The sequence below is a fragment of the Podarcis pityusensis genome (assembly GCF_964106645.2).
Source record: "Podarcis pityusensis genome assembly, chromosome: 9".
NCBI lineage: Eukaryota > Metazoa > Chordata > Lepidosauria > Squamata > Lacertidae > Podarcis > Podarcis pityusensis.
The window spans coordinates 42100183-42522883 of record NC_138034.1 but is presented as its reverse complement, the minus strand read 5'-3'; the positions used below and the strand labels follow the sequence as shown (position 1 = coordinate 42522883).

The 422701-nt window shown below is 42.6% G+C and overlaps 4 protein-coding genes, 5 long non-coding RNA genes and 1 pseudogene across 19 annotated transcripts; 4 read left to right on the top strand and 6 right to left on the bottom strand.

The window, feature by feature from the left end:
* Positions 1 to 5755: 5755 nt before the first annotated feature.
* On the top strand, positions 5756 to 10649 carry LOC308485893. The gene is made up of 2 exons (XR_013990825.1): positions 5756 to 7639; positions 8017 to 10649. It is a non-coding gene; the product is annotated as an uncharacterized lncRNA (long non-coding RNA).
* SETD7 (SET domain containing 7, histone lysine methyltransferase) lies at positions 10630 to 26489 on the bottom strand. The gene is made up of 8 exons (XM_081022038.1): positions 26151 to 26489; positions 19385 to 19514; positions 17777 to 17978; positions 16052 to 16241; positions 15158 to 15239; positions 14330 to 14447; positions 13338 to 13495; positions 10630 to 12197 (listed from the first exon to the last, which is right to left on the bottom strand). The coding sequence occupies exons 1-8, from the start codon at positions 26188 to 26190 to the stop codon at positions 12017 to 12019; spliced, it is 1101 nt and encodes a 366-aa protein (XP_080878164.1). The 5' UTR covers positions 26191 to 26489; the 3' UTR covers positions 10630 to 12016.
* A 72-nt stretch (positions 26490 to 26561) lies between these two features.
* Positions 26562 to 59926, top strand: LOC308485914. Its single transcript, XR_013990855.1, has 3 exons — positions 26562 to 26864; positions 54784 to 54912; positions 59885 to 59926. It is a non-coding gene; the product is annotated as an uncharacterized lncRNA (long non-coding RNA).
* Positions 59927 to 59962: 36 nt separating this feature from the next.
* MAML3 (mastermind like transcriptional coactivator 3) lies at positions 59963 to 326544 on the bottom strand. Of its 5 annotated transcripts, XM_081021875.1 has the most exons (6): positions 296676 to 297544; positions 292458 to 292541; positions 173064 to 174587; positions 70284 to 70520; positions 66174 to 66285; positions 59963 to 64105 (listed from the first exon to the last, which is right to left on the bottom strand). In XM_081021875.1, the coding sequence occupies exons 1-6, from the start codon at positions 296712 to 296714 to the stop codon at positions 63135 to 63137; spliced, it is 2967 nt and encodes a 988-aa protein (XP_080878001.1). In that variant the 5' UTR covers positions 296715 to 297544; the 3' UTR covers positions 59963 to 63134. The 5 variants fall into 5 exon arrangements, with proteins under 5 accessions (XP_080878001.1, XP_080878000.1, XP_080877999.1 ...); XM_081021874.1 differs by lacking the exons at positions 292458 to 292541; positions 296676 to 297544 and adding an exon at positions 323314 to 326544 and having other exon boundaries at positions 66174 to 66276; XM_081021873.1 differs by lacking the exons at positions 292458 to 292541; positions 296676 to 297544 and adding an exon at positions 323314 to 326543.
* Positions 275538 to 281006, bottom strand: LOC308485979 (enhancer of rudimentary homolog pseudogene; annotated as a pseudogene). The gene is made up of 2 exons: positions 280985 to 281006; positions 275538 to 276693 (listed from the first exon to the last, which is right to left on the bottom strand). The product of its transcript is annotated as an enhancer of rudimentary homolog pseudogene (transcript).
* A 7509-nt stretch (positions 326545 to 334053) lies between the features above and the next one.
* Positions 334054 to 340488, bottom strand: LOC308485906. The gene is made up of 3 exons (XR_013990847.1): positions 340385 to 340488; positions 338654 to 338753; positions 334054 to 334734 (listed from the first exon to the last, which is right to left on the bottom strand). It is a non-coding gene; the product is annotated as an uncharacterized lncRNA (long non-coding RNA).
* A 12672-nt stretch (positions 340489 to 353160) lies between these two features.
* Positions 353161 to 388649, bottom strand: LOC308485901. Its single transcript, XR_013990838.1, has 3 exons — positions 387719 to 388649; positions 357623 to 357703; positions 353161 to 356873 (listed from the first exon to the last, which is right to left on the bottom strand). It is a non-coding gene; the product is annotated as an uncharacterized lncRNA (long non-coding RNA).
* On the top strand, positions 374224 to 394653 carry SCOC (short coiled-coil protein). Of its 4 annotated transcripts, none has more exons than XM_081022127.1 (4): positions 374224 to 374427; positions 390468 to 390542; positions 390632 to 390715; positions 391615 to 394653. In XM_081022127.1, exons 1-4 carry the CDS (start codon positions 374364 to 374366, stop codon positions 391755 to 391757), a joined length of 366 nt encoding a protein of 121 aa, XP_080878253.1. In that variant the 5' UTR covers positions 374224 to 374363; the 3' UTR covers positions 391758 to 394653. The 4 variants fall into 4 exon arrangements, with proteins under 4 accessions (XP_080878253.1, XP_080878254.1, XP_080878255.1 ...); XM_081022128.1 differs by having other exon boundaries at positions 374225 to 374427; positions 390471 to 390542; XM_081022129.1 differs by lacking the exon at positions 374224 to 374427 and adding an exon at positions 388817 to 388956 and having other exon boundaries at positions 390471 to 390542.
* Positions 394654 to 395913: 1260 nt separating this feature from the next.
* On the bottom strand, positions 395914 to 419252 carry CLGN (calmegin). 3 transcript variants are annotated; one of them, XM_081021971.1, is made up of 16 exons: positions 418255 to 418447; positions 417341 to 417380; positions 414083 to 414238; positions 412025 to 412098; positions 410886 to 410944; positions 409506 to 409647; positions 409022 to 409103; positions 405581 to 405773; positions 404047 to 404236; positions 403570 to 403683; positions 402326 to 402482; positions 401697 to 401912; positions 399919 to 400038; positions 399594 to 399723; positions 397807 to 397919; positions 395914 to 396760 (listed from the first exon to the last, which is right to left on the bottom strand). In XM_081021971.1, exons 1-16 carry the CDS (start codon positions 418311 to 418313, stop codon positions 396680 to 396682), a joined length of 1926 nt encoding a protein of 641 aa, XP_080878097.1. In that variant the 5' UTR covers positions 418314 to 418447; the 3' UTR covers positions 395914 to 396679. The 3 variants fall into 3 exon arrangements, with proteins under 3 accessions (XP_080878097.1, XP_080878098.1, XP_080878099.1); XM_081021972.1 differs by lacking the exons at positions 417341 to 417380; positions 418255 to 418447 and adding an exon at positions 419085 to 419252; XM_081021973.1 differs by lacking the exons at positions 417341 to 417380; positions 418255 to 418447 and adding an exon at positions 419014 to 419117.
* Positions 418818 to 421686, top strand: LOC308485908. Its single transcript, XR_013990849.1, has 2 exons — positions 418818 to 418955; positions 419518 to 421686. It is a non-coding gene; the product is annotated as an uncharacterized lncRNA (long non-coding RNA).
* Positions 421687 to 422701: the final 1015 nt, after the last annotated feature.

Genomic DNA, 422701 nt, shown 5'->3' with positions numbered 1-422701 from the left:
ATGGATGTCAATAAGGCTCATCGTTCTAGTAACTTATTTTATGTCATCAAGTACTCAGTACGGCATACATGTTAAAATAGTACGGAATTGCCTGTCAATTGTATGCAGGTCTCTTACCACACCACAAAATGTGGTCTCATCTGAGGAGTAAAGAGCTACCACACCAGGCCACACAGAAACATCTGGATCCATAGTTTCAAATAAACCAGGAGCGTTTCTTTTTGCAAGAAGCTTAAAGTGAGTAGCAGCTATTTTGAAAACAACATTTAGTTATAATACAATACAAAAATTTCACACATCATACAGGAATATAGAGAGAATAATTTTTGAAACACATTTCATAAAGCAAAACAGATCCTAATTGAAAACTGTGAGAAGGCAGTCCTCTTTTGCAGGACTGTAGAAATTAATGTTCTATTGCAGGTGTGGATCCATCTTGGAAAATGCATATTTCAATATGACAGCTATGCCAAAATGGCAGCTCTCTCATTTCTGTATATAAATATCTATATATCATATATGGGAATTTCTGTAGCTGAGGTCAATATATTAGTATGGAAACGTTAAATGCACAACAATAAACAGAAGTGGATCTACATATTGTACTGTAATGTGTACTATTTCAATATAAACAAGCTACACACTAGCAGAGTTTATATGCACCACTAAGCTGTAATTTGTTTAGCTTAATTGTACTTTGTACCTCTAAACACACCCCAGTCAATAAACCTGAATATGAAATCATGGTTTAGCAAATCTCATCTTGTGCTGACTGATTTTACATGACATCAAAACCCACTATCCTGGTTTAATTATGGTTTGTTTTGGCACATCACCCCACACACTTGCCTTGCCACAAAAGCACAAGGCAAGGTCAGCACCAGCAGCCAACTTCTCATCAGCAAGACACAGCCGGATCTGTTGAACAAACCATGGTTAAAATAGACAATGGCTTAACATTATGTGCAAGAACAACCTAGGTTACTGTTGGCTTCAGTTTACTAAAATGGAAATTTAAAGATTGACAGAGGACAGAGTAATCCAAACCCCCAATCTGTCCTTGCACCTAGCCCTGCCCCACCAGCCTCTACCAGTGGGGGACATTTGCCATAGACAGTAAGGAGTGCTCTGGTGTGCCTGCCCAAGTGGTTGGCAGGCAGTAACTACCTCGAGTGTTATTGCTGCTGACAATAGACAGAACTCCCCCAAATGGGATGTCTCTGGAAGGGCTGGGCCCGCATAGCATCTGCTGGCTCTGGTGTGGACCCTGCTGCCTTCATATGATGGTGACAGGCCCAGTCCAGGTATTTTCAGCGCAACAACATGGGAGCAAAAGGGCACTTTTCTCTTTCCTCCCTCCCCACCATAACTTTTGTCTCAGTCAGTTCAAGTGCTGTTAAAGGCGGCATTGGTTGCACTGCTGCATCAAGCCCTGTCATTGCTGACTAGCGGGGCAGGATCGCACCCTAAATCATTTAAAGCTGTAACTGGTTGGCAGGTGGGTGTGGTTTTTGAAAATGGCCTCACAGGACAAACCTGGCCTGTTGGCATGAACTTTCCTACCCCTGCTGTAACAGAACTAGGCAAGCAAAGGCACTGAAGCACTTAAAAGTTCAATTCTAGTTACGACATACTGTACAGCAATACGGCAGGTGCTCTTTTAATATATACACTGAAGAGTTCAAGAATTCTACATTCTGAAATGTTCGCCAGGTGTTAGGCTTGTGTTTACCAAGAGAGAAAACAATATCAAATTCAGTCATTTCCTTTGCAGTTTTCATATTTCAGTCTGGATTGCTTGCAATAGGTTTTCATTGTGCGTTTTTTTCCCCGGCAAGCAGAGTTCAACAGCTTGAGACATGCGTCTAGTTTCTAAAAATTGTGACTTCAGCTCAATAATAGGTTCCAAAAATCACCCCTATTCACTAGCAGAGGGAACACGCAGACTGCAGCTATGTCCTTGCCTCCAAATAAGGCCATCTCAGTAGCAGGTCAGCATGCAGCAATTAAAACATCCTCCCAAATGGAAGAATTTGGGAGTAAACATCTGGATAAATAGTGCTGCCTCATCCACAAAATGACTTGCAGATTATAAAACAAACTGTACTGCAAACTGAAACCTTGTTGGTACTAAAGTTATATGAATGCCTTATCAATGTCCATACTTTTTCCATAAGAATTTTCTTTCTACTGACAACTGTAACACCAATCACATCTTACAAGTGCATGGGATCTTCTTAGAGCATCACACGTATCCCTTCTGATGACTTCAATAATAGTGTGTTACAGCTATAGGACAGCTGCATTGGCATTCACTGTACATATTGCAAATGTTGAAACCATATGCTACTAATGTCCCTCAGCTAAAGAACTGTTGCTGCTGAATTTGCCTGCTCCTTCATCACCTATGCAAGTCGCTCCACAAGCGAAGGCTGTGCATTCTTGCTACCTGAACACCATCGTCCACAGTAGTTATTACAACGCAATCTACATTCCAAGTAGCTGAAATAACTCCTCTTTGTGGAAGTCCTCAAATTCTGCAAGTTCTTTGGCACAACAAACTGGAAGGACCAACATGATAAACTATTGCGGATTTTTTTAGGCAAGTGTGGCGTTGACTCTCATGAGAGTTTGCCAAAATTGAATGCTGCTTATTAACTTCCTTTTGTGTCCAAGTTCCTTTAACTTGTTCCTTCCAGCTTACCGTTTTACTTCAATGCATATTTGTGCTCCAGACTTCTTTGTAGAATTTTCCCCACTCCACCATGATTTTTGCAAGTTTTGCCAATAAATGTCTCAAGATGGCACATCAGCATTTTCAAATTCTGAGCTATAATATAACCCAAATTATATGTATTATTAGCATTATTTGTAAGGAAGCACAAACTGCCATCATTTGGATCCTGACATAGGATATACAATCATAATATATGGGAATCTACTACTGAAGTGTTAGCAAAAATATCTAAATCACCCCATAACTTTGACATTAAAAACTCACTTTTATGGGAAGAATGAACATACATTTTAACAACAACAAGAATCTATAGTCTGGTGTCTGCACAGCATTTGAATACCCATAAAACACTGGGAAACTGTAACAAAACTGTCATTCAACATTTAACCCTATGGCAGCTAACATTGCTAATATTCCAGAGAAATCTCCTGTTCATATACAGGGAGTACAAGTCGAAAATCCCTTTAAAACTAAGTTCTGAAACTTACATACTTATGTTTCCTGCAGAAAGATTGCATTGAATTTGTACAGAAAAATCTCAAATTCCAAGCCATATGACTGACTTCCAGCAAGACATATCTCAAGAGAACAAACTAAAATCATGTAATACCACCAAGGAAATATACAATGGCCTATTACAAGCTTCCCCAAATGTTTTCCACTATAATGGCTGTGCTGGCTGAGGCAGATTTATTTTTTAAACAAAATTTATACACCACTTACCCAAATAAAATTTCTAAGTGATTTATGAAGAGCAATTAAAAAGTAACTATTAGAAAGAAACATTAGAAACAAATTGAAATTAATGGAAGTTTTATTCCAAAACAACTAAAAGGCACCAAGCTGAGAAGGCTGGCTTATTAAAATGAGCAATTACCTTTTTAATAGTCATAATCATACAAATTACAAACACTGGAAAAGTTAAAGATTTTACTAAGTTACTGTGTATAATAGTGATTATCACTACTCACATATTCTATACTTGATCCCAGTTTTCCAAATAGCTTCCAAAAGAAATGGGAATCATTTTAGGGTTCTCATAATTATTCAGTAATGACTTTTCATTGGTTCCTGTCTCTGAGGCATGGTAAATCCTCACCTTCTTACTCCTAATGTGGTCTATCTAAGTCTTCATCACACTTGAGTCCCCAGATGTTTTGGTCTACAGCTTCCATATCACTGACCATTGGCTAAGCTGCCTGGGTATGATGGGAGCTGTTGCCCAATAGCATCCAAGGACTGATGGTTGAAGAACTCTCGTCTGTATAAGTTGTTCCTTATGACAATTTCCAGAATAAACTAATTTGGTGTCCTTTGCATTATTTTCCTTGGAGGATTATGTAATCAACAAGTATATTAAACACCAGTAATAAAATATGTTAAAACTGCTCACAAATGAACCTCATGAACCTCAAAATCAAAAGCCAATATACCTTCTCATATGCAATACTAAAACTTTTGAATCAAAACAGAAGAAAAGACTAGGAGGTTTGCAATGCCATCTTAGAATCCATGCATTTTCCAAAATGGCTGCATACCTGAAGCCGGCTGTAACACTACAATCCTGCAGAACTTGACCTTTTTATTTGCCTTCTCTTTGCCTTCTGGCACCCCAACAAATATTGTTTCACTTACTGTTGACATTGGATGTTAAATAATAGGAAGCAGAGTTTATAAGAGTCAGGGGTGTCCATATACTTTATTAACATTTGATGATAAAAATGCAAAAGCTTTATATATGTGCCTTATCACCTTGATGCCTCCTTTATTGTAAGATAAATTCTGCTTAAATTTAAATGTATTTTAAAATGTTCAATCTGCTTGTTTAAACTTCTACACTGTGCTTTTTTAAAATAAAGTTACTAGTGTAAGTCTTCACTTCCATAAAAATAATGTGCATACAGCTATGATATATATACTTGTACAGTTAAAAAAGCAACACAAAAACACAAAAAACAAACCCATCTTCCTGCACATGATTTTATGGCTTGGATATTTCATTGCTTTTAAACTGATAAAATCACAGCCCACCCACACCTCCACATAGCAGTTTTTAAAATTACTGTATGCTCATTTTGGTTTTTGATTAAAAATTATAATGCTGCAGAAATTCTAATGTTCAAAATCTTTAATTTATGCAAGCATGTTCTTCAGATAGTAAGTTATCTTTTCCAAACAACAGTACTATTGCTTTTAACATAGCTAGGGCCAATTTACCATGGACACAAAGATTAAAATATTATTGCACAATTCTACCTTCCTGGTGACAATGACATCCAGTTTTCAGTGCTCGACTGCAAGTGGCTTGAGCACATTTTAGTTTTTGGGAGGAGGGGGAGAAAGTTTGCAAAGAAGCATAATCAGTAAAAGGGGAAAACCTAGTTATTAACCTATTACCAAAGACTGATTTCACCAGATCAGTGACAGGCAATGAAGAATGCACAGACTAAGTTTAGCTTGCCTGGGTATTTCCATTAAAGACTAATTTCCCATCTTATTCAGAATAATCAACACTTTGTACAATTGCCATATGGTACTAGCTTGGGACCGGGTGACCAGTGAGGAAGTTGGCAAAACATGGGCTTTGTACCTAGCTATATGTACAATAAAAATAGAAGAATGTCGTCGCACTGCAGTTTGATTGGTTACAGCCAGGGGCCACTGCAAACTACAGCACGATAGCCATTGCAGCTGCATCAGAGGGTGAGAGGGAGGGAACCAGAGGTCGAAGCAGGCCAACCAGCAGATGGCCTAGCAAGTGGCAAGGCTGGGGGGGGGGCAGCAAACAGGCTTCTTTCTCATGCTTCCCACAGCAGACTGGAAGCAGTTAAGGGGACAAAGAAGTGCCTTTCTTTCCTCCCCGCTGCTGGCCAATGGAGGGAGGTTGTTGAGGGAAGTGAGTGAGTGGTCCAGGTGAGTTGGGGAGTTTTGGCGAGTTGTGATTTGGCAAGGTCTAGGGGGAAGCAGTGGGTGGCTTTGGTGAGAAGCATAGGAGCCAACTCAATTATTTACTGCACACACCATGTCATGTGATTGATTACGTGGGGCAGAAGAAGAAGAGGAGTTTGGATTTGATATCCCGCTTTATGACTACCCGAAGGAGTCTCAAAGCGGCTAACATTCTCTTTTCCCTTTCTCCCCCACAACAAACACTCTGTGAGGTGAGTGGGGCTGAGAGACTTCAGAAAAGTGTGACTAGCCCAAGGTCACCCAGCAGCTGCATGTGGAGGAGCGGAGACACGAACCTGGTTCCCCAAATAACGAGTCTACCGCTCTTAACCACTACACCACACTGGCAGGGCTTATGTGGGCCTCCCAATATTTTATTCAAGTTGACACCCCTGGCGAGGGGGTCTGATGGGGATGTAGGTGGGTTTGGTGAACAAAGCAAGCTTGGCTGCAGTCCTTAGCTATCTACGTAAGAACGTAAACAGAGAGTTGCTGGATCAGACCAAAGGTATAACTAATCCAACATCCTGTTCTCATAGTGGCCAATCAGATGCCTTTGAGATCACATACATGGGAGGAAGCACGTTGCCTCTGACAGGACAGGCAGAACACAGCCATTGTGACTAGCAGCCATTGATAGCCTTATCCTTCATGAATTTGTCTAATCCCCTTTTAATGCCATAGAAGTTAATGGCCACCTCTACATCTAGTGCGAGGCAATTCCATAGTTTAACTATATGCTCTTTGAAGAAGTCCTGTCTGTATTGAATCTTCAAAGTTCCAGCTTCACTGGATGGCCCCTGGTTCTAGGATTACAAGAAAGAAAAGCTCCCTATCCACTTTCTCTAAGCCATGCATAATCGAATACACCTCATTTTTGTTTGTCCCCATTATTGGCCTGTTCTCTAAACTAAAAAAAGCCCCAAGGGTGTAATCTTTCCTCACAGGGGAGGTTCCCTTTTTCAAAACCTCTTCCACCTCTACAGTGTTCCTTTTGAGGCAACACAGCCAGAAATGTACATAGTATTTCAAGTGTGTTCACACCACAAATATGTAGAACAGCATTATGATATTAGCAGTTTTATTTTAACTCCTTTCTCTTATTATCTCTACCATGGAACTCACTTTCCCCCCACAGCTGCTGTACACTGGATCACTACTGTTACTGAGCTATCTGCTTCGACCCCAAAGTCTTGCTCCTGGTTAGTTCACTGCCAGTTCAGAATACTTCTTAACTAGATTAAGTTCAGAAACCTCTGTGTCAGGAGACAAAAGCGGAAGATAACCATGGTTATTGGGAAGCAAAGATGATGTTTCCATCTTGTATGTTAATAATATGTTTGGAACAGACAACAGCAGCCATTAAAAAAATGATTATTGGTGCTTGCTACAGGACTTTTTATGGGTGTAACAAAATATTCTGAATTCTAAGATCCTAAAATAGAAACACACACTATTCCATTAGGAGCAGTAGGAACTATCTAGGCAAAATCTTCTGAATGCAGTAGATGGTGTGCATAGAAATTTCTTGGTAGAAGTCACAGGAGATACCAAGTCACAGTCTGTAAAGCAAAGGGTAGAGTTCACTCAAGTGCTCTCTTCCCCCAATCAATATGTGAAAAATAACAAAAAAAACCTATAGCAGCTGCTACCCTCAAGCACATATAAGGACATAAGTTATCAACTGTGAGAAAAATTACCATGTTTAACTTCATTCATGTGAAGCATCACAACATTTAGATTAATTCTATGCCCACTCACTTTGAACTGACTTTCCTCAACATGCAGGTAGCTCCCTGTACATATTCCATACAGAATTTCTGATCACTTGCAGGAGAAAAGTCTGCAGGCAAGAAGAAGATGATTGTGTTCTATATTGAAACCCAGTAAGTTGCCTTGGACTTGGTTTTCCAAACCTAGTTCTAGCATATTTTCTCAGTTTTACTTCTGTAGGCTAACTTAAAGGTAAAGGTAAAGGTACCCCTGCCCGTACGGGCCAGTCGTGTCCGACTCTAGGGTTGTGCGCGCATCTCACTTAAGAGGCCGGGGGCCAGCGCTGTCCGCAGACACTTCCGGGTCACGTGGCCAGCGTGACAAAGCTGCTCTGGCGAGCCAGTGCAGCACACAGAAACGCCGTTTACCTTCCCGCTAGTAAGCAGTCCCTATTTATCTACTTGCACCCGGGGGTGCTTTCGAACTGCTAGGTTGGCAGGCGCTGGGACCGAACGACGGGAGCGCACCCCGCTGCGGGGATTCGAACCGCCGACCTGACGATCGGCAAGTCCTAGGCGCTGAGGTTTTACCCACAGCGCCACCCGCGTCCCTCGTAGGCTAACTTCCCACCCCCTAATTCATAAGGTTGATAGAATACGATGCACTTACAAGACAGTAGTTGATATTTCTCTCCCTCTGTTTTAAAAAAGTGAAGAACATGATTCATTTCAGGGGTCTAACAGATGCCCCTCCCAATCCACAACCCTGGACGTTCTGTGCTACCTTTTTGCAATTTGGTGCATTCACAAAAACAGTCCACCCAGAAACAAACACACACACATGCACTTTGCTGGCTACATTTTTCTCCTGTGCAGCAGCAGCAGCAGCAGCAGCCGCCGCCGCCACCTCACCATTGTGATTGGCAAAGGCACAAGGCAGGATTCTTTGAGGGCAGGAGGTCTGAAAAATGATAAACTAGCCATCTCCCCCCTGCTCCTTGCTCCGTTTACTGCAAAACACAAACAATGAAGATAAAAATGGCTGCTACCATTTTCTTCAACAGTTATTGTAAGTACAAGTGCAAGAATCTATTTTTTGTGATTGGATATTGACAAATACCATCAAACTTTACACCTCCAACAAACACAACTATAGTCAAGTTTGGCCACTGTTAAGAGAACACAATGCTGGATGAGACAGCAAAGCAATTCTTCTTAGAAAGTCACCACAACTACAGGAAGATCAGCAAAACAAACAACTTCCGTGTGTCCTGTTTTGGAAAAGTATTGTGCCGATTCAAACACAAGAGAGTGAGAATCCAAGCCACATGAAGCACCAGAGAGTAAACACTTGTCTTGCTCTTCAGATTTAAAAAGGCAAGCATTAATTCAAATAATTATTTTTGTCCTTTCTCTAAGTGCTATTATTGCCAATATTGTCAAACCATGTGTTTTGTGAGGTGGGTTTTCTCTAGAAGTAACATTAATAAATTCGTCATTTTTCTGAATGCAAAGTTAGACTGCGCACAAACCACAGAAAGGGCAAGACCTCTCTGAATAGGATTCTCATATGTATGCATCAATGTATGACTAAGCCTTGCATTAAGACAAAAGGTTAAAGCCAGCGGAGAAGGAAGCTCAACAACAGTTGTCAAGTATCCAAAAGGCTGCCATAAAGCAGAAAAACAACAATTTCACACAAAAATATGTGGGGGGGGGGGTTTCAACTTGCCGCAGAGCAGTTTCAGCTTAACTTATCAGCCAATATTTCCTATTTCTCAAAACAGGCAATGAAGCTGGCAAGACAGCTGCAGAATTTACTTCCCTATACGGTTTTTTTAAATGCAATGATGATTATTAGTTAAATGTGGTTTATGTCTACAGAGTCACATTGCTTTAACAAGTATCAGCAGAGTTTTCCAAAGTACTCTAACTCTCTTCACAACTTTTAAAAATGGTTTTTAAAAATGAAATGTGAACCAAATGGAGCTTTCCAGAATTATCCCCATCCCTCACCTTAAGTGACCATGCAGATTCTTTAGCAGAGCTTTCAACAAACTGGTAACCTCAGATGTTGTTGGACCACAGCTCCCTTCAGCCCCAGCCAGTTTGGCTAATGGTCAGAAATGATGGGAGTTGCAATCAAAACCATCTGAAGAGCACAGGGCTGGGGAAGGCTGTTCTAGCTCAATAGTCACATCTCCTAGAAAGGAACTCTCTTTTTACCAGGAAGAAAGTGCTCGGCTTAAGTGTTAGCACTTCGCATGAACAGCAAACTGCTTCTGAAGAATTAAAATAAAAATCACAAGCAATACCAAAAATCATGAAGTGAAAATTAGCCGGAACACATCCCTATCTAAATAGACCACAGAGTGCATTGTAGACATGCAGAGTTCAGGAGCACATAACAGAAAACATTTCTTCACTACTAGAATAGTAAATCAGTAAGAATATCCAGGAGGAATCTTTCTAGCATTTCTGCATCTTAACAGACAGCATATGCACTGTGCTCCTAAGCATGTTTATTCAGAAGCAAGTGAGCTCAATGGGGCTCTCTCAAAGTAGTATTTCAAAAGAAACTCCATGCAGGCAAACTCAGGAAGGATATTACAAATAGACCACGCCTCCTCTCAGATGGACTAATTTCACTGAAACAATACCCAAATAGTGGTCTATCAACTTGAATAGTATTTATCTACTAACAGCAATTGGTGTTGTGCTTAAGTGCTTGTGCAGTTGCAAAACAGACTTTTCCTCTTCTGTTTGCACCAATTTGTAGAAGCAGCATTAGAACATTTCAGCCTTTTTTCAGTTCACTTCTATAAGTGAGGATCAGTTCAGCCTCAAAAAGCCCAGCTGAGCCAATCAAATCTCATCTGTGTTAGCTATTTGCTATAATTGAGGGAGCTAAAAAATACATTCTATAGAGTAAAAAGTTGGGAGTGCCACCAAAGCTTCCATTCACTGCTCTTTTGCTATGAAATCACATAAACTGCTTTTGATTTACTCATTTAGAAAACAAATCTAAAAAACAGTCAAACTTAGTAAATTGCCCAAAACATTTTGGAGGAAACCATCCTTGTTTAGTTTGGTAAGGAAAAACTTACTAGACCCTCTGAGAAAGGTTTCTACCAATGTGCAATTTACTATTTTATTTTATACATTTTCATTGCAATTTTGAGGCTTGCCTTTTCTTCTCTTGTATTTGGTGCTTCCCGTTCTTTCCCCCTCTCTCTATAAGCGGATGTTCAGTGTGCAGGTAACAAACATACACAAGGAAATTTTCCCATAGGAGAAACTAAAAGTGTAATCCAATATATGTCTACTCAAAAGTAAGCTGCACTGAGTACAACAAGGCTTACTCCCAGATAAATAGCCACAAGACTGCAGCCTGAGAGCCATTTCCCCCCATAGGAGTATGTGCACATTTTTCTAGTTACAAGCATTTTAAAGCAAGTGATCCACTAACACTGCAGATACTGATAAATCTGTTTTAAAAGGTAAGTGTCAGTATTGCAGCTGACCTGCAGAGCCTTGAAAGCTCTTTTCTTTCATTATAATATTGTGTCACCGATCACAGTTAAATGCTAGTTAAGAATTATAAAATGTATTTATTTTCTAATTTCCAAAAAGCTATTTGACATGACATGTTCTACAGCAGAAATTGGGGTTTTTGCTATTAACCTTTAAATTACTCATTTTCTTCCAGTTCTTTGTTTACCTATGTATCAAAATAAATCTACCCTGATGGATTCCCACCCAACCATTTAGAGACAGGAAAGGGGGTGAAAAAGAAAAGGAAAAAAGTTTAGCAAGCAAAAAAACCTCATGGTACAACCTTGATTCACTTATTTTTATGCTGATTATAATCATCAGCATATCTTTATAAATTACTCTTTCACATTTCAACTTTATATTTAAAAAAGTCATCTAGAAATTACCCAGGTGCGAACATCATAATTAAAATCATACTAGCTCTGGTTTTCATAGGCACATTTCTTAAAACAGTTTGTCCGCAGAGCCATAAAAACCCACATTACTGTTTAGACCTCTGTGCAGTCTCCTAAAAGTATTTGTCTTTTAGTGAAATGACAGTGTTAAGAGAGAGGGAATCTACAAAGGACAGCCTTCTGTGCACCAAAGATAGAAATTGTTCTAAAGCAATATTCTCAAAGGTTTTTTGAGAGCAAAAATTATGCTCCTTTTCTAGAATATGAAAAACAGCACAGTTCTATTACCATCACAAAATGGCATGTGTACAAAATGCAGCTGCACAATAACTACTAGGTATTTTTTTGGTGGGGGAGGGAGGACTCCAAACACCCTATCCCCCCCCCCCTTCCTAGAATTTGGCAACTTTGCATATGATACAGAATGGTTGCCAAATAATCACACTGATTTGTATGGCATATTGAATAGTTTTTTACAACACTAGCTAAGTTTTTAAAAATTGCTTGAACTTAAAGGTTAAAACTTGTTATTAGGGAAAATAAACCCTCTCTGGCACGGAGTGAAGGGTTGCAGGACAGCCATAGACAAACCCTGGCTGTCCTGGTTTTCAGTATCAGTATCAAGGGTAGTGCATAGATCCATTGTGAGGAGGGACACTGTACGTTTGTCACTTCTTCTGAGTAGCCTGGAAGGCTTTCAGTTCCACCTGATACCAGCCTGGAGCTTCCGGCCCATTTTGTCCAATGGGATTGTGGTCGTATCCATAAGCCACTGTTAATTCTTCATCCTTCTCAACAGCCCTAATAGTGCGGATACATTTAATCAACCCAAAACGAGGATGAACAAACCTAGAAAGGAAGGAAGCATACACAGTCAGAAAAAGGAAACTCAGCAAGCCCAAACGATGTATTCATTTTCTTGAAAGCTTTACATATATCCAGTGTGTTTTTTAGATGTAGGTGACGCAGCACTACCAGAGAACACTATAGGAGTGTCGCTGACTACTTTTTTTTCTGCAGCAAAATATTCATATCGTAAAACCTTCATTGGCATCACATACAACATCCAAAACAAATCAATAGAGAATTGCCACTTCCTCAGTGGCACAAAACATTTGCTGAAAGAAAGGAGGCAGAGCAGTCTATCGTCACATCTCTTGGTCTCCAGGGAGATCAGACGTCTGCAGTGTATTTCAACGACAAAAAACCAAATAGAGATATTTAGCCAGCAGCAAAATATTGTTAAATAGCAACAACCAAAGTTTTGGAAAAAGTTACAGTTAAGCAGTCCGTCCACAGTGGATAACACAGGAGAGTGGATGGGACTAAGAACAGAGGTCAGTGGAAACAGCTCTCTTGACTCATAGTAGGGCCACCGCTGAGCACAAAGGCAAAACTATGAAGATACACCTCAGCATCTTCTTCAACGAAAGATCCTGCCACCTACGTCCGAGCAAAATGTTTGTGGCTCATGCAGGACTTTCCACTTAGATAAGGGGTGCCTAACCTTTTCTGGACAGAGAGTTGTATTCACCTATTATCAACCCTCGGGAGTCACATGTTAACGTGGGCACGAACAAAGCACACAACTGGGCGCAGTTAATGAGTCTGCCTTCCAAAAGGGTCTCCCAACAGCAATTCTACACCATTTAAAGTAATTTATCTTCATTCATTAAATTCGGTTAAAAACCATTTAATAAAAAAAAAAAAAGACAAATTTGGTAGGTTTTTTTAGGAGGAGGGCCCCAAAAAATCTTCAGGAGTCGGTTGTCAGGGCTAGCCACCCCTGACTCAGAGCATGATGGATAAGTGCCATTTTCCAGGAATGCTTCCCTTGCTTTCAACTGTATTTTTCACCAGTTTTTCCCACCCACTTGATATAGTGCTGTGGTTGCAGTGATCCTTTGATATCATCTGCTATCGCATTGGCAGATACAGTTCTGACACCTGAAAAGCAGCACCTTCATAAAGCACAAGTTTAATACTTACGAGTCATAGACACTATTTGGTGTGAAAGAATGATTTGCCTTGTGCCCCAATGAGGCACAGTATTTGGCTGCGTGGTTGTAGGGTTCCGGTACATCTATGACTGTTTCGTCATCGAGGGATATTGTGTTTCCATTCAGAGCCCAGTCCCTGCCATCCACCTAAAACAGACATTGTTGCAGTGTCAACTTTGTGTTTTTGTCAGACTGAAGATACAATGCAGATTTTTCTTGTGTTATATGCTTTAAAGGAGAGAGACCAGTGGTATTCAATCACGCTTGCAAGTACAGTCATACTTCAGGTTAAAGACGTTTCGGGTTAAATCTTTTCAGGTTGCATCCCACGGCAACCCGGAAGTACCAGAAAGCGTTACTTCTGGGTTTCACCGCTTGCACAGACGCGCAAAATGACGCCATGTGCATGCGCAGAAGCTGTGAATTGCGACCTGCGCGTGCGCAAACGCAGGTTGCGTTCCTTTCAGGTTGCGAATGGGCCTCTGGAATGGATCCCGTTTGCAACCAGAGGTACCACTGTACTCTATTAGGAAACAAATTTAAGAGAAGGAAAACATGCCACTCCAATAGTCCTGACCATAGTAAGTTGCCTTAACTTCTTGCCCTTTCTGCTTCATTACCTCTACACAATAAAAATCAGTTTTACAGCAGACTTGTGGCATACCTACTGAAATCTGTAATCGAGTAAACAAAATCATCCTTAATTTTCTAAGGCTTGCTGGACTGATATTAAGGAAACTGAGAAGCAAGATACACTTTTAACAAGACAATTCTCTGTAGAGAACCTTTGGATGTTCAAATACTTGTGAGATCCCATAATGACTACAGGATCCTTGACCATGCATTATATGACACTTTTTTTTACCTAATCCTGATGAATACTGAAGCATTTTTGAAATAACAAGGTGAACAAGCAACAAAAATGTTTCCAAAAAGGAGGTGTTTCAGAAGTAGCAATGAAAAGTTCTCACTTCACTTTACCTCCTGGTGTGTAATTCGTACGCCATTGTAAAAGGACATAACTGTGCCAGCCTCAGCAGATACTTTAGTAAATAACCCTTCTCCTGCGCTGGAAATGAGAGATGCATCTACATATACCCTGATGAAAGGAAAGAGTAAAAAGAAGGTACAGTGTCATTATTACTACTCTGTAATACACTAATATTTTTAGAAAACTATTTTATTAGTTTATGAAAATTTAAGATCATTAATTTTGGGCCATGGGAAGAAATACTAGCACAGGTGTCAAATGTGACAAAGTCTCTGTGTTTAGAAAAAAGGAAAAGTGTATCAGCGCTTTGTCCAACAAAATGCAGAGTCCCATCAAGTTTCTGTCTCTGCCAAATCCTGATTATGTACATTGAAGATCATCTTCTGAACAGCCAAAGAAAAGTATTGCAATGTTTTTTGGGCGGGGGGTGGGTGGAGAAACAGTTATTTGTAGCCACTGAGAGATATATTAAACAAAGAAATACTTTAGTACAGTATCACAGTTTTTCACTACTGTACTTAAAAATTCATTTAAAAATCACTTTTAGAAGAAATATATAAGTTTCCTCCTAATAGTTACAGATTTTTCATACCAATTCATGTTTTTAGGAAAACATTTCAATTCAATTAAGCTCATGCAAGATAACCATCAAATTAATGAGCTAATATGATGTCATTTGCACACAAGTAGTTCTGTTTGCAATTCAAAGGAATAAAGTGTTGCTGAATGCTGTCTTAAAATGCAAAGCAGAACAACTAAATTGTTTCTTTGCAAATATTTAAGAAAGGGGGCAAAATGATACACATAAATTATTCTACCTCTCCGATTCATAAGGATCAGGAAGAAGTGCATTTGTAGAAATGCAAGATGAAGTAGATTTATCAAAACTGTATACTGGGCCTAAAAACAAAGCAAAACAAAAAAAGTACACAAATTAACGGACAATCAAGATGAAGATGCAGGTCTCTCTCTTATTAAAGTGTTATGCATTCAACACACCATAAGGAAATTAAGTTTTTAAAACAAGACAGCAAAGATATTGTATTTAGGTCTGTCTACTATATAATAAAACAGTGCTCTGCATAAATTTTTTTCACCATTTTCATTTCTCCTCAAAACTGCAAGCAGTATTCAGTCACCTTTGTAACAAATATGAGTTCAGGTTTATACATGCTAGAAATAACGTTTCCCAACAGTGCTTTAACATTATATTTCCCCCCTGAATATGTAAAACCAAGTTAAAAATGCATGCACCCCACATCAACGATGTGTGGTCAGTGCATATTATCACCAACACTTTTCCTTAACAAAATCAAAAGCAGCAGCAATTGATATAGACCTGGGACCCAATTTCATTACCTTTTACCAAAGGAAGTGGAAAGTAAAATGTGTCTCAACTGATATATGGTATTTATACTTTGCATACCAGGTCCAAATTCAAAATGTAATGTGAAGCAACCCTAAACTACCATCCCTTATATTTCTTCTGGCTCGGAGTGTACAACCCGCTCCAATCCATTTTGTCAACACACCATGGCAGCTCTAATTTTAGTAATTCTATCTTGCAGAGTGGAGGGCATTGGCACAAGAACAAAACTGGAGCAATGTGAAAAAAGAAAAAACTGAAAGCATCGTTTGCTCAAAGTTATCTTCAAAATGGTGTGTGGAAGCCATGCTACACAACACCATTTTGCACATCAAGGAGAACTTACTGCCTGGCAGCACTTCAAATTGTGGCTTCCCCTCTTCTACGGATACAAGAGTTGCCAGCTTTGCTTCCAACATTTCACCATCTATGAAGTGTCCATAATAGGCCATCTTCCCATCAGGGTACACATAGGCTATCTTCTCGCCAGTCATCTCTCCCTCTTCATTAACTTCTCCAACCAGATGTCCACCATCCTGAATGAGAAGCATTAATATTGGTACAATAAATGCTGCACCTTTTTAAGAGGGAAATGTTTATGTGTGCACACACATTTTTGAAACCTTTCAATAGCAACACAGATATTGCACTGCATCCAACTAACTTTTTCTCAGAGAAGACCCATTGAAATTAATGGACCAAAGCTAATCATGTCAATGAGTCTACTCCAGGTATAATTTAGATGGATACCCCCCAAAAGTAACAACTGTGCTAATCAAAATACATCTATCTATAATATTTTTGTTTCATAGGTACCAGCTGCAGCTTAGGTTCTTTAAACCTCACTTCCTGCTGACTCTTATCTTTTGCTACCCTGTACAGATCTCAGTGAGTTGTGTTTATTCCAGCAATCCAGTTCTGCTATAACAAAGCCCTGTATAAATCCAGGGTATTTCTACAAAAAAAAGGGGGTGAGGACTCTTCCAAACAAATTGCAGCCAAATTAACCATAAACCAAGTAAAATAACTGAACAGTATTCTTTAGCTCTTCAATCCATAAACAGATAGATGGATAAATAAATAACTTGCAGAGGAAATGTTTTTTTTGGGTTTTGTGAACCAAAGATAAAAATCCTAAGAGCCTTGTTGGAGATCCATTACAGCTTCATCTCCAAGATTGTGACAGCCTGTTCACTATTTTATTGAAAAGCACAGAACAGACACTTCTCTGAACAGGTTCTTTGCATCTCTAGTCATGCCTATTAAGTTATATATATATTTTTAACTTCCCAAGATTATCCAGTTAAATGCTGATATTTATAAACACACATTTTACACAGAAGTCACCTTGACCTCCCTCCTTTGGGGGGCTGGGGAGGACAGCAAAAATATAGATGTTTAAAAGCACACTGAATCCTTTTTTCTGGCTTCCGAGTTCAGAACATTTTGTTACAGCAGACTGATGTCTAAAGCATGTACATAGTTACTATTCAGTATTTATTTAGGCAAAGTGTCACTAGCTTGAGTGGCCTGAATAGAACTATTCATTTGTGAAAGCCAGAAGCAATCCTGCTATAATGGTTCTAAATTAAAGACAGTAGAGAACTATGTTCAGCAAAGTATTTATGAAGAAAAGCACCTCTCTTAGAATGGAAAGTAAAACCCACAAAGCCCCCCACAGGTTTGACTTAAATCTTTAAAAAGATGCATATGGCTGAGAAAGGCACATGGTGCATTTTACTCTCATGTACACAGTTTGCACACAGCGGCAACTTGTGGAAGGCAAATGTATCTTACCATGCTGCATCTGCATCCAAATTATGAGAAGCCACAACCACCACAAGTGTGAAAAGGATTGCTAGGATTCTGGCAGGCTGACAAATCACAACCCTTTGCTCTCCTTTGCAGGTGGAAGTTATGCAGCCCAGCTGCCTCTCTCAGCAACGCAACAGGATTTGTCTTCCCCATGTGTCAGATATCACTTCATCCCCTACTTGGCTGCCACACCTCCCCATTTAGGTTTATAACTCATTTCCCACCTTGTGTATTTGAAAAAGTCCAATGTACTTACAGGGTAGTATATCCAACAAATCCCACATCGAATATTATCTTTGTATTGCCCTTTGAATATCAGTCGCCCATCAGCATCATATTCCTGGGCTGGCCCATTTAGTTCTCCATCTACGTAAGTGCCATGAAGAGCCCCTCCATCTTCATATGTATATACACCCTGGCCTTGCAGAGCATCATCCACATAATAGCCTTCTAATGTGCTGGTAACGAGAAAAGGGTAGGGCACAGGGATCAATAATATCTAGTTTATTTTACGAAATGTTCTCAAAGTAAAAATGTCTCATTACCTTAAGGACACTCTCCCCACAATGCAGAACTGCTTGGGCTTCAACATCAGCCTCAGCCACTTTGCTCTCTGTACCATCATCTCAGGTAAGTGAGCAACAGGACCTTCTTGGTAGTGGCCCAGTGACTCTAGCATTCTGTACCCATGGAGATCTGTCAGGCTTCCTCTCTGGTTCATTTTCATCACAAGTTGAAAACATTTCTTTTCTGGGCAGCCTTTAACATCTCAAGTTTTACTGTCACTGGCTTTCTATACTTGTAGATCATTGCTCTTAATCTGTTTATGGAAGTGTTTAAAATGTGTGTTGCTTTTTAATTTGGTTTTTAAAAAATGTTTTACTGGAGGCTAAACCCCTGCTTGCTCTGCTTACCAACCTACCTGCCATTCCCCCCACATTAACACTTTAGCGCTTCCCCTTCCCACCCCATGCAGCTATTAAGCTTGATTTCCCCTCTCCCCAACCCCCTTTCTGATACCACTTCTCTCTTCTTTAATGAAATCCCCCTTGTCCCCCTGTTTTAACCTTCACCCCCATGCCTATGCCTCCCCCTTCTCTTGTGCACCCTCCTTTGCACACAACCTCCCGATAACCTCATATTATACATCTCCCATACATTGTATTGCTAAGCACTCTTTTTACCTTCTGCCCAATTATGAAGTCACTATCCCCTGCTATTCTTCAGACTCTTTCATATTCAACCCCATTCCAATGCTACCTGCTTCCTCCTTTCTTGCACCCCCATTTTCACCATCACTCCCTTTCTACCTCCACCACCACCTTACTTTTCTGAACTGTCCCTTGCACACAGATTACCCCCATTTCCAGACTTCATCCTCTCTCCTGTTCTGCAGTCTCCCTTGTGTGCACACCCCATGCTATTACTGTATGTTTAAGGTGACTAGCACCTTAAGAGCAAGCCTGTCAGTTATCTTGCTCAGTTAGAGAAGGTTACATTCGTTGATGAATGCTGTACATATAATTACTATACTGGACATGGAGCTTTGTGTTGAAGACAACACATGGTACCAGGAGTGAAATACATTGCGGGAACTATGGAATGTTTCAGGGCTCTAATGAGGCAGCTGAGGAATGGAAGAGGGAGAAATTTAGAACAGCTTTCCCCCCCTCCCTTTCAGTGTCTCTCCCTTCTTGCTCTACTCAAACAGCATTAGCAGAATGAACTGCAAGGGTAAGGTGTGGTAGCAGATGTATTAACTTTGTATTATTTTCACAACCATAGTCTAGAAAAACCCCCACAAAGTTATAAAAATATTTGAAGTATTAAGCAAACAAAAAGCCATACCCCAAAGAATGCCTACCTTCCATCAAAGAAGAAGAACTTTCCACGGCCATTCTTCTCTCCATGCACAAAGTTTCCCTCAAATCTGTCTGTGGAGGAGTATGTGACCGTACAGAACCCGTGCGGCATCCCATCATCATCGAGTGCACCTAATAAAAATTGAAAAGAGGCCAGTGAGACCAAGACAATGATACTGCAAGAGTTCATGCAGATGTACCTTCATGTGGATTGGATGTGGGGTTTTCTGCTTTAGCACAAGCTCCGACTCCTAACACAGCCTCTGTTCCTCTACTGCTGCACAATCCTGCCTCAGACATCAGCATGGATTACTGCCCTTACCCTGCATGCTTTGGCCAAACTACTCCCTTTTAAGAAACCTTGTTTTCAGATAGCCAGCATATTTATTAACTTAATTGTTTCTTTGTCCTTCCCCTTCTGAACTTAAAACACTATTCTGGATGTGGGGGCTGAAGAACAGTTGTGCAATTGCCCTAAGAACTAGCCAGCCAGCGTTCTGAATAGCTGGGAAGCTTCAAGAACCTATTCACACACCGACACACCAAGTACAGTACAATAGAACCATGTCAAATTCACAAAACAAAATACATGAAGAATGTACATATACAGAAACATAATGCAGTATGGAAATAAATAAAATCAGAGTGTTACAAAGCAGTATAATGTAAAATTCCAAACACCACAATGCATATACAATCATTTGTCCAAGTCCACTCACCAGCCATTTCACACAAAATTCACTACCTCAAACATTACCACGTATACGAAAACCACTCATACCCAACAATAATATCACAACTCACATACAAAGGGTCACTGCCAAGCACATATATAAAATACACTCCTAATGTCTGAAGCACTCATGACCTCATGCCCCACTCCCATGGGACTATCTAATTCTCTTCTCCCATCTCTCACCTGAGAAGGGTCCAGATCTATACTAGAGCAGGTTTTCACCCTGAAGGGTATAGAACTACTTCCATCCACTCACTCCCAATTGCAGAATCATAACACATGTCTTCTGTTTTGATTTTATATTTGTTGTATCATTGAAAACAAACAAACAAACAAACAAACAAATATTTAAAGAATAACATGTGTGGTACTGCACAACCTCAACACCTGATAAAGAACCATCAGCACTGGTTACATCACCCTCACACTCAAGGTGCCCCTAAACGTCACCATCACCTCATAGAACCATAGAATTCTAGAGTTGGAAGGGACCCTGAGGATCATCTAGTCCAACCCTCTGCAATGCAACTGTCCCATATGGGGATCGAACCTGCAATCTTGGCATTATCAGCACCATGCTCTAACCCACTGAGCTAAGCCACTAGTCCCTAAATTGTTGCAACCAACCAGATGTTAGGCTGTCTCCCTCTGCACCAGCAACTTGGCCTGGTTATATGTGATGAGTCAACTCCCATCATTATTTAGCGCCAGCTATAACTCAAAGTCATGCCTGACATAGTTTCCTTGACTACAGGAAATTCCATAGCCTGTATGGGCCATGCCATCAGTCTGCAGCAGAAGGAAGGGATGTAGGGCTACTCTGTCGCCCTGGTGAGGGGCCAAATCCATCACATCTCCCTTATCTCATCTGGCAACAGCTGTTTCATGAAGCTGCAGCAGGAGACTCCATCAGTTCTACTTAGAGACCAGCTGTCATCCTTTGCACTAGCAAATGCACTACAGTGAGGAGAACTACAGGTAGTTTTGCTAAGGAGCTGCTGCAGTGTTTATTAGATGTCCTTCCCCAGTGCACAGCCTGGTCATACAAAACCAGAAACCCTAACCCCAACCTGCAGCACCATAAAACTTGGGATACGTGTGAGGAATGTGTTTTGATCCACATGTATCCTATATGCTTCTCATACTTGAGACAACTGTTTGCTCATGAAATGGTTAACGTTCTTGAGGAGAAGAAATAAGAACCAATCAAGCTTCGAGCATTTTTACATGTGTTCAAATATCTGTCTTCACAGTTTGTGACAGACAGCAAAAGCACAGGCTGTTTTAGAAGACTCTTACGGGGACTCCAGTACTGGTACTTGGCTGATCTGTAGGAATGGGTCGCACAAGCCATCCAAGAAAGCATAAATTGTGTAATTGTCAGTCCTCAGGCAAAGCTCACTTGTAACTTTATATCAGTCTGCAGTGGCTGAACCGAATTTGACATTTGTTCCACACAGTCTCGTTCAGACCACTGAATTGTTTTTCCATTTTGCTTTTTAGCAGGCTTGGAGCCAGCCTCTTACGCTGTGTACACATTATCGTTTACTCTGGAACCACTGTGATCTCACCACTGGTGTCTGAACTCATGTGCAGATGGCCACAATCTGTCTCCATGCTATAGTTTATTGAGAAATACTGCTGTATGCTTTATTAATGCTGCAGCTAAGCTGGTGTGTACATCTCAGAAGGAAGATTGCACAGCAAAAGTGGCCATGGCATGGGAGCAAGAAGGGAGAGAGATTGAGAGGGAGGAAAGGAGTGATTGAAAACTTTTAAGTTAATGGGTATATAGCCTTAGTTAAGGAGCAAATTCGAAACCTTGATCAGATTTTGCTTAAAGCCTCTGGAACTCAAGATCATAACAGATACAAGATAGTAACAAGCTGGGTGGATGAGAACAAAGGGGCCTGCAGGCAATCAAATGACACTTCCATGTCAAGGTGTAGAGACTGACGCAAGCTGCACTGATAAACTAGGGATGAGTGAGCCCAAACAGCCATGACTGTCATTCTGCTGTTTTAATCTCATCTCTGCAAATAATGATACTCACTGTTGAACTATACAAACACCAGAATGTATTTCCTACCCGAGAAGGAAATAACTGAATTCTATGTTTGCAGCAAGAGGAAAGTGTGGTGAATTGAACATTCAGAAACAACATTATTATTTTTCTTATTACAGCCAATGAAATTCAGTAAATTATGTTTGTTCTCAAAACACACACACACACACACACACACACACACACGCACACACACTCCTAAAGTCTTCTGCAGTAGCAGAAGGAGCAGAGTGCTTAGGACACACTTTGTCATTAATTACACTAGTGTAACGTCCTAAAACCTGTTGCACACCAGCACTACTGCAATGCTATACCACCACCATAGGCAGATATACTGCTGTTCATGTTGAAGGCTGGGGCTCTACAATAGCTCAAAATGGTTTTGAATCATTAGTAATTAAGAAGCTCACTTACACACATAAATACATATATAAATTCTCACAAATGGAAGCTTCCCTTTCCCAGCTTAAAACTGCAGCTGCAAAAAAAAGAGTGTTTTGAGAGGTGAAATGATGGGGTAGGGTGGGTGGAATGGCAATCTTTAAGAGTTGGATAGGGTCACAGAAAAACAAAATTCACTCTGATATGGGCAACTTAGGGCCACTTGGTTTCTGAACTAAAAAGACACAACTGATTTTAAGAGTCTTGGTGATGTCACAAAGGCATCATTTCCCATGACTTGCATAATTATTTTATTTTGGCCCACCATTTAGATTTTTAAAAAATGAACAGAGGTTGCATAAGTGTCTATTATACCACCGGGGGGGGGGGGGGGAGCCTGAATCCAGCTTGAATAAGCCAACACTGCATTGACTTGCCGACAGAGATTTGTGTATGGGGTAGGGGGATGCACAGGCATGCACACATTTGAAATAATTTCTCCTTCTGCCCCACCTGTTGTAAGGCCAGTATCAGGTTTCTTACCAGGACACTTTCAATACACCCAACTGCCCATCAACCCTTCCACATTTCCAACTCTGCTGTCACTTCTGCAATTTTGTTGCACTTCTGAATCAAATCCTGTTGACTAATAAAGCTCTCCTGGCAAGAATAGAGGACAAGGAGGAGCTGCCAGGGTCCAAACCAAATGGAAATGTTAAGGATTCCCAAATTAGTCAATGATCCCAAGGTTCAGATCTACACTACAGAAAGAATGCTCAAAACATATATATATATTATGACATATTTTATATGTAAGTTGTTGAAGCAAGCACCTGATAAGCTACATATTACTATAATACTTGAAATTATAAAATTCCTGTTAGGGAGAAATCCTGTTAGGGATGACATTTCTCCTGTTAGGGAGAAATGTCATCATACTAATACAAGTATTGTCCTAATAGGGCTTTAGGGATTTTTCTAATGGGCCAATATGGTTACCTTTACTTTCTGTATTCATGTGTAAGTGCTTGAAACACAAATAATTAAATATTTACAAAAGACAACATCTTTCCACAGCTCCAATCACTATGTTTTTAGATCACCAGCACTCAATACAGTATCCCACAATTTCTATCCTAAAGTTTGCCACAAGGATCTGGAGTGGAAATATAATTTCAAATTGGTAAATATTATAAATCAAAATTGAGTTTCAGCTTCAGTGCTGCTCATTTTGCTTTCTGGCCCCTATTTCTTCTACCAAATCCCTCCTATAGGCAGAACCTCTGCCTTAGCTTGCACAGATGACTGTAACCCCAGTACAATTGTTCAAGCAGCTCTGTTCTGCTTTTATTTGTTAGAGAACAATAGAGCTCATTTTCACAGCATTTATTTTTTTCATAGGAAAAAAAATGCTTCAAAATACAGCTGCAGTCCCACCCACAAACCATGCACAGGCAATCCCCGCATAGGTTTCAATGGAATTTACACATAACTAAGGGCAGAATTCAATAATGAATTGAGTTACTCCTTGGAATTTAAGTGATCATTTAAATGTAGTCAACATAGGAATTAAGTCAGCGGCAGCCAAGCATACTTCACGCTGGACTAAAGAGAAAATCTCTGGCCGCCAACACCACTATAATTTCCAAATTTAATAGTGCCAGGTTTACAACATAGCTGCTCATTTGCACGCCAAGAGTGAAGCAATCCATACAATACACTGCATTGATTCTACATGCCCCACTAGAACTACTTGGATCCTTTCAGGACCAAAATCTATGGACACAACACAATACTATTTCCAGGAGTAGTGTTCAAAGACAAATATCCAGAGTTGAAAAACTATGCCACTGTCCAGAAAGATTAAAGGGGAAAAAACCCCAAACATCTATCTACCCTTTCTAACAATTTCCAAGTGATACACATTTTAATATTTTTCATAGATGTGGAACTATAATATTATTGAATGGGCAAAAAGCAGGAAATTAAGAAACCAGGGCACTAAAGCTTGTCAAGCCTTGCCATTTTAGCCATGCATCTTTTCACATTTCATAAAGCCCCAGATCAATAAATCAAGCAATGATAGCATCATGAAAAAGCTCAACTTTCATTAAGCCTTTGTGGTTGCTGAAAACATTTTTGACAATGCAAATTGTAATTACATTGCTAGAATGCATTATAGGTGGGCCTGACTTTGAAAGACGGTTTCAGCTGGTGCAGAAAATGCTGCTAGATTATTAATAGGAACCAAACATATATAACATTGGTTCTGGCATGACTGCACTGGCTTCTGGGCTGAATTCAAGGCTCAGGACCTTGCAGAACATCTCTACCCATATGAGTCTGTCTGGAGGCCTTTCTGCAAGTGTCCCCTTGCAGGAATACAGAAACTGTTAGAGGGTCTTCTCAGTAGTGACTCCCCTATTTATTCAATGCTCTCCCTAGGAAGGCCCACTTGGAACTAAGATGGTCATATTATCAGAGGCAGGCAAAAACTATTATTTACTCCCAGGCATTTTATTGTTGATGTTTTCTCATCTCCTGCAGGGGTGGGGTTGTTTTTCACCCAGTTTGTTGTTTTTAATATTATAGTGGTACAAGTGGCTGAATATCTTAACTTTTTAGATACTTATGTGTCTTTAGAGTAGGCTTGGGTTTTATTGCATGTACTTTTCTGTATCCTTTTGTTGCACGGATGCAAGTGGACTTAAAACCCTTGTGGTGAAACACAATGAATGAATGATTTAATTATTATCCTTAGAACAGAGAAAGGTTGCGCAAGCATTTACATATTTTCAACACTCGGTCAAATTGTGGAAAGATCCCCACTGGCCCCTCAACCACACATTTACCTAGGAGTGAGGAACCTGTAGCCCTCCAAATGTTATCGAACTACAACTCCCATCATTCCTGTGGGCTGCTGCTTAGGAGAGCTGGTGTCCTACAACATCTGGAAGACCACAGGTCTCCTCCCCATCTTAGAATAAAGAGTCCCAGTGATTCTAATAAAACTTGGTAACAACATAAAGATCTGACATGCTCTCTCCGCACCTATCACGCATCTCCTGGAGGAAGAGGAAGAGGAAGAGCACAAGCGCTTGCAGACCGGGATGGGGCAGCTATTTCTGTCTGAGCTTATTTGGGAGGGCAGCTCGCTCCGCGCTTCTTCGCGCGATTGGCTTCCCTCAAAGCTGCAGCCGAGGCCGAGCCACGCGCCTCCGGCCAACTTCCAAGCTCCGGGCTCACGGCAGCCTGCCTCGCGCGCTTGCTCTCCTCCTCCTCCCGAGGTCTCCCCGCTCCCTCGTGTCCCACGAAGGAGAACAGGAACCAGCTCGCCAAACCACCGCAACAAAAGCGGGAGAAAGAAGGCGGCAAGAAAGGCACCATATTTGCCCCCACGAAAGGCGGCGGCGGCGGCGGCGGAAAGGGCTCCTCGGAACAGTCACGACGCGGAGATGCGCGAAGCCCCAGCGCAAAAAGGCGCCTCGGAGACGCCCGTCCCGGCTCTCCCTCGCCCCTGCCCCAAGACGCCGTGCCCGCCTCCCCTCCCTCGCTCCCTCCCCTCAGGCCTAAGGGACGCAGTTACCCTCGACGGTCTCTTCCAGCGTCTCCTCGTCACTGTCCATGGCTCAGCGCGGAGAGACAACTTCCTTGGCTCGGCTGGCCCTGCTCGCGTCCCGGCACTCGGCCGAAGAGGGCGGCTGGCTGCCGCCGTGTCCCCCCGAGAGCCCACGAAGGCGAGCGAGGGGCCGCCACCGCGCAGCGCGCCCTAGCAAGCCGCCAGTGCCTGCGTCGCCGCCCGCTTGCTCGTCTCCCCACGCTCGGCGCTCGGCGCTTTGTTATAGAGCAGCTGATCCGCTGACATCACCCTGGGCTGGGGCTGCTCTCTGACTGACAGCTCCCCGCGCAGCCCCAAAAGCAGGGCCCGCCGCCGCTGCCGGCGCAGCAGCAGGGGGAACAGGCGAGGCGGGCGCACGACGCACCCGGCCCTCCGCGGTAGCGCGCGCAACCAAACGCTCGCGGAGCACGAGGGTCCAGCCTCGCCGCCGCCGCCGCTGCTTAGAGTCTCCCTGGTATCCACGCGCGGGAAGGAAACTCGGGGCGGGAAAGAAGGGCTTCACTAAGGACTAGGTTGCGCCACGCAGCGCAGCGGGATGGCGGCGTGCGCGGAAAGGCGCGCGCACACTCCAGCTGCCGCGGCCCGCGAGCAGAAACACGCCGGAGAGGAGCCGGAAGGAAGCGCCTCATGGGCCGAGGCGCCCGTTCTTAGAGCCGCTTTCCTGGGACTAAGCCCCATTGGGTAAGCACTCAGTGGTGCTGTCTTCTGAGTATTTTATTTTATCAAATTTGCATAGCGCCTTTCATCAGCAGGTCTCAGGGCGGTTCACAACACAAAAACGCCACATGGTAAAATACATGATAAAAAAGCACAAACACACACAACCCCCCCCCCCCAACTTGTCTAGGATTGCACGGTAACTGGCGAAGCGAACGAGCCAATTTAGAGGTACTGTATATAAATCAATAGCCACGTAGATTCACCCTCGAAGTGAGAAAGAAGTAATAAACTGGAGCCCGGTTTTCATAGGGTGCTTCTGAATGGAGCCTTGTATCGCAAGCATAAAGGTCAGATCTGCACATTCATTATACTATACAATATAAGGCTGTTCATTATATTGTATAAACTGATGGAAGTACCTTTATGATGTATCTGGTACCAGTGTCACTGTGTCTGTCTGTCTCTCTCTGTGTGTGTATAAACACACACACACACACACATATAAAAACACAAGCTAGGATATAGACATACCAAGAAACAAAATAATATTGAATGCGATTTGAAGAGTGTTTGCATGTCCCCCTTCTTGGAGGTCTTCAAGCACAGGCCAGACTAGGTGTCCTCTAAAAAAATAACTGGCCAACTACACGAGAAGCTTCTGGCTTTACACGTTGTTTCTGGCTGGGAGCAAAAGGTCTTTAAAGATGTCTTTCTAGGTCATTCCAGCTCTCCTCCTAGCACAGTACTTTGGCTCTTATTGTGGCAAACATTTGATGTTACAGAGGAAATGTATAGCCAGTGGATCAATATGTACAGCAAAATCAGTTTATATCTACTTAGACTAAATCCAACTGTGCTCTAGTTAAGAGTGTATATGATTGTAATCTGAAAGGTTACCTTTCCATTCTCCAGCACTTTGAACCTGAGATTTTGCACACTTGAACCCAATGCTCTAGTCTAGTCTAGCCCATTGAGTAAGGAGAAACAATTTGATAGGAAACTGAGGTTTGGACCAAAGTCATCAACCAAACAAAAGCATGTTTATCTGGGTTTTAAACAATGCACAACAAAGTATGTTCATGAACCACCACCACCCCATTCCCCTTCTATACTGTTGCAAATAGTTTCTATTTTTTTAACTGAAGTATACTCATTCATCTGTGTTTAGTTACACTTTATCCAGCAGCCAATATATGACACATGCTTTAAGGAGAATCCCTCTCCTGTGCCAGTTAGAAATATTACTTCACTTTCCCTTTAGTGGTGCTTTTCCTGGTAGACCTAGTTCCCATCAAAAATAAAACTGAGCAGCAAAGTTGAAGAAGAGCTTAAGCTTCCTAGCTTTATCTGTCTCTGTCCCTGTACAATGTACCATTGTTGTCAACTCCCACAGGATAGGAAGGGCACTTCAGTTCCTAAAAGCAGATATATTCATTACATACCTCTTTTCTGGGAATTAACATGAGCCACATAAAGGCTGCTGAGAAACACCTCTGTGGCTTACAGCATGTTTATACATCTTCCTGATAATCATCCATTCCCACACTTTTCAGTGCTTTTCCTTTTCACTTTCCAAATTGCAAAAAGTCTCATTCTTTTTTAAAGCTACTTTGTTGCATTCAGACTGGGGTGGGGAACCTCCAACCCACAGGCCGGTTTGGGTCTTACATGGGTCCCAGTTTGTCTCACAAGTCCATTTCCTTCAAACTACATATGCTTTTTCCATACCTAAAGTCATTTATGATGTATGGTGTGGACACAACTGGCATGCAGCCAACCCCAGCAGAAAGCAGAGCAGAAGTCATTGCCTGTCAGCTAATGAGCAGTGACTTTGCGACTGCTGGATCAGCTGAGCAACCAAGTTCCCCATGGGAAACTCAATTGCACAACTGATCCTTGCAGGAAAATAGCTTTGCCTGCCCTTGGCTCAGCACTTCCCAAGCTGAGTGTTCCCAAGTGTCCAAAAGCCAGTTGGGCCTTTGACAGGTGGGTGGGACAACCCACTTGTCAGTCATCAGCTGGGTTCCACCCCACCTGTCAAAGGTGCCTTGGGGGGTGGGGTGAGGACAGGTGAGGCCAAAAGGTGTCCCTGTCAGCATCGCCCTAGAGCCAGTGCACCAACTGGACTCTTGCACCTCAACCCCGACTGGGCTAGGCGAGCTGGGTAGCACCGCCAGAGACCTCCTTCTCACAGGAAACGGTCACAGTGCTGTGGACTCACAGCTCAGAGCTGAGAGCACCGGATTCACTGTCTCAATAATACAGTCGTTGCGCAGCAGAGTTTTGCAGAGTCTTGCAGAGTATAAACCACTCGGAGAGCAGCTCTGTAGAATATCTTCCTTTTATTCTGTAACTACAACTATGATACAAAACTATATACAGAGCTGAATATTCTAAGCATAAATCAATGCTACACCGAGAGTCTGCAGCTGCACTAACAGCAATCTTATCTCTAGGATCTCCAACACTCCAACACTCTCACTCTCTCCGATACACTGACTGACTGACTCTCTCTCACACACAGACTGATATGTTGCTGGGCAGAATAAGTAGATAGGCAGGACACGCCTCCTCCTCTCTGGAGAGTCAGCAAAGACCATCAGGAGATGATCAGGAGATTCTTGGGTATGGGAGGGGTGAAATCTCCTCAGTCCCACCTTTGCTCTAGGGCAACAGGCCATTTTAATTCACTTTAGTTATGCAAACCTACATTTATGGTATGTGCTTGAATCCCTCCCATAAAGTAGTGACAGTCTGGAGACTGTGTGGCAGTGGCTCAATGCAGAGATTTGTTTTGTCAATTGGTCCTACCGTGTGCAGAGAGTTTTCTTGCCAACTTTGTGCAGAACTGCACAGTAGACTTTCCACATGGGGAACTTCCCAATTTGGATGATTTATCAGTGCCCTAATCATTGCTTTTCTGCTTTAGGCTAGAAGTGAAAAAGGAGCTCTAACTGCAGATTTCTAAGACCCTGTAGCCAAATGGGCAGTTGCATTCCTCCCAGCTTCAGAGAAGGGGAGTGATTTGCAGTGAGACCATTGTGTGTGGGAAAAGCGTTAAATACCCCCTCACTGTACTGCAGATAATGATTGCCCAAGCTGCAGGGAGAGGGGCTGGGAGGGAGAAAAACAGATATACAGGCAATACATTTTGGGAAGGGAAGGGTAGAAGTGATAGAGTTTACTAGTCCTAGAAAGGAGAGATTATAGAGAAGGAAATGGCTAGCTAGAGCACAATAGTGGTTGAGCAATTTATACAGATGATGGATCATTTACACCTGGGAAAATTACACAGCTGTTCCATTAAGTTTTTCAAAAAAGCTATGGAGAAGATTGGAAGCAGGATGGGGAAGAAGAGGGAGACATTTTGTTTATTAACTCTCTTCATGTAAGCATAACTACGGTACTTCCTCTACAGATATTATACTCATGGGTTAGAGGGCTTTCTCTGCTGATTGCAACTTTGCCAACTCCTGGTTAGGGTCCTAAATCTCTGGGCCAGATAGTCCTCATTTCCAGCACACTCTGGAGCAGCTGCTTCTCTGGGATGGGAAAGACCCAAGTAAGTGATTCTTTTAGAGGTTGAGGCTGTGGAAAGTTGGTTAGAGCATGGTGCTGATAATGCCAAGGTTGCAGGTTTGATTCCCATTTGGGACAGCTACATATTCCTGCTTTGCAGGGGGTTGGACTAGATGATCCTCAGGGCCCCTTCCAACTCTACAATTACATAATTCTATGAAAGGGAGAACAAATCTTATTTTGGCTTCTCTTCCAGGCATATTCCTCCCTCTAGGTCTTAGCTCCAGTCCAGAGGTTTCAGGCGCAGCACAGAGATGTTTGCAAAAGAGCTTTCAAGCAGGCTTACACTAAGTTTTGGCTGCGTGCGCACCTGTTACCCTCAGGATAAGTGGTGCACACAGCCAGTGCAGAATAAAACCCTGTCCCTGCCTATCGGCTAACATCAACCTCCCCCCCCCCCGACATCAGCTGAGTGGCATGTGGGTGTGGGTTTTTTTAAGGCATTACAGACCAAATGTGACAACCTGTCCAGCCAAGATTGTTTCACAGGCTGATGGTGTCCAACCCCTGCAGTACAGAATACATCTGCTGTGAAGATTATATGGGTGAAATGGGAAAAGGCAAGAGATTTAGAAATGAGGTGAAGTGTAGGGCATAGAGGAGAGGCGAGTCAGAAGGCAAAAGAGAGATGGGCAAACTTCTCCCACCATAACAATGAGTTGGCAGGTGCTATTTCTTTATAATACTATGGAGAAATGGCACCTGCCAATGCAATGAATTTGGAGAAAAAAGGAACATGGGAGATAACTGGTACAGATGAATAGAGTGTGATGGCAAATTCACAGTATGTCGAAAGTATAATAGCACAGTTTAAGCTCCCACCCAGGCAGGAGACTGTGAGACTTCCCAGGAGCTCACCAGAGCCCATTTATTAGGCCTCTTTTGTTCTCATGCTATATGCCTGGAAAGTCATAACAGAAAAGCATCCCTATAAACAATGACAGCAATGGGCTAGGAGCTTTATATACCGTACGCATCTTCGCCTCTTCCCTTACTTTTCATACTTTGCCAATGCTAAGTTACCTTAAACCTTTAAATAGTTTTAAAAGAGAATGTGTAGCCACTCTGGAAAAGTGGTGATGGCACAGACATTGTCCTAGGCCACCTTTCACTAAGAATGAGAATGAGGAGGCAGAGAGGGAGGTGGAGGTTTGCTGCCATTGTGTTAGCAGTAGCATAGCACTGAAACTAAAGGGTGTGGAGAGCTGGGGTGTAAGGAAAGCAAGTGGAGTCCAGGAAATGCTAAATTGTTGCCCTACTTTAGAGAAACTATTGCATCAGTTTCTCTAACAGGTGGGCTAGTGTTGCCTACATTGAAATAGTTAGTACCTGTTGTTTGTGCTCCTGTATCCACAACCTGAGCCTTCTGTTGCAGTTTCCTTCTTTAAAGAATGTGGCCATTATCTCAGTTGCTCGCAAGCACTTTAAAAAGCCAAACCAATTAATTTTGAAGTCCTGGCATAAAGTCCCAGTTGTTGGGACCCCATTCCTTTTGAAATTAATTAAACTCCTCTTTTAGCAGCTGCGGATCATTTCTAATTCTGCTTCTTATTTTTGATCAGCCCCTGTTTGTAATAATCCAGTCTATCTCGCAGTCTTTTGTCTAAATAACCTCACACTTGAGAGAAAAATCTAGATCCCAATCTGGGCTTTGAGCAACTATGCTCAGCTGCTCAACGGGGGGCATCTGGCAAATTGATGAGTGTGGCTCAGCCACTTCAGTGTGTCATTCATCAAACATTCCTGGAAAAACTGTGACCAGCTACAATGGCTGTTTACGGACAGAGAGTCACTTCTGAGAGATGAACTCTCATTGCTGCTTGGGGAGTTAATAAGCCTCTAACATTCCCATCACACTGATTAACTGTTCACTTTGGGGAGTGGACAGGTCCTTCCATGATGGAAGTTTAGGCGGAAGGTAAGGAAGTTGGTAAGATTTGAGATGGGCTTATCTCTGTTCCTCTTAGTGCTCAGGAAGATTCAGAATTTCAGTTGCATTTCAGGGTAAAGAGAACCACAAAAACCCTCTAAGAGATTCAGGTTGCAACCATGTACCCTCTTACTGGGAAAAAGCCCTACTGAACCCCATTGAGTAGACATGTCCATGATTGCACTGTCAGTTACATTTGTCTCTTGGTGCAACACTCACCCTGGTGTGGCCAGATGTAACAAAGGACTGGATTATCCAACCATTAATTCCTATGGTAACAAACCATCTGTACTTTGCCAACTCTTTAGTATTGCAGAAGCCTTTCTTTCCTGCCTGCTGGCTCCCCATAGGCATCTGACGGGGCATTGTGAGGACAGGATACTGGACTGGATGAGTCTGGTCTGATCCAGCAGGGTTCTTCTTATGTTCAGATCTGGCAGACTAAGCTTGTCCTGCAGACATGACTTTTTAGACTTTTTCTTTTTTTACAAATGGATTCATTGATTCGCAGTGTCTTTCTCAAAATCCCATTGAGTACAACCCTAGCCTCATGACAATATCTTTGATATAAGTTAGTTTCAGAGGTGCCTTTTGGTCCAAAGTTAGCCAGTGTGCTTCTTGGCCAAACATGGGTTTGGATTCAAACCATGTCCATGTCTGTACAGTCCCTTCAGTGTATTGCTTGACCTGCTGTGCTAATTAGAACTATGATAGACCTACAGTGAAGTTAAATGTTGCATGTTCCTCCAAGAGGACTCATAAAATTCAGTGGATTTAATAAAATCTTTAAAAAGGAAATTATGAAATAAAAAAGCATTTGATTTAACAGAATAGTTAAACCATTTGCAGGTTAACACAAATGGAAGAAGCATGGGAATTCCAAGTTAAGACATGTTTGCACCATATAAACAGTAAACACTACACTATATATTTTTTGCATATTGTGCTACTATACAACTCGTCTGTACAGTGGTACCTCAGGTTAAGTACTTAATTCGTTCCAGAGGTCCGTTCTTAACCTGAAACTGTTCTTAACCTGAAGCACCACTTTAGCTAATGGGGCCTCCTGCTGCCGCCGCGCCGCCGGAGCCCAATTTCTGTTCTCATCCTGAAGCAAAGTTCTTAACCCAAGGTACTATTTCTGGGTTAGCAGAGTGTGTAACCTGAAGTGTATGTAACCTGAAGTGTATGTAACCCGAGGTACCACTGTATGTTGCTATTTATTGTATTGATTATTATATTTCATTGATACTGCCCCGGTTTGTATGTCACAGTGAACCAAAGATCTTTAATACGAGAATCATAGAATTGTAGAGCAGGAAGGGACTCCAACCCCCTGAAATGCAGCAATCTCAGTTAAAGCATCCAAACATAGATCTATAAAGAGAAAATATATTTGACATGTGAGCATAACATTTGATAGCATATTGCCTGAAAAGAATTCTTTCGGTTGAACAACATGCTTGGGCATATCGGGGGGGGGGGCGCTACTTTGATGTGAAAGCTGTTTGACTTCAGGTTGTTGGGGGGCAAAGTTCACAAATGGTGTTTGTGTATTTAGAAAGAAATTAGCATGGGAGCATCATGCTTGAAAGTATCCTACAGAAAGGAAGGTTGGCACTGTGCACAGTACTAGGAGTGTCAGAACAGTCTTCTCTTGTTAGGGTTATAGGACTTATTTCAAAACATTGGAGGCAGTTTTCAGAAATGCTTTGAGTCTCCATGAATCCAAAGAATAACCACTGCCAGCTGTGTGTGATAACTAGATGCTTAACACATGCTGATCCAAGGCATGTGGCACAGAATGAGGAGAAAGGGGGTATAAGTTCTGAGGAGGCTGATTTGATTGTAGATCTCATGATTTGCTAGGCTTGTGACTAAAATGGAAGGAATTATAAACAACTACAGTGGTACCTTGGTTTAAGAACAGTCCAGTTTAAGAATGATTTGGTTTACAAACTCCACAAAACCGGAAATAGTGTCTTGGTTTGAGAACTTTACCTCAGTCTAAGAACGGAATCCAAATGGTGGAAGGGCACCAGGGGCGGGAGGCCTCATTAGGGAAAGCGTGCCTCGGTTTAAGAATGGTTTTGGTTTAAGAACGGACTTCTGGGAAGGATTTAAGTTCGTAAACCAAGGTACCACTGTATCGCAAACAATAGAACATCTCAATAAATACTGTCAGCTTTACAGGAAGCATGAAAGAGTTGAAGTTTCTTACTGGAACCATAAAGAGGAATTAAAAGTATGTGCCATGGTTTGTTTTTTAATGACAGAATTGTACTATGAGACCTAAGGAAAGAAATAACTAAGTACATAAGTTGTTTGGGAACTGAGCTATGTAAAAGAAGAGCTGGGAAAGCTGTTTATTGTGCTAAACAAGATACAGTCATGTACCAGATGTCATAACTTCAGGGATAAGAAAATCAATTACCAGTATGTACAAAGTAATGTTCTGTAAAAAGGGAGAGATGAAATAATAGCAGGAACCATTTCTTGATCGGGTGCAAGGAGCAGAAGCAGTTCTGGACATTGTTTATTCTAACTAGACACATTTTGTTTGAAGAAATTGTGCAGTGTGAAATAAGTTTTTGTGTAATTGGGATATGTGGTTTAATAAGCAGCTAGGCTGTTTCTTAAAAAGAGGCAAACGGCATTCAGACAAACTGAAGCACAGTCAGATATAATGGTAAGATTAAGTTTGTGCCCTGGACAGTGTTGTAAATAATGCATTAATTCCTTATTACAGGCAACAACCACACAGTTTTGAGCAGTTATTTTGTGATGATCCTCCATTAAACCCTAGTATACCATAGCAGGAAATATAAACAGAACCTTGACTGTATTTTACAAGGACCATAATCATTCTGGGCAAATCCTAGTCACCACAGTTATAATGGGGTGGGGTGGGTGGTGGCTCAGCAACTTCTCAACTTTTGGGGGAGAGGGCATATTGGTGTCTAACTATGGGGACAGAAAATATTCTTGTCCCTAAAGAATTATAGGGAGGGGGGGCCTATTAGTTCTGTGTTTTCCCTTAGTTCCTGTGTGTTTCTCTTTATAAATTTCCCCAATTTCAACTTTCTATTGCTATTTTTCTTTCCCTCTCTCCTTTCCTGTTCTCTTCTGGTTGTAAAAAGGTTCGGGGGCGCAGAGGAGGCGTCATGCACAGGTAGCTTCCACAGTAGGGGGGGGAGAGCTGAGAATATATCCTGGTTCTGGGGAACACCTGCAGAGAATGGAATTCTTAGAGCAGCAGCTCTTTTGAATAATAAAAGTTGCATGTTCACTAAAGTGTGTTCCACACTTCGGTCTCTTGTGGCATCACTTTTTAAAGTTTTCAGCTGTAAACGCTATGATTTCCTTTCCCCAACCCTTAAACAATGATGTATAATGGCTCCACCTAGTGGCAGCAACTACAGAATAGCTTCCCATATCACTTGAGCCATTCTTGCCATGATGATGCTCTTAACTGCTCTTTAAGCAGTCTCATTTAAGGGATGCTTCACATTGCACAATTTACTTTATATAAATCAGTCTCCATTTAGAATAAAAACCCAGCTCACTCAAAATAATTCAGGCGTGATCAAATGTTTTGTGGCTTGGTTTGGTTTTTTACCAGGAGGACACTGATAAACAGCTGAGATAAATTTATGTACTAACTTTAAATTTATATCCCACCTACCTTCCATCACAGAACCCACATAACAGAAAAGTGATTGGAAGAATGTTGAAAGGCAGAGGAATGTGATGGGATTTTGGATGGAGTTAGAGTGAATGATTGTGGAGAATCATAGTTGAAGAGTGGCCAGAGAATGAGAATGAGATGTGAGGTTGTTGGCATCTGTCAAGAGACAATGGAGTGCACCTCTAGGGGTGGAAAATGGCTGCATTTTCAGCACTGAAGTGACCTCCCCAGGGTGCAGTCCTGGGCAGTGTGTCTGGGGGTCCTGGGCTGCCCTGACAACAAGATCCCCTTCTTAGCCCCGCTGTAGTGGTAGGAAGGAAATCAGAACAATATGTTTGGCACCAGCTTGGCTGTAGGGGTTGCCTACATCTAACCATCTTAGGGACTCCACTCTGGATTTCTGTACAGTTTATTCCTTAGTCTTCTCTCAAAGTTCCCCCGCAAGGCAGTGGAAGTTTAGGATCAGAGTGTTCCTTCTCTTAGGTAGGCTACCGTCCCAAATTGACAAGCCCCATCTGCTCCTCACTTCCCTCTACATCTGCCATAGCGTGTCTTCGCTCACCAAGGCTACCCTCACTTGGTTTAACTGGCAAGTTGAAGCCTTTTCCTGGGGTGTGGCTGCTGTTGCATGCTGACATCTTCTAGGAGCCACAGGTGAGAGCTGAGTGTAGGAGAGGGAATGAAAACATGGCTAGGGGGCATATCTGGAATTTTGAGAAACTCCTGTGGGTTCCAGTCACAAAACAGCAGCTGTTAGGGTGTGGAATTACACAATATGGGTTCTGTGGAGAGCATGGGATAATGGCTGCCACAGTTGAAAGAGCAGAACAAGAGACAGGACCACAAAATGGTGGGGGTATCCCCCCCTGCATCAGCTGCCCATCAGTGGGGGACAGCCACCTACATTAGTCACTGCCACACTCACTGAGAAAAGATCTTCATACGCCTCCTCTGTTCAGAATAGATGGGAGGCTGGGTGTCCAATTGTGGCATGAAGTGAACAGTGGGCAGGTTTAAGGGTATGTGATTAAGAGGCTGAGCTGAACCAGTGCAAACAGGAACTGAGCAGGAAGGGCTAAAAGTCTCCTGTCCATTGAAATTTTAGGGGATGTTTACTGAGACCTTTAGCAGGTGTCACAGGAGCTGCAGGAGGGCACACTGAGACCCATGCATGTCACATTAGTGAACTCTGCATTAGGATAGTAGAACTCTTTATTTTAGTAATCGATATAAATTGATTACTTGTTCTGAGTGTTACATTCCCTAAACAAATGTATGTTTATGTTTTAACTGTGTTCTGGTATGGGTAGCTTCTAGGGCCAGTATATCTCACCTCCCATGTCTTGTGTGGATGTATTCACGCAAGTATGTAGAGGGAGAGTCCTACTGCTCTCTGGAGCTCAGTAGGTGGTGGCAGCAATACATTGAGAAGTTTTTTCCTTAGTGGTGCGGTTTCTGTCTCTTTGCCAGATCTGAAAGGCCTTCCTTTTCTTGTCAATAATGAATTCAGTCTCACTGTCATTCTCATCAAACCAGTCCTGGTGTTTCTTTTAGGGGTGAGCAGAGGGGATCCTAAATAGGACTGCTCAGTCATGGATATAGCTGCTGAGCTGCTCAACTGCCTCATTCCTTGAGTCAGAACAACTGACTCTGTATCCACCGCCCATGTGCCGGTTAAAAGGGGCTTCCAGATTTCATGGTCCTGCCCCCATTACCATTTGCCGATCGCTGTGGGACTTCTGGGGGTTTGGGATGGGTTTTTGGAAGATGCCTATGCATGAATTTGTTTTATGTGTGTAGATCAGTACACACTGACCAATGCAGAGTCTTCGCAGAAAGGCTCTCTTCCAATGGCATGAGTATCACAACAACCAGTAGATTTTTATTCGCTGCAGCCTTCATTCGCCTTCACAACCATTGTAACATGCCACTTGTTATCTTCTGCCTGTTCTGCCATTGAGGACTTCTTGGATCATTCCTTGTCTAGCTCCTTCCCTTTGACCTTACCGCCTTGGGTGACCCTGCTAGGAGTCCTAGACTCCCAACGGCTTTGCTCACAAGGGTCATTGGAACGTACAAGGCCACTCACAATGATGAGGTGGTGATCCAGTGAGTGAGATCCTGATAACAAGGAGTGCCTGGCACAATATTATTGAAGTAGTTTCAATGCTGTAGCATGTGGCACTTTTGAGGGTTAGAAAAATGAAAACAAAAGCAAGCGCTGAATATTATTGGGCTAACCTGATTTTTTTAAATCAGGGGAGTTGAATGGGAGGCAGTGGAAATACATTTTACAGGCCACAGTTAACATGGATAGCAGGGAACAGCTCAGGGACTTCCTGTCAGAGGCTGATAATCTCACCTTAACTATTTACAGAGCTCCACATGAGGTAGATGATGGACTGCTAATGACATAAAAAGTTTCATGTGCCTAAAAATAAATGCCCCACAAGGGTGTTACTTGCTTCATTCTTGTCTTTGAATCTGCATGAACAAAACACACAGAGAAACTTTTGGAATGGGGCTACAGGGAAGTATTTCTGAAGTCTGAATATCTTTTCCCTTTCATGCTCTGACAATTATATCCCTCCAGAAACTCGTTCTTCACACATCAGGGAAAGAAATGAATTTAGTTCACAAGGGGGCACAGCTAATTAAGGTAGAACATCTAGGGTAGGTTCACTGTGATTAATTATAATGTGTAAAGACATAAAATTATGCAAGTCCTGCACTCTTGATTTTTATGCTGTGCCATGCTACAATGAAAGACTGGCTAAAATTAATACAGAGCAGAATAAAGCAGTAATGGTGTATCAAAGTGACACTATCACTGATAGTGTATAATATCCACCCTCTGTGTGCTCCTCAGCTGTGGGTTGTACCACTGGGCTACAGAAGTAGCTTCAATTTGCGGACAGGTTCCAACTTCTGTCTCTTCTTTGGGCCTGGCAGCCATCTGTCATATTTAGAAGTCATTTCCCAATATAGCTTTTGCTTTCCTTATGCTCATATTATAGTAGAGAGAGAAAAAGATCTATATTCCATCATATAATATTTGTTCCTTTGCAAAGCCAGAGTAGAGGCATTCTGGTTGTATTTCAAACAAACCTCTTCGTTACAGAACTTGCTAATGGGAGGAAAAGCCCTACCCACCAGCTATGACCAGCTATGCCTAAAAAAATATGATAGCATGTGGATCATTTCAAAGGCTGTGTTGCTGAACTCTAGGAGAAGTGTATGTGTCAAATAAACGTTTGGGAGAATTCAAAATGCATATAATGCTTGTTGATAACTAAACTTCTAAGCAGTTTACAAGAAATATTGCAATTATCTATCAATAAAAATGGGTAAAAACAAATAATTAAAAACATTTCAAAACAATCAAAATCAGCAGTAAACTAAAAGTAGATTAAAGCACATCAACATTTACATGTCTAGATAGACTTAGTAAAGAAAAAGAAAGAAAGAAAAAGTGAAAGTGCCTGCCTAGTGTCAATAGGAAAGCAGTTGCAAACTGTAATTCATGCCACACCAAAATAAAGATTTCTTGCAAATGTGGGGTGATTATTGTGTGGTACCTAAACAAGTGCCAGTTCCACAGATTGAAGCAGATGAGTGAGCACATATGAAGTAAGGTGATCTTGCAAGTAAATTGGTCCTAAACTGTTAAACGCTTTATATACTGATAGTTACACCTTGAACTCGGCCTGGTAACAAATTGGCAACTGGTCCAAATCTCTGAGCGGACGTATAATATGCTGACAGTGCCTCACTTCAGGCAGTAACCTTGCTGCAGTATTCTCCACTAGTTGCAGTTCCCACCTCAAGTTCAAGGGAAGCCCCATATAGAGTGCATTCCATTAATCCAGTCTTGAAGTCGCCAATGCCTGAACTACTGCGCTCAAGCTCTCCCTGTCCGGGGGTGGTCATAGCTCTTGTACCAGGTACAGCTGGTAAAATACACTTTTAGCCACGGAGGCCTCCAGTGACTAGGTCCAGAAGCACTGCCAGATCATGTACCTGCTCCTTCAAGAGAAGCGCAACCCCATTCAGGGCAGGCAGTTGACTAAGTTCTCAGACATGGGAATCACTCACCCACAGTGGATTCATCCCACCCAAATTTCAGCTCAGCTTATTTTCCTCATGCATCCCACTATTGCCTCCAGTCACTGGTCCAGTCCTTCAAGGCCTCTCCTGAATCAGATGTCTTTTGAGAAATAGTTCTCAGCGTCATCAGCTTCTCAGCCTTTTGGCTAAGAGCAAACACAGCAAATTTGGTCTTACCTCCTCCTGCTGATTACTACTTGGCAGCCTTCATTCTAGAATTGCTTTACGGTTCTCTGGCCTTTACAGAAATAATGGTGCGAAATTATATCTGGAAAGATATGTGCAGATTTCATGGTTGTTATTTGGACACATTTGGAAGCAAAACTAAAGTTCTGGTTAAGCCAAAATCTGGTTTTTAAGATTTATTTAGAAAGCCTACAATTTGATCCTGTGCATTTTGCTCTGAAGTAACTTCCGCTGAGTTCAGTAGGACTGAGTTCCATCAGATCTCCATGTCTATAGAGGGAGCAGCAGATCTGTCCATACAGTGGTACCTTGGTTTACAACCATAATCTGTTCCGGATAATCCAGTTGTAAACCAAAACAGGTTGTAACCCAAGGTGCGCTTTTGCCAATGGGGCCTCAAAAATAAAAATAAAAATGGGTTGTAATCCAAAAAAAGGGACACACACTTCTGGGTTTAACGTGGTTGTAATCCAAAACGCTTGCAAACCAAGGTACCACTGTAATGCCTTCTGGTAGATGTAGATCACTCTTGTGGGGTAATTAATAAAAGAATTCGTTGGATCTCAAGATCCAAAGCATAGGCCTAGACATGCTCTCCAGCAAGAAAGAGACCCCAGCAGAATTTAAAATCACAGAATCAGGCAGCACAATGAAGCGTGGGAATAATAGGCTGTTAAACCTTTTAAATATCCTGTTATTCCGCTTACAGTGCTTCCCCCTCTCTGCTCCTGTTTCAGTGAACAGGCCACACTGTTAGTAAGTTTATATGCTTTACTTACAAAACTCCGAAGTTTACATTCATGTGTTATTCCATGCAGCAACAAGAAGAACACAGGTAGAAAGTATTGGGTTTATAAAATATGGTGAAATAGCTCTAAGCACGCGGTCAGAGCTTATAGAGAGCAAGCTGAGACAGGTCCTAGCTCAGTGAATTCACATGGTGAAAGAGAATGAACAAAGAAGGAAACTTAACTTCCTTCCAGGTGAGGGGCATGACCTAGCTAGGAATATAATTCTATGATCTTAACCCTTAATGCATTTAACTAGCCCTATGCTTGTTAGTTGTATTTGGCTGCAATTTACCACAAATTAGAATATTGGGGAAAATGTGGGAAGGATAGTGCATGCATGTTTCTTAAAACTAGTGCTATTTTTCTAGAAAAAGAGGTTCCGGTACTCGTGATGAATGCCTCCCTTGTTCTCTTATAAGGGCAATGGTGCCCACCTGAGAGGTGCGAGTTCCAGCTGGGGAAAAAAAAGTCCTGCTTAAAACAATTTTAAAATTTGCACTAGAATGCCTTTTCCATTAAGTGTTTTGTGAATATTTCAGTATTTCCTATCATCAGCCAAAAGGCATGATAATAAAATAGTGGTGCCAGGAAATGTAACAGTGAAGGTTCACTGGAAGAAGCACAGAGAAAACATAGGAGGGCCACTAGCTGATGACAACATCACATAGATGCCCCATAGGAAATGAATGAACAAAGTGTGCCTTCACATAGAGTAAGAACACATAGGATTTCAACTAAAGGCCATAAACCAAAGACATTTAGTGTGGGTAAGCCCTGCTGAACTAAACTGGTCTTGCTTAAAAGGAAATGGTTGGTGGAGAAGGACAGAGGAAAACAGCTTGCAAATTCCACTAGAGGGCCTAGCAGATACATGTACTTCTAAATTGCCTTTTCTTCGCCACTGTTTGCTCTTAAATAGCATGGGAGTAGGAAGCAAAGGGAAATAGCTTATTGTAATTCAATATTATTGCTGACCTTTCATATGTTATTGTACATACTTGTGTTTTTTTAAAAAATCTTTAGGAAAAAAGGAAAAAAGAACCCAAATGAATGAAATAAAATTATATATTGAAGCCAATAATGTTTTGCCAGACAAACAGAGCGGCAGGAAGACAAAATAATAATCACAGTCAGAACTGACCCTCTCATCAGGCAGAGACAACCATTTCAGGCATCAGGTGTTGGGGGGCAGAGGTGGCAGCCCCCATCCCCAACCACCTTCTATAGCTTCTCAGCCATTTCCTTCTGCAGGGGGACAGGGCTCTTTGTCCCACAAGGCCTGCCCTGTGCCCACCTGAACTAGCTTGCTGCCCTCGGAAGTAATGGGGAATGCCACCTTGTTGTTGTGCTGAAGTGAAATTCAGCTGTCAGTCATGTCAACTCCTGTACATGGAATTTGGAGGGCACCATCTTGTCCTTCACCCCAGGCAAGGAAATGCATCCATTGGCTTTGGCCACTGTATAATTAAAATAATAATTTTAAAGAGAAAGGAACGAAAGAATGAACATTCTTTCTAAGAAAAAATAACTCTGGAGAGGGTAGTAGGACAGTTCTTTATTGTGAAAGATGTGTAGTTTTCAATTATGTTTGAGGGAACTGAATGGAGAGAAGCTCTGTTTCTGAAGCTGAGTTGGTACTGGAAATGGGATGGACTAGATTCTTTAATTTTGTTGTCAATATATAATTGAACATTCAGTGTAGCTGCAATAATACAGAAGAAATAAACATTGGGAAACGTGACCAGTTCCAGTATAGTTGGTATATAAAACATATCTATGACCATAGCTAATATAAAGGAAATAAATTGAATAAACTGTATATAAAAAAAGATTTCCCATGTATCAAGGTTTAGACTGTAAGCTCCTTGGAATAGGGACCTTGTCTTCTTGCACTCTATAAAGCACCATGCATGCAGGTAGTAGAGAAAAGGGATTTATTTCTTACTAAAAGTGTCCAAGCTCTGGGAATAGCTTCTGGAACACTGATAGAACAAACAAGGTTGGACAGAAGGAAGTTGGACTTATTCCACTGTGAAATGGTGTGAACAAGGCAGAAGCGCAAGCTTTGGCCAATGATTGGGGTGGGGGGAAATGTCACGTCACATACGCGATGCCATGTGCATCACATTTCTGTGATGTCATACGTGTGTGACATCACACACGTGATGCATGTCATGCGTGCATCATTGGGAGGAGACTGAGCTCCTAGCCCAGCACCTTGCAGCACCAATAGCCGTGGCTGCTCCTCTCTCATGCTCAGGAGGAGCCTGCCACTGATGCTGCGCCACATCTGGCTTGGTGTTTGGCTGAGCCCCCTGCTAAACAATATTGAGGGGGTGGAAGAAACCTCAGCCCATAGGAGTTGGCGCGTATGCAACAAGGGGAGATTTGAAGGTGGGGAGGAGAATGGTAGGCAGGAAGAAGAAGGCTTAACCTTTTTTCTGCCCAGCACTTTACCTCTGAAACTGGGTTCCAGATGTTTGCATTATAAAGCAGCTGAGAGGGAGAAGCAAAACCAGTAGCCCAGAAATAGTTTTTGCTTGTTCGTTTGTTATATGTAGGTATTTCTATACTGCCCTTCAGTTCCCAGGATGGCTTACAATTCACGGGTGGGAGCTTGTGGCCCTCGGGATGTTGTTGGACTCCCAATTCCCATCATTCGCAGCCACCATAACCAAAGGTCAGAGATGATGGGAGTTGAAATCCTGCAACATTGGATGGCAGAAGGCCCCTACCCCCACCCTTGCTTTAGCTAAATGGATGGCCAAGGGCATCCTGACGGGCCATTATATTCCAGGCAAAGTTGACTAAAGATCTTGATTAGAATTTTAAGGAATGAGAACTAATGTTGAGAGCTTAAATTGTGCGTGATCCCCACAAGTGGGGAGAGTGCTGTTCAGATCATGCCCTGCTTTCCTCCCTGATTGCAGGTTTCCCATAGGCAACTTGCTTGGCCAGTGTGAAAAAAGGATGCTGGACCTTTGGTTTGACTTAGCAGGGCTCTTTTTATATACTCAGTTTCAGCTTTCCTATGAAACATAGGGGTAATAACACTACAGGCCTGTTGTAAAGATTATTGAGATAACGTAGCTGAAGCAATTAATGCACTAGGTATAAATTATAGGCGTTTTTATTCCTGAGCATACTCCTTTTGCAATGCAATATTGTGCATTTTTACTCAGAAATACCCCCCCCCCCCATATTCCAAGGTGAGAGGGAACATAGGATTGCAACCTCGGAGATCTTTCTTGATTATCCAGTACATTTCACATTAATCCGAACATTTATCATTGCCGAAGTAGTTCTCTTTTAGAGGTAGTGCCTTTTTCTAGCATCAAAACTGCAATTAATCCTCTGTCATTTGGAAAATGATATTCATTGCTGCTACATGTGCTGTGAATATGGCTGCAGGAGCATTGCAGACATCTAACGGATGGTGCCTGGGAGATCACATGCAGTGAGCGACACAACTCATCTATGCCAATGACATCTTGTGAATTTTAAAAAACGCACATCCCAGCTGTGATACTACAGCACATTGGACTATACAGCCTGTGCCTATTTTTAAACAGCTATGATTCCAGCTATTATGTCCTAGGAGTTGCCTCACCACTTCAGGGAACTATGTGAGGCAAGACACAGCGATAACAGCAAGAACTTTTATTGAACTACATAACTGGGAAATGGGCAAAGCAAATGCTTATATACGTTCCTGAAAGCCTGAGCCACTCCCACTCCCATAACCCTGAGCCAGTTGGTCTTTTCCTCCAATGTTTTTGCTGTCTGTTTGTTCTCTCCCATGCAGAGACACCACTTGGACTCTCATCCAACCTCACTTATAAATATAAAAGATAGAGGACAGGAAGATTTGCAAATAGCAGCATGATTCTCTCCTGGAGCAAAGCTGTTTCCTCACTCCGAAGAGTGATATATTATACAACTTAATGATGGTTCACATTTCTCAGGTTTAACAACATGTATATGATGATGTGTTTTAAAGATTTTATTAATTAAAAAAATGGTTCTATACAATAGTAAAACAACAACAACAGGAAGAGTGGGTTTTTCCATGGTTGTACCCTGATTATCAGGCAGCAGTAGTTGAGTATTTGTCATTTTTCCAGTGCTGCTCAAGACCTCAACCTGCTACATTGACAAGTGGGTTTGTTGTGCAAGAGCACCAAATCAATTTTAATTGCATGATCCCAAATTGCCAGTATGCATTGAATTCCACCCACAAAATAGTGACAGTCCAAAAGTGCCCAACATCTGTGCTTTTTTCTGATCATCTGGGAAAGAACTTACAGAAAAGTGATATGTAAAGGCACGGCTGTCTTAAGCATATGCAACGCCGGGATGCAAAGATCCGCCCCACCCTCCCCCCAATTGCCCAGTCCCAGGCACGCAGGAGGGCGGAGCCAGCCGGCCGCCTCAGCATCTTGCTGGCTCGGTCACCCCCAAACTCACGGCGCAGAGCCCGTAGCAGAAGAGCCCGCCGTGGCGCTCCGACTGACGGCTGGGCTCTTCCCCGGACTCAACTCTCAGGCCCCAGACTCTCGGCCTGGTGCCCCTGAGAGCCTGCCGCCTGGGTGCCCCACACTCCTATTGCCTATGGGTAAGACGGCCCTGTGTAAAGGTGGATTTCCTTTTCTCTAGCCTGTGGAGTTATTTTTTAAAAAGAGAAGAAAACAGGGGAAAGAGTTTGCAGGAGTGGCACTCATTGAAAAACTGGCTTCTTCTTCTTCTTCTTCTTCTTCTTCTTCTTATTTATTATTTCAACTTATATACCGCCCTATACCCGAAGGTTCCAGGGCAGTTCACAACAAGACCACAACATATAAAATCAAACCAAAAGCAGTAACCCAATAACCCCCACCCACAAAAACCACATTCTAAAAGCAGAATACTTACATCCTTTCTGATTTTTTAAATTATTGTTAGCATGCATATTGCTTTCTCTCAGTTGTGGAGAGGCAGGCAGGCTTGTTGGCTGCATCTTTGAAATGAAACAAGTTCAGAACCTTGTTTCTCACCTCAGAAGACAAAGCATCCATTTGCTTAGCTTTGGAGTGTGAAAACACAGGTCAAAATGCCTCATTGTTTAACTGCAAAGTGGTGCACATGTCAGTCTTCAGAAGGCAAAAGGCCTAGAAGATCTGCTTCTTTGAAACAGGAAAGGTAGCAACAACGTGGTGGACAAACCTTTCTATAGGACTAATAATATGCACACACCAAGAGGAGCAATTGCCACTGCGATATTGTTTTCCTTGCTTGTGCTTACATCAGCAAGGCATTGCAATAGGCAAATGACTCATCAGAGAAGTGAGAAATAGGTTGCTAGGCAACCCAGCAGCCTGGTTGGGAGGCCGGCTCCTATGTCATGAAACTGACATGTCATGAAACTGACATGCTTGATGGTTCTCTAGATTTTAAAAATACAATAATTTTATGAGGCAGCAGAGGCTGGAAAGATGAGCATCCCTCACAGAGATGGAAGACGTCTGAGGACAGTGGGAGATACTGTACAAAGGAAGATTTGTGTAGAAGGGATGTATACTGATTAGAGAACAGAGTGGTTAACTAGAGAAGAAATATGACAGGACAGGAAAAGGGAAGCACTGCACAATGGAAAGATGTAAATGAAATTAAAAGATTGGTGAAAATCCTAGGATTAATAGTTTAAAACTGGTAATAAGAAGGCTGTGCATTGTGCTGAGGAACATTCTACTCTGAGTTCACAGGCTGGAAAGAAAATATAAACAGAAAACATTAACAAGTACTATTCAAACTATAGGAAGTCACTCACTCGTTAGTTTTTAAGTACCTTTGAGTATAGAAGATGTGTTTCTGTGACTGTCCCTCATGATCCCTTCCAACTCTCTTCTTCTTTGGCGATCGCTTGTAGCCGAATAAGATTATCTTCTATGAACACGGTCTTAACAGTGAGTCTGTAACTGACTGTGGAGACCAATTCTGGATCCACACGTCCTTCCACAGTGGGGACATAGGTTTCCAGATGGGAATTGATTACGGTGAGAGTTGCCAAACGTACTTTCCTCTTAGCTCGTTTCTCCCTTTCGTCCTGAGTTCAAGCGTCTTCATAGTCCATGACACCTTTGATAAAGACTGTTCTCCAATTGGAGCATTCATAGGCCAGTGTTTCCCAGTTGTCTGTGTTTATGCTACATTTTTTCCAACTCTATCATTCTATGAACAACATACTTCTATATAATACATATTTACTGACACTCATTATGAGAGCTGAACTATCACCCAAATGTATCGTTATATCAGCATGGTTTTCATCATGATTCTATAACGCTGGAGGTCTTGGCAGTGATGTTTGGTCTTCTCTTGTGCCAGTCAGTTGTACTGACCAACAGTCTGATTTTATCAGGCAGCTTCCTATGTTCCTAGTTGTACACCATGGAGAAGCAGAACCCATTGACTAGTGTATCTTGGCAGAGACAAGCAGGAACCTGAGTGTGTCATAACATCGTCCTTAAAATATTTGCATATTTAAATAGGCTAGCTGACCCAGAAGTCGATGTTAATCATCTCCCTCAGCAAAATATTTCTAAAACATGTTAGTGCATGGACCATACAATGAGTAACCTTAAAAATGAAGGCACGCCACTCTTTCCTCCATGAGTTTTCTCCTTTCCCTTCAGACCTTTTCTTTATTTGATCCAGCTGCTGCAACAAACTTACACAGATAACTCTTTCTGGAAGTTGTCCTACATTTGAGGGTCTTTGGAAGTAAGGTTCTTACTGCAGACTACAGAAATTACCTTATCCAAAGCTCCACACTTCTTTTTTATGTTATAGAGGCAAACCCTTCCAGCTTTGTCAGAATAACACCCTCAAAAGTGATTACTTGATTCAACAGAGTTTATATTTAAATCTCTTTTGGCTGTACTTGCCCAGCCCAGCCATCTGCTCTCTTGTTGCAAGAGTTTAGCACCCTGCTGAGATTTGCCTCCTCAGCGAGGTCAGCAAAGAGTTACTATAGCTTGGCTGGGATGGAGGAGAAAGAAAGCATGCCAAAGCAGAGCCAAAAAACAATGAATGGTAGAGTTGGTGAATGCTATGAAATTCCTGATTTTAGTATATCCCTGAGCAAATTATTGTTGGCACCGAAAGGTGGCATCAGTAATACAGTAGAACCTCTACTTACAACCATAATCTGTTCCGGAGGTCCGGTCATAACTAGAAACGTACATAAGTAGAGGCGCACTTTCCATAGAAAGTAATGGAAAAGTGAATTGATCCATTCTAGACGATGAAAAACACCCCCTAAAACAGCAATTTAACATGGATTTTACTGTCTAACGAGACCATAGATCCATAAATTGATGGCAATAATCAATGTACTGTACTATAAAATAAATAAGACAGTATTGTAGATGAAAAAAATAAGCATTTTTTTTTCTTACGTGCACTGAGGGTGGGTGGGCTTACCTGGCTACAAGCTGCGGATGGGGTAAGGGTCAGGAAAGAGCTGATTCACTTTGGCCAGGGTCACTTTTTTTTCTTGCCAGCCAGGTTCTTCTCTGGACTTTGTCAGGTTACCGTATTTTTCGCCCTTTAGGACGCACTTTTCCCCCTCCAAAAATGAAGGGGAAATCTGTGTGCGTCCTATGGGGCGAATGCAGGCTTTCGCTGAAGCTTGGAGAGCGAGAGGGGTCGGTGCGCACCAACCCCTCTCGCTCTCCAGGCTTCAGGAAGCTATCAGCAAGCCTGGGGAGCCCGCGGGAGTTCCCGCAGGGCTCCCTAGGCTGCGGATAGCAGCCTGCTTCCCAGAGCGCGGGGCGCGCTGAAAGCAGAGCGCCTGGCATTTCGGGAAGACATCCGGAGCCTTGTGGGAGTTCCCGCAAGGCTCCCTAGGCTGCGGATAGCAGCCTGCTTCCCGGAGCGCGGGGCGCGCTGAAAGCAGAGTGCCTGGTGCTTCGGGAACACATCCGCAGCCTGGGGAGCCCTGCGGGAACTCCCGCAGGGCTCCCTAGGCTGTGGATAGCAGCCTGCTGCACGGAGCGCGGGGAGCGCTGAAGCAGAGCGCCCCGCGCTTCGGGCAGACATCGGGCAGCCCCACAAGCTCGGGGGACAGTGGGGAGGCGCAGCGCCGCTGCTGGCAAGGCCTCTGTTCGTATCTAGATGAAAGTTCATAAGTCGAAGCACCTACTGAAGGTCATAACTGGAATCATATGTAAGTAGAGCCGTACGTAAGTAGAGGTTCCACTGTACTCCATTCTTCTGAGAGGTCCAAGCATCTTTCCTTACAGTAGCATAGTTGTTTATTGCGTGGGACACAGGTGGGCAGCTGAGACTCCAGTCCTCTCTCTCTGGCCCTTGGGACTCTTCTCCAGGCTATGTTTCTTCCAGAAGCCATACCTCCTTTCCATAGGCCAAGCCCTTCACTGTCTGTGCTCCACTCCCTTCTCAAACACTTTCAACTGGCTTGAATGTGTCCTTAAATTGTGATAACACCTCTTGCTTGCCTGGATGGGAGACAGCAGGGCGTGTGAGAGTGTAAATGTGACTGTAGAAACCTCTGATTTTTGCATGGTTGGAGTGCAACCTACTGGGTGAAAGGAAAAAGTTACCTCACCCGCTTTTTGTCTCTGGGCCTGCTCACCCCCTTGCATGCAGATCCTGGAAAGCCACCCATGAGGGAATGTGGACCTCAAGCTGAAAAAGGTTCCACAGCCCTTGTGCAAGTTCTAGATGTCTTCCATCAAGACAGTGCTTTTGTTTTTGGGATATTGCATGTTCCTGCTACTAACTGCACATTTGTTGCTGGGAAAATGCCATTCCTATACCCACATGTGTTCTTTGTTATCATGTTTTTATTTTTATTTTTAAGGAGAACAACTATGCAATGGGCTTGAGTTGCTGCTGGGGGAAATTCCACAGAACAAGAAACAATCTCTTTCAGTTTTTTGTTTTTTTTAAAAAAGTAGCATGATTAGCTTTCTCTTTACTCAAAATGACATCTGTGCAAAGAGGACAGCTTCCCTTTTAGTAGGAGAGCTAATTACTCTAATTATGCACATGACTTCCCCAAAGAATCCTGGGAACTGTAGCATGTTAATGATGGTGGGAATTGTATCTCAGTGAGGGGGAGACTACAGTTCCCAGTGTTCTTTGAGGGGGCAGTCACGTGCCTTAAATGTGCCTTGAATGTGCTTGAAATGGAGGGTATGGATCTCCCCCGTGTTGCAGAGCCTAGGAGCTGATATATTGTCGCTGAAAGTCTTACCTAGAGACAGCTTTGCCTATTAGGGCTCATTATATATTCCATTGCATAGCTCTCATATTAGGTTTTGGGAGCACTTTAAGAATGGCTGATCATTTGTACAGCTTTTTCCTTAGGCACATTGTTAGGTTGGGAAGAAAACGTTTGTGTACAGATGTAATATTTATTAGTTCAAAAACCAAAAGAGTGCTGGGAGAAAAATCAAAAGGGTAATGGGAGAAGAGATAATAACATGAAAATCTGCCTCCTTGGAATGCACTGGCACTATTTAACAAAGGGGAGACTTTCCAAGAGCAGTTATAACTTCTCCGTCCAGTGTGCAAAAAGAATGTGGCTTATACATCTGGATGAGGTAACTTTGTTTTTCAATAGTGGGACACTTTGTGTTACTGGAAGTAGGCAGGTTGCTTTTATTGCTTAGTTTATGGAGGAGATCACAGCACATTCCCAAAACTGTGTGTTAAGATAGGTCTTATCGCAAGCATGCTTACTAGGGAGTAAACCGGATGGAGGTTTTCTCAGTACAGCTGCTTACCTGAATGTCTAACCTGACCAAAGCTCACTAAACAAACGAGAAGAATCGTACCTGCACATTTTGCCCCATATTTCAGGTTATACAAAGGCTAGAAATGTACATCCAGGATAGCCTGGACGATTTTCATTTATTTTTGGATTAATAAGTGCTCTATGCAGAAAAGGTCACTAAAAGAAGTTTCAACATCTTAGGGGGGGGAATAACTTGTTACACTTGATGGGTACTTGTGATAACTCTAAGGTTTCCTTGCAACTGCTGTTTAGCAGGTATACTGTAGCGGCTGGTATATGAGCTGTGAACTGGGTAGTTCCTATTTTGATTCTTGCCTTACTCCTCAATTCAGTTGGCAAGCCACTTTCCAATCCACAATATGATTGTACTGACCCACCATAAAGGGAGGCTGTTAGCATTACTTGAAGTACGTCAAACACTCTAAAGTGCAGTATAAATGCTAAGCGTCGCCACTATCAGCATCTAGTTACCTTGGGTTAATGGTCTGAGGAGAAATTTGATTCAGTGTACATTTAAAGGTGATTCTATCAAATTCTCACTTTACAAAGCAATATGCAAACTGAAGCACAGCTGTCATTTGAAATTTGCACCCATCTGAGTTTTGCAATGCAGTTCTCCAGCCAAACAATGTTTACAAAAATGCATATGTTAAGGGGAAAGTGTGCATAAAAATGAAGATGTTAGTGCAGATAACATTCAAAAATGCTCTTTAGCAGCTGAAATTGCATAGCAAAAATGTATATGTTAGTTTAAACTATGTACAAAATTTGCATACTAGGAGAAATTTACTTTGCTGCAGAATTTTCATGATGATTTCATATATCACAGAGTGCAGCAATATGTGGAGGACTGAATTTAAGATTGAAAAATGAGAAATTGAGAGAACCGAAATTGACAGATTCTTCCATCCTTTTCTTGGGTCTGCTGCTGGCCCTGACCCTGTCTGTGACCCACCTGCCATTTTAATTACCCACAATACCTGTGGCATGATGTCACTTTGGGGCATGTGGAAAATTAAAATCGCAACTCTTACTCCTGGGTCCTAAGGGACCGCCTCTCCTGGTATGCCCCGTGGAGGACCTTAAGGTCCATAAATAACAACACTTTGGAGGTCCCAAGCCTCAAGGAGGTTGGATTGGTTTCAACTAGGACCAGGGCCTTTTCAGCACTGGCCCCGACATGGTGAAACACTCTTGTCACAAGAGTCTAGGGCCCTGCAGCATTTGACATCTTTCTGCAGGGCCTGCAAGATGGAGCTGTTCTGCCTGGCCTTTGGCTTAGACTTATCTGAAGAAGTATGCATGCACACGAAAGCTCATACCAGTAACAAACTTAGTTGGTCTCTATATGGGATTTGGTATATAAATTTTCCCTTGGCTTTTTTGCTGGCCCATGTAGGACCAGCATGGATAGCTTTCTCAGGTGAATATCTGATATTTTCTCCCTTTATGGTCTTGATTTATGGGCTACTACTAAAATGAGGCTGCATTTTAAGCTGTATTTTAAGCCATATTTTAATTAACTGTTTGTTTGTTGTTGTTTGGTTTCCTCCCCCCATTATGTTTTATTGTAATTCATATTTGATGTTAGCTGTGCTGGCTGGAGAGGGTGGGGCATAAATATTTATTTATTTATTTATTTATTTATTTATTTATTTATTTGCCAACAGTGTCGTCAGTGACACTATGTTGGGCGTAATTTAAATGGCAGACTTGCAGCTGCCTATTCCAGATTGGATATCTGTCACTGCTTGCCGCCACTACTACTAGCAGGTAATTTGCTAGACATCCAGGGTGCATGGGAGACTCAGAGTTGGTTCTGATTCTAAGTACTTTTAACATACTACCAGCTGCCTGGAAATGTCCAAAACTTTCCAAGCACTATCCAGAAAATAGCTCTGTCATTAGAGTATGAGACTCTTGATCTCAGGGTCGTGGGTTTGGGCCCCACCTTGGGCAAAAAGATTCCTGAATTGCAGGACTACATGGCCCTTGAGCTCCCTTCCAACTCTACAATCCTATGATTCCATTTTGTGCTTTATTCTTGAAGGTATCATGCATACTGATGGGGCTGGCTATCATTTATCTAATAGTAAAGAAAACGCTTCATGTTCAACTTGATTTCATTAACTTAGCTGTTGGTCTGGTCTCTGTCAATTTTAAGCAAACTTTGTTCAAGCAATTTAAATGAAATAATTGAAAATCAATTTCACATAGAGATGTGCCATTGTGTGAATTTGGATTCCTCTGGTTGTTTCGCCATGTTTGTTTTAATAATACAACATCTTTTGGGCAAACACCTTAAATAATTGTGTGGGGGTTTTCTTTAGGCAAATCAGGAAAACCCTGTCTTCCTCAAACTTTCAGCACTATACTAAACTTGTCAGAACAGTATTCGAAGCCTCCATCGCTGGTTCAGCTGGTTCCAATGAGTTTATCGTGGCACATTCAGTTAGAGGAGCATAGGCTTTTAAATGTGTTTGAGACTACTCATGGCCCATGATCTGCTTATCCGGCTGCTCCCACAAGACACATAGCTACAAAGCACCTATAATATCCTTCCCCACTCAGCATATGTGCTGGGAATGAGCAGTTGGGCAATGTGACCTCTGGAACACCTAGCAATAGACACTATAGTAGGAAGGTGCAGCAAGACAAGCTGCTAGCCTACCAGAACCATCTGTGTGCATTACAAGAAGGGATTAAACCAAGCAGAAAACGCTGGGTGAAGAAAGAAACGAATCACAGCAGTAGGTGGATTTTCAGCAAGTGAGCTCAGCTAAGGAAATGGGCTTTTAAAAATACATTCTGAACAAAAGCCCCAGGGGAGCTGGAAGGGCCAGTGAATGACCACGTAACATCTCTTCCCCACCCCGCAGAGGCCATGACCATTGATGGCTGTCATCAGGTAGAAACTGTTGGTTTGCAGCAGTGAGCAGGCATTTAATATGTCCCCTGATTTCTGGTGTTTCCTCTCCTAAAATCGTCCATTTACAAGGGTGTAGAGTCATTGCCCCATCTGTTTTCTTCTGTTGCATGTTAACACCTTACCATGTGGCGACAGCTGCCATGTGGAGCAATGAGAAGTGGCATTTGCATCGGAGCTGTAATATTTCCACCAGCCCAAAGAATTATTATTAGCCCATTCATTCAGTTCAGACTTGTCAGGCAGTAGAGGCGGGACTGTACATTTTGGGTTTTGCCACATGGAACCGAGGAGATGCTGTGATAGCTCAATTGAATAATAGTAGCTTGCCTATAGAAGGCGGCTGGGATCCTAAAGAGCTGCTCTCAGATTAATGGCAGTGGGTAGATGGACCAATGCTTGACTCTATATAAGGCAACTTCCTGCAGCCAGGGGCGAATTCCTTTTGCGTATTGGTTCATAGCTGTCATCAAACCTTTCCTCATGTGAAGGCCTATTGAGGGTGAAAGTCCCCACCTGCTTGTTTGTAACTAATTATCAGTATCCAGAATCAGTACACCAAACTTTGGGACCTTTCAAAGTCCACTGCTTTTCTCAGGTGCAAAACATTTAATTTTCTTTTAGCACAGAGGACATGTGAATCTGGTCTTCCCCTGGCCTTCACTTTATTTATAGCTCCCTTTGCCTTACTCACAGGAAGGCTAAGAATGAAGTACATGACCAGGCCACCAACTGTCTGTGGGTCTCCAGAATGTCCACTAAGGTCATTAATATGCAAAACGTAACTCAGGCTGCTTCTCTGTAACTTCCATGCTTGCAACTAAAGCTATTATTATAGCCAGAAGTCGTTCAGTCGCTTTTTACTGGGCATCTGCACAATGTCATGAGTAATACATCTTTACCCATTCTCCCATTTCTGCTTGTTTTTTAGAGCTCAGTTTTTAAAACAAAACACAGTGGAACAACGGCACAATCTTTCCATGTGTGAATGACCCATCACAAAGCTGTGAGCCTGACCATAGGAAGAAGCCATCTTCTGGAGGTGCTCTCACTTTCAAAGGTTAGTCTGATGCAAATGGTGAGAGGGCATTATTGGTTGTGGCCCCCTGTCTATAGAACACCCTCCCCAGAAAAGTTCAGCTGGTGCCCATGGCTGTGTATTTGAAGAGCCAGGCAAAAAGACTTTATTTGCTCAGTCCTATCCAATATCTCTGGAATTAGTTTGTAATGTTCTGTTGTGTTCTGCTGTTTTAATCATATTTACTCAATGGTTGCAGTGGTTTTAGCGTTTTCTTTTGGTTGCCTTCATTATTGTGAACAGCCCTGGTAAAAGTGAAGGAAGGGCAGATTATAAATTTCTGAAAGAATAAATATGTGCCCAGCTTGCTTTCCTTAATACTTCTCCTGTAGACAAAACTATTCAGCATTTTACCTTGTCTTCCAAATGACTTTGTGCATAGCTGGGTTTTTTCAACCAAAGTAGTCATAACATTTTTTTTAAAAAAAATCTTCTTTTAAATAGCTGTCCCTGTATTTTTTTATTTAAATAGCCATGGAGAACAATTTTAATTTTGTTCAGTATATATTCCCTGGCTACTTTCTGTTATACGTTTTAACCTGAACTGTTTTAAAGATTGTTTTTGGATTGCTGTAAAGATAAGTTCTTTAGTAGTAAAACAGCTACTTTGAGATCTTGTATAGAATGTCCTGGGAGATTGAAGTGTTCTCCTACTGGTTTCTCTGTTTTGTGATTCTTGATGTCAGATTTATGTCCATTTATTCTTTGGCGTAAGGTTTGGCCTGTTTGTCCAATATAGAGAGCTGAAGGACACTGTTGGCATTTGATGCCATACACAATGTTAGATGATGAGCAATTGAATAGTCCCGAGATGGTATGTGTGATGTTGTTGGGGCCAGTAATGGTGTTGTGCGGGTGTATGTGGCAGCAAAGTTGGCATCTGGGTTTATTGCAGGCTCTGGTGCCAGTGTCCGTGTTAAGTCTGGTTGTAGTATTATTGTGGGTTAGGAGTTGTTCAGTAGCTGTTTTACTACAAAGGAATTTCAGAAATAGACTGGAAAGAGAAGCTGCTGAATTGCAACTCATTACCAAACTTAAAACCATGGAGAGACCTGGTTTGAACAAAGACATTGGATTCTTATCCCATTATACATGACTAAGCCATTTCTCACCTTCTCACCCCTTGCCTTTTCCTGTAAGACCTATTACAGTCGTTAAGAGTCGTCAGCAGGCTCATCTCAGCTATCTGCCAATCTCCCATTCCCACCACCCTTCTGAGTAATACCCCTCCCCACCTTCTCACTATATAGAAGGATCTGGCAACTTCTGTTTCAGTGTATCTGAAGAAGTGTGCTTGCACACGAAAGCTCATACCAAGAACTAACTTAGTTGGTCTTAAAGGTGCTACTGGAAGGATTTTTTTTATTTTGACTATGGCAGACCAACACGGCTACCTATCTGTAACTGTTGAAGACTGTTAACGACTGCAATTAGTCCTACAGGAAAAATCAAGGGATAGTATACAGGTGACCAAGATGGCAACAGCTGTTCAGCATAGAGCAGACTGCCTTGGCAGGTGGGTGGTAGACAGCCATCTACCAGTCAGGGATGATATAGCTGCATTGTGCATTGTACAGGGGGTTGGACTATATAACTTATAAGATCCCTCACAATTCATGGTTTCAGTATTATTGCCTCTGAATCTTTCCCTCTAGTGCAGGCATAGGCAAACTTGGCCCTCCAGGTGTTTTGGGACTACAACTCCCATCATCTCTAGCTAACAGGACCAGTGGCCAGGGATGATGGGAGTTGTAGTCCCAAAACATCTGGAGGGCCGAGTTTGCCTGTGCCTGCTCTAGTGTGTTGTACTCAGTTGGGTGAGGCCTCCTGCTTCTCCTGGTGGTCTCCTAGGCTGAGTGCCAAACTATCTGGTTAAAGCTCTAGAACTGGCATTTGCTGGAAGGCAGAACTGGCAACCTAAGGTTAGACTGGTATTTCGGTGGACTCATTACAAAATAGCTTTGTACCTCAGTGATGAGCAACCTGTACTCCAGAGAACTCTGAAGTTCCTCAGGAGCTGATCAGGAGTCCCTCAGCAAGATATTAATTAATGGGAGGCAATCTCTCTCTGAAAGTCAGCTTGCCAACATATGCAAGAAGGGAAATCTAACACCATCAGATGAAAGGAAAACTATTTATGAAACACAATTCTCAAGTGACTTTTTTCTGTAGCTGCCATATTTATTTTGCCTGCTTGTGGGACATGCAATCCTTTTCTCCTCCTTTCATGACTAACTTTTAGGTCATTTTTTTTTTATTTGAATTGGATCATTTTTATATTCTTGAAAGGTGCTGCTTGGATTACAAATTGTTGGTTAGTCGAAACAAACTTTGTAAACTGATCTAAAGATTATTCCTATGTGTAAATAAATTATGTGTGTCTCTTGGGCATCAGATGAATAAGCTATGTGGATCAAATTACAAGCGGGCAAATTTCTTCACTAGCTTTCCCTTGCAATGCAAAATGTACAACATTCCTGAGGTTTTTTGTTTTGTTTCTTAAAAAAACTTTCATCCATGCAGCAAGAGGCTATTTGAAATGCATGTATGTTTTAAGATAGCATAAATACATTTCACTGGCTTCTGAAATGTATATGGTACAGAATAATAATTTAAATAAATAAATAAATAAATAATCAATCAATCAATCCAGAAACCAAGGAGACAAAATATAGAATATTTTGATTACTTTATGCTACATGTACAAGGCATTTGCTTTGTCTAATATCTTCCAATTTGGCTAATATTTCTGGATTAGTGATCGTTCTTTTGAATGTTCAGTGGCGTTTAAAGCACTGGATTCCTGGGTTATTTGAAATCTCAGGAAGAAAATTTAGGGAGTAAGGCAGTGACCATACTTTTCTTGACAGTGAGTCATAGAATTGTAGTGTTGGAAGGGACCTCCAAGGGCCATCTAGTCCAACCCCCTGCAATGCAGGAATCACAGATAAAGAATCACACACAGCCAGTCAGCCGTACGTCAACTTCTTGGTTATTGTGTGAAAAATTTCATAAATGTACCTCTTCAAAAGTTTCTCCAAATGTCAATTAGTTTATAATTAGCTGAAAATGTCAAAATGCTTTATGTAATAATGGGCAATTCTCATTGCTTTGAACTGAGCAGACACTAGATATTCCACTCAAGCTTTTTGGGCTACATTTATGAAACTCCCCCATTTAAATGTCATTTTCCTTCAACGTTAAGCTGATTATCAGCTGGTGAAACAGCACCAGCCATGTAGTTGCTCGGAATGAGAGAACTAATATCTTTGTTAGAAAAAAAAATGGGAAGGAGAACAAAAGCAGGCCTGTGCAGTTAATCACATGTCAATAAATGTTCAATACAAAAATCAAGGCCTGATTTTGTGAACTATCGAGCAGTCTGAACTCCCACTGAACTTGCAGACTGTAAAATTCCATCAAGCTAGATGAATAAAATGAAACTATCTATACCACACACCGTTGGCTAATTTTGCTGTTGCACTGCTGACTGCTTTAAGATTTGTGGTTTTTAAATATATATATAGCAAGTTCTGCAAATATTTTTGTGTCTCAGTCAGATCAGCCTTTCCTAGAGATTTTTGTGTGAAATAAAACTGTGTAAGGAAGAAGCAGAAATAGTGATGACACAGTACTTCTGCACTTTCGAGTAAAAGTATGGAGCACTTCAGCTGTAGTTGGACTACAAATCCCATAATCCCTTACCATTGGCCATGCTGTCTGGGGCTCATGGGAATTGTAGTGCAACAACAGCTGGAGGGCACCATGCTGGCTATCTCTGATGGAAGACTTGATTTATTATAGGAAGACACTTGTTATGAACTCCTTATGTTGTGAAGTAACTGTCACTGCTGTTAATATTTGAGCAAGCTTACTTACGTTATTAGGGACGTGGGTGGCGCTGTGGGTTAAACCACAGAGCCTAGGACTTGCCGATCAGAAGGTTGGCGGTTCGAATCCCTGCGACGGGGTGAGCTCCCGTTGCTCAGTCCCTGCTCCTGCCAACCTACCAGTTCGAAAGGACATCAAAGTGCAAGTAGATAAATAGGTACCGCTCCTGCGGTGTTTCCGTGTGCTGCTCTGGTTTGCCAGAAGCGGCCTAGTCATGCTGGCTCCCTTGGCCAATAAAGTGAGATGAGCGCTGCAACCCCAGAGTCGGTCACGACTGGACCTAATGATCAGGGGGTCCCTTTACCTTTACCTTATGTTATTGACTTCTTACCACATCAGGTTAAATGCTTCAAAAATGGAAGCCAAGCTGTGAGTTTGTATGAGGCTATGATCAAAAGTGATTCTATGGAACATATTCAAATACATTCCCATCTAGGGACTGTACCTTCTTTCCCCTTCTTAGCTGGCATGGGATGAAGTCTTGTTTGAAAGCTCCACCACATCTTTCTCTCTCTAAATGGGAAGCAGCCCTCTACGGAGTCAGACCATTGGTTCAGCTAGTAGTTCTCCAGGGCTTCAGACAGCACTCTCTTCCAGTTCTACCTGGAGATGCTGGGGATTGAAACTATGACCTTCTGCATACAAACCACAACCTCTGCCAATCAGGCCCTTCCCTAAGGTGTAAAGCTTATGCAAGGAAGAAGCTCTGGGAAAAGAACAGGGACAAACCAGTTGCAATAAAAAACAATGCTGTTGCTGCATGGCATCAGCCTGATCGGTCACCCCATATAAATTGGGGGTGCCTATAAACAAGAAATTACCTGTGTGTGTTTTGAGAGGGTACAGGCTCAGTGGAGGATAGTACCATGGGCCTTCTCTTTAAGTCTGAATTGGGTCTTACAGGGTGTGTGTTTTGCAAGCAAAAGATCCTAGCTTCATTCCCAGGTTTCACCATGCAGGAAAGACTCATGCAACTGTCAGTATAAACAACAGCAGGCTAGATGGACAGATGATCTGCATTGGTATAAAGCCGTTTCTTGTTTATTCTATGTTTTTTTTACAGGAGCAACGTCACCACCTTTTTGTGTCCCTCAGAGTCAGCCAAATCAGGTAAGAGAGAAACTCCTAAAAATTAAACTGATTCAGATAACAATCTTTTATTATTATTTTCTTTAAAATTGGTATGTTATTAGTTCCTTTCTACATTTTTTCCAGAGCTCTGTACAGTTCTTAAAAGGAAATAAGCAATGTTCAATGTACAAAGTAAAAAACAGTAAACTAGAAAAATCTGGATAAAATGGAGCAAGTTGCTGGCAAGGATACAGTACAAATTAGTAATTAGACATCTGAAGTGCAATACCACTGCAGTGAGGATGAGTTAAAGAAGGAAATAAAAATACTCTATTTTAAACAAACATTATATATATATTTATATTTATATAATATTTATTTATATGTATATATTTTACAGATTAGACCCAGTGATATCTGCAGGATTGTAAAAACATATTTACAAATAATTCTTTTTTTAACATTTCATATACATCAGCACCATAGTAAAAAAACAAAACCAAACCCAAGATATTAAAGTTTGACTTTTTATTACTTGGTCCCAGTTCAAAATATTTGGAGGAAGCTTTTCAAAGATAATGGATTTTGAGGCCTCATCAAACACTAGTTCCTGTACTTTTCTGATAAAGCTGAATGTTAAATTTCATTACTCATTAGATTTTGTGCGGTTCAAAACTCCAACTTCTTAGTCTTCTTGTTGTCACCCTTTCCAGCAAAGAGTGACACTGCCCCAGAGGAGTGATGAAGACAGATACCTGGTTCCTATCTTACGCTTTTGCATGCCTATTCAGGTTTAAAAGGAGGTGGCTGTATCTCTCACCTCTTCAGCTGATTTTTGTAACCCACAGAACCTTTTTCTTGGTCTTCCAGTCCTCAGCACTAGCTGATATAATGATACCTAATTATGCTCAGAGTATTTGTGGACTAAAATCTTCTTGGGATCCTCAGGCCACAATTCTCCACTGGTGCTAAGATGAGTCCTGACTTGGCACATTGTGCACTGAGAACATGGCAAACCACTTCTCTGTTAGCAAGCTTTGCCACATGCCAAGTCCACTGATGTGCAAGCTCATTGGTCAACCTTCATGTTAGCACAAGCAGGAAGTTGCATGAAGTGGTTCTTTTAGCTCACGACATCCAACTTTCAAAGGTGTCAACAATATGTCTCCCACTAATTCCAGCGAGTTAGATGATGAGACAGTATGTGGGAGTTTCAAAATCATGTCACAAACCAGATAAAATAAATGAGGGCCTAAGTACACCTTATATGTAAATATGTGTAACTGAATCGTAATTCTCCCCCTTCCCCATTTTCCAGGAAAGTTAGCTTCTGGAGTTTGTGGTTTTAAGTGAAGTGTGGGTTGTGATTGAACCTTTCTCTGCTTGCTTCTTCTCCACTTTAAAACTATCCCTCCAAGCTGCTTCTATCCTACGGAGTTCCAAATGTGTGTTTGCTCTCGCTCCTACTCATCACCCCATCCCACCCTCTGCTTTAAATAATAATAATAATTTATTACTTATACCCTGCCCGTCTGGCCGGGCCTCCCCAGCCACTCCGTGTGGCTCCTAACAGAATATTAAAAACACAATAAAACATTGAAAACTTCCCTAAACAGGGCTGCCTTCAGATGTCTTCTAAAAGTCAGATAGTTGTTTATTTCCTTGACATCTGATGGGAGGCCATTCCATAGGGCGGGTGTCACTACCAAAACTGGAGTGTGCTAAAGAACATGGGGGAAACGGTGGCTGGGGAAAGGGACAAGTATTCCATCTCTCTGCTGTTTCTCCACTAAAAAAAGTGCTGCCTCTGAATTTGGATTTCCCAGGGATAGGGGAAATACGGAATGCACCACTGGAGTTTGGTTACATATTTGCATGTAATGTATAATCAGGCCCGAAAAAGTGACATGTGTTTAATACCAAGCCTGTATCTAAAACACAGGCAAATGGTATCATATTCAACTCCCACCAACATAAATGACTCCATTTTTTTGCAGGTCAGTTCCAGCCACACAAAACTGTGGCTTAGACAGTTCCATTTGAAGATTGATCTTTGGAACGTCGTAACTTTATGTACAACTACTTCCAGCAATTGAATGGAAGACCCTTCCTTTCTTATTCTGTTTGTCACCAACTAGTTTAGGCATCATAAAGAGCTTGGTGTTATCATGTTCATAGTAGGAAGGTTGACAAAGAGGACCAGCCAATAGAGAACGTTAAGCATAAACTTGCTTCCAACCTGTCAAAAGACATGTTGACACTGCTCCTAAATAATTTCTATGTAAGACCACCAAGAGAATTACTAGCCCCTCTCCCTTCTCCCAAAGACATCTGCCTGTCCAACCCAACCCCTCACAGGTAACACCTATTCATCTTGAATTTTCCGGAAAAGAACAAGCTGGACACCACTGTTTGCAAGTTCTTAATACATATAACCTCTCCCTTTTTAATGCCTGCTTTCTTTTGCATCTGTGTCTTTGGTAGCTGCTATCTCAGTGAGCAATATAAGTACTGCAGCCTCAGTGTGTCCTAGAGCTCTGTATTTTCCCCCATCCTTAAAAAGTGACTCAAGAGTCACTTGGTTATAGAGGAAACCGGAAACACAGGAATGGCAAACTATGTAGATGGGGACTTTCTCTGCACCCAAAGGAGACTTGATAGCACATTGAATGGACCCTTTCATCTGCGGCCATGTCTAGTTATAACCATAACCAAGCAGCCTCTGCTTGACTCCTGATCAAATCAGACACATAACTACATGGAGAAACTTGTCATTTGCTTAAACCCAGAGTTTAGCACCTGTACTGATCCCGGCCTCTCTTTCTCTTTCAGGTGCCCCTTCTTTTGTCTCGGCGCCTGTCTCTGCAATGTCCTGACACTACAGCAGTTCCAGCAGAACTGTGGTGGAAAGTTTATTGTTATGGGGCAGCCAGTGCTTGCCATGTGGAGACTACCAATCTTCTTCCATAGCCCATGGGCAGCAAGTAGCAATTTTTGGAGCCCCCTACCTCTCTCTTTGTCTTATTCCCACCTGCAGCAGTATGGGGTGGAGACTGCTGTGAGGACACCAGCAAGGCCTTCTGTTCAATGCTTTACATTCCATCCATGCCTTCCATAATCAGCCACAGATCAGCTTGCTTTGCACAGCTTTAAAAACAAAACAAAGAAACAAGGATGGACAACATCCTGCTTTCCTTTTTTCTGACCCCACAAAGGTTTGTAACTATACATATCCCCATGTGCTACGGATTTCCAAACAGCTCATCAAGTTCTTGCATCCACTCATCTCCTGGCCCACCTTTAATGATGGAATCTACGAGGTCTGTGCTGTCTGCTATACTTGGAAAGGAACCGCCAGCTCCTTCGTTGCTGTAACTATAAGATATGTCCTGAGTGGGATTCCTCTCATAGATCTGACCTTGGCTGCTCTGAGCAAAGCTACCCCCTGGTATCTGTTGTGCAGGGGACTGGTTAAAACCAGCCATAGTGGGAACTGCTTGGCTTATTGTAGGCATAACCATTGGTCTAGCTTGGTTGTTGGTTCCTTGTTGTCCAGGGAGTGGTTGCAACATTTGCCTTCCCATTGCTGGATTCAGGGTCCGTACTGTTCCACTTGTGTCCATGACAGACTGACTAATGCCTTGTGGGAAGTGTTGCTTAGGCAACCTTGGCTGAGCAGATTGCATCGGGTAAGCTGCACCATTATTGAAAGGTCCAATTTCGCCGCTAGTCCTTCCAGGGATACCTTGCAAGCCTCGTGCCTGCCAGTTCTGTGCTCCTTGCGGGACAGGCCCCATCATGTTTTGAAGTCTGGGAGCTTGTGGTCTGGGTAGAACCTGGCCCACAGGTCCTTTCATCTGCTGGTGTTGCAACATGTTTGGACCAAAGCTACTGACCATGCCAACCCCTTGTGTCGAGGTGGGCTGCCTCGGCCCCTGACTTGGGTTGTGTGCCAGGCTCATGCTACTTTGGTTTGGGTGCTGCAACATTTGGCTCATTCCTGTGTTCATATTGTACATTCCTGGCTGGCCGGCCGCTGGGCTGCTGTAGGGAGCCATCCCCATCTCAGATTGGCCAGCTGCGGCAGACATTGCGCCAGTGTTTTGTGAGGCTCCCATGGTCATCATGCTGGTGTTCTGGGACATCATTCGGGAAGTCCTCATGCTCTGAAGAGCTGCCTGGTTTCTCACTGCTGCTATATCCTGCGGGGAACCTGAAGCAGGAGAAGGAAAAATATTAAAATGTGAGCTTTGGCAATAATATTTTATTGGACGTGTGGACGCAAAGGGATCTTGGCCCCTAGGAGGTAGCTCCTATGCTAGGCACTGGGGAACAAAGCAGGAGATGGCTACTGTGCTCATACGCTTCCTGTGAGCTTCCCATAAGCCTTTGGTTGACTGCTGTGGAAATCAGGATGCTGGACTAGGAAGGCCTTTTGGTCTGATCCAGGAAGGCTCTTCTTGAGTTGTCTTGCAAAGCTAGTATTATCTCCAGATAGGGGTCTGATTGCAGTTAGCACCCAGCCTGGCAGTGAAACTTCAATGCCGTACACAGTTACCAAGGAGTAATTCCCATTGAAGCCAATGGGAAGTACATCTGAGTAGACATGTAAAGGATTGTGCTGTCAATGGTAGTGCAAAGAGGTGTCAGTGAGGTCCATAATAATGCAAGCATTAGTTAGAAATCTATTTAGCCATTTAGAATTGAAAACAAACAAACAAACAATGGCCTGACCATTAGTTATCTGAGGCACTCTTTCAAATATTTCCATTATCTTTCAGAACTAAACCCATGAAAATAGAAATGTCAGGCGCAGAGAGGCTAATCAATTTTTTTATAGCTTAGGAGGCATAAGTGAATGGATTTTCTATAGTGGTGTTACTGATTATGTCTATGGAAAGAAGAAAAATTTAGAACAGAGACGGTGTATTAACAAATCAATACTGTAAGCACATTTTGCTCCACCTTTGGACCAATGACGGGAAGCCAGAAAATCCTTTGCCTGTTAAATTCTACACCCTGGCAGATACACCCAAACTAGGTGTCTTCCTGTTGAGGAGGGATGTAGAGGGAGGAGTGGATGGAAAGGATTATTGATTTCTAGAAAGCAAATATGCTCTGGTGTTTATCATCTTTATTTAAAAATAATTAGAGGAATTTTGATTATGCCAAGAGTTCATTGTGGCACCAGCTCAATACAATGCTGAGTACACACTGCTGACAAGAGCATAGCTCTCACCTCAGTAAAAAGATACATGAAACCACTGAGAAAGAATAATATTTCTGTGAAGCGTTACCTGACTGTTAAAAAAAACCAGGAACCAACTATATCTCAGTGTCTTCCTTTGTTTCATTGATAATATGAAGCACATCCTCCAGCTTAATATAATACAAAATAACAAATCACCATTTTAACCACCAGGAGAGTGTTTTGTTTTACAGACCATGTATTTAGATTTCTCTCTTAAGGCTACACCAAGAAAAAAAAGTAAATAAAACGTACCAAGGAAACTCACAAAATATGAAAAAAGTCCTCCTCTCCATCTCTCCCCCCCCCTCAACACAATATTTATGTGTTTTGAGCAGACAGGGCTCTTCATTGGACAACATTCTAAGATTAAATTTAAAAGATGAAAACAATGTGGATTCAACTGTTTGTAGTTCCTTAATATTATCTTTATCAATAGAATTTTGTGTACACAGGATGAAAACCCCATGGAAATGAATGGGATGCTCAACACATGGAGGTCTGAGAGGGGAAGCATAGGGCCAGCAAGCATAAGGCCACAAGAAAAGCCAACTGGATCAGGCCAATGACCCATGTAGTCCAGCACAGCGCCCAACCAGATGCCTGTGGAACCCACAAGCAGGATCAAAGCACCAGAGCACTCTCCTTGCCTGTGGCTTCCAGCAATACTTATTGTATTCAGAAGCATTACTGCCTACAACCATGGGGCAGAACATAGCCATTGTCGCTAGTAACCATTAATAGCTTCTTCCTCCATGAATTTGCCTAAATTCTCTTTTAAAGTCATCTAAGTTGGTGGCTACCAATGCATCACAGCTTTACATATGAACGGGACAGACTCTGACAAATAGAGGATGTGCTGCCCTTACGTAGAGTTTCGGTTTCTGACAATCTCCTCTTGGGTTGCCTGCTCTTGCCTGCCACGTTAATAACTCTGCGTCAATTAGCAGTACAGTAAATAGAATGCATAGCTCATATCTAGCTATGCATTAGCAGGCAGCTTGTGCTCCCCAAATGCCTGCTGGGCTCTCACCTTGGAACTGATTGACCTGCTGCACAGGGTAGGGGTTCCTCTGCTGTTGCTGGAGGTGCTGCCGAGGCAGATGCGACTGCTGTTGCTGCTGCTGTTGCTGCTGCTGCAAATGCTAGAGAGAGGAGCAAGAAGAAGAAAAAGAGGTTGGTGAGCCTGCTGCCCAGCTGACTGTTGCGACTGCAGTCGGCAAGGCAAGCGGCAGAACTGGCGCTTTTCCAGCAAGGTGTTCTTGAACGACAAGTGCTGCGTCGAAGTGGCAGGCAAAGTGAGCAGCGGCCCCGTACAGATCAAGAGCCCTCCGCACACAGCGTTGCTCAGACTCCAGGCATCGACTGCCTCTCCACAGCAGCTCTCTGCTCTTCACTTGCTGAGAACTTTTCGTACTTCTGCAGGACTCGGGAAAGGAGAGGAGAGGAGAGGAGGGAACGCTCCTAGCTGAGAATCATGAACCAAACTCTGGGACCATCTAGTATTTCTGGATCTAAGTTAGTTAAGAATACGGGGCTGGTTCTTATGAGCTGGGGCAGCCCAGTTGCTGCTGCCCTGGAAGTTCCAGCAATGGAGGAACAGAAGAGCCATGTAGGGGAGGGATCTGGGATGGTGTGGGGAGAAGAATGCAACTATCAAAACAACCATGAGTATGGTTTACGCTTTCTCCTTTGGCTTTTCATGGAGGTTCAGTAAGTTAGGAATGGGAGGACTAGGTGAGGTAAATCCATTCATCCTCTAGTCCTGGGGTGGGGAACCTCTGACCCTCCAGATGATGCTGGCCTTCAACCCCCATCAGCCCTGACCACTGGTGAAGCTGGCAGAGGCTCATGGGAGCTGGACTGCAACAACTTCCAGAAGGACACATGTTCCCCACCCAGATGGGATATGTGGCTCTGTCCATTTCACCTCACCCAGTTTTTCCATTCCTAGCTTACTGAACCATCGTGAGAAGAAGCCGTGGGGGAAAGCGGAAGCTATACCAATCCCATTACAACCTCTCCTCCTCTGTGAATATGTTCCATTAGACTTCTCTCAATAAGATGGGCAGGTTCAAGCACTGTCACATCCTTATTTAATGAATAAGAATGATTACATGGTGGGGGCAGGGGAGGTAGGAAGGATGCTGCCCTGAGTGCTGGAAGCAGAGCTGCTCTTTGCTGCAAGGCCCATTTCCACCTGGCCTAGGGGTTGGGGCCCAGACTCCCCTTTAACCACTAGAAGAGGCTCCTGGGACATTGCTGGAGCAACTCTTGGGTGGGGGCAACTGACTAAAATGTTTTAAATGGTTCTAATTTTGGTTCCTCTGTTTCGTTTTTGTCAGGTTGGCGTTGGTTAAATGTTTAGTTGGTGGTTATTTAAATTTGGGTATAACTGTAAACTGTTTATTATTATTGGTGTTATTATTATTATTATTGGTTTCTATTGATTTACTGGTTTGTTTGTTGCTTGTATAGGATATTTTGTTTTTTAATGTTTGATGTTTTGTTGTGTTTTTATAAATGTTGTAAGCTGCCCAGAGTGGCTGGGGAAACCCAGTCAGACGGGTGGGATATAAATTTTAAAAAAATTAATTTATTATTATCTTGCAAGAAACAAACATGCTGGATTCAAGACTCAATCCCTGCAGACCATTGACTAAAAGTCAGAACTACTGGAATGATCCAAATCCTGGCCCAAGCAGCAGCGAAGGCTGACAGAACTGCTGCTGCAGCCACAGCTCATATCTGCCAGGGCAAGCAAATCACCGTGCTAGTCTGCAGCTGATGCCATAAAGTAGCAGCATTGAAGGTGTCTCAGGTTCAAATGGATCCTGGGCCATCCCCACAACACCTCATTTTGGGGCTTTCTCTGGGCTTCTGCCAGTGGAGATTCTGCCTGTCCTTCAGTGGCCAAAACAGAGAGCTGAACAGCAGTGGAGCGATGCAGACATCACTCCACGGCCAGAAACCTGGCAGGAAGGACAAAAGCAGGGGGTTGGATTGCAGCCTAAGTGCCAGCAGCTGAATGTATGGATTTATTCATTCATTTCTCACTTCCTTAATAGGTTGTGCACTCTCCTGCTGTACAACATCGGCTTAGGAGTACAGATAGAAGCAGATTTTGTTGCTGTTGCTTGATTACAAAAAAATGCAGGCAGTGCAGCAGTGTGACTAGCTCTCAAATCCTTGCTGTGAGGCTGTTCTCCATCTATTACTGCGAATGAGGTATCAGGCTACTGAAAAATCATTCACAGTGCCTAAAGAGATGCACTTGTGGCATACTTCAGGGATTTGTGTGGAAACCAGGCCCTGATGCGCACTTGATAATACGCCTGAGCTCAGCAGGTGTACAGAGTGGCTTCTTCACAAATGCTGCCTTACTTGTGCAGGGAGTTACACCAGTCACCACTGCACCCAGCATATGAAACATCACTTTGCAGTTCTGTGGGATTTTACTAACTAGCCGTATGGCAATTTGATCAGTTAATTAATTAAACGTAGCACAGAAGATCCCCCAGAACTTCAAGACCAGTGTTTGATGTATTAGCATGCAGTAAACAGAAACAGATGAAAAGCAAATGCTTTTCCACAGGCTTCTTTTTCACTAAGATGCTTTCACTTAATACAAATTTGGGAGTGGAAAAAGGATCCCGTTCCCCCCAAAACACTTGTTGATTCTGGGAGGCTTTTTTCACCTTCACCTAGCCAATAGCACAGTTTGCTTAACATCTGTGATCAGGATTTGTTTTTATTTAAGTTTAGGTTCTTACATTAGGAAAGTGGCCTGGTTGCTGCTGTTTCTTAATTTCTCTGTGCATGATGCTTAGGGTGTTCTAACAATGGGAGAACGGAGAAGCACAGGACACATTTTGGTGCTTGAAGTGGAACAGCAAATGCCTCCCTCAGCCAAGATGCAGAATACTCAAGGCTGGCTAAGTAATTTTGGCACCCGAAGCAGAAAAATCCCCCCAAGCACCTCTCCCTGGGAGTAAAAGTGCAATAATTATAAATCAACGACTAACCATTTGTGTTCTTTTATGACATCCCAAATCAGCTGCCAGAGGCAGCTGCTTCACTCTCCCTAATGGTAGGGCTGACACATGGGAATCGACACACCAGCATTAAAATATCAATTGGGAGAACACAGGAATGATATAGGCTATAGAAAGAATACTGGTGTGGTTCTTCCTTTCTCTTCGATCCAATGAGATCCTAACTTTAACTTTGTGGAGACATGTCATAGATGAAGTGACAACCATGCTGTTCCCATAAGCTAAGAATGATCTCCTGTGATTGAATCAAACACCTTATAGAAACAGCAGAAAATTATTTTCTAGGTAACCATAAAATAAGGAAGAGGAATGGAGATTCCTTAGAGGCATACATTCCGTTTTTCTCTGCAACATGCCATTAAAGGACCAAAGCAATTGCCTTCTGTCCCAATTACACCAGTAATTAGCATTATCGTTTATATTGCACCTTAAAGTGTTTAGCAATCCTTATCTTGTTTATCCTCACAATAGCCTTGTGATGGAGATGGAGAGAAAATGGAGAGAGCAAACTAAGAATCAAATGACTCTTCCAGAGCTGCCAGAGAGAGAACGAATCAGTGGTCCACAGAGGGAAGTGAGTTCTTCTCTAGATCTGCCTCCCTAAGCCTGTTGCCCTGCAGATGTTTTGGACAAGACGGCCGTAGCTGATGGGAGTTGTAGTTCAAAACATCTGGATGACACCATGTAAGAAAAGGCTGGAGCTCATAGCAATACACAAGTCACTGCACTATTGTGGCAGTCAGTCCCTTGCCTCATAATTGACACATGCATGACAAATGAAAGCCTAGATTACAGAAGCTGCAGGGTGCTTGTATGAACCTTATGGATTGCACTGCTTGGTTACAATTGTTGTTGGAAAGGGAAGTTGTGTTGCCTCCCCAGTTGCGTCTCTGTTCCAGGGCTGGGAATGGTCACTCAAGGCAGGCATAGGCAAACTCAGCCCTCCAGATGTTTTGGGACTACAATTCCCATCATCCCTGACCACTGGTCCTGTTAGCTAGGGATCATGGGAGTTGTAGCCTCCAAACATCTGGAGGGCCGAGTTTGCCTATGGCTGACTTAAGGTATGGAGTGAAAGGGTGAAGTACCTGTTCTGCCAAGATCTGTTGCTGTTGCCGCTGCTCTCGTAGAAACTGCTGCTTCTGCTGTTCCATCATGTGGAGCTGGGCCCTTTGCTCAATCAGCATCTGCTTCATAAGGGCAGCCTGAGGCTGTCCACCCAAGAAACTGGCATTGACCGAACTTGTGCCCACGTTACTGGATCCTGGTGGCACCGAGGACTGCATGGGACCTGTGGACCGAGACAGTCCCACTGCGTGCTGGTCCTGGACAAGGAAACAAACAAAAGCCATGTGAGGAATCATTGGGTATGTGATTAGGCTTATCTTCATTTAGTCTCAATATTTTATCCCACCCCTCCATCACATGCAATGGAACATCAAGGTGTCATACAAACACCACAATTCAGAAACAAAGCAAGATTTTAAAGGGGGGGGGGGGAGAGACAACCAGCTGATTATTTGTTTATTTTGCAAAGACACAGGTCATTACCAATCAGATGCACCAGAATGAATTAAAATTTCCACGTAGCATCTAAAGGCCACCAGGGAGGGAACCAACTGAGTTTCTAGGGAGGAGGGCTTCCAGGGTCTGGGTACCACTACAGAGTAGGCCTTCTCCCACAAATGCCAGCATGGAACAAGGCCTTCTTCAATGAGCTGAAGAAAAGTCCAGCAGGATCATTGGGGGAAGGTATCCCAGTCCCAAACCATTCATGGTTTTAAAGGTAATAACCTGAATTTTGAATCCGAGTCAGAAACAGCCCAGGAAGAAGAAGAAGAAGAAGAAGAGTTTGGATTTGATATCCCGCCTTTCACTCCCCTTCAGGAGTCTCAAAGCGGCTGACGTTCTCTTTTCCCTTCCTCCCCCACAACAAACACTCTGTGAGGTGAGTGGGGCTGAGAGACTTCAGAGAAGTGTGACTGGCCCAAGGTCACCCAGCAGCTGCATGTGGAGGAGCAGAGACGCGAACCCGGTTCTCCAGATTACGAGACTACCGCTCTTAACCACTACACCACACTGGCTCCAGTCAGTGAAGCTACTAGAAGAACTGAATCGCACAACCCAACAAATCAGCCCCAGTGGAAGCATTTTGCACCAGCTAAAGTTTCTCAGCACAGTATGTGGGGTGCTGCAAATTGCAGAAGGAGGACTCCACGCCTGTCGAGATGTTACACTTGCTGCAGGGATCGGCATCCCTATGGTGAGTTTTCCACCACCTGCTGTATTGTTTAGAACAAGTCGCCACATGAGTATTGTGAGTTTTTCTGCTTTTGAACTATATCAGTGGTGTTTCCTGGCAGGAGGGAGAGACTTGTGGTATGATGTCCAACCCACATAGTAAGCTGTTTTCAGTGAGGGTTTGGGAAAACAGTCAAGAGGTTGACATTTGCTATGGCAAAGGCAGGAATGGGTGAATCTGTCAATTTTTACTTTCTCTTACTTTCTCTTTTTTCTAGAGTTCAGGCCTGCACATTTATGCATCAGTTTATTGATTGATTTTAAATTCACCAGCATTTTAGTACAAATTTATTCTCATATACATACTTCTGCAAGCCATTTCCCCAAATACAATGCATTTTTGGATGGCATTTCATGAATATATGCATTTTCATGTACCTCCCCCCAATACACAAATTCTTTTACATTTTATTTGGTTGGAGAGCAGCATCGGAGAATTCAGGCAAGTGTGAATTCTGAAAGATAGCTGCATTTCATTCCGTGTATTGTTTCAGGAAGTGCGAATTAGGGAATTTCACATTAAAAGCACCAATCGACCTTCATTTCTCCTCCATTCCTCAGTGACTGTAAATACGTATACAGCAGTTTTCAGTTTACAAAGAAATGAAGTTCAAGGAGAGGCATGGTCCAAAAGTACAGGAGGTGGGAGAGGAGGAGGGAAGTGGATGATCAAGGAATTGTTCGGTGCAGAAGCCTAAATCCAGTTTTATTCTCTCTCTCTTTTTTGCAAGCATTGGGTGCACAGAATGCCACTTTATTGTATTCCTTCTGACACTGTATGGTATGCAATCAGATCAAGTTTAACAGTAACCCTGGCAGGTTATTAACTCATATCTGAGGAAGTATATAAGAGGTAAAAGATATATGAGGAATGGTACAGAGAGCTGGGGACAAAACCCAGGACCCCTCAAGCCAAGCTCAGTCATTCAAAGCAACGTGAGTTACGGATTCAGCAAAAAGCAAGGAACAAAAGTAGTAATTAGGGCTTACATTTTCTTGCTGGTGAGGCAACTGAACAGGGTCAGGTGGCCCCAGTTCCTCTGCACGATGCTAACCCATGTAACCTCATTATAACTTCCAGGCAAAGTGAGGTGGATGAAAAGAGATTCAGCACCTGGAGTCCAATGCCAGGGAGTTGGGTTTGAGTGCAGGGCACCACCATGATACTTTTCAGGTTAAAGAGGAGGTAGTAACATCCTTTCATTGCTGCTCGTTGCCCATTAACATGCTTTTATACCCCCATGCGCCCGCACAATCAGGATGATTAAGAGGAGACCAGCTGAAAGTGGGCTATTTTAAAACTTTAATCTGAGTAGGACTGAATGTAAGAGGAGAGCAAGGCGGTGCAAATTATACTGCAAATTAAAGGACATGTTCTTGTGAATACTGCCCCCCCCTGCACACCACGTTCCTGCCTGTTTGCCTGCGACGCTGCTGGTCCCTTTGCAGGGCTTGGCCAGAGGACTTAAGAGAGGAGGCCCGGAAAGGATCTCATTAGCAGTTCCGTCAACACAGCGCTGATCGCCTTTCTCTTCCCAGTGTAACCAATGGCGATTGTTATGCAGGAGAGATGCACCAGTAACACCCCAGGGAGGTTAGAACTTAATTATGAGCAGCCCTGGAGAGGGAAATTTAGACAGATGGATATGTATTTTTTTTTGGGGGGGGGGAGGACCAACTACTTTCTGTTACTTCCCATCCTCTCCGCTTTTGCCCTGCAAGATCCAAGTGAAAACTTGAGAACCAACTGTTGCAGCTATTAAGGCCCTGAGCAGCCGTGAAATCTACCAAAGCTTAGATTGGACATCTTACATGCTGCACAGGATGTCAGGCTACATCTAACCTCTCCTCCTAAATCCATCCACGTCCTAACACCCCAGGCAGCCTTGGGGTGAGGCGGCAGGTGTGTGAGAATCACTTAGCTGCAGTTCCTCCCGAACACCAGCAGGTGGCGTCCCAACCCTGGTCCTCCACAGCTCTGTCAACCTGGGTTGGTGACTGATTGCTGCCCTGGGCTCTTGCTCTCCTCTCCCTCTCCCTCTTTCTCCCTCCTCCTTCCCCACCCTCCCCCATGCTTGCAGATGGCTTAATCATGACTACTGTTCCCTCCTCCTCCTCCTCCTCCTCCTCCTCTCCCCATCCCCCTCAGTACTTCTGCGATAATGCTGCTAACGCAGAGCTAGGCAGTCAAGTGTTACAGCACAGAGCAGGTAGCCTGGCAACTGAGAGTATAATACCGAACAGATGGTGTTCGTACACATGATGGACATCACACACGACAGCCTGAGACAATCCAGGAATTCCCTGGTGGTTTGAGACCCTCTTTATGGAAAGAGCGGGGCGGGGGGGGGGGACACACAAAACAAAACACAAGCCTGTTGGCTGCTTTGGGGATATTTCCTACCCTCTCCCACCCAACCTGACACTGAACCACTAAACTGATTTCTTGTTACTCCTGTTTTGCTAACAGCACTAAAGGGACAGCAGTCTGGTAGTGTGCGAGGGGGACGGACGGAGGTTAAGCTTCGCGTAGCCTGAATTAATCAGGCATTATGCTGGGCCTGAGCGAGGACAGGGTTGCTTGACAAAGGAGCCACCCTTGCTTCTGCTCACAGCCGGCGCTCTCTCCTCGGTGAAGAGTCTGTCTGGGTCAGGGACGTCCCTGCGGCTGGAAGCTATGCAGGAGGTACAACAGGTAGACTCCTGTGAAACACACAAAGGGGCATTTGTAGGCTGTGCCCAGGTGGGAGCCCAGGTTATGCATTTACAGTGTTCTGGGTATGAAGAAAGAGCAGCCACACGGGAACACCTGGGAGATGGGAAGAAAAGGAGCGCCAGCCTCAAATCCTGCCCCTCATCCTCTTTTTCCAAAACAAAGAAACAAACATCTCTCCCTCTCCCACTGGTGAGAGCTGCAGGCACACACTGCAGTGCACTGCTCAGCCTCCAAATTCAATGCAATGCTGAGGGGGCTCCTGACACTTCTTCCAGGGAGCATGCTGCTCTTTACTAATGAGCTCAGGAAGCGGAGACATACCCAGGCTGTCAAATTTCCAAACACTGAACAATGCATAATCTGTGTCTGTGACGGGGCTGGGGAGAGAGAGCGCAGCAGAAGCTCCAGGAAGAGAGAGGGCGTTTTTTCTTTCTTTCTTCCTCCGAGGAGCAAGGTGGAAGGAAAGGAAGGGCTGCAAAATGCCATCACAATAGGTTTCTCAGATAAAGCAAAGCCACCCATACAAACGTCCCCTCGAGAAAGGTGAGCCAGAGTCTGACTGAATAAACAGTGGAATTATTTAACCTTTCAGAGTGCTCTGTTGTCGTCGTCTCACCGTTCCTCCTTTCCCCCAGCGCTATTCCCCAGACCTGCCCCTCCACTGCAGACAATGATTTATCGGTGAGGAAATAGGATTTCCAGTGCTAAGGTCAGAGCTGGCCGTCAGACGTTACCTTGCTCTCACTGCAAGAAAAACCTTGGGCAAGCTTCCAGAGTTCCTGCAAAGCCAGCCTAGGGATCAGCCAGAGTGATACGTGGCAGCACTGTACACCTCAACGTATCTCAAAGAATACCTTGTCCTGCAGGGGACTCTCAGATTTCATTGCCTTTAATAAGCTGCTTGTAGCTGCTATACTTCTGGAGAAGAATGGAAGGGCCTCTCCAGACTGGCGTGTGTTTGTTTTTGCAGCTGTATTCTGATCATATATAACCACCCAGGTAACTTCATGAACACAAATCATAATGAATGCTCAGTAAAAAGGATGTCCCTAAACCACATAGGCACACTTCTAAGTCAGGAGTCATCAGGGGACCCCAGCAGTCTCCTGATCAGAGTTCTCCACTGTCTTAGGTGTCAAATGAAGTGGTGGATGTCAGAGGTCTGAGTTCAAATCCCAGATTTGCTGTGCTCATGCACATGTGCAAATGCCTACATTGCAGATTCATGTAATCTGCGCACAAAGAAACAACAAGCCAACTATCAGACCAAACACAGAATCGCATGGCTTTTGCAGTTACCTTTTGCGCCCTGTTGAACGGTGAAGAGTGGAAGACAAGTAGGGAGAGGGAGGAGGGGGAAGCAAGGGACAGTATCAGAACAGATCAGACTGGGCTGCGCACAGCAACAGCCACGACAGCTCATTTCTGTGCTCACACATAATTTTTATCATAATAAATTTTAGTTGGAACATTTGCTCCTCTTCAGAGCAGTACAGGCTGAGCTGGGCAAATTGCCATCTCATGTGACGCTTGCAAAGATGTTTCCAGTGCAGAAGCTGCGTTGTGTGCTGCGGGCTAAGCCAAATTCAGCTCAGCATTGACCTGTGGGTAAACTCAAGAGTATAGACAAGCCCTCCACTGCACTGCATCGCGGATTTACTCTGCAGAATCCAGTAAAGGGAAGGCACACTCCTGCACAGGGGCCTTTACAATCTCCAGATGGGAGCCACATCGCACAGAGTTCTGGGTGGAAGTAGGTGGCAGCTTTCAAGAGAGGAATGCTTAGGGCTCAACTTACAGTTTGACAGCCAAGCAATGCCCGGCTGCCTGGGAAAGGGCAAACCATAAAGCACACAGTTATAAAACAGACACCTGGCTTACTAAGGCTCCTGGAAGCATCCTTGCACATTGCCTTGTAGTGGTTGCATGAAGGTTGGCATGGAAATAGTTTCAGTAAATATAAATAAAATCAGATTCTGAGTCGCTCTGACCTTGGTCACGATAACACAGTCACAAAGGTCCTACAAATATTTGTTGGACTGCTTTCTCCCACATTGGTCTCCCTGCAACTATAGAGATGGCCTTCCCACCACAGAAGGGCCTGCCTGGTCTTCATGTTCCTATTATGTTTATTTAAGACATTCATCTACCACTTAATCGTCAGCATTTCCAAGAAGTGTACATAAAATAAACTACACAGAATCAAACAATAAAAATAATCACAAAACCAAACAGAAGCCCCTTACACTTGACCTGAAAATGCCTGCTGGAATAAGGAAGTCTTTGTCTTATTTCAGCTGGGAGGAAGTTCCACAGGTTTGGGCCCACAGGCCTGAATGACTGACTTCTGGCAGTTGCAAGCCTTGCCTCTGAGCCGTTGGGGGACCACCAACAGAGGCTCCCCCAAGGATCTGGGTGATCAGGCAGAGATATAAGAGATCCCTTGGTTTCTAATATATCCTTCAGCTAGATGACAGACAAAAACATTCTGGTTTTCCCAGACTTGGAAACTGTTAATGTTCGCATTCAAAACAATACTGACTTCACTGTCTGTTGCAATGGAGTGCTGCTATTTTGTTGTGTTGGTTTGCATGCTTCAGTTTATCATTTTCTACATTTTAATTTCACTTTTATTGTTTCTCACTATTTTGTTTTCTCCACTCTGGGAACATAAACGTATGCTGAAGGTGTAGAATGAAAATTATGCAAATAAATACACACCCACCCCCTCCTCATGTTGCATCTGGTAGAAATCACACAGCCCAGTAGGATGTGTTCAGAAGATGCTTGGAAGTACACCTCACAGTTTAACGAGCAAATGAAGAAAAAGTGCTCTGAAAGGGAACCAAAATCTATGTTCCCCAGTCTTAAGTAATTCTAGTTGTTGCCCAGGAATAATAGTGACAGTTAGGGAGTAATATGGATACCTAGAAAAGCACAGCTGCTAGAGACACTCAAACTGTCAGAGCATGCAAAGAATATTAAGGGAGGAAGCCCACCAAAGATCAAAGAGAGGTCTTGAAAAAGCAGAAACCTGCCTTGTAAGCTCTTTGCTGTCATGAACGGGGAGAGTTCGCATCACCCATGCTGGCATCTTTACAAAAGGTTATAAACTGAGACTATTTAAACGCTAGAGGGAACACGCTCAGAGTCTCCTTTTGAAACCAGCTCAGGTGTCAGGGATGGAGCTGTCTCGTGACAGGTTGTTTTGCCTTGTCTTGAAAATTAATTTCTGCTCTTAGCTGTGGCATCTCCAGCATTGCACTTCCCTGAGCTCCTTTTCACCTTCTCCTCAGTTTCAAAGGGGGGAGAATTTAATCTTTTTCAACGTAGCGTCTGAGCATCCCCACACTGCAGAATTCATGTGTGTGCCTTATAAATCTCAGCAGCACCCTGAGATGGAGAGCAAATGTATGTGAAGCAGAAGGAAGGGATGTGGAAGGGGGGGGGGAGAGTGAAGAATCAGGGAAGAGGAGAAGAAATGGCAGCTGACTTACAACCTTTCTGCACAGCCAGATAAAGCTGCACCTGGTTTTGTGGGTGGGAGACTTTCTGCTGGCTCAGAGAGGAGACAGATAGCAGTAGCAGGGCTGTTGCTGGGGGGGGGGGCGGAGAGGTATCAGCCTCCCATGTCTCCTTCTGCTACAGCTGGAAAACAGCAGCCTGTTGGAGGAGCCAGGAAGTTTGGCCGGTCATCCCTGCACATGAAGAGGAAGAACTTCCCCACATCTTTAGCTGCTGCTGGTGGTTGCTTTTGCAGGTGGGGGGCGGGAAGAGCCTATTTATGTGAAGGCCACTGTTGTTGATGGGCCAGCCCAGTAAAGGAGTGTGGTGAGGGCACCCTCTCTGGGCGATTAGTTGTGGGCAAGTTGGTGGGGGGAGAGATATGAGAGTTAACCCGGCTTCCCAGGGAGAGCACTAAGGGGCTGCATTTGCGGTGAGAGGATGAATGCAGCACATGAATGCATATTCAGTGGGACTGGCAGGTCCTTCCTGATTTTTGCTATTGTTTTGTTTGATTTGTTGCTCCGTTGTACAGTGGTACCTCGCAAGACGAATGCCTCGGAAGACGAAAAACTCGCAAGACGAAAGAGTTTTTCGTTTTTTGAGTTGCTTCGCAAGATGGATTTCCCTATGGGCTTGCTTCGCAAGACGAAAAACGAAAACGTCTTGCAAGTTTGTTTCCTTTTTCTTAAAACCGTTAATACCCAGGGTGACTTCGAGGAGCAACTCATAGCACGCGGTGTGGTAGCCTTTTTTGAGGTTTTTGAAGACTTTGGTGATTTTGAAGACTTTGGTAAACCGTGCTTCGCAAGACGAAAAAAATCGCAAGACAAAAAAAAAGCAAGACGAAAAAACTCGCAGAACGAATGAATTTCGTCTTGCGAGGCACCACTGTATCCTTTGTTTGTGTTGATATGCATAACCATGTCTACTCAGAAGTAAGTCATAGAACTGAAGTGTGGTAAGGGACCTCCAAGGGCCATCTAGCTCAACCCCCTTGCAATGCAGGAATCACAGCTAAGGAATCCCACACAGACAGCCATCCTTACTCTGCTTAAAAGCCTTCAATGAAGTCCAGGCACTGTAAACTGAGCCTGGGTGTTTAAGCTAGCTTTCCTCAACCTGGTGCACATCTGTGCTGACAGGAGTTGCCGTCCTAAACGGCTGGAAAGTTCCAAGCTGAGAAAGGCTGCATTGATGGACAAGTGCTGCTGTCCACTCACAGTGGCGCCAGGTTCTGTCCTCTCACGGGCATTTGGGTTTTACTTCGCGCCTCCTTCCTCCCATTGCCAAACAAGGTGAAACTGAGAAGAGGGATGACTCCTATGGAATGCAGTGGGCTTGCTCCCAGGTAAGGAGAGTTAGAATTGCAAACAGACTGATTACTACATTTATACTTTGCCTTTTCTTCCAAGGGGGTCAAGGGGGCATATGTGGTTCGATTACCCCCTACTTTATCCTCACAACAAAGGAGGTGGAAAGGAAAACTTGCAAATTCATGCCTTTCCCCTGCTTTTAAAAGAAATGGTTTTGCTCAGAGTAGACCCATTGAAATTAATGAACCTTTCTAAGTTAGATCCATTAATTTCTGTAGGTCTGCGCCACGTAAGGCTCAGTTAAATACCACCTACTGGTATTTAGCATAGAAGCTAAGAGACCACACTCTGAACAAGAAACTCATTTTGCTGCTTGCAGCTTAAAAAGAAGAATAGGGGATATCGTAAACAACTGACTTATGCTGTGAATTCACTAGGTGGTCTTAAGCAAGCCCGTCTCAGCCTCGTGCCTGTCTCCCATCTGCCACACGAGAAAAAAAATCCTATTGATGTACCATATAGTGTTGTTGTAACAAAGATAATGTATGTGACGCGCAGTGAACTTTGAAACATACCATATAAATGGTACATCCTTGCTTTGTGCAGATAATCCTTGGAGCTCTCCTTGCTGCTGCAGAGATCAATGACACTTCAGAGTAGGTTTTAATCTGAACTTCGTATTTTTAAATGTGCCCTCCCCTTCCCTGGTGCTTCTGTTTCCTTCTTGCGCCGGGGTTTTAAAACAACTGACTGGCTGCCCTCCAAAGAGCAGGGGAACTGTGAGGGATGTGTCACCTGCACAGTGGAGCAAAGCAGCTGTTCCAGATTCCAGGCGGCCTGATTTGGTCAAACACAGACTGCTAATGATCTCTTAGCTGCTTTATGAATTGAGCCCTTATACCCACGCGCCTGCTCTCTCCTTTTCTCTGTGCTGCCTTCTCTTTCCTTGCTTCAGGGAGAAGTGGGGGGGGGGGAAGAGGGAAGCATCAGCTGTCTCTGGCAGAGCTTGCCTGCAAAGGCTTTCTCCTGCCACCCCAAATTCCCCACCCACTCCCCTCTTGCTGGCCCAATGAAGCCATCAAGCTAAAGATTGCATAACTGATGAACAGGCCTATCTTGTGTTATACTGGGAGATGGGCCAACTGCCTCCATTTATAGACAAAAGTGCCATCAGTCAGCCAAATGAAACCCTTTGCGGCAGCCACTATGAAGGAGGAAGAAAAAGAGATGGGGGAGCCAGATCGGGGGATGTGCTGTGTTGTGACGTCACCAGGAGCTTCCTTCCACCACTCCCACCAGTCTCCCCAGTGCACAAATGCCTTCCACAGAAGAAACCTGAAACCAGACTAAACATAGTTCGCAAAGCCACTCTTCTCGAACGACTTCTTCTTCTGCCTGCCCCTCAATTCCCCCCTCCCCCTCCCTGTGCCTTGAACTTCACTTAAGTCACACAGTCCTCTATCATATTATATCATCAATCAAGCTAATGCTAATCAGATCAATAAGAATATATTCTGTCCAGTGCTTTCCTTTCCTTGCTCATAGAACTCTAAAGATTTAAAATAAATCAATCCGGCCAATGCTAGACCAAGAAAAAGTAATGCTTAAAACACCCACCCACACCCTGCGGCAAGCTTAAATACCAGCACAATGCACACTTCGTACAGGGTTCACTTATGGCTGATTCACACCTGCATGTTCATCAACTATTGTGTTATCATCGGCTGACAAGTCAGATTGGAAGATGTGAGCTCCTGTTTAAAATGATTCGTATTCCCCAGTACATATGAACATACATGTCTACTGTAGCATTATTAAACATGGTGAGCATGTATATACGAACTTGCCCAAAGTCATGTCCAGATATAGGAATGTGTTTTTATTTTTTAAACAAACCTTAGAAGAAGACAATCATGTTGTGGACTGGGTGAACTCCCATAAAAGGATCTGGTATTTACATAACATTTCCAATAGGCAGTTGGACTGAGGTCTGGCAAGCAGTTAGTACTGGATGGGCAAAGAGGAACGCTGGCAACTATACCAGGAACAGCCTGGTTGTTAAAAAGCAAGTGGGCAAGATGGGCATTTGCTGCTTTTACTGATGCTCACCCTAGTTTCTGGCCTGTGAAACCATTAGCATTCCTGCCTGGCCTTGCAAACCCCGCTCAGAGTTAAAACTAATCCTAAGCATAGCATTACCAACTGCTCGACTATTGCAAGATGCTGCCTTTAGCTGTGTACAGGCAATGGCTATTCTGAGACCAGGAGAAAGCACTTGGAGCTGCCACTGCCTGCACTGCACACAATCACTTTCTGCAAGTTTTGGTAGTGCTTCAAAATGCACTTTGCAATATGCTATACTCTGGGTCTCAGACATGTGACAACAATTGCTGCCTTGGACAATACGTATGTATGTATTGGGAAAGCTTCATACCATGCTCTTTCACCCAAAGACTCTTACCGTAACTAAAACAACAATTAAAAAAACCAATTCAAACAACAAGTTAAAACAGGACAGCATTAAGTAAATTAAAAAACAGTGACACATCAGGCTTATAATCCATGAAATCAATGCAATATAACAGGGCTGTGCAAATAAAAATGCATTACCTGGTGCTGAGAAAACATTAAAGTTGGTTCCAGGCAAGCTGTTCTGGGGACATTCCAGAAATTGGGCACCATCACAGAAAAAGCCTTATGTACCTTTCGGTCTGAGTGTTGAAGGCAGCAATTGCATAGTGGCCATGGAAAATCTCCATTTTCAAGTTGGGAGCAGTTTCGAAGGTGTTTTGTTTGTTAAAATATATATTTTAGTACCTGAAAGGACATGTGCTTATCCACATCAAGGCACACACACGCGCGCACACACACACACAATTTAAAATCGCTTAGAAACTTGATTACTTCAGAAATCAAGTCAAGTAAATGCCGCCATTCCATTCACCTGCATGAAACTAGGAAATGTAGCTCTGTGGAGAAATGAGGAATGAGGAGTAAACAGGCATCTCCATCCCATCCCTCTGAAGCAAAGCTTCTCCTTTCCTCCAGTTCGTTTGGGTAGTGGTCAAGTTACAAATGCTGGATCAGGACTGGGCCGCCCTGGTGGGAGGAAGGAGACTCCCATTGCTCCATAGAAATAATTATCTATACTCCACCCAAGGACTGAGACAGCTACTGGAGCACAGGAACCAAGGATTATCATGTGCTAAGAGGCTGCTGATTCCAAATGACTGGAGTTTTCGAAAACAAGGTGTTTGGTGCTGATCTGTTCTTGATGACCAAAATGATGGTGAGGTACAGAAATGTATAACTTCTCCACTGCTTTAGACAGGAAAAAAGAATATGCTGATGGGTGCCCAGTGAGAGGCCGCCAGTTTATGCACCCAACAGAATTAAGTGGTAAAGTTCTTTTTCACTTGTATCACTTCAAATTGAAGGTATAGAATCATAGAATTGTAGAGTTGGAAGAGACCCTGAGAATCATCTAGTCCAAGCCCCTGCAATGCAGGAATATGCAGCTGCCCCATACAGGGATCGAACCTGCAACCTTGGTGATATCAGCACCACGCTCTAGCCAACTGAGCTATCCAGGCCCATCGGGGACTATTTCACCATTCTGTGATAAAATATTCCATGATATTTGCCTCTTCATTATTCATACTTGCCAATTGGCTTCTTTCATTAAACAGGATCTTGCCCTGCCACTACATACTTTTTAAGAAGCCATGGACCATAAACCCGATATTGCAGTAAGGGAGATATTGGAATAAGAATGACCCGCTCTAACCCTGTATACTATATGCAGCTACAAATGAGCACAGATCTGTTATGATGTTATTACTATAACAGAAGGAATAGTTTCTAATGTATGTGTTTAAGCAAAATATTCCTAATATTTCCACATTCTGCACTACTAAAAAACCATCTGCTCCAACTGTGCCTCTGCTTTCTCCCGAAAACATCCCTACTAATTGGTTTCTAATGTTGGCACCCATTTCTTGCTGCAGGGACCCATAAAACAGGCTCCTCTCTGGTTGTTGTTCCATTCACTCAGCGTAGTGAATTATAATTCCTTTCTTGCCTTCTTTAATAAAAAGGGGAGACCAAATTCAGGGACAGTGGATTCACTACTTTGCAGTGCTGAGAGCACTGCTCAGTGTCAGTCGCTTCATCTATTTGCTCTGTCTTTCAGTGCAAGGGAAGAGCTTTAAATCTGCCATGCAGATTCTCTGGGCCCCTGGTTACCATGGTCTTGCCATGCAGCATCTCAGGGAACACAATTCTTCTGCCATTTGACATGGGACCACTGCATGCAGCCCATTTGTTTCCCTATGGATGCTTTTATATTCATCTTGTGCTCGAATCCTGCTGGACTAGGATGCTGGACTAGGTGGGCCATTGGCCTGATCTAGTGGGGTCCTCTTTAAGTTCTTACGTTCTGTTCAGAACTGCTGCTGCACATATTGGATATGTACCCACAGTTACATAAGTGCAAAATAGTATAAGCATCTGTTTATATTGGCAGCACATCCCACCAACATCAGATGCCAGCACAAATGGTTAGGGTCTTACGAGCTCGGTCTCAACAAGTGCAGTCTCTAAACCAGGGGTCAGCAACCTTTTCCAGTCATGAGCCGGTCCACCATCCCTCAGACCATGTGGTGGGCCGGCTATATCTTTTTTGGGGGGAATGAACGAATTCCTATGCCCCACAAATAACCCAGAGACGCATTTTAAATAAAAGCACACACTCTACTCATGTAAAAACACCAGGCAGTCCCCACAAATAACCCAGAGACGCATTTTAAATAAAAGCACACACTCTACTCATGTAAAACACGCTGATTCCCAGACCGTCCGTGGGACAGATTGAGAAGGCGATTGGGCCGCATCCGGCCCATGGGCCTTAGGTTGCCTACCCCTTCTCTACAGGGTAAAGCTGACCAGTCAGGCTGAGATTACACATACATGCTCATCCCATGACAACTTCCTTAAAAAGCAAGGTTTGGTAGCGCTCCCCCTCCAGTGGGCTCTGTCTAACAGCAATGGGTCCCTCCACCTGGTGATGGTGGTTGTCGTGGTGGGAAGCCATTTTAATTTCACACAATGCCCCGGAGCAATGCTGCATCTGAGGCATATGTGTGTAATTAAAATGGCAGGTCCTTGCAGACCCAGTGACCCACAAATGGGACTTAGGCCCAGCATGTGGTAGGTACTGCCAGGGTGCTGGTGTGCTTGTAGCTGGGTGCTGATGCCATTCCTGAATTCACTTGCACATGTATGGGTGAAAGAGCCACCGCAGATCAAAACTCCGCACAGAGCTTTCATGTCAGCTGACGCCATATAAAAAAAACCACACTTTTCAATGGAAGGCTGCTGGCATATCTGGCTGTGAGTCATTAAGTGAGAAGTCACTAAGAGCATGATCCAGCCAAAGATAAGTATATTAAGGTTTCATTGATTTCAGTGGGAGAGATTTAGGCGCATGCTTAAGTTTCCCATTGAAAATCAATGTGGGGCTTAAAACCTTGGCTGGATTGCACCCCCCAGGGACAAGAGATCCAGTTATCTACATGCATGTGTGAATCAGCCCTTAGACAGCACTTTCTCACTGTAATGAACTAATGCAAGAGGGGAAACCCACAGGCTCCAACTAGCATCTCTGAGCCTGTTTACATAGATTAACTTTATGGTGGATTGATTTAAATCACCAAGAAAAAGGGCTGATTTAAGTTTCCAGCTCTGTAGTAACTATTTGCAATTAAATACTTTTCTTTAGTGCCTAGCAGCATAATCCAAATCTTGGACCTGCAGTTCACTTGCCTTTGGCAGTACAGGATTTCTACCTGTTTGGGGTATCAACTGAAAACCTAATTATTTCTATTTTGCTTTATTTCATATTTCAACTAAGTTCTACTAAGAGTATGGACCCACTGAAATTAGTGGACATGGCTAAGTTTCGGTCCATTTCAATGGGCCTACTCTGAGTAAAACTTAGTGCAATGCCATTCAGAATCTATTCAGGCCTGGGGGCACACTGGGAAATGTAAGAAACTGTTATGGACACCTCAAAATACCCTTTTTACAGAATAAAATCTGTAAAAATATCTACCCCCCCAAAAAAAAACCCAGAGAAGAAAAGCAGCAAAAAAGCAAACAACAACAAAAACCCTCAATCTTTTATTATTAAATATTGGGACGGGTGCAGTGCTATGGGCTGGATCCAGAGAACACTGTAAACCGAACTCCGCTCATGCAACGCAGATTTCCCTTCTCACTGCTGCCTCTTGCCATTCCCTAAAAAGCAGCTCCTAAGTGTCAGAGGACCCCTCCATAATGTTGTAGAGGCTGCACCAAGAAAGGCAAATTGGCAGGAATTGCAGAGGGTGGGGGGCTTGAGCAGGATCATGCAAAGGATGATCTGGGCATGCATCCAGGAGCTTTCAGAAGCAAGGACTGCAGGGTAACAGGTCAGAACAGATTTCTCTATGACAAGGAAAATAAATGTCTGATCTATTTGTCTACTGCACCAGGGGCTTTAACTCATTTTTTAAAAAAATAGAGCAGTGATAGGCATTTTGCCCCCAAGGGTCATTTGAGGGGTTGGGTGGACAGTCAGGGACCAGGGACTATGGCTGACAGTGAGCATATCCTAAGACTCACACACATCTATTTCTCTCCTTCTCTATATAAAATCTCCCTCAATTTCCTCCCTCACCATCCTCAGATTATCTTGCAGCAAACAAACCATGAGCTGTAAACAAGATTTGCCCTTGGCTTACCACCTGTGATTTGTTTGAGGGAGACAAACCATAAGCCTCGGTTTGCATGTAACGCTAAAGCTAACCATGGTTAGCTCCAGGAAGCATGGCAGCAGCAGGAATGGAGGGTGGGAAGCAAAGTGGCTGCAATTTTCATTCTATGTACCTGCAGGCTAGCTTGCTCATGCATTGCTAGGGTTTGGTTTTTCTGCTGCTCTCCCTGGAGATCCTAGGGATTCGACCTGGGACCTTCTGCATGCAAAGCATGTGGTCTACCAAAGTGGCAGGGAGCTTTTATTGCACACACACACGGTGGAAAAGCCCTGGACTTTACAGCAGAGCAGCAGAATGAAAAACCCAGCAACGCCTACTTAAAAAAAACCCCCCAGAACATTGTGGAGAGCAGAGATCGCCAGCCCTGGAGAGTTGACAAATAAAAGAGGAGGATGGGAATAAACTGAAGGCAGTCAAAAGGTTTTAAAAACAAACTCATTAGGAAACAGACAGTAGGAGGGCAAAGGTACAATTAGAAAAAAAAATAAAGCTCTGGAAACAGAAGTTCACAGTATTTTCAGCAAGTAGTACACAAGTCTGAACTAGGGCAAAGTTCAAGTAAGACATGACTGAGCTTCTTGGTTGGAGATTTGTATTAGTGATGCTCCTGCCACAGCTAACAAGACTTTTGCTTTCTATGGGACCTGACCCAGGGAAACGATCATCACCCACCACCCCATGGAATTCACTGGGCGTTTGACAGCATTCAGTAGTTTGCATTAACATGACATTTGTTCCAGAGCATGGATGAAATATTTAAGGGCTTGCCATAGTCCAGTTGTACGAATATTGCCATGAACACTCATTTATTGTTCACTGATGACACGAAAGCTCATACCAATAACAAACTTAGCTGGTCTCTAAGGCGCTACTGGAAGGATTATTTTTAGATACTTAAATATACATCTCTGATTTATGGATTTCAACCCTGGGGAACTGTTACCTTAATCTAGTTTGTCCTAAAAAGTTCACTCTTGGTGTTAAATTACAAGACACAAACAGTTTCCTAGTCTTTCATAAACTAGGCTGAAAGAGGCCAAGAGCTCCTTACCCCACTAGCCACCTTTCCCATGTCACTGTCTCTTCCTTGCCTTAATGCAAATCTCATACTGCAGATACCAGCCTCACCATGGATTTTTGTCAACAGGCTGAGTGATACTCAGAATGCATTTATGCATAAGGCAATATATCCCTGTTATTCACAGATGAAACTCCAGTGAGTGGTTATATTATGTACCTTTTGAAATATGGCATTTCAAGGCAAAAGTCCTTTTTAAAATAAAATAAAAATCTACATGTACCACTCTAAACATTTTTGTATCTAAGACCTGTGTTCCTTTGCAGAAAATGTCAACAACAATAACAAGAGAGGAGGCTTTAAGTCAATATGAAGGGGGATATGTAGCTGAGAAGAAGTATCTTTGAATGTGCAAGCATGGATCCTTGCTATTCATGGAGTTGTTTACCATGGTTTAATTTCAAATATTAAAGCTGGTCACACACAGAAATCAGAATTGTGTAGCATAACAAGTAACTAGTCCTCCTTGCAGATCATCTTCAGAGAAACACTATTAATGATAGCAAGAAATATTTTATTCCAGGTAGCTGTCAAGGAAAGAGAGAATCTGCCCATCTGAGAAATCTGGGCAGCCATCGTTATGTCAGTGGAAGAGAAAAGACTTGACAAAGAGGGCACATTTTTGTGGAGCAATTTGCATGAACAAAATTCGCCATTTTACATGCAGTTCACAAACCAGCAGCAGCAGCAGCGTTAATTGGCAGAGTTGCCACTCACTTGTGGCACTTACTTTGAGCTCTCACTAACATGAATGACTAATATTGAAGAGGCTTCAGATGTTCTGGAATTATTTTAAAAGGGCTTGGGTTCCCCCACCTCCTTCCATATCATTTCATTATCTTTACACCTTAAATGGCCTTCCATGAAAAATGGAAAGCCTCAGAAGAGTTCAGGTTAACACTATTAGTAGAATAGAAAGCAGGAATGCTTTCGTTAATACAGGGAGAAAATGGATAGCCCTGCAATGACAGCCAATATGATTGTGCCCTGCAGTGCCAATTGGGTGCCAAAACCTACTTTGATAATATAACAATGAATTGCATGCAGACAAGTACACTTTTACAATCCCTGTTACCAATATGACGTTGGTCTTTGCGTGTATCTCAGTTGCTGACACATTTGATCGACTCTGGCTGTCTCCTTCCTGAAATGTATTAGAAGCCCTTTAACTTAACATAGGAAAGATTCCATATCCATCATTCTTCACCCGCAGAGAAAATCACACGTCTTCCATATTACTTCTCCTTAAAACACTCAGGCTACAGCTGTTGTTCTTCCTCTGGAGGGCCATTTGGCTAATCTTTTGGAAATACCATGGGTTCTCCTCACGTCAAGCTTTGGAATGGGAATACAGTTGAAGTAATTTAACTAGATCTTTGTTTCTGCATTTGTGCAAGAGCTACAACTCACCCCATCCTGGATTCACTTATTGCTAGCTATTTTTTTGTTACCTTTTTACTTTCCCTTCCTCCAAAGAGCTCCAGGTAGTATATATGGTTCTTCCCAGTGCTCCCCCCCCCCAAAAAAAACATGTTTAGGGGTACTCTCATTTTCCTACTCATATTGAAATACTGCCCCTCAGTGAGGTCAAACTTAGATTCACAAAATGTTTAGGGGTATGAGTCCCCCCCAGAAGAAAAGCACTGGTTCTCCCCACTGCCACATTTCATCCTCGCAACAAACCCGTGGGGAAGGTTAGGCTGAGAGACAGAGACTGGTTCAAGGCTGCTCACCAGGCTTCATGGCTGAGGGGATTGAAAACTGGGTCTCCCCAGTCTTAGACATTTGAATACCCATAATTAAAGGCGTATGCATGCTTTAATACATGCCATGAGAGAAAGACAATTTCTATATCCATGGGGCCTCCTTTATCGTTATTATTTTTGTTACTGTCATTGTCACCATCATTGTCACCAAACAGCAGTTGTTGTGAGTAGTCAGCTTTATTAAGTCGGTGTATTCTAAGTGTAAATTTCTGAGATATAGAGCAAATACGCTCAGGCATACTGTTACATATAAATATCTACATTTATATATTGCATGCAAAATCTGTAAAAGTCATAGGGTTTAAAATGAGATATCTCTATTTCTTAAAACTCAAAATGGGTTGCTTTTTTGAAAGGCCGCTAGGGACTAGATAAAATTGTACTTGGGGCCACACCCACCCAGTGGGCCTCCGGTTGCCCATGTACAATAATATTCAGTTGCTTGTATGTCAAGTTTCTAAATAAGCCGTCTCCAGAGGCAACTTATTGAAAGCACATTGCACAGCTTGCAGAATGCACATTGATGGCATATTGGGAGCCACACCTAACCAAAGCATGAGCAATATTAAAACTATATTTGCATTGCAGTTGTACCATAGCTTTAACATATATCAGTATTTAAAAGGCGGGTAGGTGGGGGGACTTTTTAAAAACCAACCACCCTTTGGAGTGGTGCTTTTCAAAAAGCTGCTGGTCCATGTCAAATGGCAAACCACTTTTGAAACTGTGGTGACTTGCCTATGGATGTACATAGAGTGGACCAGCCACGTATGTGAGGGTTTGGTTCTGGGGGTCCGGGCAGCAAAAGTAAAATGGCCCCAAAGTCAGGAACCCCTGGAACTGCTCCCTGCTGCAAGGCAGAGAGCTGCTTAACAGGGGCTTCCCAGAGCTCAGTAAGTGAGGCACTGGGCTTGGGGAAGGAGACATGAGGGCTCTGGCAGTGTCCTAGAGCCTTGACAGCTCCTTCCCAAAGCAAGAAAAAACCACTAGGTGTCTGAGAGAGAGAGTGTGTGTGGAAGAAATAAATAAATGGAGAGCAGAGAATGGTGGATTCCCCCTGCTCTCCATTAATTTATTTATTTCCCATCCACTCACGCCAAGGTTGTGATCATATAAGGAAAGCAAGTGCAAGTTGCAGGCCTACAGTACAGTTTGACCAATATTTGATTTCCTTCCATTACATATGAGGACATGATCCCAGGGACACCCTGCTCCCCAAAATGTGGGCTGTTACCAGGATCATCACCCTCTGAACCGACACTAGGAATCAAAATAATGTTGGATGTTAAGAGTTCAGCTGTAGTGAAGAGAGATTACTTTCTCTATCAAAATAAACAAAATTTCCTGATGAATACCACTTTTATTTAAAAAAAGGGAAAGCTTGATTTGCACTGTAAAAAAACGAACAAAAAGAAGTCATGTTGATGCTGTCCTTGTTTACTTGTACTGTTACACTAAGAGGGTATATTTAGCTACAGTGCGCTTTGCAGGCCTGCATCTTGCAGCTCAACAGGAAATCTCTGGAGTCAAAGCTAAAGATATCACGGCATGCTCTGAAATTTATGACCGGCTGTAAAGAGTGGGGCTGTAGTGGTCAGAATGCTGGAGCAGGCTCCCTTTCAAAGGAGAGAGGAGGCCAGGCTGAACTCTCCACTGTTCTGAGCTTGTGGCAGGCAAGGGGCACTTGACCAATCAAAAAATAGTAATTGTGGAAGAGCTGCTCTGTTGCTAAAAGGCCTTGAAGTGAGATGCAGACAACCACAAACACCAACCCCCCCCAGGGATGAAGTTCAAGGACTGAAGACAAGGCTCTATTCTGCAAGGTCTCTGACGTGTCTGAGGGCAGCTTTCCTTGACTTGGTGCAGTCTGGCTGCTTTGGACTACAATTTCCACCAACCTTAGCCAGTAGGGTAAATGGTCAGGCATGTTAGGGGTATCCAAAAATATCTGGAGAACACTAAGTTAGCAAAAGCTGTCATAGGGTAAGGCAAGAGTGGGACATGGGTAAGCATTGCCAGCTGAGCTGTCTTCGTTTAGCCTTAGGAGTCATTCCTTCCGTTGTGTCATTTATTTTCCCCATTTTCCCAATTCCGACATGAGGCAGCCCTCTTCAGAACACATTATCACACACATTGGCACACCCTTGAACACTCTGAAGCCCAAATCTGGGATGCCACCTTCCCAGATGCCATCTTACTGGCAGTGGTGTTGCAATGGGGGGTTGCCATGTCTGTGGGGGTGTGACAAGAAGGCACCCCATGGGGGCTCATCGCGCCACCACAGTCGCATGCGGAGGATCCTCCGTTTGCGGCTGCAGATGTGAGCAGAGGATCCTGACACTGTACATACGGTGCTGGAGCGGCAGCACCAGCAAACCGCTATGTATGGCGCATGTGCGGCATTGCTACGTACGGCACATGCGTCATACGTAGCAACACCCTGTCCCGGGTGTCACAACATCTTCGTTTGCCTCTGCTTCCTGGTTGTTGTTGTTGTTTTGCGAGAGCATGGCTGCTAGTTTGGTTGATGTGATTTTACACCATGGTCTCCCACCCCCAAGCACTTTTTCTGGGCACTGTGCCCAAAAACACATGTTTTGAAGCACTGTGTGAGATCGTGGCTCTGAAAAAGCACTTTTTGGGGGAGGGGGGGAATCAGACCATGAAATTGCGCAAAATCACGGCAACCAAGATGTCCACCATTCTCTCATGATAAAAAATGGGATGTCCCAGTTTTTCCAGGACACTTGTGGGGTATGCTTTGGGGCATGGGTCACATGCCTCATAAGCAACCAAGAAGAAGCAAAAGTAGGCAAAAACATTAATCAGGAGCTGCGGCAGCTGCTCAGTGCAGGAAAGGAGGAATGAAGGAAGCTTTCCCTCTCTTTCAGGTGAAGTTGGAACTCCAATTTTCTCCTCTTGAAAAAAAATGATAAGGCTATGGGAGGCTTCTACAAATACAGGAAGGGACATGTTGCGCCACAGACCTCTCTGACTTACTGCAATGACAGGGGAGAGATATTTTGAATTTCTGCAATATCACTGTGGTGGTTGGAGCTGCACCAGGATAATGGAAACAGAGCAAAATGAATAGCTATTAGATTTGGTCAGTAGGCTTGTGTCTTAATCCTGCTGCAAAAACTGCTTCAAACATTACATTTTTTTTAACGAATAGATGCCAAACATTTCACATAAACCTGTGACGTGCGCATGCATCTAATACATGCCTCCATTGTACAGGTTTCTTGAAGGAAACACCCTGCTGGAAGATGTGTTTGCTGTGCTGCATAATGTGCGAAGTGATTCCTATGGTGCATGGCCATCAGTTTAAGGATCAATACCCAAGAGCAGACCACAACTTATTAATAGAAACATTACCTAAGATTACTAATAATAAAACCACATAAAATGTAATGTCCATTGATTTGCTTGGTGTGGTACAGCAGGGCCCCAAACTTAGGTTCAACTTACTTACATGATCACAGCCTTGTGCACTTTGTCAGAAAATAAATAAATAAATAACGAGAAAGGGGGTAGGAGAGGTTTTTTTTAAGGGGGGGGAGCGTAAATCACCAGAAGGGGCCTGCTGTCACAAGAGCCCCCAGAGCCCTCCCCACAACCCTCCCAGAGTCTGTAAAGCAAGGTATATAGCTTTAAGAGCTCTTTCTGTGCTGTGTTTTCCTGCCACAGAAAGTTTTTAAGTCCTCTGCCTTGCTTACTGGGTTCTGGAAGGCCTTGCGAGGCTCTCGAGATCTCGCTCACTGAGAATGCTGGTGTTAGACAAGTAGGGATGGTCACACAAAGTGGGGAGAAGGGGGTGCTTCTAGGGGTCTTCCTGACTTTGCCTTTGCGCACAGACCCCCAGAATGTTAGCCTCTGCCTATAGTACTGAAAGTTTAAAAAAACACACATTTGAGCAAACCCTACCTCAGCAACACTTTACATTGCAGGATTTCCAGGTTTAAAAATATTCAGAACAGGCTTCTTCAGAATGGGACTCTCCTTAGTCTTTATGCATGTCCAATTCAGTAATCTAAACATTTATTATTATCACACCTCAAGTTTTCTATTAAATAAACCAAAAACACAGCCACTACCCATAGGCTTATAATCTAAAAGGCACAATAAAAAGGGGGAAAGTGAATATGGGGTGAAGGGAGGTAAATCCAAACACTAATAAGTGCATGCTTGCATGTTTACTCAGAAGTGAGTCTTAATATTTTCAATAGGGATCACTCCTAGGAAAGCATGCCTAGAATTGCAACCTAAGTAGCAATGCCCATTGAACTTAAAGAGATTACTGCTAAGTAACATGCATAAGATTCCTCAATAATTCTTCATAAAATGGGGTTTTAATAACCTCTTTGTTTATAGGAACCTGCACAATCCTTTACACAAGCTGCCCTGGAAAGCCTAAGCAAAACGACCAATTGTAGCACACAGCAATGTAGTTTCAAGACTGCCCATCAGTAACAGACGCTAGCCCTACATGTCTTTTTCAGTCTTCACACTACACTAACTTTTTCACTGAGACCATGCAAGTACAGTATGTTCAGAATTCTGATTTGCTGTTATTAGCTTCCTACCACCAGAGATTATAACTGTATACAATGACCTGCAGGTTTGCCCTTGCAAGCCAACTTCTCTTCTGCTCATTTTGGCAGCATCGAAGGTCACAGAATGTCCCTTATTTTGTGGTTCACTAAGGGCAGACTTGAGGGTTTAGGGATATTTTATGCTTTGTTTTGCTTCTTAATAAAATAAACTTCAAATATTTATTCTCCCTTCTTCAAAGAGAGTACAGGATGTTCAGTTAATAGCGGCTTAAGGCATGCGAAGGCTTTCTGGTTGCACATTACCAAGGAAATCTAAACTGAAATTCTGTTAGAATAGAGATTCCAAATCTCCATGATTTTACTTGGTGAAACCTTGTACAGAAATCTATAAAGGTGTGTGTCTAAAGCTGAGACTTCTCACTGTGACAGTTGTAGAGCTGGGTGGTATCAGAAGAAACTAACAGGAAACAAAGTCAACAATGCCTAATAATAAAATCATCTTCAACCTAGATAGATAACTTGGAGAAGATAACTTGGAAAAGAATAGCAACAATATTTAGCATTCAAACAACTCTTTGGAGTTCTTAAAGTACACAATGACAGAAATCCTTGGCAGTTTCCCCAACCAGATGCCCTCCAGATGTTTTAACACCAATGCCCATCAGGCCCTGGACAACACATCCAATGATTATGAATGATGGGAACTGTAGTGCAGGGAGGGGAATCTCAGGTCCTTGATGTGGCCATCCAGACCTCTCTGTCCAGACTCCTTGAGACTCTCCCCAGAGCACACCCAGTCCCCAACCACACACACCGGAGCTTGCTCTGTACCCTCCTTGAGTGCTTTTTGCCTAGGTGGAATATGTCCTTGCACTATGAAAATGCTTCTTGCTTGCCTGGATGGAAAAGACGGATGTGTCAGTATGTGTAGAAACAAGCCTATGGTACAAAGGTAAAATAAACATTCATTGCTCTACTCGCTTTTGCTTCTGGCCCTGCCCACCACTGGCATGTGGCCCCTGAAAAGCTGCCTAAAAGAGACTTGATTTTTCTGAGGCAGCACAATAAGTCAATTACCGAAGAGATTTGAACTTCTGGCTTTGTTCTGGACAATGTAACAGTACCATGACATACAGCCTCAAAAGAGCCTTGGTCAGGCATAGCAGTGCAGCAAACAGAAGTGCAAGATATTCAGCAAAATAATGTGTTTCTATCCCACCTGAAAGACCTATATGGGGAAGAGCGGTAGCTCAGTGGTGGAGAATCTTCTCTGCATGCAGAAGGTTGCAGGTTCAATCTTCGACATCTCCAAGTAGGGCCAGTGGTGGAGGAACCCTCTCCGGCACCTGGGGCGGGACGCCGAGTGGCGGGGCAAACCGCCCGGCGGCGCACACGCAGCAGCCCATACGGTCATTGAGCGAGCGGCAGCCCGTACGAACACCACGCAATCAGTGCACATACTGTGTGCACACCCTTGGCTGCTCTACAGCTTGGGGGGCAGCGGGCCATCTTGTCACCCCCCTTGAATGGTGCATGGGGCGGACCGCCCCCTCCACCCCCCTTGGTACGCCCCTGGGTAGGGCTAGGAGAGACCTCTCCCTGAAAACCTGGAGAGCTGCTGCCTGTCAGTGTAAGCAATATTGAGTCAGATGGACCAGGGATCTGATTCAGTATAAGGCAGTTTCCTATACTCACCCACAAAAGAGAAAACCAGGTCATTTTCCTAGGAAGCTTGGAAATGTGGTATTCTGGCCTCACAATGACCAGAAAATCTGCATATTTTTGATTCTGAGGCAGCCTTTGTTTACTTTCAGAGTTCATGCATGGCAAAGCAACTGAGCAGCAGAAAGGGATCTTGCATGGCTGTTGGGAGCTGACAGCTGTATGTTTGCTCTCTGACAATCTGTTTCTCTTTCATCAGGTGTAATTTGAGTGCTACACACCAACGGGCACATTCAGCTCCTTTCAGTACAGATGGCTTTGCGGTGCCACACTGTAGTTCATTCACTGCCACAAGATTGAAGAAGCACAATTCACCCTCTGCTGCCCGAACACAGATGACTGTATCCTCTTTCAAACTGAGCTGTGAACTCTGGGTGATGTTACAGACTTCCATCTGGCTGCAATTGGACTCTGGGGCTCTTATGGCGCCCCCCCCCCAAATTCCCAGCATGTATTTTATGTTTACAACTGAGAAATTTTCAGAAATTTTGGACAGCACCCTCTCCCAAGCACTGGAAAGCCACACGGATAATTCACCGGGTACGGGAAGCTTTGTGAAGGTATTTCATTCTTAATCATACCCTCCCCATTTCTCTGGCTACTTGGAAGTCATCGCTTATAGGTACAAACAAAGAAGGATTTCATCAATGCATCTCTTCTTTCCCCCACTCATCACCAGGTTTTTAATCAAGTTAAGATGCAATTGATCTATTCTTCCCCCATCCATCCCCTCAGAAAATGTTCTCTCCTCCCCACCAAAATTATTAAAACAATCAATTTGCACACAGAACTGGTCATTAAAATTCAGCTTTGAAACAGTGCCAGGTCCTTCACTCAGCCTTCTCCAACACCAAGGATTCACATAGGAAGAAGGTGGTTTGCCACCCAATCCAGGGGCCTAAACTGACAGCAGCAGCAGCTGTAGCCATTGCCTCCAGTGGCTTCATAAGCTGCATGTACTGACTGTTGCAGGAGAGATGTTGAGGGTGGGAATGTGAAATAGGGAATCGGTGTTACAGTTTAGAAATGGGAAGCTGTGCTTAGGGCAGCCCAATCAGCTTGTGAACAAATTAATAAACAGCCTATAGATTTCATAACTAGGTTGCCAACCCACCTGGGTGAAGCCACCATGGGGGGGGGGAATCCTTTTACCTGCTTATTTGACCAGAAAACGACTGGTCAAAGCTGATCTTGTTACATGGAAAGGAGCAGTCACTGAATGTGTGAGCCAGTTTGGTCCTCATGTAATTTTTTTGTACATGTAGGAACTAAGTAAAATGTGTGAGAGCAAAAGGGTAATGAGCTGCTTTTTCCATCCCTCTCCTTTCCCAATGCCCAGAGCCTTCCTTTTGGGACAGGATTCCATCTTCCTTTTATGTCAGGTCCGGCCCTTCCATTAGGCAGATAGAGACAGCTGCCTCGGGCAGCCGATGCTTGGGGTCAGGGAGCAGCAGCAAGGTATTGAAAGCAAAGCTGGATATGCCTTGCATCCTGCTCTGCACCACGGGCTGGTTAAAGTACACCAGCTAATGGTCACACCTTGCAGGCATGATTCTTTTGGAATTCACAGAGGCCAGCCCTGCAGTACTGAGCAAGCTGATAAAACAGTTTAGCATTTGGTGTTAATGAAAAAAGAGAACAAACTGAACTTGGTATTTACAAAGCTGGGAGCATCTCTGACCTGGACATTATGAAATCTAAGGCCCACTCATTTCATTAGCCATGTTTGTTCTCACCCTTAACCATCGGTTATAATGTTTTAGTACTTTAAATAAATATGAGTGTGTTAGACGGCAAATCCTACAGTGCTGTCAGGCCAAGGATACTGAAGAGCTCCGCAGACAAAACGATGTCACACAAAAAAAGTAACAGCATTTATTTACAGAGAAAATCGCATGCTGTTTTGATTGCATCCTTGCTTGTAGGGGGACTTGCTCTCTTTCTCCCCCCGTGAATGGGTAGAAGATGCATTATTTTAGGAAATTGATTTAAAGAGAATTGGATGAATGGCCTTGATAATAGTATTAACTAGTAGCAAACAACCACCAATAACTGTATCAATTGTACAGAATTAAAATTCGTCATAAAATTAACCCTACCATTTAAAAAAAATCTCCATATTTATTCTTCCCCCACCCCAAATTTCCTACCCAGTGCTATTTTTGGCCTTCTCACGCCTTTCTCATCGCTATGGCTGTTCCTACAAGCAGGATGGTGGGAGGTGAATGTTCAGGGTGACAGGGCATGCAGTTCTTCCATCTGTTTTGGACACCAGTTGTTACTAGAGCCTATTTATAGTTTCCTTTGCCTCCTCCGGCTGCTTATAATTTGGGTAGGCAGAAGCAGGCAGTGTCCATCCTGTTCTCATTCGATCATTTGACCTATTCAGATCCCCCTACAGATCTTTATCTGCACTGCTGCGATTCTTCTTCTACCCATTTCTATCTACATAAATTGGGTTGGAGATCAAAACTCAAAAACTGCCAAAATATTGAGGCATTCCTGTCTCTCTCTGTCTGACTCCTCCTCCTCCTCTGCAGAGCATCAAATTTGTGTTCCGGAACAGGTCATCTGCTGACAAGTGACTTTTCTTGGGCTACTTTTCAATAAGCTGGAAAGGTTACCTTCAAATTCAGTCAGAGCAACCCATGCTTCACATCATGATAGAACATAATGACAAATCATTGAATCATTAAATAAGCACCCACCCAAACCCCTATTTTATACATACATATAAATCAGTTTCCCAAAAGCAGAATTATCTGGATATGGATGGATCAGATGACATCTAAATAAGCAACAGCATAAATAATCAACAGCATGGAATGATACACTGAAAAATAATTGGCTCCTTGTTTACAGTGTCCCAAATCTGGCTTTATAAAAGAATTTCAAATGGACAACTTTGAGATCAAGATTTGAAAGAAAAATAATTGAGCTTAGCAGCCACTGGAAAAGGTGCTTATATTTCAAGCAGCAATGTTGAGGGAGTTTACCAAAAATGTCAAAAGTGTTCTCCCCCCTCCCCCCCCTTTTTAAAAAAGAGATGAAGTAGGGTTTATAAGGCACATTTTGTGAATGTGGTTTAAAGTGGAGAGGCACATTCCATCTATGATTTTGCCTCCTTTTAAAAATGGCTGCGGAGAGGCTTATATATGCTGGGCACTCAATTCTTAAAAGGAAAAGACTCATTAACTTATATTAAAAGGCCTCTTTAGTTAATAAAGAAACAGCAAATAAGTGGCTGTCCTTATTCTCTGTATCCCCAGCGCAAAGATGTTTAATCTTTTTCGGTAATTGTTGTGGGGAGGGAGACTTCTCAGCTGGACTCCATCTTCCCTGTGCACCCTGTTCAAATCTCAGGTACTTGAAGCTACTGGAGGTCACTGTTTTCATTATTTTTCATTTAGAAATGTATGTCCTACCTTTCTTTGTATAGATAAAAGGTGGCTATCAATAAAATGAAACATGAGAAACATTGTAAGCCGTAAATGAGGCTGCGACAGCCCAAATAAAGAGTAATAAAAAGTAGGGTAACCACAATCAGGCGTCCTGAAACATTTGGCTAAAATAAAAATGCCTTATGCACCTTGCTACAGGCTGGTTTTAACCAATGCATTTTTATCGCTTGATGACTACAACATCTCACCATCACTTGCATGCAGTAATACATCACATGTGCACTTCCATATCATCTCAAACACAATGCTTTCTCAGTGGGGATGGTTCACATATTCAGCTGTTGGGTGCTGAACAAATGAATGGTGTATGTGTGAACCAACAAAAGAAGAGTGTAGGTAGACTCAACAGTAAGTATATTTTCAAACCTTACTGCTAGCTATTGCAGCAAAAAACCCCTTTCTTACATATTGTATTCACCTGCCTCATAGAATGAAACTTTCTTAGGATTCCCCTTCAGTCTTTCCTGCCATGCATGTTTTTGACACTAGACATATAAAAAATCTGCTAGGACCACATTCAGCTATGCCAGAACGTAGGCCTGGAACTAGATGTGTTCTCCCACCAAGGATTCCCAAGCTCATTTACTAGTGGTGGAACTAGAGTAGTTCTCTCCAATGTGGAGCACTCCAGACAGTGCTTGAAACTCCCATTGTCCTAGGCGCGTTTTGTGACAGTTTCTGAGCTCTGGGCACAGTACTGCGCCTAAGATTTCAGATTAAAACTGCAGAGTAGAAGGAAAGGAGGATCTTTTTCTGCCTCCCCACTTCCAGCTACTTTCTGAAGACTGGAGAAGAGGCCCTCTTAAGAATAATATTCTTAAGGGGTGGGCAGGGGACCATGTAAAACATTAACATAATATTCTAGCTGCAGTTCATTCATTTTCAGCTTTGTTATTAAAAAATAGTGCCTAGACATTCCATTGTTGCACCCATAACCTAGGTTTAAGGTGCCATTTAGGTCCTAGCTTTAATATTTCAGTTTCTAACACTGACTCCAGATACTCTGAACCACAACTCTCATCAGCCCCAGCCAGCAGGGCCAATGGTCAAGGATGATGGGAGCCATACTCCAAAACATCTGGAAGGAGCAGACTGGGGAAGGTTGAGCTAGAGGATGGGAAAGCTGGAGCAGCTTGTCAAGTGCAGCATGTTCAGAAGACCAGGCTCCTAGTTTGTTAAAAAATCCAATCTGCCCAAATCCAGAAGCTTCATACTGCTGGCTAATTATAGGGGATGGATTTGCACAAGCCTGTACCATGCTGTGTTTAAAGAAGACTTTGAGGCCCCAGCATACACAGACCAAAGGAACCCACTACGCTAAATCCCAAGAGGTTCCCAATTAAAATCTCAAAGTCCCTGACAGATATATGGCAACCAGCATGGGGACCCCAGTGGATACTGGCAGCAGCAGAGCAGGAGGGGCAGGGCAATGGCAGCAAGTGGGAAGAAAGAGAAAGAAGCCGAAGTTGTGTAGGCCACCCATGACAAAACTGTGCTTAAAATATAATATGAGGGAGGTCTCTAAGCCTTAACCTTAGCATTGTGTGGGTCCATGGCGTAAGGCAAACTAAAATACACACTGCCCTTTGCTGACATGCAAATGCTTTCCTTGAGAATATGGTTATTGCCAGTCAGATGCTGAGCTTCTTTGGTCTCATCCTATTGCTCAGTTCTCTAAATTAGTATGACTCCTGCCTATGGAGTCAAGCCTTAATTGTTGCCAAACATTCAGAGACAAGAAAAGTGCCTATGGTTCATCGTTCATACAAATATTGTTGCTGAGTTGTGAATTGTGAGGCCCATCATGAAACTCCACAAAAGACACGTGGCAGTTTCTTCCAGTGCAGGCTGTTTGTTTAAACTTTCAATTTCCAAACTCAAAGCTCAAGGGTGAGAGAGCATAATTTAAATATAGTCACAATTAGAGTTGGAGATAATAGATTTCCCATTGTGATACCCTTCATTGTGCTTCAGCTTGAACTGGCTTTGCAAAAGTTTGCTAATAATAATAATAATAATAATAGTAACAACAACAACAACAACAACAACAACAACAACAACAAACAGCAGCAGCAGCAGCTTTCATTGAAATTTCTAACCTACTCTCATTTTACTTCCTTCCATAATTACTATATTTCAGAAGGAAAACAGCAATCCAAGACAGAGAATCCTTAATTTGTTTCATTCACATATGAAAACTATTGTTGACTCCCTGCCACCTGCAAGTTTCCTGGCTAATGGATGGACACAGAGTCCTTTCAAGCAGCAATGAGGAGGACCCTGTGGACTTCAACTCCCATCAGCCCCAGCCAGTATGACCAGTGGTGGGAGTTTGATGGGAAGTGTAGTCCAGCAACATCTGTAGGACTACATATTCACCACCCCAACTTAAAATACATTAAATAGACTGGGTAGGGGGGAAAGCACCAAAAAAGAATAACTTTCCACACTGCAAAGATAATAAAGGTTATAGGTGGAATTCAAAGCAGCACTAAGTGGGTTGGGCACGTGGGCAGCTAGGTCTGCTCATGAAACAAGATTTTATCTAACTCTCTTCCCTCTGTGCTCCCCCAAACCTGCTCTGGGTTTCCTTCCAACTCTCCAGAGCAGGTTTAGGGGGTGCAGGTGAAGTGTGGGAAGAGGGGAGGAGTCCCATTGCATGAGTGGACCTTGTTCTGTGCACGCAACAAAGTAGCTGGATTCTACTCAAGAAATAATGAAATGCTCAAGTATTCAAGTATTTATATACTTTTTAATTAATTTGCTGCTATTAATTGTAAAACCTGAACGGCTCAGTCTTATGGGCTGCCGCACCAAAAACAAGAAGGCCACTCAGTGTCCCAACAACTTATCCGCAACCATTGACACTGGCAAGAAATCTGGACAGGTTACTGCTACCCAGATGGCAACTGGTATATCACCAGATGTAGAACAAGAGGGTTGTGCAAAGCACAATAATGTTGAGAGGAGCATGGTGAGGGGTGGGGAAGAAATAGAAATGGCTCATGCCTTATTCTAAAGTCATTCCATCCTGTAAAGCAGTACCAGCCAATATTTTTGATATATAGTAGCAGATTGTGAAGGAATTGCAAGTGATTGGCAGCACAGTAGGACAGGTCTGGACCACACACCCCACAGAGGACACTGCTGAAGCCACATCAGCACAAACCAGCTCCCCCCAATATGGTGCCTTCCAGATATTTTGGACTATAACCAGTGGCGGAGGAAGGGGGTGCGGCCCACCCCAGGTGTCATCACTGAGGTGGGGGGTGTGTGACAAAATGAGTTGTGTTTTTTTTAAAAAATAAAAAAAATGGGCTTACAAAACCTTTCAAGAGTGACATGGTGGTTTAGGTGACTGCAGGTTCCGCGCTGCCTGAAATGGCAGCGTGGGACTTGTGTCTACCTCCTGCCTCTTCCTCAGCCACCCTACAGCTGAGGTGGAGGCGGTAGAGAGGCTCCAAGCATCAAAGAGGCTTATCCCGCCCTCATGGGTGGCTCGCCCTGCCCCCACGGGCACAAATCGCCCCGCCCCTGGCTGCAGGACTCGCCCCTGCATCAGGCACCCGAGCGGCTAGCTACACCACTGACTATAACTTCAATGAGTCCCCATCAGCATTGCCAATGGTTAGGGAGAATGGGAGATGGGGGGCACCAAGTTGGTGCAGTCTATCAGTCAGTCTTAGAGCTACTACAGTTGCACATTTCTTCAAGATTGAGGTGCTATTGCTATAGGCCTTGGACACCCAAAGTCAGAGCCGCAATCAACAGAGCATTGTGAAATCACTATTTGTGGCTTAAAAAAACAAAACAAACGCTTGGAAACTTGCAACTATTCCCTTGCAAGTGACAAAGAAAGTGTCTTAACTTGTACTCAATTAAAATGTAAGAGGAGAAAAATACATGTTTTGTTTTGTTTTGTATACTGTATTATTTAAGTTTTAAATAAAAGGGGAAGGAAAACTTCAACATGGGAACTCCTTAAGATATACTTGCATACATTCCATATTCTTCCCCTCCTCTCTGTCCTGTTTGGCAGTGAAGTTGTTTTCCCTGTGGTTTTGAACAGCCACTGTGAAACTGACAAAGACCTTCACAATGGTTTTAACAAAAAAATGGCGAGAAGATGAATAAGTCTTCAGTGGAAAATGTCAGAGGATATGACACATGGATAAGTGAAACCTCTACCTCTCTGCCCCCACCCCCCAATCATTGTGTTTCTTGGAAATGCTCTTTAACTTTTTGCACTGCACTTTACCTTTTTTTAATTAATTCATTGTTTTGTGTTTTTAACAGTTTGGAAGAGGAGAGGGGAACAATATTAAAGGCACTTATTTTGACAATCAGATTGCTTGCCTTTTGTAACGTAATGTCAATAGCAAATGAATTTTCACACATGTCAGAAATTAACGGATGTATTACAGTCGTACCTCAGGTTACAGACGCTTCAGGTTACAGACGCTTCAGGTTACAGACTCCACTAACCAAGAAACAGTACCTCGGGTTAAGAACTTTGCTTCAGGTTGAGAACAGAAATCGTGTTCCAGCGGCGCAGCGGCAGCGGGAGGCCCCATTAGCTAAAGTGGTACCTCAGGTTAAGAACAGTTTCAGGTTAAGAACGGACCTCCGGAACGATTAAGTTATTAACCCAAGGTACCACTGTAATAGGGAAAGGACAATGAAAAACAGAAGCAAAATAAAGAGATTTAGAATTTTAAACCAGGCTATTTTGTCTCTGCTAAGGTGAGAAGGAACACTGATCAATTCACTAGAGATGATAAAAAAATACTATTTTAGTAAAGGAAGCAAGTACGATATTTTATATTTAACAATTCAGCTTGAAGACACACATTGTCATCTGTATACCGGTAGGTCAAAAAGGAGCATACAGGTAACTAAGATATTTGCAGGTTACCTTGATCTGATGAGTATTTTTCCCCAGTAAACTGTGAATTTATACTAAACCCTGCAAAACTATTGCTAAGTGGAACACATGATCCAGGATAATTGAAACAGGATTACTCCCACCATAGACAGAAATAGGAAACCATTTTTTGGCACCTCTACTAACAGGGATTGGCATCTTCTGCAGACAGGGGTTTGGCATGCAGTGGGCTGAGGTACCAATCTGGTAATATTTTTAAGAAGATTCTCCCATGTTCAAACATTGAAATGGATAATTTCCCCAAATGGTAGAGTGTTACTGTGAACTCAGCTGGACTCACAAACCTTTCTCCCATGCAAATATGGAACTTTATTGCTTAAAAAAAAAGTTCTCAAGATCACTGTAAATGTCAGAAAGTACATGCCAGTAATCCTGGAACTGAGTCAACCCACTGACCTGTTTAAGCAAGGAAAAGATGTGATAGGTATCAAGGCAAGAGCAAAGTGTTATCTCTGTATGGAATCTGGGATGTGTGCGGTGGGTCTCATTCCTTCTGAATGTTAAGGGCACACACTGGTTTCAGAAGTGCAATGTACCCTAACAGTTAGGAACATAGGAATAGAGGAAGCTGCCATATGCAGAGTCAGACCAATGGTCTATCTAATTCAGTATTGGCTACACTGACTGGCAGCGGTTATTGAGGCAACATATTTTAATTTTTATTATGAAAAGTACTTTAAAAACTGCAGTTGGCAAGTACCATCTTAAAAGAGGCATCGGCCCAGTCTCTCTCCTACAAAGGGAATGCCTCTTATCTTCTAAGGCAACCATATAAAAGAGAGAGCCTGCTTTTTTGCTTCAAGACAAGCATTTTAACTCAATGTATTTTGGCCTGCAATATGTACTCATGAGCACATTTTCCTCATACGTAAATATAACCAATTAATAAATCAACCAGCTAAAACCCCACAAGATTAATTGATTAAGATTTCTTTAATTGGGTGGCAGTTCAAATTATTATTATTATTATTATTATTATTATTATTATTAGGAACCCAATTGATATCCTTGAACGAACAGGGAGGCTTTTGAACCCAGCTTCTGCTAAAGGAAGAAGGGAGAACATTTTCACTGGTTCATCCTCCCTGCAGTCCAACAATGCTTTTCTGAAGGATCCTCAACTCTCTGGAACCTGTTTTTTGGTGTGCCCTGGGGTGGGGGGTAGGGCAAATCAGCAAAGATCACTGTCCCTCCTCTTCCGTTAGCAGAAGCATCCCCGCTGGATCAAAAGCCCTTTTGTGAGTTCAAAGGCACTAAATTGGATCCCACCCATTATTATGGTTAGTAACAACGTTATGTAACAACACTAAAGGCATTTTATAGGGTAATACAAACAACAGAATAACACAGTAGCAACAATGCCCAGGGATCTTAAATTTATCAGATGTGCATTTTGGGGTGGGTGTAACAGGAGGGAAAGGAGGGTCACAGAGAGGAAGAGCAAAAGAGCAAGAATGAGAAAGGAGGGGATAACAAGGAGCTAGTGTCAGCTCCTGTATGTGCACTTTTAAGTTCGTGATAAAAACTAAGGGGTTATGGAAGTGGTGGAGAACCTACAGCTCTCCACAGCCAACTCCCATTAGCCCCACCCAGAATGGCCAATGGTCAGGACTGAGTCTAATAACATCTGGAGGGCCACAAGTTCCCAATAATTGACTTATGCAGGGCAAATTATCCCCCCCAACCCCAAAAAATGTTTTAAATATTTTGTTCGGAACCTCCCAGAGTGGAGGGGGCAACCCAGCCAGACGGGTGTCATAACAACCACCACCACAATTCTGTAAGTTTAACACTCTCTACTGGTATAACCAGTAAATTGCCATCTACCCCAAAATAGTAACAATCAGGCCGATGACAGGTAACTCCTGGCCCCCTGACCAGATGTCTATATGTATGCTTTCCCATTTCATCCTAACATGCAGAGTGACTCCTTAGGAGGCTTTGCATTATTTATACAGTAGGTTGTTTTCAGTCTAAACAGCATATCAGGGGGACTAGCGACTGTATTCCTTCTTTTCCGCTTGGGTAGAGGAAACTACATCATCTCTTCCTCGTGGGAATTAATTTGCATTAATTCCCACATGTAGACCTTCCTAGTAGCTGGAAATGGAAAGACACAATATATGATTTCTGCAAAGCCCCAATAAGGAAATATGCAGTTGCTATGCAGAGGGAACAGAAAATGCTTTGCCAGAAACAGCCGCTATCCATCTGCGTACCTAACCTTAAAAGTGGGCTACCTCTCTTTCTTCCCCAGAATCAGGCTTGTAATCTTTCCCTAGATGCATATATGTTCTGAACCACCACAGTGCACACTATCCCCTTCCCCTGCTTTCCCTGATCACGCAAACGTATGCCTGTCCCCTAAAATATGCAGTTTGGAAAGGTGCTGGGTGAGATTCCTCTGTTAGAAATCCCAAGCCACCACCCTCAGAGAACTCCCATTCCCAGGGTTTTCTGCAAAGAGGGAATGCTTGTTAAACCAGTTGAAATCAGTAGTGTGAATATATCCCCCCCCTTTGAAAATTTCTGGCAGATTGTTTTTAGCAGTGCTTTTCCAATTTCCACTGTCTAAAGCTGTCCAATAAAAGATGTTGCAAGAGTTGCTGGCAGCATTCCAAGCCATCCTGACAGGTCACAAGACACACAGAGTGAGAATTAGGATTGGGCCCTTCAGACCTCTCAGAGGCAGCTGCCCACAGCATTCAGCATTAGCCAAGAGGTTGAGCAGAGGCTCTTACTACCTCCTTCTCTGCCAGTGCAATTTACTTCCACTTACTAAGAATACTTCATCCCTTGACCTTTAACAAATTCCATTGGTGAGCTGGGCTCGTGACTTCCTTTGAATGAAATCATGCTCAAGTCTGAGTCCAAAGCAGTGACAGAAGGAAGTCAAGCTGAGGGTGTTAGTGAAGATGAATCAATATTCCTATCATTGTTCTCTTGTTCGCCTACCTACCCATGATAAGTTAGAAACAATCAGCAACTGGCATCTTCAAATTGCTGCCTTGGTGTGTTCTTATATATTGATCCATGTGTTTTAGGCCAAAATGTATTCATCTCTATTCTTCTTATCTTAATTACCTATAGCTCTCTGTCTACAGTGCTTTCAGAGCTTGACAATTCTTTCATGAAGCACACATGACTTTCAGTGTTCGCTCTGTGACAGCAGAACAACTTTGTTCTCTCATTGACTAATACAGATTTCAGTTCAGTGTTGAATTCACTGTCCTCTCTTCCCACAGACTTTAGCTGCCCTCTTTTGTGATAACAATGCCTTAGTTTTGCTGGTGGCTAGTCTCTACCACAAAGCAATAGAAAGAGCAAAACTCTCCTTGCTATGAGCAGCACACAGTGTGATTCAGAGCACTGGAAACAAATGCAGAATAATGCAAGATTAATAGAGAAGCTGCAAACTTCTCAACTTGCTCTGGATTAATGAGGCATATCAGTGTGGTCACCTCTAACTGTTTATTGAGCATTTGCCCTGATTTGTTTGTGCAAAGTTCACGGGGAGGTTAGACAACACCAGTAGGTATTTACGGAGCATTCATTTTGATTTGTTTGCAGGGAAGTTGTAAGACGTGTCAAGTAAGTGCTTATCCCATACTTTCCAGTACTTTCCCACATCCCTATCCCTAACACAAAATGTCCAGTTTTGGTGGGGGGAAGTGGGTTTGTTGTGCAAGAGCACCAAATAAACTTTAGCCACACTACCTGAATCTGTTGGTATGAAATTTCAGTGAATTTCACTAAAAATAGTGACACAGATGCCCTTTGCAAAATGTTCTCAAGCTTGACCATAGTCCTTTTCAGAGCTGAATACCCCATGGAAGTTGAAAAAACAAAACAAAAAACAGTCTCAACACATCTAAGTATTAATTCAGTTGAATTCTAGTGGTAGAATCTGACAAAGTCATACCCAGTGGTAGACCTACTGAAATCAATAAGCACAACTTAGTTGGATACTGCCCTAACAGTTAACAAGCAGTGCAGTGGCAACATTTAGTGCCCAGTGTTATCAGTAAAGGCAGCAGAATGATGGGTCTGGAGAGTCCTCCCACAGGTTGTCTTGAAAAGGTCATTCAGTCTATTCCATTGGATTAAGGCAGGCCTGATTAAATCAAGACCATCCTTGATAGATGCCTGCCCAAATTATTTTGGAAAGCTCCATTCACTTTCCCTCTACTTTGTTTTCTGGTTCACAATCCCAAGAAGAAGATGCTGTAGGGGCAGAATATTGGGTGCCTTGCAGCTCTACCCTCAAAGTGCATTTTAGCAAACTGCTTTGCAAGCTGTGGTTTTTCCAGAGTTGCAAGTACTGTACTTCATCTAGGCTTGGCAGAATAGGGCAGTTGGCAAAAATGCTGCCAGTATCCACAAAATTCCATGTGTTTGCGCTGAATGGGCATGCCACAGGGTTCAACAACCTCTTACTCCCCTCCCAGATCACAATGCAAGAACACCAACATGAAATTTGTCTTTAGCGGATAGAGGAGGAGCATGGTGGAATGTGACTTACACCCAGGACCGAAGCTGCATTAGGCACTTTTCCAGTTTTCCTCTGACCTAAACTATATGGACACAGTCCAAGGAACAACAGCAATCTCAATATATGCTCTTATCATGTTCATTCACACACTTGTGCCCTTTGGATAATGACCTTTTTCAGCCACCAAGGAACGCCCATAGTATACTACTTGTTCATCATTATTGCTTTGGCATCTCAAGGGCCAAATCTGGCCTTTGAGTTATTAGGATCTGCTGGCTTTAGAGTGAACAGATGCAAAGGAAGGCAGGGGTTCTGTCCTTTTACAACAGCTGCACAGAAGAGGGAATTTCATCAAGTAGATTATCTTTCCCAGTATAACAGGTGGTACCTACTGAAATCTGCTCTTTCCCACAACTATTAAAGGTAGAGGCATGGCCTAGGGTTGCTCAACCACGTGCCTGCTTAGCATTATCTGATTTTGCTTGTCTCTCCTTCACCCATGACACCTTCTGCAGCAGAGTGAAGGAGGGAATAGAGACGGAACGTGGGGCATGGCATCTCCACAGCATCTGCCTAATCCGAGACAACAGAAGGAAGAACAGAGTTATTGCTAAGCATCCTAAGTTTTTCATTCCATAATAGTGCATAATGAGTGCAGATTAATTGCTCTGTGGTACCGCTAAAGATCATACCAGGCCAGATCCATAAAGGAAGAAATGGGGGGAGAGAACTGGTCTGCCACCAATAACTGGTTCAATATTCCCAGATTTAAAATATGCAAGATGATCCACATCTTGCCCTACATGAACTGCAATATTTCTGATCTTTAATTTTGTTGAATGACAAGCGAATCTTAAAACATTTGGAATCAGCCAGCACACACATAACAATGGCAATGCTTCTGCCAACACAGCACCTGCAGAAGCCCACCCAGTACATCTACCTTTCATTGCCTGTGAACATAAGGGAGAAATGACAGCTTGAAGCAAGGAGATGTTGTGAAGAACCTACATGACCCTTCAAATAAATCTCTGGATTCCTGTTTGATCCAATCAATTCTGCTCTCCCAGTGTCAGCTAGTAACGGACATATCTGTCAATACCACAAGTACTGCAGTCACAGGGGCATGCTGCCTTCACAGCTGGAAACTGAGCTCAACGACTGCTTAGAGTTAAGTAAAGGATAACCCTGGATTATGCATTTCACATGGTTAGGGTTAAACTAGGGTCAAGAGCTGGATTAATACCACTATGGTTTTCCAGAAGAGGCTCAGAGCTCAGTCATGTTGCCATTACTGATCTTTGTCAGCACCATTTACTAAAGCATTTCCCCTCAACCTGCTATAAAAAAAGAGGCGCATCTTAGTTAACAATTTTAATTGGCTCCATTTTGTCAGAGGCTTGTTGCAAACTCATCTGAGTATTATTCTTGCTCGCATTTGAAAGCGTGATAAAGTGGCATTTGAGTAATATGCTTGTTACAGGAGAACAGCCATCATGCTGGATGACATCCATTGGTGCCCTTTGCACTGCTGGAGAATGGTGTCTGAACAGAAACTAGACAATGAACCAGTTGGGTAATCAAAAAAGTCTTTCCCTTTCAGCTGATACTTAGAAGGTTTCGCTTTGCTACTTCACTTTCCTTGCAAAATCTGCTAGAGTAATTACCGTATTTTTCATCCCATAGGACGTTCCGTCCCATAGAACGCACCTAGTTTTTTTCGGGGGGGAATAAAGGAAAATCTTTTTCGGGGAAACCAAACCAGGTCGGGGAACAGCGGTATGGCGGCGCTCCGCCTCCCCGCTGTCCCCGAGCTTGTGGGGCTGGCGCTGGGGAGAAGCGAGCTTCTCCTCAGTGCCAGCCTCCAAACCAGGTCGGGGAACAGCGGGATGGCGGCGCTGCGCCTCCCCGCTGTCCCCCGAGCTTGTGGGGCTGGCCGATGTCTGCCCGAAGCGCGTGGCACTCTGCTTCAGCACGCCCTGCGCTCCGTGCAGCAGGCTGCTATTCGCAGCCTAGGGAGCCCTGCGGGAACTCCCGCGGGCTCCCCAGGCTTGCTGATAGCTTCCTGAAGCTTGGAGAGCGAGAGGGGTCGGTGCGCACCGACCCCTCTCACTCTCCAAGCTTCAGCGAAAGCCTGTATTTGCCCCATAGGACGCACACAGATTTCCCCTTCATTTTTGGAGGGGAAAAAGTGCGTCCTATAGGGCGAAAAATACGGTAATGCTCAGATGGGACTATGGATGCCCTGGGTTAAAATAAAATAAAAAATATTGTGCCAACGAAAGCTGAATTCTGTGACATTTATAAATTATGCAAAGTAAGAAAATTTGCATATATCTGTTTGATTTGCGTCATTTAATCTGGCCTGCCACTCATTTGAATGAACAAAGGGTTATTCACGTCACCAGAACTACCTCCTGACCACCTTGGCTAGGGAATCTCACCTTGGCTAGGCCCTGAGATTTTATTATAGGCATTGCAAATTTAATTCTAGCTCTGCAGCCAGGAGCTTGCATCCTCCACAATGAATGGGTTACTTTGAAAATTGCAGTTATACTCCAAAATCTTAACTGAATTGGTTAGGAATAAAGCATTTCCCATCCTCCCATACAATGGAATGAGTCTCATGGTTGCAATCCTAATTTGGAGGGTTCATGCAAACCACCACAAATTATATCATAATCAAACCAGGAAGTACCGTATTTTTTGCTCTATAAGACTCACTTTTTCCCTCCTAAAAAGTAAGGGGAAATCTGTGTGCGTCTTATGGAGCGAATGCACGCTGCGCAGCTATCCCAGAAGCCAGAACAGCAAGAGGGATTGCTGCTTTCGCTGCAAAGTGATCCCATTTGCTGTTCTGGCTTTTGGGAATTGGAATATTTTTTTTCTTGTTTGGCTCCTCCAAAAACTAGGTGCGTCTTATGGTCTGGTGCGTCTTATAGCGCGAAAAATACGGTAAGTCATTAAATCAAGCACTCACAGGGTGGGGGATAGTCAAAGCACAAAGTTTGGAGAATCAGAAAAATCATGCCTGAACAACCTGTTAGGACACTCCCAGATTGCCATTATTTTTGGGGCAGGGTGGGGAGGGGCATGGCAGGGTGTCAACCACATACCAACAAATTCAGATTGGGAGATTAAAGTTCATTTGGAGCTCTTGGGCAATAAACCCATTCTGTGCCCCCAACTGCACTTTTTGCCATAAAGCAAGTGAAGGGGGAATGCACTGGGAGGTGTAGAGTAAAATTTACTTGACACAACAACACCTAACCCCCCCCCCTTACAAATAAATCAGAATGAATGTTTAATAAATAGCTGATATCTTCAAATCTCCCTGCAAACAAAACAGGATGAATGTTCAGAAGACAGGTTGCCTACAAGCAAGCTTAGTTTTTAAAGTGTTTAGAAAAGTTTATTAACTTTTTAAAAAATACTCAGAAGTATGCAGAATAATCTACAACTGGATTTTTGCAGAGACATCTTTTAAAAAATAATAATAATAAATAGCACAAATGAACACCAGTAACAATCCTAAGAAAACCCAAAATGTAACACCAGATATCTTCAATCTCTTTTCTCTGCTCCCTAATGCACTACTCCATCACCTCTTCTATATTCTTATAAAGAAGTCAGCCACTTACTGGTTTGCTGCTATTCTCCACCCAAGTTGCTGAGGGATTGTACCAACAAGGGGGACAAGGTATCAACCAGAGCTCTCCATGGTGTCAATCTCTGCTCAAAACAAAGGATCTCTCTTGCTACCTCCCTGAGCAAGCATTAGAGTGTGAAGGACACTCCACTGGTTCCATCTGGGAATTGCAAACTTCGCCTCAGTTGTTCTGCTAGTATCTGGAACTCCTTACACAAAGTTGGAAGCATAAAGTTTGATTCTTTTCTAAAAATAAAGAAATCTCACAACTATATTTCAAAAGCGAACTTCTTATTATCCCTGGAGATGAGAAGTAAACAAGTGGCAAAAAAAAAACCCTTGGGGTCAGATTGGATCACTCTATAAACATGCTGACCCAGTGTGCTGCAGCTTCAAACAAGGCAAATTCCATGTTAGGGATCATTAGAAAGGAACTGACAAAGAACTGCCAGCATCACAATGTCTTAAAAAAAAAAATGTGGTGCGACCATGCTTGAACCCTGTGCACATTTCTGGTTGTCTCAACTCTAAAAGGCCATGGTATGGGGAAAGACAATATGGAGAACTTTTTATTCCCCTCTCATAATATTATAACTTGGGGATGTCTAATAAAACTGAACAGTGAGAGATTCAGGAGGGCAAGGGGGGAACTATCTGCTTTCTCCATGCATAATTTTATAACCCACCCCTGATTTGTATCCTGGGGTCAACAGAACTTAGCCAGCCTGGGAAGCCAGCCAAAACATGTGCTCAACTCCTGCCCACTCCTGCAGAGGGAAGGGGCAGGGTCCTCTGGCATTATGCTGAGCTCAAGGCCCAATGTTACTGGGGTGGGCATGGCAGAGGGTAAACCCCTGACCACCTCCTCAGGAAAGCAGAGGCATGGGAGCCCATCCCCACTGCACTAAGCCTCAACCATTCAGAAATCATCAAGAAGTTTCTTAAGTTTCCAATGCTGCATTCAGATATGGGTGTATATTTGAAGGGAAAAATGGTGCAAGCAGATTTCCACACTATCTGAGACAGAGGGAGAGGAGCTTGTGCAAAGAATTAATGCAGCTGCAATTGCATTGCTTTTTTTCTGGTGGGACGCTGGGGTATGCATACCCCTAAACATTTTGTGAATCTAAGTTTGGCCTCATTGGGGGGCAGTATTTCAATATGAGTAGGAAAATGAGAGTACCCCTAAACATTTCTTAAGAAAAAAATGTATGTATGTATGCATGTCTGTAAAAAAGCAAATGCTTCCACCTCATTAAAATGTATGAACTTCTCTGTGCTGAATTCCTGCACTGTTCCAGTAAAACTTCGTTTGTTGCGTTAAAAAGGAAGGAAGCAATACAAGCATGCGCACAGACACAGGCCTTAAATATAAATAGGTTTCAATATGTTGAACAGTCACAATGGATTTAGAATCACTATGGTAGGCAGATGGGTCAGTTTTCTACTTTCTGCCCACTCTCTCAGTACAGGGTGAATTCATTGCTGGTTTGGATCTTTGTGCATGGACCTTGATGTACAGGCCGGAGATGCTAAACACATGGGCTTCATTCACCATTTTGTACCCACTTGAAGTCTTTTTGAAAATGTTCCCATGGGTACAAACAAATAGGGACATTTTATCTGAATGAATCTTCTTGCCCAAAGCAAGATGGATCACCACCAAATAAAGACAGGCAGAGGCTATTTCATGAGAAGAAGGGTGTGAAAAGAGGTCGTACTGAACTTTTACAATTCCTATCCTAGCTCTTTCTCCTCAAGCGTTTCCCCTCAGATTGCTTTTTACCAAAATGGGATCTGCTGGGGTGTGTGTGTGTGGAAAGGCTCAGGGGAAGGTTGGGGGTGGGATACTAGTACAGGCATTAAGGTAAAAGGTAAAGGTAAAGGACCCCTGGATGGTTAAGTCCAGTCAAAGGCAACTATGGGGTTGAAGCACTCACCTCGCTTTCAGGCTGAGGGAGCCGGCGTTTGCTCGCAGACAGCTTTCCAGGTCATGTGGCCAGCATGACTAAACCGCTTCTGGTGCAATGGGACACCGTGACGGAAACCAGAGTGCAAGGAAACAGTTTACCTTCCCATCGCGGTGGTACCTATTTATCGCATCCCTAGTACAGGAAGTATTGCCCTTCTTGTCCACCACTTCCCCCCTTTAAAGCACCCCGGCTCATATTCCCTTAACACCAGTTCTGCATGACCTATGTTCTAACATGGGTTATGGATGAAACTCTTATACACTGATACATTGCAGAGATGTGAAGTCTTTGGCTTGGACCCTCAGTTGATCCTTCACTCACTCACTCACTCACTCACTCACTCAAAGATGGGTCAGTTTTCTACTTTCTGCCCTCTCTCTCCTACAACTGCCTACCACTCGATATTTCCCATACCATTCCCAAGGGCCACCCAGTTTCCAGGAGCAGATTTTGGGGTAGGGTGGGGTAACATGAGTCCGCAAAGGGAGGAGGCAGCGGCAGGAAAGGCATCTCCCATGAAAGGGTCCCACTCACTGAAAGAAAGGCTGGACCCAAGCCATTGTTTTTAATGCAAGAACTTGTGCAGTCCTGCACAGAAGTGAATTCCAGGCCATCCTAGCTTCCACCGAAGCATTATCTTAAACTATTCATGTTTTGCACAACTATTCAGAAGTGCTAGAGTAATGCCAATGTGTTCCCCGAAAATCTAGAAGCAGCCATTCTGAGAAAGTTTATATGTGTGTGTGTAAAAATATCACCCACCGCCTTCACTGGCCACTGCAAAAGGAAAGTAAAGAGGAGTTTTGCTCTTACTGGCTGGTGACTCGTAGCCTGATGCTGCTTTGGTTGGAATCCTGTTATTTTATTATCACCATATTTACAACTACCCAGGGAAAGTGCTATCACAGCTTTGTGGCTTTCACAAGCAGCTGTCCTACTGTGCCCCTGCAGCCAGCAAGCCAACGCCAACCCTAAGTGCTAGGCTTTTTACAGCAATTCCACATCTAACCTGAGTGATATGGAGCATGTTGAGTCATGCATTGAGCTAAAGAGATATTAGCTAATTGAAACGGTACCACCTGAGCTCTGAGTGGTAGCCATTACAATTGCTCTCGGCTCTCCCCTCTCCCTTTCTCCCTCATCTGTCTGTTCCACCTTCGGCTCTTTTTTGTTGTTGCTCTCGGCTCCTCCCAAATCCATATATTTTGCCTCTTTTCATGCCAAAAAAGCACTGTCTGGTTTCTAACAGCTCCTGAACGATTAAAGCCGAACCAACAACAAAGCAAAGGTGTCATGAAGACCTATTATTTGTGCCTTGCGTGGTGCTCTTTCCCTCGGTTCACAGCCCCACCTCTATGCAGGTATCTCCCCCTCTCCTTCCTCACAGTGGAATAAGGGGGCTAATGACCTCCACCAGCTGAGCTACCTGAAGTGGTGCACAGCCAGAAAGGGTTATTTCTCTCCCTCTCTCTCTCTCTCTCTCTCTCTCTCTCTCTTTCTCTCTCTCTTTCTCTCTCCCCTCCCCACCCTCTGCCTAAGAAGCAGTTTTCTCTCACAGAGCAATTACCACGAATGATTTATGTGACCAGTCAAGAAGGCCTGGCAAGGTTCTTATTTCATCTATGAAAGAAAGAAAGGAAGGAAGAAGAAGGGAGGAAAAAGGAACTCTGCTGGAATTTTATCAGGGAGCTCAGATTAAATTGACAGCTGCCTTTGGTTTTGTTCTTGGAAGACCTTCTCTTTTGGAGGTATGCAGTCTGTTTGGAAATGGGAAAAGAACAAGGAGTTTACTTCTTTTAAAATGAAAACACCCCTTTCCAAAAGAGAGAGAGAAATCTATCCTTCTTCCTTGACTTTTTTTTCCACACACGTTTTAAGGGGAGCTGTTTTTTAAAAAGCCGACAACTGAGAACGATCCTGGAGACCATCAGCCCGAAAGAACATTTTCTTTCACTCGACTGGAGCCACCAAGGCAACAGCTTTGACTCTCTGGTACCAGTAGTGTCGGTTAAGGGCCGGGGGAAGGAGAATGATGCAGCCTCTGTCTGGGCGAGAGAACAATCCCTGAATTCAGTTTGAAAACGCAACTTCAGACCACCACACAAGGAGAGAGGCAGACAGACTCCGCCACAGAGACAAACAGGAGCAGGAACGCAGAGAGACAGATAGGCTGAACACACACAGCCTCGCTTTGAGGCACTCAAAACCCTGCCTACAGAGATACACAAAGGCAGAAACGGCTAGGCAGAAATCCAAACACAGAGAGGGATAGAGAGAAGTCAGCGTTGTTGTACTAGCCCGAAATGTGCCAACAGGCTTCTCTCACACACACAGCCAAAACCTACTTCCAACCTTCCTTACACACACACACACACACACACACACACACACGGAAAAGGAATCCAAAGCACCATTTATACAGCCAGACACTACAGGTGCTATGCCACCTTTGAGACTTATATGGGGGGTTACAGAATTTCCCAGATTGATCCTACTAGAAATTTATAAATCACTACTGAAGAAAAATATAATGCCACTGCTATTCGCCCACCATTAGTGGTCTTTAATTATGCAGCAGTGGCATAAGCAAGTACCCATTTTTAAAGGTTTTGTCTTTTTACTCAGAACTAGGTGTGTGTGTGTAAGGGGGTGTCATTCAGTTTGCATTTTCACATGAACCTACTTAATTTGCACTTCCTTAACCGATAGGGCAAATGAAACACAAATTACCCTTCAATACACAAACTTCTCCAAAGTTTTCCAACCAAGAAGTGTGCTTAAAAAAAATATGCACATATTAGTGAAAACAATATACAAAGCTACAATATACAAAGGTACCTCAGGTTAAGTACTTAATTTGTTCCGGAGGCCCGTTCTTAACCTGAAACTGTTCTTCATCTGAAGCACCACTTTAGCTAATGGGGCCTCCTGCTGCCACTGCCGCGCGATTTCTGTTCTTATCCTGAAGCAAAGTTCTTAACCCGAAGTAATATTTCTGGGTTAGTGGAGTCTGTAACCTGAAGCATATGTAACCTGAAGCGTATGTAACCCGAGGTACCACTGTAATGACAATCCTTGAACAAATGCATATATTAGGCATTCTGTACAAAAAATGTATATATTGGGAGAAATTCATATGCATCTCAATGCAAATTTCTTTCAGAAAAAGACCCCCAGATTGATGTAGCAAATGGGGCAAACTGAACTTAAGATGAGTAACTGAGAGAAACCTCAACTGACAGGTTTGTACATCCCTGCTAAAAACTCAGAGGTTATCTATTTTAGAAGGGCAGCAATGCTTTGGAAGGGAAGAAGTTCCTTATCTAGTAGACAGTTAGGTTTAGCTAAAGTTAATACCTCTTTGTGTGTTAGATGGAGAGGACCATCAGAACGGTGTAGAAGCAGTGGCGGTGCTTACTTCTCACTCTTCCCCACTACTCAATTTTTTTTTTTTTTAAAAAAAGCCTTTTATGGTACAACATGTCCCCCATATACTGCTTCCAACTGTGCAGGCACAGCATAGCCATAATGGTTCCCAGGCTGTCTCTCATCTAGACACGGATCAGGCCTGCTTAGAAAATACGTTATGTACAAACACAATTGCATTTCAAGGAGCCAATTAGAATGGTGGTTCCCTGTTGTAGAGTACTGCCCAAATTATTCTATGAATTCTGAATTCATCCAGAATTCAGAACCACTTCATAATCACTTAAAATAGAAACTGTATTCTGTATTATTGCAATAAGCTATGTGAGTAGGTGATGATCTCTAGCCGCCCCCACAAAAAAAGGTTACAGATAGGGAATGGTAGCTATGGGATAATGCCTTGTCGAAGGTCTATACAGTATAGCTAAGAAAGGTTCATATTCACAACTAATTCAGTAGATCACACTGACTGCCATCAAAGAAGAATTATGATCTCTCTCTCATAATGCCAAAAGATCAGGGTAATCAAATCACGAACCTCCCAGGACCACAGGTACTAAACCTTAACGGGAAGGTTAATTCGTTCCACAATCAACAGCATGTATGACAACAAAATGCTCTATACAGTCATAGCTTCTTGCTGTTGGTCTTCAAGGCTTGGAAAGTATAAATTCCTTAATGCTGGTAACCATATTTAGCAGCTAGCACTGTGTTTTAAGGCAATAGCTGGGGAAAGAAAACCCAACAGGTCAGACATTTGCAATATTTTCAATACTGTAAATATTAGTAATCATTTATGAATCATACTTTTCCTATTCATTGTTCTTATGAAAAGGTTCAAGTATTCTTGTTTTATTGGTGAGGAATTGAAGTTGACAGTGGCAGCCACCTACTAAGTCCATGGTTCAACAGCCAAATAAAACAGGACCCTAACCCAGATTTTAGGAAAACAGGTAACAGCAACGAGCAAAATGTTAGAAACAGATTGTTATTAAATGGATGGTTAGAACAACTCTCATCCTTTGGGAGGGGGCTGTGTTACATTTGTGATCCCCTTCCCCCCTTTCTAATCCTTAAAAAGGAGCCAAGATGTAAGGCCCAGAAAGTGTGAGTCATACAGCAGGAAAATCAGTTGGGGGAGGAGGAGGAGATCTAGATAAAAATAGAGAGACATGTTGATTGCATTGTTACTGCTTCAATTAAACTCAGACGCACCAGCTTGATGAGTCATCAGCAATGACAAGGGGGCACTGAAAACAAGAGACTGAAACATATAACCAGTTGCCAACCCCATTAAATCTAGAGACAGAGGGGGAAGCCAGCAGTAAACTCCCAAGTCAGTAGGCTACAGTCAGATGAGAAAAAGTCAGAGATCTGATGTGATCCCAGAGCCCATGTTTTCAAACAAGGGAAAACAAAGGGGGTGGGGAGAGCAAAGGGTAAGGATGGCACTGAAAGACCTACTGCCTTTCTTTAAGAACAAACATTTTGAGAACCATTGATAAATCACCGATAATGCTTAACACACCAAATGGAATTCAAGGGAATCTAATCATAACCTGTTAAAGAGGTGAAAAGGACAATTAATGAAATCAATGGAGGTTGTGAGTGCACAGCTGGCTTCAGTGTAATGCACCTCTAAGGCCTGAAGGAGAAAGTCCAAGCACAAAGAACAGTTTGCAAGAAATTGGGGTATGAACTACAAATCTGTATTTGGATATTCTTAAAAAGGCAAAAAGTAGCAAGCGAGGAAGTGCAGTTTAAACATCCAAGCAAATATTCCAAAGAATACATTTTGCTGGCAAATAACTAAGCATGAAAAACGGAGGCTCAGGTAAGTCTTACCCACAGCAAAATTTGCCAGGTCTCCAAATTCACCAGAGAGTAAATAAAACCCTGAGGAAGGCAGCATAATCTGCAACCAGAATAACAGATTGAGGCTGCACTGCAGTCCACAAAATTGGTTCTCTTGATATATGGTAGCAGCTTTGTAACAAGATTTAACATAAATAAAAACCTATTTTGTAGGGTACCGCATCTTGAGTCTCAAAGCCCTCCAGCCAGCCCACAAAAACAAACAGCAGAAACCAAAGGATGCTCAGGGTTTAGACCAGCAGAAGAGTAAATAGGTTATTGGACACAATGACTCATAAACAACAACAAACACGAGTGGTGCAGAATTCGGGAGAAAATCATCTTACAAGCAGACTATGGAGTCTGCTCATTCCATCAAAACCATTGTACAATGCCTCCCAGATGGAGAAACACTGAATGGAATAATGTATGTTTCAAGCCCCCTATAGATATACTAGCAGCACAGAGACTTCTACAATTGCAGCAGCATATATTTCAGCTCAGGAATAATTTCTGAATAGGTGTGGCTGGACCTATTAATCATTTCCTGGGGACAGTTGGAGACATTACATAGAGGAGGGGCGGTAGCTTAATGGCAGAGCCCACCCTTGATGTGAAAGAAGGTCACAGGATCAAACCTTGGCATTTTCTGAGGGGAAGTACCACTTTCCGTCGAAAGATTTTGGAAAGCTGCCAGCTAATACTGAGATGGACCAATAGTGACCCGCTCATAAGGCGACTTCCTGTGAAGCAAGGCTCTGGTTGTGAGTGTATACTAGTGAGTACAAATGTACATAATTTGAGTTGTGAAGCTGCACTCACCACATCTGGTTCAAAAGCACATTTTTTCTTTCCAGGGCTGAGCTTGGAGGAAAACAGTTCTGCAAGTTTGCAGCAGAAGTGGTCTGTGCACAGTATTGTTTGGATGCAACCAGTGTAGTCACAGGAAACACCTCCTCTCCTCTCTAGAGAAGGTTTTCAATCATGTTAAGATTGTGTTCTGGTTGGTTTTTTATATGAAGAGCTAATACACAGCACTGCCCCAGAGGAGGAAAGCAAGAAAAGACTGCTTCTCTTCCTCCTTGTTCTTGTCACCACTGCTCACTTGTTTGGAGACAGCAGCAACATAAAGGGGAAACAGTAGGGCTAGGGGGCTCTCAGTAAGGGGCCCCTGCGTAGGACAATGCCTGACACCAGAATTAGCAGCAATGCAGTTTAAGTGTTTCATATAAATATAAAGCAAGAAGAACAATTTATGAGATGTATGAATGCTTAAAGGTAAAGGGACCCCTGACCATTAGGTCCAGTCGTGGCTGACTCTGGGGTTGCGGTGCTCATCTCGCTTTATTGGCCGAGGGAGCCGGCGTACAGCTTCCAGGTCATGTGGCCAGCATGACTAAGCCGCTTCTGGCGAACCAGAGCAGCGCACGGAAACGCCGTCTACCTTCCCGCTGGAGTGGTACCTATTTATCTACTTGCACTTTGACGTGTTTTCGAACTGCTAGGTTGGCAGGAGCAGGGACCGAGTAATGGGAGCTCACCCTGTTGTGGGGATTCGAACCGCCGACCTTCTGATCGGCAAGTCCTAGGCTCTGTGGTTTAACCCAGAGAAGCAACCTAAAAGGATGTTTAGCCAGGAATTATAAAGGTCACGCCTTGCCATTTAAACCAGGGATGGGGAACTTGTGGCCCTCCAGGTGTTGTTGAACTACAACTCCCAGCATCCCTGGACCATTGGCTATCAGGTTAGAATTGATGGGGCCTGGATACTGACAACATCTGCAGGGCCACAGTTTTCCCCCTCTTGATTTTAACTTTGCTTGCAGGCATACCAAGATAGCACTCCTTCAGTGGGTGAAATTCTGTACAACCCTTGGGACACAGTAATCATTACCTTAGATTTGAAGTTGTTAGGAAAGGAAAAAGACTTGGCAAAGGATGAGAGCAAATGAACTTTGAAAGTCCTCAGACTCACTGTTTGCACATACACGGTTCTGTATCCAAGGTTCACAGTCTTTCTGGTAGCTATTCAACAAAACATTTACTCTGCCAATTGGGACTGCATTCATTAAACCTATGTTTAGTTTGTAAGTATCAGAGCAGGCTGTTCAAATAAATAACCTACCAAATTGTTTCCCTTCCCCCTTTTAATGCTATCTTTTGCTATTTATGATGATGTGAGACTCATTCACACTGCAAGGGTGGGAAGATGCTGTGCCACCTGTCAGGAAGAATATTTGGGAAGAGGTCCATATCCTTTGGCCCACTGCATGAGGATCATGCCATATATGGTATAGTGAGGTAATTTAAGTTATTTTGCAGCATTTGCTATGATTCCCAGCCACAATACATTTAAAGCAGTATAGTGTGGCACATCCTCTTACCTGTGGTGGGAACATAGATCCAGGCACTCATTAAAGAGCCTGTTTCCTTAGAGCAGGGAGGACTAGCAATTTGCCAGTGTACAACAGTACAAAGATCTGTACAGCAGCAAGTTTGCAGCAACAATGACCTATCTCCTAAAAACCCAAGCCAAACAGTGAATACAAAACTGATTCATAGTATGTAAGTATCTTAGCAACAAGCCAGGTAAAATGCCTTTGGACCCAACTCTCTGTAAGAAGGTGTGATTTCCCTGCTCATTCTGTGTGACTTTAGGACAAATGGTTTCGAGTGCAAGCCCACTCAACATTAATTAAGATATTGGGTCCATCATGTTCAAGAGTAAAGAGCTGTCCACTCTGCTTAGCAAAAAACCCCCACAGTTTATGATGCCACAATCTAGGGCAAGGAGTGAGAGAGAAATAACCTATCATAGCAAATGAAAGTTGCAGGACATCCCTACACAGATATATGTGTTTTACCTAAACGTCAAGTACAGTATAGTTTCTCATGGTATGCTCAGCTTGCTTATGGATCCTGAATGGCAGGGCCTACTTGCCACTAGTACCTCTTTGGGACATTATACTCTACAAATCCAGGTTCAGACATAATGGATTATGATTATAAATGAGCTTCAGAGCTCTCTCCATGCTCCATGGGCTAATTTGCTCCCTCGGATCATGGTTTCCATAAACCTTTGCTTCCGTCCAGAACTGAACCATGGTTTTCAATTTAAAATTTGGAGACATGCTATATTTTCCTACTTTGGATATCAGGGCAGATTATGGCCTGCTCAGATGAGAAAAGGAAGTTGGAATTGCGGTGCATGAGGGCAAGAGAGGAGCGGGAAGCTTGCATGCCCAAACCTCATTCATGACAAAGTACTGGCTATCGTCTTTGTAGTGTGTGCCATTTCAGTCCCAAGTATGACATTCACTTCTCTCTTTTGATGTAACCACAAATTATGTAAACATGCTGGAAGCCACAACCAATCTGACAACTTTGCTAAGGGCGTATGCCATTGTATTCCATGTAAAGTCTGAAAATGACAGCACATTGGAAAGGAGATTTTGGGTGAACATATGAATGTGCTAATTCGTGTTTCTTCAGGTACAATGAGATATAAATTTAGACTTCATATTTAATATCACAGAAATTTCCTTGGTGAGTTATGTATGATAATAGAGCTGGCTTACTACCATGTCACATTATGAATTCCTTGCCTTCTTAACGAGCCAGTTCACACATCACCTTTCTGGGCTATTTATTTGCTCTCTGCTAGGCAACAGACCATGGCTACAGATCATGGTTTGTTGGGAGTAGAACAAATAATGACCCCTGGTTTGGATGTCATGCTAATTCAGGGATTATGGCTTGTTCCTTCCGCATGCTAGCTGGGAGGTGCAAAACAGAAAGGTATCGTAATGGAGGAAACCATTAACTATGGTTTACCGTGACATGAATGGGGCTACTGTAAAACAAGCAGAATAACTGGAGGGTATGAGAATACTGAAGGATGTATGAATGAAGTGAGACACCCCCATTCCAGTCCTCAGTCAGCCCTGTAGGGGTCATCTAATCAAGAACACCCCAATTAGTGAAAGGTGGCCAAGAAGGCATCCCAGAGAAGCCTCTATCCCCAACAGGTACTTCAACATCATTAGCAGTTCACTTTCTTAAACCTTCCGGCAGGCCCCTAGGCTTATCCCCTCATGCAAAGCATCTCAGCCCTCCCCCTTTGTGTCTGCTCATCAAATTAATGAAGCACATCTAGAGTGAAAGGTCTTGGAGTAGAAGAGAGCAGCTTAACAGTGATTCGACACAATCCCCTTTCCTGCCTCTGCCTCCTCCTTCTCTTTGTTATAATATAAAGAAAGCACAACTTCCTCTCTCAAATGAGGTGGGGGAAGGGTAATAAGAGGAAGCCTAGTTATTCCCTGCAGAAGGAGATGTCTGTTTACGTTCTCTGACAGATTATTTGCATATTAAAAATGCTTGGCTCCTTTGCGGCCAAGGTTTTACCAGTGCCACATTTCCAACAGAGCACAGACTATCAACTCTCAACTTCAGGTAGCTTTGACCTTCCTCTTTCAATGCTCCTTTCAGGTCAATGGAGCATGCTTGGAACCCAACCACATGCCCCCCCCATACCCACACATGCAGAGAGATTCTCAAAGGTCTTTGGTGGGGGTGAGTGCAATCTGTGCTGAAAGGGACGGGTGCCTCTTGTACAGACTGCTTTGACAAAATATAGAAATGGCAACGAAGCCCCATTAGGGATTTTCCATTCACTGATATCTGGAGAGGCAATTTCGACTTTTCAGAAGAAACACATAAACATCTCTTATCACATCACTGACCTAAATATAGACAATTACTTCAAGCCAAGGAGAGACTGGAGGAAAAGTCATACTCCTCAATCTCCAAATGCGGTAGAGCTGCTCAAGCAGAGTGTGGCAAAGAGAGGCAATAGATAACCAGTCATGTGAATGGAGAAAGAGAAATTCACGTTCTAGAATGATTGTTTCTCATGGGCCATTACTTTCCTCCCAAAAAAATAAAATAAATGTATTCTCATTTGCACTAGGAGTCTTGTTCCTAGGTGAAATTAAAATGTTAAATCTGACAAAGTGTATCCTTACTTCGTATCTGCCACTCCTGATACAGATTTAGTGCAGGAGTCATATGGAAAAAACGGGGTTGAAATCCACCCCACTGCATAATTTGCTCAGAGGTTGGCCTGCAATTTTGTCCTCATTTATTGTTGCAGAAACTGTATTAAATAATGTCTCAAAAATTCAGCAACTTTCTATGAATAAAAAGCACATGGGACAAAAAAAATCCCAAATAAACAAACTGAATTTGAAGTGCTTCTTTTTAACCCCAGGGAATGTTAACTTGGGGGGGGGGGAATCTCCTATGTGGTTCTTCAGTAATAAAGTGCTCTCCTTCAGACAATGCTCATGGCTTTGTTTGGGACAAGTGTGGTCCAGATGCTATGCTAGCTTCCAAGCAGGCAAGTCACTGCTTACTGAGTTGGAAAGAGGGAGGTGGTGGGATGAGGTGGGTGTGGTGCAAATGCAATGGCAGAAACACCAGATTGGCTCTGCTGGTGCGTTTGCACTGTGCCAGCCTCCCTGCCACCTCTCCTTCCCAGTTAGTAACAACAATCTGCCTGCTAGGAAGTTCTTGTGGCAATTCTGCCTCACCCAGCAAGCCATTTCTGATTGGAAGTTAGCTTGGGGCAGAAAAATATCTGATAATACTATCTACACCTACTTTTTTAGTTTTCTTGGCTGATTTAGGGTGGAATTCAGCACGAAGGGTGAACGAAGTCCATTCATGCAATAAGTCCTCCTCCCTTCTTCCCCCACATACTCCCTAAGCCTGTTCTGAATCCACCCCACCCCCCAAATCCTCCAGAGCAGATTTAGGGGACATGGGGGGAACAGAAGAAGAGAAAGTCCCATTGCATGAGCAGGCCTCATTTTGCGCACACAATTTACATGATACCCACACAAAGTAACATACAAAATGTGCACACTTTGCCTATTATCTAACACAGGAGGGACATAGTGATCCCTTGAAATTGACTTTCTATGCCTGGTTGTGACAGAAATCAGAACTTTTGTAATGTTTGATACCCCTATAACTAGGCTTTCCTCCAAGAAACTTAGAGCACCATTTTGACCTTGCAGCAACCTTACGACGCTAGAGTGCCAACTTGGCCTCACAACTGTGGGTACCTGGGGTCGTGGGTGTCATGTGTACTGAAATGTGTAGGTGCCCGGCCTCTTCATGGTGAATTTTGTGCGTGCTTGGGTACCCAGGGCCCCAGGGAGTTGGCAGCTATGTTATGACGTATGCTTGATTTGGAGAGAGTGATTTGCCCAAGAGCACCCAATGCTTTTCATAGCAGAGCAGACATCTACACCTTGGTTTTCTGCATCAAATCCCAAAATGCACACCATTGCACCACTCTGCCTCTTATAACAGTAGTGCTGAAGGGAGCATTTTGGCAGATTTAGCTAGTCATGTCACAGTAAATCACCTGCATAATTTTCCTCTTCCTGAGAATTATTCAAAACTATCAACATTGTACCTGGTGTTGCTCAGGAATGCTAAGAAACTGTTTCTGAAAGTTCTTTTATTCTAAGCTGTCCACTTCATTGAAGGCTCCACTCCCAGGACATCATTCGGGAAAATATGGGGAAGGGCTGTAGGTCAGTGGTTGAACACCTGCTTTGCACACAGAAATCTCCAGGTAGTGCTGGGAAAAGACTCCTGGCCTGAGACCATGGACAGTCACTGCCAGTACAGAGCTAGGTGAACCCGTTGTCTGACTTGGTGTCATGTTCCCAATGAGATGTGAGCTCACACATTCCTTCCCCCTTCCTATTGCTGCTGAGAGACTTGAAGAATCAAACATGCAATTATTTGAACATGGGGGTCTCCCTAGCCTCAGGAAAATGATATCCGAAGAGGCTCCAAGAATGAGCGTCTTTAGCTATTTGTCCTGTTTGGGGAATTCAAAATCTTGCTACTTTTCTTTCAGTGTTGTAAATTAGCACACAGAAGTCTGTAGAATTTGGGGGAGGAAAGAGTTGCTATTAAGGCCGTCCAACAAAGGGTTGAATCAATGTTTGAAGGAGAGAGGTGAAAACACACTAGGAAACACGATCCCAAGAATAGTGGCCAATCGTGGCTCCTGGGTGACTGTTTCTCATTTTCTTGCATACCTGTCTATCCCCTTCAAATAATTGCAGAAAAGACACAATTTGCAGACCTGGTGGCAGAGAAAAGGTCTGTCATTTCTGAAACATGTGAAGTGGCCCATGCTGCATATTTCCAGAACACAATGGACAGAAACTTCTTTTCTTGAAATAAGTTGTCTAGATATACTTGGCCCATCATAAAAATTGTCCATTGTACTGTCTTCCACAATGTCATGTAATTGCTTGCTGTTAAGGGAACAACAAACCACTGCTGAATTAATGTGCCAGAGAACGCTTACTAAAATACAAATTCCCTTGTGTTTCCTAACACAAGGACCAATCCAGGGGTTTTCTTCACAACAATGTTTTCTTGGTTGCTCTGACAAAAGAAGGCAACTTGTATCAAACAGAGGTGAATTGTTTCATTAGCACCTGTTTGCGAATTCTAGGATTTTGGCAAGACAGTTGATCCTTCGAAAAAGCAGGGAATGCAATATTGCAGGCAGCCTGCATAATCACATTTAACTGAGGTGTTAAAAATGAAGAGCATTAAAATATGTTTGTTTTTAAGGAGACAACAGAAAACAACCACATAAATTACTTTCAAATCTCAGCTGCTCGTTAATCTGAAATTGTCCCAAGGAACTGACTTGTCATGTTTATATTCTGCCTCTCTCTATACAGATTGGACCCAAGTGTGCTACCATCTCGTATAAAAATTCGTAACTTTAAACAAAGAACAGTAAAATAGTGCATGATATGAACTTGTACTAACACCCTTTGTTACTCAGAATAAAAGTTTTTGCAAACCTCCTAAAACTGCTCAAAGATCAAGGCTAGTGGGTGGGGCTGCCTCCTGAGGAAGTTCCTCCCTCCTGAGGGAGGAGGCTCCACAGCAGAGGTGCTACTACAACAAAGACCCTGCTCTCTGCTAACGTACAAGGTCTCACTAGACTATCTGTGGGACAGGACACATTCTGGCTTTGCATATTCATGGCCCAAACTGTTAATGTTTTAAAGCAGGGATAGGTTCAGATGTGGCTCTTCAGGCCTCTCTCGTTGGCCCTTGAAACCTCCCCTCCACCAGCACTTCTCCATGCCCACCTCCTTGCATTTTTGCCTGGCTGGAATGTGTCCTTGAACTGTGACGTGCCTCTTGCTTGCCTGGATACAGAATGGCGAGCTGTTTGTGGTGTATATGTTGCCTCTAACTTTTGTATGGCGGGTATGTAATCTATTGTACAAAGCTAGGAGTCAAATACATTGCTCTGTCCACTTTTACCTCTGGTCCCTATCCACCACTGGCACGTGGCCCCTGAAAGCTTGGCTATAAGGCAACGTGGTCCTCAGGTAGAAAAAGGTTCCCCATCTTTGCTTTAAAATAAGCATCTTAAGGTGGGCCTGAAAATCATTTGTAACTAGTGAAGACCTTTCAAAACTAGAGTGATATGATCTGTGTGACCAGCCCCTGAACGTATTGAGCCAGTTGACATTTAAGGCTTAGCCCCATTTGGATAGCATTGCAGTAGAAACTGGCACCTGTGCAAACTTTATGGGTAAAGGGGGAGAACTGGGCTGAAAAGTGAATTGTTTTGAATTCAATCTTCTTAGCAACCACTTAAACTTAAGAGAGTGCCTGAGCACTGGGTTACATTCTGTCGTACACACAACAATTGGTTCCTAATTAATAACTGTTGTATAGTGGTACCGCAGGTTACATACGCTTCAGGTTACAGACTCCGCTAACCCAGAAATAGTGCTTCAGGTTAAGAACTTTGCTTCAGGATAAGAACCGGCGGAGCGGTGGCAGCAGGAGGCCCCATTAGCTAAAGTGGTGCTTCAGGTTAAGAACAGTTTCAGGTTAAGTACAGACCTCCGGAACAAATTAAGTACTTAACCCGAGGTACCACTGTACATAACTCTAATCTACTTATAATCCTTGTCACTTCTTTTCTCCCACTTTCCTCTTTTCCCTTCTTCACATTTTTCTTTTCTTTTGGCCAAAGTAATTGTCCTGTTAGCCATAGTTTTTGCAAAGTTCCATGTTACAGTTATAAAATGGGGGGGGGGCGGCACCTTTTCTAATGGACAGTTCTCTCACTGCTTAAAGGATGCTTAAGAGATATGGAGGAAAAATATATGGATTTGGAACTATCCCCTGCCTGTACCCCATTGCTAAAAAACCCCAGTGTATACCGTCTTGAGAATGACTGGACTAGAACACAAACAGGAATGGAAAACATTACTAGATACCGTAGCTGAACACTGCATTTAGCTCCTTGGAGAAAGGAATACAAATGCAAGAAATAAATAATGATGCTGGGTTCAAGGATCTACAGATCTGCTACCCTCTGCTGTCAAGGAACTCTGGCAGAACACAGCAGCACCCAGATCTCCACCTGGTCTAGCTCCATTTAGGTACTAGAAGTGTTCACATATAGTCACTCCACTTTAGGTGTTTTTTTTAAATTTTTAATTTGCAAATTTAACAAAAAGAAATAAAAGAAAAATATTTTAAAAGAAAAACAGAATATAATAAAAAAGGAAATAAGAATATTTCCCACTTCCATAGGGAAGTGATTACAAAAAAAAAAAAGAACCGAGGCAACAAAACTCCAGAAGTAAAATATCACCCTGAATATGCCCTTAGAGTGAACCCAGCAAGGCTTTTCCTGATGAAACACTGCTTGTAGACTTCACGGGCTCCATAATGACCCTCCCATACAATGAAACTTTCTAGTGAATCAGATGGATAGCAAATTTATAAAGGATGCAAGATGGGGCTGCCATGCCATGTTCAAAACGTATACTCACCACCTTCCCACCTCCCCTGGTTTGGTGGTTTCTATTTTCTTTAGACAGAAATAAACTGGAACCCAAAATAATAGGAAGCAGACAAAAACAATGGAGTGTAGGAATGTGCACACTGCAAAATGCCCAGGCCCCTAGAGACATTTTGAACAGCTCCAGACCATTCCACAAGGGGAAATGAAGCAAACAATAGGTGGTTCTCATATTGGACCCCCTCACAAGTGATACTAAAAATCAGCATTTGAATTTCCCATATGGACCAGGGTGGCGATGAAGCTTCCAGCATGGAAAACTTGTAAGGCTAAGCCTTCTCTTGACATGACATGTGAAAATTGTACGAGTAAATGTGTAGTGAAGCACCTTGAACCTTTTTAATATACATAGGATGATCTGGCAGAATTTCAAAATATGTTTTGCCCTTGACCAGCATTTCAAGACACACACAGGGACGTAGGACAGTTTCATCCCATTTCTTTTCATTCTATCATTTGGGTTCCCTTTTTGTTTTTGGTTTGTTTCAATTAGTTTTATTTATTTGTTCACCTTTTTCCATACATGCCCTGCTCCTCGACCAGGCTAATGATTGGAAATCATTTAAATCACTTTAAAATGCAGCAGAACATCCACAACAGTGGCAACTGTTAAAACCACTTAAAACCTATGACACTAGGGCTGTGTACATACTTATACATTTAAAACACCCCTCCTCCTGCAAGAATCCTGGAAATCATAGCTTGTTAATGGTGCTGGGAACTGTAGCTCCGTGTGGGGCAAACTACAATCCCATTATGTATGGTGTGTGTACAGCTGCCAATAAAAGGGATATATCTGAACTTATAAAAGGCTTTGGCACCTGGTACCAAAAAGATTACAAAGTTGGCACCAGGCGAGCTTCTCTTGGGAGGGCCTTCCAAACAAGAGAGTGTAATCAAAAGAGGCCTATCTAAGGCCACCCCTTGTTTCACTAGGGTGCAGGGACTTGAAGTGGGGCCTCTGAAGATCATCTCAGAGTCTAAACAGATTCATATGTTAACAAACAATCTTTGCTATGCATGAGTTTTGGGTTATGTACCAGCTCTAAAAGTTAAGACAAGGACTCTGAACTGTGCCCAGAAATGGGCTAAAAAGCTGTTTCAAGACTAGCAGAGACAGAAATATGTTTGAATTCACCTTAGGAAAGAGATGAATGGAGGACTCTATACTTGATTTCCTTGCCCCTCTCAAAACTACAAAATGTTTTCTCTGTACAAAACAAACACAAAGTTCAGTGTAATGACAGGTTACTGAAAATGCAATTATTAATAGTTAAAGGGATTGCTTCTGCTTTCTTTATTCAAGAATGACACTCATATGTAAAACATCAGTAATCGTATACAAAAACACACACACACGCGCACACACACACACTTGTGCTCTTCTACTTTCTATATTGCAGAAGTATAGAAAGCAGACAGTAGTGACAGAGTAGAAGTCAAACAAGATATGACAGGACCATCATTCATGTATCTGCCCCATCTACATGTAAAATGGGACTGGGCTCAATACCAGTCCATGTGAGGCAGAAATAGAGAAATGTACTAGGAGCAACGGACTGAGGGGAGGGGAAGGAAGAAGATCCGGTGGCTTCTCCTATGTGTTTCTTTTGCTATTAAATGAAGATCTCCACCACCTCTTTAGATGCCGGACTTCTGAAAAGAAGCATGTGATTGTCCTGTTCCCTCTAGTTTTCCCCTCAAAGGAATCCCTAGGTAAGTCCCTCCCAGTAACAATCAAAGTGCCCAGAATGTGATTTGTTGCACATGAGATAAAGCCAGATGTTTGGTCTCAGAGAAAGAAAAGGGAGAAATAGGATACCTTTAACTCACTCAATTCATGTTAGCGGAAGTGTATTGAGTATTTGATTTTTAATACAACATTCACTGGGCAGAAAGGGGGGGGGGATACCTAACTCTAAGATAAAAATTATTTATTGATACAAAGATTGGGTGCCATCACAGCGATCTACCAATAAACTGTAAAATGTGACAGGTTTCAAGCGCAAAGTTGTGAAGAACCTCTGGGTTGTACCCTGCTTTATGCCCAGGATTCTGCCCAGGACTTACCCCAGTATCTGAACTTCACTCCTCCCTCAGAAAACCGTATCTGTATGAACCTGTCTCCTAATAAATCTCTCCAGAGGATTCAGGGGATTGCCATGCACCTTGGACCTTATCATCATTTTGCACAAACACATAACAGGGCAAGTAAGCTTTGAGGGACGTTTATCTGCCATTACATTCGTACATTGGTTTTCAAACAGCTTAGTTCTCAAATGTTTTGACTCCCGAACGCAGCAAACCTGGAAGTGGCTGTTGCGGTTTGCAAACTATTTTTTGAAGCCGAACATCAAATGGGGTTTCCACGGCTTCCAATTGGCTGCAGGAGCTTCTTGCAGCCATTTAGAAGCTGCGCTTTGGTTTCTGAACATTTTTAAAGCTGAAAGGACTTCCAGGATGGATTCCATTCGACTTCCAAGGTACGACTGTACTATACTTGCTCTCCTAATTTCTTTCTGAGGGACCCCAAGTCGGCATTAATTTCTTGTGAGCAAGTCACATCATAGCGCTGGAATCTCATACAGTCCTATTTACCAGGGATAGCCTCAGTTTTCTGGCCTATGGCCCTAGTAAATGACTCATTTTTTTAATCTTTTGTGAAGCCTTTAAAACATTTTTCTTTTTACATGTGATGTCCATTGGCCATGATGGCTGAGGCTGATGGGAGTTGTAGGCCAAAATATCTGAAGAGCACCAGGCAGGGGATGGCTGAGGTGCAGCTCTTAGCATCAGAGCTTTGGGAATTATATCTTCAAAGTTGGAGAGTTTATGTATTTTCTCTGCGTGTAAATGTGCATGCATTGACATTAAAGTGCAGTGTAGTGCACAACCAGCCATTCCTCACACCGGTGACTAAAGACCATTGTGTGTCTCTAGCATATTTAGAATTTTAAAAAGCAACCCAAACCTTCATCTTTAAAACAGTTCAGGCCAGGCTAATGCAGAGTAAATGGTTATAGGAGGCAGAGTAGAGCCCCCAGCAATGCACAGTGTGCATGTGACCTTGGGCAATGACACTAGGCACGAGAACAGCGCTGTTACAGGCATGTTCATATTTTGATCTGTGAGATCCTGAACAATGCATCGTAAACAGTAACAAAAATGTTCCTCTTGCAACATGCCAGAGAATGACTTCTCTTAATCTTAGGACAATTAAGAGATACTGCTATCCCCACCTGAAACTTAACCACACACACACACACACACACACACACACACACAGAGAGAGAGAAAGGCCTAAGGATATATTGGTACAACAGGTGGCATTTGAGTTTGGATAATGAAGCAATCTTCACGCTCTAGCTTCTGGAGAGAGCTGGGCCCTCAGCCACAAGTCTGCTCTGTATTGATAGAAGACATTTTCCCGGTGAAAATCTTCAGAGCTGTCACAGTTTTGCCCCCTGTATTGTTTGGTGACATTGAGAAGTCCCTCTTCTGGCTTATACACAGATATTTCAGGAATTAAGGACTTGGAAGCTAGGGATAGGTTGGATGCAAACATGGCGTTTTCATACATGACAACCTCTGTGTGAGCCTGGGAAGAAGAGGAAGAACTAAAGAACCAAACAGAGAGGAAGAAAGACTGCTCTGGCCAGGAGAATCCCACCACTTATGTCAAATCACTAGAAATAGGCAATATTTGTAGAGACGTATACATTGTTACCATAAAGCACCAATGCTGCAGCAAGCAAAGGCTCCAGCAGCTCAGCCAGCTGCTTGTGGCTGGAAAGCCAGACAGGATGTTTGTGACTGTTGCCATGGGAACAAAGGGGCAGTCCATTCTGTACTGAGCACCGGATGTTAGCTCAGTGTGTGTGTGTCATATGACCCGTACTGGATGTACTTGGGAGGAGTTTTCTTCTTGCTGTTGTTGAGTGCAGACATGATTCTCTGTACTGATGTAAGAGGCAGAAATAAATGATGTAAATAGTTTTCTGTCTGCTTCTTTCCCCTCCCTGGGGACACCAAAGGGGAGAGAGGAAGAACGGTGTGTTCCTCTCATACATCTGAGAAGAATCGCCGGACCTCGCCTGCTTATCAGCAGAGGTTGGGAGACGCGGGGAGGTCGACAGGAATATCTGCCGGTGCCTGCTTGTGGCACATTCCTCTGACCCAGGCAGAATTCCAACATACATAAGAATATAATAAAATCCTGCTGGATCAGGCCAATGGCCCATCAAGTCCAGCATCCTGTTGTCATAGTGGCCAGCCAGATTCTTGTGGCATTCTCCCTTCCTGTGGTTTCCAGCAACTGGCATTAAAAAGCACTGCTGTCTCTGATCATAGAGGAAGACTAGCCATCACGGCTAGTTGCCATCAATAGCTCTCTCCTCCATGAATTTGCCTAACCCTCTTTGAAAGCCATCTAGGTTGGTGGCCATCACTGCCTTGCTGCGGGAGCAAGTTTTGTATTTTAACTATTAACACTCCCTCTAGTTTCTCTGATTTCCAATTGTTCTAAGCTACAATGCTCTCAAAACTATAAGCATCGGACTCGACATATATGAACCATCCCACAAATAGGTTTCTCCTGGATCATACCTATTTGTCTGCATGTTGTTCGACAGAGTTCCAGTTCAAGCGTAAATACTAATTTGGCAGCAGAACAGGAATATAGCTGTTTTATTTTTCAGTTTCAAAATATTTGTCCAGACATCGTAACAGTCATTTATGATTTTACTCTCATATTAAGCAAGCACCAAGTGCTACTTGAAACTGCAAATTATCTTATAAAGGGTAGGTGTCGTCTTTTTCATGCTTTGAATGACTCCACCAGGTAAATGCTGGCTAGCGCTCTCCTATCATCAGTAGCCTTGCAGCGGAGAGGGGACAGAGAAAAGAGGGGAAAACATAACAGCAGCCACTTCATGTGAGAGTTAAGCCCTTGGCTGCGAAACAGAGAGAAGGGAGAGGCAAAGAGAGGGGGCTGGGAGGAATAGCTTCAAGCAGTCGGCAGGTCACACACACAGAGTGTGCAACAGCAAACTCAGTTTACAAAGAGACATCTGTTCCATTACTTCGATGCATTGTGGCTAATTACATCCTGGCCCGTCTGTGAAATGACAGCCACTTATTCTCCAGTGAACCGTAAAATCTGTACATGTTCAATTTGGGGAGTGGGGAGCCAGAAGAGCATAGGGTAGCAGGGGAACTGGGGGGGAAGAGAAAGGGAAGGGGAAAAGCAAAGAGAGGGGCTCCAAGAAAACATCTGATGCTTCTCCTACCAGTTCAGTGCCAAAGAATCAGCAGCTGGTAAAAGAAAGAGAGCCACCTCTATGCAGAAAAGCCCTGACAAAGGACTGCCATTTTGAAGCAGGTCTCCAGTGTCAGCTTTAGCCTGAGACTTTTTGTTCTGTGCATCTTGAAATAGACACCAGCAGAATCTATGCCAAACATGCATTGATCTGCAGTAAGAGTCCTGCTGCTGTTTTCGTTTTGGCTTTAACCCCGCTCATTTTCAGTTGATTTAAGAGCAGTTAGTTTGCCTCCATGGACCTCTTTAGTGGGAGGAAAACACAGATAAGGAAGTTCACATGCACAGATTTTCCTCTCCCAAATTCTATTTTGTATTCCTTGTTTGAATCACAATTTACAGAGTTGGGTGCTCAATAATTCATACGAACCAGGAGTATACCTACTCTGCATATTTTTGCCCAGCCTGATTCACAACATCTGATCAGTGCACACAAGTCTTGGGGTTACTCTGTTAACTTACCCACTGATACTCAGCACTATTTACAAAAGACGTGGGGAACACTGGGGGAGGATGTGTGCCACAATACAGAGCGTTTTCCAAAGCCCTGTGAAACACGATGCCTCATTTCTTTGTTGGTATGCTTTCCTGCATTTCCAATACAGCAGAAAAGTGCTGAAGCAGCACTCTGGTGAGATGATGTTTATTTTTGAACCACTTAAAATGTACTAAGTGCTGCATGGTGGTCAAAAATAACTATCCCTTTCAAAGGGCTCAAAAGTCAAAGATCAGAAAGGAAAGAGGAAAAGGGAAATCTGAATAATATGGACCCATCTTCCCACTCTCCAGATGGACTACAATGCCCATCATCCAAGATGACACAGCCAATCATCAGGGATAAAGGGAACTGCAGTCCAGCAGCATCTGCAGGGCAACAGGTTGAGGAAGGCTGGGCTGGGCGATACTGGTTTGGTAAGACGCTTCCTAGAACAACAAAACAAAACAAAAAGCTCTTGATTTGGGGATTTTTGACAACAATAACACAATGCAATTGTCGTCAGGTCTCTTAAGCAATGTCTGCAATAAAGCACATGTGCAGACATTGTTTTCTGTTCTACTTCTGTGGCCACACTGTGTGGCAAGCAACTAATCAGTGCACTATGGGAAATCTTTCTTAGTTCTCCCCTGAATTATGGTCTTCAAGACGCTGAGATGCTTGAGAACCCAAAATTATATTATGTGTTTTCATGTTGCTTTGTTGCTGGTATAACAGAATATACCAGCAATGAGCTCAAAAGCTACTTAGGATTTGAATCTTTGGATGCTTCCACACTAGATGTTCAGTGTGGAATTACCATGCTTTGCTCACTCACTTTTAGCGAGGCATCCACATTACACCATCGTCCAGTTGCCACTGCGCATTTTCCATGTGGTTCCTTGCCTTTTCTCAGATTGCTGTAAATCCAACCCTTTTGAAAAATGAGCACAATCTCCATTGATGTAGATGCCTTTAGCATTACCCCTCCACCTATTTAAAAGCAGGGGGTGGAGGCGACTGGGCATGGGCAGTGATGCAGCATAAAAGCAAACCTAGCACAGCTCAGCACACATTTGCTTAACTTGGGCAGAGAGTGCTAGTTCATTACACAATTTATTTTTTAATTGACTCTTTAATCAGTAGTATTTTTGTAATATAGGTATACCACCATAATGTTAATTATTATTATTTTAAATCCTTTTCAGTCACTACCATTAGCCATGCTGTCCAAACTACAGTGGTTTTTAAAGATTTTTTTTAATTAAAAAAAAAAAAAAAAAGCATTCGAGCAGTTGCTGTTCTATTCTTTAAGAAGAAAAAAGTCAAATTTTGTGAACTCCTAAGAACAACAATTTGGTACCATCACAGGAAGTTGCCTTATACTTGTCTATCTTGCTCAGTATTCTCCACTCTGACTGACTGGCAGCAGGCCTCCCAGGGCTTCAAGGAGGAAGTCTTTCCCATCAGATAGCACTATCAGATCCTTTTAAATGGAAGACACTGGTGCCTGAAGCTGGGGCTTTCTACAGGCAAAACATGTGCTCTATCACTACACTACAGACCCTCATTTTGATGGCCCCATAAAAAGTAAGCAAATTTTTAAAAGTGACAATTTCAGAGCACACACCATCGTGGACATTACAGCTTAAAGGCTGTTATGTAACCACAGGTCTTAATTGCTGGGGGGGGGGGGGGGGAAATGCCAGAAGATTTGCTGTCAGCTACTGGCACACATATTTCATAACAGCAGCATTGGCAAAGGTTTGCATAGCCTCTGTGTCCTCAAATGCCACCCAAAACAGGCTTAGTGGCTTCTTGGAAGCAGGGAGCTTGCCAACAAGTCTTACAGCATTCTTGAAAACAAGACTCGAGGGTACACGGCTGTGCTCTGCTGGTTGCATATGCTAGCTACAAGCTGAAACCATAACTAGCAACATGCTTTTCCGGGGGGAGGAAGGGGGACAGAAAGGGGTGAAGAGGAATTTTGAAGCCAGTTGCAGCAAAGTCACTGGGCAAGGCAGTACTGCTAACACTACCAAATGGTGCTCCAGCCCAAGCCAGTATCCTATTTCCTTACAATTACAGTTCCTGATAATAAAAAAAAGTCAGAACCTCAGCACACAGAATGCAATTCAGTGGAACATCAGTACCACAAAAGCTCCAAAGTCTCACTAGTCAGCTGACCCTTGCAGCCTTGCTCACTCCATGATTTGCTGCTACCAACAACTTAAGTAAATGGGTCGATGAGAAGCACATAAATGATGACTGGGAGATTTCAAAGTGGATAATATCAAATATCTGATGGAGCAATTGGGTGAACTCTTAACACAGCTCATAGTCCTATTAACAGTCCTCTAAGCCCAATATTTTACTTGCAATCTTTACATTGCACAGACCACTGTTAAAGCAAGCAGCTTTCAGTTCTTCCATCCCCACCTCTTAAACAGGTCTGATGTCATCCATTTGCCTGATAACACCATTTTCTCACCATCCTTTTTGACTCTAGGAGTGCTTCCAGACAGTAGCTTAATACTCCAAAGGCGTGTTGAGATATCAAAATATCAATAAAACTTAACAAAATGAATTTCAACTGGGACAAATGTTGGGTCCTACACATAGGCAGGAAGAACCAGCTGCAGAAATATAAGATGGGGGACATCTAGCTTGCTAGTAGTACATGTGAAAAGAATCTAGGGGCAGTGGCGGAGGAACAGGGGTGCGGGGGGAGCGCACCGCCACCGGAGGCACGATCCCAGTGGGGTGCCATCATGGTTGCCCCCCCTGCTCTGGGTGCAACACTCCCGCAGGTGGCGCGCCATGCCACCCAGGACGCGCGCCAGCCCTGCCCCACCTGCTCTCTGCCCCACTGCCGGAGCTTGAAGCTCCGCCACTGTCTAGAGGGCTTAGTAAACCACAAGCTTAACATGAGTCAACAGTGTGATGCAGCAGCAGCAAAGGGCTAATGCTATTCTACGCTGCATCAACAGAAGTCTTGTGTCCTGATCAAGGGAAGTAAAAGTCCCGCTTTGTTCTGTCTTGGCCAGGCCACACCTAGAGCACTGTGTCACTACAATTTTAAAAGGCTATTGACAAGCTGGAGACAACCAATATGATCAAGGGTCTGGAAACCAAGCCTTGGGAGGAACGGCTGAGGGAATTGGGAATGTTTAGCCTGGCAAAGAGGAGACTGAGATGTCCATTTTCAAATACCTAAAGGGCTGTCCCATGGAGGATGGCGTACTAGGGCGTGCCGTTTTAGGGGTGATTGCTTACATCATGTTTTTAGTTTGCAATTCAGTGCTGGCCTGTTTCTTAAGTTGCTTTTTTCTATATAGGGATTCATCTGTGCGTACGTATTTTGGCCGGCTCCAGTTAGTGTGCCAATAATGGAAACATCACTCACATTATCCCTGATATAATATAATACACATGCTCATTCGTCCACAAAAAATATTTCCCAGAGTGAAATGCAACGTGGCCCAATCTCAGTTCAGTTGCTGAAATGGTTCTGTGAAGGAGGCTGCTCACACATTACATCAAGCTATCGTTCCTTAGAAGCAAAGGATATTAGCAGCTCCTTTTTCTAGAAACTACTGGGCTGAATTTACTGAGGCCTTCAGTAAGCGCCCTGGTCCCTTAATATCAGCCCTCCCAACTGGCTGCAATTAGCAGAGCTTGCTCTGGAAAAGCCAAATTAATTAGCTGGCATAGAGAGCTAATCGCCTGTCCACCCATACAAAAGAGATGATCCTTACAGGAGGAAGGGTCGGTGGCAGAAATCACTCTGGAGACAGTCTCTGTGTGCTCTAAGTGCCAGCCTATGAATAAATCTGTCATCAAATCCCTGCCTTGCAACATTAGGAAACACAAATACTCAAATATGCATGTATACTCAAATATATAAACTTTCTCCTTGCCAAATACCAGGTTTGAAATAGATCATTCTCTGCCATTGTTCCCGTTAACTCCTCCATGGCCAAAAACTAACCTTGCTCTGCTGGAGAGTGCATTTTGTTGTTCCCACAGTACATTATTTGTTGAAATAAATATGGAAATAAGGCTGAGCAAGACAGCCAGACTGAAATAAATTCATCACTCACAGGCTCTCAAGGGAAGAAAACTGTGCATTTCCCCCCCTAAATGATTATTTCTAAAGCACTGAAGGAATGGCTATATCACTAATGAGGCCAGGGCTCCATGACTGCTGATTATAAATGACCTAAAAAGAGACAGAGAGGGATGGGGGGAGGGGGGAGGTGTATGTGTATGGATAACAAGGGGAAGGAGAAGAACCAATTGTTCACCCTCATGATCTAGTAAGATCCTGCCTGATTCCTTAGCAGGATGAGGGTGATTGTGGTTCATCGCAAACGCTGAGCAGTACCAAAGGATGGAGTGCAAGCACTGCCTTAGAAAGGGATAAAAACAAACCATCACACACAAACATTTGTAGTACAGGCAACTCCCCATTTGTGCACATTTGAGGCATGCACAGCCACAGACTCGCATGCAGTTTTTGATACCAGAAGGGGGTGGGATAAGGCAGGGTGGGCTTGCACACATCCTGCTGATGCATGTGGTGCCTTGGAATGCAACCCCCCACAGAAATGGGGAGTTGCCTGTACTCATCTCCAAAATATACAGTGGTACCTCGGGTTACATACGCTTCAGGTTACAGACTCCGCTAACCCAGAAATAGTACCTCGGGTTAAGAACTTTGCTTCAGGATGAGAACAGAAATCGTTCTCTAGCGGCATGGTGGCAGCGGGAGGCCCCATTAGCTAAAGTGGTGCTTCAGGTTAAGAACGGACCTCCAGAACAAGTTAAGTACTTAACCCGAGGTACCACTGTATCCACTTTAGGAATTGCCTTGCAATACTGTACATATAGGAAGATCCATTCTATGGGATGGGCATTGGAAGCTGTTTAAGATGCCACTGAAATCAACTGAGGTGGGGGAGGAAAAAGGGTTGGAGGCGAAGCGGAGGTCACCTCACTTATTCATAAGAACCTTCATGTAGCTTCCTTCACTCACAAATTCCCATGGAAACAGAAATCCGCTGCAAATTACTAAACCCTGCTTGTAAAAATAATTCACCACATTCTCTGTTTACTCCAAGCTGCACTGCACAGATCTGTTTACTTGCAAAGCAGAATTTCTACTTGAACAGGACAGGAAAAAATGGGAAAAAGCAAGCAACGGGGAGCCGTGAGTGTGATAGGAGACTAGCAAACAGCGGTTAAGAGAACAAACAGAAACTTTGTCAAACAGCCGACAAGGCAGCATTTTCACATGCTGCTGTTAAGACAGCTTCACTTGTGAGCAGGGCATCTACCACCAATGCAGGATTCTCAGCGTCAATGCAAACTGATTTGAGCATCACTTGTGAACGGTGGCCTTTGTTCCCCCAAGGAGCTTCCCATCACAATTAACTAAGGCTGGAGCTGCACCCAACATTAAAAGTGTGTTTGCTGCCAAGAGTGGCAACTCTGCATGTAATTATAATCTCTGTAACATTTGGAACAAATTAGTCTTGCTCTGATGTCAAAGCATTGGATATTTCCCTACCCTACACTCATCTTATCAATAGTCACCAATGGGTGGGGATTGGGTAGGGCAGGCTGGCAACTGAAACAGACAATACTATGACACTGCATCACATATTAAGCTTCCCTGTGCATTATATAGGTGCAGGGGTGTTAAAAATGGTTGCTCTTTTCAGTGGCAGCCTCAAGGAATCTGCTAGGTCCCCAAATCACCACACCCTACAGAAGGTTTGACATTAAAAAGCAATGCAACAAAAACAAAAAGCTTCAGTGTTGAGATAGTGGCATTATAATTCACAGTCTTGCAGCACAAGTGGGGAACTTCAACAAACACAGTGTGGAGTGGTGCTGCCTGTGGCTGGAGCCCTGCCCTCTTCCAGGATACTCCATTCACCCTTGTTTTCTGCCTCCACTTTCAGCAGTTAATCAGAATTCTGTGGCCACTGGGTATGCTCACTTCCCACTGGGATGTTTTCAGGCAGGCTCTCCCCTGATACTTTTCCTCCCTTAAGACTTCTGTTTTGTACAAAGTTTCCCCAAGCCGACTGACACCTCCTTTTTGTGCATGAACGGTGCTGTTCTGAGTAGAAAAGGACCAACACTTGGAACATCATGATTGCTATTAGTATACAGAAGTGGGATCTGCAAAACAATATTGCTCTGGCTCTGTATTTCAACCAGCCAGCCATGTCTTTCTTCAAAATATTCCATTCCATTCCGTTCACCAACCCATGTGGTATTCTGTTCCTCCTCCTCCAGTCTGCATTCTATAGCACTGAACATGCTCATTGGTCTGCTTTCTGGAATGTTTGCCTATTTACATTCCCCCTCTAAATACTTTGTCCTAACTCTGTAAATTTTGGGGCTTCCCCATGCCTGCTAATACCTTGCTTTTGTGCATGGATGGTGCTGTTTTGGCTACATAACCAATGGCACTCACCACCAAACATCAGAAATGGAGTGAACAATAGCAATGTGCTTGTAACAGCAAGAGGTTTGGTGAAGGTGAGGGTCTCCATTAGACAAAAAACACAAGGCCATTCAATTATGATGAAGATGTAGTCATGAAATTTTTATTCTTTTGTGTTTTATGTATTTATTTATAAGAATGTTTATACGCCTCCATTCTGGTTCTAAAATTAAAACTACCCTATGCATCTAACAGTGTAAAACAAAAATGAAATAAATCTAAACTAAAGTTTAAAACACATAACAGCAGATATGCAACCAAACACTTTTTTTAAAAAAAGGGAATCAGAACAATGGGCTGATGAAATTAAAAACAAAACATTTCCAAAAGCCAAATAGCCAAGCAAATCTTCTGGGCCGGAGAGTTCTAAAATTTGGATGCTGCGATTGAGAAGCAGCTCCACCAGTCATGCCTCAGGTGGGGTGGAACAGGAGTTGTCAACCTGGTCCCTACCACCCACTAGTGGGCGTTTCGGGGTTCTAGGTGGGCGGTAGAGGGTTCTACGGCACAAGCTGAATCCCATCGAGCACTGGTGGGCTTGATTTTACCATCAAGAAAGATGCATTAGTGGGCGGTAGGTATAAAAAGGTTGACTATGCCTGGGATGGAACATGCAAGAGGATCTTGTCTGCTGACTTTAGTGGATGGATGCAATTATATGAGAGGAGACATCCTTTCAAGTGTCTTGGTCCCAAGCCATTTATGGCTTTAAAGGTAATAGTCAGTTTAAATGATATAAAAAAGGAATCACATACTCCCTAACCTGGCACTGGTCAAAATCCTTGTTGCAGTGTTTTGCATTAGATTTTCAATTAAATATGGATTTTCAATTTGAACCTCTCAATTTCATGTGCTTTAAAGGGGGTGGGGTATGAGTGTAGGCTTGCACAGAAACAGACAAAGGCTCTGTGACATATTTTAGATGGATTACAGTCATGCATCAGCGCAAGTGGTTCCCTAATGCTCATTGAAGACTGTCCCCTCTCTCTGCCCTATTGAATCTAGCCATATCCTCTCTAAACAACCTCGTGGGATTCCAAAAAGGCAGTTTCTTGTCTGTCAAACCTGCTCCACTTGTCATCTGATTTATGGTTACAGAATGGTAAACAAAAAGACCTAAGGCTCAGTGACAGGGTTCTTAATTCAGCGCATGTTGCATTTCAGTTTATTGTATGCTCAATTTCAGTTAATCAGATCAGCTGCTAACAAAAATGGTAACTGTAATCTCAGTTATGGGTTCTGGATTATATCTGCCGAATCATTAGAGAGGTGATTGCTGGTGAGTTTGTATCCTTCACAATCTCCTACCAGGACCAGTTAAACAGTGGTAGTGATATCCACAGATATTCATGGGGAACACTGAATTAATTAAAGGAGTATTTTTTTAAAAAAAACGGACAAAATGGGAGACAGGATCTCTTGCTTTAATAAAAATATTAATATATTTCTAGGAAAGATTGCATAGAGTTAAAAGAGTGGTAAATTTTTGATAGAGACAAATTACCCACAATGAAGACATAATTTATTATCCATCATTACATGACAGTTTTAAAAATCAACCGCAAAAAATCTATTTGTAGTACTGCGTTTCAAAATAATTGCTAGAGGAGAATGGAAATTTCTCCTTCACTCTATTTGAAAGTGTGTGTGGGGGGGAAGCACTTTCATTTTTTAAGAAAATGTCCAAATAGCTAAATTTTTTTATCTACTATACTAGAAATATACTCCTGATTTAGTTAAGCCTTGCCAAAAGATGCAGTTTTGTTATTTTATTTTTAATACTCCGACCAATTGATGGTCTTTGGAGCAAGTTATATTCAGCCAACATTTCTGACAGTGATGTAATTTGGACACAATCCTGCCAAATCAAACTGGTTTTTTTTTAATAAAAAATTTATGATTGTTAAACCCAGGAAAACATTGTGCCATGTCCTATAGCCACCACCACACCTTTAGGAGTATACATGCTTCTCTGTAATTATGCTATATAAATGGTACCTCTGAACAATATCGAATTTGGTGTTGAAGGTTATTATCTCAGCCCTGATTGTTTTGGGAAGCAACTGGTGCCCCAATTCAGCAAGCATTACCAAGACATAGAAGCAGGCACATGATCAGATATGGATGCACACCTGAATTTGTAATGATAATGTGCAACTGGACATGAAGCATCCAATGCACCCCAGCTTGCTCTGTGGCATCAGGATGTGCATTCACATCCACCTCGCAATACAGATAGGAATGTGCATTACCATCGTCACTCCTTTGGGCTAAGAATCATGTGTGAATTATTCTGACTGGATCAGGGCTTGGAAATCTACTTCCAAAACAGCCAAGGCAGAAGAGGAAGGTATGGGAATGTGCTGTTATTGCCACCCTGCTGACACACACACACAAACAAGCATATCAGAGAAGGAAAACAGAAGGGAAAATAAGATTATTATTATTTTTAAATCAGCCAATATATCTGAGTTGGGTTTTCTTTTTCCTTTAACAATTGCCATTCTCCGGCGCTACGGTGAAATGGAAATGTTACAGCGAGCTAACTAGGTATCAAAAGCACCTCGGTGACTCATTCTGACACCCTGGTCTGTCTCAATAGCTTTTCAGGGGGGCAGAGATATAAAAGACGTGTGGCCGGGGTAGAGGCAGGGTGGGGGCTGTGAGGGAACGAGAGGTTGAAATTGGTGCACTCAGCTATGTCAATTCCCCTCCTCCTAGCTTAGAGCAGTGAGTATAAAGACCAGATGCTCTATCGGTATCATTTCTGAAGTACTCTAATGAATCTGACCCCAGGCTGCAGCTTTAAAAGAGTGCAGTGGCGTGTCAATGTAAACAGCTAAAACTAGTGTCGTGTCAAGTGGTAACAAGGCCACTGCCATTTTTACAAGCACTATGCACTTAGCAGATAAAAGAGAGCAACCTATCACTGCTCTTCCACAAGCCTCCACTTATCAACAGCAAGAAACAATGCCTTGCAAGATCACTGTTACTTGGTCCCAGTAATAGAAAGTCCTATTTCTTACATGCTGCCTTCATAATATTCATAACCACCAACATATGGGATTTCGTAGCCCTAAAAAAGAACAGGTATTATTATTCTGTAGAAACTGCTAATAACTTTCTGCATTAAAAATAAAATGAATGGTATTTGTGCAGTGTTAAATGGGAGAGCTAACAGTGAGCAAAGTCTTTTTTTTGGGGGGGGGGGAGGAACCCTCAATAAGTAGGCTTTATTTGTCCAGTGCCAAGCAGATGCTTGCCATCTCTGTCAGGCATCTCAATGGCACTGCAAACATGCAAGCAGAGAAAGGTATCAAACTGCATTGTTTAAGGTACCTGTTCAAAAAAACAAAACAGAAAGGGCAAATTGTCCATTTCCTTAGAGAATTCTGCATGCACACACCAATGTACATTCAACCCCTCCCCCCATCCTGAGAACTGTAGTTTACCGCTCACAGAACTGTGACTCCCAATACCCTTAACAAGCTACAGCCCCAAGGATACTTGGGGGGGGGGTGTGCTTTCAATTTATGGTGTGTACACAGTCCCTGCGTCCTGTGACATGTAAAACTGGATATGCTTAGCTGTCTAGGATGCCTAGCTGCCACTGCTGCTGCTGCTGCTTCTTTTTTGGTAGGGTAATTGCTTAATTATTGATTAATTTCACCACCGCTTCATCTCATAGGGGACCCTTAAAAAAAAAAATAACAGCCCACCTTCCACATACTAAATTAGCACTCAGAATGGCAAACACAATTCAAAATATAATAAAACAAATGTATAACGTCAAAACGTAAGAACAAGAACTGAGACTGAGAGTAGTAAGTTAGCATTGGGGATGCAGGAGAAGAGAACACTCCAGAGGGGTGGCCTTGGCAGGTCCTCCAGAAAGCCAAGGTTAATATGTCAAAAGCCCTCTTAAGGCCACTTTGGGATCAAAGTAGTAATCTATAAGCATGTCCTTATCAGGATACAATAGAACAGGCGAGGAATCCCCCTGTAGCTGCTACTTCTGCAGCTCTCTGCACTCTTGGGTGGTTATCGAAGCACAAAACTGGAAAGTCTTGACTTGGCCTGGAAAACACTGGCAATGTCCCCCCAAGACGACAATGGGAAACTAGCCGGGTTCTCTGCATGGTCTGCATCAAACCTTAGTTGCTGCTGTCAGCTGTGTAAATGGTTGGGGGCCTGGAAGAGTCATGCTTTTGGTACTTGGGTCTTGAAACAGCACATCCTGTCCCTTACAAATGATGTGGACTCAGGATCTGCACACATGTCATTTGAAAATCCTCATCTTACTCATAATTCTGTATAGTTAAAAGGAATCGCATTGGCAGAAACAATTATGAAACAACAGGAAAATCCATTTTTAAACAAATTTAGGCATCGAAATTCAGAACCCGGTATCATAACAGAAAATTCAGATAAACAACTACCTGACATTTAGAAGACATCTGAAGGCAGCCCTGTTTAGGGAAGTTTTTAATGTGTGGCATTTTAATGTATTTTTAATCTTTGTTGGAAGCCACCCAGAGTGGTTGGGAAAACCCAGCCAGATGGGCAGGGTACAAATAATAAATTATTATTATTATTATTATTATTACCTATTCTTTCAATGTATAAATGCACTAAAATGCAAGAAAATTTGGAAGTTCATGAAAAGAAATACCTTTCTGGACCCCTTAGGTTTCAATGGCTGAGGACTTGTGTTTGGTGCAACTTTGGATGTTCAGATAAGTGGGGAAAATATGTAATGCAAGTGAGCTCACACTTCCTGTTTTTGTGATTCTGTATAGGGCTTTGGACATGGCTGGGAGCTGCATATGTTTTTTCAGCATCTGGATTTCACTCATTTCCCTATGGACAAGATGCTCCAGTCTGCACTTTGGGTGTTACACAGAAACATCAAAACAGGAAGTGCAAGCTCATTCATGCTTCCTGTTTCACCTGTTTGTCAAACATCCAAAGCCATTTATGAGGTTCCATCACTGTCATCACAGCCGCAGAGTGTCAAAGCACAGTGTTATACAGATGTATAATTAATACAGTAAGCCTCTCCTTTATTAAAAACACACCAGTTTCCAATATTTCTAAGGCAGCTACACAATGGAGGAATAAACCCTCCCCCTCCCCCAGTCTGCTTAGTATGGACACTCTGGGGCATGTTCACCTCATCAAGTAACTCCCATTAGCTTTAATAACAATTACATGCATGCATAAAGAGCTGCATATACTCCTTGTTAAGCATCTCTGAGTGACACTTCCACTGATACAAAAGAGCAGGTTAGCCTATTTGGAGCCATTATTGGCCTATTTGGTTAAAAATTCATGTGCAAAAGGTGTGTCCAATTAGACACACAGATGACACCTTCTGTTATCATAATAGCAACCATCCAGAAATGGCTCTACATACAAAAAGAAATAACTAATAATTAATAGTTCGTATTGTAAAATAATCCTAAATGTGATGTGGTAATTTCACACTGCACTTTGAAACATTTGTTAGTCTTTTATAACACTACGCGCTGCATAAGCTACCAACCCACCTATCTTTTAATCTGTTGAACCCCATCTGTTACTTGCTCTTACCATAACTTTTAGCCTCAGCTGATAACTACTTTTCCAAGGTGGCAATGATGACAAGTCCCACCAAAACAGTCACTGCTTTCTCTCTCTCCTTCCAGAAAGGCCCACTATTTGTTTATTATTGACCTCTAAGATTTGCCTTCAGCTTCTCAGCAGGGAGTTTTTGCTTTCTCGATTGAAATGTTCACATCTATCAGTATCCATTCCACCAGGCTTTGGAAGAGATGGGGCTTCAAGGCTGGAGAATGACAACTTTTGTCGCCTCCACTCCTTGAACACATCCCAGGTAATACTTACAAGAACCCTGTAACTAAGTAGCAGTACTCCCCCCCAACACCTCTCTTTAATCCTGTTTTTCAGATTGTAAACCGAAAGGAAGAAATTGTCTTATTTTGGATATTTGTAAACCACCCCCAGGGAGCCTTTTTTGCAGCCAAAGAGCAAAATATATATGCTTGAAATAAGTAAAACATAAATATAGAAAGAGCTTTGTTGGATCAGACTGAGGCTTCAAATTCTCCAGCATTCTGTTCCTAGAAGAGGCTAGCCAGCTGCCTCTGAGAAGCTCAAAAGCCACCCTCATTTGTCTCCTGCAACCAGTATTCAGAGGTTCCTGCAGCACTATTCATGTGTTCAAAGGAATGTGTGAGTGCAGACTTAAACCGGGGAGGGAGAGTGAACACCTACACACCAGCCTTGGCTCCAAATGCTCCAGCCCATGCTCCAGCCCATGCTCCACCACCAACCTCCACACATTGAATGAGGATGTCTGAAGGGGGCTCATAAGTGCACTCAGCTGTACATGCTTACAAGTGTCATCCACAGAAGCAGTAGATCCAGCTTCCAAGGAATGCATTGCTGCTGCTGCTGCTGCTGCTGCAGTTGATGACACTGGCATGCTCCTTGGAAGCTGGCTCTGTCGCTTCCTTGGCAGGCCCCCTGACAAGGCCACCTCTACAGTGGCCACTTAAATAATAGGAAGTACTGCTGATTTCTTCCCACCCCTACAAAATAAATGGTGGTAGCTGCCCTCAGAGGTCTCTTGGACTCTATACCCACCTAGGGTGATTCAGACCAGGGCCCTTTTGCCTCTGAGATTGCCTTTGATTTCCACTGCAACCATCAGGTAAGGTTTAATTGATTCCCCCCTTGTTCCTGGCAGAGATCTTTACCCACCCCTTCTTCCCTAGCAGGGAGATGCCATTTTGTGGTTTGCCTCAGGTGTCAAAGTGTCCTGTGCAGACCCTGAAACAGACACATTTTAAAGCACCCACCAGACTGTCCCACTCAGTGCAGTGAGCCTGAGGGCAGTCTGGGTGCATATCTGGTACTCACATGTTCTTCTGAACACATGAACAGAGCTTGTCTCTGAACATCATTACATACCAAATTCTCAAGAACTACATTTGGTTTTTAAATAACAATTAAGTGGAGTACTGGGATCTAGCATTTTAATTTTGTGCATATAATGGGAATTCTGCTTTTAAAACCATTCTCCAATGTCACGACATAGTTTGAAGGCATCCAGATTTGAGGTTTCAGAACAGGTCTGTCCTTCAATGAAATATACCAGGAAAGATGGAAATCACAGGAAGAGTCATGACATCTAATCTTATTTCCTCTTCAGCCATTAATCATGCACAATTTCCAACAGCCATTTAGGAAGGTGAAATGCTGAAATGATCTCTGCAGAGACAGAGGAATATGATTCTTTGTTCCTGGTGCTATGGCAATCGTTGGAAAAATGCTGAAATTATAAGCTTTCCGATGCTTGCATCAGGAGCAAAATAAATTCCTTAGTAGGTATTATTGTATTATGTTTTAAATGCTTTTCTCTGCATAGGTATTAATATCCATGTTGGATAAAATAATACACAAAGTACTCTTAAGGAAGGGGCATGTTTACGAACTAGGCAAGTCCAGGGTGAAACACCAGGTGCTCATAGCAATACAATGAGATAATCGTGCCTCCTTTTCAAAGTGACAAAATTATTTGTGTGGAAGAAGAGAAGGAGTTTGGATTTGATATCCCGCTTTATCACTACCCGAAGGAGTCTCAAAGTGGCTAACATTCTCCTTTCCCTTCCTCCCCCACAACAAACACTCTGTGAGGTGAGTGGGGCTGAATATGACTAGCCCAAGGTCACCCAGCAGCTGCATGTGGAGGAGCCCTCTAGACTTCCTTTTAATTGTGTGATCATGATGGTTTGTGCTAACAATGGTATCAGGGTGGTTATAAGCAATTCCACTTTTAATGCTGTTTGTGCCTGCAAATATTTTGAAGCAGACTTATTGCTTTGTTTACAATCAGTGTAGGTCTCATAGCTTCCTGTTGAAATCCTGTAACTTTTCACGTGACAAATGTTCAAGGATGTGTGTCCCATTTTTGTTGTTTACAGTGCAGGAGTGTCCCTCCAGATAGCAACAATGTGGTGATACTGGGGAAGCATTGTAGAGCATCTAATAGAGGAATTGTGTGTGGATAAATCCACCACTGACAAACTATTATACAGGGTGAGTCCTTTAAAAGAGGCCTCGTAGGATACAGAGTACACATGTTCCACGGGGCCTCTTTTAAAAGACTCACCCTGTAGCATCCATGACAAGTTGCAGAATACAACTTTAGGTACCTTCAAACAGGACAGGATGCTTTTTGCGTTCCCACATGTAGAACATAAATTTGACTGCAAAATCACTCTGTAGAAGACAGCATGGGTTCTAGCTCCATCAAACTCTTCCGAGGACTCTAACAGAAGAAATACCCAGAGAGGAGTTAAGTTTCTTCCCTTATTCAAATCAACTTGCATAGACCCCTTGTCTTCCTCCTCACTTTAGACTCATTTATCAGAGCACTATAAATCCAAGAGGAATGGGTGCCTTGGATCAACTCCTTTGCAGAGTTACTGACTTCATGATAGGGCAGGAACAGCCTTCTCTGCTCAACACTTGAACACTTGAGAAGACCTGAACATCAGTTTTCTCTGGAAGTACCAGTCATTCAACTTCTCTTTATTCTCTACACCACTCTTTTGCAACAGTGGGTTATTGGAAGTTTTGGACCACTACTACCATTTTCCCATACCACTGCACTAAGCTGGCTGGGGATGATGGAAGTTGTAATCCCACAGTATATATGGGGACTCAAGGTTCAGGAATTCTGCTCTACACTGAATCTTTACAATCCTTCAAGAACTGGAGATGTCACAAAATAGGGTGAATTGCACTTTTGCTGTAGAGATAAGAGCCTATATTGAACCAGGTTTGTTATGTGGTTGTGTGGGGTTCTGTTAAGTTTCCCCAGTGTTCTAGCCCTCTTATTCCTATCTAGGTAGTGCATCCACTGAAATATTCAGATGGGCACACACAAACAGCTTTAAGTATCGTATGTTAAATTGCTCTAATGTTTCAGCTCTAGAGAGAAGGATGCAGATTGAAAATTCTGAGTGAGAAGTCCTTTGAGTAGGATAGAACTCTCCCATCTCTTTCTCCTTGGCCAGCCACATTCCTCACCCTCATTCTTTTAAAAGGTGGACACATTCTTGAAAAGGTCAGGAGGACAAATTTGTTTGCTCTTTCCATGCAAAGCTTGTGTTCTGCCACAGATACAAGGGGCAGCCATAGATCAGTAGCAGAGCACATTCTTTGCACATAGAAGGTGCCAGATCCAATTCCCAGTATCTTCCTTTAAAGCCTGTGGCTCCCTCCAGATGTTGTTGAACTACAACTCCATGATCCTTGTTGCCCATGTTGGCTGGGTATGATGAGAGTTGGGAGTCCACCAAGATCTGGAGGGCCACAAGCTCCCCATCCCTGGTTTAAAGGAAATTGAATAACAGGCCTGTGAAAGACCTCTGTGTGGAGAAGAGAATACTGGACAGGGTGGATCATTGGCCTGTTTCAGTGTAAGGCTCCTCCATATGCTTTTCATTTCTTTCATGGGTGCTTCAAGTCCCAAGTCAAGTTGCAACAATATCCTGCCCATTGTTGGGCAGTCCTTTAAGAAAAATCACAGTTGATTATACTCAAGAGACCCCCTTGACAACTCTCTATAAATTTTCTCTTAAAAGCTGTCCAGATATATTTGGTTAGAGAAAATGACAGTGGAAAGGATGTGCCTCTGCCTCTTCCAGTTAGTTCTTCAAACAGGGAACTTTAAAAAAAAACACCTAAGAAATGAGCAAAAGCCAGCTTTCATACTGCCAAGTTCTGAACAGTTAACTTGCTATTTAAAAATTCACTTCTTGAAAGCCTGGTGATGCGTATTAATGGGCTGGCATAGATGGAAAAGTGACAGATATTAATTCATGCAGGCATTCCAACAGCTGCTGAAGCTGCAGTTCAGTTTTTTGAAAACTGAACTGCAAAAAGGGAGTAGCTATTTGCGAGATCTTATTATGGGTGGATCGATCTGTTCAGTCTCGCATCATCAAAGTGGTTTCACGGACTTGGTTAAAGCTGTTCCTAGTTTAGATAAACTGGGACATATTTTTTACTGTGAATCCTGTTAGCTTGTATTGGCTTCTCCTCCTCATTTTCTGGGGTTTGCATTTCTGCACAGGTTAGTATAAACATGATAGAAGCAGTTAGTATCTATTGACCTTGCAAACTCACTGCTAATAACCATATTTGATTACTGGATGATATTTGTGGAATGATGGGTATGGTACAGGTCAAAGGAACCATAACTCTCTATTGAAGGATGTGAAAGGATTTGCCAGCAGATTTTACTAGGTGGGCTGGAAACCTTTCCTGGACTTTGTGCAGGACCATTCTGTGTGATTTAGAGCAGTATTCTGCAGCCTTTTAACTTCCATGAGGAACCTTTTCACATGAACAAATTGAAAAGTGGGAACTAGTCCTTCAAGTGGGGGCAGAACCACCATATCATCATGCCTCCCAGCCCATAGATGTTATCCAGCAAGATACCATGGCTGAAGATATCAAAAGCTGCTGAGAAATCAAGAAGGATCAGCAAGAATACAACCCCTCTATCCTTTTCTCGACAGAAGTCATCCGTCAATGAAACCAATACCATTTCAGTGCCCAAACCAGACCTGAACCTGGACTGAAATGGTTCTAGGCTGGGGTAGCCTATGTGGGGGCCCCTCCAGATGTTTGTAGGACTACAACTCCCATCAGTCCGAGCCAGCAGGTGCAATGGTCAGGGATGATGGGAATTGTAGTCCAGTAACATGGGGGGGGGGATCAAACTGGCTATCCCTTGTCCAGATAAATTGCTTCCCCCAAGCACCCCTGGAGCTGCCCAGCCACAAGTCTAGGAGAAGACAGAAAGCCATTCCTGTTGCAAGACAGAGGAATTTAATTCTGACCGTTAACGTATCTGGGCAATATTGCTTAGGGGAACAAACACACATCAGAGTTTAAGAGGCAGGATAAGCACATGGCACTGGTGGATTGCAAACATGGTTAAGGAATCCTGCCTAGACAGAAAATAGAGCATTTTCAAAATTGATGCCAAAGAACCATATTTGAATTTCCCAAGTTTGTAAATCAAATCAAAGAGACACATTGATTGGAGCACACATCTAGTTTAAAAATGACCCACTTTTTTATACCACATTGACAATATTTAGAAGAGATATATTGCAGACTGAAAGACATTTTGACCTTCACTTATGAAAATGCCCTTAAAGCACTTTCCTGCAATATGATTCTATAATTCTATTCTCTGCCTTACAAAGGTTTGTAAAAGTAATTTAAAACTGGAAGCAGAAAAATGCCTTAGTCTAAAGTGAATTTACTAGTAAGATTCAAAACCATGTGTTGACTTTGCAGCCTGATCCTGTATGTGGATTTTATCTGCTACCATGCAAATTGTAGGTTTTGACATGACACCATGCTGTATTTTTTAAGTGAGGAAGCGATCTCTCTTTCTAGCACACTGGACATATAACACCACTCACTGCAAAGAATAGAATAATAGAACTGTAGGTTGGAAGGGGTCCCGAGGGTCATCTAGTCCAACCCCATGCAGTGCAGGAAGAAAAGCATGTGGGGTTGTGATGCTGCTTCTGACACCTGGACCTATAAATGACTGACTGGGCCAATAAATGACCACAAGCGACAAGGAATTCCTTGGTAAGTATTCCAGGTTGGTAAGTATTTTTTGATGGCAAACTTCTGTGGGCTACTGGAGTCCATTGTTATTCAGTAAACTGATCTGCAGAAAAGGATAAACACTTTATGCAGTAGCACTAATTGTGATGTCTGTACGAATTCCAGGGTTGTAGCCTAGGAAAAACTCTTGCTCAAGCCACTGCCTCTTGCTTCTCTCTGTCTCATAGGATTGCATGTTCAAGCCCCACTTGATCTAAGAGAACATTCCTTCTATCCATTATCTCTATGATTATAACACATTTGTGAATGCTGCAAGGACACCGTGACCTTTTCCAAACCTCACAGAATACAAATACAAGGGGAGACAATCAGCCACATCAATGGGTGATTAGATGTCCAACTCCCATATGGTTAGAATGGAAATTCAGAGTCTTTTGTCTATTTCTTTTGTAAACATTCAGGCCTGGAAAATGTATACAGACACAGTGTATCAGCAGGTGGCCTGGGTCGGAGGAGTCCAGCTCAGATTTACTGTACTGTCTTTGCCCAAGATATAATGGAGACAAATATATGGAAGGACTCAAAAGAGATTGCTGATAAAAGAATGGCGCTGAAAAAGGGGGGAAAGAATAAGATTCCAGTCACACAAAAATGTAAGCGGCTATTCATCACTGTTGTAAATGAATTGTACACCAAACTGGAATATATTTCATAAAGCAAAAAAAGCGATGCTTTGGTAGAACAGCCTTCTCTGAATGTTTTGTTCATTTGCTTACTTTGAAAGAGGCTGCAGACGGCTCAGATCTTAGCTGTTTGATCCGTTTTTCTCCAAGCATGTGTGCTTAGTAAATTACATATTGTAAGCAACCCCAGGGTGCACAGTCCCATCCTAGTTAATACGTTTTTTTGCATTTTGACGGGGAGCTCAACAGCATGAAATAATCCAAAAGAAGCCCCCAATTGCTAAGTTTTTAAGCCATTAGTTGCTGATGATTTTCAACAAATACAGCACTTCTGTCCTGCTTAATGATTGAATTTTAAATATTAATGATGGATGGATGGCTTTGTGTGCAGAGATGACAACATCTACTGCTGCTTCTCGCTAAGGCACTGCTAAAAATGCGAGAGGAATTGGGAAAATGGGGCTATTTACTGGTTTAAAGCATGTTAATCAACTTTGAAATGATCATGGCCTTTCATGTATCTAGAATACCATAAAGCATCTCAGATCATAGAAAAAGGCAAGTGAGCGTGGTGGGGATTTGTCCATAATGCACAAAGCAATTATTTTAGATCAAACCCACTGTTTCGCTTGCAGAATGCAAGCATTACAAATAAATGAGAACAGCCCACATTAAAATAAGCCACATTTTGTGCAAAACTACCAGGAAACTCTGCGTGAGGCCTCCTGAAATGGACAAGCTAAGCAAGAGGCCTGGTATGATATAGCAGCCAAGATCCTGAGGACCAAAATACAAAATTGCTTGCACACTAAAGGACCAAACCTGTACATGTTACAGGTTTATTTTTTTAAAAAGAGCTTTCTCCTTCTTCTAGTTCTCATATCTAAGCAGCTGGCCCTTGGGAATGGTGCCAGTCTACTCCTCTATGCAAAAGAGCTCCAAGAACAGCCACCCTCCCCACCACCCTCATATTTGAGGTTCCTCAAAAGGGGCTCTATGCACACATGATGTACAACCATAGAGGTCCTCCACTTAAGAGGGAATCCACACTGGAAGGTAAGGGAGAAACAGATATTTGTCACCAGTTTCTCCTCTTCCCTCCTGTCCCATGCAGTGTCTTCTCTCTGTTCTCTTTGTAGAACCATGATTGAGTGTGCTGGTGGTGGAAAGGTGCACCCAGCAACAAGCACATCAGTGGCAGGATTATTGGTGGCCCCATGACTCCTCTCACATGTCCTTTCAATGTGTGGGTGTGACTGTACCCCCTACGCCAAGGAGAGCCAATGTTCTTACTTCCAGATTTGTCAACTACAACTCCCACTGGCTGGGGCTGATGAGTGCTGTAGTCCATAACATGTGGAGGACACCAGGTTGGCTGTTGCTGCCCTAAACATATCTTCCACTAATGAATAAGCAACCAGCAAGCTTTATTTTGGGCATCTTGGTGTATCCTGAGGAAACTTTGCACAGGCATATTTTGTTTTGTGTGTTGCAGGAAAAAGGTGAAGGGGGTCAGTGTCTCTGCTTTTAAGTACCACGTCCATATACTAAACCAGTGAAAAGTATGAGCTTTTTGTTAGTGCTGTAAATGGTGTGTGTGTGTGTGTGTGTGTGTGTGTGTGTGTGTGTGTCCCCACCTCCAAGAAAGTAAATAAGTCCAAAATAGGCATGCAAAGACTAACCGTGGCCTAAGTGCCCAAGTCTTTATGGCAATGAACAAGATAATAAAACCATCTCTATGCGAAACATGCCATAAAGCTATTAATGATTATGCTCCCACATATCGTGCCAAGGGACTTATTGACAACAGCACTCACTGCTTTGAAAAAGGTGAATATAATGATCTAGCTGGAGCCAAGATGACACTGGTGCTTCCTGAGAAACGGGTAGGTAGATTAGGGCTATCTTCACATTAGAAAGACAGGCTGACCCTGGTTTGAGGATGTGCCAGGGCTTTGTCGAGTGTGTGGCAGAGGCAGGGGCCAGAGGATTGTCCCAGGAGAAGGGGCCAGCACCACTGTCTCCTAGAACCAGAAGAGGCCTGAAGGGCAGTGGTGGCTTCCGTGTAGGAGAAGCCTCAGGTTGCATGCATGCACTCCATCAGATGCAGGCACATAAGCTGGGGTGTGGGTGTGTGGGTGTCATGGTCCCACTGTGGCTGTAACTTCTCTGTGGGCATGGACTTGGGAACAGCTGCCTAGAAGCGTGTGTGCACGTGTATCTGGGGCATTGTAGGAGTTTTTGTGAGTGTGTGCTTTTGACAATAAAGAATTGCTATCAGACATGCACCTTCTTTGGCTGGGGGATGCTCAGGACAGGATGACTGACATAACTGTGTTTAAAGCTAAGGAGGTCCAGGGCTGCCTAATACCTAGACAAGAAACCATCTTGGATCTCCTGGTAGGAAAAGTGGGATATTAATGTAACTAATATATTTATAAAATAAAAAATTCTGTGAATAAAAACAACCTTACCTAGCACCGGGAGAAAATTCCAATTTTGAGCTGCCAGTTCCCAGCAACTGCCCACTGAAGGTATGTGTGGCTGGAAGCTTGCCACTGAATTCATTGTTCAAAGCAACCATATAAATGTTGGAGCAAAGAAATGAGTGATTTCCTAAATGCACGGAATGCATGAAAGTTTGATGTGCTGATGTGCTTTAGAGGCTGCTATAAAGACTGGATTCAATGCAACCGTGTACATATTGCTTTCTGGTGTCTGTTAAAAGTGGAAATGAAAAACTTTATGGAACTCTACAGTGTCTGATATGCAATGAAGGCAGTAAGGAATACCAGAATACAGAGCAGTGTCTGGTTTTTGAGGCAGTATTTTGCATGTGGTCTCACTCAGTCTTAAAGGGGCTTTGAGACATGACACTGATCTCCTATGCCATGGTAATTAAAAGTACCATTGCCACTATATCCCTACATGAACAATTACTTGAGTTTAGCAAAGACTTAACACAATTTGACACCTGTATTGTTCTCACTGAGACAGACACTTTAAGAGGCAAACACATTCACGGTTACAGCAAGTCCAAAACAGCTCTTATAGGAGAGGCACTGTCAGAATTCAGCCCTGCCCATACCTCAAATCTGACTTTTCCTCAAGGGAGGAGCAAGGGCTGCTGCCAGAGACATTGAAGAGCTGTTGGACCTGGATATGCCTGACCCAGGTCAGCATCCCTGGGTTCCTGGCTTGCTTGTAGATCCCGCTTCAACTCCTGCAGGGTCACAGGAGCAGAGGAGATGGCTGAGCCTGGCAGGAGCTGCTGCGGAAGTGCTGTGTGAGCTACATGTGAAGCTACTTGAGCGGAGGGGGACCTGTCCACATCAGGGCATGGATAAGAGTCAGGAAGGAAGCCTCCATCTTCCATATAAGCTCCCAGTCCAAGTTGCTTCAATGCTGATGCAGCAGCCCTCTTCCAATTGCCAAGTTCCAGCCTTCCTGACCCAGAGAAATGGACAGATGCACAGCTACAAGAATGATATGGGAATGTTGGGGATCACTGCCAGGATTGTTACTGTAAATTAAAAGCAAAGCACAGGGCAAAGCAGAGACAAAACCATGACATCACAGAAACTGGGTTGGATTCAGACTTCCATTCAGCAGAGTGTTAGTAGGAAGCAGGAGAGGAGGTAATTTCCCCATATTATTAACCCTGAGACCTCTGAAAAGCTGCTGTGGTGGGTTGGGGAGCCCTCTGGAGCAGTGTGGGATGTGGTGCTGGGGGTTGTAGGTGAAAGGGAAATCAGCCAAAACCTCCTACTTGTCCCCTTCCTCCAGTGGGGAGCATCTGCTAGGTCCCAGTTCCCTCCAGAAACAGAAGGAGCCCTTCTGTTTGCAGAGGAGCAAGTCTGGATCCAATCCACTGCAAATGACACAGCAAAAGAAGCCAAAGCAAACAGGTAATGCAAATACCTGTGACATTAAACACCCAAGCAACCACTATGGAGATCTGCCGGGCTGTCAATTGGGAAGAAGCAGAGGTTTAAACAATATGCTAACACCATATTTTTGAATAATCAAAAATAAGAACCCCGTGCAGAGGTTTCATCTGCATATAGGTGGGAGAGGGAGACAGAAGACAGATGGTCACACCTGCTTGCCCCTGTCCATTTGAGATTCTATCTGCACATGTGCTTGTCCATATGTCCATAGGCTCTGACACTGAAATAAGCACCCTGCAAAAATGCAGAGTACAGATCACCTGCACTGTTGGGATTTCAAATGTGCATAAGCTGGTGCAATCCTCCCCTACATATGTGTATGCAAAATAAATATTTGCACAGAAATACTGTCTGCTGTGGTCCAGTGGGATTTGATTGGACTTCTGTCACCCAGATGTATAGGGAAATATTCTGGTTGCAGCAGCATACAGACACCCGGGGTGGGGGGGGGGGAGACTAGCAGAGTTTTTGTTTCTGGAGAACAAGAGCAGAGAGCCCTTCCTCTCTTTTCATAGGCTGTGTTCTTTTAGCAGTATATCTTGACAATCTAGCCCTGGGTGACTGTGTTCCTCCTTGTCTCCCTCTCTGCAGTCACCACTGGGGCTGTGTTGTGGCTCTTCTTGAGCCTTTTCATGGCTTCATTAGCATCAAAATCATACGCTGACAATGCATCTGCCAGGCAGACCCTTTCTAGCCAAAACAACCTCTCTCAAGCTGTGACTGCATCTGCAGGTGACACCTGTGTCCCTTTTGAAAGCAACCTTGGGGGGAATAAATCCAACCCTTTATGTAATCATAGCAATCTTTTTTTAAAAGGTGAAGGATTTAGTGTTTATCTAAATACCAGGAAATGTAATCCCTATACTCTCCGGAGTTAGTAGTTGAGATCGCACAATGGACACTCTTGAAGTGCCGCAACAGGATGCCAGCCAAAAGAAGGGCTTCTCTAAAATAAAATAAAGCAAGAGCTCACAGCCACTTTGCTCCTCCATGATCCTTTTTGCTCCTGAGCTAAGCCAGGGTTCAGTTTAGCATTCCCCCCCCTATCCAGGACTCATGGTTCTTGGCAACAGCTCTTGGTTAGTAAGGAGAGAGCTGAGCCATGAGTTCCAGTTCAGGAAAACACTAAGCCAGGGTTTCCCAAACTTTGGTCTCTAGCTGTTTTGGACTACAATTCCCTTCATCCCAGACCTCTGGCCCTACTAGCTAGGGATGATGGGAGTTGTAGTCCAAAAACAGCTGGAGATTGAAGTTTGGGAAGCCCAGCACTAAGCCAAGCCTTGACATAGCTTTGTGAAGTGTGACAGTAAAAAGGAATGCAAAGGAGCAGAGTGGTGCAAAGTCCTCTCTGACAGTCTGCATGTTTGCACCGTCTCTTTAAGCCAGGGGTGGGGAATCAGTGGCCCCCTAGATATTGCTGAGCTCCAACTACTATCAGTCCCAGCCAACATGGTCAGTAGTCAGGGATGGCACAGGTTATAGCATCTGTAAGGGCAGAGGCTCCCCATCCACTGAGCTATAGCCCTTCCCCCTTTGAGGCTCACAATAGTCCGGTAGGATGAGGCGTACAGGCAGAGAGTGGCCAATGAGCTTCACAGCTGAGAAGAGATCTGACCAGCATTTCCCCCATCCAGTCACTGCTGCCTCTCAGATAAAAGCAGCACACTGTGCAAGAGAAGGGATTGGCGGATTGTGAGAAGCAAGCACAGGCATGGCTTTCCTGTCTGCGAAAGCTTGATGGACACATTCTAATTCAATCCCCAGAAGAGTTACAAAATGAAATGGGACACATAGACCATTAAAAGTATTTTGAGGCATTTGAAAGCTTTTCTTTACTTTTCTGCCTGAAGGGTTAGATAGTGTAGAGTAGGAAATACTCTGAGTTTTAGCTTGAAATCCAAGCACACTCTTTAGAATTTTTTTTTTTTTAAAGCAGTGGAACTTACTTACAAAAAAGTATGTTTAGAGTCAAAACTAAGGAGTATATGTAGGAGAGAGTGTTTTTAGACTGAGTATCAGTTGCTGGAAACTGCAGAAGGCAAGAGAGCTCTTGTGCTCAGATCGTCTTGCAGGTTTCCCACAGCCAGATACAGTTGACCATTGTGAGAACAGGATGCTCTACTAGATGGGCCACTGGCCTGATCCAGCAGGCTCTATTTATGTTTTTAAGGCTGCCATCATGCATACAAAACAGCAACATGCATACGAAGTGAGAGAGGCTTGCAAGAGTACAACCTATCTTGACAGAAAGGAAGAGAAATCTATGGAGGCAAAGAAGTCCCATAAGAATGGCATGGAATATCGATAAACTGAGATGGCAAAAACCTGACAAACAGGTAGTAGGAGAAATAAAACGAAGTACCTGAAAAGAGAGGAGTGAGGAGGAGGAGACACAATAATCTTATTGTTTGGGTAGGTCATTTCCTGGGTCTCACTGTGAAGGTATTTTAAAATGTCCCCAGGGGTGAAAGAGACTGTTGCCCATAAAAAACAATGACGCTATCCAAGATTTAAATGTAGCAGAATTGGCCACCTGGATGCATGCACACACACAGGGGCAACGGCGGAGAAAAGAGGTCCTGTTCTTCCTAACTCATTTCTTATTTTAGTGCTAACGCAAACCCCAAATAGAGCCCATTCTTCCTAGATTTATAGTGGACCCTAGAGTTACATTACCTTCGGGTAACGTAACATTTGGGTTGTGAATGCGGCAAACCCAGAAGTGTATACTTCCGGGTTTTGCCATGCTTCGCACATGCGCAGAAGCGCTCTATCATGCCACGCACGTGAACAGAAGCGGTGCCTCATGTTGCAGACTTTTTGGGGTACGTAAGGACCCTCCAGAACAAATTAAGTTCGTATCCAGAGGGTCCACTGCATTCAGAAAAGTATACAGTGGTATCTCGGGTTACAAACTTAATTCATTTTGGAGGTCCGTTCTTAACCCGAAACTGTTCTTAACCTGAGGCGCGCTTTTGCTAATGGGCCCTCCCGCTAATGGGCCACCACCACACGCTTTCTGTTCTCATCCTGGGGCAAAGTTCGCAACCCGAGGTACTACTTCCGGGTTAGCAGAGTTTGTAACCGGAAGTGTTTGTAACCCAAAGCGGTTGTGACCTGAGGTACCACTGCATACCGCCCTGTCACAAAGCATCAGGGTGGTGTACGGCAACATAAAAACTTTTTTATTATTATTATTTTTTAAACATAAAAACATTTAAAAGCAATACAATATTGCATGTTGTAGGGCTGTGCTGAAAGAACATAAAGCTGTAGCAGCCCTGCAATGTAGTCCATTATTAATAATGCAGGTCGTAGGATGGGACTGAGAGTGGTTTGGAGTCCTTCCTCATACCTTTTAGGTTACAGAAATCTACTTAAATTGCCTCCTCAGTGCAAACAGCCAAGTCAGTTGCACACAAAAGCCTCGTGTCATATTGACTTGCATGCAAACTGGTTGCAATTTTTAAAAGTTCCAATTTTATTTTATTTTATTTTTAAAAAATGCATATGAGGAATGATCCAAGATAGAATATGGACTCCTTTTGAGCATTACTTTTGTTTTTTCAACCCTCTCAACTACAGACATAGGTAACCCGTTAGGGATATACGGTAGCATTTCGTTGTAGAACTTGCTACATTTCAGAAATGCATGCTTAAAGTAGTCTTAAGGCAGTGCTTGAATAAGCTGCAGAATGCTCCTGCACTAAGAGGTCTAGTATTGAGTCTTATTTATTTTATCCACTCAGAAATTCATAGCTAAACCCTCCTTTTGTCATAGTAGAGCATCCTTGTGTTATTTCATTGAACGCTACCAAAGGAAGCAATCCACAAGGGGATATGTGATAGCTTCATTGTATCTGCTTCAGAGAGAAAAGTATGATCAACCAGAACTAACATCTTACCGAAAGAATAATAATACAAAAGCCAGCTAAGAGGCATGTATGTGGTGCTGATCAGTGTGTGTCTCCTCGGTCCTGCTGAATTCAATGGGGTTTGCTCCCAGGTTAGTGGGGTGAGAATTGCAGCTTTAAGAGTCCTCAGCACAGTTAACATACATTATCATTGCAATCCTTGGAGAAATCCTGTAAGGTAGGTCACAGAAGTTAACTGGCCAGTATGGAAGTTCACACAGGAAAGTGTATTTCAGGGAGGAAGCCATTATGCGTTGAATTTCCATATTTTTTTTGCTGGAACCCTGAGGTCCATCAATCAGAGCAAACTAGTGGCTCAGATGGGTGAGCATACAGTAAGAATTAAGGAACTGGGAGAGGGGCCCCTCTGAGCACAAGCTGAGAATTAAGGGATGGATGTTTGTGGCTATGTCTCCAAGCATGGGAACAGATTGATAATGGGGTATGAAAGCTGAAAATAATGCTAATATATTTCACATCTGGCAACCAATGTGCCCCTTTGGTTTCAGACTGTACATGGGTAGAAGAGTCCAAAAAGCCTGGGACACAAATTATCATGGCCCTCTAGTGACTATGGTGGCTCATTAACCAGAAGTAATGTATTTAGCATTAACTCTGGAAGTGTGTACTTGATTCTGACCAAACTAAGTCTCCTAGGAGGTTTTTGCTCTACAAAGAAACAAACAAACACAGAGACATCACATTTGTGTGGAAAACCAAAGAATAATATAAAGAAATAATGGAGCAGGAGAAGAATGGGGAAAAATAGGGAATAAGAAAGGGAGAAGCAAGGGTACAATAAATTTAATATTGACTTACGGTTGTTACAGGAGTAAAAAGTTGCCCCTTGAGGAAAAATAGTTAATTTGACAGAACATATAGCTATAATTCTCAGAAGAATATCCAACAGTCTCAGGAACTAAAAAACCCCCAACTCCAGGCAAAGCTAAATATAAAAAAATAATTATGAAGGCAAATTCCTTCAAGGAAGTTTTTCTTTATGCCCGTAGGCAATATAATGTCACCCAAAAAAGGAAGTTTGACTTTTTGGTTTCTTGTCTTTTAAAATAAAACCAAATTCCTTCCAATCTTTCCAAAATGGAACAAGAAAAAATAAAATCAATTCACATTCCTTAAAACTAAAAAAAATGAAAGTGTGGATGAGCCCTTACTTAGCAAGCAAGTAAACATAAATGAATACCTTGAGACTTAGCTCTGAGTAAACCTGCACCTCATCTCTAATTTCAATCTGGACTGAACAAAGCTCATCAAGCAGCTACATAGACTGACCACAGAAGAGATCACACAGCCAGGGAATCATGACATGGAGCAAGGTTTCCAGTTGCTAACACTGAATGACTCGCTAGCTGACAACAAAGAGTGTAAATTCTTCAGCACACTGAAGGAGTTTTCCAGGTTTCAGCTGGATTTCCAAAAATACAGGAGACTTGAAAGTCTGGGAAACACAGTTCCTCAAGAATTGTGGGGCTGGATGCATTCCATCACAGACTATGCCTCATGCTAAACAGGATTCCTCCCTTACACAGTGATCATGCATGCTGATGGCTTAATATTCAGGGCCAGCACATCTCACAAACATTACTAGACATTACTGTGGGGCTAGGACTGCTGTCAGCTGCAGATGGAAACAAGTCCAAGTGTTAATTTCAATTAAATGAAATCACTGTCTTTTTGAAGAACTGATTATGAATGGGGATGCTGCACTTAGCACAACAAAGCACAAAGCTATAACAGGAATATGGCAAAACCGCAAGACACAGTGGATTTTGTCAGGGATTGCATATCCAGCTCTGAAACTTGGGCAACTCATCTAAGAAAACCCCTCCGTAATTATGGAAAATAGATACAGATGCCAGTGCCTGAAATGAGAGTTGACAGGGTTAAACTTGTGTTAGTGTTTGTGCTGGTACTGCTGTTCTTGGTCCACAGATGCTTCAAATGGAACGTGGAAGGTGAGACTTAGGGTGGCAGCACAGATACATTTGGAAATAAAGTATGCTTGTATTCAATGCATCTTGCATGTAACATAAACACAAATGGCAAAGAGTTTCCAAGTTTCATGCATCAGAATCTAATACCACTTGATGGCTTTATCTGTGGAATTATGTGGTAACTCTCCCCATATGAACCAACCCGTACCCTGAACTCAGGCCCTTCTTCATGGCAACACAAGAGCGACCTTTCCTGAAGTGGCTCCTCATTTGTGGAATGCTCTCCTCAGGGAGGCTCACCTAGCACCTTCATTATATATCTTTAGGTGCAAGGTAAAAACTTTTCTCTATAACCAGGCCTTCAGCCTTTTAAATATCTGTTGACTTTTAAAAGTGGGTGGGTTGTTTTTAATGTTTCTCTTTCGTTTTAATGCATCCACATTATTGTCTGTCTGTCCATCTGTTTGTTTGTAAGTTGCTTTAGGTTGCCCTGTGCAGGATAAAGTGACTAACAAATTCTAACAACAACAACAGTGATGTCCCTAAGACAGTTGGGTCCACCTACTTCTGGCAACTCCTGCAGCCAAGCTGATGCCAAACTAATTGCTCTGCTTTCCACATAAGTGAGGCTGAGACGGAGGTCTCATCTGGGCAGCCCAGGACCTGCATAGAGACTGCCCAGGCCTGTACCCCGGGGAGGACACTTTGGTGCTGCTAATGCATGGTTGGACTTCACCCCCAGAGGCCAACTCCATTGTCTCTCAAGACGGATGGATGCCAACAATAGTTTCAACTTATACCTGTGTCCAGTGTTGTCATATATATGTCGTTGTTTTCTTTTTTTGCTCACCAGGGTTGTAGGAAATGGATCTAAAACTGGGCAAGACTGATGGTCAAACTACATGTTACACTGCGACCATGTGTAATGTTTGTTCAAAGGTCCTTGTACCACTGCAACCCACCATTAGGAAATTAGGAAGGAGAGAGCACCTTGCAGCTGAAAAGGGGCAGGGTGATGTGGGTGCGTTACATTTCCTCTCCAATTGCTCTCCCCCTGAACACCTCTCCACAATTGCTTTTACCCAGTGCCATTTTTCTAGAAAAAGAGGTGCTAGAACTCACCATGAACTTCTCCCTTGATCTCTTATAATGGCAATGGGGCCCACCCAAGAGGTGTCAGAACTCAGTTCCCATGAGCTCCTACTGAAAAGAAGCCCTGCTTTTACCTCCACCGGTATTCTAGATCTAGATCTGACCTCTCAAACACATCTGGAACAACACAGGAAGGAGAAGATTTTATTTGGAAATGCACCTGGCAAGAGAAGGCTAAGCATGTTCTCATCAGAAAACACCAGCAAACTATTTTTGCAGCTTTCCCAGCGGAAATATGGCAAATGATTTCCTTAGTGTCTTCAGCAGAAGGCAGCAGTGAGCAATTTAGTGATTTATTTGCCTTTGTCTTTCAGGACCAGTTCACAAACTCATCCAACTGGAGTTCCTGTCAATGAGGTGGAGAAGTGTGCTAACAGCCCTAGCACTGCATACAGAAGGTACTATTTCCTTAATCCTTCCGGCATTTAGCAAAGGTGGTACTTTTACAGAAGGCCTTTGGGGGGCCTTATGAGTGTTCTCCGTAACTATTTTATGGCTGTTGAAACTTGATTGCTGCTAGTTCGCTGTGGATTTTATCTTGCTGTTACTTTATTTTTGTTTAAAATTTATATTGGAGTTTAATGGACCTGTGCTTGCTGCTTTGTGGATTTTCAGGTGGAAAGCAAGTTAAAAGCAAGTTAAAATAACATGTGGTGCAGAGATTGCATGCACACATGCATACATATCTAGTCCTGATTCACACAATAAAATTTAGACAAGAATGGGAGTTCATACATATTGAGACTAAGTGCCTAATGCCCACATCACAACTACTTTAAATGCCCAGTGACAGAAAGGATTCTTTCTTCCACTCCATAGGAATAATTCCCAGCTGTGTAGTGAACCAACCCTTTCCTCTTTACTTCCCAACTAGTAAAAAAAAAGGTAGGCAATTCAAAACCAGCTAGCATTTAAGGGTATTTTATCTTAGCGCATGCATTTCTAAGTGCATTTTGTCCTAAAATGTGTTGTCTCTCTTTTTTTGTGTGCATTTTGGTATATGTTTTCAGCTGAGATTCTATTGCAAAGTTTGGAGAAGTGTGAACTTGGAAGGATAATTTTCTTTCTGATCTTTTTATTAGCTCAGGTACAAATTGGGTCAATTTGCTTAAAAATATGGACCAAATTAAATTGGCTTTCCTCTCTAGGTCCAACAACATCTGGAGGGCCACAAATCCCCCAGCCCTGCTGCAAGGACTGTTCTTCAGTCTGTTCACCAGTGTGCCTCTTTTGGAGGCTTCCTCCATGTTTCTCCAAAGTTGGCTATCCACGTTTACCATGGAAGCTCTGGTCCCCAGTCACAGTCAGACAAGCCTAAGAAGCTTGCAAATGGGAAAGGAATCCACAGAATCTTGCAATCAACAAGAAATCCTTCCAGTTTGGCAGGCTGGCAGTAGAGAGGAACTTGGAACTATACACAAGGATGTCTTGTTATGCACTTCTGTTTATTTATTTGCTTATATGCATTTATAGCCAGCCATTCGTTTATGCTGTCCAAACCCAGGACTGTGGTCTCCTCCTTAACCATCATCTGCAGCCAAGAACAAACCTTGGTTACAGACAGTGATTAAGGATGAAAGAGCTTAACCACAATCCTGGGTTCAGACGACATGCTAAGCTGCTGCGCTGCCCTGAGCTAAAAGGACCAGGGAGGCTACAGTGTCCTCCCTAGGCATTAGCATATTTGTTACATGAGAATAAGACCAATATGTAAGGAGCACAGAGGTGCAGAATCATTGGCACCTGACGGATCAGTTCCAAAGTCATCACCAAAAAGAGCAACAAACAACAACCTAGTTCCATAAGCTCACTGAAATAGGCCATGCCAACATGAGTGTCAGATTCATTACAAGAGCAGTTTGAGGACCAACAGAAAGAAGGATGCACTGACAACCACCATGCAGAAAACTGAAGCTAACAATAAGACATCTCAAAAGGCAGTGTATGTAACAAGCCGACTGATGTGAGTAACGTGAGGCATTTCATGCTTGTGAAAACATCACTAGGCATAAAAGCAGCATGGTCACCTTGCAGATCAAGTTCATCTGGAGGCATATATATACTTATTTCTCTGCCTGCCAAAAAGTTACGGGAAATTGGGTGTTCTTCTGTATAGGTCTGAACCTTCTGTGAATTATACTAGAAAATCTTGATGACTGGGAAAGAATCTGGTTGTGCATCAAACATAGGAGTCACAGTGGGCGATAACAAATACAGCCTACGAACATAACGTCTAGTATACATGAACTCAGATTGCATTGTCAATGATCAAATTTTCTCCAGGTTATTGACTCTGCATGCAGCTAACATTCAAGAAGTATAGCTTCAAAATGACATCCAAGAATGTCAGAGATGGGACTGGCATGCTGCGTGGGCGGGGAGGGTACCTGACCCCTTGCTGCCCCCCTTTTAAAAAAATTGTAACACAACGAAACAATTGCTCGTGATACTAGATCTCAAGGTCATCCAAAGGAATTGTTTAGCAACATGTTAAGGATAGAGAAAAGGAAATACGTATTCACACAATGCCTAATTAATTGATGGAATTCACTGCAACAGGATATGATTAAGTTGGACGACTTTTAAAAAGTCTGGAATCATAGTAAACCAACTGAAATTTTAATAACTATATATTTGAGGTCGTGTTTTCAGAACGGTAAAGAAAAGAATTTCTCTCCCAGTCCTGGGAATTAAATTAATGCACTTGTCAGTTGGAAATAAGAGAAAATATCTGTGTGTAAGTCCCCATTTCGTGTCCAAATATGCAGAACAAAGACACTAAATCAGCTACAAATATTTGAGATGTAGAACAAAAACACTATAAAAACAGAATCTCAAGGGGATTCTTGTTATTTCTCCTACTCTCTCACATACCTCTAATTTCAAACAAGGCAGCTGCATTTTCTGTAGTCTTTATAGTGGCAGCATCCTCATAGCCACATGGGGGTAGATTCATGGTTTTATTATATTTCTCTTCACCCATAGAGAATTCTATTTTGCTCCCGCCTCTCTTCATCTCATACTCACCAACTCCTGACAGCATTCTCTATTCCAAATGTTTGATTTTCTCTTAGGCACACAAGATCTCTTCCACTGCACCCATTTTTCTTCCACAGTTACATGTTTATATTGAAGAAATCAAACATTTTACCATTTTCTCTCTCTCTCAAAAAGAGACACGCTTAATGACTTCTAAGCAGACATCTTTCTTGTAGTTATTTTAGGATTAAAAAAGAACCTAACATATGGTGTCACAGAAAACCCATCAGTATTTATCGCCAGCAACTTTGCCACTCACAAATCAGGCTGCCCAGAAATGTAAATACTCTGCCTGTGTGAACAAGGTTTCTCTTATACAAATCTCTTACAACAGCTTCACTTTTTCAGCAGTGTCCTATGTCTCAAGGTCATCTAGAGCCCCACTAACACAGCAGTCATAACATGTGACACTACTTTGGATTTGTGGGCTTGGGCACCGGAAGAAACCGAGTACAGTGGTACCTCAGGTTACAAACACCCTGAGTTACAAACACTTTGGGTTACAGACTCCGCTAACCCGGAAGTAGTACCTTGGGTTAAGAACTTTGCTTCAGGATGAGAACAGAAATCGCGGTGCGGCGGCAGTGGGAGGCCCCATTAGCTAAAGTGATACCTCAGGTTAAGAATGGTTTCAGGTTAATAACGGACCTCTGGAATGTAGGTAACCAGAGGTACCACTGTACCACGCGCCTTCTACACCCCTGCCCCAGAGTATGCATATCTACCAGTGGTCCTGATTTTATAAGTGTGTTCAGAAACCAGCAGGTCTCTCCCCCTGCTGTGTCAGAAGCCGCTTGCACAATTGCACTGAATCCTCTGTTCTGTCACCTAGTGCCCTTGCTTAGCAGTCCAGCTCTGAATTTTCTATGCAAAAAGATACAAACCAACTAGGACTGGTTTGGAGAGAATTCTCACTTTGTTCCCACTAGCTGGCATGCTCCATCTCTTTTATTGTTAAACCTCATTTTACCATTAGGCCCTAGATTTGCTTTACTGCACCCATCCACCATATTGCTACCCTTCTGCTTCTTCAGATGAAACTAAAACTCACAATCTTGAAACCCTGTGACTTCTCAGTGGTGTCTGTAAGCTCTCTTTCTCCCCTCCCCAACTTCTTTTTGACACATCACAACAAATCCAATGGGTTGCTTATCACTACAGTAATGCAACTGCACGTACTAGTAGGGGGAAGGGGGGAGCGAAAAACTCTGACCTTACAGTTCCAGAGGAGGGATGTCTGTACATGTTTGCTGCTAAAATACTGTGGGCCAAGTCTCAATTGAAACAAAATGGGACTTGGTTGTTTTTTGGGACATACCCCCCTAAGCCGGGTATGTCCAAAGACCGTTCTGGGTGCCTAATGTGGCCTGCCAGTTGGTTTAATCCGGCCCCTGTGGCAGTTTATTTCCTCAACAACTTCAATCCTAAAAATTAGTTCTTCAACAGCTTCAATCCTAAAAAAAGGTGACCAACTTTGGTTGGCCCTTTGGTCGGCCCTCACGGCCCTTCACGTCATCAAATCTGGCCCTCTTTGAAAAAAGTTTGGACACCCTAAGCCAAAGGGAGCAGAGAAAATGGAGGTAGAGACTCTGCACAGCTCTATGTCCAGCACGTGACAGGAAAAGGGAGATCTTGATGGATATACACTCCACTTCCACACCCTTTTGCAGCTCATGTGTAAGACAGCAGGAAATCTCCATCACCTTTACTGAAGAAGATGCACACCTATGATCCAAAACTGTTAATTACACAGAGGTATATAGTCACAGAAGTTAATGCCTATGGTGTGGTTGCAGTGCAATGCTAATAGTAAAGACCTTGTTAAGGGACCATTCATAACACAAGGAGTGCATAGACACAGCAGCATTGCTTGGTCACATGCATGAGTCAATATACACAGAGCTCTTTAAGAGCATTGACGGTCTTGTGTACACCAAGCAGGACTTGCTTTCAACAGTGCCCCCTGATACCCAGCACCTCTGCTGAAAAAAACACAGGCACAGGAACTGTCTAGTGTTCATTATAACACAACTGGGATTAGCATAAAACACTGCACTTGAAGCATTAGAGTCTGTATTTTCTATGGACTATGTTCTTTACAGCACTGGTGGCAGAGGTTTGGCAATGCAAATAATACTTATTGCAGGCTTTCAGCTGAGAAATGAGTCATGACCACTGCACTCCAGAGAAACAATATTCAGTAGGAGATTAGACAACTTCTACCACCTTTTGTGCATGCAGGAATAATGCACCTTTTTTTTTTTTTTTAGTTTCTCTCACTAGACCACCAATTTAACACCCTGCCAACTGTCCAATTACTCCTATTCACAGTGAGTTAAATGGGTTTCTCTCCAGCCATACACACCTTTCTTTTCTTTTAGTATAATTAATGAAGCTCATCAAAGCCGAGAAAACAAGCCAGAGCACCAGCTACTCACTGACATGTTAACATGAAGGTTGTGTGCTACTGATCTCTCTGCAGGGTGTTCATGTCGCTAACATGGCATACAAAACAGTGCCAAGTGCCATATGCGGCAGGAGGGGCACACATTAAGATATTCTGATACGCTATCAACATAGATGGCCCTGGAACTCTAGCATGTCCCATATAAGATTGCTAATACCTGCCCAGTATATGATCACAGCATTGTTTCTGGGGCTTTACTTCATTTTGGCTGCATTCATTTTATAAAAAATCCCATTACTCTGAGGATAGTCATAGTGGCATTGCAGTATGTCCCTTTAGGCATGCCCACTAAGGATTCTCTCTCTCTCTCTCTCTCTCTCTCTCTCTCCCCTCCCACTTTAGTATCATAGATGTGTAGGGCACAACAAGGAATCAGAGAATGAAGGTTTCAATAATGCACACAGTGTGGAGTCTTGCACATTTCTTTGTGGACTGTGTGCCCTGCACAATATCACAGAAAGCAGCGCAGGCTGTGTTGTTGGTAGGAACAATTATGCAATTTTCAATCAGCCAAACGACGAGCAACAGGTTTTTGACACATAAAGAGAGGCTCCCTTCCTTCCCCGCAAACAACTGCACAGCTAAGCAACTATTGATTCTAGATCAGGTGTAGTGCTAAAGAATGAACTCTCTTGCATTGCTCCGTAGCAGCCCTTCTTGGACTACAACTCCTGGCTGTGCTGGCTAGGGCTAATGGGAGCTGCTGTCCCCCCAAAAATCTGGAGGGCACCAGTTTGGGGAAGGCTTCTCTATAGGAATAATGGCCTCTGTGTAGCTTTTAATCTGGCAGCTCTAAAATACATACAGAAACAAGTTTATTGTGAGAGTACAGGTTAGAAGAAATGTACAGTAAAGAACAATAAAAGATATTAACCATGCAGTGATATGCCCCCATTTTGGAGACAGTTTCAAAAAGAAGAAAGGAGGGTATTTTTTCCTCTTTTCCTATTATTGTTTCTATAAAGGACAGAATAAAAGTAAGGTAAGAGATTCTAGCCATCCTTGATTCTCTTTGTTTCCTGATGTAGGGAGAAGAGGACAGAAAGTGCTTTGTGACTTTAGCTCTATGTTATCAGCAGATCTTTTCCCATCATTGTGAGGAACAATTATTCCTGACTGCATAGGGAGGTCAATCAACAAACATTTTTCAGGAAAACAGTAAGAGAAAGAAGGGGAAATACATTCCAGATGGAAGGCTACTGTTTTACCTTTCCCACCTAAGCCAATCTTTTCTCTTCTGTGCCTCTAAATTGGCCCACTGGGACTGGAAAGATCTTTCAATATGGAAACATTAGGGTTCTATTTCTGCTCAGGTCATTTGAAGGTGAGCTAAATGAGATATTGGGGCAGAGGGTTATGAGGTACAAGTATGGTTTCTTTCTTGAGCTTGTATTAACATTTTACCTTGAAATCAAGGGTTGTTTTTTAAATATCATCTTTTAACTTGTCAGGAACACAAAGCTTGCCCTGCTTGGCCATACTCAGAAAAAGAAAAAAGTTTTTAAGTCAGGGTGGGGAATCAGTCCCAGGGACCTAATGTGCCCCCCTCTGAGCTCTTTATCTGCCCCTCAGGACTCTCCTTCCTCCCTTGGCCACGCCCATCACCAGGCCTGCTCTGAGCACTCCCCAAGTGCTTTTGCCTGACTGGCATGTGCCCTTGATCTGAGTTCGTGCTCCTTGCTTGCTTGGCTGGAGAATGGAGAGAGGAGAGTCGTGGGTATACACACTTCTGTGTGGTTGGAATGTGGCCTAGTGTACGAAGGTGGAAGTCATATCCATTGCTCCGCCCACTTTCTTCTCCAGCCCTGCCCACTGCCCCTGTAACATTGCTATCAGGCTGAAAAAAAGGTTCTCTACCCACAGTTTGAATATATGTGTTGGAAGATTTGGGGTAGCCAAAAGAAAATGCTCCAAATCTTCAGCACAGTGTTAAACTATGGAATTTTCTTCCACAATATGCATTAATGGCCACCAATTTGGATGACTTTAAAAGAGGATTTGGCAAAAAACCATGGGGGATAAGGCTATCAGCTATGGCTCTGCTCTATGTCCACTGCCAGAAGCACCAATGTGCATCTGAATGCCAGCTGCTGAGAATCACAAGCGAGAAGAGTGCTGTTGCCCTTGGGTGCCGCTTGTGGGCTTCCCATAGTCATCGGGCTGGACACTTTGAGAACTGGATGCTGATGTTGGCGGGCCATTGGTCTGATAAACTGCACCCCTCTTATGTTCTTATTTCACAGATGAGACTACAGTATTCTACAATGAAGCAAATAACTACAATGTTGGGGCAGGTGCTTCTTCACTTTCACAGCTGTGGTCTCTAAGGTGATGGACCGCACAATGAACAATGACGTGGAAGAGGACTTGTACATGGATGAGGACAGGAGCACCAATAGCCTCACAATCCACCTTGTACAGGCAGCAACTAGTGGCTTTTCTTTTGGAATCTGCCATGAGCTGAGGATGGTGGTTGTCCTTTATTGGCAAATAAGGTGGACAGGTAAAGGAGATGACAAGAGCTCCTGCTTTTAATAGTTGTGGAGAGAGGAAATTTCAGCAGGTGTAGCTTGTAGCTCAAGCTAAATATTAATCCAAATATTAAAGGTGCAGGAGCCCTTCACCCTTTTTCATTTGGCCACACTACTGGCACCTAGTAAACACATGCCATTGCACATCATTGCCACATGGACACATGAATTGCAAGCCTTTGCCTCACAGCTTGCTCAGGAAAATTACTTACTGTTCTGATATTGTAAAAGTGGTTTGTGCTAGCATTAACAAGAAGCCATCCATTAGCAAGTCCATAGCAACTTTCCACTCCTGAGAGATCACTCATATCCTTAGAACCCTCTTTCCCTCCAAAGCAAAGGCAAACTAGTCAAACATGACTCACCCCACAACTACAAGTACATGCCACACTGATCGACCAACTAATGATCAGTGTGGCATTTTCCTGCTCTTTAAAATGTAGCAGCCATTTTGTTCTATACCACAGCCCATGACGCCCATTTTGTCTTACACCATTTCACCTCAGCAGCCATTTTGTGTCACGCTATACATCCACAGCTGCCATGTTTGTGGCTGGCACCCACAGGACACTCTCAAATTCCAAAAGTACCTACTGACCCTTGACTTAAGCACACACACTCCCTCTTGGATTTTGCAACAAAGTAATGAATTAAGTCATTAAAAGAGCGTTATCTGCTCACACTTACCTGACCAAGGGAGGGAAGTGTTCCATAAGCCATCGTCTGGTTCATCATTCCTTTCTGCTTCATGATAAGCATGCGTTTCTGCTCCTCACTCAAGTGCGTCATTTGAGCCTGCATCTGCGGTTGTTGGGGCTGCTGCTGCTGCTGCTGCATGTATGGCATCATGGGATTCTTGCTGGGATTGGCCATCGGTGGAGTCATTCTTTGACTCAAGTCAGCATTGAAATGAGTCAGAGGTTTAGTGTTGCCATAAGAAAGCATATTGGTTTGTTTGCTCAAGGAGTTTGTACCCAGATTATTTGGCTGCTGACTGATCATATTCATGTGGTTTTGAGGGAGGTAGTTATTCATCGTAGTCTTTTGTGGGTTGCTTGCCGTAGGAGGCACTACAGGATTTTGGTTGTTAAAGGCTTGGGGATATATCATTGGGCTATTTGGTTTGTCTGTACTGAAGGGTCCTCCATAAGGACTAGATGGAGGCCCCACTGGGGACCAGCTAGATGCTTGATTTGGATGTTGCTGCTGCTGCTGCTGCTGCTGCTTTTGCTGCATGAGCTTAGCTCGTTGCTGCTGCTGTGCTGCCATCTGTTTAAGCTGTTCAGCTGGAGATAAGTCAGTGCTGGGCACAGCCACTTGGCCAGGCCCCGGGGCAGCTGTTGCCACTGTTGTTGGATTAATAAGATAACCATTACCCGGTCTTGACTGAGTTTGGCTTGGGGTATGTGCTTGGTTAGGAGTCTGGGGTGACTGAACCACACAATTTGCTGGTGAGCTGTCAGAGAGTGGAGCTGGGGGCGCACTAGAGACAGAAGGTATGCTAGATGCTGTAGGGACATTTGAAAATGGAGGACCTGAAGAAGAAGGCCTTACCTGGGGAGACCCAAGAGGAACATGGGCAAATGGAGAGTGCGATGGGTCACTTTTAACACTCGCACTCTCTTGAATCTCAGTGGCTGGTCTGGGAAATTCAGGCTCCTTTTTCTCTTCGAAGTCTTCATTGAACAAATCTTGTATGTCATCCTCTGGAACAGTGTTAGCCAGCTCATCTATTAATTCCTGCCACTCTTGATCATTCAGGTTAATGTCTGAAAAAAGTTTATTCTGATTTGAAAGTGATGTGTCAGAATTGTCCATGCAACTAGGATCATCCAAGGGCTCTTGTTTTAGCTCCTTGCTGTTGTTGCTATTGTTGTGCAGGATGTTAAAACTATCCTCAAGCTCTGTGCATCCATTGATTGGGAGTTTTATCTCTGGAAGTCCACCATTTTTACCCAGGTCATCCAGACCACCAGCATGAGTTCCACTGTTCTGCAGGGGCAGTGATGGTTTTATGTCAAGCTGGTGAAGAGGGGAAATAGAAGGCAAAGGCAAATTATTGGGCAAGCTGTTGATTCCCTCAATCCCAGGTACATCCTTCCGTATCCGCTTGCTGGTTGGGGAGAAGCTACTGTCACAGGCTCCATTCTGCTGTTCGCCATTGAGGGGTGAGCGTGCTCCTTCCAACTTTCTCTTCACCGTCTCTTGAAGCTTGAAGAAACAGAACAAAATCGTTAATTAGACTCTTGCACACACTTCTGCCCTTCATAAACAAAAACCAAAAACACTCTATGCAATAAACTATACTCACAGAAAATTTATTATAATTCATAACCTGTATATTTTCTCTCTGTGCCTCATTGGCACACAACACTCCCCCATCAAGTGCTGAGTGATATAGCCATTGTTCACCATGGGGTACACAATTCATATTTTTCCTGTTTCTGGCCAAAGAGCCATTTTCAATGTTCATACTGTTCCAAAAGGAGGGAAAAATCTGTATCACTAGAGATGTTAATGGGGCAAAAGCGTATGCAATGGAAAACAAAAACAGCTCTTTCATACATTTTGCTTCAGTCATCAGTACTGGAGATGTTTGTTTCATGGTGCTCACAGAGTCCTCCCTGTTCTACAGACCTACTTCAATACTTAAGCTACAGGTGGAGCCTGCAAGGTTTCAGCATTATAGCATTCTCAGCATTTGCACCTGCGTAGCATGCTGGATAGATGTTCTGCCGGTGATAAAGAGCCATATGGGAGAAAGAAAGGAGCAAACAGGGCAAAAAGGGTATAGCAGTTGGGAGTAGGGGACACACAAAGTGTGTTTCTATACCCTCTCCTTGAGTGATTTTGCTTGACTGGAATTGTGTCCCTGAACTGCAGTAGCCTTTCCTACTTTCATTGATGGAGAAAGGTGTGTATAGAAACCTCTGAATTGTGCATGGCTTGAATGCAGCCTGTTACATAAAGGTAAGAGTCGCATTTGTTTCTCCCCCCAATTTTTACATTCGGCCATGCCCATCACTGGTAGGTGGCTCAGGAACCTTTTCCATGAGAGAATATTAGGCCCTTCAGCTGCAAAGGTTCCCCATCCTGGACTCTATCATCAGTGATGCTAACATAAATTCTCAGTTTTGATAACTGACATGTGTATGGACTGCTACTGCCTTCCAGTGGATTCTTATATTTATAATCTAGCGGTTGTATTGAACATTGCAGCTCTGCTGGTACAACAGACTTCCATGCATGCAATGGACCTCCCCTGTCCCTTTCAGCCTACAAAGAAGGTTTTTTTTAATTCAAAGTTTTTGATATTTCTACTATAAAATAATTCCTCTCCCCATTTCCCAGTTACAGAGTTACAGAAGGAAGGGGGGAAGGGGATTTTAAAAATAATTTTAAAAACCAAACACAGTGTAGATGGGCACAAGGGAAAGGGATCTGCTTTCTGCACAACGTTCTAAGAAATTCTGCCAGATGTTCTGAAATGCACCATCCTTTCCTCTTTTTATGTAAAGCATTTGTCATGAGCTAGGCTTGCCATACGTCAGGAAAATTCCTGAAACATCCTGGTTTTGGAGTGTAAAAATGGCGTCAGGGGGATTTTTGTCAAAGGTGGCTAACATAATATTTAAATAATAAAAATTAATAATATACCATGAATTTGGTTCAGCTTTCCTTTACCCACCTCGTTTTCTACAGCAACACATACCAGCCTTTATATACTTAGTGGCAAAGTAAAGGCAGGCCTCATCTCAATCACCCTCTTGGAAGTGGCACCCAATAAATGTCCTGTATCTGCAGAACCCAGTCGGTTCTGCAAATCCCGCTTCTCAGCTTGCAGCCATTTTGAAATAAGGACCTACATTTTGCCATCCTTCCCTTGCCTGGGGTAGATAAGGAAGTTTATTGCCACTGTTGCCTTAATTGTGAGATACCACTATCTCAACTCACTGGTTTTCCTGCACTGTTTAGTGTCATTCTACTGAGAGTTACATTCACAAGACAAGGCTCAGGCACCACTTCAATCCCACTTAAGCCCTTTTACTACCACTAAAGTGATGGCACTGGGATGAAAAACAACTCTTCTAATGTGGAAGGAAGATGCTTCAAAAAGCCTGTCACTTCAGTCTGTCTTCTTAACTCTCTTTAAACACATTGGACAACGTTTTAAGACAAAGCTGGAGAAATGACTTGCAGCTGCAGTCTCTTCCAAATAAGTTTCATGCCTCAGATACTGCTGGCTACTTGTTCTACAAAGCATGTTCATACACTCCAGTAACAAAATTCTTCTGTTTCTCTGAGGAAAAGTGGATTCTATCTGATCTGCTTCCCTTTTCTCCTGCTCTTTTGATGTGCTGAGCTTGGCTACTGCCCTTCCCTTTTCTGTTTCTTTATTTTTGTGCCTGTTGCTTTTCCTTACAAGGGAGTATTATAATCCTTTAGCAATGAGATATGTTAAAGTGATAGTCAGTTTGGTGCTTTTCTACGCCTTACCAAGAATGAGGTGGTAGAGTCACATGGCAGAATGATGGACAGTACCACTTCAGACTGCAGGTAAAACACTTTTTTAAAAAATGTGCTTACAAACCCTTGCCTCTAGTAAAATAAAATAAAAAGTTTAACCTACCCAGTTCCCTGCTGTACTGATCTGATAGCTCTTTTTCTTTCCTTTTACATGGGGGAACATTCAAAAATATGACTCTCCCACTTGCAGTCCGAAGTGGCACAGCTCCAAATTCTGTTGCTCCACTTTGCTACCTCAAACTACTCTTGGATCTGGCAATGTCCAATTGCCTTTTATATTTAGTTTTGCAATTTATGTAATAGGTTGCTATGCAAAATCAATAAACAAAATTAAGCAAACATTCCTTAGCCTGAGGTATTTGGCCCTGTATGCCTACACTGCTTCCATAGGCAAATAACTGTCGTTCCCTCCTTCCCTGGTGTTTTTCTCAAATCAGCAACTTCTTCCTGTGGGCAAAGTATGCATTCCTAACACCAGAAACCCTTTTTACTACATACATACTTTACATCAGTTAGGATATATACAAACAGTGGAGCATCATCAAAGGTAACTCAGCAAGCAATCGAGACAGTTGCTTGCTGCACTGAATAGCCAGCCTCCTTACAGGTAAAGAGGTGCAGCCGACAACCCCAGTTCAAATCCAGCCTGGGACAGTTGCGTGAAATGAAATGCAGGTGGAATGAGGTTGACTGAGTTGCTGCTTTCTTCCCAAGGGAGTGACACATCCTTCGGGCATGGGTTACATTTATTGTTTCTTCCCCTGTCAACTGGATGGTGCATAATGAAGCCTGATGCTCTTGTGTGCTTCCCACACTCCTCTGTAGACCTTCGACTCAGTAACCTAGCAGGTCGCCTGCCACTTAAAACCTAAATATCCCCTGAGCACTTGAGCATTGAAAATGAATTGGGGGATATGATCACTTCTCATCTGAACAAGTGGGTGTGATGTCAAGGATTAAACTGTGGTCAATTACATTACATTACCACACTTTAAGGAAATAAGATGACCAGGCTGCTGATCTCAAAGGTCTCCAATAAATTCCCCAAAACTCCCACTACAGCTTCACTGCATGTCCCTTTACCACATGCCCAGAGGCCATATGTGACCCATCAGGTCTTCCTAACTGGTCCTTCTTCAACCTGGTCCTGCTCCATGCCCTCCTTGGGTGCTTTTGCCTGGCTGGAATGTGCCCATGCACTCTGACAATGCTGCTTGCTTTCCTCAGCAGAGGTAGGGGTGTGTGTGTGGCTTTGGCATGGCTGGATTATAACCTACTGTATAAAGGTAAGAATCCATCTCTTCTTTACAAGTGCCTTTGGCCTCTAGCCTGCAGCCCCTGCCCACTAAAGCAGGGGTCGGCAAGGTTTACCTTGCCTGGGCTGGTTCACTCTAGCGGAGATCCCTCCATGGGCCGGATTGTGCACGCGCGCCCACGATTTCCGGCGCTGCAGAAACAAGTCCCTGTGCCATGCTGCGCCAATTTAGCACAGCACACAAGGACCCGCCGAGTGGGCAGCTCGGTTCGTGGCTCGTGGGCCAGTTAAATGACCCCCATGGGCCGCTTGTGGCCCATGGACCTTAGGTTGCCAACCCCTGTCCTAAAGAATATCCATCACAGAATCTGGCCAATGGGCTGGAAAATGTTCCCCAACCTTTCTTTACATTGTGGACACTCCTCAACTGAAAACAGCTACTACTCCAAATGCAGCTTCACGCTACAGAATCTGTAGTTGTTGTGTTTTTTTCAGGGGGAGGACCTTCTCCTCTTCGCCCACTTACCCCACTGCTGCAAGGAAATATCAGCTGCCGCCTTATGCAACCAACCTCCGCCCAATTGCTGGGCCACCCACCGCCTCTGTCATGCAGCCCCAAGCAGCATGCTAGGGAATGGCACCACAACACTAAAAAGGTGCCAGAACACACCAAAGAGGTGCCGGAACTCAGTTCCGGTGAGAAAGCCCTACCGCACTCCCACAAAACTGTTGAAAATAAATGTGTGTGAGGTGGGTGGGTGTATTTTCCCCTCCCTGAAATGAACCAGTGGCTCAATTTGTGTGTCATGGTAAACACAGTTTGGCTTTCACTTTGCTCCTTAGTGCAAGCAGGAACACCACACAATCCCTAGCTTTTGTGCTACCGTATTTTTTGCCCTATAGGATGCACTTTTCCCCCTCCAAAAATGAAGGGGAAATGTGGGTGTGTCCTATGGGGCGAATACAGGCTTCAGGAAGCTCTGCACAACCCTCCGGAACCCGGCGCCAAGCCATGCCGGCCTCCGGAAGGTCGCGCAGAGCTGCCTGCCCCCCGGGGTCCGTGCAGCTGTGCGCGACCCTCCGGATCCCGGCGCCAAGCCACGCCAGCCTCCGGAGGGTCATGCAGAGCTGCCTGCGCTCCCGGGCTCCACACAGCTCTGCGAGACCCTCCGGAGCCTAGCGCCAAGCCGCACTGGCCTCCGGAGGGTTGCGCAGAGCTGCCTGCATTTCGAAGCCTCTTCAGCGCGCCCGGGCTTCGCACAGCTGTCCCCAAGCCTGGGGAGACCGGCGCGGCTCCCTAGGCTTGCGGATAGCAGGCTGTTCTGGGGGCTGGGGTCGGGGGAAGCTCGGGCTTCCCCCGGCGCCAGCCCCGTGCCTGGGGAGGGAATAATTTTTTTTCTTTATTCCCCCCCCCAAAAAAAACTATGTGCGTCCTATAGGGCGGTGCGTCCTATGGGGCGAAAAATACGGTACATCTAAACCAGGGATCTGAAGCCAAGGTTTCTTCTTTGCCTCCCCACTGTGATTTCTTTGGAGTGAAACAAAGCACGTCCCTCAGTCTTGACAGAACACTAAGCCAATATTGTGCCTTGTTGCTCCCATTCACGCTAGGGGAGGAGTGAAACAGGTACAATCTCCACATTCACAGTAAACTATTCAAACTATGGTTTATCATGACATATAAACATAGACAAATTCTTGCTTCTGCATGTCATCCAATGCTGCACAAATCAAGTTACTTAAAACTGGTATAAAGGATGAGCATGGCGGTAAGACTTTAGCTCTGTTCACAGGCAACAGATAAAGTTGCAGGAATTGCAAAATCTCATGGGAATTGGGGTGCCTTAATTTAATGAACATCCATTAGTTTCTATGGATATGTTACATGTGGAAATAACTGACATCCATTGTTCCCTATGAGGTGGGGTGCCCTGGAATAGCATTACAAAAAAAAAAAAGGGGCAAAGTATTTTTACTCCCAAAGCAGTAGACTTGGGTGGACATGAGTGAGTATTGGGTTATTTATAAGCCATTTATAAAAGGAGGAACCTGGTCCTGGGCTAGGAGACCGCTAAACTTTATGGGGCTATTTATTAATAGTCTAAAAAGTATATCTACATATTACAACACACATACACACCCACACGCAGACTAGCTCATCTTGGAATTTTCAGCAGGACTATAGTGGCCACACCATAGAGTATCCACTACATAAACAAGGGAGCACTTAAGGATGTCGACAGAGCTTTCATCTGCTGCAAAAAGCTGCTCCACTTCATCCCACTAGCAGCAAGTCATTTTTCAGAAGAAATTAGACCAAGGTGCTGTTGTTATAGCAACAGTCAGAGCCACTTACACAGCTCCCTCCCTCCCCCCCCCCCCCCGATCTCATTCTGACTTCAGTGGGCAGCTATTTCAATTATGTATAGGGAGTGACCAGGGCTGCTGCTGTTTAGCGCTTTTATTGCTCCTTCAAAACAAGCTCAGAGGCTGAATTCTCTTTCGGCTTCACATCTGACCATAAAAGTCAAACAGATTTCATAGCATTTTGTGCCATTTCCGCCCACTCTAAGCTCAGTGGTCAGCAAAACCATAGACAGGGAGGCTCCAATTGTTATCACAGAGACTTTAATCTACTGGGCATATAATGGGCATGCTTCCACCAACTTTGCTGTCTTTAAACCACTTCAGGTTCTTCCAGCTGAAAAAAAAATCGCAAACAAGTGCTGACAGGGGACCAATAACACAACAGAACATCCATTACTTCACAGTACCAAGGAGCCCATGAATCTGCAGAACTGGAGCTCCCAGGAATCTTCTATAATGGGATTTTTGGTTTGACAACCTGGACAAGGGCAGAAATAATCGAGTGCACTGAGATTATGGCATTGTATGTGGTGGTGGTAAAAAGGTGCATAGGATTGATCATCGGTGTGCCTGTATCTTATACGTGAATAAATAAACACATCCATAAATGCTTCCACTAAGACACAGGTTTGAAAAAAGAACAAAGGGTGCTACATTCTTCATCATCCCTTGATTCAAATCTCTATTAAAATTGATGTTTCTTATTCTCTGTGTCATTTCAGTTGAGCTACGCTGTCATTTGTGCTCAAATGAACTTACATTCCTGCAGCGATGATTGAGTATTAGGATCACAGAATTGTGAGTCTGGAATGTGTATTGAGGTCAAATACTTCAACCTCTTCACAGGGGAAATATCCTCCATCTAACACACTCCAAAGAGATTAGCAGGCAGCGTCCAGATTATACTGCTCCACAATCAGAAATAAGGAGCAAGGAAGGTGTCTGGACTTTGGGTTGTCTTAACTAACTCCACATTTCACGTAGTCAATGAAACGCGATTTGTCCTTAACAAAGGATGAGAAATGCACTGCCGAATGTCAGATTACTGGGCCAGCTTTTGACTTTTCTCAGTCATAATCACATGAATGTGTGATAAAGGGGAAGGGGATGAACTACCCAATTCATATGCTAAACGTTTCTTATGTCATATTTTAAAAATGCTTCAGCAAAGCAGAAATTGGCTGCATAAACCTACCTCTAAAATAACCACAATGTTCCTTAGACTCCATGCCTACATTTGGAAGCAAAAAGCAAGTGACCACAAGGGTACTAAATTATTTCAGATATTTATATGCCACCTTTTAGGACAAAGCCCTCTCTAGAGTTTACCAAAATAAGATTTACAACCACAATAAGTCACAATGAACAAAGTGTGACAAACGCACCAATTAAATCCCTTTAAAGTCAGAATGAAATCATTCAGAAATGGCTTCACAAAGTCTTCAAGGTTTGCATGAAGATTTCCCAAGAGGGAGATTGGTAGAGTTTTCACAAAAGAGGGTTCCAAAGATATGGGGTCACTAGTGAAAAGTCCTTCTCCATGGTATCTGCCCATCTTATTTCTGCTTGTAGTGGGCCAGAGAGTAAGTCAATAGCAGGTCTTGGGTGGGATCATTTTGGTGAACGAGGTCCTTCAAATAATTTGGTCCCAGACCATTTAGGGTTTTTAAAGTAAACACCAGCACTTTGAACTGAGCCTGGAAATGAACTGATAACCAAAGAAGCTGATAAAATTTGTGCCATATTTGCCGACCCTCTGGCCCTATTAGTAGATGCATTTTTACCAGCTGTAGCTTTCAAGGGATCTTTAAAATGTAGCCCCATGTGTAGCATAAAGTCAAAAGTACAAAACATACTTAGCATTACATTAGCATCCATACAAGTGGGAGCTCCACATAATGTTGCACCATGGATGCTCCCTGCCCTCTTCCAGAACGCTCCATTTTACCCCTCTGTTCCTCAAGAGCTTTTGTATGGCTGGAATATCCTTGAACTGAAATACTGCCTCTTGCTTGCCTGGATGAAGGCATGTAGTGCTTGGGGTGCAGAAAGCTATCACTTTTGCATGGTTGAAATGTTGCAGCTGAGACTTCTTATGATATGGGTGTGAATTCTGTGGGCAATATTTGACTATATATGCGTCAGCATCCCGTAACAGTCCTGGTGTTTTCCATCAGTATTAAAGGGTAGTATTTTCATTTCTTTATTTTTGGTCTACTTAACATGCGGGAAAGCAGCAAACATTAATGTAAACACACAAAATAATAGGTTCTGAAGCAGAGACCAAGAATACAGAGTCCCTTGGGAATGTTTGCAGCAATTACAGGCTCAGGTCTAATTAATTTTTTCAATACTAAATTATCTGCAAACTCAACTGGACCCCAGTGTAATGATTATGTCAGGGAAGAAATTTTGTCATTGGTCTCAGAGAGCTCTGCCCACTTCCTGTCTTTTGACTTCAGACTGAAATGCTGCCTTGCTCTTTATTTACACTCAGTTTCCATAGTCACGTCACTTAAAGAAGCAATTTCCCTGCTCATCCTATTAAAATATACTTCTGTTCATAGAGGTGTCTTTATTATGGATGCCCAAAGTTTATATCTAGAATATTTAGATAGTGATTATTTCACAAAAATAGATGGGGACTTGGCGGTTTATGATCCTCTCTACAATTCCTTGGCAGTAAATTCCATTTACAATAACAATACTTACTTTTAACTAAATGGGTTTCAAGATTACAAGGTAAACTTTGCATACCTTGAACAGCTGCTGGATTTATATATATGCCGCATAATTATGTGGCTCTTTATTTATGTGAGAGCTTAAGCTGTACATGGACTTCACTTTACTCTGTGTGAAGACTTGACCCTGTACTTCATATGAATGTATGGGACTCCCAAGATACCCCTAGAAGCAGGGGTATAGAGTCTCCTATCACTGCCCAGGGCAGCACACCCATGCTATGCCATTGCCTAGAAGATATTTAGGGGTTGCAGGGGGAAGGTTAGGGGGAGAACATTCCATTGTGCAGGCAGAAATCCTTGCGCTGACAAAACGTTCACATAGCGCTACATTGGATTCAACCTGGTATCTCCCCGAGTATCATATTTTTCACACCTAAAAAATGTTACGCAGCAACCTTGAGGGAACACATGCAGATCGTACACCAAAAAGCAGCAAAAAGGGGCAGGAAGGTCTGCTTATTGACTTGGGAATTGACCATAGAGGCCCTTAGAAAGATGCTAGCATGCTGGCCACTGTGGAAGTGAACAGCAGCAGTTGGTAGAGTGAGGTCAGTGTGGTGCATAACACAGGCAGTGCCAATCCAGTACTCTTGCTGGTGCAATTGCACCATGCAGACCTTACTACCTCCTCACTCCTCCCCGTCTCCATCCTGGCTTGCAGGAGTGACACAAGTGACCAGAGGTCAGGTGAATGCCACTGCCTACCTGACCACCTGCTACAGGAAGGGAAATAATTTCTAATTCTTTTGAACAATAAAAAAGAACCAGTGTTAACAAAAGAAAGTCTGAATCAACAGCAATGGAAAATGTATTGTTTTTAAAACAAACCCCCAAAACTGGATTGGTTGAAGGGAACCTAAAACCCTCCATGTTGTTGGATTACAACTACCATCAACTCTGAATGCTGGCCATACTCTTTGGAGCTGATGGGAGTTGGAATCCAACAACATCTGAAGATTAACCACTGCTGCCCTGAACTCTCGTGCATTTGAAGCTTCAAGGTATCTCCTTATAATTAATGACTCTAAGAATATCCCTGCTTACCTACAGCATGCATGTCTCCAAATTATACCAGTGACTAATACACATCTGGCTTGTCTGGACTTCATATAAAAACTACTGCATCTGATATTTACTTTGAGAAGAAAGTATTTTAAAACTGAAGCAAATGGATAAAAACGGACATAAAAGAGCCTTTAGGTTTATTACTAGTTGCTATCATAAATGACACCCCCTTTTTATTTCTTTTATTGATTTAAGCACAGTTAAGAATACACATCAACCCATTTGAACCACCTGGAGAATTTGCACAATAATATCCCTCGTTTATAGAAGCTAGTTCTATATCCAGTACTCTGTACATATTCAAGAGGCTAATGAAGTTTTACATACCATCCCATAACAGCCTTGTGCTTTTTGACAATCTTAAGAGTGTTTTCTATTTTTTTGTTTTTCTTTTGCTTAAAAAGAGCAAAACAATCACAAGCCCACAATGGTGTTTTCTATAGCTAGATCTTCACTGGGTAAACAAGATCCAAGGCAAAGTCACTGTGAGAGTTCAGCAGCTTACCACTAAAAGCTCCTAAAAGTACAGAGCTTTGTATGTTGTTTTCAGGTGTGTTGCGGAAATGTACCGCAGCACATCCACAAAGTGGGCTCCTGTTAATCCTTACTCTCATTAATGGACTTTCATTTGTATCTTTTCATCCTGTTGTGGTAAAAAAAAAAAATACATACTGCTCGGAATAGGTTTTGTCTGTCCAGAGACAAACAATTTTAGGATTATATTTATGTTGGCAATTAGGTCTTTTTCACTCAAAAACTCTTGTCCTTGCTGCATGCAACAACCACGTTACTCCCCTCTCCCACATCACATCTTGACTGACCACTATCTAAATTAGCTTCTTCAGGGGTTTGGAAGCACCTCAAAACACCTGTGTAAACTGAAAATCTACCTACAGAAGTACACCCACGCTCCCAAGGTAGAAGCCCTACATTAGCTTTCTGTATTCTCTCATGTCATAAAGGAGAGCAGCGGTGAGTCTCACCCTTTTCCCAGGTCACAGTTCCCATTGCCCTTCATGATTTGGAGCACAAATTGTAGTCCAACTGGAAGATGCCAAGTTGGTGGTGGCTGCTGTAACTCATGGAGGGCAATGGGGACTGCAACACAGAGGCAGAGCTGGTATGTTCTTCATCACCATGTGAGGCCTTTGGGATGCCTAAACCAGGCATAGGCAAACTCTGGCCCTCCAGATGTTTGGGACTACAATTCCCATCACCCCTAGCTAACAGGACTAGTGGTCAGGGATGATGGGAATTGTAGTCCCAAACATCTGGAGGGCCAGAGTTTGCCTATGCTTGGCCTAAACAGAGCTAGAGCCAGAGCTAGAGTTCTATACAACTGCCACAAGCACCTATTGGCTAGGATCTTTGGCCCGAACACGTACTGTTTTGGAAAAGCTTTGAAATAAATTTTTGAAGACACGTACTTTGGTATGTTTGGTACACAGAAGTGCATCACTTGTTGGCAAGTTAGTTTCTCTCTTTCCTCTTTACCTTTGAAGGAGGGAAACACGCTTCGTCATCGCAAACCAGAGTTATCTTTGTCTACTGCTGTAAGGGACAGTGATTAATAGTAGATCAGTCTGTTCACAGTAGCAAAGACATATGCACTTCTCAACAGCTTCCTTTCTTACAGAGATGGCCACTCATATGGAGACAAACACTACAATTCCCTGTGCACAGGTGGCAGTTCCATGCATTTAAGAACCCCCTTCTATGAGTGGTCTTCAGATCATGGCTTGAGTAATGTTTTGATTGAATAACTGCAAAGGAGCTGCATCTCTGCAGAACTAAGTAATGCCTGAGCAGGGTTTAAGACTGTAATTATGACCACAGCATCTGCCATTCCGGAAATCTTTCTTATTTTCTTTCAAGGCTAAAGAAGAAAAGAATGAATGGTGTAATACCCGAGCTTTGGTTGGTGGGTTTAGGGGCAAAGTATGTTTTTATCATTTATTTTCCATTGCTATTGTGAACGCCTTCATGTTTCTGCCTTCTGTGCAGTGTGCAGCTTAGTTTACTTGCTTGAATAATCTGTAACAATTTGCTCTACAGAGAAGTCTTACCAGTGAGCACCTGCTCTCTGCTTCTGGAAACTCTCTATAGCATAAGTGGATCTGTGGATAATTCTGCCGGCGGCTGAGGACTGGACTTGACGGTCTGCTAACTTCATGTCTTCTATAGGAGGTGGGGGAAATACTTTGTCCTTAGAGCCATTTTTTAAACCAGTGGTTAGCTCCCCTCATGGAAAAGGCACTTTACATACACCCAAAAGAAGCTCTGCCATTAGTGCCAGATTTTGTTAGAAAAAAGGAAAAAAGATACCAATTCTAGTCTCTTTCATCCAAGACAGCCACAGGTGTCACTTGGTTGCCAAACGCCTGCCTGAGGCTCTTCGGACTTTTGCTTCGTTAAGACATGGGCAGCAGGCTTCATAGAGCTTTTGCAGCACATATATTAGGTTTGGTTCCCTCCTCCCCAACTTCTTGTATTGTTTTTAAGTTTTAAGGTTATCATATCATTACTGAGGGCTCATCCACATTTACATTTCTCCCACTGCTTCTCCCAGGGGAAAACTGCTCCTTACCTTGAAATTGGAGAAAATGTCAATTGGGTTTTTCACAGATTGACATTTGTTCCAATACAGCTGTAAAGAGTGGATTTTCATGAGGAAGCGAAACAGAAAACCACTCGAACCGGTTTCTAGAAAGCACAGGACAAGTGGAAAACCAGTCGGATCCATGATTTTTCTATGCACAAGACAAGTGAAGTGGGGACGAGCCTTGAATTTGCTGCTGTTGCTCTGAGGATGATTTCAATGTTTTGTAAATATGTTTTTTTTAAAAAAAATGATGTAAGCCACTTTGTGGAAAGTCTTACACCCTTGCACTTTAGCAGAATCCAGAGACGGCTTTCAAAAATTCCACAGTATTTGATTTATGAGATTCCTCCAATGGAGGCCTGAAAACACTCCAAAGTGCTAATTTGTTTCAGCAGTAGCTTGCATTCATGGAAAGGGAATCAAGCCCATAAGACTACTACTGAAATTAGGACAATGAGAGCAGCATCTGCAGTTGCTAACATCGAAACTATTGTGACTGTTGAATGCAAACAACTTATTTTGTGCTACAAAGGCCACTGGCTGCTTGGTCTTCCAAGTGCCGTTTTAGAGCAAGCCCCAGTGAAGCAAATAAGCTGACAAAGAATGTCGAGGATCACAGCCGACAAGCTTTGAAAGAGATGGGGATGCCAAAAGGAAGGGCTTGTGTTTGACATTTTTTCCTGAGGGTATAACAGAATCTGTGTGCTCCGAGGAGGATAGCTTCAAGAACATGGACCAGAAGGTCAAACTACACCACAGGGGAAAAAAGGCATAAACACAGGAGTGGAAGAGACAAGCATATGGAACATCTCATCTGGTATACTGCCACACCACATAACAATAGATCTGGGTCTAAGTATTCCATATGTACAAAAAAACAACTGGAGGGAAAGGACAGCATGACTGCACCATCATCAAATATATACCGTAATAGCTTAAATCTCAAGATCATAGAATCGGTTCCTTTAAGGTGGAAGGTTATGAGCCACAATTTCTTACAGTGCCTCACTTTATCCCTCATTTTATCATCACAACAATACTGTGAAGTTGGTTAGACTCAGACATAACAAGTTGGCCAAGGTCGTAACTTTTTATTATGGGAGAGGTCTCCTTGCAACTCTGGAAAAGTGGCCTGTCTTGCCTTTAGAGCAGCAATTTTAAGGAGGAAAGTTTGTGGGGATGAGAAGTTACATTATTTCGGGGAGCAAAATCTTATCTGACTGCCTGGTTTAAATAATTACTTGAACTGTGTAACATTTTATGCATTTTAGTTTGTTTTGTAATAGTTTTAGCTGCACAAATAAAAAATATTTGTATTTGTGTGGCACAGCAGGTCACTACTCCTCATTCTTTTCACACATGCATGCTTCTGTTCCCCCACGATTCACCCATGAAAAAAGCAGAGCTGGTATACCACCCCAAATTTCAGCATTTTATGCCCACAGTTAAGGTTAAGGGGTCCGCAAAGGCATTTTTTTTCTGGAATCAAAAATCGCAGAAAGGAGCACTAAGCATGCACTATATTCCATCAGTTTTCTGAAGTGGCTTCTACATTGTATGGAAGCTCAGACATAATGTGGAAATTAACAGTTAGGGAAACATGTGAATGTAGCCCCAGATAGCACTATTGCACACCTATAAACCACAGAACATTGCATTTACTGGTTTGCAGAAGGAGCGATGCAGAATGTCGTCCCTTTCTTATTCAGTATTGTACTGGCTTTGCAGTTTATTCAGAGAATCCAAATTATACAATTGATGTGGCACCACAAGTTGACAAACTTCTAACGCAGGAACCTGGAGCCCTGAATACGGAGCCAAGTTAGCATTGCTAATGTAAATTTTAATTTTTCTCATTCAAACATTTGACCTCTTTCCACTAGCATCAAGGATGCACACCTCTTATCAACTATTGCGAAGTCTAATATCCTTACTTTTCTTTAGAACAAAAGCTAAAAACACATTTTGCTGACAAAGGGAAATGCAAAAGAAATGTTAATAAAAACACTACCCTAGCAGAATTTCCATAACCTAGAAAAATGAGTTTGCCCACTGGAGGGCTCTAATATTGTTTCAACTACCATAGAAACACATCAAAATGTTGAAACGGAAATTATTTCAATGTATGGGAATAGAGCATTCAAATATGTACAATATACCAAACTCCATGGATATGCATACATTTTAATGGAGGTCAGAAGGAATCTAACTGTGTTTTGCACTTCTAATACAAAAGAATGGTTTTTCTCTTTCTTCCAGTTCTTATGAATAACTTAATTAAGCATCCACCTGTTAACTTTTCTTTTGCACATTATCATAGAATGTTCACACCAGTGTAACAGAAACTAAAATAAATTATTTGTAATATTTATGCAGCAATACACAATTTTAACTTTGGGCTTAGGTCTGCTGTTTCATTTTTCAGAAGTGCCAGGTGTTCATGAACCTGGTGGCCCATCTCGGTTTATATGGCTGACAGAGTTGCTCAAGACTGGCTTGTGAACCACATGGCTAGACTTACCCCTGCAGTGAGCACATGCAGGAAAACATCTGCCTTTCCCCAGGACACTTTCCTAAACCCCTAAAGCACCCTTTCTCAACCTGTGGGTCTCCAGATGTTGTTGAACTACAACTTCCATCACCCCTAGCTAGCAAGGCCAGAGTTCAGGGATGATGGGAGTTGTAGTCCAACAACTTCTGGGGACCCACAGGTTGAGAACCACTGCAAGAATACAATACACTCACAAATAAAACCAGCACTACCTTTAGATCACAAAATGGGCTCCTCAATCAAAACTTGCATGTGAATAATCATAATCACAGCATTCCATTCCAGGCACATGAAACCAGTCGCAAGGCCTAAATTCAGGAATATAGGAAGCTGCCTTATACCAAGTGCGGTCCATTTATCCATTCAGCTCAATATTGTCTACATCAGTGTTTCCCAAACGTGGACTGTTTTTGGACTACAGTTCCCATCATCACTGACCACTGGTCTTGCTAGCTAGGGACGATAGGAGCTATAAACCAAAAACAGCTGGAGACCCAAGTTTGAGAAACACTGGTCTACCCTGACTGGCCGTGGCTCTCCAGGGTTTCAGACAGGGATCTGTGTGGAGATACTGCCAGGGATCTTTTGCATGCAAAGCCAATGCTCAACCACAGAGCTGAGGCCCTTTCCCCTGTTCATGCAACTTCTTCCTTAACAGCCACCTTGAGAAGGGAGGGTGGACGAAACGAGTAAACACTTCAACCCTCACCCCTTGACAGGGTCTGTCCACAAGTTTTGTTTTTGCTCCAGAATTTTCTGAGGGAGACAGAGCTACAGCTCCCAGAGTCTTCCAGGGTGGCCCCCGGCTTATTCCAAACAGTATATAACATCAGGATACAATTATTCAAATAATTCCTGTGCCTTAAGGCTTGACAGGAAACACTTTCCTCTCCCAGTACCATGCAATTGCTGTCCCCAAATCCTGCCACTGGTGCCTCAATAACAGCATGAAATGTAAGCTAGGGCAAAGTAACACCTTCTCTGGCAGAAAAGGCCTGTTTCATCCTCCATTTGCCAGGACAGGAAGTGGACTGGGGTGAAACGAGTGGGATACAAGTTCACAAATTTGTGAAAGAAGGATCTTAACATGTCAGGACTTTGCTGCAGGAAAATGCCCTTGCCTGTTCGTTTTTCAGAGTGTCACATGAGCGTTCATGCAGTTCAATGGATAAGTGTCGATTCCTTTACAATACAGAGTGTGCTGATTATTTTCAATAGAACCATGTAAAAATATTTTAAACAGTTCCAGAAACTGCACCAGGCATGATGCAGCAGAGTGGAATTCACACTTCTCTGAACTTTGCAATGCAGTTCCTCATTGGATCCTGGACGGTATTCTGCAGCTTCGGATGGTGCCTCCCATTGGCTCAGGGTCTAAACCAGGGGTCAGCAAACTTTTTCAGCAGGGGGCCAGTCCACTGTCCCTCAGATCTTGGGGGGGCTGGACTATTTTTTTGGGGGGGGGATGACTGAATTCTTATGCCCCACAAATAACCCAGAGATGCATTTTAAATAAAAGAACACATTCTACTCATGTAAAAACATGCTGATTCCTGGACCATCCAAGGGCTGGATTTAGAAGATGACTGGGCCAGATCTCGCCCCCGGGCCCTAGTTTGCCTACCCCGGTCTGAACCTTCTGACCACCTCCCCCCAGGGCAAAGGGCCATCCTGTCTGCCCAGATCAACCTTGCCTCTTGTTACCTTTCAACTACCTTTCAAGCGTCACCTTTCCCCACTTTTCTTCCAAAAGGCAGCCAAGGAGGGAAAATCTGGAAGGGACAGGATGGGTCTTGCTCCCGGGTGAGATGGTCTGAATGTTTAGAACTTGCCTGTTGAGCAAGTGGGAGGTGCCATCCCCAGCTGCAATATGGCCTCCAGCAAGCGCTAAGAATAGGAATTCATGGTAAGTGTTTCCACTTGTTCTATAACCAAAAAATGCATATTTTAGTGAAAAAGGCATTCTATTAGGGAAAATTGCTTGCAAAAACATGAACATTAGTCAAAACTGCATATAAAAAATAGAGAACTAAAACGGTAATGAATTTTCATGAGGATTTTAAAAAATAAGAATTTGCAAGTTGCTGCAGAAATCATAAAAGCATAGAATTGTAAGTTGGATAAATAAGGAAGTGGGAGAACCATCCATAATTTCAACAGTTCTGAAGTTATCATTGGCCATATATACCCTTTACTAAATGCAATGCAGCTTACTTTAAGAATATACAAAATGTGAAATCTCCCTTACGTTCAGTATCTGGCATTCTCATACATTAAAATAAATTTCACTTGTGTATATAGCCTTAAACTGCCTTCCTATTTTTTTCAAGACTGGGGGAAGGGGAGAGGAAGAGAAATCTTGGTATGAAATCATTTCACAACAAACCAAATTTTATAACCTTCCTGAAAGATTAAAGGAAATTTATTAGAAAGTTGGACGTGCTAGTTGGTGCTGCTTTGAGAAACCCAACATGACATTCTTCAGGGTTTTCCTTTTAATTTAATGTACTATATCAGGCTGATATAGGAAACATTATGGCCTTTTGGCTTCTTGCCTGAGCAAATAATTATTTCTGCTGCTTAGGAAAAACACCTCCTCTCGCTCCACTTGGTAGCAAAGGGAGATATCAAGGATCTCACTTTAAAACATCCAGGCTGCTCTTTTGGAGCCCTTCATCCAGTACATGCTAACGCCGTTCTGCTGGGAGATTGCTATTCTAACATAATGAGATATTAATGAGCTTTGCACATGTTCCAACCCGCAACAGCCTCCCCCCCTCTTTCCCACAAAACTAGAGATTCTCGTCCTGTTTTTTTCTGACACTGCAGTTGTGCTTCTCTCCCCTTTCTCTCCCCATCCCCGTTCTCCGCCCTCCCTGCCTCCCAGCACTGCTGCACAGTTTGCCTTAAGCTGCCAGCACTAAACAGCACCAAATGGGCTGGCACCGTCTTGTTTCCTGGCCTAATGGATGCTTGTTTAAACACTGGGGCTGTTTGCATTGCTGCAGCTCACTGCATGTTAAACACAGTCCTCTGAAACCCTACGCCAATCCAATAAAGGTATCAGCAGTACAGCGTGGGGAGGCAATTACTATAAGGTCCCAAGCGAGCCTTCTAAGCTCTAGGAAGGAAAATTTGATCGAACAACTAAAAGGAAAATCTGATTCGGCTCAGCATCACGTGGAAGACGCAAGGCTTAACTGCAGCCAGGTCTGTGGAGGGCAGAGAGAAATCAATGGAAGAGCTAGTGAGAGCAAATGCACATTGTTAAGAGGGGCTTTAAGCATTTGCCTGTTAGAAATGCCATCTGCTGCATATACCAAGAGATCGGCTCCCTTCTCTCTCTTCCCTTTGAAATCCTAAAAGATGCGGAGGCTTTTATTTTTTTAAATTTTATACCGTGCAGCTTCCCCTGCAGGCCTCTCATCAATCTTTAAAACAATTCTCTTCTGATAAAGGTCCCTTTTCCAGTGCAATATCATTGTAATATCAAAGGGGTGAGGTAAAGAGATGAAAACCAGAATGACAAAGGACTCGTTATAGATATAGATATATATATCTATATCTCCACCGGCCTATTTTTCAAAGACTCTCCCCTAATGATAGTCAATATTTGAAGGAATCAGCTCTCCACCTTTGCAGGGCCAGAAATCCAGGAAGGGGGAGAAAAAGCTGCATATCAATTCGTTTTAGCTGAGAAACAAAGACATTTCCAATGCGGGAGGGGGGACCCCACTTCCTCTGTTTGAAATAGATAATGGAAAAGTGCGGAAACTGTTGCTTCTTAGTTCCGACTTACTTTAACAGCTTCTAAACCAGGGCTTGCTCCAAAGGGCACTTTTGCTGATGAGATGGAAAGTTTCCCCAAGTGCCTGTCATGGATACATTCATTATGAAGGATTTAGGAGCATAAGACATACCACACAGAACCAAACCAACAGTCCATCTAATTTGATTTCCTGCCTCCAGCAATAGATCCCTCCACCAATACTGGCAAGGAAAAGGCAAAATCCCCTCGCCTGCTTCAAATGCAGCCAGCTGGTTTTTACTGTGTTGGTTGATTTCTGCTTTCAAACTGCAGTAGTGATTCGTGGATGTGCCTCATCTGGCAATGGCAGTTCATTTTTGCCCTGGGAAATTGGCAGACCTTTGTGCTGACCAGCAGCAGCCTGGCTAGCGGGTTCAAACTTTGACTCAAACCAAGTGAAGTACCTCTCACAGCATCATAAATCCAGTGTGATCCAGAGCAGAGGATGATGCCAAGGAACTATTGAACTCAAGCATGGGGCAGCTTTCTGGATTGAAGGAAGCAGCCCTTTCTGAAAATATTGCTAAGAAGTGCATATATTTTCAGGAGTCTGAATCCCTGGTAAAGTAACAGGGAAAAGCCTGCCTGAAAGTCATACCTAACTTTATATCTTAGGCTCACTCAACTTCTAAAGTTTAGCACTTAAAAAAGAGGATTAAAATAATATACAATGGAACATGATGTTCTTGGGATGCTACTGCTGCAAAGGAGATGGAGAAGCAGCTGAGATGTATTGGAGAGTGAACAGAGAGAAAATGTATCTGTGTCCCACAAGCAAAGTATACGAACAGAGAGAAAATGTATCTGTGTCCCACAAGCAAAGTATACGAACAGAGAGAAAATGTATCTGTGTCCCACAAGCAGAGTATACAGCAGATGGGACAGAAAAAACTTCTGCTTAAGTACTAACAAGAGGAGAAAGACAAGAAAACAAAATGAAATATCAATGTCAGATCAAAGCAAAGGCCTGGAACACAGAGGCCCAACTCTGCAAGGGGTTAGATTTTCCAACACAGATTTGCTTGTCCATCCATGCTGATGAAAGTGTGCTGAATTTCCCCCCACACATCATGCATTCTAATATAAAGGCTGGGGAAATAGGGGACTTATTAAGCATTAACACATTAACCACTCAATGCATTGGTGATCTGTAGCAGTAATCCTTGGCAGGCAACTCTGATTAGGGAAGGTGCTCCCTTGAGCTACAGTCTCATGGCCGGAGTAATTTCTTAAGGAATAGCTCATCTTCCCTGCTTTTCCTTTATGATTCTCACTGTGTAACCTGTGTACATGGGAAATACACATTTTCCTATTTTACAACATGTATACATCATGAAACATGCACATGAACAGGTGTAACTCCCAAGGAATAAAAGTATCATATGGATGTTTGAAGTCAAGTAAGGTGGATGATATTCTCCCACCTATTTAATTTTGCTGACAGGGTACTTTTTGAGCAGAAAGTAATACAGTAAATTAGCCTTACTCCTTTGCCTGTGAAAAGGTATGGATAATGAAAGGAATTCATGAGACGTTCCTGATAGGTATTAGCTTTCTGATCTGTATTCACTGCATGTGTTCGTGTGTGTTTAACGTCTGTTTGCCAAGTTGGGTTATGCAAAAGTCATGCCAAAGGCATTAAAAAGAAGATGGGAAACACTGCTTGTCTTGCCACTTTTACAGGTGTGTATAACACACCAGCATGTGGGTGAGACAAGCACATACATTGTTAAAAGAGTATGAGACATTTGGAAATACATAAATGGCCTGACTTCCACTGAAACTGCCCTTGGCAGACCCACCTCTGTTAATGCAGGTCTGTTCTAATCATGTATAAGATATGTGTGGCAGGGCAGAAGGAGAGTATCCAAGTTAAAAGTGCAAAGTGGGTGTGCTCATGGTGATTCTTGAATCTTCCTCCCTTTCATAGCTTAATGCCTTTGAAGTCTGTCGTGCAAGTTAAAAAAATATTCAGACCCAGCCAGGTTACAAGAAGAGAGACAAGCCCAGCTGGGAGAACATCACCTTGAAGACTACACTGAACAAAGAAATGCCCCTTTTCCTTTTTAAATTTGCCCCCCGTCCAACCTCACACTTAATATGTGATTGGGCAGACTTCTGTTTGAAGAAATGTGTCTGCTGCTATCATACCTGATTTGGCTCTAAATAGTTTCTCATTTGCTACTATGTTGAAGACCTGATTTGTGGTTGTATGTGTTTATGTCTACATGAAGCACTATGAAGGCTTTAACAGGGTTCCTGCACCATTAATTAAAATTTTCTGTTGAAAGGGCTTGCCCATTTTACTGCTTCCATTGGAAGAAGCACATCTACATCTAACCATGTCACTTCTGTCAGAGCCTGTCCAGAAAGAGTACAAACACTAGGAAGAAAACTTTGTCCTATCAATGCTCCAATTAGAAGTTAGGAAAAACATAGGCTCAAAAAGATGAGGCACAGAGTTGCAGTGGTCGGCTTTAAAGAAGAGGAGATGCTAGGAGAAAGCTCCCTCTTGTCTCCTGGGCTGCCTCTTTATGACACAGTGGGACAGCTAATCAGCAAATGCTCAAGGCCAAGGGGGAAAAAATGTGGACACTCCTTTCATTTAAGCAAGAGACTGGAGTATCATTAGCTAGGCCACAAAACCAGAGCCCTAAAGACTCAGCATGTGGACTCCAGCAACTTCTATTCTTCATTTCAGGTTTCCTCCAATTTTGCAGATGCTTTTAATTCAGTGGGTTCTTTCTCTCTCTCCCTCTCCCTCTCCCTCTCCCTCTCCCTCTCTCTCCCTTTCCCTCCCTCCCACACATTATGAGACATATGCACAAATACATGAGTCTCCTGCGAGGCTGGGGCTGTGCGAAGTAAGGAAGGTCCCAGGAGCAGCAACGTGTGGGCTTTTTGCCAAGCTATTCTGATGGTTGAGACTGTCATGATCCCATCAGGACAGCCCATGCCTGCTAAATATTTGCCTAATCCAACATGGCCACTGATACTTAGGGTCTTATAATAATAAATATTATTATAACAGGCAGCTCTTGACACTCAGTGCTATTCAGCTTCCTGAGGTCAGCCTCAGATTTTGTTTGAAAACAAGGAGTTCAGGCATGCGTGTTGTAGGGTACTCAGAGAAAGAGAGAGAGAAAGAGAGAAATGGATCACCCGAGTCCCTTTCCCCACAGAGGCTTACAATTCCTGTCCCTGCTGGAAATACTTTTGCAAGAAAACAAACAAACATTGGGTTCCCACAGCTCCTTCTCACAGAAAGACAGCACATCACTCACTGATCCTTCTGCTCCCTGTTCTTCCTCCAGAGATTCATATGTTCCTCGAGTAGTAGTGGACACTTCAGTAATATCTTTTTTTCTCCTTGTCATCCAAACACTCTTATAACATTACACAGCCAAAAAACAAATAAAGTAAAAATGAACTAGGCAGAGGGAGAATAACCCTTCAGAACAAAACTGAAGAACCACTTTCTGAAATAAGAATCAGAGAAATCAGAGAACTGAATGACATATTGTAGTCTACTCCCAACCACTATACTCAACCGAAGAGTGGAAAGTTCATTTCATAAAAAAAGGAAATAGTTGTCAGTTGAAGTTCAACACGTCAAAAAAGGAACTAAGTCCACTTCACATTCATAGATCATAGAATCATAGAGTTGGAAGAGACCACAAGGGCCATCGAGTCCAACCCCCTGCCAAGCAGGAAATTCGCCCCTTCACAGAACAAACCAGTTCAGTCCATGGTTCAATTCAAGTTCATCCAAATGTTCCCCAACAATTCCACCCATCCCCCAAGAATTTGGAACATTATTATTTGGAACATATTATTTGGAACATATTATTCATATGTTTGATTTATTAACCACCTTCAAAACCACCATCTCAAAGCAACTTCTATATAAGATCATTAAAAACACAAAAATGACAAATACACTTAAAACCAGACAAAAAAACCTAACCAATAGACATTCATGGTAAAGACTCATTTATCCAGCTGGAAAAGCCTGTCAGAACAAAAGTGTCTTCAGGTGTTTCCAGAATATTCAGGCCATAGCTGTCAACCTTCCCTTTTTTGCGGGAAATTCCCTTATTCCAGCGTCGTTTCCTGCTGCTTCCCACTGCTATCCCGGATTGTAGACTGCCCCCGGGACAGGTGAGGCTGCTGATCCCTTATTTTTTGAGGCTGCTGAGAACTTATTTTCAAATCTGAAAGTTGACAGCTATGATTCAGACAGAAGGCACCTGTCTTATCTTGATAGGAGTAGCTGCACTAAAAGGGGGTGTCTTCACACATTACAAAATGTCACATGTCATGGCTGTATTCCATGTGTGCCTAAAAGGTGCAACACTGTCAGATGCTGGTGGTGGTTGCTCATGAGTAACCAGGCAGGACTCCGACCTGTCTTTTACAGGTTTTATTGTGCAAACTATTTACAGTGCAGATCCACAAAGTTCATGTCCGTCTTAGTCACTTGCAGAATCCGGGAGTGGCCCCTTCCGGCTTCTCCCCCAACACAGGAACTTTTGCACCCCAAGCCTCCTCCTCCCCTCATTGCATTTCACCCCTCTGCTCAAGCTGGGTGACGGAAGTGACGTGCATCCCTCCTGGCCAGCCTGGCGAGGTGAGGCACTGGGGCTCTCAGCAGCATCCTCGAGCCCTTTCCTCGCTTGGCTGGCCCCTTCCCTCTCTTCTCCACAGGGGATGTGGCTCTTCCCACCGCTGGACAAGGAGCTGCTCCTCAGGAGTTTCGGAGGCTCTCTGTATCCCAACGGGCCCCCTGCCTCCTTGCCCTGTTCCGATGGCAGTCTCCTGACAAACACTTTCCCCCCTCTTTTTAAATGTAACATATATGCTACTATAAGGTCTCCACAACACATGTATAAACAGTGTGCATTTAGTAGGTAGGTATGTGGCCACAAGCATTGTGACGTGTGAAGCAGCTCTGATTTTCAAACTTCAGAGCTTCTCTCAAGACACACTTTTCAGCATCAACCATCTGATGTATAAGAGAGCTACCATTATGCAACTGAACCAATGCTTAGAGAAGCATCTCTTGGCTTTGCTAAGTACTTAAGGCCCAAGGCTGTACATTAATGTGAACATCTGTTTGATTTTCATTATTAATCATGCGTTTTCACTTATGTCCATCCTCCTTAGCAAGCCATTGCCCTTCCCTACACAGCACATCTCTATTCACAGCCATATGAACCAAAGCAAATCAAGCCCTTTTCTCCAAACAAAGCCCTATGAATACTCAGGAGTTTATTAGCAATGACTCCAAGCAAAGGAATGCTTTAACAAAGCAAATGCACAGAAGAAAGCAACCGTGCCACGTTCACTGGAAGGAAAATGTTTTGCCCCTTATGAACGCCATCTTGCTTTATTTGCACCAAGAGGAGGGAAACTTTTCCAGCCCAGGGGCCAGATTCCCTCAGGGGCAAACTCCCAAGGACCACATACCACAGCAATGGACAGAGCCAGAGGCAAAAGTGGGTGAAACGATGGATAGGACTCTTATCTCTGTAGGTCATATTCCAGCCACACACAACCAAAGGTTTCTACATCCAGTCAAGCAAGCAGCAGCATCACATCCCAATGTCTTATTTTTGCCAGGCAAACACACTCTAGGAGGCCACAGAGAATTGGTGAAGGGAGAGCTCCAAGGGCCAGAGGGCTGCATTTTCCCCTGGGCCTGAAGTTCCAGACTCCTGACTTACACCAAGGAAGGCCTTCTGTATTCCTGGGCAGGGTGGGGGACCACTCTGTCTTTGTGAGATAGGCCAAAGGTTTATTTTACCACTCAAACCACATTCAGAGCATTTGAACTCAGGTCTAGCTGGGGTAATACCAGGCAGATGCAGGATATGTGCATGTTATTATGTTAAAAGGGCAGCATGTGGAACATGTGCCAGAGATACCTGGAATCAACCATGACCTACAGTAAACTGTAAGTACAGACACGGCCTTTAGATAGTGGGCCAAATGGCATGACTGATTCAGAATGATAAAGCTTGCACGTGAAGACATGCTTTTACTCAAGAACTAGTTTTCTAAGCTTGTCCAAAGCAAATGTGCTTTTGAAAACATGCCAATGCTTTAGCATAAAGTAAAATCCAATATTTAACACAGGTTAATAGCTTCATGTTAAGCTCACATACTCTTCATTGTACAGTAGAGGGTGGATCAAATAATTTTGAGCCACATATGTTAGCTACATCTTATCAAAGGTATATTAATTCCAAGATGCATGTACATGTATATATCTATATATCTATATCCTACTACCTTTAAAATCATTTTTCATGTCCAGGTGGCTTAGAATCTGCACTTCTTTTTTGTAACCTATTCCCAAGCTCCATGCAAGCAAAATATGTACAGATGAAACATAAATTCTGTTTCAAAATATGGTCCGTAACCAGAAAACAGGAAACAAATATTTTAAATAAGAGCAGTCCAAGAATATACTAGAATACTCTACTAAAACAATGTTCACCCCCCCCCACAGCCCCCAGCAAGCTAAGATGGCCACTTTATTATTAGTATTATTGCATTAGAGATTTTAGCCGTTCTTAATAGCCCATGTGTCAGGCCATGGCCTCCTCTGCATTTAAAACACATTATAAATTATTGTTTGCAGCTCAAATTTTATTCTGCAGGGACTGTGGCAAATGCCACTTATGCAGCTCTTCTGCCCATAAGGTAAACAGCCTGGATAAGATCGCTGTACCATGCTAATGGCAGTAATCTTCCAATCCCATAGGGCCAGTTTAAATGGTTTACCTTAGACATGTGAATTTATGTTGTTCTATTATGAGAACTTTGGGGGGGAAGAGGGGAGTTTTCACCAGGTGACAGACTGCCCTACCACATAATATATCATTAAAAAGGAAAACATCTGGCTGCTTTTTTATGCCAATAACCAGGAAAATTAGTGAGAGATTAAATTTAAAATCTATACTGTGGGAAGTAGTATTGCTCCTATTTTGACATCCTACCTAATTTTCAATTGTCCTTGACTAACATAAGCTCACGCTGAATTTTGTCATTCATGTGTGTGTGCGTGGTTTAAGAAAAAATAAAATGATATAATTTTGATTTAGTTGGATTGCTCTTTAAGGCATTGACTCTCCTATGGATATCACAATAATAAGCTGCAGTAAGCCCCCAGGCTTGCATGTCCACAGTTTCTCCTGCATAGCCAAGAGGAAAACTTCAGAAGCTTATACTTTTGCTTCTATTTCCAGGTGATTAGCATCATGAAGCTGCTTATGAAGTCTGCCTATGTAAGCTAACCATGTTTAGTGCAAACTATGGGCAGCCCTGTTGAGTGCGCAAGCGGACCGGGGCTTCTTCATGGCTCTGTCTCAGTTCTGGAACTGCCTCCCTATAAATGCGAGGAGGGTCTTGACCTGGATGGGCTTCTGACAAATGGTGAAGGCTTCCTTACTCTCCCAAGCTTGCAGAGGCCACATTTAGTTCAACTTAACTTTCTTCTACTGTCTAGCCCTCCTGTTAGATTGTTATGATTCCATTGCTCATTTAATTGTACTTTAATCAGTTTCAGTAATTTCCATTGGAATGTATGGTTTTGACACAAACCACTCTTTGATATAAACTGTATGTTTTTTAAAAAAATGAAAAGCAGTATACAATAATACAAAATAAATGAATAAACAAATCATGCACACCCCTCGGTTTGGACAAAAGGCAAAGCAGAAAACCACAGTTTATATAACTGAAAGTAACTTTTCTGCCATGCTCTTTGAGACTGTGTGTGGGGAGGAGACGGGAGGGGAAATGCATGCAAACCTGAGGCTCACAGTAGTTCATGTGCATCACAATAAACATGTCTGTTTATCAGTAAAGGTAAAAAAAAAGAAAAAAGGTAAAGGACCCCTGGATGGTTAAGTCCAGTCAAAGGTGACTACGGGGTGGCGGCGCTCATCTCACTTTTATCAGTAACACCCTTCCACCTTTTATGTGTCCCTTAAAAGGAAAACATTTGCTAAAGATACACACATGCACACATTTAACAACAATATAGCATTTATACAGAGCTGCCTTTACTAAGATGTGTGTTGGAGAGGAGGAATGTAAGAAACAAATACAGGCTGCCATTGGTAAAGAGAACATGAATCACTCCCTAAATGTGACTAGATTCCCTGTTCTTGATGGTGCCCATATTAACATAAAGCAGGGCTTAGCAACCTTTTTCAGCCGTGGGCCGGTCCACCGTCCCTCAAACCTTGTGGGGGGCTGGACTATATTTTGGAAAAAGAAATGAACTAATTCCTATCCCCGACAAATAACCCAGAGATGCATTTTAAATAAAAGCACACATTCTACTCATGTAAAAACACGCTGATTCTGGGACTGTCCGCGGGCCGGATTGAGAAGGCGATTGGGCCGGATCTGGCCCCCGGGCCTTAGTTTGCCTACCCCTGCCCTAGTGCCTCAGTCCAGAAAAGCCTGTATGATTTAAAAGGATAGTTGTGGCCAAACCACAGGGGGAGCCAAAGCAGAGCAGACTTGCAGCCAGCTAATCTTCCTCACATTCAAGGAGGCTTCCTCCGAAAGGCTTGTGACTAAAATTCAGGGTAGATAACAGAAGTTATCAGAGCACTACAGCCAGAGAACTAAATTTCAAACTAGTACTTTAAACCAACATTACCAGTTTACACACACAGTGTTTATTTCAGTGAGCGGAAGGCTGGGAGAAGACTGTAAAACCACAAGGCTGCTATCATTGGCCCTTGAAGGAATCCTTTTTCAAATTGCACAAAATCCATGTGTGTCGGAGCTTTGCTGCTGTTACAAAACCATCGCAAAAATAGCAGCCAAATTCTGCTAAACACACACACACACACACACAGAGAGAGAGAGAGAGAGAGAGAGAGAGAGAACCTTTACAAAAGCAAAGTTTATAGCATGCTATAATTAAGCTCACATCCTGATAGAGGGAGCATGAAGTTTTATTCTAAATATAGCAGAAGTCCTCTTTATTGCACAAGTCTCCCCTCCTCCCTCTTTTAAAGTGAAATGTAAAAAATGAGTCACTGATATTGTCAGTGGCCTCCTTACCATTTAGATTTACAAAACAAATCAAGAAAAAAACTAACTAAAACAGAAGGCTTTTGTTTCCTCTCTTTTCTTTTTAGCAAAGTGTTACTTTGAGTTTTTTAAAGGGACGGGCAGATAAGAGATTATACAGCAGCAGTGCTCAGTGGATCAAACCCCATACTGTATATAAATAGCTGAAAATAAATAAATAATACTAAATAATAATAAATGTTATCCAAGGCAGACAACTAATCTTGTGCTATAATACTGACACTTTTAGCAACTGTTTTGTTTGCTGCAATATACTTTCTATGTGGATGCTCAGATGTTCACCATTAATACAGGAAAAATCTTCCATGTGGATTTCCTAAGACTGAAACTTGTCAAAGGGATGAGCTGCTCTGTGATGATCTGGAAACATTTTCTAGAAAGGTGGCTATTGCTAATGCACTAGTGGGCTCAAAGCACAGAAAATGGAAGTGACAAAAGAGAGCAGCATTAAGGACATGGAGCCTGTTATTGCTGCAAAGTGCAAGGTTCTTGTGAACCACAAGCGTGGGCCCTGCAAGAAGACGCTTGCTGCACTGAGAAAGGCATGGAGCAATGCCTAGCTGGTTGCTAGACGATGTACCAGAGCATTCAACTCACTGCTGACAGTAGTAACACTTGCAAATTGTACAAAAGCACGAAGACAAGCTTTGGACCAACAATCAGGAAAAACTGCACGGCTGTAAACTTTGACGGAAGAGATCATCACAGACCGGATGGCATGGGATGGGGCAGGACAGAATCCCAACAGAAGTGCTGAAAAGCAGCTTCAATTCCCCTCTCATGACACACCTCCACGGCTTTCTCTTGCCGTGTTGAAAAAAGGATCTGTGCCACAAGACATGCATCTCCCCAGCATTGTGACCCTCAAAGAACAAAGACGACTGCTATGATTGTAACAACTGCCACGGAATCTCCATGCTGTGGGGAAAGCCTCTGCCCATGAAGGTCTCAACAGATTACAGTCACTCACTGACAGGGTCTATCCCGCACCTGAGCTTTAGAACTCAAGAGGTCAACAGTCAACATGATTTTCTCACTGCACAAGCTACAGAAGAAATGTCAACAGCATAGACACCCCTTGTACATTGTCTTCATACATTGTTTCCTGCTTGGCAGGGGGTTGGACTCGATGGCCCTTGTGGTCTCTTCCAACTCTTTGATTCTATGATTCTATGATTCATAAACCGGATGAAGACCTTTGAGCTACTCAGCCACTGCTCAACCAGACAGGGTGCTCACTTAAGCTTCACAAGATGATGGTGTCCTTCCATGAGAACATGCACATGCACATGCATTATTATTATTATTATTATTATTATTATTATTATTATTTACTGCCCATCTGACTGGATTACCCCAGCCACTCTGGGTGGCTTCCAGCAAAACGTTCAAACACGAAAGATCATGTGTACTTCCATTCAAGGAACAGCAGGGGTCTGTTCAAGCTGGCCTATCTTCACACACAAAAGTGCAGTGGGTTCTTATCAATTCCAAAATATAAGGTTCCAGTCAAATGAGAGATCACATTGCGCCAGGTATTCTAGAACAATCCTGTTTCTATGGAGAAAGGCAGAGTAATTTGTGAAGTGAGGCTACTGTGCTACCTGAACAAAAGGCAAGTCTCAACTGGCATAAGTATTGTGTCATCTTCACTAGATTCTAGTTTGTGCCTGAGTTAAGTTCAAAGTGTTGGTGTTGGGCTTTAAAGCCACAAATGGCCTAGGATTAGGGCAGGGGTCAGCAAAGTTTTTGTGGCTTGGGCAGGTTCACGGTCCCGCAGATGCCACAGTGGGCCGGAGTGTGTGTGCACACACGCATGCGCAAACACTATTTTTGGCGCTCCTTCCAGCACGGAGGAGGTGTGCACAGCTTCCCACTGGCTGCAGGAGCTTCCTGCAGCCAATGGGAAGCTGGCCAGCGTCGCAAAAGGCGGTCCCTGCTCTGCTCCACGCCAGTTTAGCGCGGTGCACGGGAGCCGACTGAGCAGGCGGCAGGGGTCCCCGAGAGGGTGGCGGGGATCCATGGGCTGGTTAAACAACCCCCATGGGCTGCTTGTGGCCCATGGGCCTTAGATTGCCGACCCCTGGATTAGGGTCATAGCAACCCCATATATTTAAAGCACTCTTATAGCACTTTAACAGCCATAGCTTACCCCCAAAGAATCCTGGGAACTGTAGCTTGTTAACGATGCTGAGAGTTGATAGGAGACCCCTCACAACACCCTTAAACTATCAGACCACTGCACTATTCTGGGTCAAAATTAAAGTATCCCAGATTTTATATAGCTTCACCCAAATTTATTTGCTTTTTAGTGTGTGCATTAAACAACAGGGAGTGGCAAAATCAGCAGAAAACAATAAACACTATTCATTCGTTTTTTTCTCCAGTCCCACCCCCCCTTTGGAAACAGTAACCCAGCCAGGAAAGCAACAGCCATATTTTAGAAGGCATCTCAAAACTGTCAATTTCATCTCTGCGATAGTGGCATGCATAGCATAAGGTCCAAGGCATGGCATAAAACAATTCACAAACCACTTTTGCTGGTTCTTGTACTGCTGAGAAGGCCAGATTCCATTAAAGTAGGCTTCTAGGCCTCATGACTGCTGTGAAATACTTTTCTTTTTCTTTCTGAAACATCAATAGCAAAATACTGGATCATAGAATCATAGAATTCTTGAGTTGGGCGGGACCTTGAGGATCCTCAGTCTAATCCAACCCCTCGCAGTGCTGCAATATGCAGCTGTCCCATACAGGGATGGAACCTGCAACCTTGGTGTTATCAGCACCAGCTTCTAACCAACGCAGCTAACCAGGCTCTAGTGTAATAAGAATAAAATAAATAAAACAACCCATCATTTTTAGTCCGTTCATCAACATACCTAGCAAATCAAATGCTTCACGTTTGCAGGTTATAGTTTTAATATATGAATGCTGCATGCTCTGCCCAATGCCTGCAGTGTGACTATATTAGCCACATGTTACTAATGTATTCATACTATCTGTAGCCTTCTTGTTCGTAACATACCGGTATATTCCGATTTGGCTGTCAATCACAACAGAAATATAAAGAAGATAGATATATGTGCGGGTAATTCAAGAGGCTCAAAATGTATCTTGCTCCTCTGCCCTCCAGTTTCTTAGATTCCAATTAACACGTCTAGTAAAGAAAAGCAAACTAGAAACTTCTGTATTATACTGTCAACACCAATCCCCACCCCCGCATCTAGTATTTTCCAGAAGTCTTCACAAAAAAGCCGGGATAGCATGAATATGTCACAATGAGAAAGTTTACCATTTCTCTCCCCGCCCCCACCCCCAGGCAATATTCTTTGTGGTTTCTCCAATACTGTGAATGCATACCTCTGGTGTTTACCATCAGCAATTTTCAACATGCTGACATGGCTAAAAGTGACCACAGAGCCGACGCAAGCAAGCTAGAAGGAGAAACACAAGCGGAAACACTATGATCTTTCGACTCAAACTTTGCACTTTTTCGACAGGAACTTAACAAGGTGGCCTGGTTATCATGGGAGAGGATTCGATTAGTGCAACTTGGAGTAGTCTCTCTCTCTCTCTCTCTCTCTCTCTCTCTCTCTCTCTCTCTCTCTCCTCGCCTTCTTTTTCATTAACCGACAGAGCTTTGTTCCTGATGTTGCTATTTTTGTGGCTGACGCATGCAAAGCTGTTGGAGGAGGGAGCCATTCCCACTACAAAGGTTAAATTTCTTTCCCTGCTGTTGGGGCTCGCAGAAGGGATTTCTTCTCCTTTCCCAACAATCTACCTTCTCATGCTTTAGATCAGGTGGTTCATCCTGGCACTGTCCTGTTCCTCCCCCAAATTGTTTTAAAACAGTATCTTAAAGTCACCTGAAAACTGCTTGTAAACAGAAAGAGCAATTAAGGCTGCAATCCTATATCCACTTACTCCCCAGCAAGCCCTTCCGAAATCAGCGAGACTTTGTTTTAAATAGACATATATAGGATTGCTTTGAATATTTCAGAAATATTGATCAGATATCATTATTTTCTGATTTGTAGATTAAATGTATAGAGCTGGGTGATGTTTATAAAACCTATTCCTTCAACAAAAGTCCCCCCCCTCTAAATGTAACTAGTAATTTAAGTATTAAAAGTTTGTGCAAGGTATATGAGAAAGAAATCCATAACCAACTCCTTTTGGTTTGTGTTTTTCAAAGACTCAAAAGTTTCAAACACTCAAAAGGCAGTCATTATCATTTACTAAGGCATACAGTACAAGAGAAAGTCCATTTTACAAAATGGAAAGTGTTACCCTTTTGCCTTGTTTTCATTATCAGTTTACATACATGAGGGATTTGGAACCTGAGACCAGAAGTGTAGTAGTCTGGGGTTGCGAGTGGTTGAGGACCCATTACTGTACTATTTCTGCAGGAGGGGCCCAACAGGGGCCCTCTCTCCAGTATCCCAGAGCCCCACAATCAGCATGGAAAGAGAGTTCCTTAGCCACTGAGAGGAAGTATTCTCACCCTTTGCTCTAAAAGAAACCAATCAGAATGAAAGGAGGGGAGTCAGCCACTGAGGATCGGCTCCTAGGGTCACTCTGGAAAAGCAGGAATACCACCCAGGAGAAGTTGCTCTGTATGTTCCAAAGCTAAACATTTAGGAAGCACAAGTCACTTCAGTTTCAAGAGAATGGTGTACAAGTTCTGCTACGTACAATAGAACAAGGAAAGGCAGTGATGGATGCATTACATCTATGATGATGATGATGATGATGATGATGATGATGATGCTATTGTATAGTCTCATAAAAGTGTGTCTTCTTAGAAGTGTGTGTGGCTGTGAGCATCATAAAGGGACCCTGCAACTTCTGGATTTGCCACTACATTACTGCCTGTGACGTTCCAGATGCTGCAGACTATGATACCCACCATCCTTGACCACTGGCTCATGCTGGATGGGGCTGGTGGGAGTTGGAGCCCAACAACATATGAGGGTGACATGTTCCCCATCCCTCATATATGTCCCCCACACACAAATATGGCCATGCGTTTTCCATCTTCTACCAGGAGCCACAAGATACATCCTCTGAGGGGCTCTGCTATCCTGATTGTCAGATTTCTTGTATGTAAAATTTACTGCAAGCTATCCCAAGAGCTCAGTTCAAAGGTGGGGCATAAACGTCTCCAAATGAATAAATGTGCTGCTTTATTCTGAGAACAGATCCTATTATGTTAAGGGCATATGACTAGGGTTACCAGATGTCCCCGTTTCCCAGGGACAGTCCCCGGATTTACGATTAAGTCTCCGGATTCCATCTAATGTCCCCGGGAAATGCAGTCTCAGCAGCCCGGAGCAGTTGGCTCTGGCTGGCTTCAGGAGCTGCTCGGAAGCCCCCATATGATGGTGGGGCAGGGGCTCTAAGATGCAGCTTCCGGGCTGCCTCCACCTTCCTTGACCCCAGCAACTAAGCTGTGAAGGGAGGCTTCATGCTGCCTATCGGAGCAGCTTCCCAACTCCTACTTGCGTGCAAGCAGGAGCGGGGTGGGGATCTCTCAGCTGTGAATAGAGGCTTCACGCTGTCTATCAGAGCTTGTGTGCAAGCAGGAGGGGGCAGGGATCTCTCAGTTAGGCAGCTGAGGGATTCCTGCCCCCTCCTGCTTGCATGCTAGTAGGAGTTGGGATGGGGCTGCTCCTCAATGTGTAGTATTTATTTATTTATTTATTTACTTACTTACTTACTTATTTAGTGCCCCCGGATTCACTGAAAAAAATCTGGTAACCTTACACATGACTGTCCCCCAAGAATCCTAAGAACTGCAGTTTTTAAGGGCACTTTGACTTGCAGTTCTGTAATGTGAAACTACCATTCTGAGGACTCTTTGGGGGAAGTCATGCATTGGGTGCGCTTTAAATGTATGGTGTGGATCTGCCCTTAAGCTCTCTGTGCAAAGAAGAAGCAAAAACAACAGAGACCCTTGGGACCTTCAAGGCTGATGCATTTATTGAGGCATCTGTAGGCAACAGTCCCCAAATACAGCGTAAGACACCCAACTCCTTTCTAGAACCAGATTCACCTGTGTTAATACAGCATGCTTTGCTGCATGATCCTATTCATATTTATGCAGAAGTAATTCACACCAATTTAGATGGGATTTATTCCCAAGTAAGTGGTAATAGCAATGCAACCATATTTTTTACTATAGTTGCCAGGGTTTAGGAGCACAAAGCAGATTGCCAACAAAATAACCCCAATATGCTTCCGAACAGATAAAAACAATTACTGGCAATATCCAAATATCACCAGCCAAATTTAAAAACAAGCATGAATAGCAGGATTATACGTCCTGATAGACTTGCTATAAGAGAAACATGTTTTGCAGGCTTCTGGAATTATACAACAAGGCTGCCTAATATTAATAGGCAGGTGCTGTCACACTGAAACTCTGACTCCTCTCAAATGTTTGTTTTACAGTTTAACAATCACTGCTTTACAATGCATGCTTCAGGGTATGATTGTATGTTGGCTGCATGCTGCACTTAAAATGATCACCCATGTTATCTTTGCAGGAAGGTGAACTTCATATGGCTCCTAATGATGCTTCAGTTGGGGCTGGGCTATTTGGCTCTCACATTATGGTGATGATATTTATTAGCATAGAAATGAGGATCTGGCTAACTCCCTACTCTGAAAACTATGTTAATAGGTCATCCCAAGACGTTTTACTACTAGAGCAGAATACTGCAAAATTCCACCCCACCCCCACGGTCCCTTGCTTTACTCTGCATGGTACAGACCTCTTTATCAGATCTCCACAATAAACACTGGTGTGTGTGTATACTTTCTCACTATGGTGTGGGGCATCTAATTTGCAATAGTGATTGTGAATACAGCTGGGTTGGATATGCAGTATTGGTGGATAGAAACCACTGCATAATTGGCAGTGGATTTTTATGTGGTGAAGCGCCCTGAAATCTACAGGTATAGGGTGGTATACAAATTTAATAAACAATATATTATTTATTTATTTAGATTTAGATGGACAGCTTACAAATATATATACATATTTAAAGCTCCATAAACTCCATAAAAGCAGCATCCAATAAACAGATCAGCAAAGGTTAAAATGACTGGGAGTGACTCTCTAGGGTCTTAGGCAAAGAATCTTTCCCTGCTATCTCACCCTTTTACTGTAGATGCCCATGACTGAACCTGAGACCTTCTGCACACAAAGCATGCCTACTGCTACTGCAGTTGTAATATTGGCGAAATGGTGGAAATGAACTGATAGTAGGCACAACAAACATGTTTCCCTTCGTCCGGGAGAAATCTTGCAGGGAAACAAGCTAACATTCAGCCAAGCGTTGTTCTTATCCAGAGACCATTTAGCACTTCTACCCAGGCCCTTATTAGCTTTGGCCAAGGGATCACCTCCATCCTTATTTTGCACCACAACTTCTGAAATCAGTCCAGGACATTCTCTTAATAAAACCTTCAGAGGGCCAAACTGGAATATCTTGCTGCCAGGCGCTAGAATAGCTCCAGAGCTCTTGCTCCTGAACCAATGCTGCGCCTCCCAGCATACTCCATGCTTGATAGTTTGTGAGAGGCTGAAAATAGTAACCTCTTCTCAGAGACAATGATAATCCAGTGCTTATTAGAGGAGCTTCTAGTAGTCATACAACTTCACAAATTTCAAAGGTACACAATCTCTGATGTTTCATCAAGTAGGTAAGGTGTGTTGTTGCTTTTAAACATCCTTTCCTTCACAACTACAATTTAAATTCCCCCCAAATTTAAGACAAATAAGGGCAATGCAATAATGATAGAGTCACGAAAGATAATGATTTGCATCTCTGTGAGTGGCACAGAAAATCATTAATTAGGCATTCAGAGTGTAAGTATATATGTATAAATTAGCATCTATTCATCATTGAAACTGCAATAGATTTTTCATAACGGAATATTAACTATGTGAAGAGATTGCTAAGGTTTCTGGATGAAGGCATCAGGCAACTGCAACACAAAAGTAATGGGAAATTTAAAAATGTAAATACTGAAATGTCATACCTAAGTGGCTGTCATAACACCATAGTTTAATACCATTTGCTACAGCCTTGCTTGCTGGAAGAGGTTGCTCCTTTTCTCTCTCTTTTGTATCTCCTGATAAGCATAAGAAGTATCAGACATTCATGCCTGCTCATTAAGGAGCAGAACAAATCACAATTAGTATTTTAACTTGATAGAGAATACTCAGTCTCTCAGGCCTTTACATACTTGTCTGAAAGCAAGGCAGATCTGGAAAGTGGGGAATTCAAAGAGACCGCTGGGCTGCAAACCAGAATGAGTACCGTGCGGCATGTTTTATTTATTTATTTAGCCCTAGAAATCCAATCTTGATAATTCAACTGTCACATTGCAACTGCATCAGGTACACAGAGGACAGAACAATCTATCAATTGCAGGAGAAGACAGAATGGGACAGATCAATGTTGTGTTGAAAAGCAACTCATAGAGTGGCCAATTTCAAGAACGTAAAAAAGATCTTCACAAGAAAATAAGGCAAGCTGGAGACTAATCAAATCCTAGTTACTCCTTCAGTAATCAAAAGTTTCAAGAATAACTGAGAACTATACTTGACTCTTGGTCCTTCCTAATTAATAACATACAGGCAGATGCCCACATTCGGTAACCTAATCTATTCACAATGGAGACAACGGGGATGTGGATTTATTCTGCTTTCACTCACACGCTGTCACCAATATCAAGGAACAGAGGAAATACCTGGGCTACTTTTTCTCTAGGATGCTCTAGTTAGGAACATCTGAACAGAATCTCACACTTTGCCTAAAACCAAACCAGGGACACATGGGATCCCTCATCATAAGATCCCACAGTGCAGAAGTAATAAAATAATCCCACGAGGATTGGCAGAGTCAGTCAGCTTCCACACATGCTAAGTGCATGGAGAAATGAGCTGTAGAGAAAATGTAGCGCAAACAGTCGAACTGTCCTTATGGACTGCCTGCCTGTGCATTAGGAGATACTAAGGTGTGGCTAATCTACCCATAAATATCCCAGGTATTACCTCAGAGCATTGTTAGCCATCAATCAATCTTCTAATGCCACTGTATGGTTTATCAATCTGGTCCAAAAAGTATTTAAACCCAATTTTATACATATATGTATGTATGTACAGTCATACCTCAGGTTGAAGTAGCTTTGGGATAAGTATTTTTGGGTTGTGCGCTGCAGCAACCCAGAAGTAACGGAGCGCGTTATTTCCGGGTTTCACTGCTCGCGCATGCGCAGACGGTCAAAATGACATCACGCACATGTGCAGAAGCGGCAAATCGGGACACGCGCAGACGCGGGTTGCGTTCGCTTCTGGATGCAAACGGGGCTCCGGAACGGATACCGTTCACATCCAAAGGTACCACTGTAATAACATGTTACTTAAAATGACCCTGTGTGGCTATTTCTCCCAAAAAAATCCTGTGCTGAAGAGCAAAATGATTAACATTTTGTGCAAACTATTGTCTTTCTTTAAAGTTGGATAATTTAATGGCCTCTATGTTCTGACATTTTTCATATTTCATAAGCATTCAGCAGTAGCAGAACTTTTTGTTCTTCAGCTGGCCAATTTTATATTATATGTTTAACTGCAAGAGTTGCTGGACTTTTTTGTTGCATACATTTGGGCATTTGAGGTTTTAAAAAGAAGTCTCTGTGAATTGGGCATTTACCGTATGAACAACCCACACCTAACACCAGCATAGAAAAAGGCTTGCCCTGGGTACATTCTGATGCAAACTTGCCTTTCCTGAGAAAATAGAATAAGGAATAGAAATAGTTATGTTTAAAATAAGGGCAACTTAACCTTGTGTACAGAATGAGCAGGACTCTTCAAAGACTGTGCCACTGAAGGCTAAGAAAAAATAAAGATTTATGGAAATGTACAAAACATGTGAAGAATAATAGCTCCCTTGTTGGGACAGAAATCAGCAACAGAAATGTTGAAATAATGTGATCAACAAAACAGAGCTGGCAATTTCAGCGATTGTTAGCATATATCAGCTTTACACAGAAAAATACCAATATTTATTCCAGAAACAGGGACAGAATCTAGCTGCTGCTAACGCTTAGGGAGCAAACAACCACACTTGTCCAGCAGTTGTGGTAACAGTAGGGTCTGTTCATGCACCAAAAGTGGTTGCATGGGTGTGCAGCATGAGCCTGAAGGTATAATTACTCTAAAATGCAGCATTTTAGTGATGAATCCTGAAAAGGCACCTGCTGGCTGCATAGCTGATGGCCCAGAAACTCCTGCCTGGTTTGTCACTTCTTCTACTCCTATGGATCTGCGCAAATGGGAGGGAAGGTAGCTTGAGAGGCAGCTAGGAACCCAGGTAACCAATGTGGAGACATCGAGTCCTGGGTCAGGAATCTCTGGATATGATGGTGCTGTGGTGGAGGTCTTATCCCTGTGTTCCTCTTCCTCCTCTGAGACAGCAGGCCACAGGTCTGAGTAGATTTGGACACAGAGATGTATCTGAAGTATTTTCCACCACCTGCCCTCTGCTCTTTTTAACTAGAGATGTCAAGGATTGAACCTGGTGCCTTCCACATGCAACGCACAAGCTGAGCTATGGTCCCTCCTGTGATCTTATGATGGTCAGGAACTACAGTGAAGGAGGAGTGGATCCTCTTGCCATTTAGGGCTCATCCACCTTTAAAGTGCCATATCCAAGTACTTCCCCCGCCCCCGGCGCTTTCACCATGAAAACCTGCTCTTTAGTGCTTTATATGAACAAACGGCAATTCAGGTTTTCCATGGATCGCCTGGACAAGCACAGAAATGTGCTAGAAATGTGGCACAAAAGGGAGTCTGGATGAGCCCTTAGCAAAAGGAGGCAAATTTCCCCCACAGATCTCACTCAGCATGCTTATGCCATGGCAGTTAGAGCTGTGGATGTGATTTTGCTGCAAGTCTCATGGATTTCAATGGAGCTCACTTCCAAAAAACATGTGCTTGGATGAACCTGCGATATAATAAAGTGTAAGAAGGCACCATTCTGTAGTATCATTGTCGAGATTTAATGAGCAAGGTTAATTGGGAACTGATACGCCCCAACAGGAGAAAAGCTTTGTGAAAGTTCTTCAAGGGTATTTTTTTTTTTATTTGAGGAAAGGTAATTATAATATAAAAGAATTGCACAAGGAGGATGTTCTTTAAATTCCTATGGTGGGGGGGGTGCATCTGAATGAGCTGCTGCATCTATCCTGAGTGGATGGGAGAGAAAGAGAACAGGAGGCCAAGGGGACTGTGTCACAAGAATATGCTCTATGTCTTCTGTAGCTGGTAATGGCTTGATCAAATAGCCATTAAACCCCTGAGAAAAAAATGCCTTCAAAGATGAAATGAGGTTCTTTGATAGAAGCTTTGATCAGGATGGAGAGAGTTTAGATATTCAAGGACAAATCCTGCTTTTCAGCAGTGGTGTAAGGAACATAATGTCAAGTCTGCCTGGAGAAAAGAAATAGTGGTTTGTTGGGGTGCAGTTGTTTCTCAAAGGCATTTGAATCTGGACACAAGTGCAACCCAGTGCCCCCCCCATATTATTATTGTATTTGAAGGTGGTGTGCACACACTCCTCCATGCTATTTACTACCCTGTGAGGTAGTTTAGGCTGAGAGATAGTGACTAGCCCAAAGTCACCCAGTGAGCTTCATGGCCCAATAGGGATCTGAACCCTGCTCTCCCAGGCCTGGTCCAACACTCTTACCACTACACCAAACAAATATTTTTCATTGGGGTTACCTAATGGAAACAAGGTTGCCCCACAAGATTGTCAGTTGGGCTTTCTGACAACCATCCTCCTCTTTAGAGCCACATTTAATTTTCAGTAACTCTGGTGAGACAGCCAACATTTTTTGTTCCAAGTTGTAATTATGCCTAAACCTCTTCCATTTTGTTTCATGGGGGACTAATGGGAGTTGAAATTGTGCAACGAAATATGTAAAATCAAGTGGAAGACACAAATCTCACCCTTGTGATTAGTAGGGGTGGGCAATGCTAACAGGACTAAGGTAAGGGTCCTGGCGTCAAGATTTGCCGATCTTAAGAATATCCCTGAATATTGCTTAGCCTAGAGAATGTTGCTTTGATGAGAAAACCTTCAAGGCCCAGCCGGCTATCACAAGTCCTCCTTTGTGAGCTTCAGAACTTCTTCTGAACTGTTCCAACCACAGAAAAAGGAGTTACACAACCTGGTCTTAATTGAAATATTTGGTGCCTGCTGATATGTTCAAACACATCCACCAGATCTTGATTATTCACTGGCAATTAAAGCTATTAAGTCAGCAGACAGACAGCAGGTTATTTCATTGTGATTTGACAAAGCCAGCCGTCTTGCTCTCCCCTTCTATATGACAGCACTATAATTAGTGGTAATCAAATATGATTTGGACTAGGTGTTGCACGCCTGCTTTCTTAGCCAGAAAGGTATCCTGCCGGTTGCATAATCTGGAAACGCACAATTCTCTGGACAGAAAAGTAGCACAATGAAAACATGAAGACTCAGGGGGAGGGGGAGGCTGAAGTTTTTTCCCTTCCTCGCTGTGAGTTTACCAGGCAGGTTGCATCTTGCATGTTAGACGATTCAGAATTAACCATAAGTTTAATTTCGGTAAGTTATATTTAAGGAAAAACAATTAAGTTAAATTACAAAAGTCTGATCAAATAATATTGTGAAATGTGCTAATAAGTATAATTATTCTCCACACAGATATTCTCCGCTTGAGAAGCGCCTGTAACCTCCATTAACATTAATGGGAGCTCTGCTCGTGCATCAGGCACAGACTAGAACCTAATAGGGCATTACAGCTTCAAAGTGCTGTACAAACATTAACTAATTACTTCTCATAACCATATTGGATGGTAGGTGAGGAAGGATTAATAAAACTTGATTCCAGGTGGTATTGGAAATGTACTCTTCAATAAAACCAAGGATTCACTGTGCTACCACTGCAGCCAGAGCGAGATGTACTTTACAGAGTCAAAGTGAAAAACATCAAGGCACGTTGAATGAAAATAATGGTGTTCCTGCCCTGGCTAAGTGGGACCTTTCATGTCCCAAAGCAGAGCCTTCTGTCATTCTGAATGTTTAAGGCTAAATCCAGCCTAGGCTCATAGCTTAGTGGTAGACTATCTGCTTTGCATGCAGGACGTCTCAGTTTCAAATCCCAGCATCTCCAGGTATATGGTGGTGGTGTTTTTTGGGGTTGTCAGTGGTTAAGTTTTTGGGGTTGTTAGTGGTTAAGATCAAACCTATCCATTCTTAAGGAAATCAGCCCTGAGTGCTCACTGGAAGGACAGATCCTGAAGCTGAGGCTCCAATACTTTGGCCACCTCATGAGAAGAGAAGACTCCCTGGAAAAGACCCTGGTGTTGGCAAAGATGGAGGGCACAAGGAGAAGGGGACGACAGAGGACAAGATGGTTGGACAGTGTTCTCGAAGCTACCAGCATGAGTCTGACCAAACTGCGGGAGGCAGTGGAAGACAGGAGTGCCTGGCGTGCTCTGGTCCATGGGGTCATGAAGAGTCGGACATGACTAAACAACAACAACAAGTGGTTAAGTTACTCAAAGGTCTCTGATCAACTTGGATTAAAAACAACACAGATTCATAATACCTATTTTTTTGTTAAAAGTGCAGGGTTGGAAAATGCTCCAATCTGAAATCCTGGACAGTTGCTACCAGTCAGTGTAGACAATACTAAGCTAAACGGACCAGGGACCTGACTCAGTGTAAGACAGCATCATGTTTCAGCAGAAACCACACAGTCCAACTCAAACCCAATGTATTCTGATAAATTAGCTCAAGATTTCTGCCTCTCTCTCTCTCTCTCTCTCTCTCTTTCTCTCTCTCTGTATGTGTTTTGACCAGAACAGTATTCAAAAGTTAGAGCACAACATTTTCAAATGAAAACTAGACATCAACTGTAGCAAGTAGTATTAGGAAATAGTAGATTCATAACCTTCTGATGATAGTGACAAAGTAATTCATTGGCTTCCAGTCTGTTTCTATATGCAATTTGAAATGCAATTATCACCTTTAAAATCATAAATGACTTGGGTAGAATACACTTGTGTATTTGGATGATTATAGCGTTGCTATTGTTCATAACAATGTTTACTTGGAAGTAATAATCAATGTTTTTAAGATCCCCGTGACATGTGAGTGCAATTTTTATTCCCTATTATTATGCATGTATGTTAATGCCCAAAAACCTGTGTGTTAAATGTAATTTATACATAGTGGTGTTAACGTAATGCTATTTGTCTGAAATATTCAGGATATATTATGTCTTCCTCCTGGCAAAGATTTCTTCAAGTTCAAGATGTCTTAACACATTAAAGAGTATTAGAAAAGCATTTCAATTAGTTGGCAACCTGATCTTTTTAGAGACGTACCTTATTGTCTCATGCCCTGATTTTTTTTCTCCCCCCCCCCCATCATCCTAATACTTTAGTCTTAGAGCAGGCAGATAACACATTTGTGAAAACAAAACAGCCTGAACTCAAATCAAGAGTGAAATTAAATGCTGGCAGCCTTAACTGCCAAGGTCTACTAAGGTGGCAACCTCAGGGAAGGATTGAAAATGTCATCTTTTATGATGTTCAAGTAGCCAACATACTCCATTCTAAGCACTTGTTTACCACAGCAAGTTTCATGATCAAATTACCTATTATAGCAGGCTCTGATCCCTTGGTGTGAGGGATGAATTCAGACAACAGTTTTTCCCCCACCAAGAAGCATTGATTTTGGCAGTAGTGAAAATGAAGGTGGCACTAGATTACCTACAGGGGTCCAGTGAATGGAGGGCTTTGTAGCAATCAAGCATGAAGAGAGGAAAGCTGCACTAATTCACCTTGTCAAAAAGTAGGCAGCCTTTACAAAAGTTGACCAAGTTTGTCCTAGATCTCCTTTTCTAATCACTTTTACAGAAATCCAACATAACTACTTACATACCATTCAGAACAATAGTCAAAACATAAGCTGTTAAATGGACAAGCATACAGCAGGGTAAACTGTGGGCCATGTGATCTGTTTAAAACAAAACCCTGATGAGAAACACACAAAACGCATCTGAAGGAAAATGTGTAGCTTTCAAGCTGGTACTTGCCCATTCTGCTTTTTGTAAATATTATGTCATAATGTGACAAGCAAAGACTTCAAATCTGGGAGCAAGGGTCTTTTGATTGTGCTGCACTAATACCGTGGTATTTCAGTTGACCTGTACGACATAACGATCAACTTAAAACAGTCCACTGGTAGTAGTAAAAGTTCCTGTTCATTTTCTAATGGAAATAATTCCTGTCCTTTTTCTAGTGACGATGGGAATTTGTCTGTTTCAGGTTAGGATGTTTTGGAGGAGAGACAGCTAAAACTAAAACAGTGGTTCTTTTAACATTCACAAACCAAAGCTAATTTGATTCATGGAAGACTTCTGCAACGTTGCAAAGGGTTTGTCTGAAGAGTTTCCTGCAGACTGAGAAGGCTACTATTGTGTTTTTTTGTCACCATAAAGGCTAAGCAGTAATTAGCACAAACATGCTTAAGTGATTCATCCCATCACTATTTCTGCATCCAGCCTAGTTGTGCATAATTTAATACAAAACTACTCTTATTTCACCCTAAATGAATGGAAGATCACTGAGAGTCAGCATTTCCATGCCTGCATGCTTCCCTGAACAAAATCACCTAACTTCCACCCATCCTCACAATATTGCATCAAGGAATTAGAACTGCTGGAAGCATTTGAACTGTAGAAGCTCATCACAGCTAGTACTGTATGTAGAGTCTTCTCCATCTTCCAGCACAAGGCCTTTCAAAATTAGCCTGAATGAGACTTCCAGTCCCCAACAAACAGAGCCCCCCTAAGAAAGCTGAATTGACTGCCATCACTCAATTGTGGCAAAGGGCCAGCTACAAGAACACACACATATTGGCACATGCCTTCTTTTCAGATGCCCAATGGAATGCCACCTGGGAAGGGGGGAAAAGACACTCTTGCAACAGTAGGAAATATGTCTACCCACTACTCTTACTTAATCCAAATAGGGGGTTGCCTCTATTATACTGTCTGTTTGGTCCACGCATTATGAAAAAAGTGAGCTGAGAGCATAGGAGCCAAGTCCTAGGGGCTGAGGGGTCTTCAGCCCCCCCAATAAAATATTTGAGGGGGCTGCCCCCAAAGCTGATAAGCATTGCCATTCCGATGGTGTGCATGCATCACATCATATGATCAATTATAAGTTGTGCAGCTTAACACACACACCCCATATTTTATTCAAGTTGGCACCCCTGGCTGAGAGGAAATAGAGACTAACAACTACTCTTGGCTCTAGCCATGTCTGCTCGTGCACCTTCAAAATCTTGTCCCTGGCACATTTCTCTGAATAGTGCTAAATTAATGCAATATGCAACTTTTATCACCCCCTCATTCCTATTCTTTCCAAGGATGCTATGGAGATGAATTGAGAAAAGTACAAGGCAACAAAAAGCAAAAATGTATTCGTGTGCAATTCTTAGCATATCCCATCAGGAAAATGCCTAGGTGTTAGTAACGGAGAACTGAAATTGGGAGATCTAAGGCTGCATTAAAGAAGAGGGTGAATCTAAAATATTGTTTATAGTTTGCAATATTTACAAATGATCAGGTTTTAAAATAATAAATTGAGCCAAGGACTGCCTAGCTCATATCAAAAAATATACTTCTGAATGAAAAGCCAGGGCTATTTCCTCTATCAGAGATTATGCTATGGAGTCATAAAATTGCATAGAAATTGTATCAGGGTATTTTTATTTGTATGTTTTTTTAATTAATGAAACTCTTAAACTACATACAAACAGAAAAGGCTCTGAGAGAACACAATACTGACTACAGAGTACTACAAAAGCAAATATACCGGTCCCCTTTTTCCAGGATCAGAAGTAGGGTATTGTGGGAGCGTGCATGCACACGCACGTGCACACACACACACACACACACACACACACAGATTTTCATATCCATAGCCATAGTGTTGCAAACACACTGCTCCACAAGCAACTTTGCAGCTTATATTAACAACTGGAGACGCATGCAGAGCAGTGCTTTAAAAAATGAAACTCCTGCAAATGTTGAACAAAGCTGTTCAGAATAGAACTGTTCTTCAGTTAAAGAGTTGAATCCGAGTTGATTTATAGAACAAAACTAGTTTTAAAAGTTTAATTGACCCTCAGGATTTTTCAAGGAAAAGAAGTTTGAGAACTGCTGCCACAGAGCAACATGTCATCCTATCTGTGATTTGGCTTGTTCCATTTTGACCACTGGCACTGTTATGATTCAGACTTCTTATTTTAAGTTTTGAGGGAGTAAAGTATCAGGTTCTCAGGTGTTTTCTAGCAATCAGGATCAATCTGTTGGAATACATCTGTACCAAGCTTCCACTTTCTATCTACTGTGGAAGTACCTTAACAGTTTTGATATCAGTGTGTCAACTGGGAACTAAGCAGAGATAAAACAGAGATACAAATACAAATATTAACATCAAATTCCTTGGTGATTATGAAGGAGACAGAAGTAAACCAGTAATGCTAAAATGCTGCTATAGAAACAAAAGTATTCAAATTCCAAGAGAAAATTCATAGAACACCCTGGAGATGTGAAAGATGGATACTGCCGAAAGATGTTTTGTTCTTCCTTGAAATGAGAGAATATTGCAAAGGCGGGGCTTCCACTAGCTAGAAAACATGGGGCTTGGTTCCAGTATATTATTTAACTGTAACACAAATTCCCAGGGCCAGCCCAAGGTATTTTGGCATCTGAGGTGAACCACAAAATGGTGTGTGTGTCCTTACACTCCCCACCAGGGAAGAAGGGGTGAGTGAAGAGCCAAATCAACCTTACTTGGCAGCTGAAGTGGGGGGGGGGGGGGAAGGACCCTGTTCTAAATCATGCTGGGCAGGTGCAGAACCCAGGACACCTGAGGGGGCAGCACCTGCCATTTCCTACCTGATGGCCGGAGAGCAGCATTATACCTTCTATTCACCAAGAGGCTGTTATAGATGTGGCATGGCGGAGGGAGGGGGGCTGTTGAGGAGATGGCAGATGCAGCCGCCAAAGATGCGCCCGACAATGCTGGAAATATTGTCGATTTGAATCCTGCTGCCTGAGGCAGTCACCTTGCCTTGCCTCATGGGAGGGCCGGCCCCATGAAAATTAGAGGTAATTTTGCTCTGAAAATGTGCTTAGGAAATGGGGAGGTAAGAAAAGAGAAGGGAAAGTGTCATAAGAAACAGGATTTCTATTCTGAGGAAATCATGCACTTAGAAACAGCTTTCCTTCCCCCACCACCTTAGTTAACTTAGCCAGCATAGTGCCATTAAGGCCAGTTAGCAGATCTTTAGCAGTCACCACACCTGCTTATTACAGTACACTGAATGTGAGTCAGAGCTGGAAAACTTACAGCTGAAAGGGTAGGAGGTGGAGCAGTGTGTAAAATATGTCTGGCAAAGTAATGTGATCAGCCTGAGCAATGCCGCCTGCATCAAGACATTGTTAGTATCTTTTTGTCACTAATATCAGCTAAAACAATAAACCAAAGGACAAACAATGGCTTCTCCACCTCCCCATGTCCTCTTCCACAAATTATAGTAATTGATTTAGTCAAAGCAGGGGTAGAAAGTTGGGATAGATTACTTTCAATACAGCTTGGCAAAATTGTACTCACCCACTCAATAAGTATATTCCACCACTAGCACAACTGCCACCCATGGATGATCAGAGCTGTATCTCACCCACCCCCAGAACCTACAATGATTGCAATGATTAGGATGCTTTTGTTAAAATAAGCAGGGTAATATGAGAACATAGGAAGGTGCCTTATAATGAGTCAGGCAATTGATCCATCTAGCTTAATGCCGTCTGCACTGAATAACACTATCTCTTCAGGGTTTCCCAGCCCTACCTGGAGATGTCAGAATTGAACCCAAGACCTTCTCTGTGCAAAGCATGTTCTCAACCAAGTGCATGACACATTTGGCTACAAATCACTTGTCCCTCGGACAAGTCACTTCCCAACTCTGCAAACAAAAGTATTAATTTATGCAACAACTTTGCAAAACATGGAAGAATACAAAATGCAACGATCCTCTGGTCACTTCTGAAAGAACACAAGTGAAGGAAGCCAAGCTTTTATGCCTATTTTCCACAACATGAATTAACATCACCATCTTTAGGCAAAGGAAGCCTCAAAGTAACTAGAAATGTGTCTGGGAGGACACACCTTCTTGATATATTGCATTAGCCTAGCAACAAGAGCACAAGAACAAAATAATTCTGGGTGTCCATCAAGCTGTGTTGGTAAATATGTGTGTTACTAAGGCAAAGCTGCTCCATCACTTTTGCCTTCGGTTGTGACCTACAAAACAAATGAAAGAAGGCAATAAGAAGGCCTGACCATTTTCCTCTATACTATAGGCAAGAATTTCAGACAACACTCAACTGCAAGCAACACCATATTCACTGCTGAATCTGTGGCAGAGTGGAGGGTGGTCTGCATATAGGATGGAGCTGCATTTCCTTGATAGGCCTACTGTAGGAGGACTACTGAAGAGGGAATGCCGTTTGTTTGGTTGACTTTCAGTTGTCCTTGAAACAAGCATTTAGGTGCTGATTAAGTACTTTCCTACCTGCCTGCTATATCTTACCCCATCTTATTATTTTGTTTGCATAACAATCTTATCATGGGAGGATTCTTGTATGCATGTTTTGTGGTTGGCAGCACTGTGTTAGGCAATGAAGATATGTCAGCCTACCATCAATTAAATGGCTTTTCCCAGAAGTAGTTATCCAAACTTGGATCTTACAGTCCAGGAATTCTCCAGAGAAGGCCTTTTTGGAGATAGTGGCCTAATTATGGAATGCCATCCCCAAGGAAAGTCACCTGGCACCCACATTTAAAAACTTTCAGTACCAATAGAATACATTTTTATTCACGTTGGGGGTTTTTTTGCCCTTGGAATGGATTATTTCTGCTGGGTTTTAACTGCTGCTATGCTGGTTGTAGTGGTTTTAAACCAGTCAAATGGTTTTTAACACTTTGATTCTTTTAAATTAATGGTTTAATTGTATATTGACCTCTACAGGAACTGTCCAGAGAACTGTGGTGATTGAGTGGTCAGCAAATGTTCTACATTTAAAAAATAGTTTGGGTTGTGATTGTTGTTTTTGGTCTTTCCCAAATATGGTTATAGTCCAACCAACTTGTGTCTGCCTTGTGCCCTCTCTCCAGCTGCCTTTTCCTACACAAACGTCTTTTTTGTTTTTACAGGGGCCAATCAGCTTTAACTGACCAGCACCTGGATCATAAAATGTCTCTGAAGGAGTGTGGGGGGACGACTGAGGAGAAAAGGCAAAACAAGATGAAGTCAGAAAGCAACCCAAAACCAGAGGGACTTTTTGTTGGGAGACTGGTGGGGGAAGGGAGGAGACCATTCAAAACAGTGGTGTCTCCATGGCAATATCCTCAGGAGCTAAAGAATGCACACTAGGCCAAAGCCTCTCTTTGGCGCAGAATCCACAAAGTGCATCTCCCAATAAACAGTACAAAGAAGAGGAGGGGAGAAGGCGAGCCCAGAGAGCTGCTGAAAAGAGGCTGAGCTGGAGACCCGGGAGCTGAGTCAGCCGCAGACAGCAGGCTCTGAGCTCTTTAGCTGAGTAAATGAGAGGCTGCGGGAGGGTTCTCCCTGGGCCCTGGCGTGATTGATTCCGCTAATGACAGGGCTTTGTGACTTTTCACTAGCTAGTAATAGCTGCCTGAATGGGCAGAGGAAGGAGCTTGCTGCGCGAATAAATGAGTAATGATCTGCAAAGCCCTCTCCCCTCCCCCTCCCCCTGCTTGATGCAGGACAATGCCAGCTCTGGTCTTCCTCTGCTCAGGACTCTTTTTACACATCCATGCCATCATGATGAGTGGGAAGAAGAAGAAGAAAAAGCTGCGTGTTTAAAGACAGCCCTTTCCTGCAGGAATCAACCTGCTCCCTCTGGTATCCATTAACGTGCTCAGTGCAAGAGAAGCACAACAGATAGAGGCCCCAGTTGGCTTTCCGTGACCCTTTCCAGGCATGGAGAATTTTGCCAAGCTTGGCAACCAATAAGTTGTCAAAAGTCTTTGGGTTTCTTGACTTTTTCTGCAGTCCAGAGTTGGGCGGATTGTTTTCATGGTCCTTCTAACTGTGTGGCCTCCACTTTTTATTTTATGTATATGCTTTGTGTCCTTAAAAGATTTGTGTGCTTTCCTGTTTACAAAGCACACAATATGCTCTTCCATAAATGAATAACAATAAGCAAACAAACAAACCTCTATATTTCTTGCTAGATGTACTTTTGGAAGTACTTTTGGAAGTTGATCTGTAATAGTAAAGTTCTCCACATATACTGTTAGTGGCTGCAACTAAATGCCAGCTTCCCTAAACAGTGGATCTTATACCAGCACCTGTTAGCATAAACAGAAAATAAATGGCACTGCTGCCATGTGCTGCTGATGTGCTAAAGCTGCATATGATTGGATCACCACATAGGGAGAGTTCAAATGCAATTCTCTTTGTCACTAGATCATCACCAGCACTGGTAATGGCTTTTTGGTGGCAACCAAAGATTGGTGTATATTTAAGGTCATTCAGTCCCACAGCTACTCTCTGAAAGAAGCCTCCATGGTTCCTATTTTAAAGGTGGGGACTGAGGCCAAGGGGGAAACTGACTTGCCATCAGTTACTCAGTGTATTTAAATTATTTGAATTTAATCAGAAAACCCTGTTAGTCCACAAATCTCTTGGGAATATATCAAACTCTCACATTGCAAGGGTACACGGGTTATCAAATTCTGATGGGTATGAATTCAGTTCTTTTCAGAGCAAAGCTTTGGAAATATTCTCTACAAAAGATAAGCATTGGTTGATAAAGATAGTAGGCCTGTAGAGCAGAAGTGGGGAATCTGTGGCTCTCCAGACACTGCTGACCACAACTTCCATTGTTCTTGACCATTTGAAGGACCACAACTTGCTCATTCCTTCTCTAGAAATTAGACTGATTGTTAAATACTAAATTTCTAAGATGTTATATGAAACTGAGAAAAACTATTTTAAATAATAATGATGATAAAACATTTTTATACCATCCTTTCTCGAAATTGTTTTCAGGGTAGGTTATAGTGTTTAGAAAGCATACAAATACACCAAACTACAAAACTCAGAACCTGTAATGAAGCTAGTTTAACAACTTTTTGTTCCATCTGTTTCCAATGGCAAGAGCTAGAGAGAAATAATACCAAAAAACAACCTTACAAATTTGTAAATTAGAAAGGGTCAATCCACCATGGCCAACTGATTTCTATAAAGTGCCACCCCTAATAAAAACACTGAGTAATGGCTACCACTTGGTTCTTCTTGTTTACAAATATAGATAAATAAGGATTAGAACAGAAAAAGAAATTATGGCAAATACTATTATCTTGGTGCTAGCTATTTGTGTTAATCACTCAAAAATTCTTTGTAGACTAGTGCTGCAGGTCTTTGTAGCAAAATGGGGGAGAGTAACTGAGGTTTCCCCCCTTAAGTTATTCAAATTAAATATAGATTCCCAAGCGCCTGCAACGTTTGTTTATTGGATAAACTTTATCCCAAGGGAATTAAAAGGGAAACTGCAATGTCTGCTAAATATAGGCTAGTAAACTGATGTTAATTACCTCAGATTTGGAGTAATTGGCCTTATAGCCAGATATTGATCCCAAACTGTCAAGCTTGTTCATGAGCAGTATAGTATAGCAGAAAGAAAATTCTCATGACATACAAGACCAAGATCCATGTGAATACCAAGCTTGTGCCCAGTGTCAATACTATAAAAATCCTTAATAACAAGGTTGCTCCCAAGGGAAATGGTTGAAGTGAGACAGGAGATGAGAAGTCTTATCTTGTGATCTTATAGAGATCATACAGGCAAGGTAGCAAATTAGAAACTCTAGTAGGAGTTGTGCAGCTTGCTGCGACAAAAAAATTAGGTCCAAATCCTATACACACACACTTTTATGGTCCACCATTCTATGCAGTCAAAGGCTTTTTCTAGAGCTACCAAACCTATAGTTGATGTTTCAAGACCTTGATCATGTGGATTAGATTACAGTGTCTGTTAGTCATCACCCAGGCATAAAACTGGAGTTACTGACAATATAACTGCAAATTGTAACACTCTGTTGCTAGGCTAATATGGAGAAGACTCTGGGATGTAGAAGAAATCAATGTGCCTTTTTAGAGAGCAAACACCTGATTGGGTGTGGAAATCCCGAATTAAAAATGAATACTAGTGGGAAGTTGTCCCCACACCCCTTCAGTCTCAGGTCACTTTCAGTTAAAAAGAAATTATATCACTGAAATGACATTTATACTGAACCAAAAAGTATATGGAAAGAACTGAGTGCACTCTCACATTTAACTCTCCTTCTTCCTGCATTGCTATGTGGGCTTCAAAGCCAAAACTCTACAGATTTTTTCAAACTTAGATCTTATTCTATTCTCCAAGCTTGAATAACCTTAACATACCTAAGATTTTGCAGGTGCCTAGCATCTTGATCATAATAAAGCTGTGTGGGATACTGCAATGGTTCTGGAATCCTCCATAGGATATGTGATGCATGAGCCATGACACTGGGACACTGGCAAGTACATATGACTGAGAACAGCTTCACAATTTATGGGACAGGCGGAACATATCCACATCTTTAAAGCATCCATGTACGCATTAAGGTACCTGGTCTAATCAATAAAGCCCCATTTAGTTTACTGTGATTTTCCTCTCACAGATCTAAAATTCCCAGCACCCGTAAACTACAGTTCCCAGGATTATTTGGGGGAAGTCATGTGCTTCCCCCAAAATGTGATCCACCTGGAGTAGGAACCAGCAAGCCACTCCAGCATCCCTGCCAAGAAAATTCCATGGACAAAAACAACAGGCATATAAAAGTTATGACACTGGAAGATGAGCCCCTCAGGTCAGAAGGCGTCCAACATGGTACTGAGGAAGAGCGGAGGACAAGTACAAGTAGATTCAGAGCTGATGAAGCAGCTGGGCCAAAGCCGAAAGCTTGCTCAGTTGTGGATATGCCTGGAAGCAAAAGGAATGTCCAATGCTGTAAAGAAAAATATTACATAGGAACCTGGAATGTAAGAACCATGAACCTTGATAAACTAGATATGGTCAAAAATGAGATGGCAAGAATAAATATTGACATCCTGGGCATCAGTGAACTAAAATGGACGGGAATGGGCGAATTCAGTTCGGATGACCATCACATCTACTACTGTGGGCAAGAATCCCGTAAAAGAAATGGAGTGGCCCTCATAGTCAACAAAAGAGTGGCAAAAGCTGTACTGGGATGCAATCTCAAAAATGACAGAATGATCTCGATACAAATCCAAGGCAGACCTTTTAACATCACAGTAATCCAAGCTTATGCACCAACTACTGGTGCTGAAGAAACTGAAATTGACCAATTCTATGAAGACTTACAACACCTTCTAGAAATGACACCAAAGAAGGATGTTCTTCTCATTATAGGGGATTGGAATGCTAAAGTAGGGAGTCAAGAGATAAAAGTTTGGCCTTGGAGTTCAAAATGAAGCAGGGCAAAAAGGCTCATAGAGTTCTGCCAAGAGAACAAGCTGGTCATCACAAACACTCTTTTCCAACAACACAAGAGGCGACTCTACACATGGACATCACCAGATGGGCAGCATCAAAATCAGATTGATTACAGTCAGCAAAAACAAGACCTGGAGCTGACTGTGGCTCAGATCATCAGCTTCTTATAGCAAACTTCAAGCTTAAACTGAAGAAAGTAGGAAAAACCACTGGGACAGTAAGATACAATCTGAATCAAATCCCTTATGAATACACAGTGGAAGTGAGGAACAGGTTTAAGGATTTAGATTTGGTGGACAGAGTGCCTGAAGAACTATGGATGGAGGCTCGCAACATTATACAGGAGGCAGCAACGAAAACCACCCCAATGAAAAGGAAATGCAAGAAAGCAAAGTGGCTGTCCAACGAGGCCTTACAAATAGTGGGAGAGAGAAGACAAGCAAAATGCGAGGGAGATAGTGAAAGATACAGGAGATTGAATGTAGATTTAGTCTACATCCCAATCCCAAAGAAGGGCAGTGCCAAAGAATGCTCCAACTACCGCACAACTGCACTCATTTCACACGCTAGCAAGGTTATGCTTAAAATTCTACAAGGCAGGCTTAAGCAGTATGTGGACCGAGAACTCCCAGAAGTGCAAGCTGGATTTCAAAGGGGCAGAGGAACCAGAGGCCAAATTGCAAACATGTGCTGGATTAAACACAAAGTGGCCATTTGCGATCTGCCTAGTGAGATTAAATACCAACTAGCTGAAAGATAAAGAGAACAATAATATGCAACCTTGCTAAACTGTGTGCCACTTTCTGTAAGCTCACCCTAACTACTTTGCTATGCACAATAATCAATGGCTAGTAATGATACTGACCAAATGCACTTAACATTTCTGCCAGAGATTTGCAGCATGTATCAGAAGGATGGTGGGCCTTCCCAGCTTGCTTTACGGTGGCTTGTGGAGGTTGATTCAGCAGCTAAGGAATAAACTTGATCTCTGACTCATCCTCTTTAGTGACTAACTTTTATTTCGGAAAAGGTTGCAGCTGCTAAATCAGAGGAGGCCAGGATAGTTTGCTTCTTCTGCAATAAGCCACAACACTACTCTCTCTGTGTGTAAATGCTCAGTGCCAAATTGGAAAAAGTGCTGGATCCCAGTAGTATGCTGGAAAATAATGTGGGGTCTTTTTAAATAACTTGACCTCCCCAAGCTTCAGAGTATAGTACAATGACCCCATGCTGCCAGTGAATATTGGCAGCATAGTCATGAGTCCTCATTCTCCTTACATAAAATTCAGAGTTAGGAAGAAGGAAGCTAGTGTCTACAGCAACAAGGACACTAAACAGGGCCCTCACTTCCATAAAAGACATTGGGAGTGTAAGTAAAACAAAGAAATCCAATCCAATCAGATAATAAACAATGCTATTTCACAGAAGCTGTACAACAGGTTTGGGGAACATTAAGCCCTCCAGATGTTGTTGAACTCAACTCATATTAGCCCTAGCAAGCATGGCCAATGAATGGCCTTACTAAATAGTCTCCACAGAGACATAATAATTTGGGCAGTGGAATTACTGACCTTGTTTCACCATTGTGTGGAAGTCTAAACTTATTGATACAGAATCAAGGCATGATTATAATGTCTAGAGTTGAACATGGTCTTCAGTTGGCACTTTGATCTCTTAAGTAAGTGCAAACTTTTAAAATTATGTTTTTAAAAAATCAAGGAAAGCAATTAGCCTACACTTGAAGACTGAAAACAGAACACTAGAAGCTACTTTTCCTACAAAATTAAGTGATAGCATATGCGCTGAGCAACTTGCTGTGCCTCCCAAGGGAGCTCTTCCCCATATGTTAGCTGGTTCTTTAGAGAACATGCTCAAAACACTGCTTGATTCCAGAGAAACTTGTCAGTGCTGCTACCTTACAATTTGCTCTTGTTTTTCTTAGCTGCTCAAATTCTTGGGCTGTTTTGAGGCAAAGAATGATAACTATAGTGATTTATCTTTTTCAGTTGCGAAACTCTTAAATAAAGTGCAACATGGCTGTTATTTTCATCACCCGCCTTCCCTTTTCTCCTGCCTACTCCATATTGCCCATCCACCAAACAACAGGCAAGTCCAGAAATCTGATTAGCTGCTATAAACAGACATTCAAGCTCAGAGCTGCAGATTTGGTTATAGAAACAATAGAAGTGTTAACTCACAGTGGCATGCAACTGATTAACAAAGCCTTAGCTAAAGTTTTCAGCTAGATATGGAGACAGAATTTACGGTTGCAAAAATATGTCGCTAGTTATTTCATGCTTATTAGCCATTTGTTTATATGGAATCTTTTCAAAATTTTGACTCACTGATTAGGATAAAATGTTCACCTACTGGAGATGTAAAGCTGCCAATTTAGAAAAGCCAAAGGACATAGTCCCTGGAATCCATCAAATGTAATTCGTAATAGTCTGAAAGCTTTTGAAATTGCATTAATTCATTTATCATAATATTTTAAACCTCGTCCGGCCCAGCCTTACCTTGTCTTTGTAATTTCCTGGTATTCCATGGAGAATAATTGTGGCCAAGAGTAAATTTTGACAAAGGAAATGCTTTAGGCTTTTGCTTTTTGAGTTCTGTAAAAGTTTGTGGAATTGGATCTTTAGCTGTGAGCCCAGATAACAATGGTGTTTAAAGCCCCTTGTATATGATAATTATTTTCCTTGAATGCTCTTATGGGTGGATAATGCAAAAACAGTCAAGATGTTTGTAACAGTTCTTGTTTATTGTACATTGCAAAATGAAATCGAAACATTTTTAAAAGACCCCTGCATATTTATTTATATTATGATCCTGACATTCATACTTGTTTCTTAGTTACAACTTAAACCACAACCACTGTGGTTTTGGACCCCAAATAAACTCAACTCCAGTTTGTTTTTAAAAGCACAATTCTAATAATATGTTCAAATAGCAATAAGTTTTTAGCTTCACTTATTTTCAAGCTATTTTATTCAGTGCTTTAGTCATAACTACCATTTAAAATTATTATAATTGAAAGAGATTAGGTAGCAATTTGTTTCACTCACTTTACTCTCTGAAAGAACAATGATAAGAAAATAAAAATTGAAGGACTACAAATTGCCTTTTAAAGGTTTATCTAGATATCACACTGAATATGAACACAACCAATCGAAGCATCTCTTGCACAAGTTGCCAGGCTTAATATTAAAAGAAGAGCTCCCAGCCCTTAAATGTGCTTCTATAAACTCATCTTCTGAGCATGCAAAGTGTTAAGAAAATGCCTTCAAGCTTGCACAGAAGCTTCCCATTGCCAATGAGTAACCGCAAATCACCCATCTGCCTGTAGGGGGAATATCTATGTACCAGGACACAACTGACGTCTTTGTAGCACACATCACTGAAATCAATGGGAGTTTTGCAAAAGCCGTTACCATTTTAAGCAAGAAAACTCCAAGAAATCAGTGTAAGTTGCTGCCAGTTGGCCAAAAGTACCCTAGCAACTAGTTAATTACAGCAAGAAATTTCAGAGGCAACAACCTACTTCCTCTTTTCTTGATTGTTAATCCACTATGGCAGGGATGTGCAACAGGTCAATTGGGATCGACCAGGAGGTTTAGGTAGATTGCGGTAGATGGCTGGCTCCTCCATCCAGCCCCGCCCCCTCATCCCACCTTCCAAATCACTATCATTAGCAATCTCTTGGTGAGCTCATTTTTCTATTTATTTGATCTTAACCCCTTAATTGCTATTTCCTCTCTTAAAAAAGCTCAAGCACTTTGACCTGAAACCCCCCCCCCAATGGGACGTTCTTTTCTTCCCTAAAAAAAAGCTCAACATCTTTGACCTGAACCCTCCCAAAAAATGGGTAGAACACTGCCAGATTTTAATTGAGCGAGTAGATTGCAGTCTATTGGAAGTTGGACGTCCCTGCACTATGGGAACTGAAGCTCTGTAAAGGGAATAGGGGCATCCTAGCAACTCTCAACACCCTTGTCAGACCACAGTTCCCAGCACCGTTGAAGTGGTATTGGAGTGCTTTATAAGTAAGGTGCAGATGTGGCTATGATATATTACACACTTGCTCTCTCTTTCCTAACGCCACAACTTTCCTGAACCGTAAGGCCCAATGGAGGGCTCGTGGGAGTGGTTGGATGCAGGGATACCAAAGAAGAACATCAAAAACCTTAGAACAGCCAGCTCTAGTGCTTTATTAAGAAGGTGTAGACTTACAGCACAGCAGCCTGCCAGGTCTCCTTGCCTTTGCAGACATGGGACGGACATCGCAGCAAGGAGATGGCTTGTCTGCCTCCAAGCAAATGTGCATATATTGTTTATACGCAAAGTAGCATACGACATTTCACCTGACTAGATGAGGGCACAGGTGGCAAATACCCAAACTTTACAGATAGCTCCCTTTTCTGGGCTCAGAGCCCAGCACCCCAAGCCTACAGATAAGAACAACATCAAAGCAAACCAATTAGCTTATATCAAAGCAAGTGAATATAAACATATATAAGATCATTGCTACAACATTACCAATTAATTGCGGGGTTATCTTGACTACCAAGATGGTGTTAGCAAAGCTTCCGGAATAGTTCACCTTGGGTTCAACACCTAGGGTCTTTCTTTCTCCCCCACTTCCCACCCTCCTCATCCTCTTTCAATGGGCATACAAATATGGGGAAGTAAAAGAATACCGTATATCAGATATCTCTGGGGGCAACATGAAATCAGGCCATGGGCAGCACGTGGCCCCCAAGGACACAGACGGTTCCACACCTGCTTGACCATTTTCCGATTCCCCTCACCCAAACCATATTCCTTCTGCAGCCTCTGTGAGGCATTGTGAGCTTTTGTGGCAGGGGATGTCAATGTCCTTTGTTAATAATTTCTCTGGAAAGGAGGTCCTTGGCAAACCCAGTTCTGAATATATCTTGCGAGTGCCCAGTTCAAACTTAAGTAACATAGAGCTGACTGTTTTGAAATGCTTGAGAATGGATTGAAAACAAATGAGTTTTGAAAGTTTGGGGGACTCTGCATGGTATCCCGAATCTAAAAATAGTACCTCGACACCAAATCAAAGAAAGGCAAAGGAAATATTAATTAGTAGTGCATCTACAATCCTCTTCAGGCATTCAGTTTGACCATATGAAGGAACAAACATAAATGCTGCATGTGTGGGGCACACTCCTCTGCCAGCGCATGATCCATGTTCATACGAAGGCCTTACTGCAGTCCCCTTCAGAATGATGTTGATCATGCATTAACCAAGAAGTGTGCTTGGCCTGTGCAATATCACAAGGTGGAGGAACCTGCCCCACGCATTTGCCCCTTTGTGCATTCAAACTGAATGCCTAAATGCAGCTAATGACTTGCTACAAATGCAACACCATTCTATCCATGGAAGTAAATTCCACTCATTTCAACTGCACTTATTCCAAGTAAGCATGCGTAGGACTGCAGCCTTAGCCACACAGTAATAATTGGCATACTCAAGAGATAGATATTTCAGTCCCTCTAGCATGCCATAAAAATGTGGTGTTCTTCTTCTTCTTCACTATTTAATGTTCAGGATTCTGCATTCAGGCAACCAGCTCTCACTACACTTTGCCTTTGGAAATGGAATGGGAGCACAGAGGCAGACAATCTGTCCCAAACAGGAAATGCCTCAATGTTCTCTAGGCAAAAGGCATGTGGCAGGAGAAATGGCAAGCTCTAAGAATATCCATCACTTCCTTTGCGTGGGCAGAGACAGAAGTCAGCACAGGAAGTTGGTTGGCTATAGGACAAATAACAAGATGAAGCAGGTGAAGCATTTATCTGCCTAAATTTCAAAACTGAGTTAAGTGCATCCCTTCTGATATCTTACATTGAAGTAGACAGAACTTTGACTCCCAACAGTCACTAGTGCATATGAATATTTTTGAACTCTTTGCAAGTGTTGGATTTTCCATTATCAGAACTGTTATCAGAGAATGCAAGCAAGTAAGCAGCAGAGACAGCGGCTATTCCTCCTCCTCAATTATGGCAGCTCTGTGGTGGACCCTCCTGAAATGCTGTGTGCTTAGGCTTCAGCAGCTGACCCAAAATATTGGTTCTCTAACCAGAGGGGTCCTAAAATTGTGGCTTGCTGTAAAACAAAACAATTTACAGTCACATATTGTGAATGTTTTTGTCCACAGAGTTTTGTCCAGTGAGAGCTGGACCATAAAGAAGGCTGATCGCCAAAGAATTGATGCTTTTGAATTATGGTGCTGGAGGAGACACTTGAGAGTCCCATGGACTGCAAGATCAAACCTATCCATTCTGAAGGAAATCAGCCCTGAGTGCTCACTGGAAGGACAGGTCCTGAAGCTGAGAATCCAATACTTTGGCTGCCTCATGAGAAGAGAAGATTCCCTGGAAAAGACCCTGATGTTGGGAAGGATTGAGGGCACAAGGAGAAGGGGACGGCAGAGGACGAGATGGTGGGCAGTGTTCCCGAAGCTACGAACATGAGTTTGACCAAGCTGCGGGAGGCAGTGGAAGACAGGAGTGCCTGGCTTGCTCTGGTCCATGGGGTCACGAAGAGTTGGACACGACTAAACAACTAAACAACAACAACAACATTGTGAATGTATACCTAAGGTTTCTTGAACTAGTGAACCAGACTATATACTCCACTCCCTCCCAGACACCCAACAGTTTCCCAGTTTCCCATAGAATGTCTGAGGTAACACCAGAAGAAAAGCAGTGTTTGCTTAAATAAGCACGCAAAGCAGCAAGAGAGATTCCTGTACCAACCTGCTTGTGGGCTTTGGTGCAATCCAGCCAATCAGGAATTGCTAGTTAATTGACAGAACTCACAGAATGGGGAGGAGGAGGGGCCAATTCTAAAACCAAAGGCCAATTCTAATAACAAGTAACGTGGTTCCTTCTGTGAAACCTCTTAGTTCTACAGTACCTTTTCAATTTACATGGCAAACCCTTAAGGAGATGTGCATATTTTGGTATCTCCACATCTTAGGGCAGGAGGTTGTTTAACTGGCCCACAAGCCGTCCCCTAACTGAGCCGCTCGCTTTTGCAGCGCCAGAAATTGCGTCTGCGCAGACACAGGTGCCAGAAATCGTGGGTCTGTGTGCTCATGCACACACCCGATCCGGCCCATGGAGGGATCTCCACTGGAGTAAACTGGCCCAGGAAAGGTAAACCTTGCCAACCCCTGTCTTAGGATGTGCTTCCACCCATGGGAGCTTCCCGATCTTCAAGAAGTAGTTGGTGAGCCTCTACTTAAATTGCAGTTTCTGAGAGCTGTACATCTGGAGAGTACCATATTTCTTCTTAGCAAGGTAGTTGCCCCAAAGCTGCAGATGACCTTTCAAAAATAAGGCTGTTTATACTCTGGGGTGAAAGTATTTAGCATGGCAGACTTAAACAATCTTGCCGTGATTTTACAGTTCTGTCACTGTGTTTTAGATATGCAGATGTAGTTACAATAATTGTTTTATACTGTTTTGTAGCTGATTCTGTTATTTATTTATTTATTTATTTATTTATTTATTTGCATTTTATACTTGAAATGTTTTGCTGTTGGTTACTTGAAATGGTACAAGCTTGAAAAAGTATGTTATTATAATTATACTTTGAAAACCCAGATTGTTGGCTTCAGAGATGGGTCAGTCCTGATTTATAGGGTGTATATCTTTCAGTGAACTAAAGGGAATGGCTCTTCCTTCAAAATTATATGAAACGGATGCAGGAAAAAGATTTTGCATTCTCAATAGGCAGGGCTGGCACAGTCAGCAGAAGAAGCTTTAGGAAGTAAGGGGTTTTACTTCCACCCCTGGCCTTGTTAGCTTGCTGAATATCTTGCAACTATGAACATACATTCCAGCAAGTTTGAGTTTTACTGCATAGAAATGTTGTCTTTTGATCTTATGGCAGAAGTTGATTCAGCCACTGAAATTACCTTTTTAATTGAATCCCATTCATTCCAGAAATAGTTTTAACAGGACACAGTTGTTTCTTATCCAGCTCTACATACATTTCCTACTCTGTCTATTCTTTGATTGTTCAGTTCTTGTTTCACTTAGAAATGGGGAGTAAGGTTTGTCACAGATGGCCACAGCATAACAAACACCTGAGGGCAAAATCTCAAACCTATGTGGTCAGAGAGTGCAGCAGATTCAACATCTTTCTTGTTAAAATCCATCTTTCGCAAACAATGTGAACTATGTGGTATTTTTGAAATATCTACTGCTTCCAGACAGATGCTGAGACATTCGGGCTTGGCCTGCAAACCCCTGCAGGAGGGCTGAAGAATTTCTGATGGCAAGCCAGGCCTAATAGACCTTGCCATAGCTACAATTCTGCCTGTGGTCCAGACTTAACATTATAGGGAGACATGTGGCAAGTACCAACCCCATCTCCCTAGTACATCTCTGTGTCATGATGGCATTCCTTCACCCCCTGATCTGCTTCATTGGCTGTCACTTGTGAGAAGTGTGGAATGTTAAGGAGCAAACTATCACTTCAGACATATGGCCCATCTACTCAGAACAGCAATGACTCTCCAGAGTCCCAGGATACAGGTTTGTAACATCACTGGCTACCTGTTTGTTTTAACTGGAATGCCCGTGATCCAATCCTGAGTCTTCTGTGTGCAAAACATAAGCTCTAGTAGTGAGTTGCAGTGGCATGCAGTCTGTGGACTAGGGGGACTAGGCTAGGAAGCTTCTGCCCAGTATAGGGAGGGAAGTGTGATGCTCCGACAGGTCCAAGAGCCCTCCCACTGGCTTTGGGAAGGAGGCAAGAGGGCTCCAGAGTCCTGTCACAGGCCTGGCGCCCAAAGTCCAGGAAGCTTCTGCCCAGCTTGGGGAGGAAGGCACAATGCTCACAAGTGTGACATCCCCATCGCCCTCGCAAGCTAGGTCTGGCCCTAACTGTTCCGCTACAAAAAATTCACTGCACACCACTGGTGAGTTTTGGCCCTCACCACACAATTCCATTGCAATATTTATGGTCTTCAGCTCCATAAAGAGATATGGAGAAAAACACAGGCCAGCAGCATCCATAGGTCTGCCTGTAATACAGTGTTTGGGTCTCAGACTTCCATCCTGATCCTAAACGTATTTACTAAGCAGTCTCATGACTTCAACAGGACTCAGTTCTCCATATGCCTGCTTAGGTCTGCAGCATTGTACCTTCGCTCAGGCTCTTGTGGGCTACACAGTATTTAAAATAATTTCACAATTGTTCCAATGTTTCTGAAGATATATTTACATACAAGATTTCTGTAGATAAAATTTTGCACCCTGCAGTGTAGTTTCTCATAGCTCAGTGTTGAGCAAATGACAAAAAACAAGTCACTTCAGTGGCATCTGTTGTCTGGCATCTGTTGTCATTTAACGAATTTTGGAAACCTTAACTTTCTGCCTACCACCTACGACACACATACACTCTTGTGCATTTAGATACCACAAACGTGTGTGTTTCGCAGTATGCCATACAAATTTAGCTTCCATATGTTCAGAGTTCCCAAGCACACTATAATCTACCAAGAGTTACACCAGTAGCAGCAAAGCCAGCATTCTACCAACCAAAATCAGAAGTATTCAGGTATGAATTTTAGATAAACATCAATAAGGAGCACACACTGTAAGATAATAGTTATGTTGTATGTTAGATCAGGATGGCTCTACTTTTCATACCTGGAGTGCTGCAAGACTACTTCAACACAGAACTCATGGGCAGCACACTGCCTTGTTGTGGGGGTGGGGGCAAGGGGAAGGCACTGGTTTTGGCGAAGGAGGTAGGAAGGCTTTAGCAAGGTCCTAAAGCCCTCCCACCTCCTTCCCAAAGCCCGGTCCCTCACTTACCCAGCTCTGGGAAGGCAGTGCAAAGGAAGGGCATCAAATGTTTTTGAGGACCACCATAAAAGGCCTTGAGGGCTGCACCTCGGGCTATGCATTGGACTACGCTGTGTAAGATCACAAGAGCATGTAACCTCTCTCAACAGTCATTGGGTCCATCAGCAGAGTCCTACACTGATTTTTGCTCACTATGGTAATCAAAGCAAGCTCAGTTTCATTTAGGTCTATGCTCCAAGATGAAAATAAGAAATGACTCAAAGACACTCTAGATATGAAATGGGTTCCTGTTTGAATACTTACAAATAGACTGAATAAGATTCATTGACGAAAAGCGTGTAGAGCCCCAGTTCTGGTATTTCTTTTACCTAATCCCCTGGTGATTGTATACATAAATAGCATGCTACTAAACCCTGGTCACATTAAAAAGATGAAGAAAGCCCCCCACCCAAAAGAAGAAGAACTCTTTATTGCACTGGCTGGTTGTTCCTGGAGTTCCTCTAGATAAGACCACCTGCCTGTCCTTCCAGCAGTCCTCTACGCTGCTTTCATCTGTGTTGAAAGGAAACTAGCAAGACACACCTGTTCTGTGCCTGGGGGGGAAACACCCAAGCAGCTTTGCATTTTGATAGAGCATCTTCCTATATCAATTCTCTCTACCTTTGCAAGAGAAGAATCCTGCCGCATCTTGAGAAGCCTGTGACACCACACCAATTTTAGAGTAACTTTTCTACTGGCTTTGAAGTTCCATATAATTATGCAGACATGTGACAATCATGTAACAGTCACATCACACTTCTGATTTTATCACAGGTCCCCATTTGTTATGATGTCTACATCCCATATGGCAAATTCACTCCAAATATGGTGGTTGCCAGCTTCACTAGTCAACAAAGACCTCACCAACAAGAAAAGAGATTTCACCAACCAGAAAAGCTGAAAGACTAACAGTACAAGCCTAACTATGTCTACTCAGGAGCAAGTTTTGTTAAATTCTGTGGGGCTTGCTCCTAGCTAAGTAGGATTAGATTTGCATAATCACAGGTGTATGATTATGTGTGGGTCTAGCCCCACCTACTACTAGAATGCAGGCCCCTGCATCTTTCTTAATTTAGGGTGGAATCTTGTTGTTGTTGTTTAGTCGTTTAGTCGTGTCCGACTCTTCGTGACCCCAAAATGCTGTGAAAATGCTTTTTTAAATAAACGTTTTGAAAAATACAGTATATTGAATTTGCCACCTAGTGTCACATTTGTAAATTACACTTTACAACACATTTAAAACATTTTATTTGCAGCTGTATAGATGAGTCGCAGCCAGATGGGTGGGGTATAAATAATAATTTTATATTAATAATAATAATAATAATTATTATTATTATTATTATTATTATTAGCTCCCAGCCCCAGCCCAAAAATATTATTCACTATTGATTTATAAAATTTGCAGATGGCTTATCTATTTCTATAACATCTTACAACAACAAAAAATCCAAAAAATAAAAATAAAACAAGTCATCTCAATTAAAATCACAGTAACAAAATTTGTTAAAATTAACTAAAATACAAAGAACATTTGTGAAGACATAAAACTAGCAGCTTCATTGCCCTGAAGGAAGTGCAAGGTTTTCATCTGGTGTCAGAATGCCAATAATGTGGGTGCCAAATTTCAGGGAAATGGGAGTTTCAGAGCTGGTGCTCCCTCACAGAAAAAGCCCACCTACACATTCTCTTGAAACAAACTGTCCTTATCAGAGGAACATACAGGAGAGCCTCTCTGAACAATCTCAGCTCAGGGGCGGGGAGATGCCTCTTTGGAGACAGACCCTTTTGCAATACTTGTGCATATTATCTAAAAAGGAGGAGAAGGAAGGGGTATATTTGTTTTCCTTTAGCACAACTGGTGGTTTTTCAATATGCAAATGAGTGCAATCTAATCAATTGCTTAATCAGTTCATTGACAAGAGCATGTGATTCACAAGCTAAAGTTTCTTTAATCAGATTCCTTTTAATCAGGTGACAATGATGGGAAAAGGGTTGCTTCATAATATTCTCTAGGTAGTCAAGTACATGTTAAAAGGCAAAGGAGAAAGACCAGTTAAAAAGAAGATGGTGACCTTCATGAAACCTCTAAGAAAACATGGTTAGGATGTAAACAGAGGTGCAATGCAAAGGGCTTTACTTCCAACTAAAGTTGCCACCTTTTTCTTTTTACATGTTAAAAATGAACAAGAGACATACATTCTCTGCCTTGGGCACTTGGCCACCAACACATACGCTTGTTTGCTGAAATTCAGTCGTTAGCTATTCTCCCCACCTGGGCATTTGAACCTGGGAGCCCATGCACCCAATTTGAAAATCATACCCCAGACTGCAATCCAGGTACCATGATTACAAGAGGTCCCAGGTTCAAAGCCCCAGACTAGTTCTGTCTAGGTGGAGAGAACTGGCCATACCATTTGTGGGGGGAAACAGCTCAATGGAAGAAGGCATGCTTTGCAACCAGAACGTTCCAGGTTCAGTCCCTGTCATCTCCAGGAAGAAGGATCAAAGGGCAAGAGATACAACTGATCTATCTCTACCAAGAGTCTAGGGAGCCATTTCTAGCCACAGCAGACAATAGTCTAGCCTAGATAGAAAAATAGCCTGGGCCGTCACATGGTAGCTTCTTATGGCTTATGCACAGGTGCAAAGACGTAGCTTATGGCCCGTGTGTATAATCACTGCCTTGATATTTTACAGGAGTTGGCAGTATATAAATACTTTTATAAATAAATAAAAATAAATCATGAGCTTTCTTTTCATCTCTCATCTAACCTGTATCAGTTCAACAGGAAAGTAAAAGCAAGCCTTTCCGTTTTCAGTTGTAGCTTCGTTTATCCATCATTTCCCCCCTAATTTCTTCCAATATTGCTAGGTGATTTCAAGACACTTAACCCAGTTCCACACACCCCAGCCCTCCACACACACACCCTCAAGACTTTGCTTACAGCAGGCAGAATGTGCATTTGCCTGGCAGAATGACATAAATATCCAACCAACCAGCAAATAAACACTGGCACACTCCTAGCTACAATTTCCCCATGCATGGCTTTTGAACAAACAAAGCAAGAGCTGGCCACAAGACAAAGGAAGAATTTGTTCTATTCAGTGAATTTTCTGCTCTGTAATATGGAAGCTGATAGGAAGCAACCGGCTTTTCACTTCAGCGTCTTGTTCTTCCCCCCGCCCGCATTATGATTATCATTATTGTTTTACTGGATCCTTGTCCAGCAAAATGTAATGCCTGCTCCCAGGTGCTTCTTTGCTGATGGTGATTAATGAGCGCAACCCCACAGCCAGCAAAAAATAAAAATAAAAACATTAAAAAGCAGTACACTCTTCTTAGCAGAAAACAGAAACAAAGCAAAACTTATTCAACTGGGCAAAGGCAGCTTGTAACATTGTCATCACAGGAGTTCTCAGGAGGTTCCAAGATCCACCAAAGCTACTGGACACCTGGCACCATATGCAGAGCAAACCTGGGTTTGCCAAGCATACGCTCAACAGGAAACTTTGGTCAGAGGTGCAAGTCTAGCTACAAAGCTCTCCCTGGGAGAAAAGCAGACATCAGACCAACTTCCCAGCACTGATGGAAGTGTGTAGCAAAACCACCCACAATTTTAGATTTCCCAGGGTGCCCTGATATAGCATTGTGGGAAATTCAATATGGCAGTGCCTCACAGATGCCCAATGCAAAGGGGGAAAGCAGAACCAGGGGAACGGGCAGGTGGGCAAATTGACTCTTAATCCAGCATACGCCCCAGCACCCATGGGCTCAGAAGATGCTGGATGCCAACACTGAACCTACAGCCTGGACTCCAGTGAGCCTACCTCATCTGCATGGCAAGTTTTCATTGCAGTCACTTGTTGCATTTGTACTTTAATATGCTACGTGCAAACTGGTCACTACTCAAAATTGGAAGCATCTCACTTAGCACTTCAATTCCCCACAAATATACTGGCTCAGTAATGTTGAGAGTTGTTCCCTTCAAATGCAACAATCAGACATGGAATTGCACACCCTAAAACTCCCAATTGGGGGTAGTTGTTCTATATTTGGGGTTATCCCGCGCTGTTCAGATTGGCTCCTGACAAGTGCAAGATGTCTATGACAAAAATGTCTCTCACCAAATGTAAACAAACTGTGAAAAAGACTATGAATTGAAAGTGCAGACAATAGATGTACCGTTCCCTGTTTATCAGGCTTGAAAATGAAGGCGGTCTGTGTGCCCTCCAAATACTTTGGAGATACATCCTGGGATAATGTCCAAGGTCTGATTTCTGCAGCCCTGCTTAAGAATGTTTCAAGAACTCCAATCAATACAACAAACAGTGTCAGAGTTATTTAGCTGGCATGTGAAACTTCTACATGAACACACCCTTTAATTAAAAAGTTTAAATAATGTTGAAAATCACAGACCTCATGTGTGCTCTTACATTCCCCTTAGGGCAAGGAAGATTTTTTTAAAAGGAAGCAAGGAAAATAGAGCACATTATTTTGTTGCTAGGTTATAGACCATCTCACATAAAACATCCAAATGATGCAGCAAGATAAAATCTGGCATGCAACAAACTTGCTCATCTTAACATCTATATCTTGGCTTCTTCAACAATAGGGATGATTGATATCTGCTTTTTACCGATAGTGTAACTAACTTCTTGTCATTTGTGCATGGGGTCTGAATATGACTGGGGGAAAGGAGATGTGAACCCATTGCCTCCTTTAACTCTTATCTCATGGGCCTGAACTGTCTCCAGCTGTCTCCTGCCTGCCAAGTGCGCTGAACACCCAAGGCATGGAGCAATTTGAAAGGGAGAGGAAGGTGATAGATTGCATTTCTTTGTACTTCTTCTCCACCTTAAAAAGGTCCATAATTGGGATAGGAGCACTATCAGTGTTTATTGTTCTTGAACCCTCAATGAACTGAAAAGGATTAACTGATAAGAACTGCAATGAGAATGGCACCCAGTCTCAGCCAAAAGGAGTCCCCCTTATTAGACCACACCCACCCAATATGGCCAGCATTTGAGCATCCCAATGTATGTACTCATTTAATAAGAGTCTACAGCCACAAGGTAGCCAACTAGGCCAAATGACAAACCAGCACTTTTGACTCCAACAATGTTATACTTTGTGCTCGTTCAACTGTATTGTGCATCAAAGTTCAACCAATGGTATATTAAAACAGGACCTATTTCAAAGCCCAACCCTCGCCTAACTTAAGAAATGTTAAGCTCCATCCTGGGAATTGATGCACATGTCTGTCATGATTTTTAACTAGGCTGTCATGACTTTTCAGTGTCAGAGCTGAAATTCCATAGAAAAGCTGTGGCAGAATCTTTCCATAGCTGTATTATGACTGCTGGCTGTATTGACCTATATAGCATCTGATAGGGATGCAGGAAGGGGAGAGGGTGCTGGGCCATTTGAACCAAAAATGTGGAATTATTTACAGCTTGTTTTCATTATTATGTTCCAAGACGGTGAAAAATGCATTAGAAATACATCACTTGCTGTTATTCTTTCCACCAAAATCAAACAAACGGCTTTCCTGCACTCATTGACCTCTATGAAGGGGGTAAGAATATTAACCTGTCATTATCAATATTTACATTTTAATATTTGTAATTGCAAGGATTCAACCCTTTGGTATGGCAGCACCTACTCTTTGGAACTCCCTGCCCATTTTTAGTAGGCAGGCACCTTAATGTTTTTGGCTCTTGCTCAATTTTCTTTCAAGCAAGCCTACCCAGACATGCAATTTGTAACATGCATTTTTATTGCATATACTTGTTTTAAAACTGCTGGCATTATTTATATTTTGATGCGAATGTGTTTTTCATTTTTGCTTTTTTAATGTATATTTTAGATTATTCTGTGTAAACCCCTTGGGGCTGTTGTCATCAATTAAGCAGTATATAAAATGTGTGTAATAAATTGTAATTAAAGTTCAAAATCTGTACATCTCATTACTCCAAAAAATCACTTCTGTCTTTGGCAGGGCTGCATTTTGGAATTGTCAGAAGATTCCAACAGGCATCACTACATCGATTTATCTTTTTAAAAACAGGAAGACTAAAATGCATGAGAAATTGATTTTTAAAATAAAATAAAAATTGATACACAAATCAGCATCCATGGTGGTAGAGTGGAAGTGAGCTTAAATCTCTTTCACCATTGTAAGTTGTTAATTTATATCCACCCAAATAATTTGTTTAATTTAATGCCATAACATCTGGAAAGGCTGCTCATCACTTTGGTCAAAATGAGCACCAGCTTTGCATGGCAGGAGTTCTCATGTTGAAACCACCAGTTCATCTCTAGGTAAAAAGATCTCTGGTTTCAAGGCTCAGAACAAATCTTTGGCTGAGATTTCAGTGGGCCACTTGCAGCTGCACCAGACCCTAATAGGCTGAGTGGAGCAATGGCCTTAGTCAGCTAGCTTCCCCCAACCTGGTGCCCTCCAAATGTTTTGGACCACCAGCTCCCATTATCCCTGACCACCGGTCACACTGGCTTGCCTGAGGCTGATAGGACTTGAATTCCAAAGCCTCTGGAGGGCATTGGGTAGTCTAAGCCAAATTATATGTACTACAGTAAAAATCCCAAGGCAAGATTAATTGTATGGTGGTACCCTGACTAAATGCTGATGTTGTGGCTTCTAAGTTTGTCCACAACTGTTCTCTGCCATCAACCTTTGAATATGAGGCCTCCAGTTAACGATGCATTTCCAAACCTAAAATTCTAGTTACTCCTGCCTGTTTGTTTGTTTCAAACCCTGCCCCCCCCCTCCACCAGAGCACTTGCAAATTGCTGGCAATCTCAGTTGACCACTTAATAAAAAAAACCTATTCTACAAATCAAAGCTTATTAAAATAGAAGGCTTTCTTTAGCACCGGCATCATTCTGAAAATCAGTGCCACATTATGAAAATCACAGGCTGTTGGATAGGCTTTAAGGAAGGTGCTTTTAACTGATCCTTTTTTGGGTGGGGGGAGGATTAGTAGACTGCTCCTGTGCCATATTATGAAATCACAGGCCTTTGACTAGGGTCTTGGTAGCCTCCTTAGCAATCTGGTCCTGGACAAAACAGCTTTGATCTCCATCGTGAGGTGGGGAAATACAACCGTGGATATTTTTGACTTTTCTGCAACTTTGGTGGGAACCATTTGAATGGAGCTAGCAAACCACCCGTGGTCTAAGGACCAGAACCTCTGGTTTAAGAAGTTTCCATGTAGGAGAGGTTTTTCATTTGCTTGTTGGTTAACTTCAGCACATCAGTGCATTTGGGTGTAGGTAAGAACAAGGACTGCCTTGTTTATTCAGTGTTAAGTATTAACAGGGCCCACACCATTTCATCCACAACAGGATTTTATCTTGCAAGAAGTGTGTACACGAGTGGTCTTATGCTAAGAAAGGCTCTGCATTTGAGAAAAGAAACTCACTGAAGTTTGGTTATCTTTAAAAAAACATGTGTTCCAGGTTGTTGTTTTTAAAAGGCCACATTTTGAAACAAAGTATTACTGTCTATGCACAGAAAATTCAGCCATTGCAAGATGTCTATGTAAAATATAGGTGAAAGTATTTTCTTTTACACAGATGACTACCAGATTTGTCATAAATAAAGGCTTTTTGATAAGCAAATGAAACCATCCTCTCTTTGAGATCCATTCTTTGGTGTGTATTTTTCCTTCAGTTTCTTATATAGCATAGAAATGTAAATTTTGTTATCTCTAGATATAGAGAGAGAAAGCTGCCGAAAGTTTATTAGAGTGCAGTGCCCGGATTTTAAGCAAACCATATCTTATACACACAGTAATGAGTTTTGTTTTAACTGCTTTTGGCAATTCAATTTCAGTGTCCAGTAAAGCAATTACCAGCTATTCCAACAGAATGAGAAAGCATAACATGACACAGTAAGCATCTTTGTCATTATGTTTTAGAAAGGCTTGCTCTTAAAACCAGGTGATTGAAAACAAGTGTGGCTGCATATTTGAGGATACAACTGAATATCCTGATTGCTACATATCTGAGGATAGGACTGAGGGCAGGAACAGCTATAATGTTTTGCATTTAAGAAGCTGCACTCATCTCACTCAGCAGTTTATAAATTTGCCCCAAACTGAAATCTCATGTGTGTTAACACCAAAACACTTCATTAATAAATCAGTTTAATTGCTTCAAAATGCAACAGACAAAAGGTGCCCCCAATTAATCAGTAACATATTTAAATAATACTTATTTAAAAATAAGTACTTACACTAACAAGTGAAAATCACAAGTGCTATATTAGCATTTCCTCTTGTGTGAGAGTGAAAGGGAAATGCCTCTTCTTAAATAAAGCCCATAAGGACGCATGCATGCATCATCTTAAAAATACAGAGAACCTGTTTCTCACTACAAAACAGTTGTTTTCAGCAATATGCTAATTTATGCAAATATATTTATTAACACACTGGTTGACTGATCAGGTAAAACTTGTATGAGTAATTGACTGTGATTTCTTTAATCATATGGCAGTCCCCTGTCTCTCTCTCTCCCCCCCCCCCCATTCAGGTAAGTTTTTAATGTGTGACATTGTTGTGTATTTTTGGTCTTTGTTGGAAGCCGCCCACATTGGCTGGGGAAACCCAGCCAGATGGGCGGGGTACAAATAATAAAATTATTATTATTATTATTATTATTATTATTATTATTATTATTAAAGCTACATTTTATGCAACTTTTCATAGTTGGGATTGTTGGATTTGAAACTTTTATGGGGGGGATGTTTTTAGCTCTCATGGTTGCAGAGAAGGGTTTGACAATACCTTGGCATTAGGTGTCAAAAGCTCAGAAAATGGGGGGAAAGAAAGAAAGGGGAAAAGCATCGGCTGCCATCACTGCTATAAAGAAGTCCATGCATTCTGCTGCCTTGCCATACAAGACGGTGGCAGAAAGAGTGTGCAGAGGGAGGAATGGCTGTATGTGGCACACGGAAAGAGCTGCAAAAACTTGAGGGCAATGTGCCCAGCTGCAAAGGACTCCATGGCACTGACCTGAGTCATCAGGTCACCTTAGTCACTGCAATTACTGTAGGTAGGATGCCACTTTAGCAAATGGGGAAAAAGGCCCTTCTTATGGTCACAACACCTAAACCTAAATAATACTGCTAGCTCAGTATTCCTGCTACTTGTTCTTGACAGCACTTGCAAGGCTTACAGTGCCCATACCAGAACAGCAAACATAAATCAGAAATATAGGAGAGCCGCACAGTATCTTAGCAGATAGTTACAGATACAGTGGTGTTTGGGCAAAGGGGTCGGACAGTAAAACTAAAACATGTACCAAAAGGAACTGTAAATTGAAAGAGGAAGAGCATCCATTATTAGATTAGTTATCCTAAACCATTTACAAACAGTGCATCTATCTATCACTTCAATTATGTTTGTAAACAAGACTGGACGCAAGATGCCCATAATTATGACTGAAATGTTTTGGGTTTTGGGTATTTATATTTTTTTAACATTAGCCAAGCAACTGTGTGCATTTAGCTTTGTGAAATGCAATAAGCAACCTGGCAATTTATTATTTCTGTAAATTGAAGACAGATTAATCAATCTAGCTACTTTCTTTTGTCACCGATTGCATTTTTAACCCAGAATCTCTGTTTATTTTGATAACACAAAATGATACAAGGCCCTGAATTAATTTCTGTCTGCTCACTTGTAATATCCAATCTTCTACAATAGTCAGGTTAAGAGAAGAAAAGCACAGCTAAATCTTAAAAAATGCATCTGACTCCTGATTGTTAGTTTATTTTTATATATTTATACACTGATTTTCTATTCACTTCCATTCATATTTATTTTCTATTTCTGTTCAAAGTGGTCAATCACTACATCAGAAAAGTATATGAATCCTTTATCAAATCAGTAAGAATCATAATTTTAAAATGTAGAAAACTAGCACAACAACACATTCGTAAGTAACACCAATATATTGGCTAAAAGATCCAGTTAGTCATCAGAAGTCAAAAGGCCAATTGAAACAGATGGGTCTTAAACACCTGCTAAATAGCAGAAGACCCTGGTGGCTACTCCCAGGAAGAGTGTACAAAAACACAGATATTGTTACAGAAGGTGCCCTTTCTCCTTTGCAAACAATAAAATAAAATAAAATGCTAGAATCATAATAGTTAGTATCGCAGGAAAGGCAACAGTCCTGAACCAGATGTACTTAGAAACAAATCTTAAAATCAATGCCTTACCTCTGAGTAAACATCGCTAAGGCCAGGTTGCAAACAGACTCTTGCCTGAAGACAGTGTCAACACTTTTAAATATTCTGACACAGTGTATGAAACTGCAGTGATCACTCTGCTTCCTGTGCCCTTCAGTACCAGTTCCCCTAATCTACACCGTCCCATCCCACACAGATTTTAATACACTCGGCATTTCTCAAAACAGGGGTAGGTAACCAATTACTATCCAGTTGTTGCTGGACTACAATTCCCATCGTCCCTAACAAATAGCATGCTGGCTGGGCTGATGGGAGTTGTAGTTCAATTGGCATCAGAAGGATAAGTTCCACACCCTTGCTTTACACCCTTATGTGCATATCTGCCAACTGCATATGATGAAGTAGGTGATAGTCTACAGAAACCAATGCCGCAAGACACAACAACACCATTCCCCCTGGTACTTGTAGACTTCTGATTTCGCCCCACTGCATTTGGGCTAAAGGAGCTGCACGGTGAGAGGCACATTGGCTTCTGCTAAGCTCAATTTTTTTGGTGCATTTAAAGCTGTTAACATCATATTTGCATTAGGAACGTGAAAGCCCTTTAGAACTTGAATGGAGAACCTCAGGCCTGGAGCCGGAATGCAGCCCTCCAGGCCACGCTGTCTGGTCCTTTGGATGCTTTTCAGATCATAGAATTGTAGAGTTGAAAGGTACCCGGAGGATCTAGCCCAGGGCCAGATTTGATGAAGTGAACATACGTGAGGGCCAACCAAAGCTGTTGAGCTTTTTTAAGGATTTTACCCCAGGACATATACTGCCGGATTAAATCTTAAATCGACCGGCAGGCCTGATTAGGCCCCAAGAATGCACTTCAGACATGCCTGATCTACTCCAACCCCCTGCAGGAATATGCAGCTTTTCCTATGTGGGGATTGAACCTGCAACCTGGACGTTATCAGCGCCACACTCTAACTAACTGAGCTATCCAGGCTCTCTTCCCTTTCCCTGGCTCTGCTCCACACCCTTCTCAAGTGGAAAATGTCCTTGAACAATGAAACTGTTGTTTGCTTGCCTGGATGGAGGATGGAGAGGCTTTGAGCCCTCTGACTTTTGAAGAGTCACGTCCACTACTCCACTCACTTTTGCCTCTGGCCCTGCCCAACCTTTGCAACCACTGGAAGGTTGTGCAGAAGTGTATGGAGCCCTCTGATTGAAAAAGTTTCCCTGTACCTGTTTTGGAAGAAGCTAGAGAGACAACAATGCTGGGCGAGGCAATTAAGTTAACTAGATGGGGATTTTTTTTTGTAAATTCATAATTATTACGTTAACATCCATACGGTGTAGCAAAATTTGTCGAGTATCTTGAATAATTTTTTGGGAGGTGCGTGTGTGAAAATATTAATAAAATAGTTACAGGATAGAATTTTAGCATTGTACCCACAGTTTCCATCCCAGCAAAATTATGATACTGCAGATAATATCTTTTAATAAAATGGCCTCTGCAAAAGACAGGCCATGACTGGGGAATGCAAGGAAAATGTTTTCATTAAAATGATAATGGAACTGTGAAGTTTAGCACCACACATTTTCCCACAGAAGTAGAAAGGCAAAAGCCTTGGTGTAGCTCCTTTCACAACCTCTAAGAAACAGGGCAATTATCGGAAAATGAACTGAACTGAACTTAGAAGCACAAAACAAAGCCCAATTGTGCAAAGGGATGAGACCTGCTACTTTTCTTTGTACCAATGTAATGATATGACAATTTGGTGCTCTTGGTACCACAAGCTTTATACACTACTGTGGTCTGCTTTGAACTCTAGGAAAACAACAAAGCCCTAAAACTTAGGCTCCATCTGCACTATAGATTTAAAGCAGTATCATGTCACTTTAAACAGTCATGGCTTCTGCCAAAGAATCCTGGGAACTGTAGTTTCTTAAGGGTGCTGAGAGTTCCTGGGAGACCCCATCCCCCTTACAGAGATACAATTCCCAGAGTGGTTTAACAACCAATCCCTCATCACAAGGAATTGTAGCTCTTTGAGGAGAATAAGGGGGTAAATGATATTTGAGAGAGGAGGAAGGGAAAATGCTCTTGTCGTTTTCCCACAGGTTTCCCTTCTAGTGAGTATACTTGTGTTTAGAGCAGGTGTTGTGAGCCTTTGGCCTGCCAGGTGTTGCTGAACTACAGCTTCCATCATCCACAGCCATTGGCCATTCTTGCTGAGACTGATGGGAGTTGCAGTTCGGAAACTTCCAGAGGGCCAAAAGTGTCCCCACATCTAGTTCAGGCAGGGCCGGATTTAGGTTTGATGAGGCCCTAAACTACTCACGGTAATGGGGCCCTTTATATGTCCAGCTGTCCTTTGTCAACAACAAATTATCACTGTTTTTTGTGTTGAATATATGCTATATGGTAATTTATGGACCTAATAGGTATCTAAAGCCATTTGCCACTGTTGCTGTATGTAGGTTTTATTTTGTTTTTTATCTTATATTTTGGAAATGTACATCCACTTGTTTTCTTCCTTTAAATTTTTTTGGGGCCCCCAAGAGAGTGGGGCCCTAAGCTATAGCTTGTACGTAAATCCAGCACTAAGTTTAGGGGAAATGTAATGTGGCAGGCAGCCGGGGGGGGGGCAGATGTCAGGTGCTAGACCCTGGCTTCAGGTTTTGGGAGACCTTTGGGCAAGATGCTTTAGGTGCCCCCACCCACAGTGGGTCCTCCTAATCCCACCTGGTATCACCACCCATTCATTTACTCTCTCCACTAGGGCCCCCTTTCACACCATTGCCCCCAAGGACAGAACACAAGACAAGGCTCCTTCTCCTTACTGCTGTTCCTGAATGTCTGCTCAGAGAGGGCAGATGAACAAGCAGCAACAGGAAGGACAAGATGCCTCCTTACTTCCTCAGCAGCATCAACAAGGGCTATAGAAGTCAGTGACTTGTGTGATGCTACTTCTTCCTATCAGTATTCATAGCAAGGTCACAACTCAGACACTGGGAATCCCTGAGCCTTGTCCATTTATAGGCCTATTAACACCACCAATAAGACATTCAGAATTGTCGGTTTCAACCCCCTGCCGATATCTAAGCTTGCCTAGGGCTGCATGCAGATAGGCAGAATTGGAAAGTCTTCCATTTATTTTACTTACAGTTTTATGAATGCACACTAACTAAAAAATCTTGCAGCTGACTGATTTTGCAATATGCAAGTGTTGTGACAAGCGTACCACACCCAGCCAAGCCAGCCACGCAAGAAAGCTGGGATTAAGATAATTTGTGCCATACGGGTTGTGCTGCCCACTCTCTGGCACAATTCAACAGTTTACTGGGAGAGCCACAGTTGAAGTTGGAAGGTATGAACCACTCAAAATACTGTCTCTACTTGGGGGGGGGGGGGGGCGATTCGCAATCATTATTCCGGATGTACTTGACATGATTGCATCTGTATTTGTCTTTATGGGACATTTCAGGTTTTCTTCCTAAATCTGGTCTCTAATTTTAAAACACCCATCTTGACTACAACTTCCATCATCCCTGACCAATTTGTGACTGGGGCTGATGGAAGTTGCAGTCCAAAACATCTATAGGGCACCAGGTTGCGGGGAGCAGATACACTAGCTACAAACAAACCCTCACAGAGTAATGTATAAAACATTGTTAAAAAATTACTACATATAGAATCTTAATAGTGCCGTCCACTACAATCTGGGTAGCAGTGTTCTTTAGGGAGACTGGAATATTTAGGATCTGCTCCACCTAGTGAGATTCAGGCGATGCCAGGCTATGTTTTTCAGACAATTCTCTCACAGCTTAGCAAAATCTCAGCTGGCACTGTCACTGGATATAATTTGATAAGGATCCTTTGTCTCTGCCTGCAGTCTCCGGGTATATAGCACACTTTGCTGTGATAATTGGTTTGGCTGTCCATTCCACCCATCAGGTGATAGAAAACTATCAATCAGGCTAAATGCAATGTGAGAGAAGTCTCTTTAGCCAATTAGCTGGTAATGAGAACATTAGCCACAATATCTTCAGCAGAGGGCACCTTAGCAATTGTTCTATCTAGGTGATTAATAGTGATCATATGATACTACAGGAATTTTATGCTGTTATATTAAAAAAAAATCCAAAAAGAATTATCCACTTCACACTCTTAAATATTTTAAAAGCCACTGATGATCTTATGTTCGTCCCTGCTTATTTCTGTGTCTTGGAGATTAGTACTCTTTGCACCAAAACAGCATTCCAATTATATTAGAATTTTCCTAGATGAGAGGAGTTACATAATATCAACTCATGTCCCATAATTTTTAGGAATTATGTGATTTTTCTAAGAAAAGCAATGGTAGTAGAGGCCAAATCAGTAACACAAAAACAGAGGCAACATTGCTATTTGAATGCAACCACACAGAGGTAGCTTCATGTGCCAAGCTATTTATGTAAAGTGGCTCCGAGCATAATTTTTCACCCAGCAAATAATGCAGTGCTTGGAATGAAATAGTTTGGTTTACCAAAGTTCACTGAATTAGTACAACAATCTCTGAATTACACCTGAAAGTAAGTCCCCATAGTTGCCGAGTGAGCTGAATGTGCATTAAGTTCATTTTGGGGTTGCGTTGTTGTTGTTGTTTTTACTCTTTGGACACTTCAGGCCTTTAGGCTTAAATATCATAATTGTTGGGGAAATCGTAGACTCACAGAACTGTAGAGCTGAAAGGGACCCAAAAGGCCATATATTCCCATACCCTGCATTACAGGAATGTCAGCTTCAGCTGCCTAAAGCCTGCAGGGTCCAGGCAGCTGGCATGAACAGCACTGGGCAATTCATATTCCACCATGCGTGTGTGCTTTGATATTTTCTTATTCTTAAGTACCAGTATATTCTGTACTTGCAATGTTCTGAATGCTGAAAACAAAATTCTGAGGATCATTTGGGTGAACTGGAATTAACTGTGAACTTCAACGTGAACCAAACTAGTTCTGCAAATGAATGAATGCGAAGTGGAATTAGTTTATTTTTGGAAATGTTGAACTTGAACTAAATGAGCTTTCTGAGCTGTAAGATTATCCCAAGAGAAAACAAAAAAATGAGTGCATAAGTGTGTCAATGTGAGGAAAAATCAACAGAAACATGAAAGGAATCATTTCCCCACAATGAAACACTTTTCACTTGAATCTGCCTCCATGCCAGCCAGCCAGCCTTATACGTATTTAACAACTCACCTGGTAACTATTGGTGACCAGGAATTCTGTGCAGGTTAGTGAACAGGCTGGTAGAAGAGAGACAGATTGCTCCTCTCTCCTCTACCAGCCTCCTTGACTTCTATCTAGTTCACAAGGAAGTTAAGTCTCTTCTTCCGCAACCATCACAGAAACACAGTGGGCTTGTGTTGTGGAAACAGATTGCTCCATCCTTTTCCACCAGCCCACTTCTTAGATAGCAATTTATTTATTTATTTATTTATTACTAAGCTCTTAACAGGCCTGCATTTTCAGGCTCTTAACAGGCCGGCAAAGGAGGTGGCAAGTATGGGAATGAAGGCCAGTGGACTTTTGTGTGTGTTGGAGCTGGGGCTTTTCACAGCAGAAAATGCCTCTTGCCTTGGAAGCAGGCACCACTGATTTAGTCCGAGGTAATTTCTGCTGTATTCATGGGGACTCATACCTGAGTAAATATGCTTTGAATTGGGTTGTGAAGTGCCTTGCTTCTACCCAAAGTCAATGTCATATTCCTGAGTGCAATTTTAGCCTCTGAAAACTGAACCCTAAATGCTATGAAGCGTGACAGCTTGGAGCTTCTTCCTGTCCTGTGCTTGGTTACATTTTGCCTCCCACAACAGGTCTGTGTGGGTGTTATGTGCATGCGTATAAGCAACATGCAGGATTTAGCAGTACAGATCACAGAAGCACACTTTCGGAACAGGAAATGCAAAGTAGATAATTGCCAGAGTGATTGATACAAAGATACATATTTTACTGCCTCAACTTTACCATTTTTGTACTTTTAGGGTAAAATGTATCGCACGCACACACACAAAATTTCAGGTGCCATCAGGAGCTTTCAATTGATGATTGGAATGTGTCAGGGATTCTGCTGGCATACCTGCCACCCTACTACCCATCCGTCTCCCTGCCTGACCTGGTCTCAGGTGTGGTGTTAGTGAATGCTTAGGCAATAAAGCAACAGGCCCTGCCAGCAATTCATTTTTCTGTGTGGCAAAGATCTTCTCTGGCTGCAAGAGCGAAGCTCTCAACAGCTCTCAACTGCAAGCATGTGGAGAGGGGTGAGGGTCAGGTAACCACTTCAAGTGCAATCTGGCCATCTCTGCCTATAGGGAATGCGAAGACGGGGGAGTTTCTTTCCTTCTTGGGATTCCAGACAGACAGAGGGAGGCCAGCTATAATATGCACTGATGCACTCTGTATGTCCCCACTCACCACTAATTACAGAGGTGTAATTAGTAATAATATAAAAAAAATCCTTCCAGTAGCACCTTTAAGACCAACTAAGTTAGTTCTTGGTATGAGCTTTCGTGTGCAAGCACACTTCTTCAGATACACACGAGAAGTCACATCTGAAGAAGTGTGCTTGCACACGAAAGCTCATACCAAGAACTAACTTAGTTGGTCTTAAAGGTGCTACTGGAAGGATTTTTTTTATTTTGACTATGGCAGACCAACACGGCTACCTATCTGTAACTAGTAATAATATAGTAACTCCAAGTGTTCATGACAAAACTGATTCTGCCATGGGTCAGCATGCCCTGTCTACTGCTGAATGGACCTTAGAGAGGAAAGGCAGAGAACTGTGGGGGGCTCAGCTTTCTTCACCTGCAAGTCCCTTCTGCAGTAAACAAATCGGACCATCCCGTCGTATACTGTGACCAGATGAATAAAGAAACATGGCTCCCACAATTACGGAGTTGCACAAGGCCTCATCTGAACCAGGAATGTCTCTTAGGAGATATCCAAGCTTCCTGAATCATCTTGTGGTCCCTGAAATAGGGAGCTTTACCTGAAATTCAGATGAGCACCATTTTAGCCCTAGTTTGGAATTCCTATCATTTCCCTGTAACACCTTAAGATACCTTAATTGAATTACATACGGTCCAATTTTCTTAATACAGAGACAGGCTCTGAGTGATCTGTGCTAGAGGAGAGAGGTGAGGCAAAAGAGATTAGTGAGTGGAGTGATGATTGGAAGTGGCAGGGTAATCAATAGGCCCCGGTTCAGAGGGTGAACTGACAAAATTCAGCTGCACTCTGAATGCTATACATTCACTGGCATAAACTCTCCAAGTGAGATTGGGATGTAGGAGGAATGCTACCAAGTCAGATGATTAAAACCCATTTTTCTTCTCTAACTGTCCTTTAAAAATATTATTCCATTTCTCCACCCCACCTCTTATTCAGCCCCTCTTATATTTGAAACATGCAATGAATTTCAGATGAAATGTATTAAAAAGCGCTTAGATGCCATGGTGATAGGCACATTATAAATACCATAGAATAGAGGAGATGAGATAGACAGATTTAAGCACACAGTGAATTCCACATGAAAGATATTAAAATAAAGCTAAAAGGTAAAAAAATAAATCCATTTATAGGAATATTTTGCAATATACTCAGCCATTCAGTTAAAGGCATTGGTTCCAGAGAGATCAGTGCAAGCTCCTGCCAGTGGCTTCAACTTAACATCTCTGGACAGCTTCTGCAGTCACTCCCCATACAACATTTCTAGTGCATTTGCTGGAGTCTAGCAAAGAAAAGCAGTGGCTCAAAGATCCGAATGTTAACGGGGAAGTTTCATATTATTTAATGCAAAGGGGAAAGCTCTTCCAAAGCAAACAGGAAATTTTCTCTCTCTCTCATATCTCTCACCCACTGATATTAATATAAGAGGCAGACATGCCACTATCGTCATGGTAGCAAATGTGGAGAGTGACATCAGGTTGGGAAAGTTTCATCGGGGGCAGGGGGCAGAAATGGGTGGGTATGACATATACTGGTAGACATATACTAGATTTAAATATACAATTGATTCCTCTAGTAATAATTGGTGGAAAGGAGCTAGTCGAGGACCTGCATAGTACTAAGTATTTGACATACAGCTCAGAAATCCTTTGTTTAGTTATGTGCTCACTGGAAAGGTTCAGCAAGTCAGTTTCTTTCTCTCTGCTTGGGCCTTGTTCCTCATTTGTAACAATGAGACCCACCAAACTGCAGGAGCTAAGTATATGGCACTGACTCTCTGGCAAGTGTGTTTAGGACTGCAGGTGAGCAAAACAATCCTAGCAAGAGGGTGCAGAAGGGGAAGAGTACATCACTTATGTTGTGACATGTGGTCTGTTGCTTGGCTTGCTTTCTTGCAATATATGCACTGTACTTGGTGGTGTCCTGCTTTTTGACTGTGACACAGCTGTAATCTGGGTTGTATTGGGTCAGTGATGGCGTGGCATCATGGGTGCATAGTATTGCTTGGTGGCAGGTGGCTTGCAAACACATGCAACAGGGGAACACATCAGATTGGTAGTGTTTTCTGTGGTCTCCTGTGCGCTCTAGATGCACCAGGATCTACCACTTGGACTGCCAGGTTCCACTGGCACAAACAGCTTGCCTTGGGGGGATGGGCAGACCCTGCTTTTTTGGAAGCATAAGATGGCCAACAGGTGTAGTGCTGCAACAATATTACTAAAAATGTTACAGATCTCTACTCAGTTCTTTTATTTTTACAACAGGAGAAAACACAATGGTGGCATTGTGCTGCGCTAAGCACATTTTTTTGTTTACCAACAGAAGACCCGTTTGCTTGAAAAGGATAGTGTTGTGTCCCTGGCACAGCAGCAGCTGTGAAACATCTAAACATAACTACATGAAAGAGTCTATGTTGTCCAAACTGCAGATTGAATCTGTTGAGGTCCAGAGAAACACTTATTAAGTGATCATGTATGACCTTTCATGAAGTCATCATGTCATGTTGACCAGCTGCTCAAATTTCAGAGTTCAGTGCTGAAGTCCACCCCTCCTTTTGTTTTTGTAATACAGTGGTACCTTGGGATGCGAACGGGATCCGTTCTGGAGCCCCGTTCGCATCCTGAATAGAATGTAAGTCGCAACTGCGTGTCTACACATGAGCGGGTCGCGTTTCGCCGCTTCCGCGCATGTGCATGACATCATTTTGACCACCTGCGCATGCCCGAGCGGCAAAACCCGGAAGTAAGGCACTCCGTTACTTCCGGGTTGCCACGGAGCACAACCCAAAAATACTTACCCTGAAGTATATTTATCCCAAGGTATGACTGTACTAGAAAGTTGTGTGGTTGTTGTTTTTCTCCCACAGTAGCACAAATGAACACTGTGGCAAGTGAGTGAGGAAACGCAGGTGAAGACTTGACACACTGCTCTCCTGACTCTCTCTTTTTTCCTGTTTCTTATGTGCAAGTAGGTTGTTGCTGCTGGACTGACCTAAACAGAAATAGATTCAAAACAGTATCACTATATGGATTTTAAATCAAAGGATTGTGCCATGTAGTACATTTTTTCATATATGAAATCAACACTGCACACCCATGTGCGGTGCATGATATATCTTGCTTGAGCTCTTAAATGTTATAGCTATTATTAACTATAGTGTAGCCATGTTATCTTTATATATTTGAGTGCAAAGCTGAAGAAGTTGCAGACTGAGCTTGGGAGACCTGATTATCTTTTGTTTTCTAAATGTGAGCTGTTTAGTTTCTAAATCCTGTCTGTATGTATTGGTGTGTGACTATTGTTTGTAATTACATTTAATATGGAGAAGAGAAAGTGGAAATATTACAATTCTTTTACTAGAAGGGGCATGGATCTAGTGTGAATTCCAGAAGTATGAACTCAAGGGATAACATTTAACTTATGGTGATTCCACAAAACTATACCAATCACATAAGGTGGTATTTTAAGATTTCAGAGTTTTATATACTATTTTGTGTGACATATACATAAGGCCTCTGGATAGAAATTCAACTTTTGCAGCTAAGACATCAAGGGGAACATCTGATTGTAAGAAGTGGACAGAACTGTCCGCTTTGTTTTCTGGTGTGGAGACTGTCAAGGGAGCATGACAAGGTGCTATGTTTTGGAAGGTAAGATTTATTTTTGTTAATAGAAAGGGTGAAGTTTAAAGGCCTTCGTTGCCTTATTTTATCTCTGTTTCTATTTATTAATCTCTACGTGGTGTTAAAAAGAACTTTTATAGGAGTATGAAGCTTGGAACACCTGCCAAAGAGTTCTAATATAGCCCACACATGAGCAGCTTTTTACTGTATGTTAGTGCCACACTTTATAAAGCAGCATTTGATTTTTACATTACACACTGTAATGAAAAGTTTACCAAACCTTATTTTTAACTACCTCATAACCCCGGCTGTTTCTAGACATGTTGCAGTAAGATAGCTAATTCTTACGCCCTGAAAAAAAGAAAATTCCGTACATATTTTTGTAATTCATGAATTGTGGTGCTGACATTTACCCTTCACAATGAAAGGTGTGTGGGGAGGGGATATGGATAATCAAGAACATACACATGCACTAAATATATATGCTGGGGGTGGGTAGTTGCTTGGAAATGCAGGGAACACATCAAGTGCTTATCTCAAGTGCTTATCTGGTCAAGAAGGGTCCCTAAACCCAGCTTATAACAATGGCAAAGCAAAGAAACAATATGACAGTCTTAATCAGAACATTGAATTTAGAGCACATGGGAGAAGTAATGTACTCCTCTCTCTATTCTGTACATGTAAAGCAGCAGTATATCCACCCCTCTTCACATAGGAAAATGCTGTCTATTTCCAAAGAATCAATGGCTATTAGGAGTTCCCGCACCCATCTTCTCTCTCCTGCCTAACCAACCTCCCTCAAAAAGGATGGGGGGGGGGGGAGAGAACAGACAGCTCCTCTTTCTTCAGCTTTTAACAGCTTTGGGAGGTCAGGATGCTATTGGTTCAGCTTTGTGTGTGATATGGAGCTGTTCACTTAGCAACAGCAAGCAGAAGAAGCAGACAGCCACACCACCTGGTTCAGTGAGCGTCTGAGTGGTTTAAAAGATTTGCTCTTCTACCGCACAGAAACAACTCGGCTCCGAGAAGCATTCAGCATCTCCTGGGGCATCACGGAGGGATGTGGTGTCCAGCACCTTGAGTTAACATGTCCAGAGAAAGGAGCCTTGACACAGCACAATTCACTGTTAATAACAGGAGGCCTTAAAGCTGACGGAAAGAAACTTGGTAGAGCACATTTTAACATAGGATGCAAAAGCACAATCTCTTGGCCCAAAAAGAGAAAATCAAGAGGAACAGATGTATTAAGAGAAAAAGATGTGGACAAAATTATTACTAACGGTTTTCATAAACCACTAGCAGTTTGTTTCAATGTTCCTTGTCCAAAGCAGCTTTTCTCCAGGAAACTACATGGAAAGTTCATCAGACTTCAAATTCTACATTCCAAGCCATATCTGTTATCACATTATATTTTAGTCCCTTGTTTTCTGGATTGTTTTGTTTTATCAGAGAAAGGCGAACTCTGAAATGCACTAGGAAAAATAACCCGATCACAAAGAGATTCCCTCATCTAAATCTAACTTTCAAAATGACACCACCATCCTCATCTACACATCAGTTCTCATAAACGAATAATCTCTTTACCTAACAGTTAACCCCACACAGTCCAATACTTGGGGTGATTTAGAATCTGTTTGCACCTGCTGTTCTTCAACATGCTGCAGCTCATCATGATCCTCTCCCCTGTGAAAAAAGGGCACTAACCTTTCCACAATATTCCTTCAGATGTCTATACAGGTGTAGCAGAAATGTACACCCTCATCCTTTATGGTAAATCTATTTTTTTTAAAAAAGTGACAGGAGGCGGCATTTTAGGAAAAGAGATTATATATGGACAGCAAAACAAAACAACAAAGAAGTTGAACAAGGACACAGTGGTAGTCTGGTCCAGAGCTACCCACAGCCAGATCTACACTAGTCTTTGTCAGCGACTGCCAGAAGCCACCTTATCATGAGCAGTCCCAGTGACTGGCTCCCTAAGGGATGCCTTTTATAAACCATGTTAACATGGATACTTGAAGGGTCCCTTCTAGTATCCAGCTCCTAACCTGCCAAGGGCTTTAAATTAGGGACAGTGACACTCCAGATGTTGTTAGAGGAAGGGTAGTAGCTCATCAGCAGAGAACCTGCTTTTTATGCAGAAGGGTCCCGGTTCAAACCCCAGCACCTCCAGGTATGGCTGAAAGAGGGCCCCGCCTGAAATTATTGAGAGTCGCTGCAAGTCAACGTAGATAAAATTGTGCTAAATGGACCAACGGTCTGACTCAGTATAAGGAAGCTTTCTATCACCCTATGCTAGATTCCCATCAGCCTCAACCAGCATGGTCAATGGGCAGGGATGATGGGACGTGATCCAGGAACATCTGAAGGACCACAAGTTCCCCATCCTTGCCTTAAAGGCTAAACAAACCAGTAGCCCAGACTATTTCTGGTTCAAGCTTATACAGTGGTACCTCGGGTTACATACACTTCAGGTTACAGATTCCGCTAACCCAGAAATAGTGCTTCAGGTTAAGAACTTTGCTTCAGGATGAGAACAGAAATTGTGCTCCGGCGGTGCGGCAGCAGCAGGAGGCCCCATTAGCTGAAGTGGTGCTTCAGGTTAAGAACAGACCTTCAGAACGAATTAAGTACTTAACCCGAGGTACCACTGTACTATACATGTAAGCAATTGCTCATGTAAGCAATAGTCCTCTTTATTAACTCTGATTTGACCACAATTAAATATATTGATGATATCATGCTACAGATGTTTCTACCATTTTCAGTATGTTTGCTAAACCAAGAAGACTCTGCTTGGCTATTAGTAACCTGGAAGTCCTCCTACACCCACTCCAAGTAAGAATCCACCAACGGTGTGTTATTTTATCCTTTTAACCCTCCTTGAGAAAGTATTTTGTTAGATTTTCCTCACATTCAAAAATACAATAGACATACTATGAAGGAGAGGAAACAGTACTTCCTCAGATAAATCATATGCAATTATATATTCAGTAGGAAAAGTAAACCCTGTAATTTTCTAAAGACAGAGAGATGTGGTGCATGCTGAAACTCTTTTATTGAGGCTCAGCAATGCCTTCCACAATAGGCACAGTGTTTGAATTATAAGAAAGCTGTAAAGACTTCCTCCAAGGGTTAACCCGCTTAGGAGGCCACACTTACATGGAGCCAAAGCCATGTGGTCTGTAGTATGTGGGAGCTCAAGAAGTAAGTGTGTGGTTTGTGGTAGCTCAGAAAATGTGGACACAAGTATGCAATAACCACTTGGCCTGAACAAGAGGTCTCCACCTGCACCCATTCTTGCTTTCCAGAGAGGACCTTGCCCCACCTCTCACTAGACAGGATCCAAGGAGTGTGAGACAACAGCATCTTATAGCAAATACCATAAAGGACAATGTGTGTGATGCATGTATGACAAGCATCTGCCTGGTCCCTGGCTCAATCCCTGGCATCTCCAGGTAAGGCTGGAGATGTAGAAATACTTCTGCCAAAACCTTGGAGAACCACTGCCAGTCAGTGTAAACAACGCTGAGCTAGATGGGCCAATGGTCTGATTTGGAATGAAGCAGCTCTCTATGTTCCTATGAACACTGTGGCCAGCTGGCTAGTTTTAGCATCATCTAGACTAGTTGGAGTCTTGCCTTCATTTAGAAGCCTGCAGTCATTGCTACCCAACATGTAAACGTTAAATTTGGATAAGCAGTTCCAGCCCATCTCTCTGCAAAAGAAGAGCTGGCAAGTGAAGATAAAGTAATGACTCAGGAAAATTGAGAGTTCTCTTCTTCTTTTATCTTTAAGTCAAGGGAAGACAACATTGTATTCTGCTCACCAAGGTCTTTTCCCAGAAAGAAAAGCTTCTTTTAAAAAGCCAGCCTGCAAATGAGCTGCCTTGTGGAAGCAGCCTGGTCAGGCATCCATGACGCTTCTGGCCAAGCTGCAAAATGCTTCCAGTGCTCTGGCAAGCAAGATACCTGGCAGCACACAGACTGCTGCTCTGCAAAACGCCCATTCCCACATTTTTCAAGTAGGTAAGAAATAGCAGGAATTCTTTTGAAGCAGCAAAAGACCCCCACTGTTTCTTCTCTGTATCTTGCACAAATGAGGTATGACCCTGAGTCTCTCCCAAGCCTCCTGTGCATAACAGAGGACGCAAGCGAGCAAGCTGGTGATGACCACAGATGATGGCTGACTAGGAACATACAGTAAGCCAGCATTCATGGATCCTGCAGCATGGTGATGTTGTGGATGATCACAGGCTGCATGCCTTGCACCCGCTATGCCTGCATAAGTCTTGGATATATGAGGGTGCCAAAATAGCATTTTTTTGAAAAAGGAAAAGGTGAATTCCTGTAACCAAATAATGCCTTTTGCCCTTCGAAGTGACACCTAGCTCACAGGTTTTAAAAAACAAAGCATCGCAAAGTGTTGAATTGGAAATTATCCTGGGACATTTTCTTGCATTATCTGAAACACTGTACACTACATTCATGAGAAACAAAAATGTAACCTTTTTATTGGTGGCACCATTTGGCAGGCACAGACGCAGTTGTTTCCCAAGTGGGACAAGATTGCGTTAAGCTATCAAGAAGAAAAGTAGAAGGTAACGTTGCCAGCTTTAAAAGAGAGAGAGAGAAGACATATATATTTCACCTTGGTTCTCTCCCATCCCTGAAGCTATGTATCTTTGGTTTTTTACTTCAACAACAACCGGGCAACACATCTAGCAGCAGGATGTTGTACTAAAAACAAGATAAGTCTCTGCTTTTTTCCCTGCCGTTCTTTACAGATGACAGCTCAGTACATGCCCCTGCAATGTTAGTAATATGACACTCCCATCTGCATGAGTTCAACAAGCCAACCAGCCCCAGGCTACATCTTTTTCTGCAGCAGCACAATTTCACACCCTTGCTCAGAAGCTCCAAAGAAAAGGAGTTAAGTGGATCCTCCCATCATAAATAATCAGAGTTCTAAGCAACTGCTGCTCCTTCTCAGTTCATACAGCTAGGATTTTAAAAAACAAAAAATCATGGTAAAAAAGCAGCCGCGTGTTTTTTCCTTACCTTTAAAATGGGGTTCTTTTTGGCACCAATCCACAAAGCAATCATCTGCTATCAGGCATATATTTGTAAACAAAGCACCATAATGCAACTTTGTCATTTTACAATTTGTCAGAAACAAAATAGCTTGCTATGCACTCCTATTTGGAAAAAGGAACAACTGATGAGTAACTATTTGGGAAAACTGAAACAGAGATGTTTTTGCTTAGTACTAAAAGAGCTGCAAAGTAAAAAGTTACAAGGTTGATTCAAAACCTTCCTATTGAAAGGTGCCCCACCCATTAATCCACCAGCAGATCTTTGAAAATATATTATTTTAAATACAAATACTGCAAATGGCAAGCTGGATTTTAAAGGGGCAATTCCAGCCTTTGAGTGAGAGAAGAGGAACTGGATATCATTGCTAACAACACTGGACTGGAGGTAGTGCAAAAGTATCACTTAGAAGAACATGTATTCTTAGCATATGGTGCGGGGGGGGGGAGCATGGGGATGTAATTATATGGACACTTACCTGGAAGCAAGCCCCCACTGAACACAGTGGGATTTACTTCAGAGTAAGCATGCATAGGCATGTGTTGTAAGAATCACTATTGCAATCTATTAAAAGCTGCTAGAAAGCATTTGGTGTAATAGCTGTTTCATGTCACACCAGTGGTAACAGAACAGAAGCTGAGAAAGCGTGACTGCTAGTGTCAAGCGGGCGGGAAACACAGAGAACCCAAATGCTTCAGTTTCTTTTTTAAAGCTTCAACAGCATGATCGTGCTTATCACCTTGGCAATAGAATCCCACAAGGTAGAAGAAGAATGGCAAAAGGCTCCAGGAGTGGCAGAGTGAATCCAGTCCTGCAGATAGGCCCATTAAGACACACCAGTTGGAAGTTATCAAATCAGATCAACACAATTGTGGAATGCCATTCAAGGCTTTATAAATCAGCATGAAGAGATTACAGCTGATGCCCTCCTAAACAAATAATATTGAGGCTTCACCTGTTCCACATAGATTCTTACAGCTTTATGTTTTCTTGAGTTTGCTCATGCACAAAAAACGGAAAGGAATTAATAATAATAAAAAGCCAGCATAGCACCCAAGAACAGTGACTCAAGATCTGTTGCGTATTGTTTGGAGAACTGTTTAATGGAAAAGCTGAAGGCCAACGAAGTAGCTGCCTCTTAAGTGTCCAGGCTTTTGCTCTCCCTTAGTGGACTTTGCAGGTTACAGACCGCTACGTGGCCTTCCTTACTCACAGTTACATCGAACTGTTTGGCTCTGGACCTAGGACAGGAACAAGCACTGCCAGCTGGGCCATCTGTCTCGTATTGCTTAGCTGCACCTTCAGGACTCAAACAATATTTTCAGGCAGCTCATGATGACAAAGGCTAGGAACTCCTGTGAGTGAGTTCTGATAGCATCTGCCATAATGTTCTCCTTCTCTATGACCAAAGTTATGTTAGCACATAACTTTAAAGCAGCACATGTATATGTGTGTGAACTCTAGTGCACAAACAAAACAATCACAATGGTGTGTTGGCTACAACTGGAGGTTTTAATGTGGAAGGAACAGAGGTAAGGTACTTTTACAAACCACTATTCCCAACCTAAATTACTTTACAGAGGTGTTGTAAGGCTGTCCTAGACACTGTGCTGAGCTTTATGGAACACAAATATAATAAGAAAATAAGTAACTGGAAGATAAATGCATACTCACATACTATATATCTGCATGCCTCCATGTCTTTTAATTAAGATAAGGGTAAGGCAAAACAGCCCTTCCAATGATTTCACAGCCCTCTTTGTTGAGCACAAAAAGGAAATTCCACTTTTGGTTACTTGAAGGTTTTGCAAACAGTGGCTAATATGTCTAGAAATGGGGTGGCAGAGGGGGAAGTACAGAACTATGGAACTACCTACATCAACTGATCAGCTGCAATAGCAGATGCAGTTCATTTTGTCCCTCAGTATGCATTCAAGCACGGAATGCGCGCACCATCGGCCACTCTACAGCTGGAGGGAGGCAGGGGCCATCTTGGCACCCCTCCCCCAGAGTGGCACCCGGGGCGCCCACCCCCTCCGCCCCCCACTTTGTACGCCCCTGCCCAAGAGTTGCAGTTCATGGCCAAAGTCCAATATGTTCTAGAGTGCAGTGACTGACTACTTAAAACTCTAAGCCCCCCCCCCCGAGCATTATGGAACAGGCAGATGCACAAGCTACAGACCTCAAATAAGCTGCCACTGTTAATGTTCCAGGCAAAAGCAGCCATTAAATAGCCTCCAATCTCAGGATGATTCAAATTATTTTCCTGCAGCCATATCTGATAGTCTATTTTTGCCTTATGCCATTTATCTAATGATAATGTGGAGAAAAGCAATTCTTATGTTAATGCATGATTCGGGGAGTCTGAATCCTCTTAACAAGATGCAGCAACCAAGCCAGACATGTCCCAAGGAATGTCTTTGCTTGGTCCTTTACACTTCACTTGAAATCAGGATACGGCACTGAGACTTGGCAAGATGTAGAAAGAATAAGCTTCCAGTGTGATTGCTGCATGGAAGAGCCCAGAAGCATTGTAGCTTGACGTTATTTATCCAACCTGACTTGCTATGAAAATGCAGCTGAATCAAGCAGTTGACATAAAGGACACTGTTATTTATAATAACCTGTGTAGAAGAAAGTTAGTAAGAAAATCATGCAAGACTTAAGGGGAGAATATAATGTCGTGTGAGCAAAAGCAGGGCCACTGAATGATAAAGCTTTAAAGGGTGACGTATGAAACCTGCCCCATGTAACAGATCCCTTCAGCAGCATGTAAGTGAATCATTAGAGATACCCATCTGAATGCACTAATCACTGAGGGTCAAGAAACAAAGACAGCTTAACCACAAATCTGAGATGATGAAGGAAAAGAAGTGAGGACCAGGAAGAAAATTTGAACCAAGAGCAAGAGGGCAATAAATGACCAAAATTAAAAGAAGATTGATGGCGTCACAAGAAACCGTAATGTGTTCTCGAGAATTATGGCGAACTATGTGCCAAATGGAACAATTTAAGGAACAGAGAGACATAACTGAAGTGCTACTGTCGTGCCTCGAAAGTCAAAATTTATGGGCAGCCCAAACATCAGGGAAAGATGCTCTGGCTATTATAAATCACTGCCTCTGGGCCAGCAAAGAATTGTGGATTTCAGTGAACTAAGACATGCTTAGGGTTACACCCTGAGCAAGAGTGAGCCAGTGCGATTCCACTGATGAAGCTTTACTGACTTTTTATGGTATCTTTATACTTGAGCTTTAGTATTGACACACAAAATACGTTTTGCATCACTTAGTAAAGACACATGCTTCTGTGATCTCAAAGAAAATGGGAGCCACAAGCACTCCACAGAAGGACTTAATAAACTTGTTGTATTCAAGGCAGGTTGAACAGAACAAACATAATCCAAAATAATGAATGAGTCCTAGTAAAATGTATTTTTTGTAGGATAGCCCACTGATACCTCTATGCACATAAAGAAGGTGTTGACATCTCAATACGTATGTAACAAAAGTCTGTAAACCAGGCTCAACCAGGTCTTGATGCAAGGTTCTATTAGCAACTTGGTCACTGAAAAAAATATTCACACCTGTTTGAGAACTTTGTGCTTTCTAACCCAAAAAGGCTGAACACTTGAGAGCTGAATATTTCACATATTTTGCAGAGGCAAACCCAGTTTAGACACTAACAGCACAATCCTGCGCATGCCTACTCAGTAGTAAATCCCACTGGGTAATGAGGCCTACTCTCAGGTAAATAGTATTGAAAGCCTTACCTGGCAGAAAGTCCCATTGAACAAAGTGTGGCTTACTCCTAAGTAGACATGCCCAGGATTGCCTACTATAATCAGGAAGATACAGACCATCAGGGCTCGCTGATCATACCCATATGATAAACTTTTTCACAAAATCATGTTTGATGTATTAATATTTTACATTTTTAAGTACACACTGTGATTAAAGCATCCCAGGTGGACATCTAAAAATGTAGTTCCAAGAGAATGGGGCAGAGTGCAGACACTATCTGTAGAGCAGGAGAGATGATGTCATCTGTACTTGTTGCTTGCAGGGTGAGGGGCTTTTAAGTTTATTGTGATTACCTGCTCAAATTCAAAAAGTGTGGAGACAGAGGAAGAAAAAGTCAAGCCGGAAACTCAGCATAGGACAATGCATGTCTGGTTATCTTATCTATACAAATGGAGGAGAACAAGCAGAGATTCCAGCTTAACAACAAGGCTTGGGGAAAATGAGAGTAGAGCTCTTTCAGTCTGGAGCCATTTTTGCAGAAACAATTATAACATTTAACAGCACGTACAAAGCGAGACATAGAAATAAAATAATCTCTAGAGGGAAACAAGAAAGTGAGGAAAACAAACAAATAAACAAATCCCATATTTGCTTTTCCAGACCCTACCAGTAGAGTTTTCAGTAACTCAGCTTGGGAAAAACTGCATCTGAGAAGTATGACACTTCCACAAAGCAGTTTACTCTGGACTCTCTGCAAAACTTCCATGCATGAACAGTACTGTTCATGCATGGAAGTTTTGCAGAGAGTCTACCTGCTGTCCTTTTCACATGCCATCCCCTATTACTCTCTCATTTAATATGGAGCTACTGTTTTCACAGAAAGTCTGTTAAATAGAAAATAAGCCCAGGCACCCACCCATACAACCCACAGAGGCTGCGTACAAGCATAACTTTAAAGCACATTCAAATCACATCCCCCCACCCAAGAATTCTGGGCACTGTAGTTTTCTAAGGGTTGCTAGGAATTGTAACTCTGAGGGGAAAACTACAATGCCCAGAATTCCTTGAGGGTAAGAATGTGCTTCAAATAGGTGCAGTGTGTACACAGCTCCACCCCACACACTCATGCACAGACAGATGCATACACACAATTACACACACCAGAGAAAGAAAAGAATATGACATCACTGTAACTACTACCTTTGCAGTTCAGATTTGACTATCTTTACATGAAAGGTAAGTCCCAAATAAACACATTTAGGCCACCAGCTTTGCGGGGGGTGGGGCGGTTGGAGGGGAAGAATGTATTTATGGGGATGATGACTGTGGGGGCATCAGGCCCCTGCAGAGCTTGTTGGAGGCCCAAGGTGGGAATCTGATTAGTTATAAAATCGAAGAAAAAGCAGCCGGTCCCTGGTGGGGCCCCACAACCAGCTTAACCCTTCAAGGCCTGCGGCAAGTGTACCTGTCTGACCTCTCCACTCTGCACTAGCTGGGGGGTGGCTAGCTGTTTTAAGTGGGGTTTTTTAGAAGTAATAAAATAAAATGTTGGTACTCATATCTTGATAAAAGTGCCATGAGTGAATTTACACAATGACTGCCATTGGCAGGAAAGAAAGAAAAAGGAAGGAAGGAATGACAGAAGTCCCTTCTGGTGAGTCCTGCTCGCCATCATGAGATACTCCCACACTTCAAAATTTACCCCGGCACCAATGAAAGAAGTAATGTGAGCATTGGCCACCCCCCCCCCCAACGTCCTGTAGGAATTTAGTTCAACCGTGTCAGGCTATCACTTCAAAATAGTTTTCAGTATCATCTTTATCTTTTGAATTATGTAAGCATTCATTTTGCACTGTGCTTGTTTCTGGGCAATACCTCTCTCGACCTGCTCTGACTGTAATACTTCTATAGAGTATATAGGGTTTGTTACTGAATATTATTGATACTGGATGATATAGTTTGATTGTACTGTTTAATTAAAAAACTGATTCCCTTTCTAGAATATGATTTTTCCCCCACCTCTTGTTCACAAAGGTAAGCTTTCAATAACTCACCTTTGAACTGAAGAATGAGGGCAGGCCACATAGGAGTCGCTAGCACAATTAAAAGCAAAGATTGCTGATGAAAATGCATTGTGTTCTAAGTAAGATGCTGTTCAGCACAAGGCTCAAGGTCTTCCATTTACAGTAAGGTAAAGGTAAAGGTACCCCTCCCCGTACGGGCCAGTCGTGTCCGACTCTAGGGTTGTGCGCCCATCTCACTTAAGAGGCCGGGGGCCAGCGCTGTCCGGAGACACTTCCGGGTCACGTGGCCAGCGTGACGAAGCTGCTCTGGCGAGCCAGCACCGGCGCAGCACACGGAAACGCCATTTACCTTCCCGCTAGAAAGCGGTACCTATTTATCTATTTGCACTTAGGGGTGCTTTCAAACTGCTAGGTGGGCAGGAGCTGGGACCGAAAGACGGGAGCTCACCCCGCCGCGGGGATTCGAACCACCGACCATACGATCGGCAAGTCCTAGGCACTGAGGTTTTACCCACAGCGCCACCCGCGTCCCAGTCCATTTACAGTAGTAAGTGTTTATTTAGAAGGTGATATTTTATTTTATTTTATTTATTTTATTTTATTATTTGCTTCACACTTCTGGAACTTAGTATCTGGCCAATTTCCCATCACTGTCATTCTCTAACCATTTGTTTATCCTTGATCCATCACATGGAGATTACAGAATTTAGGCCTTAGGTCCCTCTTGTGTATTAAAATGTGCAGTCTACAAATGCTGTTTTTTAATTAAAAATATATATTTATATTTGTTATTTATTTGATTTATATATTGCCTTTCATCTAAAGATCCCAGGGTAGCTTGCAAGAGATAAATTACTTTTTAAAGGATCTTAAATCCAGCACAAAAACTGGAATTCCAATGTTATTCACCAATCAAATTCTTTATCAAAACAATTATTTCACTGGCCATTCCTTTTCTGTTTAACAAAACATATTTGGGTGATGGTCTGACTCAATAATATGTTCCTTAGTTCTGTTTTTAAAAAAAGTGGTATCAAGTGTTGTTGAATTATCATTTTTATTTATTTATGTTTTAGCTTGCAGTTTTTAAGTTCTGAATTTTGTACTATTTTTGATGTGTTTGTTTTGATTGTATAGGGATAAATCAGGAAGAAAAGAGGTAGATGCAAGGAAGGGGAGCAAATGACAGATGTGATTAAATGAAGTTCTGCACATGACAGAATCCTCACTTCAGCTGAGGTCAAGAGGACTAAAGGTTTAAAATGTGTGTTTAGAATCACAGAGTTGGAAGGGACCCCAAGGGTCATCCAGTCCAACCCCCTGCAATGCAGGAATCTTTTGCCCAATGTGGGGCTTGAACCCACAACCCAGAGATTAAGAGACTCGTGCTCTACTGACCGAGCTATCCCAAAAGGATAAGAAAGAAAGAAAGAAAGGAAGGAAGGAAGGAAGGAAGGAAGGAAGGAAGGAAGGTGGATCTATCATCATAAAATGTGTTCTGCAGTCACATTCTATCCACAAGGAGCAGCAAGAGAGAATGGTTTGATTCACTGAAGGCTAAACTTTGCTAAACTTTTCCAGTCCAATTTAACTCTTACTCAAAACACCCATTTTTGAAAATGCTAACAAATAAATGGATGCCATGATATATACTTGTAGCAGATGCAAAGTTATGCATAACTATTTTTTTTGCATTCTGCACTGCAGACGGGAGTTGAAAACTATAATGACTTCTATAGCAAAGTTACACCAACATAAAACTGGGAACAGCACGCGGGTCTTGAATATGTACATCCACAGATAGATTTATAGTTAAGCATTTATAAGTACCTTGCCAGTTGACAATTATATACAAACATGCCTTCATATGCATACATTTATAAAGAAGATTTATCTGTTTATATAGCCACCGAACTGGGGATGCAATCAGAGAACTGTAAATAGTCTTTGCCAAGCCGGAGGTGATCAACACACACAGGAACTGTTAACTCCTCTGAATGTGATGATTGTGAACTTTAAGCCCCCTGGCATCCGAGATGCCTTTTGTCTGATTTACCAGCACAGCTCTGTCTTACCTAGCCATGCTGCAGTCTCAACCATACTTCAGGAGTTTTGTTTGGGTTAATAACATCTGGAGCATTGCTCTATCAGAACACCTCACATACCATTGGTGACTAATCAAAGCCTACCATCAGACCCATATAAATCTCAGAGAACAAGGTTCCTACTTCAACAAATTCTTCACCCTTTTGCATACAGTCCACTTACATATCCCTCTAGTTATGTAAACTTTGGGATACGTAAGCGACAAACCCGGAAGTGAAGTATATTTCCAGGATTTTGCCGCACGCACATGCACAGAAGCGGTCTCTCCGGTTGCGAAAATGTCGGGATCTGGCCAGACCTCCAGAACAGATCCTGTCCACAACCGGAGGTACCACTGTATTTTGTGTTACAATAGATTGAAAAGCTACAAAACTAAGGCAAAGGGTTTAACAAAGGGGCTTGGTGCAAGCAAACCTTGGAGCATTTGTGCTAGCATAAGAGGTCCAGTTCTCTTATGTTTTCTTATTGCAGGGGAGCCTGTGCAGGAGAGATCCAATTGAACGCTGAAATTTTAATAAAGCAAAGGAAAGCAACACCCCCTCTTGTTAAACAGCATCAAGTGACACAACCTGGTTCCCCTTGCATAACTTAGAGCACAATATTTAGCTCTGGAAAATTCAATCACTGGAATGACTGGTGACACTTAGAGGACCTAAAAAATAACCAGGGGACCTTGGAAAAAAGATCAGAAATGTTTGCAAAATGCAAACAGAAACACCATCTCTGTTTTCTCTCCCTGGTTTGAGCCAAGGAAAGGGAGAAAACACAGATATGAGGATCTTGGGCTAGGCTGGGAATGTGAGGTAGACCTTGAGAAGCTGGAAGGGAGCCATGTGACTCCTACAGCAAAATACTGCTGTGAAAGTGATAGGAAAGTGTGGGTTCCCCCGCAACAGGAGTGCTATCTTGAGTCTGCACAATAGCGCAGTTGTCAAAACGGTGCAGATGTTGCAGAGAAACACTGTGCATCAAGGCTTTTTCAAAGACTTTCCAAGGTAGCTTCCAGTTAAAAACCATCGCAGTATGGCACTGCAAAAGCATTATGGACAAGAGGCATATGTCTCTCCCCCTCCAACATCCCCTGTACTGTTTTGTCTGAGGGCAAAAAGCACACAAGCAAGGCCCCTCTGCAGTCATAAGCACAGGACTTGGCTTACACTGGCTGGATACCTGCACAATTGAGAGCAAGAGACTCGTGCGCCTCTTCCACAACACTGTCTGTCTGTCTATGTAAGATTTATTACATGTCCTTCACTACAAGGTTCCAGGGCAGGTTATACCAATATAATAAGATACATGCAGGTCCCAGTTTCAAAATGCTTGTTGTGCGAAAATTCACTTATCTTAACACTAGTACCCAAACCTCAATATACACACTGCAGATTCTGAACAACTTGCATTTGCCCACTTCCTTACTTCTTTATGCTTTGCTGGTTGGTGGTGGCCATTTGGGGGCAGAAACCATGCAAGGAGAGAGATCAGACAAATCAGGTTGGGTTTTTTTGCTGGTTGGCTGCAGCCATTTCAGGAAGAAACTATGGAGGAAGTGGGAGGAGATTGGACAAATCACAGATTAGAAACATTCTCATAGGAAATAATGGAAATTGTCAGCTTCTTATGCGACCACTTGCCTAATGAACGAATTCTAGGGAATGCATCATGTTCAAAAAGCGGAGCTGCATGTGCAATTATAAAAACAAGTAAAATTGTTCCAAACGAAACAGAACAGTACAGAGTCAAACAAAAGAAGTTGGGCCCCACAAAATACCTTAGCTGTTAAGTCACGGTAAAGAGTTGCATCTTCAGCGTGCAGTGGAAGCTATACAACCAAGATACTAGATACACCTGTGTTGGAAGGAAGTTCCACAACTTAGGGGCCACCACAGAGAAAGCCCTTTTCTGGGCCACCATACCCTGCACAGCCAAGGATAGTGGAATTACCAAGAGGCTCACTCTGCCAACCTGAGAGGGTTGGAGTATCACCTCAACTAAGCACATGAACAAGTTAGGTGGTGGAGTCGCTTATGCAAGTCACCCTTCACACATGACATAATGGGAACAACAGAGGGCTGTTGTTTGGAGGACAAAGACTGTAAATCTATACAGCAACATATACAAAGTGCTAAATAACAATGCTACAGGTTTATGTGGCACAACAGTAATCAAGTCATTAAAGACAATTGTATGTTGGCCTGTCATCCAGAGTAAAAAGCTTTTGGCATGTAGTTCTTGAATTCTCCCCCCCCCCCCTTGTGTCCTCTCGTTGGAGAAATGTCACTCTCAGATCTCGGTTACAAGAATGCATCTGTTTCCTTTAAAAGAAGGAAATGGAAAGAAACAAGAAAAAACAAAAACAGAATAGATCTCAATTCCTCAAATAGCTAGAAAGCCCACAATTGCACCTGCATTTTTCCATTAAAAAATTTAACTGTAAAAATTGCACTGTTTTCCCCCCTTAAAAACCCCGGCTATAGTATTTAAAAACAACTACAGCAAAGCAGCTCTCATATGCCAATCCCTTGCATTCAAAATGTCTTTTCTAAGTGATTATGTGCAGCAAAGCCATCCATATTTCTGCTAGAACAAAAAAAAGTCAAAAAAATCTGCATGACCTGCCAGTTAGGCCAATTGGTGACAAGGTGTCTGGTTTTTAAATCCAAAGCTATTTTGACATTGTCAGAGCTTCCAAGACAACAGAGAAAGTCCCACAGTTCAGTGAGTTAACCTGATCAAAGGCACACACCCCACCAAGCACTGCTAAAGTCAGCGCAACCTCTTTTCATTTCAGTAGGGCCCATGTCAGTACTCTGCACAGCCCAAATTGGAAGGTATGGGTGTTGCACAACTATGATACTTCATGGAGTGTACCCTCCAGGCGCTATTTCAAGCACAAGCCAAATTAGATGTTTTAGTTAGCACAGAAGTCATGATTGTGCAGAAAGATTACCCTGCTTTGGCATGCCCTGCTTGGCCGGCAAAGTATTTTTCACCAAGAGCAAGCTAACACATGGGCAACTTAATGCTAATCAGGGCTTCAGCTATTGCAATACAAGCCTCTGCTCTGAAACATACTAGAGAAGCATGCTATGGAAGGCAAAGGAGACAGCTCTGCATACGTACATGCCTGTGTGTGCGTTCACCCACCCACTTGCCTTCTTGAGACCCTTAAACTCACTTCTACAGCTTGCTCCCACCTAATCCCATCTTCACCCGACAAAGCCTCTAATACAGTGCTCTTATGCCACCATAGGACCATTTCTCCAATGAAGCAGCACCAACGGCAGCTTCCTTTAAATAGGGAGGGAAGAGATGAAATGAGGCAGCTACCATCCAGCACTGTAATAATAGAATTAAGTGCATTCTTTTCCCCAGGAAGTCTGCACTCAAGCCTACACTCTGTTACCAACGCAGGGCCAAAATGAAGACCTAGCTCTTAGGGACAGTGCTGACAGCACTTGCTACCTAAAATATCTAGGCTAGTCCAAGGGGAAATTACACATTTAAAGTGGTACAACATCTTTAGTTCGCATTTTTATATGCTAACTTTTCAGTGCATGGCAGACTCTACCCTGGGATTAGAGTAACCTAACCAAGTTGGCAGATCCCACTCTAAGCCCTGCTCATGTAACAATAAATATGTCAGAACCAGCTAAGAACTTGAGCTAAGGCAATGTAAGCCATTTTCCATATTTCCTAATGTCTGGGTCTTTCTTGGATCATTTTCAGCATCTTCTCAAGAGGGAGGGATATATAGAATAATGGGAAGCAAGACACAGGACAAGACGACGGAAATACCACCCAAAGATTTCCAGGGAGATTTATACCAAAGCTTAGGAGCTGCTCCAAAATCTTATCCTGAGACAGATGGCTTGGAGTGTCATAGACAAGTACCAGAAGAGGGAGGAGTTTCTAATTCAATTAATGAAGAAGAATAAGAAAAGGATCCAATGATATCCTAACTTAGGAATGAAAGAGGATTTCCCATAAGAGGCACATTCATGAATGCAAGAGAGCCCCCAAGGCCCCATAATGATGAGCTAGTAAAGCACCACAGTAGTAACCTCAGATTGGAGGAAAGGGTTTCATTCTTCTATGGTCATGTAAACAGCATGCTATTAAGCAAGGCAGTGACTACCAGCAAAACGTAGCAGGACATCTCTACAAAGCATGAGAGAGAATCAACAGTTGTGGAGAAGCAAATGAGAAGCTTTGTTACAATTAAGGTCCTTGCTGCTCACAGTCGTGATGGTTTAGATGCCAGCGCCAGCCCTGCCATTAGGCAGAGTGAGGCAGCTGCCTCAGACAGGAAATGCTGGCAGTAGGGAGTAGGTGTGAGGTGTTCAGAGGACAGAGCCGTGTGTGCCACATGGCCTGCCCTAAGCCATTTAAATGAGCCTTCTGCCATTCAGTGTGATGGAGGATGCTGCCCTATTGCCAGCATTGAAGTAAAATTCAGTTGCTATTTTGCTTCTCTCCTTTATAAAGCAATTGGGAGGGGGAGTCAACTTGTATTTAATAAAACGTCTGATAAAAACCGACCCATTTTCAATAATGCAGTTCCAACTGTGGAAGTGACACCACAGTTGGGTGGTGCAGGGACAGGCAGGGAACCAGTGCAAAATGGAGTAACTTGTTAATAAGCACAACAGAGTCATATTTCCACCTTCGAAAGTGTTGTGTTGATGGAACCTTGCCCATCATCTGACGATTAGGATATATTGGTATGCAACCTTATGTCAGACTACTGGTCCAGCTAAGCCCAAGTACTATGTACACCAGGGATTCCCAGTCTGCTGCCCTCCAGTTATTGCTAGACTGTAATTCCCATTACCTGATCATAGGCCAGTAGTAGGCACCACATAGGCTGCCCTTAGACTACAACTTTGCTGACAGGAGTGGTAATCCAAAAGGGCACCAAGTTGGAGAAGGACTACTTTGGTATATCAGCATCTCTCCAGGGTTCCAGGAAAGGGGCCCTTCTATGCCCATGATCCAGAATCCTTTACTTGCAGGTGCCAGAAACAGAACCTGGCATTTATTTGCATGCAATCTTTGACAAACCTTCTCTATTGTTCAAAGCTGTGAATATTATGCATCCATAATTTACAATGGCGTTTAACAGCACACACAGATCACTACATTTTTGTTGCCAAACAAGGACTTTTCAATATGATTTTTTATTTGTCTCAGTCTTTCCTTGTATGCAATGCAGGAAGCAATATATGCATATTTGCAAAATGTTATTTAACTGTAAACAGAAAGCAAAGCACTTAAGCTTCACATTTAAAAAGAAAAGCCTGATGTTTAAAAGTGGACTGTCATCAGGGCACTTAACACTGACCTTCCTGTGTCCACACCTACCGCACTCACTGTTTTCAAGAGATCACTTATCCAAGCTACTGTTCACTGTAGCAATCTGGACTTTTGGGAGAGTATTCAAGCATCAACCTAATGCAATCCTCCTGAGGGGGTGTGTGTGTGTGTGTGTGTGTGTGTGTGTGTGAAATAAAACTTCGTATCTACAAATAAACTACTCATTTTCACTTTTTTTAATCTAAAGATTATTTATTTTATTCTTCATTGCCTCCGAGAAATAACACTGGGGGGAATCCTAGAGAGGGGTACATATAGCGACTGTGGTAAAGCAGAAGTGAATATCGTGAATGAGGGACAAAAGTAGAACTGTCTAAGTCAGCAGTTTGCAACCTGTGGGTCCCCAGATGTTGTTGGACTACAACTCCCATCATCCCTGAGCTCTGGCCTTGCTAGCTAGGGGTGATGGGAGTTGTAGTCCAACAACATCTGGGGACCCACAGGTTGAGAAAGGCTGGTCTAAGCAAATACAATTAAACTAAAATACCAGCAGAAGGCATATCCTTACTTCTTTGAGTTTTAAACTGAGAAACCCCCTTGGAATTCTAACAGATTTTGTCTCAAAAACAGACTAACAAGAATGAACAGGAAGACTACAATACAACAACTTTCACCACAGAACGCTGTACACACCTGTTGTCAAAACCCTTCCCTCAAAACCCCCTTAAACCATGGTGTCTTATTTGCTTGCTTGCTGAGCTTGCCTATGGAGAGGGACATAAGATCTTTTCCTTTATCCAGTCTTTATTGTATGTCTGGTATGTCTGAGTATCAGCACAATAAACAAGGCAGCTGAGGTGAGCCAAGTCATCAATGAAATCAAATTACTGGCTAATAACATATGTAATAATTGAAGGCTTGTTAGGATTCATTCTCTTCAGATGCTCTTCATACATTTTACAGGCACCTTCCATGCATTCATTCACAGACTCATAATCAGCCTAAGTCCTGCCTTCTGGTCATTTGGTAGCTGAACAAGCAAAATTGTGTGAGACACGGCGACTCATTCCGTTTGGCTCAGGAATGAAGCACAAAACTCAACGACTTTTCTACCACAATGCACCGCGACCATCGGAAAGCACTGCTATAAACGACTCATTTTAAAGCAATGCTAGTTGAAACTGAAGTTATGTTGATTCTCTGACCTCACTGAACAAGTTTGTTATGAGGTTTAAAGCACCACAGAAGAACCTGTAATCACACAGCATTCATGTCCTCACTCAGGGTTTCTCCTGCTACAAGCACCTAGGGTAGGAACAACCTGAAGTCAAACAAGAGGATGATGGGCAAAACCAAACACCTGATGAAGTACTTTCATCAGGCCCTCTGACTGGACCACTTGAGCATCCTTATGTATATCAACTTGACAATCACTTCCTAATTCTTCTGATTAAGAGGGCTTTTTTAAAAAAATCATCACTCATATGGCATTTTTAATGTGCTACGGGCTTTAGCATCCTTGTTTCATTCATCCCACAACCACAGTGGGAGAAGAATGATGCTCATTAAGCAAGGGAACCAGCTATAGAGGGCAGAATGTGCTTCAGCCCTCTCAATATTTTGAGGCAGGTTGTTGAGACCCCACCCAGTATTGAGGGAACTCCCATCCCCTGCTGCCCCTGGGCAAACACCAGCACGCCAGGCAGAAGGCTTGGAGAGCAATTTTCACTCTCCGCACCCCATGCCACGATCGCCTGAGTGTCTCGGAAGGTGTCCGCGCATCCTGGCAGGCGTGGCCCGATAGGGAGTGGAGCGCTGCATGTGTGATGCCATGCACGCACAATAGCCCCCCAGTGTTGGGCCCAACTCTGTGTGCCTGCCAGTAAGTCAATGTCAGAGGTGCAATTTGGATTCAGCTTTCCCAGGTGTGTGTCCATCTGTCCACTTGTGGTTTCAAGGCAGCAGCAACAACAAAAATCTGTAGGGCAATGTATCTTCCCCACAATGCCTTCCGCCCTATAAATCCAGTTGCTCTTCAGGACTAAACATAGATGATGGCGACATCAGCAAAACAAGATGGCACCTTAACCTGTTGCTCTTTAACGTTTGGAAATAAGGCACATTGTTGATGTCTAAACACAACACAGCACTCGAATTTCTACTGCCCCAGATAATTTGCAATGCGTAAGACACTTTCCAGCTTCCTCACTTATTTCAGTGGAGAAGTTGCACAGCTCTAGGAACGCAAAGCTGCAACACAGAAACTCCACAGAAGTGGAGCTCTGTTTCACTGCAAATGTGTTTATAACTGTAGTTTAACTCAAATATATGCCAGTAAGACTCTAGATGTGCAATGTATCTATGAATTACCTATTTCATTCCCTGCAGTTAATGCAATTGTTTTTTGTTGTCCTACCTTTGCCATGTAATTGGTAAGGAATAATAGTATTACAGGTCACCCCAATGTCTGCCAAGTGGGAACAAGATTCCAGGGTCTTTGCACTCCTCCAGGGTTTGTGCTCCTTTGGAATGAGGCATGGCAGAGACTGCAGTGTCTTTAATATGGTTTGTTTACACATATTTACACCTGAGTTTAGGTGGAGGGAGTGTAGACCACAGGGCCATAGTATGGGGGGCTGTGGCCCTGAGCGTGAACCAGTGTAGCCAGGCAGGGGGCTCAGCCTAGTCCCACATGGCTCTGGTGGGGTCGTTCTAGTGTCATTGGCTAGGCTGGCACACACACCCCGCCCGCCTAGCGCATGCCTGCCCCAGGCACCAGCACCCAATGCTATGCAACTGGTAGAACATTATATCCCAATAGTGTCTTTTGTGGCTCTCCTCATAGCTTCAGCCTGCTTGAGTCCAGTCTCTCAGTGCTGCCTCTCCCAACCAGCCCCACATGATGTCCTGCCCCTCCCTTCTTCTCAAAAACCTTTGCTCCAAAAGCAACTCAATCCTGGTGTAAAAGGGCATCTTTTTTCCTGTGGTGACATCATGCCCCTCTGTAACCCTGGTAACTTTCCCCTCCTAACTCTGCTATTGTCTTTTGCTAACTAACACACAGCTAGGGGAGGAACTCCACCCTGCTCCTTGTCTGACATTGAATGTGCCACCTTTTCTCAGGGTAATGACTGCCATCACCCGTCTTTGCTCTTTCATGGCACCTGTCAGCTGATTTCCTGAACAGGAGAACAGGCTCAGCCTGTATTCTTACACTGCACATACCATGTTCCCTTAATACTCCAAATCTTAATTACAGCCTACCATTTGCTAAATCAAGAATTTTGGGGCATCTGGGCCCTCTCTTACACATTCATAACAATAACTTCATCTTCCTGGGGGCTCATATCAAAGTAACTCCAGTAGCAGACACTAGGGTCACTATAAAAAGTCTTTATTTTCATACACAACCTTTTCAGGATTCCTTGACTCTATCCACCTGATAGTGACAGAGTACACATGACTCTGTATTTTATTTATTTAGGCAGAAATTGCATTTTCATTTCCCTTCCTTTCAATCTTTTAATTAAATCTTTCAGGAAACAAAAACAAAAAGTTGTGGATGTCTGCATTTCCACCCTCGAACGAGCATCTTAGGTTCCAGGACACAGAGTGCATTGCACATTCTGATCAGGCCATTTCCATTGTACTTAGGAGTGGGGAGTTTAAAATTCATGAATGTTGCAAGGGCACGGACAGCGCGTCCACATTGTACAGCCTTTAACATGTGCGGAACTCTGTGATCATAGCAGCATGTGAGGTGGCAGTTTAATGATCTGCAGCTATAGCATTTATTCAAAGCTTTATGGGGGAGGCATAATTATGTAATAAAAATCCTGTTTCCCTAGTATTCTCCCCCTTCCAAATGAATAATATATTCTGCTGCAGTGGGACTTTTTAGGACTGCCAGTGGCTAACCCCCTTTGCATTAAGCTTGCTGTCAACTTCCTTCAGCAGGAGAAAGCCACAGATCACACCTCCTGTGCAAGCAGCTGTTTAACCTGTGTGTGTGTGTGTTCACCTTTAACATTGATTTTATTTTTGATATACAAGTTTTCTGATATACCAGATTTGCACAAAAGAAGCCCACACAGGCCCACACACGTGTGTGATTCCAGTCCAAGAAACCTGAGGTCAGTAACATTTAAGCATGGTGATTGTTTTGAAGATATTGCAGCAGGTAAATAAAGGAGCAAGCCCCCTACCATCAAAATAAATAAATACTTAATAATTATAATTATAATTATAATACACATCATGCACAACCTCAATTAAAGTACACATGTACTTAGCTTTAACGCCATAGATCCAGCTAGTACAAGACTGAAGCAATTATGTTAACTTGGGAAAATTTTGTGAAATCAGGATCTTTATGGGAAGGATGTGCAGGGGAAAATAAAATGCTGAGAGAAGGTAATGCAACAGACAGCGGACAAAAATGGGGAAAACATTTCATGCTAAGAAATAGAAAATTAGAAAGCTGATACTTGTGAATGGCCCCCCACCCCCACCCCGCGCCACTCCGGCCGCATGCTTTAAGGTTGCATGGAGCCAAAGGAATGTATCTCTAGGAAGACAAGGAGGAAAACTGGATAGAACAAGTTTTGGGCAGTGTTGCAGCTTGTGGAGGGTGGGGAGCAGCAGTTTCAGCTACAAATTCAAGCAGCAGCAGCAGCAAACCCATTGCTTTTACTCTGTGTGGCAAAAAGGCTCAGCGTGGAGGACTTAACTAGAGGCTGAGGGCTACTAAGGAAACCACAACAGCAAGCAATATTTTTAGTTTCTCAGCAGATGCATTGAAGGATTGTACATTCATGTTTACACGGAACAGGATAACTTGCCAAACTTTTGGCATGGCCAAAAGAGGCTGACATGGAAGGCAGATCAAGCTAAAACCTGAAGCGCACATTAATTGCAGTAACTGCTGAAACTGAAGCTGGTGGAATTTCTACATTCCTTGTAGGCTCTTAAGCAACTGTATGACTATAAGCCTCCTGGAAGTAACTCACATGGTGCATTAAAATAAATCCCCAATGGATTTTTGGAAAGGATGGAAAACACTACCTCCTATGATCTCATCTGTCTACAAACCCAACACTCCATCTCGAGCACAACAGCACTGAGATTGAGGCTACAGCATCTGTAGAATGACAGCGACCCATTTCCAATGTCATGTTCTAATCCATTTGGAACATCTTGCAGGCTCAACGGATCTCATCCTGTGTTTCTAGTTCCATGAAACCAAGTTTGCTGTGATGTCAGAACTGGGCTAACTATAGTTAGCACTAACCTCTAAATCATAATTTAAAGCAGGGCTACAAAGCATGCTTTGAAAGCTAGTGCTAAACATTACCTGATTCCTGATGGTACAGCATGTAGAACTGGACGGGGGGGGGGGGGCTGTATATAAGAGGGAAGGTATTAGCCAACTGTTTGCTTCCAAAAGAGCATGGGTATGCAAACGTGGGTGGCGCTGTGGGTTAAACCACAGAGCCTAGGACTTGCCGATCAGAAGGTCGGTGGTTCGAATCCCCGCGACGGGGTGAGCTCCCGTTGCTCAGTCCCTGCTCCTGCCAACCTAGCGGTTCGAAAGCACATCAAAGTGCAAGTAGATCAATAGATACCGCTCCGGCGGGAAGGTAAACGGCGTTTCCATGCACTGCTCTGGTTCACCAGAAGTGGCTTAGTCATGCTGGCCACATGACCCGGAAGCTGTACGCCGGCTCCCTCGGCCAATAAAGCGAGATGAGCGCCGCAACCCCAGAGTCGGTCACGACTGGACCTAATGGTCAGGGGTCCCTTTACCTTTACCTTATGCAAACTAAGGCCCGGGAATCACCTTCTAAATCTGGCCCCTGGGCAGTCTGGGAATCAGCATGTTTTACATGAGTAGAATGTGTCCTTTTATTTAAAATGCATCTCTGGGTTATTTGTGGGGCATAGGAATTCGTTCATTCCCCCCCCCCCCCAATATAGTCCAGCCCCCCCACAAGGTCTGAGGGACAGTGGGCCAGCCCCCTGCTGAAAAGGTTTGCTGACCCCTGCAACAGAGCCTCTGAACTGAGTCTACAGGGCTGATAATCTCCTCTATGTCCAGAAGAGGTAGGGCCTGAACATAAACTTGACAGAAACAGAAAACAAAAGCGAAAGCAAAGTTTTGCAAAGGGGAATATTTATGTAAAACAACATAGTTTGTTCTCATGGCTTCTGTGAATCAAGTTACCCCATCATACTGTTAGTTAAGACAGTAATTTAACATCTAGAGTCATTTTCATTATAGTTCTCTGAGCTGCTAAGAACTGGACTGGACAATTTATCCAAACATATAATTTGGATACCAGTATACACCAAGCAAAAGAGGGAGAGAGATAGAGAGAAGCAGTTGCCTTCTTTCCATTCAACTATTTGACACTGTGTGTCAAAGCTATTGTTGCATCACTTCAGCTGTCCTGTGTATATTCCTTACTAATGGGTTTAACAGCTAAGAAACTAGTCCTTCTGCCAATATAAATGCAAGGCTATGCCTTAAAGCCTATCACTTTTATGTCGATCAGTATCTAACTTTTTATAAGTGACTTGGCAACTGTCTATTATGAGCAGTCGCTAAACATGCTTTTCAGCATGTAAGGTGCTTTCTGACATATACTAAAGCATCCTCATCACTCAAGTCTACTTGACTCAAGGTGGGTGTTTCTGGGTGTGTAAACATGCCAGCCTTCCCAAACCTGGTGCTCTCCAGGAAGTTTTGGACTACAACATCCATCAATCTCAGCCAACACAACTCTAGTCCAAAACATCTGTACGATGCCAGGTTGAGAAAAGCTGATCAATGGACTCACTAGTTTCCAGGGTGGTAAGAGGCCACATGGTTACACGGGGACTCCATTGATGCTTGACAGGAAGTTTCCAGAGTAGGTTCTGCTCTCAATAACACTGGCTTAACTCTAAAATAATATCCAGCAATGCCAGGGGGTAAATTTAAAATTAGTGATGAAAATGTCTTAGTACCACTGCTTCCTTCAGGTGACTTCATGCACCATTTTCGCAATGTGCATCTAAATATGAAATGTCATAAGAAAAGCAACACCACTTTGAAATACAATATGAGTGAAGAGGCATATAAATGCTTCAAATGCCCCCCTGGGGGGACATTTAGTTCTGTCCAGTCCCAACATACATATGATGTTGAATTTTCAGTTAATTTTCCTTGTTTCATCTGGAGTCAAAGGCTGAAATATCTGACAAAGCTTATCCCCAGCCCCTCCAAAAATCTGCTTCAGCTTTGTATTATCTTAATCTATCAACTTATCTTAACCTATCAACTTAACTATTCCATCAAATCCAAAACACATTACATTGAAGTAACTCTAACTGATTTTAGTGAAATACACACCTTTGGAAATGTCTAAGTCTGCAGCCTATAAAGGTAAAGGTAAAGGGACCCCTGACCATTAGGTCCAGTCGCAGACGACTCTGGGGTTGCGGCGCTCATCTCGCTTTACTGGCCAAGGGAGCCGTACAGCTTCCGGGTCATGTGGCCAGCATGACTAAGCCACTTCTGGTGAAACCAGAGCAGCACACGGAAACGCCATTTACCTTCCCGCCGGAGCAGTACCTATTTATCTACTTGCACTTTGATGTGCTTTCGAACTGCTAGGTTGGCAGGAGCAGGGACCAAGCAATGGGAGCTCACCCCGTCGTGGGGATTTGAACCGCCAACCTTCTGATTGGCAAGCCCTAGGCTCTGTGGTTTAACCCACAGCACCACCCGCATCCCTGCAGCCTATACCCATTCCTAATTTCAGTGGTTTTCAGAATACTTTTAGCCAACACTAGGAAACATGTTTGTGTGCTTATATACAATGAACTTTAACTATTGGGAAGACTCCAGATAGTCCAGGGTGAAAGAAGTAACTGAACACACACAGCCACACACACATACACCTACAAATCTAAACACTGACTTCATAATATTGAGGGATTCAGCCAAGCAGCTCCTTTTCCAAGGGCAAAACTGCAGCTTTCAAATTCAGTGCACAAAATACCACACTTCCCTACTTATCCCATTCTGTGTACATTAAAAACAAATCAACTGCCTTTAAAGGTAGGCAGATGTGGCACTGGGAGGAGAGGGACATGAGGAAAGGCGAGTATGTCAATAATTGTTCTGTCTGGAAATGGTTAAGTAAACAGCAAACACTAGTCCATCTTATTTCATTCCAGTTTATTATTATTATTATTTTGCAAACTCGAAGTCAAGGCACCACTTCATGAGACCCAAACACTGAGGTACAGAAGCTGGAGCAGGAAGAATCTATGAACTCCCCACTCCCCGACTTGATAACTGAAGTGTATCATCACTGAATGTTCTTCTGTAATGGAGCCAAAATATGGCTACTTCCATTTCCCACACCCAAGCAGGCTTCTATCTGCAGAGGAACTGAACATTCCACTCCAAACATTTCTCCAAATCAAACAGCACCATTAAATGTGAAAAGTGAGATCAATGGCAATGGTGCAAGCCCAGCTAACTTACACAATTTCTTTTGTTTTTTAAAGACACAGTGTAACTGTCTAACACAATTTGCTGGATGAAGATGCAAAACAAAATGGAAAGCTACAGAATATATTGATTTCTTGGGTTGCATTGGCCAGGTCCACGCATCACAGCAAGTCATACATTATGTCTTACTGTGCATGAGCAAAATCTTGCCTGCTTCAATCTTCCCCAATTGTACAGGGAGGAACTGCTGGTTACACAGAGAGTCTTAACCATACCTAGACAGTAGGCTATGCTGTGAAATTATTATTGACTATTATGCTGTAAATGTTTATGTGCATGGTCATCTAAACCTATTTCTAAAACATTCTGTGCTATTCAGAGAATCCAGATCTGATTGAGAAATGGTATACAGACAGAAAGCGAGTCTATAAAATATTTTTGTAGAGCATTAGGATTTGCTGAAGACCCAAATGTCAATGTGGTTCACCAATTTCCTTTGGTCCTTTAAGATGTGGCTTCATTTTAGAAGAGTATTTTTAATGTTTACAGGGTTATTTCATTTTGGGGGTAATATTTTCTCTTCTTCCTTTTAATAGACAATGCAGACAGCAGAGATCAACTATCCCAGCTTGTATCTAAGCGCTAGCCTGGTAGCCACATGGAAAAAGAAGCTGCATAAGAACATCCTGTTCTCAGTGGCCAGACAGAGGCCAGGAGGCGAGTGAAACAGAACCTCTCTCCATTGGCAATTCCCAGAAACTGGTATTCAAAGCATACAGATTTCAGCAATGGAGGCAAAACACAGCCATCATGCAGGTGGATGCATTAAATTCCATGTAGGCAATCGAAGGGATTGGCAGAAGAGGGATGCACTACTCAACCCCACCTCTGTGCCCAGCAGACTTTCAGAACAGACTGAATTCCCACCTCTCTTCTGCCAAACTCTAGCAGACTTGTCTGACTGCATTCATTTATATTGCATTTACAAAAATGTGCACTATTTTACTTTTTTATTATTAATATCCAGATTTGGTTAAATTGTGTAAAATGGTTGCCTATTTGTTTCCTGAGCCAAATTCAGTGTTAGGGACTTGCTTCTACAGACCGAGATAGCTTAGGAGTCAAATACTCAAAGGAACACCTCACCCTTTACCAGCCTGACCATGACTTGAAATCTTCTAAGGGAGCTGACTCTTTTCCACAACTCATTGTTAGCGAAAGTGCATTATGTGGTGATACAAGAGAAGGCCTTCTTGGTGGCGGTGCCCTCCCATTAGCAGTATGCCAGGTGCTGACATTGCTATCACTTTGGCACCTGGTCAAGACTTGTCTATTGGTGCAGGCATTTTAAGAGCTTTACTCTTTGACCAGCTCTGCTGCAGTGTGTTTTGTTTTTAGCAGATTCTATTCTGATTGTTTTATTGTTATGTTTATATCATGTATTGCACACCCTGCTCTGGGATCTATATAAATGAAGGGCAGGCCATAAATATTTTAAGGAACAACATAAATAAAATATTGTTGTGGCTCTTTGACTAAACCTCTCCCCCCACCCCTGCCCCAATCCACTGTAGCAATGAATCCCACAGATCACGCAGCCTCTCCCCTCAAATTTTATATATAAACATTTTTTCCCTTTCAGGTTACTGGATCAACTAGATAAACTTCTTCTTGTCTCAGTGCAAGTGCTATGAATTATCACGCCCTAATGTTTTGTTTTATGCTGCACCCAATCAATTTTCTGACTGCTCCGTTCCACACAGCAATTCTAGCCCTCTAATCCTGCCGACTCCTAAAAGGCTCTTCTTCCTGAACTTCACAGCCACTGTGGCGTTAAATGCACAGCCAGAATCTGGGTCTACGTTTCCTCCCCAAAGGCTAGCGTTTAATAATTAATACAATGGCCTCCGATTCCACATTCTGAATTGAACATATGGGAAGCCTCATTCAGACCTCCTCACAAGTTTTAATTTTCCTCAGCATAAAGTATTCCCTGTGCATACAGAGCTCCCAAATAAGAAGAGCCATTGTTTATTTGTTTGTTTAAAACATTTTACCTTGCTCTTTAGCCAAGAAAGGCTCCTGGAGTGGATTACAATATCCATAATAAGACAGCCCTTTCATTCATGACACAAAAGGAAAAAAGGATGGCGATAGGGGAGACACACCAGCTCAATCACCAGCTCTAAGTTACAGTTTCAGAACCCTTCTCCCTAACATCCAGAGCATTCAAACATGCAGTTGTCTCCTACATTCTGAAACCGTCATTGCATCAGCATAAAAATTACCGGTTTTATTTCCTGAAGCATTCTCCAAGTTGGGTGCTTTACTCAGTTTACAAATAAGAGCACATCTTTATAGCATCATTGTCACTACTAAGCAGTGATTTAGCAGTACCAGAGAGTGCTAAATACGGTGGTGACTAAACAAAATTTTAAAAAATTCTTTCCAGTAGCACCTTAGAGACCAACTAAGTTTGTTACTGGTAGGGAGGAAGGCAGGGAGACTAACAGTAGGGGGAGCCAAAGTCAATGACAGGCCGAGCCAACTAATTCTGCTTTTGTTGCCATACTTTTTCATATTGAGTTCAACATGGGCAACGCTCAGGTTACATTCACACCATACTTTCTAAGCGCTATGATTCTACTAAACAGTAATGGCTTCCCCCAGAGAATTCTGGGAGCTCTTGTTAGTTAAGGCACTCTATTCCTCTTCCAGAGCTACAATTCTCTAGTGATTTAACAATCCCTCTTCATAGGGAACTCTGGGAATTGAAGTTCTGTGAGAAGAACAGGGGTCTTCTACCAACTCTCAATGCTCTTAACAAACTACAGCTCCCAGAAATCTTTGGGGGGAAACCACAACTATTTGAAGTGGCATCATACTACTTTAAATCTATGAATGTGGTCTTAGATTAAAGAGGACGACACCGACAGTCAGTGCCACCCCATGAACTGATAGTAAGGCAGGCAGATGGGGGCTCACTGGGGGCAGACGGAGTTTGGTGGGGCAGGGCCTCATTTATCCTAATGGACCAGACTCCACTGCAGATAAAAGAAGTCTAAGCAGAGTGTGGTTTTATTAAAACAACTTTGGCATCAGGACTCAAAGCAAGGCCTACCAAAACCTTTCATGGCTGTCAGGCAGGAAGTGAGAACTTGAGTCCTAAGCAAAACCTGGGCTTGGAATGGCTCCAGTTTCTGGTGTGCTAGACTGGCTAGAACAGGGGTCACCAACCTTTTTCAGCTGTGGGCCGGTCCACTATCCCTCAGACCTTGTGGGGGCCCGGACTATTTTTTATTTTATTTAAAAAAAGAACAAATTCCTATGCCCCACAAATAACCCAGAGATGCATTTTAAATAAAAGCACACATTATACTCATGTAAAAACACGCTGATTCCCAGACCGTCCACGGGCCGGATTGAGAAGGCAATTGGGCCAGATCCGGCCCCCGGGCCTTAGTGTGCTTACCCCTGGGCTAGAAGAACATGGACTGGGCTCTGTGCATATTGTGGAGATGATAAGAGAGTTTGCCATTGAGGCAGACAAACCCCAATGTGGGCAAGAGTTCAGGGAATGTTGGGAAGGGAATGTGTGTAATCTTCAGGCCCCCAGGAAACTGCAGAGAAGCAGAGTACGGTCTTATTAAAATAACTTTAGAAACAAGTACTCAGAGCAGGGGTTTAGTTCAAGGGTCTTGTTCCCTTGTAAGTAAAATTCCAGTGGGGCACATGCCTATGGTAGGCATGGATGCTCTTACTGGTTTTTTTAAAAAGCTCCCAGGACTCTTTTTGGTTAAAGAGTGGGGCATAAGTACTTTTAAAGCAAACACAAACATCCTGCTGCAGGCCCCAACACAAATGGAATGGTCAGGGGTGGGGAAAATGGGGCCACGCCTGCAATCTGCATCGCCCAAAACTGTTCATTTAAAACGCCACGGCAAGATTCCATTTTAACTTGCTACTGCCAGTGTTCCTTCAGCTGAACAGTCATTCAAAACATACAGCCTTAGGGAGATGTCTAATGTTACTCATACTCTGAGTATATCCACCGAAACCAAGAAAATCCACTGCTTTCAGTGGGCCTACTCCAAATATGACTTAATTGGACGTCACCTTTAGTTTCTGTGTTAATTACCAACTTTCTCCATCTACTTCCCTTCTGCCCACCCAGAAGCACTGCAATGTGTTTTAAAAACATGAAAATACCTAATAAAAAAAAGAAAAATACGATAAACAAGTATAAGACTTAAGAATAAAACCATGGAAAGCAAAAGCCCTTTTCCCAACCCTACTTCATGCTAAAGCTGAACTAGAGGAGAAACTATGTGAGCCCCGTTAACCAAATAATTTAAAAAAAGCCCTCCAATTAAAGTGTTACAGTTCCTTTAAATCCCAGAACAAACGGTGCTGCTGCTCATGATCCTGGAGGATGCAGCGCAATAATTGTCACTTAGCCACTTAACTCCCTGCTGCATGGCTCAGTCACTCATTGTGGTTTATCTCTCAGCCAATTACTGCTGTCATTTGCATTTCAATGTGTACCATCAGGAGCCAGGGCAGAGGCAACAGCAGAACAGGAAATGGAAGCGCAGCAACTGGTTATTTGGGTTTGATTCAGACAACAATTTTGTGATTGGGGGACAGAGGTTTGCTCTCTAGAAATGAATTTGCCTTTGTTGTGCCTCCAGCTTCCTTTCAGGCAGTCTCTGGGGTTGATGGACAAAACGGCAGTCAAATTTGTGGCGGAATGAAGCAATACAGGTTAAGTTTAGCTGTAAACCTGCTGAAGCCAATGGAAAATCATCTAAGGCTACAAATCCAAGGCACATTTTCATGGTAGTAAAACCCACTGAAATCAGTGGGATTTACTTCCAAGTAGGCATGCATAAGATTGCCCTGGAAGACTGAAGTAGTTGAAAACTGTTCTCAAATAAAAATAAAATGATGGACTGCATATTCACATTACATTATGCTCATATCTTCTTTACAATGAGCTCAGGGTAGTGTACAAGACAATGTCGTGTCTCAACAACCCCATGAAATATGTTGGGCTGAGAGGGAGTGACCTGCCATGGTCACTCAATGAATTTCATGGCCAAGTGTCTCCTCTGCCCAAGTCCAAAACACTAACTTCTACACAGGCTCATGCTTATTTATTTCATAAAATTTATACAGTATGCTGCTTGGATATAGGAAACCCCACAAACTTGGGGAGCAATTTATGATAGGACAGTGCTTTCATTCCTCTTTGTGTATTGTCATTCAACATTTAAATTGGCTCCCACCATACATGAATATAGTATAAATAGCCCTTTTTTTTTTTAGTTACATGAGCCTATTTCTCTTTTTATTTAAGTAATTTAAATGTAAGATTTTGTTTGCTTTGTACTTTTAAATGTGCAAGCTGAAATTCACGCTAGCCCACTAGGCACAAATATAACCTGGAACACTGCTCTTAAAGCTTCTGCATTCACAAGGTAGCACACAGCTAAAATTTACTGCCAAATTCCAGACATCTCTGTAAACAGCCCAGATGATTCACAATATTTAGTGTTTAGGGACCAGATTCTTCTTTTACCTAGTTGACAGAAGGAACATTAATCTTCTCCTGCATCTATCAGCAAGCTCACAATGACATTCCATCACCATGTGGTCTAGCAGCAGCAAACCAAAGGGAAGGGAGGCACCTACCTATACTAGTGGCATGTCAATGTATTTTTCTCTGTTACAAAAAAAACACAAATTGGCTATCCAATTTCTGCAGTCAACATGAACCAGATGCTATACAGAACCATCCAATTTAATGGGATCAGGTCCATTTCCTTGGCTTGGTTCATTAACGATTAGGACAATTCATTCCGAGATACAGGTATTATTAAGCACAAGTGGAATATTTGCAAAACACTGATGAAGAGCAAAATAAAATGCTACCCTTCCCTACAGAAAATACGACTGGAAACTGGTCTTGCATCAGCTTGATGCAATCGCAGAAAAGTGTTACGCTCAACTGACTGTGCAGATACAAAATCCAACAAAAAAAATCTCTAAAAGAAAAATCTGATAGAAAAACGTGGATGACTACAGTTCCCTTCCTTGTGCCACATCCACTTGTTCTAAATAAGAAAGAAAAAAAGGAAGCTGTCTTATACTAGGTCACACAATTTGTCCACCTAGCTCAGTGGGTAGAGCGTGAGACTCTGAATCTCAGGGTTGTGGGTTCAAGTCCCATGTTGGGCAAAATATTCCTACACTACAGGGGGGGCTGGACTAGATAACCCTTGTGGTCCCTTCCAGCTGTGACTGACAGCAGTTTCCCCGGGCATTAGGGAGTGTCTCTCATCACTTGTTACCTGGACATTTTAAACTGGAAATACCAGGGATTGAACCTGCATGCAAAGTGTGTACTATTCCATTGAGGGATCCCACCCAATTAACCATGACACCATGACACAAAGTGTCCAGAAATAATAACGCCTAAAAAAGCAAGCAGGTCGTGTGTGAAAATAGGTTAACTGAAGGCCAGTACAAAACAGCAATCTTTTCCTGCAGCTTTTTATTAAAATTGGAAAACGTAGATTCAAACCATCAGCTCCCCTCCCCCCACAACCAAGTATATTGTTTTAGAGAGTCATGAAGACCCAGGCAAAACTCTGGATTGCCCACAGGCGAAGTTACAGAGTCACTCAGTCACATCTCTCCAGACCACCCTGTTTCTATTTTAGTCCTACCTCTTAGAGAGTGTCACAGTTAACAGGAAAAAAGGTCATGTGCAAATCTTGTTCAAGCATAGAATCTATGAATTCATGGTCCTAGACTCCCGTCCCAAGGTAACATACCCAATGGGCTGTTCCACCAGGAATACCAAAAGCAGAAATAGAAGCTTTATGCTTTTTAAAGGATATAATATAAAGAGCCCTACTAGATCACTCTAAAGGCCAATTTAGTCCAGCATCCCATAGCCCACAGTGGGCAGCCAGATGTCTATGGGAAGCCCACAATGATGGCTCTGCTCAAAAATCCTAGAACTGTATTGTGAACCTGCTTAAGTTTCTAATGGTCTTCAAAGACAGCCCCACATACAGGGTGTTGCAGTAACACAGCCTTGACATGACCACAGTCAGATCCGCCTTCGCTAAAAAAACAGGCACAGCTGACTCACCAGCCCAAACTGGGTAAAAAAGCACTCCTGGCCACCAGTTGTTGGTGATCCCCCCCCCCCTTTTCCAAAATCTGGGGCCAGCAAGCAGCTGGTTCTCAAGTCCAGAATCTAACAACACAGTGCACTGTCATCGCTGGCACTGTCTGCAAAAAGCCGGCTGCCTCCATCAGGCAGAAGGGAAATGCCGAGTGCTTGAGGTGTAAGAATAGGTGAACTTGCTTCTACAAGTTATGTATGTGCACATCTAATTGCTTCTCTCTCTGAGTAGCATGTTTGTCTGTGGTAGGGCGTGAGAGGGTAGAGCAGTGCAAACACTAGAAAATTATTACTTGCTTTCAGTCCTAGTACTATTCAAAAATAGCAATATTCAGGGCACTTTCCATTAGAAATGGCTCCAAGACCCACAACTCTCTGGCCTGGACTTTACCATGCTGCCCTGACTATTCCAGCTAAAGGAGAATCGCAACATCTAGCAATTGTTAGCTACAGCTGCTTCCATAATATTCGCAACTGCAAATTACTAATGCTTCCAAGTAGGACACAGAGCCTGTGTATCCAGATCGGCCGGTCTCTCTAAAAGAAACACACCAAAAACCTGAAAAACAAACTTCCCAATTTCACTTCTAACCCGACCTCAGCTACTCTGAAATGCACAGCTAGATGAGGCAGAAACGTGACCTACTAAGTGAGGAGCACAAAGAAAAAAGACCTAAGCAGCTTGAACAAGAGCCTGGAATGAAGATGGGAGGGAGAAAGAATGCAGGAATCATGCTAGGTGAATTTGCTGACCTTCAGAGGTTATGACAGTAACAGAGTGACATAACATGGGCTGCAGCCAAAAACAGCACAGGCAGCCTTGAGAATACTCCAAGCAATCATGCTGTTTTTGTTAATACGCCTCAGTCCAAACTGGTCACACTGCTTCGCTTTTCCCAGAACACATAAAGCAGAGCAGAGGCAGCACAAAGGGCACCATACCAAGCTAGCTTCTGTTTAAGCATATAGAACACGTCACAGACACACTTATGGGCATGATTCATACATGAATATGCCGGAATAACCACTGTGGATTTAGGTCTATAAGGCTGAGCTGGGGTGCTGGGTTCCTAATGCAACAAAACAGAAAATGGCAGCAAGAAAATGGCCTGCCACGTAACTCACTGGCTTAATCATCTGGAGCTGTTCACTCTGCTGGTGGTTGTTTTGTGGGGCACATGTACCACTTCCTCTTGATTGTGCGGGTTGCTGTGGTGGGAGGGAGAGAAAATGGTGGGTGAATTGTCCTACTTTGTAGGGAGTACAATTAGTTCAGTAGTGTGTTTAGGTATGGGAAATGAAGGTTTAAATGCCCACTTGGTTATGACACTTAATGGTTGTCCTGAGGCAAATCACCACAGCCTATGTTACAGAGTTGTTGTGAGGATACTAGGAAGAATAAAAAATGGCCATTCTTGCCCTCTCAATGCCCCCTCAAGAAATGAGAGGGTTGCCAACCCATGGCGCCCACAGATGCCTACAGTGAAAACCCCAGGCAGTGGGCCCAGACTCTTTAAAAAAAAAAAGAATGAAAATTCAAGGTATGTCTCTAGCATTCCTGAAAGTTATGAAGCAAAGTGTGCAGGTTCTGATCTAAGTGATTTCTGTGAAATGAGTCAAGTTAGCTACTCCCACCTGCCAGTGTTTTCAGCCAATGAGTGATTGATAAATGTTGTTTAGACACTAAGCTACAGGAATCACTGGGGTCCCAATGGGATATAAATGCAATAAATAAGCTTCCCACTTAGCTGCTTAAGAAAGCTGGAGGGGCCAGCCAAGTGGAGATGTCAGTCACCATCCTGGCATCTAGGGATCTCCACATGGTCACAACTGGACGCACACCAGTCACAAAACCCGTGTGATGTCTGGCTCGTTTCTAGCACTGTCTGAAGCCCGCCACACATACCCTCTTCCTTGTCACAACAGAATAGAGATAAGAAGAGCAATTGTGTGAGCCCCCTACAATATGATAGATAGGATAATATTTTATATTCACAAAGTATGGTTGTGGAACAGGCAAGTACAAGTTTGCAGTCTGCACAGCTGTCTTCACTATCTCCCAGTCAGCTTGGAGTATTATATCATTGTTTTGTTTCATGCTGAATGTTGTTTTGCTGAATGATCACTGGCTCTTGGGATCTAAGCCCTGCTCTTACCTAGGAATGTCATGCTGATAATGAAGAGCAGTATGCCAAAGGATACAGTCACAAGGAGCCATCTTTGGCAGAGGAAAGACTGCAGGAGTAGTGCCTTTCATACAAAATGAACTGAAGCTGGCAAGATCACACTGAACTCTGCTCTGCCTCAGAGACCATGAAATAAGTAGATGTTAGCAATGGAGTTCAGCTGAACATACAAGAGGTGACCAAATTAAATATATATGCCCTTAAAACTAGAAACCTGGGAACTTGCATCCGGTGGCTCAACTCTATCTGGCAATTCTGCAGAAAGAGGGGGCTTGTCAGGTGGAAAGTGTCAATAAGCTATTTTATCACAGATGCAACCCAGCTAACCTGCACTATGGGGAGCATACACGAAGCATAGTGAAGGGCTTGGAACTTTTTATAGATATTTTGTTGAAATGTGTTGCTACAGACATCTTCCCCAATCTGGAGCCCTCATATGTTGTTGGACTATTTTTAGGAAATAAAAAATAATTTCTCAAGCTGAAGAGCGATACAAGTATTTCACTGACCCAGAACCCGCACTATTCTCGCTACAGCAGTGGTGGAAAGCCTGTGGCCCTCAACATATTGTTGTGCCACCTCCCACCAGCCCCAGCCAGCATGGCCAACAGTCAAGGATGAGTTGCAGTCTAACCCCAGTGTTAGAGAAATAGTATGTGTGTGTTATAAAACCTCGGGGTCCTCTGCCAATATTGAGGTGTTGCATCAATGGGAAAGAAACTGCTTTTTTGTTTAATGGAATTCTCTCACCAAGGCTATCGAGAGAAGAATTCTGATAAACTCCTGTGACGCTATATTTTAAGTTTTGGAAACAGAACTTGCTCCCTCCACAAGTCAATTAATTTTATGTTACATTTGGTAATTTGGAGCCAATAAGTGTCCCATATGATATAATGACTAAAGACCTGCATCCAAAAATCTAACTGGCTATCCAATATTTGGGAAGTCTACTAACCCTTTACGCTCCCTGACTCACAATTTTCCACTCACCTTGCTTTTCCAATATCTTCTCTCTCATCCCTAGTAAAGTTGAGCTGATTTTTTTCAGAAGACTTTCTTCTGCGATTTTTCCTTCTCTCACTGCTTACCCCTCCCTCCCCCCAAATGATCTATTTGCAGAACTTTCTCTCGGGGGCATTGTGGAGAATGCAAAATGGCGTCCAGGCTGCTAACACAGTTACTGCCACCGCCATTTGCAGTGGCAGCAAAATATCAAAACTTTAGGAACAAATAAACTGCGCTACTACCACTGCTAGTTCCACATCCTGAGAAACTAGGTGAAATGTTCTGCTGCCCACAAACAGGATGGACAGTTACAAGAGGCCATTTGCATACAGCTGTAACCTTTAAGCCTTTCCGAGGTTCTCTCCTTCCAGCCTTCACTATCCCTCTGTAACCCAGAGCTAACAGGCAATCAGTTATTAACATGCTACAGTGGTACCTCAGGTTAAGAACTTTATTTGTTCTGGAGGTCCGTTCTTAACCTGAGGTACCACTTTAGCTAATGGGACCTCCAGCTGCCGCCACACCACCGCTGCACGATTTCTGTTCTCATCCTGAAGCAAAGTTCTTAACCTGAGGTACTATTTCTGGGTTAGCAGAGTCTGTAGCCTGAAGCGTCTGTAACCCAAGGTACAACTGTATATACAAAAGTTCTACATACACTTTGTTCCTATAAAGCGCCATGCATGGATAAAGTGTCAGGTATAGATACGGAAAACTTGATTTAAAAAATAAATTACATGGTGATAAACCTTACAATTAAATATTTGTAAACAAGCTAGAAAGAGGAAAGTAAGGAAATATGGAGAGAGCATCCACAGTCATGTACTTGAATCAATTTCTAGTGTGGCAGGAAACCACCCACATGCAAATACAGACAACTCTTCCAAGGGAGACATGCATCCTGACGGTAGCTGACTTTATTGTAACAGGAAGCCTCCCCCTTCCCATTATGCACTATTGGATTGTCTGAGGCAGACACTAACAGCAGCTTTTGCTCTCCTGCAAGGAGCTACAGGCAGCCAATTACAGGAACACAATATGTACAGTTGATGCAATGAAAAAAAATTGGAGGACGCATCAACCTCTGGCAAAAACACAAATATTTTCATTCAAATATTGAAAAAAACCAAGACCTTACCCAAAATAATAAAAGCACGCAAGGTGTCCGTCCCCCCAGCCTAAGATACAGCTTTTAAACAAAATAATTCCAATATTGGCTTTTTAAAATGGCTTGTTAACAATTGTGCTGCAACTGCATCTGTCATTACAAAAGCTCTTTACCAGTGTTAATGTTTAACTGAATGTTTACCAATTAATTAGCACTTATAAGCTAACATTGTGGACAAAAAAAAAAAGGAGAGCGCAGTGCAAATTTAGCTCCTTTCCTTTCCATTCTCTCTAGCTATTTTGTTTTTATGGGTAAAAATGTTTATGAGACACAGACCACCTTACACTTTCCTAGCAGCCTACAAACACAGAATAGGTCCTACCTGACAAAGCACTACAAGAGAAAACTAACAAAAGGCTAAGCTGGAAGCGTGATCTGCAGACGGTAGAGGCCGACCCCAGCAACGCAAATGCACAAAACTGTGGAGGTCTGTGATTATGCTGTGAACTGCAACCTTGGCTGGGAAGCTGTATCACTTTGAAATATGTTATTGGTATTGTCCATCTCCTCCCCCCACCCCACTCTGCATGAGAACAGATGGTTAAACCTTACAACTAACCCTGTGCCATGGATAATGAGGTAATAACTTTGTTCAGGCAACAGCCCCTCTGGTTCCTACAGCCATTAACATCCAAAGAGCATCGATCTGCCACATGCCAGAAACAGAATGTGTCTTTACCAGCTAAACGATCCTGTGGTAAGAAAATGGTTCTAAGGGCTGAATAACTGTGCCATTTTAACTGCTTAGAAGCTGAGCATAGAGATCTCTGCATCACAGTGACACAAGCCGTCTTACCTTTGAAATACAAAAAGCACAAATATATGCACCGAAACTCAAGCATGAGAATCACAGTCTACAAATGCAACAAAGAGTATTCCCATTGCCAATTTGCCTCACAAGGGGTACTTGAAAACAAAACCAGAAAACATCACACTTGAAAAGAGCCACGACAGAAACAAGAAGAAAATGAACCCCCGGCCTACCTGGCAGAAAGTCAGTATGTCAAATCCAAAGTCTAACATTTGAGAGTCAGTCCACACAACCAAAGTCCAAAGGTCAGGAAATGCAGTCGAGGGTCACTCAAAGTAGACAAGTCTGAAGTCCGCCAGTCAGAATACAGTCCAGAGTCAAACCCAAAGGACAGTCCTTTAGAAGTCTAGGAACGTAGATGCCAATGTCCCTCAACATGGGCAGTTGAGCAGACACAGCACCTCAGCTCTGCTTTCTTTCTGTACTCTGCATTCTGATTGCAGCATCTGGGCTTGACGAGGCATATGATCCTCACCTGCTCCAAGCCTACTCCAGCTGAGGAATCACACCCTTCCTCCCAGAGCTAGCGAGTCCCACCTGGCCAGCCAGGAAGCTGGGCTGTGGGCCCTTGCCTGCTACAGCTCCACTCCCACCGTTCGCTATACCTCAGAGCCTGCTGTGCTGGGTCCTGCTGCTCTGGTTTCTGTGCACTGACCTTCATCCCCCTCCCCATGCTCTATCACCCTGCAAGTACTTCCTTCCCCACACCCTGCTTGACCCAGTGTGTCCCAGTCTCAGCAACTTCCCTCCCCAGGATTCTCTTCCTCCTCCCAGTCATCCTGCCAGTTCTTGGCAGATGGTTGGAAAGCGAGGAACCAAGAGGCCCCTGGGTGATGTGAGAATAGGCTAAGGAAAGAAGGGAATCATGAGAGGAGGCCAGAGAGAAAGCAGGTGACGGCTCTTTCCCTGCTTCTGTGAAGTCACAGAACGTTCCAGGGAAGAAGCCTGACACAGAACCGACCACAAAAGGAGCACTGTGAACTCTCTGTTTGCAGGATACTCTCATCTTGTGGTACTAAACATCAGTCGGCGCAGGATGTCAGGGCAGAACTCCAGGATCCCTCTCAGCGGAAAGAGCAGGTGGGTGGGGGTGTCCCTAAACACAGCAGGGCTGGCTTACCACATGGTGACGTAATTGAAGTAATGTGCAACATCTAAAGAGGGGTCTGCCTTAAGACCAGTGAGTGCAGACTAAATTTATCTAATTGCACCAGTGACTAAATTTAAGGGGACAGGGAGTAACCTGAAAGCAAGAAAGTGCAAACCACTAGCAAGATGTGCATTTGTAGAAAGATGAAGGGCTGGATTTAAAGAATACCCTTCTGCACATTTCTTTTGGCATGCTTCCAGAAGCAATTCTGCAATTACCACTTCTTCCCAATCAGTTGATGGGAGAACAGGAACAATTTCCTGAGCTCCCTAAAAATGCAGTGCAAGGCATGATGAGAACAGACCTTCCCAAACTGGACAGTTTAACCTGGCTGAGGAAATGCTCATTTTAGCTTTGAGGGTTAAGCAGAGGTGGCTTTCCTTCTTCTTCAGAGCCTATTAGACCCACCAGAAAAGGGTATTCAGGGTGGGGGTGGCCAAAGGGTATATACCCAGGGAGGGTCAGTCTAACAGTATAATATGTTTCCTACACTAGGCTACAGTTATGGTTACATCTATCATTATTTTTATAAATCGTAATACAGTAGTTCACAAAACGTCAGGGTTGAAACAAGTGAACCAAGAAGCCTCAATTTTAGCAAAATTACAGAAGTCTGTACCAAATCATTTAGTGAAAATCTCGGAAATGCACGATGGAGATGGAACACTTATGAAGACTAAAGCTACCTAATATTCTCATTATGAGCCTTTGTCAAGAAAAGTAAAACTGTTAACAGGTCCACAAGCAGAACTTAGGGTTCATTAGAAGATCTTAAGAGGCAAGTTAGTAATCCTTACCTCACAGGGTACATAAAGATTGGTCTATAGGTAGACTCTTTGTCACCAAATTTGATAGTTAACCTATATTAGCTATTGTGAGAATCAGGGGATGGTATTTGTGGGGAAACATGAAAGCCAGTTGTGCAAGTAAGGGTGTAAGCAGGCTGTCCTAGCCTCCCACTTCCATTGCTGTATTTACGTAGGAAAACTAGGGCAGGATAAAACAATAATTACAGTTCAAGTGGAAGTTTCATGTCCTTGGTCTAAGGAATGGCAGATCAAAGGAAGAGAACAGAATGAATCCAAATTATGTTTTAAGGTTCAAAAGGAGAACCCAAAGGGGTACCAGCCTGAAACAAAAACTAAGGAGCAGTCACAATGCCTCCAGTACCAATCAATAGGGAAACAGTGGAATATGAAGGAACTGATCACACTTTCACTGTCCGAAACACCCACCTCAGTATTTCAAAATTATAGACTGGTAGAGGAGGTCTTCTATGTATTTTGGAAAGTTACCTGTTCTCTATGCATTTGGACATCTCTAAAAACACTGTAACTAAATTTTGCATGATGTTTCCTGAGATAAAGGAAGTTTCATCTGTGTTTGGATATGATTAGACACCATTTTGAATCAAGATGGCAGACTGAACCTTTCAAAACTGCACTTTTTTGGTTTCTTGGAATTCCCAAGCAACACAGGGCATAAGGCTGCTAGTAAGCTATAAGGGTGCCTTAAATGAGTAGTACTGCATTATTTTATAATAAGTTGAGTCCATGATCACTGATCTGTGTAAGCTGCTTCACACAACTAGCACAGCATGATGAGCATAACTCTGAGAGCTACCATCAGAAGAATGGACCTTCCAGGCAAATGTTTGATAACAAAACATTACCCTTTAGCTGACTGAACTGGTAAGGATGAGTAATGGCAAAATGCTGTCCTTGGACTGGGTGTGTGTGAAAGGGGTAGTTTCTACTCAGCCACTGTCTCTCTCGCTCAGATAAGTAAACTAAAATGGGGATTACAACCATTTACCTCAAGACTGTTGTGAGGAGGAATGTTATAATTGCTGTACAACACTTTGTAGGCTAAAAAGTGCCTTTATAAGATTACTGCTAATGAGTAACTAAAAGTATTGCTTTTAAGAAACATTTAAGAATCATAACTGAGGTTATGCACCTAGTACGAGTCTCTGAAATTTACTTTTAATCATCTATATTCAACCTGGTTCCCTCCCAAACCCTGCCAGTTATGTCTTAGCAGGGTCTCCATGCCCAGGTCTACCTACAACCATCTAGTGTTCATCAGAACTATATTTTAAAAAACTGCCGTGAACCTTTGAGGGTGGGTGAATTGATAGTGCTGGCAGCTGGAATGTATTTTCCTATGTTGCCTTCCATATAATTGTATCATCCAAACTTTTAGAAAGGGTCTAATAATTACACATATACACGATGCATATATTTGGTAGTGTCTTATACCCACTTTTTAAAAGCCATTTCTGCCCTTATGAAGAAAGATCTCTCTTAAGAACTATTTCTAAGCCACCTAAAGCTTGCGCTCTCTCTCTCTCTCTCTTTCTCTTACACACACACACACACACACACACACACACACTTTTCTTAAGAGAAGCTAGCTTTCTTCCACCTGATCCGACAAACACTGCTGGCAATCCCCCCCTCCCCTCAATGCCTCTAACATATTTTCACTTAGCACCAGTTTGATGTATAAGATCTGACAGCCAGGCAGTTATAGGCCACCTGCATCACTGTCGCCATGACAACAGTGAAAGACAATCCATGATCCCATGCCCTGGTCACACGTTTCAATACAGCTTATCTGTCCAAAGCCACTGAGTCTAATGGAAGAGAGTAATTACAATCTTCCACTCATTGTCAAAATTCTCGCCATATAATTCTCTTCAAAATTATTTTATTCCTCTCATACGGCTGCTTTACACACACACAACCCTAAAAGAAATCCTCAGTGGGAGTGGTAAGGGATGGGGGAGGAGGAAGGAAAGGGAAAGTGGCAACTATAAATTGAAGCAGAATATTAGTGAACTGTCCCTTTACTGTGGTAAAGAACTGAGCTGAAACAGAAAGTGGTACTAGCCACCAGAAAGGATCAATCATGTTTTTACTTACCTACTCCTGTTCACACACCATCCCTTTGTACTATTTTGATTTCAAAAGAAAAGGGATTCCTGGTGAACTTCCTGCCGTTACAAACTGAGCAGCCACAATCCCAGAAGGCAAAGCAACAGTGAGTAAAGAGGCTGGTCTGTCCAAACACTCTGACAATTAGCAAAGGGGTCCAGAATCTGAGCGCCTGCGATTCTGTGAGCCATGAAATCTCATTTTGAAGAATTATTCATTTCTAAGGTGGCTCCTGTGTGTTACAACAAAGCTCTTGAATGTGGAAGACCCAGATTCAGATCCCTACTCAGCCATGAAACTCATTGGGCAGCCTTAGGCCAGCCACTGGGCTGGTTCCAATGTTACACCAAATCATGGCTGGATGCCACATAAATGAATAAGCTACAAGGACCCGCATTCTCACACTTTCCGCTCCTCACTGCATGCTCTGAAATTCCCTCTTCTTTCTTGGTTTGAGGAAAAACATAGTTTGTCATTTTATTCATGCCAACACACTATGGGTTATGCTCACCAGAATGCAAACCAGAATTAACCTGTATTTGCTTCTAATTTCCAGTTATGTTTTGCCTCAAACCAAGAAGGAAGGTGAGGGGGAAAATGATGGTGTGTAAGGAGAAGGATCCTTCACGCAGAACCAAACAATGGTTTGGCATTACTATTGAACTAGTCTGCTATTCCTAAGCTGGCTCACGGAGCTGCTGGGAAGGAAACATCAAAATAGAATACACTATCACTGACACAGAACTTTAACAGACTCTTGGGTACAGAGCAGGATTTTCCCATCCTATCACAATGTCACCAATTCATCCTCACTACTTACATATAAGTTAAGTGTTTCCACTGAGCAGCGCTGGCCAACCCATGAGGCGGACTGAAACAGCCATCTTGGGTGGCAGAACCTCAAGGGGCAGTGTCCTCTGGGTACCCCATATGCCCCTGCCGCCACTACTGGGGTTGTGTGGCAGCTTCCCGTGCAACCTTGGAAAGCAAGGCTGGGGGGGCAGGGGGAGGCAATTTCCCATTTTACCTCAGCCAGCAAAACGGGATGGGCCACACCTGCCACTGAGACAAAGGTAATGGCCTCCAATCAACAAGACTAGGGGCCTTAATGCACCAATCTAAAGCCTCCTACTGAGTATTGGATCATCTACCGGCATATCAGGCACGTCCAACAGGTAGATCGTGATCTACCGGTAGATCACTGAACGTCTGTGGTAGATCACTGGTTCCCCCCAAAGAAGCTCTACAACTTTGTCTCCCCTAAAAAAAGCTCAACATTTTTGCCCTGCACCCCCCAAAAATGGGGCTTTCCTCCTCCCTAAAGAAAGCTCAACAACTTTGACCTGAACCCCAATCATTGCCAGTTTTTAACTCTGTGAGTAGATCGCAGTCTCTTGGGAGTTGGCCACGCCTGACCTATATTATTATTTGTCACAGGAATAAAATATATCTAGATCACAGTAAAAAGGCTAAGCATAGCTGTTCCCTCCCAGTGGTGTTCTGGTTGATTTACTTCCTCACGTGTAGCTGAATAGCTACCATTCAGTCTTATGGACAAATGCACAGTTTTGGGCCTGGGGATACAATTGTGGTGTGAGCACCTCCCACCCCTAATCTAGAAGGCCCAGCCTCCCCTGGTGGACCCTCTGGGGAAAGATGCAAATGCATTTCTGTGCCTGGGATCCCTGCAATATATGGACCTTCTTATCTCCTTGTCTCACCCTATAAATAAATTTCAGAAACTTCACTAGTTGGGGAACTGGACTGCATTGTGAGAAAATGTTTATGTGGATAAGATGTTTGGACAGGGAGAAGGAACAGTTCACTGACATTTTACCTGGCAAACCCTCTCAATAGTAATAATAATTTATTTATATGCTGCCCATCTGTCTGGGTTGCCCCAGTCTCAAGCAACACCCATGTTTATAGAGAATAAAACAAAAACAACTGTACACTTAGATACATTAGGCACCCGCACACAAGGTTCTCTTTCAATCCCAATTAATTGTTAAGTTGGGCTATGTTGTGATGTGTGACTCGTGCCCAATACCTTAATGCATCAGAAACAAAGGTCCACCTGAGGCCTCAATCAGCATAAGCGAGAAGCGATTGCTCTGCTGTTGACAGTATTACTTCCCCCTTCCCTCCTCCTGCGCCAAACAGCACAACATCATTTATCTGTCAAAATTCCCATGCCCAAATTCCTTCATCCACAGTGAGCTACGTGACTCGAATCCATAAAACGTCTCCTTTACATGCGATGTAAAAGGAGTGCAGGAATGAGAGAACATTTTCTCTGAAAACATTTTACAGGTAGCGAAGTAACCTCAGGACACAAAGGTCCTTATTTCTGCAGCGTGGTGTTTATTATATTGTAATCTATCATACAGGAAAGATTATATAATGACAACCATCACGCTGCCGAATTATTAGATTTGCAAATATTTGCAATATAACAACAAAAGCCTTCATTAGGGTTCAGCCCCATTGACTCAGTAATGCTGCAAGCATTCGCAAGGGAATAAGGGACAACAGAGCTAACTGAAAGTGGTGGGTAGGCAGACAAAATGAGCTAAATGAGAATTTGACAAGGACATCACATTCTGATGAACTATGGAAGAAGATTTATGGCAAGGACTTGCTCATGCAAAATGATATGCCAGGCTTGCAGATAATGTACCCGTGTGGCGTGAGATGAACTGAACTGTGGCTCTGGAAACCATTCTAATGGAGGTTTGCATGATCAAGCCATTAACCCACAGGGCTTACTTGGGTAAGAGACACCCTAGATCAGGGCGGCCCAACACACAGTCCAAGGACCATATGCGGCCCTAAGGCCATTTTTGGTGGCCCTCAGCAACATTTGATTTCACCGCTGCCACTGCCACCCCACCGCCCTCGTGCTGCCTTCCTAAAGCCAAGTAAGCAAGGTGATGGGCTTTGGAAAGGAGGCATGAGGGCTCTGACAGGGTCGTAGAGGCTCCTTCCCAAAGCCTAGTTAGCACTTGTCCAGTTTGGGAAGAAGATATGAGGTCTCTAGGACTATACGACAGCCTAGCACCTCCTTCCCAAAGCCCAGTGACTCACTCATTCAGCTTTGGGAAGGCAGCAAGACGGCTGCAGGAAGCACCACATTTTTGGCCTCACTCCCCCCGCATGACATGGTAGTGTGTGACCCACAGGTTCCATGTTGATGTGCTATTGCAGCCCACTTGAGATGAAAAGTTGGACCACCCTGCCCTGGGTAATCAGGAGCCCTTCTTACATAGTACAGTTTGAGACAGAACATAAAACACTGCAAGCATATCACCTGTGTGTAGCCTGAGATAATGAGTCTAGATGTGCCTAGAACCCTCTGATTCATAAAAAAAAGGACAGAGTTTAACATCTCAGGTCTAAACACTCTTCTGTGCAAGTAAACTCAATGGGGGCCCATATATACATTTTTTAGTTGCTGGTACAGTTCTCCCCATCTCAGTTCTCATTGTGAAGCCCCATTCCACGTGGTTATATCAGCATGCTTCTTCAAAAGATGTGTGTCTTGCTGTTCTTGCCTCACCTGGTGTCATGAGTCTATGATCTTTAGAGGAAAAGATTGGGGATTCAGAGTGGGAGATGGAATTCCCCTCAGGGCAACTGAACCACAGACTCTGATGCAAGGGCAGCCCATTGTGTCAGAGCCTCTCTGGCCTTTCTGGTTGTGTTGCCCTTCTCTGACCTTGAAGACTACAGCACAGAAACCCTATAGAATCACAGCCTCTTTGGCTTCATTGGAGTCAGTCAACAACTGCTAACATAGACTGGACTCCTTTAAATTAAGAGCTCCTCTCACAGAAAACAGAGCTAGCTACTGAGACAGAGCTGCAGCTCCTATTCAAGGTAGTCTGATGATGGCTGCTGCTGAAACAACATCCCAGGTCCGCTCTTCTGGGGTGAGATCTGACAAAGTTTCTGTGTCCTCTCATCCTTCAGTCTTGGAGGACTCCCTGTAGCAGACTCTGGAGGCATGCAGGAAGATGGATTGGGGGTTGGTTAACAGAAGGGAAACCAGAAGACTCAATGCACAAATTTATTTCCACTGTGTAAGAAGACAAACATTACTGGATGTCATTGGGGTCTCCAGCTTAAGCCCTACATGGAGCTGTCCAGGGTGACACTGAAACGTTGTCTTGCCTTGTCTCCATACTGCTGAGGCCATTGCTCAAAACATATACAGTGGTACCTCTGGTTACATACTTAATTCGTTCCAGAGGTCTGTTCTTAAAAATGGGGCCTCCCGCTGCCGCCGTGCCACCGCCACACGATTTCTGTTCTCATCCTGAGGTAAAGTTCTTAACCTGAGGTACTACTTCCGGGTTAGTGAAGTCTGTAACCAGAAGTGTTTGTAACCCGAAGTATCACTGTACCTTGTTCCTCCTAAAATCTGAGATATCCAAAAACATGCTGAGCAAAGAATTGGGCTTGATGCTCCGTGTAGCTTGTTTCAACTCATGGCTAGCAAGAGCATGATAAATTATGCAAAATCAAGGAATATATGTGCATGTTTTAATTTTGAGGTAACCCAAAAGCAATTTGGTTCCCCTCTCTGTCCCTTTCCCATTATGTACTGTGTTTTTTGTTTTAGATTGTAATCCTGAAGGCGGGGACTGCCTTGTTTAAAGTGGCTGTATGTTAGCCACTCTGGGAGCTTTTATGGCTGAAGATAGGGGTGCAAATGCTCTAAATAAATAAATTTCAATGGAATGTAGTCCAATCCACACATTTAGAAAAACCAGGAGGCATGGCTTTCCAATGAGTGTAGTTTTCAGAATGCAGAGGAAGGACTGAATATATTGCCATGTTAAAAAACCATACTCCAGCTTCTGGTAAGTGGAATGCAGGTCAGTGGAGGCCAAACAGAAGTCTTCTCCAAAGTGCTACTTTCTTTGCACAGAGAAGTTTTGTGGTTTTGTGTGTGTTTATTAGGGAGGGTATTCAAACATGTAGCACAAATTCATCAAGTCTTACAAGGGCTGTACAAGAGAGTTTTCCTGTGTGGCAGACCAGCTCTTAATTACAAGTATCACAGATAAGCAACAGGTGAAGAAAGCAAGCAAAGCCCTATTCATAAACTAGTTAGCCAAAGAACAAAGGTAAATTCATCCACTGGGAAATACAGTATTTGTAATAATTTGATCTTCCAAAATGTTTTTAAAAGTAGAATGCTAGCCTCATTAAGCTACTGCAAATTAAACATAATTTTCTTGTGTACATTGCGAATCCCTATAAAAAAACATAATCTGTGAAACACACCTTAGTTTTCATTATTCATCTTGTTTATAACACTGAAATTACAGGGATGGAAATGAAACAGTTCTAATTTAAGTTATTCACTTCAGGAGATGGGCTAGCCTGTCACCAATAACTCACTAACAAAGCATGCAATATACTTGCTCTATTCATATTCATTTGCATGTGATGAGGTGAGTGAGGGGGAGACATGAGAGAGGGGTCTAGATTATGCCTGGTGTGGAGAAAGTGGACAGGTGTCAGTTTCTCTCCATCTCACTTAACACTTGAACTCAGGACCAGTGGTCAGGGATAATGGGAGTTGTAGTCCAACAACGGCCGGAGACCCAAGTTTGAGAAACACTGTATTAAACAATTATCCTCACTGTAAATAGTCCCTGTCCAACATATGAGAGTTATACCAACATATCTGAGCCAGTGTTAGAAATTAGTCGGGTACCAGATGCATTTTACTACTTGCGTGGGTCCAATTGCAACCACGTGGAGGCCTCTGGATGCTAGTTTGGTGACTGACATTTCCATCTGGCTGGCCTGCCTTTTTCTCAGTTAATCCCCACAACAACTCTTGAGTGGGAGGTTAAGAGTGGCTCAAGGTCACCTAGTGAGCTTCATGACTGAGTGGGGAATCAGACCTGGATCTCCCAGGTCCTAGTCCCATATCCTAACTGCTACACCACATTGGCTTCCTAGAGTACTTCTGCTATGGGGCAACTCTATAAATTAAGGAAGTAAATAAATATGGGAAAAGCAAAATGTCACTTGGAGAAGGATCTGAAATATTTTCCTTGAAGTTTCAATTTGTTTTATCCTGGATTTTAATGTGTTAATGTGCTGTAAACCACTTTGAGATTTTTTCTTTATAATATAAAGCAATATAGAAAAGAAATGAATAAAAATAATAATAAGCCCCACTGCAAAAAAGGCACCTAGACATTCCATTGTGGTGACCGTAAGCCAGGTTTAATGTGCCTTTTGTCAATTAGCTTATACAGTGGTACCTCTGGTTACGTACTTAATTCGTTCCGGAGGTCCGTTCTTAACCTGAAACTGTTCTTAACCTGAGGTACCACTTTAGCTAATGGGGCCTCCCGCTGCTACTGCCATGCCACCACCGCACAATTTCTGTTCTCATCCTGAAGCAAAGTTCTTAACCCGGGGTACTATTTCTGGGTTAGCGGAGTCTGTAACCTGAAGCGTATGTAACCCGAGGTACCACTGTACTGTATATTGCTCATTCCACATGCCTACATTTCAAATTGCTAGCTCATAATATTTCTCTGCAAGAACTGTATTAGAGCAAACAGCCAAACAGATCAGATAGGCTTTACGTTTGGTTAGGGAAGGGCACATATGTTCATGATTCTGCACTCTCGTTTACTGTCTAAAGGTCAGCTGGAAAGGAACAACTGGAGAAGGAATTCTGGCAGCAGTAACACTAACTTCTGATGTCAGAACACAGAGCTTAGTCACATGGTAGAGGAAAGAGTAAATAAGGAAAACAAGGGTCATTAGTTATAGCTGGCATTGTAAAAATAGCACTTCTGGAAGCCACTGCTCAACCATCTCCAGAGTTAACTTGTCCACACATCTTTTGAGAATATGTAAAGAAAACACAAAAATCAACAACTAGAGTTGTGAGCAACCTAGGAAACAGCTGTAATGTGTTCTGCAGTGAGATAACTGTAAAGAACAATGCAGGAAAGCAGTAAGCCGTTTGTTACTGCTGTGCCAATTAGGTGAAATTTCATGGGGAAAACAGAAAGCAACGGCAGAAGAATCCAAAAGTACTTCTTAAAAACAAACAAAATATTTTATTAATGCAGGATGCCTTGCTTTGGAATAAAAGGTGGCGGTTGTTTTGAATCCAGTTTCAATCCACAAAAAAGGAGTACACCATTACAATTTCATTTTTCTTTAGATGTGTACAATGTAAGTGATCACTGACCTACAGTAAATGGTGTTGTTGGGTTGTTGTTTTTAAGCTCTTTTGAGACAATATACATGGTGATATGATCAAACTGTCCTAACTGCACTACTGAAGCTGCAAAATGTACAGAACAGACAGAAAACCCAGTCTGTTTTAGCCTGCTCATATGGGACTTGGTGTCTTAGAAACAGTTATTTTTAAGACAGCAACATAGTATTTGATTTCAGGGAACTTAACCATTAAGGATCCACCAAAACCTTTTCTTATGAAAAGACACATAAAAAGAGGCATGGTGATATTTTTTTTCCCCTCTTCCTTTTTAAAGCAGTAAGGAGGAGACTTTGCCAATTGCAAAAGCAGAAGTGTGTGCCCTTTGGCTGCTGTTTACAGATAGTGTGTTCGCCTCCAAGCCTCAGATACTGTGACTCATAACTTTAAATCAAAATGCGGTCTCCCTGCAGAACAAGCAAGAAAACCCATTCACTGCCAGTATACTCTACAAAAAGAGAAGCACTATGTTCTTCCTGAAGCGCTACTTGTGCCCTCCTATCCGCCAAGAATCAATTTGTTTCTAAGTAGTTCAGAAAAAGAGGCGAAAAGATTAACTGAACCATTTATTGGCTCTAACTGTAGGGTGAGATATCCTTACTCTAGAGTCCTTGAACATCTCCACTGACTTTTTGACCCTTCGTTTGAAGTGAAAATGGAATTTAGTACAATGAAGTATATCCGAATTATCATACAGTGAGCTAGCTACATTCCAAAATACCATTTTTTAAAAATTCTGATCAAAATTCCTACAACAAAGGGATTTTTTTAGCACCAACTAAGAAACAAAATGTAGCAGCTCTAATATATAATTATTACTTTAAAAGAACTGCAAATTGTATTCAGATTTTTTCACATTGCAACCTCAATTCTTGATTAGCTATGTAGAAGAAATGCCTACATCACAGAGCTGCTAATGAATAATGAGCTTATTAAATTACAAGCTGTTATATAAATAACTCGTTTTTTAAAAAGTTCTTCCGTGCAAGGTGAACTCTCATACTAATGGACAAACAAACCAAATATTTTACCAATCTCCACCGGCTTCCTTCAAACCCAAAACACCACACCCCCTTCTCAAGCATGTATTTAATTATTTCTAGTCAGTTCAAATAATTTGTTTAAAGTTATGGGCCTCTTCTTGATTCTAATAAGTAGGCAATTCTTTATGGTAAAGCAGGTGGCATTACTCCATCATTCCCACTGTCACCATATTACCCATCACGAGAGAGTGCATTGCTATGAACTGTGCCCATAGACAGTAATAATAAAGCATGTTATCACACTCCTTCAAAATCAGGACAGAGGACATTTCCCCCAAATGTAATTCTTCCTTGCAGATTCTAGACACAGAGAGCCCGTCTGTCCAGAGAGGAATGAGAGCACCATTAGTGGTGCAAGAGAGACCTTGGTACTGTTTAAAAAAGAAAGAAAAGGGATCTGAAGCAAGTCAAACTGCTTCTCAGCCTTCAAGGAAGGTGTGATGTGCCAAGGCATTAATGAAAAGGAGCAGGCTCTTTCAAAGTCACTGTTCTTGGACAAAAATGGATTTGTAATAGAGAAAATTGTTGAGTGGTCATGGAACAGGGCCTCACTCAAGGTTATCACTTCTTCAGGCTGAAATGATGTTGCATCCCATCACAAATACGGTACCTACCTCCACAGCTCTAACAACATATTGCATTTGTATTTGTTCAGTTCTTCAGACATGCAAGAAGAAAGATTCTTGAAATTACCATGTAGTGTTAGTACTGCAGAATATTTTTATCTTGTCACCACAGTTTATTATATCTTCCATTCACAACATTCTCCAGTGTCATACTTAAGTTGGAGTGGCTGTAATAGCAGCTTAGTTGTGTGAAGATTTAAACATGCACATTCATTTCATGCACAAAAATGGTCCCTCTGAAGCCAGCTACATCTGGAATGCATACAGTTGGCCTCTCATGACCTGAATCAGGCTGTTTCATTCATGAATAACTTAAGTCTACTCACAGTCTAAAAATGTATGCACTTGTTTCATACTAAGTTGCAGAGTTATATGAAAAGGGTCCCCTTAGTAAAACCCACATACTGCCCCTTACCCCAGGCAATAATGAATGACTACCCCCATTTGTTAACTTTCAGCAAGCAGGTGTTTAACTTTCTCATGGTGGGGGGGAAATGAGGGTAATTTGCCTGACATATAAAAAAAAACTTGCTGGCAATATTGCACACTCACTACATTATTCCACTAAAGTTAACAGTTGCCAAAAACTGTAATCAGTAAGATTTAGCAGACATCTTACACTGTGGGGGGGAAAAGTTCCAAAATTTACATAGGTGATGCAGGGAAAATCCACAAAACTGAATGTGCAGGGATCTATTTCCAGCTTTCATTGATTTCCTGCCATATCCATGCAGATTTGTAATTCCACATATTGTTTCCACAGTCTTCCTCAGATATATCCCCCTGTGGTGGGGGTATGTTGGTAAGTTATTTTAGAACCAAGGCAGCTTCAGTTCCTTGAAAGCAAAACAATGTTCTAGATTCCTTAAATAGTAAGGAAATCTTATGCAAGTTTCTTGGAAATGGTGATGCATCGTTGTTTTGTAGACATCACATATTTATTTCTAAAAATATAACACATTTCACCTCCCAGGCAAAGGACCTTACCAAACGTAATTGCTGAAAAGAAACAGTCTGGGTGAAACCCCACTATAAAAATTCATATTCAAAGTTTAGTTTAGCTTCTTTCATGTGCAAGAAGCATGGTGGAATTGACACTGAAAACAAATTAGCTAACTTCTGTGCTGATGTTGAAGAAGTAATATGATAGGACTGCTTGCTGTTTAATGCCTGTTTTTAATCTGAGAATCCCCACCCCAACCCTTCATCTCAGTGGTGTGGAACCTCTTTCCTGTCTCGGGTGTCATCTGCTGGGGCAGGGGGCTAAAGTAAGTGTGGTGGTTCCAGAGTCAAAAGTGGGTGGAGTGCACCCCATTCTCCTTCTCTTCCCCTTGCCCTGTCCCAAGAAGGTTGCTGGGAATGGGACAGAATGCTCTTGCCAGGTCTCAACTGATCACTTGCAGATGACTTATTTCCTCCTGCTTTGATCCATCCATTTCACCACCACCCCTCTCCATTTTCCCACTCCTGCCCTTCTCTCTTCCTTCCTTCTCTCTTGCTTTCCTTACCTGCCCTTCATCATAAGGTCCCAGGACAGGTTACAACAATATAAAAATACAGTATTAAAGTCAGTTAAGACAATTTACATGAGCACAGGCCTTAAAAGGGTATCGGGTGTCAAAGGCCAGGGTAAAGAGGCCAGTCTTCAGCAAACAATGAAAGCTATGCAAGGAAATCATCATACACACCTCTGTGAGGAAGGAACTACACACCCTAGGGACTGTCACAGAGAATGCCCTCTCCCAAACCACTCCAGATTGCCTTCCCAAGTGCTTTTTCTCCCAATGGAGTATTAAAAGTTGGGAAATGTGGGTTTAAAAAAAAAAAACCCACACAACAACAACTCTATACTGGACATTGGAGAAGAGCAGCCATGTGCAGGGAAAAGGTAAGGCACTCCCCCCCCCAACTGCTCCTCGGATACTAACCACCACCTCAGAAGTGGCTTTAGTCATCTAAGTGGGTGCTGATCTACTGTTAACCAAGCATGAACCTTGGCTTCAAGGTCTTCGCTCTGAATGCCTCCCGTTTCCTTCTCTGTGGCAATATCAGGGTATGTGGCATGTGGCCAAACAACTAATCCAGGAATCGAGGCTTGCTCATTAGGTTTTGCAGGCCTCTGACCGAACGTAACATAATGTTCCGAGGTTATGCAATAGAAAGCAGCAAATCACGCAGCAGTTGAATGAATAATGCTAATGAAAACTTCTGTTAAATATTATGGAAAGGGGGAGAATCTGTCCTGCTGCCTTTGCCAGTTCTGCCTTCCATTTAGATCTCTAGCAGTACGGTAGACACTAGTTTTGTCCGAGCGAAAAACCACCTGATTCTACTGAGGTACAAACTAGTGTATAGATTTCAAATTGAATTGACAATATCTTAACAGCTTCAGAGTGCTATGAAGAGATACGTTCTGATCATATCTGAGACTGCTTCCAAGTTGTTGTTTCTCAAAAAGTCAGGTTTGCCAGTTATTCCTTGTTGATTTCATGGTATTCCTCTCCCCCTCTACTTTTGTACTGATAGCACTAAAGGTTGTACCAAACTTTTGCTGTTTTGTTGTCATGTTCACAAATCTAATTCCGTGGGGGGCATTTATCTGAACAAGTAGTTACCAAATTTTCTTATCCAAAACAGAAAAAAGTACATTTGTTCGATAGCAATTATCTTCAGGCTGAGATTGTATTTTTATATAATAAATAACAAGGAGGAGGAATGTTTTTTGTAACGATGAACACACTAAATGAATCATGAGTACCTGTCAGGCAGGTTGTATAAGTAAGGTGGAAGAAGACTAGGGAACTTTAATAAATAAGCACTCTTTTAGGCCTGCATCTGTTCTGCTGTTCTCAGTAACTGAGTGCATGTGCGTGCGTATGGGCCTGCAGGAGAGATCAAAGTGAGAGCTCCAATGAAAGAGAGAGAGAAATAATCCTTAGCGCAGATGAATAATAGCATATTAGACAATATGTGCCCATGAACGAGTAACTAAGATATCAGAATATGCTCAAGACAATAACACAAAGTATATGAAACACATCTCAAACAACACTGCCATTGTCATTGTTATTTGCTCTGGGGAAAAATTGGTGATCATACAATACTTTCTATTTCAAGTTGCAGAAATTGTCTAATGGGGCCTAGATGCAAAACAGTAGTAGGAAAGTATTGTGTGAGCTTATCCTTGGAAGGTCAAGGCACGGACATTTGTTTTATTATTTGATAGTCATGTTTAAGGATCCTTCTACTGCACACCTTTAATTGGATCTACATTTCACTACCAGCTGGTTTTCATAATCAGCCACTGTGACACAGTCATTAAATCAGGACGGCACAAGACATTTCGGCACTTGAGGTGAAACACAAAATTGCACCCCCTCCTCCCCACAAGGGAAGAAAGGGTGATCTACATCAGGAACAAGAATGGAATAAAGATCTACATTGGGATCTGCTGCCCCTGTGGATCATGATGCCTGAGGTGGTTACCTCACTTCACCCTGCCCTTGGAGGGCCAGCCACAAAATGCAATCAACCATCTCTTAGCCTAACCTCCCTCACAGTACTATGAAAATTAAATGCAGTGGAGGGAGAACCATGTCTGTCATCTTGAGTTTCTTGGAGGAAAGGTGGGATAGAAACTTAATAATTAATAAAGTACACTATTAGCCTGACATGTATAAGTTGACAGTCCCAGAAAAAACCCCAATCCCTGAACATCTGAAAACATCAATGTATGTTGAGAATCATTATTCTACATACTAATTTGCCGCAATATTTGCTGGCATATGTCTGAAAAATTGGGGGAGGCAAGCATCTCTCTCTCTCGTCAGAAAATTCAGTTGGAATTGTCATCATTCACAAGTCACTGTCGAGATCCTAGAGAAAAAATCCCTTTCATACGTATTGCAATCACTTATGTTCCTTGAGCACCCCACTCTGAGATACAAGGGACACCATGGCGTAATTCATATATAACAACATTCCAGAGTTGTTATATTGTTATAAGAGCAGGCAAGTGCAACCCTCAAGCTTGCACACTTGCACACAAGGAGAAGGAATTAGAAGTGTTAGCTTCTAGTATACAACAAGCCACTGTTTGCCAGATTTGATAGAAAGGGCAAACTATGATTTACCACAAATTAGAAGGGTAGGCTTCCCATCTCTTCTCCTGGCACATGAAAAACACAGCACACTGAGGCTCACCAAGGCTCTCAGGAGAACAAAGTTTTCCAGTACATCTGAACTAAGTCAATGTAACTCAAAAAGAATCTTTCCCCATTGACATCTATATGCTTTGATCAAGCCATCCAATATTGTGTGATTACTGAATAAATTTATATAAGTGTATATTTCTGTGGAACTGAACTACGTTCATTTCCAGTTCTCATTCCCTAGGGAAACCTAGCCCAATCCAATCCTACAACAGCTGCACCATCCACTTCCAAAATTCGGAGTAGCACTTTTACAGTTTAAAGCCCCCATAAAAGGCTGTGATGTTTGAATTGCATTTGCCATTTTACTGCCCATTCACTCAGTTTGGAGATATCATTTGCCACTCTTCACAATCCCTTTTTGTTTTAATGATGCTGAACTATTTAGTAGCTTCAGCCACCTTGGCCACCTTAACAGTTCTGATCGACAAGAGAACATCTCCTCTTATCCCATGACTGCTAAGCTTTCTCAGGAGTCTTTGGTGAAGTACCTGGTCAAAAGCTTTTTGAAAGTTTTGAGTACCCTTTGTGAACTGCACCATCTATATGCTTGTTGACAGTCTCAAAGAACTCTAGCCAACCCAATGCCTAGTGATATTCAGTTGAAGGGTGGTATACAAATTTAATAAATAATAATAATTTTGACTTGTGATTATAAGCAAATATTATTTGATTCTAGAACCAGTCGAACAAGTTCTGCAGTTTGTGAAGTTAGATGCAATGAAAATGAAAGAGCATATATACAAGAGTTGCTAGGAATAACATAACAACACAGGAAACCTAATGAGTACAATAGTAGTAGTAGAAAAGTGCAAGAAACTGGAAGGTGAAATGGATTTCAAATTTAAAGCAGCTAGACAAACTATGTAACAGAAAACTCAACCAATCATTTTATTTGCATGCCACCTTTCCAAAGTTAAAACAATGCTCAAGATGGCTTACAGCATATAAAAAATTACATAACCACAAACAAAGCAAAAGTAGTGATAAACAATATTAAAAAGTACACAAACTGAAAAATTGCCACATAAATCGTAAGATCCAAAATACAGTGGTACCTCGAGTTAAGTACTTAATTCGTTCCAGAAGTCCGTTCTTAACCTGAAACTGCTCTTAACCTGAAGCACCACTTTAGCTAATGGGGCCTCCCGCTGCCACTGTGCCGCTGGAGCACGATTTCTGTTGTCATCCTGAAGCAAAGTTCTTAACCCGAGGTACTATTTCTGGGTTAGTGGAGTCTGTAACCTGAAGCGTATGTAACCTGAAGCGTATGTAACCTGAGGTACCACTGTACAAAGATGCTGTTAACAGCCCCCCTAAACAATACCCCAGTTCAAGATTCTGTTCAGCAGTCTCAGCTGTTGTAGCTGGAGTCAGTCTGGCCCCCACCCTCCCAGGCCAGCTGGAAAAAGGCCTAAAAGGCAGGGTACAGGTCTTCCAGGACTCACAGTCAAAACCATGCCAATCATCCCAACCAATCCACAGAAGAGAACTATTGGCGGTCCATCTACATTTCCTACCTGGATTTACTTATTACTTTACCGAGAACCTTGCTGAACTGCTGGGCCACACCAGACGGTTCCCTGCTATTAAAATGGCTCTCCTGACAGCACTTTCCCTCCCAGTTACAACATGCTGAACTGAACAATCCTTCAGCACTTCGCACAGGCATGGCTAAATTCAACAATGCATGAAAAGCAATTGTCTGGCTTGTTTGTTGAACATCCAGAGAGCAATGCTGAGGACCCATCCCAAGGAGAAATTTATAGAAGCAGTTATTGACTGCTTTGGCCAAGAGCCTCAGAGTCTTCCATTTTTGTTTCAATGGCGATCCACTTTGTAGTATATTTTTCTTTATGTTACGTGTGGACAGGAATTAACAGTAGCAGCAGCAACAGCCTGGCTACTTTCAGATCTTATATCTGGCACTCACCACAGCCAAGGGAGATTCTGTGTAAAAGGTGAAAAATTCAGCCTTAGGGGTTTTTAATTTGTTTTTCAGAGTCTTAAAGTATTGTTGTTCAATGGACAAATTATAGCTCTATGTCTTTCTGGTGCCTTACTCTGTTATTGTTCAATGGACAAATAGAGCAATTTGTTAGAACTTAGTTCAGAAATATATAATCCCATACACTATAGTAAATCACTATTGTTTCTTGTTGCTGCTCTTCAGCACCATGTAATAGTGTGTGGAGTTCATAGGTAAGTCAAATACCTGTACTTAAAAGTCATGGAGCTCTCTGCCCGTCCCCACGAATTATTTCTGCAGACACCCAAGCCTCCTGTTGATTAGATATAGCTAAGTCTCTCTCTTTTGCCTTCTAAGCATAAAACTAACTAGGCCCACTGCTGGCTCTTCATTCCCCTCTCTGTTTTTACTGCCAACTCCAACCAGTGATTTTTCATCAAAATTGGCCAAATCTGCATCTTCTGCTAAACTGTTCATGCCCTAGTTATTTTTTCCTTGGACCACTGCCACTCTGGCCTTCCTTCCTGTTCTCTCTCACCTCTTCAGTCAACTCAGAATATTCCTGCTAAAATAATCTCTCTTCTCAACACATCGCCCTTCTCTGCCTCTACGTTGGCCCCCAGTTGCCTTTTACAATGACTTTAGCCTCATCCTTGTGTCTAGTTTCTCCTTCATCCCATCCTCCTTTTCTCTGCATATTCCATGCTGTGATCTTCCTGGCTGCAGGCAAAAACCTACCTTCTTTTGGAAGCATAAATGCTGCTGTAAGTACTTCCAATGAAGACTCCATACCTACCATAACTCTAGCCTCTTATAAAACAAATCAGGAATCCAAGAGTGTTGCCTCACCACACTGCTTCTCACTATCAAGTAGAAACACCACCAAAGGATACCTTAGCACCAAAGGCTACAATCTTCTGCACAATTAGCCAGAAAGAAGGCCAACTGGTTACTTCTGAGTAAATATGTATTGCATCTGGTTCAAAGGCAACAGCCCTATGCACAGTGACCTGAAAGTAAGAGCCACAAAACTCAGGATCAAACTAGATGCAAGAGTACAGAATCAGAAACTGCAGAGTTGGAAGGGATCCTGAGGGCCACCGAGTTCATCTACCTGACCCGTTAGTTCAAATTCATATTTGCTGTACTAATGTAACTAAACAGTGATGTTCAATTTTGGCAACAAATGAGGAGTAGTGCAGAGGTTTCCCCCTATTTGGGGCTTAACTCCTACAGACTCCCTCCCAGAACACTTTGCTTTCACCTAGCTGGGCTTATTTCTGGTACTGAAAGGTGATACCATGGCCCAGCTGTGGAAAAGTAAGACAGACAGAAAGAGGGAGTCCCTTGCAAGCCTTTGCAGTTAAATCTGCACCCACCCCATGTTTCTACATATATACACCACATCCCCCTTGACTCTCAGCGGGAGTTACTTCTGAGTAAGCAGGCATATGATGAGGCTGTCAGTATAAGATGTCAAGGATACAGTTACAGGAAAAGTCTTTTAGAATTTGACAAGTTACAAACCAGTACAGAAGAGCAGAACTGTAATAGGCCATCACATGGGCATGGCTTAACAACATTAAATAATTTTTAAGATGGTTTCTAATACTGAAGCACATTTGCCAAATATCTAAGATGCATTCAGCAAGTTAAAAATTATACACTCAACACAGTAGGAAGTGAGAAAGCAGATTAGCTAAGAATGGGAATGAGTAGATGTTTCTTGGAACTAGTCTGATGATGAGCAAAGGAACATTTTGGAGGAATTGCAAGTTTTCCATCAATAACTTTTAAACAAAACTAACTAGCACAGTATTAAAACACTTCTAGTTATGTAACAGAGAAATTAAAACTGGCTTTCACAATGACTAGGCTGGAAAATGGATAATACTTAATAAAGAAATGCATGTTTTTATTGTACAATTCTTATTGTGTTTCCTAACTTCATTATTTGCTGCTATAGCCAAATGAAGAAAATGTTTGGTGATGTTATTGTTAATAAACAAATCAAAGATTTAGCAAAATCAACTATACATCCCCTATCAAGTGCTCATACCCAAACCTCACAAAACTGGGATTAAATGGTTATAAATTTCTCTGAGGAAGGCTATTCAGTAATGGTATTTTGAATTTTTACCTGTGGTTATTTTTGGGAGGGGTCTTTAATAAGATGGACCATTGGCCTCGCTTCAATTCAGACAAAAGCTCACACACAAGGACTTGAGAGCTAGCCCCTTTGAACACATGGGACTTTACTTCCAAGTAGATATGCAGTTTCTGCTGTCAAGTGACTTCCAGTTCAATCCTATGCATTATTTCTGTCTCCACCTTACAAACAAGATGTGTCAAAGGGATGCAATGCATAGTAAATATGACAACAGAAAATGACAAACATCTGATGATGTTTATTCTGAAATTAAACTGTTTGACTGTCAGTGGAACATATACGTTGAAAAATGTGTTCTTCATGCTGCTAAAGGTGGGTGTGAGCACAAACTAAACGGAAAGGTGAGAAATCAGCTTCCCTCTGGAAGCTTGAGAAAGTTTCCCACCCCCCTCTCCAAATTACCATTCCTGGTGGAGATCTTGTAAATTGAAGGAAAGTATGGAATGACTCACAGTTGCACGTCACTTTGGGTTGCCCTGACAAATTTAATGAATAAATATTAAATAACAATAAATGCAGCTGCCCCCAGGAAAAGCAAATCCATCACCATATGCTTAGACTCCTTTGGGCTGTTGGAAGCCTTAGGTACATCTAGTTAGACCAAGGATTGACATCTGGAATGGCACAGATTCCCATCCTTAATTTAGAAGATTAGGCTTGCCAAGATGCACTGAGCATGCATGGAGCATGCAGGTCCCTGGGTGTGGAAATGAGGCAGTACTGACTTTCTATGAGAGATCATCAACTTTTAAGTTTGAGGTGCATGCCTTTGAGGAAAACATCTACAGTGGTACCTAGGGTTACATACGCTTCAGGTTACATACGCTTCAGGTTACAGACTCCGCTAACCCAGAAATAGTACCTCGGGTTAAGAACTTTGCTTCAGGATGAGAACAGAAATGGCGCAGCAGCTGCACAGCGGCAGCAGGAGTCCCTATTAGCTAAAGTGGTGCTTCAGGTTAAGAACAGTTTCAGGTTAAGAACGGACCTCCGGAACAAATTAAGTACTTAACCCGAGGTACCACTGTATTTATAAAAAGATGATCAGCTGTTCAGTAAAGCACACATTATGGAGTACAGCATACATTGAGAAACACGAAGTGTAGAAGGACAGTTTAGGCCTCCACAGATTAAACAAACAAACAAAATACAGCTCAGTAAAGGCAACTTATTGTTCTCTCTATTGAGGGTTAGGAAAAGAGAGGAATCAGACACGTGGGGCTGCAGTGTTCTCTGAAGACAGAGCACCACCAGCACCTCACATTTCCCCCAGCACTTGTCAGTCAGTACAACAATTGGGGAGGTCTGTATTCATCACAGATCATGTTTCACTGATTGGAAGGAGGACACAGTTCTCATTATGAAGTCTCACAAACTGGATTCAAAGACACCGCAAAAAGCTTCACACCTATCCTGGCAACTTCCTTCTCTTCTTTAGGGAGCTCCCTTACATACTGTTGAAAAACCACAATTCGCTCTTAATCTTTCTACAAATCGTAACTATATTGCTGGTGAAACCCTTTCTCTATAAGCACATTGTTGATGAAACTCTCTCCCTTATTTAAAATGGCTGTAAATAACACTGCATTCTAATTTTTTAAACAGCAAAGCACACACTGATCTGGTATGCTCCAATGATACTGGAAGTTGAATGCAAATATCCCTAGCTCTGGATTTCATACTACAAGTAATTTTAACCAAGAGAGTTTCAAAGATACTCACTGCAATCCTATCCATGTATATTCAAACACAAGACCCAATGAGTCCAATAGATACTACTTCAAGTGTGTATGTATAGGACTGCAGATTTAAATAAGACATTATTATTATTTTAAAAGGATGTGCTATAAGCTAATATTTCCTGGATTTTGCTACTTACCTGTAACTGCAACAAATCCAAAACTTTTTTTAAAAAGGTATTTTGCACCCCAAAAGCAAAGCAAGGTTTATTAACTGTCAAGTGAAGAATATGATCGAATTATTGGGGTGTCATATTGAGGGAAATCAGTGGTTTCTTATCAAAACAGATGTTACAACATCCACTTTATTGTTATTACTGGTGGGAAAGGAGCCATTCCAGGGGGGAAATCTAGACCTGTCCAGCACATCAAAAAACAAACCACCCTCTTCTACCCATGGCAAAGAGATTCTCCAACTACAAGCCTTTCCCAAATCCCATCTGCAAGCTAGAGACAGAGAAGGAAACTATTGTTTCACTAGTGAGTCAGTACCGCAGCTCAAAGGGGGGGGGGGGTTTGGAACGCGAAGAAGGCTTTTGTTTGTTTGCTTGCATGAACTCCCGGCCCAAGTCCTCCCGAGTGCGCCACTGTGTCGCAAGCGCAAGCTCCATTAGGGAGCAAAGAGCGTGAAACAGCTTGAGGACTGAACCCAAATCCTATTAGAGGGCCGGGAAGGGCCAAGCAGACGGGCAGCCGAACAGCGCCTCGTCGGCTTCCTGTTTCTGAGTCAGGTGCCTCCCTTTGTGCTTTGCTCTGACTCGTCTGTCTCTCGGCTTTCTCCCTGCCAGTGTGTGTGCGCGCGTCCGCAGACCGGCTCGCGCTCCAGGTCGGGCGAGAGGAAGGCGGCGGCGTGAGGGGGGGGCGGTTATTCCTGTGTGGCGAGGCTGAGCGCTTTATCTGCCTATCTCAAACCCCCCCTCCTCCCGGCTGCACTGGAGAAATGCCCCGCTGTCTCCAACAAGGGGCGTTCCCTCTCCGCCTGCCTTTTCCCTGGAAAAGCAGGGAGGCGGCGGCAGCAGAAGCAGCTTCCTTCTCCAACCCCCCTCCACCCTTGGAGGGAGGGAGGGAGGGGGGGGAGTGGTGGTTTCTCCACGCCTGAGGAGGAAGGCGGCACGCCGCGCAGCAGCGTTCGCTTTCAGGAGGGCGCACTTTGGGCTGCGTTTAAGCTCTTCCCCGCCCCCCACGGCTGAGCGCTCGATAGAGCAGACAAAGCGCCGCGGCAGGCGGGGGGGGGGGGAGGAGAAGGTGTAGCGGACTCCGCCTGCGGGTCGCGGCTGAGCCGGCCTTTCGCGCGCCGGTGGGAGGGGCCGAGGCGGCCCCGGTGAACTGAGGAGGCGCGCGCGCACACACACACACGGACGCCGGGGGTGGGGTGGGGAAGAAGAGTCCCACATCAATAAATGGCCCTTCTCTCGACAGGGGAGGAGCCGGCGGCGGCGGCGGCGGCGGCGGCTGTCTCCCGCAAAGTCCGCGCCCGTTCCTTTCTCTCCCTCCGCCCCGCCAGCCTCCGCCTCCTGCGCCGCACCACTCGCCCCAGCTCCTCCTGGGCTGCCACTGCGGCTGACCCCGCCGTCAGTCCGCGCCCTCCAGGCCTCCCACCCAACTTCCAGCCGGGGGAGGGGAGGGCGGCTTTGTCAGGCAGACGCCAGCTGGTGGGGTGGCTTGCCGAAAAGCTGGGCGGCGGGGAGGTTCCGGCTCGCTCCTAGCTTAGGGCGGCCATAAGGGCAGCAGGAAGGCAAAGGGACCTTGCAGCCGCTTCTCTCCAGCTCAGCTAGAGCAGCAGACCTTTATTAAAAACTGAACCTTGCGAGCGGTTGCCTAAATCTAAGCTCCACGTCTTACTTGGGCAAACATTCGCCGCGCGACCTTGTTCATTTTTACTCGAAAGTAGGCAATCACTTTTTTTAAAGGGGGGAGTCACAACTCAGTCCGTGTGCTTCAATCCGAAACGCGTTTACCTGGGAGTAAGTCCCACTGAGTGCAGTTGGACTTATTTTTGAACACACCTGCGTAAAATCGTTCCTGTTTGAGGCTGGGGATTAAGAGGGAGCTTCCTTTTAATATGCATACTGTATACATATTTAAAAAGAACACCGTATTTTAGTAATTGATTGACTAGGGCGCAGTAGAAAAGCCTTAGAGCCGCAACCCTGGTTTAGAAGAGCAGCTGCAACGGAATAAGCAAACAAATCCGAAAGAGCGACAGCAGCCCAAGTAAAATAATAATAAAATAGGAATGCCCTCGCCCTGCCCTCCAGCTGCCCCTGAGACCATCTGCCTGGATTTCGGCAAGCAGCTCCCATCGACACAATCACTGCGCCACCAAAGGCAGAATATTTCACACTCTCCATAAACTCGATTAGCTTTACTCGGCTACACCTACTGGAAACCAGGCACGCTGGAAGCAGGGACTGACAACAGATCTGTTAAAAAAAAAAAAAAAAACCCTGACCGCTTCTCCGCTCCCTTCACTAAAGCTGTCGGAGGGTAGTCGGGAAGGTAGAATGGGTGTGGGAAAGGGATTTCCTAATCGATTTGATCAGAGCAGCTCACAGCAGACGATCCTTCCCGGACGATTTTCAAGGGGAGGGGCGCTTTTAATAGGGACACGTACTGACTATTTTGTTTTAAGACAAGATCTGTGACCCGGCGAGTTCTTGTTTAATTTCTTTTAACCATCTGGGTGAGTGTGAAACGCCACTTCCTACTAGTAGTTCTTACGCCACCGGCAGGTTAGCTCCCGCCCCTTTGCTGTTCTCTTCTAAGCCTCTTAAAAGGCCAAGGAAACTTTAGAATTACGAAAAGGAAAGGAAGAAAAAAAGGCAAGAAAGAAATGCAGCCCAGGCGGCCGCTGAGTGGCTGGGGCGAGTTTGGAGAGACTTGATTGGTCCGCTGCACGCCGCGCACACTCACGCGCCGCCGCCAGCCGAGGAGGAACCTGCCCAACTTTTCCTCCCGAGGGCTGTCACTCCCGCTCCGCAAAGCCAGCCCACAAAGCTCCCCCTCCGCTGGATTTAAAGAGGCAGCGAGCATCCTTGCAGACACGCACCCACGCTGGCCGGAGAGATATACACGCGCAGGCACACGCACGTGCTTTCCCCCTGGTCTTCCCGGCGCTACTCGACAACTGCCTACACAACAAGGGGGACCCTCCAAGCGCGTCGGTTCTCCTGTGTACGTTTTTACGCCGCTCTTCCAATGGCACGTGAAACAGCCAAATGCACAATTCATTTGTTTCATTGTTTTGCGCCGTGATCGATGCAATGATACCTGTGAGCGACTGGGGGAAGTGGGGGGGGGGTGAGAGTGTGTGACGCCGGCAGGTGAAGAATCATTACCTGAGTGATCGATCCAAGTGGCAAGCGAGAGAGAGAGAGAGAGAGACAGAGAGCGAGGGAGCGTGTGCGCGCGGCTTAGCCACCCCCACCAATGCAGAGGCTTCGACAACTCCTCTTCAAATAGTCCATTTTGCTTCCTGGATTCCCATATTAGTTATAGGACCAAAGTTTCCTCTCTCCGCCCATTCCCTGGCTTCAGCCAAGCATCCCTCGCTTTCTCTCGCTCTTTCTCTCTCTTCCCCCACCCTCCTCCCCAACCTCCTACATCCGCTCCGGCGAGAAGGGAGAACTCCAAATGAGAAAGCGCCAGCCCACAAGTGCTCCGCAGCCGCCCTCCAGCCCCCTCTCGCCCGCCCCCTTACCATGATCAGCGTGTGGTTCCTCTGCTCGGCCGTGGCACACTCGGCATCTTGTTGCTGCTTGCTGCTCGGGTGCTGCTGCTGCTGCTTGCTGCCGCCGCCTCCGGCCCCCGATTTCTTGGCCCTTTGCTCCAGGGTCCTCTGGTAGAGGCTCACCGTGTCCCTTCGCTCCAGCTCCAGCTGCTCGGCCTGGGCTTGCTGGTACCTGTTCTCGCAGTTGACGTGGTGCCTCCTGCAGCCCTCGATGCGCTGCCTCAGCCTCTCCACCACGGTGCTGTGCTTGGGAACGCCGCTGCTCCCGTTAGTGCCGCCGCCGCCGCCGCCGCTATGAGTAGCGCTGTTACCGGGAGGAGGGCCGTGGGGAGCGTTGTTCACGCCGATCCCGGCCCCGCCGAGGCTGCTGCTCAGGTTATTGTTGAGGCAAAGGCTGCCGCCGTTCGCGGCAGCGGCGGGGGTTGCAAAATCCCCCATCCTCTTCTCCGCGCACACTATTTTGGAAGAACTTTTCCCCCCTTTGAGAAGCGGGCGCCACACGCCAGGCACAAACACGGGGGTCCTCCGGGGGAAGATACTCTTTAACGGACCATGGGGGAGGGAGGCAGCAAATCCCCAGCGAAATGTTTTGGGGTTGTTTGGTTTAAAACAAAATACCCCCAAAATTTTTTAAAAGCTTCTCTCCCTTCCTTGTCGATCCTCTCCGGCAGGAAGAAAGCTTCCCCCCGCCCCCCACAAAAAAGAAAGAAATTGCCTAAAGAAAATGTTAAAAGCCGAGACCCAGGAGGCGGTGCTGCGAGGTTATCGCCAGACACAATCAACAAACACAGGAGGAATCCCAACAAACTGATCGGTAGCTTGTTCGGTGGCAAACTCCAGGGAAGGAAGATCAGATCAGTTCACCTTTGAAATAATCCATCATTTCCAAAACAAATCCCAGACCGAAAACCTCCTTGGTCTCCCCCATGTATGAAAACGGAGGAAGAGAGAGACACGCACCCACATGCGTGCAAAACAGGCAGGAATCTCTCTCCACGCTCCACACTTCTACACACACACAACACACACTCGCACAAGACACCTACGGACATACACACCGGGCAGACAACGCGCACACAGGCACCCCAACATCGCACCCCGCGCCACCGGGCGGCAGGCAGCGCCGCTTTCCTAATTGTGTTTTCTCTCTCCCGGGGAGTAGGGGGAAAGAAAAAAAAAGTTTGGGTGTTTATGCCGCACCGTGTTCTCAAAAGTACTTTGGCTGCTCAGTTGTATTTTTCAACAGGAACCTAAAAGGGAAAAGGAAAAAAAAAACCACAGCAAAAGCAAATCCTCCAGCTGGGGGGAAGTCAACACGTGAACAATCCGGGGCGATCTGCAAAAGTAGCTCGCTGAAGTATTTGCAGAACGTACGCCGAGCTGCTACACACGCAGACTGCTCTGCTCTGCTCTGCTTGCTGCTTCTCCTCCTGCCACCATCACAATGATCAAGTGCTGTCCTCCTCCACCTCCTCCTCCTCCTCCATGCCAGCGGAGTGATACCAGGACAAGAGCGCTCAATAAACAGAGCAGCAGCAGCAGCAGCCGCCGCTCCAGCTCCTCCAGGCCGTGAGGCAGACCCGGGGACAAGGTGCAAAATCCGGCCCGGACCTTTCGCCAGCAGGAACGGACACGGCGATTCCCCGCCTAATTCCCCCTCCGGCTCCTAGCCACGCTGCTTGTTACCTTGGGCGGAAAATCAGGGACTGCCAGGACCGAGCGAGAGCGATCCGAGGGGGAAGCTGGAGAGGCAGGCAGTCAACTTTTGACCTGGTCGCGTGGTGCGTGTGTGTGTGTGTGTAATACGCCTGCCCTGTGTGTCCGGTTTCCTTTTTCGGCGCGAGCTGAAGCTCTGTATCATGCTGGCCTAAATTGTTACATATTGCATGGTATAGAACCTGTGCATGATGATGACCACAGCAAGGGAACGGAAGCTTCCTAACTCTCCTTGCCTGACGTTTACCACGTGGAAAAGTCAAGGGGAAGAAAAGAGGCTGGTGTTAAAATTAACCCTGATACGCCTCCTGTTACCCTCAATTCAAATATCCGAGGGGTGTTTTTTTTGGGGGGGGGCGGGCGGGATGCGGTAGAAGCACAGTCCTTGACTCACTCACTGGAGAGTAAATCTCATTAATTTGTTTCCGACTAAACTTATTTACAAGTTGAATTTAAAACAATCCCAGCCCTGGATAGAATGTAGGTGACGGACACAGTATCGTCTACTGAGTTACACGAACTTGCTATTATTGTTACATCGATAGGCATACCATATACTGTGTGTGTGTGTACACACACACACACACACACACAGACACCATTTCTGGCCACAGAACACTTTTGTGAGGTAGGTTAAGTTCACCTATCGCAGTGCTACAATTCCCAGCACCCTTAACAAACTATAGTTCTCATGGTTCTTTGCAAGGGGAGGTGTGTGTTAAATGAATAGTGTGGACACAGCCATAGAGTGACAAGCCCAAGGTACTTTACTGCCTTGTAACACCTTTAAAAAGGGAGACAGCAAGAGTGAGATCCATCCATTATGCAAGGGAACCGACAATCTAAATCAGAGCAAAGAGGGAATTAAAGTGCTCCCCAATCTCTCAAGAACGACTATAGGTACCGTAACAAACACAGTGCATGTAGTTGGCTGGTGTTTGACTGTTCACTGGTTGGACCGCTAATTAAAAGTAGTTAAGAAAAACAGGTGCATTGTTCGCTTTATTTACTAGGAACTGACTGAAGAAGTACCCAGTGCTGCACAGCTTTTTAGGAGGCAAAACACAAAATATGTCATTCACCTTTTCCACTCGTATTGGTTACTTAAAAGACTTCAAAATGAGAATGATTCAAATAAGGGCTGATGGGCAGCATCCAAAAACAGGCCAGAACTCTCTATTTTTAACAAGAAAACAATGTGAGGCTCAACATTTTTTCCAAGAGAATAGTGGGTATTTCCATGCAGAGCTGCTGAGAATTGCCATGAGGAAAATAACTGAGGAAGCTGGGTATTTAGCCCATCTCGTAGGTAGTCACATTAAAATGCAACATGATAACATTGCACTCAACAGTAGTTGCAATCCAGGGGAGGGTTTCAGGTGCCTTAAGGCTGTCATCTTAAACAGGCACTAGGGAATGATTCTTACTGAGCTCTGTGGCACTTACTTATGAGTAGACATGCTTTGGTCCAGCACACCATCTGCTGAACCCTGTGGCGATCAAAAACTGTATGTTAGTTGGACTACACCAGAGTAAGATGTACAAATATATTTTTTCTGTTGCCTAATAATCCAAATCGTATTGATTAATTATAATATCTATATCCCACCTTTCTTTAAAAAAATAATATTAGGCTGCTAACAATAATTATTTGTATGTGTATGCATGCACATTAGGAAATACAATTAAAACTGAAAACCACATGCAAAAACACAGCCTAGGGAGTGCATTCCAACTATAGGGTTGGGTCCTTGTTTTCAACAGACACACTTGTTTTCAACAGAGAGTAAAAACTAGACAGTGATGAAAGCCAAACAGGCCTCCCTAGGCTAGAAGTGAGCCACCACTGAAAAGGCCCTGCCTCATATTCATTGTTGGGGGGGGGGTATGGTATGGAGCAAGACTTAAAATATTGATCTGAGTGTGCTGGGTGAGAGAATACTTAGTGGATCCCATGTGGCATGGTGGTTAGAGGATCAAACTAGGCCTAGGGAAACCTAGGTGCAAATCCCTGCAAATGTCTCTCTTGGTTGTTGTGAGGATTAAATGGGGCAAAACATGTATGACATCCTCAGCTCCTTGGAAGACAGAGAGGAAATAAATGTGAAAGGAAAGTCTCTTCCATTTTCAACTGAATGGCTAAAACAATGCTCCAAACCATTTTAAAATGAACAACATAGATTCGTTTAGTGTTGAAGAACAAAAGCCCCAAATCCAGAATGTAGCTGAAAGTGAATATTATTTTGTTATCATATTATCCAATTATTGAATCGGTTTTAGTCATTTCCATGTCTAGAACTGCAAACAGACAAAGCACAAGCTTTGAAACCCCTGTCTCATGCTTGGAAAAGACTTGACCTTCTTTAGCAATGGCAACATTATTTTAAAAGTATTAATTTTCCTCCATATTATTTCCCACAGAAACTGCACTTCAAAATACCGAATCATTCTTAAAGAGAGACTAAAGACTGTTGTGATTTACCCCAGCCAGCAGCGACTACTTTCCTGTATTACGTCACAAACCTAACCCCAATCCATCCTGCTGGAGTGGGTTCAGAATCAGTGGACAGACTCTGACCTCTGCCCATTGGAGGGGGCCTCTGCCACTGCTGAAGTCTCTGCTGCAGCCAGAGAAAGTTCCGTGCCAGGAATCCTACCACTGGCAGAGGGGGCCCCCAATGGGGCATGGTGTGGTAGATGAGCGCTGGGCTGGTCAATGATCCACTGGTTCACCTTCCAGAGCGGGGTCCCATTGAGTCACAATGGGAATACAGTGGTACCTCAGGTTAAGTACTTAATTCGTTCTGGAGGTCCGTTCTTAACCTGAAACTGTTCTTAACCTGAAGCACCACTTTAGCTAATGGGGCCTCCTGCTGCCGCTGCGCCGCCAGAGCACAATTTCTGTTGTCATCCTGAAGCAAAGTTCTTAACCCGAGGTACTATATATATGGGTTAGCGGAGTCTGTAACCTGAAGCGTATGTAACCTGAGGTACCACTGTAACACCTTTTGATTATTCAGTAGTTGGGCTCATTTTAGACACATGTTCCAACTGGAAGGGCAGCTTGTGGATTCTCAATGCCAGTTTTGGATGAAAAATATGCATACACTGCACTTTATGGCCAGATTAAGTATTATTAGTAGTGCATTTGGTGTAGTTGCTTTTGACATTATATCTATCTATTTGGGGGAAGAGGGAAATAGACCACTTAGGAAGACCATGGGGTCAAAACACATCTGGTCATATTTCATTTCATTTAACTGAGTCGGGTGATTTCATATTTTGTTTGTTTATAATTGTCTGTATTAGCTACATAAAATACTTTCATAATACCAAGGTTATTTAGTTTGTTTTATTTGGAAATTCAGGTCCCAGCTTGTTCCTAATCACCCCAAGCATATTCATATATACAGTGTTTTCTTTAAGAAAAAAAAGTTTAGGGGTTCTCTCATTTTCCTACTCGTATTGAAATACTGCCCCTCAATGAGGCCAAACTTAGATTCACAAAATGTTTTGGTGTATGTGTACCCCTGCGTCCCCCCAGAAAGTAAGCACTACATATATGGATTTAACCACCACACTCACACTTTCTACCTTAGTCTTTTTGCTCCCTGGCCAGATTGCTCTGCGCATCAAACTGACCGTTATTATACACAATTGGGGCCTGCAACAAAACACGGCAGTATGTAGTCCTTCTGTTCAGGTTTCCAGTCAACCAGTCATATCCTTTTCCAGGAGATGCCATTCTACTCTTCCTCCTCCCTTGGTTTTCCATCCCACCCCCTGCCCCACACCAGTCAATCAGGAGTCCAAACCTACCTAGTCCCCCTACCCCCGTGTGTTTCAGTGCTTTTGAAAACTTCGGGGTTCCTCCAAGATTGCAGGTATCCCCCTCTTCTACATTGGTGGTGTCTTTTTGGCTATATAAGGACCCACACTTGGAGAATGAGTTTGCTATTAGTATATAGGATTTCTTTCCTTAGGTTAAGGAATCAGCAGAGTAGCTATATTTCATTCACTTCCCGAGAACAGCAATTCCTGTGTGTCAATTCTGAAACAAGATACAATATTTAAAATGAACCTCTGCCTTGCAGGTCTTCGACAGAACCAGATACTGTAGCAACACCACATATTTGCTGTCCAGAGTGCTGGTGGTGTGTAACAACTATATGAAAGCAATAAACAACAAGTGGCAAACTATAAAGGCAAGTAAGCTGGTAATGTTATCTAGAAGACCCTTTATAAATCCTCTACGCCATTTCACATTCAAGATTTTGCCCCTTTGTGGTTTGCCTTTCCTTGTCTGCTGCTTATGAGCTGGTGCAGCCACTGTTGTCAGATTTTTAGCGGTATTTTGAAGACAGGGCCCTGCCCAAACTGTTTATGATCCAAGGTGTTCCTGAAAAGATTTATGTGGGTGCTCCCTAACCATAACCCTTCCTCTGTAATCCTATTGATTTTAGGACACAAAGGATTTCAGGAGTCAAGTTAAGGCCCACTGTGAATGTTTTTATTGCACAGCTAATTGGATGATGACATTAATTTAATAAGACTTTTAGCAAAATTACAGTTAAGTAGGCCAGAGACCAGGTGTGAATAGGTTTCACTTAGCCTTTGACAAGTATTTTGTGCACTTCAATCGCAGTGCCCCCTAGAGCTGACTAGCTAGTTTGTGGGGGAAAATCTGCAGAAATTAATATTGATTACACACTGACTGTCACAAAGCCTGACAATGCAACAGTGGTTGTTGTAACATGCGGCGACGAAAAGAATACATTCGCTTTACTCAGGGTGTTGCAGCAATTTGCTCCTGGTGTGTAATAGGATATTATTTATTTCCATAATTCAAAGAAAGAAAGAAATACCATTGGAAGGAAAGGGGTTTGAGGCAAGAAATTATTTGTTTTATGCATTCAAATAAGTGTAACTCCAGTGCAAATATGTAATGTTGGTAATTTGTGTGTGTTTTTCTATTTCTGGTTAGTACTGCAGGTCAGAAGCAACATAAGATTCTGGGTTATTCATTTTGTTTCAGTATGTGTGGATGCAATACAGCCTAGTGTCTGTATATAATGCAGGAACATCTATACAATGTTATTGCGAGGAATGGAGATGTGAGAATCACCCATACTCTTTCCTTTCCTTTCTCTGGCAGGTCTTTAGCCACTAGCTGGCCACCAGCAGGGTCTTCTCAGGGTGGCTGCCACATATCTTTTCCTCCTCTGGTGCTTTTGAATGGTTTTAAGTTGTTTTGGTTCAGCACTGTTTTGATATAACAACTTATTTAATTGCTTTTTATTAATATTTACAACTGATCGGTGGTTTTGTTTTGTTTTAAAGCTCTCTTTTTTAGCGTGTGAGCCACCTTGGGTCCTGCCCTGGGGAAAAAGGTGGGACATGAATAGTAAAATAAGTCTGAAATAAGCCATTTAATGAGTGGATTTCTGAGATGTGGCACCACAACTTAAAGTAGGAATGGAGAAACTTTGATGAATTTGTGCTGTTCCGCAGCTGAATTGTGACACTATCTAGCCATGTCACATGTTTGAGAAGTGTCACTGGTTCACACTACAACTAGTGAAAAACTAAGGTCAGTAGCGATTAAGATATTGTTGTGAGTTTGTGGGGGGTGGGGGAAGTAGGCTGTATGCTGAGACTCTTCTAATCCCTGGATCCAGGAAGTTAAAATATAAAGGTGTGAATTCCTGGTGAGGTGACAGCCTAGGTAATTAAAGGAAGTGGATCTGTGCCAGGTGGTAAATGGGTAGGGCCCCTCCCTCAACTCACTGGTAGTTAGAAAGATGAAGGCCAGAGTGGAGAGTTGAATGATGTGAGCTAGAAGCTGGAAGCAAGGCAGCTGACCAGGAATGTAGAGTGTCAGAGCTATGCCTGATTTCTGCTAGAATCCAAGATTATGGTTTTGGGAGAAGCAGAATGCTTTAGGGGTGTTGATGCTGTGAACTCCTCCATCATAGCCTCAGGTTGTATATCTATGCAAATAAACTGTATATCACAAAGACACTATAGTCTCCATGTATCCTATTCCAAAGGAAACACTGAGTAACAGCATGGCATGCATCAATAACAAACAGCTAAAGCATGGCATCTCTAGTGGTGGTGTAACATGGAAATAACCACCATAGAATGGCAATCAGTGGAGTCCTTCAAGCAACAGCAACAACAACAGCCTACAGAGATTTAAGGCTACAATCAGATACCTACTCACTTGGATATGTTAGCTCCATGCTGAGTGATCAGCATGCATAGAATGGGATCCTCAGGCCAGAGCCAGGATGACTCCTCTTTTTGATGAAGACCCTGGTCACATGAAGTCCAAGGAATTTATATGGCCTCCTGACTGAGTCACCTCTGGCATTTTCACAGAGCCATTGTCAGGACCGTCTTCAGCAGATAACCCATGGACAAGGTTAGTGGCTTACCTGTGGCAGCACCTTTACTGGTGGAGGGGCCAAATTAAGAAAATGTATCAATAATTGTAAATGCTGAGATGAGTGGAAAGTAAAGCTGAAAACAAATGGAATAGCATATCAGCATTTTATTGATAAATTAGTTGAGAGACCATGAAATATCGGGGGGGGGGCAGTCTTCAGCTCTTCCCTTCCTTAGTCATCTCACCCCACCCTCAATACATCACTTCTCCCTCCTGGAAAGTCTGCCTGAATACTGGGTTGGGAAAAGAGATGACACATTCCTGACACACTGTTGCCCACCCTACGGCCTGAATCCAGCTGTCTGTCTTCTGTTTCTTTGACACACTGGGACATACAAAAAAGAAAAAGAAAAAAAGAGAGATTTACAGTGTAAGAAACTAGCTACTGCACATATAAATGCTATTGGTTACAGAATATGCATGCATGCATATGAAATACCTACCTACACAGAAAGTCTTCTAAAGCAAAGTTGTTGCAAACACCTAAATGTAGACACTAACACACATTCCAGTTTCATATGTGATATACAATAGGCTTGCTGATGTTAGCATTTGGAAACTAATGGTGCTAAAGCTGACAGAGCACTAATTACTAGTTGTACTAGGTGATTGCCTTTTCAAGGATGTGTTCAGTGAGGTACAATTTTGAAACATTAGAGAGTACAGGCCAACATTGGAAAAAAGACATATGATGTAAAAATAACCACATAAGCTCTCAGTGTGGTTGTCATAAATGAAATCTGCCTGATTAAGAAAGTTCTGTTTTAATGCTGAAATGTGAAAAGGGCCAGTCGAGGAAAAGGCATTTAGAGTACTACCAAAAAGCACCACCACTCCTCTGACAGCACCTAAGTGTATTTCAGTGAAAAGGAGATAGAGGCGGGGGAACTAATCACCATTTAATCACTTGCATATGAGTTAATTTGTTAGATGTTTGTTGCCAAAGTGGTAAAACAACGTGTATAAGTCAATGTACAGCTAATGTGGGATGGTATAAAGCTGGTATTTATTAACTGTCCTAAAATACCTTCTAAAGCAGAGATGGGGAACCTGTGGCTCTCTGTTATTGGACCAAAACTCTCATCATCCCTGACCATTGGCCATGCTGGCTGGGGTTTATGAGAGTTGGAGTCCAGCAACATCTGGAGGACCACAGGCTTCCCAACTTTGTTCTAAAATGTTATCAAGTTAGTTTCCAGTCACATTAAGAAGCCCATCTGAGAGCTGGTAACACAGAGGCCCGTGAGCTAGACATTCCTCAGGTCAAACCTTTCCTCATTTTCAAATTCACTGAGGCTGCAATTCTAATCCTATAGAGGAGGCTCCATTGAACACAGTGGAACTTCCTTCTTAGTAATCGTGGATTGCAGGGCGGCCCCACCATTAGGCAGAGTAAGGTGGCTGCCTCAGGCAGATGAATTTGGGTGGCATAAAAGGACAGCAAATTGTGATTTCATGTTTTATTATTATTATTATTATTATTGCTGCTGCTACTACTCCTAGGCTGGGGAGAGGCAACTGTGGGATTTTCTGACTCAGGTGCTAAAATAATTTGGTCAGACTTGGTACTATGGATCTTGACTTGGGAGAGGTACTGCAATTGGGTGTTGTGCATCAGCCAGCAAAAAGTATTGGGTTGACCATGATTCATAGGATTGCACAGGAAGTGGCTTTAAGAACTCAGACTTCGTTCTATTTCTTGTGTGGGGATAATAAGAATGACCTACACTTACAGGTTGGTTGCAAGGATTACAAATATAATATACATGTGGGGACTTTGAACACTTGAAATGTGTTATATGAATGCTAGGCATGATTGCCCTGATCCAATTAAATTTAGTTGTGCTGGATGATGCAAACTCTGGACTGTACCACCTGAGACTGAAGCAGGGGCCTCACATTATGAAGTGCTTCTCCATAAATATCCACATAGAATAATAGATGCTAGGGGAAAGAATGCTAGCCTTCTCCCTAAGATGCTAATTTTCTATGTGTGAGGATTTTTTTTTAAATATGAAGAAACATTAAACCACATACCCTCCTCACCTGCAGTCTCAAGTGGTACAGTTAATGCACAAGTTTACCACCCCAGTGACTACTAGGTCAAAGTCCCATTGAAACTTATTTATTTTAAAAAACATTTGCATACCACTGTTAATTTTTTTTTAAAAAATCAAGTGGTTTACAACAGAATATAAAACCATACTATAAGTATGCTCCCTGTTATTTTGTCATGCGATTTAGGCTATAAACCTATGCATGCTTGTGTAATAGTAAGGGCCATTGACTTAAGTAGAATTTACCTGTGACTAGTAAACACATGTAAGGTCAGACTGCTAGCCAAGACAACATACATTAGCAGTATTTAGGGCAAAGTTATTAGTAGCTTTTTGTGTGTTTGTTTCCCCTGAGAGCACCTTGCAAGGAAGAACACATCACAGTAACAACAGGCAGAGCAGAATGCTCAGCATTCGCCAACAAAGGGTTCTCTCCTGCTCACCCGCACCCCCTTTAGTCTACATGTGGTGGATTCCCCCCCCCCCGCTTATGTCTCTTCTTTATGAGAATGAAGGGAATTTTCCATTGGTTGAGTGAAGGAAGGTAATTACAAGAAGAGTCAGCATGTTTGCATTTTACACAGCTACCTCTCTTCTTGGGACTGGGCAAATTGAAGGTACGCAGGGATCCTGCTTTGAGACACTCTCAGATGGTGAGCCTCATTGCTGCCTTGTTAATTTAATTTAATTATTTTTACATAAATTTCTATACTGCTTAACTTTTTAAAAAACAAAAACCCACCCACCCACCTACCAATGTAGTGTACAACACAGACTAAAAACAATATAGAATTTGGAATAAAAAAAAATTGTATTGATGAATGGACCATACTGTTGGTGTCCCAGCTTACATTTCCTGGCTTACTTTACTCTTCCAGCATCTGGAACTGGGGTTCCTACCTCTAGAATCTTGAGGCATGGTACCTATTATTTCTGAGAAGACAAATGTTAGTAATATGCCCTACTTGTGCTTCTCTTGTTGTCCTTGGTTACTTGTTTGTGCAAAGTGCCCTTTGACCAGAGTTCCCATGTGTGCTTGTCTTAATTTCTCAAAACATCAGGATAGAGAGATGTGGCCCTATGCCATGTACCTTGATATATGAGATCTGTGTTTCCTGGCTGTTCAGAGAGTAGATGGTATGCTTAGTCTTGTATTCCCATTTTGGGCTGGGAAGGAAGTGATAATTGCCAAGTGTTAGTGCTGACCTTTAAAGCCCTAAACAGCCTAGACCCTGAAGGAGCATCTCCACCCACAATGTTCAGCCTGGACACTGCGATCCAGATCTGAGGGCCTTCTCGTTATTGGTGCTCACCCTCCCATCAGATGCCAAGAAAATAAACAGCTCTTTGGCTTTTAGAAGACATCTGAAGACAGACTGTATAGGATTTTTTTAAAAAAATGTTTGATGTTTTATTGTGTTCTTAATATTTTGTTGGGAGCCGCCTAGAGTGGCAGGGGCAACCCAGTCAGATGGGTGGCAAATCATCATCATCTGGAACTCTTTCTGTTGGCATAAACGAGAACGTTTTTAATTTGAACCACCCTTTTACAGGCATCACGTTATGCTGACATCACAGGGAAGGACTGATCTCTCAGCAAGTTTAGGATTACAAGCAAAGTTCACAGGAACCCCATCATGCTCCAAACCCTTTCATTTTCTTCACCTGAGTCAGTGGTGTCACACTGGTATAGAAGTTGCTCTATCAGCAGTATGTTGCACTGGGTTTTGAATCCTGCATATGTTTGTGTTCCGCTGGTGCAAAGAGGATTTAGCAACAATCTTATTGTCAAGTGAGTGGACATACGTCAGGGACAGGATTGTGCTGCTGTTTACTTTTTATCTTTTGTTAAAGGCAGGACTGTAGGGTGGAGATGCTGAAGAAGATTTACACCCTGTTTCTAGAGAAAGCATACCCTATGACACACACACACACATGTATCTAAGTATGTTGAACCAAAGATGAACTGTTCCAGAAGCTTTGCTTACACTATTTGGTAGTCAAGATAACACCACAATTAATTGGTAGTTGTTGTAGCAATGAGCTTATATGTGTTTATAGTCACTTGCTTAGATATAAGCTAATTGGTTTGCTTTGATGTTGTCCTTATCTGTGGACTTGGGGTGCTGGGCTCTGAGCCCAGGAAGTGGAACTATTTGTAAGGCTTGGGTATTTGCCACCTGCAACCTCATCTGGGCAGATGAAGTGATGGAGGTCAAAGACAAGGTGAGGTATGTTGCTTTGTATATAAAGAATGTATGGATATTTGCTTGGGCACGGATAAGTCATCTCCTTGCTGCAGAGTCTGTCCTGCATCTACAAAACCTAGGAGAACTGGCAAGCTGATTTGCTGATTTGTCTCTACCTTATTTAATAAAGTGCTAGAACTCATCACTCTGGCGTTTTGGGCAACCTTTTTTGGAATACACCAGTCTCCCCCAACCAAAGAGCTTCCAAATATCATTGGGCTACACATCTCCTATCAGCCCCAGACTGTAAAGCTAATGGTCAGGGATGGTGTGGCTTGCAGTCAAAAACATCTGAAGGGCACCAGGTTGGGAAAGGCTGACACACTATGGAGTTGGAAAGTAAAATGTAAGTGGCAGTCTTCGACTAAGTTTTACTCAGAGTAGACTCACTGAGATTAGGGTGAATAGCACCCAAGACTTATAGCAGGGAAGGTTCAAGCATTAATTCAAATAACTGAAGCTATGAAGAAAACAGAAATGTAAATATTCTGGATCCTCCTGTACAGCAATATCAAATATGCAGGGGTTTCTTTTTAAATTAGAAAAAGATTACAAATATTTGTCACTGAAACATGAAGATAGACTATCTTTCTGTGCCTGAGCAAATCAATGTATTGCTAGTGACTTGAAGTGTGTATGTGCGTGAATCTTCTGAAACAAGGTTCAGTTATTTGAAAATTAAGATGCTGCCATTCTTTCAGGAAATCACGCCGATTTCATCTGGGGCTCTGTATTTAATCAATACTGGATTTAAATATATCAAATTATTCAATTACATCAGCTATGGGGAACCTGTGGCTCTTCACATTTTATTTACTTATATGCAACATAATACAAAAATTTCTAAGCAGTATGCAGAGCATTACAGTTATAAAGTCATGTGATAAAAACCAAATGAACATATAATATCAAAACCCAGTAGCATATTAAAACAAATTATTAAAACAAAATACTGAGTAGCATGATCTAAACAAAATGGTAATGATCAAGGAAAGCCCGCCTGAACAGATGAGTTTTCAGTGAGTGTTTAAAACCTGCCAAAAGTTGATGCCTGAACGGCAGGAGGGAGATTACTCCAGAGGGTCCGTGCGTAACCACAGAGAAGAGAATTGTTGGATTTCACTTCCCATCTGCCCAGCCAGCATGGCCACTATCAGGAATGATGAGAGTTGTAGCCCAACTCGAACAACATTTGGAAGGGTCATAAGTGCCCTGTTCCTCTTCTATTGTAATCTATTGTCACTCTAATTCTAAACATGTAATTTGAAAGAAAAAACAACTAAGTTCAAGAGAACTTTGTAGAGCTCTGTGACTTACACACTCAAGTGGGGAGAGCTTGACTGGTAAATAACAGCGCTATGTGTTTGGGGGGCAGGTAGGTAGAAGGTAGAACTCTCTTCTAATTCCTGGATCCAGCATGGATTCTATTCCTGGAATAGCCAGGCTAGCTTCAAGGTAAGAGGTAATGGCCCCCTAAGGATGGGCCATTAAGGTAACAAAGGAAGTGGTGCTGTGCAAATGGGTGGCCCCCTTCCCTCAACTCATTGGTAGACCAGAGTTGGGAATTGAGCTATGTGAGCTAGAATGTAGAAGCTGGTAAACTGCAGCCTGGGCAGCTGAGAGACAGAGCTGTGCCTGATATTGGTTGAAATCCAAGGCTGTGGCTCTGGGAAAAGCAAGACCCACTTGGGGTGTTAATGCTGTGAACCCTCCTACTGCAGGCAGAGGTTGTATACATGTGTAAATAAACACATATACAGTATATCCTAAAGACACCATGGTCTCCAATGTACCTCATTCCAAAGGAAACCAAACCCTGGGATCCCTAGGATCTTGCACCGCTTGGAGATTGTGGTAGTGTAAAACAAAATCCATGCAGACTAGGCCAGGTTCTTGTTCTCTGTATATAAAGCTTATCTACTTAAACAACTTTAACAGTGTCACTATGTGGCTAACCTATACAATTTACTGCATGCCAGAGATCCAGGTGCTACCAGACAGGTTGCAAATAGCTATTGTTAAGACAGTTTCAGTCCACATCAAACAAGAGATTAACCTCCAGAGTGCTTGCTTGTGCAGAAGGCTGCAGTAATTAAGTGGCTTATGACTCTGGCATTGGATGACACAGCCTTGGCTGTTCTAGCTGGAAGGTTAACATGACACCTAAAATCTAGTGTTAACTCTTCAGGATAACCCTGAGGCAAAAAAAAAAAAAGTCATGTGGATTAAAAATGAGGTGACACATTGCTACATCTCGATAAATATTCTGTAACGGCTGCCCTATAACAGTCCTTGGCCTCTTGCCTATGTAATTGAATTGATGAGGATTATTTCAGGAACCACTAAAATCTGTTTTATGCATATTCCTTTAAGTCAGGATTCATGAAATTGTAGGGCTAAAGACCTGGAAGAAGTGATTGATCATCATCAGCAATGATATTAATATAGGTTCTTACAATCCTTTACTCTCACAACACTCCTGCAAAATGGGTTGCAAGTTTTACTGGTTTCTGTCACTCCTTTTCTTTTTTAAAAAAAAGTTTGGTTAATCACCCGCCTTTTACCCAATCAGTTAACTCACTGGTTCTATTTGCAAAATTTCAGTATGGATTATCATTTGAGAAATTCAAACATAAAGCAATGTAGTCTATATATATATATGTCTGTAGCACCTTAGAGACCAACTAGGTTTGTTCTTGGTATAAGCTTTCGTGTGCATGCACACTCAACATGAAAGCTTATACCAAGAACAAACTTAGTTGGTCTCTAAGGTGCTACTGACAATTTTTTAATTTCTTTATATATTTCGACTACGTCAGACCAACACGGCTACCTACCTGAATCTATAATGCAATGTAGTTCATTTAACTCAGGGATCAGCAAACTTTTTCAGCAGGAGGCCAGTCCACTGTCCCTCAGACCTTGTGGGGGACCGGACTATATTTTGAAGAAGAAAAAAGAATTCCTATGCCCCACAAATAACCCAGAGATGCATTTTAAATAAAAGGGCACATTCTACTCATGTAATAACACGCTGATTGCTGGACCGTCCATGGGCCCGATTTAGAAGGCGATTGGGCTGGATCCGGCCCCCGGGCCTTAGCTTGCCTACCCATGATTTAACTCTTTGTTAAGGAAAAAGGGGCATCATAAATATTTTATTTTTCTATGTTAGAGTAATAGCATCAAAATACCTCCCTCAAATAAAACAAGGGTATGGACCTTTAATGCACAGCTCCACTGACTGGAACTCTGACTAATCAACAAAAGATTTAGCTGATTATGGAGCCCTAAATTAATCAATGAAAAACGTAGATGATTAATGATCTAACTAAAGTTTGTAGCTGCTACTATTAATTATTATACAGCTTGTGGATTGAGCCAAGAAGCCTTCTTTCAGGCTTAACCCCACGTGTGCAATATGTGGCTATTACTGATCTAACTTTCAGGGTTCTTGCATTACAACAAAATAATGCAAGTGACATGTGCAGAAGTAAGTTTCTTTAAGTTCAGTGGGGTTTACCTCCCATATACGTGCTTAAAGGATTGCAGCCTAAGTTTTATATTGGGAAATGAAGTCAAAGCTGAGTCAAAATATGAACCCAAGACTCATAGGCCCAAGCTTACAGGACATCCAAGTGGGCCATCGTACTGAGGCAGAATCTTCTAACTACACCATTGTATTATTTCTTCTGGTGTGCTAAATCAGACACATGACACATAAGAGCCACAGATGGCCTATACAGTAATCCCTGCAGAAGCCCCTGCAGCAGACTGAAGGAATCATCAGGTGGTCCAAGACCAGGAAAGAGATGAAATCCACATGTGACAAATATATACCAAGAACTACACAATGTGGTGCCTTCTTGGTTTTTAGCTAATGTCCGAGCTATTTGTGCATTTTCCATAAATCTGGATATGCATCTTAGAGACGAGATTGGAGAAATAATAGCAGCCATTACTGGATTTTTCTCAAGTATCTCCTAATGAAAGTTCCAGTACACCCAAGGGTACTATTGCCCCAGTTTGGGAATGAGTGCTGATCATTACTTAGATGTGGCGGGGGTGGGGTGGGGGGAGAGAATACACAAGCATACATAATTATTTGATCCTTTTCAGAAACGTACATGATCAAGTATCTCTCCAGACAAAACCTGTCCCCAAAGACCCTAACAACAACCAGATCTGCTCTGTTGTCCTAAAATAGCACTCTCTTATAGGGTGGGGAATGTTTACTTTTAAAAAGTATTTGTCTATTTCCTTTTTAAAAAAAAGTATAAAGCAACTTAAAAAAACCTGTGCCAGTTAAAACCAATACAAACTACTCTTATATAATAACAAGACAGAGCTCTACTTAAAATAAAATAAGTGGGGTAGGCTTGCTGTAGTGGTGACTGGCATGCTGGGCAAATATGCAGAGGTCACACAGAGAGCCAGTGTGGTGTAGTGGTTAAGAGCGTTAGTCTCGTAATCTGGGGAACCGGGTTCGTGTCTCCGCTCCTCCACATGCAGCTGCTGGGTGACCTTGGGCTAGTCACACTTCTCTGACGTCTCTCAGCCCCACTCACCTCACAGAGTGTTTGTTGTGGGGGAGGAAGGGAAAGGAGAATGTTAGCCGCTTTGAGACTCCTTCGGGTAGTGATAAAGCGGGATATCAAATCCAAACTCCTCCTCCTCCACTTCTTCTTCTTCTTCACCTGCTTTCACTGTTAAAAAAAAAAAAACAAGTAGAAGTGAGCTCTAGCAATAGAATGGATCACATGAAATGATCTTTACTCACACAGCTTTACAAGAATCCTCTACAGAAGCATTTTTATTTATTATAAAAGAAGAAAAGGAGTTCTACTTATTTATTAGGTAAACTTGGAAGATATAGGTCTAGCTGCAAGTCAGTTATTTCTTTTCTGTGAACCGCCCTGAGACCTCCGGGTATAGGGCGGTATATAAATTCAATAAATAATAACAATATTTTCCTAGTAATACTCTTGCAGTCTGGTTGAAGCTCTATGGAAGCTCTCTGTTTTGCATACTTTTTCATTTTAGATTTACTTGGCCAGTTCACTTATGCATGAATTCTTGTTTTATTTGCTTTTTAAATGCTTTTATACTTTTGTTTAATTGGTTTTAGGTTGTTTTAACGATATTCTTTCTTTTTTATAGTGCACACTTCTTGAAGATTTTTAAAAATCTTAAGCAGTTTATAAATTCTTCCAAATAAATAAATATTTGTGCACCCCATCATTTGATCACGAAAGACTTGATGAGCCACAGCTGAATGTGTGAACATTGTGCTTGAGACAATATAGAACATGCTAGTGCTTGAGGTAATGTAAAATGTTATGGCAGTCCCCTCTGCGGTGTGTGTGATCTGTTGATGTCTCACTTGCATACTCAAGTAACCACCAAAGGGGTATACAAAGACTAGAGTCACACCATCTTTCCCATAACAACTTCTAATGCAAAGGCAGATGTAATGTTTTACCAGAAGTTCATGCTGCGTGTCACTCTAGACTTTCCCCATCTCTATTGTTACCACATGACACCTTGATTCATGCATGTGTGAACCAACCTCTGCTGCCAATACTTCTACAACATATTTTCCTAGGGGGCTTGTTCTGTCTCAGGATACAGCAGCAGAAGCCAAAGCATTCGCTAAGTAGGCACATGCTTGTCAATACATCTATGCCCCGTGAGTAAGAGAATGGTAAAGCAAAAGCCAAGAAAGATAGAGTGCATCATCCTTGAATAACAAAAAAATAAAAATTGAACTGTCAGAGTTAATTATTTTCCTTGAGTCTTCTTGCGCACAATGCTGTTATTAAATGAGCAGACCATTAGAATGTGTATGAGTCTGCAGCTCTTCAGTTATGCTTTCAAAAGCCTTAGCAAAACACCAGGGGAGCACAGAATCTCCATATTTTAAGTCAATTAAGACAGAAAGAAAATGACTGTTTGGCAGGACTACCTAATAAGGTAACAACAGGTATTTCATAGTACATGTAGAAGTTTGGTATTATATATTTAATGTCCTCCCGCTGCCAGTTACTGATTTTTTCCCCATGCTGTTACACAAAAGGTGTTTGGAGGGTTTGCTTTCAGACAGACAGACAGACAGAGATGCTGGAGCTTTCCATCCTGCAAGCTCAAATGTGGGATGCTGCTGGTAGCTATTTAGCAGTAAAGGGGAGAGGCTCAGAAGACCTTTCTTGCCGTGATTTTAATTTAAGGTGTTAAAAAGAACACTATTCTGTCCTAGCCCTGCTGCCTCACATGAATAGATGTGCTTCCAGAGCATGTTGTCAACTGGCTTCTCACAGGAGCCAATCAAAGCTCTTTCCCCCACTCCCCACACATGCTACTGCTGCATGGTACTAGGTCTACTCTATTGAGGTCAGGCAAGTTAGTGAAGTCCTTTCTGCCAGAACCACATGGCAGCCCACTTACAAATGCAGGAACATAGGAAACTGCCTTATCCTAAATCAGACCTTGGTCCATCTAGCTCAGTGTTGTTGACAGTGACTGGCAGCAGCTTGCCAGGATTTCAGGCAGGGGTCTCTCCTAGCCCCACCTGGAGATGCTGTGGATCGAAACTGAGATCTTCTGCATGAAGAATGGACGCTCCATCACACTGAGCTATTGGGCTTCCTCTCAAGGCTCTGGTGTGCAGACTAATCTCTTATATTGACTACAATATAATGCTTCCTTCAAGCTGAATTTCAGGGTCAGGGGAGGAAACCCTGCAGGCACCAGGGGAGGCCTCTCCAGGTACATGAGTCTTCACAGCTGTCAGGTTGGCAACCCCTGCTGTCTTCTTCTTTCTTTCTTTGGCGATCACTCATAGTTGAGTAAGATTGTCTTCCATAAACACGGTTTTAACAGTGAGTCCATAAGTGACTGTGGAGGCCAATTCTGGATCCACATATCCTTCCACATAGGTTTCCGGGCGGGAGTTGATCATGGTGAGGGTTTGCCAAGCGTGCCTTCCTCTTAGCATGTTTCTTTTTTTTTTTTTAAAGCAATTTATTAGGTTTTACAATAAAAATAAACATAATAAGCAATATAACATTGATCTTAACATATTTTCACATTTTCTTTGGACTTCCTCACATCTCCCGCTCCCACTTTCATCGTTATAACATTTGGTCAGCAATTTATCATCTTATTTAAATTCTTATATCCCTTCTATGTTTCATAATCTTATAATTCTCAGAAGGAGCTAAATTTCACAGTCTTACTTATTTTCTTAAAAACTTCTTAATTTAGTGGTGCTCAGTTATTTTGATCTAGCATCTTATTTAGCATTCACTCAAATTACAATACTTTTGTAAATAGTTCTTAAATTTCTTCCAGTCCTCCTCAATCTTCTCTTCTCCCAGGTCACGGATTCTGCCGGTCATTTCAGCCAGTTCCATGTAGTCTATCAGTTGTATCTGCCATTCTTCCAGTGTGGGTAGATCTTGAGTTTTCCAATGTTTTGCGAGAAGTATCCTTGCTGCTGTTGTTGCATACATAAAAAATGTCTGGTCCTTCTTTGCCACCCCTTGACCGACAATACCCAAAAGGAAAGCCTCTGGTTTCTTAGTGAAGGTATATTTAAATACCTTTTTCAGTTCATTATAAATCATTTCCCAGAACGCCTTCACTTTAGGGCAAGTCCACCAGAGGTGGAAGAACGTTCCCTCGCACTCTTTGCATTTCCAACACTTATTATCAGGCAGGTGGTAAATTTTGGCAAGTTTGACTGGGGTCATATACCATCTATAAATCATTTTCATTACATTTTCTTTCAGAGCGTTACATGCAGTAAATTTCAATCCATTACTCCACAACCTCTCCCAGTCCTCAAACATGATATTGTGCCCAATGTCCTGTGCCCACCTTATCATAGCCGATTTAACCGTTTCGTCTTGTGTATTCCATTTCAACAGCAAGTTATACATCCTTGAAAGTACCTTAATCTTTGGTTCTAGCAATTCTGTTTCTAATTTCGATTTCTCCACCTGGAACCCTAGTTTCTTATCATTTTTAAAAACTTCTTTAATCTGAGCGTAATGTAACCAATCTCGCACTTTGTCTTTCATTTTCTCCAAACTCTGCAATTTCCAATTGTCTCCATCCTTTTCTAGTATTTCCCAATATTTTGGCCATTTAGCCTCCATATTGGGTCTTTTTCGGGCCTTGGCTTCCAAAGGTGAAAGCCACCTTGGTGTTTTATTTTCCAGCAAGTCTTTATATTTTGTCCAGACATTAAACAATGATTTTCTGACAATATGGTTCTTAAAGGCCTTATTTGCTTTAACCTTGTCATACCATAAATATGCATGCCATCCAAAGGCATTGTTAAACCCTTCCAAATCTAACACATCAGTGTCTTCAAGAAGTAGCCAGTCTTTTAGCCAGCAAAACGCTGCGGCTTCGTAATACAACTTTAAGTCTGGCAGGGCAAAGCCCCCTCTTTGTTTTGCATCGGTTAAAATCTTAAACTTAATTCTGGGCTTTTTGCCCTGCCAGACAAACTTAGAAATGTCTCTCTGCCACTTCTGGAAGCACTCCGTTTTGTCCAAAACCTGAAGTGTTTGAAATAAAAACAACATCCTTGGCAATACATTCATCTTGATAGCAGCAATTCGGCCTAACAAAGAAAGTTTCAATTTTGACCAACTATCTAAGTCTCTCTTAATTTCTGACCAGCATTTTTCATAATTGTCCTTAAATAGACTTAGATTTTTTACTGTTATGTTTACCCCTAGGTATTTTACTTTTTTAACCACATTAAGTTCCGTCTCATTCTGAAACCGTTCTGACTCTGTATCAGTCAAATTTTTCCCCAAAACCTTAGTTTTCTGTTTATTTAGTTTAAATCCAGCCACCCGACCAAAGTCATTAATCAGTTGTAATACTCTTTTCGTACTGGGCTCTGGCTTCTGCAAGGTCAAAACCAGGTCATCTGCGAAAGCTTTTAATTTATATTGTTTCTGACCGACCTGAATTCCTTCCACCATCCGATCCCCTCTAATCATGTTCAATAGCACTTCCAGAACCGAAATGAATAACAAAGGGGAAATAGGGCAACCTTGTCGTGTCCCTTTTTCAATTTTAAACTCTTCTGTAACCACATTATTAACTATCAGTTTAGCTTTCTGTTCTGAATATATCGCCTCAATCCCATTCTCAAAACCCCGTCCCACTCCCATCTCTTTTAAATTTCCCATCATAAATTTCCAGGAGATATTGTCAAAGGCCTTCTCCGCGTCTATAAAAATTAAAACAGCTTTTGTATTTATATCTGTTTGCAAAAGTTCCAAAATGTCAATAATGTTCCTTGTATTAGCAAACAGATGTCTACCTGGGAGAAAGCCGGCCTGGTCCTTATGAATTACTTCATTTAAAACTTTTTTAAATCTATTTGCCAAAATGTCTGCAAATATTTTGTAATCCACATTTAAAAGAGAGATGGGACGGTAGTTCTTAAGTTGTGTCTTTTCAGCTTCCGACTTTGGTATTAATGTGATAAACGCTTCCTTCCAAGACTCCGGTGCCCTCTTCCCCTCCATAATTTCATTGCTGACCTCCATCAAAGGTTGTATCAAATAGTCTTTTAATGTCTTATAGTACTTGGAGGTCAGCCCATCTGGTCCTGGAGATTTGCCAAGTTGCATATTCTGGATGGCTTGTTCGATCTCCTGTCGTGTTATTTTAGAATTCAGGATTGTCCTATTTTCTTGTGACAATTTAGATAGTCCGTTTTTTGCCAAAAATTGTTTAATCTCAACATCGTCTTGCGGCCCTTGGGTGTATAATTTTTTGAAGTATCTCTGGAAACACTTTCTGATATCCACTGGATTCTGGATGTTTTTTCCATCAACCTCTAAGTTTGTAACAGTATTTAATCTTTGTCTTCTCTTCAGCTGCCAAGCTAGCAGTTTTCCACATTTATTCGCCGACTCAAACGTTTTTTGTTTCATTAATTTAACCTTCCATTCAATTTCCTGATTTATCAATTTAGAATATTGTGTTTGATAAAGTTTAATTTCTCTCAGAGTTGGCTGTGACTTCGGATTCACTCTTAATTTCTTCTCTAATTCTTTTATTTTATCCAAGATCTTATCTTTTTTCTCATTTTGTGTTCTTTTCTTTACTGCATTCTGTTGTATCAAGAATCCCCTCATTACCGCTTTGCTTGCGTCCCAGATTATTCTTTTTTCCACCATATTATTCATGTTTATCTCAAAATAGTCCTTCAAAACTTTTTGGGCCTTCTTGGTAATTTCCTGATCTCTAAACAAATTGTCATTCATCTTCCATCTAAAGGATCCAGTTGGTAATAGTGTCATATCCATCTTTACTGCATTATGGTCGGAGCAGGTCTTTGGGCAGATTTCCACTTTTCTGACCTTAGGTGCCAGGCCTCTAGAAATCCATATTTGGTCGATTCTTGTCCAGGTCAGTTGGGCTTCAGAAAAGAATGTTCCCTCTCTTCCTAGTGGGTTCTTTGTCCTCCAAATGTCAATCAAATCCATATTGTCAGTCATTTCAAAAAAGGTTTTAGGTAGTCTGCCGTCTTTTGTAACATTTTGACTTTGTGACTTGTCCATGTTAGTTGATACGACCCCATTCATATCTCCCATCATTATGATGTTGTTGTAGTCTAGATAGTCCAGCATTGTCTCCTGCAACTTCTTGTAAAATTCCGATTTCCCTTCATTAGGTGCATAGATTCCTAATATCAGCAGTTTCTCTCCTTGATATTGTATCTCAATAGCCAAAATTCTTCCATGTTCATCTTTAAATAGGAATTTAGGTGACAGGCTCTCTTTTGCATATATCACCACGCCTCTCTTCTTAACTTTGTCCGACGATACAAATTCCTGGCCCAATCTTTTATTTATTAACACTTTTCTGTGGAGCCTCGTCACATGTGTTTCTTGTAAACAAATAATGTCCAATTGTTCTTTTTTTAATATATGAAATATTTTCTTCCTTTTTTCCGGAATGTTACAACCATTAATATTCCAGCTCAACAGTTGCAGAGACATCCTGAATTATCTGGTTATTTTTCAAGGGGTGGTATCTTGTTCTCAGGATCTTCAGGTTCCACAGGTGCTGATGTTGGTACTGGCGTTGCCTCAGGCCCAGAAGGTAGTTCAATTCCTTTCTGAAGGTCCTCTCCGTATGTGGACAGGAATTTGTCTCTCTCTTCCAGTGTTCTTACTTTAACCTTTCTCCCTCTAAAGGTAAAAGATATTCCTTGGGGAAATTCCCACCTAAATGGAATTGCGTTGCTCCTTAGTAGTTTAGCAAGTTCAGAATAGGCGGCTCTAAGATCCAGCAGTAGTCTTGGGATATCTTTATAGATTTCAATTCTTCTATCCAAAACCTCCAGTGATTTTACGAAATGTAGGCCCAAGATCTTATCCCTTTCCTCCTTTGATCTCAATGTTATCAAACAGTCTCTGGGCCTCTCCTTCTTTATGAATCTTCCAAGTCTGAAAGCTGACACGATTTTAAAGTCCTTTTCTTCCAAATTCCAGAACTTGGAGAATTCTTTGGTCAAAAACTCAGTTAGATGTCCTTCTTCTGCCTCTTGTAATGATCTAATCCTCAAGTTATTCTCACGATTTCGCAGTTCTATCATGGAGAGATAAATCTGATGTTCCCCAACTTGTTTAGTGAGTGGTCTTACCTCTTGCTCTAAATTTTCTAATTTTTGTCTGGTGTCCTCAGCCAATTTCCGATTTTCTGCTGAGGCCTCCGTTAACTGTCCAATTGCTTGTGCATTCTGTACCACTTGTGTAGTTAATTTATTTAGACATTCTGTATTTTTGTCAATCTTTGCTGATTGCGCATCTACTTTCTTGTCCAAAGCTTCCAATTTTTCAAAAATTTTGTCTAGAACAGAAACAGATACTCCTGAGGCCATATCTTCCAATTGTAACTGCTCTGCTTCGCCCTCTCCCTCCACTTCTGAGGGCAAAGTAGGTACAGATGATCTACGTGTCTGTGAGGCTGAGGTTAGAGTTGTTAAAGTTGTTTGTTTAGCTCTCCCTCTTTTTCTTGTGCCACTCATTCCAACGTTATCTGTCAGTCAAGGTCACACTGAGTTATTCCCATGGGAATGGAAAGGTCCAGAGCAAGCAGACAACAAGGGAATCGAAAGTAAAATGTGCATGTAAAGTCACTGTTTTAATCCAATCCTCTAGAGGGAGCTTAAAATGTCTTTCAGAGTCTAATTTAATGTCCAAGAACCTTCAAATACAAATGTTTAGCAGAGTTTATAAATGGTCACTTTGTTACAGACAGTGCTTATTTATCTCCAAAAAGAGTGTTTCAAATTTAAAAGGTCTCAAAACCCTCAGATTGTTTCAAGTTCCAATATACAGTATCCAAGTCTGCAGTACTGACAGCTCCCTTAGTGCTCAGGCAGCTCCTGACTCTGGGTTTCACCTTCTAATTTGTAATCCAATAAAAGGAGGAAAGTCAAGTGCAAGTAATAATCCCAAATCTTTAGCTTAAAGTCTTTACTTTAAGATGCAAGTTCAATAGATGCTTAGATCTGTAAAGCTTAGGATCTCTTTCTTTCAGCCTCCACTCCTCCAGCTGATTGCTTTTTTCAAGTTCAATGGCTGCGGAAGACGGACTTCCTGCTTCCACGTCTCTCCGCTTTCAGCCAAGTTCAAGCCAATTTAGATTTTCCCTTTAAAGTCTCTAATTTCTCCCTTTCGTCCTGTTTCTCCCTTTCGTCCTGAGTTTGAGTGTCTTCAAAGTCCACGACACCTTTGGTAAAGACTGTTCTCCAATTGGAGACTCGCAGGCCAGTGTTTCCCAGTTGTCTGTATTTATACCACATTTTTTTAGATTTGCCTTGAGAGAGTCTTTAAACCTCTTGTTGACCACCAGCATTACACTTTCCATTTTGAAGTTTAGAATAGAGTAATTGCTTTGGAAGACAATAATCAGGCATCCGAACAACATGATAAGTCCAGTGAAGTTGATGATGAAGAATCATTGCTTCCACACTGGTGATCTTTGCTTCTTCTTTACAATCCCTGCTATAGGGCGCATGGCATGGTAGTGCCTCACCACACACATAGCATGGATTGGAAGAGGATGGCTTTGCTTGGCCACTTAGAATTACAGTTACCCACAGGCTACTTAGGGGTGCAGTCACCTATTTTTTGCTACCTAGGGCAATTATTTTGTGCTGGCACCTACAGCACTTTTATCAAGAGATGAGTACCAACACCACTTTTTTATTTTTAACCAAAGTAAGCATTGCTCCTCAGAAAAAATCCACCATAACCTGCTCCCTGCATGTATGCACATATGTGAAAGGAGCAGTACTGCAACCTAAAGCTTTAGTTCAGGGGTGGGGAATCTTTGGCCCTCCAGATGTTACTGAACTACAACTCCCAGCAACCCTAGCCATTGACCATACTTGATGAGAGCTGTAGTTCAGTGATATAAAAGGTAAAGGTACCCCTGCCCGTACGGGCCAGTCATGACCGACTCTAGGGTTGCGCGCTCATCTCGCTCAAGAGGCCGGGAGCCGGCGCCGTCCGAAGACACTTCCAGGTCACGTGGCCAGTGTAACAAAGCTGCACTGGCGAGCCAGCACCAATGTCGCACACGGAAATGCCGTTTACCTTCCCGCTATAAAGCGGTACCTATTTATCTACTTGCACTTAGGGGTGCTTTCGAACTGCTAGGTGGGCAGGAGCTGGGACCGAACGATGGGAGCTCACCCCGCCGCGGGGATTCGAACTGCCGACCTTACGATCAGCAAGTCCTAGGCACTGAGGTTTTACCCACAGCGCCACCCGCGTCCCTGTTCAGTGATATACAGAGGGCCAAAGCTTCCTCACCCCTGCTTTAGTCATCAATCTGCTGATGAAATCCCACACGCACAACCTCTCAGCACCTGAATTCCAGTGGTGGGTGCGGTCAAAGGATAAAGTGGGTGGAGCAACAGGTGTGATTCTTACTTTTGTACAATAGGCTACATTCGAGCTATGCAAACGTAGATGAACAAACGCCTCTCCCCATCCAAGCAAGGAAGATATATTATCACAATTCAGGGCCAGTGGGGGGCATGACCTGGGTATTTGTAGATGTGGGGAGAAAGTGATAGAAGATCACCTTGTAGTAGAAAAGTGGTCTATTGTAATGTCTATGAAAGACATCTGTTGAAATTCTGTGAAACTTATTTAGTTGGGCAGGGGGGCGGGATGGGGAGAACAACCGAATTCTTTAGAAGCCTTGCCTCCAGTTTAACAGTATGAGCTGTGAATGGAGGGTTTATGTGGCTTTTATTGACTGAAATTCTGTTTTAACTTAATTTTGTTTGCACAGCCTTTTCTTGCCCATAGCATGTAACAATAAAACAAATGCAACAAGGTAATTTTACATTTATTAGAATTTCCTAAAGTTGGAAGCTTAAGTAAATAAATGCCTGTATACTTAGGCACATGGCAACACAGAATTATTGTCTGACAGTTATCATAGCAAATGACAGTAATATTTCGGTAGAGAATGGGGGGGGGGGGTCACTGAATTTGTTTTCACCCAATAACTGTTAAAAAACAGAACCCCACGAAACAGAATTAAAAAACACATACCGGTACCTCTTAATCAGTTGTGTGTGTGTGTTTATTACTAAACAACGCTCAATCTGATTCAGTCTTTTTGTTAAATCTACACTTGTGAACATAATACTTATTGTCTGTGTTTAAGGAGAGGCATTTTTCCAGAGAAAACAGAGCCTTGTGGCAACTTAAAGACTGAGACTGTGTACATACTGACCCATTTGGACAAAAGTGTAGCTTTTCTAAATCTGGAATAGTTTGTGCTTGTCATCTACATGCTTTTAATCTGGATTTATTCTAGATCTTGCATCCACAAGGGAGGGTGTGGTTGCTTGATACACATTTGAAAACTCCCTTTGGTTAGGTAATATAAGCCTTTTCTTTCCTGCACATGTCCCAGGTGAATGAAGAAGAATGTGTGATTATTATCTTGGTCTATGTCCGCACACAAAATAATTGGGAAGTTGTGGATGCAGCCCCCCCCCCCAACTGCTGGGACTGCCTACATCTGTTTTCAAATGGACACACGGGGAGTAATGCAGAATCAATCTTAAAACCAACAATAACCACCGTTAAAAACATTATAAGCAACAGTACTACTAAAAGCAATTTTAAATGGCCAAACTAAAAAAAAGATGTGCCTTGATAGTTTTTCTAAAAGCAGAGAGAGTGGGAACCAATCATAGCTTTGTAAATGCTGAAACTTGCTTTTTAAAAAAGTACATTTTGGCTCTACTGTGCTACTCTAATAAACAATGAACATGGTGGTGAGAGTGAAGGACTTGAACTGGTGAGACCCGAGTTCAAATTCCCACGTTGCTCATAGGATGCACTTTACTCAGTCACATACTGCCAATCTAATCTCCCTGAACGGATAGTTGTGAGGAGTCATCCTCCTGTAATGCCATCATGGGACCCTTTGGAGAGGAAAGGGTGGATTGTAAATGTGAGAAATAACAGTGACCCGAGTCTGCCAAGCTCTTATCTTTTCCATTTACGGAGGAATCTGTAAGATAGTCAACACTTACCTAGCGAAATTCCACAAAGGTGATGCCTTACTTCAATGCTGGTAAAGGATGCGCAGGCTAGTTCATAGGTCTTACTCACAGCTGATTTTATGCTCTTAGCCATTATAACAAAGGCTCTCAGCTGCTTGTTTATAGCCTTGTAGCTGCTTTAATCTTTTGTGTTGAAGATTAGAAGATGCCTCCAGCTGTTCCACCTAGAACCAACTTCAAAACAACTCTATGTGAATTGTTGGTGCAATATAACAGTTCTGCTACTGTTTGTTGAGTAAACCTTTTCAGAGGCATCCACAATACATTTATTGACCACTACACATACTCTAGCAGTGAGGCTTTGGGAGATGCTGAAAAGAATTGTGTTGAAGGACACCAAGAAGAATAGCAGGACAAAAGCTAGCTTTCCTTGCAAACTTGTGTACTTAACAGGCAGCATGCAATGCCTTGGGTTGGCCATGCACCCAGCTGAGCTTTTAGCTATGCTGTACTTTGCCAGTGAGGAAGTAATATTTATTTCAGGCTCAGGAGAGCTTTTAAAGAGAAATCACTAGTCACTGTGTTTTGTTTTTCCCAGTTATGCATGTAGCAATCTCATTTGCTCCTGTAAACTTACATTTTGAAACAAAATAAAAAAATTCTTCCAGTAGCACCTTAGAGACCAACTAAGTTGAACACTTTGTTAACAGAGATTACTAGGTTATTAAATAAATTCAATCATAACTGGATTTGTAAGTGGTTGCAATGGAGAGTATGGCCAGATTTGCTCATAATGGTAAATCATAAAGCATATAACATGACTTAGCCTGCATGAGACGATCACATGGCCAGTGAGGACAGTGCTTAACCATGAAGAAGAAGAAGAGTTTGAATGTGATATCCCGCTTTATCACTACCCGAAGGAGTCTCAAAGCGGCTAACATTCTCCTTTCCCTTCTTTCCCCACAAGAAACACTCTGTGAGTTGAGTGGGGATGAGAGACTTCAGAGAAGTGTGACTAGCCCAAGGTCACCCAGCAGCTGCATGTGGAGGAGCGGAGATGCAAACCCAGTTCCCCAGATTACGAGTCTACCGCTCTTAACCACTACACCACACTGGCACTCGGTTTGGATAACACAGCAAGAATTTGACTTAGTTCAGTACAATGTGGGAGCAAAAAGGACTGAGGAAGAGCAAAGTGACTAGAAGCTACTCTCCAGGAGTCCATCCTTTGCACAGTCCTGGGAAGCCATATTTTTACTTGCTGTGCTATGCAAACCAGGCCACTGTGGAAACAAGGTTTGTTATTGGGCTTACCGATCATGGTTTGTTTGAGAGAAACAAACCATGATCCCTGATTCACAAGTAACACTTAAATTACATAATTATTATTGGCAGTTCAGAACACAGTAAAATACACCCATTACAAATCTGTGATTAAAACATCTCAAACTACATAGCTAAAAAGCAAATAACTTAGTGAAGCAGACAATGATATGAAAACAGCTGGGCTCCAAATTCCATGTATGTTGTAACTAAGCCAGGTATTGTGGTTTGTTGCTCCTGGTCAAGCTGGGAAGCAGCAAAGTGGATGCCACCTGCATATTCACAGAAAATAAATAACTATTGTTTACAATGATGTGCAAGCACAACTGTTGTCTTCCATGAATAAAACTCATTAAATACCATGTAATTCCACAGGAAAATGTATATTACATTTTATTTTATAAGCAACTGTTTAAAAATGTTCAATGTTACCTGGAATGTTAACATACAGCATTATTAATTTATTGCATAATCAAAAACATATTTCATTGTTATTACAATAAAACTTTTAGAAAGCAATTTAAGAAACAGTATGTCTCTGTAGTACAGTTTAGTTACATTCTTTATTAACAGAATTCATGTTGCATGATCAACCCTAGGAACTACATAAATGATTCACTAATCACTTCTACTGGATATACTGATTTGTAGAGATTTAGGCTGCAGTCCTAACCTCACTTACCCAGGAGTACACCCCTTTCTGAGTAGACATAGTTAGGCTTGTGCAATTAGTGTGAAGTTCTATGCACACTTACCTGGGAGTAAGTCCTGTAGAATTCAACAAAGCTTTCTTTTCAGTAGACACGTATAGGATTCTGCCATTCGAAACTAGAGCTGTGTGTAACACTCTTATCTTCCATCCAATTTGCAATATAAAGCAGAGTGTCAATAGAATTTTAAGAGTTACCAATAATGCCTGGTTTTAAAATGATCTTGGACAAGTGGGCCAAACTATTTAAAATCTTGCTTCAGAGATTTATTGTGCAATCCTACACACATTTACTCAGAAGTAAGCCCCATTATGTTCAGTAGAATTTATTCCCAGGCATAAAGGTATAGGATTGCACCTTCCAACAATTCAGTGTGAAACACAGAGTGGGATAGTGAGGGAGTGGGCGGTGGGGAGATAAACCTAAGGAAAAATTAAGTGCAGGAAAGTATTTAGGAACCTTGGTGAGAATCAAAAGAGCTGCATTTTCATGAGCTCTGTTCATAGATGTGCAGTTTGAAACATTAAGGCCAGAAGTCACTATTCCAACATCATCTCCCTACTAGGATATTTTCTCCCTTCTTCCAAAAGCTTTAAATCAAATCACAGGCTAGAAAAATAAAACAAAACTCTCAGATAGAAGCAGATGATTCTGTTCTTTATAAAAGTTTCAATCCTCCATGGTACAGATTCCTGGCAGCCAAACCTGGCCCTTCCTTCATTCGAACATCGTTTAGGGTATATGTATGCTGAGGGACTCTCACCAACATGTAATGACTCAACAAGGGAGCCCTGCTCTCAAGTGGCAGATAATTAGACTTCCCCCCTCCCCTCCACTCAGTGCCACTGTTCCGAGTCTCCATCTCTCAGCTGTACCCTTAAGAGCAGCTGATCTGCAGCCAAGCGCTGCACACTCCCCACAGCCAGCGACTTCCTCTGAAGCTGCAGCACATAATTATAACCAGCTGTTAAGGGTTGTCTGAGAGCAATCCAAACAGAATCTTCATGCCCAGAGACTGAAAGCCACCCCCCACCCGTCCCTCCTCCCCATTCCGGGCTTTGCTACAGTGGATAAGCTGCAGGAAGCCCTCTCAATATTTCAGTAAACAAGAGCAGTGACTCCCAGTGTTTGCTGTACCAACAGAGGTGTTAAGTGGACAAGGCAGTTCTGCCACCTCTCTGGAATCTGCCTTTGCTCTCCTGGTGTTGCCTGGCTTGCTTAAAACACAGGCCGTGCAAGCTCCTTCTGCGGCACTTGCTGCCAAGTCAGGGTGACTCTGCTGTAACCAACATAAGCACTCAGCCTCCTTGTTGTTGGCACTATTTCTGCAAGCTTCCTGTTCAGTGGCATTATACTTTGGACTACCAGGCACTGGGGAATAAGCAGCAGGTGGAAGATATTATGACGATGCCCTTCCGGCTTGTTGGCTTGCCTGCCTGGCTCTTTATGGGCAGGCGCAGAAGACTGAGCGAGATGGACTAGGAGCCTGACTCTGAACAGAAATTCTTACAGCAGGCCTATGATAGAGTGGGTGCATTTCTATAGCAGAGGTGGAGAATTTTCAGAGCAAGGAGCAAAACCCCTTCTCCCCCAGCATGCCAGGATCATTATCTTGCACTGCAACCCTGAACAAGATTAACTAGGGCAAGGAAATTGGAGAATTGATCCCATGTGCTGGAGGTTCTGTTTTAGGGCCAGTGGGATGGTGTTTAACTTTTCCTGTTTGTGGTTTCCTTCCTCTGGCCCTAGTAATTGACCTATGGGACAGCAAATGCATGCACCCATAGATAATAGGAGTTAGTGTGGCTATAGGGAACCCACGGCCCTGGACTCCCAACTCCCATCAGCCCCAGCCTGCATGGCCAATGAACGGGGATGATGAGAGCGGTAGACAAACTGCATCTACAGGGTCACCAGTTCCACCATTACTTGGCGCAAGCTGCACATTGCAGGTTTTGCACGCATTATGAGCAGCCACAATCGGTGCTAATTTGACAGTAGGACCCATTAACCTCACTATGGACAAAATTGCCTAACTTCTTCCCAGCCTCTAGAGGTGAGCAGAAACAAAAGTAAATAAATACCCCCCTCCCATGCCACACCTGTAACGGCCATGACTATTGTTGACAAAAAATGCCCTGAGGTCATGAACCATTTCTTGGCTGCAATGGACTCTGGGCAACTAGACATTAAATGAAGTGTTGTGTTATTTTCGTCTGTGTTGTTTTCAGAGAAAAGTAACACAGCACTCCTTATGATAGTCTCAGCAGAAAACAGAATCACTGAGAGAAGACAATATTATCTGTCATATTTTAATTTTTCCTGCGGGGGTAGAGAATTCAATCACTGGCTCTGTAAGACAGGAGATCCGAAGCAGTATTAATGGAAGGTTTTCTGATGTGATGCTTACTAATGTCTTATTTAAAAGGAGATTCAGAGTCCTGTAGATATAGACTGGGATTTTGCTTGATGGTGTAAATTTTATACACTGTAAAATAGGTACCATGTTGAAGATACTGGGAGTCCAGGGATTATAAATGGATGGGGATGATGGCGACTGAACTAGGTCAGACAAAGTAAGTCCCCCCCCCCCTTTTCTTATTTTGGAAGCATACCTGGTAGCAATAGTGCACTCTGTAAGCGACTCATAAGACACTGTATTTATTCTGATGCAATATTACATTCATTGTAAAAAGGAGTAAGATTGAATTCGTGTTCTGTCTAATGTGAGATGGAATCTTAATTCAGAGTTTCACATTTATTAATGGTTCTCTTCCACCCAGCTATGGCCTGTGACTTTTTCTGCTCATAGCAAAGTTTCCTAACTTGATTCTTCTTTTAATGTCTCCCATCCCATGTGAACTAGACTGGAAGAGTATTTGCAATGTGTTGCTATAAATGAATCATCTAAGAACAGATGTTAGGTTGTAATCCCATCCCCACTTACCTGGAAGTAAGGCTCTCTGAAAACAGTAGGTCTGACTTCTGAGTAGCATGGTTAGGATTGTACTGTGACAATTGCTGCACATAATTCCTCCGCTGTGTGTTAGGAACAGGAGTCATTAACCCATTGAGCTCAGCATTGCCTACACTGACTGGCAGTATGGTTCCTTAGGGTTTCAGACAGAGGACATGCCCAGCGCTAACTTGAGAAGCTGGAGATTGAATCTGAGGCTTTCTTCACGCTAAGCAGATGCTCTCCTGCTGAGTTGCAGCCCCATTCCCAGGTAGTGGGCACTTAGCTCACATGTTTCTGATCTCTGTTTAGTGTTTCCTGGTTGCAGTACAATATAGACAATTTAAAAACATTTTGCAAAGCACCTTTGTGTCACTGCACTTGAGGTTGCTATTATTTTTGTCTGGCAAGCAGCTTGCACTGTGCTGTTGACCAGCTGAAGTTTGGCAGATGAAGCTGTGTTTCCGAGTTCTGTCATACACAACCTTTAAAAAAAAACACGGAATGGAAATATAGTTGGCAACTCTAAGTATGTTGGCACATAGGAAAATGGGAAGTTGACTTATATTAAGCCAGTCCTAATGGGCCATTCAAGGGACGTGGGTGGCGCTGTGGGTTAAACCACAGAGCCTAGGACTTGCCGATCAGAAGGTCGGTGGTTCGAATCCCTGCGACGGGGTGAGCTCCCATTGCACGGTCCCTGCTCCTGCCAACCTAGCAGTTCGAAAGCACTTCAGAGTGCAAGTAGATAAATAGGTACTGCTCCGGCGGGAAGGTAAACGGCGTTTCCGTGCGCTGCTCTGGTTCGCCAGAAACGGCTTAGTCATGCTGGCCACATGACCCGGAAGCTGTACGCCGGCTCCCTCAGCCAAGAAAGCGAGATGAGCGCTGCAACCCCAGAGTCGGCCACGACTGGACCTAATGGTCAGGGGTCCCTTTACTTTTACTGGCCCATTCAGCTCTGTGTTCTCTACACTGACTGGCAGCAGCTCTCCTGACATCTCCTACCTGAGGATGCCTGGGGTTCAATTTGGGGCCTTCTGCATGCAAGGCAGAGTTCTCCACCACTGAGCTACAGCCCTTCCCCACGTTTCTCCATATCCTATTCTCACACAGTTACTTTGCTGAATACTCAGTCTATTCTGAAAAGGCAGGGAATAGATAGATTTCAAGTGGAGACAGACAGTGCTTAATTTCAAAGATGTCAGGTTCAAGTAGCGCTGCATTACATTACCGGGATTTCAAAGGTGGAACTGACGTTCAGGAGGGATTTCCGAAAGGTGGCACTTTCTCCTGGATCTTAGACAAGTAGTTTCTGGAAGAAGAAGAAAAAGCTCAACAATTTGGGGGTTATCTAAAAAAAAGCTCAGCTAGGGGTGTCCTGGTTTTTACTTTTTGGAATATGGCAACCCTGGGTTCAAGCCCCTCCAAAAGGCCATTCTCCTTCATTCTGTAAGTGATGGAGATGTCTGCAGTCACTGTCTGCTCCTGCATGAAGGCACTCTGTACACATTTAAAAACATTCTTAGGAAGACAGGAAGCTACATTATCAGGGTTGTCTAACACTGATTGGCAGTGGCTCTCCAGTGTACCAGACTGGGTTCTCTCCCAGCCCTGCCTGTAGATGCTGGGGACTGATCCCAGGATCTTTGGCATGCAAAGCAGATGCACTCTACCACTGAGCTGTGGGCCATGAACCTGGACATTAAAAAGCAAATCCAAGTCTAGTCCCAGGCATGAATTATGTCCTCCATCTCAAAAGTGAAGGACTGAGGAGGTCCCCTGGAATTTCTGCCTTTCTTTGTTCTTACAAGCATGCACCCGTATTTGTTTACACCCTTTTGGCACCATCCTGACTGCTGTAGGTTTTAGGATCCTGAAGCTGTGCCCTGAAAGAGGCAGAGGGGTCCCCATTCTCCACCTTGAGTTGGAGCTGTCAGCAGCAGGAAACACACTGTGCAGGAAAAAGTCTCAACCTGCTGCTGGTTCTTTGTGTTGAACGCTGGCTCAGCGCCATTCCTCTTCCTTCTTCCCATGCTGCTCTTTTCCCCAGTCCCTGTCAGGCGTCCAGCTGCTGACAAGCAAAGGGGGAGTCAAGGGAGCTGGGCTGCTCCGTTGTTTTGAATGCTTTAGGAGTGTCCCTACAGATTTGCTGCTACCTGCTGCAGCTGCGCCATCTACTGGCCAAACACAATTACTGCAAGGATACGGGAGCTAGTCATGTTGGGTGAATTTTAAGTGGATCATGGTCTCCAGGGGACAAAAGACCCCCGCTTTCCCCCTAGGCATCTGAAAGGTTTACAAAAGCTCACTTCGGAATTCCGAGTAAAAGCAAAACCTCTTACTTGCAAAGTATGTCAAACTCGTCTCAGTTTTCTTTTCCAGAATTCTGCTTCTTAAAACATTCCTGATTCCACACCCCACCCCAATGAATTAAATATAATTTCTACTCACACTGTGTTCATCTTTAAAACACAGAGATATATCTTTCATCACTACAGTGCCATCTCTTTCTGATGTGGAAAATAATATGGAATGCACTGTGATGACATACAAGTAGGGAGGCTGGTTTTACGCACTGGGCTTACACCTTGTCCACACCAGAGTTTACTGTGTTTTCGCCTTCAGTTACCCTCAGATAACATCATAGGAGCCAGCTCCTAGGGGGCCGAGGGGTCTTTTGCTCCCCCAAGAAAATATTTGAGGGGACTGACCCCCCCCAAAGTTGATTGGCATTGCCATGCAAATAGTGTGTGTACTGTGTCATGTGACTGATTATTTGGGCGGGGCTTTCCTAGGCTCTCCCAATATTATATTCAGGTTGGCACCCCTGGCCAACACCAATCTTGATGCTTATCTCCTGTAAAATTCAGGCATGAATAATCTGCTAAATTGTGGACAATCAGTCTCCAAGTTGCTCCATTTGGAGTCACAGAAAAATTGTCTCAGTGCTTTGGGGTGGGTGAATAACTTGTAACTTTCTGCAGCTCCCTATTCCATGCCCATTACTTCCTCAGTGGTTTCATTTGTTTTCTGGCTATGCTCGTCGCTAATTGTGGTGTGCTCCTGAACAGAGGAGCTATGCTTATATACATTTTTTCCTTCTTTTGATTCTTCAGATTTGCACAAAATCAGAAAACTGCACAAGCAAACCAGATTTAAATTTTATATACCAGGTCAAACAGCCTCTAGAAGTTGGCTAGGGTCTTTCTGAAACCTCCTTAAGTAGTGGGAGGTTAAAGCTATAAGCATGAGAGTGTTAACATAATCTGAGATCACACAAATTTTTATGAAATAATAAGTTTGCAAAGATAAAAGGAAGAGTATAAGACATGTAAATGTTACAGTGAAAGAAATGCAATGCCCCCAAATTACAGAAACCTAAATTACTCCCTTTGGAGAAAAAGCAAACCCAAACAGGATAAACGTGATCAAACCCTAGCCTAGACAATCCCTTAATTTGCCAAGGTTCCTGCTCAACTTAAAAGTATTTCCATGGCAGTTATGGCTGCAGGAAGTTTCCATATCTCCCAGCTGGTCTTTCCCAAACTGGGATCCTACATTGCTTTGCATTGTTAATTTCTTCTTGTTGCTAAGGGAAACTGAAATTACATAATTGTAATGCTCTAAATTTGTAGTGTCCTGGAGCTCTTGAACTAAAGCAGTTTCAGATAGTAAACTCAGAGTACAAGTGGCATTTACTGATGAACATGAGCAGAGCCTGCTGGATCAAGCCACTGGCTTGTCTAGTCCAGCATCCTGTTCTCAGGATCTGGCCAACCAGATGCCTGTGAGAAACCTGATTCAAGCAGGATTGTTTTATATTGATTGTAATGTTATTATGTCACAACTCAGCAGTTACTTTGAAGGTATGTTCAAAAAGAAGAACATACCATTTTAATGAATAAATACATAAGGGAAATGCAACCAGAATCATGGGGCTGTATCCCATTAATTCATAGAGTAGATCTACAGAAATGTATGGATAAGTTAGCAATGGCCAACTTATGCCCATAGATCTCAATGAGTCTAATCAGAGTGTGACTTAATGTGATACACGCCAAAGAGCTTAGATCAAGGGTAGCCAATGTATGTGGCATAGCTCAGTTGGCAGAGCATGAGATTCTTAATCTCAGGGTTGTGGATTCAAGTCTCATATTGGGCAAAAAAAATCCTGCATTGCAAGGGGTTGGACTAGATGACCCTCGTGGTCCCTTCTGACTCTACAGTTGGGAACTGGAGCTCAACAATGCCCAGATGGCACCACACTGGCAATCCCTGGCTTAGAATTAGTATGTTTATGTTGTTGTAGCTCAGAAAATACAAGGATGTGAATTATATTGACTCCAAACAATTGAGTGAATTATTTATACTAACAAGAAATAAGTTTGTTTCTCACTGAGGTACCAAACTTGTGTCTGGACAGTACCGTAGCAGGAGGCGGCTCACATTACTTCCTTCATACAAAAATACAACAGTTGTCTGTTGTTGCTTCCTTTTTTTTTTTTTTAACACCGCTTAGATATTTTAAATATATTAAGCAGTATAGAAATTAAATAATAAATCAATCAATAAAAATAAATTAGTATGTCAGGGAAAGGCTGGCCTAGAATCTAGCTTTCTATATGGAGGGATTTGTTTGTTTGCATGTTTGGAGTATTAAATGATACAAGCCTCTTCTTGCAATCTACAGTGGCACAACCCAGACATAAGTTTACCATCCCAGTGAAAATGAAGCCATAGTAATTTCAAATTGAGGTGAATAATGAAGCACTATTGCTGTTTTTCTGACCAAAGTGTGGTCTGAATCTTGACCTCTTGGTGATATTAAATTTATTTTTTCACACAGCCCACAAGAAGCATCCTATACTGGTTCTCTTTAATAACCAAAGGTTAATTAAATCATAAAGCTGAATTTCTTAAGCAGAAAATGATGAGATATGTTGGAATGGAAGAGATTTATGAGCATGCTTTGAAAAGTGGGTTACCTGACTCATTTTTTGACCTTTCACATTGAACAAGAAGTTGTTGTGGTCAGTCCATCGCTACAGATAAAATTCAAAAATTCAAACAAATAAAATTCAAAAATTGTCCAGTAGCACCTTAGAGACCAACTAAGTTTGTTCTGGGTATAAGCTTTCGTGTGCATGCACATTTCTTCAGATACACAGCAGTTGGTCTCTAAGGTGCTACTGGACAATTTTTTAAATTTTTTAAATTTATTTCAACTGCATCAGACCAACACGGCTACCTACCTGAATCTACAAATAAAATTTTTATTTACTACATGTTAAATCATTAATGGTGAGTTATCAGTTGTCAAAGATGATGAGTCTTCATTCTGGCTTGAAAACTTGCAAGCAGCTCCACCAAATTAGCAGGCATTAGGAAATGGAGGACTTATCTGCTCATCTACTCTGAAGTGCTCCCCAATTGCATTCTAATTACTCTGCTACAATGGCACATGCTATTGTCCACACTACTGTCATGTAAGCACAATAACTTGGTGGATCCCTTTAGTCAAACCTGGGGAGGGGCCTTAAGGGCAGGAAGAGTCTGGTGTGTGTGAAATGAATGAAGAATGGTCAGAACTTTAAGAATTGTGACCTTTCATGGCTTTGTTTGTTTGTTTACTTGCTGCATTTATATACCGCCTTTCTGCCAAGGCACTCAAGGCAGTCTGCAGTTTTAAAATACTAAAACAAACAAATGAGATACTGCTTAATATAGAGTGATGGAGCCCTCTGAGGCAGCTAACAGCACAAACTCTGTGGCCTGAACTTTCTCACTTCTGGTCATACAGAGCCCTAGAGAAGGTGGGGGCGGTACCTCAACCAGAACCAATCAGAACCACTGATGGTTCTGTCAGGAGCCAGTGATGTCTGTTGTTATGTACGAGTTGAATAGGATCCAAACTGCAGCAGTCTGATTGGTCCTAGAACAATAGGATCCAAAATGCAGCAGTCTGATTGGTCCTAGAACAATAGGATTCAGAATGCAGCAGTCTGATTGGTCCTAGAACAATGCAGCAGTATGATTGGTTGGCAGGAACCACCCAATCCTGCTCCAGATAGAAGTGAATCCACAACCTGATTGGCTTACAGTAGAATTCCGGAATTAGCCAATCATGTGCAGCCCATTGTGTAAATAATGTATATAAAGCAGATACTGTGAGGGGACTTCCATTCATTCCTCCTCACCACTATGAGCTGAATAAAGAGCCTGAAATCACTTTGTGACTCTGAGTATATTTCATCTGTGTTCCATGACCTGACCAATATTCGTATGTAGGGGTTGCCCAGGTTGGTCCCCACCAATGGCATAGGCCTGGGTGTGTGTGTGCAAAAACTACACCTCTCCACTCTGGTTTGAAGTGGCTAGGAGACTGCCTGCCCATTCACATGCTCCCTGGGCCACTTTGCTGCTTTGGGGGGGGGGGGGGGGAACGCACCAATATATCTCATTGTCAAGGGAGCAAGTGATGGGGGGGGGGGCACTGATACAGCTCCTCATGTGTGTGGGAGCACCGATACAGCTCCTTGCCTAGTGCACAAGGTAGCCCAAGGTATGCCTCTGACTATATGTTCAAAGTCGTTTAACTGCACTAAATATTAACCATACCCAATTACATTTTGATAAACATGAATGATAAGGATAGTTTAGTGCTTGCCAGTTGTTCTGGTGTCTCTGCACCCAGAACTCTGGAAGGCAAGATGAGATGCTTCTTAGTCGACTACTGGGCAGAATCCTGTTTGCATCTTTTTGCTTTTATCAGCACAAGTCTTTTAAAAAGAAGAAAAACTTACTTAAAAATAAAAAATAAACATGAAACCTGAGACTTCAGGGTGGATAGCTGGAATATCCCTGGTATGCAGGCGGTGGGGGTGGGGTGGGGTCGGGGTTACAGCACTGCCTTTAGTGCGGAGAAAAAATGCTGGTGCTATTCACTACTTTCCCTGCCATCTTCCTTCTGCCTTGTCAGCTCAAGCTTGTATTGGATATGACAGTAGAGCCACCTTTGTATTCCCTGCCCGCTTAGCACTGTGGTCAAAAGGATGCTACTGCAAAATCTGTTCCATATGGTCCCTGGAGTAGGCTTGAGTATGTAAAAACTGAAGCTCACAACTATCATTAAGAGCATGGGCAATAGATTGATCTCTGGAATAAAGTTCTGAATAATATGATCATAAGGTTGACTTAATTGTGGTTCCACTATGCTGATGGTCTGATACAGAATTCAGACCTATACAAAAGGGCACTTCTCAACAACACCAAACTCAATGGAAAATATTTAAGGATATGCTTAATTCTCTCACTGAAATCATTTAGACCTAAAAATACTGTTACTTTGCCTGCATTGCAACCTATGTTAAGAGGCTTTGGTGAGGGAGTTGAGAAGAACTGGCGGTGACAGTGATGGAACATCTGAAAATGCACATTAATACCCCAGGCCCAAGGGCCAAATGCCTCCAAGTCTCTGTATCTTACTCTTGGGACCCTCCATAGGCCATGCACCCTTCTGAGCCCTTCCTCATCCAGTCTTTCTGCCTGGCTGGAATTTGTCCTTGATCATGCTTCTCACTTCCTTGGAAGGAAAATAGAGAGCACGGTAGGAGTATGTGCAAAAGTAACCCACTGCACAGAGCTAAAATTTATATTCATTGTTTCATCCATTTTGTCTCTGGCCCCACCCACCACTGGCATGTGGCCCCTGGAAGGTTATGCAAAACGAACAGCAGCCTTTCAGCTGGAAAAAGCTTCCTACATTCCCTTCCTAAATGATGAGGCTCTAGAAACATATCCAACCATTACTGGGATGACGAGGTGATTAATGTGGATCTTGGTGGCCTCTAAGATGCTTACACCTAAACTGAATTCCCCCCCCCCCCGCTTTCAGCCCCCAGGCTACATGCTGTAGAGCAGCCTTTGCCAAACACGTGCCTGCCAGATATTTTAGACTACAAACTCCCATCAGCATGAGTGTGCCAACTGGGGCTGATGGGAGTTGTAGTCCAAAACATTTGGAGGCATCAGATTGGTAAAGACTGGCCTAGAGTTAAAAAAAAAAATACCTTGATAATACCAGGTTGACAAAGGCTGACCTTCATAGGCCACTGGATGTTTAGTTCGGATGCCCTACAGAAGCATGTAAATAGAATAGACTACCAGATTATACAGTGGCCATCTTTGCTACTCATGGAACCTATTAAACTAGAACTCCTGTTTATCCAAACCTTTGCCTGTGTCACTGCTTTAGCTGTTCCTGGATAATCTGAAGAAGGGGAAAATGTTCTGTACTTGGTGTTCCCATTGTTTCCAGGAACCCCATTCACTCATTTTGCGGTTTGTCTGATTTTAGCTCTTTTCTTTAATTAAGACATCTTTCTGTGGCTTTAGAGATATCACTGCATGCTTTGTTCCTAGTTAAAGGATTACATTATTAAATCATTCTGCTCTCTACTCTTCAAAATTACAAAAACAAATGAAGTTATATCATTTGAATTATAAAATGATAATTTCTTCAGTTCAATCCCAATCAGAAGTACAACAGTTTAGACTTATAATAATCATGTTCAAACATATTCAGATTATAATTACTTTTCTTCTGGTAATGATAGCTCATCTGATTGGATGATTGCCTATTTGACTTTGATAAGTCTCAGAGGTCAAAGCAGAGATAATTGCAGACATCTGTTTTCTATGGAAAAATAAAACCTTGGAAAATAATGTTTAAAGTGACATCTGCAAATAGGTTAGAGGGAAGAAAACATGTTGCACATTTTAAAAGAAGCACAAAACAGTAGGAGTTCTTAGAACTGTGTTGAACAACAGCTGGAGGAGAGCCCCTTTGCTACAGTGACTTAAATACTAGTCAGGAACTGATAAGGTCTGGGTTCAAATCCCCTCTCATTCATGAAGTTCACTGGGTGACTTTGAACTAATAACTATTTCTAAATCTAGCCTGTGTCACGGGGCTATTAATACTGGGGGCTGTTAATACATGCCTCAAAGCTCACTGGGGGAAGAGTGGGGTACAAATGTGACTTCTCCTATAGAAACTTTAGAGCTCAGATTTGATTAAAGCAGTATATTTTCTAACAGTGCAGCATGTTAAGTTCAAGCCTGCTATTTACTCTTCAGAATGACAAAGTACAGGGCAGCTTGCAAGTAGAATCAAAATTGTTCTTAAAATAAGTATACTGAAGTATTATAGGCACATGTTCTGCTTAGTTGTTTTACCGACGGCAACAATGAGCAAACCTGGTGCCCTCTAGATGTTGTTGGATTACACCTCCCATCATCCTTGACCATTGGCCACGCTGGCTGGGGCTGATGGGAGTCGGAGTCCAACACCATCTGGAGGGCCACCACATATTTCCCCTCCCTAAGCATTTTCAGTGTATTTCAGCCTTTGGCTCGATTTGCTCCTTCCAAACTTCAGTTGTGAACTAAGAGACTGCCTGTAGGAAAGTTTGTTTTTTGCTTCCCAACCTCCTTTCTAAAAATCAAGCTTTGGGTGCATTCTGGGTGTCACCATCATAGGACAATAGCCCACCTGTCTCCAATGTATTAAGCTGGCCATATCTACTGAAGTGCTGTTAGGTGTTGTGTAAGTGGCTTTGCAAATACAGTGGTACCTCTGGTTATGAACTTAATTCGTTCTGGAGGTCCATTCTTAACCTGAAACTGTTCTTAACCTGAAGCACCACTTTAGCTAATGGGGCCTCCCACTTCTGTTGCGCCACCGCCACACCATTTCTGTTCTCATCCTGAGATAAAGTTCTTAACCTGAGGTTAGCAGAGTCTGTAACCTGACGCGTTTGTAACCTGAGGTGTTTGTAACCCGAGGTACCACTGTATGGCTTCAGGTACCTCTTTGAAATGTGGTGGTCCAGACACTTATCAAAGCTCTCCTTTTCCCTTTGCAACTGTCTTATAGTAGGCAGGAATGTTAAGCTCTGCCTATCATGGCTGGGTAATTCTCATCACCTCCATTGCCAGTCTTATTAATAAAACATTGAATGATGATTACCTTGGGATTTGCCAAAACTAAAAAGACATTGAGATAAAGTTTGATTTTTTTTTTTAGAGTGACAGATGATAATGAAATTGTAACAGAGAGTTCCATTAACCTCACTGCTGCTGTGTCATACGATTTTGCCTCCCCTCCCCCCAAAAACATGTTATTTCTGAGTGATTTGGTATACATAAACGTAGTGAATGAGACACAGCATAACAATGTTCTCTAAATGACAAATGCACTTATAAGAATGAAGGTGAAGAAAACTAATTAATAGAGCACTTTTTTTTTGGTCAAATCACACATTAATATTGATGGGATGTAGAACAAAATGAAGTACAGTAGTCAAATGGTTTAGGCTTTTTACCATATCCAAGGTCGTTTTTAGTTTCCATTACAGGTCTGTTATACTTGTGCAATTCCTCCTCAAAAAAAAAAAAAAAAAAGGTAGAGAATGGTCCCACAGTTCTGTCCATTGCATATTTGGGACTCTGCATGGAATGTCTATCTCACATGTGATGCTGTGTCTTGGATGGATGGGAGGAGATAAGGAACATAAAAAGTTCCTTGCCAGATCAGACTAAAAGCCTATGAAGTCTAGCATCCTGTTTCCCACAGTGGCCAACTAGATGTCAATGGGAATCCCAGGGCTACCTAAGGCGAAGGATAAGATGGTGCCCTTCCTCAATGAGAAGGATAAGATGGTGCCCCCAAAGGTACAGAAGACATTTAGACATCCCTGGTGACAGGATAGCAGAGCTCTGTCCTCCAACACCTTGCCTCCACTCGCCTCATCTGCCACCCGAGACAGCTGCCTCACCATGTCTAATAGTAGGGTCAGCTCTGGGGAAGCCTGAAATAGCCCTCTTCCATTGTTGTTCCCCAGTGACTGACATTTAGGAGCTCTTCTTCTTTACCATATAAACTGGAGACCAGCTCTATGACTTCTGATCAGCCAGACCATACTCCTCAAGTCTACATTATCCTTTGATATATAGCTAGCTTGGTTCTCCTAGCAGCAGAAGTGCTTAAAGTAAATGGGAAATGCTTCTTGAGGCATAATGACAGCATCTCCTCTGTCCCTTTGTTTTGACAGCAAGCAATATTTCTGAAGTCTGCAGGGAACTGTTCTTCAGGGAGTAGTCAGTGGAGGCATACCATTTCAAAATTGCTGCCAATAGGAATTAATATAGCTTGGGACATCCTCTGCCCATGCTCTGCCAAGGCTACCACTGCCAGTGACAGTCAGAACCGCTATTCTATTAGTTGGCTTTGCTTACAGGGACTGTAATGACAAAGGTGCCCCCTTCTGCTTTTCATTAGTAGTTATCAATCTTCATTGGAAAAGGCAGCAGTTTCCTTGTGAACTCTCTGGGGGCAATAAGATCAAAATACCCTTTCTGCGAGGATCAGCTTGGAGTTCTTTATGTTGCTGTCACACCCAGGTCACTACTGCATTTATAACATGAAAAATTGTAATTAAGAGCAGAAAGCTAAACATCACCTGGATGAAGCAGGAGAAATTGAAGGCAATAGCGATTGATGTCTCCTGGCTCTGCTGGGTGTGTTTTATGTTCATTTTTGGCTTATTTTAATTTCCTTGATAACAAATTAAAAACCAATTCCCGCATTCTAGCTCAGCGATGACTCGTCCTTTACTGTGTATTATGATAACACTATTGATCACACCAGTTTAAAGCATCCGTCATTTTGAATAATTAATCTCTAAGCACGAGTTAGCTTCAGACATGGATGCTATCATCAACCATCTTTTCAGACATCTTTGCATCAGGGAAAAGCTGACTGCCTGACTGCCGAAGAAGCGTAAACACACAAGGCTCAAGGAAAAAGCAAGACAGAAACAGCTGAGCAAACACCCACGCCACATTATTATTATTATTATTAATATATCCATTTAAATGTGTCCCAAGGCAATGTACAAACATATCATAGAACAGCTAAAGGTAGATTTAAAAGCAATACAAAATGGACACCTAACACAAACATCCAACTTGTTGAAACAGGATTGGTTTTTGAAAATATGGGCTGTGGGCACTTTTTCTATCTTAACAGGGATACCGTTCCAAAAAGCAGGGGCAGCATTCCTAGTAACTAGAGATTTATTCATGTTAAAGGAGATAATACAGCTCAACATGGCTGTCCACCTGAGTCCTCTCCACAGATCTGCAACCCTATGCTCGACAATCAAGGTAGTGGTTGGGAGGGTGAGGTGGACAACACAGAATTAAGGAACATGGTGTCTCTGAGCTCATGTGAGTCTAGGGATTTGCTTTCAGCAACAGTCTGGGAGTTCACAGTCCTGGTAGGTGCTCCTACATGAGAGCCTCAGTGGGCAGAGCTCTGACTTCTGACCTCCTTGTTTCTGCTTCCCAGGTGCTCCCTTATCTCCATTCCTAATACTAATTACTCATAACCTTGAGAATTGCCCTCCCCTGAAAGTCAAAGAGATAAGGAGTCTGGTGGTAGCATAACTCAGTTTTGGAGTTCTTGGGCTCCATGCTCATTTATAATCCATATGTTGCATTTAATTTTCAAAAGTAATCCCATGTCCTGAATGTACTTATAAATACTGGAAATGTATTGAATTCTGATTTAAAAAATAAATAAATTTAGAATGCAGCATAGTAAATGAGGGATGACAGATAATTAAATGAATTCAACAAAAATTAAATAAATAGATAAAGGAATTGGAAAATGGAGTGAAGAGACTGACAACATTTAGCATCTCCCAATTTCATTGGTGAAAACAGCAACTAGCACATCTGATGCTTTTGTATCTCAGCCTTTGCAAGACTGCACACAGTAGGTTATTGTCACTCGCCATCCATCTTTAACAAGCTGTGCGTTTTACCTGAAATATCACTGCCTTATTAGTCTACAGTGGTACCTCGGGTTACAGATGCTTCAGGTTAGAGACGCTTCAGGTTACAGATTCCGCTAACCCAGAAATAGTACCTTGGGTTAAGAACTTTGCTTCAGGATGAGAACAGTAATGGCGCAGTGGTGGCGCGGCAACAACAGGAGGCCCCATTAGCTAATGTGGTACCTCAGGTTAAGAACAGTTTCAGGTTAAGAACGGACCTCCGGAACGAATTAAGTTCTTAACCCAAGGTACCACTGTACACTACGCAGATACTTTTCTTCAGAGCTAATTATAAGAAAAATCCACTGGCAGGTGCCTTTTTCTTTTTCTAACAAAACACATTCTTCAGAAACACTGCATTTTGCATTCTGTTCATAACCAAGAACTTAGAAAATCTTCACTCAATTATGTAGAAGAAAAGTAAATATAGTCACTTGCGTTGAACTAATTAAATGCTGAATAACAAACACACACATATATATTCGATGCATGTCGTGGACATGATTCTGCAAGGCTTAACAGGACCATTTTCCTGCTTAGAACAATTTTTATGTGACTTGACTACCGTGAAAAGAACTTGACATGCAGCATAGCAAAAACTCCTCAATAAATAATCCCAACTAGGCTAACAGAAGTGCATTCAGATCACAGCTGAACTCTTACTAATTAATTATAATGATAGCAATAAAGCATATTTTTTCCTTGGATGTAAAAGTGTGCAAAACATTTCTTTCTTTTAAGGCTACATTATATCTTGTCTCGCATAACAAGAAAAAGTCCGCTCTGATTTGAGTCTCAATGTCACTTTGATGCTTACTTTAATGAGGCTGGTAGACATTAATCTCCCACAGATATACAGTAGAAGAGTTACAGAGTGATCCTATCCTTGAGTTAAGTCTGCTGAGCGAGATATGATTGCTCCTAAGGTCAAAAAATGATAGCATTGCTCCTATGTGCCAGTGCAGCAATAGCCTTGCCTCTGTGATGAAGCCAACAGTTCACTGGGCACAAAATGGCCAAGGTGGGGCTATGGCAAGGGAGGAGCAGAGCTTAAGTGGGACCCTATGACAGCTCAGCGTTCATTCCCACCCTCTGTAGCACCAACGAAACAGGTGGTGTTAAGTAAAACATTCTGGGGGATGTCCAACTATGTCATACTCTTAGCATAGACCAAATTAAATCAATGGACTTAAATTTCTTAATTTCAGTGGTTCTACTCTGAGTATGTTAAACCCACAAGAATTAAGGGACTGGATCTCATTCTCCTATTGGAGTCATTGGAAACCTGAAGGTAACTGCCCCTATAACCTCCTCTTCCCCCACCATCCAGCTCCTCAGTTCCAGATAACTCAAGTAGCCAGTCATGGCACAGCACTGGGAGAATACAAGCCCCAGCAAGAGAACATACTTCTTACATATCAAGGTACCTAGATATATATCATAGAAACATAGACTCAAAGTATTGTAGAGTTGGAAGGGACCATGAGGGTCATCTAGTCCAACCCCCTGCAATGCAGGATCCACACCCCCCACCTGCAACATGGGGCTTGAACCCACAACCCTGGGAATAAGAGTCTCATGCTCTACCATGTGAGCTATGAGGGTGGGTTATGCAATTGTTTCATTCACACATGAACAAAAATGAAGTGTAATGACTAATAGACAAGTTGATTTCATCACTTTCAGAGAGACAATTAATTTATGTCACGGTTCTACAAACCCTTTAATTTTCATGTGTGAACTTTACTATTTCATTTTATGTAATTCCTTAATACACAATTTTATTTAAAAAATGAGAGTAATCATACAATTGAATGAACAGTAGGAATTGTGTCAAGTTCTCAAGTGCCAAGAGAATTGCTACTGCACTGCTTTGTTCAGCACATAAGACTGAACGTTATTGATTATGAAATGGGGATTCCAGCATTAAAGTGCTGAAAGATTACCTCACTGCTGATGGCTTACCCTAATATGAGATCACGCATCAGAAAGAAACCAATGAATAAGTACAATAATGTCTCCAACTAAGTCATATTCAGAGTAGACCCACTGAAGTTAATGGACAGGGAGCAATCCTAATGGAAGCCATCTTAAGGTAATCTGGTGTAACGTATGCTGTTCAGGAACTCCTGGGAAGGGTAAAGGCTAGGTAAGCTTGCCCCAGCCCAGCAGAGAGAAAAGAAGGAAGCAAAATCCAGAGAGCTAGCTCAGCCAGCATTACTATGGGGACAAGCTCACCTGTTGACACACACAGGAGAGTTTTTGAGTGCCCTTTTTGAGTTGTGTATGAACGGAGAGACTTCTCAGAGACAGCTTATCGGAAGTGGCTTGAAATTGCCAGCACAAACAAATAGGGGACAGAGAACACAAATGGTGCCCCTAGCAATGCTCCCAGAGGCAGCCAATCAGCACACACTGTGCGCCACATACTCCAGGCATGCCCGCCACAAGCTCCACCAATCCCACAGCCACATGCAACAACAGATGATTGGGTAAATAAGTGCACATGAAGTACACCAGCACACCCTGTGTCCCACTTCACACAACCCACAAGCAACCTGAAGATACGCCTGCAGACACCCCAAAAACATGCAGTGTACATGGGGAGATGCCAAAGGACAGCTTTATTGAAAGCACCCTACTGAAAGCTGAGTCCTGGCTGAAATGGGATGGGGGAATTATACTGGCAGATCACAGCTGAGCTGGGAACCAGCTGGCTGATCCAGAGGTCCACTGGATCCTAGTTCACTTATCCCAGCACACCTAGGATTAAGATTGCACCTTAAGTTAGTAATGTTAATTGATTTCTATGGTTCTTCTCTGAGTATAATCTACAGAACAATCCTAACTATAGGAAGCCAGTGTAATGTATTCTGGCATAAATTACCCCTATTCTAAACTCTGCTCAAGAGCTTCTGGAGGGGACGCTGCTGGCTGCTCTGGCAGGTGTACATGGGCTTGAGTTTTGAGGATTGGTCTCTAGGTCACATGACTGAGATGAACAGGGTTTGGAATAGGTGTAAGTCTCTCTTTACCCTGTGCTACCCCCACCCCTCACACAGAATGCCCCCTTTCTAGGATTTCTTCTGCATACCTGCCAGGTGCCCCAGAAAAAAATGGAATATCGCCATTTTTATGCGCAATATCACAGTGACCATTTTTCTTGCAGCGATCTCTCACATTGCTCTCTTGCCCTGAAAAAAGTGCTTTTCTGGATTGAGAGCAAGGTGCAGGTCACATGACTCACCCAGGAGCATGTCCTGGAAGACACGTGTCCTGGTTTTGGGTCTGAAAACATTGAAAGGTATGATGCTGATGTAAATTCCACCAGTTTAAATTCCACTGGCTGACCCCTGGTTGATGCAGGGTGAGGGCCGACCTTACCCCATGATATCTGAGGTTCAGACAGCAAATATCAAGATCTGTTGAATTCGAATTCTCTCATCCTGGTGAGATCTTGGGTTTCGTTAGTGCTGTTAGTTGGATACAACCCATTATATGTACAAGTATATATTTGCATTTATTTTATAGTATCCATTGCCACATTGCTGATAAAGCGAGGAAGGCTAAGAGGCCCTGTGTTCACTCGGCAAAATTTAATCTAGTTTATAAGGAGCCAATACATTTCATTGATGTCAATTACCTACCAGAGAGAAGCCAGATGGCACAAATAATAGAAAACTATTGATAGTGGCCAGGAATATTAATTAAACATTTTAGATAAGATCTATAGAGTTCAAACAGTGCATATCCTGTAGTTCTACAGGCATATAGTTTAGCCAAAGACAAATATATTTATATGTCAACAGGATTATTTAGACGCTTTAGCCCAATGGATATTAAGGTTTTGTGCTTGTATTGGCTCTGCAGAATGAAGCATACAAAATTACATGCAGACTTTGCTCTATTTTATGAGGCTGAATACTTATTTTAAAAGGTATCGACAACTGTTAATTAAATCTTACATGATTTTTTACTTAGGGTTAGGAGTTCAGAACAAAATTAAATGCATCGTATGTGAGCCAATGGGCAACTCTGGAACTTTTCTGGCATACCTGCCCATTGCAAATACATACACATGTTGAAAAATTGATGCTAATGCTCAGGGGAATGCCCAAGCACAATTTGATGATCACGAGAGGATGCAGCTGGAGAGGGTAATTGGTAGGGGTGTGCACTGGATTCAGATTAATCCCAATATGAAAAATGTCCTGGCTATCCAGGAACTGTGATGGAACTTGAAATGACTTCCCAGCTACCTACCACTGCTTCCAGGTAAGCCCGTAGCTAGTGAGGTGGGTGGGCAGGGAACTAATGTGGGGAGGGGGCATCAGATGGTACTTGGCTAAGGTGGCCCTGACTCCTAAGGTGGAAAGCCAGGAATCCAACATGCCAATTGCACATGATACGACATGAATACTATATGAAAACAGAGAATTATCTCTGGTAAGTGAAATGTCTAGATCAGACTTGAGCCATCACAGATCAAGCACTACACGAATCACACGCCCTCTCTCTTGCAAACTCATCTATACACCAAAGAAAATGTCTTCTCACAAGTTCTCAGTTAGATTTATTTCCAAGTTAATGTGCATAGGATCACACTAAATTTGTTGTGTCACTAAATAAAATTATACACCTTTCTAAGTGTGTTTTGGATGGGGCTTCTAATTTTCAGATTCTGAATGGCACATCTGCCTGTTTCCTGAGCTGTACAGCATGTGGCCCATGTATATCTGGTTCTTCCATTATTCCCTCATACAGAAAATACAGTACAAAACTGAAACAATGGTGATTACTCAGCACCTATTGGCGTAAGGCGTTGCAACTTGTAACTATTTAACTTTTGTACCATAGCCGTTTCCGGGAGGCAGCTCAGGGTTGCAGCGATCCTTCCGTGCACAAGCGTGCTGTTGTTAGTAAGAACAAGAAGTGTTTCGTTTTTAGTGCAAGGATCAAGTAGCCTCTGGTGGGTGGGTGGAATCATTAAAGATTTAACAAGAGGAAAATAGGATATGCTGCTTTCTCTTTAACGCACTCCTGAAATTTTAAAAAACTCACTGAAACAAAATGGAAGGTTCTCTGGAAGAGGAGGATGACAGCTTTACTAATATTTCCTTGGCTGATGACTCAGGTAAGGGAACATAGGTGGCTTGTTATAAAAATGTACGACCTAAGGGCTAAAAATATATTTAGCCTTAGAGGATATCCATTCTGTTACTGAATGTGTGTTCACACATAACAATGCACATCTCTTGTTAATCATTAGTCTCTGGACTAGGATTTTTATAAAGCATTTGGAGTAAACTTTGATGATGGCTTTGTAAAGGCGTGGGATTGTCACAGGCATTTATTTATTTATTATGGCACTGAAATATGCCATACTTTTGACTTTGAAGTTCTCAGAGTGCTTTGCAACTGAGCTTCAAAATATGCATACAATGTGGTGTGTATTAAAGGGAGAGTGTTCTTAAAAGAATAATACTGTTTTAGAAAACTCAGTTGATATTGTTGAATTAAAAAAATCTGCCCCCTGTTTCCCCTAACAAATTAGTCCATGTCTTGGCTCAAAGTGGATTTTGAATCCCTTGTGCCTCTCTTAATTCTCCCCCACCCTTGTGGCGTTCTCCTTCAATTGTTGCTGTCCCACACTTCCTAAATCCGGATATTCCCTAGCTCTCCTATGGATTTTCAAAGTACAGGGACTCTCTAGGTTTAGGGAGAAGGAAGTATGGGACAACAGTAGTTGGAGGAGAATGCTGCATGGATGAGGAAGAATTAAAAGAGGCATAAGGAGTTCAAAATCCACATTAAGATATGGTAGGGGCAGGCCCAAATGCTTCCAGTGGTATACCGTTCCAGACTATTCTTCTTGCTTGTGGATGTGCAGTAGAGCATCACTGTTCTCAATGGTCACCTGAAGGTTCTGAATATAAAAAGCAGACTATAGAAATGTCAGGCACTTTGAATTTAGAGATAAAGCTAAAGGGACCCCTGACCATTAGGTCCAGTCATGGATGACTCTGGGGTTGTGGCGATCATCTCACTTTACTGGCCAAGGGAGCCGGCGTACAGCTTCCGGGTCATGTGGCCAGCATGACTAAGCCACTTCTGGAGAACCAGAGCAGCGCACAGAAACACCGTTTACCTTCCCGCCAAAGCGGTACCTATTTATCTACTTGCACTTTGACGTGCTTTTGAACTGCTAGAGCAGGGACTGAGCAACAGGAGCTCACCCCGTCATGGGGATTTGAACCGCTGACTTTCTGATTGGCAAGTCCTAGGCTCTGTGGTTTAACCCACAGCACCACCTGCATCCCGAATTTAGAGATACTATAGCCTAAATACCAATGATTCATAGGAAGTTCCTCAGCAAGGCAATTAGACACTTTTGCACCCCCCAAAAGAGCAAAATGTATGCATAATTCCACAGTGGCAGACTTGGGCTTTAAAACTTCAGTGGCGCCCTGTGTGACACCAAAATTCAGTGCCCCCCCCCAGCCTCTCACCTTCACTTCTACATCATTGAGGCACCCTCTTGGCTCAGTGCCCAGTGTGACCATTGTACTCCCTTAGATCTGCCTCTGCATTCTGACTCCTCTTGAACCTGTACTATGGTTAAATAAATGACTATTTCTCAGGATGCACATGGTGGAAAGTTGCCCAATGCAGAAAATGTATCTGCAATAAAAGCTCTAAAAGCGCCCCCCAGAAGTGATAGATTATACTATTTGCCTGCTATATGAGGGGCGCAGAGCTTCTGTTGATGCAACTGTGGTATATTGCAAATATTCATGCAAAAGTGCCAGAAAGTCTTTACCAGTCCTGATTATGCCTCTCATGTCTATTGAAAGCAATGACAGCTGGCTTTAGAAAATTTTAATTAGAACCTGGAATGCATTAACTATGGCTAATTATCACTGTGCTATGAAAATGTGCTGTTCTCATAGGCAGAAGATAATATCAGGTTATGATACCATTAATACCTGGCTAGAGTGTAGTCCTTAACCACTGACTGTTGCTGCTGGAGAGGGAAGGATATAGTGGATATGTTCACATGCTGGCCACTGCAAAGGCCTCCACTGTGGCTGCAGAAAGTGTGGTGGATGATATGCTACTATGATAGCGTTTCTGCTAGTGTAGTGTCCCAAACTGGAACATTATAGGGATGAGGTGGGGTGCAGCGGAGCCAAGCCGAGCACAGGATTAGGCACAGGAAGCTGCCTTATACTGACTCAAATATTGGACCACCTAACTCAGTACTGTCTACACCTGGAGTGGGTAACTGGATCTGCCTGGTGGGACAAATCTCCCCACTCCCCGCTAGGGTCAACATTGACAGGTGGGTGAGACCATTCATCTGTCAATCACCTGACACCATAATGCTGTAAGGTGGTTGATACCTGTCTATGTTCAAAAGAGGTAGCTGTAACTGCCAATCAACTGATTGTCGGTTATGGTGACCTCCTTTGAGGACAAGTTTTCAGTACCAATCATCTGATCGGCGCTAGAAGTGTGCCCACAAGTAAACTCCCTGTAACCAACAGTCAGCAGATTATCAGTTACATGGAACTCGGAAGCCTCTGCAGAGGGCGAAATTCTCCTAAAAATGAAGCATTTCCCCCTTTTCAGAGAAAGCTGTTGAATACAGAGTGGTTTCTCAAGAGAGAGAAAATGCTCTTTTAATAAATGGAGCACTGCTTTATTCCCAGAAAAAAGATAAATGTATTCAATGAATTGGAGGAAGCACTTTGAATAAATTCATCTTCTTCTATAAAGAAAACAATTATCAGTTTTTTAAAGGTGTATTTTTTCATTCTCCTGAGAAAGTGGATTGGATTTAAATCACTGGAGCAAGTGCTTTGAATCCAAGCTGTTTCCTCTAGCCATGTCAGCTGCTAAGGGGCCTCCTGAGCTCCTTTGGCACTAAGGAGTTGCCTTCCACCCTGGCCAGTAAGGGCTTTCATACCCTCCAACATTTCTCTGATGAAAATAGGGACGTAGCATTCCATAATGATAATTTTACTATTGATACCTCACACATCTTACTGTGTTGCCCCAGCCACTCTGGGCAGCTTCTAACACATATAAAAACATAATAAAACATTAAACATAAAAACCTTCCCTATAAAGGATTGCCTTCAGATGGCTTAGGGGTCAGATAACTCCATACCCTCCAACATTTCTCAAATGAAAATAGGGACATCCTAAGGAAAAGTAGGACATTCCAGGATCAAATCAGAAACTGGGATGCCTTCTCTAAATCAGGGGCATCCCTGGAAAATAGGGACACATGGAGGGTCTGGGCTTTGAATGTGGCAGTTCTGCCCTGCCTTGTCCCACTTCTCCCAGCCAGAGATTAAAATTGCTCTGCCAAAAGCAATCTTATACAGTACCTGGGAACAAGCCCCACTGAACTCAGTGAGACTTACTTCTTTCATATATAGGATTGCACTTTCAGAGAAATATAAGAAAAGAATCAAGAGAAAAATAAATGAACTAGCACTGTTTCATATTTACACTTCAGTCAGTTTTGACTTCTGGGCTCCTGGTGCCTTGCTCTTCAAAAAAATCTCTTTGTAAGATTGTAATATGAAAATCCATATAGCTCAAGTGAAAGAGCTAACTATATAATGTCTTAATGAACACGTAAATGAGCAGTACATTACTAATGGCAATTTTTAAGTCATTCCAGAAGCAGAGTGAGTTCTCTTAATTTTCTTTAAGCAACACTGACAGGGCATTAATCTCTTGATGAGCTGCTTTATAAAATATTACATTCAGTGTACTGCTCATACAATTATAACTATATTATATTGATTTTCTCTATGAAAAGAATGATAGAGTAGGATTACCATATTTTCAACTGGCCTTGTATCTGTGCCTTTAATAGCAACCTAATGCAGCACTGAAGTACGTGAAGCCTTTAAAGGGCATGGGAAAAAGTAGTCGTGAAGACTACACCTTTACTTCTTTCTTTCCATGGGTCAACTCTGGTATCCCAGCAGCCAGTGACCTACCAGGTCCCCCTTTCCTACCTATTTATGCTTATGTTTTTTCAGTCCTTCATCATCTTATGACAATGGCAACAGACTTATCCACAGGCTGGGCAGCATTTCACCTTTCCCCCATTTATTTTAATCCTTCCCATTGTTTAGAGACAACAGGAGACTCAGAGCCCATTGATGCCCCCATCTTGGTTTCCCCACAGTGTACTTGAAATTATTGTGCTGTGTCATGATTGGCTACTACCTCAATGGTGTGCATATTCCTAGTGTTGCAGCATGGCTGGCTGCTGAACTAGTTAAAATTTCATCTTCTGATGTGGTCAGGCTGGTGCTGGGAGACTTGGAGTCACATGCAGTTGCTTGGACTCTCCACTTTCTCTGCTTCTGGTGTTTTCGCTTATCCTATACCTTTTGTTGGTATAGCCTCCCTCTGCTCTGGGGAGACAGAGCTCTGAGTGAGCATACAATTTTGATTAAACTCTGCATCTGCCCTCCCCAGTTTTGTTGATTCTCCTTTTGCACTGGCCATTTACCACTAGCAAAGCAGTTACTGCAGTGCAATGGTAACACAGAATGTTGGCATAAACCTAGTATGCTGATCTCATATTCTTTTCTGCTGGATTTAGTAGAGAAGCTGTTTCTACCTAAGGTAGCAACTTAGACGACTGTCAGCATGCTTCTGTCCTTTAGAACAAGGGTAGAGAGTCTGAGGCCTGGGGGTCAAATGCAGCCCTTCCTTTCCCCCATCATGTGTCTCTTGGGGCTCTCTCCAGCCACAGTCCTCGCCAGCCCTGCTTTACACCCTCCATGAATGTTTTTGCCGGCTGGAATGCTGCCTTCAACTCTAATAATGTCTCTTGGTTGCCTGGGTGCAGAACACCAAGGAGTATATGAGTGTATACACAAAATAGCCTACTGTACAAAGGTAAAATTTACATTTGTTGCTCCACTCACTTATGCCTCTTTCACCAACCCACCACTGACATGCAGTCCAGCAATATTCAGTGCAACTGTTGTCTTTTCCTTGAGTCCTTAATGAAATGAACTGGAAACAGGGGAACTGGCGTGCTCTGACAATATCATAGAAGTAGCTCAATGGCCAGAAGCCTAAAATGACCTCTTGGTTGCTAAGTTGGTTTAGCAACCAGTGAAGCAAGCCATCTCATAGGGGGAGAAACAGATTTCCTTCATTCTAGCAACATTTCACTAGCCAATGGGAGAGTGTCACAGACAAGTTCCAAAGTCACAGCTACAGAACTGGATGCCTGTTTGCAGGGATTTGAAAGGATTATGTAGGTTTTAAAAGGGCCTTTTCTGAAGGCAAACAGCTTGAAGCAGCTCTAATTATATTATCTGTATGACAGAAAGGGTGAGGATCAACTGTAAATCCTTTCATATATTGAATTACTTATATATTTATAAACTGTTGGAAGTGAAGTAAAACAAAAACCCCAAAGCGAATTTCCATTTGCATAGCTTTTCTGCTGCACTACTTATTGTGTAATATTAAGTGGGCCATATATTTTCTACTAGGTAACTGCCTACTAGTTTGTCAGGAGTGCTGTGGAGTATTGTGGTGTCCTTAACCAATCTTCCTTATCCAGCTTGAGCATTTATTGCACTGCACTTTACATCAGGAGTGAGATTGACAGGCATCCGTAATAACAAATGCTTCTGAAAAGTCATGCTAACTAGGCTCAGCCAAGACGTAGCCTCCCTCCTTGCTTGCACTTTGAAAGGGGATTCTGAAGATGCCTATGGGCAAAAAAGATAGCTTGATGTCATTTTGATATCAGGTAACTGACAGGTGGGTATCACTCTGCCCACCTGCCAAACCTGGATCGTGAGGAGTCGTGGGGGGTGGGTAATAATCTGGCCTGTAAATCAGCTCTAGCACCCCACCCCTGTTCTAGATAAATGGGAGTAAGGAAATTTCTGATAACTAGAAGTGCATAAACACCCTAACTGAAAGAAAACACAGGTCCTACAGTTAATAGAAGGGTTGAAGAAAGTTACATCACTGAAATATACTCAGAGTCGCAAAGTGATTTCATGCTCTTTATTCAGCTCATAGTGGTGAGGAGGAATGAATAAATGTCCCCTCACAGTATCTGCTTTATATACATTATTTACACAATGGGCTGCACATGATTGGCTAATTCTGGAATTCTACTGTAAGCCAATCAGGTTGTGGATTCACTTCTATCTGGAGCAGGATTGGGTGGTTCCTGCCAACCAATCATACTGCTGCATTGTTCTAGGACCAATCAGACTGCTGCATTCTGAATCCTATTGTTCTAGGACCAATCAGACTGCTGCCTTTTGGATCCTATTGTTCTAGGACCAATCAGACTGCTACAGTTTGGATCCTATTCAACTCAGTACATAACACCCCTCCCCTCTAAGTTCCAGTCCTGCCCGGGAGGTCGCATTCATAGTCCTCAAGGTATGCCGGCGGCCTACGTGTGCGTTGTGGCCTGGGGTGTTCCCTGGTCCGGGCTCCGGGTTCTGGCTCGTGTTCCAAGGATGCTGGCTGTGATGCGGCTGTTTGGTCTGGTGCAACCGGCTCGCTCAGTCGTGGTTCTGGTTCCGGTGTCCTTTCGGCCTCACGGGTCCTCTCTGTATTTACTGATTCTGCCTCTCCTGCTGGCCCCTCCTGCTCTATGGGCCTCACTGCCCCGCTGTTCCCTTGGGACTCCTCTGACCTGTCCTCCTCCTGGTTTTCTCCCGGGAATCGTCGCCGTATCTGGTCGCAGTGGCGGCGCCAGCATTGCCCCCCATCCGTTAGCACCTCGTACGACACGGGGCCAGTGACCCTGGTGATTGTGGCGGGTACCCATGCTGGGCCTGCCCCAAAATTCTTTGCGTACACTGGGTCCTGGGCCTCGAAGGTCCGGGGGTTCCTGCCTTCCCCCACCACTATCTCATCCTGAGCTCTATCGGGGTGAAGGCGGTCCAATCTGATTGCAAGGCGCCGACCCATTAGTAGTTCAGCGGGGCTCCGGCCAGTCGTTGAGCTGGGGGTGCTGTGCTGTGCTAGAAGGAATGTGGCAAGGCGGTACTCCCAGTCCCCTTGCGTCATGCGGCGAAGGGTGTCCTTGGTGGTCTGCACCATGCGTTCTGCTTGGCCATTGGTGGCAGGGTGGAACGGCGCCGAACGGATGTGGCGGATGGCGTTCTGCGCTGTGAAGGTTTGGAATTCTCCTGACGTAAATGCAGTCCCGTTGTCTGAGACGAGAGTGTCAGGGAGCCCGTGGGTTGCAAACAGCCTGCGTAGTACCCGGATGGCTGCGGACGTGGAAGTGGACGGTACCAGTGCGACTTCCAGCCATTTGGTGTAGGAGTCCACCACTATGAAGAATGTTTTCCCCTGAAAGGGGCCAGCGAAATCCACATGCAGGCGTGACCATGGTGCTCGGGCGGACTCCCAGGACTGGACTGGGGCCCTTGGGGGATCTGGGCGGGATTCTTGGCAGGCCTGGCAGTGTTTGACCCAGGCCTCTATCTCTCCATCGATCCCCGGCCACCACACATAACTCCTGGCAAGGGCCTTCATTCTTACTACCCCTGGATGTGTCTCGTGTAGGGCTGTGAGGACCCTTTTGCGGAGGGGCTGGGGAACAACGACTCTGCTTCCCCATAACAGGCACCCCTTGTGGGCCGACAGTTCATGTTTGCGGGTTGTGTAGCCGGCGAATTCTGGCCCGGGGCTGCTGCTGGGCCATCCCCTCCACACCCAGTCCAGGACCCGGGAGATGACCCTATCTTTCTTGGAATGGTGTGCAACTTCTTGTGCCTGAATGGGGCGGTCGGGAAGCAGCTCCAGGCTCATAACCTCTTGTGCAGGTGCTGGGTCAGGGCCTGTTTCCGGTAGTGGTAGCCTGCTGAGGGCGTCCGCATGGCCCATCGCCTTCCCAGGTCGGTGAATCAGTGCATACTGGTAGCTGGCAAGGAAAATTGACCACCTGAGGACGCGAGGAGACAGCACTTGGGGGGTCTGCTTTTCGGGGGCAAACAAGCCAAGCAACGGCTTGTGGTCAGTCACCACGGTGAAGGGCCGCCCGTACAAGAAATCATGGAATTTTTTTACTCCCTTTACGATTGCCAGACCCTCCTTGTCGATTTGCGAGTAGTTCCGCTCGGTTGTGTTGAGTGTCTGGGAAAAGTACGCCACCGGTACCTCTCTTCCATCCGGGAGTTGGTGCCCCAGGACAGCTCCAATGCCATAGGGTGAGGCGTCGCATGCTAGCACCACCGGCAGCCTCTCGTCGAAGTGTGCCAAGACCGAGTTTGAGACAAGCAAGTCCTTGACTGCCTGGAATGCGGCCTCCTGGCGCTGGCCCCACACCCAAGGGGCCCGCTTGTCCAGGAGTCTGTGTAGGGGCTCCGCTACCGCCGCCTTGTGGGGAAGGAAGGAATGGTAAAAGTTCAATAGCCCCAAGAAGGCCTGAAGTTCAGTCTTGCTCTTGGGCGCTGGGGCATCACAAATGGCCCGTACCTTGTCCCCAGTCGGGTGGACCCCTTCTGCGTCCACCATAAATCCCAGAAAGTCCACCTGAGGCACTCCTAGTAGACATTTTTCCCGCTTCACCTTGAGACCCGCCGTCTGGAAACGGTGCAGAACGGTGCGGAGGCGGTCCTCAAACTCCTCTGGTGTGGGGCCGGCAATCAACACATCATCGAAGAAGGGGGTGACGCCAGGAATCCCTTTAAGGAGAGAGTCCATTATATTCTGGAATATGCCTGGTGCCACGCTGACACCGAATTGCAGCCGCTTTACCCTGAACGCTCCTCTGTGCGTCACAATCGTCTGTGCCTCTGCTGTGGCCTCATCTACTGGCAGCTGTTGATATGCTTGGGCCAAGTCCAGCTTGCCAAAAATTTTCGACCCAGCCAGGGTGGCAAGGACATGGCTGACCACTGGCACTGGGTATGCGTGGGCCGTGAGGGCCTTGTTTATGGTACATTTGTAGTCTGCGCAGATGCGGACCGAACCATTAGGCTTGACGGGTGTGACGATTGGGGTTTCCCAGGGAGCATTAGGCACCGGCTCCAGCACTCCTTGCTCTACGAGTCGGTCCAATTCCTCGTCTATACGGGGTTTCAAGGCGAACGGGACCCGGCGGGCCTTGAGCCTGACCGGTCGTACTGCGGGGTCAAGCTGTAGCGCAATGGGGGGGCCCGTATACTGTCCCAATTTCCCATCGAAAACCCCTGGAAATTCCTTGCATATGGCGTCCACGTCCACTTGTAAGCTAGTGTGGTTCACCCCGGTGACAGCTAGCCCCAGTGGTCCAAACCATGCCAATCCCAGTAAGCTAATGTAGGGGCCCTTGACCACAAGCAAGTCCAGTTGCCGCGTCCGCCCTCGGTATTGCACCCTGAAGGTCCCCACCCCCATTGTGGGGACCTTACGTTTCTGGAAGTCCCAGAGGGTGAATGGGGCCGGCCTGAGTTTGGGACCCCCAGTGGGACACAGTTTCCTTAAGGTCCTTGCCGAGATTATGGATAGAGTTGAACCCGTGTCAAGCTCCATGCGGCATGGGGCCCCCTCTATCTGTACCTCTACATAAATTTTCTCTACGTTGGGGTGGGGCAACTGGTATACCTGGAAGTCCGTGAGCTCCGTCGAGTTGCCTTGGTGCGTTGGGCCCCGGGACCTGGGGCTCTTGGATTGGTCATCTGATGCCTGGTGTCGGGTGGGCCGAGCCCGACACACCCGGGCGATGTGTCCCGATTTTCTGCACTGCCTGCACTCTGCGTTGCGGAAACGGCAGGTCCTCCTCTCGTGACTCTCCCCGCAGCTTGCGCAGTTCCCTCCTTCTCGTCGAGGCAGCTGTGGTCTGTGCGCTGCTTGAGTGCGCTGCTGTACTCGGTGCACCTCCTCCCTGTCGGATCCTGAGTCGTCGGTGAGGTCTTCATGGTGGACCCTCGGTTGGGATGGCAGGCTCGGCCGTGCCTCTTGGGTCGACCTCTCGGCAGCTTCTGTTGCCAGGGCCTCCTCCAGAGCGACCTGGAACGTTAGGTCCTTCTTAGCGTAGAGGCGTCGTTGCAGCTTCTCATCCTTCAGGCCACCGACGAGGCGGTCACGAAGCATGTTCTCCAGCTCTGAGAAGTTGCAGAACCGGGCGGCTTGGCGGAGAGAGGTCACAAACCCAGTTATGGTTTCCCCAGGGGCTTGCCGCTTTGCGTAGAAGGCATTTCGACGAGCCACCACTGAGGGCTGCGGCGAAAAGTGCCCCTTCAGCTGTTCCATTATTGTTTTGTATGGAACAGTAGCGACGTCTTCAGGCGCAAGGAGAGCCCGGGCGATTTCAAACGTCTCCTCTCCGCAGACGCTGAAGAATATCGCCCTCTTCTTGGCGTCTTCTTCGTCGGTGACCCCTTTGGCTTCTAGGAGGAAGGTGAAACGGGAGGCGTACGCTTCCCAGTCTCCAGATGCTGGGTTGAATGGCGAGAAGCTGCTGTTGGCTGCCATTCTGAGTTCCTTGTGCCCCGGAGCTGAAGCCTGGATACACGGTGCGAGGCAGCGGTGCGGCAGTTGGCGGTGCTGCGGTGCTGTGTGTGGCAGTCAGCTCAGCGGGATCCCATCCTCGTCGCCAGTGAAATATACTCAGAGTCGCAAAGTGATTTCATGCTCTTTATTCAGCTCATAGTGGTGAGGAGGAATGAATAAATGTCCCCTCACAGTATCTGCTTTATATACATTATTTACACAATGGGCTGCACATGATTGGCTAATTCTGGAATTCTACTGTAAGCCAATCAGGTTGTGGATTCACTTCTATCTGGAGCAGGATTGGGTGGTTCCTGCCAACCAATCATACTGCTGCATTGTTCTAGGACCAATCAGACTGCTGCATTCTGAATCCTATTGTTCTAGGACCAATCAGACTGCTGCCTTTTGGATCCTATTGTTCTAGGACCAATCAGACTGCTACAGTTTGGATCCTATTCAACTCAGTACATAACAATCACTTACCCCGTACATTAAGTTCTTCAGAGGCAAATAGCCTTCACAAAGAGGCTGATAAAAATGTTCAGCTGTACAAGGTTGCAATCTTAGACATCTTAATCTGGATCTAAGTTCCACTGAAATCAGTGCAAACCTATTTCCAAGCAATGGCTAGGAGTCAAATAACTTCTTTTAAAATTTCACTAGCAAACCACTATGCCATAGTTCCAATGCACCTCATTATCAATGCCATCAGGGCCCTACTGGTCCAGCAGAATGACCAGGAGGCTCTCCAAATGCAGCATGGCTGGCTGACCACATTTTTAAGCAAGTGAATCAATACACATGGCCAGCTAATGAGAGAGACATCATAAGAGTCCAGAGTCTAAAGGAATCTCACTGCACGACTGACACCTCAGTTTCAAAAGCGGTTTGCAGTGTAGCAGTGGAGAAAACTGTTTTAGGCCCACCTAAACCCATAGAAATAATTTGGCATGATATGTGTTAATTTGGGACAGGGGTGTAAGTTGTCATACCACTGTGGGATTTATAGAACTGGGGCTACAAATACATTTCTACATACTGGAAACAACTGAAATTATTTACCAGAAAAAAGCATTTGCAAGTCCCCTCTCTAGACAGCAGAGGTCTCCCTAACTCTGCCCTTTTTATTAGTTCCTCGGTATATTTTCAACATTTCTCTTTTCATTCCACCTGAAATTTTGTTCCTCAATGAAACATGTCTATGGGGAAACAATATACTCTTAAAAAATAAATATATTGGTATATTCATATTGTTTTTATCCTGATAAGCACCAGTATAACCACCATTATTTCTTGACATGTATTTTGCAAGTGTTTCTGGTATAAGAATTTATACATTTGCTAAATTGTGAGTTTGCAGAGAGGAGTGTTGAAAATTAGCTAGTTTGCTGAAAAAACAGGGCTGAAAAACCTGTGACCATGCAGATGTTTTTGGACTTGAATTCCCATCAGCCCCAGCCAGCACAGCCAATAGTCAGGGATGATGCATGTTCTGGTGACTGGTCCAACAACACCTTGAGGGACACAGGCTCCACACCTCTAAGATAAGCCCTATGCCTTATACCACGACACCTTACAAGAGCCGTTTTCGTACATTACAGTGTAGAAGGTTCTATAGATATACTGAGGTTGAGCACTGTTTAGGGAAGGGAGTGTATTTCATCACGCACACAATAGTAAGAAAATTCAGCTCCCACAGCACAGGGTGACCTACATCTGTGTCACTTTCACCATTCAATCTCTCTTATTCCCTCTGAACCCTTAACTTACCACTGACCCAGAAACTGTGGGGTGCTGGCATAGTACAAACACACATGAATGTAACAAAGGCATTTACATTTATATGCCACATTACATGATTTAAGTGCACACGCTTATCTGGTTACTTTAAAATCATATTGCTAGGTTTAAACGTGTACATACTATGTTAACTTGTTCCTGACTCTTTAAATATCAAATGCTTATATTCAACTATTAATGTTAAACTAAGACACCTTCAAAGAAGCAGTTAATTACTCTATTAAAACCCTTTAGCCAAATAGCTTTTTTATTCTCTCCACCCATTAAGCCTCACTAGCACTGTAACAGAGCTCAGCATCTTTTTCCAACCCTTTACTAACCTATTGAAGCACAGGATTGTCCTGCTGTACTGCCCTAGAAATCTTCCCTCTGGTACTCCATAGTGGTATAATGGAATGGGGAACCTCAGGCTTGGGGGCAAATGGGACGGGTGTGTAAGTGTGTGTAGAAACTAGCCTACTGAAAAAAAGGTAAAATTAGCATTTACTGCTTTGTACGCTTTTACCTCTGGTCCTAGCCACCACTGGCATGTGACCCTTGGAAGGTGGCCCAGAGGGGGGCCCTTGGTCAGAAAAAGGTACCCATCTCTTGTATTGCAACATCATGGAAGACCACTGTGATTTCAATAAGGGTTTAGGCGGTGCCTAACAATTGCTCCTCCCATGCCAAATTCATGCCTAGGTATGGGCCTGAATCCTCCAAGGAGTTAATTCCATCTCTTGTAGGCAGCATTGCCATGTAGAAGTTATGCCAAGAGAGTGTACAGTCTGAGAGTGTCATAGGAACCCTCTTAGTACTGGATAGTGGCTGCGTGCCAACCATTGAAATCCATCTGGTCCTAGTCCATTCAGGTGACCACATGATTATTGGGGATACTCTCCTGGCCTTGCAAGAACATCCTCAAGGTCATGTGAATGTAAACCAAGGAACAGGCTAATTACTTGAGCATCAATTTACTTGAGCAGCATAGTAAGGCAGTACATAAAGGAAAGACGCAACCTGTTTCTGGAAAGAGAATCCCATCACAGTGCTTGAGCCAGTCTAAGTGTTGCATCTCGGCTGTCAGGAGTCAAACCCTGCTGCCACATAGAGGCAACTGAAAAGGGCCTCAGGCTTACCTGTTTTGCTTTGTTTATTCTTCTTATCGTACGAATAAAATCTGCATAAGGAACAAACTTCGCATTGGTTCTCTAGTCTCCTCTAGCTAGTTTCTTGCAATGCTTCCTTCAAAAGTGCCACAGCATTCAGTTTGACCCAACTGTCTGTAGGGTTGCAGCCCTTGGTCATGATGTTGACCAACCTTGTCATGTTGTTGCGACAATTAAAGGTGAGGCAAAGCACTGTGGAGAGTAGGAAATAAATATGAGCGACTCAGCAAAGTGGTTTCAGCGTTGGTCCTTCTCACCATGTTCTTGTGACGATTAAAGGTGAGGCAAAGCCCTCTGGGAGAATAGTGGGAAATAAATGTGATTACAGCCTCGGACTAGGACCCAGACTAGGTTTCAAATCTCCCCTCAGCCACGAAGCTCCTTGGGTAACCTTAAGTCAGTCATTCACTATCTCTTTCACCTAAGCAGGTTGTAGTAGTGAAGATACCATGAAAAGAAGGAGGGGGAAACCACGTCCGCTACCTCGACCTCAATACAGGAAATGTGGGAGACAAATGCAGTTACAAAATAGGAACAAGCATTTGTCGCTTCAGAGCACGGCAATGGGAGGTTCCTTCGTTTCCTTTGTCGGTGAACAACCCCTAACACACGTCGTTCTGTCTTAAAAAGTGTTTCCTCAGGTTGCGGAAAGATGTCTTGTGACTGGAGCGGGAGGTGCTTATGACGCAGCCCTGGGAAAGAAGCGGCGTTTGGGACGTGTTTGTTTGCAGCCGGTGCCGCTCTGCTCTCTTATGAATTAAAGCCTTCATTCAGGCCCACGACTTGAGGGACGGGGGGGGGGGCGGGGAGAGAGAGAGGGAGAGAAGGGACTAGCGATGGGAGGTGTCTGCCCCTGTCATCCCTGTTTACTACTCCGCCCTGCGGAAGCAGGCCGGCGAAGGCGAAGAGACTCCGCCCCCACAGCCGATGGAAGCGTCTGCTGATGTCTCCCTCCGCTTATTGGCTGCCTCGCGAAGGGCCGTCCGCTTTCGTTTGCTGTGATTCGATAGCTGGCTGGGCCGTCTCTCTCCCCTTAAGCCCGCCGTCTCCCTCCTGCCTCCCACCCCCCCTACCCCGCCGGTTGTTTTCATGGAGCAAAGCGCGTGCGCTGCCGGCCGGGCGAAGGAGAAGCTGCGCAGTCGCAGTTGGCCGCTGTTGAACTAGGCGAGGGTTGGGGTCCGAGGGCAACCTGGGCAGGTGGGGGAGAGGTGAGTAGGCGCGCGCTTCCTTTGCCTGGGGACCTGAGCGGGAGGCGGGGCTCCCTGCTTGCGGGTTGGGAGAGCGAGACGATCGGTGGGTGGAGGGGATGTGCTGGCAGGGCGAGGGTTTCCTCCTCCCAGGCTCCGTTTTCAGGATGCAGCATCTAATCTGGTTTTGGGGGGGATTGCTGGGTGGTGCTTTTTCTTCTTCTTCTGGGGAGTGCGCAAGAGAAAGCTCTGGAGCGCTGGGTTCTCCGCCTTTCCGGTAGCAGCGACGTTGCCTCCTACCGAGGCGTTGTGGGTGGAATGAAAATGAACAAGCCTCTCTCAAATGCCAGCCTTGCTTATGAGGGACCCAACATCCCCTGACGTTAATAATCGCCATCCATTTCTTGTATAAGGATGGCTCTCTCTCCTTTCACCTGCCTGGCAATAGGGAACGCAACCCTGTAGAGCAGAAATATACAGCATTAAAACTATGAGTTTCTTCGAAGATGTGCATGTGAAATGTTATGGTACTATACGGACGCTGTGAGTGAGCTTAAAGACAACATACAGCGTGAGTCTTTTAAAAGAGGCCCCGTGGAACATGTGTACTCTGTATCCACCGGGCCTCTTTTAAAGAACTCACCCTGTACAAAATTACATTGCACCCAGTAGTGTGGGACCCTAGACCACCACCTGAAGTTAACATTCAACAAGCTTGAAATTTGACATAAATCATTCTTGTTTTTCATTCAGCTGTTTCATTCAACTGTTACTGCTGATGGCTGTAGTATAATTTGGTTAAAATAGTAAATTAATAGAAGCTAAATCGATATGCATAACTTAAGAGATTATTAATAAAACAAATTGCATACTGCCTTTCATTTCAGGGAAACACCAAGATGGCTTTCAGAACAGTTAAACATCAACAACATATAAGAGCCACATGTTTTATGGATTATTTCAATGTTTTAATTTTTTGTAAACATTTAGAAGCTTTATTGCAATCAAACAGTATAAAAACATAAATAGGCTTGAGTCAATGAAAGTCAATGAAGCATCCTATCAGTTATAGGAACCAGAGATGCCAAGAGCCAGTATTAATAGTCCAAGAAAACTTGGATGGAGAGGTATGTTTTAAATTGCTGGCAGAAGTAACCAACAGTCACTCAACAGATGCCTACCTGATCAGTTATTAACAAAGATGCTCAAAGCATATATCACATTGCAAAGTGTGTCCCAAGAATGTTGAAATAGGTTGGTGCAGTTGATATTGGTGTGCAAAATGTGGCAGATTTGGCTGCTGCTGGAAAAATAACTGTTGGGTCTTCCTTAGGAATATTGTTTTGCTTCCTTTTTCTGGAAAAGTTCAATTTTACTACTTTTTTTAAAAGAAGACAAAAGCAGATTTGTCTGTTTTCACAGCAATGTTTTGCTGAAGTTTAGATAACAAATGCTACCCTTCTAAAACATTCAACTATAAAACCTGGTTCTGCATTTGTACATACCGTTGACAAAATTTTATCTTCTTTAAGCAGAGTACATTTCTGAAGTACAAGATTCACCAGTGGATTGGATCTGTTCAACGATGATGAATGCGGATATGGATGGTATAAAGCATTTTTTCAACTTAATGTTTTCCCTCTTGTGTATTGTAATACTGTACTTGGCTGCACTAAAGAGCATCTCTTTTTTACAGCTGTTGAGGCTGAAAATCAAGTGGAATTGGAAGAAAAAACACGACTTATTAATCAAGTTTTGGAACTCCAGCATACACTTGAAGGTTAGTTTCTTAATTCAGAAGGTTAACCTATCTACATGCAGAATTACTTTAAGGATGAAACTTATCATTGATACAGGCTGCAGTTTTGATTGAGCTAAGAAGATGTTCCTGCAAATTCTGTTAAATGTGGTGGGGCATAGAACCAACAAGGGGTTTCACATTGTGACTATGGGTGCAGTGCATTTTGTTCCCTCCCTTGCCATTTATACTATAGTGTGCCTTAGCATTCTATATTTTGCTCAGCATGTACATGAAACTGTTGAGTAAGGTCATCTGGGGTTTGGGAACACAGTATCATCAGTAAGCTGATGTCTCTCAGCTCTATTTCTTGTTTTCATTAAATTCAGATGAAGCTGTGGAAGTGTGAATGGTCTAGATGATGGTAATTCCTGATAAGTTGCCAATGCTGTTGGTTAGTGTGATCAACTGTGTCAGGGCAGGTTTTGGACCGGGTTTGTAGCCTAGGGATGTTATTAGACCCAACCCCTTTTTAAAGGGGCCTGAATGGCCTCTTTAGACATGAAGCGCTTTTCGTCTACTAACACTGATATTTATCTACTAGCACTGATACGCTGGCTACAGCCTTTCCTAGACAGAGATAGATTGACCACAGTTGTTCATGCTCTAATAATGTTCCATTTAAATAACTGCAATGCATGTGGCACCCTGACTCTGGAATACTTGTCCTAGGAGGCTTGCTTGGGGCAGGGACTAAATTTGACACTGGGTTACTGCGTGTTTTAAGAACATTTTATTGGAAAGCATTGGATAAACTTTCACTATACAGAATGTCTTTATAATGGGCTTTTCTTTTCATGTGACTATTTCTACCATTTAGTTAAAACTCAGAGTAGAGCAGATGTTGTGATTTGCTTCTAAAATTCACCTTGTCCTTCCAGATCTGTCTGCAAGAGTAGATGCTGTTAAAGAAGAAAATCTGAAACTGAAATCAGAAAATCAAGTTCTTGGACAATATATAGAAAATCTTATGTCTGCCTCTAGTGTTTTTCAGACTACTGACACAAAAAGCAAACGAAAGTAAGGCACTGGTAACCAAACTGTAACATTGTATTTGCTGCTGCTTTTGTTTAATTTTAAAATTGCATATGGCTACATGACTTAAGTTAGTTTGTAGCATCATTGAATATTTGAAGATTTATTGGCAGTGCTAGACAATTTTAAATGAACAATTGGGCAGTGCAAGTCTATCGTGTTAGCTTCCAACAATGTGCAGAGATAGTGTAGAGGAAATATTTATTACACAGTTTGAAGGCAAGAGTTTTCAACTCGGCTTTTATGTTAGTCAAAACATGTCATAAGCTGCCAAGTACTTTAGATATCTTAATTTTTACAGTGGTACTACTGTTCACTAGCAGAATAATACAGTGTTGTGTAGAGTGATGTGAAAATCCTTATTTGGAATGAGTTATTTGCATGACTTTCCCTGGGCTCCAAAAAAGTTGCAACACTCCTCATCCTTCATCTCCTCAATGGCGTTCTACATTCTTCTAGATAAGACCACAAAAGCTTAGCTTTTAAATATTACTTTGAAAGCAAGTGAAGGATTTAATATTATTACATACCAGCAATTGCTTAGAAAATTGTGAATGGTTGAAAAACCACTGCAATACCTGCATAACTTTTCAGAACTGGTAAGTTAACATTAAGAAAACACACCCTGCTTTAAATTATATTGCAAGGAAAGGGAGTCACATCTTGGCCTTCATTGTTTTGCAATCTCTTAAAAGTGGCCTCCCCTATTTACAAAATAGCGAGTAGCATGGTAATTTAACTGCCAGATGTAATGGTTATTAGTGGTACAAGCTCAACAGAAGTATCTTTGTGAACAATTAGTAGGTATTTAAGAATTTTCACTAAACATGGATGCAGTCTATAGTTCTTTTTCTGCATAATCCTCATTAACTGCTGCTAGCCTTTAGCTGACACAGAATGTTCAGCCTTTCAGGATTAGAATACTTGGGGTTTTCAAAGCATGAAGTGTGCCTTTGAAATATTAAAGAAATACTAGCAGTTGTTGGAGAAGGCACCAAGTTACTCTCAACCTATGACATAGCTATTCATTCTGCATAGGCTCAACAAGGCTTACTTGGATATGCCAACGTAGTGGGATGAGCAAGCGAATTAATCACTATCATGTATGCATAGCAGCAGTCTCATGTCTGTGAATACACATTACATTAAGTGGATAAATTATGACAACTTCATACTTTTGATAAAATGTTGCTGTTGCCAGACATCACATGTTGACAGATTAGCTAGTTCAGCTGGTAGGGGACAGGACTATGTGGAATAAAGCAGTTTCTACTTAGGTCAGTTCTAGCTTTGTTTGGAATCTTATTGCTGCTTCCTGACTTCTGGTTTAAGGGAAGATTTCATTTCTTACCTAAGCAACAGGTCACTTTTCTCTTTGTGGGGAGGCTGGCATATTGGTCTGAGATTATATGTCCAATAGAAGTCTGAGCTCATCACAGAATAATTCTTACCTTCAGGATTCACTGTTATATAGCACAAGCTAGTAGTGTCTTTGCATTCCAGCTGTCAGTATTATAAACAATGGAACCTAATTTGAGGCATTAGATTCCAACTAAAACATCCCCATCACCGGACATACTTTAATAGACAAAAGTAAATTAAAGCTTTCTCTGGCATAACAAGGGTTTAGAATCTAGAGAGTGTAAAAACATTCCTAAAACGAGTGTAGTGCAAGATCAAGGCAAGATAAATATAAACAGATGAGTGTGATGTCCACTCTAGGGAAGTGGCTTTCCAACTTGGCATTTACACATTGACTTGTTTGCCAAATAACCTTTGTGTATCTGACATAGAAATTGTTTTGGAGAGCATTATGGGACATGTTTCATGGCGCATAACCAAGCCTAGCTTGTGCTTGAGTCAAGCACTCCATATAAGCTACCTGTGACACACCTCTGTAGCTGTGCATTGTAGAACCGGTAAACTGTCTTTTAAAGAACCTTGTCCGCATTATGGCTTTTCTCATTGAGGAATCTGTGGCTGTTAGAACATAATTTGGAACACACCGTTCTACAGCCCTACCTAAATTGTGAACTCTTTCTTTAGGTGGCATGTGCCTGCTACAGTTTAGCCTTGAAGAGTGCCAAGGCTGGTGGTTTTAGTATTAGGGTGGGTTGTAAACCAACTGAACTAATGCAGATCACCCTAATTTCAGCTCAGAATTTACTTCCTCTTTCCCCCAACTCCTTACTGAGTTGGGGGGGGGCTGGAATACAGACGATGGTAAGAAGCTGAGGATTATTTCCTTACTCTCAGCCATAAAGGCTTTATTCAAGCCTCTGTTGCAAATAGGTATTCTAGAAAGTGTACATTTTTTTCTTGCTACTGAATAAGCAAAAGAACCTTGGAAAATTAACTCAACAGTTCTTTTCCCTACCCATTTCTTTCAACTCAGTAGTTAAATTTGAAAAGGAGAAGGGATTTGGAGAAGGTATGGAACTGGTGCAAGAGAGGATTGCTCCCATGAAGGACAGGTCAGGAAATCTGTAACTTGGTGTAGTGATTAGAGATATGATTTTTCAGAGCTTTGGATAACTTTTGGGTTCGTGTGGGACAAGGCTTTTTCAGGACTTCCCCACGAGTGGGCTTTAGACATCACAGTTATCTGCATTTCCAGAGGCAATTGAGGATTAGCAGGGACTACTAAGTAGTACACAAGCAAGGAATACACCACCTAGTCTTTTTGTAGGAACTTCTTCCCACACTAGTGTGTGGGAAGGTGCCATCTTGATATGATCGGGTAGAAGATTGTTAATGTAATGCTGAATTTTGGTGTCCTAGATAGTTGTAACTGTAAAGAACCTTACTACTGTGGCCTTTGTTAAACTAACAGTTGTGCTGTATTTCGGAACTTGTATGAAATAAAAGCTTTCAAGTTTCTCTCATTTGGTCTGTTACTAGAATCTTTTTGAAAGTTTTACTAGTTATAGCATGTGCCATAGTTGTAAAGTAGAAGTATGCTAGAAGCATTGTCCTTTCTTTGTACCATTAGTAGTTTGCATTAAGTAGGCAAAAAAATAGGCTCCTATAAGAAATCAGAGCTGCCCTTCTGTCCTCTTCTGCCCTTCAGACTTTTGGCATTTTCAGTCTGCTTTGTATTTTAGACACAAGGGACCACTTTAAACTGTTTTAACAGCTTAGTGCTATAATGCATATAGCTAGTCCATATTATTAGGTTTAATATGGAATGCCTCATTGGGATTTTGAAAATGATAGTGACAATTGCTGCCCTTTAATTATAGGAATGAGTATCTTCCCCCAAGTAGTAGTATACTTACCTGATACAGCAATTCTGCTAAACTGGGGGCTCTTGCTGTTGGGGAAATATACTCACTGAATGCCCTCTGCCCACCTGATCCCTAAATGACTCATTAACATGCATTCTGCTCCTGATAGTCCAGTCTTGCATGAGGCTTCAGTTGGTCTTCCACCTATATCTTATTGGTTTCAGTAATGTTGCAGCATCAGATGTGTATTTACTGAGCCCATTCAAGCAGTTAAGTATTATTCTCGCCACTTGTCTAATGGAAAATAGACTAGTTCAAGATACCTTGCATTTGTGCCCCCTATCTGAAGAGGAAGTTTGCAGCTTGTCAGTAACCCACCACTATCATAGCACTATGAGAATAGGCTCTTAACAGGGAAGAGAAGTTGTTTCTCAGCAATAGTTGGTCTCAGTGGTTAGGATAATGAAACAAAGTAGCAACATTGCAACAATCCATATTCCTATATTCCCATATTTAAGACTGTAATCCTAATACCCATTTGCAAGCTTCATTGAATGTAATGGGATTTATGTATAGGATTGTCCCTCTAGCAGGTAAAAGTAAAGCATGCAAACGTCCAACTATTTTTGAACTACAGTAAGAATTAATGGTGTTGTATTCAGGTGATTTAGTGGTCACATCTGCACCACTTCTTAGGAAATGTAGTATCAATGGAAAATAGGATTTAAATCAATCCTCTCTGAACTTGCCTACATTGAGGTGTACATATAGCTTCTTTTAAAAAGTAACGTTTGAGGGCTATGCTGAATATAGAATGTTATGGTTACAGTATATATTTACTAGTTTACTTCTAAGGAGAGTCATTTCAGTCATTCCAAAAAATACAGGGATTAATGAGTTTAACTTAAGCAGAACAGATTATATTAAAAGTTTTATTCAGGAGGCAATATACACTTAGCAAATATTTTGTAAACGGGTTATGCCATTCTGGCTTGAAACATGAAACTATAAAAATGTGAAAAATTCTCTTGTACACCATTGTACTTGAATAGAGTTAACATTTTTTGCATTTAAATGTAAAGCATGCTATTATGACAATGCAGTTCTCTGTAAAACAAAAACAGCAGCAACTGCTAACACAAACTAACATGTGACGCACAAACTGTAGGTTGACATTGCAGTAAAGGAAAAAAAGGTTGATATAAAAAAGAGCCAAAACAGTTCTTGCATTCAGCTCAGCAAAGAGTTGGCAGTCATCTCTTCTTTCAAGGCATCCAAGTGGATGTTGCATCTACTGTTCATGCCTTTTATCTAAAGTGTAATTTGTGCTAAAGCTGGAAAATCCCATTTACATGAGGTTTAAAAAGGGTAATATTTTGAAGCCAAATCATTTCCAAATATTTATTATCTAAACAACGTCAAATAATATTTACAATAAATCAGACATATCACCATTTTTTATTCTATGAAGTAAAGAAAACAGGTAACTTCACAAGTCGGAGCGTTTCTTCAGAATAAAGGAAAAGTCTGACAAGATTAAGATGGTCTGGAGAATGGAAACAGAGGAGTCTAAGCTGAGTTCAGTCTTTTGGTTAAGACTCAACAACTTGCATGCTGTTAGGCAAGTGAAAACTGCATGCCTATGTTCTGTAACCTGGACCTGTCAATACTAGGTGGAAACAAGTTAGTCCTTTCGTACTCTTCTTTTACGCACTGCTTTTGCCGGCCCATCACCAGATCCTGTGCTTTCATCTGCTTCTTTCATCTGCAGGGGGTGGGGATGGGGAGAGGGATGCAATCATCTTTCCAAAATATAATATAGTTCATATTCTCTACCCAAACAATGTCTAAACTGTTGAATCCACTGGAGTTAAGCACAATTAAGCTGACTGATTTCAGTGGCTTAAGGGAACTTAATTTTGCTCAGATTCAGGCCCATGTTTGCTTCTCAAAGTACTTAATTTTTAGCTTTTATGTTTGTTCTTTCTTCACATAATAAAATGGGAATATGAACACTTGAGTTTATGGATGCAGTTTCTCTTACAACTTAACACCTATATTCCTAAACCTCAGTTTCTTGAAATCAACCAGATTGCGGGGGAAGTTGAAGCTTCCCTCCCAAACTCAATACTATGTATCTGCATGAAAACCTTTCCAAATTGATTTATCTGCTGAGGAACTCCTACTTGATGATCCTAGAATGCTTGCACACAAATGCCTTGTGAGGCTAGCTATGGATGCTGGAGTTCATGTTTGAAGCCACAGCCTCAACCCAATTTCTGACCTGATAGAATATGCCATATAGAGATAGTGATCTCCAAATAAGATCAATAGCAAACTGCTTGTATTAAAAAAAAAAATCAAAATTATGAGACTATGACAATTATACAAATACCCAGCAAAACAATTTAGGATGCATTAAATACAAGGGAAAATATTTGAATTTCTGCACTGAAGTGACAAGATCTCACAAGCCAGAACAATTCTATATTCCACTGTATTATTGTTTTATGTTTATTTCAACAATTTATATACTGCTTAACACAGTTTAAAAAACCCAATTAAAATTATCAGTGAAATCAGAAAAGTCTAATTTAAATGCCTGCTTAAATAAATTCAAAGTCTTCACCTAGTGCCTGAAGTTCAACAGGGAAGGGGCTTGTGATTTCAGCTGGGAAGAAGTTCCACAAGATTGGAAATAAAATGCCCTGTATTAGTACCATGGGGGAAAGTTGCCATTATACCCCATGTTTTGACACAGCTGCAACACGGAATAATCTTTGTATATTATCTCATTCTTGGAAACCTCACCTCATCTTCTTCAGAGCCAGATTTATTTGATTTATTAACTTCTTCCTCCTGACTTCCTTCACCACCTTCATTTTCTTCCTCATAATCCTCTTCATCTTCACCACCTTCATATTCTAAGACACAAGTCGGTTATTCAGTTTAGCTCTCTAAAGGCTAAAATTCAGCAATGGCACAGAAGACCATACAGGTTGGATAAACCCTTAACAATAAGAAGAAACCACAGGGCCTGTGTTGGTGAAGTATGTCAACAATGGAGCTGCACAGCGCTGCAAATTGTATATCCATAATGGGCAAGTTATTGGAATAGATCAATGTGAATTCTTAACAAGCACCTAAGTATCTCTCTCATTTTCATGAAGACGTAGGAAAAATGTTGAGTTTAAATTACAATACATTTTCAAATTAAGAATGTTATTGGGTAACATTATGAATTAAGAAAATAATAACATTCAGAAAAGCATACAAACACCTTTCCAGCAACATCCAATGGTAGTAGCATATATTCAGAGCACACCCATAACCACTGAAGTAGACATTGATTTCAATGGGTCTACTCTGAGTATGACTGATGTCATCTATCACCCTTTAGTAAATATTTAGGGATAAATCTTAGTATTGTTGTGGGTTGAAACCCAGTTCTCTCAAGTTGTTCTTGCTGAAATGTCTTACTATTTCTATCCCCCACCATTTCCACCTATAGCAAGTAGAAAAAATGGATTTGAATTAGGAAAAAACCCTAACCCTAATCATAATTTAATGTAGTGAAAGAAAAAGAGTATCTCCAAAATATGTAGAAGTTCAACATCTTACTTTCTTTATACAAGATGCTAGAAATTCCAGCATAAAACTTACAAAGTGATCCAATCATTAAAAGGGAGACAGAAGACAGACCAAATAATCTGTATCCAAGAGTTCCACTCCCATGTTCCCAACACCATGCTCTGTGCATTCACAATTCCATACATAGGATTGCAAAGAGGTCACAGGAAAGCAAACAAAGAATATTTGAGGTTCTGGTTCAGCAGCAAGGTTTCCTTTGCTTGGAACCAGGGGTAGGTACCTGTCATTCATTGCAAAGCCCTCAGTGGAAAAACTCCATTAGTGTCTTAGATGCTGAGAAGTATTTAGTCACTAAGATGAAAATCAACATTTATTTTTTACTGAGGATTCTAAAGTAGGTTGTATTAGGCATTTCTCAAAATGGGAAGCTAGGGTGTAAATGTAACAAAGACAAAAAAAAGAGATTGTATCAGCCCCAGCCAGCATGGCCAATGTTCAGGGATGATGGGAACAGCAGTCCAGCAACACCTGTCTGACTGGCAATTTCCTACCCCAATGTAGTTGTTGACATATTATTTAGCTGACCAATTTAAATATTGGTATGACAAATTGCTATTAAGAGAACTAGCTATCATTCTGTAATTTATAAGTAAGATAAGCAAAGAATTAAACATTTTTTAAAAATCAAACAAAGAGCTAAAATACTCCCAAATATGAAAATAAATTGTGTCATATGATTAGGGAGAAAAAACACAGAATATTCAATTCCATGAGTCTGGAATGCAGGAAAGAACTAACTAAGAAAGCAGTTAGCTACAAGACACAACTACACAATTTTGATCTTGCTGAAACAAAAATACACTTATCTTGAGTGCTGTAAAGTATAGACAGCAATTTCAGGCAGCAAAACAAAGTGCTATGAACTGCATTGTTTTTGTTTTTTTCATTTAGCTACCATTTTTCAGCATTGATCACTACAGTTTTTTAAATAGGCTAAAATCCCTTACCGTCTTCACCACCATTTTCATTTGGTTTTTCTAGGTCTTCATCTTTCCTTTGTACCTCTTGTTCCAGTCCTCCTTTTGTAAGTGGCTTGGCTATATCAGTTTTTTTGTAGTCCATATCGTCATCTATTTTCTAAAATAGAAGGACAATCATGCAAAAAAAGCTGATAGCCCCCCTTTTTTTAACATCCACCCACCATTGAGGCAAGCCTCAGAACTTCATCTTCCCTCTCACCCCAATGGATTTTTTGAGTGAAAAAATATTTGGATAGAAAGCGCATTAAGCATCATGCAAAAAATGAGGATATCCGATTAGTTTCTCCTGTACCTTGGATGGCCAGCAGAATAGTACACCCAATCCTATAGGTAGTGCTAATGTCAAGATGTAAATAACCCAAAGCCATGGACGTTCTTCCGCAGCAGTCACCAGCTGACTAAACATACCAGGCTGGATGGAAGAAAAGAAAACACACATTATAGAGCTTGCCAAGTCTTGCCATAAGGTATTTTTCCGAAACAGCATGAAGGAAACAGCAACCAAGGAAGGAAACTAACAGGTGAGGGGACATAGAGAAAAGAAGCTGTTCAGGGCCCTGGAGATCTGCAAACAGCCCTGAGTAACTACACTGCACTAAGAGCCTTAGCTGGAAGTAGCCAAACTGAATGTCATGTGACTACCGTAAAACAGACCCGCAAACACAGTCAAGGGACCTAACAATGGGAACACCACATAAGGCAGATAATGGAGCATGTGAGCAGGTTTCTAGCATGGGCATCTGCACAGTTCTATCATGTACTTTTATTAAGTTATTGGGGGTTTTACATTTTTCATACAAACAGTAAATTAAACCATAAAATATTCACAACCATTAAGTGTTAAGCTATGACATTATGACTCGACTTGAAAATTAGAGTTTTAGGGCTTTCTTTTCTATATTTGACCCTGCCAAAATCCGCTATTATGGTTGAAAAGACCCCTTTAAAGTTCTGGCTGGAAATAGAAATAATGACTGACTGCAAAACTACTTTAGTTTAACTGGGGGGGGGGGATGTTTTATTGATACAGTGGTACCTTGTGTTAAGAACTTAATTCAATCTGGAGGTTCGTTCTTAACCTGAAACTGTTCTTAACTTGAAGCACAACTTTAGCTAATGGGGCCTCCTGCTGCTGCCACGCCGCCACCGCACAATTTCTGTTCTTATCCTGAAGCAAAGTTCTTAATCCGAGGTACTATTTCTGGGTCAGCGGAGTCTGTAACCTGAAGCGTCTGTAACCCGAGGTACCACTGTATTGTTCTAAAAATGTGGCCTATCACAAACATTGTAGTATATTACCATAAGATAAAAAAGAAAAAAATTCCAAATGCCTATATTGTCAGGGATGGGGAACCAATGACCCTCCAGATTTTGGGACTGCAACTCCCGTCATTCCTGACCACTTCCCATTCTTGTTGGAGTTGATGGGAAAAGAGTCCAAGAACATTGGGGGGGGGGCATAGTCCTCTCTTGCCTGAAATCACAGTTGCAAGTTTGCATTATGAGTGTCAGCTCCTGTGTCAACATAAAATCAACTTGGAAAAGAATGAAGGTAACATTTACATCCAGGGTCCAATGGTTCCCTGCAGTCCTTTGTAGGTTATATTTTGTACCAAAGGAAAAACAGAAGTGGTATAACCACACAATATGCTCTTGGAAGTGATACAATGACTAGGATTGATGATACAATGACATGGATTGAAACAACATGGTAGTGTTTTTCCTACTCTATTTGGGTAAGTTCCTTGGGGCAGAATGGACACCAATTAGTTTGGGAATTTCATTTTCCTTTACTTTCAATAGGAGTGAATTGGACCACTAATATTTTAATAAGTTAAATATAATTTAATGAATTGAGAAGGAGGTAAAGAGATGAAACACCCTGGGACAACTGAACCCATAACCGTTAATAATTTCATTGCATATGAGGTCATTCTGGCTTGTTAAAAATATTTACAAGTATTTCAAACACCTTCAGGTTCACAACAATCCTAATATAGGAAGGTTAAGACAAAAAGTTTTTTTGCAACACTGTGTATTTGGGCACAACAAAATATAGTAAATTCTTACTTCATTAGCACTTGCAACCAATTTTTTAAAGCCCCATCCATCCGCTGCCCATCGATCAGCAACTTCCTTTTCTGAGCAGATGATGAAGTTATCAAAGTAAATATCAGATGTCATAGACCAAAGCTCTAAGCCAACAGCACCAACAGGAGTCATTTGAAAAGGATGAGAATCTTCAAAATAATCAGGATTAGGGATTTTTTGTGGACTCCATATTCCCTGTAAGAGATAAAATAAAAACATGCCACATTAAAATAGACATTTAATATTAAATAGGCCAGCAAGGCAGGTTGATTCAGTTCTGAAAAATAATTGAAATTTCTTCAATATACCACATTTGTTAAAAACAGGTAACACAGTTTCTTTTAACTTGTGGTCTTCTAAGTGCATAGGGCACTTCCACAGCACGCTTGCTTCCACTGCCATTGGTCATTTGAGTCACTGACTTTAGTTTACAGTTTAAGAAAGGAAAGTATTTCCAGCATCTCTTAAAAAAACAACCCTGTTAAGTCTGATTAATGGATAGAGAAAAAACTAAACTAAACCCTATTTATACTTATCCAGCAAAAATCAGTAAGATGAAAAGAACGAAGTATTTTATTAACGCACATGTCATACCTAATAATTATTACCTGATAATTAGGATTCTCTATCATAGGTGGTTTCCATTTTCCTTTATAATTTGGATTGCTCATCATGGGGCGTACCCATGCTCCACAGCCTGGTGCAGTCTCACACTTTGGATTAGGAATCTGTGGAGCTTCCCATTCACCATCCATCTCTTCATCCCTGTACAAATGATCAACACGTCTGTTCAAACTCCCTGTAAATTAGTGTATTTTATTCCTATCACCAAACTACTTCTAGTAGCTTAGAAGAAAAAGCATCTCCCAGATTTCAACGTAACAAACATTCTTTGAAAAATGTGGATACAGAATAGCAAAACAATCCTTTATATTTTCAGATAGCTTGAAATGTGGTTCCAAGTACAGTGCCAAAGAAAATGTGTTCCTTTCTTGTGGATCTACATCTTGCACCAGTCTAGGTGCTGAAAATCAAATGTCATTTCCTAACTGCCAAAAGCTTCAGCTTTTAAGACACTCATCAACACATTTATTAACCTCCCCAATTACATATGGAGGGTAGGACCCAAACCAATGGATTAAAGTTACAAGAAAGGAAATTCCGATTAAACATCAGGATGAAAGTTCTGATGGTAAGAGCTGTTCAGCAGTGGAAGCAGGTGAAATCTATACCTAGTCCCAGATTATCTGTCTAAGAAAAAACTGTGGTCCATGTGAAAATAAATGACAGTAAGAGCTGTTTGAGAGTGGAACAGATTCCCATGAGAGGTGAAGGTTTTTAAGAAGAGGTTGGATGGCCATCTGTCACAGATGATTTAGTTGAGATTCCTGCATTGCTGGGGGTGGACTAGATCACCCTCAGGATCCCTTCCAACTCTGCAATTCTATGGCTTCTGAACACTCAAACCAGATGTTTCAAACATACTTTTGAGATCCAGGCCTTGAAGTTGCAGACTAGAATTAGCCTCTAATTAGCACACAGTCTAGTGAAATAGCACATACTGGTTAGGTTAGGGACAACTGTTTGATGTATCAATATTAACATTTTAACACATTCAGTGTTTAAAAAATTCTATCCCACCTTCGTTTAGTCTTCAAGTCAGCTTACATATTATTATTTAATTTTGAAAATTTAAAAATAGTGCAAAGATATAAAACTACTTCATAAACCAAAGCACAGGAGAACAAAACAGCTAATCAAGTCGTGAATAAGAATATCTAGACCTATCAGTCTAATTTGCTACAGAAATCAGAGCCTGTCTAAAGTTTTGCCACAAGCAGAGAAATCTTACCAATCTTCTGGTTTTTCTGCATTAGGATCTGGAATGTATTCTGGTTCATCATCAAGCCAACCTTCAGGTTTAACAGCATCATGATCTTCTATTTTGGGAGGCTCATCTTCATTCCTTTAAAGTACAGACCAACTTTACCAGGAGATGGACAAAATACAGTATGATAGAAAAAGCCTAGTAAAGTTCTTCCCAAGCATGAACTAAAGGGTAAACCTGTCTATGCTTTTGAAAACTTCAAAATAAAAAGGTAGTTAGGTGCAACGTGACAAAACTAATTCAAATTTACAATACAGAAATATTTTGGAGGTTTCCCTTCTACTTTATGAATGACTCCCCATCAGAATTAGTATTTCAGCTACCAACTTAGCAACTCAAATATCAATTACATAAAGTCAAAATCAAACCCAAGAAAATTTGCATACCATGTACTCGGTAATAGGAGGGAAAGGGCAAGAGAACAGTGTAGGTTTACTTTACCAGTCATCTGGCTTGACAGCCTCAGGATCAGGAATTTTAGCTCTCTCATCCCAGTCCTCAGGCTTCTTATCATTGGGATCTTCTATTTCTTTTGGGGGATTCACAGGTGGAACCATATCCTCCAGGAGACTTCCCTTGCCAACCACTGCCTGGTCAATTAGCACTTCAAAAGTGTCATCAGGTTTCAGCACTAAAATATAATAAAATACACATATAATGAAGGTAACATCTGGAGAGCTACATGTTTCTCATCTGTGTACTGCTGGAACCTCTCACAAAATTAACTTCATTTTAAAAGGAATTTCAGTCACTCTAAACTAAACCGTCATCGTATTTGAAGTGAATAACATAGAGAGTTGTTCTGATGTTTTAATATAGGATATAGCTAAAAGTTTTCCCCAAAAGTAGAAGTGAGACTGACTGGAATAGAAGAACTAGAGAAAATGGGATGGCTGTGTGAAGGTAAGCAGTAGGCAGGATTCAATACGCCATGCCTAGATGCCCCTTTTGCTCTTTATGTCAGGAATAGGGGGATGGCACATATGGAGTCTCAAAAAAAATGCCGGCCACCTACATGTATAAATTTCTACAGGGCAGTTCTGCATGGAAAAGCACCGTTTGTTGGAGAGGACACAGCTTTTATAACACATGCACAGGAATTAATGTTACAAAAAGTCACCATACCACAATTATGCCGTTGACAGCTTGAACGTACATGCAAGTAGCTGAACTGGTTTCGCCTATTTAACAAGCAGTAATTCTGGCAACATGTCGAGAGTAAAATTCTGGCTAATTAGCAGCCTTAACTGCCACTCGGATTACTGTTCATATGCATTTGCTTCATGCTTCTTTTCCAAACCCAACGGAAGTACAAATTAGTTACAGGACATGGCCATGTGGCTTAATTGTGGGAGAGGGCGAAAGCCTTCTGTAGGAGTGGGTAAGAAGTTGATTCATTCTAAATGAAAATGAATGTGTTGGACCCTAGAACATGCAGGACTTCCTTTGTGGTTGATACCTTGATGCAAGTTTAGAATTAAAATAAAAAATATGAAGGCTGGCACTTAAACAAGAGCATTCTTGGTTGTATATGGATCTCATTTACAAGTCTGTAATAGGCACTTAATTGATAAGATATGACAGTTCAACTGATTAATGTCCTATCCATATTTAAAAATAATTTTTACATGGTTAGAGTAAGTTATCAATTCTGCTTTAATAGCAGAATAAACCTCACTGCTTTCATGACTAAACCAAACTACTGTTAGTATAATGGTTTTAGAAATATCTTCCAATTTCAGCAGTTAGGAATGATGCAAAGAAGTTATAGAAGTTCCCTGATTTGAACTGCTATAAGACTAGTTCCATTATCCAAACCTGCCCCACTATGCCATGTGACACCCCCTACTTACACCATATGGGGTTCCCAGAAACGACAGCTTAAAAGCATCTTTAAAATATGGATATATATAACTGGCTTTGTAAAATGTTTTCAGTTCTTATTTTTCTAAACAACTTAAAAATTTAAGAATACCAAGAGTATATAGATGAGTCTTCCTGTCAGTGAAGATTTTTTTCAAGTCTACATCAGGGCGTTTAGCATGTTTTTCTTCATAGTCTCCAGTTTTAGGATGTTTATGTCTGAAGATAAAATGTAGTTTGTAATCTTCACCACATTTATCTGGCCCAAACATAATTGTGTAAGATGTTCTATCGTGGAAGTATTCCTGTAGGATGAAAATGAACACTGTTCTTAGTTTATATAGCAAAAAAGTTTAGCACTCCATTACTTTGGCACTTGGCATGCAGTTTGGTTATTTCCTACTTTGCCATAAATTACTACATATGACATGGAAGAAATATTGCTCTCAGTTATAAACCATGCCTTAGTTCCCTCACAGAACAATATGGAAAAGTATGCACAACCAACTTACCAACCAATATTCAGGATTAGATCAAAAGCACTAAACTGGTTTTAGACTATCCAGCATAAAGACAAGCCTTGTATCTCTAAGGTCCTTCTGCAGTTTTCATGTGAAGTTTGGTATTTTATTCTCCCTCTAAGTTACCGTCTCTGACAGCAGAGGGAAATAAATAGATGTTTAAATAGCTAATATGTTACACACCTATATGTGTAAATGAGCTCCAAAGCCATTTTAAAGTAGAGAAACACATGATTTTGAAAACAGGGTGGAGAAGGGAAGATGTCAAGTTCCATAATTTTGAGCAGGAGAAGATTTAAGCACTCTTCCATCTCTACTACTTTACTCTAAGGTACACTTTTCCCAAAGCTGCTTCCAATTTAAAATAATGGTATTGAGGCTCAGTTTGTGTACAGTACATTAGCCTCTGAACTATATCTGTTATGTACGTGGAAGTAACTTTTCATACCAGAGGTTATTCTGCTTTAATTCTCAGAATTACAACTTCAGACCTCAGTCCGTTTTCTAGACCTGAATGGTTCCCAGAGACAGGCTTCCATTAATGACAGTGGTCATGCAGTGAGGACAAGAGGAAAACATTCCAGTGGGGGCAGGGGAGATTTGCTTTACTTACTTATTAAACTAGTAAACACCCTCCTCTGATTTGACTAATAGTATGCCTCAAAATCCACTGGAACTTCCAAATATAATTAACACTGCAACCTTAGGTAGCACATTAAAATAATGTCATCTTATTGAAACACCACTACAATATTTATTATTAGATAGTCATGGAGATGTTGCTTCAATACTTGGGGCACAATGAGGCAGAACTTTTTCCATTCCATTCGCTACATAGGAGTTTCCTGCCGCCATCCTCATCCCTTCATCAGCAGCCCTATTGCAAGCAAGGAATTTTGCCTGCAGAACCGCTCTGACATACATAAGGGAACAACTGGGTCTGCTCCTAAAGCTTTGGAACTAGCCATTCAAGCAGCAACTTTAATACAGCATGAACTCTAATCATTCTGGAACCGCAAGTCCAATTTTTTTCTTGTTCACCAAGGAAAGATTTGAATAACCCAAATCTTCACTAGGCTTGAATGATTATAAATAAGACAAACATAAGCTGTGGTTTTTTCATTTAAAAAAGTTTTTATTAAAGACTTTCTTGTGTTACAAAAACAAGGAAATGATAATATGTGAGTGGGTTTTTTTGAAAAAGAATACGTTGCTGCATTTTCAGCCACTAAACAAATTATTTTCTCTCTCTACTAATGCTGTTCTAGACCAAGATTAGTGTATGACTGGAGAGATCCAAGTTCAAAACCACACTTAGGGCTCATCCACACTTATGCTTGTCTTGCCACTTTTCCCCAGGAAAAGATTTTTTGGCAGATGGTCATTGTTGTCTCTCAGCCTATCCTAGCTCACACTGTTGTTGCAAGGGGAAAAAAATGAGGGCAGTAGAACCAAGTAAGCTGTCTTGAGCTCCTAGGGGGAAAGGCAGTTTAAATGCAGTAAAGTAGCCCAACATGTACCTTATTGCCTTTTTTGGTGACAGGCAAGAACCTATTTATTTTTCCAGGCTTTTAAGAAACAAGTTTAGATGATCTTGCTGCTTTTGTGACAGTTGCATTTTAAGTTTGCTAAGCGTTCTTTTATATATACAATGGTACCTCAGGTTACAAACTTAATTCGTTCCGGAGGTCCGTTCTTGACCCAAAACTAGTCTTAACCTGATGCACGCTTTTGCTAATGGGGTATCCCGCTGCCACTGCACAGCATGATTTCCGTTCTCATCCTGAGGCAAAGTTGTCAACCCGAAGTACTACTTCCAGGTTAGCGGAGTCTGTAACCTGAAGCATTTGTAACACGAGGTACCACAGTATTTCAATTTCAGGCCTCATCCACACTTCCTTTTGTGCTATGCTTTCTAGGCACAGGTCTGGGATTTCTAGGTCCATCTCTGGGTGGTTGTTTTGGTCCCACTGCTTTCATGGGAAAACCTGCTGTTTAGTGCTGAATCAGAACAAACAGCAACCCAGAGAAATCCCAACTGCCATTTGTTTCAATTCAGTGGTAAACAGTGAGTTTTCCTGGTGAAGGCCATGTGACAAAATAATCCCCATGGACATGGACCTAGAAATCCTGGACCTGTGCCCAGAAAAAGCAGAACAAAAGGACGTGTGGATGAGCCCATAGTCCACATTGTAATTTGTTCTAGGAATAGGGTTGTTGAGCAGTATAAAAATACTGATACACAGTCAATATTCCAACAAAAGAAATTTATGAAGATGACCCATCAATAGCAGACCAGGTTAATTCACTGAGTGCACATATATGTGTGAACTACTGAATAAAGTGGTATCTCTGGATATGAACTTAATTGGTTCCTGAGGTCCGTTCATAACTGGAAACCACTCATAACATGAGGCTCGCTTTTGCTAATGGCACCTCCTGCTGCGTGCGCGCCGCCAGAGCACGACTTCTGCTCGCATCCTGGGGCAAAGTTCACAACAAGGAGACCTACTTCCAGGTTAGCGGAGCGCGTAACCCGAAGCATTCACAAGGGGGACAGTACATAACACGAGGTACCACTGTATTAGGCACGTCACTTACAAAGATTAAAATATACCTAACCTATTATTTATGAGCTGGGTATCTTATTCCTTAGGAAATCATAGACATACAGTTGTATAGTTGGAAGGGACCCCAAGGGTCATCTATGTCCAACTCCCTGCAATGCAGGAATCTCAACTAGATCATACATGATAGATGGCCATCCAACTGCTGCTTAAAATCTCCAACACTTCTTGTGGCAGTTTGCTCCACTGCTGAACAGTCACTTGCTGTCACTTTTTTTTTTTAAACGAACAATACTTTTTTCTCAGACAGATAATCTGGGACTAGGTACAGATATTACCTGTTTCCTTATAAATATTGGGACATATCCAAGCAACAGCTGGTATAAGAACCCAAAGATTTAGGCACTCTCCTTCCCAACACTGAAACATGTCTGATCATACCTCTCTCTCCCAATTACTACATACCAGATTCAAGTCATCAGTTTTGGAAAGAAGTTTAACATATGCACCACCACAATCAATGCCATCTTGAAAATTCACTTCATACCTGCACAACAGAAACACAAGAATAGTCTTCTGGAGACAAGTACTAATTAAAAGTTCACTTAGCTACTAGATTTCAGATACTTCAGCCACTGTGTGCAAAATTCTTAGTTGCTCCTCCCCAGTTGTTCCTATGGCTGAGTAATTTTAGTTTTGAAAGTTTGAGAAGCAATTGCTATTATGCTTAAATACTAGGAACTGGGAACCCATGGACTTCCAGATGTTGTTGGATTACAACTCTTATCGTCCCCAACCACTGACCATGCTGGCTGGGTTTGATAGGAGTTGGAAAGGCAACCTCTGGAGGGGCACAGATTCCCCATTCCCTTTTTCTACAAATCAGAATCCTGATCTTTTTTTAAAAAAAAAATCACTTTGCAAACCATCGAAGTATGGATATACTTACTGAATAATCAGTGGTTTACTATCAAAAATAAACGGCTGTGTTAGCATAGCCGATATCGCATGATGCTTTGCTACTGATTTCAGCACCAGTCCTCTGTCACCAGGCACTGTGTTTTCCTTTAAAGGTTCTATTTCCCATCTTCCTAAAAGAAATACAGCAAGAGAAGTACAAACAAAACCACAATTATGGTGTGGTACAAGGTATTCCTATGAATTTAGTCCAACTCATTCTTACTAGATATGCTTAGTGCTCTGTAGTGTGGATTATTAGAAAAACATTTGCGTGGGATTAACTGTGTACAAACTGCACCGGAATATCTGAGGGAAGAGTTCAGTGAAAGATCACATGCTTTGCATATGAGATTCTAGGTTCATTCCCTGGCACCTCCAAGCAGGGCTCGAAAAGACTCTTGTCTTAAACTCTTAGAATAGATAATACTGAGCTAGTTGGACCAATGATCTGACTCAATATAAAGTGATTCCTGTATTTCTTCCCATTACATAGTCAACCACCATTACTATTCCATCCCTACATCATAGCTATCATTAAAAGCTCTTAATAAAAGGAAACAAATATACAGTTTGGAACTATGATAGTAACTCAAACCATGGCAATTGATTCACCATGATGAATGCTCCATATCTTTTGATTGCTCAAAGTCATTAAAAGAAGAAGAGGAAGAAGAAATGAGGATTACGGATATTTTAGGAATTCCTAATCCTTTCTTCCACTTGCTACCATCTAGACACACAGTTCTTACAGCCTTCATGCTGCTGACTGATTACTTTTCAAAGGATGGCATTCATATTTTTTCTGTAGCATCATTCTTGTGTAGTCTTGCAAAACATTTATTAAGCTACCAATAGAAAAACTATCTACCGTACCTTTTTTGTTTTCAATCTAAGCCCTGGTCTGCCATATGAGCTATGTTAACACTGAGGTAAGGAATTAATGTACACCTAAAATGTCACTATGTGTTCTATGTTCTAATGCTTAGATCAGGGGTGAGGAACTTGTGGCCCTCTAAATACTGTTGGACTACAACACCCACAATCCCCCACCACTGGCTATACTGTCTGCAGTCTGACAACATCTGAAGGCCCCTAGGTTTCCCATCTCTAGCTTACAGCAATGGGAAAAAAATCTTTATGCTTCTGGTCAAAAGTAAGTGTCATCTAAAAATATATAGATGCTAATAGCTACATGAAATGAGATATTCTGAAAAGCATCTGTGCGCTTTTTCAGTCTGACAGTTTGAAATATTAAATGGAAATGATAATATATTTACTAAAAACAGAAAACTCTGAAAGCAGAAATGAGAAAATCGAAGAGAATTTATACCAGTCACTCACGTATCAAAACAGAAAGCTTTAGTCTTACCATCGTATTTAGCAATATCTTCATCTGTATCCTCTTTTTTGGTTTGAGACAGAACCCACCTGTTAAGACAGAAGTATGACCAGCTCATACGAAGTTTCTGTAGTGCAAAGGGTTTGCTTAATTGCTAATTAGTTTAATGTTTCAGTTAAATAGTATGCCAATTTTGAGTAAGGGTGTCACTGGGATTTTGAGTAGAGCTGACACTTGATAAAAGAAATTTTAGGCCTGGTTTACAAATTCAGCAGAATGAGGCGATAGGATCCTAAGGCAATAAAAGCTTTGTATCACTTCAGACTGGAGGTGGGGAAGGATTCCATTTCTGAATGCTTCTTCATGTAAAAGATTGCTTGCAAGTAAGAAAACTAGCATGTCAGAGAAGGACGAACCTTCCAGCTACCTCTGTCTACTCCTCTCCCTCAACTGATCTCTGCTAGTGGCCATTCTATCTGGTTAGAGCAGAGATGAGAAAGCAGGGCCCATTCAACTGGCACAGCTGAGAGACCAGCTGCCTTTTGGCTTCTTTTCTCCCTGAACTATTTCCATTCAAGCTAGTCATTATCGTAACTATGCAACCTCAAGAAGTGAATTTCTAGTTTTCTTCTTAACTCCCATATTTTATGTCACTTCTTTTAGATTTAAGACTGCTGGGGAAAGGACAGTCTCATTTTCTGCAAAGATAGAATGCATCTAAGAAGGCTCCCTCTTTCCACTTATTTGTAAATGTTTGGATTAAAATAGTTAATTTTTAAAATCCAATTTGGGACACTTTTTTATTAGTTTGCAAATGGATTTACCAATTTAATAAATTTATCTACTAATACTGCAGTCCTAATTTACTCTTTGAAAAGTTTTGTCTTTAAGTAAAAGTTTTTACTAAAACTGAACATTTATTTCTCTTTTCAGGAAGTAATAACAGTTAACAGTTTAAATCAAATATGACATACTATACTAAGGAGTTTATCATATTTCTATAAGTAGTATTTAGCATCACCTCCCAGCAGATTAAAACACCAGCCCAAATAATGAAATCTGAATAGGTATTCCTACATGCAACCAATTACAACAAGCTAAGCTTTCCAGCTTTTGTCTTTAATTAATCATACTGCATGGACTTAATGCTTCCTTTGAAATATTCTTACCCAGACAGCACTGCATCATCAAAAGTTTCAGTAAAATACACTTCTCCAGTAGGCTCTGGCGTCTTGTATTCAACCTACCAAATATTTATAAAAATACATTCAAAATCTGAATAGTCACATTCAAGTAAAATGCACTGAGTTTTAAATCAATTAAATATTTTTATATTTATTGCATTAATTGAAAATAACTAACCCATGTGTTATAGATTGAGTTTTAATAATCAGCCAAACCCATAAGATGCACAAAACAAATAAGAAGGTTTTGAGTGTCCAAGAATTGCTAAATTCTGATCTGCAGAAGCAAAACTTCTGATGTACAATAGCTTGTGGAATTAAGTCTTTCAAAAGCAGGTGTGTGCTAATAATACGTCAATCTGAAAAACTGTTCTGCAAATTTGCATCCAAAAGTTACTACCTAATAAACTGTTTTACTCATCTATATTTAGCTCGTAAAATGGGCTTAAAAGTAAAGGTAAAGGACCCCTGACAGTTAAGTCCAGTCGCGAATGACTCTGGGGTTGCGGGGCTCATCTCGCTTTACTGGCCAAGGGAGCCGATGTTTGTCCGCAGACAGTTTTTCCGGGTCATGTGGCCAGCATGGCTAAGCTGCTCCTGGTGAAACCAGAGCAGCGCACGGAAACACTGTTTACCTTCCCACAGGAGTGGTACCTATTTATCTACTTGCACTTTGACGTGCTTTCGAACTACTAGGTTGGCAGGAGCTGGGACCGAGCAAAGGGAGCTCACCCACCGACCTTCCACTCAGCAAGCCCTAGACTCAGTGGTTTAGACCGCAACACCACCCATGTCCCCAAATAGGCTTATGAATAATAAAAAAGCAGACTGGCACAAAATTTCAGGCTAGAAAACACAGCAGATTGGCATCAAAGGAGTGGATTCGCCACCAGTCTGCAGGGTTATGCTAGATGAGTAGGATCCACATCCTGCAAGGAACCCACACTGGGCTATCAGAAGAGGGATAAAATGCTCCATCCCTCTGCCAGAAACTCACTTGGCTTCTATGCTTGGTAGGAAGAAAGTGCCTTCCTCCATATACAGCCCAGCAATGCAGTGAAGCACAAGAGAAAGCGCCAAGAGTTTTGTCCCTCCTCTGGCAGTCTGCTCATTCACTTAAGTACAATTCCTATTTGTCTTTGGAGACCACATCAGTGATTAAAAACAAGGCAGCATTATACAATAGATATAAGCACATTTTACATTAAGCTTTCTTCAAATGCATCGATGAGCTTCTGGATTCTTCACTCAGAATGGTTAAGGAATGCAGTTAATGCGTTAATTCTCATGAGTCAGCAAAGATTATTCATTCCCCACAATGCACCTTGTGACTTTCTTATCTGTAAAACTGCCAGACTTCAGAACTCATAGAACTCTATTGGTTGCAGAACTTTGCATGGACTTGGTTGTGGACTGTAACACAGCAAGCACTTTGAAGCAAAGAACCCTCTCTGGGATCAGAGAGAAAAGACTACTTGTAACATCTGTAAATAGTTTGTGTATGTATAGTGGTGAATGCTGGTGTTGGCCTAGTAAAGACAGCTCTGCTAAACGTGTTTTCTGTGGTGAGCTTAATCACTTAACTAAGTTTCCACAGCACATACATCCCAAACCCCAACAATAACCAAGTTTCTGAATACTATAAATATTATGAACTATGACTATTGCAAATTAAGAGCCAGAGAGAGTATAAACAAAGAGGAAGTCTCTAGAGAAAGCTCCCCCCCTACCCCTATGTGAAGGGCACCACACCACACTATGGATTATGCAATGCATGAGCAGCTATACTGTATTCGTTTTCTCCAGAACTCATGCTCAAGTACACAAAAAAATGACAGTTTGGATGTGGCTTCTCCTCAAAAGTGGAAATGACTTTATGAGCTTCATCACTTTTATCAGCAAGCCCTGCCCACATGGTGCTATTCATATCAGTGTGAATGAGCAGGTTTTCCATTTCAGATCTCCAAAACTCACCAAGAGCTTTTTTGCTTCTCAACAAAAGAAGCAAAAAATGATAATGTCTTCTTTAAGATGGAATCTTACCTCTAGAGATGAGCTGCCTTTTTCAACATTAGTATCCTCTGAATTCTTGTCAAAACCTTCTACTTCAACTTCTGAATCTTCAGATTCTGCACTTACTGAACTTAACAGCAAGACACTGAAACACAGCCAATCCCACTGGAATTGCATCCTGGCTACCTGTAAAAGAGAAATGCAAATGGGGAAAGATTTATACGATCTGAGAAGCCAGAGTACAAAATTGCAAAGACATTCATTCTGTCATTTCTACTAGTCAACTATCCACTAAATGAAATTAATATAAATGGTAAAATGGAAGGCAGCTTGCTCATAACAGCTGGAATAGAACTGCAAATATGGAAGAAAAAGAATTCAAAGCCACAAGCTGGTGTTAAAAACAGACTAAGGCAGTTGAACTTCAGTAATGATAATTTGAATCACACCGATTCCAGTAGAACTAAGGTTGCAGTTCTAACACTTGTAGTAGGAGAAAGAGCCATTGAATTCAACAGAACTTACTTATTATTTGATATATACAAATATACTGCTTACATGCCAAAATGGCTTCTAAGCACGTTAAAAGTATAAAATCAATTATAAAATATATACACATAATTAAAATACACAATAAAACAGTTCTATCCAAACATCAAAAACAACTATAATTAAAAGATACAAGTAAACAACTTGTAGGCAACTCCCTGTTTGTGTGTGTTTGGCACGCGTGCAACCGACACACATGCCATTTTCAGCCCTGGAAAAGGGTGGAACAGGGCGGGCTTATGTATGCCCCACCAATGTGTGTGATATCCCAAAACACAGCCACTGTACAAACAGGAATCTGCCTATAGCTAAAAAGTGTAACAATTAGAGAAATTATTGTATTCTGCGAGGAAGGTGTTCAAAAACTGGGACCAACAGTGAAAAAGCCCAGTTCCATGCTACCACTGGCCAATAATTATCATCTCATGGCAAAACTAACTGGATTTAATTTCCTCTCTAGGCAGTAGAAGGAAGGATTTTTTTCAGCTCACTAGTCTAGAGTTGTTTAGGGGTTTATATGCAAGAAGCAGGATCTTGACGCTCATTCAGTAGAGTAGACATGATTAGAATTATGCTACAAACACAACCTTCTTAGACTGGATCCAGCCCAATGTTTGCTGTAGCATTCCCAGTATATTGGTTTACATTTCTTCTTCAGAAACAATACCATTTTACAAGTTTATTTCACTTACTTATTGGAACAACAATCCATCAAAATGATACAACATATGGCATACTAATAAACTACAGTTAGCTTTCTATTTGAGCACCTTCGTCTCCTTTTTTGGTTTTTAATCTCTCTGGTGCTGCCTCTTTCTTTGCATGGAAAAAAATGCTCTCTAGCTTTGGGCATAGCATACCAATCGTATCCTTCAAAGATCCACGTTACATGCATAGGCCACAAATGCATATCAAACCCAGCCCATACATGCCAGAACAGTGTAATCACTAACGTGCATCACTTGCACAAAAACACGGAAGCCAAATAAAGAGCTAGATGCAACAAATAACTTTTTGTAGCTTTTAATTCAGACATTGGCAGAAATAGATTTGCTTGCTAGTTACTTCCTGGCATTTTAGAAAAAAAATTCAACATTTTGGTCTGGTAAAGACATAACTGGGAAGATTAAAGCAAAGCAAGGCTTATAGCAGCCTTGGGAAGTATCTATGTATGATTGATGAACTGGTTAGCAATTGCAAGCTAAAAATATGCAAAGACCATTAAAAATAGTCTAGCAGCTCAGGAGAAGAACTCTTAAGTTGTCATAACTGTGAACCATGGAAGATTTTATGTATCTATGAAAAAGTTTTATACTCCACCCTTCAATATTATTGCTCCCAGGGTGGCAAACAATAATCAGGTAAGATAAATAAAACATAATTAAACCAACAATAAAAACCAGCAAGGGAGTAGAAGAAAAATCAAAAGCAGCAGAATAAAAGCTAAAAGCTTAGTCACATTTTTCAAAGGCCTGCAGGGAGCAGGGTATGTATTTGCACAGTGATGAAAAAACATTCCAGGACAAGGCATTCAAGAGTCAAGCACCACCCCAAAAAAGAACTCCCCCTAACCATTCACTGGCCTCACTTGTGAGAATGGGGACATCTAAAGAAATGTCACCTAAGATATCTTTGTGTGCAACAGTTCACACTGAAGAAGGCATCCCTTCCTCAATGTGCCACCCATATTGGTCTGCTATTCTTATTATTCTTATTATTATTATTACTATTATTATTACTGGAGGTGCCAGCATGGGCTGAATTCAGGGTGAACACGACTTAGGGGGGTATTCAAGTAAGTAGAATCACTGAAATTAGTGTACTTAAGTCAGTCATGTCCATTAACTTCAGTGAATCTACAGCCCTCCTGTGGCGCAATGTGTCAGCACAGCTGGCTGTTAACCAGAAGGTTGGTGGGTCAAACCCACCCAGGGATGGCTGTGGGCAGAATTACTGCATTGTAGGGGTTTGACTAGATGACCCTTCAGGTCCCTTCCAACTCTAGAATTCTAGGTACCCATTATTCTATACTCCAAGCAGGACGAGTGTTGAATATTATTACCCTTAATTGCTTGGGTAAGAATCCAATAACAGAATAACAAGCAAATGGAAATGGATTAACCCAGCACGAGGGTAGTTGAGACTACTTCAACTGTCAGATTTTGCTTTCCATTAAGGATGACAGAAGTGCCAAAGTGCCAAATGAAAGAAATGGGATGCAATCAACTGGGGGGGGGGGGATCTTACTCAAAACTTAACTGAAACCAACATGGCACTGACAAGAGAGAAGCCTCCCTGTTCATTTTCAGTGGGGCTTGCCAGGAGAGTTTCCCAAAGGATTGGACCCACTTTTCACTAGAACCCCACTGGATCAGACAAAAGGCCTATCTTGCACACAATTAGGTCTCCCACAGTGGCTAACCTGATACCAAAGGAAGCCCACAAGGATAGGCATGCAATGGCCCTCTCCCACTGTCCTACCCAGGACTGATATTCAGAAGAATGGTGCTTCTGATCCGGGAGGTAGTTTATATGACTAGCATGCCTGAGAATACCATTTGGACTTTTGTCTAATTCAAGCATCAGAATGCCTTGGGAAAGTCCTAATCAATATTAAAACCCAAATTCATACTCCAAGGTCAAGTTTTCAGAATCCCCTGACATTTTTCATAACTGCTATTTTTGTGTGGCTCTATGCTTTAATTTTACAAAAACCTAGGATAACTACTATAGTGATACCTGATCAGTATGCCAGATCTTCATAAATAAAAAGGGTATCCTGCAACAAAATAGCAGCGTGGAACATTCCTGTTCACAATTCCAGCTAGCCAACCATGCCTTCTTCCCATATACTATATTCTGTTTCCCCTCTTCTATGGTCAGCAAACATTTCATGCTCACTGAGCATGGTCAGTCCTCATTGGGCTCATTTTTGGATTTCTCTTAAGTATTTTCCTTAAGGCTTTTTGTACTTCTGCAAATCTTGGGGCTTCCCCAAGTCTGCCAATAATTCATTGTACAAGTGATGCTCTTTGGGCTCCTCCAGATGACCTGTTTAGTCACTATTCACCACGATTTGATTGTACAAAGCTTATACGTGTTTTCTCTATATTTGGTCTTTATTGAGCATTCATTCTTATTTGCTTACAAGATTTGTCATAAGTCAATGAGCATTCATCCCAATTTGCTTGCAGGGTGCTGTTGACACATCTTCCAAATAAATAATTCATTCATCTCACACTTTACGATCCTAACTGTAAAAACTTCTTCTTCTTTTTTAATGCATTTGCTGCAGTATCATGACAGCATTTTAATCCACTTCAATTGCACCAACCTAAAAATATGGGATGTGCTTGAATTCTTCCTGCAAAATACTGACAGTTGGGAGGCACACTCTGGCTACACAAGAACAGACTGTCCAAAGAACAGAGTTCACCATCAGTAAATATATGGTGTGTGTGTATATATATTCCTACCCTTCCAGAAAGGAGCTCAGGAAAACACATCACAATATTTCTGAGATATATAGGTTAGGCTAGCAGCGTGTGACTGGGCCAAGGTCATAGAGTGAGCTTCTTGAGGAGTCATTTAAACTCTGGTCCCAGTCCAACACAAAGAACAATGCAAAATTCTGGCTCCAAACCAACACTGACCCACCACAGGCTAAATCGTCACAGTGCATCTCTCCAGTGCCCCAAAGCAGGTCTGCCATCTGTGGGACCTGCTGCCACCATTTGTTTAGGATCCACCATTTGTTTAGGGCTTCTTGGCTGCTTGATGATACCAAACAAACAAGTAGAAATGAGGCGCTGAAGCTACAATTAGCAACAATTTCACCCGCTTCAGGCAGGTAATTATGGAGACCTCGGGTCGTCCTGGCTGCGAAGCCTCCGCTGATGCTGCTATTGCAGCAGCAGCAGCAGCAGCAAGCAGCTGCCTCCGCCGCCACCCGGGCGTCCTTCTCCTCGGCTACCAAAGGCTTAATTGGTGTTGATCTCTGCGTCTCCCCCCAGAGGGCCCGTCCCCAACGGAGGCAGCGCTGCCGCCGGGAGAAGGGGCGACTCCGCACCGCTCTGCGGCCATGGGGCTGACGGGGATGCGAGACGAGGCCGAGCGGAAAGATGCCTCCTCCTCCTCCCACCTCTCTCCCCGCGAAAGAGAGCGCAGCCAGCTCGCGCCGAAGCCTCGCAGCCTTCAAACGCCAACGGCAGAATAACGGCTGAGCCCGAAGGCGGAGGGATGGGGGGGGGAGAGAAGGATGGAGGAAGCCGCTTCTGCGAAGGGCTTTCTGAGGAAACCCGCACCCGCCCTCCCGTCGCTCGCGGCTTCGGGGCCCTCGGCAACGCGCGGAACCGTGAGCAGGGCGCCCGCCCCCCACCTACGACCCCCTGGAAAGGCCACGCAGCCGTTACCGTCCGCGAAGCACGGTCCCGTCAGAATCTCTCCCCAGCAAAAAGCCCGGCCGCCTGCCAGAGCGCATCACCTCAACTGCCGCGCGCGCATGCGCCGCTCGCCCCGAACCAGAAGGCATCGAAGAAGCAGGTGCTTCGACGCGCGACGCGCCGCCGCCGCCACCGCGACCAATCGCGAGCCGGCGCTCGCATGGTTCGAAGCCAATCGCGGCGGAGGGTTTCATTCCCGGCAGCGCTAACCCGAGAGCGGATCAGCTCGCCGCTCTTTGCTTTAGAGAACGCAACACGTGCGGCCTCCTCCAATCACAGCTCTCGTCATTCCCCTGGTTTAGTGAAGGGTCCTGATGAAGCGCCTGCTCTGTGCCAATCGCAGCTCTTGCTAGAAAGAGCTGGTGTCTCTTGACACGTGTGATGTAGTGAAAGATCAGCGTGGGAACGCATCATGCTATGGGCAATTTTCTGAGGGAGGCCTTTTAATATCTGCCTATTACATGTCTATTGTAGCAAAACAACAAAGAATTTTGGGACACCCTAAAGGCTAACATATATTATGCCGTACGTGAACTGTTCATCTGTTCTGTCAGCCTACCTATGTTAACACTGGTACTGCCAACACATCCTTGTCCATTGTCACTGTAAGTCTTTTGCGTTTATATAACTATTACCTACCTGTTTTTGCATATTCTCCCCGCTCCTTGTCCTCCCTTCCCTGCCCTAAGTATATACTTCATGCACCTGATGGATTCTGACTTACAAAAGCTGATGTACTAGTAGTGTGTTACAGCCATTTAAAGCACATGGCTTCCCTGAAAGAATAATGGGAACTGTATTTTGTTAAGGGTGTTGTGAATTATGACTTGTGAGGGGGAAATTATAGTTCTCAGGATTCTCTGGGGGGGAAGCCATGTGCTTTAAATATATGGTGTGAATGTGGCACATCTACTGTATACTCAAAGCCAGCCCAATTTAATTCAGGGAAACTTGCTACCAGGTAACTGGGATTGAGAGTGCAGCCTTGGTGTTTTAATGTGCCAAAAGCCTTTTCATAGTTTTTGCTTGCTGCAGTCTGCATTAATCCTTTTTAGTGGGATAAATTAGAAGAAAAGACTGAAATTGGTTTCTAGTTACCTACCAGTAGCTTATTTTGCCCTGATCAAGCCTTAGTTCTTTAATCATGTGTGTGGCCTGTTGTCACACCTTAAAATGAATGTACCAACACAAGGCCTTTTGTCTGCAGAGATTGCTTAAGGATCTCCAATTGGAAAACCTATGAATCAGAAACAAGAACTCAAAAACCTAAGAAGACCCCTATTGGATCAGACAGACCAACAACCCATCTAGTCCAGCATTCTGTTGCAACAGTGACCAATCATACATCTTTAGGAAATCCATCAGCAGGACATGAATACAATAGCAATCTTCTACAGTTGTTCACAGCAACAGGCATTCTGAGGCATCCCCTCTCTGCTACTGGAGATAATACAGTATGTAGCCATCATAACCAGTAGCCATAGATGGCCTTATTTTCCCATGGTTTACTTTGCGCTTTTAGGTCCCTCTAGATGTCCCTTTTATTCTGTATCTATTTAATTATTTGTGCTCAAGATGGTATTGGGGTAGTGATCTCGCTTTCCATCCTGTTTCTGCCTGCAAAAGATTTGGGACGGACTTACTGCTTTGGTTCCAGTCAGTGCATGCCCTGAAGCTTCCTGCTGAAATCATACCATAAATAACCCGGATGGTTATTGTTTTGCCCCACTTTTGTTAAGGTATTGAGCAAGGGTGCCTCTCCAGACAACAATAATGCTATAAAGTTGGCAAAGAATCACAGAACAAATAAATCGGAATGAGGTGTAGACCATCCAATATAAATCTACCACTAATGGACTGTTATTGCATTAATGGCATGCTGCAGAACACACCTGCAAAAGGCCACAATTCTGGAAGGGCACTTATTCTCCAGCAGTTTTAGAAAAGTGACTCACTGCAAATGTCAAACAATGTATGAAATGCAGAAAATCACAACCATTTTGTACCTTTGTGATGAATATAATAAAAAAGAGTTTTCAAATGCAAACAATACTCAAGAAGGTTAATGTGAGAATGGCAAAAATGATGGTAGCAATGGAGATTATACAGCATTGAACTGCTTTAAGTAGAATATAAGAGTTTATATTGCTAACTAAATAGTAATATAGACTTGATTTTCGGGAAGAAACCCAATACGTTTTACAATATTACAGAGATAATTACATTCTAATGTATATGTGTATGGAGAAATAGCCTCTATAAAAAGTAATATGGAGCTTGTATTCTTGCAGTTATAAATTAGACTGTGTTTGTGTTTGAAATAAATTGCAATTTTGGCTTATGTTTTAATATGCTGCAGTAATACTGCAATATTAATCTATCTTTGCACTTTTTCTAACCAAAGCCTTAGTTTCTTTTAATAAACTCAATAAAATAGTGGTTAATACTCAAAAGGGCATTAGTAAGAATATATTATAGACTTAATATCATATGATAATCTATCAGAATCACATGCATACTGTACATAAGACTGCTTCCCGATACCCCCATGCCTATAAATGTTTTGTTATGAGTGTGCTTTATATACCAAAATGTAAATAAAAGTGTATTCAAACCAATTTATTAAACTAGTGGCATCTAAAATTGCTCTATGGGAAAAAAGATTTGCTCCTGGATTTTGATTTTGTAATCTTTTAGAGGACCAGCTCACATTGTTATATTATTATACCTGCATTGTGAAATCAAGAACAAGAATGTGGCATTTAAAACGCAAGATTTTAACATGAATTGCCTTAATCAAATTTGCAGGCTGCTATGCATACTTCCTCCCATGTTTTCAATTTGGACTGTCATTATTATAGCAAATGGGTTCATCATATGATACACTTTTTCACCCAAAAATGTCACCTGAAGGTTCTTTAACAAAAGAACCTTAATGTTTCTTTGAAATTATTGGCTTTGTGATGTGAGATACATTTTGGGGAGAACCAGAGACACCACTACAGTTTGGAGCAAGCTTTATAAGTTGACTAATGCATGAAAGATGCAGTTGCTTTATTTGGGAACCTGATGCAGTACAGTATTAGTAGCTGTGCTATCTGCCTAAAGAGCGCATTTGCCTCTACTAACTTCTGCTTGTGTGTTTTTTTGATAAAATATTTTTTTAAAACACCATATGTCTCTAGTGCTCTCCCATCCAAGAGAAATTAAATCCTGTATTTCTGCGCCTTAAGCTTATCATCAGAAGTGTGGTGTGCATAATAATGCACTCCAAATGAGGGAATAAGGTCTTGGAGCACCAGTAAAATTGCCTTCCCTTATTTTTAGCTAGTGTATCATTCCATTCAACAGCCTCATCCATATGGCACTAACAGTGTAACCATGGAGTAAGTTGCTATGGAAAAACTACTCACTTGCTACTGTGGGTAGAGAAAGGAATGTCCTTGTGCAACCTCAATAGCAAGAATCTATATCTCCCCATCTACACACCACAGAGAGTTAGCTTCATTGTCTCCAGGGCTTTACATGCTCCATCCTTGCCTCCACTCCATGTGTTTAATGACCATTTGTTTGCACTGTGCCAGATTATATGTCATGAAGTAATTCCTTTTGCATTCGTTGCTTACAATATTTTCATTTTGGATTTCCTCTTAAAAAA

What these genes read in the sequence shown, in the direction of transcription:
- SETD7 (XM_081022038.1), bottom strand. Translation starts at nt 26,190, where the DNA reads ATGGACAGTGACGAGGAGACGCTGGAAGAGACCGTCGAGG. An exon ending in GATCCTTATGAATCGGAGAG is followed by an intron (nt 14,448 to 15,157) that starts GTAGAATAATTT and finishes TCCTTTCATCAG; the next exon opens with GGTATATGTAGATGCATCTC. An exon ending in TACGAATTACACACCAGGAG is followed by an intron (nt 13,496 to 14,329) that starts GTAAAGTGAAGT and finishes TGTCTGTTTTAG; the next exon opens with GTGGATGGCAGGGACTGGGC.
- MAML3 (XM_081021873.1), bottom strand. Translation starts at nt 323,781, where the DNA reads ATGGGGGATTTTGCAACCCCCGCCGCTGCCGCGAACGGCGGCAGCCTT. An exon ending in CACTTCCCTCCCTTGGTCAG is followed by an intron (nt 70,521 to 173,063) that starts GTAAGTGTGAGC and finishes TTCCTTGTCCAG; the next exon opens with GACCAGCACGCAGTGGGACT. An exon ending in AACAGATCTTGGCAGAACAG is followed by an intron (nt 66,286 to 70,283) that starts GTACTTCACCCT and finishes TCCTCTCTCTAG; the next exon opens with CATTTGCAGCAGCAGCAACA.
- SCOC (XM_081022127.1), top strand. Translation starts at nt 374,364, where the DNA reads ATGGAAGGTTCTCTGGAAGAGGAGGATGACAGCTTTACTAATATTTCC. An exon ending in GATGAATGCGGATATGGATG is followed by an intron (nt 390,543 to 390,631) that starts GTATAAAGCATT and finishes TCTTTTTTACAG; the next exon opens with CTGTTGAGGCTGAAAATCAA. An exon ending in ACTCCAGCATACACTTGAAG is followed by an intron (nt 390,716 to 391,614) that starts GTTAGTTTCTTA and finishes TTGTCCTTCCAG; the next exon opens with ATCTGTCTGCAAGAGTAGAT.
- CLGN (XM_081021972.1), bottom strand. Translation starts at nt 419,237, where the DNA reads ATGAAACCCTCCGCCGCGATTGGCTTCGAACCATGCGAGCGCCGGCTC. An exon ending in GATGATGCAGTGCTGTCTGG is followed by an intron (nt 410,945 to 412,024) that starts GTAAGAATATTT and finishes CTGTCTTAACAG; the next exon opens with GTGGGTTCTGTCTCAAACCA. An exon ending in CTGGCTCTGAAGAAGATGAG is followed by an intron (nt 396,761 to 397,806) that starts GTGAGGTTTCCA and finishes CACCCCCTGCAG; the next exon opens with ATGAAAGAAGCAGATGAAAG.